General features: G+C 40.9%; 32 protein-coding genes and 3 long non-coding RNA genes across 54 annotated transcripts; 26 read left to right on the top strand and 9 right to left on the bottom strand.

The window, feature by feature from the left end:
- Positions 1-42,096: 42,096 nt before the first annotated feature.
- LOC306836615 (lithostathine-1-alpha-like) lies at positions 42,097-42,939 on the top strand (the record flags this gene model as incomplete). The annotated part of the gene is made up of 3 exons (XM_079363791.1): positions 42,097-42,278; positions 42,442-42,617; positions 42,887-42,939. The coding sequence occupies 3 exons, from the start codon at positions 42,097-42,099 to the stop codon at positions 42,937-42,939; spliced, it is 411 nt and encodes a 136-aa protein (XP_079219917.1).
- Positions 42,940-115,110: 72,171 nt separating this feature from the next.
- LOC306837495 (uncharacterized protein) lies at positions 115,111-140,042 on the top strand. Of its 2 annotated transcripts, none has more exons than XM_079365203.1 (4): positions 115,111-115,348; positions 137,819-137,878; positions 139,085-139,205; positions 139,401-140,042. In XM_079365203.1, the coding sequence occupies exons 2-4, from the start codon at positions 137,840-137,842 to the stop codon at positions 139,556-139,558; spliced, it is 318 nt and encodes a 105-aa protein (XP_079221329.1). In that variant the 5' UTR covers positions 115,111-115,348; positions 137,819-137,839; the 3' UTR covers positions 139,559-140,042. The 2 variants fall into 2 exon arrangements, with proteins under 2 accessions (XP_079221329.1, XP_079221328.1); XM_079365202.1 differs by lacking the exon at positions 115,111-115,348 and adding an exon at positions 136,358-136,598.
- An 8,631-nt stretch (positions 140,043-148,673) lies between these two features.
- Positions 148,674-152,174, top strand: LOC306837062. Its single transcript, XR_013780853.1, has 4 exons — positions 148,674-148,935; positions 150,070-150,129; positions 151,451-151,575; positions 151,771-152,174. It is a non-coding gene; the product is annotated as an uncharacterized lncRNA (long non-coding RNA).
- Positions 152,175-161,519: 9,345 nt separating this feature from the next.
- On the top strand, positions 161,520-164,897 carry LOC306837061 (uncharacterized protein). The gene is made up of 5 exons (XM_079364541.1): positions 161,520-161,769; positions 162,980-163,039; positions 164,345-164,465; positions 164,661-164,689; positions 164,727-164,897. The coding sequence occupies exons 2-5, from the start codon at positions 163,001-163,003 to the stop codon at positions 164,847-164,849; spliced, it is 312 nt and encodes a 103-aa protein (XP_079220667.1). The 5' UTR covers positions 161,520-161,769; positions 162,980-163,000; the 3' UTR covers positions 164,850-164,897.
- Positions 164,898-170,105: 5,208 nt separating this feature from the next.
- Positions 170,106-204,578, bottom strand: LOC306837257. Its single transcript, XR_013780901.1, has 3 exons — positions 204,420-204,578; positions 201,877-201,984; positions 170,106-170,142 (listed from the first exon to the last, which is right to left on the bottom strand). It is a non-coding gene; the product is annotated as an uncharacterized lncRNA (long non-coding RNA).
- LOC306837256 lies at positions 178,012-181,262 on the top strand. The gene is made up of 4 exons (XR_013780900.1): positions 178,012-178,254; positions 179,455-179,514; positions 180,717-180,837; positions 181,022-181,262. It is a non-coding gene; the product is annotated as an uncharacterized lncRNA (long non-coding RNA).
- Positions 190,684-193,103, top strand: LOC306836568 (uncharacterized protein; the record flags this gene model as incomplete). Its single annotated transcript, XM_079363743.1, has 2 exons — positions 190,684-192,233; positions 192,429-193,103. The coding sequence occupies one exon, from the start codon at positions 190,684-190,686 to the stop codon at positions 191,389-191,391; it is 708 nt and encodes a 235-aa protein (XP_079219869.1). The 3' UTR covers positions 191,392-192,233; positions 192,429-193,103.
- Positions 204,579-205,817: 1,239 nt separating the features above from the next.
- Positions 205,818-209,134, top strand: LOC306837371 (uncharacterized protein). The gene is made up of 4 exons (XM_079365018.1): positions 205,818-206,268; positions 207,084-207,284; positions 207,510-207,620; positions 208,863-209,134. Exons 1-4 carry the CDS (start codon positions 205,972-205,974, stop codon positions 208,887-208,889), a joined length of 636 nt encoding a protein of 211 aa, XP_079221144.1. The 5' UTR covers positions 205,818-205,971; the 3' UTR covers positions 208,890-209,134.
- A 2,846-nt stretch (positions 209,135-211,980) lies between these two features.
- On the top strand, positions 211,981-227,181 carry pip5k1ba (phosphatidylinositol-4-phosphate 5-kinase, type I, beta a). Its single transcript, XM_079364269.1, has 15 exons — positions 211,981-212,092; positions 215,311-215,547; positions 215,975-216,105; positions 217,394-217,511; positions 217,609-217,761; positions 218,790-219,086; positions 222,149-222,333; positions 222,426-222,506; positions 222,775-222,823; positions 222,950-223,034; positions 223,128-223,268; positions 223,372-223,462; positions 224,249-224,345; positions 225,136-225,206; positions 227,058-227,181. The coding sequence occupies exons 2-14, from the start codon at positions 215,473-215,475 to the stop codon at positions 225,172-225,174; spliced, it is 1,542 nt and encodes a 513-aa protein (XP_079220395.1). The 5' UTR covers positions 211,981-212,092; positions 215,311-215,472; the 3' UTR covers positions 225,175-225,206; positions 227,058-227,181.
- Positions 227,182-233,689: 6,508 nt separating this feature from the next.
- tjp2a (tight junction protein 2a (zona occludens 2)) lies at positions 233,690-264,594 on the top strand. Of its 8 annotated transcripts, none has more exons than XM_079364927.1 (26): positions 233,690-233,968; positions 237,529-237,658; positions 244,596-244,649; positions 249,277-249,401; positions 250,553-250,655; positions 250,857-251,622; positions 251,755-251,858; positions 253,076-253,229; positions 254,251-254,362; positions 255,505-255,635; positions 255,730-255,817; positions 255,909-256,059; positions 256,410-256,518; positions 256,807-257,026; positions 257,154-257,341; positions 257,452-257,547; positions 257,709-257,788; positions 257,868-258,078; positions 258,788-258,888; positions 258,981-259,205; positions 261,077-261,178; positions 261,291-261,512; positions 261,699-261,713; positions 261,938-262,015; positions 262,602-262,687; positions 262,838-264,594. In XM_079364927.1, exons 1-26 carry the CDS (start codon positions 233,862-233,864, stop codon positions 262,992-262,994), a joined length of 3,915 nt encoding a protein of 1,304 aa, XP_079221053.1. In that variant the 5' UTR covers positions 233,690-233,861; the 3' UTR covers positions 262,995-264,594. The 8 variants fall into 8 exon arrangements, with proteins under 8 accessions (XP_079221053.1, XP_079221055.1, XP_079221054.1 ...); XM_079364929.1 differs by having other exon boundaries at positions 233,691-233,968; positions 261,306-261,512; XM_079364928.1 differs by lacking the exon at positions 261,699-261,713 and having other exon boundaries at positions 233,691-233,968.
- Positions 264,595-270,374: 5,780 nt separating this feature from the next.
- Positions 270,375-298,111, bottom strand: LOC306836974 (uncharacterized protein). Of its 5 annotated transcripts, none has more exons than XM_079364383.1 (14): positions 298,053-298,111; positions 292,286-292,439; positions 285,198-287,157; positions 283,103-283,471; positions 282,612-282,651; positions 281,582-281,727; positions 276,147-276,179; positions 275,729-275,815; positions 275,372-275,572; positions 273,904-274,083; positions 273,106-273,318; positions 271,981-272,100; positions 271,674-271,814; positions 270,375-270,899 (listed from the first exon to the last, which is right to left on the bottom strand). In XM_079364383.1, exons 3-14 carry the CDS (start codon positions 287,079-287,081, stop codon positions 270,828-270,830), a joined length of 3,486 nt encoding a protein of 1,161 aa, XP_079220509.1. In that variant the 5' UTR covers positions 287,082-287,157; positions 292,286-292,439; positions 298,053-298,111; the 3' UTR covers positions 270,375-270,827. The 5 variants fall into 5 exon arrangements, with proteins under 5 accessions (XP_079220509.1, XP_079220508.1, XP_079220510.1 ...); XM_079364382.1 differs by lacking the exon at positions 298,053-298,111 and adding an exon at positions 292,765-292,777 and having other exon boundaries at positions 292,286-292,501; XM_079364384.1 differs by lacking the exon at positions 298,053-298,111 and having other exon boundaries at positions 283,103-283,447; positions 292,286-292,679.
- A 43-nt stretch (positions 298,112-298,154) lies between these two features.
- Positions 298,155-312,971, top strand: LOC306836976 (MAM domain-containing protein 2-like). Of its 2 annotated transcripts, none has more exons than XM_079364389.1 (15): positions 298,155-298,351; positions 298,477-298,587; positions 301,856-302,145; positions 304,738-304,822; positions 305,013-305,150; positions 305,593-305,870; positions 306,993-307,086; positions 307,611-307,754; positions 308,510-308,629; positions 308,751-308,899; positions 310,359-310,455; positions 310,971-311,129; positions 311,258-311,511; positions 312,476-312,560; positions 312,644-312,971. In XM_079364389.1, exons 1-15 carry the CDS (start codon positions 298,321-298,323, stop codon positions 312,688-312,690), a joined length of 2,082 nt encoding a protein of 693 aa, XP_079220515.1. In that variant the 5' UTR covers positions 298,155-298,320; the 3' UTR covers positions 312,691-312,971. The 2 variants fall into 2 exon arrangements, with proteins under 2 accessions (XP_079220515.1, XP_079220514.1); XM_079364388.1 differs by having other exon boundaries at positions 308,730-308,899.
- A 608-nt stretch (positions 312,972-313,579) lies between these two features.
- On the bottom strand, positions 313,580-321,498 carry slc30a5 (solute carrier family 30 member 5). 4 transcript variants are annotated; one of them, XM_079364034.1, is made up of 17 exons: positions 321,398-321,498; positions 320,942-321,174; positions 320,304-320,426; positions 320,113-320,179; positions 319,792-319,877; positions 319,589-319,676; positions 318,904-318,991; positions 318,702-318,778; positions 318,431-318,601; positions 317,239-317,527; positions 316,099-316,307; positions 315,317-315,474; positions 315,087-315,216; positions 314,717-314,975; positions 314,410-314,636; positions 313,990-314,118; positions 313,580-313,858 (listed from the first exon to the last, which is right to left on the bottom strand). In XM_079364034.1, exons 2-17 carry the CDS (start codon positions 321,010-321,012, stop codon positions 313,688-313,690), a joined length of 2,343 nt encoding a protein of 780 aa, XP_079220160.1. In that variant the 5' UTR covers positions 321,013-321,174; positions 321,398-321,498; the 3' UTR covers positions 313,580-313,687. The 4 variants fall into 4 exon arrangements, with proteins under 4 accessions (XP_079220160.1, XP_079220159.1, XP_079220158.1 ...); XM_079364033.1 differs by having other exon boundaries at positions 321,394-321,494; XM_079364032.1 differs by having other exon boundaries at positions 321,294-321,493.
- Positions 321,499-322,417: 919 nt separating this feature from the next.
- Positions 322,418-328,195, bottom strand: LOC306837088 (annexin A1-like). The gene is made up of 12 exons (XM_079364569.1): positions 328,112-328,195; positions 327,918-328,028; positions 327,381-327,486; positions 327,068-327,162; positions 326,417-326,530; positions 325,632-325,722; positions 325,294-325,430; positions 324,498-324,591; positions 323,891-323,986; positions 323,209-323,267; positions 322,658-322,780; positions 322,418-322,534 (listed from the first exon to the last, which is right to left on the bottom strand). Exons 2-12 carry the CDS (start codon positions 327,984-327,986, stop codon positions 322,478-322,480), a joined length of 1,041 nt encoding a protein of 346 aa, XP_079220695.1. The 5' UTR covers positions 327,987-328,028; positions 328,112-328,195; the 3' UTR covers positions 322,418-322,477.
- A 3,530-nt stretch (positions 328,196-331,725) lies between these two features.
- Positions 331,726-343,691, bottom strand: tmc2a (transmembrane channel-like 2a). Its single transcript, XM_079364725.1, has 20 exons — positions 343,498-343,691; positions 341,690-341,728; positions 341,096-341,564; positions 340,212-340,367; positions 339,728-339,818; positions 339,558-339,639; positions 339,347-339,453; positions 339,098-339,196; positions 337,718-337,860; positions 337,315-337,462; positions 337,047-337,235; positions 336,759-336,938; positions 335,975-336,133; positions 335,333-335,461; positions 334,545-334,612; positions 334,155-334,394; positions 333,951-334,076; positions 333,688-333,766; positions 332,447-332,564; positions 331,726-332,215 (listed from the first exon to the last, which is right to left on the bottom strand). The coding sequence occupies exons 1-20, from the start codon at positions 343,532-343,534 to the stop codon at positions 331,995-331,997; spliced, it is 2,880 nt and encodes a 959-aa protein (XP_079220851.1). The 5' UTR covers positions 343,535-343,691; the 3' UTR covers positions 331,726-331,994.
- Positions 343,692-347,636: 3,945 nt separating this feature from the next.
- LOC306837177 (AN1-type zinc finger protein 5-like) lies at positions 347,637-383,719 on the bottom strand. 2 transcript variants are annotated; one of them, XM_079364731.1, is made up of 7 exons: positions 383,619-383,719; positions 381,003-381,072; positions 350,620-350,804; positions 350,365-350,518; positions 350,053-350,156; positions 349,493-349,621; positions 347,637-349,132 (listed from the first exon to the last, which is right to left on the bottom strand). In XM_079364731.1, the coding sequence occupies exons 2-7, from the start codon at positions 381,026-381,028 to the stop codon at positions 348,984-348,986; spliced, it is 747 nt and encodes a 248-aa protein (XP_079220857.1). In that variant the 5' UTR covers positions 381,029-381,072; positions 383,619-383,719; the 3' UTR covers positions 347,637-348,983. The 2 variants fall into 2 exon arrangements, with proteins under 2 accessions (XP_079220857.1, XP_079220858.1); XM_079364732.1 differs by lacking the exons at positions 381,003-381,072; positions 383,619-383,719 and adding an exon at positions 353,210-353,438.
- Positions 354,849-357,855, top strand: ccnb1 (cyclin B1). Its single transcript, XM_079364726.1, has 9 exons — positions 354,849-354,952; positions 355,197-355,325; positions 355,776-355,886; positions 355,979-356,161; positions 356,241-356,399; positions 356,479-356,715; positions 356,801-356,941; positions 357,024-357,134; positions 357,216-357,855. The coding sequence occupies exons 1-9, from the start codon at positions 354,932-354,934 to the stop codon at positions 357,318-357,320; spliced, it is 1,197 nt and encodes a 398-aa protein (XP_079220852.1). The 5' UTR covers positions 354,849-354,931; the 3' UTR covers positions 357,321-357,855.
- A 920-nt stretch (positions 383,720-384,639) lies between the features above and the next one.
- On the top strand, positions 384,640-390,039 carry spag8 (sperm associated antigen 8). Its single transcript, XM_079364733.1, has 6 exons — positions 384,640-384,847; positions 385,499-385,658; positions 385,885-385,930; positions 387,383-387,497; positions 389,215-389,277; positions 389,768-390,039. The coding sequence occupies exons 1-6, from the start codon at positions 384,779-384,781 to the stop codon at positions 389,873-389,875; spliced, it is 561 nt and encodes a 186-aa protein (XP_079220859.1). The 5' UTR covers positions 384,640-384,778; the 3' UTR covers positions 389,876-390,039.
- A 4,375-nt stretch (positions 390,040-394,414) lies between these two features.
- npr2 (natriuretic peptide receptor 2) lies at positions 394,415-456,036 on the bottom strand. Its single transcript, XM_079364723.1, is given in 23 exon segments — positions 394,415-394,945; positions 394,947-394,997; positions 396,302-396,393; positions 397,087-397,185; positions 399,131-399,305; positions 399,400-399,468; positions 403,665-403,788; positions 404,670-404,816; positions 413,524-413,692; positions 417,914-418,069; positions 418,190-418,349; positions 419,141-419,212; positions 419,878-419,982; positions 422,853-422,930; positions 423,875-423,949; positions 426,828-426,948; positions 433,568-433,652; positions 435,064-435,199; positions 438,843-438,937; positions 440,746-440,881; positions 441,266-441,379; positions 444,279-444,460; positions 454,786-456,036. Coding segments are annotated over 23 exon segments (3,237 nt in total). The 5' UTR covers positions 455,480-456,036; the 3' UTR covers positions 394,415-394,843.
- Positions 456,037-457,628: 1,592 nt separating this feature from the next.
- On the bottom strand, positions 457,629-464,498 carry alad (aminolevulinate dehydratase). 3 transcript variants are annotated; one of them, XM_079364728.1, is made up of 12 exons: positions 464,397-464,498; positions 463,351-463,476; positions 463,134-463,184; positions 462,468-462,564; positions 461,541-461,676; positions 461,325-461,408; positions 460,182-460,270; positions 459,687-459,742; positions 459,272-459,359; positions 459,102-459,188; positions 458,824-458,953; positions 457,629-458,152 (listed from the first exon to the last, which is right to left on the bottom strand). In XM_079364728.1, the coding sequence occupies exons 2-12, from the start codon at positions 463,467-463,469 to the stop codon at positions 458,094-458,096; spliced, it is 996 nt and encodes a 331-aa protein (XP_079220854.1). In that variant the 5' UTR covers positions 463,470-463,476; positions 464,397-464,498; the 3' UTR covers positions 457,629-458,093. The 3 variants fall into 3 exon arrangements, with proteins under 3 accessions (XP_079220854.1, XP_079220853.1, XP_079220855.1); XM_079364727.1 differs by lacking the exon at positions 464,397-464,498 and adding an exon at positions 464,276-464,384; XM_079364729.1 differs by lacking the exon at positions 464,397-464,498 and adding an exon at positions 464,271-464,289.
- A 1,208-nt stretch (positions 464,499-465,706) lies between these two features.
- LOC306836567 (serine/threonine-protein kinase pim-2-like) lies at positions 465,707-466,953 on the top strand (the record flags this gene model as incomplete). Its single annotated transcript, XM_079363742.1, has 1 exon — positions 465,707-466,953. The coding sequence occupies exon 1, from the start codon at positions 465,760-465,762 to the stop codon at positions 466,951-466,953; it is 1,194 nt and encodes a 397-aa protein (XP_079219868.1). The 5' UTR covers positions 465,707-465,759.
- Positions 466,954-468,909: 1,956 nt separating this feature from the next.
- On the top strand, positions 468,910-470,153 carry LOC306836566 (serine/threonine-protein kinase pim-2-like; the record flags this gene model as incomplete). Its single annotated transcript, XM_079363741.1, has 1 exon — positions 468,910-470,153. Exon 1 carries the CDS (start codon positions 468,960-468,962, stop codon positions 470,151-470,153), a length of 1,194 nt encoding a protein of 397 aa, XP_079219867.1. The 5' UTR covers positions 468,910-468,959.
- Positions 470,154-472,095: 1,942 nt separating this feature from the next.
- Positions 472,096-473,504, top strand: LOC306837220 (serine/threonine-protein kinase pim-2-like). The gene has a single exon (XM_079364782.1). It carries the CDS (start codon positions 472,160-472,162, stop codon positions 473,351-473,353), a length of 1,194 nt encoding a protein of 397 aa, XP_079220908.1. The 5' UTR covers positions 472,096-472,159; the 3' UTR covers positions 473,354-473,504.
- Positions 473,505-475,512: 2,008 nt separating this feature from the next.
- LOC306836565 (serine/threonine-protein kinase pim-2-like) lies at positions 475,513-476,755 on the top strand (the record flags this gene model as incomplete). Its single annotated transcript, XM_079363740.1, has 1 exon — positions 475,513-476,755. Exon 1 carries the CDS (start codon positions 475,562-475,564, stop codon positions 476,753-476,755), a length of 1,194 nt encoding a protein of 397 aa, XP_079219866.1. The 5' UTR covers positions 475,513-475,561.
- Positions 476,756-478,884: 2,129 nt separating this feature from the next.
- LOC306836564 (serine/threonine-protein kinase pim-2-like) lies at positions 478,885-480,177 on the top strand (the record flags this gene model as incomplete). Its single annotated transcript, XM_079363739.1, has 1 exon — positions 478,885-480,177. The coding sequence occupies one exon, from the start codon at positions 478,885-478,887 to the stop codon at positions 479,953-479,955; it is 1,071 nt and encodes a 356-aa protein (XP_079219865.1). The 3' UTR covers positions 479,956-480,177.
- A 1,947-nt stretch (positions 480,178-482,124) lies between these two features.
- On the top strand, positions 482,125-483,372 carry LOC306836563 (serine/threonine-protein kinase pim-2-like; the record flags this gene model as incomplete). Its single annotated transcript, XM_079363738.1, has 1 exon — positions 482,125-483,372. Exon 1 carries the CDS (start codon positions 482,179-482,181, stop codon positions 483,370-483,372), a length of 1,194 nt encoding a protein of 397 aa, XP_079219864.1. The 5' UTR covers positions 482,125-482,178.
- A 2,129-nt stretch (positions 483,373-485,501) lies between these two features.
- LOC306836562 (serine/threonine-protein kinase pim-2-like) lies at positions 485,502-486,792 on the top strand (the record flags this gene model as incomplete). The annotated part of the gene is made up of 1 exon (XM_079363737.1): positions 485,502-486,792. The coding sequence occupies one exon, from the start codon at positions 485,502-485,504 to the stop codon at positions 486,570-486,572; it is 1,071 nt and encodes a 356-aa protein (XP_079219863.1). The 3' UTR covers positions 486,573-486,792.
- A 1,909-nt stretch (positions 486,793-488,701) lies between these two features.
- On the top strand, positions 488,702-489,772 carry LOC306836561 (serine/threonine-protein kinase pim-2-like; the record flags this gene model as incomplete). The annotated part of the gene is made up of 1 exon (XM_079363736.1): positions 488,702-489,772. One exon carries the CDS (start codon positions 488,702-488,704, stop codon positions 489,770-489,772), a length of 1,071 nt encoding a protein of 356 aa, XP_079219862.1.
- A 2,129-nt stretch (positions 489,773-491,901) lies between these two features.
- Positions 491,902-493,192, top strand: LOC306836560 (serine/threonine-protein kinase pim-2-like; the record flags this gene model as incomplete). Its single annotated transcript, XM_079363735.1, has 1 exon — positions 491,902-493,192. One exon carries the CDS (start codon positions 491,902-491,904, stop codon positions 492,970-492,972), a length of 1,071 nt encoding a protein of 356 aa, XP_079219861.1. The 3' UTR covers positions 492,973-493,192.
- Positions 493,193-495,101: 1,909 nt separating this feature from the next.
- LOC306836559 (serine/threonine-protein kinase pim-2-like) lies at positions 495,102-496,172 on the top strand (the record flags this gene model as incomplete). Its single annotated transcript, XM_079363734.1, has 1 exon — positions 495,102-496,172. The coding sequence occupies one exon, from the start codon at positions 495,102-495,104 to the stop codon at positions 496,170-496,172; it is 1,071 nt and encodes a 356-aa protein (XP_079219860.1).
- A 2,129-nt stretch (positions 496,173-498,301) lies between these two features.
- On the top strand, positions 498,302-499,372 carry LOC306836558 (serine/threonine-protein kinase pim-2-like; the record flags this gene model as incomplete). Its single annotated transcript, XM_079363733.1, has 1 exon — positions 498,302-499,372. The coding sequence occupies one exon, from the start codon at positions 498,302-498,304 to the stop codon at positions 499,370-499,372; it is 1,071 nt and encodes a 356-aa protein (XP_079219859.1).
- A 2,129-nt stretch (positions 499,373-501,501) lies between these two features.
- On the top strand, positions 501,502-502,572 carry LOC306836557 (serine/threonine-protein kinase pim-2-like; the record flags this gene model as incomplete). Its single annotated transcript, XM_079363732.1, has 1 exon — positions 501,502-502,572. The coding sequence occupies one exon, from the start codon at positions 501,502-501,504 to the stop codon at positions 502,570-502,572; it is 1,071 nt and encodes a 356-aa protein (XP_079219858.1).
- Positions 502,573-504,173: 1,601 nt separating this feature from the next.
- On the top strand, positions 504,174-506,357 carry tmem203 (transmembrane protein 203). The gene has a single exon (XM_079364268.1). It carries the CDS (start codon positions 504,282-504,284, stop codon positions 504,696-504,698), a length of 417 nt encoding a protein of 138 aa, XP_079220394.1. The 5' UTR covers positions 504,174-504,281; the 3' UTR covers positions 504,699-506,357.
- A 1,258-nt stretch (positions 506,358-507,615) lies between these two features.
- On the top strand, positions 507,616-534,693 carry tprn (taperin). The gene is made up of 4 exons (XM_079364724.1): positions 507,616-509,982; positions 531,283-531,481; positions 532,286-532,410; positions 533,466-534,693. Exons 1-4 carry the CDS (start codon positions 507,823-507,825, stop codon positions 533,526-533,528), a joined length of 2,547 nt encoding a protein of 848 aa, XP_079220850.1. The 5' UTR covers positions 507,616-507,822; the 3' UTR covers positions 533,529-534,693.
- Positions 534,694-537,910: 3,217 nt separating this feature from the next.
- On the bottom strand, positions 537,911-541,498 carry ssna1 (Sjogren syndrome nuclear autoantigen 1). Its single transcript, XM_079364734.1, has 3 exons — positions 541,162-541,498; positions 539,920-540,119; positions 537,911-538,152 (listed from the first exon to the last, which is right to left on the bottom strand). Exons 1-3 carry the CDS (start codon positions 541,211-541,213, stop codon positions 538,060-538,062), a joined length of 345 nt encoding a protein of 114 aa, XP_079220860.1. The 5' UTR covers positions 541,214-541,498; the 3' UTR covers positions 537,911-538,059.
- Positions 541,499-543,401: the final 1,903 nt, after the last annotated feature.

Genomic DNA, 543,401 nt, shown 5'->3' with positions numbered 1-543,401 from the left:
TCCCTCATGACACACTATGTACACACACATTAAACGTATTGAGTGTCTAATTGCACAAAATGCAATAACTTACATAGAATAAACACAAAATAATGTATCCAACCACAGCACTGACAATGATCATCTGCAAGATAATGGTAAATATATCAAGTACAAAACATATAGATCACATCAAATGCTACTATAATATATGCGTTATATTTCTGTTTTATATTCATGCTAATTGAATGCAATGCATTGTCCTAAATACTACCCTCTGTCTTCACACATCAGAAAACCACGACTTTATGCACATTGTAGAAAAGAATCCAGGTGATGTCAGAAGGCCCTGAATATTTTGAGAACATTTGAGAGTCTTGTGCAAGTACACCCACTGTAAGTCTTCTGTCGAATAAGCTTGACTCCACTGTTCTCTGTGAGCTCAAAACATTATAATAATAATAATGCATTTTATTTATGGGCGGTTTTTCATGTCACTCAAGGTCACCTTACAGTAGAGTTAAAAAAACAAAACAAAAAAAACAAAAAAAAAAACAACGCAATCAAACACAATCAACCACACAAAAATGAAAAACAGCAACAGAGGTGCACGGTCAGGCAAAATGAGCTCATCCAAAAAGGTGAGTTTGGAGCTGTGATTTGAAGGTGGTGAGAGAGTTCGCGTCACGGATGGATTGTGGGAGAGTGTTCCAGAGACAGGGGGGCCGTATACGACTGAAGGCCCGAGACCCTGTTGATGAAAGGTGGACAGGAGGTGCAGTGAGGAGCATGGAGGAGGCATTAACCTGCAGTCGTGACACCGAGGACTCAAGTCCTGTATTATAATGTAAGAAGTGTGCTTCTGACTGCTCGATGAGGATGTAGCTCGTTCATTATTTTTATGATAAGTTGGATTGTGCTTTCATTTAGTGGCTGAGGACTTACTGATGTGGCCCCTGTCCATTTTCAAAACAATAATCACAGGGTGTCTGTTTCTTCTGTTTTTAGTTGTTGATTCTCTTGGGACATTTTCGCCTTTATTGGACAGGACATGTGAACAGAGAGAGGAAATGTTAGGAGGAGAATGTGGGGGAGGCAATGCAGCAAAGGGCAGAGATCACATAAAACCCACGACTACTGCAAGGAGTACATGGTGCATGTAACATAACCGCTGGTTTATCCTGCGCCCCAGGGTGTCTGCTGCTTGAATTCTATTAGGTTGGTATTTTAAAAAGAGAGCACACAATGAACTTTGGTCTAACTGTCTTTAACCGTGAATGTTTTCTTAATATTAAATATCAAGGTTTATAATGTAAACCCGCATTATGAAGCGCCCCTTTAGCTTAAACAACTCTGAACCAGCTGTGCGTCTGAGTCCACCTAAAGACCAGGTAAATAAATGTGACGTGCACCTGCTGTGAAATACGAGTCTTACAGTCACTGTTGAGCGAAATGAACCCACAGTGGACAGAATCGTGATCAGCTCCTGTGTGCTTTGTTTACAGTCAAATCCATCTCACACTGTGTTTGTTTGGGTGTCTCTGTGAGGTCATTGTGTGTCTATGCCTGTTCTTTCTGTAAACGCTTAAATCTCAAGGTCTGAGTGTTTCTTGTGTATGTCTGTGCATCTTTTGTGTGTTTGTGCGCGCGTGCGTGTGTGTGTGTGTGTGTTCATGTCTGAGTGATCAGCCACCTCGGCCAGACTAATCCATGAGCTATAATCACCTCATTTCTGCAGCTCGAGCGCCTGTCCTACTTCATTTAGTCCTGGTGTACGTCTGTGTTCCCCAAGACAATGGAGTCATTATAAATTAGGGTCAGTGGGGCTGCAGCACGACACACAGCGGTGCATCTTAATGTGTCTCATGGTCTTATGAGTCCACTGTCCCACACGTGGAGGAGTGGGATCTCAATGTGGAGAATACATGGCACACAAGATGGGGGGCTGCAGACTGTCACAGTGCCCCCCCCCCCATGTTCTTTATAGATACAGTCTGTAATAAACCGGCGCCATCAAAGTGCCTCTGAGTGTTTATGTTGTGACACGTACATTACAGGCCCTCAGTCCTCTTCCATTAGCAGCTCATAAACACTGTAATCACTTTCAGCTCTTGCAAAGAAAAAAAGCCATTTCCACATTTCCTTTTTTGAACTAAGAAGTAAGACATGTTTCTATTCCAAACACAAGTTCAAGATCTGTGCTAAATCCCCAAGTTGTTTTTCTCTTTTGAATAATTTGAGCAATGACAAGTAAGATGTTTTGATGTTAAGAATTAATGGTTTATTTCCCATTCTTTACATATACCTGCTAGAGATTGTGGCCCCTCAATTTTGAGATGTTGAAAGAAAAATTGCTGTTTTTGGAACAAGTTTCTCTTCCGCTACAGATTGATCTTGACAGTTGCGTATTTCCTTTGCTTCTTTTCTTCTACCACTTCGACTCTCACTGTATGTTTGACTTCATTTTCTACTTTCACCACTCCTCTCCCTGCCTTGTTTTGATACTGCACGTAATGCTATCACCATCTCTTCGTGGAAAAGTAAATGTTTATCTGTTCCCCCAGGGAGCGGTTTATTCCTGCGTCTCTCTCTCTTCATCGCTCTGTCTAAAACTCCAGTGTGAAGAGCTCACGCTGAGCCTGCAGGGAGCTCGTACAGGACGTGGATGTTGAAGTTAGAGGAAGAATGGAGCTTTTAATAAAAGAATTGGCCGTGATGAAAAATACACAAATGAAGGTGAAATAGGAGTTGAGCGAGAGGAGGAGGGTGAGGAAGACACACGTCGACAGCCTGATGGAGAGCCACGGAGACGTGGGAGGTCCGAGGGATTCCTGTTGAATCTGCACTTGTGGGTCTGTGTGTGGCACCTGAGTGAACTCCTATTGTATACATGACCTCTGGAAACACAAATACACAAACTCACACTTGCACACAAAAGCCCTGAGAGTGTTTGCAAGCTCACACAAAGACAGACCCACACACACACACACACACACACACGATTATCTGGAGGAAAAAAAACTTTGCTCCATCCGTGTTTTGTCGGTCGTGTTTCCCTGCGTGTAGGTAAGTGATGGCTGTGACCCGTGGAGCCGGCACTGCTTAAACTCATTCAGACTGAGGGCTGCTGACACTGGAATGTTAGTTATGTTAGCAGGGGGGTGCTCACTAGATGTGTTCATTTATACTAGTAGTGTGCACAGAGGGGGGTGGTGGGGAGAAGTGTCTATTTTTTCTTACCCTTATAAACCTCGCAGCTGTCTTTGTCGTATATATATTTTTTGCTTCCTCCATGCATATTTTTTGTATATTTTTTTTTCTGTTTTTTTTGTGTGTTCTATTATTTATTCTATCTTATTCTTTACATTGTTACTTTTTTTTGTTACCTGCTACATTTTATTGTATATGCTGCTGGAACCTAAATTTCCTTGAGGGAGTCATTCCAAAAGGATCAATAAAGTTCAGTCTAAGTCTAAGTCTAACAAGACAGGTTCAGGTTTAATTTTCTTCATTATTGTCAAACAGAGTACTCTTTAACGGCTCTCTGCATAACAAAAGGGCAAAGATGTCACCCTGTACTGAGGTTCCTTTCAGTCTATTCATCAACCAAGCAGCACAATTCAAGCTGTAAGCATTACATCCCAAATGTCCAACCGAGTGCTACATAAGTTTAGAGGTATGTTCAGACCTGATACTTGGATTCATGCATTAAAAGTTTCCCGAACAGTGAGCCCATTATAAGCACCCATCTGGTCGTCATAAGAGCCCCTACAGTGCAACAATGTCCCCCTGGTTGACCTGAGCTCCATGCTTGCAAAAACCTCAAGTGGTTGAATCAATTGCACCTAGTTGCCTGGGTGGTTTGCTCAAAGGTCAACAAACTTAGAACTTAAGTGCACCCCTGGTTGCATTTCTGTACACATGTTATTTATCCCAAGCTGCCCACTGGTTGACCAATATTTCCCGCTGGAAGCCCAAACAGTCTCGATTCAGTCCTTGTTGACCTGCCCTTGTGTTCCCCGTGGTTAGCATGATCGCCTTTTTTCAAAGGCAATCTGGATGAACTGAAAAATAATTTCACTGACAACTAGTAGTGACCATTTTTCATTCCTTGCAATCGCTTCTCGTTCTTTAATTTTCAGTCACAGAATCCATGTGTGACGCCGGTTTGGAGTAGAAAATAGTCACAGCTGTTTTTGACCGCCTCAAACACTAAATGAGCTGGTGCCATCCCAATCGAAGCCAAACCTGCCCCAGGGCGTCAGACACTGTGGAGCGCTCATCTGTTCATTGATCGGCCCTTATTGCCCTTTCAATCACTCCACTCACTCACATTCTCATAACACAATTTGGTCAGTCCGAAATTAGCTTATTTCTAAAACCGTAGGAGTCGAGATTTGATTTGTGGGGACGAATAAAAGACAGGATGGATGATTACAAAGGATATACACATACAGTATATTGAATCAAATATTGGTCCCTGCCAGGTTTTACCCTGCGTTCTGTACAGTATGAGGGACCTGCAAACAAAGGCTGAATTAGCCCGGACAGAAATAAAGCTTTGAAGTAGCTCTTTGAGTTAATCTCTATCAAAGGGATTAATTATACACACAACACTTACACCTTTTAGTGCTTCTAATGAAAAGGTCTGGAAATTAGCTCAGTCGGCTTTTGTTCATTAGCCTTTGATGTGAAGTATTTCGAGTTGAAGTGGCCACTTGATGGTAACAGGAAATCGGGGAGCTGTGAATCAAACCAGCAGAGCGAAATCACTGCGAGCACGGTAAAAATTGATCTGACGCCAATGATTGAAAAGACTCATCAGCTCATGCCTCCCCAGCGGGTGAGTGAGGGGACAGGGGGTGATGCATTGGTCGGGTTAGATCTCACCCTGACAGGGTCATGCAGAGGATGGGGGCAGGGGTTGGTGGGCTTTAGCAGAGCAGGAGGGAATACACTGTCTGGCTGTTTTTTCCGACAGATGTCTCACCCCCCCTCTGGGAGGATGTGATTGAAAATGAAACAGACACTTTTCAATAAAGCTGGTGGCCTTCAAAACACGTTTAGAAAATAAATGAGATGTGCTGCTTTCAGCCCGAGGAGGAAGTGCCAAAATCAAAGCTGAGATATCCAATAATATGAACAGCGGATTCAGGTTAAAGCATGCAAATACACCCAGCAACACAAATAAACTCCTTAGTGATGATGAAATGGTGTGAGATTTGTCTTATGACCTGTGATTCAAACATAAGCACAGGAAATAATTGGGAAATAAACTAATCCATCCTACAAGATCACATTGTTTAGTTTGGTCCATAAAATGTGAGAAGTTGAAGTTTCATGAAGTATCCATAACAAGTCCAAGTTCATATTTTCAAAAAAGCTTATTACGTTTGACCAGCAGCCCAAAGCCTGAAGATATTGGTTACTTTCATAAAAGTCTGTTAACAGAGGGAAAGATGAAACAATCAAGCTGAAAAATTGAACTCAAAGTGTTGCAGTTAAATTGACAGTTCTTGATGCATCAAGTATGCACAAATGTCAAGCACGAACTTGTGGATTGACGTCATCTTTGCTAACAAATCTCCATAATAAAAAAAACCATGAATAGTTCACTGATAAAGTTGAGTCAGCTTTTGTCCAACCATGAACTATAGATATAAATGACATTTGGTGTTTTTTAAATCAGGGGAGGGGGCATAGAGACATGGTGGAGTACATGTCACAGGAGGTGCTTCTCACCCTGGCTGGCTTCAAAGGCGTAACGCCGGTCCTCCAGGTGTGTTCCACAGCCTTTTTACAAATCTGTGCACCCAGTGAAGTCCAGACATTTTCCACCAGATGTTTTCCACAGTGAGGTCCAGATGTTTTCCACAGTGAGTTCCAGATGTTTTCCACAGTGAGGTCCAGATGTTTTTCACAGTGAGTTCCAGATGTTTTCTACAGTGAGGTCCAGAAGTTTTTCACAGTGAGGTCCAGATGTTTTTCACAGTGAGGTCCAGATGTTTTCCACAGTGAGGTCCAGATGTTTTTCACAGTGAGGTCCAGATGTTTTCCACAGTGAGGTCCAGATGTTTTTCACAGTGAGGTCCAGATGTTTTTCACAGTGAGGTCCAGATGTTTTCTGTATTGAGGTCTGGATGTTTTCCACAGTGAGGTCCAGATGTTTTCTGTATTGAGGTCTGGATGTTTTCCACAGTGAGGTCCAGATGTTTTCCACAGTGAGGTCCAGATGTTTTCTGTATTGAGGTCCAGATGTTTTTCACAGTGGGGTCCAGATGTTTTCTGAATCACAAACTCCTTCTTGGGCTGCAAAGCTATAGCATGTGTATTAAAAGTGTGATAGTAATATGGTTATTAAGCATACATGATAGGCAAGTCATAATGCAGAAAATGAATTTTAAAATAAAGTCACTGCCATTTCAGAAAGTTTGTAAATATTTGTATTTAAAAAAGTTGAAATGGTATTAATTATAAATGCATCCGCAGAGCACTACCTCTGAGTGCTAAATGCTATTGAATAGAAATCCTTGACACTCTTAATTTTCCCCAAGGAAGTCATTAAATTACAATTTTTAGATCTAACAAACACCCTTATGTGGATTGAAAAATAATTTAACCAAATTCAGAGAGCACCAAATTTGTGTTTTCGGCTGCACTCTCCCTCATTTGTATATCTCTGGCTTCCAAAGTTTGGCTCAGTACCAAGAATTCCTGCAGAGCATCCCGCGAGCTACCAAATCATCATGAAACTGTCAAACAGCCAACAGAAAGCAGCTGCCAGGCTTAGCACCGGCGGCATTTTGGTGATTGGTGGGACATGTGGTAATGCCTGCATGTGGGCGATACAGACAATGTCGCTGCAAAGATCACCTGAAAGCGCTCGTCAACATACACTGACATTTCTGTGCTCTGTGAAAAAGTAAAATGTCTGGCAGGCAGTTTGGCAAGATGTAGCCAGTGGTTCAGAGACAATTTCACAAACACCAAGACTGAATGCAAATTAGAAGCACATAGAAAGCAATATTTGTTGTGTCTTGTCTCTTATGGTGCTTTGAACCTGAAATTATGAACATTATGGGCCATCATGGCTTTCAGCTGAAATTATGTCTTGTATTTCACCTCACATTTCATTGTAATTTTATTATTTCCACTGGAAATTATCTCATTTATGACCAAACTTTTGAAATAATGACACACTCAAACATCCACAGTAAATCTGAAATCTCCCTGTTCCGTGTTGGGCACACATGAATATCTCGGCGATGTTATTGCACCGCAGCTACTTCACAACTCTCTGCTTCTCCTAATTAGCAGACAGCCTGTGGAGAAGAGCGAGGCTGAGGTGACTCTGCATCGGCTGTGGCTGGTAATGATGGATCACAGGCATCGGTGCCAGCCAAGCAGAGCAGCACAGCCAGGACTCAACAGAGAGAGAGAGAGAGAGAGAAAGAGAGAGAGAGAGGCTAAATATCTGTTCACCACAGAAACAGCTCGTAGTGAGTGACGAAACTTGGTACTCTTTGACTTCTATAAAGAATTAAATTACAAAAAAATAATACAACCATTTGATATGAAGAAATGTAGAGTTCTATTGGGACTTCTTGTGAGCTTAGTGGTCTATAACACTGCAGCATATTGAGCAACCAGGCCTGGGTAAAATACTTGAATTGATTGCATCCTTACACAGCACCAACGTTCACGCAAGCACAGAAACTGAAAGACCTTTAGGATAGCCTCCAGTGTTGGCTTTATAGTGAGAGAGAAAGTCATGCAATTGGCGTGCCGTGGCAACAAAACATCCATATAAGCAAGAGAGTACAGAAGAGTCTATTCAAGTTAAGTATTGCTGTCAAATGTTGGTGATAATGCTTCTCAAGGTTGAAGGTGGCACTCTGGTTTTTAAGAGTTCTACTGTCCTTCTAAGAGTGACAGCAGTGTGTTGATTGGTGTGACGTTGGCCGCCACTTTTAAGGATACTCAAAAGGATCTCGTTCTTTTTTTCCATGCAGCAAAAAAAAAAAAAGAGCACGTCTGTGAGTATCAGTTGTATTTACTGGCTTTATAAACAAGACAAGATATTTCTTAATCTTTCAACTCCAAATCTCCAGTGCTAGATCCCAATCTTTAAAGGTCCTTGAATGTTCATGAATCATTCAAGTGGTGTGAGTCATATCTGAAGTCAATAATTAACACACAGTGAGTCAATTAAAGTGTCTTTTATTTGCCATTTAAATGTGAGTCACGGACCAAAGAGCCTTTCACTTCAGGAGACACATTTAACCATGTTAGCCATGCTGCGTTTGAGACACACCTGTTGGTCAGGGCCTCAAATTATGAATGTGTTGTTCTTGTAAAACTGGAACCTTTCTCACAGGCCCCTGTGTGGGCTCCTCTGGAGTAGGTCATTTCTATTATAAAACACATCATTATATTATATAACGAATGAACACTATAAGTGGGAGCTCAAGCTGTAATCGTACTCCTTTTCAATTACTTCCAACAATCCAAGAACAGTGTGACTTACCTTTTTAGTCTTGACAGGTGGAAAACAATTTCTTTAGCAGAAGTGTCAATCAACGTTGAACGCCACCAGTCAACGGCCTCCAAAAAGCCATATTTTCCAATATTCCTCTCTGATCAGGGCACAGTTTGTGTAAGTGCACTACAATCATGATCAATTCTGGGATACCGAGCCAGAATACTGCTGCTCATCTTTTTTTGATGAAAAGGACATAAACGGTGCAGGCTTGAGGTGAGGAAACGCTGTTTTGGTGCAGTCATTGTGCAACAGTCTGCTTGTTTTCAAATCATTTTCGTTGGTATGACAATCCAGAGAGCGCGTGCCCGGCTGTCCTCGAGTTCCCCCCCCTACACACAACAGGAGATTGGATCTATTTACAATATGAAATCGGGGAAGTCTCGATGTCCCTCTGAGTAGATTGTTTCACTCTTAACACACCTCAAAGAAATCTGTAGAACCATCGAAAAATCTTGACTTTGCTCAGAGAAGAATTGGCCTTGTGCCTTTTTTGTGTTAGCAGTTCTCACACAACCTGCTTGAATTTTTAAAGACTTTTAAGACTTATTGGACTAACACCGGGAAATATGCTGTTTGTTTTGAAATGAAAAGTAACATCATACGAGGACTGTGATTACAGTCAGACTTTGAAACAACAGCAAGCATCCGGTTAGCTTATAGCATAAAGTCTTGCAGCAAAGTGAAAGAACAAGCCTGGTTCTGTCCAGCAGGAAACTAAGATAAAAAAAAATTCAAAGTGAATATCTTTTCCTGCGTTGGAATGTAAAAACAGCAAGGGCCAAGATCTCATAGGATAAAAGTTTGATTCTTTGTAAGAATTAACGACTAATTAGTGAGCATTAAAGGTGCTCGTAGCAGATTTAGTTACATTTGAGGAAAGCCTTCTGTTTATTTTTTCCTAGTCTTTCGACAGCTTTCTTCTCATCCATCTGTCAAATAGAGACAAAAAAAATAGCGTCATGTTGTGTAACATCTCCTGACGCAATTTATCAGATTAATGGTGTTTTTACACGTGAACACAACCCTAAAATATTTTCATAGAGTTACATGTAAGAAGTCAAACCGCTGAATCCCCCTGACTCTCCTTATTCTCCTTGTGAAGTTGGGGAATGTGAACACAGCAGGAAATATTCAAGGAAAGTTACCACAATCGAGCAAGCAGGGGTGATGATGTTAATATACGACGACTGGTGGGATACCAGGGCCATCTCCCAGCACCCAATGAGACCGCTTCAAACTCTTTTTTTTTTTGCTCACCAGTATGTTCTTTACCACCATTTATACTTTGAATATGTCCAATAACATGTAGCGTTGATATAAAGGCAAAAAATGCTCATTGTAATGCCAAACTCTATCACGTCATCCATCATTTCCGTGTTGTCCTGCCTCCTGCGACCCCACATCCAGTCCGACTTGCAGAGTCTCCAACTGTGAAATGGATTTGTAATTTCATAATCTTTCGCATGCAGGAAGATTTCAGAGAAAGCTAAACTGTTGTGAGATTTTCGAAACATTTTCAGGAGTGCATGTGTGAAAAAGGATGAAGTGAAGCTCCCTCTGGAGTCATCAAAGGTTTTTAAGCCATTTAGAAAGAGTGGAGGTCCTAATTAATAAGCTACATTTTATAAATCTGAAGAGCCAACGCTCAAAAATAAAGTTTTCAGCCCTCTCTGACAAGAACAGCCTTCATATTTTTAGACTCCAGTATTCGCTGTTCTCCAGCATTGTTTTTTTTCTGTAAAAAACCAGGTGTCTGATATGTCCACGGGATCTGATAGGTGACTCTGTGTTCATTTTGAGATGTTTAAAAGCACTAGGAAATGAAAAATAAAATGAATATTTATATATCACTCAGAAAAGGTCAAAGGAAGTCACAGGAAGCACCCTGCTGTCACAAACGCACACCTTAGTCTCATTCATTGTCTTTATTTCCCTGCTCAGAAGCTCATCCTTCAGCAGTCTCCTTGAAGACAGATTTAGCCTCCAAAGGTGATGTATTTGTTTAGTTAATCTCCTTTACAATCCTGAAAGCCCTCGCTGGTGGATTTTCAGCGAGGATTATTGGCTAAATCTGCTCAGGGCTGCTTGGAGTGGAAGCAGGGTCACATTTTTGAAAAGGATGAGAGGCCCTTTGACTAAAATCTTTGCAGTTTTGTCTTTCATTGGTAAACTGAAGGGTGCAATCGAGGTGTGTGATGTGTGCAGAAACTTTAACCCCAAACAACAATCCACTGATAGAAGTCAATAAAAGTAAAAATGTTCCTATTTCTGCACAATTTGACACGTTGACATTTGCCTGGAGAGATAAATGCACAAAGTAAAAGGAAGTGAAAAAACTGAATGGGTGCTAGCAGCGAAAGCTCAAGGTTATCAGACTTATGGTTTTCGTACTCTTGTCGTGAAATAATGGATACTCGTTCTGTATTGAGGTGAACCAGGTTACAGAGACCAGAATCTCAATCTATACCATCTACAAAGGCCAGTTTTTCCTACAGGTCGTCCTACGAAGCAACAAGGACGAGGTCACAGCGTGTTACAGGAATGAAGATGAATAACAGAACTGTTTTCTTCTGTTACACAAGGTTCATGTATAAAGACTGTCTGTGTGCAGAAGCTGTGGTATCTGTTTTGTCTGCTGTAAAGTAAATAGCGCTCGTCTGTGACACATTTTTACAAAAAAGAAAATGCAGAAGGACTATATGAAGAAGTATACAAAAACAACCATTCCCTTTATAGCCTGAAGTTAAGCATTTTTACCATTGCGTTTCTTTTAAAACCAAAATGAACCATATTTGACCACTGGGCACACTCACATTTTTCTTGGTTAACAGGCCATCAAGCATAACCTGCTTTATCCTCTCGATTTATCAAATGAACATCTTTCTTTATTTGAGACTGGTTCTTTGCTACACAGCCTGGTTCACACTTACACAAATCTCCTGAACAACGGCTGAATTTTTCAAGGTGAGCTACATGTGTGAACACAAACACAACAGGCTCTCCTGCCTCCCCCCCCAGTACTGATGGATACAATCAGGAGAATTTCACCTCGAGAGAAGGGGAGGGGGTGGTGATGTTTATTCCCTGTGAATGGTGCACGACCATGTGATCTCTGTGCACATCATTCTACTGCGAAATTACATTCACAGTTTGCATGCTCTCCTTGTCCTTCTCTGCTCTATTGTTGATATTGTCAACTTGCAAAATTAAAGGTAGTGTTTATATGAAGACAAAATGAAAGTGTGGTAGAGCAGACTCTTCTTTGTCTGTGACTTATAAGATGCCTTAACCCAGTGATAAGTAGGATGGTGATGATGTGAAAGAACGTCATGACAACCAAAAGCTCATGTGCTCACACTGCACGGTCCAATTGTCCAGCACAATCTGAGTGCTTACACTTTACAAACACGTAGATCTCACAGCCCTTTAGCTGCATGGAGAATGAATGAACTCTTGAATAAATGTTGCACACTCACCCCGGTCTGTCTTCGGCAAATGCACGCCAGAGTTCATTTTTGACAGAGCCAGCTGCAAGCGCACATCAAGCTGAACAGCGCAGATCAAGCAGGACAGGAAGTCAGACAAGGGAGCATATTGAGCATAATCATCCAGTCATTTCAAAATAAAACACAGTATAAAAACTCCCAATCCTACTGTTTATACCACTTTATCAACACTACACTACTACTGTGATAGGGTGCACGCTATTGGACAGAGCAAAACCATGCAGGGACCGAATGCTGAGCCGAATCGGTCAATTAGTAACAAAGTAATAGACGTGGTTAAATATGTATAGAATCCCACAGGGTTAGATTCAATTAAAAGACAATGCAAAATGAATAATAATAAATTCTGAATAGATTCTAAAAAACTCAACTTTTAAATAGAATAAGCAAAGAGATCCTTATCGCAGCAGACAGTTTTAGATCGAGTCACAGTGTTGAAGTTTAAGAAAGATGCATAAAATATTCGGGAGCATTCCCTGAGTGATGGTTCTGTCTGCTCTCAAAATAAACAAAAGAGTAGTTTAACAATTGAATTGAAGATGACATCTCCAAACAAATGACTCATCACAAGAAGGCAAATCTTCAGAGCCACAACATTACATGTGGAAGTGAAGAATAACGTGTCAGAATTTACCATCAGTTGTAATAAACAGAAAGACGAGCAAACAACCACAAGGCAAAGTAACAATGACATTATCATAAGAAAACAATGAATGTTTGTATTCCTGACACCCACACACCCACACACACACATAGACACGCGCATGCATGCACGCACGCACGCACACTGTTAAGAATAAATGTTAGGGAATAAACATGTAACCAGGAACCACCAGACACCCTGATGGAGATCAGAATAGCTCGGCTCCATCACAGTTCGTCACGAGGCACAGAAACAATATATTGTAATTTTATTCATTGACCAAATTGGCAGATGAAATACAAACCATATTCATAAAGTGGCAATAAGAGGCAGAGGCAATACAGATCTAATAGCTGTGCAAGCAGCAGGGTTTATTGTTTCACGGCAGTAATAGACTCTCAAGGACAAACTATTGTTTACAACTGGCTTTAATGTTGGCAGGAAATCTTCAAATTATTCCAAAAGAGGAAATGCTGAAATCTCCTGCTAGTATTTTTGCATTTTTCTGAAATTTAAAGTTTTCATGATCTTACAAGTATGCTGGATAAACACCACAAGCCCATAAAAGTCATTTAAAGCACGACTAGTCACTCTGAGTTATGGGGGGGGGGAAATGAAAAGAAATGCGAATGATGTCCATTAGAGTTGTGAGAGAAAACCTTGTCAAGACGTTTTGGGTCTGACAGTTAAACAATGACCTCAAACACACCATGAAGCTTCATAAAGTCGCAGATTAAAGGGCTCATTCTCTCAAGTCTCTGCATGCACTTTCAAATCGTCCCATTGTTTCCACATTGTCATCTGAAATGTTGTTCATAAATATCCTCATAGCTGCTTAATACGAACCAACATGAACAAAAAAGTATGGGCGTTTGGTCAGTGATGGATGCACAAAAAGACAACGTATGAGTTACATCATACAGCTATTGGAAAAGTACTGAATATGATCACACGCATTGTAACCTCAGTAGAACAGGACATCACACATCCACTGAACGCTCACCTCACTTCCCTCAGGATGGAGGAGCAGAGCACTGAGGCTTATGCTGTTAGAGCAGCCCTACAAAATAAGGCCTCGCTGAACAGGCCAGAGTGGGACCTCTAGACATTTGTCCATCTCTGTTTGTGTTATACTGTGTTTTCTGTATGTTCTTTGGTGGGAAATGTCTGTTTGGATAGTAAAAGAGCTGTGGAAAAACTTCTCCCAAGGGGACAATAAAGAATGAAGTTAAGTTTAAAAAAAAAAAAAAGTTACATGTAAAGATGTGTGTATTTGTGTATTTACTTTCTGATGGAAGCGCGCTAAACTATGTTGTTGGGTTTCATCTGAATCGCAGTGGCTTGTGGGATGAGAAGAACATTCAGTCCTGGAAAAACGTAAGTACAGTCTTGTACCTTTGCCTTATTCTCTGTTTTCCAATCGTTGTGTTTCATAGTTATAAGAGCTATCTGATTTGCTTGATTCCAAGATTAACAGTATTGATATGCAGACTTTGTGAAATGTCAAAGTAGGATTTGAAACCAAAGCAGCTGAAAACGTTGGCTCGAGCTCAACTACATTAACTTGAGTAAATGTCTTTTATTACTTTCTACACCTGAATATACCTTGTAGAAAACCCATAGATATATAAGCCAGGTAGATTAGAGGAAAGAATTTACATCTCTTTACAGTTATGGGCCAAAATAATAAAACTCAATGAGGTGATGTGGTGACTTTTGATCATTAATGGAAATGATCCGTTAAATGTGAGAGGAATGGTTTAAAGAAGGCCAAAGTGTTAATATTACCATTGATGCTCTAAAAGCATGTTATGGAGCCTAAAGCAGAATAAAACATTAACAAGTCACCACATCGATACTTGGTGTCAAATGGCTGATTTATTAAGTAAAAGGCGTGTAACAAGCTAAACAAGGTACAGGAAGAGGTTCATAATGGTGGTCATAAATCCCAGACACATTGTTTTCTTTCTACCTTAATGGCCCCCTCTCTCTGTACATTACGCTAACCTGCTATGAACAGACAGAGTGTTTATCAGAGCTGTGTGTTTCAGTCCTCAGCTTGGTGTTATACGATCCACGAGTGTTTCAATAATTGTCTTGTGTGCATGCGGTGTTCATGGAAGCCAGTTCATACAAACTGCCATTGGCATGTCACCCTATTAGCTGCAGCTTTTAATTCAACAAAGAGTGTTAAAAAAAACGAGAAGCAACAGGTTGAGAGATAAGAAAACCAATCTGTTTTTGCCTCTGTGACTCCGTGAAGCATTTCATATTGCCGCCTCCTCAAAAACCATCTTCCTGTGTAAGTGCGACAGATAAGAGTGGAGCAGATGAAAGATGATGATGATTAAAATAATACGCCTCTTATCATGGCGCAGAAAGCCTCCCCGTGCCCGCTGTAGAGGCCGTTTTCAGACGGTCGATAACTCCTCTGTGTTAAAAATGAAAAGTATTGATCTCCTTTACCCCAAGCTGCTCAGCTGATTGAGCTTGAGAAAGTCTAACAGCTGCCAACGCTCACAAACCAGGCCCGGAGAATGATAAAGCAGACAGGTCGCCTCAGAGTTCATCTGAGGGAGCCGCGTTTCCTGTCAATATGATTTCAGGGAGGAGAGCTGAGTCACTTGTCCTGTCCAGTCCTGTAAGTCACACCGATAACGGTTTTATCTGTGAGACGCTGCAATCCTCTGTCCCACCTGGACTTCCCCCTGGTTTCAGACAGACCAGACGTGTCCCCGTGTTTACACTTACATTTCTACCCAGAGCTGGTGAGGTGTCTAAAGGCCGCTCACTCCCACAGTAATCAGCCTGGGAAACAGCCACAGGCTATCAGACTCGGCGCAGACACAGTTTGTCATTGAGCGAAAAGGTAACATGGCGACAGACAGAGGTTTGTGTTCTCCATACATTCCCTTTCATACGCGCCTGCACACTGAGCTCACAGCTGGACGATTAGATTAGTGTGACCCGTAATCAAATGACAGACCGCGGTGACACACAAACAAGCCCAACGCAGAGGGGGATTTCTGCCCGACTCTCAGTATCACAACATCACATGCACATACCAGCGCACTCAGTTATGTCGGGTAAATCTGGAGCATGAACACAAACACGGATCTCCCGAGTGACTACTTCCCATCAGTGTGTCCGTGTGTGTGTGTGTGTGTGTTTGTGTTTGCAGGAAGGTGAGATAATGAGGAGAGCGTGGAAGGAGACAGAGGCGGAGATCACCTGCTCCATGCTGATGAGGAACATTGATCAGAAAATGCTACTTTCAATCTGTTAGTGTCTGACGGGCTGGGAACGAACACAAAGTGAGGTCTACAAGCTGCTTTTCTCCCTTATTTCTGCTCTTTTTAGTCCTCCAAGTAAGCCAGAAGAACACAAGAGCACGGCTAAAATAAAAAGTAGCCTTGATTTTAGTGTCATAACATCTTTCCTCTACTTTTCTGGCACTTAAAGTCCAAGGTTCCTCCAACACATTGTTGTCTGCATTTCAGCTGAGTTCAAACGCTCTATAAAGATGAGCAGTCTGCTGATTCGAAAAACACACTAACACGACTTCTCAGTGCTAACACCCGAGTCATTTTAAAAACGTTACAGCGACTGAATTCTATTTTCAAACAATCCTTCAATTCAGCACGAGAACCTTTTTTTTAGTTTCATCAGTCTGTCCTGTTTTATATTCTGAGCTGATGTGTTATGGGGGAAATTGATAATCTAGTTCCCAGAGTGTTGCACTGTAAATGTTGGTTTAACATAACCCATCCCTGGACTTTGGTCCCTGTGATGTTCCAGTGAATAAGACGTACGCGGGCAGCTAGACGACAAGAGAAATGACAGACGTGACTCGTATCAGACCTCCTGGCTAAAGACCTGCTGCTTGCATTAGTCGAGAGGTTTAGACTACTAAAGACCTCAGTATGCTCCCAAACAAACAAGGTCATAAAATGTATCACATTAACGTGTCTCGAGGCAAAAGCTGCTGTGATGTTCACACTCTGGGGGGGGGGGGGACGTGGACAGCCTGTTGTTTTAGCCCCCCGCAGCCCTGCACTACCACATACGGCTGTGATCACACTATTATTCATTTTAAATGGTGAAAAAGGATCGTACTGTTTGTACTCACTGTAAATGTATGAAAAGAAATATCACATGAACATCGACACATCTTGGGCACGCATTCATGGTTTAAACAGGCACACAAATACAGGTTTTAAAAAATCTGTAGCATTTATATTGGACAGAATGATTAGTAGGTTTCTTTCTGTCTTTTTAGGCAAAAAGTGATGATGAGGTTGAAGCAGGAATATTGTTCAATATTTCGGATTGTTAAGTGGCACCTGGGTCAACCAATCAAGAAAAAATATATTTCCTGCAATGAACAACTCTTTTTTCTCTGGTGATAAACGATCATTTATGAACCGCTCAGTACAACCATAGCCAAAGTTCAACATAGTCTTTTCAGACCTGTTCAACATGTGTGAAAACAGCCCACCATGCTCTAATGCGTATCAGATGAACTACATGTTGGCTCCTTTTCAACACCAGTCTTACAAAATAGCCCACTTAATTGGAAAATTGCAGTGACTTGAAGTTTTGCAAAGCAGATAGTTATTTGCAACAGCTCATATTAAATGTGTTACACATTGTCAACCCGTCTGTTAGCCACACATACTTTAATGATGATGGAGTGTGCATTAATGCATGTTATCTTATTAAGGAGGAGGGAGAGAAGGAGGAGGAGGAGGGGGAGAAATGCAGGAGCAGGGAGGGCAGCGGTTACTGGTGAGAGATGATGAGAAATGACAGAAGAGAAGCAGCAAGAGGTGAGAGAAGAAGACGACAAGGGGGAGGGAGTGGGAGGTAAAAGTGTTCAGAGAAAAGGAGAAGGAAGAAGGGGAGGAGATGATGATTAAATGCGTTAAATAAAGGATGAGGTTTAGAGAAATTAGATACGGAAAGTGGAGAAGAAATAAAAGCAGAAAGACAAATATATGTAAGTGTGAGAGCAGGAGAGATGAAGAGATAAATGGCCAAAGAAAAGTGGTTGAGTGGAGGGAGGCGGAGGAAGAAAGAAAAGAAGGATGAGGAGGGGACGGGTGACGAGGGATAGGAGGAGTGTTCAGTTGGCACGGAGGCTCCAGGCTCTATCGTCCAGGTCAGGGAGGCCACAGCTGAATCCACAGATGTTCCTCCATCAGGACGATGAGACGGTGACCTCCTCCCTGAAAGAGTTGGTGATTTATCACATAGGCCATAAATCAGCTCAACTGACCTCCCCTGCACACAGCTCGTGCCCCAAACTGTTTACCCTGCCGCCCTGATAATCCATTATGTGGCAACTGTCAGAGGCAGCAGCAGCAGAAACTCTGATGATACACTGATGATACGGGAAGAGTCGCCCTGGGAGAGGAGATGAACTGCTCTGTTTGCTGGACAGTTCGCCGACAAACAAGAAGTGACACAACATGAACAAAAACCTGAATAGCAAGTGAACAAGAATGACTATAATACAAACGGTAATTTTAGATTTTATGACAGTTTTCTATTTCTAAAGCAAGAATGTGCAACTTTTTGATCGAGTAGAGCACCTGCATTAATCCAAAACAAGCTGCTGTTTGGCCACACCCCCCTTATTCTGAAGCCTCCGCCCTCCTGCACACCTCAAAACCTCCTCTACTCAGGTTCGCACTAATAGTTTAGTGCAAACGCTGGACAAAAATGCTTGAGTGGCTATTGTTTGTGGCCTGCATTGTTACGTAAGCATGCTAGGGTTAGCACACTAGTTAGCTCGTATAGCTTCACATTGCATGTAAATTGACACACAATGATGTGAGCTAACGTGAGCTAAAAATCCTTTTGTGACATTCAAAGAAGCAGCAAGTATGATGTTCTTCTTTTCTCTAGTCCTTGGCTGTCCCGTGCATGTAAACCAGGGTCTGACAACAACACAGCCAGCGGGACACTTCACACTCATTGCTGACAGTCATGACACTTGATTCTTTAACACAAGGCTTAATAGATATTTTCAGATTGAGAAAGGCTGGAATGTGAGGATTTTAAGAGGGGGAAATGTTCTTGTTTCATGTGTAGTCACAGCTGCATTGACCAATTTCATATCAGCAAGCTTTGATGAATGCAGATAAAACTATCTCTAATCCTGTCTCATTCTTTTTGACTGAGAGGTTAGACGAAAAGGAATAATCAGCAAAATATCAGCATCAAGGCTTGGATGAAAGATGAGAGGAAGAAGTAGCGGAGAAGGAAATTAAACTTTCACCATTGATAAACATCATTTGTCATCATCAATTAACAAGATCTTAACTTACTAAACATCTGTGATCAATAGTCTGGAGAACATTTCAACATGACTGCTAATATTTAATGAAATTGTCATCTGTTTGTTTGAAGCTCTGTGATTGGCTGAGCCTCAGCTCCCAGTCTGTGAGACTGGGCCCAACAATAGGCAAGATGCAAGGACATTTCCCAAACTGTCAAGGAACACATCTCTGTGGGAGTCCAGTGAGATCATAAAGAGGCATCGCTATAAGAGAAGACAAAGACCCTCCCAGTGAGTTTCTTTTACTCCTCTGAGAAGTGAATAACCCTCATTAGGACTTATTCCATGGACCTGTTTGCAGGGTTCTTCTCTATTTAAATGATTTCATCCAGACTCTGTTGTGTTGTTAATGTACTGTAGCTTGTATGTTACTGGATGTGGATGACGTCAGGGCGGCAAAAGTGAAAATGACTAAACAAAAAGCTCAGTAGGAATCCTCTTACTGTCTCTGAAGGTCTCAGTGGTAGTTTAAATTATCTAATCTCACACTTAAACTAATCTGCCTTCATTGACTTTGAACTGCGGAATGTAAACATTCACTTATCTCATGGATAAGTGGATGGATGGATACAATGTGTGTGTGTGTGTGTGTGTGTGTGTGTGTGTGTGTGTGCTGTCATTCTGCCTTACTCATCAACGGATTACGGAGGGATTGAGATAATAATGTTGTTCCATGGATTGACTTCCTGTGTTTATTTTGAAGTGTTTTCATTGTAGGTTGAATTAATAATAATAGTAATAATAATAATAATAATGAATAAAGAAACAGCTTCCTGTCTATGAAATGACCCGACTTTCAATATGCGTCAACTCGAGAAAGGCCTTTAATTATTTTCAAACAAAACTCATCGTCCTCATCAAAGATGGAAACATTTGTTCATTAGAAGTTTTATGGTAGCACTATTTTTGTCTTTCACTCGTGTTCGAGAATATTTCCTTTCAGTTCGACTTCACCCACACCTGGACAGACGTTTCGCAGCTCTGCTTCACCATGAGCAGTATTTGTCTTCTGACTGTTTGTTTTTGCCTGAAGTCAGACTTTCGTTGTCATCCTTTCGGCTCAAGGTATTTATTTACACATCAACACCGGACTCACTGAGACGGACTTTCCATATTCTGCTCTCTGTGGTTGTTTCTCTCTCAGTTTCCATAAAGAGTATTTCTGGTTTCAGTTAGGATGAGAAGCACAGACTTAACATGCACGTTGGAGCCACACCCTGAAGAAGGCACAGGCTGATACAGATATAGGTGTATTTTAAAAGTTTGTAGCTCAATGAATTACAGGCCTTTTATACTTTTCAAATCATTCTGAGTGCCTGGACCCGGATCCTTTATGCCCATTTTTTGTTTTGTTTTACACTTTCCCTAACTTTATTTCAATGTACGTAGGAGTGCAGATCAAAATCCTCACCAGCTTTTTTGATGCCCGATTTAGGATGTCCCGCTGTACTCCGTGAGCTCTCAAATAATAACAGGGATCTGTCCACCTGAGGGGAGATGACATCTCAGAAAGAAAGGGAGCCCTGTGCGAGCCGTAGCGCCTCCTGGTGCTTGACTGTCAGCAGCACAGGTTGGAGTGAGGTCACAGGATAATGAACCGTCATCAGATAATCACCATGAGATATGTGGAATCCAGTTAGCTCATATCAGCGGAGACAGGAGCTGAATTCAGATGAGGAAAATCAAATCATGACCACGAGTTGTGGGACAGCACATGTGGGAGCATGAAGTCACTCCTGAACGTACACACACACACACACACACACACACAGGCCTCAGCTGTATACTGTGGTCACCATGACAAACTTAACACAGTGATCATTCTGCTCTCCTGATCACAAAAAGAGTCATGGAAGTCTGACACAGGTTCATGGAGAGTGGGATGTTCATTACGCGACAGACTTAAAGGTGTGTGTACTAAATAATGAACATGCTGATGGGTTCATTGAACAAACACAAATGTCTTCATGTTCAGTTGTGAATGTAAATATGTTTGCTCAAGGTAAAAGCTCCTTTTATAATCCGCTCCAAGACAGGATATTGACACTCCTGTAACATCTCACTGTCCATGTAAACAGAGGCGTAACCTAACCCCCAGGACTTTTTACACTTCAGGTTGTTAATGAACTGTGATTTCCAAAATGTGAGTATTGAAGCAGTATCATGATACCACACTTGTTATCCGTATCAATATAAAAATGTTGGTATCACTACACCACTATCAAGAGTTCAAATGTGACATCACAAGTCTGAAGTTGACCAAAGGTCACAGGGTCCATTTATTTATTTATGTGAATAAGTACACCTAACTTCATAATAATCCTGTTGATCACTGTCAAGATTTTCTGCTCAGGATCAAAATGTTTGGACGCCTTAGGCCTCTGAGAAAAAAGGATTAAACTTAATCTTGAGCATGAAAAAGTCATGTTTGTCTCAGCATAACCATATTACCTCTCATACAACTCACTGCTGTTTGTAATGAGCTAAATCTGCTGCTGATTTTCACCGCTAGCCCCCCAGAAGGAGCTAAATTCCTCGAACGCAGCGTTTTGTGTAATGTAATGTCACCTTACCCGGTGTCACGAGAGCCTGTGGTGCTAACTTCTCCCAGAGCACATGAGGAGTCCACATTCCTCCGTGGACATGCAGACAGGGGTCCTCATTAGCAATGACCTCCTGTTAATAGCTCTTAATTTCACATGAGCGTGGCGACCTTAAGCACATTAGGGTCAGGGGTGGCGCCCCAGCTCTCGTTAGCTCCGTGAGAGGACACTAGCTATATTTTATACTTGAGTGATTGAACCCAAAGCTGTGACTCGTTCTCATTTCAAAAGGCTCTTTTCTCCTGGAGAGTTTATCCAACCCTAACACTCAGATCTGTTTAGAGCCAAAAGGATTTCAGACGGAGGGCCGTGACCCCAAGCTAGAGCCGGACGCTTTGAGAAGATGACGTATTTTCTCTAATTTATTGGTTCCTTCCATTAACCCTTTGCACCCACTCCCGTGGAGAACATACCGGCTGTTCACAGTTAACTAACGTTTGGTTGGTTGGTCAGCCACTTTACTCAGGACTGAAACATTTGACAACTGTTGAATGGAAAACCACCAGCATATATTTGTATATTGTATATTTGTGACTCTGAAATAGAACCAAACTTGAGGAGAGTCAAAGCTGTGAACATCCATCAGAAGGGAAACAAGGTGTTGTTGTGAAACTCAAATTCTCTCTAAAAAGTCTCTTAATAAAATTAACATGTTCAATGTTTTTGCACACGTTACAGATTTACTTAAATACAAATTAAAATCGACCACACCTCACGCAGAAGAGGAGATGCAAATCACAAGCAATCCTGCTTAATACTCAACACTTATATCTTCTCTTGCTGTCACTGAGTCTGTGATAAAGGTGGAAGTGACATCATCTCTCCATTGATTACAGAATGAAAAAGAAAAAGTGATGGATTTTCACATTGTGTTGCTTTAATCAGACAAGGTGGGTATAGAAAATCCAAGCAGGTAGAAGGATCCAGAGAGAGGCAGAAGGCAAAGTCTTCAACAGTAAACTGTTAAGATCAAAAAAGTGGTGTTGGGGTTGGGTGTCTTGCCCAAGGACATGTCGCTCGCTGGGGATTGAACCCCTTCCAGTTTGAGGGACGACAACTCTACCCACTGCTGCCCCTCATAATAACAGTGTTGTAATGCTGATGCGGAGGACCAGACCCAGTGTGTGTGTGTGTGTGTGTGTGTGTGTGTGTGTGTGTGTGTGTGTGTGTGTGTGTGTGTGTGTGTCCTGATGGGCCCCCCCTGCAGCTGACCATCAGTATATTTGTGGACATTGAAACAGGAGAAGTGGAGCTGTGATCTTTAGAGAGAGACTCAGAGGTGGTTTTGATTTTTGATTTGTAAATAAGTTAAATCCACAGGGAAGTAGGCGGTGGCTGATTTGTGTAGGCACATCGTCTGGGGTGATCAACACACTGACACACTGTGTCTCAGGTTTTTTGAATAGAAGACAAGGAGATGACCTAGATGTTGGAAGCATGCCGATTTACAAAGCAGTTCACTGTAAGTATTACAAACTTTACTAACAATTTTTAGAGGTTTGTGTCCATGCTGTACTATAACCACCTAATGCTTTATTTAGTCATAATGCACTACTCCACTCTATTCTATTTGATCTTATCCATCATTGCACTATGTTCACTTTGTTCTTTAGTAATCCTTTTGCATAGCCTTAGTATATTAGTCTGTTGTTTTAATTGAGTTATTTTGAGTGGACAGTAAATTTACACTGTTATGTATTGTTTCAATATGTCATTTCTACAGAGTTGTCCCATGAAAAGATATCATAAACTATTTACATAAATGTTAGGATACTCACTCTTGTGAGATACTCTAATTTACATTTTGTATTTAATTTTGACAATTTACTTTTTTGTCAACACCTAATTTTCTTTGTTTAATTTTACCTGCACTGTCATTCATTTACTGCTCTATGTCTTTGAACTCCCCCGGGTGTCACACACTCGGTGTCACATACATACATTGCCAGTTTGTCTTCTCTCTTAGTTGCAGTGTTACCAGCATTATTTCTGTTTAGCTTTTCTGTTCTGGCCATGTTTTTTTGACCTTGATTTTCTGCCTGCCGTTTTTGATACTTCTGCTGGACTGATTGATTACCGTGTACCGAACCTTGCCTGCATTAAACAGATTTTTGCAGTTGCCCTCAAGTCGTGCGTTTAGGTCTCCTCCTCTGTTCGTGACACCGGGGACAAATGACATTTTTTTCAATTGAATTTGAATTAAATTGAAGAACCTTCCAGTCTGCTTGAATGAATGGTTACCAATTTGTTCTTGTGATTCTGCCAATATGTGAATGCAGCTGCAAGACTATTTCAGTTGTTGTCACATGTTGTATACAGTGGGTACGGAAAGTATTCAGACCCCTTTAAATTTTTCACTCTTTGTTTCATTGCAGCCATTTACTAAAATCAAAAAAGTGAATTTTCTTTCTCATTAATGTACACTCAGCACCCTCATCTTGGCAACAAACAAATGTAGAATTTTTTGGCAAATTTATTAAAAAAAAGAAGAAATGAAATATGGATGGCCAGAATTCATCGGTAACGTTCCACCATGTGCCAGAGACTTTGTGAAATTGAAAAATTAACTATCAGAAGCTGATGGCTTGGTCACACGAGGAAACAGGATTGCTATTCCAAAGTCATTAAGAGCAGACATTCTGCAGATAATACATGATGAGCATCAGGGGCTCACAAAGTGCAGAGAAAGGGCCAAAACATCAGTTTGGTGGTCAGGGCTTTCTCTATAGGACTAAAGAACAGTGAAGAGGCATGCAGGACCTGTCAGGAGCAGAAGCAGAATCAGCAGAAGAAGCCACTCATCTCCACACCCCTGCCTGATCGTCCATCGAAACGAATCACTCTTGACCTCTGTGAACACAACAAGCATGATTATCTTGTGGTATCTGACTACTATTCACAGTACCGAAAAGTCCTTCACCTACCGTCAACGGCCAGCGCTCAGGTTACTCAGAGACTGAAAACAACCTTCACAATGGACCTCAAATCTCCAGTGCTGAATTCCAAGAGTTGGCACGACATCTAGACTTCAGACACATTACGTCTGTGCCTCACCATCCTCAAGGAAACGGTCATGCAGAACGAGCAGTTCAGACAGCAAAAAGAATCCTCCAGCAGGAAGAGTCACTGACAAACTCCCAGAAAAACAGTCAAAACAAAGTTGACCGACTGATACTCATCGAGCGTCTTTGACAGCAGCTGTAATATGTTTAGCTTTAAATATAACAATCCATGTGTGTCCCGATGATAAAATGTCTATTTTTGTGTATGGCCTTATATTAATATGAGTTATCTTCTCTTTTAAAAGGTATCCTCTTCCAGTTATGGCTCCTTCCTGTCTTCAAAGGTAAGGTATATATATATATATATATATATGATTTTCCTTTGTTTTTAATTTCGTACATTTTTATCTGAGAACTACCTCATCTCTGTGTTGCAGAGATGAGCTAGAAGTCATTGTGGGGGTGAACAGACAGCTCTCTAATATGTAGAATTTGGACTGCAGTACCTATTTTAACAACTAGATGTCAGAGTTACATATTGCTCCTTTAACACATTAATAAGGTCTTATTCTCTGCTTGGTTTTGTCAAAGTATTAAAAAAAGAAAACTTATATCAAACTTCAAACTTGTGGGTGAAAACCATAAGTGATTTAACTCAGGGTTTAAATGGCCAAAGAAAGGCCTGCAAACAAACTTGGCATGTTACAATCAACACAACTGTTCAGATTTTAACCAATCATGCAACAATTTCAGACTCAGCTCATGCATTACGTTACCAGTTGGAATAAACAGGCATATTGTTATAATATGTATTGTAATGATAATTTAGAGTTCTGTGCAAGTTGACAGCTGTTGAATTCTTTTGTCTTTTGTCCCCTCTAAGCTTCCTCATTGCCAAATGTGGCACCTCTTGGAACAGCATCTCAGTCTTCAACACATCATACCAATCTAGATTCTCATGTAGCTTCAAATGCAATTGACGGGAGTAGGAATGCAGGCAACATGGCTAGATCGTGCTCCCATACAGTGACTGGGCCGGACCACTGGTGGAGTTTGGTACTGCCACATAAGTACAACTTCACACATATCAGCATCACAAACAGAATCAGACACGCTTGGAGGATCAATAACGCAGAGATTCTCATTGGAAATTCCCTCGAGAACAACGGCAACAACAACCCGAGGTAAATCTGACAACCTGCAGTTTGTACAAAACGCAGCACAGTGATTGGCTGGCATTTTCCAAAGGAGCTCTGTAGAAAATAACTTTTCAGCACGACAGTCATTACACAGCAGGTCCTGTTAGCATGATAAGCTAGGATAGCTATGCAACGGCTGCAACCCTGAGAGTAATTTATGCATGTACAGGCCAATCAGTATTGAACTTTGACTATTGATGCATTTTATTAAAAGTTTTTCCATGGGTTCAGACAGCAGCAGACTTGACAACGACTTTGATCGACATAATAAAAACAAACATGGTGTCTTGTTTTGGGTGGTTGAATCCGAGATGGGGACTGTTCAAAACCAAGACATATTAGCGGGACGTTCACAGTCAATAAGGGATGTACGGTCTGCCTAACTGAAGAGGCAACGTAGATGTAGAGGTCTTGGGTCAACACAGCAGCAAGGGCAACAATAGCAGAGCATTTAATGACGAGCTGAGAGACCAACACTGCAAAGATCCACATCTGTACGATGTGTCTTAACGCAAAGTGCAAAACAGAGTAGGAGAATAATTCCGTTCATGAGGCAGCCGGTCGTGTGAATGCTGGGTTACAATCAAGTTGATCTGAAACTTTACATTTTTGTTTTGAAGAAAAGAATTGGTGCGCTGAGTGGAAACTTTGTCCACTCTATTTACCAAACTAGTGGTCATTAAAATAAACGTTTAATTCCTTTTTTGTTTTCTAGATGCGCGGTCATTCACTCCATCCCAGGTGGAGCTACCATAAATTTCAGCTGTGGAGGAATGATAGGACGAGTGGTGAATGTGAGACTCTATAGCCACAATCCAAATGTTTTTTTGACAATTTGTGAGCTGGAAGCTTATGGAGGTAATTTACTTTCCACGGAGGGTTCATGTATTATCTGATACCTTAGTGAAGAAGTTCCAAGTGTAAATCAGAAAAGAAAGAAAATGTAATATGAACATGACATGATATTAGATGTGGCTGTCTTTGTTTTCACATCTCCAAAACCAGATCTGCTTTTTGTCACTTTTTCCAGAATTGGCTTTTTTTTGGCCGTCCTTCAGTGCTGTGGTGATGGGCAGACATGTGGAAGTGGTGAAGAAGAAGCTGTGTTGGTCCGATGCCTTGTTGTACTGCAGAGAATTTTATGGGGACCTGCTCAGCATACGCAGTGAGGATGAGCAGAGGGAGGTGGAGAAGGTTTTGAGCAGCGTCGACTTCCCTCTCACCAAACATGTTTGGTTGGGCCTGCGCAGGTGACTTAACAATTCAACAAAAGTCACAGATATGAAGCATGAGTGTGTGACAATGTGTCAAACTGCCATTGTTCATGATCCCAATGTTTGTGGCCTCGACCTCACAAAACTGAATGATCGCGTCACTGTTGACCTTAAAGTTTAAATCACCGCATCATTTATAGGTACCTGATGAGCGACACATGGTTTTGGATGGCTGGTGATACAGAGAGCTACACCTATTGGGAGAAAATGTCCCAATGGAGAATCACCAGTCCGTGTGGCGCCATGGACAGCAGCCACGCCTTTCACTGGAGAGATCTTCCCTGTGAAGAACATCTTCATTTCATCTGTCTGAGAGGTAAACATCCTCGTAGCCTGCAGATTTACAAACTCTCAGTCATGTCGACCCTGACACAAGTGACAGAGGAGTTTTATCAGGTGTCACACAGCTTACATTTCAGACCCAGCCTGCTTTCTATAACGTCACTGAAACTCTAAATACAGGCAAACACACATACGTTTAGAACCCAGACGACTGTGAGTGATAGAGTCATAATGTTTATTAGTGTGAGCAAACTTTTACAAAGTATGCAGGTCATCACTTTGACCTTTGTTTTGTCTTCACAGACAACCAGCAGAACAAGACCAAGGTGTACTTCTTCAGCACCTTACACCCCTAAACACAGCACCCAGAGGACCCCTCTCACCTCCTCCACTCTGATGCCAGAGGATTCTCTCACCCCAACAAAATAAAATGGAGCCTTTTGTAGCTGTTGTTTTTAACAGTCCTCTTTTAAAGGAAACATATTATGAAAAATCCACTTTTACAGTGTTTTAGAACATTTATTTGGGTAACCTGAGTGTCTATCTACTGATAGAATATTAGGCCTTTTCTGCTCATAATCAATGTGCTTACTGCAATAAAGTTTCATCACCCTGTCCAAAGGAAAGGTTTGATATTTACAGTTTGAATGATGTTCGCTTACATTTATATTATACCAGTTATTTTATCATGTTTTATTCCAGGTTTGTGTGTGTTAATAAAATTGTCATACTTTTCAGTAAGGTGCTTGTGTGAAGAGGGCTTGCAGAAGTGAGTGCACATTCCAACATGTGTTTGATGCGGCCCTTTAAACTGAATCACTCACCAATTCAAACATAGGTTTAGTTTAAGGCCCTGAACAGTTAATTACTCACCCACTTTTATAGGTTCAGTGGGCCTTGATAGTTAATCACTTAAATGGTTTGTTGCTTAAAAGGAAATGATTACGAGACTAGATGTCTGCTTGTGATAAGAAACAGGCCAGGTAGGAAGTGTCTTCCCCTACAGAAGGTGAAAGGATTCGGGAATATGATGCACCAATGAGAGAAGGGGAACTACTCATCCGAAGACGCATCTTTTGGAAGTTGCCCCAATCGGAGGAAGGAAACCGCACATTCTTGAATGAATTATTTGGTTAGATATTCTCTGTCTAATGTATAAAAGGGTTCAGGGAAAGATAGTCGGGGCTCAGACTTCGTGAACTGATCCAGCATCTGTCTGTTGTCAGGGACGCGTAGTGTTGAACCCAGAGACTCTGTAACTTCTATTCTTGATTCATCAGGTTAATAAACTCTGTTAACCTGAAAGCGACGCCTCCAGTCATTCCTCTCATCCCATCAAAAGAATGCGCAGAGATTTGAGGTAATTATTTAGAGGAGTCAGATTTATATTAACAACATTTAGGAAAAGGATGAAATAGCAACTTTTATCCTTCAATAACAACTTATATCCTTCACTACCCACAGAATTTGAAATAAATCCATTCAGTTCTTTGTTTGTGGTCTGTCTTAGTCTTGCCACACAGAGAACAATGCTCTGTTTCAATTTTTCTCAGTTTGTGACATCACAAGTTGGATTCTGGTAAGAAAATTCCCTCCCCTCCCCTCCACTCCCCTGGTATCTCCACCCTTGGACTCCACCTCCAGCTTATAACAAAACTTTTGGGTGTATGATTTTTACTGGGGGGGGGGGCATTGCATTTAAAGAGACACACACACCAAAAGTGAGCATTCTGAGAGAGCTGGTTTCTACAGGATCACAAACCTCCTCTGGTCCTTGATTCATGTTATATTTAGACCAAAACACAGCACAGATGTTTCATTTACACCACAGGGGGACAGTTTGAAAAAGGTGAAAAAAGGATATAATATGTCCCCTTTAAATGTTGTTACCTCAGACCAGACTTTTCTTTCAATGCATTTACTTTACTTACAGGAAAACTCAAAATGACTTCATTTTATATTTGTTACCTGAACATATCAAAACAAAGCCATTTTAAAAGATGTCACCCCCCACACAGTGTATGCCAGTGTTGACAATAAATATCAGACTTATTTCATTGTTTGTACCAGGCTGTAGACATGTTTATTTCTGCTATAAGAACAGGTTTTATGGCTGTTGAGTATATGTGACCTCCAGTGTTTCTGGAGCCAGCCTCAAGAGGACCCTAGAGAAGACCTGCAGGAGCACTTTCGCATTGGCTTCATTTTTTTAGACCGAAGGTTGCCACTTGGTCCAACTATGTGCAAATTTTCCCGTTTAATATAAATCAACTAAATGTCCCGGTGTCATTCACGTTTTTTTTCAATCATTGACAAAAAGCTTCTCCTCTGTGTGTGTGGCATGATGTGTTTTAATAGAGAACAAATATTTGCCCCCCCCCCCCTTTAAATTTTGAGGTTACTAAAGGCTAAACTCTGAAAACAATCTAACTGTTTCACTGCCTGTATTGTTGTTTTATCATAGGATAATCTGAGTGAACGTGCTTCGTATGGGTCATATTATTCCTGCTAAAGTCAGCCTGATCAGCAGAGGGCACTCTAAGCTTCACACTAGACTGAGTATCAGTAGCTGATGCAGGTAGAGCAGAAGTAGTAGTCAGTACTTGATGAGCTCCAGTGTGCACGCGACGGAGAGAGCTCCTGATCCAACTGCATTGTTTCATATTCCTGCAGATAAGATGATGGTGATTAACACCCTGGTGATAGACAACAGTAGTATGTTTTAGTTCCTCATGTAACATTGAGTGACTTCGAAGGTACCGTGGTCAAGTGTGTGTGTGTTTGTGTGTTGCCGCGGATGTGCGTCTAAAATGGCGGCTGCCGATAGAAACAACTCCGGTTTCTAAATATGAAGCTAGTGACTTTGTGAGTGTAAGACAACTTTTCAGAGCTTTATGGTAAAGACAATAATAGTGAGAACAAACGCTGTGAAGCATGATAAACCGAGCCATTGTTTGAGACTGTGTTTTAGCTGTGAATAATGTAGAGTAGGCTAGGCTAGGCTAATATGGTCTGTATGCTAATTCCCGCTAATATGCTAGCGCTACAGCCTGTCTTATCAGCTCAGTCAAAGTTAGGTCCTCTCGGTCAAGATTAAAAGAGTTTGTCTTTAGTATTATGATAAAAAGAGTTTGCACAAGAGATAGTGTTGAAAGATATCATAATGTCTGTGAGAATATTGTGAGAGTAATGCTGTACCTGGGTGTGTATTTAAAACGAGATAAGTTACATGAAAGTACTTTATAGGCATAATTCACAACAGGTTAAAAACAGTAAAAACAGAGATAAAAGAGTATTAAGACAAGGTCAATTAATATTGATTTAATGTGTACCTAATGCATGTGATTAGGGAATGTTGCAACACGGACACTTTATACTGTGGCACAATGCAACAGGAAGTAAACACACGTTCGAGATGTGAGCCCGGCATTTAGAGTTGCTCATGACTTGTTCAGTTATTGTCATTTCGCTGCTTTTCACATTAAAGTGTGCGAACAAATGGAACGTTGTTCTTATTTATAACTGAACAACTTGATCCAGCCGAACGGCGGAGACCGCGAAAGATGAAAGCAAACACATGACTTACGTGGATGAACTGTACGGGTAAAGAGGAGCGCCACATGAGAGCCTGGACATACACACGTGCAGTGGAAAAGAAAAGAAGAGAGAGGGAATAAAAGGTAGACCCTTGAAATAAACTTTGACACCCAAAATAAATTAATATAACCGTGCCGGGTGTAACCATACAGCCACACATGCAGAGGCAGCAGTGGTAGTGGCTATGCTAAACATGCACGCCACAGCGCACGCTGCAATCGGCAGGGACCCAGGCACGAGTGGCAAGGTCGAGAAAATGAAACGCCCCTCCATAGCATTAGCGGGCACGGCTGAGACCTGGTCCTACTTCCTAACCCGCTGGGGGGAGTACAAGAGAGGCACCAAGCTTGTCGGGGCTGACGTCGTAACACAACTGCTTGAGTGCTGTGAGGAGGATCTGAGAAAAGATCTCACTCGTGCTGCTGGTAGGAGCTTAATGGACAGTGATGAGAGTTGTGTGCTAGCTGCAATGAGAGCACTGGCTGTACGTGCAGAAAACATAATGGTGGCTCGCGTGGCCCTATCCAACATGCGACAAGGACATGAGGAGCCCATTCGATCGTTCCATGCTCGCATAAAAGGACAGGTGGGCACATGTAAATACGACATGGTGTGCACCAAGGAGGGGTGTGACCAAATCAATGACTTCACAGAGGAAATACTCCGCGATGTGATAGCCCGAGGCATAGCAGACCAAGAGATACAGCTGGACTTGCTCGGTGAGAAGAACCAGAGTATGCCGTTGATGGACATGATCGAGTACGTTGAAGCCAAGGAGTCCGGGAAGTGCTCAGCGTCGCGCCTGCTTGACCCCCAGAGCACGGGCGCAGTCAACAGCTCCTATCGACGGATAAAGCAGCATGATGTCCGGGCCAGAAGGGGGGGCCAGCCAGAGATGCAGAAGACAAAGCCTGGCGGAGTGTGTGTTTACTGCGGCGAGGCAGGCCATGGTAAGACACCCCAGTGGCGCACCAGGCGCGCCGAGTGCCCAGGGTACGGCAGGACGTGCCGTAAGTGCGGCCGCCAAAATCATATCGAGAAGGTCTGCCTAGGTGGCCGACCACCCAGGCCCCAATCTGAGGAGACAGACGGGGTGTGTGACGAGCAGCAGACGGCCGCCTATGGGAGCTATGCACGCTCTCCATGACCAGCGCAGGCTACATACCACGCACGCTCCCCCTCACCCACCACCTATACGATGACATGTGCGACAAGTGGATGAGGCGCCCATCTGACCCGCAGCCATACATCAACCTCTCACTCTCCATCGAACGGGACGATTATAAAGCGCTGGGATTCGACCTGCAGAAAAGGACTCGGTCAGTGACACTGCCCGCCATGGCTGACACGGGGTGTCAGAGCTGTCTGGTTGGCATCAGGGTCGCCAAACAGATGGGGCTGGATACGGACGACCTCATTCCCGTCTCTATGACAATGAAGGCCGCCAACAACGAGGGCATACGGATCCTCGGAGCTGCCATCATCAGATTCTCGGGTGACAGTGACGACGCCCAGAGACTCGAGTCTCGCCAGGTCACGTACGTGACAGACTCGTCAGACCGCATATTCCTCTCCCGTGCAGCCTGTGTGGATCTAGGCATGATCTCAGACAAGTTTCCAACACTAGGAGAGGTCAACCTGGCGGCCTCGGAATAATGCGACTGCCCACGGAGAGCGGAGCCACCGCCGATGCCAACCACACTCCCTGTGCCGCCAACAGAGGCGAACAGAGAGGCCCTACAGAAACACCTGCTCAGGCTATACGCTCAGAGCACATTCAACACATGCCCCCATCAGCCTCTGCCGAGGATGTCTGGCCCGCCCCTCCGCTTGATGCTTGATGAGGATGCAACGCCCGTCGCCTACCACACCCCCATTCCTGTGGCCATGGCCATGGAATGGCTACCACAGCGTCCCCTTACACGAAGACGACCGCCACAAGACTACCTTCATCACCCCGTGGGGGCGCTACTGCTACCTCTCGGCCCCACAGGGCTACATGGCATCAGACGATGGCTATTCACGGCGGTACGATGAGGTGGTCGCTGACATCTCTGACAAAACAAAGTGTGTGGACGACACGCTGCTGTGGGCCAACACAATTGAGGAGAGCTACTTCCAGGCCATACAGTGGCTGGACGTCTGTGGCCGGAACGGTATCATCCTCAACCCAGAAAAATTTGTCTTCAGTGCCCCCAGGGTAGATTTTGCAGGCTTCACAATCTCTATGACTGACGTGCGGCCATGCTGCCGTTACCTGGAGGCGATCCGTGACTTCCCACGACCACGCAACATCACCGATGTCAGGTCATGGTTCGGGCTGGTCAACCAGGTGGCCTATGCCTTCAGCCTGGCTGAAACAATGCAACCGTTCCGGAAGCTGCTGCAGAGCCGGGTGCGGTTCGAATGGTCTCTAGAGCTGGAGGACATCTTCCGCGCGTCGAAGGAGAGGATTGTACAGGAGATTGAGCGTGGCGTCCGTATCTTTGACAAGTCCAAACCAACGTGCCTGGCCACAGACTGGTCAAAGGAGGGCGTGGGGTATTGGCTCTTCCAGAAGCACTGCCGTTGCTTTCCAGTCAGGCCCTTCTGTTGCCCTGATGGTTGGAAGGTGACACTGGTCGGCAGCAGATTCACGCACACGGCGGAATCCAGGTACGCACCAGTTGAGGGGGAGGCACTCGCCGTCGCAGACGCCCTGGACAAGGCGCGCTACTTTGTGTTGGGCTGCAGGGACCTGATCGTGGCCCTTGATGACATACCCAACCCCCGCCTCCGCAACCTCAAGGAGAAAACCCTGCGCTACCGCTTCTGCATCATGCATGTCCCGGGCATGAAGAACAGAGCCGCTGATGCCATGTCACGCAGGCCGGTCGGCACTCCACTCCCGTCGCCCATGGACCTCCCGGATGATGCTGCTGCCATGGCGACCCTGTCCTCACCCTGCTCACACACGGACATCCTGTCTCTTATACGTCGAGCTGAGCCGGTGAGGGACGATGCTGAAGACGGAGACCTAACGTGGTGCGCCGCAGGCCTCGAATCACTACGGTCTGTCACATGGGACCGTGTCAGAGAGGCCACCAGCAGCGACAGCGCTATGCGTACACTAGAGGAGATGGCAGTGGACGGCTTCCCCACATCAAGGAGTATGATGCCAGAGGCCATTCGAGACTTTCATCGATACCGTGAGGACATCACATCCACTGATGGAGTGGTCCTCTATAAGGACAGGGTGGTCATACCGCCCTCACTCCGCGACGAGGTGCTGAGTGCCCTGCATGCCACTCACCAGGGCGTATCAATGATCACTGCCCGTGCGGAATCGTCTGTTTTCTGGCCCGGTATCACAGCTGACATATGCTCCACTTGGAACAGCTGTGCCCACTGTCACCGGATGGCGCCTTCACAGCCTGCTGCCCCACCGATTCCACCCATCCCAGCTGTTTACCCCTTCCAGGCGGTGTGTTTGGACTTCTTCACGCACAGGGGCGTTCACTACCTTGTTACAGTGGACCGCTACTCAAACTGGCCCATCATCTCTTGGTCGACGGGTGGTGCTGCCGACCTCATACGCCACCTGCGTCGCATCTTTGCGACGTACAGGATGCCCGAAGAACTCACATCAGATGGGGGTCCAGAATTCACCTCCACCGAGACGAGGTCTTTCCTCCTGAGATAGGGCGTCCACAATCGTCTCTCGTCAGTCGCCTTCCCACACAGCAACTGCCGTGCAGAGATTGGGGTAAAGACAATGAAACGGCTTATAACCGACAATACGGGCCTGACACGGACGCCGTGAAGAGGGCAGTACTGCAATACATAAACACGCCAGACCCGGACACGAAGGTTTCCCCTGCGATGTGTGTTTTTGGTCGCCCCATCCGTGACTTCATCCCAAGGTACAAACCACATACGACTTGGCGCAAGACACTGATGGCGAGAGAGGAGGCCCTCCGTAAACGCCACATCCGTGCGGCTGATGCCTGGGCGGAGCACACCAAACGCCTCCCACCCCTGAGAGTGGGGGACTAGGTTCGCGTACAGAACCAGACTGGCTCATATCCCAACAAGTGGGACAGAACCGGCTTAGTTGTAGAGGTGCGCCAGCATGATCATTACGTCATCAAGATTGATGGATTGGGCCAGGTGACGCTGAGGAACAGGAGATTCCTGCCCAAGTTTCACCCAGTCCGCAATGAACTACCTCCACCCTGATCAATAAACGATGATCTGGCATATCGTGTGGTGACACCGGCACCCGGCGTTGCCCTGCATGCACAACCTCCTACTGTGGCCGGACCCACCACTCCATCACCACTGGTACCCCCTCTGGAGTATGAGCCTGGCCCAGAGGTCCCTCATGCACCATCACCAGCTCCCAAGGCTTCAGCTGCCGAGCCTGATGTGTCGTTGGCGACGGGCCCACGACGATCCTCCAGAGAGACTGTGGTGTCTACATGGCACAAAGACTATTCCATGGGCTAGCCCCGCTTGAAGCATTGGTTCCAGCGTCATTGCCTGACTGTCGTCTTTGTTAGCCAGTTGCCTGTATTTTTTTTAGGCCATTTGTTCATTCTTTGTTATTATCAGCCTTTAGGGTTTGACGTTTTAAAGGCTAGGGGGGAGATAGGGAATGTTGCAACACGGACACTTTATACTGTGGCACAATGGAACAGGAAGTAAACACACGTTCGAGATGTGAGCCGTTACCGGCATTTAGAGTTGCTCATGACTTGTTCAGTTATTGTCATTTCGCTGCTTTTCACATTAAAGTGTGCGAACAAATGGAACGTTGTTCTTATTTAGTGATTGTCTTAGTTTTCATGATTTGAGTTCATGCATTAGTCAACTGTGTAATAGGTTAATGAGTAAACTTACAGTTAAAGAGTACAGTATAGCCCGAGCTAGTGTTACTTACCAGTATGCCCTGTAAGAGTATGGTTAATGTGTTTTGAGTAATTAACCAGGGTATTTTCACTAAGTAATGGTTGAAATGAGACTGAGTATCAGTATCTGACGCAGGTAGAGCAGAAGTAGTAGTCAGTACGTGATGAGTTCCAGTGTGCACGTGATGGAGAGAGCTCCTGATCTAACTGTATTATTTCATGTTTCTGTGCAGACTATCGTGCAGTTTTCCCACCCAAGAGTTGAGCATGTCCACTAATATCAGTAGACTCATCAAGTTGCAACGCAAATTTCTTACTGATACGAATCTTTTCCAAAACCACACTTTCGATGTCTGCAGACATGTCATCAATACGTCTGGATATTGTGTTATCTGAGAGAGGAACTTTGGCTATTTCTTTTCAGGTCCGAGCATCTCATTTACAATGGCTTTGCAGGCGGGAGGTATTAATGTCTCTGCCACAGTGTGGGACTTTTTTGATTTAGCTACAAGTTCTGCAACGTGGTAGCTCGCTTTAAGGGCTCTCTCATTTACCTTTGTGGTTTTTCTCATGAAAGTTGCCTGTTTCTCTGTGTGTTCACGCAGGCGAACAAAATAGTCCACATTCTTGTTTTGAAGCGAAGGGTGTTTCGTTTGGAGATGGCGTTTAAGCTTACTTGGGACCATAGCACTGTTGGATAGCTTTTCACCACACACCAAGCACAGCGGAGTTTGTGCCGTTGCATCCCCAGTGTAAGTAAATCCAAATGAAAGATAGCTTTCGCTGTATTGCCTCGAAACTTTGCTCGAGCTCACAGTCTTTGCTTTCTTTTGACCTCCACTTATACTAGGGCCTTCATCTGGGTCCGAATTTTGTCCAGGGTCCAGTTCGGAGTGAGCATTTTTCCTTTTCAAAAACTTCTCCATCACTGTTACCGTATATTCTCGCTAGCCAAAATGTCACTGTCACCGCCACCTGTCGCATCAATGCATCACTAATTCTCTTGTCTCAGAGTACAATGCAATTATCTACCTGCTGCCACCTACTGATATGGAAGAGTATTACATGATAACTGCCAGGCACTTGACAGCACAGACACTCGACTTCTTTTTTAGACCAATTCAGTGAAATTTGATCATTTCCCACAACACACCTGACAATATCTCGCGACACACTAGTGTGCCGCGGAGCACTGGTTGAAAAACACTGGACTAGACTAGACATCTTCCTGTGATAAGAAACAGGCCAGGCAGGATGTGTCTTCCCCTACAGAAGGTGAAAGGATTCGGGAGTATGATGCACCAATGAGAGAAGGGGAACCAAACATCAGGAGGCGCATAATCTGGAAAGCTGCCCAATCGGAGGAAGGACACCTCACATTCTCAAATGCATAATTTTGTTAGATAATCTCTGTCTAATGTATAAAAGGGTTCAGGGAAAGATAGTCGTGGCTCAGACTTCATGAACTGACCAGGTATCTGTCTGTTGTCAGGGACGCGTAGTGTTGAACCCAGAGACTCTGTAACTTCTATTCTTGATTCATCGGGTTAATAAACTCTGTTAACCTGAAAGAGACGCCTCCAGTCATTCCTCTCATCCCATCAAAAGAATGCGCAGAGAGGTTTGAGGTAATTATTTAGAAGAGTCAGATTTCTATAAACAACATTTAGGAAAGGATTAAGTAGCAACTTGTATCCTTCACACCACACAAATAAAGATTGATTTGATTTGAAACACTCTGGCTCTAAAAACTCTCCTAATAAAATTAACATGTTCAATGTCTTTGCACAGGTTACAGATTTACTTAAATACAAATTAAAATCGACCACACCTCACGCAGAAGAGGAGATGCAAATCACAACCAATCCTGCTTAATACTCAACACGCAGCATAAGTAAATCAAGCCACTTTACTAACACCAAACACATATTATATCTTCTCCTGCTGTCACTGAGTCTGTGATAAAGGTGGAAGTGACATCATCTGTCCATTGATTACAGAATGCAAAAGACAAAATGATGGATTTTCACATTGTGAGCCAGATAATGGACCCCACTGCAAAGACACATGGCAAAGTTCAGTTCCTTTAATCAGAGAAGTTGGGTACACAGAAAATCCAAACAGGTAGAAGTATCCAGAGACAGGCAGAAGGCGAAGTCTTTGACAGTGAAGCTTTTAGATCAAAAAATAGTCACACAAAAGAGAAAACTTTTTTTTTTTTTTTCAAAACTCTTTTTCTCCACACAGGGTCATTCACACACCAAGCAGCGACCCACATACACCCTGACGGAGTGATTAAGGGTTAGGTGTCTTGCCCAAGGACATGACGTACATGTCGCTCGCAGGAGCTAGGGATCGAACCCTCGACCTTCCAGTTTGAGAGACGACAACTCTACCCACTGAGCCAGACGTATGATAACAGTGTTATAATGCTGACGCAGAGGACCAGTGTGTGTGTGTGTGTGTGTGTGTGTGTGTGTGTGTCCTGATTGGGCCCCCCTGCAGCTGACCATCAGTATATTTGTGGACATTGAAACAGGAGAAGTGGAGCTTTGACCTTTAGAGAGAGACTCAGAGGTTGTTTGGGATTTTTGATTTGTAAATAAGTTAAATCCACAGGGAAGTAGGCGGTGGCTGATTTGTGTAGGCACATCGTCTGGGGTGATCAACACACTGTGTCTCAGGTTTTTTGAATAGAAGACAAGGAGATGACCTAGACGTTGGAAGCATGCCGATTTACAAAGCAGTTCACTGTAAGTATTACAAACTTTACTAACAATTTTCAGAGGTTTGTGTCCATGCTGTACTATAACCACCTAATGCTTTATTTAGTCATAATGCACTACTCCACTCTATTCTATTTGATCTTATCCATCATTGCATTATGTTCACTTTGTTCTTTAGTAATCTTTTTGCATAGCCTTAGTATATTAGTCTGTTGTTTTAATTGAGTTATTTTGAGGGGACAGTAAATTTACACTGTTATATATTGTTTCTACAGAGTTGTCCCATGAAAAGATTTCATAAACTATTTACATAAATGTTAGGATACTCACTTTTGTGAGATACTCTAATTTACATTTTGTATTTAATTTTGACACTTTATTTTTTGTCAACACCTGATTTTCTTTGTTTAATTTTACCTGCACTGTCATTCATTTACTGCTCTGTGTGTCTTTGAATTCCCCCAGCGGACAAATTAAGTTTTTTCAATTGAATTTGAATTAAATTGAAGAACCTTCCAGTCTGCTTGAATGAATGGTTACCAATTTATTCTTGTGATTCTGCCAATATATGAATGCAGCTGCGAAACTATTTCAGTTGTTGTCACATATGTTGTATACAGTGGGTACGGAAAGTATTCAGACCCCTTTAAATGTTTCACTCTTTGTTTCATTGCAGCCATTTACTAAAATCAAAAAAGTCAATTTTCTTTCTCATTAATGTACACTCAGCACCCCCATCTTGGCAGAAAAAAACAAAACAAAACAGAAATGTGGAATGTTTTGAAAATTTATTAAAAAAAGAAAAAATGAAATATGGATGGCCAGAATACATCGGTAACGTTCCACCATGTGCCAGAGACTTTGTGAAATTGAAAAATTTACTATCAGAAGCTGATGGCTTGGTCACACGAGGAAACAGGATTGCTATTCCAAAGTCATTAAGAGCAGACATTCTGCAGAGAATACACAATGAGCATCAGGGGCTCACAAAGTGCAGAGAAAGGGCCAAAACATCAGTTTGGTGGTCAGGGCTTTCTCTATAGGACTAAAGAACAGTGAAGAGGCATGCAGGACCTGTCAGGAGCAGAAGCAGAATCAGCAGAAGAAGCCACTCATCTCCACACCCCTGCCTGATCGTCCATCGAAACGAATCACTCTTGACCTCTGTGAACACAACAAGCATGATTATCTTGTGGTATCTGACTACTATTCACAGTACCTAAAAGTCCTTCACCTACCGTCAACGACCAGCGCTCAGGTTACTCAGAGACTGAAAACAACCTTCACAATGAACCTCAAATCTCCAGTGCTGAATTCCAAGAGTTGGCACGACATCTAGACTTCAGACACATTACGTCTGTCCCTCACCATCCTCAAGGAAACGGTCATGCAGAAAAAGCAGTTCAGACAGCAAAAAGAATCCTCCGGCAGGAAGAGTCACTGACAAACTCCCAGAAAAACAGTCAAAACAAAGTTGACCGACTGATACTCATCGAGCGTCTTTGACAGCAGCTGTAATATGTTTAGCTTTAAATATAACAATCCATGTGTGTTACTGTGATAAAATGTCTATTTTTGTGTATGGCCTTATATTAATATGAGTTATCTTCTCTTTTAAAAGGTATCCTCTTCCAGTTATGGCTCCTTCCTGTCTTCAAAGGTAAGGTCCCACTCGTTCATATATTCATTCATATATATACATATATGATTTTCGTTTGTTTTTACTTGAGTTTCGTACATTTTTATCTGAGAACTCAACTGTGTGACTCCGTGACAATGACATTGATTAAACTAACAGGTGTTGCAGAGATGGAAGCGGGAAAGGCAACTGGTTCAGGTAGAAGTCATTGTGGGGGTGAACAGACAGCTCTCTAATGTATAGAATTTGGACTGCAGTACCTATTTTAACTTTTAATTTTTTTCTGCTTGGTTTTGTCAAAGTATTAAAAAAAGAAAACTTATATCAAACTTCAAACTTGTGGGTAAAAACCATAAGTGATTTAACTCAGGGTTTAAATGGCCGAAGAAAGGCCTGCAAACAAACATGGCATGTTACAGTCAACACAACTGTTCAAATTTTAACCAATCATGCAACAATTTCAGACTCAGCTCATGCATTACGTTAGCTGTTGAATTCTTTTGTCTTTTGTCCCCTCTAAGCTTCCTCATTGCCAAATGTGGCACCTCTTGGAACAGCATCTCAGTCATCAACACATCGTTCTAATCCATTGAAAGCAGCTTCAAAGGCAATTGACGGGAATAGGGGCCCAGAAAGCATAGCTAAAACGTGCACCCATACAGACACTGGGCCGGACCACTGGTGGAGTTTGGTGCTGCCACATGAGTACAACTTCACACATATCAGCATCACAAACAGACTCAGCCACGCTGGGAGGATCAATAACGCAGAGATTCTCATTGGAAATTCCCTCGAGAACAACGGCAACAACAACCCGAGGTAAATCTGACAACCTGCAGTTTGTACAAAATGCAGCACAGTGATTGGCTGGCATTTTCCAAAGGAGCTCTGTACAAAACACTGACTTTTCAGCATGACAGTCATTACACAGCAGGTCCTGTTAGCATGATAAGCTAGGATAGCTATGCAACGACTGCAAACCTGAATTTATGCATGTACAGACCAATCAGTATTGAACTTTGACTATTGATGCATTTTATTAAAAGTTTTTCCATTGGTTCAGACAGCAGCAGACTTGACAACGACTTTGATCGACATAATAGTTGGGTGGTTGAATCCGGGATGGGGACTGTTCAAAACCAAGACATATTAGCGGGACGTACACAGTCAATAAGGGATGTACGGTCTGCCTATCTGAAGAGGCAATGTAGATGTAGAGGTCTTGGGTCAACACAGCAGCAAGGGCAACAATAGCAGAGCATTTAATGACGAGCTGAGAGACCAATGCTGCAAAGATCCACATCTGTACGATGTGTCTTAACGCAAAGTGCAAAACAGAGTTGGAGAATAATTCCGTTCATGAGGCAGCCGGTCGTGTGAATGCTGGGTTACAATCAAGTTGATCTGAAACTTTACATTTTTGTTTTGAAGAAAAGAATTGGTACGCTGAGTGGAAACTTTGTCCACTCTATTTACCAAACTAGTGGTCATTGAAATAAATGTTTAATTCCTTTCTTGTTTTCTAGATGCGCGGTCATTCACTCCATCCCAGGTGGAGCTACCAGAAATTTCAGCTGTGGAGGAATGATAGGACGAGTGGTGAATGTGAGACTCTATAGCCACCGTTCAGATGTTTTTTTGACAATGTGTGAGCTGGAAGCTTATGCAGGTTTGTAAATCAGAACTTTCCACGGAGGGTTCATGTATTATCTGATACCGTATTGAAGGACTTCCAAGTGTAAATCAGAAAAGAATGAAGATGACATGATATTAGATGTGGCTGTCTTTGTTTCCACATCTCCAAAACCAGATCTGCTTTTTGTCACTTTTTCCAGAATTGGCTTTTTTTGGCCGTCCTTCAGTGCTGTGGTGATGGGCAGACATGTGGAAGTGGTGAAGAAGAAGCTGTGTTGGTCCGATGCCTTGTTGTACTGCAGAGAATTTTATGGGGACCTGCTCAGCATACGCAGTGAGGATGAGCAGAGGGAGGTGGAGAAGGTGTTGAGCAGCGTCGACTTCCCTCTCACCAAACATGTTTGGTTGGGCCTGCGCAGGTGACTTAACAATTCAACAAAAGTCACAGATATGAAGCATGAGTGTGTGACAATGTGTCAAACTGCCATTGTTCATGATCCCAATGTTTGTGGCCTCGACCTCACAAAACTGAATGATCGTGTCACTGTTGACCTGAAGTTGAAATCACCGCATCATTTATAGGTACCTGATGAGCGACACATGGTTTTGGATGGCTGGTGATACAGAGAGCTACACCTATTGGGAGAAAATGTCCCAATGGAGAATCACCAGTCCGTGTGGCGCCATGGACAGCAGCCACGCCTTTCACTGGAGAGATCTTCCCTGTGAAGAACATCTTCATTTCATCTGTCTGAGAGGTAAACATCCTCGTAGGCTGCAGATTTACAAAGTCTCAGTCATGTCGATCCTGACACAAGTGACAGAGGAGTTTTATCAGGTGTCACACAGCTTACATTTCAGACCCAGCCTGCTTTCTTTAACGTCACTGAAACTCTAAATACAGGCAAACACACATACGTTTAGAACCCAGACGACTGTGAGTGATAGAGTCATAATGTTTATTAGTGTGAGCAAACTTTTACAAAGTATGCAGGTCATCACTTTGACCTTTGTTTTGTCTTCACAGACAACCAGCAGAACAAGACCAAGGTGTACTTCTTCAGCACCTTACACCCCTAAACACAGCACCTAGAGGACCCCTCTCACCTCCTCCACCCTGATGCCAGAGGATTCTCTCACTTTTACAATGTTTTAGAACATTTATTTGGGTAACCTGAGTGTCTATCTACCCACAGAATTTGAAATAAATCCAATCAGTTCTTTGTTTCTGGTCTGTCTTTGTCTTGCCACACAGAGAAAAATACTCTGTTTTAATTTTTCTCAGTTTATGACATCACAAGTGGGAAAAGTGTGTGTGTGTGTGTGTGTGTGTGTGTGGGGGGGGGGGGTGATCATTGCATTTAAAGAGACATACACACACCAAAAGGGAGCATTCTGAAAGAGCTGGTTTCTACAGGATCACAAACGTCCTCTGGTGTTTGATTCCTGTTATGTTTGCACCAAAACACAGCACAGATGTTTCATTTACACCTCAGGGGGACTGTTTGAAAAAGGTGAGAAAAGGGTATAATTTCTCCCCTTTAAATGTTGTTACCTCAGACCGGACTTTTCTTTCAATGTATTTACTTTACTTACAGGAAAACTCAAAATGTCTTCATTTTATATTTTTTACCTGAACATATCAAAACGGAGCCATTTCAAAACATGTCATGCTAATTGTTGTTTAGCATAAAAACATCTCTGACAGATTTCTCATGACTATACATACACATGTGAGTGGATGATTCTCGTTAACCTTGAAGTTAACATTTCTCACAAAGACTGCTGAGCCCTCAGGGCAGGTGAGGAACAGATAACATGTGATGTGTCCAACTTGTGTGTCCTGGACATGTAAGAACATCCTGAGAGACTTTTTATCGGATGATACGCTTATTTTGGAAGCTGGTGGGGATTTTTCCGCATGATGTCATCAAAAGGCTCATGGGTGTAACGTCAAATTCTGCTAAGGTGGAGATCAGCTCAAAGCTTTTTCACATCCAGATATTACGAAGAATGTGAATGCAAAGATTGAATTACTGAAAACAAGCAAAGCAGCAGGGCACAAGGTTTGGCAAAATAAACCTTTGCTTGGAATTTATTAATGTTCCTGCTGTGATTTGATCACAGAGAAGTCAGAGCAAGTTCAGTGGAGACAGAAGAGGAGAGAATTTCACAAACTAAGTCAAGTCAAACTTGATTAAAATACATCTCAAACAAAGTAGGTTAGTCTGTGCAGGGTTAAACAGGAACAGAAGAAATAATAACGTTGCCACTCCACAGAATTAGAGGAGAGTATTGTACTTTAACGGTCCATTTGGTGGTTACTTTGCAATTAAGATTTTAAACTCAACACATAAAACCTGCTTGTAAAAACTCAGTTCATTTCAGTCATTATTGTCCCAGTTGGGAAATTTGCCTTGCACAGTAAAATAAAGTCATCCATTAGTAAAACACAATAAAAAAAATATATAAGTTATAAAGAGGAAGACATGATGGCAGTAAAAACTAATTAAAACTTGTAAAACCAATAAATGTTTGAAAAGAAAAAACAACAAGAGAGTGACTATCTGGCTTGTAAAAACAGAGGGTGCAAATTAATTGCTGCAGTGCGAATAAAGTGATTTTATAGCTCATACTAAAATAGGATGTTTGTATCTTCTGCACAGGACCCAAGGGAGGCAAAAGCTCAGTTACATAGGAAGCAGTTGAAACTATTTTGAGTTGTCAATGGAAATTATATTTAGCTTTCGCCAAACTTCTCTGTCACAAATGTCAGAGTAACAACACCTAAACAAACATGAACAGTGACAATCTGTTTGTGCTTGAATGGTTATACCGGAAGCTCATCATCTACTTTACTTGAACCCTATTAGAAGACCTTCATTTGTTTTGTGTCTGAAGTGTGGATTGTACATTCAGATGGACAGAGCAACATGCGCCTGGGAGTGAAGCCAAGAGATTGACAGCTGTCTGCAGTATAGCTCATAAACCCCACCTCTGCTTTGTTAACAGATGGGACAAACTTTAAAGTTAAAAAAACACATCTTATCAATTTCATCATGATACTTATGATGATGTAGGTTTATTTCAAATGTTTGAAGCAAAAATGAGGATGGAGGTGACAGCATGATTGACAGCTCTGTGGACAAATGCAACTCCTTGCAACATTCTTAACCTCTACAAGCAAAGTAGAGGAGGAAGGCTGAGAGAAAACGTAATGAACAACGAACAATACTGTTAATTAATTTTCCATATATGTGGGTGTTTGCTGCTCCAAACCCACACCAGAATCTGTCCTGCTGAGGACCACACCGACCTGAGGGATATCTGACATTATATCAGTTAAAATGTTAGCTTTTCAGTTTAGTGTTAGCAGAACAGTCGTGGTACCAATCATGCGGTTCCAGCTGTGAAATGTGTCAGCACCTGTCGTGGGTGTATTTTGGGTCTGCTTTACTGTCACACTGTCTATATTAATGCACAGTCAATGATTTGGTGTAAAGTTATGTTGTTATGGCAACACTATCCTTGATTGTATTGCATGTCAAGCTAGAGAGAGGGCAGGCCTTCCTGCCTAGTAGTACGACCCACAGCTGGGGAGCCACCTTTTTGATTAGCTGAGGTGTACAAGGAAAACAATGTTAGAGACTGTGAGCTACTTGGACGAGAGACTGTTTATTGCATCTCTGTTTTTCTTTGTCATAAAGTCTGTTGAGTTATTGTTGTGTGTTTAATGTGATAATAATGAACCGTCATCCGATACGGAGGAGAGTGTTCTGCAACCATGGACTGTAAATATTGGAACAGAGCAGAGTGAGCTGATCTAGAGGGCGAAGCATTGCAGCGCCGAAGCGCGGCTGAAACGGGTCAGGTCTGTCTCCCTTATCTTAGCATTGGCAAGCACAAGCAATTTTTCCAAATGCAGCAGATGCCTGGAAGGACCTGGACAAGTTGAAATCCCACAAAAGAAAGGAAAAAGACTGAAGAATAAACGAAAAGGATCCTCAGTGCAGATTTGAAAAATGATGACTAGCTCAATACTAAATACTAAAACAACACCACATTATCGCCTCAGGGTCCATCAACAAAGACATCAACTGAAGCAAACATATTGAGTTGTCTACCAAGGCCTAATGACAAACAAAGACACACACACACACACACACACACACACACACACACACACACACACACACACACACACACACTCTAACAGTGGGACTACGCAGGCTGGGATTTGATGCTGTCAGTAGATGTGAGTCTCAGCTGGTGGTGTGAAGAGAGGCAACACACTGTTCAAAGACTGATAGAGAGCATGGCTTTGCATACTCAGCGCTGATATTAGCAACGTCCGCTAACACCTCCACACAGCAGGCGAATATCCATGCTAATGATTTTTGTAAATGCAAGGGGAAAGATCATTAAATATTGTGACAAACAATGTTTCTTCTACTTAATGAGTGTGCATAAAATATGACTTTTTTCTTGTTTTCTGTTGGATTTATTTTTGCCTGACACTCTGCCTGGGATGAGAAAGATAATAGGATCAGAAGGTTTCTAATGAATAACATGAAAATACAGTTAAATGTATCAGATTGAAAACAGGCTGAGGAAAGAGTGATGATGACTTGAAATTGAGTCTCACTTTTATTATAATGCAGTCTCTCGAGAAAATTGAGAATAAGAGCTGCAATAACACTCACTGACACGGTTGCTATTCTCTTGAATAAAATTCCTTAGTTCATTAATTTTTTTAGGATACTAACAAAAAGAAATGTGGTGCCACGTCTTTTGTGTCCGTCGTGAATTGATTTTTCCTGAGTACATGTGTTGCAAAGAGGAAAGGAGACGTTTCAGTGAATTTAGGGCCTGCGTCTATAACGCATTTTTTTTGCACTGGCAACGCTTAATAAAAAAAACACATTTTTCAGCACTTTGGTTTTTTTCTTGCTGCACTCACAGAACTACCTGCTGGACTCAGTTCCAACTTTTGACATTGATGCCTGGCTCATCAGTGTAACTTCTTCCTCACTGACCAATCAGAATCAAGATGGGGCCAAACATACAACATCAGGCTTTGTCAACAACAATGGCGGGAGAGGACGCTCGTGTGACTTGTCTTTTCGAGGGAACAGCTTTCATGTAGAGCTGCTGCTGCTGCTGTCAGGCCATGACTCATATTCATGTTTTCTTGAACTAATAGTATTAAGTACACTAAGCTATCTAAAAGACACAACAAGATGTTGTGATTGTGTGTTGGGTTTTGAGTGCTTCCAGAGCGAAAAGCGCTGTTTGTGGACACAGGCCCTTATGTTGCCACATCCATCTAAGAAAGATATTTTGATGTTTTGTTTCCCTGACCAACATATTCCTGGTATTTTTTCAGTCAAGCCAGTCATAAACGATGACCCAACTTTAGTTAATGTGCATCAGAAGACACAGCCAAACCATTAGACATGAAAAAAAGGCAAAGACAATATAAACAACAAAGGGCATTTATTCCATCTGTCAACAGTAAAGGATTTCATTTATCCAGTAAAAGATAAATTAAATGACTTGGCATCGACTGGTAACAATAAAAAAATATCTGCTTTTTATTCACATTTTTCCAATCCCTATAAGTGTTTCCAACCATGTTGCAAAATAATGTCAGTACCTCATGTACGTAGCTGATTAAGTGTGTGCTGCAGGGAAACACCCAAGAGAAGAAAAGCAGAAAAGCACATGAGCTGAAGAATTCTTTTAAGTGGAACAAAGCCTCTGCAACTTACTGTGGGCACCAACCACTGCTATGCTGTTTTAGTGGGTATTTAACATAGTTTTGGGTCAAACCATTAAGTGGAAAAATAGTAATGGCTTTAAACTATTTCCTCTTCTTCCGCTGTAAACTGTGTGTGTGGTCAGTACTGCTGAAGTCTGAGAAAAAAAAAAGAAAAAGATAAGCCTGACACATTTTTTCAACACAAACCACAGGATCTCCACATACACGACATAAATCAATCCTTATTGATCATTCTACTGCAAGTCAAACAGAGTCTGCACTCATTTGCATCGGTCGTTGTGTACAGTATGGTTACTAATGTAAAGAAAGAGGTGTTGATTAGAAATAAAAGTTCTCTTCAAAAGCAAGTCAATTCAACATGGTCGATTAGAAATGTTAGTGCCATTAAGTGCTCCAAGTTAAGTTAAAGAGGCAACCAGCCGCGTTAAGAAGTGTTTGTGTCAGGTTGCAAAAGACAGCAGCAGCAAGACAACATCTGCAAATAAATAGCCTCCATGTCAATAAAATGGATTGCAATAGAAATCAGTTGTTGTGTGGGAGATTGATTTTACTTTTTGTCAATATTGCCTAGCCTTGTTGCAGCTTAATTTACGTTTAGAATGCTGAAGGAAGAAGAATACATAAATAAGTGTTGACTGATTATCAGCCTGGCCGATATTCAGCATTTCCCTGAGTACCTGTGTCAGAAGGTTTTTACAAATCCCCAATAAAAATAATTAACACCAGGTGTGTCTTCCCCCGGGTCTGTTTTCACTCAGCACTTGGCTCACATGTGTAAAAGCCAATCAACACTGAAGTCTGGGTGCCACTGACATGCACAGAGATGAAAGCAGCCTGGAGCAGGAGGAGAGTCTCTGGTTGAGCCTTGGAACAAAAGCTTGTGTTTGTAGTTTGTAATATCCCGATTCATAATATTTTTACAGAAAGTTATTTTTATTCATACTGTAAATGCACATTGATTCCCAAAATCGTTTATCGGTCTCGAAAACAAAACAAACAAAATGGCAATTTTGAGATGGGTGTGTATAGGGGACTTCATGGGCTTTTAAAGCCGGCCTGCAAAGTGGACACTCGAGGAACTGCAGTCTTGACTGCACTTCTGTATTTTAACACTGGAAAATTGCTCCTTTTTTTCCCCACAGTTCTTTGTTTACTCCTCCGTCTCGCAAGCACCATCATCACAATGTAACATAATGAGACATTTCACATGCTTGTCTACATTATGTATGTAAGGCTAATGAGCATGAAGCTACAGTTGCATCTCTCCCCTTTGGCTTTAAGTTGCCGTATTCATGAATGTACCTGTGTGGACTTCTGTTCAGGTCTGTGTATGCACATGAGTAATGAATGACCTCCACCTCACAGCTGTCAGCATATTTGTCTTATTGATAATCCTGCTGGTTCTCCACAGGCTCCAGTGTGCAGGGGTACAGGGATTTAGAACCAGCTTTGTTAAGACCTTTCCGATGTAGCTCACATGCTTCACACCTCGGAGTATCCTCAGGCTCGCTTGCATGCTAACCAGGGTAGGTATGTGTTTACACCCCATGATCCCTGCAGTGCACCCACCCTTGTGCATACCAGAAACCACATCACATTTCTGCTTCAGGAATTTGGGCTTTCAATTATTTATTATTCATTTAAAGCCAAATCATATTTGGTGCTGTGAACAGCACTGAGTTCATTGTGTTGGGTGTGACCTACACCGCAGCAGGGCCCGTATTCATTGAGAATGCTCTAAGAGAGCTCAAAATGTAGCTCATTGGAGTCCTAGCATAAGAGGGAACATTCAAAGAGGAAGAAAGAGAAAATTTTAACTAAGTGAGGAGGCATGTTTGACCCCAGTGCCAGGTACAACACCTTTTTCAAAAGCTGTGATTGGCTGATCCAAAAACAAGAAATATGTTCTCTTGTTAAATGTTGGACTTAAAGGTATAATATGTAGATTTTCCCACTAACAATGACGAAACATATGTTGTATATTTTGTTGGGTATACCTACATTTTGTGAAGTATTTCCAACAGTTATCAAACCAGAGTAAACCTTCATTTAAAGTTGTATGACATGTTTATCGTTGCCATAGAAACACCAGATGCTGCTTAAGGGAGTGGGAACTGCTACTGAAAGCTGCTGTACTGTTGCTGTTAGTGCTGCTTTGATTAAAAAAACTGGATACCCCATCTGTAAAACATAGTCTTCTACAGGTCGGTTACGCCCATTTGTCTCAACTACGGTCAACTCAGAGTGCATTTTCTTTAGGTTATGCCTAAAGAAAATGCAAATATTGATTGAGAGCCCCTTGGTGGCAGAATTTACACAATGTGCATTGAGTCTTATTGATAATAATATTTGGCTGTGACAGAACTGTTTGTGTGATGAACTATATCTTCTTGTTCCTCCTCTGCTTGAAAATCTCTAAAAAGTCCTCCTTACTCCTCCGGACAGTTTAAGTAGCTCTCTTCAGGGCGAAGATGGTGTTGTGAATAACTTCTATCTTTTCAAGGATCTAATCTTACATTTTAGGGGAAATTCTGTGAAAATGTCATGATTTCAAAAATGTTCTTAGAATTTCACCACCAAAGGCCCCAGCTCGACAGTTTTTAATCGGGCCTTGTGCTCCTGATGTATTATCTTGTGGTTTCTGTCTCACCACAATTTCCTCCACAGCTGCAAACGCACTCTGCACAAACACAGATACTGTATGAATGTATATATATATTTAGATTAATATCCAAAGTTTGTGGTTGATTAATAAATGCTGCACTGCCCTTTTTGTACCATTAGATCCTGTTGTCCTTCCACCTTGTGAGGCCTTTTGATATTCTGTGAAGCCTGATTAGGTTTCAGCTCTCTGCCAACACTAACTCTCAGGCAGTTCTCGGTGGCCGAAGCGATTCTGATCATCATAATATCAGGTTCCCTGAGGGGAAACGAAAGAACTTGATCTCAGACATTGTTTTATTATCAGGAGCTTCTTTCATTTTTAGATGTACCGACTGTTAAAACACACACTGTACTGAAAAAGATCTGTCGGTTTGGGAAATCTTTTTTATCCTACAGACTCAAAGTCAGACAAACATTAGACTCTTTTCTTGTCTTTGCTTTCAGAGGTCAACGACTACAAGTCAGTTGTGTGTGAGGGGCTTCAGCTGCTCATCTGCTCCAAAATGGTGACAAGCTGGTGTGAAGTTAATGTCCTTACAGATGGTCTAATTTAGATGGACAAATTTGCTGTAATTATTATTATTTGTTTTGGGGTTTCTTTGCCTTTATTTTAGACAGGATGGTGGATAGAGAAGCAAATAAGGAGAGAAAGAGAGGTTGGAATGACATGCAGGAAAGAGGCCACAGGTCAGACTTGAACCTGAGCCACCAATGGGACGAGCATCTATGAGGACCTAACCGCTAGGCCATCAGCGCTAAAAATCTCAACATCTACATTTCTACTGTTCCTATCGTGCAATAGCAGGCGGTCACAACAGATGTAATTGCATTCTTTTCGTGATATACATTTCACTGGCTACTTATCTCACTATACATCCCTTTAAACTGCACAATGGAGAAAATTAAGGATTTACCATGGCAAGGATAAAAACTATTTAGCCCAAGAATTTTGCTGCCATAAAAATCTTCTTTAATCCGTGATGACACCTCCAGGGGCACAGTAAACTGGAGAAACATGCAGCATATCCAGCTAAATTATGATTTGTATAAATATATATATATTTTTTTACCTCTTATCTTTAAAGCAAGGGACATTTAAAAGAGATACCAAAAATCTTCTCTTCCAAAGACATTCATCCACACCTGATAAGCAGCAAAGCAAAGATGCAGGACTCGTTTTTTTTTCTTCTGATAATGGTTTCAAAGACAGGAATAGGGTAGGGAAGGTTTTGGCTTTCCTTTGTAAAAGTAACATGAAATATTGAATTATTACCACCCTTACACTGCAGTTTTACACATCAGCTGCCGGTCCAGTGTGGCTTGCTGTCCCACAATGCTTTGAGAAGTACCGTCTACTATAGGGATTTGTTCTTTACAGAAATAAGAGAAAATGTCTGAGTTAGCAGAGAGTACCCCATAGACTAAGTCAACAAATGAAAATCATCCAGGAAGTGTTTAGAGTGAAAGGTGTTTTGTTTTGAAGGTTTATCAGATACCACAGCAATGCACTGTTGTTAGTAAGGATTGACTGTTATCAGTGTCAATCGTGTTATCAGTCAACTTAGGATTGGTGATGTATGAATGTGACAGAAGGCAATCATCCATGCAATAAAGCCCACACATAAAGACTCCAAGCAAACCCATACAGATCAGAGCTGGGAAATTAATCAAGTTCCTACTTCATTTACAATTATAGCTTTTGAATCATCATGAAAACTAGATAATCGAGATCAAACGATTAATGTGCCTCACGCTGCCCTGTCACATTCGAATTACCAATACCTCAAAGAAGAGTCTTTTTGAATCTAGGTTCTGCCTCTGACTGCAGATGGCCAACCACAGCCAAGTAAAGACTTTGTTTAAGTTGGGGTGTGTTTGTTTTAATCAAAGCTATGCTCACAAAGAAAACCAATACAGATCACTGTTATCACTGTTTAAATGTCAAGTTAGAGCTGAAGCCTCTTCCTCACGGAGTCTCATGTTACCAGTATTGCCTCACTGTTCATGACCCCATAGTCACGTCCTTGTTGATGTTCAGAGTGAGCCATGTTTCAGCACTGTTGTGTCTTTGTTTTACAGTTTAAACAGCTGCATTCGCATGTGAATCGTCCTTTAGATGATTATTCTCTTAAGCCTCATACATCTCGTCCACTTTACTTTTTCACTCTTTACTCTCAAGCAGGTGACCCTCCCTTAAATTGTGACTCCTCTGGCCTCACATTCCCAGAAGCCATGCAAAGGAGGCAATCCAACTCCGCACAGGAAACCAGCCAGCCTGTTATTGCTGGCGGCCAATGGAACAGCCATGTTTTAATATTTATCCACCAAACCCCATGAACCACATAAATCAGGGTGCAGAGGGGCAATACCAGACTTTACCCACTGTTGTAAAAACCACAAATGCCCTTCGGCAGGAAGGAAAGGTAAATAGTTAAACAGATTGGCAGAAAGGAAGGGATCAGCAGTGCCAACACAGAAACTGAGCTGCACATCGATAAATGAGAAGAGAGTCACGTCTGACTTTCCTGTGAGAAGGAGAGGGAAAGAAAGACGTTCTGTTCTTGATAATAAGATTTACTGTCAGGTCAATGGATTATAAATGGCAACAGTTTTGCTTGAAGCTGTCTTTACAGACCTACATACCAATGAAACTGAAGGCCCGATTCACAAAGGGGTTGTGTGTCGTTTGCACTGTGCATATATAAACCAGTGCAAACGAGACAAAAAGACACAATCAGAAAGCACACGCAAAGAGTTTCATGTGCCACAGAGCACGTAGCATCTCTGTGCAATGGTGCTGTTTTCCTGCTCTGTCCTAATTTAAATGAACCACTATGCATTAATTCAGAGCAAAATTAGCACTTTCGTTAAATCAACCATGTTGTAAAAAATGTCTAATTTACAAACGCCTCACAGCCACAGCAGTTTGAGTGATAATTGTTCCATCTGAGAGTTTGTGGTAAATATATCCAACGTAAAGTCCTGCACAGACTTACCAGTGATCAGCACACCTCTTTCAATAAAAGGACCTGTAGTCTGTAAATATTACTGTGACATTACTTTTATTATAATAATACGGTTCAATCAATCTGAGGCAGTCAAAGGCTCACCCAAACACACACGCACACACACAAACACTTAGTCTACACGTCTGAGCCCTTTGTAAAACCATGTTTTAAAAAATAAAACTGTTAAAGCCAGAGGAGAAGGCAAATGGCAGCCTCGAAAATCTGGCAGAGATCAGACAGACAAAGGCTATATAATGGAGTGCACGGAGATAAATCAGACAAAGAAAATGAGACACAGGTGAAGGAAATCAGGGAGGAGCTTACACACAAGGCAGGAAACATGAGGAGCAGGATCTGAATAGACAGAGAAAAGAGGGAGAAAAAAAAACAAGATAAAAAGTGTCATATCTGTTTAGACTATACTTGTTAAGAAAGTCTAAATGTCCAGCTCGCCATCTACATGTGGACAGAACTGAGCTCCATCAGGATGAGAGCACACAGCACTGATCTGCAGCAGACAGAGGGGAAACTACTCCATGGGTGTTGTCGTGCTTCATTGTTTTTTTGTGTTTTTTTTGTGAATCTCCCCCTTACATCCGTACAATCTGTCAAAGGCCTAAGCGCTGTTTCTGATATGTCAGTCTAAGCTTGGGAATAAGCCATTTATTTGGGGTATTTTGTAACTTTTCAGTAAGCATATGACATAGTGCATAACTTATGCGTCTCTGTATGAATCCCTCTTGTGAGCCTCATAGTTTACATAATCACATTTCAACAGACGGGCCAGGCCGAGAAGGCAGCCAGAAGCAACACTCCCAGAGGAGGTTTGGGATTCAGCTCTCAGTTCACGGAAACGTTAGCTGTTGTTGGAATCAAACCTGTGAACTTTGGAGGATGACAGATAAATGGAGAAATAGTCAAGTAAGTCATACTAAGATAAAGCTTGATTAATGAATTATCAGGCGTCATGCATCCTAACCAAGCTCCACCACTATATTCACATTTCCAAGCTGAAACTGACAGCTGGAGTCTGTCTGTCACTCCCAAAATCCAGAGCAGGGCTGTAGTTAATCCTACTGGGCTAACAAATTGGCTCTTATCGCTCCTCTGAGGAATCAACATGTCAGATCTCACAGATAGTGCTTGTGTAATGAAATGCTACAGTGCACACCGTTTAAACACATAAAGCCATTAGCGTGTCATGTTGAAAATGTGCAGGTCCCAGGGTCCTATAAACCCAGTTTCAGCTGAGCATTGGGATTAGCAGCCTTGGAAGTATAAACCAGATCTCCGACATGGATCCTGTCACCAGCTAATATGTCAGTCATGGATTTTTAATCTTGCTCTTAACATGAGGGGAAACACTCGAGCCATTCAGCTCTAACAGACCGTCGATAAAGTTTTTTAGCAGAAACAGTTTGACGTCCAGTTCAGGGGGAGGCCAGCGTATTGGATAATCCCAGATGCATACAAATATAGTGTTACCCAGTGTAACTGATAAATGGTACACGCTTTATATGTTTTCAGTTTTGCTCACACATAAATTGTAATTTTGCTCAGGTGCAGGGGCAAAGTCGTTCGCTAAACCAGCGCACGATTCCGTCATAAACTCTGCGCTGGGTTAGCACAGGGGCACTCATGCACGTCTCAGCCAATAAAAAAGCACAAAGCTGTTTCTAGGTGTCCTGAAGGCCTGGTGTCATGGGGAGTATCTGGTGTCAGGTATGCTGCAAATGCACAACCCTTCTCCCCTTTATAGAAAGCCCAGATGTTTATTAGGAGATTTATAAGCAGCTGAACCGCGGTTTAGAGCTGCCGCTGTGTAGCAGACCGTAGCTCTGAGCCCCGGCTCTCTGTTATTACAGGTTGCTAATTCTTTCTTTCAGGAGCGTGCAGTTTGAAGAGGAGGTGTATGGAGGCGAGAGGAGTAACAGCACCCACGGGGCTGTTAATGTCAAAAGCAGCCTTGATCAAACCTGAACTAAGACACCGAGAGGCTTTATTGTTGTTGTTTATCCTGACGTAAGTGCATGAGGTATTGAATACGCTGCTAGTTGCCTGCCTCTTCATCTGTGTGTGAACAAGCACCCTCCTGAGTCCTTTTATCCGGGTAATTTTGTTGGTGAAAGCTGAAAAAAGGAGGGGAACAAAAAAAAGAAAAAAAGCAGTAGTAGAAGGAAAGAGTTGAATGGATATAAGAGAAAACTAGCTGGGTTTGAACCTCTTTATGCAGGATGTAGTGGATAAAATAAGAAAAGGACCAAAGAGACCTTTGTCCTTGTGAGGAAACAATTCAAGCGTCTTATCTAATGAAATACATATACATCCGCAGTATGCAACACCAGCAGATGTAAATAGAAAAAAATGTGCTTCACATATGAGGAGCTTTTTTAAAGCAGAAATGACAGAGAGAAGACCCAGATGATGACACTATACAAAGGACAGCTTCCAATCAAAGGAAGGTGATACACTGATTACCCACTGTGATGAGTCCAGGGAATGAAAAACAACATGGTCCAGTAAAACAAAGGTAGAAGCAGGAGGCTCACATCCACTGTGAGGATAAAACAACAAGGGTTAAAACAACTAGAGAAACAATGAAGAGAAAGACTGAGGCCATGTTCACATGACAATGGTTTCAGCCACAAGCAGTTACCTTTTGGTGCATTTGGATGACTTTTTTTTACACAACAAATGTAAATGCATTGGTGTGAGAGAGAGAGAGAGAGAGAGAGAGAGAGAGAGAGAGAGAGAAGAAATGGGGAGCACACTGCACCACCAGCACCCATCATGATGCTTTTAACGTCGGGTGTGAAGCACTTTGAATGGCCTTGTTACTGACATGTGCTGTACAAATACACTTGACTTGACAAACTTTCATTTCCTGCACTGCATGAACCGGCAGTGCTGCAAACTTTAAATTGTTGTCACATTTGAGTTATTCTTTTCTGCAAAGTTTTGAATTGGCTGAAACAGGAGAGGAGAATAAAGACAACACAAAAGACGGAGAGAAAAGGAAGAAAAAAGAGCAACTGGTAAAAGACAGAGGAGTCATCCTCATCCCAGATATCTGCCCAAGTAATGACTATGTGAGGAGAATCTGTGTCACCGGGTGGCGTTCCTGGCAGAGATTGAGGCTGACTCTCATGGACCAGCTGGACAATCACAAGGAAAAACACACTGATTCTTTTTATTCCACCAATGCTAATGCTGAATGTATTTCCCTCTCCATATCTGGCCATCTTTGATTCACACCAACAACAGCTGAATAAATCCAAACAAAAGAATCAAGCAAAGAGAAACATGGTGAAAAAGTTTTATTGTAAGTTCTCATGTGATGGTAAAGTTTGAAAACTGTCATAAAAATGTGATGAAAAAAAACAACAACCTTTACAGACAATCTGACCAAGACATGGACATGCAGCCGGATTGATGATGACCTACTCTGTGTTCATTTATAAAGGGCAAAACAGGGCAGGATAAATGAGAACATTACTTTTATCCTTCATAGGATATGACCTCAATCTAATCTCCTCATAGCCAGGGGTAAAATAACTCCTTCAGCATGTGACCTCATACATATCTTGTGCAGCTCTTCAGTAAAAGTTCACCAAGAGCAAGGTCTTCTTAAAGGACACGTCCCCGGTGAATATTTACTGCATAGTTGTTTTCAAACATACACAAAACTCTGGACGTTTTTTTGACAGCTCCCATGGAAGCTTTAGTGTTCATTTAAAAAAAACTCTATATACTATATTAATCCACAAGGGGGAAATTCTGGTTCGCACTCTGTTATTATAGAGACATGCTTCTCACACACACACAGGCCTGAATCACACACAGGCACAAGCAGGACCTGCGGACAGGCATTAATGGAGAGATGTCCGAGTGTACTAGCTGCCCCCACTGGAAGCACCCCCCTGAGCTGCATGGTGGGGGTTTCAACCTTGCTCAAGGGCTCCTCAGCAGTGCTCAAGAAGTAGTCTGACACCTCTCCATCTACCAGACTAACTTCCATATTTTGGTCTGCATCAAGACTTGAACCGGGAACCGTCCGGTACGCTATGCTCTAACCTGCAGGCCCGCGTCAAGCTGGACAGAATCTGACAACAAGGACAGGAAGTAAGACAAGGAAACGCACAGAGCGTCTGACAGAGCAAAACCTTGCGGCTGATGGACCGCAGTGTGCGTGGAGATATTTACCAGTTGCACTAATGATTATTTTTGTGTCACTCGACTGGTGTGATTGCATTGGCAGAAGAAATGAGTATTTCCAAATTTAGGCTTAATTACACACATTAGCAGAATATGGAACTTTCAATGTCAAGTGGTGAGGTGGTCAATGTCTCCTGTACATATAAGAATCAAACCTTTATCATGGAAACTTGAAACTGTACAGTTTCTCCAGTCCTTGAATATCCTCTCCACTTTGTGAAACCTTTTTTGACAGCTCAATTTTTTTGTCTGACAGAATCACACCCCCGCTCTTTGACCTCCTCACAGCTTTCTCTTTGTGTTCAATTTTTTAGGTTCTCTGTCCCCTCTCCAAAGTTCAGTTGCAGTCCCATTATCTAAACCATTTTACCAAGGTGAAGCAGCTTGTTGCCACTTCTCTGAGATGACTAACCTGCCTTTCATAGGAAAGTGCTCTCTCCACCATGAATATGTGTTATAAATATCACCGCGGTAGCATGAAGCTTTCAGTGTAGCCTCACAAATGGAAATGTTTTGTGCAATGGTGTAATTTCTCACACACGGAGGCAGAGCTGTATGTGCCACACCACAGGGGCTACTGAGATTTTGTTCCAGGCTATGGCTGAATTATTGATTACATTAGTCTAAAAGAGTGGCAGCTCACTGATCAATAGCATCCCCTTCAAGTTCCATTAGCTCCATTGTTCAATAATGACTGGTACTTTTGCAATGCATTCAAATGGCAGTAATGCCTCATCAAAAGCCATATCCCTATTCACTCCATTCAGTCTATATGAGCCGTGTCTAATAGAGATGACTTGCAACATAATTGGTCAATTTCATTGGTTGGTACAGTATATGATGTTTAAAGGGGAACAAGTAAAAAAAAAAAAAAAGACTTTAAACATACACAGTCTTGACGTGCGGCCATATTATCATATCTTGGAAATATTTTCCCACCTTCCTGGTTGAAGGGTTCCAATGGTTTACTTGCTTGCCATTGACTCTGAATTGTGCTCCTTTTAAATCATCTTGATCTCAACTCATCCTTTGATACGGAGGACCACAATTTCTTAATCAGCTGTATACTGATAGCATAAGGCATTCAGAAGTTATAGGCAACAGTGGACTTTTGTGTGTGAAGCATCCGTTTGCTTGTTCTGTGTCTTTCATATTAATAAGAGCCAAGTTGGTTATTTCAGAGTTTATAGTCTTCATGGTTATGACTTCAATTTTGTCGGGAACAGTATTTACAAGTCAAACTGGTAATTATGGCATCTCTCATGTGACATGAATATGTCATGAGCAGTGCTGGCTCACATCTTCAAACTGGTTTCATTCATTTTTCTCTTGGATCTGTGTCCGGTCTGGACAGTGGTCATATCTGTACTGGACATTCAGATTTATTTTATTACCTCTATTATTAGAATATGACCAGCAGGGTATTCTAGTGTCAAAGTGAGATCCTAATACAGTAGCTGCTGTGATTTACAGGAGGGTCCTAATTAAGCTGCCAGGCCTGCCTCTGTGTGAGTAAGATCAGTGATGTCTGGTCTGGTATTTATGCGAGCTGGCTGGGGGAAAAGCGTCTACCTTTCTTCTTCTAGACGGTCACATTGTGGCTGTTGGCATGGACTCTCAATCGACTTCTACTTGTTCTTTTAAGACTGGGATGATTTCTGGTCAAGTGTGCTATAGTTTACCACATAAGGCCATTGCTTGCTCCTGAAGTGTCCACATCAACATGTATGCATCGTCATGCTGGTCAAACTTTTAATGTATTATGATTTCTGATCTGACAATCTCATTAGTCTCTGTAATAATTTGGACAAATCGACTGTGACGACATTGTTGTATACAAATATTTTGTTGTGTACTTGTTACAGTAACTTTAATACTTAATACTTTAATGTATCAGGACAAAAAGCTAAGCCAACCGTATGGGAGCGAGAGTTAGGGTTGGTTAAAGACACAAACCAAACTAAAAAAAGCCATAAAGTGTAACATCCTGAACCATCAATGTTTGATACAGTCAGACAAATATGTCAGGATGGAGAAGAAAAACAATCACACAGGTTTTTCTTAAGTGCACTGTGTGGCCATTGTATGAGAGGTAATAAAGGGATCCAAAAAAGGGTGGCAGCAATCACCTCAGGGTGTCGGTAAGGACACTATTTTCAATGCAGGGTGTGAGTGAGAAAAAGAAGAGTAGAGAATCCAGTATCCGGTTCAATCTGTTTATATAAAGTTCAGAGGTGCATTACAGGGAATACAAGGAGGCTTTTCCATTGCCTGCTGAACTTATCTCTTTGGTATAGTTGTATGGGAGTGTGTCTGTCTGCGTATGTGTTTGTCTGTGTGTGTGTTTGTTTGTGTGTGTGGTTCTACAACAAGAAGAGAAATAAAGACCATTAGCAATATTAACTACAGAAATTGTAGAATACTTGTTACTATAACTCACACTTATAACTATTAAGAATAACAACATAGCATTCAATACAGTCGTTCATTTAAACAAGCTAGGCTGTACACACTACTGTTGTTATTCGGCTAGAAATTAGCATACATTTAGACTTAGTAACTGCAAGCACTTTGAAACTGAACAGTCATATTACCATTAACAATAAAGGACTAAACAATCAACTCACTTCTCTCATGGACGCACACATTAATAAAAGTCCGCAAGAAAACGTACATCCCTTCAGACGAACTCCAAAACTTGTCCGGGCATGTCTCTCTCCCAGCGTTAATCAGTAGATGCGCGATGAGCATGCTGCTTTCAGGGGGGCTCGGACAATAGGGGATGCATTCAGGTGCGCTCAGAAATGAGAGATTCTAAACTAACACTAATTATGACAGACCGTTTTTACAGCCGCCCCCAAATTTGTTGAGTAAATTTGTCATTAGGGGAGGTTCTGTCATGTAATCGTCACCTATTGGGGTAGCGCAGGTAATTGGATGAGGCGTACCACGGGACGGGTGTAGGTTCGGTCTTTTACTTGGACAACTGCTGTTCTCACTTTGCCGTCTGCCCCAGGAATAACAGTCTTTACTGTTCCAACTTGCCATTGAGCTCTTGGGATCTGTTGGTCAATAATGAGGACGATGGTTCCAACAGTGATGTCATCCTTTTCTGTGTTCCACTTCTGTCTCATTTGTAAGGTGGGCAGGAAGTGCTGTATGTAGTGTCTCCAGAAATGATCAGCTAGGACTTGAGTGTGTCTCCATCTCTTGCGACTGAGCAATTCGGTTTCTGGGTAGACGACTTGTGGGAGGGAGGAGTCTGGCCGCCCCATCAACAAGGAGTTTGGTGTGACAGGATCTGGGTCTGCTATATCTGTTGAAACATAGCCCAATGGCCTGGAGTTGAGGATGCTCTCTACTTCGATAAGAACAGTCCTTAACACCTCCTCTGTTACATGTTGAGCGCCTAACGTGGTGCGGAGGGCAGTCTTCACTGATCGAACCTCTCGTTCCCAAGACCCGCCAAAGTGTGGAGCATTTGGGGGATTGAAACGGAACCGGATTTGTTCTGCTGCCAGCTGGTCTCGAAAGGTAGGTTCCATGGCCTTGAAGGTTTCATGCAGTTCCCTACTGCCTCCCTTGAAGTTAGTGCCTTGATCTGACAGGAGCTCAAAGGGTCGTCCTCTACGACCAATGAAGCGTCGGAGAGACATCAGGAAAGAATCTGCATCTATATTGGCCAAGAGGTCGAGGTGCACTGCTCGGGTAGTAAGACACTTGTACACGATACCCCACCTTTTCTCGGTGCGTCTGCCTATCTTGACGAGCATTGGTCCAAAACAGTCCATTCCAGTTGAATAAAATGCAGGTCGGAAGAGTCTTAAACTTGAGGGAGGCACATCTGCCATCTTTGGGACCTCTGGTTGACCTCTCCATTTTCTGCATTCAGGACAGTTGTGTTGGTGTCTTCTAATGGTCTCTCTACCTCTTAATATCCAATATTTTCTGCGAAGCTCAGCGAGGACTCTTTCAGCTCCAGGGTGCTTCAATTGCCTGTCGAAGTGCCGAATCAGCAGCTTTGTGACAAGGTGAGAGGGAGCTAGAAGTACCGGGTGCAGCTGCTCTGGACTCAGGTTTTCACATCTGCGGAGTCTGCCACCTACTCTGATCAGGTCGGCGGACTTGTCATACTCAGGCGAAAGAGTAAGCAGTTTGCTGCTTTTTGGGATAGCTCTTCCTGATCTGATCAATTCAAATTCTTCTGGGAAGCTCTCCATCTGGGCATGTTTCAAGAGGGCCAGCTCTGCTTCACGGAAGTTATCAGCTGTAGGATGAAAGCTGCTGTCGGCCGCCCCGTGTAGAGATTTAGTTGCTACTTCCAAGAGTTCCTGATATGTGCTGAATTGCTGGATATCAGGTAAAGTTGGACTGGCAGTTCCTGTCAGCAGACCACAGAATGCCGTCTTCCTTAGCTCTTCAACCTCTTCAGTAGATTCTCCAACAGGTGCCTGCGGCCAGAGATTGGGAGGAAGTTGTAGAAACGGTGGACCTGTGCTCCAGCGATTATCTCCAACCAGCTGAGACAGTTGTTTTCCTCTTGTTATATCGTCAGCAGGATTGGTTCCTGAGTCAACATAACGCCAGGCAGCAGGGTCAGAGAGCTCCTGAATTTCTGCCACTCTTGTTGTCTTCTCCTCAAGCTGTTTGACTGCCTCTGCGTCCTGTTTAGATCTGGTGATGAGCCGCTCACTCCGATAAGGCAATGTGTCTAGTTGCCAGAGTTTCTCCACGTGGTTGAATTGCTCAGTTTCCGGAGGAGTACAGGAGGTAAACAGGCACTGTTGTGGACTTAGACGATGGCGATGGAATCTTGATGGACCTTGAAGAGTCCATCCGAGTCTTGTATGAACTGCTGCAGGTCCACCAGGAGGACCTAACCTTACTGGTTCTACTGGAGTGATCAGATGGGGGTAGTCAGACCCAATGAGCAGCAATGGCTGTGCATCTTTGATGGTTGGAAGTGGTAAATCTTTGAGGTGACTGTACCTTGACTGCAGGGATTTAACTGGGTATGAATGGCTGGCTAGACCAAGTTCCTTAGCAGTAAAAGCTCTGGAGATTTTGAATGTACGACCAGGCTGCGAGGCGGATGCTACAGAGAAGGATACTGTGGATCCACGGACAGTCCGAACCTCTTGACGGACAGTGCGGAGTGCCAGGTCTTCAGCTTCTCCTTGAAGACCTAAGCGATCAGCTGCTTCATGTAGAAGTATGGTGCGCTCAGAACCATCATCTAGTATAGCGTAGGTCTCAAGGGCCTTGTTACCGCTCTGCAGGATGACACGACTCAACTTGAGTAGCACCTGGCTACTGTTTGTTGGACGATCTAGGTACAGTGTCTCTGATATGGAACTCACCAGGCAGGAGCTTTCTGTAGCCGGTTTAGACTTGTCTGATGCTGCAGTAGTTTGTCTGGTATTGACGTCGTGGAGCACCTCAAGGTGCCTTCTGTCACACTGTTTGCACTTGGCCTTCAAGGTACACTTTGCGGCTAGGTGTTCACGACCACATCTCCAGCATCTCTTGTTTGTCTCAATCCACTCTGTCCTCTGTTCTTTTGACAGGAGTTTGAAGTTGCTGCACTGGTTCAAGTAGTGCTGCACAGAATCGCAGAAAGGACAGTACTTCTTTGGTTTCTCCTGTTTAGACTCACTGGTTGATGGAGCGGTAGCCTTCTCTGATCTCTCCTGATGCTCACTACCGTGAAGAATAGTAGTGGCTTTCTGGGACTTGAACTCAAAACGACGATCTTTGCTTGGAGCTTGTTTCTCTTTACCTAAGTTGCTGCAATATTGGCTTCCATCCACCTGTACACGAACTTCATATTCAAGCCACTCATCTAAGTCAAGAAGGGTTGGAATAGGAGTGCGAATGGGGTTCACAAACCTCTGGAAGTTGGCTCTAAGGTCGTGTGGCAACTTCGACAAGAGACGAGACACGTGCGAGCCACACTGTAACTCTGTCCGTCCTTGGCCTCCCAACTGATGTAACATGCCCACTAGAGCACGGACTTGGAGAGCGAATGACTTAAAGGATCTGATGTCACCACTCTTGATGTTGGGTCCATCCATCAAATTGGAGATCCGCTTTAGTGCTAGTTGTTGAGGTTGACCAAACATCTCTGTCAGTGCTCTCATAGTATCACTATATGGGTACCTGCCGTTGCTGTACGAATCAGCGATGAGCACTGCATCTTCCAGCTTCAAGTGATCTGTCAATATCTGGAACTTGAAATGCTCTGAAGCACCTGGTGGAAGGATGTTGTCCAACGCAAGTTTCAACCTTGCAAACTCTCTTGGGTCATCATGCACAAAATCAGGAATGGTTGGCTTAGGGCCACTGTAAGTGTCTACCTGAGGGTGTCTACCAACATGGGGTGGAATATGGAACGTGTCAGCAGGAGTCCGTTGATCATACGTGAAGCGGCGAAGATCATCTGGATGTTGTCTGACATTACGTTGGTTCCAATCAGCATAAGGCAAATAGCGATCTTCAGGAAAACTTCTGCGATTCGAAGGATACTGCCTGCTATCTTGCACATAGAAGCGATCTTCATGATCGGCTGTCATGAAAGGCGGTTGATGATAAGCAGAGGGCTGACTGTAACTTTCACCATAGCTACGATTTATAGGGCGTTCCCTGTTATCATGTCTCTGGTGGGAAGAAACATATGGAGCGAAGTAGCCATCGCCAGGTTGACTGAAGGAAGCTCCATACTTAGGATTGTATCTATCACCACGAAGGTTGTAATTGTCTTTGCGACGAAAGGGTTCACCTGTTCTGGGATCCTCATTGTCCTCAAGCTGGCTGGAACTAGCTCCTTGAGGGAGGCGGTGTTTGCTAACCGGATGACAATTGACGGTTCCCGGTTGGGGGCAGTCATTAACATCTTTGTGATGATGCAACAGCGACTTTTCTTCTACATTTGGGTACAGAGGTGGAGGAGGCTCTCTTTCCACTGTTTCTAGTAGAGGGATGTCGTGGCTACTTGGAGAGGACTCACCTGATGAATGCTGGTGAATTCCTTGCTGACTGTGTAATCCAGCTGCCTTTAGACTGTCACTGAGATCCACCATAAGGTCACGTTGGCTGCGTTGTAAGGTTGGACACTCATCACTCATTACCTGCAGTGCACTTTCATGTTGACGTGGGTCCTGTTGACCACTTGATGGCGTCAGCTTACTTGTGGGTGCTGGTGTGGATGTTGTCTCATCCTTACGATGACTAGGCCTGGACGTGTTAGGTTGTGGAGCCAGTACAGGGGAGCTATAGATTATTTCTGTTAGGCGTTGAACATCCTTTCGCAGTTGATCATTTTCCTCCCTCATGCTACGAATAGAGCTTAGAACATCAGCAGAAGTAGCCGTTCCGGCCTGCTCATCAACGCGTAGGGGTTGCCTAACAGGGTAACCAACCTCGTAATCTTGGAGATGTGATGGCAGGTGGCTGTGTCTTCGTGGACGATTTTCATCACTTTCGTACTCTTTCTCATATGACCTGAACATCTTTGGCTGAAGTGGTTGCTTGGGATCCGGCTCGAAGGACCAAAAATTGTATGAGAGGTAATAAAGGGATCCAAAAAAGGGTGGCAGCAATCACCTCAGGGTGTCGGTAAGGACACTATTTTCAATGCAGGGTGTGAGTGAGAAAAAGAAGAGTAGAGAATCCAGTATCCGGTTCAATCTGTTTATATAAAGTTCAGAGGTGCATTACAGGGAATACAAGGAGGCTTTTCCATTGCCTGCTGAACTTATCTCTTTGGTATAGTTGTATGGGAGTGTGTCTGTCTGCGTATGTGTTTGTCTGTGTGTGTGTTTGTTTGTGTGTGTGGTTCTACAACAAGAAGAGAAATAAAGACCATTAGCAATATTAACTACAGAAATTGTAGAATACTTGTTACTATAACTCACACTTATAACTATTAAGAATAACAACATAGCATTCAATACAGTCGTTCATTTAAACAAGCTAGGCTGTACACACTACTGTTGTTATTCGGCTAGAAATTAGCATACATTTAGACTTAGTAACTGCAAGCACTTTGAAACTGAACAGTCATATTACCATTAACAATAAAGGACTAAACAATCAACTCACTTCTCTCATGGACGCACACATTAATAAAAGTCCGCAAGAAAACGTACATCCCTTCAGACGAACTCCAAAACTTGTCCGGGCATGTCTCTCTCCCAGCGTTAATCAGTAGATGCGCGATGAGCATGCTGCTTTCAGGGGGGCTCGGACAATAGGGGATGCATTCAGGTGCGCTCAGAAATGAGAGATTCTAAACTAACACTAATTATGACAGACCGTTTTTACAGCCATGTTGGAAATGCTGTCTCGGGCATCCTAGCAAAGGGCAAAGAGGTAAAACAGAGAACTCTTTGTCTTTCATAGAAATCAAAACAGGTTTGTGTGTTGTTGTTTTGTTAAACATCCCCCCCCCCCCACACACACACACACACAGTGTATGCCGATAAAGACATGAGCTATCTAGACCAAATTTGTTTGTTGAACCAGGCAGTAATTTTTCTGTCAACATTTTGTAACTGGTTTGTGTTTGATTTCGCGTTTTTTTTAAAGCCTGCTCTGAGTGGCTACTTGAGAAACTGTGATTTTTAGCAACGTTTAAGGAGTCTGTTGATACCTTTCAGCATCGGCAGCAGTGTGTGTGTTGATGCATGATGTTCAGAGAAGCCGAGTAACATGAGTGTTCTCGGCAGGACCACTTGAGTCGTTTCCTTGGACCACTGACTGTGACTATCAAAGTGGCCACAAAATCTTCAGGCCACGACATGAAAACGAGCAGAGAAGGGGCAGCTGGGGCGCCATGGTCTGCAGTTCCAATTCAATCTCCAATTTAAGCCCCTTAGTTGGAGCCAAGTCATCTTTGAATACTAACCACAGACCTAAAAAAAAAAAGGGCAAAATAAATAACAAAAAATAAATAGCCCCTAACTTATTGGTTTGTGTAAATTGGGCTTCTGCAGTTATACTTGACCCTTTGGTCCCATCTAAAAAAATATTTCGTTTTAATGAGAGTAGCCCTCTATTCTTGAAAAAAATGAAAAGGCTTTGGCGGCTCAGGTGCCACAGCTGCATACTGACTGAAACACAAAGCATCAATTCAAGAAGGCACGAGTGCAGAACGCATCTCATCATGTATGTGTGTCATCTTAATTGCATGGATGGATGAGATTTTTCTGAAATGGGCACAAGAGAATGAGACCCCAATTTGGTCCTGAATGTGGCTGCTGCTCTTTCAGCATTGTAACAATACATCTGCATTCTGTAATTATCTTTTTTATGGAGCACTTTTCAGTGTTACTGTTTGAAGCCTGTCTTTCCTAACAGATTTTAGATTTAGTTTATTTTATCATTTCATTTCTTAGTGATTACTGTAGTTCATATCTATTTATCGTATATTTTTCTTCAAGGGTTCAGACAAAGTTAGTGTATTTTCTTTTTCTTTTGAGCTTCATGGGGTGGCTTCTTGTTGATTTACAAGTCTCCTGCTACAAAACCTAAAGAACATGCTGTGCATGTAACATATTCAACTGAAGGGAGTTGTGTGCAGATCCTTATCTGAAAGCTTTTTTATTATCTTAAGTAATAGAAACCAGAAATGGCCCTTTCAAACCAACTTGCCCATTTCGAGCTCCAAAATCTTTCAAAATACACTTACAATTGGCTCCAAAATACCAAGATGGCAAAGTCAAAATTGCCAAACGTCAGGGTTCAAATGAACCTGTGGGTGATTGTGTTATCCACAGTCTATGAGAAAATCATTCAGGAATATTTGGGATCAATGAGCTCAAGAGTGATGGGTGAAATCCCTTGATCATCATTTATCTTCTCGTTTATAGTTTTGTATCAATATACCAAAGCAAATTCATTGAGGGTAGAAACTTATTGGCAGTAAACAATTAAGAGCTGCAGGCGACTGACAGCGATCCTCCACATCTTATCAGGAGGACCATGATGAGGTGAACATCAGACCCCAACTACTACTCTTCATCATGCAATAGTTTAATATAATGGATGGGATTGTCTACCTGCCTTTAAAGTATGACATGCAGCTTTTGATCCAGTAGTCTTAGCACTTAAGTGCCAGTCTCTGAGACCACAACAATACTCCTTCATCACCTCCCCTCCCTGAAGTGTGTCGACAGGGGGAGCGACGTTTGTAGGACTGATCTCCATCCTGATATGCAGCCCAAAGTTAAGTGGGTTCTTCATTTGCTTAAGTATTTTAGACCAAACAAAGTGTTTTCTTCGGTTTAGAAAGTCTGTATGTTGTATTCTTTCAATGACACTCTCGCATTGTTTAACTACAGACAGCAACCCAAAGCGGGCGGGGCAGTTTCTCTTCCCAAAAGAGGTGGAAGGGAAAGAGTCGGAGAGGAGGCGTTCACCAGACTTCCCACATTCTGGACGTGTGAGGCAGTTTCTCTGAGCAGCTAATATTCCTGCATATTCATAAAGAACGGAGCGTCGTATCTTAAGGGCACTCTAGGCTTATAAAAGGCCTCAAATTTGGGTAACAATGAGACAGGTTTTATACATAACGACAAGAACAACCCGCTAACTGGGAGGGACACTTCAACAGAACTGAAATGCAGATAGTCATTTTTGACACCTGCGCTCTCCTTGCTATGAAAATGAAAATGTCAGCGAGTGGAAAAGGACATATGCAATCTAAGTATAAGGGAAAAGGAGAAGACACTATTCCTTAAGTCACTCATCAAGGACACAAAAGATGTGAGACGAGAGCAGACAAAGGTTTTCCTCTCGTGTGAACAAAACATGTGCTGGTAAAAACACTTGAATCGTGCGTGCTGTGGTTCTGACATGTGGTTCATAGTCAGTAAAAAACAATAAAATCCCATTAGTTCAAGGCTGATTAAGTGTGGTCACATTCCTTTCTAGCAGTGTGGGGCATACGATAGCTCTGTTTAAAACAGATTTCCCTAACACGAGGGGATAAGGGCAATAACTAAGCTAGTATTTCAGCTGTAAAATGTTTTATAGAAAATCATGAAAACGAATAAAGAAAGTCAGACAGGAAATGTTAAAAAAGTTGAACAGGAATGAGACAAATTGGAGGACACAGGGGATGAAGGGGAAGGAGAAACCAAGGGAACAATAGTGTATGTGAAGGTCATTTCTTATGAGAGGACTGGAAATTCAGTTTTAAACCAAGCCCAGGAGACAAAACAGTTAAAAATGTGTGTGTGCGTGTATGTGCATGTGTGTGTGGTCCTCCCAGTCAGGCAGCAGGTGCTGGTTTGGTCCCTGCTCCAGTGAGCTGTGTCTGGGTGGCGCCCCTCCCAGCTGGGGCACAACAAGTTCTGAAGTGTGTGTGTGTGTAAGTGTTGCTGCGTTTGTGTGTAAGGTTAGGGGAGGTGAGCTGCCATGTGGATGGGGTGATTAGATTAGCAGCATCTGAGGCCTGGGTGCTTGGCCGGGTGTCTGTCGCAGGGTCAGGCCTCGTCTCTCACTGTACGTTCGGCTGCTCTGTGATTAGACACTGATGGGCGAAGTCACCCAAAACTTAGAGAGGAGCCAACTTTTCTTCTCGGTAAACAAATCAACAAGGTGACCGTGTTCCACATTTGCCAACATGTCTCCGTTCATCGCAAAATTAATGAGCCCACAGCCGCGTGTTTCTTGGCTGATTTTGATTTATCTGACATGTGTTAAAACTGAAGGATTGCTCAATCAGCTGCCAGGTTCCTCGAAGTGATCTCTAAGGAAGTAATTTTTTTGTACTAATTGTGAGAACGTTTGACTGAATACATATAACAAAATTGCTTCACTCTTATTTTTTCCTGGTCTCTGAGTATTTGTGGAGGAAGAAATTAAGCAAATTGGACTCATAACAGCTTCGATAGAGGTAGAGGAAGAGCAGATATTGCAGGAACCTTTCATGTTTTACATTGAAAGCTTTCTAAGGCATTTATGTAAAAGGGGCAGATTGGTTTAGAATTTTGTATAGAAGAATATTAAAGAAAGTTTTACACTGTGACTTCCTCGTGTGGTTCTAAGCAGCAACAACTCTCCAACATTACATCACAGAAAACACCTTGACCCTTTGACCCACAGGTGACAACAGGAAGGCTGAACACGCTGTGCACCGCCTGTCCACGCCGAGGTTTTCTGGCCCTATAACATTTGTTGTTTTTCTTCCTGTCTCGATCCTGTTTCTTTGGACAGGAGAGTCTGCCAAATGGATTTTTTAACATTTCTGCGTGACGCAGACATGCCTCAAGTCAGCAGGGGGTGACTGCCAGAAAACGTCTGATTCTATGTAAAGAGATGAGATAATGAGCCTTCTTTAAGAGGAGAAGCCTGGCTTGAAAATAAAAACTGCTAATGGCCAAATCGCAGGGACATCTTGGTTTGTCTTTCAAACGGACGGTTGGGGGTTTGATCCCCAGCTCCTGCACCAACATGTCAGATGTGTCCTTGGGCAAGACACTTAACCCCTAAGTTGTTCCTGTGGCTTTGTTGTTGTATAAATGTGCATGAATTGATGAGTTAATACTTTAGAATAACATCTGCCATCTGCTGTGTGTGAATGAGTGTGAACATGTAGGTGTGACCTGCAGTGTAAAAGTACCAGCTCCATTTACCAAGTAAACACCAGTACACCGCCACCATCCACTACTGTGATATTGGATTGCTTTAAATTGCATTACTGGTCATAATGTTATGAGCTGTGTATATTTCAAAGCCTGCAAGTTTTCTAAATTCTTTGTTGCTCAATACTAAAAAATATTTCCTCTGTGGAATGGCGTCATACCGCCCCTGTTTACTCTCTCCTTAAGAAGTCTATTTAAGTTTTGATTTTGACTCCTGCCGTCTGTCTCCTGCATATGACTGCAACTTATTTAGTCTGGATAAAACAAATAGAAACAATCTGGCCTGAAAATATTGTGCAACATTTGTCAGGTAAAAAAAAAATCCTCTCTGAACATGATGTAATAAACAGTTCCAGGTATCTCTTTGACTGTTGAAAGCTGTTGTATTGGTGCCGTTTGCATGTACCAATCACAAAGGCTTACAGACTGGATTTACTGAACATTCCTCTAATCCTACATTCTGCACAAAAAGCTCTGTGACTGCTGTCCAAATTCCCTCCTCAGACAAACTTTTCACTCGTGTCCTTTTCCGTCTTTGCTTTGCAGCTTCACACAAGTCGCCTGCAGATTACACAAGGTCTCACCTTATGAGCTACTTAAGTCGGGCTGTCTGTTTCGCATCTATATTCAATGTCCTCCTTCCATCTTAAATAATCTCTTTATAGCCTCTCTCTGTGAGTGATAGTCTTCTCTCTGTCTCTCGTCACTGCCTGGTGTGGCTGCTGCTGTTGACAGCCGGGGTACCCAGGTGTGGTGCTTGAGATACCCAGCTGCGAGGCCACCAGCCCAGGCATGACTCATAACAGCATCCCCCTGTCATCCCGTCAGTCACGGCTGACAGAGGCCTCAGCGGGACAAGCAGCATAGCAGGTGACGGGGTGTCTGTCTGAAAAGAGAGAGGCCAGGTGATCAATGTGTGCGCGTGGCTACGGCTTCGCTCCAGAAGGTACATTCAGGATGTTGCATGCGTGACTCAGTGAAGAAGTGTAGCATCATCACCAGGAGAGGTGTGTGTGTCTCCAGACCTGCAGTGCATTATGGTGTTGAAGTACACAATTCAGCCGTAACAAGGGATGGACAGAAATTGCCTGGTCTGCTCTCAGCACAAGTGATTTTCTCTCCTGCTTACATCCTTTGTCTCTCTACACAGCAGAGCTCAACCCTTTAGGAGGAACTATTAACTCTTCTTTATGAATAAAGGCTTATCATGAAACAGCAGCATTAGTAATTTTTACAATATTTGGCAGAGTCTCTGTATTGTAACCAATGGACATAATGAGAAAGCTCATCTAGAACGAATATAAGCAGCATAGCATGAAAAAAACCCACCATTCTTACTCGTGTTACTTTTTGTTTTTTCAATTTAATTAGTGCTCCCTCTTAAAGTTGTAAAGGAAACCCTAGATCAAGCAACATTTGATATTTGGTTTTAATGCTGAATTATTATACACTAAGCAAGGTAAGAATAACAGAATGCAAACTACTATCCTAAAATGAAAATCTAAGATACAATATGAATCTTGTCCACCTTGAAAAAGTTGTTTCAGAACGTAAATTTAATAGTCCACAAACGTTCAGCAGGGAGAACGGCATCTACATGAAGAAAAAAAATGTCATGTAAAGAGAGAGGACATCAGTACATAATCTTCTCAGGGCAGACAAATAAAATGCCACGTGTATGCCTGGAGCACACTAATAAATGATCTCTCCCTGAATATTAGAATTCACTGCAACAGGCAGTTACAGAGGCTCGCGCTATTAGCACGAAATGTCAATCTAATTATGGTTGGATGTGACTCATTATCGTCCAGGTTATCCAGGAGCGAGACCGTCCTCATTGTGTGAGGCAGTAAAGGCCACAATGCGTGACAAAATAAGGTTTCAAGTGGGTTCTTGTAATCTGAAGAGGCTGTTTGAAGAAAGAGATTATAATTCTATCATGGTTATATAAGTTATTTGTTGCATGTGCTTTTTCTCTTTCGACAAAAATACATTATCACTATGTTAAGGGTAGAGCTGTCATTATTTAGTTAACCATGATAATTGAGGTCTGAAATTAATGCATTACGCTGCTTTTGTCCCGGCAGTGCTGCATCTTTGAATAGCTTATTTCTACTGGCCAGAGGCCCCAGGCAGTTACCTGCTTTGCCTGTTGACAAGCAGCGCCTCTGATTATGAAAACCATCACACCTGCACATTGTGAACAAATAAAGAAATATGCTACTTAGACAACAACAAAAATTGAACCAGACTTTAATCATGTCTATTTCTGCTGAAAAAATTGCCTTTTTAACATGGGGGTTAATGGAGCTTCCTGTGTTTTTTGGAGACAGCCTCGTGTGGACACTTAGGGTATTGCACTTGCATCACCAGAGGTTACTTTTTCAGTAACTTGCATCAGGTCATTCCATGATAAATCTGTAAATAATGTTCCCTCTGTTGCTTAAAAAGGTCAACATGCTGCACCTGATGGTATTCACGCTCTGCCTGCAGTCTGTTGTTTCTACTGCTGAAACAATTATAAAAACATCTGAGTCAGTTGGCGACGAGGATGGGGTAAAGATGAATGACTTCATGTTAAAGGTGGATGTTAACACTGGTTTGGTAAACAGCACGCACAGCTGCTAGGAGGTGTAGCCTCTCTCTCTCTCCTGTTCACGCTGATTTGATGCAGACATAACAATCCGATGCACATTTCAACGAGATACATGTTAAAACAATGAATTAATTATGCTGAATCCATCTGTGCATGTGCATTTAAACTGCACAGCTCTTCACAATGATGGAATCATAAATATATGGATTCAAATGGTCTCATATTTTCCTTTAGAGACTAACACACAGCACAACAATATTTTTGGTTTGGATTGTGTAATAAACCACACAGAATGAGATTGAAAGAGACAGATAATGCACTCCTCAACAGGTCAGAAAGAAGAAAAATATGATTAGAAGATGTTTGAATAAATTCTTCAACTGTTATTTGACAAAATCAAAGGGTTAAGATCAATCCAGCTTTTTGTCAGACATAAAAAAATTGATTCCAATCACTGAATTGTTACAGTCCCAGATAAGAACTTAACACAAGACTTAAGGAGTAAAATGATCTGACTGTGCAGTGCAAGAATGACAAGCTTATATGCATCTCCACTGAGGTTATTTAATTCAAAGACTGTTTATAGGCTATAGCGCAAACCTGAAATATGATCGGATTTTTAAAAGGCCAACAGGTGTTTTATTGCTCCTCAATAGAAAGATGGTCTTTTCTGTCAGCCGATAGATTTAACACACGTGGAGCCGAACTGGCCACTTAAATGTGGCGAGGATTCATTTCATTTTCTTTGGAGTCATTCCCACCATTGAGGCTTCCGCTGAGTCCATGTTTTAATCATCAGCAGGAGTCTTCTTCTTTGTAACCTACCAGTGGTGATGTAACCCAATCAATTGGACAGTTCATGGAAAGCTTAGATCTCCCTATTTTGTCTTTTTTGGGTTGCTTTTTTAGAATTTAGCAACTGATGTCCCAAAAAAGTCTCAATAAAATGTACTCAATTAACTGTATAATTACATAAGAACGTCCCATAGAAAGGAGGGATGTCATTTTCAGGAGGGACATGGCCAATAACAGAAGCAATACATAGTTTCAACAACAAGAACACCAACACTCATACAATTCACTATTCATCTACAGTTACAAATAGTTTGGATTCAAGAGGTTTCACAAAGGATTTATAAACATTTAAGGTAACTCTGTTTTGCAGTTTAAAATCAAAGGTGCAGAAACATTTAAAAAGCTTTCTTTCCTAAATCCATTCTAACTTAAGGAGCAACACGTTGCACAAAATCCAACTAACAAAGGTGGAAGTGGATTCTAAAATAATTCATAATCCATAATTCCAGGATTAAAAGAGACAAAAAGGTCATGATAAAATATTCCTACAGCTTGGTAAAAGAAGATGTACCAATATCCGAGCAGGAGTGTACTGAAGGTGAGTCAATGCAGCTAGTTACTTTTCACCCCTGCATTACATGCATGAGGAATAACAGTGAGACCCTGTGTTGCAGAAATGTTGCATGTCTTTGCTGTACTAACTGATGACAAGCAGAAGGAAGAGACAACTGAGATCAAAACATTTGGACTCTGGTGCTGAAGTTCAAAGTCAAAGACACTCGAGGAGAACAACCCTTTTTTTTCCTTGTTCACCATTCTTCCATGCACGGTGTGGACGGACCTCAGAAGAACAGCACAGAGAAAAGATGGGGGGTCAATAGGAAATTGATTTTCGCACTGTAGTATTTCTGTACAGAAGCAGACTGTCCTCATACACAGACTGTAGAGGAGGTGAGCTTCCTGCTCTGTGCTTTTGTGACTCCATCAAAGAGTTCAGGGACCCCTGAGGAGGACAGGAGTAAGAAAAGATGGACTTCAGGAGAGCTGTGCATCGTGACAAAATTCAAGATTGACATGATGTTTATGGTGTTCGACAAACATAAAGCAATTTAAAATACACAGTAACATTAGGTTTCTATGTCTCCCTTTTTAAGAAGTATATATTTGGCCTCTCTGCCTCTTAGACAGCTGGAGAAGCATCCAGCTAAGGATCACTGTATGAGGACCCAAGGTCTATGGGAAGATCAGGGAATGAGACATGGGGACATAAAATGCATCCCCTCGTCTAATCCAATATTGTAATCATTCTTTGTTTTTCTAGTTTTCATATAAATGTTGGTCTGCTACAATAACATGACATTGATGAGAGAATCACTCCCATGATTCCCTGCCAGCCTCAACGTCATCTTTTTATGCTGTTTTGATTGACAAGGCCGCTGGCATCAGAATTTGTTGCAAATTTCTTCAAGCTTTCAGCTCCCATCCCCAGAAATATGGGCGCCAGAGACTGGGGACCTCCACTATCCATGGAGCTGGTAAAATGCTTATAACGTATTGCACAGCCAAGCATGAGCACTATCTGGCCTTTTCAAAGTGACATAAAACATCATAAAAGAACACAACTGCCTAAAATCCAACTCTTGGTGGCTCCTGGACCCCACTTTGGAAATCAATTAAATAAGGTACGGTGTTATGTGACAATTTAAAAAAGTCAAGACAACAACAAGACCTTTAGCATTATGCAGACAAGCAGGAGATCTTAGCAAAACATTAACGTTTACTTGAGTTCACCCTGTGGGCCACGTGATGTTTCTCCATCTGTGTGCGTCTTTGTGTCAGTGTTTATTTGTATTACACATAGCACAGGAAATGTAATTAGCAGCTGAGATATACACTGAAGCAGACAAAGAAATGTTATCTATTTCACGTTGGACTTTTGTTGGGTTTGATCAGGGTCAGCAGGGACAAAGAATCATTTACCATCTTTGATTTTGCCTCGTCCACTAATGAATGAGTTAGATGAGTTAATTAATATTTCTTGGGAGGTTATTTCCATGTGACAGGGTGCCGTCCATGTGTCCGTCCCCGTCCAAGTCTGCACCAACATGTTGCATTTGACGGGGACAGAAATTGGTGTTTGTTTGAAAATCTGGTGACGATCATCATGTGTGAGTGTCTTGGCAGAGACTCGCGTTGCTAATGAAAGTCATCTGTTGGACTGAGATAACCTCTCTGAAAGTATGCTGCTGCTTCTACATGAGAGGAACACACAGAAGCCGAGAATGAGAAAGCGTGTGACAAAGAAAAATACTTAAGTGAATTAAAATGTAAGCGTGGAGCTGGGAACAAAGTGTCGTGGAGTTCTGGGATGGAGTCCTGGCAGTACTGGCTTCTTGAGGTTTGTGAGTGTGTTTACTTCCAACATTGTTGTTTACATTTAGCGAATTAAACATAACGGCACAGTGTTGAGAGAGGTAGCAAGAATATTCATTTGTTATGCATCTAAACTGCACAACAGCAGAGCGAACATGCAGGTGTTTTTATGCATATTTTTTCTCTTCCTCCATCAGTCTCCATACAACTTTACTTACTTTTGTGACCATTGGAGTAGCCTCCTCCTACTGGCCATGAGTAATAATGCACATTTCAGGTACTTTATTGCTCCACTCTTCACACCCCTTGGCTTTGTCCACAGCTTATAAATTAGATAGATTGTGTACAAGTCAATGAGAGTATTTTATTTGACCTTAGTTCAGGTTTATTGCTGAAGGGTTTATGGACTAACTTGTTGTCTGTGTCTATCGGATATAGTTTTTTAAAATCATTTTATTTTGAAAGGAAAAAAAACAACAACCTAAGATCAGGGTGCGCTGTGCAGCATGGCTCCTTTGTAAATGACAAGTCACCATGGCAACCTTAACGTTCTCAAAGTCAGACTAACACAACAAGGACATTGATTAACTCTTGCATGTATACACTTCATCAGACCTACATCCATGAAGAGTCTGCAGTGAAAAAAGAGATAGAACACACACACACACACACACACACACACACACACACACACACACACACATATATACATATATATATATACACATACATATATATATACACATATACACATACATGCATACATAGATTTACTGATGGTAGAATTATTATTGTGTGAGGGGTTTAGTTATCTTTCTGTGCAGGTCATCACGCACATGGAAAATTGTTTTATGCTGATCAGACACTAATAATAGGCCTTTTCACAATGTTTCTAAAGTCAATTATTCTGAACTTTCTAAGAAAAAAAAACCCTATTAAGATTAAAAAAAGACAATTATAGTAATCCTAGAAGGCCGTCAGGACAGCCTCCGTCTCCCTCACTCTCTGGATGGTTACCTCCTTGTGGCATCACTTCAGACATTTTAAAAGATGTCGTGACGTATCTCCAGGTGTGACCTGCAGCCATCAGTTCTTAAAATCATTTGGCTTCTAATCACGTAATCACTGTTAAGTTTTCAATGTGTCTGCTGTTCCTTACATCCCCTCAGTGTCCCCATGTCACCCTGATAAACTGTTAAGAGGTAAATGGAAATACTTAAGTATTGGTAGACTAATGCAAAAGGTATCCTTTGAAAAACAAATCACAGAAAAACTGATTTACATGCCGTCTGTTCTTTTCCATGTCACTATCTTTTGTTTCACTGCCGTGAGGTAAACCTTTAATATGAAAATAAGTTTTTCAAATCACTGTTTTACATGCAGTTTTTCCAGAGTTTTCAGGTTGGAGGGAAGGCCTTCAGCAAACATCCGGTCCTCTGCACATATCTTTAAAGATTAAAAACACTGGGTTCCTTAAATAAGACCAGCATTTGTTTTACTTCTCGGTGGTATTACAGAGAAACAGTCCCTATCTATGTGTCATTACAAATCTGCCCTTTCCCCCCCTTTATAGGAGCCTCTTCCCTGAAGCTGAAAGCCACACACAGGTCCACCTTTGATACTCCCATGGTTGCTTTGTGCCCCCAGTTATCAAGGCAAGTTGGAGTGAAGGTGTCAGTGAGGGGGAGGTGCTGGGTGACATCAGAGGGAATCACTGAAGGGCAGGAAGGAGGCAGAGAGGAGGCGAGTGTCACCTTATTATAGCCTGACCCTCGAGCATCAAACCCCTGCCAGGGAAAACTCAGGAGGTGGTCACTAATACACAAAAACATGCATACATGGATCTCTCATGGAAAAGGTGTGTGCAGCTTTATTAAGTTAAAGTGAATTACCAAGAGAAGTTTTTTGGCTCAACTTAACCTACCTCTGAAACTGTTTCCATACACTGTGCACTGAGGCGTCCTGGAGGAAGACATCAGCTAAAATAATAAATGGAAACGCAGTTGCCCAAGTAATAAGAGCTTCACAAGGACTTTTGAAAGGTGAAATTATCTTTGATTACATGGGTGAGGAGCCGGCTTTAGAAGCAGAATGACATTCATCTGGCCTAGAGAGCAACAGTGAATGAAGAATGGGGAAAATCTCCAGACGCAAATCCCTTAAAACACCTGAAAACCCTCCTTTTTCTCTCCTCTCTAATCTTCCAAGATTCCCCTCAAACGACAATTATTTTTGACCCCCACATCCCACGTACACCCACACTCAAAAAAAAAAAACAAACACCTTCACACTTGTAAATTCACGAACACAACATTCCTACATGCACATTGTGTGTCACTTGGATATGTTTCTTGCTATTAATCTCCCTCTGCATGCTTCCTCTCTACAAACAGCAGCTGTGTGTGAATGACAACCAGCTCGCGTGCTGGTAAGACGGCGGCTGTGAGCCCGGAGGCCCCCGAGCTTTATCTCCGGTCTGAGAGAGAAATTCAGGCAGCAGCACTGATAAACCCAGACCTTGAAAGCATGCATGTGCTCGCTGATCTGCACACAAACACACTAAAGCACGCACACTCATGGCAACATAATGGAATAAATTCACCATGGCTGTGCTGGCTGGAATTCTAAAGTAACATCCATGGCCGAGAGTATGGCTACAACAAAAGAGATAATAATAAGATTCTCCTTCTTCTTCTCTGCTGTTGATTTACGAGCAGGTTGGGGACTCTGTACGGGCCACAGTGTGTTTGTTTGACAACGCTGTTTTATTTCCATTAGACTGTCAAAGCCGGAGAGGACTCTCGATGCATGTTCACACACTCATGGAATGCAAAAAAAAGGGCAAATATTCATTTCCGTAAAGAATACTGTGTGTGCCGTGTTTTGACACGATGATGAATTGCATATGAAAGAGGAGTGCTGCCGTTTCCAGTTCACCAGTAAACTCTGGATGGGAAATTCACATTCAGTCCACTCATGCACTAACACCCGGGTCCATGTGAATTGTTGCACCGAAATGAGAAAAGGGAAAGTTGCGTCTGGAAGAAAATAGAAGTTGCTCTCATTTCTTCCGCCAGCGTCACATGTCATCAACCGGTTGGAATATATTTCTTCAGCCAAAGAAAGCAGCCGAGAGGAATTACAAGGGGGCGGGGGGGTTCACAACGTATCCTGAGGTGCTTGTAGGTAATTGCATCTCTAGCGGCTCCTTTTATGTGAGTAATAAGAGACTTAAGTAATTTCCGACCCTTTCCTGCTCTCTGACACGCCGTTATGAGGAATACAGCAGCTCCTCATCTCGGCCTGACGGAAACCGAGCAGACTGTTGAGGCTCGAAGAGGACCCAGTGGACGGCAAGATCAGCCAACACCAGCAGGATGTGGATCCTGCTTCATGAGGTGTTTCTGGACAGAGACAACAGGTTTCTGCTAATGAGGTCATGGTTTTGGACCTGGTTTTGAAATAGGTGAATACATGACTTTTCCACCTTGTTGGTATTCAGCGATTGAGCTCAAAGCTCCCATGTCATTCCAGACCTTTTTTTTTATTTTTTTTATTTTATCCGTTTCTGAAGCATTAACACAACTGAGCTCAGCCATGAGCAGAACTTCAACATCACACTGGAATAAAGAAACAACGACAAGTCTCTTTGCCTTCCTCAGGTTGATTTGTTACTATGTTTGATGGGATTCAAGATCAGGGGTCTGTACAGTAAGATTTATGGTAATCTGGTATGTTTCTTGGGACTCATTATCTACAGGCTGCTTCTATCGACACTCAGATTACGAACAAACGTTGGCACTATCAATTAAATCGAGCTTGTAGTGTCAAAACAAAATGACCCTGGTGTAAATCTGATGATGGAGGCAACAGCAGCAGCTCAGTCCGTAAAGACTTGGAGGCCTACAGCTCCGGGTTGCTGGTTCAAGTCCCAGTACTGACCAATTGAAAACTGGTCTGGTTGGTGGAGTGGTGCCTCTTCAATTAAGGAGCACTAAGGTACCCTTGAGCAAGTCCGTAAACCAACAGCAGATCCGGGGCGCCCCCTGTGTCTAGCCCACTCTGAAAACTCTCGCTATTCATGCGTGACCTGAGATTCTGTTTGGGCACTTGTGGTAAATGTATGTGAGCATGTTCCTCAGTAACACCCCGCACATGTGCACAGCCCGGTCAGGAGAATCTCCAGACTACTCCTCCTGAAAATATCGAGCTCATTTTAGAGGTGCAGATGTGAAAAAGGCTTATGTGAGATCTGTAGCTCATAAAACAAAGAGGTCTCTGCAGCAAAACTTGACATGAATGAAAGCGCCTTCCACAGCAGAAGATGAAGTCAAAAGCATTTTTAATGTATTCATTGTCCTCTTTAAAACGCTGTTTCAGTAGATTCCCTGGCTGCCTCACTAATTTATATTCTCTGTGGACAAAAGAAACGTCCCCTGTCACATGTCTCATACGCCACAAAACTGTGTTGTGACATTATAAACACATACGTCTCATTTCTAATCAGTGCCCGGACGTCCTCCTGCTGCTCCACAATGACATTTCAGCACAAAGACGGCTGTCACTCCACCGTGAAAACAACTCAAAGACTGTCACATTTCCACGCTCATGTTTCCATTTGATTTATGACCTTTTTACTACAGAGACGCTGCAACTTTGTGCTCGTCTTCAAAGTGAAAAAACATACAGAGGAATAAAAGAAAACAAGAATTTCAATTTGCAGAAAAGTGAATACAGAAGGGGCTGAATAAAACATATGAGTGAGAAAAACAATGTCAGCTTGTGACAGCAGTCACTGGAAAGTAAACAAAGACAATTATTCTGGTCTAATTTTTTTATAATATGTTTTGTCAGATGACAATGTCAAGATAGAAAGCACTAAGGCAACAATCAAATCCCTCAGCAAGTGCCACAGAAACCCGGTTTGTTAATTAGTTATCAGCCAATAAAACAGCAGAGAGATTGAAAAGCAGGAACATAGGGAGTCGGGGCGTTTTTTTTACGAGAACAGCTACAGTGAGAGACACTTAACGGAGACAAAGGAGAAAAACATGTCTGCAGTGTGTTCAAAGGTCCCCAGGAGAGTCCAATTAGACAAATATGAATCTGAGCACGTTTAGAGCTAACAGTCTGTGACACTCAGCCACCCTAAATAGAAGAAAAGGTGTGAAACAAACAGCCAATTAAATTAATTGGATTTTTTTTTTGTTTTACAATGCAGGTGCAAAACCTTTAATTTATTCTTTTATGTATTTTTTTTGACAACCAATTATTATTATTTTTTTTTTTACCATGCTAGTTAAGGTTTTAAAGCCATTGCTTGCAGTCACCTTTAATTTGAACGAGGCCTAACAAGTTCTGGGGGCTGGAAAGTTAACATTCAAATGTAATGTGCCCGTAAGATAAATTAAAAGTCACACTTGTGAGACTTTTAATTTTGTGTGGACTGAATTCTGTTTTTATTTTAATTTCCTATACTTTACAAATATCTGATTCAAAAATAAAATAAATATCTTTAAAAAAAATGTGAGGAGGGAATTTGTTTTCAAGTTGTGCTGAGTCTGAGTTTTAATTGTATTCCCATTCAGAAATCACTGTGGCCCTCGATATCTGGTGTTATAGCTATGAGAGGAATAAATATGGAGGGCTGCAGCTGTCCACCGTCCCTCCTTCTCCTCTCTACACAAAGAGGGAGACACGTCAGAGACATTCGTGCTCTCTCCACAACTCCACCTAATTCTCCTCCTCCTCGTTCACTTACAGCTTCCTGTTTGCTGCTGGCCAAACCTCTTCTATCTCGTCATTAAATGACACAGTTTCTATCAAACAGACCTGCAGCAATATTAGACATGTTTGATTTGATTGTAAACTCGAGACGAGAAAAATACTTGAACTGATTAAGTTTCATTAACACCAAACTGAGATCACAGGTGCAAGCTAAACAATTTTAAGAGAAAAGGGATTTGTCTGTGATACTGCTAAATATATCCTTTTGATTGATAATTATGATTATGTTAATTAATTTAACAATTATACAGAGATCTAAACAGAGGGGTTTTTTTTTTCTGTTTCTATTTGAATGAAATAACTTGCCGGTGCTTAAAGGTAATTTAAAGAGGATTCAATGTATTTTATCAATGAAAAAAAACTGGACTAAAACCCATGCTAAAGAAAAGAAGAATAAATAAGAGAAAGGAAGTTAACACCTCATCTCAAGACACCTTTCACTTGGAGCAGGTTAAGACTGAACTGTTTAACAGAAGAGTTATCATCTGTTTCCTAAAGAGGGTTTGAAGGGTCTACAGGTTTAAATGACTCACAAATAAAATATATGCGTTTTCAAAGATCAGAACCTTTTTCTATACATTGAAGCTCATAGTTATTTTTCTCTCTGTAATTTACTGCATTAGTTTGGTAACACAAAGTCATTATTCTGTTCTAAATAAGACAGCTATGAATAATCAGTACAGTAAATGCACTGCACAACATCATTGTGTTAAAGTGCTGACATGGCGGAGTGTTTCTCCAACATCAGTGTGTAATGTCGGGATCAGAGTTCTTTTATTAACCTTTATGGGTCGGCCACATGAATCAATATAAAATATAAAAACGCTGAGTTGATTAAATCAAACGGCAGGACGCAGCTGTCAGCTTCGATCATTTCCAGAGGGTTTGAGAACACGGGGGAAATCACTGGTGGGAAAAGACTCAGCAGTGTGTGTGCTGTCTCTGCATGAGGGTTCAAACTGTGTCAAAACTGCAAACAAAAAGGGAGTAAACGCACAAGGGTGTAGCATGACCTTTACATGTCAAAACAACCTCTGACATCTGAGGAGTAAAATACTAGACTCAGCAGGGACACAGTTATTGCAGAAAAAATGAATTATATTTGCAGATATTAAATTTTTTTTGTCCAACAGCGGTGCAGTGCAGTCCAGCTTCTAGAATAGATCTGAAGAGCTACAGTGAGAGAGAGGAGGTGGGAGGGAGTCTCAGTGTCTAAATGTCCAGCAACGGACCGAGTCACACAGCAGTGCTAAGGAAAAGGTAAGTTCAATAACTTTAGATGTATTCTCAATATCTCTGCATCAGTAAAGTCATGTACAGCTGCATCGTTGGATAAGTTGATTAAGAAATAATTAATTGCACACTATTTAAAATATTGTGTTTGGACAAACGACAGTTTGAAGACATCACTTAATGGTGAGATTATCCAGTTTGTATTTTCTACTTATCATACTTATCATTAGTTTTGAGTCAACTGGTTATTTGTGATTAAGATTTAAGATTATTTGATTTAAAAAGAAGCTATTGATTGCAACATTAAACATCGCATCCATCCATTTATATTCTTTATTGCTTTTCCCAATAGGGGTTGCGAAAAGGGGCTGCAGCCAATCCTGGCTGTCATTGGGCCAGAGGCAGAGTAACACCCTGGACTGTTTGCCAGTCAATCACAAGGCTGACATATTGTATAGAGACAACCAGACACACTCACATTAACACATAGAGTCAATTAAGAGTCACACTGTTTGGACTGTGGGAGGACGCCGGAGAGAACCCACGCATACACAGGGAGAACATGCAAACTCAACACAGAGGGGCTCCTGTCCAACGGGGACTCGAACCAGGAGCCCCTGCACCACCATGCAGCCCACTTAAAGCATATGCAACATCTAATCATCTGTGGAAAAGCAGCATCTTTCTTAGTACTGTACAAATCATACACTTAATTTATACAAAAGCAGCAGTACACTTAAATGTAGAATATGAGTCTTATTAAAATGGTAAGAAATTATGTATGTCTTCATTCTCTGTTTCCAGAGTACAATAACAGGAAAACACACACAGGAGCACATTTTAATATGTCTCATTATAATAAACTCACGTCGAGAGTTCTGGACGGATTGTGTAAATTAACACTTCCTGTTTTAATACGTTTTTAAAGCAGAAAAAGAAGTGTGAACTTTCACAGCCCTCTTCACACTGCCTCTTTGGCGCATGCTCTGCTGCGACAACACATTTCTGTATGCTCTATGGAACTGTGATGAAGAATTTCCTGAAGAGGACAACAAATAAACTAACTAACTAACTAACTAACTAACACAACATCCCTGAAAGTTTGTTATCTGTGAATCCTCTTAAGAACACATTTAACCCAACCTGAAGCAGGAACGTGTCGCTGAATAAAAATACATGTTACAGTTCAGTTTCACAGGTGAATAAAAGCCACTCATTTAAGACAGGGAAGATTTGTGAAATTGTCTTTAGGTCCTAACAGAAATTAATAACTCCTGTGCTCTGAAAAAGGAACAAAGGTATAGACAGAGCACTGAATGCTACTTTCAGAAGCATGCTAGTTTTCTTAAATTACCAACCCTGCCTTTAATATGAGAATGTCAATTCAACCTAAACCAGTCCAATCGTTATTTACAAATTAATTTTATTTGTTATTGTCAGCCATAGTTTTGATAGACTTCAAACTTCGGACTGCCAGGTTGCAGCGCAGCAAACTCAGTAGAAGAAGACACATTAAATAAAGTGAAAGCTATCAGCTCCGCTGGCGTAACAGAGTGGAGACGGACCGATCACACACCTGGTGGAAGTTGGCCGTAAGAGGGGGAAAAACCCCTGCACCCAGCACGACTCCCCTCCACATCGTGGGACTACAAAACCAGGTCAGAATCAGCCTGATGTGGTGTACGCTGTGTATGCCTGGCTTCAGGTCAAAACACTTTCGCTTCTCCCTTTGCCCAAACATGGTCTCTCTTCTCTCTCTCATTGTAGAAGTTACTGATAAAAAAAATAAATCTGTGCAGATTAATTTCACAGTCCACACTAAGTCCAGGCAGAGTGTGAGAGACACACATGGTTCAATGGAGTTTAAGAAGAGAGCAATTTGGTTTGATAAAAGATTGATAATGTGCCAAAGTGGAGATGGCGCCCTATCAATCAGAGCCTCTGCCCTTGAATTGTCTGTCATACCTCGATTCTAACGAGGCTTAGAGATAGAGAAGACGTGGATTCAGATCCCAGATCAGTTCCTGCACAGGTACAGTCGACCACGCTGCTGCTTCATGCTGTCGATGTTCTTCATGCAGTTTAGGGTTCAGCTCTGCTGCAGTTCAGTTCGAGAATCCGGGGGATGAGATGATTCAGCACATTTGCTTTTACTTGACTTGACATGAACTTACTCTTTGATACGAGGGCTTCTTACATGTGATCAAACTGTAGGCTTGCCCAGAGCGCTACAGAGAGCAAGGAGGCAGCACATCGTCTTCTTCCTCAGGAGAAGATCAACGCTTTAAACCAACATGATTTAAGTCAGAAATAATCAGACATATTGATAACAAATAAAGAACATTTTCCACATGAGTCAGCTGTTATGAACCCAAATGAGCTACAGCAGGTGTTTTTTTTTTCCCTCATCAGTGGTTCAAAGTGATGACACAAACAGATGCAGCCTTAACTCTATGTGTACGTTGTTTTCACTCAGAAGGTGTACACCACACCACAACAACTCTTCCAATGTAACTAGCTAGATTTCTCTAAATATCAATTTAAAGCTCAGTCCCCCTATAATCTCTTGACTAACTGTAATAGAGCATAGGGCATATCATGTCCTGGTGTAGCACTTGAATGAGCCCATTAGAATCACTATCAATCTTTTTTAGCTGAATCACGTCAGCGTGTGTTTTTGAAATCTTGACGGCCAACCCGTGTCTCCTTTCCTGAGTCTCAACTCTCTCAACTGTCTTTCTCCCCAATTTTAAACTCTATCCATGGTCCTATCCTGTGAAAACTTTGCCCACTTTCCATCTGTTTACAGATGCTCGACGCTTTAATTTTGGGAGAAAATAAATGAACACTTTCCCTCTCGCGAGCCGAATCTGTCCCCTGCCTCGTGACATCACAGACTTTAACCTTCATTTCTGCTTGTTTCCAGAAACTCTAAAGTACAACAAGGCGAGCGGGCAAGTGGGACGTATTAAGGCCGCTGTTAGAGACGCAGCTCCAATCCAATGGGAAGCAACAACACTTAAACTACACTTTACTTAAACCCATTACATCCTACACAACTCTGAAGAGCGGGAAGCGAAATGAGAGCAACATGGAGCCTGAAATTCATGCAGGCGATCCGTCAAACCAATGAGCAACACAGCCATTAGCAGTGATAGCAAAAGGCAGCGTAGCTTCACCAGCCTAATAGCAAAAGCCAATGTAATGTTACATTAGCGTTGGATTTAATAAAGAAGAGTTGTTGAAAGCATTGCCATATGCCAATTACTTCAAGGCCTGCTGGTCAGCTCGCTGTAATTTAAGGTCATTTTGCCGCCTGCGGGGACAATCAGGAAGTGAGAACTACCATTGGACTGCTCTAGATTAAAGCCTCTATCTACCCAATTTGACAGGCAACATGTCTTCTAATTCACTTTCTTTTGACTCTTAAGCACTTGGACCAGCTCTGTGTGTTTTTTCCACTGTGGATTACAATAAATTGGACGCTGGCTGAACACGTGCGAGCCCTGTGAGAGCCCTCAGTGACGCCACACTGTACAATTAGGCTCCACAGTGGTCCGTGGTCCATTTCTGTCCCACATTATGCTCTCTGTTTGACTCTTCCTGCTCTGGCCTCCATCTCTGTAATTTATCCCTTAATGTGTTTTCTTCATCACTTTTCTTTCCCTCTACCCATGCCTCTCTTTACTTCCTGCCACTTTTTTTTTTCCTTGGCCATGATGGCAGCCTATTCTTAACCCCCAACCGGCCTCTCTTCTGTCCTGCTGGTTTGCTCTTTCAAACCGCTTCTTCATCCGCTTCTCTTCCTTCCTTTCTTGCCTCTGATCTCCTTATTTCCTTTTCCCCTTCTTTTCCCAACTTCACCAACCAAGAGCTGACATTAATCTCCTGCTGATGGACCCTAATTACAGTGTCCACGCTGACTGTGTGACTCTTGATCCTCACCGCTGCAGGGTGTGGCATAGATAATCATCAGAGGTGGCAAATATAGATTGTAGGTGGGATAAATCTTAGGCCGCCTTCACACCTGTTTTTAATTTAATTTATTTAATTTGTTCTGGACCAATGCACACAATCACACACAGGCTGTGTCTGAAATCACACCCTCCCTGCTGTCTACATGGGGAGTTCTCTGAAGTGGAATAAAAAATGCACTCATGCTCAAGTTGTCCTCGCTTGCTCTATTTGTGGATGGAGCTTTGATTTAAACATTGAATCTCATATCAAACCATTCAAGCCCAGCTTCACATCAAACCAGATAAAGTTTCTCCTCCCAGCTCATTATCTTTATGTGCACAACATCGTGCTGCCTCATCATGACAGCGCACAGCGGAAATGCAGATACCTCTGAAAAACTTTTAGGGAATGTTTCCGTCTGAATATTATTAGCAGAATAAATTAAGTGGATTAGACTTCAGGATGGAGCAGGAGCAAGAGAGGCGCAACTTTCTGGCACTCATCGTGAGTAAAAATATTTGAAGTTTCAATTGATTCAAAGATGAGAATATTCATGAGATTAATCCAGGATGAAAGTAATCCATCATTGCAACCCCCCTTTTTTACGTTGAACTTGTGAACACCTCAGGTTGTCGTTTCTGGTTTCAAGTTTCTCTGACATTAAAAGCTGCAGAGTGTCTGTCTGGTAGTCCAGTAGCCAGTGGAAGCTTCATATCCTGTGCAGGTCCTCCCCTGCTGTGCTGACCTTCTTCATGTCTCTGTACCAGCCCTCGTTTAACCCTGCATGTCTTTTCATTAAAAGTAACTGAAGACATATACGACATGCCTTACAATATTTTTTTTCCGAAATCTCAGGGACTGTTGAGAAATGAATAGTAGGTAGTAAGGTGGGGAGTCGGGGTCAGGTATGGAGGAGTGTATTATGTTGTATATTTTTGGGCTAAAGATGGGGATTTTCATTTTTTATACTATATCAGGGTTGAGTTTAATGTTTCTATGTCACCCTGAAATCTGGGTGGAACAACATTAATGAATTATACCAAGTTTGGTCAGACGTTTTATGAAGTGATGATATTATACAATTGTAAGCAAAATCTGCGTTTTGTAAAAGAAGAGTAAAAAGACAAACAGAAAAACCCACAAAATAACTCAACTTCTGGATTTCCTGGTTCTTTCTTTTGAACTTTTGATGGATGTCATCTAGCCCATCGCAATCACAGGGGAAAAAAAATAAATGCTTAAGAAAAAATAAAATATTAACCAAAAGTTGTGACTACTCTTGAGGTTTCTTGCTTGATTGATCCATGTGTCACACAAGAGCTGCACGTGCCCCGGTCTGTCTCCAACATGTCCTGGAAGCACCACCTGACCTCTGCTCCGCTCCAAATAAGTCTATTTTTTGATGGACCCCGCTGCAAGAGAGCAGATAAACCCAGACAGAAAGTCAGACGAGGGAATGCATAGAGCATTTGTTCAATTTCAAAACAAAATCCACTGTTCAGACTCCCGATCATATATCCCGTTACTATATCAACATTACTTCAAAGGTACCAAATGAACAACAAGTCAAGCTCGCAAAGGAAAAGTAATTGGTAGTTTGTGTGTTGTTCTTTTTATTAACACATGGTCTTGTCATTCTCCTGTGATCTTGTGAACCCCCAAGCCATGGCTGCGCTCCACTGCGCTTATCCTTCAGAAACGACCCCAGTGGGTCAAGGTGTGCGCCGTCGGACAAAGTAAAACCGAGGCAGAGACGGCACAATGAGCACACGGCTGCTGTAGAATCTGCTGGTCAACCATGTTGGTTTACATTCTACATTATTCCATACATTTCCTGATGCTCATCCAGGTGTGTATTGTGGTCGTAGCAGGCTTAATTAAATGCATTTACGGGAGCGGTCAGGTCGTTTTATCGAGTCACACTTTGAAAAAGAAATGTTAGTTTGGATGTAGCTCAGGCCTGTTATCAAATCACTATCAATCACTGTCCATTCTTCATATCATATACACCCATATAGTTTAATATGGAACACTGGTATATCAATATTCTTAATAACAATAGGTACTGGGGTTGATCATGGGGCTCATTTGTGAAAAATGCATTCACAATCCCAATGCATGTGGTGAGTTTGTAATTGGAAAAATGGCGAACAATTTAAAAGATTTTAAAAAGAGGTTGCTGATTAATTAGTTGTCCATTAGTTATCTGAAAAATAAATGTATTTCATGGCATGTCAAATAAAAGTCAGGATGAATTCTAAGGCTTTGCTTATTGGCTTTCAAAATTTGACGTCACTTTGTCCACGCCAAAACTACTTAATTACCTTGCCAGTTCAATTAAAGAGGCAAACAGAGCCAAAGTTGAAATTTCATATTAACATCACAATAATGTTACAGAGAGATATGAAAGGTTGGTTCAGCCTGCATTTTGGCCCTGAAGCTGTTGTGCACTTAACACACTTTAAACTGCCTCCCTCCAGTACAGACCTCAGTGTCAAACAGCGCTATTTGCACTGCAAGGCCGACCTAACGCTGTGACTTCTCTGAGGCACTTCATTGTTGGAGGCAATGTTAAATGGAAAATGTAGATTGCAGCAGACTGGGCCCCAAGGACTGAACCATTTTTATTCCTCTTAGGCCCGTGGGAGGCCTGTCATGTATGGGGGACATATTCTGGCTTTTATTGTTGTTTTTGAATGGATTCACAGAGAAATTCGAAGCCTTGAAAAAGGGATTCTCCGCTCAGGAAAAAATGCTTTCAGTGCCTCGCAGGTTTTGGTGTTCTGAGGAAAATGGCTGCATCGCTTTAACCAGGCCCGACTGAATTCCAGCGACGGTCCCAGTGGTCTGTCCTTCTACCGCTGCTTTCATCTGCATTTTCCCCTCTCCGGCTGCATCTGCATGCTTTCAGAGAGAAATTAGCCCAATTTGATGACTGATGTGCCGCTGGGACCCCGCTGATAGCTGCCAACCAGCTCACCGAGAAGCAAACTGTTGAGATGGGGAGCAGCAGGCTTCCTTCCCAGCAGATAAAAACACATTCGTGGATTGTTATTATTATTATCCTATCTCACGTCTTTTAAAATCGGCCCAAAATATTCAGCCACCTTCCCCTGTGGGTTGTCAATAGAGGAGCAAAGAGCCTGCAAATCTGTCTGTTTATATACATCACATCAAGAGCAAATATTAATGCTCAATTTCCTAGCAGTGGGCCATCCTATAATGCATTTATCCTCTGCAAATAGCAATGTCACGCTAACTCCAGGGAGAGACGTCAGCTGAAATGTTATGAATAACTTGATCAAATTACACAGTGGGAGCAGGAGGGGAATAATAAGGCTGGTGCTGTGGGTCTTGGCAGCCCAAAAGAGCCCAGCCAGGTTAAGGCACCCAGCCAGACACCATGCCTGGAACTAAATGAAGCTGTTAGCAAATGCTACAGGTCGTTCAGAGGCGCTCACTGTGCTCCCTCAGTGCCCGCCATCTGCTGACACATGAAATACCAAGACAAAAAAGCAAAGTATTGTATGTATTTTTGAAGATAAGTTGGACTTTGTGCTCCATCAACCTTTTACTTGAACTTTGAGAATGAGGGCAAAAGTATTTATAGCTCTTTTTTTCTTTTTCACTATAGTTCTTTCCTGTCCTTCAAAGCCAGTCTCCAGTCAAATTGAAAACACATTAGAGTATTATTTTGAGGAATCATGGAAGATTACATGTTCATGATCTGTTCATCTGCGTCCAACCCAGATCTGATTTAAGGAGCTCAACGTTTGTGTATGATTTTGACAAAACGACCACTTTGGAAACTATTCATAATCCAATAAGCATCTTCCCCACCCCTTAACCTGACGGTGAAACTCCAGCGCACTGCAAGGGGCTCTGGCAACATGGAGGGGGGTTTTTGCCTCCACAGCAGCCCGCGCTGCGGCACGCCTGGCCTGACTGATATAGGACTCCTTCAGCTTGACGGCCTCCAACCAGTCATCTAGGACCTGCTTGCCTTGGGTGACCCTACTGGGGGCATAAAGCCCCCGACAACATATCTCCTGGGATCATTCTGGTACTCAAACTTTAAACTTTGGAAATACATACATATAAATACAGATTTAAATGTTACAACACTGTACTGTTGCTTTTGGTTTGGTTTTCCTGTGGGGTGAGAACTCAAGAGTGAGAAATAAATAAGTGTCTGACCTTTCATTTTGATAACACTTCATATCAGTCATGTGAAACCGTAAAGACGTCCAGAGGCCAAGCTTAATAAAGTACTGTAGTATTTTCTTATCTCAAATGAAAAAGCTGCACAGAGTCATTATGTTACAACTAAATGATTCCCTCCAACTTTTTGCCTTCTCACACTAATTCAATTATAAATCCAATATCTTTTCTCCCTATGCCAAATGTCAAGCTGTGCCTGAGTTATTCTTGACTATGTGCAGAATCAGTTGGTTTTGGGCAGAAAAATGTGAACTGAAGCATGCTGGGATACGGCTGGCCCAGCTGTGTTTCTGCATTCAGATTGATAAAGAGATTAGCCAACCCCCTCCGTCTGCCCTAAAACAAGGTTGTCCAGGGCAGATACTGTACATAAACACATATCATCCCCATGTGTTCTCACAACTTCTTCTGCAGCAAGTGTTGAGAATGACTTCCTGGGAATGATTGAAATATTTAGAGAAGTGTCACTGAGCTCGCTGTCTGTGTCTGAAAGGAATGCTTTGTGTTTAAGCAGGTTTTTGAAAAGGGGAGTGGTCCCTGGGCTCAGTTATCAAAGAGCACTTTAATTTCCTCTGAGTCATCGCTGGACGATTGTGCTGCGCTGCCCATCAAACCTTCTCATTAATCATCAGAGACATTTGCAGAGGATTCGGCTAATTGTGTGGGTTATACCTCACTGATCACTGTCATCTATATCAGCAAAAGAACAATGCACAGACTTTCTCTGATGTGGCTCTGGACCTTGTTAATTGAATTTGTATATTACTACATCTGAAATAGGATAAAATAACACATAAAATATCAATGGTATCTCATTAATGAAATGAATACTTCAGGGAGCCATCCAACAATTAGGCCGAGACTGAAATGGCTCAAATTCTTTTTTTTTTTTTTTTTTGTATGACATATATTTGGTATTTATTTATGAGTCATTCTCACCCTTGAGAGAATAAATCCAACTGACTTTAGTGATCTTAGGAATGTGTCCTAAGTGCCAGCTTGATATTCACATTGGTCTTTTGTTTTTGTCGATTTTATTAAGTTATCATAGCATGTTGAAGTAGAAGCTGGCGTCCACAAACTTGCTCAATAAAGAAACCTCCGGTGGAAACGTAATTGTGATTGGTTAAAACTTTTTATGAAACTTGAGCAAACATGCAGGTCTATTTACTTCCTCAGTCTGCAGTGCTGAAGTCATAATCACTTAATATAGTTCTGAAGAGAATGTAGTGCTGCTCAAAATGAAGCCCATTTACATAGTGTTATGTTACAAAGGTTAACCTCCACTTGCCTTGCTAATGGCTGTTAGATTTACTTAGATCAGTGATTCTCAACTGGTGGATCAGGACCCAAAAGTTTGGCGTGAAACCAATTTTCGTGGGCCACGAATGTGCAACTGGAAGAAAAAGTCTACAAAGTGCTTTTTTTAAATTCATCTGACACAGAAATTTGGGTTGCGATTTTTCATGAAGGGGTAGTGGGTGGGTCCTGAGGCTTGACCCGTTGAGAAACAGCTCTGTGTGCTTTAAATCAGCTTTTCTTCAGAGCTATATCACAGAGAAAACCAACGGCTCTAAACCTAGAATAGTATCCTTGAAAAGACAAGTCGGATTAGTTTCTTCTCCGCCATTGTGATTGTTGAAAAAGCTGATATCACAAGTCCCACCCCTTCTTGATGAGGATTTATCAGTGAGGGAGAGGTGACAATGACGAGCGCGGCGCCGTTCCAAAGGCTGAGCTTGACACTGACGGCGAAACCCTGCACTTCATTGGTCTTCTATGGGCTGCCACTACCAACTCAAAAAGGTACACGCATGGACAAAGGCCTCACATGAGGTTAACTGACAGAACATCAGGTATTTTAAATAAAGTTCGCATCATGTTATAGCTGTTGACCTGGACAGTGCTTCACCTCGATGTTATGACAGCTTCATCAACGTGTCTAAAATATATTTTCCTATCATTTCTTTAAAGACAGCTATTCAACATGTTTTATTCAACAAGTCTTTACCATCTTCTACTTCGTGTCCTGGTACAGTCAGAGACATTGCATAGTGTGTCATTAGAACTAGAGACCTACCTGAACCCAATCACCACCACTTCATGCCCGACTCTGATCCATTCAGTTACCCAAACTAAACACCAAGTATATCCTTAAGGTTCATGGTTCACCTCTAATAGACCTGGTCTTTTTTCTCCTCATTGTGATTTAAATTAGTATTCAAGGCCAATTTCAAAGGGAAATATAACTCTGAGATTACTTAAGTATTTATTGAAATTTAAATCAGGAGGGGAATGAAGAAAATTGTGACCCCAGGCCCCCAAAAGATACTAAATCCAGCCTTGAACAGAGCAGTCTCATAAAACAGTAAAATCCTTGTGATCAAATGCAGTATTTTATTTGTAATATGAAATACTGAGCCCTATTTAGTGTCTATTTTATCTGATGTATTCATCATTTCATTAAAAAGTCTGATGAAATCAAATTTTAAAACAACCGCATGCAACACTGACCTTGACCTCTTGACCTTTACATTTATCCAATAGCGGTGTGGCTTTGTTAATTATCAGTGGACACGTGTGAGGAGCTGAAAAGACAAATGAAGGAGTCGCGTAAAGACTTCCTCCCCTCCTGTTGTTTAAGACTCCTTCAGCCTGACTGTGTCCTGCTCCTCATTGTTATTCATGAGCCGCAGTGACATGTGTGAGGATTCTTTATTGCTTCTCTGCCATTTTCTCAGCAATGACTCTGTGATGAGGCTCTTAAGCCTGTAGTCAAGCTCAAAGAGTCATTTTCCCCGAGTGTTATTTCAATGGAGGGAAATGGTTTCTCATCATGGGACTTTTCCCTCCCAATAACACCAGGCCGGCGAGCTGCCATGCTGCTGGGCATGTGCACGAACACCTCAGAATCAAGATGGGCTGCCTGTTTGACACACATACAGAAGGTTCTTACAGGCATCAGAGCCATGTTGGTTTGTTATATAGGCCTGTCTGTGCCTGCAGTTTATGCACGCCACCGTAATGTCGCCAAACACAGGAAACCACATCTGGACAAATTTATTAAAGAGAAATATTCAAAGCATACATGGAACTGAACTGATGTAAAAACACTAACTTCACCAGATGATGAAACAACTAAGTTTGATATTTAAAGCTCCTGTGAGGAGATTTTAACATGAAATAAGTTATCCTCAAAGTTACACCTGTATGGCTTACAAGAACATGTTCTTGGAGTTTGTTTGAGGTTGACTCCAAGAGGTCACTTACACACCCATTCAAAAAAGCCAGTTTATACAACAGAAATGTACAGCCTGGTACAAAAAAAACAAACAAATGAGTTATTGCCTTCACTGGCACACAATGTACGTGGGTGAATTATTTTTAAACAGATCTGTTTTAATGTTATGAATGATACATGTTATCCATAATTAGGCCTCGAGCTGACCTGATTGACAGAGTGATGTAATATCATTGGGCTTAAAAACCCTCCAGCTCTTACTTGCTGTTTGATTGCCTAAAAGGTATTTTCAACATGGCGGCTGCTGCAGATGAGCCTCCAGAGATCCCTGCAGTAACAGTCACTCAGGCTTTGTCCAGTAATGTTTACTCTTGATGGCCAAAATACACAGTCGAGATGAGCAGGATAAAATGTGAAAGGTCCCTTACAATGGTAACAGTCCACAGCTGAATAGATTCAAGTCTGATTGGAGCAGACACTCACGCTTCTAGAAAGATCTAGTTTTCTTATTCGTTAAGTTCTCCTCGCTTTTTCTCCTCTACTATGCCAATCCTGTTGAGAAAGTTGCAAGAAGCCAAACTTGACAACAGAGCCGTCAGTTACATTTCTTTCACCCGATCCAGTTTAGACCAAAAAGAAATTAAAACTAAATGACTCAGTAAGATGGAAACTTTACCCATGTCCAATCTGTTAAAATACGCAAAACAAAGCGAAAGATGGCCGTGCACCTTTGTTGCAGCACTGTTTTCTCCCTGACCATTCTGCATGTCTGGCTTTAAACAACTCTGAGATTACAAAGTAGGGTGGCAGAAAAGGGGAAATGCAGTGACGCAGAAATAGAAATACAGAGAAAGAAAATAGAAAGCATGTCTATGAAATCACATAATTGCGCTGCAGGGAATTTTAATCAATTAGAACCACAGTGCTAATTAAAGGCGGCATTGTGTTTACTGACTCAGAGCAGTACGCTCAGGGGGGAACAAACACACACACACACACACTGAATGTTGACTCAAATGTCAGCAGTATACTGAACCATGTATTCGTATGTCATGGCTTTAATTATGAGCCGCAGCTTTTCTTGCCCTTTCTTCCCCCATTTTATTCACCAGGGATCACAAACAGCTCAGAGCTTATCAGAGAGTGAATCTAGGCTCAAAGATTTAAAATGAAGTGGAAAAACCTACATTCTCCCTCAATGCCAGGAGGGGAGGACTTACACTCGTCGTCACAAGTAGCTATGTTGTTGAAAATTAAACTAAAAGGTACTGAAGATTCTTTCTCGTGGTGAAACTGATCTAGCTTGATCTGTGATCCATTCACCCCCTTCGTGCCGGGCTGCTGGATAAACATGATGTAGCCTATAATAAATAGTCCTGCTACATCCTTGTGCAGCGTCTCAGTGTAAAGAAGGCAGCGTTTGAGCAGTGCCATGAAGACCCTCTATACAAATAAAAATATATTGTTGTATAGTTTTCGCAGACTGTCAGGTAGAAAAGGGTTGTAAAGTGCTGAGATTTCATTTTGGATGTTGACGTTTCAAACTCTGCTCCGTCTCTTCCCCTGTTCACTCCCATCTGATGTCATGTAGCTTCACGTTAGTAATGCTACTGCCTGCTGCAGTCTTTGGCTGTGGACGTCAAACAAACTATCACTGCGCACCGTGCTTGGCACCAGTAGAAGGAAAACATTCTATACATTTTTAAGATGAGATAAAAGTTGAGCTGACACTTAGATTTTATATATATATATATATATATATATAATGATGTTGATATTTAAAAAAAAACAAAAAACACAATTCCTCCCCAGTTGCGATTTCTTTAAAGCCTCCGATCGTATCTGTGTTACCTCCAACAAGACAAACAAACTTAGGCCATGTTTCCACCTAGCTTTAATTCCGGGCAGTAAAGCTCCGGTTGCGTGGTGGGGAGCGTTTAGATGAAGCGTTGGTTCTGTCCTGTCTCTATGACAACAGTGTGTGGACAAGGGCTGCTGTATGACCAACACCGCTTTGTTGTTACTTTTTATTGCAAGTTTTATATTTGCGATCCTTTTTTACCCAATCAGACACGGAAAGAGGATGTGGGTACAAGATGCAATCTGTCGGCGGCAAAATAACGAGGAGCGCCTTTCTGAAAAGATTAAAAAAAATAAATGTTCAACTTGAGCTCTCGGAGCAGCCCAACAAAAGAGGTGGAGAGCTGGGGAGAAAAGACGCTGGGTGCTGCACTTTTTCTCCACATTCGGCTGCGAACACTCATTAAAAACAACGGACAAAAGAAGCTCAGTAAAAAAAAAAAGCGAGGTAGACACAGGGCCTTAACAACATACTACAACCAAAAGGGTGTTTGTCAAGGGGGCTACATCCACTTCTAATACAGTATATTGCATACACGCATCGACAGAATTATACCGGCATGGCCCTGGACTCCGGGATCCATTCATGAGCTCAAAGCCTGGTCACGCTTTCTCTGTCACTGTTGAGCTAAGAGAGTTGACCCTCTCGAGCGGCTGGGCGCTGAATGTCTAATGGAGTTTGACAGTGTCCAAATGGACTCCCATACAGTTCAGAGAAGGTCATTTACATCATTTAGTGCTACTGATGAGATGAATAATAAATGAATTACTGCCCTGATGGGAGAGGAGGGGGGAAAAGACCTGATTGAGGCTGCAGCTCTGCTGTTGGCGGTGAATAAAGACGATGCAAACAGGTGCCGTGTTTACTGCACGCGCTCACTGAGGAGCCTCTCTCCAGCTGTAACATTTTCATGACATCCTCCACAGTGAAGGTAATTTCATTACCCAGCATCCAAACTCTACATGCTTGACTAGTCGACGAGAGAAAGGAAATCAATAGGCACCATTACCACGCTTCTCAGCTGAGGCGTAATGGATACGCACACGGCCGGTATGTGTATGTGTTTCTGTCGCTGCGTTTTGGTGTGTGTGTTGCAGTGTAAAACAAACCTCATTTACTCTTGACTAATGAAGATTTAAGGGCCCACAGTTTGTCTTTTCTGAGCAGCTGTCAGGGTCTGATTACATCTTCACATCACAGAGGAGACTTCGCCGGAGTATAACGGTGTCGTCTTACGTTTCACGCTTGTCTCCTCCAGTCGTGACCCCTTGACCCCTCAGGTTGACGGGAGAAAAACTGAGAAGCAGGAGGAGGAGGAGGATGTGTTGAGGGAGGAAGCAGAGGAGTCAGAAGAGTCACTGGAGTGGATCAGGCCACCCGACTCCTCCATCTGCTATCAGAACTACGCCTGTCTGCACGGTAATTAAAATTAATTTACGAAAATTAACTGCAGGGCTGCTTTCGCACCGAGTCCTGTCACAAACATGCAGAGATAAAACAACACACACACACACACACACACACACACACACACACACACACACACACACACACACACACACACACACACACACACACACACACACACACACACACACACACACACACACACACACACACACACACACACACACACACACACACACACACCATCCAAATACTCTGGACATCAGACACTGACTGATAGACATCGTGTTTGCATCCTCAGTTGTTTTTGCGTACAGCTCATCGTGATAAATGTGAGTCGCCTCGGTTGATTTTTAACAAGCTTATCAAACTCCCGCTAAGGCTACGGCAATTTGTCTTCTGATTTGGAGAACAACTTCACTTTGCATCTCTCATTTTCAGAGACAGCAGGAGAGCGTCTTTGCGTCTACCGATGGCAGCAGCCGTACTCGTGTCCTACTGTGATGTCCCGGGAATCAGCAGCTCAACCGACAGATCAAACATCCTCATGTGTCCACTCCTCACATGCTGAGGTTTGTGGGGGGGGGGGGGGGGGGGGGTTGAGACCATAAGGATGAATAATTGAGTCATCTTTAAATAAGCTAAATTGAAAATGTTGTCTTATGATGCAATATTGCAAAAAGATAAATCAGTGCGATTGTTTTTGCAGCAAGTGTCATTTCCTTTTTTTGTCCAGAATAGGTAAGTATACGTAATGGATGGACGAATTAATTGTGTCTGATATGGGTGTCAAGCACAAAACTGCCTTCTAACAGACAAGTCAGGATGAACAGCCATCTGCCGCCACTGTGTGGGGCTCGGATAGGGGGAAAGAAGAAACGGTAAAAGGCCTTGACCAGAGATTTTCTCGTCTTCTGACTACTTTTTACACCACATGTCACATTCAGTCATTCACACCACATTTACAGTACACACTGATGGCTGATGCTTCTTTCTAAAGTGTCGTTCGGTATGGACTAATGCCCTTCATACATTCATATGCAGTGGGAGCTGCCAAAGTGTGACATGGCATGCACGACCTGGGAAGCAAACCTCCAATTTTCCAGATGAGAGATGATTGACTCTACCATTAAGCCGAAGCCGCCTCTGTAGGAATAAGACAGATTGGGGCACCGGTAGTGGAGTGGTTAGTTCACATGCCCCATGTGTGAAGGCTGTAGTCCTCAGAGCAGGGGGCCCGGGTTCGATTCTGGCCTGTGGCTCCTTACTTGTATGTCATTCCCCACCCTCTCTATTCCCAATTTCTGACTCTCCACTGTCCTGTCTCTAAGACTGGACCCCAAAAGCCCCAAAATAAACCTTGAAAAAAGAAAGAAGATATGATAACAGACCCCAGAATAACAAGTGGACTAATACTTAGTGGCTGTAACTGTCACGTATGCATAACAAAACAATCAATGTATGTATGGTCTCCGATGAATAATTCCTATGAACGTTCCTAACGTTGAACAAGTTAACATTTTCCTAAATACATTTGATACCTGTACATTTGAACGTTAAAGACAACAGATGCATTTCAGTGCATGTGATTAAGGCCAAATAGTGTGAGGCCACAGAAGCAGCCTGGATAAATCCAGTGTAACACAGAAATCCATCTACCGCTAACTGCTTGTCCCTGTGCTGTAAACCAGCATTCAAGGCTGCCGACAGCTTCGACACGCAGTCCAAATCAATACAACAGCTTCTTTGAGACACGCACACACAGACACACACCTGCAGTACAAGGATAACCTTGAGACAGATCCCACAATGGTGAAAGGAATGGAAAGTGATTTTGTATGTGTTAGAGAGAGAGAGAGAGAGAGAGAGAGAGAGCTTGACTTTCTCTGCGCTGCTCAGGTACTCAGGTACTGATGAAGAAGAAGATTGGACTCTTCGAGAAGTGAAGAGTCTACATTAAGGTTAGACTGTACATGTGGTGCAACACGGAGAATGGTAACATGTTGCTGCTGTTCATTGGACAATCCTCAATAGCCTTTTTACTGTTGTATGTAAATGTGTTTATTTTTACAGTTTCCAGAGGTTCATGGTATTAGGATTGAATTTGGGACTTCAACTTCTATTGTAGTCCAGACATTAGTGGCAGGTTGTGATGATGGCCTGTTTAGCCCTGGTAACATGTTCAATTTGTTCAGATGTACGCGGATGTCATTGAGTTCCTTCATAAAAATGGAACAAGCTAACACTAAAGCTACCACTTTAATTAGCATTATATGACTTGGAGTTAAAAAAAGGGGCAACTCAACTAAGTTGCATGCAGTATGGCAAAAGTATAGAAGCCTAGGAGGGAAAAATAAAGCACACAAACCGAACACACGTCTGGTGGAATTTAGCAGTTTAGCAGAATTTACTTCTGAACTTTTCCGTTGGCTGCTCCATCTCATGATAAGAGTCGATATTCTCACATTTCAGTTTCTACCAACATGTTAACACACAGCGGAAATATTATTTTTCTAACTGTGCCATTACAACAGCAGACAACAAAAACAAGTGTTATGTAAAGCATAATTGGGAGAAAATAAACTAGAACTGATTTTGATTTTCATGTGATTGAAACGCAAAAAAAAGAACAAAAACTATCATTAAAGATGGACTATATTTTCAATGTTGAATCCCATATTCTGTTCCTTATAAGCCTCCTTGGAGCACAGATACAGTAATAAAGAAGTTTCCTGCATGCTCAAAGTCAGAGTTCAGGTTGATCATGAAGAGAGAGTCTTAATTATTTCCTTGGAGACAGACAGGCGAACAGTGCCCGAGAGTTCAAGCTTTGACATCCACGCTTTTCTCATTAACAGGGCACCTGACGTTCCAGGGAAAAAAAGAAGAAAACACTCTTGAGGTGACACTGTTTCACCTGTGCTCCACAGTCACTCCAACAGACAGGAAAAGATTTTTCTTTATCCTTTAGTGTTTTTGTTTTGCAACTGAATCAACAGTAATAATAATAATTGTAATAATAATAATAATAATAATAATAATAATAAACCCTCCACAGCATGATGGGTCTCTGTTTAAGTCAGGCCTGCAGTTATACATTGTGTATCTGTTGATGTGGTCACCTTACACAAAGAAATATCTATTTAACTCTCAGATGCAGCAACTAAACATTTCACCTTTTAGGTCAAGAATACAAAGTGCTGCAATGTAACAAAATGCATTTACATATTTTCATGCAAACTCTACTTTCAACTTCACTTTTGTACCTGGTAGATGTGTCAAGGACATGCTAAAAAACTCTCCAACTGAAGAATTTTTTTTTTGTTTTTTTGGCCATCAGACAATCCCATAATCTCTTCCTGTCTGCTCCACCATTTTGTGTTTATTTGACAGTAGACAGGATTTAACCTCTTCATCTATATGCGTTTATATTCCAAACAAAGTTAAAAAAGATACTTCATAAAACAGTTGTGTAGGGGAGGAATGAGCACATAAAGATTATATGGTTATATGGTTATATGTTTCAGATCTTATTGGATGATATTAATTGGTTACAGGCTTACAACCACTCCCTGTTCAAGACGGCCTGCAGCTTCTTCAAGCTATTTTACTGACGAAGGTCTGAAACCCAAATGTTGCCAATAATCATGTTTTTGAAAGTTAGACAGTGTGCAGGACAGTGTTCACTCCTGATACAACCAACATCCAAAATGTTGCGTATGCACAGAGAGGAGAGAGAGATCTTGTGAAAGTGAACATTATAATCTGTACTTATATTAATTATTCTATCGAGAGTATGAGACCCGAGGACTGAAATCTAAAGCCTGGCTTTTCAGAATAGAGATGCTCTTTTAAAATGAAGGGTTTGGTGTATAAATGCTGTTATTGTCATATGAATGAAGGCTAAAAAAACACCAGAAGAATACTCTAATTACAATATCTTAGTTATAGAAAACAGAGAAATATGGTGCTACTATTGGTCATGTATTAAATAAATGTTACATAATGTTCTTTCAGTCCTCTTGGACATGTTGGCCAGTTTAACAAAGCTAAACTTAAACTTTAAAGAACATGATCAGGTCATTTTCTCCTGAAAAAGCCACATAAATTAGTTTTACTCTTATAGGTCAGCCATTTTTCTTCTTCCATCTCCGAAGATAAAACCATGCCATACTCAACCTCAATATTCCCTGATATCACAGATCTGTGGCGCCTCTCTCACTCCTCTCTGCTAGCTTCCTCGTGTCCATGGCAACATTTCAGTTTAGTATTGATTTTACCATTTCAACACTTTGCAGATCTTGTTATGTCTTATTATTGTTGGAGCGAAATGTCCTTCTCCAGCTCTCGGACTGTGCTTCGGGTTTGGAGCTGCGCAGGCTCCATTAAGACGAGGCTTCAGCCTATTTGGGCCCCAATGAAACACTCTAATGGTGCCATTAGGGCAGGTATATTAGTCAGACATGCTGGCACTTTTACATGCACTCGTGTTGAGTTATGAAACAGAAATGAGAAAAGAAAAGAACCGGAATGGAAAGAAATGAAATGGAAAGTAAAATTTGGACTTTGAGGGATATTTGAGAGAAAGTACTACGTGTCTGGACCAGAGGAAATCATCTTGACATGTTCAAAAGCTTTCATCTGGTTTTGGTTTATTTATGCGGACACAAGTGAACCTGGAAGACTGAATACTTCATAAAGTGTTGTCATGAACAGAGTTGGAGGTTCATCTGAAGGCCCTGTCTCTCCAAGGAGATCGTTGGCCATCGGTCCAACGTCTTCGACCAATTTGACATGTTGAATTGGTTTCAGTCAGCGTTGGCGCGATTGGTAAGAGTGTGATTTCTCCTTCGGCTATATATCTCCACTAAAATATCAAGGACTGACAACGCCAGTGTTATTTTATTTTTTTTGAAGTAAGACTATTTTGGATTAGTGTCTATATATAGAAGTACAGACAGTGACAGAGGTGTGAAAATGGTTCCTTTTTGTATCCTGTATCTTTCCTGCTGACATGGAGAGTTATTTCCTCTCAGGACAAAGGCATCATGAGGCAACGTCAGGCCACTAGTTCTTTACTGTCTGCTTGGTGTGTCAGGGTCCTAACAGACCAAACAAAGTAAAGAACAGGATGGAAATACACAGTAGAAACTATTTTAACAACATTGGACATAGACATCCAATTAAATAAATGGATTCTTAGGAAGTGATTTAGAAGATGGTAGGGATTCTCCAGGCCTCTTCTCCTAAGGGAGTGATTCCCAAAGAGCACGCTCTGTCAGGGAAGAAGTCGATCCTGCCTTTATCCTCCGACTTGTTTTATAGATGGTGCGGTTAATGTAGTCGAACAGACTCGCTGCTGTGTTTGAACACATGAAAAAGGCCTTTACATGGACAGTTGGCATCAAAGATAAAGACAACAGGGCACTGGGGTTCTGGAAGCTTTATAAAGGAGACACTGAAATAATGTCAACTCATGAAGAATGATTTTTCTTTATTAATAAACTGAAATGAATTTATTTAACATAAAAAAGACAGGATTCTGCTTGGTCCTTAAAAGCATTTTAAAACATGGATGACGACCGATCTTTTAAAACACAATTAGTGACCAGAGCATGTTTCTCTGAAGCCGCTGAAAACTCAAACTTGCTGTGTCTATCATCTTAATGTTCAGAGATTTATCCACTCTTCAGGCAAAATATAGATCCCACCCTTCCTCTTCTAGATTCGGTTATAGCTCGTCAGGTCTTCCGAGCACTTGTAGCAGTTTTTACACTGCAGGCCATACTCAGATATTCAGACACTGATTGAATGTTGTCTCTGAGAGGGAGGTGTGAGCGCCACTCTTTGCCAGATCTACTCAGAATTGAGTGAGCTTAATAATAACAGTTCTTTTCTTCTTTTAAAGTCATCCAGAGACGGGACTGTTTGTGTGTGCCACAGTCACTACCTGCTGAGTGCAGGTGTGTTCACAACATCCTTTTCCGACATTCATGTTATTTTTACTTTCCCCTTTACATTATTGGATGTCTATTTTGTATTTCTGGAGTATGTAGGCCATGTCCTCCTTTTCATATGTGTTTTCCTCTCTCACATTTCGTGATCCATGTCTTAAAAACAAAACAGCAAAACCTTCATGTGTGACCCACCTTCCGTCAATATTAATGTACTGTTGATATTATTGACCTGAATGACATATCATATATATATCTTCCCCAGGTAGGAGGAAATACCAATCACATGGCAAATCAGCTAAATGACAGTCAAAATGTCAGATCTGATCCCTCTGTGGCGCTCGTCTCTGAGCGCGCTCCTTCATTTTTCCTCCCTCTAAAGTCAATAGTGCAGCTGGGTCTCTTTTCCCCATTGGCTGCATTTAGAGGCTCTGTTTTCATTTCTTCACACGAAATACCACTCCATCTTTAAAGGCCCACGGGTGGCGTTCCCCCACTCTGACCTTTCCCTGCCAGTCAATAAAATGAACCCTCCTTTCATCAAGCGGACCCACAGGAAAAATTAGTGCTTCATTTGCTGTAAAACCATTGATCCTGTGAAGATTCATCAAAGATACTCTGGTGTTATTAGTTAAACTGGTGCAGTGACAGTATATTTGTTAAACTCTGCTAAAAGGAAGCTCTGCTTGGTATCTCCAATTAAATATGTTCATCAAAAATGACAATACAGGAAATATACATTCAAACACTGTTAATTTTTCTGCCCTTTTTCAACCAATGAGAAGAAGCTTCAAAATCTCAGCCTTCCCTTCTTTGGCGTCTTTACCTTCAAACATTATTCTAAAGTTGACGTATTGTGTTTTGGTTGTATTTGAGAACTGCACCATGTGTATGGGGACTGTGTTGCTATTGGTTGGATCTTATCTCATTATTATTTGGAGGCTGAATGACATCACGTAACATTTGATGGATTTTCAGTTAACCTCTTTTTTTTTCTTTTTTTTTTTAAATCCAGGGTCTTCTAGTGTATTTAAAGCATGACTTTCAATCTATCTAGAAACAAACAGAGGTGGAGCTAAGGTAGATCTGAGCTACAACCAACAAACTGTTCAACAAATAAGCCACACACTTAATTTCATAAATCTATATACACATGTAGGATGCACTAGGAGTCATTTAAAAAAAACACCCACTATACTATTTTAACTTTGGGTGCACGCAGCCGGCTTGTTAAAATTGATGTTTTTATTTGTTGAGAATCACATGGCATGTGTGTTTTAAAACTAAATCTAAATGAAACGAGTCACAATGACGAAGAAATAATAAATAAGATTAGAAGTATTTCCTTCAACAAGTACACACCACCTCCAGTGACATTAATAGAATAGAATATTCTGAATGTGAAACAATTATTCTGTATTCAGTATCGGCTAATTTTACCACAGATAAATGTTGATATTACTAGTCAAACAGCATTGTGTTAGCATGTTGCTAAATGCAGTGATGTAAGCACATTGAAGGCTCACATTACCCCGCTCTCTGCTGACAGCTAGCTGCCTCTGCTGACTGATTGGCCGTCCTCACGAGTGCCGAGCACTGAATGATAAAGAGCTTAACAGAGTTTTAATTAATGGTGTCTATCCAAGGTCAGAGACTTCATGTCAGTGAGCTGTGGACCCACATGTGATTGATCACTTTCACACAGTCTCATGCCCAGTCAGCTGACACTCATTGATCTGCTTCTGTGGCCTGCGACAACAGTCCAGATACTAGATCCAGCCAGCCATCAATCCAACCATCGAATCATTGCTATTCATTCATTTATGCATTAGCTTTACTTTCATCCATATATTTTCACACCACTAATCTTTACATTTGTCCATCTGACATGCCAGCCACATATCCATCCATCTCAGTCCGTCCATCAATCAATTGATCCGTCAGTCAATTCTTTTATTTAACCCACAATAATCCATTTATTTTTATATCATTCTACCACAGATCAGATTCACCCATCCCTTCTTATTTTGTTCATTAGATTACAGTCCCTCTATTATCTATTTATCTATATATTTTTTGGTCAATTACGTCATTGGTTCAAGAGGTGGGAATCACCAGAGGCCTCATGATACGATATCACGACACCTGAGCCACGATACGAAACTACAGCAGTTTTGAAAATGTTTGCGACATGCAAGAATTGTGATACAATATATTGCCATTAAGGTTTTTAATGGCAAATTTTGTCCAACAAATTAAACTGAATCAAGAACTGAAAACATTCTCAGGGAGTCGAGCTCACAGACTGACCAACACTGTGATCATAAACAAACCCTGTGAAAGGCTGCATGAACCTCACAACCTGATCTGTCTGTATTTTAGTCTAATTGAACATGAGCATGAATCCTTAACAATGCATGTTCAAAATAAAATGTGAAACACTTTCAGCAACTACAAATTAAAAAAGCACATTTGCTATTAAAATAATATGAATATTGATACCTGGCAGCCATGAGACCATATTTCATTAAGTCTGGAGATACAAGTTTAGCACTTCCATTTAGAAGTTGATGCTGTGAACTCATAACATGTGACCATAAGAAGTCACAGATCAACAGAAACAGTTCTTAGTAAAAAAAAAAAAAAAAAAAAGTGTGAATAGTGGGAACAATGAGCGGACTAAATTAACAGTTTGGTACATTCTGAGAAAATAGTGGTGCTCAGAGACAGAAAAGGACTGGATTTCCAGACTAGCTTTCATTCATATTAAAGGGTTCAAAACCATTGATTACTTGTGTTTGGACAGATGTAAGTGAGGGGTTTGAATATCAACCAAACATGTTGAGAAGGATTTGAACTAATCATGACATCAAGTTGTAAAACTGGAGTCAATGTGATGGCATTCAAATGTCACTGGGTCACTCGTGGTATTTGTCCAGATGTGACAAAAGCAGCTGAATAAAATAAGAAAAAAGTGTCCAAGCCAAAATCACCAAAGTTTATTGGACAGCATTACACAGAACAGATGGACAATGACCTAAATCACACTGCAGAAGTAACCCCAGAGCAATGCAACTCAAAGAAGAGAGAGTCATGTTATCTAGATCAGATCAAGCATGAGGCCAAACTTTCACTCTCTGACACAAACCTGAACTCAGAACTATAAATTAAGACAACTGAAAGGACATCATTAGTCTGCGAAGGAGGACACCAATAATTTGAGGACGTTTGTCCGCCCTAAGAACATTTATACAGTATGTTTGTCATGTTTCTTCAAGGTAAAAAAAAGTGCACCATAAAAAATGGTTGCAATTCCCAAAATGATTTAATGTCTCTAGTCTGAACTCTAATTGTATCTTAATACTTACTTTCTATTCATCATCATGTCTAAAGATCAAAATTATGAAATCCTTTCATTCCCTATATGCTTTGAAATCTACAGGTAATTGTTCATTTTCTTACTATAGACAAAATACATGACTATAGATAATCGGTCCCTCCATTAAGTAAACCTGTCTGTCTGTCTGTCTGTCTGTCTGTCTGTCTGTCTGTCTGTCTGTCTGTCTGTCTGTCTGTCTGTCTGTCTGTCTGTCTGTCTGTCTGTCTGTCTGTCTGTCTGTCTGTGTGTGTGTGTGTGTGTGTCTCTCACTGTATCTGGAGCTCGGATCAAACGATCAGCAGGAAAAGCATCTCTGCATGCTGATTTCCTGCATTCTGCCCCTACAGTTCATCACTCTGCAGTCAGTGACTCTCTGTCACCTCACAGCTCCAGCTGACCATCGGGGTAGTGACCCCTGAAAGTGTCTCACATTAATCACAGTGAGACGGCGTGCAGGGAGCGGCGGTGCACGAGAAATGAAAGAAGCAGGAGGGTCGATCAGGGAGGCAGCAGCAGTTTCATCCAAACCTATTGATGCTGCTGCTGTTTCTGAAATTAAGTGAACCGAGAACTGCTGTGTGTATGCAGAAAGATCAATGGTGCAAAATGATCGATTATTGGTATCATGGATCGTGATCATGATCAGCATGTACAGTGACAACTGCAGGTGAGCACCAGCTTTGGACTGGAGTGCTGGTTATGGATGGAGAGTGTTGTTCAGGTGGTGTTGGTAAGAACACTAGTGACTCCTTTCTTTCCAGTGTGGTTGAAATACAGTCGAGTGGGTGGAGCTTGTGTGCATGCTGCATGTGTGGGTGTGTGTGTGTCGTCTGCAATAAAGGCAAAAATCAAACACTGTCTCTGGATTATTGTTCACTGCTATCCTCTTGCTAATCGAAAGTGCAGACTACTCTTCTAACCAACAGTCATATGAACACTCTGAGCATTAGGTGGTGGGTTGTAAGTAAGTGTACAGTACTGGTGATGGAGAGTAAAGACAGAGCCGAAGGAGAGGTCAGAAATCTTTCACTTTAAAAGATTGATGCTACATTCTCATAATTTATAGTAAAAAAAAAAAAGAAAAAGTAGGAAGTGCAATGAGTTTCTGAAAAGAGACCGAACTCTCTCTGGGTTTGTTGTTCTCTGTGTTCACACTGATGGGGGGGATGCTTCTCTCAGCTGGTTTACGTTTCGCAGAGAAGCTTTGACATGTTTTTTTTGTTTTTTTTTTTTCCAGTGAGCCCTCCCTCGCCAAGCGTCCATCCTGCCTGCCAGCGAGTTGGGGAAGACAGGCGCAGTGCTGGAGTTTCATCGGAAGAGAATCATTTAAGGATAACAAAAAAATTGTTCAAACTGTAGATCAGTGGTGTCCAAACTTTTTTTCTTGCGGGCCAAAATTGTCGAGTTAGAATCGCTCACGGGCCACAGGGTTTTTTTTTTTTTTTTTTTTTTAATATTGGAAGGAACTTTTTGTATTTTGACCTCTTCAAAAAATAATGTAAATACACAATAACTAGTTGCAGTGGGAAACTGTTGTGTTCTAATTTTTTGGAAAGAATAGTCAGGCTTTTATAGGTCTCCCTCGCTAACATGAAAAAGAAGAAAAGAACGAAATATACCATCTGATGAGGCCTGGGGCCAAAATCTACCGATTCTTCAATTTGAAGTCAAGGGCCACAAAAAATCCACTCAAGGGCCACAAATGGCCCCCGGGCCGCACTTTGGACACCCCTGCTGTAGATGAACAGAAATCTTTTTCCATTACGGTCAGACTGTTGGCTTCGATCGATTTATTCAAGGAAATCAAAGTTTTGTGAGAAGCTGTTGCATCATGATCCCTGTGCAAGATTCCAAACATGTTGTTATTCTTCACATTGCTCTTGTTGAGACTCTCTAGTTGAACCATTCGCAGCACACGCCAATGGACACACAGCGAGCCCAGATTGCAAATACCTACAGCCACGGGCATAAACAGCAACACCTTAATGAAATTCCTGCCGTTTTGCCAGGAAGTGACAACTGTCCAATTTTCAACCTCTTATCAGACACCATCGATCTCTTGCATTTCTCTCCTCATCTTCACATTGTTATATTTATCTGTTCTAGTAATGTTTCTAATTATAAACATGTGTATGTTTCGGTGCTATCATGCGTTTTTCAAAAAAACTTCTCGAAAAATAGAGCTTCGACGTCGGACTCAGCAGGAGCTTCAGCTCCATAAAAACACTGAATTCTTCGCAGTATTACCCACAGCTGGCCCGGAGCTTATGCTAAATGCAATAAACTGGTATTAGAAGTGTTTGACCTGCGGTCTCAGACAGAGTCATAAAAGGAAACAGTCAAACGCTGCTGCTGCTGCTGCAGCAACAAAAGATCAACACAGACCGAGCTTTATGAGAGGATTAAGGTTTCATTTCTCAACACCCAAACTAAGTGTGTTTCTGTACGCAGCAACCTGTTAGGAGGTGGGTAATATAGATCACATCCAGAAAACTCTTAAACTCTTAAAGCAACAAGTATATTGCCTTTAACTAGTAGTTTCAATATCACAATAATTTCCAACAGGGAGAATGAAACTGTATTTCTATTCTTGCAGTGGGCAGGTCATCTGAGATTCATACAGCTTTACAGTCACAAACCAGCCTTAATTCATGAAAAGAAGACAGTTAGCCCGTCTCAGTACTGTAGATACAATGAGGCTAAGAAAAAGAGGACGGTGACAGATGAAGCTAAAAAGAGAGACAGTGACCCAGCATGAAGCAGCGTGTGCACATCCCTGCAGATATTATTCACAACGGATTTGGATGTCAGGTAATGATGACACTGTTGTCAAAAAGAGGGGGAAGCATATCAGCACTGTGCCATGACAGTGCAGTTGCACTCTGAGACCGTTAGGGGGTGCGAAAGCACACAAAACCATACTGAATGTTAAACCATAGACCCTCGACACACACAGAAAGACTTACCTACCCAGAATAATGCAAAGGATAAAAACAATGTTTTTATCTGACAACAAAATTCAGAAGCTATAGCCTTTAAAAAATAATAATCAAGGATTAACCCCCGACCTCCCATTCAAGAGATGACCAACTCAACTAACTAGACCCTCCGGGCCATGGTCTGTGGCTCCTGTCCTGCAATATATTTAAAGGAATGTGTCTCTCTTCAGATCTCATGGTGTATTTTAAAACATGTATGTTTGGCTTCTCAGTGTTTGTAAGAAACAAAGTGTGCTAATTTTACAGCTGCCTGTCTTGTACAGGACACGATGGAAAAAGAGATTTTTAATCTCAATGAGTTCTATTTCCTGGTAAAGTAAAAGTAAAAAAAAAATCAAACACATTATAAGAAATTAAATTAAATAAAATTAACACAAAAAGAAAAAATTCTCCCAAAGGAATTTAGAGAAGTATAAATTTTAATTCATGTCAAATCCGGAAAGGCTCGCAGGTGACTGTTTCTTTAGGAGAGATTTAAAAAGTGAACAACGACTCAGCTGAACTCTCCACAGGCAGATCATGAAACCCTTTACATGTCAAAACAAACCCAAAAAGCATGTGTCACAGGTTTATTCTCTCTTAAACATTTAGTTTAAATGTTGCTTGTCACATTAAGAAACGGTGAAAGAAAATAAAAATGACTATTCAGACATTACTTTTTAAACTACTTCCAGGCCCCTGACGTTTCACCTCTCGCCCTCTGATCACATCTCTTCCAGTTTCAAAGGGTCTTACAGTATAAATCATTTCAAGCAATCACCTTTCTTTTTTTTTGCTGATAGTTATCTGTTATCTTTCATTTACCGTGAAAAGACGTCTAGAACATGAAGCGACAGATGTGAATAAATTCATCCATTTAAAGCTCTGTGTAACACACTGATCAAAACATGGTTTAATGTCTCTTAACTGGATCAAAGAAGTTCAAATTTTATGACTTTTTAAAAGGAATCTTTGTGATTATATTAGTGACTGTCTGTATCCACACCTGTTGATAGTGTATTTCTCAGAGAACAGTCTTTGAGTTAATGTTGATCCTCAGACACCATCTAGTGGACATACAGAGGATTAAAACACCACTCTTTGTTTCACAGTGAACAGAACAATACACCTGACTTCTGATATCACTCTTACCGTGTGTTGTCCATGAAGGTTTTCACAAAACTATTTTATTTTATAAAGGAGGTTAAAGTCAACATGAAAACCTTCTACTCGCTTCAATTCATCCACAACATCATTTCCCAGTGTCTTTAATGTAAAACACAGCCTAGTAATCTGCTCACTGCTGGGTATGTTGTGTTTCTTATATTGATTCAACCCCCAGTTGCTTTATTTACACTGCAACAAGGTGAAATAAAGATCAGCACATATTCAGTGCTGGCATCCCACTGTAGAGATGTAAACGTGGCATTTCTAATACAAGGGGAAGTGAATATTGTGCATCCAGAACTGTGACAGTTACTATTATATTCTTCTTTTTGTCTTTATTATTTACATCCCAGGATGTAAATAATAAACATGGACAGAGAGAGCTGTGTTTAGTGACTTCACTCCTGCTGTGTCCGCTCAGTGCTTTAATTCAAGTTCTCAGGCACGACCAAGTGTTCATTATTGGCCTGCCTTTGCTTAATGATAAAGATAATTACCCACATGTAAATAATTCCTGTGATTCCACTCAAATCCACCAAGTGAAAACTAAAGAACGAAAAAAAAACAACAAAAAGCATTTCAACAACTGCTAATGAAGACAGCAGAGATCAAAATGTTGTCTCACTTTCTAGAGGTCACCTTCAATATTTTATAGGCAGGAGAAAATCAACATCATCTGAAGTCAGTGCTGGACAAAGGGAATAAATCTCAAAGCCTGCTATTCTGGACCAATCACAAACATCTACACCAAGGAGGTTCAGGTAACAATGACTTACAGTCATCGTCACAAAATGTTGGTGCTTTCTGTCATTTTAAAGGCTGCTAACAAATATTTACTTAAAGCTTAATATGACAGGATGTTTGAAAATAGTTGAGCAGGCTAAACATCTGTGCTGCGAAGTTTATTTTTGATTGTCTGAATTTTAACTTTTAACATGAAACCCAAAAAAAGAAAAGGCAGTTTAATGAAACTATAATTAAGACAAATGAGACAATTCAATGATTGAAGACACATTACAGAAATGTATCTTTTCACTCTAAAGAAAATCGTCTCATAGCATGCAGGTCTGTGTGTCTGGTTTCTTCAGTGAGTGTCGACACGTGTCTGACAAAGGTGGACTTGTAAGCAAACTCTGTTTCACTCTGAGCATTTGTAAAGCTTCTCTCCGGTGTGACGTCTTGAATGAGCGACGAGTCCCTTCAGTGTTGAGGAAACGTTTGCCGCACTCTGAGCAGAGGTGAGGTTTGGAATGAGTCAGGTAGTGTCTCCCCATCAAACACTTCACTCTGAGCGATTTACCACAAGAAGGACATTTCAACAGTCTTGGGGTGTTTTTTCTATTCTCTCTAGCTCCAGCTTCCGTTTCTTCCTGGGCGACATCATCTGCTCTCACATTGGAGTCCAGCTTTGTTAGCAGAGCTTCAGACTCAGACGGTGACCTAGAGTTACACATCTCTGTGGCTACATATTAAAAAAAAAAAAACAACAAAAGCTTAATTAGCGGACGGGATCAGGAGTTGACAGTAAACAGCTAAAAAGACAAACAGGGCCTCTCTCAACAAATACAAAAAATCTACAAACTTTTGTTTTTTCGCTAATAAAAGTAGAAAACGTCTGCAGGAAACATTTTGTCATCCTAACAGACCCAAAAACATCTGCAACCAATTAAAAAGTCTTAACTGTCTTACATTTTGTATGTTAAAGTAAACAAGTCAAGTTCTTTTTAATAAGGATAAGGTGACTTTAAGGAGAACTGGAACAAATAAAATGGCAAAGACAACCTCATTATTCTGTGTGCAGGCATCATTACTATGTAGCTGTGGTCAAGCACACCACTGATCTCTCTCACATGTTAATATGGCTGCAGGATAGTTAATGCTATATCATAAAGTGTTCCTTTAAAAAGTCACATATCCAAAATACACTTAACCGTGTTTCTCTCACACTAATGTGTGTCTCCAGTCTGTCTGCAAACCTCCCAATGAGAAGACAAGTTCAAACTGAGACAAAAGGAGGCCGCAAACCTTGGACATCTCCTGTCAGCGGATGGACTAAAGATAGATGCTGAAAAGATGTGTGCCATCAAACAGACGCCACAACCAGCAGATGTGAAAGCTGTTCAATGACTGCTGGGTATGGTCAACTACCTGTCAACTTCTGCTCACACCTCTCTGACCAGTGTGAGCTGCTGAGACAGAACAACACAAGGAAGCTTTTCTGACACTGAAGGAGACCATTGCAAATGCTCCTGTGCTGAAGTACTACAGCCCAGAGGAAGGACTGACGGCACAGTGCGATGCCTCCGACAGGTTTGGGTGCAGCCAAGAAGAAAGGGCAAGTCAGTCACATTGGCAAGCCAAGCACTCACATCAACAGAGCGAGGTCATGCTTAAATAGAGACTGAATTTCTAGCACTGGCTTTCTGCATGGAAAAGTTGCACCAGTTCACCAGACTGGTGAGAATGATGCTGCACATTCAGAAGTATGATTTAGATGTGATATGTACCAGGTACAGAAATGCTGATAGCAGACACTCTGAGTAGAGCTTACCTTCCTGAATGTTCATCATATAGCTCAGTGGAAGCTGACATAGAAACTTTGAATATGGTACATTTACCTATTTCAGAAGATAGGCTCAGTGCATTATGCATAGCAAGGAAACAGGATAAGACTCTCCAGATGCTCATGACGATGATGCTGAAAGGATGACCAAAGGAAAAAAACAAAACAAATGCTGTGTAACGTCAGGCCCTATTTCTCGTCCCAGATGTTGTCATGTCAGATAACGGACCACAATTCTCTTCACTTGAGTTCCAAACATTCAGTAAGGTGTGGAAATGTCAACATAAGACTTCTTCACCTGGCTACCAGCTGTGAAGACTGCTAAGAAACTAATGCTCAAAGCATTGTTAACCATTAGTTAAAATTCAACTAATATTTGAATGTTTTTTTTTTTCTATCACCATAAAATCACCGGTAAAATATGCAATTTTAGATCATTCAACTTTTTTTATTTGGTGATGGAAAGGATCTTGCGACCCCCCTCACAGTGTCTCCAGAACCCGCAGGTGGTCCCAATCCCCACTTTAAGAACAGTAGACTATTGAGCAGACTCAGACCTGGACCCCTAAGATATTTCACAATGTGGTGCAATATTATCGGAAATATTAAAATCAACAAAGCTCTTGTAAATGTGCATGTAAAAGTGGGCGTGGTCATTTTGAAACCAATAATAAGATATTTTTGTAAAACAAATGTTTGCAATGGATTCAAAATCCAAATAACCCCTCGTTTGAACCATCACAAGCTACCAAAAGCAAAAGGTTCACGGTTCCAATTTTTTTTTTTAACAATAATGTACCAATAAGGTACTTCTCCAAGTAACTCGACTTTGAGCTGCGCTCGTGTTTTTTTCCTACAGGAGTTGGATTTAACTGTTTTTATATGTAGGCTAGCTATAAGACACCGTTATGAAAGCGTTTGTGAAGAAATCTATTGGTAAGGAATTTATTCCCAAATATCTGATGATTATTCCCTCAATAAATGCAGAGATGAATCTTTATCTGATAAATGTAGTTCACATTTTGGGATAAATGAGAAACTGTTCAAAACGCAACATTCAAAGATGATATGACTTTGATCGTTCACAGCAATGTCTGTGAAACACTTTAATCTCAGAGATAGAAATTCTGAACACACTTAGAAACATCCAAACGTATCTTTGCTTTTTCTTAATTGCTTTTGAAAACTGATACGTCTAACACAAAGACAATGCATGCCATCTTTAGAAGCTGCAAACTTGATTATGCATCTACATGCAGTGACTTGACGATTTAATTAATAGAAGTTCATATAAAGAAAACGAAATTTAAATAGTGATAAATGATACAATAAAAATATTTATCTTCCTATACCTGCACTAACAGACGCACGCACCGACGGACGGACGCACGCGCGTCACCAATTGCCATGGAAACATCCAACCGAGGTTATATAAGGCTGTGGAACCTTCAACTCTCCCCTTTTGCACTTGAACTTTGAACGAGTTGACCTGCAAAATCTCAGCTGTAAAGCTAACCTTTGAAAAGCTCTCAAGAGAACTTCTAGAAAACTTCAACAAACCTTTTGAATAGTTCATCTCCAGCGGAAAGAGAAGAAGAGTCTTTAATTGGCCTTTAGCAGACCAGCCATGGGACACTACTTTCATGAAAGTTTCTTTTTAGGTAAGACATCAATCTTTTTACACAGCCTCATTTGTTTTTAAATTAACTGCTTAATAATGTATATTGCATAACAAATCATCTCTACAACGTTAAATTGTTTTATCAGTTCAGAAATCAGTGTAACTTTTTAATCTAAAGGTCGTTCACGTCGTGTTATTGAGCCTGTTAGAAAAATAAAAAATGAAATTAGAGAAACTTTCACAAGTCGATGTCTCCTTGTAAAACACGTGTTGAGGACCGAAATCTTTCAAATATCCCGGGAAAAAGTGGAGGGAATTACCCAACACCTAAACAGGTTTAAATAATGTTGTTTTGGTTCGACAGCATGTCATTGTTCTCAATATTTGCATCGACATTAAGTCAAGGTTAGCATACGATCTGACGACAAGAGTAAAAAATCGAAAAATGCTAAAAATGTGCATTTCTTGGTCACCATGGTGATGATGGAACTCATGACATGACGTCAGGAAGTGAAGACGCATGTACTGTGTAAACAAACAGGAGCACGTTCTTCTGTGTATGTTTGGACTGTTTAAGCCTGATTTATTGAATCGTTTGTTTATATAGAAACTAGTCCTTGTAAATTACTCAGCCTAGTCAATTCACTGATATGAGGAGGTGCTTAGGCAGCCTCCATGGGTCCTTCCACCTGAGGGTCCTGTATATACAGGCAAAAATATTTGGGATAAAAAAAAAAAATATATATATATATATATATATATATATAGGTCAGTCAAAACAATGTAATTTAGCTGGCAGGTGATTCTGCAGCCTTTATTTGAAGACAAGTTTGTAATTGTGTCATCAATTGATATTTCTAAGTTTAGTTTCTAATTTGTAGCTCAAATTCATCATCAGCCATACATGTAGTCAAAATGTCTCTTCATGTTCAGTCTGTAAAAAAGGAGTCCAGTAAATGTAGAATCAAATGTTGCTCATGTTTAAAATAAAAAATACTTCACAATATGTAACTTTGAACAGGCCGCTCTTGGAAAAAGCCTCTACACCACTTCACTTTTATTGTTGTTTGTTATTTGGTTACATGCATAGATTGTTTAAAGGAAAAGTAAATTGTTTATATCACATGATCAAACCTTATGAATATTCCTCCTCACTGTTGTTTTATGACCTCACAGGAGACAGCTTCCCCGATTTCGATGGTGTCCCAGCCCTCTTAATCCCTGGCGAGGAGGAAGGTGAGTATAGGTATTTTTTAGCAGATGAGACTGGGGGCTATCCCCTAGTCTTTGTCGGCGACATCCCTCAACACCTCAGCGAGGACGAGGATGAAGATGAAGAAACGGATCACAGCAGCGACTGGACTGTCGACTCTGACGTGGAGAGTGAAGACTCCGGGTACGAGTCCATGTACGAAGAAGAAGACAATGAAGATGAAGAAGAGTATGAAGATGAAGACGAAGAAGAAGAAGAAGAGTATGAAGATGAAGAAGAGGATGAAGAGTACGAAGATGAAGACTTCCCACCTCGCTCCCCTCTCGTGCAGCAGTTCCCTCCAGCGCATCCAGCAGTCCCCGTCGGCTCTTCCGTTCCTGCTCGTCCTCCTGCTGGACCGCCTGTCCCCGCTGGTCCTTCCACCTCCGCTGGTCCAGAAGAGTCTGCTTCATCCATCCCAGGCCTGGGCTCCTACTTGAAGAGGATCCGGGAGGAGTGTGCTCCAGCACAGGACCGTGCGAAGAGGCAGAGGAGGGATTACGAAGACACGGACGATGAGCAGCCTTCCACCTCCAGACTCAGCTCCTCTACACTCAGAAGACTCTGGCAGGCTCCTGTGGAAGACAGCGACTCGGACTGAAACAGACGACCCGTTTGTGTATACAAGTACACAAATGTTCTCTCCAGTGAGACTGAAGAGTACCAGCAACCTATTAGTCCGACCATACACTCCAAAAACTCCAAAAACTCCAAAATCATCCATTGTGACTTGTTCCCCAGACATCAACTGGACTGACGGTTCCCATCCCTCACTCTATCTGAACTGCTGAGCGGGCTTTTACAAGCCAGCAGTATCTGCCCCAAATAACAAAGACATTGACTGAACTGACGGCTCTGACGTGGAGAGTGAAGACTCCGGTACGACTCCATGTCTGAAGAGGATGAAGATGAAGACTTCAGACTTCGCTCCCCTCTCTTACAGCAGCTCCTTAAAGGGTGTCCCAAATATTTGATGTGGTTGCTGATCACTCAGGTGGTATTATCTCGTACCAGGTTTGAATTCATACCTGGCTACCTTATGATTTGATTGTATTATTGAAGCTGTAGATACCTGAAGGTAAGTGTTTTAAATATGTCTTTCTCTATGATCTGCAAAGAGCTGTAATTTAAAAACACATGATTGAATTTCTTGCACTTTTAAACATGTCATTATCTGTCTGACTAACTCTGTGAGAGCGTTATGTTTTTTTTTTTAGCGACAGGCTGACGGGGAGAATAAAGACATCCACATGAAGACAAGATGTTTACATCCCAGACCAGACGAGAAGGATGGACGAGTACAGGAGCAGCTGGAGAGCGGTGGACGCCTTTCTTTTAACTCATCAAAGTAAGTCATCCCCTCACTGAGACTACGATAGCAGAAGTAGCAGCATACATAAAGTTAGGATACGGTCAAGCTAACTCTTAATATGTGGAGTTTTTTTATAGGCTAAATCATTTAATTATTGGAAGGAAATTATAACATATCCACTGTTAAAAGTTCTGTTCACTTTTATTTACTCTCTGTATTTCTGTGTCACAGGGCAGGAGTCCTCGGTGGAGCAGCTGACTGTAAACGTGAACCCCATGAAGTCATGGCTCCTGCTCCTCCTCCTCCTCCTCCTCCTCCAACCCAGCAACCCCCCCCCCCAGCCTGCAGCCCAGCGACGAGGAGCACCCCGGCACCGCCAGCAAAGACGTTTGTTTCCATCTGCTGCTTCTCAAACACTTTAAATTTATATAGACAGAGGTGTAAAGGGCACTAACATAATTTACTCCAGTGAACGTACCGTTACTTTATTACAATTTTAGTAAAGTACAAGGAAAAGTACCAATTTAAAAATGTACTCAAGTAAAAGTAAAAAGGTCTTTGTGGATGTACTTTAAGTAAAAGTTACTAGTTACTTTTTTTTAACAATGCATCTCTCCTGCATGCAAAAAAGAAAGTGTAAATAGTTTAGTGTTATTTCGAACATGTGAAGAAATAATAGATAATTCATAGGTCTGTGTATTTTACTCCGTAACGGACGTCAAAGTAAAAGTACAGATTTTAAAAACTACTTCAACAAGTAAAACTAGACTATACAAACAAAAACTACTGACTTACGTCTCCTTAATGCACTTTGTTACTTTACACCTCTGTATATAGACAACGTTATTACTGATTACTGGTACAGCAGTATCATATTTCATTCAGAAACCTGATGCTGTTTGAGATCTTAAATAAATTTATCATAAGGCAACTTTTAAGTTTGTTGAATTATTATTTGTAAGTGTAACATGTAAGAGTGTGATATTGAATCATTTGGTAAAGGTACAATTAGTTTGATGTTTATTTATGGAACAGTCAAAGCCTCAGTTCATCAACAAGCTTTGCCATGCATGATGAAGTGTTCATCTGGACAGTGATGTTCATGATGAAGACAGACTGTAGGACTCACTGCTGTTCTACAGTCTGATCGCAGTAGGCACAAAGGAGCGCCTGAAATACTCCATATTGCACTTGGGGGATGATGAGAAGATGAAGGAGCTGGTCATCATGGAGAGGGGGAGATTGTGAGTTGTCCAGGATGTAATGGCTCCTCTTAGCCACCGTCTCCAAGCCGTCCATCATTGAACTACAACCTTCTGTAAGAAGACACAGCTTGAGTTTTGCAGCTGGAATTACTACAATGTTTTCTCCTCTCTCTGAACACCAAAAAGAGCGTCAGTGTTTACCGCCTGGGTGTCAGCCATATCAATAGACTATGTTTAATAGGTAGATTTTTAAACTAATTTGTATATAAAACCAGCACTGTGAAAGTGCGGCTTGAAAGGAAACATGGATAAAATAATATATTTCAAGTTTCTTTTTATTTCATAAAATACAATAACATCCATAAAAGTACAAAATTGTCAGTTAACAAGACAAATACAAAAAAGAAGGTTCATTGGGACAAACATGACAGAATACAAACAGTAAAGGTTGCAGCATTTTCTTCTAACTCCAGTAAAAAAAAAATCACAAAAACTAGGTGAAACAAGGTTTGGCTTGTGTGCTTTTATAATATGCAAAGACAACCATGATGTTTTGTGATCTGGATGCTTTATGAAGAAAAGGGATAACAGTGTTGGAGAGAGGGTCAGAGGAAGAAAAAAAAAAGGTAAACAATGAATCTCAAATTAACAGAAATAAGAAAAAGCACTATGATAATAACCACATATGTGAAACATTGTAGGCTAGTACTTTTCATGACAATCGTAAATTACATGGTTGGTAGCCTCATTTTGTTTTGTGTGCCAACTTTAAAAAAAAAAAAAAAACACCTGGTAGAAAACATAGTACCATGTGAAATAAAAACCTGATTCTTTTTTTTATTGGTGCAAATAATGGCGGCTGGGATGGATAGAAAACGTGAATATTGTCATGCAAGCCGGTTCATAACATCATAGCCCAAAGTTGATGAATAACATTTTTTTTAAAAACCTTGTAAGAATAAAAGAAACAGATTCAGTGTTCATGATGTTACTCTGCAGGGTTAAAACCCTGAACAGCTTTCCTTTCTCTAAGACTAGGAGATGCTGTACTTGTGCGCCCTCTGCTGCTTTGTCATTGTTAGTGTACGAAGCTGAAGTTGGTTTATTAGTAAGGGAATATAGCAAACATCTGGGATTAAATTCCTTACTAATAGATTTAATTACACATGTGTTCATAATGTTGTCTAGTTAAAAACAATTAATGCATCACATTTTAAATGCATTAGGGTCCAGGTCTGAGTCTTGTCCACACTGCTGTTTTTAAAGTGGGGCTTGGGACCACCTGCGGGCTCCTTAGACACTGAGAGGGGGGTCCCGAGATGTTTTCCATCATACATAAGTTCAATTATCTAAAATTACATATTTTACCCATTATGGTGATAAAGTACCGTAAATTCCGTACTATTGAGCGCACCTGGATATAAGCCGCACCGGCTAAAAATAAGTAAATAAATGTATTTGTACATATATAAGCCGCACTTGATTATAAGCCGCAGGTGTCCACGCTATAACAAGAGCTATTTACACAGACGTAGGCTACCGGTAACATCCGCAAATACTGTAGCGTCCGTACGGACGTTAAAGGACGACGAAAGCGTTCAAATAATAACTTTTAATAACCCGATCACTGTCGGCCGTGACCACGCCGTTTACAGCAGAGAGCAACACACGTAACTTGCCGCAACAATCCAACTCTCTCCCCCAGCGTTCTCTCATACTGCCACTCAACACGTTCTCGCTGGTGCATTCACTGACTCTCCACATAATCGGAATTATGAACACATTATCAACTATTGACTTTACAACATGAACCGTTACAATACGAAGCCTAGCCGACGGTGTCTGTAACACGGCGAGAGAGAGAGAGAGAGAGAGAGAGAGAGAGAGAGAGAGAGAGAGAGAGAGAGAGAGAGAGAGAGAGAGAGAGAGAGAGAGAGAGAGAGAGAGAGAGAGAGAGAGAGAGAGAGAGAGAGAGAGAGAGAGAGAGAGAGAGAGAGAGAGAGAGAGAGAGAGAGAGAGAGAGAGAGAGAGAGAGAGAGAGAGAGAGAGAGAGAGAGAGAGAGAGAGAGAGAGAGAGAGAGAGAGAATGAAGCTGATATTATTCACAACAGATTTGGATGTCATGACACTGTTGTCTAAGAGGGGTCTTAACCTTTCCTGCTCCAGAGTTCCAACCGTAGTTACAGCACACAGGGGAGACTCTGCTCCAAGTCTATTCTCCAACTGAGGGGTTCACTTAACTGGTCAAAGGAGACACGGAGAGTCTGGCCGTATTGAGGTTGTCCGTTTGCTGTTTATTCTGCACATTTGAACTGTACACTTTTGGAGGCCGACACTTCTCTCTGCCTAATTCTCCCGCACACCTCGCAGCAGACACTCTCCACCACCCACACGCGCGCGCACTTGGCCATTCACAACAGACATACGCTACTTGTTTAACAGGGTTAAAGAGCATATTGCAGGTTAAAAAAAGTTGAGATAACACTTCATGTTGTCAGATAAGGGCTGTAGAATAAGTACATCAATTTTCTGTATATTCTTCAACACATAAGTGCTCTAATTTAGAGGAGAAAGTGGCTGTTTTTAGTGTAGCTGTTCGAACTTGCTTTTTTTCAACAACGCGTCATATGACGTAACATAAGGGAGTCGTGTTCTGTTACTCTGCTTTGATCGGCTTTATGCGTATGTGTATGAATGAATGAATGAAGCCTTTATTGCCCCTGGGGGAACTTGTCTTGCACCAAACACTTTACAAACAAACATTTAGAAAGCAGCACAAAAGAATTAAAGCACAAAAAACAGGCTAAAACATGATTAAAGAGGTGTAATGATACGTGGTAGTGAGTGAGAACAGACAGGATGCTTCCTTGCAGCACACACTCTTCACTGCCATAGTGTGTAACTTGCGCGGTGCACATTCAGGTGCATAGTGTAAGTGGCTTGATTATTCATAGTGTGTTTTGGTGAATTATTCCCACAACCTCAGAAACCATCGAACAGACACGTTGAATATTTCGGCATCAGACACAAAAGCGTTTCCTTATTAATGATTTAAATCTCTGGCTGTTTAACATCAAATATTATATACGCAGACAGAAAGCGTTTAATGATTTAAATCTCTGGGTGTCTAACAAAATGTTATATACGCAGACAAGCATTTAATGATTTGATCTGCTGGAATCCTCTGTTATATTCTCTAGTTTGCGCGTAATAGACACCGGACAGTCTGTATTAATATATGTAGTCATACGATTTATTATAAATCCAACTCTGTTGCAAGAGAGCGTGTCCGTGTGTGTGTGTGTGTGTGTGCGTGTGTGTGTGCGTGCGCAGTGGGGAAAGACGGAACGCGCGGTTTGGAAACAAACAGAAACACAAGCTTTACGTCTGTCGGTCCTCTATCCCATTAAAACTTTAAACTTTTTGTAGTAGCCTAATATATGTGCACGTATTAAACTGTGGAGTGTGTGCGCTGTTGTGCATGTTTGTGTGGATTACGTGCGCTGTGAACTCACGTCAGGAGCATCCTGCACCGTACACTGTATTTTCTATAACGTGAGCACTGGGCTGCATCAGGAATAAACAATAAAGACATAGTGCTGCATTTGCACCGTGTAATCGAGTTCTCTCTCTCTCGCGCGCGCACAGCGCGGCACCGTAATATGTTGTACAGATTTGCCGTTTTTACGAGCAGCTCCCATACAATGTAAAGGTGAATGATCGGCACTTGCACCTTCTACAAATTGTTTTTTAATTGATTGAATGTGATTACAAACTTTACATATGCTGATGTGAACACAGCACTCGCCCATATATGGCGAGCTGACACCTGTCACTCAGCAGGACGCCTGCTCCGGGTCTCTCCTCACACCACAGCTTCTCTCCTGAGGCCGTTATTCCTCTAATCCTGCCTGTTTCTGCTCTCTATCACATCTAACAGGTTCAGAATAATAAGCCAGTGGACCATTATATGTAAAGGAATACATATTTTCTTCCTATTTATTGACGGGAGTGACACTCGGATCCATGATTTTCTATGTTAAACAGATGGGGATTCAGCGGGACTCCCTTATGTTACGTCACAGCCGAATGCGGAAGTAAAAAGCAAAGACGTGCGAACACGTACTAAAACGTCTCCAGGAGACCCTGTGGGTTATTAATTTCAGAATTTCTTTAAAAACAGTATTGTTAACGTATTTTCCTATGATTAGTTAAGTTTTGTCTTTAACCTGCAATATGCTCTTTAAGCATATCAGCACTGTGTCAATACTGCATGTTTAAACATAGACCCTCGACACACACTCTAAAAACAAATCTTTTGGCTCAACTAAGAAAATTAACGCAACTGTTTGCGTCAATCTTTTTGAGTTGTGGTAACTTCTAATGAAATTAAGTTCAGTCAACAATCTATGTTGAGTTAGGGGAAATAGCTTTTCCTTTACAGTCAAAGGAATTTTTAATTACTACCTACTTAACAATTGGTGGCACAAACACACGTTTTTAAGTTGATTACTCATATTAAGTTGTTGCAACAGCTTTTTCCACAATAAGTAAAAGGTATTTTAAGTATTATATACTTAATAATCATTGTTATGAACATACGTTTTTAAGTTGACAACTGTTAAAAAATTAAGTTGCTCCAATTCAATTTTTTATGTTTTTGTTGAGGAAATCAATTCACCCAGAAACCAAAATCTTCGAAAATTTTTTTATTCCAAAACATTTAACACATATTTCAATGTAGGGAAAAAAATAAACTTTCTTGCTTTCTTTTTTGTTACACTGTCAGTTTTGGAGCTTCTTCAGTGGAGTTTAAAATACAAAAACGCAATCTGAATTAACTACGACGGTGCTCTGAAACTAATGTACTCCTCAGAAAATACCGTTCTTGAGACTCATTACTTTTGTGCTGGCTCCCAGTCCATCAAGTTCAAGAAACAGCTTCTTAAAGACTTCAAAAGTATATTTGAGTTCCTTGCAATAGCTCAGATTCAGAGCATAAATGATGCCCATAAGCAAAGCTCAGCATCTTGGAATATCCTTTCCCTCAAGGATTTTGGTTCCCTCCACCACGATGGCTGCAGTCCTATGGTCAGTGGACTGGTCACCGATGATGCCTGCCTCAAACTCATCCGTGTCCTTGTAATGAAAATTAAACAACAAGTTAACGTGTTAGAAGTTAATGAACTGAACTAATGAATTGCTGCTAAATTCTTAGACTATTGCTTTTTAATGAATTGACATAATAAGTGAAGCCATTATTTATTTTATTTATCCCAGACCATTGCTATAATATTTGTTTTGTGGCCAGAAGTGCAAAAGGTATAAAAATGAATTGACCCCAAGCAGTGCAGGATGTCTGCTCCCTCTGTTTGTACTGTGTCTAGTGTGAAAATAATTTTCTCTCAATATGTTGAATTACTTACACTAAACTCTTTGAAAAGGTCCTCTTCCTTTTCTCCAAGGTACACAACAAGGCAGCGGATCGTCACTTCTCTGCGTACATCAATCGTATTGTCCTTTTTAAGATAAAGAAAAAACAAGAACGAATAATCAATTACATTATAATCTCAATGAGTGACTGAATTTAGTTTGAAATGCAAGTTATTGGCAAAGTAATTATCATACCTCAAGAAATATTTCTTTGATCCACCTGATTCTCGCACCTGTAGCTCCTTGCACCTGTAGCTCCTCCCCTTGATGAGACCACGTCCATTAGTTTTGGGGGGCAAAGGTCGAGTTTGCACATAAAGACAGGTTCAAGGCTTACAGTAGTGATCTTTTTGAATTCTTCATTAATCGGTAGAGCACAAACAGAACATATTATTTCCTGCAGACATTCTAATGAATGAATGTGTTCTATTTTATGCATTGATGAGGATTGTTAAAAAAATAAAAATAAATTCAAAACAAGAAGAAAATGCATTAGGCAAATAGGCAACACATTAACAACCAATGCTGGTCATGCAGCGTGCACTGGTCGCGGCTATAATGCACTTTTGGCTAGCTGTTTAACAGGCAACTCGTTTACACTTTCAACAATTCAAAAAGCAGAAAAAACGGTCCAAAAACCACTCACAACTTGCTCAGCATGTTAACATAAGACAAGAATATCTTCACAACCCCATTTTACATATTTCAGACCTGAAGAAGGGAGAAAAGAAAGCGCACGACAGGCGACGTTTCCTTTGGCAGCTTCAGTCCGAGTGGAGCATACCATAGAACTATCCACAGTCCAAAGGCTTCCAACAGAAATTTGCCAACGGAACTTCAAGGCTCTTTATGTGAATGACAAAAGATTTTTAAAAATTATGTAACTGAATGAAATTACATTAAACAATGTAGCTAACAGTTACACAAACACAAAATGAAATCATGCACTTCCATAATGGAAAGCCCTTTCTCGCTGAGAGCTAATTCTCATTGTGAATAGCGTTAGCTATATGTAGAACATATTACATGAGCTTAACTTACAGGTGTAGTCTAAAATCCATACACAAGTCCACTTTTGGTCACATCAGAATTGACAATATGCCAAAATACATTGTTTTGGTGGAATAAAAGTGTAAAAGAAATAAAACTCACCTCGAAATGTCCTTTGTGTGGTATTCCTTCAGCCAACACCCAGTTTTAACCGTCCAGGCATGTGGGTGGGTGAAATTTTGAACTTATGGTGAAACAAATTCAGTCATCAAACCAATTTAATTAAGTTACTATAACTTAAAATTTCTTTTAAATCAGTCTACGCAGCAATTTGCGTTGAAATTATATTAAATATTAAGTTGACGTAACTACCAACATTTTTAAGTCAGCACAACTCATGAACTTATGTTTCCAACTTAAAAGGGTTATCTAAATAAAGAAATGAAACATTTTATGTTGCGGCTATGCATTTAATTAAGTGGTGGTAACAGAGCCCAAGAATTACTTTTTAGAGTGCAGAAAGACTTACCTGCCCAGAATAATACAAAGTATGAAAACTCGTTTTTTTCTCTGACACCAAAATTGGAAGCTTTAGCCTTTAAATCAAGGATTAACGATGGTGAATGGACTAGTAATGCACTTTTCTGGTCTTCTGACTCCACAAAGTGCTTAAATATTGCAGGTCACACCTTCACACATTGTGGGCAGAGGCTGCTGTGAAAAGAGTCCATCAGAACCAACCCCTTTCATTCATACACATTCACCACTGAAGAAGCAGCAGGACCACCTGGGGTTAAGTGTCTTGCCCAAGAACACATCGGATATGCATCCAGCCAAGAGATGACCAATCAGCCACAGCCGTGCGCCCCGCAATGCAACGAGAACAGCACAGAGAAATATTACCAAAAGAAATAGCTGATATGCAAAATGCAAATCATCCTTTCAAATAATGGCAAAGTGGGTGCTCTTCTTCCAGAGCACGCTGCATGCTCACAAGACCACATGCATCTTCCCAAAATAAACTTTAAAAAAAAGGGATAACAGCCAGAATCAAACAAGTTGGCACAGCGGCTTATGGATTTTAAATCACTTACTCTTTGATGATCACATTACTTGAAACAGAGTCCAGCTCATTCAGGTTGTTAGAGTTGAAATGCCTCTCAAATGTCTTCACACAGGTAGTCGTTTGCTTGTTAGGCCCAGCTTTAAAGTTATTCCAGAAAACGGTAATGATAATAATGTTAAAATCACCACCTCCACCCAATCAGCATCACCCTACCTCAGGGGAGTCAAACTCCAGTCCTGCAGGGTCGGCTTCCTCAGACTGTTAGATGTCTCCCTGCTCGGACGCAGCTGAATCCAATGAGTGACTCGTGATCAGGCTTCTGCAGAGCTTGATGACAACACATTGGTTTATAGCAGGTGTGTTAGAGCAGGGAGACATCTAAAAGTCTGAGGAAGCTGGCCCTCCAGGACTGGAGTTTGACACCTGTGCCCTACCTGATTTCTACCACACCTGTGCAAGCCACACCCCCAACATGAAAGGCCTGCCCACATACCTCCAACTCCCTCTTTTTCCTTCCAAACCAAGCCTGGCAAGCTGAAGACCATCTATAACAAGTCCCGCCCACTCAGAGGGAAGATGTGATTGGTCAATTTTACTGCGATTTCAAATCATTTCTTTTTTCTTTGTTGGAATGAAAGCATTTTCTACCTAACATTAACAGAGACCTCTAAAAATGGTCTTTAATCAGTGATAAGTTAGTGTTGAACAGACTTTGTTAATGTTAATGTTAATGTTAATTAGTTTTTTTTTTTTTAACAATTTCTTTAATGTAATTATAGCAGGAAGTTGCATAAAACAACCCTGTCAACTCGGGATACAGTGTACAATAAATATGCAGTTGCAGATATTCATTGTGACCACTAGAGGGGAGTGAAAGCACGTATTCATACTCGCTTCAAAGCGGTCACAGGTAAACTTACGATATAATGTAATGCAAAGATACCACATAAAGAAGACGTGAACAACTTATAGAAAAAAAGATGTTGTTTAGCTTGTTTGACATTTCCCACAAATACAAAGGCAGTATCAGACTGAATATATACATATATACATTGTCCTGCGGGCCATACGTTTCCTCCTTGAGATGTCCCAGATCATTGCTGTGCGCTGACTAAACTCTTGTTCCTGCTGAACTGAGCCAGTGTATTCTATCACACTGCTGTCAGCTCAGGAGGCACAGGAGGAAGGTCAGGTGTTTCCTCAGGACAAAGTCAGAAGACTCCAGGTGTGGCCCTCTGCTGGTTCCTTTAAAGGCAGAAGTGAAGTGATGTGAATTCTGCATGTACAGTAAGATCATTTAATTACCATACCGTCTCAAGTGAGAGTATCTGAAAAATAATAAGCTTTGTAAATGTACAATGTTTCCTTGTGAGAAAAAAACACATGAATCTCATCACTTCTGTCTTTGTTCTCGTTTCATCCAGAAGGTTTGTCACATTTTCAATCTATGACATAAAGCCTGCAGGAAGTCAAATGGTTCTAAATATATGATTGAGATGGTCTTGTTCATTTTCCTAAACACGTTTAGGGTGTCATCATTTGGTTGAGTAAAAGAAACAGTTAACATTTTAATTTACACATCCAAAGTGAAAACATTTTCACCTTCCGTCTTTAGAAACAGGAGTCCTTCATGTGAAAGCTGATACTGATATGGATTGTCTTGATTTGGACCCAAAAGCACGACGGAGACTGAGGGGATACGTGAGCAGGATTTAATTACAAAGTGACTCAAACAATTGTGCCAAAGGGGAGGGGTGGTGAGAAGTCCCAGGATCCGGTGGGTAGGAGTTGTGAGGTGGACAAGAATTGACGAGGTGCTCCAGAAGATCAGCAAACAATATGTGGTAGAACGATCTGGCAGTGAGTGAGAGACAATCTGGGGGTTTTGTACAGCCCGGGTTGATTGTTGATGTGACACACCTGGTGCCTCCTGAGGAAAGAAACCACACGCACCTGTTGCACACTTATACACGAAGGACCAAGCGTGCATGGGATTTTTATGATTCTTTAATTTGCTCTGAAACACAGAGACACAAACATATCAACTTCGCGATGCTTATGCCTCTCAAACAATGATACAAATATTCTGCACACACATACACAGTAAATATTAAAGAAGGCTAACTGTGGATTTTCTACTGTCACTTACATCACTTTTCTTACCTGAAACACAGAGACACAAACATATCAACTTCGCGTGGCTGCACACTCTCGGACGTCTTGGTCAACTGAGCTACGCATGGCATCAAAGACCCCTTGTGCTGCTGCTGATACCAAAAGTGCCTGTGTTCCACTTTGTGCTTCTTTGATCCACAATTATACCCACTAAAAATATCATAGTGCCTTTGTGCAGATATATTTAACAATAAGACTTAACTGACAAAACAAAAATACTTAAATAATATGAGAGGGGGGTTGCCTACTGTCCACAAACATGCCTGAAATAACACAGGCCTCACACTCTCCCCTCCAAAATAAATGTCGTCTCGACATTAAGAATGTCCCAGAACTCATTGGTTAAAGAGGTAGGTGAAATGGGAGTCAGTCTTTCATGATACTCTCTGCACAACCACAGTCTATGACATGACGTACATCTCCCTCTTCACGTCATGTGTGACCATCAGACCTCACTGGCCAGGTGACACCTGAAGTTCTACTCCACCATTTTGCGGGTTAGTATCTTGGACTGTAAGGTGGAAACCATATTACTACCAATAACCAATTTCATACAGACCCACATATGCAACTGTATGCCTTACACACATCCCAGTGTCTCTTAATATGTTCGAGGTCTACGTTCTGGTACTAAACTTAATGTCAAATGCATTTATATCCTATCCTATATGAATTTACCTTGTAACATTAGCCCTAAGCTTTGCCATGAACTTATTTATTCTGTCACTACCATGAACTTAACAGGTGACTTCTAACTTATCTTTCACTTCCTCTTGTAACATTACTGCTTCCTATGTGTAACTGATGGTTGCCCTAACATGTTATATGTTAGTGTTTTAGGTGGATTTCTCTGTCGTAAAGGATATTTCCTCGCAGAAGCTGTGCCATCATCTGCTTCATCAGATGATGGCACGTTCTCGTCTGCTTCATCAGATGACCCCCCTGGCTCAGCGGCTGCATCTCCATTCTCCACCTCTGGCACCATCCAGATGTCGTCTTCCTGGTCTCGCCGTTCAGCTCTCTCGTCGTCTTGCTCCCATTCTCTGTCATTTTCTTGTGGCTGAAAGCTCTCAGCCTCCTTCGTCAACTGACTTTCGACGTGGTCGGATGATCTTGCTGGATGAATCATGATGGCTTTCCATTCATTTTCATCCTCAGAACTGATGTCAATATCTCTCTCCCTCAAGACGTCTCTTTGCGTTGTCTGTTTTCTCCTCGTCTGGATTGGATGCTTTCTTTGTTTTTCTCTTTGCACACTTGTCATCCTCCGCTACTGGCAGGAAATCACAGGGCAGTAACATGTTTCTGTGCAGGACTCTTGTCTTTCCTGGGCCTTTCTCAGCTTGTACCACATATACAGGACTGTCTTTGTGTTTCCTTTCAATCACCACATAAACTTGATCCTCCCAGTACGCTCTGAGTTTTCCAGGTCCTCCTCTGTCCCTCTCATTTCTCACCAGAACTCTGCATCCTGGCTGAAGCTCTCCTCCAAAGATCTTTCTGTCGTAGTGTTTCTTTGCTCTATTTTGCTGGTCCTGAACAGTCTTTGATGCTAACCTGCATGCGTCTTGCATCCTTTTTCTCCACTTGCTTGCATAGTCACCGTGTGAAGGGCTCTGGTCACTTGGTTTTAGGCCAAACATCATGTCAATCATAAGCCTGGGGTTCCTTCCATAAAGAAGGTAGTATGGCGCAAATCCTGTCGCTTCACTGCGTGTACAATTATATGCGTGCACAACTTTCGCTAAGGAGCTCTTCCAGTCAGACTTGGCTTCCTCTGTCAGATTTCTCAGCATAGAGAGCAGTGTTCTGTTAAATCTCTCGGCTTGTCCGTTTCCTGCTGCGTGATAAGGTGTTGTGCGGGAGCCTTGAATGCCACTGTATTCTTCCAACTTAGAAAACAGCTTATTCTCGAACTCTCGACCTTGGTCGTGATGCAACTTAGCTGGAAACCCAAACTTGAGTACGAAGTCTCCAAAGATCTTTTCAGCTGCTGTCTTTGCTGACTTGTTGGTGCATGCATATGCTTGGGCGAAGCGTGTAAAATAGTCTACTACAACCAGGATATACTCATATCCTCCTTTACAGCTCTCTAGATGCAAGTAGTCGATCGATACCATTTCAAATGGGTATGTGGTCACTATATTCATATCTTATTTGTGTCTCTCATGAACACATAGATGTCATCACGGCTGTCTCTTCCTTTAACAGGAGGCCACTGTCCTTTGATGACATACTCACACACCTTTCCAATGACTGGGTCATTCTGTTGTGCTTTCCTTAATGTTTCCATGGGGATCTCCTTCACTGGGGATGCTACTCTTTCACTCTCTACATCCTTACATGCCGCAGTGATTGTGACTGGACACATCCAGGGCTCACGTTCACATGATTCAAGTTGGAGTGTCTGTGTGACTGTGGTTATTACCTCTGGTTCCATTTCCTGTGAGCATGTCTTCATGTACTGCTCCATGTCCAGTGGCATACGTGACAAGCCATCCGCATCTCCATTTGCTTTACCAGGCCTGTACTTGATAGAGAAGTTGAAATCTGCTAACTCAGCAATCCACCGGTGAGTTGTGGCATTCAGCTTCGCTGTTGTCAAAACATATGTTAAGGGATTGTTATCGGTGTAGACAGTGAATGAAGGTTCATAGTACAAGTACTCTCTAAATCTTTTGCAGATCGCCCACTTCATCGCTAAGAACTCTAACTTCCCAGAATGGAGGTGGTAATTCTTTTCGGGAGCGGTTAGTGTTCGTGATCCATAGCCGATAACAACCAACCTGCCTTGTTGTCTCTGGTACAGTACTGCACCGAGCCCCTCTTGTGAAGCGTCACAGTGCAGCACAAACGGCTTCTCAAAATCGGGGTAACCTAGGAGAGGTGGACTCAACAGGTAATCTAAAAGCTGGCAGAGCACTTCCTGGTGGTTCTCTTTCCAGGTGATCTGCTGACTTGAAGGTAACTGGTCTGTTTTTTTGTGTTTCCCCCTGCTCATACTCACATTTTGTTCTTTGACTTTACTACTTGTAATATTCTCTTTGGCAAGCAAGCTGTACAGTGGCTTAGCAATGCGTGAGAAGTTGGGGATGTACTGGCGATAGTATGATAGAAATCCTAACATTTTCCTCACATCTCCAACAGTCTCAGGCTTGCGATCTTTAAGCGCTTGCACTGGTGCTATTTCAGCTGGATCCATGCAATAGCCATTTTTTGATACAATCTTTCCGAGGAATCTAACTCTGTCTTTAAACACTTCACACTTTTTAGCTGTCAGCTTCACTCCATGTGCCTGATAACGACTTAACACTTCTCTCATGTCGTGTAGATGATCGTCAAAAGACTTACTATGGACAAGATTGTCATCCAAATATGGTTGTGATGATTCATCTCTCAAACCTGTGAGGCACTCCTCCATGCTGCGCTGAAACTCTGCTGGAGCCGAGGACAGGCCGAAGGGAATCCTGACCCACTCATACAAACCCCAAGGTGTTATAAAGGCTGTTAGAGGTCTGCTGCTCTCCTCAAGAAAACCCTGGTGATATGCCTTGCCCTGATCCAGTACTGAAAACCACACACTGCCACTCAAGCTGTTCAACATGTCTTGCACTCGAGGGATGGGGTGACGATCAGGGATGGATTTTTGATTTAGCTCCCTGTAGTCCACACATAAACGCAAACTTCCATCCTTCTTGCGCACACAGACTATGGGTGATGAGTATGGAGACCTAGATTTTGTAATCCATCCCTTATTAAGCAGATCCTCTAAATACTCCTTCACCTCCTTGTGTAGGGGTTTTGGAACTGAGGCGTAGGTGCGTCTTACTGGAGTCGTGTCACTCAGTCTGATTTTTAACTGCAGAGATGGAATGCATCCCACATCGTTCTCATCTTTTGAAAATGCATTACATTCTTCTCGTAGCATCTGTTTCACTTTCTGTTGTTGATCAGGTGTCAGATGATCCACTGAAACTGGAGGATCCCACAACTCATGTTTCGATGTGATTTGTTGCCTGTGATCCTCTTTGTAGCTGTCAGGAGAACTAACTTTGCTGTCTGACTCTTTGCTTGTACCCGGTGTTACAACTGTGTTCTCAGGAATGTTGGCTGGTCTAACATCTACTGGGTAAATAGCCTTGATCTGCTGTAGCTGACCTAGCACAGTGCGAGGGATGAGGGTAATGTCATAGTTGCTATCATTAGTAACAGGAATAGTTACCTTGGACCAGTTTCCTTTCTGTAGACAGATAACAGTCTCTGTAATTGTCAGCCCCTCTGGCCACTTTGGGATCTCCTCTGGTTCAAAAAGGACTTCCTGTTTTGTGGAGAGGGGACCTGTACGTACATTACACTTGACCTCTCTTGTCTGTCCTGCTGGAATCACTGTCTTTATTCCTCCAACTTTCACAGCACCTTCCCTGCCATTCTGCTCACGACTCTGCAACAGCTGAATCAACACATTAGCTTTTTTACAGTCAATAGAGAAAGCTTCTCCTACCACAGCAGTTGTAACTTCAGGGTGCTGCTCCATTCCGTTCATTACCACATGCTCGATAACATTGTAGCCGATGATTGGTGGTTCTGCTACTCCTGGCTCATCAGAGACAAGAACTGGCACAAGTAGCTCTGGCTGCGGGCCCTTGTTTGACTTCAACTTAAACTTCAGTTCAACCCACCCTGCAAACGGGATGGGTGTCTGGTTTGCAGCTTTACCAACAAGAGTCTCATCTTCATCCAGAAGCTCATCCATGCCTCTCAACCTGGTGTGTGGAAGACAGGAATTTCTCCAGTTTTCATTGATGATTGATACCTGGGATCCTGTGTCCCACAGAGCTTGTGTTGCTACTCCATCAAAGAAACAATCCACAATGCACTTTTTCCCGATGAGAGCTTTTAACTTGGCTCTGCGACGTAAGGAGAGATGGCTGGCGTAAGTAGCACCTACAGTCTGCTGAGCCTCCCCACTTTTCTCCAGCTCCGCCTCAAGCTGCCTGATGCGATCACACAGAAGCTCGTGCACTCTATCTTCTGGTTCAGCTTGGCGAGGAGTCAGTGGTTCTTGTGGTTTGACCGTCTGTATTGTCACATTCATGCCGTCAGATTTCCCTACCAGTCTCCTTTGTCCCCTACAGCCTCTAGAAAAGTGCCCTGACTCTCCACACTTGAAACAGTGTTCACACTGGTCACCTATTTCTTGCTCCCTACAGACTTTACATCCCCGCTTAAAACTTGTTTTATTTTGGCGGGTGGGCTCTTGTGAGTTAGCTATGCTTTTCCTAATTTCAGCCATCTCTTCTCTAAGCAACTTAACTGTCTCATAAAACTCAGAATCTCTCGAGCTAGTCACAGGTGCTTTACGGCTTTTAGGCTTCATCGCTTCAGCTGATTGCTCTTGAACCCCTATGCTGGCTTTGGCTACACTCTGACCCTGCTGACTGTGTTGCATTTCTGTCTGTAGCTCATTTACTTTTGGTCCTTTGCTGCTTGTGTTCTTCCTTTGCTTAGACTGTCTTTCTAACTCAACACTAGCTGCTTCATTCATTTTGTCAATAAGTATGTCGTCTGTCACTCCCTGGTCATCAAGAAACTGCTTAAGCTGAAACTTAATATGGTCACTTCACAGTCCAGTACTGACAGATCTTAAGAATTTCTTCTGTATGAGCTCAGGACTATACTGTTCTTCTGATTCAACTTCTCTTGACGCCAGTAACAGTCTCTCTTTTAACTCAATAGCTCTAAAGAGGAAGTTTTGAGGTGACTCACGACTGTCTTGTGTCATGTTCACCAATCTGTGATACAAATCTGTTGAGCTGTCCTCTTTAAAATGTCCTTTTAAAATAGATTTTAACTGGGGAAGGGTTAGATCACTTTTAATCTCTAACATGTCTCGGATACTCAAACCTGGGCTGATCGACTTGATCACTGCCTCCATCACTTCAGCTTCGCTGTGTCCTTTACTCAGACCTCTGTCAATTTGATGCATCAGGTTTGTGAATGAGAGTCTGTCTTTTTGTCCTTTTTCCCCGATCTGGCCACAAATCTTGAATTCTCTTCTTATTGTCCCTTCAGGAAGTCTGTTCACAGCTGCAGGTTGCACACTTAGTAAATCTGAAGATGGACTTTGAGGTGTACTGTTCAGCTTTTCACTCAACTTTCTCACTTCATCTAGAGCTAGACTGTTTTGCTGTAGCTGTGAATATTTTTCCTCTGAACTCACTTCTTTCATGGTTTCCTGAATTTCTTGTGCTGTGTCATCTGTATTTTCTTGACTTTCAACAGTTAAAGTGTTCTCTTGATTTTGCTCCACTGTATTTAATAGTGACTTTTGAAAATACATTGCAACATCTTCACCATCGATAACACTGTCCATGGATCCGGTGATTAATCTGATTAACGCTCGTCTACTTGTGACACTTTCACTTGAGATCTTGGCAAAAACACACACCTCTTTGAGTTGATCCATCGGTAGCAGCCATAGTCTCTGTGACACTGTTTCTGCCATCTCCTCCAGCTCCTGCATGCTTGCCGCGGATGCGACCGCGCCCCCGAGGCTGCGCGCTCCCGTCGTCATCACTCAGACTTCTCCGTGCACGTTGTCACACTTTACACGACGCTAATCATCCCAGCGGTGCCTCCAATATTTGTTGCACACTTATACACGAAGGACCAAGCGTGCATGGGATTTTTATGATTCTTTAATTTGCTCTGAAACACAGAGACACAAACATATCAACTTCGCGTGGCTGCACACTCGGACGTCTTGGTCAACTGAGCTACGCATGGCATCAAAGACCCTTTGTACTGCTGCTCCACAATTATACCCACTAAAAATATCATAGTGCCTTTGTGCAGATATATTTAACAATAAGACTTAACTGACAAAACAAAAATACTTCAATAATATGAGAGGGGGGTGCCTACTGTCCACAAACATGCCTGATATAACACGGGCCTCACACACCACACTCAATCAGGGAGAGAAACATGAGGATGAGACAGACAGGGAAAGACAGACAACCCACAATAGGAGAAGGAGGGTTTTTTCCCTACAGGAGTTGGATTTAACTGTTTTTATATGTAGGCTAGCTATAAGACACCGTTATGAGAGCGTTTGTGAAGAAATCTATTGGTAAGGAATTTATTCCCAAATATCTGATGAAATTCCCTCAATAAATGCAGAGATGAATCTTTATCTGGTAAATGTAGTTCACATTTTGGGATAAATGAGAAACTGTTCAAAACGCAGCATTCAAAGATGATATGACTTTGATCGTTCACAGCAATGTCGGTGAAACACTTTTATCTCAGAGAGAAATTCTGAACACACTTAGAAACATCCAAACGTATCTTTGCTTTTTCTTAATTGCTTTTGAAAACTGATGCGTCTAACACAAAGACAATGCATGCCATCTTTAGAAGCTGCAAACTTCATTATGCATCTACATGCAGTGACATGACGATTTAATTAATAGAAGTTCATATAAAGAAAACGAAATTTAAATAATAGTGATAAATGATACAATAAAAATATTTATCTTCCTATACCTGCACTAACAGACGCACGCACCGACGGACGCACGTGCGCGCGTCACCAATTGCCAGGGAAACATCCAACCGAGGTTATATAAGGCTGTGGAACCTTCAACTCTCCCCTTTTGCACTTGAACTTTGAACGAGTTGACCTGCAAAATCTCAGCTGTAAAGCTAACCTTTGAAAAGCTCTCAAGAGAACTTCTAGAAAACTTCAACAAACCTTTTGGATAGTTCATCTCCAGCGGAAAGAGAAGAAGAGTCTTTAATTGGCCTTTAGCAGACCAGCCATGGGACACTGCTTTCAACACAGGTTCTTTTTAGGTAAGACATCAATCTTTTTACACAGCCTCATTTGTTTTTAAATTAACTACTTAATAATGCATATTGCATAACAAATCATCTCTACAACGTTAAATTGCTTTATCAGTTCAGAAATCAGTGTAACTTTTTAATATAAAGGTCGTTCACGTCGTGTTATTGAGCCTGTTTGAAAAAAAAAACATGAAATTAGAGAAACTTTCACAAGTCGATGTCTCCTTGTAAAACACGTGTTGAGGACCTAAATCTTTCAAATATCCCGGGAAAAAGTGGAGGGAATTACCCAACACCTAAACAGGTTTAAATAATGTTGTTTTGGTTTGACAGCATGTCATTGTTCTCAATATTTGCATCGACATTAAGTCAAGGTTAGCATACGATCTGACGACAAGAGTAAAAAAATCGAAAAATGCTAAAAATGTGTATTTCTTGGTCACCATGGTGATGATGGAACTCAGGACATGACGTCAGGAAGTGAAGACGCATGTACTGTGTAAACAAACAGGAGCACGTTCTTCTGTGTATGTTTGGACTGTTTAAGCCTGATTTATTGAATCTTTAGTTTATATAGAAACTAGTCCTTGTAAATTACTCAGCCTAGTCAATTCACTGATATGAGGAGGTGCTTAGGCAGCCTCCATGGGTCCTTCCACCTGAGGGTCCTGTATATACAGGCAAAAATATTTGGGATAACAACGGCTTTAAAATTATCAACGTTTATATATATATGTATATATATATATATATATATATATATATATATATATATATATATATACATATATACCCCCCCACTCTAAAACACTTTTTTTCAGGTCAGTCAAAACAATGTAGTTTAGCTGGCAGGTGATTCTGCAGCCTTTATTTGAAGACAAGTTTGTAATTGTGTCATCAATTGATATTTCTAAGTTTAGTTTCTAATTTGTAGCTCAAATTCATCATCAGCCATACATGTAGTCAAAATGTCTCTTCATGTTCAGTCTGTAAAAAAGGAGTCCAGTAAATGTAGAATCAAATGTTGCTCATGTTTAAAATCAAAAATACTTCACCATATGTAACTTTGAACAGGCCACTCTTGGAAAAAGCCTCTACACCACTTCACTTTTATTGTTGTTTGTTATTTGGTTACATGCATAGATTGTTTAAAGGAAAAGTAAATTGTTTATATCACGTGATCAAACCTTATGAATATTCCTCCTCACCGTTGTTTTATGACCTCACAGGAGACAGCTTCCCCGATTTCGATGGTGTCACAGCCCTCTTCATCCCTGGCGTGGAGGAAGGTGGGTATTGGTATTTTTTCGCAGATGAGACTGGGGGCCATCCCCTAGTCTTTGTCGACGACATCCCTCAACACTTCAGCGAGGACGAGGATGAAGATGAAGAAACGGATCACAGCAGCGACTGGACTGTCGACTCTGACGTGGGGAGTGAAGACTCCGGGTACGAGTCCATGTACGAAGAAGAAGACGATGAAGATGAAGAAGAGTATGAAGATGAAGAAGAGGATGAAGAGTACGAAGATGAAGACTTCCCACCTCGCTCCCCTCTCGTGCAGCAGTTCCCTCCAGCGCATCCAGCAGTCCCCGTCGGCTCTTCCGTTCCTGCTCGTCCTCCTGCTGGACCGCCTGTCCCCGCTGGTCCTTCCACCTCTGCTGGTCCAGAAGAGTCTGCTTCATCCATCCCAGGCCTGGGCTCCTACTTGAAGAGGATCCGGGAGGAGTGTGCTCCAGCACAGGACCGTGCGAAGAGGCAGAGGAGGGATTACGAAGACACGGACGATGAGCAGCCTTCCACCTCCAGACTCAGCTCCTCTACACTCAGAAGACTCTGGCAGGCTCCTGTGGAAGACAGCGACTCGGACTGAAACAGACGACCCGTTTGTGTATACAAGTACACAAATGTTCTCTCCAGTGAGACTGAAGATTCCCAGCAACCTATTAGTCCGACCATACACTCCAAAAACTCCAAAAACTCCAAAATCATCCATTGTGACTTGTTCCCCAGACATCAACTGGACTGACGGTTCCCATCCCTCACTCTATCTGAACTGCTGAGCGGGCTTTTACAAGCCAGCAGTATCTGCCCCAAATAACAAAGACATTGACTGAACTGACGGCTCTGACGTGGAGAGTGAAGACTCCGGTACGACTCCATGTACGAAGAGGATGAAGATGAAGACTTCAGACTTCGCTCCCCTCTCTTACAGCAGCTCCTTTTAGGGTGTCCCAAATATTTGATGTGGTTGCTGATCACTCAGGTGGTATTATCTCGTACCAGGTTTGAATTAATACCTGGCTGCCTTATGATTTGATTGTATTAATGAAGCTGTAGATACCTGAAGGTAAGTGTTTTAAATATGTCTTTCTCTATGATCTGCAAAGAGCTGTAATTTAAAAACACATGATTGAATTTCTTGCACTTCTAAACATGTATGTCATTATCTGTCTGACTAACTCTGTGAGAGTGTTATGTTTTTGTGTCGACAGGCCGACGGGGAGAATAAAGACATCCACATGAAGACAAGATGTTTACATCCCAGACCAGACGAGAAGGATGGACGAGTACAGGAGCAGATGGAGAGCGGTGAAAGCCTTTTAACTCATCAAAGTAAGTCATCCCCTCACTGAGACTACGATAGCAGAAGTAGCAGCATACATAAAGTTAAGATACGGTCAAGCTAACTCTTAATATGTGGAGTTTTTTTATAGGCTAAATCATTTAATTATTGGAAGGAAATTATAACATATCCACTGTTAAAAGTTCTGTTCACTTTTATTTACTCTCTGTATTTCTGTGTCACAGGGCAGGAGTCCTCGGTGGAGCAGCTGACTGTAAACGTGAACCCCATGAAGTCATGCCCCCCCCCCTTCAGCCTGCAGCCCAGCCACGAGGAGCACCCCGGCACCACCAGCAAAGACGACGTTTGTTTCCATCTGCTGCTTCTTTCTCAAACACTTTAATTTATATAGACAGAGGTGTAAAGAGCACTAACATAATTTACTCCAGTGAACGTACCGTTACTTTATTACAATTTTAGTAAAGTACTCAAGTAAAAGTAAAAAGGTCATTGTGGATGTACTTTAACTAAAAGTTACTAGTTACTTTTTTTTTTAAACAATGCATCTCTCCTGCATGCAAAAAAGAAAGTGTAAAGAGTTTAGTTTTATTTCAAACATGTGATAAATAGATAATTCATAGGTCTGTGTATTTTACTCCGTAACGGACGTCAAAGTAAAAGTACAGATTTTAAAAACTAGTTCAAAAAGTAAAACTAGCTTATACAAACAAAAACTACTCACTTACAGTAACAGGACTTAATGCACTTTGTTACTTTACACCTCTGTATATAGACAACGTGATTACTGATTACTGGTACAGCAGTATCATATTTCATTCAGAAACCTGATGCTGTTTGAGATCTTAAATAAATTTATCATAAGGCAACTTTTAAGTTTGTTGAATTATTATTTGTAAGTGTAACATGTAAGAGTGTGATATTGAATCATTTGGTAAAGGTACAATTAGTTTGATGTGTATTTATGGAACAGTCAAAGCCTCAGTTCATCAACAAGCTTTGCCATGCATGATGAAGTGTTCATCTGGACAGTGATGTTCATGATGAAGACAGACTGTAGGAGTCACTGCTGTTCTACAGTCTGATCGCAGTAGGCACAAAGGAGCGCCTGAAATACTCCATATTGCACTTGGGGGATGATGAGAAGATGAAGGAGCTGGTCATCATGGAGAGGGGGAGATTGTGAGTTGTCCAGGATGTAATGGCTCCTCTTAGCCACCGTCTCCAAGCCGTCCATCATTGAACTACAACCTTCTGTAAGAAGACACAGCTTGAGTTTTGCAGCTGGAATTACTACAATGTTTTCTCCTCTCTCTGAACACCAAAAAGAGCGTTAGTGTTTACCGCCTGGGTGTCAGCCATATCAATAGACTATGTTTAATAGGTAGATTTTTAAACTAATGTGTATATAAAACCATGCCCATATTTTGGCAAAACCAGCACTGTGAAAGTGCGGCTTGAAAGGAAACATGGATAAAATAATATATTTCAAGTTTCTTTTTATTTCATAAAATACAATAACATCCATAAAAGTACAAAATTGTCAGTTAACAAGACAAATACAAAAAAGAAGGTTCATTGGGACAAAAATGATAGAATACAAACAGTAAAGGTTACAGCATTTTATTCTCACTCCAGTAAAAAAAATGAAAAATGGAAAAATCACAAAAACTAGGTGAAACAAGGTTTGGCTTGTGTGCTTTTATAATATGCAAAGACAACCATGATGTTTTGTGATCTGGATGCTTTATGAAGAAAAGGGATAACAGTGTTGGAGAGAGGGTCAGAGGAAGATAAAAAAAAGGTAAACAATGAATCTCAAATTAACAGAAATAAGAAAAAGCACTATGATAATAACCACATATGTGAAACATTGTAGGCTAGTGCTTTTCATGACAATTGTAAATTACATGGTTGGTAGCCTCATTTTGTTTTGTGTGTGCCAACTTTAAAAAAAAAAAAAAAACACCTGGTAGAAAACATAGTACCATGTGAAATAAAAACCTGATTCTTTTTTTTATTGGTGCAAATAATGGCGGCTGGGATGGATAGAAAACGTGAATATTGTCATGCAAGCAGGTTCATAACATCATAGCCCAAAGTTGATGAATAACATTTTTTTTAAAAACCTTGTAAGAATAAAAGAAACAGATTCAGTGTTCATGATGTTACTCTGCAGAGTTAAAACCCTGAACAGCTTTCCTTTCTCTAAGACTAGGAGATGCTGTACTTGTGCGCCCTCTGCTGCTTTGTCATTGTTAGTGTACGAAGCTGAAGTTGGTTTATTAGTAAGGGAATATAGCAAACATCTGGGATTAAATTCCTTACTAATAGATTTAATTACAACTGTGTTCATAATGTTGTCTTATAACATAAATCCTACCTTATTGGTACTATATACTTGTTGGTGAACAATTGAAATTGTTAACCTTTGCTTTTAGTAGCTTGTTGTTCCACTTGGTGGAAAAATGGCCATGCCCACATTTACATGTCAATTTACAGAAGCTTTAAAACGTTGATTTGAATGTTTCGAACACGTCTAGTTAAAACAATTAATGCATCACATTTTAAATGCATTAGGGTCCAGGTCTGAGTTTTGTCCACACTGCTGTTTTTAAAGTGGGGCTTGGGACCACCTGCGGGCTCCTTAGACACTGAGAGGGGGGTCCAGAGATGTTTTCCATCATACACAAGTTCAATTATCTAAAATTACGTATTTTACCCATTTTTTTCTCTGACACCAAAATTGGAAGCTTTAGCCTTTAAAAATCAAGGATTAACGATGGTGAATGGACTAGTAATGCGCTTTTCTGGTCTTCTGACTCCACAAAGTGCTTAAATATTGCAGGTCACACCTTCACATTCACACATTGTGGGCAGAGGCTGCTGTGAAAAGAGTCCATCAGAACCAACCCCTTTCATTCATACACATTCACCACTGAAGAAGCAGCAGGACCACCTGGGGTTAAGTGTCTTGCCCAAGAACACATCGGATATGCATCCAGCCAAGAGATGACCAATCAGCCACAGCCGTGCGCCCCGCAATGCACCGAGAGAACAGCACAGAGAAATATTACCAAAAGAAACAGCTGATGTGCAAAATGCAAATCATCCTTTCAAACAATGGCAAAGTGGGTGCTCTTCTTCCAGAGCACGCTGCATGCTCACAAGACCACATGCATCTCCCCCAAATAAACTTAAAAAAAAAGGGATAACAGCCAGAATCAAACAAGTTGGCACAGCGGCTTATGGATTTTAAATCACTTACTCTTTGATGATCACATTACTTGAAACAGAGTCCAGCTCATTCAGGTCGTTAGAGTTGAAATGCCTCTCAAATGTCTTCACACAGGTAGTCGTTTGCTTGTTAGGCCCAGCTTTAAAGTTCTTCCAGAAAACGGTAATGATAATAATGTTAAAATCACCACCTCCACCCAATCAGCATCACCCTACCTCAGGGGTGTCAAACTCCAGTCCTGGAGGGTCGGCCTCCTCAGACTGTTAGATGTCTCCCTGCTCGGACGCAGCTGAATCCAATGAGTGACTTGTTGTCAGGCTTCTGCAGAGCTTGATGACAACACATTGGGTTATAGCAGGTGTGTTAATCTACCTAAGAAGTGAACATTGTTAACATTCATTTTAGGATAGTAGTTTACATCCTGTTATTCTTACCTTGCTTAGTGTATAATAATTCAGCATTAAAACCAAATATCAAACGTTGCTTGATCTAGGGTTTCCTTTACAACTCTAAGAGGGAGCACTAATTAAATTGAAAAAACTAAAAAATAACACAAGTAAGAATGGTGGGTTTTTTCATGCTATGCTGCTTATATTCGTTCTAGATGAGCTTTCGCATTATGTCCATTGGTTACTACTAATATTGTAAAAATTACTAATGCTGCTGTTTCATGATAAGCCTTTATTCATAAAGAAGAGTTAATAGTTCCTCCTAAAGGGTTGAGCTCTGCTGTGTAGAGAGACAAAGGATGTAAGCAGGAGAGAAAATCACTTGTGCTGAGAGTGACCAGAAAGAATCTCAGTACTGTTGATATAATGAGGCTAAGAAGAAGAGGACGGTGACATGTGAAGCTAAAAAGAGACCCAGCATGAAGCAGTGAGTGTGCACATCCCTGCAGATATTATTCACAACAGATTTGGATGTCAGGTAATGATGACACTGTTGTCAAAAAGAGGGGGAAGCATATCAGCACTGTGCCATGACAGTGCAGTTGCACTCTGAGACCATTAGGGGGGTGTGAAAGCACACAAAACCATACTGAATGTTTAACCATAGACCCTCGATAGACACAGAAAGACTTACCTACCCAGAAGAATGCAAAGGATAAAAACAATGTTTTTATCTGACAACAAAATTCAGAAGCTATAGCCTTTAAAAAAATAAATAAATCAAGGATTAACCCCCGACGTCCCATTCAAGAGATGACCAACTCAACTAACTAGACCCTCTGGGCCATGGTCTGTGGCTCCTGTCCTGCAATATATTTAAAGGAATGTGTCTCTCTTCAGATCTCATGGTGTATTTTAAAACATGTATGTTTGGCTTCTCAGTGTTTGTAAGAAACAAACTGTGCTAATTTTACAGCTGCCTGTCTTGTACAGGACACGATGGAAAAAGAGATTTTTAATCTCAATGAGTTTTATTTCCTGGTAAAGTAAAAGTTAAAAAAAAAAAAAAATCAAACACATTTTAAGAAATTAAATTAAATAAAATTAACACAAAAAGACAAAATTCTCCCAAAGGAATTTAGAGAAGTATAAATTTTAATTCATGTAAAATTCGGAAAGGCTCGCAGGTGACTTTAGTGTTTCTTTAGGAGAGATTTAAAAAGTGAACAACGACTCAGCTGAACTCTCCACAGGCAGATCATGAAATCCTTTACATGTCAAAACAAACCCCAAAAGCATGTGTCACAGGTTTATTCTCTCTCAAACATTTAGTTTAAATGTTGCTTGTCACATTAAGAAACGGTGAAAGAAAATAAAAATGACCATTCAAACATTACTTTTTAAACTACTTCCAGGCCCCTGACGTTTCACCTCTCGCCCTCTGATCACATCTCTTCCAGTTTCAAAGGGTCTTACAGTGTAAATCATTTCAAGCAATCACCTTTCTTTTTTTTTGCTGATAGTTATCTGTTATCTTTCCTTTACCGTGAAAAGACGTCTTGAACATGAAGCGACAGATGTGAATAAATTCATCCATTTAAAGCTCTGTGTAACACACTGATCAAAACATGGTTTCATGTCTCTTAACTGGATCAAAGAAGTTCAAATTTTATGACTTTTTAAAAGGAATCTTTGTGATAATATTAGTGACTGTCTGTATCCACACCTGTTGATAGTGTATTTCTCAGAGAACAGTCTTTGAGTTAATGTTGATCCTCAGACACCATCTAGTGGACATACAGAGGATTAAAACACCACTCTTTGTTTCACAGTGAACAGAACAATACACCTGACTTCTGATATCACTCTTACCGTGTGTTGTCCATGAAGGTTTTCACAAAACTATTTTATTTTATAAAGGAGGTTAAAGTCAACATGAAAACCTTCTACTCGCTTCAATTCATCCACAACATCATTTCCCAGTGTCTTTAATGTAAAACACAGCCTAGTAATCTGCTCATTGCTGGGTATGTTGTGTTTCTTATAGTGATTCAACCCCCAGTTTTATTTACACTGCAACAAGGTGAAATAAAGATCAGCACATATTCAGTGCTGGCATCCCACTGTAGAGATGTAAAAGTGGCATTTCTAATACAAGGGGAAGTGAATATTGTGCATCCAGAACTGTGACAGTTACTATTATATTCTTCTTTTTGTCTTTATTATTTACATCCCAGGAAATCGTGACAAAATGATGCACATTTAGCAACTTTTCCTTTTCAAACATGGACAAAGAGAGCTGTGTTTAGTGACTTCACTCCTGCTGTGTCCGCTCAGTGCTTTAATTCAAGTTCTCAGGCACGAGAAGTGCTCATTATTGGCCTGCCCTTGCTTAATGATAAAGATAATTACCCACATGTAAATAATTCCTGTGATTCCACTCAAATCCACCAAGTGAAAACTAAAGAACGAAAGGAAACAACACAAGCATTTCAACAACTGCTAATGAAGACAGCAGAGATCAAACTGTTGTCTCACTTTCCAGAGGTCAACTTCAATATTTTATAGGCAGGAGAAAATCAACATCATCTGAAGTCAGTGCTGGACAAAGGGAATAAATCTCAAAGCCTGCTATTCTGGACCAATCACAAACACCTACACCAAGGAGGTTCAGGTAACAATGACTTACATCATCGTCACAAAATGTTGGTGCTTTCTGTCATTTTAAAGGCTGCTAACAAATATTTACTTAAAGCTTAATATGACAGGATGTTTGAAAATAGTTGAGCAGGCTAAACATCTGTGCTGCGAAGTTTATTTTTGATTGTCTGAATTTTAATTTTTAACATGAAACCCAAAAAAAGAAAAGGCAGTTTAATGAAACTATAATTAAGACAAATGAGACAATTCAATGATTGAAGACACATTACAGAAATGTATCTTTTCACTCTAAAGAAAATCGTCTCATAGCATGCAGGTCTGTGTGTCTGGTTTCTTCAGTGAGTGTCGACACGTGTCTGACAAAGGTGGACTTGTAAGCAAACTCTGTTTCACACTGAGCATTTGTAAAGCTTCTCTCCGGTGTGACGTCTTGAATGAGCGACGAGTCCCTTCAGTGTTGAGGAAACGTTTGCCGCACTCTGAGCAGAGGTGAGGTTTGGAATGAGTCAGGTAGTGTCTCCCCATCAAACACTTCACTCTGAGCGATTTACCACAAGAAGGACATTTCAACAGTCTTGGGGTGTTTTTTCTATTCTCTCTAGCTCCAGCTTCCGTTTCTTCCTGGGCGACATCATCTGCTCTCACATTGGAGTCCAGCTTTGTTAGCAGAGCTTCAGACTCAGACGGTGACCTAGAGTTACACATCTCTGTGGCTACATATTAAAAAAAAAAAAACAACAAAAGCTTAATTAGCGGACGGGATCAGGAGTTGACAGTAAACAGCTAAAAAGACAAACAGGGCCTCTCTCAACAAATACAAAAAATCTACAAACTTTTGTTTTTTCGCTAATAAAAGTAGAAAACGTCTGCAGGAAACATTTTGTCATCCTAACAGACCCAAAAACATCTGCAACCAATTAAAAAGTCTTAACTGTCTTACATTTTGTATGTTAAAGTAAACAAGTCAAGTTCTTTTTAATAAGGATAAGGTGACTTTAAGGAGAACTGGAACAAATAAAATGGCAAAGACAACCTCATTATTCTGTGTGCAGGCATCATTACTATGTAGCTGTGGTCAAGCACACCACTGATCTCTCTCACATGTTAATATGGCTGCAGGATAGTTAATGCTATATCATAAAGTGTTCCTTTAAAAAGTCACATATCCAAAATACACTTAACCGTGTTTCTCTCACACTAATGTGTGTCTCCAGTCTGTCTGCAAACCTCCCAATGAGAAGACAAGTTCAAACTGAGACAAAAGGAGGCCGCAAACCTTGGACATCTCCTGTCAGCGGATGGACTAAAGATAGATGCTGAAAAGATGTGTGCCATCAAACAGACGCCACAACCAGCAGATGTGAAAGCTGTTCAATGACTGCTGGGTATGGTCAACTACCTGTCAACTTCTGCTCACACCTCTCTGACCAGTGTGAGCTGCTGAGACAGAACAACACAAGGAAGCTTTTCTGACACTGAAGGAGACCATTGCAAATGCTCCTGTGCTGAAGTACTACAGCCCAGAGGAAGGACTGACGGCACAGTGCGATGCCTCCGACAGGTTTGGGTGCAGCCAAGAAGAAAGGGCAAGTCAGTCACATTGGCAAGCCAAGCACTCACATCAACAGAGCGAGGTCATGCTTAAATAGAGACTGAATTTCTAGCACTGGCTTTCTGCATGGAAAAGTTGCACCAGTTCACCAGACTGGTGAGAATGATGCTGCACATTCAGAAGTATGATTTAGATGTGATATGTACCAGGTACAGAAATGCTGATAGCAGACACTCTGAGTAGAGCTTACCTTCCTGAATGTTCATCATATAGCTCAGTGGAAGCTGACACAGAAACTTTGAATATGGTACATTTACCTATTTCAGAAGATAGGCTCAGTGCATTATGCATAGCAAGGAAACAGGATAAGACTCTCCAGATGCTCATGACAATGATGCTGAAAGGATGACCAAAGGACACAAACAAACAAATGCTGTGTAACGTCAGGCCCTATTTCTCGTCCCAGATGTTGTCATGTCAGATAACGGACCACAATTCTCTTCACTTGAGTTCCAAACATTCAGTAAGGTGTGGAAATGTCAACATAAGACTTCTTCACCTGGCTACCAGCTGTGAAGACTGCTAAGAAACTAATGCTCAAAGCATTGTTAACCATTAGTTAAAATTCAACTAATATTTGAATGTTTTTTTTTTTTTTATCACCATAAAATCACCGGTAAAATATGCAATTTTAGATCATTCAACTTTTTTTATTTGGTGATGGAAAGGATCTTGCGACCCCCCTCACAGTGTCTCCAGAACCCGCAGGTGGTCCCAATCCCCACTTTAAGAACAGTAGACTATTGAGCAGACTCAGACCTGGACCCCTAAGATATTTCACAATGTGGTGCAATATTATCGGAAATATTAAAATCAACAAAGCTCTTGTAAATGTGCATGTAAAAGTGGGCGTGGTCATTTTGAAACCAATAATAAGATATTTTTGTAAAACAAATGTTTGCAATGGATTCAAAATCCAAATAACCCCTCGTTTGAACCATCACAAGCTACCAAAAGCAAAAGGTTCACGGTTCCAATTTTTTTTTTAACAATAATGTACCAATAAGGTACTTCTCCAAGTAACTCGACTTTGAGCTGCGCTCGTGTTTTTTTCCTACAGGAGTTGGATTTAACTGTTTTTATATGTAGGCTAGCTATAAGACACCGTTATGAAAGCGTTTGTGAAGAAATCTATTGGTAAGGAATTTATTCCCAAATATCTGATGATTATTCCCTCAATAAATGCAGAGATGAATCTTTATCTGATAAATGTAGTTCACATTTTGGGATAAATGAGAAACTGTTCAAAACGCAACATTCAAAGATGATATGACTTTGATCGTTCACAGCAATGTCTGTGAAACACTTTAATCTCAGAGATAGAAATTCTGAACACACTTAGAAACATCCAAACGTATCTTTGCTTTTTCTTAATTGCTTTTGAAAACTGATGCGTCTAACACAAAGACAATGCATGCCATCTTTAGAAGCTGCAAACTTGATTATGCATCTACATGCAGTGACTTGACGATTTAATTAATAGAAGTTCATATAAAGAAAACGAAATTTAAATAGTGATAAATGATACAATAAAAATATTTATCTTCCTATACCTGCACTAACAGACGCACGCACCGACGGACGGACGCGCGCGCGTCACCAATTGCCATGGAAACATCCAACCGAGGTTATATAAGGCTGTGGAACCTTCAACTCTCCCCTTTTGCACTTGAACTTTGAACGAGTTGACCTGCAAAATCTCAGCTGTAAAGCTAACCTTTGAAAAGCTCTCAAGAGAACTTCTAGAAAACTTCAACAAACCTTTTGAATAGTTCATCTCCAGCGGAAAGAGAAGAAGAGTCTTTAATTGGCCTTTAGCAGACCAGCCATGGGACACTACTTTCATGAAAGTTTCTTTTTAGGTAAGACATCAATCTTTTTACACAGCCTCATTTGTTTTTAAATTAACTACTTAATAATGTATATTGCATAACAAATCATCTCTACAACGTTAAATTGTTTTATCAGTTCAGAAATCAGTGTAACTTTTTAATCTAAAGGTCGTTCACGTCGTGTTATTGAGCCTGTTAGAAAAAAAAAAATGAAATTAGAGAAACTTTCACACGTCGATGTCTCCTTGTAAAACACGTGTTGAGGACCGAAATCTTTCAAATATCCCGGGAAAAAGTGGAGGGAATTACCCAACACCTAAACAGGTTTAAATAATGTTGTTTTGGTTTGACAGCATGTCATTGTTCTCAATATTTGCATCGACATTAAGTCAAGGTTAGCATACGATCTGACGACAAGAGTAAAAAATCGAAAAATGCTAAAAATGTGCATTTCTTGGTCACCATGGTGATGATGGAACTCATGACATGACGTCAGGAAGTGAAGACGCATGTACTGTGTAAACAAACAGGAGCACGTTCTTCTGTGTATGTTTGGACTGTTTAAGCCTGATTTATTGAATCGTTTGTTTATATAGAAACTAGTCCTTGTAAATTACTCAGCCTAGTCAATTCACTGATATGAGGAGGTGCTCAGGCAGCCTCCATGGGTCCTTCCACCTGAGGGTCCTGTATATACAGGCAAAAATATTTGGGATAAAAAAAAAAATATATATATATATATATATATATATATAGGTCAGTCAAAACAATGTAATTTAGCTGGCAGGTGATTCTGCAGCCTTTATTTGAAGACAAGTTTGTAATTGTGTCATCAATTGATATTTCTAAGTTTAGTTTCTAATTTGTAGCTCAAATTCATCATCAGCCATACATGTAGTCAAAATGTCTCTTCATGTTCAGTCTGTAAAAAAGGAGTCCAGTAAATGTAGAATCAAATGTTGCTCATGTTTAAAATAAAAAATACTTCACAATATGTAACTTTGAACAGGCCGCTCTTGGAAAAAGCCTCTACACCACTTCACTTTTATTGTTGTTTGTTATTTGGTTACACGCATAGATTGTTTAAAGGAAAAGTAAATTGTTTATATCACATGATCAAACCTTATGAATATTCCTCCTCACTGTTGTTTTATGACCTCACAGGAGACAGCTTCCCCGATTTCGATGGTGTCCCAGCCCTCTTAATCCCTGGCGAGGAGGAAGGTGAGTATAGGTATTTTTTAGCAGATGAGACTGGGGGCTATCCCCTAGTCTTTGTCGGCGACATCCCTCAACACCTCAGCGAGGACGAGGATGAAGATGAAGAAACGGATCACAGCAGCGACTGGACTGTCGACTCTGACGTGGAGAGTGAAGACTCCGGGTACGAGTCCATGTACGAAGAAGAAGACGATGAAGATGAAGACGAAGAAGAAGAAGAGTATGAAGATGAAGAAGAGGATGAAGAGTACGAAGATGAAGACTTCCCACCTCGCTCCCCTCTCGTGCAGCAGTTCCCTCCAGCGCATCCAGCAGTCCCCGTCGGCTCTTCCGTTCCTGCTCGTCCTCCTGCTGGACCGCCTGTCCCCGCTGGTCCTTCCACCTCGGCTGGTCCAGAAGAGTCTGCTTCATCCATCCCAGGCCTGGGCTCCTACTTGAAGAGGATCCGGGAGGAGTGTGCTCCAGCACAGGACCGTGCGAAGAGGCAGAGGAGGGATTACGAAGACACGGACGATGAGCAGCCTTCCACCTGCAGACTCGGCTCCTCTACACTCAGAAGACTCTGGCAGGCTCCTGTGGAAGACAGCGACTCGGACTGAAACAGACGACCCGTTTGTGTATACAAGTACACAAATGTTCTCTCCAGCGAGACTGAAGAGTACCAGCAACCTATTAGTCCGACCATACACTCCAAAAACCACAAAAACTCCAAAATCATCCATTGTGACTTGTTCCCCAGACATCAACTGGACTGACGGTTCCCATCCCTCACTCTATCTGAACTGCTGAGCGGGCTTTTACAAGCCAGCAGTTTCAGCCATCAATAAGTAACACGGAAACGACACGTCATCGACCACAGACAGCCTCTCAAATCCTCAATCTGAACTGCTGAGCGGGCTTTTACAAGCCAGCAGTATCTGCCCCAAATAACAAAGACAATGACTGAACTGACGGCTCTGACGTGGAGAGTGAAGACTCCGGTACGACTCCATGTACGAAGAGGATGAAGATGAAGACTTCAGACTTCGCTCCCCTCTCTTACAGCAGCTCCTTATAGTGTGTCCCAAATATTTGATGTGGTTGCTGATCACTCAGGTGGTATTATCTCCTACCAGGTTTGAATTAATACCTGGCTGCCTTATGATTTGATTGTATTAATGAAGCTGTAGATACCTGAAGGTAAGTGTTTTAAATATGTCTTTCTCTATGATCTGCAAAGAGCTGTAATTTAAAAACACATGATTGAATTTCTTGCACTTTTAAACATGTCATTATCTGTCTGACTAACTCTGTGAGAGCGTTATGTTTTTTTTTTTAGCGACAGGCTGACGGGGAGAATAAAGACATCCACATGAAGACAAGATGTTTACATCCCAGACCAGACGAGAAGGATGGACGAGTACAGGAGCAGCTGGAGAGCGGTGGACGCCTTTCTTTTAACTCATCAAAGTAAGTCATCCCCTCACTGAGACTACGATAGCAGAAGTAGCAGCATACATAAAGTTAGGATACGGTCAAGCTAACTCTTAATATGTGGAGTTTTTTTATAGGCTAAATCATTTAATTATTGGAAGGAAATTATAACATATCCACTGTTAAAAGTTCTGTTCACTTTTATTTACTCTCTGTATTTCTGTGTCACAGGGCAGGAGTCCTCGGTGGAGCAGCTGACTGTAAACGTGAACCCCATGAAGTCATGCCCCCCCCCCCTTCAGCCTGCAGCCCAGCGACGAGGAGCACCCCAGCACCACCAGCAAAGACGACGTTTGTTTCCATCTGCTGCTTCTTTCTCAAACACTTTAATTTATATAGACAGAGGTGTAAAGGGCACTAACATAATTTACTCCAGTGAACGTACTGTTACTTTATTACAATTTTAGTAAAGTACAAGGAAAAGTACCAATTTAAAAATGTACTCAAGTAAAAGTAAAAAGTAGGTCATTGTGGATGTACTTTAAGTAAAAGTTACTAGTTACTTTTTTTTAACAATGCATCTCTCCTGCATGCAAAAAAGAAAGTGTAAAGAGTTTAGTTTTATTTCAAACATGTGAAAAATAGATAATTCATAGGTCTGTGTATTTTACTCCGTAACGGACGTCAAAGTAAAAGTACAGATTTTAAAAACTACTTCAAAAACTAAAACTAGCCTATACAAACAAAAACTACTCACTTACAGTAACAGGACTTAATGCACTTTGTTACTTTACACCTCTGTATATAGACAACGTTATTACTGATTACTGGTACAGCAGTATCATATTTCATTCAGAAACCTGATGCTGTTTGAGATCTTAAATAAAATTTATCATAAGGCAACTTTTAAGTTTGTTGAATTATTATTTGTAAGTGTAACATGTAAGAGTGTGATATTGAATCATTTGGTAAAGGTACAATTAGTTTGATGTGAATTTATGGAACAGTCAAAGCCTCAGTTCATCAACAAGCTTTGCCATGCATGATGAAGTGTTCATCTGGACAGTGATGTTCATGATGAAGACAGACTGTAGGAGTCACTGCTGTTCTACAGTCTGATCGCAGTAGGCACAAAGGAGCGCCTGAAATACTCCATATTGCACTTGGGGGATGATGAGAAGATGAAGGAGCTGGTCATCATGGAGAGGGGGAGATTGTGAGTTGTCCAGGATGTAATGGCTCTTCTTAGCCACCGTCTCCAAGCCGTCCATCATTGAACTACAACCTTCTGTAAGAAGACACAGCTTGAGTTTTGCAGCTGGAATTACTACAATGTTTTCTCCTCTCTCTGAACACCAAAAAGAGCGTTAGTGTTTACCGCCTGGGTGTCAGCCATATCAATAGACTATGTTTAATAGGTAGATTTCTAAACCAGTGTGTATATAAAACCAGCACTGTGAAAGTGCGGCTTGAAAGGAAACATGGATAAAATAATATTTCTGTTTTTTTTTTGTTTTTTTTCATAAAAAAACAATAACATCCATAAAGTACAAAATTGTCAGTTAACAAGACAAATACAAAAAAGAAGGTTCATTGGGACAAACATGACAGAATACAAACAGTAAAGGTTGCAGCATTTTCTTCTAACTCCAGTAAAAAAAAAAATCACAAAAACTAGGTGAAATAAGGTTTGGCTTGTGTGCTTTTATAATATGCAAAGACAACCACGATGTTTTGTGATCTGGATGCTTTATGAAGAAAAGGGATAACAGTGTTGGAGAGAGGGTCAGAGGAAGAAAAAAAAAAAAGGTAAACAATGAATCTCACAATAACAGAAATAAGAAAAAGCACTATGATAATAACCACATATGTGAAACATTGTAGGCTAGTACTTTTCATGACAATCGTAAATTACATGGTTGGTAGCCTCATTTTGTTTTGTGTGTGCCAACTTTAAAAAAAAAAAAAAACACCTGGTAGAAAACATAGTACCATGTGAAAAAAAAAACTGATTCTTTTTTTTTTTATTGGTACAAATAATGGCGGCTGGAATGGATAGAAAACCTGAATATTGTCATGCAAACAGGTTCATAACATCATAGCCCAAAATTGATTTCAGAAAAAAAACACAGGACAAGCTAAAAAACCTTGTAAGAATAAAAGAAACACATTCAGTGTTCATGATGTTACTCTGCAGGGTTAAAACCCTGAACAGCTTTCCTTTCTCTAAGACTAGGAGATGCTGTACTTGTGCGCCCTCTGCTGCTTTGTCATTGTTAGTGTACGAAGCTGAAGTTGGTTTATTAGTAAGGGAATATAGCAAACATCTGGGATTAAATTCCTTACTAATAGATTTAATTACAACTGTGTTCATAATGTTGTCTTATAACATAAATCCTACCTTATTGGTACTATATACTTGTTGGTGAACAATTGAAATTGTTAACCTTTGCTTTTTAGTAGCTTGTTGTTCCACTTGGTGGAAAAATGGCCACGCCCACATTTACATGTCAATTTACAGAAGCTTTAAAACGTTGATTTGAATGTTTTGAACACGTCTAGTTAAAAACAATTAATGCATCACATTTTAAATGCATTAGGGTCCAGGTCTGAGTCTTGTCCACACTGCTGTTTTTAAAGTGGGGCTTGGGACCACCTGCGGGCTCCTTAGACACTGAGAGGGGGGTCCCGAGATGTTTTCCATCATACACAAGTTAAATTATATAAAATTACGTATTTTACCCATTATGGTGATAAAGTAATATTTATGCTGAAATGAAAGTGATGGTAAAAAATTGATTTAAGTTTTCACATAAGTAAAATAGTTTTTTGTTGCTCCTTGCAAATAAAAACACAGACATCACCCGAGTGTCTGTTTCTTAAACGATGAACGTCCACTCAGTCCTACAGTTTATACACAGCAACGATCAACACAGACCGAGCTTTATGAGAGGATTAAAGATTCATTTCTCAACACCCAAACTAAGTGTGTTTCTATACGCAGCAACCTGTTGGGAGGTGGGTAACATAGATCACATCCAGCAAACTCTTAAAGCAACAAGTATAGCCTATTGCCTTTCAATATTACAACAACTTTGAACGTTCAGGTCACCTGAGATTCATACAGCTTTACAATCACAAACCAGAAGATGGACGGTGACAGATGAAGCTACGAGAGAGAGAGAGAGAGAGAGAGAGAGAGAGAGAGAGAGAAGCTGATATTATTCACAACAGATTTGGATGTCATGACACTGCTGTCTAAGAGGGGTCTTAACCTTTCCTGCTTCAGAGTTCCAACCGTAGTTACAGCACACAGGGGAGACTCTGCTCCAAGTCTATTCTCCAACTGAGGGGTTGACTTACCTGCTCAAAGGAGACACGGAGAGTCTGGCCGTATTGAGGTTGTCTGTTTGTTGTTTATTCTGCACATTTGAACTGTACACTTTTGGAGGCCGACACTTCTCTCTGCCTAATTCTGTCCCCGGCATCAACATGCATGTCTCCCGCACACCTCGCAGCACTGTGTCAATACTGCATGTTTAAACATAGACCCTCGACACACAGAAAGACTTACCTGCCCAGAATAATACAAAGTATAAAAGTATTTTTTCCTCTGACACCAAAATTGGAAGCTTTAGCCTTTAAAAATCAAGGATTAACGATGGTGAATGGACTAGTAATGCGCTTTTCGAGTCTTCTGACTCCACAAAGTGCTTAAATATTGCAGGTCACACCTTCACATTCACACATTGTGGGCAGAGGCTGCTGTGAAAAGAGTCCATCAGAACCAACCCCTTTCATTCATACACATTCACCACTGAAGAAGCAGCAGGACCACCTGGGGTTAAGTGTCTTGCCCAAGAACACATCGGATATGCATCCAGCCAAGAGATGACCAATCAGCCACAGCCGTGCGCCCCGCAATGCAACGAGAACAGCACAGAGAAATATTACCAAAAGAAACAGCTGATATGCAAAATGCAAATCATCCTTTCAAACAATGGCAAAGTGGGTGCTCTTCTTCCAGAGCACACTGCATGCTCACAAGACCACATGCATCTCCCCCAAATAAACTTAAAAAAAAGGGATAACAGCCAGAATCAAATAAGTTGGCACAGCGGCTTATGGATTTTAAATCACTTACTCTTTGATGATCACATTACTTGAAACAGAGTCCAGCTCATTCAGGTCGTTAGAGTTGAAATGCCTCTCAAATGTCTTTGTTTTCTGCACTAAATGTAGTTCACACAGGTAGTCGTTTGCTTGTTAGGCCCAGCTTTAAAGTTCTTCCAGAAAACGGTAATGATAATAATGTTAAAATCACCACCTCCACCCAATCAGCATCACCCTACCTCAGGGGTGTCAAACTCCAGTCCTGGAGGGTCGGCTTCCTCAGACTGTTAGATGTCTCCCTGCTCGGACGCAGCTGAATCCAATGAGTGACTTGTTGTCAGGCTTCTGCAGAGCTTGATGACAACACATTGGGTTATAGCAGGTATGTTAATCTACCTAAGAAGTGAACATTGTTAACATTCATTTTAGGATAGTAGTTTACATCCTGTTATTCTTACCTTGCTTAGTGTATAATAATTCAGCATTAAAACCAAATATCAAACGTTGCTTGATCTAGGGTTTCCTTTACAACTCTAAGAGGGAGCACTAATTAAATTGAAAAAACTAAAAAATAACACAAGTAAGAATGGTGGGTTTTTTCATGCTATGCTGCTTATATTCGTTCTAGATGAGCTTTCGCATTATGTCCATTGGTTACTACTAATATTGTAAAAATTACTAATGCTGCTGTTTCATGATAAGCCTTTATTCATGAAGAAGAGTTAATAGTTCCTCCTAAAGGGTTGAGCTCTGCTGTGTAGAGAGACAAAGGATGTAAGCAGGAGAGAAAATCACTTGTGCTGAGAGTGACCAGAAAGAATCTCAGTACTGTTGATATAATGAGGCTAAGAAGAAGAGGACGGTGACATGTGAAGCTAAAAAGAGACCCAGCATGAAGCAGTGAGTGTGCACATCCCTGCAGATATTATTCACAACAGATTTGGATGTCAGGTAATGATGACACTGTTGTCAAAAAGAGGGGGAAGCATATCAGCACTGTGCCATGACAGTGCAGTTGCACTCTGAGACCATTAGGGGGGTGTGAAAGCACACAAAACCATACTGAATGTTTAACCATAGACCCTCGATAGACACAGAAAGACTTACCTACCCAGAAGAATGCAAAGGATAAAAACAATGTTTTTATCTGACAACAAAATTCAGAAGCTATAGCCTTTAAAAAAATAAATAAATCAAGGATTAACCCCCGACGTCCCATTCAAGAGATGACCAACTCAACTAACTAGACCCTCCGGGCCATGGTCTGTGGCTCCTGTCCTGCAATATATTTAAAGGAATGTGTCTCTCTTCAGATCTCATGGTGTATTTTAAAACATGTATGTTTGGCTTCTCAGTGTTTGTAAGAAACAAACTGTGCTAATTTTACAGCTGCCTGTCTTGTACAGGACACGATGGAAAAAGAGATTTTTAATCTCAATGAGTTTTATTTCCTGGTAAAGTAAAAGTAAAAAAAAAAAAAAATCAAACACATTTTAAGAAATTAAATTAAATAAAATTAACACAAAAAGACAAAATTCTCCCAAAGGAATTTAGAGAAGTATAAATTTTAATTCATGTAAAATTCGGAAAGGCTCGCAGGTGACTTTAGTGTTTCTTTAGGAGAGATTTAAAAAGTGAACAACGACTCAGCTGAACTCTCCACAGGCAGATCATGAAATCCTTTACATGTCAAAACAAACCCCAAAAGCATGTGTCACAGGTTTATTCTCTCTCAAACATTTAGTTTAAATGTTGCTTGTCACATTAAGAAACGGTGAAAGAAAATAAAAATGACCATTCAAACATTACTTTTTAAACTACTTCCAGGCCCCTGACGTTTCACCTCTCGCCCTCTGATCACATCTCTTCCAGTTTCAAAGGGTCTTACAGTGTAAATCATCTCAAGCAATCACCTTTCTTTTTTTTTGCTGATAGTTATCTGTTATCTTTCCTTTACCGTGAAAAGACGTCTTGAACATGAAGCGACAGATGTGAATAAATTCATCCATTTAAAGCTCTGTGTAACACACTGATCAAAACATGGTTTCATGTCTCTTAACTGGATCAAAGAAGTTCAAATTTTATGACTTTTTAAAAGGAATCTTTGTGATAATATTAGTGACTGTCTGTAGCCACACCTGTTGATAGTGTATTTCTCAGAGAACAGTCTTTGAGTTAATGTTGATCCTCAGACACCATCTAGTGGACATACAGAGGATTAAAACACCACTCTTTGTTTCACAGTGAACAGAACAATACACCTGACTTCTGATATCACTCTTACCGTGCGTTGTCCATGAAGGTTTTCACAAAACTAATTTATTTTATAAAGGAGGTTAAAGTCAACATGAAAACCTTCTACTCGCTTCAATTCATCCACAACATCATTTCCCAGTGTCTTTAATGTAAAACACAGCCTAGTAATCTGCTCATTGCTGGGTATGTTGTGTTTCTTATAGTGATTCAACCCCCAGTTTTATTTACACTGCAACAAGGTGAAATAAAGATCAGCACATATTCAGTGCTGGCATACCACTGTAGAGATGTAAAAGTGGCATTTCTAATACAAGGGGAAGTGAATATTGTGCATCCAGAACTGTGACAGTTACTATTATATTCTTCTTTTTGTCTTTATTATTTACATCCCAGGAAATCGTGACAAAATGATGCACATTTAGCAACTTTTCCTTTTCAAACATGGACAGAGAGAGCTGTGTTTAGTGACTTCACTCCTGCTGTGTCCGCTCAGTGCTTTAATTCAAGTTCTCAGGCACGACCAAGTGTTCATTATTGGCCTGCCCTTGCTTAATGATAAAGATAATTACCCACATGTAAATAATTCCTGTGATTCCACTCAAATCCACCAAGTGAAAACTAAAGAACGAAAAGAAACAACACAAGCATTTCAACAACTGCTAATGAAGACAGCAGAGATCAAACTGTTGTCTCACTTTCCAGAGGTCGATTTCAATATTTTATAGGCAGGAGAAAATCAACATCATCTGAAGTCAGTGCTGGACAAAGGGAATAAATCTCAAAGCCTGCTATTCTGGACCAATCACAAACACCTACACCAAGGAGGTTCAGGTAACAATGACTTACAGTCATAGTCACAAAATGTTGGTGCTTTCTCTCATTTTAAAGGCTGCTAACAAATATTTACTTAAAGCTTAATATGACAGGATGTTTGAAAATAGTTGAGCAGGCTAAACATCTGTGCTACGAAGTTTATTTTTGATTGTCTGAATTTTAATTTTTAACATGAAACCCAAAAAAAGAAAAGGCAGTTTAATGAAACTATAATTCAATGATTGAAGACACATTACAGAAATGTATCTTTTCACTCTAAAGAAAATCGTCTCACAGCGTGCAGGTCTGTGTGTCTGGTTTCTTCAGTGAGTGTCGACACGTGTCTGACAAAGGTGGACTTGTAAGCAAACTCTGTTTCACACTGAGCATTTGTAAAGCTTCTCTCCGGTGTGACGTCTTGAATGAGCGACGAGTCCCTTCAGTGTCGAGGAAACGTTTGCCGCACTCTGAGCAGAGGTGAGGTTTGGAATGAGTCAGGTAGTGTCTCTCCATCAAACACTTCACTCTGAGCGATTTACCACAAGAAGGACATTTCAACAGTCTTGGGGTGTTTTTCCTATTCTCTCTAGCTGCAGCTTCCAATTCTTCCTGGGCGACATCACCTGCTCTCACATTGGAGTCCAGCTTTGTTAGCAGAGCTTCAGACTCAGACGGTGACCTAGAGTTACACATCTCTGTGGCTACATATTAAAAAAAAAAAAAACAAAAGCTTAATTAGAGGATGGGATCAGGAGTTGACAGTAAACAGCTAAAAAGACAAACAGGGCCTCTCTCAACAAATACAAAAAAATCTACAAACTTTTGCTTTTTCGCTAATAAAAGTAGAAAACGTCTGCAGGAAACATTTTGTCATCCTAACAGACCAAAAAACATCTGCAACCAATTAAAAAGTCTTAACTGTCTTACATTTTGTATGTTAAAGTAAACAAGTCAAGTTCTTTTTAATAAGGATAAGGTGACTTTAAGGAGAACTAGAACAAATAAAATGGCAAAGACAACCTCATTATTCTGTGTGCAGGCATCATTACTATGTAGCTGTGGTCAAGCACACCACTGATCTCTCTCACATGTTAATATGGCTGCAGGATAGTTAATGCTATATCATAAAGTGTTCCTTTAAAAAGTCACATATCCAAAATACACTTAACCGTGTTTCTCTCACACTAATGTGTGTCTCCAGTCTGTCTGCAAACCTCCCAATGAGAAGACAAGTTCAAACTGAGACAAAAGGAGGCCGCAAACCTTGGACATCTCCTGTCAGCGGATGGACTAAAGATAGATGCTGAAAAGATGTGTGCCATCAAACAGACGCCACAACCAGCAGATGTGAAAGCTGTTCAATGACTGCTGGGTATGGTCAACTACCTGTCAACTTCTGCTCACACCTCTCTGACCAGTGTGAGCTGCTGAGACAGAACAACACAAGGAAGCTTTTCTGACACTGAAGGAGACCATTGCAAATGCTCCTGTGCTGAAGTACTACAGCCCAGAGGAAGAACTGACGGCACAGTGCGATGCCTCCGACAGGTTTGGGTGCAGCCAAGAAGAAAGGGCAAGTCAGTCGCATTGGCAAGCCGAGCACTCACATCAACAGAGCGAGGTCATGCTTAAATAGAGACTGAATTTCTAGCACTGGCTTTCTGCATGGAAAAGTTGCACCAGTTCACCTATGGTCGTAAAGTTACAGTACAAAGTGATCACAATCCATTAGAGACCATGTGACTGGTGAGAATGATGCTGCACATTCAGAAGTATGATTTAGATGTGATATGTACCAGGTACAGAAATGCTGATAGCAGACACTCTGAGTAGAGCTTACCTTCCTGAATGTTCATCATATAGCTCAGTGGAAGCTGACACAGAAACTTTGAATATGGTACATTTACCTATTTCAGAAGATAGGCTCAGTGCATTACGCATAGCAAGGAAACAGGATAAGACTCTCCAGATGCTCATGACAATGATGCTGAAAGGATGACCAAAGGACACAAACAAACAAATGCTGTGTAACGTCAGGCCCTATTTCTCGTCCCAGATGTTGTCATGTCAGATAACGGACCACAATTCTCTTCACTTGAGTTCCAAACATTCAGTATGGTGTGGAAATGTCAACATAAGACTTCTTCACCTGGCTACCAGCTGTGAAGACTGCTAAGAAACTAATGCTCAAAGCATTGTTAACCATTAGTTAAAATTCAACTAATATTTTAATGTTGTTTTTTTTTATCACCATAAAATCACCGGTAAAATATGCAATTTTAGATCATTCAACTTTTTTTATTTGGTGATGGAAAGGATCTTGCGACCCCCCTCACAGTGTCTCCAGAACCCGCAGGTGGTCTCAATCCCCACTTTAAGAACAGTAGACTATTGAGCAGACTCAGACCTGGACCCCTAAGATATTTAACAATGTGGTGCAATATTATCGGAAATATTAAAATCAACGAAGCTCTTGTAAATGTGCATGTAAAAGTGGGCGTGGTCATTTTGAAACCAAGAATAGGATATTTTTGCAAAACATAATTGCTTTTTTTCTTAATTGCTTTTGAAAACTGATGCGTCTAACACAAAGACAATGCATGCCATCTTTAGAAGCTGCAAACTTCATTATGCATCTACATGCAGTGACTTGACGATTTCATTAATAGAAGTTCATATAAAGAAAACGAAATTTAAATAGTGATAAATGATACAATAAAAATATTTATCTTCCTATACCTGCACTAACAGACGCACGCACCGACGGACGGACGCGCGCGCGTCACCAATTGCCATGGAAACATCCAACCGAGGTTATATAAGGCTGTGGAACCTTCAACTCTCCCCTTTTGCACTTGAACTTTGAACGAGTTGACCTGCAAAATCTCAGCTGTAAAGCTAACCTTTGAAAAGCTCTCAAGAGAACTTCTAGAAAACTTCAACAAACCTTTTGGATAGTTCATCTCCAGCGGAAAGAGAAGAAGAGTCTTTAATTGGCCTTTAGCAGACCAGCCATGGGACACTGCTTTCAACACAGGTTCTTTTTAGGTAAGACATCAATCTTTTTACACAGCCTCATTTGTTTTTAAATTAACTACTTAATAATGCATATTGCATAACAAATCATCTCTACAACGTTAAATTGCTTTATCAGTTCAGAAATCAGTGTAACTTTTTAATCTAAAGGTCGTTCACGTCGTGTTATTGAGCCTGTTTGAAAAAAAAAACATGAAATTAGAGAAACTTTCACAAGTCGATGTCTCCTTGTAAAACACGTGTTGAGGACCGAAATCTTTCAAAAATCCCGGGAAAAAGTGGAGGGAATTACCCAACACCTAAACAGGTTTAAATAATGTTGTTTTGGTTTGACAGCATGTCATTGTTCTCAAAATTTGCATCGACATTAAGTCAAGGTTAGCATACGATCTGACGACAAGAGTAAAAAAATCGAAAAATGCTAAAAATGTGCATTTCTTGGTCACCATGGTGATGATGGAACTCATGACATGACGTCAGGAAGTGAAGACGCATGTACTGTGTAAACAAACAGGAGCACGTTCTTCTGTGTATGTTTGGACTGTTTAAGCCTGATTTATTGAATCTTTAGTTTATATAGAAACTAGTCCTTGTAAAGTACTCAGCCTAGTCAATTCACTGATATGAGGAGGTGCTCAGGCAGCCTCCATGGGTCCTTCCACCTGAGGGTCCTGTTTATACAAGCAAAAATATTTGGGATAAAAACTGCTTTAAAATGATCAACGTTATATATATATATATATATATATATATATATATATATATATATATATATATATATATATATATATATATACACACATATACCCCCCACACCCCCCACTCTAAAACACTTTTTTTCAGGTCAGTCAAAACAATGTAATTTAGCTGGCAGGTGATTCTGCAGCCTTTATTTGAAGACAAGTTTGTAATTGTGTCATCAATTGATATTTCTAAGTTTAGTTTCTAATTTGTAGCTCAAATTCATCATCAGCCATACATGTAGTCAAAATGTCTCTTCATGTTCAGTCTGTAAAAAAGGAGTCCAGTAAATGTAGAATCAAATGTTGCTCATGTTTAAAATAAAAAATACTTCACAATATGTAACTTTGAACAGGCCGCTCTTGAAAAAGTTTGTTATTTGGTTACATGCATAGATTGTTAAAAGGAAAAGTAAATTGTTTATATCATATGATCAAACCTTATGAATATTCCTCCTCACCGTTGTTTTATGACCTCACAGGAGACAGCTTCCCCGATTTCGATGGTGTCCCAGCCTTCTTCATCCCTGGCGTGGAGGAAGGTGAGTATAGGTATTTTTTAGCAGATGAGACTGGGGGCCATCCCCTAGTCTTTGTCGACGACATCCCTCAACACTTCAGCGAGGACGAGGATGAAGATGAAGAAACGGATCACAGCAGCGACTGGACTGTCGACTCTGACGTGGAGAGTGAAGACTCCGGGTACGAGTCCATGTACGAAGAAGAAGACAATGAAGATGAAGAAGAGTATGAAGATGAAGAAGAGGATGAAGAGTACGAAGATGAAGACTTCCCACCTCGCTCCCCTCTCGTGCAGCAGTTCCCTCCAGCGCATCCAGCAGTCCCCGTCGGCTCTTCCGTTCCTGCTCGTCCTCCTGCTGGACCGCCTGTCCCCGCTGGTCCTTCCACCTCCGCTGGTCCAGAAGAGTCTGCTTCATCCATCCCAGGCCTGGGCTCCTACTTGAAGAGGATCCGGGAGGAGTGTGCTCCAGCACAGGACCGTGCGAAGAGGCAGAGGAGGGATTACGAAGACACGGACGATGAGCAGCCTTCCACCTGCAGACTCAGCTCCTCTACACTCAGAAGACTCTGGCAGGCTCCTGTGGAAGACAGGGACTCGGACTGAAACAGACGACCCGTTTGTGTATACAAGTACACAAATGTTCTCTCCAGTGAGACTGAAGATTCCCAGCAACCTATTAGTCCGACCATACACTCCAAAAACCACAAAAACTCCAAAATCATCCATTGTGACTTGTTCCCCAGACATCAACTGGACTGACGGTTCCCATCCCTCACTCTATCTGAACTGCTGAGCGGGCTTTTACAAGCCAGCAGTTTCAGCCATCAATAAGTAACACGGAAACGACACGTCATCGACCACAGACAACCTCTCAAATCCTCAATCTGAACTGCTGAGCGGGCTTTTACAAGCCAGCAGTATCTGCCCCAAATAACAAAGACATTGACTGAACTGACGGCTCTGACGTGGAGAGTGAAGACTCCGGTACGACTCCATGTCTGAAGAGGATGAAGATGAAGACTTCAGACTTCGCTCCCCTCTCTTACAGCAGCTCCTTATAGTGTGTCCCAAATATTTGATGTGGTTGCTGATCACTCAGGTGGTATTATCTCGTACCAGGTTTGAATTCATACCTGGCTACCTTATGATTTGATTGTATTATTGAAGCTGTAGATACCTGAAGGTAAGTGTTTTAAATATGTCTTTCTCTATGATCTGCAAAGAGCTGTAATTTAAAAACACATGATTGAATTTCTTGCACTTTTAAACATGTCATTATCTGTCTGACTAACTCTGTGAGAGTGTTATGTTTTTGTGTCGACAGGCCGACGGGGAGAATAAAGACATCCACATGAAGACAAGATGTTTACATCCCAGACCAGACGAGAAGGATGGACGAGTACAGGAGCAGATGGAGAGCGGTGAAAGCCTTTTAACTCATCAAAGTAAGTCATCCCCTCACTGAGACTACGATAGCAGAAGTAGCAGCATACATAAAGTTAGGATAAGGTCAAGCTAACTCTTAATATGTGGAGTTTTTTTATAGGCTAAATCATTTAATTATTGGAAGGAAATTATAACATATCCACTGTTAAAAGTTCTGTTCACTTTTATTTACTCTCTGTATTTCTGTGTCACAGGGCAGGAGTCCTCGGTGGAGCAGCTGACTGTAAACATGAACCCCATGAAGTCATGCCCCCCCCCCTTCAGCCTGCAGCCCAGCGACGAGGAGCACCCCGGCACCACCAGCAAAGACGACGTTTGTTTCCATCTGCTGCTTCTTTCTCAAACACTTTAATTTATATAGACAGAGGTGTAAAGAGCACTAACATAATTTACTCCAGTGAACGTACTGTTACTTTATTACAATTTTAGTAAAGTACTCAAGTAAAAGTAAAAAGGTCATTGTGGATGTACTTTAACTAAAAGTTACTAGTTACTTTTTTTTTTAAACAATGCATCTCTCCTGCATGCAAAAAAGAAAGTGTAAAGAGTTTAGTTTTATTTCAAACATGTGATAAATAGATAATTCATAAGTCTGTGTATTTTACTCCGTAACAGACATCAAAGTAAAAGTACAGATTTTAAAAACTAGTTCAAAAAGTAAAACTAGCTTATACAAACAAAAACTACTCACTTACAGTAACAGGACTTAATGCACTTTGTTACTTTACACCTCTGTATATAGACAACGTTATTACTGATTACTGGTACAGCAGTATCATATTTCATTCAGAAACCTGATGCTGTTTGAGATCTTAAATAAATTTATCATAAGGCAACTTTTAAGTTTGTTGAATTATTATTTGTAAGTGTAACATGTAAGAGTGTGATATTGAATCATTTGGTAAAGGTACAATTAGTTTGATGTGAATTTATGGAACAGTCAAAGCCTCAGTTCATCAACAAGCTTTGCCATGCATGATGAAGTGTTCATCTGGACAGTGATGTTCATGATGAAGACAGACTGTAGGAGTCACTGCTGTTCTACAGTCTGATCGCAGTAGGCACAAAGGAGCGCCTGAAATACTCCATATTGCACTTGGGGGATGATGAGAAGATGAAGGAGCTGGTCATCATGGAGAGGGGGAGATTGTGAGTTGTCCAGGATGTAATGGCTCCTCTTAGCCACCGTCTCCAAGCCGTCCATCATTGAACTACAACCTTCTGTAAGAAGACACAGCTTGAGTTTTGCAGCTGGAATTACTACAATGTTTTCTCCTCTCTCTGAACACCAAAAAGAGCGTCAGTGTTTACCGCCTGGGTGTCAGCCATATCAATAGACTATGTTTAATAGGTAGATTTTTAAACTAGTGTGTATATAAAACCAGCACTGTGAAAGTGCGGCTTGAAAGGAAACATGGATAAAATAATATATATATATATATTTTTTTTATTTCATAAAAAAACAATAACATCCATAAAGTACAAAATTGTCAGTTAACAAGACAAATACAAAAAATAAGGTTCATTGGGACAAACATGACAGAATACAAACAGTAAAGGTTACAGCATTTTCTTCTAACTCCAGTAAAAAAAAAAATCAAAAAAATTAAAATAAATAAATCACAAAAACTAGGTGAAACAAGGTTTGGCTTGTGTGCTTTTATAATATGCAAAGACAACCACGATGTTTTGTGATCTGGATGCTTTATGAAGAAAAGGGATAACAGTGTTGGAGAGAGGGTCAGAGGAAGAAAAAAAAAAAAGGTAAACAATGAATCTCACAATAACAGAAATAAGAAAAAGCACTATGATAATAACCACATATGTGAAACATTGTAGGCTAGTACTTTTCATGACAATCGTAAATTACATGGTTGGTAGCCTCATTTTGTTTTGTGTGTGCCAACTTTAAAAAAAAAAAAAAAAAAAAAACACCTGGTAGAAAACATAGTACCATGTGAAATAAAAACCTGAACAGCTTTCCTTTTTCTAAGACTAGGAGATGCTGTACTTGTCCGCCCTCTGCTGCTTTGTCATTGTTAGTGTACGAAGCTGAAGTTGGTTTATTAGTAAGGGAATATAGCAAACATTGGGATTAAATTCCTTACTAATAGATTTAATTACACATGTGTTCATAATGTTGTCTAGTTAAAAACAATTAATGCATCACATTTTAAATGCATTAGGGTCCAGGTCTGAGTCTTGTCCACACTGCTGTTTTTAAAGTGGGGCTTGGGACCACCTGCGGGCTCCTTAGACACTGAGAGGGGGGTCCCGAGATGTTTTCCATCATACATAAGTTCAATTATCTAAAATTACATATTTTACCCATTATGGTGATAAAGTAATATTTATGCTAAAATGAAAGTGATGGTAAAAAATTGATTTAAGTTTTCACATAAGTAAAATAGGTTTTTTGTTGCTCCTTGCAAATAAAAACACAGACATCACCTGAGTGTCTGTTTCTTAAACGATGAACGTCCACTCAGTCCTACAGTTTATACACAGCAACGATCAACACAGACCGAGCTTTATGAGAGGATTAAAGATTCATGTCTCAACACCCAAACTAAGTGCGTTTCTATACGCAGCAACCTGTTGGGAGGTGGGTAACATAGATCACATCCAGCAAACTCTTAAAGCAACAAGTATAGCCTATTGCCTTTCAATATTACAACAACTTTGAACGTTCAGGTCACCTGAGATTCATACAGCTTTACAATCACGAACCAGAAGATGGACGGTGACAGATGAAGCTGAGAGAGAGAGAGAGAGAGAGAGAGAGAGAGAGAGAGTGAGAGTGAGAGTGAGAGAGAGAATGAAGCTGATATTATTCACAACAGATTTGGATGTCATGACACTGTTGTCTAAGAGGGGTCTTAACCTTTCCTGCTCCAGAGTTCCAACCGTAGTTACAGCACACAGGGGAGACTCTGCTCCAAGTCTATTCTCCAACTGAGGGGTTCACTTAACTGGTCAAAGGAGACACGGAGAGTCTGGCCGTATTGAGGTTGTCCGTTTGCTGTTTATTCTGCACATTTGAACTGTACACTTTTGGAGGCCGACACTACTCTCTGCCTAATTCCGTCCCCGGCATCAACGGTCATGTCTCCCGCACTCCTCGCAGCACTGTGTCAATACTGCATCTTTAAACATAGACCCTCGACACACAGAAAGACTTACCTGCCCAGAATAATACAAAGTATGAAAACTCGTTTTTTTCTCTGACACCAAAATTGGAAACTTTAGCCTTTAAATCAAGGATTAACGATGGTGAATGGACTAGTAATGCACTTTTCTGGTCTTCTGACTCCACAAAGTGCTTAAATATTGCAGGTCACACCTTCACACATTGTGGGCAGAGGCTGCTGTGAAAAGAGTCCATCAGAACCAACCCCTTTCATTCATACACATTCACCATTGAAGAAGCAGCAGGACCACCTGGGGTTAAGTGTCTTGCCCAAGAACACATCGGATATGCATCCAGCCAAGAGATGACCAATCAGCCACAGCCGTGCGCCCCGCAATGCAACGAGAACAGCACAGAGAAATATTACCAAAAGAAACAGCTGATGAGCAAAATGCAAATCATCCTTTCAAATAATGGCAAAGTGGTTGCTCTTCTTCCAGAGCACGCTGCATGCTCACAAGACCACATGCATCTTCCCAAAATAAACTTTTAAAAAAAGGGATAACAGCCAGAATCAAACAAGTTGGCACAGCGGCTTATGGATTTTAAATCACTTACTCTTTGATGATCACATTACTTGAAACAGAGTCCAGCTCATTCAGGTTGTTAGAGTTGAAATGCCTCTCAAATGTCTTTGTTTTCTGCACTACATTTCAACACACAGGTAGTCGTTTGCTTGTTAGGCCCAGCTTTAAAGTTATTCCAGAAAACGGTAATGATAATAATGTTAAAATCACCACCTCCACTCAATCAGCATCACCCTACCTCAGGGGAGTCAAACTCCAGTCCTGGAGGGTCGGCTTCCTCAGACTGTTAGATGTCTCCCTGCTCGGACGCAGCTGAACCCAATGAGTGACTCGTGATCAGGCTTCTGCAGAGCTTGATGACAACACATTGGTTTATAGCAGGTGTGTTAGAGCAGGGAGACATCTAAAACTCTGAGGAAGCCGGCCCTCCAGGACTGGAGTTTGACACCTGTGCCCTACCTGATTTCTACCACACCTGTGCAAGCCACACCCCCAACATGAAAGGCCTGCCCACATACCTCCAACTCTCTCTTTTTCCTTCCAAACCAAGCCTGGCAAGCTGAAGACCATCTATAACAAGTCCCGCCCACTCAGAGGGAAGATGTGATTGGTCAATTTTACTGCGATTTCAAATCATTTCTTTTTTCTTTGTTGGAATGAAAGCATTTTCTACCTAACATTAACAGAGACCTCTAAAAATGGTCTTTAATCAGTGATAAGTTAGTGTTGAACAGACTTTGTTAATGTTAATGTTAATGTTAATTAGTTTTTTTTTTTTTTTTAACAATTTCTTTAATGTAATTATAGCAGGAAGTTGCATAAAACAACCCTGTCAACTCGGGATACAGTGTACAATAAATATGCAGTTGCAGATATTCATTGTGACCACTAGAGGGGAGTGAAAGCACGTATTCATACTCGCTTCAAAGCGGTCACAGGTAAACTTACGATATAATGTAATGCAAAGATACCACATAAAGAAGACGTGAACAACTTATAGAAAAAAAGATGTTGTTTAGCTTGTTTGACATTTCCCACAAATACAAAGGCAGTATCAGACTGAATATATACATATATACATTGTCCTGCGGGCCATACGTTTCCTCCTTGAGATGTCCCAGATCATTGCTGTGCGCTGACTAAACTCTTGTTCCTGCTGAACTGAGCCAGTGTATTCTATCACACTGCTGTCAGCTCAGGAGGCACAGGAGGAAGGTCAGGTGTTTCCTCAGGACAAAGTCAGAAGACTCCAGGTGTGGCCCTCTGCTGGTTCCTTTAAAGGCAGAAGTGAAGTGATGTGAATTCTGCAATGTACAGTAAGATCATTTAATTACCATACCGTCTCAAGTGAGAGTATCTGAAAAATAATAAGCTTTGTAAATGTACAATGTTTCCTTGTGAGAAAAAAACACATGAATCTCATCACTTCTGTCTTTGTTCTCGTTTCATCCAGAAGGTTTGTCACATTTTCAATCTATGACATAAAGCCTGCAGGAAGTCAAATGGTTCTAAATATATGATTGAGATGGTCTTGTTCATTTTCCTAAACACGTTTAGGGTGTCATCATTTGGTTGAGTAAAAGAAACAGTTAACATTTTAATTTACACATCCAAAGTGAAAAGATTTTCACCTTCCGTCTTTAGAAACAGGAGTCCTTCATGTGAAAGCTGATACTGATATGGATTGTCTTGATTTGGACCCAAAAGCACGACGGAGACTGAGGGGATACGTGAGCAGGATTTAATTACAAAGTGACTCAAACAATTGTGCCAAAGGGGAGGGGTGGTGAGAAGTCCCAGGATCCGGTGGGTAGGAGTTGTGAGGTGGACAAGAATTGACGAGGTGCTCCAGAAGATCAGCAAACAATATGTGGTAGAACGATCTGGCAGTGAGTGAGAGACAATCTGGGGGTTTTGTACAGCCCGGGTTGATTGTTGATGTGACACACCTGGTGCCTCCTGAGGAAAGAAACCACACGCACCTGTTGCACACTTATACACGAAGGACCAAGCGTGCATGGGATTTTTATGATTCTTTAATTTGCTCTGAAACACAGAGACACAAACATATCAACTTCGCGATGCTTATGCCTCTCAAACAATGATACAAATATTCTGCACACACATACACAGTAAATATTAAAGAAGGCTAACTGTGGATTTTCTACTGTCACTTACATCACTTTTCTTACCTGAAACACAGAGACACAAACATATCAACTTCGCGTGGCTGCACACTCTCGGACGTCTTGGTCAACTGAGCTACGCATGGCATCAAAGACCCCTTGTGCTGCTGCTGATACCAAAAGTGCCTGTGTTCCACTTTGTGCTTCTTTGATCCACAATTATACCCACTAAAAATATCATAGTGCCTTTGTGCAGATATATTTAACAATAAGACTTAACTGACAAAACAAAAATACTTAAATAATATGAGAGGGGGGGTGCCTACTGTCCACAAACATGCCTGAAATAACACAGGCCTCACACTCTCCCCTCCAAAATAAATGTCGTCTCGACATTAAGAATGTCCCAGAACTCATTGGTTAGAGAGGTAGGTGAAATGGGAGTCAGTCTTTCATGATACTCTCTGCACAACCACAGTCTATGACATGACGTACATCTCCCTCTTCACGTCATGTGTGACCATCAGACCTCACTGGCCAGGTGACACCTGAAGTTCTACTCCACCATTTTGCGGGTTAGTATCTTGGACTGTAAGGTGGAAACCATATTACTACCAATAACCAATTTCATACAGACCCACATATGCAACTGTATGCCTTCTACGTTCTGGTACTAAACTTAATGTCAAATGCATTTATATCCTATCCTATATGAATTTACCTTGTAACATTAGCCCTAAGCTTTGCCATGAACTTATTTATTCTGTCACTACCATGAACTTAACAGGTGACTTCTAACTTATCTTTCACTTCCTCTTGTAACATTACTGCTTCCTATGTGTAACTGATGGTTGCCCTAACATGTTATATGTTAGTGTTTTAGGTGGATTTCTCTGTCGTAAAGGATATTTCCTCGCAGAAGCTGGCTGCGCCTCAGAGTCTCCCTCGTCTGCTTCATCAGATGATGGCACGTTCTCGTCTGCTTCATCAGATGATGGCACGTTCTCGTCTGCTTCATCAGATGACCCCCCTGGCTCAGCGGCTGCATCTCCATTCTCCACCTCTGGCACCATCCAGATGTCGTCTTCCTGGTCTCGCCGTTCAGCTCTCTCGTCGTCTTGCTCCCATTCTCTGTCATTTTCTTGTGGCTGAAAGCTCTCAGCTTCCTTCGTCAACTGACTTTCGACGTGGTCGGATGATCTTGCTGGATGAATCATGATGGCTTTCCATTCATTTTCATCCTCAGAACTGATGTCAATATCTCTCTCCCTCAAGACGTCTCTTTGCGTTGTCTGTTTTCTCCTCGTCTGGATTGGATGCTTTCTTTGTTTTTCTCTTTGCACACTTGTCATCCTCCGCTACTGGCAGGAAATCACAGGGCAGTAACATGTTTCTGTGCAGGACTCTTGTCTTTCCTGGGCCTTTCTCAGCTTGTACCACATATACAGGACTGTCTTTGTGTTTCCTTTCAATCACCACATAAACTTGATCCTCCCAGTACGCTCTGAGTTTTCCAGGTCCTCCTCTGTCCCTCTCATTTCTCACCAGAACTCTGCATCCTGGCTGAAGCTCTCCTCCAAAGATCTTTCTGTCGTAGTGTTTCTTTGCTCTATTTTGCTGGTCCTGAACAGTCTTTGATGCTAACCTGTATGCGTCTTGCATCCTTTTTCTCCACTTGCTTGCATAGTCACCGTGTGAAGGGCTCTGGTCACTTGGTTTTAGGCCAAACATCATGTCAATCATAAGCCTGGGGTTCCTTCCATAAAGAAGGTAGTATGGCGCAAATCCTGTCGCTTCACTGCGTGTACAATTATATGCGTGCACAACTTTCGCTAAGGAGCTCTTCCAGTCAGACTTGGCTTCCTCTGTCAGATTTCTCAGCATAGAGAGCAGTGTTCTGTTAAATCTCTCGGCTTGTCCGTTTCCTGCTGCGTGATAAGGTGTTGTGCGGGAGCCTTGAATGCCACTGTATTCTTCCAACTTAGAAAACAGCTTATTCTCGAACTCTCGACCTTGGTCGTGATGCAACTTAGCTGGAAACCCAAACTTGAGTACGAAGTCTCCAAAGATCTTTTCAGCTGCTGTCTTTGCTGACTTGTTGGTGCATGCATATGCTTGGGCGAAGCGTGTAAAATAGTCTACTACAACCAGGATATACTCATATCCTCCTTTACAGCTCTCTAGATGCAAGTAGTCGATCGATACCATTTCAAATGGGTATGTGGTCACTATATTCATATCTTATTTGTGTCTCTCATGAACACATAGATGTCATCACGGCTGTCTCTTCCTTTAACAGGAGGCCACTGTCCTTTGATGACATACTCACACACCTTTCCAATGACTGGGTCATTCTGTTGTGCTTTCCTTAATGTTTCCATGGGGATCTCCTTCACTGGGGATGCTACTCTTTCACTCTCTACATCCTTACATGCCGCAGTGATTGTGACTGGACACATCCAGGGCTCACGTTCACATGATTCAAGTTGGAGTGTCTGTGTGACTGTGGTTATTACCTCTGGTTCCATTTCCTGTGAGCATGTCTTCATGTACTGCTCCATGTCCAGTGGCATACGTGACAAGCCATCCGCATCTCCATTTGCTTTACCAGGCCTGTACTTGATAGAGAAGTTGAAATCTGCTAACTCAGCAATCCACCGGTGAGTTGTGGCATTCAGCTTCGCTGTTGTCAAAACATATGTTAAGGGATTGTTATCGGTGTAGACAGTGAATGAAGGTTCATAGTACAAGTACTCTCTAAATCTTTCGCAGATCGCCCACTTCATCGCTAAGAACTCTAACTTCCCAGAATGGAGGTGGTAATTCTTTTCGGGAGCGGTTAGTGTTCGTGATCCATAGCCGATAACAACCAACCTGCCTTGTTGTCTCTGGTACAGTACTGCACCGAGCCCCTCTTGTGAAGCGTCACAGTGCAGCACAAACGGCTTCTCAAAATCGGGGTAACCTAGGAGAGGTGGACTCAACAGGTAATCTAAAAGCTGGCAGAGCACTTCCTGGTGGTTCTCTTTCCAGGTGATCTGCTGACTTGAAGGTAACTGGTCTGTTTTTTTGTGTTTCCCCCTGCTCATACTCACATTTTGTTCTTTGACTTTACTACTTGTAATATTCTCTTTGGCAAGCAAGCTGTACAGTGGCTTAGCAATGCGTGAGAAGTTGGGGATGTACTGGCGATAGTATGATAGAAATCCTAACATTTTCCTCACATCTCCAACAGTCTCAGGCTTGCGATCTTTAAGCGCTTGCACTGGTGCTATTTCAGCTGGATCCATGCAATAGCCATTTTTTGATACAATCTTTCCGAGGAATCTAACTCTGTCTTTAAACACTTCACACTTTTTAGCTGTCAGCTTCACTCCATGTGCCTGATAACGACTTAACACTTCTCTCATGTCGTGTAGATGATCGTCAAAAGACTTACTATGGACAAGATTGTCATCCAAATATGGTTGTGATGATTCATCTCTCAAACCTGTGAGGCACTCCTCCATGCTGCGCTGAAACTCTGCTGGAGCCGAGGACAGGCCGAAGGGAATCCTGACCCACTCATACAAACCCCAAGGTGTTATAAAGGCTGTTAGTGGTCTGCTGCTCTCCTCAAGAAAACCCTGGTGATATGCCTTGCCCTGATCCAGTACTGAAAACCACACACTGCCACTCAAGCTGTTCAACATGTCTTGCACTCGAGGGATGGGGTGACGATCAGGGATGGATTTTTGATTTAGCTCCCTGTAGTCCACACATAAACGCAAACTTCCATCCTTCTTGCGCACACAGACTATGGGTGATGAGTATGGAGACCTAGATTTTGTAATCCATCCCTTATTAAGCAGATCCTCTAAATACTCCTTCACCTCCTTGTGTAGGGGTTTTGGAACTGAGGCGTAGGTGCGTCTTACTGGAGTCGTGTCACTCAGTCTGATTTTTAACTGCAGAGATGGAATGCATCCCACATCGTTCTCATCTTTTGAAAATGCATTACATTCTTCTCGTAGCATCTGTTTCACTTTCTGTTGTTGATCAGGTGTCAGATGATCCACTGAAACTGGAGGATCCCACAACTCATGTTTCGATGTGATTTGTTGCCTGTGATCCTCTTTGTAGCTGTCAGGAGAACTAACTTTGCTGTCTGACTCTTTGCTTGTACCCGGTGTTACAACTGTGTTCTCAGGAATGTTGGCTGGTCTAACATCTACTGGGTAAATAGCCTTGATCTGCTGTAGCTGACCTAGCACAGTGCGAGGGATGAGGGTAATGTCATAGTTGCTATCATTAGTAACAGGAATAGTTACCTTGGACCAGTTTCCTTTCTGTAGACAGATAACAGTCTCTGTAATTGTCAGCCCCTCTGGCCACTTTGGGATCTCCTCTGGTTCAAAAAGGACTTCCTGTTTTGTGGAGAGGGGACCTGTACGTACATTACACTTGACCTCTCTTGTCTGTCCTGCTGGAATCACTGTCTTTATTCCTCCAACTTTCACAGCACCTTCCCTGCCATTCTGCTCACGACTCTGCAACAGCTGAATCAACACATTAGCTTTTTTACAGTCAATAGAGAAAGCTTCTCCTACCACAGCAGTTGTAACTTCAGGGTGCTGCTCCATTCCGTTCATTACCACATGCTCGATAACATTGTAGCCGATGATTGGTGGTTCTGCTACTCCTGGCTCATCAGAGACAAGAACTGGCACAAGTAGCTCTGGCTGCGGGCCCTTGTTTGACTTCAACTTAAACTTCAGTTCAACCCACCCTGCAAACGGGATGGGTGTCTGGTTTGCAGCTTTACCAACAAGAGTCTCATCTTCATCCAGAAGCTCATCCATGCCTCTCAACCTGGTGTGTGGAAGACAGGAATTTCTCCAGTTTTCATTGATGATTGATACCTGGGATCCTGTGTCCCACAGAGCTTGTGTTGCTACTCCATCAAAGAAACAATCCACAATGCACTTTTTCCCGATGAGAGCTTTTAACTTGGCTCTGCGACGTAAGGAGAGATGGCTGGCGTAAGTAGCACCTACAGTCTGCTGAGCCTCCCCACTTTTCTCCAGCTCCGCCTCAAGCTGCCTGATGCGATCACACAGAAGCTCGTGCACTCTATCTTCTGGTTCAGCTTGGCGAGGAGTCAGTGGTTCTTGTGGTTTGACCGTCTGTATTGTCACATTCATGCCGTCAGATTTCCCTACCAGTCTCCTTTGTCCCCTACAGCCTCTAGAAAAGTGCCCTGACTCTCCACACTTGAAACAGTGTTCACACTGGTCACCTATTTCTTGCTCCCTACAGACTTTACATCCCCGCTTAAAACTTGTTTTATTTTGGCGGGTGGGCTCTTGTGAGTTAGCTATGCTTTTCCTAATTTCAGCCATCTCTTCTCTAAGCAACTTAACTGTCTCATAAAACTCAGAATCTCTCGAGCTAGTCACAGGTGCTTTACGGCTTTTAGGCTTCATCGCTTCAGCTGATTGCTCTTGAACCCCTATGCTGGCTTTGGCTACACTCTGACCCTGCTGACTGTGTTGCATTTCTGTCTGTAGCTCATTTACTTTTGGTCCTTTGCTGCTTGTGTTCTTCCTTTGCTTAGACTGTCTTTCTAACTCAACACTAGCTGCTTCATTCATTTTGTCAATAAGTATGTCGTCTGTCACTCCCTGGTCATCAAGAAACTGCTTAAGCTGAAACTTAATATGGTCATTTCACAGTCCAGTACTGACAGATCTTAAGAATTTCTTCTGTATGAGCTCAGGACTATACTGTTCTTCTGATTCAACTTCTCTTGACGCCAGTAACAGTCTCTCTTTTAACTCAATAGCTCTAAAGAGGAAGTTTTGAGGTGACTCACGACTGTCTCGTGTCATGTTCACCAATCTGTGATACAAATCTGTTGAGCTGTCCTCATTAAAATGTCCTTTTAAAATAGATTTTAACTGGGGAAGGGTTAGATCACTTTTAATCTCTAACATGTCTCGGATACTCAAACCTGGGCTGATCGACTTGATCACTGCCTCCATCACTTCAGCTTCGCTGTGTCCTTTACTCAGACCTCTGTCAATTTGATGCATCAGGTTTGTGAATGAGAGTCTGTCTTTTTGTCCTTTTTCCCCGATCTGGCCACAAATCTTGAATTCTCTTCTTATTGTCCCTTCAGGAAGTCTGTTCACAGCTGCAGGTTGCACACTTAGTAAATCTGAAGATGGACTTTGAGGTGTACTGTTCAGCTTTTCACTCAACTTTCTCACTTCATCTAGAGCTAGACTGTTTTGCTGTAGCTGTGAATATTTTTCCTCTGAACTCACTTCTTTCATGGTTTCCTGAATTTCTTGTGCTGTGTCATCTGTATTTTCTTGACTTTCAACAGTTAAAGTGTTCTCTTGATTTTGCTCCACTGTATTTAATAGTGACTTTTGAAAATACATTGCAACATCTTCACCATCGATAACACTGTCCATGGATCCGGTGATTAATCTGATTAACGCTCGTCTACTTGTGACACTTTCACTTGAGATCTTGGCAAAAACACACACCTCTTTGAGTTGATCCATCGGTAGCAGCCATAGTCTCTGTGACACTGTTTCTGCCATCTCCTCCAGCTCCTGCATGCTTGCCGCGGATGCGACCGCGCCCCCGAGGCTGCGCGCTCCCGTCGTCATCACTCAGACTTCTCCGTGCACGTTGTCACACTTTACACGACGCTAATCATCCCAGCGGTGCCTCCAATATTTGTTGCACACTTATACACGAAGGACCAAGCGTGCATGGGATTTTTATGATTCTTTAATTTGCTCTGAAACACAGAGACACAAACATATCAACTTCGCGTGGCTGCACACTCGGACGTCTTGGTCAACTGAGCTACGCATGGCATCAAAGACCCCTTGTACTGCTGCTCCACAATTATACCCACTAAAAATATCATAGTGCCTTTGTGCAGATATATTTAACAATAAGACTTAACTGACAAAACAAAAATACTTCAATAATATGAGAGGGGGGTGCCTACTGTCCACAAACATGCCTGATATAACACGGGCCTCACACACCACACTCAATCAGGGAGAGAAACATGAGGATGAGACAGACAGGGAAAGACAGACAACCCACAATAGGAGAAGGAGGGTTTTTTCCCTACAGGAGTTGGATTTAACTGTTTTTATATGTAGGCTAGCTATAAGACACCGTTATGAGAGCGTTTGTGAAGAAATCTATTTGTAAGGAATTTATTCCCAAATATCTGATGAAATTCCCTCAATAAATGCAGAGATGAATCTTTATCTGGTAAATGTAGTTCACATTTTGGGATAAATGAGAAACTGTTCAAAACGCAGCATTCAAAGATGATATGACTTTGATCGTTCACAGCAATGTCGGTGAAACACTTTTATCTCAGAGAGAAATTCTGAACACACTTAGAAACATCCAAACGTATCTTTGCTTTTTCTTAATTGCTTTTGAAAACTGATGCGTCTAACACAAAGACAATGCATGCCATCTTTAGAAGCTGCAAACTTCATTATGCATCTACATGCAGTGACATGACGATTTAATTAATAGAAGTTCATATAAAGAAAACGAAATTTAAATAATAGTGATAAATGATACAATAAAAATATTTATCTTCCTATACCTGCACTAACAGACGCACGCACCGACGGACGCACGTGCGCGCGTCACCAATTGCCATGGAAACATCCAACCGAGGTTATATAAGGCTGTGGAACCTTCAACTCTCCCCTTTTGCACTTGAACTTTGAACGAGTTGACCTGCAAAATCTCAGCTGTAAAGCTAACCTTTGAAAAGCTCTCAAGAGAACTTCTAGAAAACTTCAACAAACCTTTTGGATAGTTCATCTCCAGCGGAAAGAGAAGAAGAGTCTTTAATTGGCCTTTAGCAGACCAGCCATGGGACACTGCTTTCAACACAGGTTCTTTTTAGGTAAGACATCAATCTTTTTACACAGCCTCATTTGTTTTTAAATTAACTACTTAATAATGCATATTGCATAACAAATCATCTCTACAACGTTAAATTGCGTTATCAGTTCAGAAATCAGTGTAACTTTTTAATCTAAAGGTCGTTCACGTCGTGTTATTGAGCCTGTTTGAAAAAAAAACCATGAAATTAGAGAAACTTTCACAAGTCGATGTCTCCTTGTAAAACACGTGTTGAGGACCTAAATCTTTCAAATATCCCGGGAAAAAGTGGAGGGAATTACCCAACACCTAAACAGGTTTAAATAATGTTGTTTTGGTTTGACAGCATGTCATTGTTCTCAATATTTGCATCGACATTAAGTCAAGGTTAGCATACGATCTGACGACAAGAGTAAAAAAATCGAAAAATGCTAAAAATGTGCATTTCTTGGTCACCATGGTGATGATGGAACTCAGGACATGACGTCAGGAAGTGAAGACGCATGTACTGTGTAAACAAACAGGAGCACGTTCTTCTGTGTATGTTTGGACTGTTTAAGCCTGATTTATTGAATCTTTAGTTTATATAGAAACTAGTCCTTGTAAATTACTCAGCCTAGTCAATTCACTGATATGAGGAGGTGCTTAGGCAGCCTCCATGGGTCCTTCCACCTGAGGGTCCTGTATATACAGGCAAAAATATTTGGGATAACAACGGCTTTAAAATTATCAACGTTTATATATATATGTATATATATATATATATATATATATATATATATATACCCCCCCACTCTAAAACACTTTTTTTCAGGTCAGTCAAAACAATGTAGTTTAGCTGGCAGGGGATTCTGCAGCCTTTATTTGAAGACAAGTTTGTAATTGTGTCATCAATTGATATTTCTAAGTTTAGTTTCTAATTTGTAGCTCAAATTCATCATCAGCCATACATGTAGTCAAAATGTCTCTTCATGTTCAGTCTGTAAAAAAGGAGTCCAGTAAATGTAGAATCAAATGTTGCTCATGTTTAAAATAAAAAATACTTCACCATATGTAACTTTGAACAGGCCACTCTTGGAAAAAGCCTCTACACCACTTCACTTTTATTGTTGTTTGTTATTTGGTTACATGCATAGATTGTTTAAAGGAAAAGTAAATTGTTTATATCACATGATCAAACCTTATGAATATTCCTCCTCACCGTTGTTTTATGACCTCACAGGAGACAGCTTCCCCGATTTCGATGGTGTCACAGCCCTCTTCATCCCTGGCGTGGAGGAAGGTGGGTATTGGTATTTTTTCGCAGATGAGACTGGGGGCCATCCCCTAGTCTTTGTCGACGACATCCCTCAACACTTCAGCGAGGACGAGGATGAAGATGAAGAAACGGATCACAGCAGCGACTGGACTGTCGACTCTGACGTGGGGAGTGAAGACTCCGGGTACGAGTCCATGTACGAAGAAGAAGACGATGAAGATGAAGAAGAGTATGAAGATGAAGAAGAGGATGAAGAGTACGAAGATGAAGACTTCCCACCTCGCTCCCCTCTCGTGCAGCAGTTCCCTCCAGCGCATCCAGCAGTCCCCGTCGGCTCTTCCGTTCCTGCTCGTCCTCCTGCTGGACCGCCTGTCCCCGCTGGTCCTTCCACCTCTGCTGGTCCAGAAGAGTCTGCTTCATCCATCCCAGGCCTGGGCTCCTACTTGAAGAGGATCCGGGAGGAGTGTGCTCCAGCACAGGACCGTGCGAAGAGGCAGAGGAGGGATTACGAAGACACGGACGATGAGCAGCCTTCCACCTCCAGACTCAGCTCCTCTACACTCAGAAGACTCTGGCAGGCTCCTGTGGAAGACAGCGACTCGGACTGAAACAGACGACCCGTTTGTGTATACAAGTACACAAATGTTCTCTCCAGTGAGACTGAAGATTCCCAGCAACCTATTAGTCCGACCATACACTCCAAAAACTCCAAAAACTCCAAAATCATCCATTGTGACTTGTTCCCCAGACATCAACTGGACTGACGGTTCCCATCCCTCACTCTATCTGAACTGCTGAGCGGGCTTTTACAAGCCAGCAGTATCTGCCCCAAATAACAAAGACATTGACTGAACTGACGGCTCTGACGTGGAGAGTGAAGACTCCGGTACGACTCCATGTCTGAAGAGGATGAAGATGAAGACTTCAGACTTCGCTCCCCTCTCTTACAGCAGCTCCTTAAAGGGTGTCCCAAATATTTGATGTGGTTGCTGATCACTCAGGTGGTATTATCTCGTACCAGGTTTGAATTCATACCTGGCTACCTTATGATTTGATTGTATTATTGAAGCTGTAGATACCTGAAGGTAAGTGTTTTAAATATGTCTTTCTCTATGATCTGCAAAGAGCTGTAATTTAAAAACACATGATTGAATTTCTTGCACTTTTAAACATGTCATTATCTGTCTGACTAACTCTGTGAGAGTGTTATGTTTTTGTGTCGACAGGCCGACGGGGAGAATAAAGACATCCACATGAAGACAAGATGTTTACATCCCAGACCAGACGAGAAGGATGGACGAGTACAGGAGCAGATGGAGAGCGGTGAAAGCCTTTTAACTCATCAAAGTAAGTCATCCCCTCACTGAGACTACGATAGCAGAAGTAGCAGCATACATAAAGTTAGGATACGGTCAAGCTAACTCTTAATATGTGGAGGCTAAATCATTTAATTATTGGAAGGAAATTATAACATATCCACTGTTAAAAGTTCTGTTCACTTTTATTTACTCTCTGTATTTCTGTGTCACAGGGCAGGAGTCCTCGGTGGAGCAGCTGACTGTAAACATGAACCCCATGAAGTCATGGCCCCCCCCCCCCCTTCAGCCTGCAGCCCAGCGACGAGGAGCACCCCGGCACCACCAGCAAAGACGACGTTTGTTTCCATCTGCTGCTTCTTTCTCAAACACTTTAATTTATATAGACAGAGGTGTAAAGGGCACTAACATAATTTACTCCAGTGAACGTACCGTTACTTTATTACAATTTTAGTAAAGTACTCAAGTAAAAGTAAAAAGGTCATTGTGGATGTACTTTAACTAAAAGTTACTAGTTACTTTTTTTTTAAACAATGCATCTCTCCTGCATGCAAAAAAGAAAGTGTAAAGAGTTTAGTTTTATTTCAAACATGTGATAAATAGATAATTCATAGGTCTGTGTATTTTACTCCGTAACGGACGTCAAAGTAAAAGTACAGATTTTAAAAACTAGTTCAAAAAGTAAAACTAGCTTATACAAACAAAAACTACTCACTTACAGTAACAGGACTTAATGCACTTTGTTACTTTACACCTCTGTATATAGACAACGTTATTACTGATTACTGGTACAGCAGTATCATATTTCATTCAGAAACCTGATGCTGTTTGAGATCTTAAATAAAATTTATCATAAGGCAACTCTTAAGTTTGTTGAATTATTATTTGTAAGTGTAACATGTAAGAGTGCAATATTGAATCATTTGGTAAAGGTACAATTAGTTTGATGTGAATTTATGGAAAAGTCAAAGCCTCAGTTCATCAACAAGCTTTGCCATGCATGATGAAGTGTTCATCTGGACAGTGATGTTCATGATGAAGAGCGACTGTAGGACTCACTGCTGTTCTACAGTCTGATCGCAGTAGGCACAAAGGAGCGCCTGAAATACTCCATATTGCACTTGGGGGATGATGAGAAGATGAAGGAGCTGGTCATCATGGAGAGGGGGAGATTGTGAGTTGTCCAGGATGTAATGGCTCCTCTTAGCCACCGTCTCCAAGCCGTCCATCATTGAACTACAACCTTCTGTAAGAAGACACAGCTTGAGTTTTGCAGCTGGAATTACTACAATGTTTTCTCCTCTCTCTGAACACCAAAAAGAGCGTTAGTGTTTACCGCCTGGGTGTCAGCCATATCAATAGACTATGTTTAATAGGTAGATTTTTAAACTAGTGTGTATATAAAACCAGCACTGTGAAAGTGCGGCTTGAAAGGAAACATGGATAAAATAATATATATATATATATTTTTTATTTCATAAAAAACAATAAAATCCATAAAGTACAAAATTGTCAGTTAACAAGACACAAATACAAAAAAGAAGGTTCATTGGGACAAAAATGACAGAATACAAACAGTAAAGGTTACAGCATTTTATTCTAACTCCAGTTAAAAAAAAAAAAAATCACAAAAACTAGGTGAAATAAGGTTTGGCTTGTGTGCTTTTATAATATGCAAAGACAACCATGATGTTTTGTGATCTGGATGCTTTATGAAGAAAAGGGATAACAGTGTTGGAGAGAGGGTCAGAGGAAGATAAAAAAAAAAAAAGGTAAACAATGAATCTCACAATAACAGAAATAAGAAAAAGCACTATGATAATAACCACATATGTGAAACATTGTAGGCTAGTGCTTTTCATGACAATCGTAAGCTACATGGTTGGTAGCCTCATTTTGTTTTGTGTGTGCCAACTTTAGAAAAAAAACAAAAGAAAAAAAAAAACACCTGGTAGAAAACATAGTACCAATAAAAACCTGATTTCTTTTTTTATTGGTACAAATAATGGCGGCTGGAATGGATAGAAAACGTGAATATTGTCATGCAAGCAGGTTCATAACATCATAGCCCAAAATTGATGAATAAAAATAAACAAAAAAACAGGACAAGCTAAAAAACCTTGTAAGAATAAAAGAAACAGATTCAGTGTTCATGATGTTACTCTGCAGGGTTAAAACCCTGAACAGCTTTCCTTTCTCTAAGACTAGGAGATGCTGTACTTGTGCGCCCTCTGCTGCTTTGTTATTGTTAGTGATAGATTAATAGATTTAATTACAAATGTGTTCATAATGTTGTCTTATAACATAAATCCTACCTTATTGGTACTATATACTTGTTGGTGAACAATTGAAATTGTTAACCTTTGCTTTTAGTAGCTTGTTGTTCCACTTGGTGGAGAAATGGCCACGCCCACATTTACATGTCAATTTACAGAAGCTTTAAAACATTGATTTGAATGTTTCGAACACGTCTAGTTAAAAAAAATGAATGCATCACATTTTAAATGCATTAGGGTCCAGGTCTGAGTCTTGTCCACACTGCTGTTTTTAAAGTGGGGCTTGGGACCACCTGCGGGCTCCTTAGACACAGAGAGGGGGGTCCAGAGATGTTTTCCATCATACACAAGTTAAATTATCTAAAATTACGTATTTTACTCATTATGGTGATAAAGTAATATTTATGCTGAAATGAAAGTGATGGTAAAAATTTATTTAAGTTTTCACATAAGTAAAATAGTTTTTTTGTTGCTCCTTGCAAATAAAAACACAGACATCACCTGAATGTCTGTTTCTTAAACGATGAACGTCCACTCAGTCCTACAGTTTATACACAGCAACGATCAACACAGACCGAGCTTTATGAGAGGATTAAAGATTCATGTCTCAACACCCAAACTAAGTGTGTTTCTATAAGCAGCAACCTGTTGGGAGGTGGGCAACATAGATCATATCCAGCAAACTCTTAAAGCAACAAGTATAGCCTATTGCCTTTCAATAGTGGTTCAATATTACAACAACTTTCAACGTTCAGGTCACCTGAGATTCAAACAACTTTACAGTCACAAAGCAGCCTTAATTCATGAAAAGAAGACAGTTAGCCCGTCTCAGTACTGTTGATATAATGAGGCTAAGAAGAAGAGGACGGTGACATGTGAAGCTAAAAAGAGAGAGTGACCCAGCATGAAGCAGCGTGTGCACATCCCTGCAGATATTCACAACAGATTTGGATGTCAGGTAATGATGACACTGTTGTCAAAAAGAGGGGGAAGCATATCAGCACTGTGCCATGACATTGCAGTTGCACTCTGAGACCATTAGGGGGGTGTGAAAGCCCATAAAACCATACTGAATGTTTAACCATAGACCCTCGACACACACAGAAAGACTTACCTACCCAGAAGAATGCAAAGGATAAAAACAATGTTTTTATCTGACACCAAAATTCAGAAGCTATACCCTTTAAAAAAAATAAATAAATCAAGGATTAACCCCCGACGTCCCATTCAAGAGATGACCAACTCAACTAACTAGACCCTCCGGGCCATGGTCTGTGGCTCCTGTCCTGCAATATATTTAAAGGAATGTGTCTCTCTTCAGATCTCATGGTGTATTTTAAAACATGTATGTTTGGCTTAGTGTAAGAAACAAACTGTGCTAATTTTACAGCTGCCTGTCTTGTACAGGACACGATGGAAAAAGAGATTTTTAATCTCAATGAGTTTTATTTCCTGGTAAAGTAAAAGTAAAAAAAAAAAAAAATCAAACACATTTTAAGAAATTAAATTAAATAAAATTAACACAAAAAGACAAAATTCTCCCAAAGGAATTTAGAGAAGTATACATTTTAATTCATGTAAAATTCGGAAAGGCTCGCAGGTGACTTTAGTGTTTCTTTAGGAGAGATTTAAAAAGTGAACAACGACTCAGCTGAACTCTCCACAGGCAGATCATGAAATCCTTTACATGTCAAAACAAACCCCAAAAGCATGTGTCACAGGTTTATTCTCTCTCAAACATTTAGTTTAAATGTTGCTTGTCACATTAAGAAACGGTGAAAGAAAATAAAAATGACCATTCAAACATTACTTTTTAAACTACTTCCAGGCCCCTGACGTTTCACCTCTCGCCCTCTGATCACATCTCTTCCAGTTTCAAAGGGTCTTACAGTGTAAATCATCTCAAGCAATCACCTTTCTTTTTTTTGCTGATAGTTATCTGTTATCTTTCCTTTACCGTGAAAAGACGTCTTGAACATGAAGCGACAGATGTGAATAAATTCATCCATTTAAAGCTCTGTGTAACACACTGATGTCTCTTAACTAGATCAAAGAAGTTCAAATTTTACGACTTTTTAAAAGGAATCTTTGTGATAATATTAGTGACTGTCTGTAGCCACACCTGTTGATAGTGTATTTCTCAGAGAACAGTCTTTGAGTTAATGTTGATCCTCAGACACCATCTAGTGGACATACAGAGGATTAAAACACCACTCTTTGTTTCACAGTGAACAGAACAATACACCTGACTTCTGATATCACTCTTACCGTGTGTTGTCCATGAAGGTTTTCACAAAACTATTTTATTTTATAAAGGAGGTTAAAGTCAACATGAAAACCTTCTACTCGCTTCAATTCATCCACAACATCATTTCCCAGTGTCTTTAATGTAAAACACAGCCTAGTAATCTGCTCATTGCTGGGTATGTTGTGTTTCTTATAGTGATTCAACCCCCAGTTTTATTTACACTGCAACAAGGTGAAATAAAGATCAGCACATATTCAGTGCTGGCCTTCCACTGTAGAGATGTAAAAGTGGCATTTCTAATACAAGGGGAAGTGAATATTGTGCATCCAGAACTGTGACAGTTACTATTATATTCTTCTTTTTGTCTTTATTATTTACATCCCAGGAAATCGTGACAAAATGATGCACATTTAGCAACTTTTCCTTTTCAAACATGGACAAAGAGAGCTGTGTTTAGTGACTTCACTCCTGCTGTGTCCGCTCAGTGCTTTAATTCAAGTTCTCAGGCACGACCAAGTGTTCATTATTGGCCTGCCTTTGCTTAATGATAAAGATAATTACCCACATGTAAATAATTCCTGTGATTCCACTCAAATCCACCAAGTGAAAACTAAAGAACGAAAAGAAACAACACAAGCATTTCAACAACTGCTAATGAAGACAGCAGAGATCAAACTGTTGTCTCACTTTCCAGAGGTCAACTTCAATATTTTATAGGCAGGAGAAAATCAACATCATCTGAAGTCAGTGCTGGACAAAGGGAATAAATCTCAAAGCCTGCTTTTCTGGACCAATCACAAACACCTACACCAAGGAGGTTCAGGTAACAATGACTTACATCATCGTCACAAAATGTTGGTGCTTTCTGTCATTTTAAAGGCTGCTAACAAATATTTACTTAAAGCTTAATATGACAGGATGTTTGAAAATAGTTGAGCAGGCTAAACATCTGTGCTGCGAAGTTTATTTTTGATTGTCTGAATTTTAACTTTTAACATGAAACCCAAAAAAAGAAAAGGCAGTTTAATGAAACTATAATTAAGACAAATGAGACAATTCAATGATTGAAGACACATTACAGAAATGTATCTTTTCACTCTAAAGAAAATCGTCTCATAGCATGCAGGTCTGTGTGTCTGGTTTCTTCAGTGAGTGTCAACACGTGTCTGACAAAGGTGGACTTGTAAGCAAACTCTGTTTCACACTGAGCATTTGTAAAGCTTCTCTCCGGTGTGACGTCTTGAATGAGCGACGAGTCCCTTCAGTGTTGAGGAAACGTTTGCCGCACTCTGAGCAGAGGTGAGGTTTGGAATGAGTCAGGTAGTGTCTCCCCATCAAACACTTCACTCTGAGCGATTTACCACAAGAAGGACATTTCAACAGTCTTGGGGTGTTTTTTCTATTCTCTCTAGCTCCAGCTTCCGTTTCTTCCTGGGCGACATCATCTGCTCTCACATTGGAGTCCAGCTTTGTTAGCAGAGCTTCAGACTCAGACGGTGACCTAGAGTTACACATCTCTGTGGCTACATATTAAAAAAAACAAAACAACAAAAGCTTAATTAGCGGACGGGATCAGGAGTTGACAGTAAACAGCTAAAAAGACAAACAGGGCCTCTCTCAACAAATACAAAAAATCTACAAACTTTTGTTTTTTCGCTAATAAAAGTAGAAAAAGTCTGCAGGAAACATTTTGTCATCCTAACAGACCCTAAAACATCTGCAACCAATTAAAAAGTCTTAACTGTCTTACATTTTGTATGTTAAAGTAAACAAGTCAAGTTCTTTTTAATAAGGATAAGGTGACTTTAAGGAGAACTGGAACAAATAAAATGGCAAAGACAACCTCATTATTCTGTGTGCAGGCATCATTACTATGTAGCTGTGGTCAAGCACACCACTGATCTCTCTCACATGTTAATATGGCTGCAGGATAGTTAATGCTATATCATAAAGTGTTCCTTTAAAAAGTCACATATCCAAAATACACTTAACCGTGTTTCTCTCACACTAATGTGTGTCTCCAGTCTGTCTGCAAACCTCCCAATGAGAAGACAAGTTCAAACTGAGACAAAAGGAGGCCGCAAACCTCGGACATCTCCTGTCAGCGGATGGACTAAAGATAGATGCTGAAAAGATGTGTGCCATCAAACAGACGCCACAACCAGCAGATGTGAAAGCTGTTCAATGACTGCTGGGTATGGTCAACTACCTGTCAACTTCTGCTCACACCTCTCTGACCAGTGTGAGCTGCTGAGACAGAACAACACAAGGAAGCTTTTCTGACACTGAAGGAGACCATTGCAAATGCTCCTGTGCTGAAGTACTACAGCCCAGAGGAAGGACTGACGGCACAGTGCGATGCCTCCGACAGGTTTGGGTGCAACCAAGAAGAAAGGGCAAGTCAGTCACATTGGCAAGCCAAGCACTCACATCAACAGAGCGAGGTCATGCTTAAATAGAGACTGAATTTCTAGCACTGGCTTTCTGCATGGAAAAGTTGCACCAGTTCACCAGACTGGTGAGAATGATGCTGCACATTCAGAAGTATGATTTAGATGTGATATGTACCAGGTACAGAAATGCTGATAGCAGACACTCTGAGTAGAGCTTACCTTCCTGAATGTTCATCATATAGCTCAGTGGAAGCTGACATAGAAACTTTGAATATGGTACATTTACCTATTTCAGAAGATAGGCTCAGTGCATTATGCATAGCAAGGAAACAGGATAAGACTCTCCAGATGCTCATGACGATGATGCTGAAAGGATGACCAAAGGAAAAAAACAAAACAAATGCTGTGTAACGTCAGGCCCTATTTCTCGTCCCAGATGTTGTCATGTCAGATAACGGACCACAATTCTCTTCACTTGAGTTCCAAACATTCAGTAAGGTGTGGAAATGTCAACATAAGACTTCTTCACCTGGCTACCAGCTGTGAAGACTGCTAAGAAACTAATGCTCAAAGCATTGTTAACCATTAGTTAAAATTCAACTAATATTTGAATGTTTTTTTTTTTTTTATCACCATAAAATCACCGGTAAAATATGCAATTTTAGATCATTCAACTTTTTTTATTTGGTGATGGAAAGGATCTTGCGACCCCCCTCACAGTGTCTCCAGAACCCGCAGGTGGTCCCAATCCCCACTTTAAGAACAGTAGACTATTGAGCAGACTCAGACCTGGACCCCTAAGATATTTCACAATGTGGTGCAATATTATCGGAAATATTAAAATCAACAAAGCTCTTGTAAATGTGCATGTAAAAGTGGGCGTGGTCATTTTGAAACCAATAATAAGATATTTTTGTAAAACAAATGTTTGCAATGGATTCAAAATCCAAATAACCCCTCGTTTGAACCATCACAAGCTACCAAAAGCAAAAGGTTCACGGTTCCAATTTTTTTTTTTAACAATAATGTACCAATAAGGTACTTCTCCAAGTAACTCGACTTTGAGCTGCGCTCGTGTTTTTTTCCTACAGGAGTTGGATTTAACTGTTTTTATATGTAGGCTAGCTATAAGACACCGTTATGAAAGCGTTTGTGAAGAAATCTATTGGTAAGGAATTTATTCCCAAATATCTGATGATTATTCCCTCAATAAATGCAGAGATGAATCTTTATCTGATAAATGTAGTTCACATTTTGGGATAAATGAGAAACTGTTCAAAACGCAACATTCAAAGATGATATGACTTTGATCGTTCACAGCAATGTCTGTGAAACACTTTAATCTCAGAGATAGAAATTCTGAACACACTTAGAAACATCCAAACGTATCTTTGCTTTTTCTTAATTGCTTTTGAAAACTGATGCGTCTAACACAAAGACAATGCATGCCATCTTTAGAAGCTGCAAACTTGATTATGCATCTACATGCAGTGACTTGACGATTTAATTAATAGAAGTTCATATAAAGAAAACGAAATTTAAATAGTGATAAATGATACAATAAAAATATTTATCTTCCTATACCTGCACTAACAGACGCACGCACCGACGGACGGACGCGCGCGCGTCACCAATTGCCATGGAAACATCCAACCGAGGTTATATAAGGCTGTGGAACCTTCAACTCTCCCCTTTTGCACTTGAACTTTGAACGAGTTGACCTGCAAAATCTCAGCTGTAAAGCTAACCTTGAAAAGCTCTCAAGAGAACTTCTAGAAAACATAGTTCATCTCCAGCGGAAAGAGAAGAAGAGTCTTTAATTGGCCTTTAGCAGACCAGCCATGGGACACTACTTTCATGAAAGTTTCTTTTTAGGTAAGACATCAATCTTTTTACACAGCCTCATTTGTTTTTAAATTAACTACTTAATAATGTATATTGCATAACAAATCATCTCTACAACGTTAAATTGTTTTATCAGTTCAGAAATCAGTGTAACTTTTTAATCTAAAGGTCGTTCACGTCGTGTTATTGAGCCTGTTAGAAAAAAAAAATGAAATTAGAGAAACTTTCACACGTCGATGTCTCCTTGTAAAACACGTGTTGAGGACCGAAATCTTTCAAATATCCCGGGAAAAAGTGGAGGGAATTACCCAACACCTAAACAGGTTTAAATAATGTTGTTTTGGTTTGACAGCATGTCATTGTTCTCAATATTTGCATCGACATTAAGTCAAGGTTAGCATACGATCTGACGACAAGAGTAAAAAATCGAAAAATGCTAAAAATGTGCATTTCTTGGTCACCATGGTGATGATGGAACTCATGACATGACGTCAGGAAGTGAAGACGCATGTACTGTGTAAACAAACAGGAGCACGTTCTTCTGTGTATGTTTGGACTGTTTAAGCCTGATTTATTGAATCGTTTGTTTATATAGAAACTAGTCCTTGTAAATTACTCAGCCTAGTCAATTCACTGATATGAGGAGGTGCTCAGGCAGCCTCCATGGGTCCTTCCACCTGAGGGTCCTGTATATACAAGCAAAAATATTTGGGATAAAAAAAAAAATATATATATATATATATATATATATATATATAGGTCAGTCAAAACAATGTAATTTAGCTGGCAGGTGATTCTGCAGCCTTTATTTGAAGACAAGTTTGTAATTGTGTCATCAATTGATATTTCTAAGTTTAGTTTCTAATTTGTAGCTCAAATTCATCATCAGCCATACATGTAGTCAAAATGTCTCTTCATGTTCAGTCTGTAAAAAAGGAGTCCAGTAAATGTAGAATCAAATGTTGCTCATGTTTAAAATAAAAAATACTTCACAATATGTAACTTTGAACAGGCCGCTCTTGGAAAAAGCCTCTACACCACTTCACTTTTATTGTTGTTTGTTATTTGGTTACACGCATAGATTGTTTAAAGGAAAAGTAAATTGTTTATATCACATGATCAAACCTTATGAATATTCCTCCTCACTGTTGTTTTATGACCTCACAGGAGACAGCTTCCCCGATTTCGATGGTGTCCCAGCCCTCTTAATCCCTGGCGAGGAGGAAGGTGAGTATAGGTATTTTTTAGCAGATGAGAATGGGGGCTATCCCCTAGTCTTTGTCGGCGACATCCCTCAACACCTCAGCGAGGACGAGGATGAAGATGAAGAAACGGATCACAGCAGCGACTGGACTGTCGACTCTGACGTGGAGAGTGAAGACTCCGGGTACGAGTCCATGTACGAAGAAGAAGACGATGAAGATGAAGACGAAGAAGAAGAAGAGTATGAAGATGAAGAAGAGGATGAAGAGTACGAAGATGAAGACTTCCCACCTCGCTCCCCTCTCGTGCAGCAGTTCCCTCCAGCGCATCCAGCAGTCCCCGTCGGCTCTTCCGTTCCTGCTCGTCCTCCTGCTGGACCGCCTGTCCCCGCTGGTCCTTCCACCTCGGCTGGTCCAGAAGAGTCTGCTTCATCCATCCCAGGCCTGGGCTCCTACTTGAAGAGGATCCGGGAGGAGTGTGCTCCAGCACAGGACCGTGCGAAGAGGCAGAGGAGGGATTACGAAGACACGGACGATGAGCAGCCTTCCACCTGCAGACTCAGCTCCTCTACACTCAGAAGACTCTGGCAGGCTCCTGTGGAAGACAGCGACTCGGACTGAAACAGACGACCCGTTTGTGTATACAAGTACACAAATGTTCTCTCCAGCGAGACTGAAGAGTACCAGCAACCTATTAGTCCGACCATACACTCCAAAAACCACAAAAACTCCAAAATCATCCATTGTGACTTGTTCCCCAGACATCAACTGGACTAACGGTTCCCATCCCTCACTCTATCTGAACTGCTGAGCGGGCTTTTACAAGCCAGCAGTTTCAGCCATCAATAAGTAACACGGAAACGACACGTCATCGACCACAGACAGCCTCTCAAATCCTCAATCTGAACTGCTGAGCGGGCTTTTACAAGCCAGCAGTATCTGCCCCAAATAACAAAGACAATGACTGAACTGACGGCTCTGACGTGGAGAGTGAAGACTCCGGTACGACTCCATGTACGAAGAGGATGAAGATGAAGACTTCAGACTTCGCTCCCCTCTCTTACAGCAGCTCCTTATAGTGTGTCCCAAATATTTGATGTGGTTGCTGATCACTCAGGTGGTATTATCTCCTACCAGGTTTGAATTCATACCTGGCTGCCTTATGATTTGATTGTATTAATGAAGCTGTAGATACCTGAAGGTAAGTGTTTTAAATATGTCTTTCTCTATGATCTGCAAAGAGCTGTAATTTAAAAACACATGATTGAATTTCTTGCACTTTTAAACATGTCATTATCTGTCTGACTAACTCTGCGAGAGTGTTATGTTTTTGTGTCGACAGGCCGACGGGGAGAATAAAGACATCCACATGAAGACAAGATGTTTACATCCCAGACCAGACGAGAAGGATGGACGAGTACAGGAGCAGATGGAGAGCGGTGGACGCCTTTTAACTCATCAAAGTAAGTCATCCCCTCACTGAGACTACGATAGCAGAAGTAGCAGCATACATAAAGTCAGGATGAGGTCAAGCTAACTCTTAATATGTGGAGTTTTTTTATAGGCTAAATCATTTAATTATTGGAAGGAAATTATAACATATCCACTGTTAAAAGTTCTGTTCACTTTTATTTACTCTCTGTATTTCTGTGTCACAGGGCAGGAGTCCTCGGTGGAGCAGCTGACTGTAAACGTGAACCCCATGAAGTCATGCCCCCCCCCCCTTCAGCCTGCAGCCCAGCGACGAGGAGCACCCCAGCACCACCAGCAAAGACGACGTTTGTTTCCATCTGCTGCTTCTTTCTCAAACACTTTAATTTATATAGACAGAGGTGTAAAGGGCACTAACATAATTTACTCCAGTGAACGTACCGTTACTTTATTACAATTTTAGTAAAGTACAAGGAAAAGTACCAATTTAAAAATGTACTCAAGTAAAAGTAAAAAGTAGGTCATTGTGGATGTACTTCAAGTAAAAGTTACTAGTTACTTTTTTTTAACAATGCATCTCTCCTGCATGCAAAAAAGAAAGTGTAAATAGTTTAGTTTTATTTCGAACATGTGAAGAAATAATAGATAATTCATACGTCTGTGTATTTTACTCCGTAACGGACGTCAAAGTAAAAGTACAGATTTTAAAAACTAGTTCAACAAGTAAAACTAGCCTATACAAACAAAAACTACTCACTTACAGTAACAGGACTTAATGCACTTTGTTACTTTACACCTCTGTATATAGACAACGTTATTACTGATTACTGGTACAGCAGTATCATATTTCATTCAGAAACCTGATGCTGTTTGAGATCTTAAATAAATTTATCATAAGGCAACTTTTAAGTTTGTTGAATTATTATTTGTAAGTGTAACATGTAAGAGTGTGATATTGAATCATTTGGTAAAGGTACAATTAGTTTGATGTGAATTTATGGAACAGTCAAAGCCTCAGTTCATCAACAAGCTTTGCCATGCATGATGAAGTGTTCATCTGGACAGTGATGTTCATGATGAAGAGCGACTGTAGGAGTCACTGCTGTTCCACAGTCTGATCGCAGTAGGCACAAAGGAGCGCCTGAAATACTCCATATTGCACTTGGGGGATGATGAGAAGATGAAGGAGCTGGTCATCATGGAGAGGGGGAGATTGTGAGTTGTCCAGGATGTAATGGCTCTTCTTAGCCACCGTCTCCAAGCCGTCCATCATTGAACTACAACCTTCTGTAAGAAGACACAGCTTGAGTTTTGCAGCTGGAATTACTACAATGTTTTCTCCTCTCTCTGAACACCAAAAAGAGCGTTAGTGTTTACCGCCTGGGTGTCAGCCATATCAATAGACTATGTTTAATAGGTAGATTTCTAAACCAGTGTGTATATAAAACCAGCACTGTGAAAGTGCGGCTTGAAAGGAAACATGGATAAAATAATATTTCTGGGTTTTTTTTGTTTTTTTTCATAAAAAAACAATAACATCCATAAAGTACAAAATTGTCAGTTAACAAGACAAATACAAAAAAGAAGGTTCATTGGGACAAACATGACAGAATACAAACAGTAAAGGTTGCAGCATTTTCTTCTAACTCCAGTAAAAAAAAAAATCACAAAAACTAGGTGAAATAAGGTTTGGCTTGTGTGCTTTTATAATATGCAAAGACAACCACGATGTTTTGTGATCTGGATGCTTTATGAAGAAAAGGGATAACAGTGTTGGAGAGAGGGTCAGAGGAAGAAAAAAAAAAAAGGTAAACAATGAATCTCACAATAACAGAAATAAGAAAAAGCACTATGATAATAACCACATATGTGAAACATTGTAGGCTAGTACTTTTCATGACAATCGTAAATTACATGGTTGGTAGCCTCATTTTGTTTTGTGTGTGCCAACTTTAAAAAAAAAAAAAAACACCTGGTAGAAAACATAGTACCATGTGAAAAAAAAAACTGATTCTTTTTTTTTTATTGGTACAAATAATGGCGGCTGGAATGGATAGAAAACCTGAATATTGTCATGCAAACAGGTTCATAACATCATAGCCCAAAATTGATTTCAGAAAAAAAAACAGGACAAGCTAAAAAACCTTGTAAGAATAAAAGAAACAGATTCAGTGTTCATGATGTTACTCTGCAGGGTTAAAACCCTGAACAGCTTTCCTTTCTCTAAGACTAGGAGATGCTGTACTTGTGCGCCCTCTGCTGCTTTGTCATTGTTAGTGTACGAAGCTGAAGTTGGTTTATTAGTAAGGGAATATAGCAAACATCTGGGATTAAGTTCCTTACTAATATATTTAATTACAACTGTGTTCATAATGTTGTCTTATAACATAAATCCTACCTTATTGGTACTATATACTTGTTGGTGAACAATTGAAATTGTTAACCTTTGCTTTTTAGTAGCTTGTTGTTCCACTTGGTGGAAAAATGGCCACGCCCACATTTACATGTCAATTTACAGAAGCTTTAAAACGTTGATTTGAATGTTTTGAACACGTCTAGTTAAAAACAATTAATGCATCACATTTTAAATGCATTAGGGTCCAGGTCTGAGTCTTGTCCACACTGCTGTTTTTAAAGTGGGGCTTGGGACCACCTGCGGGCTCCTTAGACACTGAGAGGGGGGTCCCGAGATGTTTTCCATCATACACAAGTTAAATTATCTAAAATTACGTATTTTACCCATTATGGTGATAAAGTAATATTTATGCTGAAATGAAAGTGATGGTAAAAAATTGATTTAAGTTTTCACATAAGTAAAATAGTTTTTTGTTGCTCCTTGCAAATAAAAACACAGACATCACCCGAGTGTCTGTTTCTTAAACGATGAACGTCCACTCAGTCCTACAGTTTATACACAGCAACGATCAACACAGACCGAGCTTTATGAGAGGATTAAAGATTCATTTCTCAACACCCAAACTAAGTGTGTTTCTATAAGCAGCAACCTGTTGGGAGGTGGGTAACATAGATCACATCCAGCAAACTCTTAAAGCAACAAGTATAGCCTATTGCCTTTCAATATTACAACAACTTTGAACGTTCAGGTCACCTGAGATTCATACAGCTTTACAATCACAAACCAGAAGATGGACGGTGACAGATGAAGCTACGAGAGAGAGAGAGAGAGAGAGAGAGAGAGAGAGAGAGAGAGAGAAGCTGATATTATTCACAACAGATTTGGATGTCATGACACTGCTGTCTAAGAGGGGTCTTAACCTTTCCTGCTTCAGAGTTCCAACCGTAGTTACAGCACACAGGGGAGACTCTGCTCCAAGTCTATTCTCCAACTGAGGGGTTCACTTACCTGCTCAAAGGAGACACGGAGAGTCTGGCCGTATTGAGGTTGTCTGTTTGTTGTTTATTCTGCACATTTGAACTGTACACTTTTGGAGGCCGACACTTCTCTCTGCCTAATTCTGTCCCCGGCATCAACATGCATGTCTCCCGCACACCTCGCAGCACTGTGTCAATACTGCATGTTTAAACATAGACCCTCGACACACAGAAAGACTTACCTGCCCAGAATAATACAAAGTATGAAAACACGTTTTTTTCTCTGACACCAAAATTGGAAGCTTTAGCCTTTAAAAATCAAGGATTAACGATGGTGAATGGACTAGTAATGCGCTTTTCTAGTCTTCTGACTCCACAAAGTGCTTAAATATTGCAGGTCACACCTTCACATTCACACATTGTGGGCAGAGGCTTCTGTGAAAAGAGTCCATCAGAACCAACCCCTTTCATTCATACAAATTCACCACTGAAGAAGCAGCAGGACCACCTGGGGTTAAGTGTCTTGCCCAAGAACACATCGGCTATGCATCCAGCCAAGAGATGACCAATCAGCCACAGCCGTGCGCCCCGCAATGCACCGAGAGAACAGCACAGAGAAATATTACCAAAAGAAACAGCTGATATGCAAAATGCAAATCATCCTTTCAAATAATGGCAAAGTGGGTGCTCTTCTTCCAGAGCACGCTGCATGCTCACAAGACCACATGCATCTCCCCCAAATAAACTTTAAAAAAAGGGATAACAGCCAGAATCAAACAAGTTGGCACAGCGGCTTATGGATTTTAAATCACTTACTCTTTGATGATCACATTACTTGAAACAGAGTCCAGCTCATTCAGGTTGTTAGAGTTGAAATGCCTCTCAAATGTCTTCACACAGGTAGTCGTTTGCTTGTTAGGCCCAGCTTTAAAGTTCTTCCAGAAAACGGTAATGATAATAATGTTAAAATCACCACCTCCACTCAATCAGCATCACCCTACCTCAAGGGAGTCAAACTCCAGTCCTGCAGGGTCGGCTTCCTCAGCCTGTTAGATGTCTCCCTGCTCGGACGCAGCTGAATCCAATGAGTGACTCGTGATCAGGCTTCTGCACAGCTTGATGACAACACATTATATAGCAGGTGTGTTAGAAGGAGTTTGACACCTGTGCCCTATCTGATTTCTACCACACCTGTGCAAGCCACACCCCCAACATTAAAGGCCTGCCGGCATACCTCCAACTCTCTCTTTTTCCTTCCAAACCAAGCCTGGCAAGCTAAAGACCATCTATAACAAGTCCCGCCCACTCAGAGGGAAGATGTGATTGGTCAATTTTACTGTGATTTCAAATCATTTCTTTTTTCTTTGTTGGAATGAAAGCATTTTCTACCCAACATTAACAGAGACCTCTAAAAATGGTCTTTAATCAGTGATAAGTTAGTGTTGAACAGACTTTGTTAATGTTAATATTAGTTTTTTTTTTTTTTTACAATTTCTTTATGTAATTATAGCAGGAAGTTGCATAAAACAACCCTGTCAACTCGGGATACAGTGTACAATAAATATGCAGTTGCAGGTATTCATTGTGACCACTAGAGGGGAGTGAAAGCACGTATTCATACACGCTTCAAAGCGGTCACAGGTAAACTTACGATATAATGTAATGCAAAGATACCACATAAAGAAGACGTGAACAACTTATAGAAAAAAAGATGTTGTTTAGCTTGTTTGACATTTCCCACAAATACAAAGGCAGTATCAGACTGAATATGTACATATATACATTGTCCTGCGTGCCATACGTTTCCTCCTTGAGATGTCCCAGATCATTGCTGTGCGCTGACTAAACTCTTGTTCCTGCTGAACTGAGCCAGTGTATTCTATCACACTGCTGTCAGCTCAGGAGGCACAGGAGGAAGGTCAGGTGTTTCCTCAGGACAAAGTCAGAAGACTCCAGGTGTGGCCCTCTGCTGGTTCCTTTAAAGGCAGAAGTGAAGTGATGTGAATTCTGCATGTACAGTAAGATCATTTAATTACCATACCGTCTCAAGTGAGAGTATCCGAAAAATAATAAGCTTTGTAAATGTACAATGTTTCCTTGTGAGAAAAAAACACATGAATCTCATCACTTCTGTCTTTGTTCTCGTTTCATCCAGAAGGTTTGTCACATTTTCAATCTATGACATAAAGCCTGCAGGAAGTCAAATGGTTCTAAATATATGATTGAGATGGTCTTGTTCATTTTCCTAAACACATTTAGGGTATCATCATTTGGTTGAGTAAAAGAAACAGTTAACATTTTAATTTACACATCCAAAGTGAAAAGATTTTCACCTTCCGTCTTTAGAAACAGGAGTCCTTCATGTGAAAGCTGATACTGATATGGATTGTCTTGATTTGGACCCAAAAGCACGACGGAGACTGAGGGGATACGTGAACAGGATTTAATTACAAAGTGACTCAAACAATTGTGCCAAAGGGGAGGGGTGGTGAGAAGTCCCAGGATCCGGTGGGTAGGAGTTGTGAGGTGTACAAGAATTGACGAGGTGCTCCAGTGGAAGATCAGCAAAAAATATGTGGTAGAACGATCTGGCAGTGAGTGAGAGACAATCTGGGGGTTTTGTACAGCCCGGGTTGATTGTTGATGTGACACACCTGGTGTCTCCTGAGGAAAGAAACCACGCGCACCACACTCAATCAGGGAGAGAAACATGAGGTTAGACAGACAGGGAAAGACAGACAACCCACAATAGGAGAAGGAGGGGCTGCCCTGAAGAGAGACATAACAGATACACGTTCAAGACAGGGCCTCTAAACTTGTCTGTTTGTTAAATACTTAACGTTTATATTCAACAAAAAACTTCTTGACATTTTCTTTAGAAAGCCAAACTTTTTGAAGGACTTCTTAAGTTGAAGACTTTTCCTACATGCTCTGCATCTTAAAATACTTCAGATCAGATTAACTGGAGTTCTAACCGGGGTTATTGTGGAGTCATTAGGTGTGTCTGAGTGAGGATGGGCTGCAGTGAATAAAGAGAATGTTAAACAGAGCTGCATGAGGACAAGGTTGTGTCAACGTATTCTTTTGTCAGTAAATCCTGAAAACAACAATGTGTGAGTCCATCTCTATCATCTCTCCATCCCCAGTCCTGTCACACGTTTTAGAAATGTTGCATTTATACATTTTAAGTATGGCTTCAACATTGTAGTTTTTTTTATGCAAACATTATTTAAAAGCTAAGTAAATGGTGCTGGGGAACTGTTTTCAGTTGCAGGTAATTATAAATGTCTGTGCAGCCGAACATGTGTATTGAGTCATGCTGAGTGTGTATGATATAATGAAGGGCATATCAGCTTGTATAACAGTGTGCATTATTGATGTGTGTCTTTTTTTAGTTTTTGCATTACAATTAAAGCTGTATGGCACAGAAGAAGAACTCGTATCAGGCTTTGAATGCAAACACTTGCTGCTATTGTGAGAAATGTTTGCTGTTGGGAAAAAAAACCATTGCATATATTTTTCCAGCCTTTCCATGAATTTGAGAAAGACACATTACTTTACACATTTCCATAAAACTAATGAATGTTTTTTACTGTCCCAGCGTGTGCACAGACTCATCTAAATAACAAAAGTCTTGTGTGAGAAACACTGAAAACTCTGAACTCTGTTATGACAAAATTATTCACCTGTTCAGCAAGTTTACAATTATTTGTTTTTATCATTCTTATTATCTCTGTACAAGTGAAGAACTTAGCCACTGTGAACAAAACGCTCACACTCCGTGTTCAGCAGTCGACTAAGCTCTGCACCTGATCAGACAGTAGAAACACACACTGACACAGACGCATGGATCCACTCATCTTGTCTCAGAAGAGTTGTTCTTTCAGACAGATCCCTGGCAGCTTCAAGAACTCCTCTCTTACAGGTGTACGGAAAAAGAAAACCTAACGGGTCACAAAGAAGTTCTTCGTGTGTGTCCACAATCAGGCATCGTCCCCGAGAAGCAGACGCCATAGCAGAGTAGTAATCCCTGGCAATGTGATTTTTGTTTTCTGTCCCAAATCATCATGCCAGAGACCCACATAGCCATGGCAAAAAGAAGGGGAAAACTCTGCCCTCCTCGCCGCACATCTCTCCTCTTTCTCCTGCTTGTGCTCTTCTCGTGCTCCAGTCGGTCTGCTCCTCCCTCCCCCACTCTCCCTCTCTCTTAGGCTCCCATGCTCGGTTTAACTTTGGGTATTTCCCTCATTAAGTGCTACGCCTATATCAGGAACTCCAGAGAGGCCCGAGGAAGTCTGCCTGTGGACAGAAAATGACAGCGTGCTCCTCTGATAGTAACTCATGATAATCACCCCCTGCACTCTGCAGGGTGGGTCGCTCTCATGGCAGGTGTGAGGGCATTCTGGGACACGAGATTAACAGGCATTGATTGGACAAAATAAGAAACCCTCCTCTTGTGTTTGTGTATATAATGCATGATGATGTGTATGAAGCATGTGAGAGTGTCATTGATGCATGTGTGTGTTAACTAATCCCATTCTTATGCATGCATATACCGCCGCTTATCTATCTAACCAACCAACCCACCAACTAACTAACTAACTAAGGCACTACCTAGTGTAGTCTAGTTTCTGTGGCAGGTGCAGGTGTGGGTTTACTCCCTCATTCCTCCTACAGTCCAAAGTCATGCTAGTTATGGAGGAATCACACCTGTGTGTGCGTGTGTGTGTGTGTGTGTGTGTGTGTGTGTGTGTGTGTGTGTGTGTCTGTGATTCAGTGTGTACAGTAAGAGGCATGTGTGTGTATGATGCGAGTGTGTATTGTTCATCGTTTGTGTTTGTATGGTGCATGTGTGTATGTCTGTATGATGCATTTGTGTGTGTATGATGTATGGGTGTGTGTATGTTTATATTGCATGTGTGTCAATGATATGTGTGTGTGTGTGTGTGTGTGTGTGTGTGTGCATGATGCATGTGTGTGCGATTATATTGCATGTGTAAGTATGATGCATGTGTGTGTGTAAACTGATCCCATTCCTACGCATGCATACACCGCTGTTTCTGACTAACTAACCAACATAACGTATCGGCTGAAAGTTTTAAGAATTGATTTTTATTGGTTAATAATTAAATGTTTTTTTAAGCTATTTGGTGTTAATCAAAGAGAACTGCCTGCAAACTCCTTCCCTTCATCTTCTCCTGACCAGTTGATGACGATAATGAACCCTAAGCTGGTTTTCTCACATTTAATAGTAACGCAACAGCCTGAAAAATTCACGTGATGCTTCTTCAACACCCTGAAGAATTGTCAAGACAAACTATTTTTCTACAGGTAACCTCACATTCAGCCGTCCACCCATCTGAACCTCATACAGCTTTAAACGTTGTCTGATCTGGGTGCACAGTCTCTCGAGGCGTCACTTTTTGTTTTACATACACACATATTTACAGATCTGGAGCTTCGTTTCATAATGAAACACAAGCGGTGTCCCAAACCACATACTTGCATGCAAATTATGACTCACATTGAATATGAAGTATGATCTGAAATCAGAGTATGCAGAAAAAACAAACAAAACCATCTTAAAACACTCTATGCTCTTTGGTTGCCATGTTAAATGACTACTTACTTCCTTACTTAATATTATTTCTCACGGTGAGTCCACAGGGATGTTTTAGTTCATTGCGCAGAACAATACATGTTTATATATTTATGTTATTAAGCAATCCTGATTATATGGAAGTCGGGTCATTTCACTCCACAGGAGGCCGTGTAAGGGGTATTTGTGTCTTTTTTATGATCTGTTTTACCTTTACACAAAAGTTTAAAAACCTTTGATACTTGCTTGGGTTTATATGTTTTGATCATTTTTTTATTTATTTAGTTCACTGCTTTGTTGCGCTCTGCGGTCTTGGACTCCATTGTAAAGGAGACTTTGTATCTTGATGGGAATACTCCTGTTTATATACACAGTAAAATGGTTATTTCAACCACTGAAGAGGAAAAGACTGATACTCTAACTCCTTAATTCCTACAGCTATCAGTTTCTTTAAATAGGATTCTTTAAATAACATTATGAATAAATTATTGTAAACACTTGTAATGTGAGAACAATAATAATAGTGAGCTAAAGAGGAGCACTCGCTTCCATCGTGACCATGATCCTGAAGAGAGGCTCTTCATTAAAGATGTAGGTTCAGGTTTCTATTCTCTTTCACAAATCGAGCCACGTTTAGCTCTGGAGTAACAACGTTTAGCTCTGGAGTAACAATGAGGTGACTTTCAGAATAATGACAAACAGAGAGGTGCACGGTTATTCCCAATGAAACCGCTGTCACATACCAGAAATACTTCCAGAATGTCATCATTGAGTCCCATCCATCTGTTCCTCGTCCTGCCCTGAGAACCCGTCAGCGAGACCATGGATCCCATCACAGACTCTTATTGGTTCTGATGGAGGACAAACAGTGCAAAGAGATGACGTTCAAGAGAAGACCACCTCAAGAGGAAGAGGACTTTGTATTTTACCTGTTATGGTGAATGCATGTTTTATTAATTGCTAACACAGATTAATAAGGAGTATTACATCCCGTGCTGGCAGGTGTGCTGCTGCTTGTGTGTGCGCAGCGCTGCAGTCACTCATCATACTGTCTGTTTAAGCCTGAAGTGAAGGTGACATTTTACAGAATCAGCTCCGCAGGCCAACGTTCATATTGTTGTTAATCTCTTTTTTTATAAAGACGATTGTGTCAACTGTGAATCAGATACCTCCTCAGCCAATCAGTGATGATTTATGATTGAATTCATGGCGGCTCTCCACAGCCGCCTCTTTAGCCTGTCACTCCTCCCTGCCTCACATGTCACATAAATGATTTCCACAATAAATTCTCAGTTCTTACTCAATCACAGCAAACACCAAGTTCAAATTGAAGCGAACAACAGAGTAAGCCTGACGCTGAGCTTTAAACAGATCCCTCTGAACGCCGAGTTGTTGGTGCTGCGTGTGACTGCTGGAGCTGACTTAATGGGAATCACACTACAACAACACACTGGATCCTGCGTGCTGGGTTTTCACTTTTTACATGTTTGATCCACAGAGCCATGACATACCATGCGTGGTCTAAGCATGTGACCCCCTCCCCTCCCCCCCAGCTGTTCAGTCACCCTACCTCTGACCTTCAGACCCCTGCAAGTCCAAGTCAAACCATGCTTGACTTGGTGGGGCCGTTATTTCAAAGTGGAGCCTGGGTGACAGAGGGATTGTTGAGGATTGTGGGGAAAATTCCTGGATTGCCGCAGCACATACTATCAAACTAGAAACATTTAAGAGAAAATGCAAAAATTGAATTCTACATTAATAATTGCCTCTATTTGTTCATTTTGTGTTTGTTTTTTAACACCTGACTTTGTTAAATACTCATTTTATTTTGTGTATATGTTCGATATGGTTTCATTAACTCTTTGACTCTCTAATTAAGAGGTTCAAGGTTTCGTCTTGACCTTAGAAACAAGTTTAAAAATCAAAACAAAGTTAAATGGAAACTACTCACATATTTCCCACAGATAAAGTTAGGATTGAAAGTTCCAGTACGGAAGCCTTAAGGGGACACACAGCTTTATCTTTTATATCGTTAATTTTGCCTTGACTTCAATCTACTTTCAGTTGTTACCCTGAGATCACAATTCATTTTGAGATAACAAGGATTATTTTTAACAGAACCGTTTGAACATGGGACCCAGCAGGGCAGGTCGATCCACAAACAAATCCCCCCAAAAATCTGGCAATGGTCATAAAATAGAAAACTTACATTGAAAGACGTCTGAGACACACTACATACACAGACAATCAGGGGATAACGATACTCAGGTGTGAACAATCAGGGCGTGAAAACACGAGAAGCAGGATGACAACATAAATGCAAATTAAAACACAAATGATAAACAGGGTTTTAGACCAAACTTTTTTCAGGGACTTTTTGTCGTGGAACTATCCACTCAGGAATTCCTTAAGAACTACACCCCATATAATAACAATAATAAATCATAATATCATTAAATATTATATAAAAATACATTTTTTATGGACCAATCACTGTGCACTTACATCACTCTTGTGCTGGGATAGTTCTGTTCTCTAAGACTTGTCAGCAACGGCACTGGAAGGCAACTCATACTCAAGATCTCCACAAAACAAAAACAAGACAAGAGTTGTGTAGATTTAGGAGCCCAAGCTTCTTCCATTAGTTAAAAAATGACAATAATTCAGATGAACATTGGCACTGACACAAGAGCTCAACTCATTCTTATCACAAATTGATCAAGGGTTCAACTCAATCTGATTTTACTTCAACTCACACATCATCTCCCCTCTGATATCCAGACAATCCTAGAAAAGAGACAAGTTCTTTTTACAGGAAAAATAATCCAAACAGAATTCAAACAGCAGTAAGAAAGGACAGTAACAGAGATCATCATCAGCTCATGTCACCACACAGTGATTCAGAGCAGCACAGAAACATTTCACAGGTTTCATTTGTTACCTCTGACAGTGACAATAAATCTGTGACTTCATTGTGGAGCTATAGCATCAACATCAGCAGAAGGTTCTGTACCCAACTAAACTCATCACTCATTTTCCTTTTTGTATTTTAATTTCTGAAAGTCCCAACATTTATGTTTACAAATAGGAAGCATACATATGTATGTAGAGACTAATAACTACAGTGCAAAGAACTCTGTAAGTACAAGATAAATGTGTCTATCTTAGCTTTACAGAAAGTTCATTTTGGATATTTTCATCTGACTTTGTAAGCATCTGATACATCAGGTTTGCTGTTGTATCAACTTGTTTTAAACATTTCTCCCTGAAGGAAATTTAGACTTACTGTATTTTTGAGCTCTTAGGTCCTGACGCTGTGGCCTGTTGACCCGTCTGTCCCTGCAGCTTCCCTCTGAATCCTGACTGCAGGAGGAAGTGGTGGGCTGAGACTGATGCTGTTCTCTCCTTAAGAGAATAAATCGGGCTTTATGAGTAGACATAGTGTCGTTTGTGCGTTTGGCCTGCCTCAACTCCAAAACAATTCAAAGGGCAGTTTGTTGGTCTGTCCTTCGCTGGCACAAAGCGGCTCATTCAGCCGACGTCTGAGCGTAGGAAGTCCCGTTTGTCTCAATTCAGTTCCAGGACAAAGCCTGACTGGGTGGACAAAAACAAGCTTGGAAAAAAATTTCTCAATAAATATGGGAAAATTCTTCTTGACATTAAATAGATTAATAACTGACAAATGCAATGTATTGTTACAGTATACTGTATGCAGGATAGATTAATGCTTAGCCCTCTGTTTGTTCACAGGTTTGGCTTTTTGGAGCATTTACTGATTTTCTATTAACTCTGAATCCAGAGGCAAACACACTCCTAGAAACACACTTCAGAGCTCTCTCTTGCACATCCTGTTATGGTTTCAGTAAGTTAACCGTAAAAAAAAAAGGAGACTGACACAGGACTAAAATGTTAAAACTCGATTTATGTTAAAAAAAAATAAATAAATAAAAAAACCAAAACAGGCACGCAGGCAGGCAGGGAGCTGGCTCTCCACAAAACACTCCACGATGACATTCTGGAAGATCCAGTGCAGAAAAACTGAGGCACACCAGCAAATCCTCACACAAGAGAACACAGGTAAGTACACAGACTAAGGAGGACAACTTAGGAGGACAAAAAAATATCCAACTGGATGACAAAGCTCAGTGACATGCAAGGTGACACTACCGAACAAGACAGACTACCTGGCAGAGTATGGAGAGAAGGCCAGGTTCTTATACAGGAGATGATTACTGATTGGAGTCAGGTGTGTCTCATCTGTTGAGCGGAGAAGCACAATCTACCCAGTGAAATTCCTTGTGTGTTTAACACAGGCCTGATTCTGATGAGCTGAAAACTACAGAGAAAAAAAATCTCTTTGCAGTTCCTCAAATAGTCAGCAGATGTCTCTGTTGCTTTATTTCATTTGTCAATTCAGCGCAGTCTCATTTCCCTAAACAGACAAGTGTTCTGCACAGGAGATGTATCACTGCAACATTTCCCCTTCTTTAGCATTGATTGTTTAAAGAACATCATGATTTTCATTTCTCATGTCAGAAATCCTCAGTACTTTTAGACGCCGTCTGTAAGATATTAAATAGTTTTAAAGAGAAGATTCAGAGCACTAGTTTTGATTTGCCACTATTATATGCTTCACTGTGGGAACTCCTCCTTTGTCTCAAGCTGTCTCTCCCCCCCCCTCTCCACATGCCTCTGCCCTCAGTACTGAGCTGCAGACGTCCTCAGGGAACATCTGAGCAACAGCAGGACACTTCAGAGGACCAGCAGATGTGGATTCATCTTTAGGTGACTCCAGATCAGATTGTAAGATTTAGGATCTAGATTTTAATCTCCATTTAATGAAAGTCAGGTCTATGATGGGGAGTCCGGTCTTGCTGCTGGTTGTGCTGTTGGTTGGACTCTGTCAGACCCACCCTGCCTCCACCCACTCCACATCCCCTGCTTCAGGTGTGGTCCCCGTAGCCCAGGTGAGGATGCTCTCCCTGGGCCTGGCTCACCTGCTGCAGGGGGTGGAAGAGAACGCCAAGCGACTGGAGCAGCAAGGGGAGCAGGTGGAAGCAGAGCTGGACGGAGTGACTAAGAGTGTGGAGAGCCTTCGTAAGCAGAGTCTGCAGGCAGGACGGACACGCAGACAGGTGAGAAAAAATCAGTGTGATTCAGTGTTTTAAAGATTTCATTCTTATATGATGTAAATCATCAGCCAACCAAGTTTCATCCTACTCATCAATCTTTTGACAGCTAAATGATTTTGACTTCTTACATTTCATGTGTTTCATTTTGTTTCTATCCATTAAAAACTTGTTCTATTCAACCAAAATCATTTTCATTTTACTTTTTGGTCTCAAGGGTGTTTTTTGTATTTTCCTTTCCCGGTGTTTATGTTCATGTCGTCCTGCTTCATCAGCTGATACAAAAGCTGTGAATCTAATTAGACCTTCTTTTTCAATGGTTGCACGATCACTCTCATGGTTGAGACAGATCTCTGTTCGAGTGAAAAACGCTCACTTACACATTTCTGAATGCTGACTCCCTGATTGGACAGAGGCTCCTCCAACTATATTTCTTCCATTTGACTCATTTGCTTATGCTTACACCAAAAGTCACTTTGTTATTACTTATTTCAATTTCAAATGAAATCCACTGCCACAAAGTCCGACTTGGAGGCTGCATCAAGAAGATCCAACAAGAATTCACATTTAACTTGTAAAAGGGAAACAATTGAAATGAATTGCAATTTGTCAAGGTTACTGAAATATTTGATGTTGCTTTCAAGTTCTTGCAAGATAAAGAAATAGTTAAAGGTCTAATGAAAGAACATGGGTAGAATGTGCAGGAAAGCCAACTTCTCAAAGTTTATGAAAAGTTGGAAGCCATGAAGGAGGATTATCAGGTACGTTTTGCTCCAGAGAAAAAAGTAGGTCCCGGCATGAATAATGTTTTTGTTCCTCAGGCGAGGAAGGACCTGCAGATACTGAGAGCCAGAGGAGACCGGCTGTGGAGGGCGGTCAAAGATCTGCAGAAGGGTATGGAGGACCTTGAGATGGAGCAGGGGGCCATGCAGCAAAGAATGAGCCAGATCCTGCAGAGAGTGAAGAGCCTGAGTGAGCCCAGGCCGGGGGGTCAGACTCAGCTCGACATGGGGTCAGTAAAGGTGAGCTCAAAACCAGAGTTTTTACGTAACTAAAAAACTCTTATCCTGAGTAGTTTTCCCACTGGTGGTTTGGAAAGTCCAGAGGTTGTCACACTTCCTGTTTGTCGATTTTATTGTCAATAATTTCCAAAGAAGACTGTAAAGACTGTTTTGTATATATTCCTGTCCATTTCATATTTCTTCTTTGTCTTCTTCTTATTATTACGACTATTTGTTGTGTTGTAGGTTTTCATGGATAAACAGGCTCGGCAGCTCGCCAGTCTGACTTCTGCAGTTTCAGCCCAAGAGAGAATGATTAACAGGCGACAGAAACACATTGAGCACCTGGAGAAACAGGTACAGATTAATACGGAAAATTATTCTGCTGTCACTCCTAATGAAGGCTTTCCATCCTTTTTCTTATCCCATTTAAGTCGAGTTGAGAGGGTAGTAACCATCACAGACGCTTTTGAAAAGACGCCAGTGTGACATCAACCTTTATTCTGGACTGTGGGCTAGACAGTGTTTTTGTTTCCATCCTGTAATTTTAGAGCCAAAAGTGACTTAAAAAATGATCGAAAGAGTGAAGCTCACAACATGGAGTAATCAAACAAATGTTATAAAGATTATGTTGATAAAATTGGCTATTTGAATGGCTAGCAATCAAGGTCTGGTGAGTAAATGCATCTATGCCACTATCTCCCAAAAACAACCTGCAAAATAAAGAATAGATTTCATGTCAAGTAAAGAGAAACAGATACTTCAGTGAACAGGCATCAGCACCCTCAGGACAGCTTCCCCTATGTATTTATAGTTTTTAAACAGGTGAGTTGGATGTTGATGGAGTAGTAAAAAAGTGGAGAAACTAACTATGGATTCCAAAAACATCAACTCCTCCCAGACTGAAACAGGTTTATTTCTGCTGTTAAGTTGGACGTTTTAGTTTGAGTGTCTGTGGGGATTTTTTGGCACTTCAGCAGTGACTTTATTTTCATCCCAGAGGTTTCCACTTTCCAAAGCACTTTAAAGTCATGCGGGCTAACTTCCCCTCTCTTTTTCCTTTGGTCTCTCTGATGGTCAAGCTGTGTTGGTGCTTGCTCACTTGCACAAAACTATTGACTTCTGCAAGCCCCCTGCTAAATGTTCCACTTGAAGTCACTGTGTACGGATTTGAGAACTCAGCAGGTAATAATACAGAGAAGGTACAGCGAGCGTGTGGGACGGGATGGCACACGACTTTTGACTGCATACACGCTTCCAGAATGATCTCGCACCGTGCACCTAATGATACATCTTCCTTTGTTTTCTGTTCTCCAGTATGTTCTTCTCCACTCCTTTGTTGATATTGTGAACGTGTCAAAACTGTCGAAAGCATAAGCACACATTTTAATTTTTGCATTGTATCTCAGACCTTTGTGCTGCCTCCTTAGAACTCCATTCCTTTCACATCTGACATGGATCGTCTCATGCTGTGAGATGTGTGAACAACAAACTCAGGAGGATTTCAGGGGGCCGTCCTCATGTCATTTACCAACAGTAAAGTAATTGCATATGTACAAGTATGCAGAACTCATCGTTTATGATCTCTGTTTGTTTTAGGTGTCCAAAAGCTCCCAGCAGCACTGAGGGCAGAGAACACAGCTGCATCAACACAGACGCTGTAAACGATCTCACAGGAGACCAAATGAAAGGCCCTGAATCTCACAGAAGACTGCCTCATATCTAACAAGTGTACTGCATGTGTCTCGTTTGTAAAACATCTTGATTAGGTTACTGTTTGTGCTGCAGGGGATGTGTTGTTGGAGCTTTGTTATGACATGTGCTGACCTCTGTTTGTAAGTGCTTCAAAAATAAAACGTTCACGTCGTCCATCATGTTGTGGATCCGACTTCCACAATATTGTGGTTGAAGATGGTGTTGAAATGTCCCACACACCCAAAGACACAGGCACACTCTAAAGTCAGAGAAACCTCCACACACCAACAACACACAGCACGTTTCACAAACAAGAAATCAATATGATCCAGTTCTGACTCACTCGTCATTTTAAATGTCTGCTTTTAAAACTACCCTAACCATTGTACATGCACATATCTGGCCAGCTCGTAGAGGGGCAGTTTAAGAGAATCAGAGCCGTGGCCTTACATAATAACAAAGCTTACATTCCTTTATCAGACTGGGAGACTGTTAGTTTGATGCCCAGTGAAACATATAATGGTGACAAAAGGAATACTTTTAACATCTCATCAGCAGCTTGGTACCTTCACAGCCATCATGAAGCCAAATGTGACAAAGGTCATGTGTTTTATCTGAGAGGACTGAGACGATACCGGATGGCTTCAAGTCTGTAGACAGCCAACTCGAGGGGACACGCTGCATGTCCCCTCTGGTGTTCCCAAACAAACCTCTGACAGCTCGAACTCTGTCCCACTTAGAGGAGAGACAACAACAAAGATCCATGGGAGAAAAAAGGGAAAGCAAGATTTTAAAAGAGGACAGAAAGTGAGGGTGATAATTATTCTAAGGAGTAAATAATGAAAAAAAGGGTCTGAAAGGAACCAGAAGAACAGAAGAAAGGTAATAGAGGAGCAAAAAAGTGAATTTGGTCCTTTTGAAATAAATACTGTTTTTTATAATACAGCTGTCTAACTGTATATATGAGAGAGGTTGATGAAACGTTTTCAAACTGCTGGTGTGCTAGAGCTGCAACAGCACCCTCTAGAGGTCAGAGGGAAACACTAACACTGACGTCTTTATATTTCAATGAGCTGAGTACCTGTTACGTCTTTTCTTTGCCAGTTTATCAAAGAAGTGATTTTGACAGATATAATTTTAAAAGGGATTGCAATTTAAAGAAGAAAAAAAAACCTCAACAGGACCTCTGACCTCTGCAGAGGGACACTTTACCAACATGAAGAGTGAACCTCAACCTATTAAAAATAATGTCATCAGATGAGGTTTGAAGAAAACTTCAGATAATATTGCTGACAGTTTTCCTGTAAGATTGGTGCTTACTGAGCTGTAAATAGAGGCGTGAGAGCTCTGAAAACAGTCAAAGTATTTGGCCGACAACCCAGCTCAGTCTGAAAAAATTGTCCTAAAAATTTGACATACTTAGTAATCTCCAAGATGAAATTCAAATTCTGCCGTCCCTCGCTGACCTCACTGATGGTCGGGCGCGGTGTAGCTGTTAGTCAGGAGGCATGAGACCCGCCTCGGCTCCTACTCTTTACCTTTTGTTAGGTTGACCAAAAGTTAGGTTCAGACATTGATAGGCTTCAGCTGCTCCCTTCAGTAACCAATGGGTGATGTCACTGAGTGTCCACGTTTATTTACAGTCTGAAGTTCGTACTCTTATGTAAAAGCAGCATTTAACTGTTGTAGCACCTGGATGCGGAGTTAGTGCAAGCATGCATACAGTAATCCAGCCCTGTGGTACCCGATCTGTGGGACACGCCTCTTTCAGAGAGTCACATAACAGACCTGGCAGGATTACAGGGAAAGCAAGGACAAAAAAACAAACAAAAACAAAACAGTGCACTTCTTGTACAAGCTTATTATGTTTAGCTTATTTTCAGTGTAAATTCTCATCCTGCCAATAATCCATACCTACAGTTATATATTCCCTTTAAGTGGAAAGTTTTACATGGGGAGTAAATGTGATCACATTAGTCCAGCTGAGTGAGTGCACCACATTTCTTATCTTTTCTCTCTTCATTTCCTCTTCTGTCCTCGGCCTGCGAAGTGTGAGTTTTTAAACAAGAGAATGTGAGACTTAATGTATAACGACTGTTCATGTTAATCATAAAAATCATCGTTAGCATTGAATTAATTTTTTTTCCTGTATCCAAGTTCATACTTAAAAAGTCTTTCTAACTAGTGGAAACATCTGAACATCAAATTTAACCAAAGCATAAACTTCCTGCAGTTTAAGAAATAGTACAAAAGAGTTTCCGCTTATCTGGGGCCAGGTTGCCGTGGCAACAGGCTAATCAAGTTGAACCTGACGTCCTTCTTTCCCGTGATGTTGTCTAGCTCCTCCCAGGGGCTGCTGAGGTGTTCCCATGACCAGAAGGGATACACTGGAAGACCTCTAAATGGGAAGCATCCTAATCATACTCCTGAAACACCTAACCTGGATCCTTTGGAAGTGAAGAAGCAGCAGCGACTATGAAATAACACTATGTTTTAACATGCAATACCCCAACGAATCTGTAAAAACGTGATATCATGACATAAGACAGCACTGAAGCAATTTCTTCTGTTTAAAAAAAAAAAGTTGTTATATTTGTAGGTGTGCATTTATTGAATGTCCCTTTTTTTAAGAGATGTAACTCTCGTTAGACAGTTTACAAATGAAATTTTTTTTAAAAACAGTTCAAGCAGAGACATTACAGAGAGTAAATCACAGACTTGGTTAAATTAGGTTTAAACTTATTAGGTTAAACCTTAAATTAGGTTTAAACTTAATTAAACCAAGTGTTTCGATTTGTATCAAATCGAAACAAACTTATACCTATAGATGGAAGATGTTAAAAAAAAAAAAGATGTGGTAAAGTCCCTTAAAAAAAATGTTTCCCCTTCAAACTTCTGTAAACAACAGGGTGAGAGAGATAGAGAGAGAGAGAGAGAGAGAGAGAGAGAGAGAGAGAGAGAGAGAGAGAGAGAGGAAGTGGTGAGGATGCTTGGCATTTGTTGCAGCACTTCAGTCTTCCTCTCACCACAGTCAGTCCGCCGGTCAAAGAGTTGATCTCAAACAACAGTCAAGTGTCATCGCTGGTGTTAAACAGTCCCGCATTCAACGCTTCCCCACAACCATGCCTGATGAGGTAAGTGCCCGGAGAGCTTTCTTTACCTTGAACACATGTTGTTTTGAATTCTTTTAGAACACAAAGATGGAGCCACTTCTCAAACGTTAACATCTGTTCCTGCACCAGTGAGCCGTTGTAAGGAAAACTTTTTTTGAAACTCCTGTAATAAGACATCAATAGTAATAATAATAAATATGAAAGTGTTACATAACCTGTACAGATTATATGTGTGTATGACAGGAGGAAGATGATCTACTGATGGTATCACAAGAGGAAATCAGCTGCACTTCCCTTCAGTCAGGGAGAAAGTAAAATGTCGGCAACACGCTGGGAAGGCTTGTTCACATTTACATGTATTCAAAACAGCTGCAGTCAGAAAGTAATGGGAGTGCGTGCAGTTTTAAATAGTCACCTGAACATACCAGGTTGCATAAGACTACAGCCTGTACAAAAGGCCTTTGTTGTATCAGACCTGGAGAGAGGTTTTAAGGTTTCCAGAGGTGGTGATGACAGTAACGTGTTGTGGTGGATAGGCCTACTTTAGCTTGTGATGCCTCTAAATGATGTTGCTTTATACTGAGAGGGGTTGTCAACTGCGTTGTCAACTGCGTTGTCTTTAACTTTTCAATCCATTGTCAATGAACGAATGGCTGAAAACAAAATAAGTTGTATTTGTTAGAAAGGTATGAAAATACTGTTACAAGATTATCTTTCATTACACTGAGACTCTCCCAGTGATGGGGAAGTTAATGAAAATCAGTTACTAGTTATTACTATTAAATAGTTTCTGAGTAACTAGCTGAGTAGCTGCGTTGTTAAAGTACGGTTACCTCGGAAAGTTACTATAGCGTTCCTTTTTGCTTGGATACTCATTGTTGCTGATGCAGGGCGACATGAAACAACTCTCACATTTCATACAACATTGACATCATCTTTAATACGTTGGTATTTTGCTAATCATGTCTCTGAAGGCGATAGACGTAGTGGTTGATATGAAGCATGATTGTCGTCAACAGCATACCTTACTATCAGCCTGTTTAGTCCTGGCTTACAGATCGTTGAGCTGGTGGTTGTAGAAGCTATTTTATTCATGGAATTGTGGATTTAAAATCAGGCCAGTTGTTCAGATGGATCGAGGCCTCCTTGGTCTGCCGAGCTAACCTGAGCTGGACCTGGGTTCGCTCTGACAGCTAGTTTAGAAGAAGCGGTTAGACAGACAACAACTTCTATTTTTGGCAGTGGAGAAAGCTTTTCACCCTGCACACAGACGTTCAGGTGTCCAAATCTGGGCACTTTAATGTTAGTAAGCCACCACAGCGACTGACAGATCTATGACCTGCACTGATCACACAAGGTGGTAGGAAAAGGTGCCCATCTATGCAGCCTGTTTAAGCTAGTCACCAGCGTTTGCTTCACCGATGGTCACAACAGCATTACTTCCAGCCTGTTTGTGTTTGCTCGTTTCAATATCGTTCTATTTCCACATTCCCACCTTGAATATGGAGACTTGCAACATATGCGAAACACAGCATATCCTTTGCCTGTCACTTTTCAAAGGAAGCTGTGACTACTTTTTCCTATCCGGCATGACAGCTAGCCTACCTGTTGGTACGCTGCAGGTCCTGTTAGCCTGTTAAGCTAGGCTAGCTAAGCAACAGTGCCAACCTGAGAGTGATTGACATAAAGACAAATATGTATTGACCTTTGACCTTTGTGTATTAGTGACATTTCTCTATTTGATATAATCAGCAACAGCCATGACAACATTGATTGACATTTAACAGACAAATCAGTGTAATTAAAACATTGCTAATAATGTGTCTCACTATGTAGAGCACACTAATGCACTTACTAATGTCTAATCCAGTTGTGTTCACTAATACAGACCTGTAATACGACTGTTTGTTTTTTATGTAAAGCAGCATAAACTTGAACTAACCAGCCAAAGACTCAACTGTACTATCTAAAAATAAATGACCCCAATCACGACGGTAACCACCAAACCAATCTTCTTAAATAGGCTTTTTTGTTCTCCACAAGCTGTAACTCATGCATGCCAACACATAGAGAACTGTTAAGTATATCCTTAAGAAACAAACCTTTTCACCATGACACTTGAGAAAATTGTTTCATTTTCTTCTTTGAGGCCACAGAAACCACATCCTGAAGCAGTTCTTAAAATAAACAGGGGGGCTCTTCTGTGCAGGATCTGTGCAGGATTTTGCAAATTTGCAAAATTTCAAGTTCAGTTGCAACTTGTCAAACAATGATCAACATGTTTGGACTATTCATCTTTTTTATTATTGCAGGTTGCTAATGTTAAATAACCATCATTGGAGGTTTAAATAACTGGTGTACAGTATGTGTTAATGATATTATACTGCATTAAAAGTAACCAAACCACCTTGTTTAACCAAATGAATTATATTTAATTTGACATTTTTATGAATCAATTTGCATCTTTGCATAATGTTTGGTTTATGTGGATGAATTTATGGTTAAAACTTCAACTTCAATACCAAAATAGCAATTGTGATAATTAGACCCTTTCCGGAGTTGTGTAGCCCTCAATGTGTTAAAATGTAAAAACATTCTGTAAGTCAATTAAAATAATTTCCATGAGTTGATAACACTGATGTAAAGAAGCTTGCTGCAAAATGAGAAAAGTCAACATAAATAAACACTTGGCACTCAATAGTAATAAGTTGTGGGTCCACACTGCTTAATAGTCCTCATTAAGGGCAACTTACAAACAGAGAGAAAGCCTCATTATTTTACAGTAATATTACTGCAGAAGCAATTGTAGAAGTCGCTCAGTTATGTCGTTCAGATGTCTTGAGGTTGAGGTTCACGTAAACAAACACGAGTCCATTCATGTTCTGTTATAAAACAGGGGACTTTGGTATGTAATTACTTTCCAATCCTTCTTAATGAGGATCAAGGTTCATTGTGAGGCATTCTGGAGCTCAACACTCTCACAAAACACTGAGGTCCCTCATAACTCAGAGGAGCCTTGGACTGAAAGGTCTGCTGACTTTAAAGCTCTGCTCGTTGAATGAAAGTTTGTAGTTAGAAAAAAATAAGAATAGACAAAGTTTGGAAGAGATTTCTGAAGTCCATAAATGTTACTTTAAGGTTAGCAGTTATGGCGGTGCAGTTTTTCTCCAGCTGACGTGTGCTTTGCATCCTCATTTATGCAAACGCCACATGTTGTGTAACTCTTCTTCTCTTCACAGGAGCGGGTTTTTTGGAAAATACAGTTTCAATAGAGCTCATTAAGGTAATTCACTTCGTCTGGACGTTCATCACTGAGAGGAAATAAGGAACTTTGCTGACTTCACTGTTGGAGGAAGAACGTCCGTGCTTCCCTCTGCTCAGGTTCTCTCTCTGTACAGAAAATGTCAGTCTCTTCCACCAATGACAGTTTGGGAAGAGGAACCAAAACCTCTAAAGTGTCAAAGGATCATAAAAAGGTAAGCAAATGCCATTATTAATGATCATGGAAGGAAACATTTCTTACATCCTTTTGTTTGGACCTCAATGACACCAAGCATTGAAACAAAATCAGAAGCGACTCGGAAAGTAAATCATTTACACTAGCTCTAACACAATAGAGTGGGACTACAGTAGTTTGTTAGACTTGACTCATTTAGTCCTTAAAACTAAAGACAGTCTTTCTAGGAGACTTCAAGTTGTTAAAGTTTTGTAACAAAGTAAGATGCATTCATCCATAGGAGAACCGAACGTCTTACCACAATTTTCTGGCAATCCATCCCAAAGCAGTTGTTATTGTTCAGTCTGAATGTAAACAATGGTGTGGCATTCATAAAATGAAGAACTATATAAATGCTATGTTAAATAATATTCTTTTTTCTTTCTCTGTGGGATGTTTTTATTCAGCCGACGCCAGCTGCCTTGAAAGGAGCCATCCAGCTGGGCATCGGTTACGCTGTAGGAAACCTGAGCTCAAAACCAGACCGAGATGTTCTCATGCAGGACTTCTCTGTGGTGGAGAGTGTTTATCTGCCCAGGTATGCTCTCAAATCTGCATATATTATTGGTGGACATTGAACATAATTAAATAATATTTGTAAATGAAACTTAAATACTTTTCCCCCAAATTACAAAACATTATTTTTAATCTCTGTAAGGAGCCATGCAGATAGATTGTTTTTTATTCAGTGATCATGTTACATGTCCTTGCACTTCCCTTATAAAATTGAGGGAGAACATCTGTTTAGCTTTTAAATGAAACACTTTCTGCCCATTACAAGCTTAGTTATCAGTTATCCACGCACTTGGCAAACACCAAAGCCTTCGCAAGTGAGCCAGCGTAATTGGAAACGTGTGAAGAAATGGCTCTATAATTAAAACAATTTCCAAAACGTTGTATGCATCTTAAAGAGTACACTACTGTATCTGCCGTATAACTACTGTTTATGTTATAAATTATTATTATAAATTATAAATAAGTTACAAATTCGAGGTGATTCACAGGCTCCTTTCTTGGAAATGTTATTCTAAAGAAAGGAGGTGACAGCACATGAGAAGAAAAATGAGAAGTCAGTGGAAGTCTACAGCTACATTACTTAAGGTTTGGCAAAAACCACACATTGCAGCAATAGGTGATTAGGTCAGCAGACAATTCCATAGTCACAACAGGAAAAGTACAGACGTCACTAAAACATGAATGCTGGCTGAGTGTTATTAAAGTTTCCTGGTAATGACAGCAAGGCAGCACGGAACTAACGCTGAACTGAAGCAGCTCAATAGAATCTAGCCATGATGTTCTTTGAAGGTAGAGTCAGTAGCCATGTTTGTTGCAACTTGTAAACACATAAACTATGCCCATCGGCCCCAGATCATAACACGCTAGCACAGCTAACCGCCGGGTTTTGGCATCTGCCTGTTCAACAGAAAGCAGACAAACTCCATCCACGGGTAAAAGCCCTCGATTTGAAACGAGCTTTATCCAAGTTTACATTTTCTCTGTATTTATGTACATTTGTTTATATTTACCCACACGTTCGCTGAATTTGCATCCACTCCTAAACTCACCTGCGTGCTTCCATTGGCTGGGGGATCCACACCTGTTCCCCGCCCGAAACATCTTGTGTCAACCAAAACAAAATATCCAAGTCCAGAAAGAGGATAGGGCCTCTGCAGATCTATGGAGGCCCATAAGTGATAATTTAGTGGCATTAATTTTGCATGTGTCTTTTTTAGGAAATAACAACTGACTCTGTCTGTAATGTTTACCCTGTTCCTCTTCATCATCTTTGCCATTTAAAATGTCTTCTGTTGTTGTTTGTTTTCCAGTGAGGGCAGCAACCTGACTCCAGCTCATCACTTCCCAGATTTTCGCCTGAAAACATATGCACCGCTGGCTTTTCGTTACTTCAGAGAGCTGTTTGGAATCAAACCAGATGACTATCTGGTACAGATTTGCACACAACACAAAGTGACGAAAGTGTCAGTAGAATTGATTGCTACACTTGTTCCTGCTAAGACTGTTGCATCATTTTGTATTTCAGTACTCCATCTGTAATGAGCCTCTGATCGAGCTGACCAACCCCGGAGCCAGTAGTTCCTGGTTCTACCTCACAAGTGATGACGAGTTCATCATTAAGACGGTGCAGCACAAAGAGGCGGAGTTCCTGCAGAAGCTGCTTCCTGGTTACTACATGGTGAGTGCAGTCTTCAAACACAAACTCTCTTAATGTTTACATCCAAAAGAAAACGACAAAAACGTGCTAGTCCTATCTTGAAATATTTCTCTTCCTTGAAGATTTGGCCCATTACTTTTCTACTTTGTGCACTTTCACTTCTTGCCTTAGATATTGAAAACTATGAAACTAGCAGCAGGAATAAATGTTATGTTGCCCAGATTTCCATGCATTTGTGTTTGGTGTTGCCTAACCTGCATGTCTGACCAATATTTTTTACAAGTTAGTCCCTTAAGCTTAACTAGATATCACAAATGATTAGTTAATAGAATATTTGATGCTATAAAATGTATGTTGGAGGTCCCATATTATTTGTTTTCTGGTTTTATATGCTCTTTAGTTGTTTTTCAGGTGTCTGGTGCATGATTAGGCACATGTATCTGCAAAAATTCAAAGTCTGCGGAAACCTCTCATACGTCCTCATATCAGCTATAGCAGTAGCTGCATGTAACACTCAGGTCCCCTCCCCCCCAAATGAAATTATAATTTAATATTATAATTATTACTACTAGCTGAAACTACTGCTATAGGAGACATGTGTCAGACAAGGATGAAACAGATTTTAAGAAAGATTAATGGTGTTTGTTAGACATTTAGGGCAAAAAGGAAGAACTTTTAGCAAATACAACATGACATATTTATGTCCAGGACAAGATCAGCACAGAGATAAATCATCCAATCCACAACTCAAAGATTCATTACAGGAGCTTTAAATTGAACAAATTGTTTCCTGAGTGTGCTTAGGCTGTATAATTCATACCTCTGACCTTCCCCTTTTGAGGTCTTTATTTGAATTGCCTATATTGTAGAATCATGTTAATCCTTTAAAAAAGTGTATCGCAGTTTTGACCAGATTTACCTATGGAGGCCCATAAGTGATCTTTTTATTTTGTGTTTTGATGTCCTCAGAAAAGTAGTACCAACCAAATGTGTCTGATGTGAGTGACTGATAAATGACTGATATATATTTTTGTTTTTTGCAATTGTAGAATCTGAATCAGAACCCGAGGACGTTGTTGCCTAAGTTCTACGGTCTTTACTGCATCCAGTGTGGCGGCATCACGGTCCGCGTGGTGGTGATGAACAACGTGCTTCCCCGCGCCATGAAGATGCACTACAAGTATGACCTGAAGGGTTCATCGTACAAACGCCGCGCCTCACGCAAAGAGCGGTCAAAGCCCTTTCCCACTTTCAAGGACCTGGACTTCCAGGAGATGCACGAAGGCTTGAACTTTGACCATGAAACTTACAATGCTCTGATGAAGACCCTGCAGAGAGACTGCCGGGTAGGTTTCACACAAACAATGCCTGTCACGCACACACACACAGACTCTCAGTGCTCGAAAGCCTGTCACCTGCAGGTCTATCAAGCATTTCATCTTTTTTTTTACAGTCATAACACTGTGGCAACTGACAGGTCAGGAGTATAACACCTCGATATGATGTCACTTGTCAGTCGGTATGAAATGTTTGGGAGCGAACATTTGTCCTCTAGGTTGATGTGTTGGAGGCAGGAAAAATGAGCTGGGTTCAGGATCTGAGTAACTTTTACAAAAGCTTGATTGTTATGATTATGATTGATTGGCAGAAGAAAAAAGTCAGAGCATCTGTAAAGCTGCAGCTCTTGTGTGAAGCTCACTGCCGAGCGGCAACACCCGGGGCATGGGCAGGGCCTTCCATACAAGGACTGAGGAAGTAAACCCAGTAATATTCAGATAAGGAAGAACTGGTTCATGTGGTCTGATCCACATGAGCGGTGCCCGTGTTGACCCCTGGACACTGCTGAAAACTCAGTGAGCGGTGGCGTGGCTTGAGTTGAGTTTACCTCTGAATATCCCAGAATTCAATCAAACAAAGCATCTGTAGGACATGCTGGACAGACATCGGCACATGCGTAAATGATGTTGTATGAACCGATGTCTTCAGCCAATGTTTTCCTGTTGTGTTGTATCTATTTAACACTGGCATGTAGTACGCCTAACTTCTGATTCAGAGAAGTCACCTGTTGGACAAACTCTGTTCAAAGTCAAAGACCAGAGAGTATGTTGGCATGGTGAGACTCTTACATCAAAAGAAGTCATGAGATAAACATTGGTATTAGAATTGCCTATCAGTTGTCGATGCTTCACTTTAGTCTGCTGCTGACGTCTTGGTGTCAGATACCACGTCACACATTCAGAGGTCTATGGAGTCCATGTATCATCAGGTCAAGGCCACGCAAGACAGATAACACAATGTGAGGCAGATGGTCAAGATATAATGGATGACGGCTGATTCTGGATGTCTGTGACACGTTTGACTGATAAAGTGGAGGGCTTGTTTGGTTTTATGTCAGTTGAACTATCAACGTATTAGTTTCATAGTCTGTTGTTGTAAAGTGGATTTATTGCTGCTATAAACTGTTAACATGCGTGCAAATGAAAAGAAGGAGGTGCCGCTTATCATGCTGCTCAGGCATCCAGAGTAGATCAAGTGCAACTTTAGGTGTGGCTAGCTCGCTTCAGCAGTGTATCCAACCCAGTCTGGGAGCATGGACAATCAAGACTGTAATAGTATTTTTCACACCCATGATCTTTAAGGGTTATGGTCAGGGGATCTTAGGTCGGACAAAAATTGCAATTAAAGGTTGTAAGGTCCCAAAGGTTCATTCTAAAGCCCAAATACATTAAATTCACAAAAAATAACATAAAGAATTCAAAAAGCTGAATTGAGAGTTTTCTGATCATAAACACTTTTGATTATTTTTCAGTCGGATGTTTAAATCGCCTCTCGACAAATTCTGTACTTCGGCTAATTTAGCCACACTGCTCCTGAATCCCATATCATTATGCAACCATTACAGCATATTTCTATAATGTGCACACTCTGTACTGAACCACGAGCGGCTATGATGTCCTCATTAGCGCCTTCCTGTTAGTACATTCGACTGAAACAACAGTGGCCACTTGATGGAGGATTAAAAGTGAAGCACCTGACTCATATTATCGAGCTCTGGAGCTGGACTCTGGAGCGCAAACTGACCGATCTGGGTTGCAATGTGCTCCTGTCATGCCTCGATTTAATACCTTTGTTTATGTGTTAGGTAACGTCGCAGAAAGTAAGGGCCTCTTTGTTTACAGGAGCCCATGACATCAGTGTTGGGTCAGAGGGATTTCAACTTACTGTACTTTGGTTCTCAGATCCAGTCTTTGCCTGTTTTGGTGACAGAACTAAAACGTGTTCAAGAATGAGTGGTTGCTGAAATAGAACGTATCAATCATGTTTCACTTATGATACTTATAATAAAACTGACAATAAAAAGTGTAGAAACACGAACAGTGTTGAATCATCTTCAGCTAGGAATTAGCATTTAGTAGCAGTATCATATCAGGTGCTCAGCCATAAAGTTAGCTTGATAAATAAATGGATTAGGCTCCAGCCAGACTGTCTTGTCTCTCTTATTGACAGTATAACTGCATTACTTAGATAATGTAACGTTTGACAACTGTTCTGCTCCTCTTCATTTTAGGTGCAATATATTATTATCTTTTAATTCATTATTATTTTTAGTCCTCCAATAAAAAGAATTTAAACAACCTTAGCTAGCTACAAATTTGCATGTTAAAGGGATACTTCACCCATTTGCATGAAGCTTTGTATCATTAGAAACATGGTAGTAGTGTAGTCCTCATTTTGCCCTGAGACGAGAAAAATATGTTTTTCTTTGCTTGAAAGTTTTCTTCATGTGATGCAATATGACGCTTTTTGCATAAATAAATACTTTAAGATCAAAGCAGTCATTACTTACGTAGTCCCTGCGATCCAAACATGTAAAAAACATTATACCAACAAGTTAATAACTAAATTAGATGATAACTTGTGGGAACAAGATACATATCATGTATGCACATTTTAACATTGTGGGCACAAGATCGGAGCCAGGGAATTCCCAAAAAGTATTATAAGTATAGTAAATGTTCACACCAGATATTATCTTAATTATTCTTTTCAGGACTGTTCAGAGGCTCCATATTTATTTGTTTAGCTCCAGAGCTACTCAGGTTTCATTTCACGACACTGACTATGCAGTACAGACAGACAGCAGCAGATGGTGCAATCACACTGCAGTTTATACATCAGCTATGAGTGAAACTCAAGTTATCCTTATGTAACTTAATAAATCATAGTATTTAAGTTATTTAGATATCAATTAAATAGTGAAGTATGTAGTTGAAAGTCTTGTTTTTCATTGTTCGAGCTGGAAAATCATCGTCTGACATCTTATTCAGATGTCAGACCTTTGTTCACCAAGCGAGGAGTCTTCCCTTTATATGGGAGAAACTTACATTCAGTGTCTCTCTCTGATCAGGTCCTGGAGAGCTTTAAGATCATGGACTACAGTCTCCTGTTGGGGATTCACATTCTGAACAGGAAGCCTCTCAGCAGAGGAAGCAGGTGTGACAGCAGGAAGGGACAGAAAGTCCTTTACTCCACCGCTCTCGAGTCCATCCAGGGGAACTTGAAGGACCCCGATCCAGTGGCAGACGACGACACGTGAGAAGAGTTTTTGAGTACAATGTGGAAACAACAAAGACATTTGTTTGTGTCATGAAAAACTGTGTACAATAATGACGTGCCTTTTTCAGACTGGGAGGGATTCCTGCCAAACACAAAGACGAGCACCTTCTCATCTTTTTGGGAATCATCGACATCCTTCAGTCCTACAGGTGAGCTCACGCTGTCACATAACACACGCTTTCACAGCTTCTCTCCATGGCAAACGGTCACATTTACATTCTGCAGACAAGTCGCCAAGACTAGAGGTTCTCAAACTATGACTATGCCTATCCAAACACCAGTAACACAAAAGAACAACACAAAAAAAAAAAAAAATATGCATGATTTGATGTAGTTATAAATTGTAAGACATACAGTATATGTTTTATTAGGCATGTGATCAGTAACGTGTTGTGTTTTTTTTACTGTTATTTTCAGATTCATTAAGAAGGTTGAACACTCCTGGAAAGCTCTAGTTCATGATGGGGTATGTAACTTCACATTCTGCCATTAACCTGTTTGTTGCATTACGTAGAACATGAACGTATCTGCACAGGTGTTCAGCGTCTGTGTTTTAGTGTGTACATATCTGACTGCTTTCTTTGCCTTTCAGGACACCGTGTCGGTTCACAGGCCTTGTTTTTACGCCGACAGATTCCTGAATTTCATGGGCTCGACTGTATTTAAAAAGAATCTTCGTAAGTTGTTGCGGAAACATAACCAACACAGCTGGATTCGGCTTTGTGTTTATTTGACTTACAGTATATGCTTGATTTCTTTGTGTGTCTCAGCTTTAAGAGGGATGTCTTCAAAGAGAAAGAGGACTTCCTTCTACGCAGTGCGGTCAGCGTCTCAGGAGTTATTGACCGCACGGCGGGAGGAGAAGAAGGAGGAGAAGAAGGCACAAAGTATGGACAACCTGGATGGACAATGTACGTCTAAAAGGCCTCTTTAAACAATGCAGTGTGGACAGTTTGTGTCATTTTGTGAAAGGTTATTTCACATTTTCTGATTCTGGATCTTCTTATTCAACAGTTTACACTTCCTCCAAACAACCAGATCTCCTACCCAAACCTGCAGTTTCTTTTGAGTCCAGCAGAGCGGATGAGAAGGACCCTGACAGCAGGTATTTACTGTGTGCAGGTCTTTGACATGAGCTCTGTATCTTTCAAACGTTAACAGTGTTTGATCACTGCACGTTCAAACACAGAGCACAGAGCTGACCATGTCAAGCAGCAGGATAATTGTCATGATAGTTATGTCATGGTGCAATATTACTGAAATTGTATAATTTACTCATTACAGCATAAATCTCACCCTGTGACTATTTTTAAATTAAATTATTTTGACATTAGTGGGAAAACATAAAACATTGTTATCTTTTCTTGATTATCCCGGTACGGCTGGGAAATGAGAGGACTCCCCCACTATGGGAATCAATGATATTGTGAACAAGTAAAGCAATGCGTTTAATCATTAAAGTATCAACAGGTTTTATTTGGGGTAATAATTCTAATTGTAAAGAAATGAAGATAGCCGAGCGGTAATGTGCAGGTTCCAATCTGACCTTGGCTCTCGCTGCATGGCCTCCCCAACTTCCTCCTTCCAGCATTTCCTGTTTCTCTTCAGCTGTCCTATTTATTAAAATCTAAGTTGTTTAGTTGTGCATTATTAATTGTTTTTTGGTTGAATTTCTTGAAAAATGTATGTTGATGTTTTTAAATTTATCTCAAGTACCACAACAGTCGAGACTCACCAGAAAACCCCAAATAACAACTGAATAGATAACTCGTTAAATACTCAAGAAATCACAAATACTGCTGCCACACACGTCAGAGGAGCTAAAGTGCTAAAAGGAGGTCATGTATGATGATAATCATCCTTCCATCTCGTTTCCTCTTTAATATCCCAGTGAAGACAGACGAGCCTCCAGTGCAACGATCGCTCTGGAGGACCCTTTGCCGTCTTTCAGCATGAGCCAATCGGACTCTGAGCTGGACGACTACTTGGTATGACAACATTTATTTTATAGAGCTGGCATGTTTTATAATTACAGGATAAAACTGATTTTATAGTACAGTTAACTGACACACACCAGCACTGTGTACTTCCTCCTCGGTAACCTTCTGACCCTCTCTGATAGAACCGTCCTTATCTTTGAATAACATGACAACACCAATGGAAAGTGACTGACACTCGTTTGGATAACCAGAGGCATCTTAAACGTCAAGTGTTTTGAGACACGTTTTGACTTTTGTTTCAAGAGATACGCAATAGTGGAGATGCGAGCATGTACTCACTATACTTACTACTAAACTTCCCCTTCAGTTTAAAGGAACAGACCCAAAAGCTGTTACATGGCACAAACCACTACAACATCCTACTAGTATATATATATATATATATATATATACTGTATATACTGTATATACTCACAAGTCTCATGAGATCAACAAATGATCTAAGTCCTTACATGTACACATACTTGTTTCTTTGTTTCTTTTAAGCCCATTTTATGACGTTTTCTGGGTTTTAAAAGAGGAGTTGTCACATCCATCTACCTCATGAAGTAGGACATACAACTAGGACATTCAATAGAAAATAACCTGCACACATACTCACACTCTTTGCATCACCAACTTATTAGAACCAATTGCAATGTTACCTTTGTCAGGTGTGTGACATGATATTTCCTGAGGGGAAAAAAGGAGAAATGGACTTGACTTTGTTGCACTGGTGTATTTTGGAAACATCCTTCACGATGAATCCAGGGGTCACTGGGTGTTTCTGCATTTTCAGCCTCACACAGTCTCTCCCAGGAGACCCAGCTGGAGTTGATTGGTCGTTTTTCTTCCCAGAACCCATAAACTGTAAGCAGTAAATGACATTCTTCCATTTTTCTATGGGCTCTTGTCTTGTCTTAGACACAGTAAAGAGCACTGGGGACGTTGTGATGTCTCCATCTTGAAACATGTCGATTCAAGTGATCCTGAGCGTAACTAGGACACCTCACTGCTTGCATCTTCCTGCATGTCATTAGCTGCAATCCCAGCATGTTTTTGTTTCTCATACTGTTCCTGAAACTTTTCTTCTGTGGTGATGGGAGGCCCCTCTTGCATCCTGTGACGTTTGAAGTGGGTGACTCAGCAGACTCCTGCGCCTCTGTGCCCCCCCCCCCCTCCCCTTTTTTCACTCTTCCTGTCAGTGTCCGCTTGAGAAACTTCCATGAATCCCCCTTTTCTACAGTATTTTCTTACGTAACCAATAAATCCTCATTCAGGCTTATGTGAAGCTTTTCTTCAGCCCCCATTAAGCAGTTCTGCAGACGTCTCAGTTAATCTAATCTTAAAGCTCGGAGAGAAAACAGTAGGATTCAGGAGTTAAAAAAAATAATGCAGGGAAAAGGGAAATATAGAGCTTGGATTTGGCTGCTCAGAGATGATCCACTGTTGTTGTTTTTTTCACCTTTAGCCCCCATGATAGAATTTAGTTCAGTCTGGACTAACAAAGATATACTGTCTTTATTCCATTACTGTACGTTATTTTATCTGAAGGTTTATTTAAAAGCTTTTTCCTATAAATTCAGTCAATTCGGGGCTGTCTGTGCATAAGTCTTGCCGTGTGATCATTTTTATGGCTCTCATCACTGACCTTTTTGTAAATAGGTCAGTGATAAAAATGAAGTTTCCCATGATGTAATAATGACACGTATGGAAACCTTCTGCTGTCTCAAGAAAGTATAAAACTCTGCAGGAGATTTGGGAAACTAGTCAGCACACACAAACGTGTGTCACACAAACCGGCGACTGACATAGGTACTAATATTGACTGGGATTAAAACAGCTTCAAAGCTGCTATACTTTCAGTATGACCAATATGGCAAACATCATGTGAAGAAAAAGCATCCTTTAAAGTTTCTGTGCATGTTCATATTTGCAAAAAAAAATGCAATACTTGGCTTGAAGGCCGTTGTAAAAGAAAAATATAAACAATCTTGGGGATTCTTGCGAACAAAAAACTGTGGTCTAAACCATCTCTATGTGCACTGTGTGTTTCTTTTGGTGGCAATCCTTGCTCTTTGCTGCTGTGACAATGGAAATTTCCCTGATGTGGGATGAATAAAGGAGTATGTTATCTTATCTGTGTACCAAGTCCTCAATACTTGCTCAAGTAAACAGGCCTGGAAAATAGAACTTTTCATACACAAAGAGTGAAAAGCAAAATACTTTGCACATGTATTTTATAGAAGAGGAGTGGGTGGAGTAGTTGTAGTGAGATGAGTCTATCCAAATTAAACTCCTGCCCACTATCTAACTTATAAAACTCTTCTTATTTTTACCTGGCTTGGATTTGATGTGCACACAGTCCTCTTCACTTGGATGGGCTTCTAAATCAGGCAATAAAAGTACTGTGGCTTTAAAAATCATAAAGATAAGACTACAGCAAGGTCTACTATAACTATAACCTGTGTCACATCATTAAAAAATGTAAAAAATAAAATAAAATTTAAAAAAAAATTGTGAAAACAACTGAGTGATCTAGAGAACGTTTATATTGAACCATGAATTTTAGATAATCAAATAATTTGCATGTTGGACACAGGCATGAAGACATAAGTTATCCGTCTGTTATTTGTTCACAATATTAAATCTTCAATGAGCTCAAATCCAGCTGTTTTTTACCCTAATGATAAAGAAAAATGTATGTGTTGTGTTTTACAGTGAAGATAAGAGAGTGATTGTTTCTCTCTGGCCTCCTGGACTTTTGACATCCCAGTCTGACAGCTTCGAGACATCCGGACTTCCTTCACCATCACTCTGCGCCTCTCCTTCTTGAAACTAAATGTTCCAAATCACAGGATTGTTTGTAGACTTGTACAAGCAGATGTGGATGCAGTCTGTGGTTACATAGCTGAGGTACTGAACCACTAAAACACTATGATACTGTTACATTTCTTGTGAAACACTTTGCGACTAATCGTTGAAGTGTAAGTACCCTTGGGTTCTGATTTCCTGTGAAAATGTTCAAAAACTCCTCAGAGGCTGGATCTCTGAAAACGTGTTGTTTGTAACTTAATCAGCTACAGGGGAGATCATTATCTGCTGTTATTTTTTTAAATTCAGATTAATATATATAGAGAGAGCTTTGTTGACATTACTGTGGCTTTAGAAATCTGAATGAAAAATGTTGACTCGTCTCTTGAGGCATTCAAATGTGCACGCTTGATAAAGTGTGCTGTACGTTTAGTAAAAAGTGATTTATCATCTCAGTTTGCATAAAATACGATGAATTTAAGCTTCATCATGTTTCATTTGTTCTTTATACAGAATCTGATTTTAGCGTGACTACTACAACTTGTCTTCGGTTTCTCTGTAAAACAAGATACTTGTTCATCGTCTTGAATCAAATATTTTCAAACTGTTTTTTTTACAGTCCTCAACAATTCCTGTCTTCGCTATTCCTCTGAAGGATGTACTTAAAGTGTCTCAAACTGTTTTCATTCCTTAAATTATGAGCATACTGTATGCAATGTTACCTGTCTTCTATTTGTCTTAAGAATTTCTACAAATCAATTATTTGATGAGATGTACAGTAAAGGCTTACAACTGTTTTCTTGAAATACTTTGGACTTTTGTGCAATAAATTGAATATTGAACATTAATAATTTTTTGAGAGTTATGATTGTGTGCAAGTGTAACATTTCTTTTTCATATTTAAAATATATCCAGGACAACAAAATATGTAGTTACAAAACACAGAGAAACATAGCCACATAATGAAAACGAGATTATCTTAATAAATAAAAAGCAGACTATCATTTAGTGAAAACGTTATGGCAGTGCATCAGGAGTCCTTAATGGAGCCATTATAAATATGTTGTCGATATAATAATATTACAAAGTATGAGTGCACTTCCAATCGTCCAGCACATACAGTAAGGCAGCAAAAAAGTAGATTACAAACATGCTGAAAATAATTTATAACAGGAAGTACTATTCTTTAAATCGAGTAGAGTTCACGTCTTGTTTTGTAAATTGAATTTTGATTAAATTGATAATTGTCAGTCAAATATTCATAATGTCTTTAAACACAAGGGGGCGCTGTTATGATACTCTTTAAAGACGCTACAAGATGATACGGTGTGTGGTGATTTTTACAGTAATTATTGCACGTGAGCTCTGTCTTCCGGCCTAAAACCTATAAAACCTGATCCGGATAAAAGGAAAACATCATTAAATGTCATGGTTTATGTGAAGGTAAATGTGCAGATTTTATGCATCCATTACATCTACTATAAATCAGCTTCTATCCATGTTTCCTGTGAGGAAATATAAAACTCATCTTTCTTATGTATTTTGCAGCTGGACTTGGAGACTTGTTTGCAGCTTTAACTTCGGTATTCTGTTGAAAACATTACACATGCCAGAGTTAGATAACCTGAACAGGTCAAACCAGTCATGCGGAGCCTTACAGCCTTCAGTTGCTTTTTCTGCTTTGTATGCCTACTTGTATCCCCTACTGCAGGAGAAAAAAGGCAGTGGTGGCACAACTTGGTTTATCTTCCCTGCAGTTACATTTGGGGATTTATTTTGCCTTTGAAGTCAAATTTTGCGTATAACAATGTGAGACTTATTTTTTTCAAGGGGGGTTTTGTCATGCATTTGTATCATTCCAATTATGCACATAAAGTCGTGTTGCTCAACACGGGATAGTTTTGTTAATAGTCAGAAATCACATCTAAAAAACGAATTGCATGTGAAATAGGCTACAGGCACATTACATGTGAGTAATGCTTAATGCCAATATATATTCTTTGTCCAGACAATATGATATGCAGGTTTAGTTTTACTTGCTGCTTATTGTTTAATAAATATAAGCCTATACGTTTTTTTAGGCCTAAGCCTATTGATTAAAATTAACGAGCATTTGTTTATGGAGCAAACAGGTTCAACATTTTACCTCCGTGTAACGTGTATCAAAAATCAAACTTAAACTGTAACTAAACCTTCACAGTCTTTTTTTTTTTTTTTTTTTTTACATCCGTTGTCTTCAATGGGCTAGTCGGTCATAAACTGAGTCATCATGTCACATTTAGGTCAGAACATGAGTGACTCAAGCTGATGTCACCACCTACCGCACCCAAAGGGACTTACATGCGAAACTACAGCAGAGCTGCAACCCTGAACGCAACACACACACCTGCAGCCCCTAAACCACGCCCACATACCTGCGAGAACCAGGAAATCACACTATCAGGACGTGAAGAACAATCAAAATACTCGTCAAAACTTCGTCCCGTGGGAACCGCCATCGTCTTTCATATCCTTCAAATCTCCAAGTACCTTTGGATGAACCTGTAAACACATCAGACAGGAAACAAGCGCAGCTTCACCTGGTAAGTAGGTCGTGTATTGTTGCCCCGGAGTGTCGACAGGTTTTCTCCGAGCTTCGTTTCACTCACTTCCATATAAGGGCATTGTACTAACAATCTAGCAGTTAAGTATTTTTTTTTTATCAGTTTCACATGAGAATTGTTTTTCTTCTAAAAGTGTGGAAGTGTTTAGTTTCGCCCTTTCCCCTCAGCCTTATTAACAAAATGTCAATTGTGACCTGCTCTGTTCAGTCGAGGCCTCACTGTTTCTCCATGCATGTATTGTAGCCTGCCACCCCCATTGTAAATACACTGTAATGTGGGGCTGGGCTACCAGTTGACTATTGTTTGCAAACTTTCTGTTTGCTTTGAGTGGGGGCAGTGTTTGTTGTATGAGATGTATAATTAGTAAAACTACTCAACCATCAGGCCTGCACTTAAACAGTGTGTAAGCTTCAGCCTCTACTACATGTCAGATTTTGGTTACACTAAACATGAGAGAAAAGGCTACTGTACCAAAAAGCATGCTTCTTTTTTTCTCTCAAGCCTATCTATGAACTCACTTGTATTTTTATTATATATCTATTGTCTTTTAGGTTCCATGTTAAAAAAAACACCTCTATTTGTAATACGTGTGAATATATTGCAACAGAAACTACTTCCTCTGAAGAGACCATAAAGTTGAATTGTAATACTAAGTCTGTAATAGTTTAATAGGTACATCTGAAACTGACAACAGAGTTTAGATTAGGTTATGTATGATCTCATTTGAACCAGTCAATACAATTTAAATGTTTTCTTAAAAAACAACGTAGAGGTAATACCTCAAATGTGAACATAGTTTTCACTTCAGTTCAGTTTCACCCTCTAATGTTCATGGTAGTCGGCTATTCATGTGTTGAATATTTTTAGTGAAAATCCTCTATCAGGTCTGCAACATTCTGACTCATTACATATGTTGACATTAGCATGGTTGGTAGCAGGTTGCTCATTCATGTCACACCGCACAGTGAACAACTTTGAAACATTCTCTGATGCCCTCCAAACATGTTATCAGATAGATAGATACATAGATAGATACTTTATTGATCCCGAGGGAAATTCAAGCGGCGAAACTCTCCTTTTCATGCAAGGGGTTAAGTGACGGGCAGTGTAAAGTATTTTGTCCTGCATATTTTTAGCTGACACTGACTCTTGAAAATATTCAGAAAACAGCCTTAAGAAACTCGCTGAATAGTTAAAACACCAAATTGCAAAAAAACAATACGTTCTGAGACTCCTTCGTGGCAGATACAGCAGGGAGACTTGTATTCAGCGTTCAAAATGAGCCTCTGTTATTCTTCAGCTGACATAGTTTTACTGAAAGATGTCTTGAGGAGAGAGAAACGCAGCAGACAGAGAGAGAGCGTGTTTTTGTTCACATGCAAAATATAATACACATTTTTTTTCTTCATGTTGAATGTGTCTCTGTAGGTCACCTCATGTCCTCTGATGAACCAGATTATACCTTTTGCGCGGCACGTGCATTCAGTCATTTCCTCTTCCTCCACTTGTCAATCTCATTTCCCTCTCTCCCTGTAAACTGTCACCACAGATTTGTGAGTGGCATGTGTCCCTCCATCTGGCTCGCGCATGCATTGCATATGGACATTGCATAATGGCCTTGGGCCTTAATATTGCAGCACCACAGAGCAAGACCAACACGTGGGGCAAGAAGTGAGAAGGGGCAGAGAAACAAACCGCTTATGTAAAAGCATTAAGACGAGCAAAGAGCTTCGGCCTCATTTGCTCAACCAGTGGAAGAAGACGAAGGAATAGAAGGCATTCCCAGAGGTCCTAAAAAAGTGAGAACATGCAGGGACATAGGTAGACATCGGAAGAATGGATCCCTCTCCCTCTTTTATAATTTAAACCTATATTTAAATAGTTAAAGCTCCTTTACCAGAACCTGCTGCTCAAGTGATGCAATTCACAGTCCCAATGTGTTAAAGAATGAGAAAAACACCAACACAACCAAGACACTAAACATTAACAGTAAAGGATCTATAGATTAGTGATTCCAACTCTTATTATAAAAAGCCTGAATTTTGCTTTTGAAGTGTGAAATGGAGATTACTGAAAGTTTCAAAGGATTAAATTGGGTTTAGGGGGATATAGTTAAATGCAGCAGAGACCTAAAAAAAAAAGATGAAGAAGCTTAATGTGCTGCTCAAATCTTCAAAAAAAAAAAAAGGAAATGTTAAAGAGCCATGAAGTAGCCATCTGTGCAAATATGAATCAACAGCTTTGCAGTCATAGATGTGTCGTTGTTGTGTTTAGAAGCGTGCAGTGAGAGAATAACATGTAGAAGCTGCACATTATCAGAATAATAGTTTCCGTTACACCCCCCCCCCCCCCCCACCCCCACCCCATATCCTGCTTGGTGAAACAGGCTTCAGATGCACACAGGTGTGATTGTGTGCCTTTGCGTGTTGTGTTTCATCTGGATGCAGTTTTGGCTGGATCAGTGTTACCTGTGAGATTACTGTAAAGTATTGGATTATGTTCAAATCGCCTGTGAATGTCATACTGCTCTGTGATTTCCGCACAGCTCACTGGTTTGGTTTCGTCTGTGCTTTCAGCCTTTTAATCTGGTTTCCTTTTAACCAAGGCAACACAGGCTGAACTTAAACAACCCCTCTCCTCTTTTCCTTTGTGCCTGTTGTTGCCCAGCGCTGTCAAAAATAGATGCTCGTTATTTTTGTGTTTCCCCCCGCTGTGCTCCTGGTCTTGTTAGCCCCCCTCACAGTGCTGGAGGGTTTTTGTTGCTCAGTGAAATCTGCAACAGCTCTCATGGCACGACCATCCAGAGCCGTAATCCAGACGTCCAGGCTGCTGGAGTATTAACCCTGACCACAGTTTGCATTGGTTGGCAACTCATCAAGAGGCAGCACAGATTATTTATTTATTAGAGTCCTCTCAGGGCATGGCAGACTGCTGTCAGCTGGTGCCGCCGGGAAGACAAGATACACACTTTTAATTCTTGCAGTGGTGTGATGTGCACACACAAATGAATATAAGGCTTGTGATTTTATTTTTTAAAGCATTTTATTAAATGAATAAAAAAGTGATGCAGATGCAATAAAGGTCTCTGGATGGATTTAATCGAGGACCTTGACGCTCTCAACAGCACCATATAGCTGCCTTTTTTTATTATTTTTTTTTAACTGTGCTATTTTTGCTCTAAAAAATCCCCATAGTCTGACTGACTTTAATCTCCAGGTAGTTTTTCTCGGAAATAAGATTTTTTTTTTCCTAATCTCGGAAAATCTAAACACAATTTTTCTGTTACATGGCAAACAATTGAAGAACCATTTAGCGAATGAAAAACAAAATGTTTGGCCTTGTAATGTTTCTTATGATAACAACAAAGGCTTTAAAATTTAAGCCAGAGCAACGGAAACAAATATTTATAACATCTGGATATTGCATGTGAACAATTTTAGAGGTTAAAACTACAGTCGGGTCTTGAAGTGCAGATCTTCTGCAGCTTGAAGTCGTAAGGAAAACTCTTTTAATTAATGAACCTCTAAATTGGGCAGCACCCTTGTGTCTGAGGATGGGAGGATGCTCTAGATGGGTCTCTCTGGGTGTAAGTGGTGAGAAGTCTAAGCCTGGATGGGGGATTATGGAAGAAGGGGGGTGGGGAGCATGCATTATCTGTCAGAGCTTAGTACCACAATTATCCCAGCGGCAGCAGCAGCAGCAGCAGCAGTCGTCGTGGTGGCACAGGCTGCGTTTTCATTAGTGTAATGTCCAAAGAAGCTCCAGAATTATGTAAGAGTGACGTGCTGTCATCCCCTCCCAGTCCGCCAACCGCCTGCCAGGAACGTGGCCGTTTGTTTTCTTTTATCCGCACGCGCTCAGAAAGCCAAAAGGACATCTGTTAGAGTGGTCGGAGACGGGACTCGTAGTAGTAGCACCACAGGGACCTCGCTGCGCGCTGTTGCTGGTTGTCATGGACAAACCAATGAACTGAGGTGACGAGAGGTGACAAGTTTTCAGTCACGATGATGCAGACGGAGCTGCTTGGAAGATGAGCTACGGAGGAGTAGCAGCAGTCAGAGCAATTTTGGTGTGTGTGATGCGGTCGCTGTCAGATGAGAATTAGAAGATGAAGTTCAAGAAATTCATCACGATCATGCAGGCAGCCATGGGGATCGTACCCCTGAACAAACGAGAGCTTCTGCCACCAGGCAGGAAACTGTGGAGACCCCCGGGGTGAGTTCGCTGTTCACTGTATGCTGTTGATTTGATTACTTACATTACCTACAATAATTGGTCACATTTTTGGAAATAATTGATCAATTTAGTGAGTTTTTTTTTTTTTTTTTTGGGGGGGGGGGGTGTTAAACATTTGCTGGTTCCAGCTTCTTTGACTTGATTTGCTGCTCTTCTTTCTTTATAATGATACGACTGTGATGGACTGGACACGTCATATGAACATTTGTCTTTTGGGCTTTTGGAAAGTGTGATGAGTATTTTTCACAATGTTTCAACATTAGTTTTAGGAAGTAACTGTGAAATGAATTATTTATGAAATGACTGTTACTTGAGGTCCTGGTTGTTGCCTTTAACAACAGTAGCTTAATATGTCATCAACAATATGTCTGAATCCTATTTTTTTTCTTTTTTTCTAAATAGCTTAAGTTACTTGTTTGGTAAAGCAACAGATGGATTTTGGAAGAACCTAAGAAGTAACCATTAAATTCTTAAAATGATCACCACAATTAAAACTGAAAAAAAGTTCAAGCATAATACCTTGTCACACAGACAACTACACGTTTCTTTTGCCAAGGATTTAAGTTTCTGTCTCCATCCAAATATTAAAAGGAATGACTTGAATTTGGTTTATTGCCTTAAAAACATTGGCGTACATCTCAGTCAGTGTTTATTTCTGGAAACAATGTAGAAGTCATAGTCCACATGGTTCAGACAGAGATCTTAGATAAAGACATTTTCAAGTATTTTGACTCTGGTTTTTACTCATATAGCACATGTATAACAGTCAAGGCGGACGAAAGTGCTGTACAGTAAGTTTAGCAAAATACATTTCATCCAAACAGAAAAGCAAATTTAAACAAAAGGTTAAAATGCTAAAATGGACGCTGCTGTTGGGATAAAAACTCAACCAGAGGTAAAAGCCAAGGAAAATAAAAGGGTTTTTAAAAATGACTTCATGTGTTGAGTTGTGGCAGCAGATCTTATATTAAAAGTTAGTTTGTTCCAAACTGCTGCAGCAGAAATCAGATTGAAATGGTTCTCTTTAGTGTTTGGTCTTAAAATACACAATGACTGTAAGGTTACACATTAACCAGTGGACTGAAGGTTTAGTCAGGCAGGTCACACTATGTTATTGGAAGTATCAGTTGTTTTCTCTGGTGTTAGTTGTTCCTGGTTTCTTTTTGGCAGGCGTACTCTTTTGGAAATGATCAGACATATTGATAGGTACATTGGAGTTTACTTAGCTCAAGCAGTTATAGAGTCCAATGTGTAAGAGATGAAATGTTGAAGCAATTCTCAACAATGTTATTTTCTCAAAGCCGGAGGTGTTTCATTATGACTAATCAATTCAAGAGCTGCATGTTTGATCGACAATCATGTGTGAATACATGTTTTAAGATGTTGAAGCGGAGACCTGTGAACTCGACTCGTTTCATTCTGCTTTGGTTTTAACTTTTAACCTTTTTCTCTTTTGTCATGACAGTTTTCCTCTTTTATCCAAAACACATGACACAGTGAGAATAAATAGGCTTGTGTTTTACAGTGGTTGGTTTGAAGGTGTGGTCAGAACAGAACAGACCTAGACATCTAGTTGTAAGAACAACCCATTCCCCTCCTGCTTAGGTTTTGACCATTCCTGTCTTTCATGTTAAGTCCCCAAACTATACAAAAGTACAGCACATAATTGCTCGTGTACAACTTGAACAGGTAGGTAAAGATACATACACGTATCTCATTCTTTCATGTCGGTGTGAAGAGCTTTATATGCTGGATTACTTCTTTTGTTCCTGGAGACACCAAGCCCTTTGTCATGTTTCTACTCAACCTACAGGTCTGGAAGAGGCAGCAGGTTTAGTCATGCCGAGTCAGTCTGCTTTCTCAACTCCATGAACTGAATTTGCTTTAGATTAGTTGTATCCAGTCAGACTATCTGAATGCATCACAGAAGAAAAAAAAACCTCTTTCCTGACTGGCTGCCACCAAGTTCAGAAAAAAAAAAGAGTGCCACGTGTCTGGACATGTTCTTAGCAGTCAGGTCAGAAATGCTGCTCTTGAAGTAAGACAGCAGATTATAGTATTAAAGACAGTAGTATCAGTGTGAGTCTGGTCCACTCTGATGAGCTCAGAGCCACATGGAGGCTTAATTCTGGGAATCGTGCTGTTTTGTGTTTTGGCGTTTTTGGTCTATAGTCATTTGATCCGTCTATATTTCCTCAACAATTACATTTTTATTTGTCCTTCTGATACCGAGATAGTTGTAATCTTTAATCCTTTCGTGGTAGTATGGTGAGTAAAGATTGAAAACTATCTTGTGCAACAGGAGCCCAAGACGACAACCTCCAAAACTTAAATCTACATATATAACGATCAACTTCAAATCCAGCTGTCACTTGAGAAATGTGCTTCTCTCTGTAATGTGTTATTGTCCTTTTGAATGGCTGTTTGTAATAGCTGGAACTTGATAGTCACATATAAGGTGCAGATTCTGTTGTACCTGGAGATGAATTTGGTAACAAAGCACTGAACCTTATGCATAACCTTTACGTGTTTTCTTAAACTGTGAAATGTTCACATCTACACATGGATCATGGTTCCTATAGGGGACGCTCGCCTGAGTTTTGTTACCAATTAAGGATGGGTCATCATAGCTTTAGATTTTAGTGTTGTCATTTAATTATAAAATCTGAAAACATTTGTCTACATAGTATTGACTTTAAAAGTATGTTTGAGCTTTTCTTTTTATGTAAAACTAATGGGGAAGCAAGGTGTCAGTAGCGTTTACCTCCAGGTTTCATCATGACTGTCACCACTGCAAACTTTGTTTGTTACCCTGTCAATAGTTGGGGTGAATAATTGTACACACAGCAATGCAGCAGTAACAGCATGGCAGGCTGTAAATTAAACACACGGAGTCGTACTGACGACAAACAACAAAAATCCCTGTGATGGAAGAAGAGGAGGGGGGTGAGGTAGACTGATGGTCTTATGTTTTGTTGTTCAGTAGTCTGAGAACAACTGAACACCAGTTTTTTAATTGTTCCATCATTCACTAAAATATCTCCCACTTGCATCAGAGTTGGTGCACACGTTTTTTTTTTTTGTTGTTTTTTACCGTCATGTAAATATTTTTAACATAGTTCACAGCATTTAGTTAAATGCTTAGCTTTGGTTTAGCACATCCTGTAGAGCTGCCTTTAGATATAACATAAAACTGTGATGCTATTTATTTTGATTTCTATAAAATAGGATAACGTGTGAATAACCCCTGACATGTTTAACTTACATTCTTGTGTAGTGAATTTGTCTTCACCTCAATCGTTCAGTCTTTATTTTGTAAGTGCTATGTCGTAACAAATGTTGTCTCAAGACACCTAAAAAAAGAGCAGGTCTGCACCATACTCCTTACTATGTTACCGACAGAGACCCTCGGTTAATCCACCGTGAGCGAAGCACGACCTTCAGGTTTACCCGTCATGCAGAGTGAATGTTGTAAGATAGCTTTAACATACATGTTGTAAAGAGTTGTTTCTCAAATGTTTCCCTCTCTGTGCTCTTAGGGAACAGCCTGGCATTGACCAGACCAGCACTGAACTGCTCAAGTCCGGCCGCAAGTTCTGCTGGTCCAGAGAAGCCCAGTACCTGTATCTGCGCCGTCTCTCTTCACGGAGCTACTCGGCTATTATGATGGTACGTGTGTTGTTGATTCAGAGTTGTTCCTGTGGTCCTGTTGACCCCCCGCTGTGTTGGTGTCCAACATGCCTGCACTCAAACTTCAGCAGTTTTCCTGGTCTACTAACATGTATGTGTGTTTTTGGATGAATGTCGCTGAGGCCATTGAGGCTTTTGTGATTTTGTTACGCTTAAACATCCCTGGGATGATTTGGTTTCTGTCCTAAAGGAAGTTCATAATCTTCTGAATCACATTTGTAATCCCATCACTGGAGAAGCTTAAAAAAACATGTATGCACTTTTCTTTGGGGGGGGATTGATTTTTGTTTATCCTCAAATAGTTGCTAAGCTGTAAATGAGGCGGCTTCTCTCCTGCAACAGTGAGGAGGATTAAGAGACGCAAGGTTCAGTTTCTGTCCTTTTCCTTATATAGCTCGAACTACTCCTGCATCGTGGATGATGATTAACCAGAGAGACATGTCATGTCCTGGATGCTTCATTGTTTTAATGACTTGGTCTAACAAATTATTCAGGCCAGTGAAGCTGTTTTGCATAAGCATGGCCTATTTCAAGGCATTTTTCGCATATTTCAGTTGATGTGAATGTTGCAGTTTACTTGATTGACCTTAATTTCTTGGGTTATTTCATTCTCATTTCTTAATTCCTAAGGCACTTCTGCCTCTGAAGTTCATCGTTAAGATAAGGTGATGTGCTTTCTGGAGGCAGAAAGTTACTTTGATTATTTCCTATAATGGTAGATGTAGAAAGGAGGAGGTATTCAGGATTTTGGACATTTTCAAGGTCGGCTCGAGTTCTTTTCTGATTTGTCATCTGCTGATAAAATTCCCGATGAGGGCAGACTTTCAAGGATAGTATTCACACACACACACACGCACGCACGCACACACACACAGAGCTGCACAAAGTTGTCTATATAGTCTTCAGGACCTTTGCTTCAGCTTCTTATGTATATAAGCTGCACATTTCTCAAATAGCTCACTGAGGCTGCCTCATGCTAGTGTTCTTAACATTTGAAGTTTTAAGGATTTTAGCCTCTTAATTCCAGTGGAACTTAACGTCATTGCTGAGCACACAGTGATAATGAAAGCAATAGGGTGCTTCAGGCTTTGCTGCAACAGTTTGTTGAAGAGGCTTTCATGTTGACGTGACTATGCCGCTGTGCACAAAGGAATGTCAGTCTCAACATTGTCTCAATGTGGTGCGGAAGATTTTGACGGGCCGACAAAACCCTGACCTTATCAACACGTTTAGGATGACCTGGAGCACTTATCTTTAACAAAGTCATCACCTCCAATTAAGCCTCAGTGATGAATTTATTTATTTATTTTTTTGCTAAATAGGAGCAAGTTCCTGCAGCCCTGTCTCAAAATCTGATTGAAATCATGAAAGCAAGATTACATGGCCGTGGCTATATTTGTTTTTACATGGAAATGCATTTTGTTTTTGAGCATAAAAAAACAAATGAATCTAAATGCATCAAATTAAGAGACTGGAAATGATTGAAAAGTGCTTTAATTGAACTACGTAAGCCAACCTTATGTGTAAGGTTTTGTTTTGGCAAGGAGAGCTGATAAGTTCAATTTAAAAAAAAAAAAAAAAAAAAAAGTTTTCGATATATTTATTAGAAGTACAGGTTGCTGTATTTAAACCATAGACTGACAACAATAAGGTGTTACTGTGCTGTCTTGTCTGGGACGGTCTGAGATCCTCACAGCGTGATTCCCGAAAATCAATGGGAGTTTTGGACGGATCCATGTCAGGTGCATTAGAGGTGAAAGACCCCTCCAGTCACATGTGTGTATAACGTTGTAACCTCTTTGTTTTATGGCTTCAGATGAATTAGACACGTTGTCGAGTCCCGACGAGTCTGCGTTTACAACACGTTGTTACAGTTTCGTGTTATCCATGTTAGTTCCTTTTAAATCCAACCCCCTCCCCTAATTCTCATTTGGTTCAACCTCAAGCGACCAAAGAATCGTCGGCGCTTTTTTTTTCTGTGAATGTTTCAATCTGTTTCCCTTTTGGCGTGTGAAGTGCTTCGTTTTATGTAAAGCAGACCAAACATTTCCTTTTTTCGACACTGTAAATTCAGCTGTTTCCTCCGTCTGGGTCCGAGTCGGACCAGAAGTAGTTCTAGTTTAGTTTGAATCTTTTGTAGCAGTGCGGGACAGTTCAAAGTGCGTGATGCCTGTTAACGGAGGGGCTCTGCTCTCTCTCAGCAGATATGCAACGCACTATTTCACCGTAAGTAATTCCCTTTGCTTTATTCCTTCTAAATGTAAAGACTGAGTGGCAAAATGACTGTTATAATCCTATGAAAATGTTGAGTTCTGGTGTTTTTGTGGAGAAATTGTTCTTCCCGAGTGATTCCCAGTTGAAGCCTGTTGCATCCTGCTGCACCTGCTATGACGATAGCTGCCGCTTGGTTTATTTAGTTTGTAAAAAAAAACAACCCAAAAAAACAAGTGAATATTTCTTAAACCCCTCTTTAAATGTACTTCCCGTCGGATATATCTTATTGATCACTCGATATCTACCATTTCTGATCGCCTCGGTTCGTTTGAAGTGCTTTGTTTCACGGTCTATTTGAGTCTTTTGGTGGTCGAAACGTCATGTTTGCGTCATGTTTGCGTCATTGTTTGTCAAATGTTGATGACCTTAAAGGTGGTAGTGGCGTTCAGCGTAGAAAAACATGAAATGAAACGCGTTTAACTCACATGTCAAAACTAAAGAAAATATAAATGAAGGCTATTCGGTAAAGTTGATTGCGGTGTGGCTGCTCTCTCTCTTGTGCTTCACACTGTAATGACGTGTTTTGACCAATAGGGGGCAAACTTGTGCAACTTTTCCATGAACCCTTTTCAGAAGTAAATAAACAGTAAAACTTCCTGATGAAGGATTATCAGCTTGTTGTTTTATTAGAAAACATCTTGTGGGCTAAATCTCACCGATTTACCATAATAATAATAATTGTACAGTTCAAGTATGCACACTTTCAGCACATATAGCCTTTATTTTGAGGTCTTCATGTTAGAGAGAACAGTAATTATTTTACAGTTTTACTGTAGGCTACACTTTTATATTGTTTTTCCTCTTTCAGTGTTTTTTCACCAATATAATGCCCCTTAATACATTTTTAACCATACTGGCATAATGTGTCTAACCCAGTGTTTTTATAAATACAACACTATACTTACAATGTCAACAGATTTAGCTGAAAGTTAAAGAAAAACAATGAATGTGAGAACGTTATTTATCAAAGTGCTTCAGTAGTTAATTTACTCTCCTGACTGCTGTTTTGATACCACTTTGTCCATATTAAGTTGTGTTTTTGTCACAGGTCCCTCAAGTTTTTGTTTCAGTGTAACATAACTCAGCAAGCGCTCTTCGCCCAGAGCTGATTGGCTGTTACAAACCTTGTGTTGTTAAAGACATGCTGAGTCATGTTTAATATTATCTGCAGTGTTGAAAAGCTTTTGTCCTGACATGAATCTATTCTCTGATCACTAAGACATGATGGTGTATTTCTGGTATCGATCAACATTATTAAAACACAAACGTAACACACATGATGAAGGAACAGAGGCAGCGTGATTATTTTCTTTTAGCTGCTGTTTGTTTCGGAAACACATTTTTGGCAAATTCCATTTTAAAGTTTATATCATTATTATCAGATTGAGCATTTTCTTTCATGCTTTGAGCGTCTCAGAAATCATTCTGCAGCTCTTTGGTGTTGGTCATTAAAATAATCAAAAAGCAGCTGATTGGTTGATTTGTCTGAAAGCTTTGTATTAAATACACAGCTTCTTTTCTGTTATGTATTATCCTGAACTGATTTGTGGTTTAGGTCAAAATACAATCAAGAGCTTAACTGTAGATTTAAAAATATCTATTTTATCTCTTGTTATAAATCTCATAATCTCCCCCGACTGTATCCGTGGTAACGACTGTGGTTCTTTCTTTCCATGTGCTTTAAAGTGAAACAGACTCACACATCCTTGTTTTATGAAGAGTCATCTCATTCTCTAAATAATTAGTTTTTTGAAATGCCGTCGTGTGAGCTTGACCCAGTATTTCGACCTCCCCCCCCCCCCCCTCATTAGTGGAAAATGTGTTTTGTTATATAATGGCCGACACTCCGGAGGCTGGGACTTATCCGAGCAGCCGTCCTAATCATATCACATTGCACTCGAAGACGGTCTGATTCAAACGGTCCTGACCTTACCGCAAGAGCTTCTGACGGCTTGCTCCGACTCTTTTATCTGACTCATGATATGTTAACACGTCTCCTGCTGCAGGTGCCTGTCCTCACTCACACACTCATTTAAAGCCACTTTTTCTACCTCGAGCCTGACCTCTGTGGTTTGTTTGGAGAGGTGGGAGAGAGAAAAGGTACTTTATCATCAAATGATAAAGTACCTTTTCTATCCTGAGACTGATAATGACAACTGAACATATGTTAGTTTGCCTTACTATAGATGTAGTATTGAAGTGTGCTGATATTTAAATCACGTCATAAACCAGATGTATTTATTCATATTCAGCATAAACAAACATTCATTGAAAGAAACAACAAAATGAGATTCGTGTTGGCTTGTTTGTCTGTCAGCTCCACACGCTGGACTTTAGTTTAGCTGCCGCTGCAGCGTTCGTCCTTCGGTGGCTTAATGTAAAGGAGTCTATGTTTGGGCTGCGTTAGCTAAGAGCTGTTGTGTTGAGATGAAGTTGGTTTGTGTGAAGTGGACACTGACATGGTTGTTTAGTGCACAGCACACAGGGTAGCATGTCTGTGTGACTGATGATGGAGCCAGCCTGTAAAGCTTTAAAAATGTACCTGAGAAGTCACGTAGCTCAGGGAAGTTTTGGGAACAGACGTGTCTCTACGTCGTCTGATTAGAACGTTTCAGATGAAATCGTAAATGTAACAGCTGCATTAAAAAGATCCCATCTGTTTGCTGTTTGTTGTTGTGTTTTTTTGGGGGGGGGGGAAAGCAACCGTCCTGTCTCTTTTTTATTATTATTCACACTCGGCTCTTTGTGGTCTCCTGCTGCAGCTGCTGGTCATCCGGTTTCCCCCCTGTGGGCCAGAAGATCAAAAAAGTGGGTTATGATGGGTGAGCTGCCAGTCTGAGTCGTGCCCCCGTTTCACTAAGCCCGGCCATGAGATGTCAGCGGCACACACAGATTTGACTTTCCACTTTATTACTAAACAAAAAATACAATCCCCATTACTTAAACTCCTACCCATTGTGCCTCTCAGTAAGTCCAATCTGCACTCTGAGCACGTTGGCTGTGACTTTGACTTTATGTGGCGTGAGAGTCCTCTCATGAGAACTTGGAGGAGAGTCTGATTTATCTCAGGATCTGAGCGGACGTCACACACTCTGGAGGGTGATAAGTTGTTGAGTTTGGAGATGAACATTGGGATATTTAATCACTGCGCGCCTGTGCAGGAGTTGGTGTGTCTGAATGTTTACACTGTCTGCAGACGGTGGGATTTGTGCTGAATGTAGGCCAGCAGAATCCCTCTTACGTCAAAGGCAGGCGGGCGGGCAGATGCAGGAGGAGAGCTGCTGGTGGTTGTGCAGCTGTGACCATGGAGGAGGCTGTGGCGCACATCAGTCTGCCAGAGCACCGCTGGCGGTGAGCAGGGAGAGACGCAGATTGGAAGAGACGCACAACACAAGCGATGAAGACCGTCCTCAGCCTGCACAGGAAATGGGCCCACGCCGTCAAGACCATACGTATCCTCCAGGGACTCGTGAGTTTGATTCTGCTTCTGTGGCTCAGATTGAAGGCGGCAAGCGGCTCGGTCAGGCAGCTGGACCGGGCTGGACTTTGTGTAGTGGGACCTCAGTGCTGTTGTTTGTCTTCAATGATGTGTTTCAGAAATAATGTGCATGTGTTTGAGTTTTATTTTGTAAACTTGTGTTCTAAGACTAGTTCTAGTTTAAGATGCAGGTGGTTTTTATGGGAGTTAGAGATAGAAAAATGGAGTCAGGATGTTTTTAGACTCTGGAAACCTTCAACGGATATATAAACATCTTTGAGTTTAACTAAATGTATTATTTTTATTTAACCTTTATTTATCCAGGAGAAGTCCCATTGAGGTTAAAAAGCTCTTTTTCAGAAGTTACACTCACAACATACAGACAGCAATTAGATGAATATTTATTGGACAGATTGGATGGTCTAAAAAGTGAAGAGCTGAAATCAAAAAGGGTTTAGTGGCATTTTATTTTTGTAAAGAAATTGATCTTATGTCTCAGGACTCTGGATCCACTTTAAGTTGATATTGAGTTCATATTTCTGATTTAAATAAAAGGTTGTTCATGTCAAAGAGATTGTTGATTAGTCACTAAAAGGCAAACTCAAATGACATGAAACAAAGTTGAAACATCTTTATGGGAGATCAGATGTTTTACTGGACAAAATGCAAAGACGTGGAGGAGCTGATCAGATTATTGATCATCTAACAGGAACTGATGATACTGAATGCCTCGAGGAAGTCTAACTGCACTGCACTTTTAATGCATCTGTTTTTCCTTGGAGTCTTTGGATAACCTTTTAAGGTGCTGCTGTTTGGGCTCCTGTGTTTCTTACACTGTGAGCTGAACTGATGTGTCTCTAGATAACTTATACAACCTGATGGCAGCTTTGTGGAACAGTCTGGAAGGAGTCCCTTCATCCTGAATTATGTTGAAGTGCTTGTTCAAATGAAGCCAAGTGATGTTCAAGTGTTCTCCTCAATATGTAATCAAGCTGAGCCAGACGTCCTGTGCTGGTAAACGGCCAGCTGAGGCTCCTCATTGTTCCCCTGAGAGCTCGTTGTGTAATGAAAGGTCGGGCTAATGAAGCAGCTCTGTGTTTACATTATTAACGTGTCCGCGCAAATGAAAGTAGCCGTGCTCATCTTTTTCCTGTCCGTCCACAGAACCCGGCCATGGAGGAGACGGTGTGGGAGCAGTACACAGTGACCCTGCAGAGGGTGAGTCCAAACACGCCACAGCTCATCTCATTCCCACTGTTTACATCTCCTACATAAAGCCCACAGGAAGCGCTCTTAAATGATTGGTTTGACACGCTGCAGCAAGAACACAGTGAGCCAGAATTAAGCATCAGATACATGATTCATTAGCACTGAAAGGTAACACTGTGAGGTCATTATAGTACTTTGACAACATAGATTTTTATTCACTTTAAAATGGTGTAGCATTAAGCAGCTACAGACTTCATCAAAAGTAGGACGGACAGCAGATTTTTTGTTCTGTGGACTTTTTAAAAAGGAGCGATCTACCAGAGACGACTCAACACGGGGCTTTTTTCTCTGTGATGCAGGGAGAGGATCTACTCAGCACAGGAGCTACAAAGGTTCCTGTATCATGAGTCGGGTTTTTAGGAACTAAAAGAGTTCATCGTTCCTGCGATGTGCAATCACTAAAACACGGAGCGTTTTCCAACAGTTCCTAGAACGATGAAAACGAAAACGCCTCCTGATATTGAAACGACCTTCGTAAGGTCGCCTCCACACGTCTCAGAGCATGCGTTGCTGCACATTTCCTAAATGAACAGAACAGGCTTGTTTTGATACCACAGGTCTAGACTGGTGGTGTGAACGGTCGAGTATTGATGAGAAATGTAGAAGAACATCAAGTATCAGCTCTTTTCTTGTTTTCAGTTAGCAGAAACCTCCAAGCTAACCCCGGCACGCTTTATGATTCACACAGACATGTTGGCAGCGTTTCGGTTCAGAAAGCTTGTGACTTGTTTTTGTGTAAGACAGTGTCTTCATTCGTCCCCAGAGACACAGATATACAGACCCACCTCAGTGATCTCTGTTAGTCTGAACAGGGCACTGCGGCTCTCTCTCTCTTTCATTCTCTGCTGGGTTTTTTTTTTTTTTTTTTTTTTTTTTAAAGCTTCAGAACTTCCTGATCCTTTTCGATCATCAACACTTTGGAGGTCTCATCGTTTTCAAACACACAGTATCATTCAATGTGAAGTCCTGAAACATGTGACATCCCAAGAACAGACAATGAGTCATTCAACTTATTCAACATAACTAAATAAATGTTAAGCTGTTTCCTGCTCTGTGTAATACCCAACAGGATCTAAACAAAGGTCTCTGTGATTTGCAGTGTTCTTCTAAGCTGTCCACTGAGCCACAAAAAGCTTTGTGCTGATTTCCGACTAAATGGTTTCCATGAAAAAGAAACAGAGAATATTGACGACAGTTAAGAATAACATGTTAATGGAACATGAACAAGAGTAAAAACCTCCAGGGAGGACGCTGTTCAAATCTGTGCTCGAGGTCTATAAACGCACACTTTATTTAGAAGACAGATCTTTAAATAACTTCTTAAACACGTGCTCAACATGGCTCCGATCAGAGGAAGGTTTCCTCGTTCATCAAGACGGGTCAAGTCTCTGAAACAATCCCATTTGACTGACTTTATGAGTTGATTGCTAAATGTTTGTTAGAGTTTGGGGTTAGCATGGTGTACAGCCGGTAGCATCTCAGGTGAACACAGTGGAATCAGTCATGAAAAGGTTGTTGTTCGCTCAACGTAAAGTCAAGATTCTGGGCGTCGTGTCCAGGGACAGTTTGACACATGACTGCAGGAGCTGGGCTCGAACCTCAGACTCCTGCTGAGGCACCGCCGTGGTCAGTCTGACCTCAGGACCGTCCCATTCTAGGAAGGGGAAGTTTCAGAAACGCAGCTTTACTAATGAGCAGGTGCATGCATACGTATCCGTCTTATTTAACAAAGTCTAGACTGCGTGCGCTGGTTTCTCATTGGTTGACCTGTTCATCTGCTGAACTGACACGTGTCTCGGTCGGCTGTGAAACTGAAATGCCCTTGTAATAAAGTTGTCTGAATCTGAATCAAACAGCACCGGTGTTTAAAAGCCTCAAACACAAATATTAAAGTTTATCTGAAGAAGAGGAGCAACAGAACTTTAAATCATGATCTGAACAGTGTTACTCACAGATTCAGGAGTTTGTGCCACATCACACCTGCAGGCGACTTCCAAAAGTTTCAACACGTGGCCGAGCAGAGCGAACAAGATGAGCTTCTGTAATCAGCAGCATGAGCTCAGAAAAAACAGATTTAGGCCAGAAAGGTCGCTCTGCTGCCGGCGTGTGACCCCCGACTCTCAACCTCACCTCAGCCAGCTGTCACACTCCGATTATTCTCTGCATCTCCTCTCTACTCTCGTCCACTGTTTGATAACCTCCTGTCATTCTTGCACATGTGGACTCTGCTTTTTAAGGGGATTTTCACTTTTAGTTATTTAAATAGATATTTATTGAGGGCATCGTAGAAAGGTTGGAGTTCCTCAGCTGATGAGTAGAATGATGTCAGTCAAAGAGACTGAAATGTTCTCTCTAAAAAAGTATAACGGTGTCGTCACGTGTCTTCACGTGTCGTCTCTCCTGCCAGCTTCAAAGATCCATCGTGTCTTCTTCCCTCTTCAGTCTCAGAGCGCTCGCTGCCCTTCATGCAGCTCTCGTCCCCCCTCTGAAGCCTCCTCGGGACATGGCTTGTTTCTTAAGGCTGACAGAGTCGGATAAAGCCGTGCTCATATCTGCTAACCAACCAACACAAGAAGGCTGGTGAGGGGATGTGATAACGTTATATATAAGCAGGTACTCAGTCAGTACCGGTTACCTGCGTTTATCTGGCCTCTTCCTAGAACCCCAATCAGGTTTATAGACGAATAAAATCAAAAGTACTTTTAGTGTGAAGGAGCTTCAATCTACCAAAGACTGATTTATACTCTGTATGTGTACCTGCACACGTAGCCCCGTGTTTACCTCCTCCAAAAGGTAACAGCGCTGTGATTGGTCCGTAGTTTCCTCTCCTAGCTTGCGCCTCAAAACAACGAGCTCTTATTAAGACGAGGAAGCGGCGTATCTGTGCTTTGTATGATGAACCTCCGTGTGTTTTATGTAGGCTAACAGCCTGAGCTGACAGTGCTAACGTGTTCCATCCATTCAATGGCTAGCTTCACATTCATCCCCTCCGATGTCTCCTCTCTTTTCTTCTTTGCATTAAAAACAGTGAAATCAACATCTCAGGATTTAGCATCTCTGACTTAAGCATGATGCACTTAGTTTCAGTCGCCATGGTTACCTGAACGCGAGCAGGCAGACAACGTGGCGTTACACAGACACAACGTACAAACACGTAGTGATGACAACGACGTAGGTTTAGGTTCCACGTTTAAGATGAGAATTTAAAAAACAAACGAGGTTTAACAGGTGCAGTGATGCAGGAAACTAAACACATTATGAACCAGACAATACAGGAAGTCTCATCACAACTCTGACAACACGACCAGTAAGAACCTTCTAACCCTCCTCTTCCCTTTTATACTGAAGTTTAACTGTCCAACCCGATCACTCTGTACCTCGTATGTGTCCCCCACTGAGGACGCTTCACAGAGACGTACCGTCCAACAGATGGTGCCCACAACAAGTTTGAACTCTACAACAGGGTTTCAGGTTATTCCTTTTTCTGCCACTAATCACTAATGAGAGCTTTGTTGAATAAGACTCTTACCTTCCGCCAACCATTTGATCCACACACACACACACACACACACACACACACACACACTTATAACCTGTACCTTTTATCCTTCCTCACTGTTTAATTTCTTTCCTCTCTTGCAGCACAGTTACAAATTCGTCGGCTTTGTTGGCTGCACAGTCTTTGCTTTCATTTTTTTGCAGAATGTGGTGATGTCCCTGTTTCTACTTCAGTTGAAAAACGTTCATTATTTACATATTTATTTTAAGCTGAGTCCAAAAAAAACGCTGTGATAATTCGACCTTTTTAGAGACACCTGACAGCAAAAGTTTTGGAGGTAATTTTCACTAAACGTTTTGGTTTAAAAATCTGATTAGATTCTCCTCAGATTGCAGTTTTTTTTAGATTTGTAAGATAATCAGAGCAAAGGAGGCTGTTCACGTCTTCTCGTGTTTGCTTCTCTCTCTGTTTTCACTTTCTCCCTCCCTCTGCCTCCGCTGCCATCTGCCAGAGACCAACGGGTGAATAGTGTGTTGTTGTTTTTTTTTCTTCTATTTTTAAGTACAGATGGGAGGGTGGGGATAAAGAGGCAGGGTCAACAAATCTCTGACCTCATCTCATCTGAGAAAAGTGGAGCAGAGGCAGGTAGAATCCCACAAACTCCAAAGACGTGAAGGAAGCAACCAAGTTCACATCCACTGGCGGAGTCTTTGATTGCATTACAGACACCCCTGGTGCTTGAGATCATTTTGGAAGTGGACAGATGTCATACAGACGATGGACATGCAGGCCCTGACCTGCTGCAGACTCATACGTGACTCCTCTGTGCACAACAGTAATCACAATCAGAGTCAAAATCCCTGTAATCGCCCCGGACAATACACATGCAGCCATGATAATACTGTTTGAGCTCACACACACACTACGGGGATTACAGGACCTCTCTCTCTCTCTCTGACACACACACACACACACACACACACACACACACACACACACACACACACACACACACACACGGAGTAAGAGGCGAGATGAAGATTCAGATACATTTCAATGTTTTCTTTTCATCCTCAGGATTCCAAGATGGGCTTTGGCATCGCAGTGTCGGGGGGGAGGGACAACCCCAACGAGGACAGCGGAGAGACATCCATCGTGGTCTCTGACGTCCTGCAGGGAGGACCCGCTGATGGCCTCTTGTTGTACGTGCCGTTTGTCTTCTAAATGATACATCCTGAAAATCCACACACGCACACAGTACACTCAGAAAACCCTGATAAGACAGTCTAGCACTTTGCCCTGAGTTAAACTTATATATATATAAAATACAGACAGATGCTCCATCTCACCTTTTTGTCATATGTTTGAGTGTTTAAATGATTGGTTGGTAGCTCCATCCGTTTTGGAATCTGTCCAGTAGATGGCAGCGACTGGGATGGATAAAGTAAATCCTCATGAGCGTAGCAGCCGGTCAAAGTACAACACTTAAAGTGATTATTTTTGCAGCTGAAAGGCTTAGATTTGTATCCAAGGGACTGACAACATTATGGAGAGACGGCGCTCTGTATAAAGGGGTAAGAGGCTTTTTAAAATAAAAAGAGTCAGCAGACTCCATTGAGAAAAAAACAGTAAAGCCCCTTAAGACGAGCGATAGAACATGTCAGGACACTCGGCACAGTTGTGCTTTTCATGCGTCCGGCACAGTGGCAGATTTTCCCTGACGTATCGGGGACGAGATGTAAGAGGACGCTGTGGAAGTCACTGTCTGATGTTTACATGTCTTATTTTACCTTTTCATCAGTGCAACATGTTTTTATAGACATCGATAAAAGAGTGCAAAAGAACATGAGAGAGTGTGAAGCATCCTCACTGCGTCCACAAAGATCACAGCACTCTCATGACTTTCAAATATCCTCACTGCCCACTCAGTCGCGTTACATTTCCCTGACTATGAACTCCCGTGTTTTCACTGAAGCTCCACCCAGCCTCGAGCCTGCATTTTATTTGCAGGCCAGCAGGAAAGTCTGCAGGAAGTGTGTGAAAATGTGGCTGTGCTCTTCTATTAAAAAAAAACAAAAAAAAACCCTGGATGATGATGTGAGACTTTTGCGAGGAAAGAGAGGCTTCAGTTGACTGAAAGTGTCTCATAAATCTGAACTAACAATCAAAATGTTAAATCTTCTGTTTGGAAGAGTTTTGCAATCATAAATGAATCAATACAGTTTATTTCCTTTTATGTGACGACTGCAGACACGGAAATCCGAGAATCTTATCGTCCTGTTTGAACGGCTGCATGTTTTAAATTCAGAGAAGAAGAAGGTTGACGCTCACGTCAAAGTGTGTTTGTGTTTAGTGAGAATGACCGAGTGGTGCAGGTGAACGCCATCCCCATGGAGGGAGCCATCCACTCCTTCGCCGTCAATACTCTCAGGAAGTGTGGCAAGGTGGCAAAAATTGTAAGTGAAGTTTTTTTTATTTTTTTTATTTTTTTGTCATTTGAATGTTGTTTTTTTTTAATCATTTGAAGATAAATTAGATTTGAATCTGAGCAGTCTTTCCCTGCCAGTATTTCCTTTCCTGTCTTTCAAAACAAACAGTGAAAGAGTGAAGATTCAGTGATTTAGTGATCTCTGTCACGTCTTTGTTTTCACTCTCAGACGGTCAAGAGGCCCAGAAAAGTCCCCGTCAATCTGCTGAACCGTCCTCCGTCCCCTGATGACAGAGTCTTCAACACCGATTACAACGATGAATACAACTACGACCAGGACCACCGGAGTGTGTACAGCGGGCGGAGCGGTGGCGGGCGGGACCATAGCATGGAGAGGGAGCGCGGCGGCGGCGGCTACATGGATTCTGGCTACCAGACGCGCGAGCGTGACTACGAGCGGGATTATGACCGGAGAGAACGCGGCAGGAGCACGGAGAGAGACCTGAGCCCGGACCGTCAGTTCAGGAGAGACGGCAGCAGAGGGCGTGTTTTGGACAAAGAACGCAGCCCGGATCGCCGCTACAAGAGCGACCACATGCTGGACCGGGACTACAGCCCGGACAGAAGGCCCAGAGACCACAGCCCTGATCGGCGCTATCGCAGCGAGAGAGCCCTGGACAGGGAGTTCAGCCCAGACAGACGTTACCGCAGCGAGCGGACCCTCGACCGCAACAACAGCCCAGACCTGCGTCACAGACGAGACAGCCCGCCACGAGGCCACGGGCGAGACCACAGCTTCGAAAGAGGGCGTGAACACGCAGCCGCTGACCCCAAAAAGCACGATGAGCCTCTGAGGAGGAATGGCAGCAGAGACCGCCTGGACCGCACGCCGTCACCTGCAGCCATGCCCATCCCTCTGGCCCGCCCTGCTCGGGACCTGGAGCCGCTGGAGAAACCTTTAAATGTGCTGCTGCTGAAGAACCGACCCAATGAAGGTGAGCTACGAGCGATGGCTGCCTTCAGCGCTGTCAGAGTGTTGTCTGAACAGATAGTGAGTTAAACGATCAGCAGACCTCTGAGAGGACTGTGATATTAATCTGAGCTGAATACTGTTCCACTCTTCTTAGAGTACGGCCTTCGTCTGGGCAGCCAGCTCTTCATCAAAGAGATGACCAGCACAGGACTGGCCAGCAGAGACGGCAATCTCCAGGAAGGGGACATCATACTAAAGGTAAGCGACGAGCTATTTCATATTTGCTTGGTCGTGTTCACATCAAAAGTCCAAAGATACTGAAATTACAATGACATGATGCAGCGAATCAGTGCACTCTAAAGACTGAACGAAGCAAATGTTCAACACATCTGCTGGATGAATTCTGGATGCACTTTTCAATCTTCCACTTTAGTCCTCTGGGAGGGAAAGGTGGCTCTATACATGCAGAGTTCAAACAGAGGAAACACACCTCTCTCTCTCTCTCTCTCTCTCTCTCTCTCTCTCTCTCTCTCTCTCTCTCTCTCTCTCTCTCTCTCTCTCTCTCTCTCTCTCTCTCTCTCTCTCTCTCTCTCTCTCTCTCTCTCTCTCTCTCTCTCTCTCTCTCTCTCTCTCTCTCTCTCTCTCTCTCTCTCTCTCTCTCTCTCTCTCTCTCTCTCTCTCTCTCTCTCTCTCCTCCTCTCCCCCCCACGAGGACACACAAAGCTCAAGAATAAAAGGAAGACAAAACACTGAAAAATGAAGGAGATTGATTAGAGTAAAATGTAAACTTAAATTAAATCAATATGAAGCAGAGTGAAGTTGTTTGTTGTCCTTAATACAATCAACGTAATACAGAAAAATCATTCAGTAACATCCGATATCTTTACTGTTACTGCAACAGTAACATCAGCAAATACTGAACCTTACCAATATCCAGACTCACACGTTTTTCTGAGTAAATACAGTTAAACAATATATCTTCCAATATAATATACAAGACTGAGTTATTTCCAACAAACTGCTTCCTGAAGGTTTAAGGCTCTCTGGGATTTCAATGAGCTCACACATTTATTTAGGTAATTATTCAGTTTATAAACTACAAGAACAACGTTCAATCTATTTAACAGGTAAGTAGAAAACAGTGTAAAAATATCAGGACAAGAATCCTGAGATTAGTTCTTTGTTTTCATGAACTCTTAAAATCCTGCGTTCTGATTGGTTGAGCTGATTTTGGAAAATAAATAAAAAGAACTGTAGACATGACACTGAGGATGTAGTTATCTCTTAATCAGAATTACAGCAGGGGATGTTTTTCAAACCTCAATTAAACGGTTTTCAATCTCTCTCCGTCTTCACAGCCATACTTAAGTTCTTAACGACTTACCGTCATCCTGTTGCATTATTTGAAGTCATTAGTGCAGTGATAAGCACCTGAGTGATAAGCACCCTCATGTCCCCTCTCTCTCCTCGCTCAGATAAATGGCACAGTGACAGAAAACCTGTCTCTCTCTGACGCCGGGAAGCTGATTGAGAAGTCTCGGGGGAAGCTGCAGCTGGTGGTGCAGAGAGACCGGCGGCAGGTTCTGATCCGCGTCCCCCCGATGGTCGACAGCGACTCTGAGCTCGATGGTGAGAGTCTCTCGAATCTGACAAGCAGCAGATCCTACCCAGTGTAAAGACACAGCTGGCCACCATCATCACAAACAAACCCAGTGCATATGAACTTCATCTTATCAACTGTGGAAACATTTCTGCTGTTGTTGTTGTTGTATTTGTCCATCAAACCTGTCTCATTCATAAAATAAACGTTTTACTCACACATCAGCTTTATTGAATATTTCATATGTTCGACCAAACGACACCATGAGCTAACCAAACTGTCATCATCACTGACCACCGCCATCACTCTTTTATACCTGTTTTTAGTGTCACATGACCAGATGTGGGGCTCTGATTGGTCGGGGCTAATCTAGACAGGTGGTGTGAGTGGATTGTTTGTTGACCAAATGTTTGCAGCGAGGGGGGGGGATCGCTGAAAGACTTGTGACCCACTTTGTCTGCTTTTGGGACTGTTTGTGTGTGTGTGTGTGTGTGTGTGTGTGAAAGTGCTCACTCCCCTCAGGCTGGGTGATCTAATCCATCGTCATAATCCTGCTATTGGATATGACAGAATTTTCATTATTTTAAGGGTCGTACGGCTGCAGCCCTCTGGTTCCTGCCGCCCGGGATCACTGTGAGGGGAGATCTGTTGAACAATAGGAACTGATTGTGTGCGTGAGAGCGAGTCCAGGATTTAAAGCTCCATCCACATGGTTCAAATCACCTGAAGTGTTTCATCCATCCTGCCCTGATCCAGTGATTGAAAATCCCAGCACAACTTTTTATGAAAAACAGAATCAAAATGTCCCGCAAGGTTTCAAAGTCCAGATCGTCTACACATAATTACACTGAGCTCATCTACTCCTTTAAGTTATGCAACCATCATTTGTTTGTTCCCTTCTCTGCGTCCATGACCTGTGGCTCTTTGAATTGTGTAAATGTTTTTTTTTTAAATCTGCAGGTGCATCAAGGAGAAATGAAGTCTTTTACTCTTTCAGGCGAGTTGGAGAGTAATTACCTTGGTTCAGATATTTTTATTGTTATGTTGCAGATATCTCCGAAATAGAGTCGTACCGCTCCTACTCCCCGCAGGATGACAGGCGAGGGCATCACTCCGACCTCTCCTCCCACTCCTCCAATGAGAGGCTCAGAGACAAGCCCAGGTGAGCTGCTAACAAATCCAGCTGCAAAGAGCAGGAGGTCTTTCCCACCTGAAGACGTCATTGCTTGATTTGAGTCTCGAGTGTTTGAATCCCAATCTTTAGATCACTAAAGCCGAGGAGTCCAGCCCGGCTTCTGTTTGCCCAGTGTTTTTATTATCTGTGAGTTAAACACGGCAGAAAAATGAGGATAATGCAGGATTATGTTGATTTGTGCTTCATGAAGCTTAGCCAATCCTTCACATTAAATTAATGAGGAATTTCACTACGAGCTGTAACAACTGTACATATGTGTCTCATCAACCTTTCTGTATTTGTGTCGACAAATTTAAAGAAATGGCTCGTCTTTAAGACCTTTTCAACTCTTTTATAAGCTATGATTTACAGTAGAACATGTTTGAGGACTTCAGGCTGTAGAGGAACCAAAAAGCTTGTGATTGAAACAGAGCTTTGTCGTGGAAGTTGCCTCTGCTGCCTCTCATTACTCTGAACCTTTGAGGATCAAGCAATGCCTAAAGATAACTATTGAAACTTTGCACATCCATTTAAAATGTTCAGACTTTTCTTGTGGAGATATTTTAGCCTAGGAAGGTGTAAAAAAATCTGATGTTGAAAACGTAAAACACTTTCTGTATGTACGCCATTGACAGGTATTGGATCGTATTGGATTGTTTCAAATTAAAAAGGTATCTTGTAAAAAACGAGGTAGCGCCTGCGAGCTAGTTCAGCTAGTCAACTTTAGCAGCGGTGGTTTCACTCTTGACACGCCTCATTCTAAACTATCACCTGACAACTCCTCCTTTCATTTAGCGGTCTATTTAAGCTGCAAGATGTGTTCTTTCCCTGTCAGCTCTTCTTGATCAGCTCCACCACCTGTAGTCTCCGACTGCAGGGTTTAAGATATCCCATCACTCCTCAAATATCCAACATGTACAAGTACTAACATGAGCAGTCTGAACTGTAGCAGTGCTCACAGCATCTTTTCAGGTTTGGTTTTGGTTGAGGATGAACTTGAAATGACCTTCAGTTGAACCGGCTGTGTTTACATCAGTTCTTTAAAAGATAATAGCATCAATTCTAAAATTTTGGGGAAAAAATAAACCTCAAAAAAATGTCCCATATATTTTATTTTATTTTTTTACCAGGGAAGACCCGCCCAATAGGCTGGCAAAAATGGGAGCCATGCCGACCCCATTCAGAGCGCCAGACAGAGCTGTGGAAGACACGCCCCCTTTGCAGGCAGAGAGGGAGGAGCCACGTTCAGAAACACCTCCAGGTAATCGTGTTTCTTTTCCCAGAGTATATCAAGCTTTGATCCTTCACGCGTGTTTTGCAGCAGAGTAAATAAACATGTTTCGTTTGTGTTTCAGCTGTCCCAGCGCACAATGTAGCTCCAAAGGTTCACGCGTCGCAGAAGGTGCCGCTGAAGCCGAGCATAGAGGACCAGGAAGTATACGGGTCAGTATCTCTCGGCCACACTGATCTCCTTTCCTGTTGTTGTTGTATAATAATATATAACTCTGTATAATAATGTGTTTTTAATGACCAGGCCAAACACAGTGATGGTTCAGTTCCAGAAAGGAGACAGTGTGGGTCTGAGGCTGGCCGGAGGAAACGATGTGGGTATCTTCATTGCTGGCGTTCAGGAAGACAGTGCAGCTGAGAAGGAGGGCCTTCGCACCGGAGACCAGATCATGAAGGTCCCACTTCTTTTATTTCACATGCAGATAAAAGAGATCCTCATTGTACACTAACAGCCTCTGTTTAACATTTAAATACATAAGAGAAAGGCCCGATGACAGTCTGCTGTCACACCTACACTGTGAATATGTTGAACCTCTAACAGATTGTTGTGCGCTGTCTCAGGGTTCAACAGTTCAAGATGGGCTCAGCGACAAGTAATCAGCCTTTTATCAACTCAGAAGCCAGAGATCTGCTGTCTTATTCCTAATCCTTTGTTCACAAATCTCCAGTCCACCTTTCATTTCAGTATTCTCTGCAGTGAGCTCATCTTTTTAACGCTGAGTCTTTTCTGTTTTGTCTCATTCAGGTCAACAACATGGACTTCAGAGGCATGGTGCGTGAGGATGCCGTCCTCTACCTGCTGGAGATCCCCAAAGGGGAAGATGTTACCATTCTGGCTCAGAGCAAACCTGAGGGTATGTTAAACTTGACAACGCTTTTATACTTCTTCTCAATGAGGAATTACTTCTACTGCTACTGATGACTCTAATGATGAGTGTCTGATAAAGCTCTGTAAGGAAGAACTATATATATATATATATATATACAGTGTGTGTGTGTGTGTGTGTGTGTATATATATATACATGCATACATACATATACATATCTATGCACTGATGTTAGGGACCAACCGTGATATTTTGAGATACATTGTAAACCATATCTAATAAAACTGAGTGATTCTGTTTTGTTTCACTTTTCAGTGTACAAGGACATTTTAGCGTCTGGCAGAGGAGATTCGTTCTTCATCAGGACGCACTTTGAGTACGAGAAGGAGGCTCCGCAGAGCCTTCCCTTCAGCCGAGGAGAAATCTTCAAAGTGACCGACACGCTTTATGACGGCAAACTGGGCAACTGGCTGGCAATCCGCTCTGACAAAGACAACCAGCTGCTGGAGAAAGGAATCATCCCCAATAAGAGCAGGTGTGTGCAGCGCTCAGAGATGAAAGGCTCACATGTATCAGGACTCGTTATAGAAAGAGTTCAGGAAAACAAAGAGTCTGTAATTAGACATTTCGTTGACTCAAGTGTTTCATACTCCACCTTACAGAGCAGAACAAATGTCCAACGTGCAGAATGCTGCTCGGGCAGCTTCAGGTAACGACAGAGGTGACTTCTGGAGGCTGAGAGGTCAACGAGCTGCCAAGAAGAAAGACTTACGAAAGAGCAGAGAGGATCTGAGTGCAACCCCGGTCACTACACGATTCCCCGCCTACGAGAGAGTGGTGTTACGTGAAGGTACCTGAAATCTGACCTTTTTTTTTTTTTTTTTTTTTTTTTACCCTTTGCTCTTTCACTCCCCTGTTACCTTGTGAATGGATTTGATTTAGTTTCCTGTTTTCTTCCAGCTGGTTTCAGGAGGCCTGTGGTGATATTTGGACCCATTTCTGATGCTGTGAATGAAAAACTTGCCAACGACCTGCCCGATGAGTTTGTGCTTGCCAGTGAGTGTTTGTATCATTTCATCTTTGAGGTTGCACGCTGTGTTTGGTAGTGTTGTATGACATTTGGAGTTAACACATTGAATATTGAGAGTACATAAGGATGATAAATTCCTGCACATGTTCCTTATTCTATCAATTTGAATAATGTCTTCCCATCTCAGAAACGGAGCCCAAAGATGCAGGAAGTGAGAAATCCTCCGGAGTCGTCAGACTGAACACCATCAGACAAATCATCGAACAGGTAGGAGCCACACTGGAGAAACACTGCAGCTTTATTCAAATCCTGCTACATCGTCTAACACTCCTCTCCTTTTGCTCAGGACCGGCACGCTCTGCTGGATGTGACTCCCAAAGCTGTGGACACTCTGAACTACACCCAGTGGTATCCCATCGTCGTCTTCCTCAACCCGGACAGCAAGCAGGGCGTCAAGACCATGAGGAACCGCCTCATGCCCGGATCCAGCCGCAGCGCACGCAAACTTTACGAGCAGGCCGTCAAGCTGAGGAAGACGTGCTCACACCTCTTCACCTGTATGTCTTACTGTAAAGTAGTGCAATCTGAGGCCAGGCACAGATTGGCTTTTTAAGTTGCTAATTATAGAAAGAATCTGAAAGTTCAAATCCTTTTTGTTACATCACTCTCTCCAAAACCCTGATTCCAGTGATGAAAGCAAAAAGTACTGAACACTGAACCACCGCTCACATCTGTTTGGATTATAGTGAGACTTAGGTGCTTTTAACTGGCAAGTTTGGAGCACACAGCAAAACAATAAATCAAACGAATCTAGGAATCAGAAGACGAGAAACTCCTGTGCTCTGCAGGATGCAAGTACAGCTTCTATCAGAGCAGCCTGTTAGCGTTGAAGAGAGAATATTAAAAGCCATTGAAGCTCTGTTGACAGCTGCATCATGGCTGTCTCAGAAGAAATCTTCTGCAGCAATTGTCCCTGACAGTCAGGGATGCTAATGGGAGTGAGCCTATTTTAAATGTTGAAGATGCAGAAGCAGATGGCAACAAGAAGTTCTGTCTAAAACACTGGCTTACAGTCTCCGGTGATATTTGATTTAATCCACAAACTTAAATTTGCATTCTTACAACATTGTTAGACTAACAGAAAGTCATATCCAATCAGCACAGTCAGAGCCTGTCTTCTTCTGTCCTTCATTAATCGTTCCTCTGTGCCTACATATCCTACATGCTACATTGATTTTTTTTTTGTCTCTCACCAAATTTTTTCAGCAACTATTGACCTGAACTCTGCCAATGACGCGTGGTACGGCAGTGTGAAAGATTCCATTCAGGAGCAGCAGGACAGAGCCGTGTGGGTGTGTGAGGGCAAAGTGAGTCACATGATTCTCAGCGTTACCTCGCGTGAGCTTGATGTGCAACTCTTGTAAATACTTTGGGCACTGAGTACGTTTTCTCTCCTCAGCTGGAAGGTTCAGAGGAGGACCTGGATCTCCATGACGACCGCATGTCCTACCTGTCGGCGATGAGTGCAGACTACCTGAGCATGGACAGCCGCCTGACCAGCGACTATGAAGACACAGCAGACGAGGGCGGGGCTTACACCGACAATGAGCTGGACGAGACATTGGACGAGCCGCAGCCGGTGTCTGCCATCAGTCGATCATCAGAGCCCGTACTGCCAGACGAGGTGAGAAGGACCTCTGCTGCTGTACGCTGAATCTGAAGCACCAGACGCATCGTCTTTTCTATTTGGGCACATTTCGATTCAGCCTGATGTCGGTCCTGCCTATCATGAATCTTATTGCTATGTTGTTGTTTTTTTTAATTTAAAGTTTATTTGATGTAGACAGAAATTGCATTGGACAAACCAGATGCATTGATTTGAGCGTTTTAGCACATGTGCAAATTTGCAACAAGCGGCTTTTGAATGGATAAGACAATTAGGAAAGGAAAAAGAAGGAAGAACACTTTTTTTTTTAAATAAACCAATAACAACAAACCAAAAAATAGAATAAAACAACAAACACATGAAAGCAGTTTTCCATGTTAGTTTCAAACTACAGAGCAGACAGTAATCAGCAGGTAAGAGGTATTCATGGGAGCACTGCTGAGTCCTTTGTTAAAAGCAAGACTGTTGTTTTCTCATTTTCGACGGGTGGGTTTACAGAGAGAGCCGACGTGTTGTGTGGGTTTCAGCTTCACTTGACACAGAAGATTTGTTTTGGGGCTTTTGATGCCTTCGCTGTAGAGACGGAACAAAGGTTAGAGGTGGAAGAGCCACAGGTCGGACTCGAACACTTTGTACGCAGTGCACACGAACCAACCACTCGCCCTTCGTACACAGACTTATTCTGAATCCATTATCAATCAATCAATCAATCTTTATTTGTATAGCGTCAATTCATAACAGGTGTTATCTTGAGACTTTACAAAAGCAGGTAAAGGACCTTACTGTTTGTCTGTTAACATTAACAAAAGGGCAGGTAACAAGACCATGCTCATCGTTATGTTTACAAAAAGCAGGTAAAGGACCTTACTGATGGCTATATTACAAGAGCCCATCTTAATCAGTCATCGCGTGGCAAGAAAAAACTTCCTTTTAACAGGCAGAAATCTTCAGCAGACCCGGGCTCATGACGGAACAGCCATCTGCTAAACTGTGCTGGGCTTGAAATGGGATGGGGGAGATGGGACAATTGTCATTGTCAATTATCACATTGGTTTAAAACCAACTGCATGGTAGCTCAGGTTGTGGGTACGTGTTGAGTGTGTTTTGTCCTGAACTGAAAGCATAAGGAATTAAACATTGGAAAAAAACCTTAAACTGCTCTGATTGGTTTTTGGCTTTAAAAGGAGTTATGTAGCTCGTCCTCGGACATTGGGAAAGGATTTTGAGTTTCAAACTATTTTGCCGTGAATATGCAGCCTCTGAATACCCAGAAGTTTGTCCAAAAACCCCGTCTTTTAGAGAAGTAAAAGGTTTGTTCAGCCGGTTGTCGTGGTCAGTAGATCCACACAGGATTTACATCTCATTGTTGGATGAAAACAACGAGAACTCAGTGCAGAGCTGGGAAGGCATCTTCTCCGTTCTGCTGCAGCAACACACATTTTCTGCTCATCCGCTGCGTTCTTTCTTCACTTATTCCACTGATGTGTTTTTATTATCACCAAAAAATACACAGTGTTACTGCATGCTGCAGAAAATTCAGGGATTACTGTGCAATCAGAAGAGTCGAAGGTAAAACCTGTACTGTCGTTCATGTTCTGCTCTGTGTGCTCTTCAGTTGTCTCCAGGGACAAATAAAGTATTTTGAATGAAATGCACAGTTTGATAAAAGCTCCCTGCTGGAGCAGTGAGCTTTTATAATAATGTTACTGACTGTAGAAGCTGCTCTTCTTTCAAACTCGAGTTCTCATGTCCCTCGATTTCTCCCCTTTGTTTATTCACTCTCATTTCAAGTGTGTTTACATAATCTAACCTTGATTCTGTGTCTGTTTGTGTGTGTCTGTGTGTGTGTGTGTGTGTGTGTGTGTCTGTGTGTGTGTGTGCGTGCTTAGAAGTCTCACCCTGAACCCCGGGCTCGTGCCAGGTCAGGGAGCAGAGAGCTGCTGCACAGAGAGCCAAGCCCTCCCCCGTCTTTTGTCCCTGAACCCCCAAAGGTGAGATCCCCCCCCCCCTCTCTTTCTTCCTCCCATGACATCACTCTAATCTAACCGTTTCCATGATGAGCTTCAATGCCAATAAGCGAGCGGGCCCTCCTGTCCTCACCAGTCCTCTACCTCACAGGTGAGGGCCCAGACCCGGACGGACTCGTCAAGGAGCTACGACTCCCACTCCAGCAGCACCATCAGCAGTGACGCAGCGGGTGGACACAAACCAGCTCCGCCTCCCGTCTCCCTGAAGCCGAGCATGAGGGGTCTGAACCAGCCGCCTGAGGATCAGCGACCGGAGAAGGAGGAGGAAGACCCTGCAAACAAATCCTTCCTGGGCAAGGTTGGCATCATGTTTATTTCTGTTCATTCCACAAACGACATCGTCGGCTGGAGTCCCTTTAAGAAATATATCAGATTTAAGAAAGAGGCCTTGACTTTGAGAAATCATTGAATGATATATTAAATCCTTTTGACTTCACTGTTTCCCTCTTTTGCTCTTTTTGCTTCTAATATGAACTCCATGTAGAGAACGGGTGACCAGGTAACTGAATGTGTCAACATCTGTCTTCAATGTTTGTTTCCCTCCCTTCAATCCACAGTTACTCATCATCAGTCAGCACGCTGTTCTGCCATTTCATTCAGATAACACACTTTAAGCTGACAGTCACTCCTTTATGAATCATGCCACCATGTGGATGTGCTGTTCACTTCCGTTAAACATGAACGCTGAATTGTGAAAAGTGACTTTGGTTTGTTTCCTCTCAGATCAAAGCTTTCGAGAAGATGGACCACTTGGCCCGAGCTCAGAGGATGCTGGAGCTGCAGGAGGCAGAAAATGCTCGAGTCAGTTGGGTTTTTATTATCACCATTTGGGCCGAATAGGCCCTCGTGATTATTTTAAACCAACGCTGAAAGCAAGGATGGAGAATTGTATTTTTGTTTTCCAACAGAGTTAGGTTCAAAACTTTTCCTCACATTTGCCGAACTCCAGACACCTTCTTTGTCAGATTAAGTCTGACCCACATAAACTCTCAAACTGAGACTGGCAGCAGCTCATTACTCTACCAGTTCAGATCAGAGATCAGAGAGGAGCAGAGAGAATCGCTCCCATGATTCACCGCCAGCCACAACATCATCTTTTGTTGTTTTGTTAGAGCGCCCCCTGGCAGCAGGACCCACACACTGTGTGCTAGATTTTAGATTTCACATATTTGCTACAGTATGTTTTGGAAGCTAACAGAATAGTAACAAACGTTCAGAACTCCTGATTGGATAAAAGAGAAGAACATTTGATGGTGTTTGAGATAAGCATGTTTTATTGAGCAGTAACCCCTGTAGATGGGCTGCAGCCCCCGTGTGTTTAGATGTCTTGTAGTGTTTTATTCAAATGTTCTGACTTATCACGGTCTGCTCTTTTCTCTCTGCACAGCTGGAAATCGCACAGAAGCATCCGGACATCTACGCCGTCCCAATAAAACTGCCAAAACCCAACCTCAACCGTCCTCAGCCAATAGGGTAACACCATAACACTCACATGTTGTTGTTAGGATATTCTAGCTGTTTTAGCTTTATTATTACAAAAAAGCTGAAACTGTTGGATCATGTGTTTGTGTGTGTGTGTGTGTGTGTGTGTGTGTGTGTGTGTGTGTTTGTGTGTGTAATCAGTTCCAGCTCCAACCCCGAGCAGCAGACTCCCTTCAGGCCACAGTACTCGGAGAGCAGAGGACACGAGGACGACGAGGCCGAGTACCGCCGACAGCTGAGCGAACAGACCAAGAGAGGATACTACAACCCTCAGAGATACAAAGACACCGAGCTGTAGGCATGGAAACAACACCGTGACATCATCGACGCGTCACACACCATCACTACAAGCAGACAGTTTGTTTCCTGGGTAGCAGAACCTGAAGCTTCACCTTCATAAAAACCGTTGTTTTCTTGTAGCCAGAGAAGAGATGAACTCAGCTGCATGCCATCTTCTTCAAGTTTATACTAAAACTTTACGCTTCTCTCGGCCACACATACAGTTTACATACACACTTCTCCTTAACACAAGAACTATAAAGACAGGCCGGATATTTCAGTGTAAATATGCTTCTTTTTTTTTGTGTCTGCAGAGGATTTTGTTACGCGTTTATTTTTCCCAAATTCATGAACAACAGTTTTCTCACAGTTTACTATCACACATCAAAGCACAGTAATCTAAAACCAGCTGCTTATTAAAAGCCCAGAAGGATGTAAAACGTGTTTATTATTTTTTTTACATTTTTTTTTTTTGTCATTGTCAAGTTCAAACATTTAGAAAAACAACATTGACCAATATATATGAATCTGTACTTGTTGATCCTCTTTGGAGAGCAGGCGTTGGCGTATATTAAGAGAACTCAAAGGACTATATGGACTATCATGAAACCATTTGGGAAAATTGAGCGCAGTCAGAGCAATCCCAGGTATCATTCAGTGAAAAGTCTTTTTTTGTTTTCTGTGTGCAGATGTTAAAATCCTTTCTCATCCAATATTTAAAAAGTCTTAAAGAATCCTTGACATCCTTCCACACATTACAAAGTGTTGTTAGACGATATCTTCAAGGTAAATATGAGTCTGACAAAAAAAAGATTTCTTACTCTGTTACTTGGATGTAATGGTACAGCTGAACACGCTGCATCCGCACAATAGACAAAGAACTGAAGACTGCACTGTTTCCCCTTCACTCATCTCACAGCAGCTGCTCTGATCTCAGCCCACTCATCAAGTCCTCTCTCATTGATTTGACTCTGTTGATCCTTTATATTTACACCTCGTTGTGAAATATGTGTGCTATTCCAGGACGCGGCATATTAACAAGTGCCTTGTATTTCCTATGTTGGATCAAATTGAATAAATCAAACTGTACTGCTCAGTGACAGAGAAGAACGTGTGTGTAAGTGATAAAAAGAAGCACACAACATGAAATCATTTTTAGAAAGACGTCTGTGTTTTCAACAGATTCTTTGAATATTTGGCTTGATGTGAAGTCAGTGCACTTCCATAAAGTAGGAGGCTGTACAGGTGCCTGTATAGAATTTCTATACATCTGTAGGTTAGCTGGAGAAAAAAATGACACTCATTGTGATGCTCTTATGAGGCCGTGAAGAAAGTGAGAGATGTCTGGATTAAAGACGACGAGTCAGCAGTTTGTATTTCTTCTTTGTGTCGGCGTCAAACCAGAGACAATCACATTGTTCTCGTGTCTATGTTTTTATATTGAATAGAAACTGAACTCTGTCTCGTCTTTGTAAACAGCAGCCTCTGGAATGTGGTGAAGACAATCATGTTGTTTGATCATTTTCTTATTCATCTTTGTTAGTTTGTGATTTCTCTTTTTTTTTCAGTTTGTGATTTTAGTGGTTGAGAAAATATTCAAATAAATGAATCTCTTTTTTTACAAGCTGTTGTCTCTGACGTGTCTGCTTCCTGTTGTGTTCTTGGGTCAGTTTTTATTGAAGAAATCATCAAGTAGGATTAAGGCCATTTTTAGTGCCACCTTAAATACAGTTTATTACATTTTAAGTGCTGTGACATGAAACTACAGTACTGGATTAATGTTTTTGTGTTTCTGTCAGAAGTAGTCAATTTAATCTAAAACCCACTGCTGCCTTTTCAAAGAAGGGTGCTTTATGAGTTTAACTACAAACAGATAAACTGACAGAGCTGCAGGATTTGAGAAAAATATGAGATATGTTCTAACATTTAATGTGGAAATGACAACATGACAAGCACTAAAAGAACAAAAATCAAAGACTTCATAAGCTATTTTATCAGTTTCTTTATGTCTATCTCCTGAATCTCAAATAATTCAAAAGTTTCTGTTCTCCTAACACCTGCTTAACCCTGTAAAAGTTCACAGGGTTAAGATAAAGTGGAAAGTGAAAGTAGATAGGAGGGACAATCTGAATGCACCCATAATGTGTATCAGAGTCGGGCCAGATGAGTCTCAAAAATCCCTAAACAAATGCAGGAAGGTTAATACAAATTAAAAGCACTTAGACAAACATGTGTTTGATAATCCATGTATCAATGTACCAACTTCCAAATGTGTATTTGATGAAATTTGCAAATACATGACGTACATTTTTGAATTTTTATTGTACATATTTAAAACAAGAGATATTTGTGTGCGCATCACAAATATGTTTACAAATCTTTTTTATGTTAATTTTTTGTACTTATATATGATTGAAGCATTTGTGTATCTATCTATCTATCTATCTATCTATCTATCTATCTATCTATCTATCTATCTATCTATCTATCTACATACATACAACTCCCCAAATACATATGTGAGTTTATTTGCATTATTTATTTCTGTATGCATTTATTCATTGGCTCTATATATACAGACGCATGTTAAATAGTTTGTATTAGGCACAGCTATTTCTGTTTTGGATGAGCTTATGCAGGAGTGGTATCATAAAGTTTCTGTGCACACATTACTTCCCCTCTATGTAAGTATCACAAAGGCCTGTAAAACCAAATCTAATATAACTAAACTAAAAGTATAGTGTTTACTAATTAACACTAAACGAACAATCTAGCATTAAAAAAAACTTGAACAATACCGAAAACCAACAAAATAGAAATGTTGAAATGTTGAAGAAAATAATTATTACCCAAGCTAACTGCAAAATGACCAGCAAAACAAAGACAGCCGTGAACTACACAGGTGATAGCATTTGACCTGCTGATTAACTGCTGCCAATTTAGGTCCATTATTTAAAGTCTTTATTCAGTGTGTGCTCCTCATCTGCTCGAAGTGGGTTGGTCTATGATGGCAGTTGAAGATGTGAGCGGTCGTAGCTCACACCAAACTGTGGCAGTCGTATTCGCCCTGTGCTGTTTGGTGCCGAGTTTGACTTCTTTTAGCTTGGGAGAGCTGAGCAAATATGCAAATCAGGACAAGGTAGCCAGTGAGGCCACAGTAATGGATGTGAGGACTGGAAGAGCTCTCTCAGGTGAGACCGTGCTGTATGTAGACTTTGATCAAGCAGATGGTACAGCTATGAGTTTACTGCTATTTTAATTTTCTTCTAAACATAAATGCCTCATCAACTTCTAAACCAAAATGTCCTATATTAAGCATTTATTTTTGATTTCTTTACCCTGAAGGGATGTTTGAGCAGACATCAAAACCGGAGGACAGCACAGCCAATGAAGCAACATGGCAGCGTGTGAATTCTTCCCTGCACTGTGGAACAGAGAAAATGATGTTTAGCGCCATGGGACCGGGATCTGGTGACATGCAGCTAGACATTGGTACTGTAACAAGCACAAGCCTGTATATTGTGACTTTTTTTTTTAACACTATTGGTGCACGACTGGTTGGCATAGAATAATTGTCTATTTCTCCCTTGTAGGCAATGCGGAACACTTGCCTTTGATCCAGGTGCCTAAAACCTGTGGCTACTCACTAAAGCAGAATTCACTGGGGCTAGTTTTGGTGGTTCCCTACGATGGCTGCAATGTGATTCAAGAGGTATGTTAACTTGTAAATGGTTAAGTACATTGCATAATTAGACCGTTAAAGCCAGAGTCATTTGGAAAAGTTCTTTGGCGTTATGCAAGCGCAAATGACTGCTGCACTTTGACTACGTGTATTCATCTGCTTGGTTGCTCTTGTTTCAGGATGGAAATTACATGCTGACACTGGTTTGGTTTGCGACTCCGGTTACATTAGTCTGTCCTATGCTTACGACTTCTGCTGCATCTTTCACTGCCCTCAAATCTCATCAGAAGCTCCAGAAACTTCCTTCCACTCCTAGACCCTGGAGCCTGCGCCGTCATAGGCGATGGGTATACCAGCCGCACCCGTATGGCAATAGCCCTGTTCCCATAGAGTCCTGGTCTCATTTTTATTCTGACACAATAAACCAGATAAAGCGTAGTCACTACCCGCAGCAACTCCCGGGATGGCGGCAGCTGCGATGACGACGGGGATGACCACCACGGGCATCAGCAAAAACGTAAAACCAGCACAGCCCTTTTATATGTACATTCCCTACTACCCATTCCATGCATTTCATACAAATCCAGTAAGTTGGGTGATCCAGATGACTATAAATTATTCACCAACTGGCTACAAATCTGGACTCCAGCCTCAGTCAAACCTACATCCAGGCTTCAACTACTGGTGCCCTTGGTTCCATGCTCCACAGGCCAAGAAAATCCTTCATTTGAATGCACTAACTCCAAAGGTAAGCCTTGTTTGTTGTTTTATTTGCTGTAATACAAGTCTTTCTATGGGGGTTCTTAACTTTATTTGTATATCTATACTTTTCTTTTTTTATCTCCTAGGTTCCGTGTCCTACAACTCCCTGGTCTGTCTCATGTCTTTTTCTTGTCAAAGTTAATTGCAGGACTGCTATGAATTTATAAAACTTGTTTATCACATAACTTCCTGTTAAAAGCAATACTAACTTCCTCTCAAACAAGCTTTTTTTTTTTTTATAAATATAAATAGTGGCACTGTCGCAGAAAATGTAAAGTGTCAATCACACTCGGTGCCTTACCTACACAAACTACTAACCGGGGGTACATTCAGTGTCCCTATCTTAAGGTTGCCTTGTGTAAAGAAATCTTCCAATAACCAGGGAAGACTCCAGTGTGAGAGTCATCGCAAAAATTCAAAGTGGCGAGTTAATCTGTGCACTTCAGAAAAATGGAAACAAACTGCTCTTTGAGTAAAGTAGTGTGGTTCTAAGTTTGGTTTCCCTGAAGTAGTAATGATTAAAAAGATTGACCTAAAACAAGTTGCTTTGTTTTTATTTTGCCACTTGAGTATGAAGTGTCAAGCAGCGATTTTATATATATTTTTCATTCACTTTGGTATCCTTTACTGCTCCAATGCCAAAAGCAGAGTTGCACCTGACAGCAGGGAGGGGACAGCAAGTCTTTAACTCCTCTGTAACGAGTTATTGGGGGGGCGATGGACACACAAATACACTTGCTTTACTGAAACAAGAGCTGCGTAAGCAAGGATTCATTTGACTTCAAATCAGTGTCACCTGGCTGGAATTATTAAAGTTGGAGTAAAATTTAGTCTGCAAAGGACAAAGAAATGTTCCAAACCATTTCTGAGGACATATTGCGTCTGTCAAGCATCGACGAAGGGTTGACGTGTAATGCAACACTCTGCTTATCTGCATTAACATTGGGTTTGCTTTCATTTGGCAAACCTTGTATTCATGAAGGTAACTCCTATTTTTTACCTGATCAGTTTCCCACTGGTTTTTGATTTAGTATGACCGCTACATTTATAGTTAATCATGAGTTTAGAAACTAAAATTAAAGACTGAAATGAGACTACAAACTGGATTTTTAAATTCACGAGTATCTGCATGATCGCATGGATTAATATAGATTGATATAAAGACTCGTGGTCTAAATGAAACGTCAGTGCTGTGCTTTGATCAAAATATAACATTAAGATTTGTAACCCTGTATATTACAGTCTGAGTTCTTAATAACACTGAGTTTGATGTAATCAACACAAACTCACAGTAAAGCAAATATTTTCAGACTAGATTTTGCTGAAAGGCATTGACCAGATTCCAAATGTGGCCTTATAAGTACTAGTTAATAAGAACACAGGAAATGGTTCACTCTCTGTGGGATATAAATGGTTTAAATGTATTTTTTGCAATCCTTCTAAAGTCAGCTTATAAAAAAGAGGGGGTATTAATATGTGTGGAAGTTTCACATTACTGACTGAATGTGAATAGTTTTATAGTAGCTTTGTCTTTTTGTCTCTGTGGCATTTTCTTGCTGTTTGCAACAGAACATAGAATATGACTTTTTTTCTTTTTACAGTCTATGGTATAAACCAGCTCTCTTAGACTGCTCCATGTTGATGTCTGTGTCTCTTTAAATGCAGTGAGCACCATCTGTCACAAAACAAAAGTACATAGTCAATGAAACGACACAAATCACATGGTGTGGCACGATGGACTCGGACAATGGAGGCAAAAATTTCAGCTGAGTTCAAAATATCCAACATCACTGCCCCTCCCCCTCAGCTTGTTTTGCTTCAATAAATTTAATCAACCAATGCAATTTTTATTTTATTTTTTTTATGTGTATGCAGCACCAGGGTGGACATACAAGGGGAGCAGCCAAACTCTCAATGTAATTGGCCTTAAAGTCATAAAAAGGGCTCAAATGTGGATAAAATTTGGCATCTGATGCTGATAAAGAATGACTGATGTCTTAGTGTTTGCTGATTGATCCCACTGCTGCATCCTTTGGAACTACAGACTAGTATGTGCATATACATCGTGTGTTCACTCTTGAATCTGTAAAGTGGAATTGGTGCTGGAGGAGATCATTCAAGAGACTAAATAAATTAAAAATGTTCTGTTCTGCTCTGCTCTGGAGCAGATCCAGATGCCATGTCAGTGCTGGTAAAAAAAGAAAATTGGGGACAGTTACAACAAGAGTTATTTATTGAGCTGCCTAAATGTTTGTTTTCCAGGGTCCAGGGCAGCTGCTAGCTAGCTTAATCCTACTGCATTACCATGTTGTGAAAACATGGAGAATGCATTCTGACCTTCAGCCAGCACATGAAATGTTCACATGCTGGGTGTGACAGCATGTGTTTTTTATTTACTGCATTCAACTCAGACTTTTCACATGCCTTTTATTGCAAATGCTTGTGTCGCGATGAAGAAATTACGATTCATTGCACAGCCCTACTCTGCGATGTAATGCAGCGGCACATGGAGGGAGGAGAGTGTAAAGAGTGTTTGGATCACTTTATGGTGGCTGTAAATCCCACTATTAGTCCAAAAAGCCTTTTTTTAAGATGTCTATTTTTTTCCTGTTCAAAGGAAGATTTTCTAAGCCTACTATCTTGTCCCCTGATTGGCTGCTTGTACTTTACTTTGGTACATTATTCCTCTTTGGGTCCAGGTCTCATGAGGAGTATTCCTGCATCTCTCACTGGTGTTTTCTTATTTCTTCCCACCAGAGATGCATGTTAGGAGTGAGGAAATATCAAATAAGAGACTTAAGATGTACGATCTTCAAACATTGCCTTCAGGGTTTTTACGGATTTTTCCTGTTAGCATTGTTCTTAGCCTTTGAACTGGACCTTCATTCATACAGTGTGTTAAACTAACAGCCCACCACCTTCATTTGAGACCCTGACGATGAAAACTCACCAGACTTGACTGAACACCGAGTTTATTCAGCAGATTTGTACATGCATTCTCCTTTTCATGACCACATTGTAACTTCAAAGTTGTTTCATCATCTGAGCGGCCCCTGACTTTTTATAGGTCCAACAAATTAGAGTACATTCAGATATTACAGCTATTTAACCAAAGATAATATTTACTCTTTTTGCCATCTAAATATGCACAATAAAATCCACGATTTGTCTTTGGTCAAAAATAACACACGTCACATGAACACTCGGCCTAGTGAGATAACCTGCCGTCTGTCACACTGTGGATGGACATGTTTACAGGACAGTTTACTGTACAGATTAAGGCAAGTCAAGTGATATCAAACAGGATCCAGAGAGGGGGCTGAGGGAACTGAAAGTAACAAAAGGATGGATGGAGGGAAGCAAAGATAGACTGAGTCATGTGGTGAAAAAGAGTGAGACGGGCTGTGTTCAGATGTAGACGGGTTGCTCCTGGGCTGTCAGCAGACGGTACATGGCTGCAGGCATCGTCTTCATGTGGATCTGGAGCGGAAAGAAAACAAATGATGCTAATTAAAAGGCAGGAACACCAAAAAAAAAAAAAAGACAAGATGTGTGGAGAGGATGGTACATTTTGCAATTGTTACACTTCTAAATCAAGACCAATACAGCTATCAAAGTATCAAAGTGTTCAAGTGCAACCACAACATAATCAAAGTCTTTACTCAAAGTGAAGCTTGAGAGGAGAGGTCAGTAGGTGATACTTTAAACACCTCTCTCTTCTTCTTTTTGAAGTACAAATACAGATTTATTTTTTTTCGAAGTTAAATGGTGATGAATGCGTTTGTAAGATAAACTGAATGTAGTACGGATAGAAAACTGTTCTAACACTCATGTGCTGTCCCTCATAAAAAACAAATAAATAGATGTACCTACATATAAATACATGAGTGAGTCCCTCGAGCTCATACTAAACAGAACTCTACAGACTGAAGCGACTCCCTCGCTTGATTTCTCTGCCGCTTTATTTCTCATTGTAAATGTCTTGATTGATTTATATTTGTATCGTTTGTTTCGTTTTTTTTATTATGTGATTAAACACTTGTCAACATTGTAAATGAGGGAGAGCAGTGATTTCTGCATGGTGTAATGGGTTTAATGTACTCTCTGTTAAATCTGTCAGACTTTGTGCACTTGCAGGAAATCAAGCTGTTTTTCTTTTTCACCTTTGTAATATCTCTAAGATCAGGCAGGTCACATCTTGGAGTGAAACTACATGAAGGAAAGTGTTTTTGAATACTTCAGAGCTCGTCCTACCTCTCCCATGGCGTTCGAGAGAATCTGAACGATCTTCTCGTGAGGCGTCGCCACCACACTCTGACCGTTGATCTCGATGATCCTGTGACCCACACGGACGCCTCCTCTCTCAGCGATGCCGCCCCTCATCAGGCTGCAGATCTGCACACGGACACAGTTCAACATGCTATAACCGTGTACCATCTGAAAATATGAATTATCTGTACGATCGCTTCACCACGTGCTGCTGCCGAAGAACAGACAATAACAAGCCTTTCTATACACTGCAGAAGGATCCTGTGTCCGTGTGATCAGTCCTGATACTCACGATGCCGTTCTGGACGCTGAAGCCGAGCTGGTATCTGAGGTCCGGCCGGCGGATCAGCACCATGGTGACAGGAGGACACCTGACGATGTTCATCTTGATCCTGGACTGAGACTTCAGACCCTGAGAGGAGACAAGTACAGAAATGACAAAACACATCCCACCAGCCTTCTGATGCATCGACAGAGTTCATATCCTCGTTTCTATCTCTGTCCACTGTCCTGTCAACAAAAGACCCAAAATAACTTGAAGAAAACTTCAGGACTTAAGAAAAGTACAGCAGAAGATTCTGTTGATAAGCGATGTTGCTACGGAAACAAACAGGCGGGATTTGACCTAAACTCCAAGCTTTAAGAAAGTTTGGATGGGAACCTGGCAGCAGAGCACGTTCTGACTTTAAGGACAGAAAGTTTGCCGTGAGCTCAGGTGAGTGAGGAGAAACCTGCTGTGAGTGGACAATGATCCTGGGTCGTTGTCAGGCTTTGTTAGGGCTGAACACTTTATTTTATTTGTAAAGGGATCACATACAATACGAGATATAATTCTTTACTGGTGTTATATATGTTTTCATTCTACCCGTTATGTCTACAGTTTGATCACCAACAAACGTCAGAGGAAAGTCTACAAAATGCTTCTTTTTAAACTGCAGACACACATGGGCATCAGGCCAAACGTGAATATGTTTCTCTGGATCATTTGATGTGTGGGTTTGACTGTAAAAACATTTTACATAAAACATGGCAGCCCTTTAGTCATCCTCTGAATATTTCCTCTCTTCAAACTCAGGTTTTTTATAAACCTGAAAGACTTTTTTTTTTTTCATGGGGCAATTAGCGCACCAAGCGGTCGACCCCAGGAGAACCGACCCGCATACACCCTGATGCAGCATGGGGGGAATTCGGGGTAAAGTGCCTTGCCCAAGGACACATCGGACATGTTGCTCGCAGGAGCTGGGGATCGAACCCTCGACCTTCCAGTTTGAGAAACAACAACTCTACCCACTGAGCCACAGCCTCCCTACTCCTCCAAGCTTTTTGGATATGGTTTGATATATTTGATTTGGTAGAGTTTGTAAACGCTGAGCCTCTCACTCGTGAGTGGATGTGAGTCTAAACGCTGCATGCGTACCTTGATGATGCTCTGGCAGGTGTTGAGCGGTAAACCCACCAGACTCGTCCCATTGATGGTCATGATCTGATCTCCGATGTTGAGCCGACCGGATTTCTCGGCTGGGCCGGCGTGCATCATGCTGGCGATGATGACTGTGGGAAGAATGGAGCCCCACCCGGACTCTACGATGACCACGCCCAGGATCTCTCCTTTCTGCTTCTCGATGTAAACCTGCGAGGAACAACGTCAGACTTTATTTCAGCAACGCCTTTCTCCACTACTCAAATATCCTCCTTTTGAAAATGTTTGAAGCAACCCTCCTCTTGCACGATCGATAAATGGATTGTGGACTTTTTGCGAAGTAACATGGAGAATAAGGTCGGGCTCATTTTGAGCTTTTTACAGCCAGATGCACAATCCTGAGAAATGGGAGATGACAGTCGGCATTTCGAGCCGTAGAGGAGAGAGGAGAGTCTGAGGTCAGTGCAGGTTTAGCGCCTCAAAATCACCTTCATACTTGGGTGACATTTTTGTCTGTCCCACAGCTGTGACGCTGAAAAAAAAACAGCTGTTCGTTGAATCCACTGAAGGGCAAACTAACAGAGCAGACTGAGCAGAAAATTAAAGACGCTGGTTCATTTGTGTTTCGTCAAATGTCATGAAATGACCTGAAGGGCTGTGTTATCCTTTACATTTACTGAAGGGCAGTTTGTGCAGCACATGTCGATCTTTTTTGAATTAAGATATCATATACTGAGTTTAGAGGTCAAGGTTTAAAATTCCTGTTCCTGTGCTGCCACCTGCTGGCTAACTCACATCTCTGCAGTTCTCTGACTTGGAGAAGTGGATGAGGTCGTCGTTGTACATGTCCTGAGTGTTGAGCAGGTCGCTGTACTCCCTCTGGCTCAGGTCCTCGGGGTCGATGCCATTGGCCCTGAGGAACTCCTGGTAGGCGACGCTGAAAGACTGACCAATGGACTGAGCGATCAGCTGAGCCTGAGAGAGAGAGAGAGAGAGAGAGAGAGAGAGAGAGAGAGAGAGAGAGAGTTTGATGAACCCTGTGGGGATTCTGTGTTCTGAGACAAACTGAACACAGGGTGTTCAAATGGCTTGATTTAATCCCACTTAAAGAATCTGTCGTGGATTAATTGTACTGAAAGTCTTTGAAGGAGCCCGACTGTCGTGATGCATTCCTTACTCATACCCAACTCCTGAATCAACACCAAAGCCTCTAAACATATTATTTCCAAATCAGCTAGTTTCAAAAAGGAAAAAAGAAAAAAAACAAAGGCCCTCTTCTGATAAAGTAAAAAGCCTCTTTCATCACGGAAGAGTTTAAAACGTAGGTCATCCAAAAGCTGGGTAACAACTATCAGGTCGCGACACAAACCCCTGAAGAAGTCTGTGTTTTGAACTTTGTCCAAAATGAAACAGACAATTTGTAGAAGTTGTTGTTGTGTTCTCAGAAGAGCGCCTTGGTTTCTCACCTTCATTCATTCATTTTTGTGTTCCAAAGGCACTTTTACAGCGTTTTATTAGAATGTCTGAGCTGTCAAAACTCGTGTTTATTTCTATTTATTTTTTAGCTTTTGTGATGTCCAGTTGCTAAACTTGACTGACAACAAAGAGGACGATGGCTCGCACACTGCAGAGCTCCAATATTACAGACTTTCTGTGACTTTTTATCTTGACTCAGCGCTCACACACTTTTTGGTTTGGATGTGTTTTCTCGATTATTTTACAGGTGCAGGTGCTAAATGTTGCCTTTCGAATAGCAGCACTGACTCAGGCCGAGTATGACCAAAAATACGTTTTCTGCAACCCAGTGACAAAATTTAGACCCTGTTTGCTAAAACAGAACTTGTCATTGCCATGAATGAGGCGAGGTTCAGGCAAACAGATTTTACACTGACAGGAGACACGGTCTATTTTAGCTGCTCCGGTCTCTCCCTCTGCTCCGTCACTGCCTCGGATCCACCTGCAGGCTCCAACTGGGGTCATCACTCCTCAATGTCTGCATTTAAAATGAATCGATAAGGAGCGAGCACGGATAACTCAAACTATGTTCAGCAATCGTGAGTCGTCTGACTGAACCGAGCTTTAAGGGACAAAAGTTTCAGATGTAACAAGTCGTGTAATTAAACCGCCGAGGTTAAACTTGTCCTTCACCCACACAAACATCAGAGCATTGCTCGAAATAACACACACCCAGAGTGTTTTCTGTCCCTCCCACCCTCCACGTCATTATAAATACTCATTGAACATGTTTCGAACGCTAACTTACATCCTCTGACTCAAAGACGTGGCAGATCATCCGGTACAGCCGTCTGTCGTCGTGGCTCATGGTGGTCTGCTCAGCAGCGTGGTCCAGGTTTTCCTGCGCACTCCGGGACCGAACCATCTTCCCCCGAGCCATCAGCACCACCATGTTTCCGATGTCTGCTATGTAGGAGATCGTCCTCAGGGGAAGGTCCATTAAAGACTCCTGTTGATCCAAACACGACCAGAACAACTTCAAACCCTTTTGGATGGCTCAACACTAAACGATAATGTCCCGCTACGCTTTTCGATCAGATCTCTCCGCACAAGAGGATCGTCCCCTGAAGTCTAAAAGACTGAAGGAGAGAGAGCGTGCTCATACCTGAGTGTCTGCGTTGAGGACTTTGATCCTCTGTGTGGACATGAACAGGTCGACCTCGGCTGTGGATGGAGCTTCCCCGTCAGGACTCTGCAAGAGGAGACAAGGAAGAGGAAGGTTAAAAACAGCGATGTGCAATGCAGTTTACAAAGTCATGACAGAGGGAGGCAAAGGAACGGAGAGTCAAGTGAGTCAGGAAAACAACAAAGCATAACAAGACAGAGGGTGTGTTTTTTTTTTTGCATAAAAGTTTGTTTGTATGAAGACAAACACACTTAAGCATCTTACGTATTCATCAGCAATCTGTACATGTTTGAGTGGATGACTTTTGTGAATATAAGGTCCGAGCACCTTATTGATCTTTTATGCAACTTGCACAGCACAAGACGATAACACAACAAACAAAAACAAACAAGTGTACCTTCTTTCTGTTCTTCGCCTGCTTCTGAGCCGCCTGCAGCGATCAAAAAATACACACACACACACACACACACACACACACAGACAAAAAACTCAGAAGAATTCAAATCAAGAAAACCCAATCGCCTCATTCACCGTCTGTGATCCAAATGCTAAATTAAAGGAGAAAAAGGACCTCAAAAGTGTGTGTGTGTGTGTATCTGCATGAGTGTGTGTATCTGTGTGACTTTGTGCGTATCTGTGTGTATGGGAGGAAGTGATGTTACTGTCTATCACATCTGACAGAGCAGGCTGCCAGAGGCCTTCCCAACAAACAATATCAAAAGTTCCTCTTAATCAATGTGACACAGACGACCCCCGAAGAAAAGACGAGCGGCCCCGTGCGTCTGCAGCCGACGCCTCGTTACAGCTCCGGGTTTCACGATCCCAAATGTCTGCTGGTGTTGTCTGGCAGTTTGCTCTCTCAACTGTTTAGAGGTTAAAATCCGAACCTGCTGATGTGATTACAGTGGATTTAATCTGTGAAAATGAAAAAGGATCATCGCTGTGAAATAGATCAGAGGAGGTCTGTACTGTGTGTGAGCCATGTTCTCATGATTGAGGAGTTTAGACTTCATCTTTTAGGACAGAACTAAATAACGTTTAATTCATATCTCACAGAGTAAACAATCAACATATCAATCAGTAGCAGCTATAAATCTGCACGACACAATCATTCTGTCCGTTTGATGAGGATGCGTTCTGCACGCAGGTGTTTGTACTGTTAACAATACAAAGATAGTTCATTTCACAAAGAGGCACCACTCTGATGGACTTTACCTTTACACTCTTTAAAGTCCCAACCGAACGTGAATGACTGATCGAACTGACTGTTAATGAAAGTAGTGTGACATTGGTTGTTGAGAGAAAAAAACAACAACAACAACAACATACACAGGACAAATTCAAGAAAACAAAAAGAGCTTCTTTGTCCACAGGGGTCGACAAAATAAACACGAACCAAATGTTCTCCAGCGGGAGCTTTAAATAACAGAGAGTTAGTGATTTGACCTTCAACTCTACTCGCTTCATCTTCAAGTCCAAGTGGATTCACTGTGTATTTGATCATAACCGGTCAACTCTAGTCTGTTAATAAAACAAACAGATTTTAGTATTTGCATGTCTTGTTTACTTGTCGCTGAATGTTATTTGTGCTGAGTTGACGTCGTGTCTTGGATGTGATTGCAGCCTCTGTGTCGCTGTAATTTCCTTCAAAGGATTCATAAATGATCTGTGTAAAGATTCCCTCCTGACATTGCAGATACAAGGAAGGGATGGATGGGCCGAACTCTGTGATAAAACCCGTGTGCAGGTATCGTTTCACTCGAGGGTCGTATATCTAGATTTAGTTCTGCATTTGATTGCACAGATGCCCATTTAGGATTTTTTTGTTGCCGTTTTTGTGACGGCTGATGATCTGTACCGTCTAACAGCTGATACATAATACCGCTCATGTCAGAGAATGTTAATCTGTAAACACTGCTGTTCTCTTTGACACGTCATTGTTTCTGTTTCTGCCTCGGCGCTGACCGCCTCCGCAGGCTGCCGTCACATCAGCATCCTGAGCCGCGGTCTGACTCGTGACCTGTGCTGGACGTCACCGTTCATACATCACTCTGTCACCTCCGGGGTTTCATCTCTGTTTATTTTTAGCAGACATCCTGAACAATAACCGTCTTTTGATGCCATTGTGGACAGTCCTGCCCGTGGACCTCAGGCTGCCCTCCATTAGAAAGGTTATTCTTACACACCGACATCCTGCTTTTTTCATCTTTTCCCTTTAGCTCGAGGTACAATACATTACATTTATTCTTTATGCCTGCATTAGCTTCTTTCTGCACTATTTGTACATCACATGTTCTCATTTAGGTTTTTGTTTCATTATCAAACCTGAATTGTCCATGTATTGTATTTATGTTTAACAAGTATATGTTTAGCTCATGAATGAGTTTACACACTCTCTATCATGTTGTTATTTTTAAGGTTGTTGTTGCTATCACTTAAATAAACTTAAAGAGAATAATCTGAGACCTGAGGAAAAATTTATTCACCACTCTGGGAGTTACTTTTTTCTCTTAGTTCTTAAATACAGACGTGCAAGATGCAACAATTGAATATTTTATTTGTCTGGGAAAAAAAGAAGAAGAAAATAAATCTGCTGCTTAATCAAATCCCTCCGGATGGATTCTGACCCTGATCTCATGAAATGAATCTGGGATCAGCCAGATGTGAGGGGACCTCATTAAGGAGTTTCGTAGTCTGCTCGGGTCACTCTCTGAGGTAAGCTCACGTTGATCCCCCTTCTGATACTAAAGGCGAACATCCCGACAAACAGTCTTTTACTTTATGTTGTTTTATTTAGAGAGGCTTTTTTCATTTGAAATGTTTCATTTCACTTTTTTTTTATTGAACATCTGCTTGAGCTGCAGAGCTGTTTGAGTCTGTGAGAAACGTGTCTGATGTCAGCTGCTCCGTGCTGTTTGTCATTAATCATCATCTAATACTATGTGAAACAAACATACATACACAAATGTGTGTTTATGTACATATATATATATATATATAACTAGTGGTAGATGATGTCTCCTTTGTTTCAGGTAACTGCTTTTGATATTATATTATTAATATATTATTAATTATCCCATGTAAATCTACTGAGAGCTCCGATACGATGAAAAGATGACGCTCATGGGTTTACTGTTTTGGTCATAAATATCTTTGTAGTTTGAATTCAGAAGGAAACAGTTTTGATCACGAGGGAGGAGCTGGAGATGAGGGAGGGGTTCATTAAGTAACAATGACGTGGAAAGTGGTGCAATAAGAATGAAAGGTAAGTGTCACGCAAATTATTGGCAGGAAAAAAGGATTTAAAACAAGAGATCTGTCCAATCACACGGCTCATTCCTCAGTGAGTCTGAGAACAATGGTGGTGCATGTGCAAAATAAGATATCATATCATATCTTTACAGAGGTAACAAATCTATCAAACACTAAGTTCTTTGGTTTCCGACTTATCCCTGCATTTATTAGTGTCGCCCCCTATTGGACAAAATGCAGATAGAATCTTTACTGAAGCTTCACTTTACCGAGCCTGATACCGCTGCTGCTGTTAGATCACTAGTCTGTATCCTCCACCAGCATGAGTCAGACCATTGCGTCCCGGCAAGTGAGACGCCAGCTCAGACTCCCGCCAGACAGAGAATGACTTATTACAGAGTCTCTAACCCCCTCCCTCATAGTCGTTTCCTCAGACCTTAACCGAGGCGGTGTCCTTAAACTGTCAGTCAGCCGCCCAGAAAGCACGAATTTGGCTCAACTCCCGCCCTTTTCCCGCCGAGGACACTCTTCCCTCATCGCTCTGAAACGGTAACCTCGTGCTGCTCCGGTACTGTGTTTGAACGCTATCTTTCCCACTCAGTCCCTGACACCACCTACCATCAAGTGGAGATGTCTTCTCATGTGAACAGTGAAAGCAGCCTACATGAAACTGTTTATATCCACTCCTCTGCTTTGTTTAATCTGTGTTTTTCCTTTGCGTGACCTGTATTGGACATCATGCACAGCGACTGGAGCAGAAAGCCGAGTCTCCAGTCTCCAGCGCTCCCCGAGCCTTGATGAAGAGTTTATATAACATCCAGTGGAGCTAGTTTGACGGTGGATCAGGAGCAGTGATCTGTGGATGATGCATTGTGCAGAAACCCGGAGACTCTTCGCTCGCTCACTGTGTTGACTGCTTTTAACTTTACAAGACCCAAATATGAAGTGAACCTTAGTTACATCACTGAAATGTCAGAGTGTGCATAAGAGGTAGCTCCAAAACGAGCTGCTGGTTTGAGCTTCAGGATCCTTGGTCAACACAAAATGTTCACTTCAGGAAGCTCGGATGGTATATTTCTGTTTAAGGTTTGACAAACCCTTCACTGAAGCTGTGTGAGGTTCATACTTTGTGTAATGGTGTTGGCATGTTTCTTTATGGCTAATCATCTTTTCAGGCACGTTTCCCAAAATTCAGCGTGATAGATTTTCTTGAGGGGTTTTTTTTTAGGCTGGCACGAGAAAATGTTATTTTCTTCGGATAAAAAAATTGAGAATTATTTTTTCTATCCCAAGACATCATAAATATTCATCCGTCAAAGCGCTCTGAGGAACCTGTCATACTGCGCTCCCGTCCTAGCTCCCTCACTGCTGCTGTCCTGCCTCACTTCCACTGCTTCAACTATTAATATCAGAGCTAGTTTGACTATCACTGTTTAATGCAGGGATTCCTAAAGTAGGGCGCGGGACCCCAAAAGGGGGTGTTAAAGCGCGCGGGGGGGGGGGTGCTCTGCAAAGATGAACAAAAACAATGGACACTTTTTTCACTGCTGGCGACGCATGATATGTTTTTTTAAAAAGATTTCGAGGTAAACACAACCCTGAAAAGGAATCTACACCAGACACTACAAACCATGAAGTTTCAGGTCACAGCAGCACTCATCATTGTTTCCTCTTTTTTACTTTTATCACTTTGATGTCAAACACTGAAGCTGTACTGTTTGAGATACATTCTTAAACTATAGGGATTTGTTAGCAAACAGAGTGACTGAGTGTGTTTCAATATACTGAATGTGTGTGTGTGTGTGGGTGTGTGTGTGTGTGTGTGTGTGGGTGTGTGTGTGTGTGTGTGTGGGGGGGGGTTATAATTACTATCTCTCCTTATGTCACACATCCTTTTAATCTTATTATTGGCACTGTGCCTCAGGTCTGTATGAGCGGTGGTTGTTGTTGTTTGTCACAGCAGATTGTTCAACAGGAGGATCTGTTCCAGGATTCTGTCTGTCAAAAGGAAGTTTTCCTTGAATCTGTTTCGTTGCTGAACATTGTCACGTGCTGCGCTCATGGTGGATTATTGTCGGGTCTTTGTAAACACAGAGTAAAGTCTGAACCTTCTTTTTCTGTGAGATTACATTAGTTACTAATCATAAACAAATAATACATGTATTGATGATTGAATAAGAGAAGACATCTACAGCTGAGACTAAAAACTGTAATTAGCATATAACTGACCACAAACCATCTGTGGGTGATTTCGTTGACGTGGATAGTTTCCTCTGCTCTGATTGGCAGGTCAATGTCATAGCTACCTGTCAATCACAAGTTGCCACGCCCTGAAACAAACCCTTATCTGTCATGTATTTTACTCTAATTTGGACCAGTAGTTACAAGGTGAGTTACTTTGAATTTGTGATTGAATAAAGTCATTAGGTGTTTTTAGGTATTAAAGTAACTAAGAAGGAGGATCAGTTTCTGGGAGAACTTCGGTTTAAGACACTTTCACAGTCTTACATACAGTCTCACTTATTGTGCCCATGTTGTCACCATAACAACATATTCATATAAACTGCATTTTGCTCTCACCCGGACTCTGTTCATGGCCTCCTGAGCTTGCTGCATGCGGGCGCTCTTTGTAGGCGTCCTCTCTGACAGCAGGTGGGTGCAGCCCAGGTAGGTGGCTGCGAAGATGATGCCGTCAATGAGGTCTTCAGGGTCGCATGGTCCTGGGACTGCGTGCAGAAAATACACCGATGAGCACATTAACACTTCAGCATACAAACATTGAAAGGCGAGGACAGGAAAATGATGGATGACAATGGGAGTGTGGAGAGAGATTAAAAACATGTTTGTTGTTTTTTTATGTCCAAGACAAATTCCTTATATGTATAAATGTAAAAACACGATTCTGATTGTGTTCTCCCTGTTTTACACAGTACCTGCTTGAGCAAGTTCACTGAAGAGCCACTAATTAACTTAAGGGTAGCTTAAAGCTGCCTAAGCTTCATCTGACTGTCAAAGCATGGCTGTTATCCTGAGGTCTCCATCCAAAAGGTTAAATGGAGGCACACTGAGTGACAAACACGAGCAAAATACAGGAGAACATAATTCATTCATCCCTGAGCGAAACACTGGTGTCTGTTACTGACCAAACACAATACACACATGCACAAACAAGACCTGTCAGAGTCAGGCCGGCTGCTACACAGGGAGCGCACCAGAGCATTTGGGGGTTCGGTGCCTTGCTCAAGGGCAGCTCAGCAGGACTCAGGGAAGTGACCTGACAACTCTCCAGCTATCAGAACGTAACCGGAATTGCATTGTATTAATGAATGAGTTGTTTAGACAGGGAAAGGTTTTTTTTTTCTTTAATATCTTATGTTACGTTGTGTTATAAATAAATAACTTTACTCATGACATGACTTGACTCATGTGCAAATAATGTGTTGGATGACACGTTTTCATGTTGAATCACAGCCAACAACATGAAATGGAGAAATGGAAAAAAAAACAAAAAAAACAAGTGTCCATTTTCGATTGGACAGAAGAAAAAGGAAGTTGGAAAATACGTTTTAAAAGAAAGAACAATACATGAGAAAACACAAGAAACACTCACCGTCCACAAATGTTGGGAACTGAGGAAGAGATCTGCGAATCTGTGAAGGTGAGAGGAAGACAAACTACATGAGCGTCCTTATTATTTCTACTCACACACTGCAGGTCTCTCCTAACTCATTGATATTCTGGGAGACTTTTACTGCTGTCAGCCGTTTAGCTGCTGGCAGATAAACACCTTGTGAAAGATGCCCGCCTGTCTCTCCAGGATTTATCATCCTCGCTGAAAAGGATCCAGTGAGCCCAGCTTTTTTTAGTCCGCTTTCAGCCTTTAGCTTGTTTACTTCGAGACAAATTGGCATCTTTCAAAGTAAGCTGAATTTAGCTGTTGGACGTTCTTGTTTGCCCTACTCAGAGATGCAAAGACAAATGCCTCCTGGTTCCTTTGACACTTCAGAAAACTTTAAATTGTGATGAATCCTGGGCAGGATCTGCAATTATGAGGGCGTATTCTGTTCTATATGTCAGGCATGTTAATTCATGAACTCTCACATCCTGGACAGATGGCGGCTGAGGAGGCGTCACCGGCTGCACTTGCGGTTGCGGCTGCTGAGCTGGAAGCTGCTGACGCTGTTGGAGGTGCTGATGTTGACGTTGCTGATGCTGATTAGGCTGCATCTGCGGGTACGTCTGAGGTTGTGCGTATGTCTGCGTTGGCCTGGTGCTGTCTCTCGGCTGTGAATGCTGGCCCTGGTGGTGGTGGTGTTGGTGGTTGTGTTGGGGCTGCTGTTGGTGATAATGTTGAGGAGGGAGTGCTCGAGCTGAGTCAGCTCTGAGCGGACTGGCCGGCTCCCGGGCTGGAACTGAGGCGTAGCGGGATGGAGACTCAGACGCTGACTGCGTGGGGGAGTGAGGAGAAGACTGTCAGAAGAGAGACAGAGACAAATAGAAGAGTATTTATTTTAAATTTCCTCTTTGTAAGTGCAATGCATCGACAGCAACACCTTCCTCCCACCATTAATGATTCACAGGTTTGGGCATCAGTCCAAGAACAAAATGAAAAGAGAGCAGGGATGTAAATCCTTAGATTGCTTACTTCCCAGAAGCAATAAAGTCTAATCTAATCATCGTAGCATGGCAGTCCAAACTCCTTGGGCAATGTCACTCATCAGAACAGATTTAAATAAGCCGTTCATTCTCTTTTTTTTAAGAGTTATTTTGGGACTTTTGCCTTTATTTGACAGGACGGTGGGTAGAGCAGGAAGTGACACGCGGGTAAGGAGCCACGGGTTGAACTCGCACCTAGGACGCCAGCTTGAAGGACTACAGTCACCATACATGGGGCGTGATGTTACCACCAGGTCATCAGTGACTCATGAACAGTTAAATATTCAAAGAGATGAATACAAATTGCAACAAGAAATATCAATAAATGACACCAAAATAGAAGTTTTGACAGCTGCAGAGTTGTTTTGTGTCCTTTTCTTCTGGTCAGTCTCAAACTAAGTCGAGGACTTGTACATGGACGGGTGCTTCAGATATTTCAGGAGGACAGAAATAAATTTTTGCAATAGTTCATGTCAGACATGGAAGTCATACGGCCCAGCTGTAATCAGCTGTTGATATCTGGGGGTTTTTTTCAGTCACACACACACACACACACACACACACACACACACACACACACACACACACACACACACACACACACACACACACCAACCACAGCTCATTCTCAGCTGGTCCCCCTGGAAACCTGTGGTACACTAAGGGAGCATCCTTCAACACCAAGCAAAACTGTGAGTCCATATTTCAATAAAAGTGTTCCTGACTGAACTGTTGATAAAAAAAATGCTTCAGACTTGTTGCATAGTGTTTGATGTGTCAGCGCTTTGAGTCAATTTCCCCGAGGTGACAATAAAGTGCATCGTATCATAACTGCAGGAACTCCTGACAGCACAGTGACAGCGCACCGGTCCAGAGACCGGAGGATTCTAAATCCCCTTCATCCTGCAGACTTTGATTGAGGAGGTGTTAGACATTTAAAGGAAAAGTAAGACTCTGCTAGTGAACGTTCAAATACTAATGTTTTTTTTTCCAAGGCAGTTACTTCTCTCTCAGACAGGCACTTCATACCTGCTAGATAAAGGCTTTAATCTATCCTGTTTACTTAGCTTTATGATGCTATCGTATGGGGAAATCATGGATTTTAATTTCAGGAAATCCCTCATGTCTTAGTCTATAGTTGTAGTACTCATCTGTAGTTAAATCTGGCTCTTGAGTTGGTAGATTTAGAAACATCCAGGTGAATTAGGAGAAGGTAAGAATAAATAATAGTTTCATTCGTTGACTTGAATGAAGTCAAGTTTTAGAGCACTGATGACGACAGGATAGAACGGTTGTTAAATGTGAATGTTTATACGCAGGACACTTTTGTCTGTCTGTTTCTGCAACATTATTATTGTTATGTAAGCCTGCTGTGCGTGCATGACAATAATGTCATTAAAATAAAAAAAGAGTTATAGTCTAACATCAGATAAAGAGGAATCAAAGCTGTTCTGATTGACCTTGATTGTTTGAAATCTTGTTTTTTTTCTCACGTCGTGAGGTCACCTTTAGAAGAGAGATGTGTTGGAGTCATACTTACATGTCCAGCTGTAGTCTGCAGGGCGTAAAGCTCCTCTGTGGGGCTGCTCTCCTGCCTCATCACCCAGATCGGCTCCACAGGGTGGTCAGGTGTGTACGGCGAGCGGACCGCCTTGATCTTCACCTCCTCTATCGCCTCCTTAATGTCTTTAATGGCCAGGCTGATGGCGTCTCCTGAGCCCCTCGGACCTTCCTCGCCATGGTTACCCACAGCGTGCCTCTCCTCCTGGGTGTCACCTGAGCTGCTCTGCCCAGACAAAGGGCTCTTGGCCAGGGTTTCTCCTGATCTCTGCGCCTGCCGGCGACTTTTTGGAACCGGACTATGATTACCGCCATCGCCCTCGCCGTCAGACTGTCCGTCATAGTGGTGAAGCCTGCAGCCAACAGAGCGGTCCAGAGGGGAGTGATGGGAAAGGCGGTCTCTTCCCTGCCTTGGGGCATAATGAGAGGCCTTGGTGGGGGAAGGTGGAGCCCCTTTTTGTACATTCTCCTGTCTATGGCTGGTAAAGGGCTCTGGGCGAGACTCCTGTCGGGCTTCATTGGGCTCAGGCCTCCAACCTGATTGCCTGCGAGGCTCTCTATGCGACTCGGGGTAGGAGGTCTTCAGAGGCTCAGGAAAAGAGTTGGGATGGGATATGGGCTCTAGGTATGACTCATACACTGGCTCTTGGTACGATTTTTGGTGGGACTCTGAGTAAAAGTCTGCATAGGTTTTAGGATAAGATTCAGAGCCAGACGTGAAGTGTGACAGCGAGCATGACTCAGAGCAGTCCTCGTCATCATCCTCAGGTAGGAGATCGTTGTCGGGCAGTGGGCTCATGCTTGCGTCCTCGCTGAAGTGGTCCAGTTGGGGGAAAGGTGGGACGTCAGGGGAGGAAGGTGGAGTCGGTGAGTGGAGTGGCGGCGGGCTGTGCAGGGGTCCGTCCATGCTGAGCGAGGCGGCGCTCTCAGTGTCGGAGCAGAGGTCGGTGATTTCACTTCCCTGAGCTGCGATGTCCTCCGCAACATCCTCCATCTCCTCCTCCTGATCCTCCTCCACCCTCTCTGCACAGCCCTCTGCTGCATCCTCCTGCACGTCATCATGACTACAGCTCAGGTGAGCTGTGGTGGAAAGGTGGTCTCCATCGTCCTCTGTTTGCTCTCGCTCTTTGCTCCTCTCCTTACCTTCCTCCTCCTCCTCCTCCTCACACTCCACCTTATCCTCCTGGATCTCCTGGTCCTCCTCCGCCTCAGCAGGAGGAGTGTGTTGGTGGTGAAGCTGCTTGTTTTGGGCAGTGCAACCAGGTGAGAGGTGAGTGGGAGTTACAACAGCTATGGGAGTCTGGTGAGAGGATGCCCTTTCCTGTGATTGGTCCGTCACGGGATCATCTGACATGTGTTGCAGCGCCTCTCTTGGACCCTCCCTTTCCTCCACAGGTGAAGCATCCTGTGTCTCTCTGATGGGCTGCCTCTGCCTGTGACCTTTTAATCTAGGGTTAGGGTCGCCATGGCGGCGGTAGCGGGCGACACCAGGGCGGGGCTGCTGGACAGGACGAGGTTCATCCTCTCTGCTCTCGACACCATCCGGCCTGCAAGGTGCTGACTCAGGGAACAAAGTGGGACTCTGAGCCTGGCTCTGCCCCTGTCCGGACGGAGGCCGCCGGCGATGCCGAGGAGGTCCCCGGCCTGAGGGCGGGTGGTGGTGGTGGTGGTGGTGAGGAGGGTGGTGGTGATGGTGATGATGGGGATTTGGTTCCCCATCCTGGTTGAGCATCTGGCAGGGCCTCCAGGAGCGGCGAACAGGAGGATCCCCGGCTGTCGATCCGTTGGGCTGCCTGCTCCTCAGAGGGGCCCTCTGCTCCTCGCCTGCTTCCCCTGATGCCTCTCCCTGATACTTCTGGCTCATGGCTGGGGCGTGATCTAACTTTATTCTTTAGAACATGCTCCACTTAGCTCCAAGAAAATTCAGCTCATGGCACAACCTGGGAGAGACAGACACAGAAAATAAATAGGAGTTTTTAAAAATAGGCAAACTGCAACGGCAAATGTGCTGACGTTTCAAATAAAAGCTAAATGAGTATATTTCTCTGGGAGAGATGTTTTGTACAATAAAAAATAAAAAAACATGGTCATATTACTCAAACACAGATGTATAAAGAGCAGAACCAGAGGAGAACAGATTTTTGTCTCGTGTGTTTCCAGAGCAGTTAGTGTATGTCTGTATATAATTAATGAGCATGAATGAAATCACTTTTTTTTTTCCAATATCAGCGCTGCCTCTGAGGAAAATTATTAATGTTTCAAAGTTCCACCCCACCAAACCTAAATAAGTCATAGCATCTTGATCGGATACTGTGCACATTCACACACACACACACACACACACACACACATTTACACACTCACAAACAAGTGGACGCACACACACACAGGAAATATAAGCGTGATGTTGAGAATTACACCAGGAACTGCCTGTCTCTATACTACCAATAGCAGGACCCTAAATCCCAAAGGATTCATCTGGGTGTGGAGTACACTTTAATCTGCACCACGTTCATCCGTCCAGCAGCAGCTGGCAGATGGCAACGGATAGCAAGAGAAAAAAGGAGGAGGAGGAGGAGGAGGAGGAGGGCAGAAGGACAGGGAAGGATATCTCTGGTATCAGATAAGACCTGGCAGGAAGACGAATAAGGCTACGATCTGAATAATTAAAGCCCTCTGTGTGTGAGAGAGAGGCCCAGTTTTGATATTTATTTTATATGACAGGGCTATCGGGGTTTCCATCAGTTCGCTCTTATCGCGACCTTCAGCGTGTCTGAGGTCAACGAGCTGAGACAGGAGATGAAAATGTAATCCTTGTAGCTGCTTCAGGAAGAGATAAAAGGAAGAGAGTGGCACCTACTTATCTTTAAAGGCCTATATTTATTATACCTGCTTCTCCATATGATTTAAACAGGCTGCTGTATCCATACATGATACATTATCTATGAAGTCCGAACAAACAATAAATGTGTGAGCGTATGTGAGAAACATCTGTGTTTTCTTCCTCATCTTGCGATCTCAGATAAATGGTTGCTGAATATTTACTGGAACATTACTGCTGTTTGTACAACAAGATTTCTACGTTGTACTATTTTAAAAGCTTTCCTGTATTTTTTTTGAAAGACAATACTTTGTCTTTTTGTTGGTAATGTGCAAAGAAAGGATTGCAAAAGAACATTACCTCCACAACAGATTCTTTGAGAAAAACGTAAAGGAGGAGCAACATCTTCAACATGGTCTGCTTGAATATTAAATCCAGTTTATTAGCACCTGTGATCTGTTTACAGGGATTTTGGGATATTAATAACCGATGGATAAAGAAGGTTTTCTTCCCCTCTCATAGATGAATTCAGCCAGCAGGTGACACCAACCCAACTAAATTCTGTCCAGTACAGGCGCTTCTTTTAGTGTCCGACGTGTGAGACAACATTACAGGAGCTGTAATGGCTAACAGCCATTCCTTGATCCTCTACATCACACTCATTCACAAAATCAGTGAGAGTAGAACATGAGAGTTGCTGGTCGCCCGTCGCCTCGGTCAGTCCCAGTTTTGTCTTTGAACAGGTCTGCTCTGATCCAACATGACAAAAAAAAAACTATTTCCCAAGGCTCAGCTGTGGCCCAGCGGCCCCTCCTGCGTTCTGCAACACAAAATAACCCTTGTTGTCAAGGTAGTCTTGTTGTTACTAAGCAAACAGTGTTGCTTACAGGTATTTATGGTTAAAGCTGATCTTACCTTCATTGGTGGTCCTCTCTGTGAAGTTATCAGACAGTTTTGGGAAACACTTTTACGAGTTGATGTACTTTGACCAGGAACATTTTCCCTAAAGGATTACATTACTGCCATGAAAGCCTGTTCTGAACTTTTGACACTGAAAGATTTTCTGATGGTGCAACAACGTTGAACTCATTGAGCCTAACATATACCCTGGAGTTAAACATGCACCCTGTAAATGCTACTTCAAAATGATCACTGTTTCTCTATCAGAGTAAGAACTGAAGATGCAACTCCAACTTGCTTTTTCCTCTTTTTGGACAGTGTTTTTTTTTTCCTTCTTAAAATGATTAGAAGATAAATGAAGACAAACTGTATTAATCCCACGAGAGGAAATTAAATTTGACGTGCTCTGTTGGTGAACATGCTTCACACACATAGCTGAAATACACACACTTGCACTCATAGAGAGATGTTAGAGTGTGTGGGGGGGCGCCCATATTTAGTGCTCCTGAGCTGGTAGGGGTTGATGCCTTGCTCAAGGGCACCTCAGCAGCATTTAAGAATTGAACAGCTAATTTCTAGACTTGGTCTGTTTGAAAGACGACCCTCCACTTCCTGGACCAAGTCTTATACAGACTGAGCTGCTGCAGCAACCCCCTTAATACATTCTTAACATCAGTTAAAGCTTCCTCTGATATTTATAGGATTATGTAAAATATATTTGATCCATTTTGATCAGGAGCATTTTTTTTTAAATTTAAGTAAATGTATGATAAGCCCTAACCGTCAATTACTGCAGCTTGTCTTGAATCAACTCCTTTCATGTAGGATTAAGCAGCAACAGAAGGTTTACCGACATGTTTGTCATCTTATATGTGCACTGATATAAACAGTAGTCTTTTAAAATCGAAGTGGAGGACATAGAGCCGTCACAGGGGGGCGAGGGTTAACGATTATCCCTGTAATCTGAGCACGAACCACAACTGTCGGGGAGAGAGCACAAAGGGATGCAACAGGAGTCAGGGCGGACTCCCCGGGTGGCTAATGTGTCTCTCTGCCAGGAGTTTAGGACTGGATGGCATCGGGTTTGGGCGACTCTGAGGGATGGGTGGGGCAGGGGGGGGTCAGAGAGGAAGGGTGGCCCGGGGTCACAGATGGCCCTGGCAGCGCGGCAAAGAAAACACACAGGCCTGCAGAGCCGTGAGCCGGGCGCTGCACGTCCATCTGTCAGGCTGCAGTGAAAGCTGCGGGGTGGGGGATTTACTAGCCCATTAACTCGCTTATCTGATACTGACAAACAAACACACGGACAACCACACGTGTGCTGTACTGTACCTGCAAGGACTTTCACTGCTTATGTCTATTGACCAAACTTTGAAACCTTAATGTGAGTAAAATATGGCTGAGTAAATAAGGCAACGATGATCACTGTCCACTGTCACCATAAATGTGTTCATCAATTGTTTCATATCAGGCAGATGACTCATTTATCCTCTAATTTATCAGAAACTGTGAAAAACGACCATTAGCATTTCCCATGAAGGTAACAATTTCTTTTTAGTTCCTTTAGTGAGCCTGATAAATATCCTTTTTTTTTTTTGAAGAAGAAGAAGACATGTCCTCTAACTTTTGTTCAGCCTTATTGATTCAAACTCACATAGAAACTGATCTTTTTTTTAATCTTCATTCAAATCTTTGGGCCAATATTTACTCTCCTGTATACAGGAAGTGTTTCTATATATCTCAAAGACCCCATGTTTCAGGAAGTAGTGTACACATGTGTAGATTCTCATAAACATTTTTCAGTTGCAAGAATAAAATGACCTTTTACTCCTAACATTTAAATCAGCCACAGGTCACATTGCCAAATGAATAAACTGTGGACTTCCTCTTATTACTTGTCTCTTCGAGTGATGACATTTGTGAAATTAAAATAAACTGCACCTGAGTCCTGCAGTCAAACACAACATGCCAAACATCCAGTATGGAAGGATTTAAAACTAATCGTGGGCCTGCTTGTTTTATTTTTAGCTTGATATATTTAAGAGAAAGAAATTACAATGACGAGGGTGATAGACTGAACCTCTGTGTCCTGGACGATGCAGGTGAGCAGGTGAAGGTACATCTGTGGCATTAACAAGCCAATGCATCATGTACAGTAGCTGCTCCTCTTATCTTGCATACAAACACCACCCTGGGTCTCAGTGCTGTCAAAACAAGGCCCCAACATGGCACAGTCACTATGACACCTTTGTAAAGTTTATTGGTTGATGAGTCCATCCCGGCCCATTTAATAATCCTTTCAAAACACATCAAGAACATTGAAGCGTGAGTTGCTAAGTGTGCATGCTCCATGTACACACAGGCTATAGTCCTCCGAGAGGGTAAAATCCAACCTGTGTTTCCTCCACTGTCCTGTCTCTAAAGAAATGCATAAAATGCACTATTGGCTCTGGTTCATTTTAAAGGGCATTTTATTAATAATAATAATAATAATAATAATAATAAATTTTGTTTAGATCAGAATAAAATAATAATGACTGTCCCCACTTTAGAGGGATCTCCTCATCTTTCTATTCTTGGTTTAATGATTCATCCACTTACATCTCTCTCCTCCTCTGCCTCTTACACATTTACTCTCTCCCTCTCTCTCTCGCTCCCTCTCTCTCTATCTCTCTCTCTCTCACTCACACACACACACACACACACACACACACACACACACACACACACACACACACACACACACACACACACAAACACACCCAGACGCTTTCAAACATATGGTGCATGTTGGGATTTATCAGTGGTCGTATTACTTACATTATGTTTACATGAAGACTACGCCATTGCTCCAGAGGGAGACGATTAAGCCATGAACAAGTGCCAAACTGGCAAGTGCTTTTTATTTTATTTTTAAAAAAGGCTTAATGCTTCTTAAATCTCCTCCAATAGCCTTCAATGGTTTTTATGTTAAAAGGGCAAAAGCTTTCCTTTTGGGATTGTTGCCCATTATTACGTGTCCTGCATCCTGTCTGTTGGGATACACTGAAGAACCGGATGCAATCCATCTACATGATAACGGCGTTATTCTAGAGAGGGTGCACGCAATCCGTGTCTGGATGCAAAACGAGGCTGACAGCTATTTAAACCAAGTGTAGCAGACTGTCACCTGTCTAAACGCCTTCCTTTGACCCTCCTCACGGTCTACATTCAATCTCCGCAGGTGTCGGATCCGCCATAAACGAAAACAAACCGAACAAATTCCTACCCCCCCTTCCTGCCCCACACAAAACCCGGAGTCCCCTGACCGGCTGCCGGACAGGATATTCCCTATATCACACTGTTACCTGCATGTCAGTGGAGGAGAGGCCCGGGTCCGGCTGCTGCAGTACTCATCGTTCCCGTGCCTCCTCGCTCCGCTTGGCAGTTGGCTCGGTTTGATTCCGTGTTGTCCCTCCAGACAACTTGGTCGGATTAAAGCGGAGAGCTCAGCCCCTCCTCCTGCACCGTGACATCAGAGCGGATTAGCGATGCACAAAGCGCCTTTACAAACAGTGCTGATGCTGGTGGTGGTGCAGAGCAGACACACAAGCGGTGCTTTACGGCCATGAGTAAACCCCTCATCCCTCCCACTCCATCAACTGCCTGCAAAGAGAGAGAGAGAGAGAGAGAGAGAGAGAGAGAGAGAGAGAGAGAGAGAGAGAGAGAGAGAGAGAGGGAGAGAGAGAGAGGGAGAGAGAGAGAGGGAGAGAGAGAGAGAGGGAGAGAGGGAGAGAGAGAGAGAGAGGAGAGAGAGAGAGAGATGCCCGCCTGCTGCAGCACCGACCTCCTCTGTTCCCACGGTCTGTCGGGGGTGTCGCTGTTATCTGCAGGTGGAGCTCTCTGGTTGAGTTAATCAAGATGCTCATGTTGTATCATAGAGCCGGATAGGAGGGTGTCATCCCTCAAACGTTTATTGGAGCCCAGTCATTGTTTTCACTTCTGTTTGCAGTTTTGGAGAATCTTTTTAACATAGCTTTGTATGCTGACAACATTTGGCTATTTAACACAGGAACACTGTGAACTAAATAACAAAGTGTCTTCCTAACCCTGAGGAAAAACAGACTTCCGGAACAGTAATGCTATATAAAAAAAAAGGAAGCCAAAAGGAAGGAAAAATTATGCAGTTCATCGAGTGTCCACTTGAGAAATATCACAAGCCTATACATTTTTTTTACAGTAGTAACTCTGTTGGTTCAAAAAAAGATCTGATTAGTGAATTCTGGATTGGCACACAGAGAAAACATTATTGATAACGTGTCTGTTTTTTTTCTTTAATGAAGGATATGCGTTATTTACAATAAGAAAGATTATTATTATTATTATTTTATTTTCCTGACATCAAGAAAGTCTCAAGATTGTATGTTGTGTGCAATTTGAGGTGGTTGAATGGGTTAAAGCTCCATGTGAACCTCCTAAAGAAATGATCTATGTAATTAAAATGACTATTTTGAAGTAGCCTATATTAACTCACTGTGATTAAGCAACCCACAACCCATCACTGAAACGAGATCAAACTAATGAAGATAAAACAACTTAAAATCATTCAGTGAACTTTTTTGTTTGGCTGTTTAAGAGTCAACTTTTGGGAGACAAAACAGAGTTTTACATTCGGGATATTTATCAAGCTGTTAGAGGTCTCGTTCACAAATCTGATATAGACAAGCATACCTTAAAGTCCTCCATTTCCTTGATTTGTCCAGATATTTATTGTATTACGCTTGTGCTCTGGATACCTCTTATCCGAAATGATTTCCTAGTAATCAAATCATCATGGTAACTTTACTGAGACCAGACTTAAAATATTAAAAGGTATATTTTGGGAAAAGAGCCTCTTATTTGTTTTGTAGTAAAACAAAAACCCTCTGTCTAAATCTTTGTTTTTGGCTGACATGTATTCTATGAGATACAGTAACTATCCATAGCTGATACACAATGTACAGACTTGAGTGGGTGTGAGGGGGGGATTGCGGGGCTCCTGGCACCATAATCCGGCCACATTGTTGTGTCATTAAAGGCCTGCTGGAGTAGATCAACAGGGCCTGTTTCTGCACATTACTGAGCCCTGGTAACGCATTCTCACCTAAGTCACGTGCGCCCCTCCAACGAAGCAGCCGTTACCGTGACAACAATATGTGACGGAGGATGGTGATGGTGTAGAGTGGTATCCATGGCATCCATTCTTTTATTGCAGCCGCGTTTTTTTTTAGGTTTTTTTTTTTTTTTAATCCCACACAGGCCTCTACAGATCTCTAAAATAGTGGCTGTGAACTTTTGGGTGAAAGTGGAGGCGTGCAGGGGGTACATAGTTTAAAGTCCACAGAGCCAATTGAAACGCTCCAAAATAAAGAGAGCAGTTTGCAGAATCAGGTCATCAGAGTGAATCTGAGGTAACAATATCACTCTGCTGCAGGCCTTAACTCGTGTCAAACAGCCTATATATCGTGCTCTGAGTCAAATTCACTGCTGCTCTATTTCCAGAAACATCAATAATTTGTTGCCTCCCTCTTTGCATTCATGAATGTGAGTATACATGCTCTGTAGTTAGCTGCATAGCATGCTGTAAGGTTAGACCGCACCCATTACTGGAATTAATGCACATTAATGTTTTATAATGGCCCTTTAAAGAGTTGTTTCCGATCATGCAGAAAGCCATGGCCTCAAAATGCACACTGCCATTTCATGTTCCTGAGACTGTCAGGCTGCGTAAAACAAAATAATAAGATCCCCTTTATTGATCCCTTAGAAGTACCATGCAAACGGTAAATGGACTTGAGTGCATTCTCAAAGTGCTTTTACGCCGCAGGTCAAACCTACACATTCAAACACTGGTAAAGATTGCTATGTAAAGTAGCTAATCCATGAAAAGGCCACCAATGAAGCAGCATGAGTCTAATTTGGGCTTTAGTGCCTTGCTCAAGCACACATCAGACATGTTGTGACAGGAGCTGGGCATCGAACCCCGAACCTCATTTTATACATTTTCAACTACATTTCTCTTTGTATTTCAGTATTTCAGTGATTACATTAATTTTTACTGTTTTTGTATTTAGCATCTACAACTCAAGCCATTGTCTTTGATTTTCTTTGTATTTCCCTCATGCTTCTCTACAGTAAGTGAATCCCCTTTGTCTATGTGCTCGACCTCTGTGAAAGCACGCCCAGTAATGCATTCTTCAACGCACACTTTACCTTTGTTGTGATGTTGGTACAAAAGGGCAGGTGATGTTTAAAGCTCATAAAGTCTCTCGTCTTCATAAATAAAAGCATTTAAGAGCTCACAAATGAATGTGTTTTAAAAACTGACTGACATGGTGTGTAGCTGTTGAATTACTCACATAATGCTTTTAATAAATTGTTACTTGTGCTCCAGCAGATGGTGCACAAACACAGTATGTAGGACAGGTCTCTGACATGCTGACCCTCCAGAAAAAACACTTTTGCAAATCTGAAATATGTATAATTAAACTGTGTTCAGTTTGTTAGTTTGATGTCAGATGTTTTGTCTCTTTTTAGATGTTTTGCACCTTCTGAAAATCAATTTTCATCTATTTGTCTCGCTTCTTTGAATCCCTTCCATATCTTTTTGATCCTCTAGTGATTTATTTTTAAAGTGACTCTTTTAAGTGATGTCTGGACTGCATTTCACAGTTTTTGAGAAAAAAGGTTCCTGACACTTCAATGCGTTGTCAAAGTGATTTCTGAAGATCTCGGGAAAATCTTCATCAAAACAAAGATTCAAGATCACGAGAAAACAAAATTGGAAAACACATCTGAGCATCAGGTCAGTTCTCAGAGCTCTGGATCCTTGACTCGCTCTCTGCCTGTTTGTCACATTCACCTGAGCTGAAAGAGATGAAGAGGTGCAAAACAGAGATTACAAAAGTATTCATTCTATTGAACATTGACTAAAGCATGCATGTGAGCATTTGAAGAAAAAAAAAACATTTTTATTGTCTTCATGTATTCATGACTAAAGCATGCTGAATGTGCCATTTAATGGCACATAACTACAATGAAATGCTTTCCAGTTAAATAGAAATGCCTTCTGCAATCTATTAATCTATCTTGATGCAATAATAGTTTCAGCTTGCACTGCAGCTGTTTATTCTGGCACTCTTCAATTGATTTTGAAGCTCTGTCATGTTGTTTGCAGCAAGACAGAAAACCAGATGAGTGATAGAGATCATTAAAAACATAAATATTATCCTTGGAGAGAGTCTTCTTTCTGTTCATTGTTCTCCATCAAACAATCAGCATCGACTTGAAAATGAAATCAAATCTCAAAAATCAGCTGGATGTGACTCAGAGCTTCATTGTTTCCTGGAGAAGAAACATGGTCAGGCTTTCTGGCAGAACCAGGAGAGGATTCACCTCCACATCTGGTCTGAAAGATCTCATGACACCTTATTAAAATGATGATAACCAAAGGCTATAGGATTGACCATTAACAACAGCAGAAAGGGATAAAAAGACAGAGGGCGGAGTAGGCAGGTCTGGCAGATGGATCACAAATGTGGATGAGAGAACTCCATTGAACAAAAATGACAACAAAGTCTCCAAAAATCCTGCATGTGACATACTTTTCTCCTTAACTTTTTGGAAGTCTGATTCTCTCTGCAGTGATGGTAAAGAGGTTTTCGGGGCTGAAAATAAAATGTATATTTTCCCTCATTTAAAATTTGCAGAAACAGCATGAGAATATCGTTTAGAGACTTTTAGGAGTTGCACATGTGGGATTAAAACTGAATTGCCTAAAAAAAAAAAACTTCCTGCAAGTGGTTGACGCCTGAAACCACCTCAAACAGGTTTGAAAATGTTTGGACTCTGCAGGTTTGTGATCGGGTCATTTTTGAATTGTCTCTTCTTAAACAGCTGAGCCCAATGATAACAGAAGGGATCAAATAAAACATGCACCATACATTGATAGACTCTGCTATAAGTTAGTGAACATGCAACACCTGTGACTGCTAACAAAAAGAGCAAACGCCCTCTTAGAGGAGGACTGTTGGACAGGTGCTGTTTGGGTTTAGTGCTCCGTGCACATCTGCAGGCGTTGTGTTGGCTGTGTGATTTTTGAACAGGAAGTCTCTTTTGCCTCCAATTTAAAAGAAAATGAACTTTCTACACATTGAAAAACTATTCTGTCTTACTCTGTTTCAGAGTTCTGCAGATGCTCACAGACCTAAATGTGAGTGAATGTGTAGGTGTGACCTGAAGTGTAAAAGTGCTTTGAGTGGTCAGAAGACTAGAAACGTGCTTTAATTCTGGCTACTCAAAGTGCTTTATAAGTGCTTTATAAGCGAGCTATTTTGTAAGTATAGAAGGACACCTTAACTTTACAAAGACCTGTCCATCAGATCTCCTAAATGTAGAAAATAAATCTTCTATCTATCTATTTTTTTTTGCTGCCTTTGAAGAAACCTTTATGCAGGACAGCTTGGTCAAACAGTCTTATTTTCTGATGGGGACAGTTTTGATATTAACTATTTATTGAATGTTTATTTTGGGACATGTATGGAGCATGTAACTGATGCTGCACACTACAGGATTTAAAGCTAAGACTTATTTGCATTGACCAAGTCTGGATGCACCTTTAGAATACATACGTAGCATTGCCATGACTCCAAATGAAGGGAACACTCTCCAAAAGGGATGAATAGTGTTGACCTTTTTCCAATGTCATAACTGGGGAACCCTTGAGCAAGACAATTAACCCCTAACCCTGCAGTGTCTTGGCTTAGAGGACAATAAATCAGACTGTCAGTGGAAAACAGACTGCCAACTCCTGCACACTGAGACCTTCAAAGTAATAAATCAGCCTCTATTCACAATTTTGATGCTGAAAAAGTGAATAAATCAACTTGACATAGTTTCTTTCTTTGAAAGGTGACTTCATATTTTTCAGTTCCTCTTTTTCTTCTCCAATTTGCACAGTTACATAATTTCCCTTCCCCACTTCCCCTACTTTGTTTTCTCACCAGCCGCCCCCCCCCCCCCCCTTAGTTCCCTTACCTTTCCCTCCCCCCTTCCTCCTCTGCTCCCTCACAAGTCCCCCACCATCTCATCACTTACCTTCTTTCTCCTCCTCCCTCTCAGACTTCTTCTCTTTCTCCTCCTCCCTGCTCTGCCTTCCAGACTCACAAACTTCCAAGACTCTTCAGTGTGCTGCCAGTCTGTGAGCTGGAGAGACACTCAGATGAAAAACACAAGAAAGATCTTTGTAGATCAACATTTCTTGTAACTTTTTGTATTTTTTCCCTCATCTGTGGATGCAAGAGAAGCCATACTTTTACTTTTCACATTTCCTCAGAAGGTTGGTTTATCGCCACAGAGAGCTGCAATGCTTCTACTCTACCTCCTGACTTTTGCTGGTGAGTACATTACAGCAGCAGTGCCAGTGCTGGTGCATGATGCCATGTTTCTGTTAATGCCAGATGTCATGATTCATTCTTACCATGCTCTCTGCCTTCTCTTGTTTGGTTTTTTTCTCTCAAAGCCAACGTCCAAGCACAAAGCCAACTGTTGCCTGGCTCCTGCAACTTTGAGTCCAACACCTGTGGATACACATCAGATGCAGACTTCACGAGCTGGACCCTGCACAAAGATGGTACTGAATGATTGGAATAGAAAACACAGAGCATGCATTTATAAAAGGCTTGTAGAGTTGTTTGTGGCTATGTGGCAGTTACATGTTTAGATGTGATGCTGCAGATGTTTTGGTGCTGGTTTTTACTATACCACTGAAGCACAGTGGTTAGAAAAAGGCCATCTGTTCTGCATTGATTCTTGCATCTCAGAACATCTGGAGTGAATGAAATAACAGATTTAGGTATTCTTGCTGGGTTGGTACTGGAGCTGATACAGACGACTGCACACACCCATAACTACAGTAAGTCAGTGTCTGATTATCTAAAGGGGTCAAAGACAATAGCTTAAACCTGATTAGGTTATTTGTATTTATTACTCTGTAGTAGAAATAACTCTTCTCACACTCTCTCTGTTGCTGTATCTGCACCGAGATCTGGCTGCAGATTCATCTGGAGACAAATGTCTCTTATGTAGCAGGAGCAGCAGGATCCCATCACATCGGTTGTGACATGAAGAGAGGCTTGCTTTCAGAGGCTGAGGTCATGTTAACATTACAATAATACTCTCTTTGCTCTTGGACCTGACATCATCTACACAAAGCCCATCCCTAAAACCAATAATTGTGCAATAAACCTAAATCTGTCTGGCCAGTTTTGTAAGAGTTATGATGGACGAAAGAAACAAACATGAAGAATATCAATAGGGCTGCACGTCTTTCCATTTGAAAAGAAAAGAAAAGAAAAGAACTATTGCAAGATGCAGGACGGTGAGGAGAAAAAACGGTTTAGCATCCGCCGCTCCTAAATGCAGCATGTACATTTTTCCGCTCACGAGATGAATACAGGATTATCTTATTTTAGCATAACCAAATATTGTCATGTTGAATATTCGTGGAAAAAAACGTTGGAGAAACAGTCAAAAAAGCGATGTTATCCGTAGTTTCACCATACAAGACAAAATACAGAAAGGTGTTCCAGTGAAGCTTAATCAGAGCAGCACACTGAATGAAAGCACAAGTAGAAAGAACAACAATGAATCTGTGACACCGCCACTTCACACTCCTCAAAGACCTTGAGTGTAATCCGGCCAACATCAACACTTCCAAATCTTCTGCTAATAACTCAGCAGGCATGACCGGACAAGGGGCCAAAATCTTTTTGTTCTTAATGTGAGAGAACATATCAGCGGAAAGGATACACTTAATAAATAAACAAATGGAGTCACGTCGAAACCCTCACCATGTTGATCCTTACACCCAGTGGTATTTTGCAAATCTCTGATGTATCCTTACAGAACAGAATGAACTTTATAGTCACCTTAAATGCAGTTAATGTGATTGCTCTTCTGTGTAGTAAAGAAAACAATATAAAAGTGAAAACGATGCAGATGGGTTGTAAATAGGGGGATGGGTGGAGAAACCCATTATTAAAGGATACATACTATATCATTTCCCTATCTGTTTGCAGAAACCATCAGTTATCTAGTGTGTAGTGTGACAAATGGGAAAAATATGCTCATAAAATCTCTTTGAGAGAGTGACACATGAGGATTAGTGCCAGAGTTTAAAAATGTCTGAAATTAAATATATCCATACTTTACGAGTCATCCAATCCTTTCTATATCCAGATCGTGTCTCTCCTGCAGCCCATCATCATCATCACCACATGAATTCATCTTTACTACACAGCAGCTACAACACTAACAGTCCATGCACCAGTAAACGTGAGGATGCTGTTTGACATGATGCGTTTGCTGAAATGTAATCATGTTGAACTCGTTGGGATTATCGGGAGAGGTGGGGGCAACACGACAGTGATCAACGTTTCTTTTGGTATTAGTTCTAATCTAAAGTAGTGAGTTCAAACATTTTGAAACAGTTACTAGCCCTAAAGAGGGATTGTTGGCTTGCATCACATTTATGTGCATTAGTTCTGGAGGCATACAGTAAGCATAGTACACAGTGTGGAGACAGGTGGACACAACAAACCATGCTCTCACTAACAATGGTTTTTAGGTTGAGTATGGCCCTTTAAGTGTCTCTGCTTGTTTCATCTTATTTCCAGTCTTTAGTCTCAGCTAAAACAGTCCTGAGAAAAACAATGAAGCACACACATCATACTGTGCACAGAGCGAGAAGTAATTCATTCAGAATACTTAAATTGAATGAGATGAAGCAAACTGTTCACGACTTCACTCGCTCAATTAGCACACTTAGCCTCAAAGGCATTTATTGACTTCACCATCAACTTGTCAATCGAAGTAACTCTGCTGCACTAGAGCGGCCCAATCAAAACTCAGTCTTAATCTCATCAGCTTCTAACGGACTGGAGAGGCAGATTTCTCAATCACAACCATGTCCTGCAGCTCCAGTCATTTCTGCAACAAGACTCCTATTTCAGAAAACCTCCCCGTAAAGACTTTTCCTCCTTGCTCGCACTTGTCTGGAATTTGCTCAGTCGTCGCGGCACTTTTCACCGTCAGTCTTTCCTCTGCCATCTTTTCCTGTTTCCATCCTTGTTGCTATTGCCACCGGCTTGTTTGAAAAGGTCAGTGTGGTTTGGTGTTGTAATGGTGTGCTCAGCTCTCGCTCATTTGTTCTCCTCTCTCTGGGTTTCTGCAGCACAGCTGAGGCTGCAGGAGGAGTGAAGTCATGTCAAATATATGAAGCACTTTTCATGTGCTTTGTTTTTGAGTCCAAATAAGGCATTGATACTGATTAAAACAAGAGAGTGTGTTGCTTCTACTTCAATATGGTTGATTGGGTTCACATTTCATATTTAAATACCTATATGTGCAAACAAGTGCAACATCTTGGGTAGACTGATTGGCACAGTGAAATGAGCTCAGCTCTACAGTGAGTGTGTGTTAGTTTGGACTCATGTGTGTTTGTCAAGAGAAAGAAGCCTTGGGGCAGCAGGGCTTTTCACAGGGACAAATAATAAATGACAGACGAGTAAGGAGAGCTCAAAGGCCGCTGCAGCTCTGAGGAAGAGTCGCTGTCTTCATGGGAGCTAAGTGACTGATGAATAGGGCTTTATCCCATGCTAAGTTTAGTTTTTGGCTCCAAGTAATTGTTTCATGAGTAACAGTATCCAGCCTTTAACTTGTTTGCTCCCTGTTTGTCGACCCATAAGAGAAACCTTGTCTTTTCTATACAAAAATCCTCGTTTTGGGATTGAAGAAACACGTGCATATTTTGGAATATAAGTTAAGAGAATACTATCTCGGATTTGGAACTTGTGCTCCCAAGTTGCATAGTCTCAACTCCTCATACCTTTTGGTTTCAGGCCGTTTTGTTGCGGTGGATGCGGCCCCTGCCGAGGTTCAGGATGGTGAGACGGGCGCAGATTCTGGACCGCAGGACGAGACTATAGGGGTGCTGCTGAGCCCGGCTCTGGAGCAGGGTGAGTGGAGCTGCCTGAGGCTCGTCTATCAGATCACCGGGTCAGGAAGCCTGACGGTGCTGCAGCGCACTGAGGGAAAGAGCTTCGACATGCCCCTGTGGAACAGCCAGGAGCCCTCTGACAGCTGGGTCATCTCAAGCATGGACCTGCAGAACAACACTGAGCCTTACACGGTAATAGAATCTAAGTGTCTCTCATCCTTGTTTGATGAAGAAACCAGCTTCATGTGACAAACAAGGCCAACGTGCCTCTAAATGTCCTCACAGGTGGTTTATGTTTACAGCATGCAGAGAAATAACTATTCTCAGAGCCTTGCATGGCACCAACAGTTGAAACCCACAGTTTGTGTTACAGGAAGCACAAAATGAAAGGCTACTAACAGTGAGAATTATGTGAAATGAATCCTTTGACTTTAAGATATTCAATGTGGATGTTGGTTAACGACATCACACAATTATAAGGCATCTTACAAAACACAGCATAATGTACACATATTTTGAGCTCCAACCAAAAGTCACTTCTGCAGTGAGTAGTAAACTGCAGACTGTCCAAATGTCTCTCATTCACAAAGACAGCAGTTATGCTGCTTTTGAGAGGAAGACAGATACAGGTTGACATAACACATGCAGGCCCCAAATTAAGGCCATGATGATGCGTGTGTAAAAACACCTATATTCACTCACACACACAGTGTCCAAACACTGTGGGAACAGCTCAGCCCATGTTTATGTTATATGCAGAGGCAGAGCTGACTGTGACAGGGTCAGGACCTACATAATGGAAAGTCAGGTCTGTACCATGTGTGGGCCCCTCGAAGCCCAAACAAACTCTATTTCAGTCCAGAGATTTAAACTTGAAGGCTGATAAAAGCTTCTTATTCTTACCTAACACAAACACACCACCTCTTCCTCCTGGTTGGACAACAGTATTCCTCTCATTACACAAAAAAGGATTCATTTTGCGACAAATGTGTTCTATACTTTTCAAAGAGCCGAAGAGAAAAACTACACCAACCTCACATCTGTGTTCAGTTGCTGCAGTCAGGCATTGCTGGCTTATCTTACCATAAAAGCCTTTTGCAGATTGTGGTTCTGCAACTGTATAATATTGGCGTCCCAGTGGATTTAAATTACATAACGGCATTGCAGAAAGTTGAGAGAAGAGCGAGAGGCACCATGTTTGAACAAACAGCAGGAGCTTCACACACACACACACACACACACACACACACACACTGCTTCACCCTGCTCGCTCTCGATGGCGGATGATGGGACATGCGCTACACACTGCAGACGAGGCATAAATATTCTGCTATACACACTCGCAATCTGTAAGCAGCAAAAGACTGGAAAAGAACAAACTGTTAGACCGGCTCACTTCAGAGAAATTGTTGCCAAGATATAGAGCAACACCCCACAAATCCTTATATCAAGGCACTTACATTCATTGTGGTAAAAATATTCAAACAAACTTGACTCGATATATATGATTATAAAGCAGAGGTTAAATTAACTTAACTGCCTCTCTATGAGTTCTGCCTTCATAATAATTAAACTAACCCAGATCCAGACTCCAGTGCTGTGCATGACAGTGATCTACATCTTCACATGTAGCTCTTAAAAAATAAATAAAAAAAGTGTGCTTCTTTGAAATGTTCCTTTATGAACGAGAGGCTAATAAGTTGTAGATGAAAAGTAGTTGCAGCTGAATCAAAAACTCACCATTCTCGATGGTTAGGGTTAATGAAAAGACTTTTGTCGATGATTGAAAAGAAAATATAAAAACCAATCTGTTATCTGTGTGTGTGGTGTTTCAAGCCCAGCACAGTTTTGGCTCTTGATCTTCACAGATTTCTGCCTCTTAAAAGGACTTTTTTTTTCACCACTGTAACTTTGCTAAATGATGTTAAGTGCTCTGCTCATTATGTATAACGTTGGGTCTTTGTTTTACAAAGAAGAATAAAGTCTTTTGACCTGCTGTTTTGTAATATTAAATAACAAGTATGGTCTTTTACTGGCTCTTTGCAAAGTGTCTTGAGATATCATTTGTTATGAACTGGCACGAGGATTGCTCTTCATAAGAAAGCCAAAATGTGTCATGACCTTTCCTTTCATGATGACAACGTTACGAGGTCGAAAGAAGCAAAAGTCAAATCCAGCATTGTCATTGCTTAAGGTTTATATTTTTACGTTATTCCAGAAAATTGATGCCGCCGTTTAAGTTGATATTTTAAATGATTTACAATTGTGAAGCTAACTGGACCATTATCAGCCTCTTTCAGTTCTAGTTTTAGCTTTATGGCACATTAATATTACTGTACAGGGCTCACTGAACTGCACTAACCTCGAGCAGATAAAAGTCGGATATTTGGGTGGTGGAGACCAACTCGGAGCTTGAAAGACTTATATTCATCAGGCTTATGTTGCTCTGCATCTATTAGATGTTATTTAAAAGCATTTCATTGTTTCATGCTTTAACGTACAGTTTGAACATAGGATCACCCTTCAACCCACACACACATGTTCTCACATGCACAAGCTCTGACCTCATGTTTTCACAAATGTGTTTCTGCTCCATCTTTCTGTTTGTCATTTCACATAAAGCCTGATGATCACGAGAGCTTTGAAATGAATTAGATTGTTATGCATATGTATGTATGTGTTCTGTCTGACCTTACATACGTTCACCCTCCCTCTATGATGTCATTCCTGTGTCGACCCGTATCAAAGGTTGCATGGTTTGACTGAACATCTGTTGTTGATTAGGTTGTGATTGAAGGTAAACCTGGAAGGAGCCCTGGGAGCAGCGTGGCCATCTTTGAGATCCACATCAGCCCCGGATACTGCCTGGGTCGGTGATTTCACAAATACATCAGTCGCACGTCTTTCTAAAACAAAAGAAAAAATCAAATATTCATGTCAGGATAAAGACCATCTGTGCTCACTTGGGCTCTTATTAGGTTACAGCAGCATGAAGCCATTCTGACCCACACACATAACGCTGGTTCTGTTTCTGATTTCTCGTTGTTTTCTGCGTTTAGATTGTGATTTTGAGGAGTCTCACCTGTGTGGATACAGTAATCTATGGAACGCAAATGTAAACTGGTACGTTGGAGGTGGAGGGAGCCAGCTCCTTCACAACGACATCCCAAATGACCACACATACAACAACAAGACAGGTGAGTTAGATAATCACATATTATTCTCAAAAAGCTCATTTTATCCAGTGGCATTTTTTTGTTTTTAATCTCTGAAAAGAAATTATAGAGAGTTATCTCCATGAGCCGAAACGTGTTCAAACTAGGATCAATATGATTCTTTTGAAAAATGGAGAGAGGTTAGAACGCAGAAATGTTTGCAGACTGTCAAAGAGTTGACTAAACACTGAAGCTTCAGTTTGTGAGACATAGCAACCTGAGTGCACCTGTACTCGAGGGACGAGGGGGCTGGGAGACAGCTCTCTCCAATGATTTGAATTTGGGCTGCAGTACCCATTTTCAACACTAGGGGCCAGAGTTACATACTGCTCCTCTAACCATTTTCAAAATTGTTGTCTGCCATCATAAAATACAAAATCAATCTATTTTGGTATGAGTAACCTCACTTATATTCACCCCCCAGGTCACTTGATGTATGTGGACTCGGTCTACGCTAAGACCTTTAAAGAAGTGGCCAAGCTGATCTCTCCGATGACGATGGTGCCGCTGTCCGGCTGCCTGAGCTTTCAGTACCAGCGCAGTGAGGAGAGAGGAAACCTGTTCTCTGTCTTCACCAGGGACAAACTGGGTCAGTACCAGGAACTGTGGAGGGCGGAGACAGAGAACCAGAGCGACTGGAGTGGGATGCTGGGAGAATGGATACCTGTGCAGGTGGACCTGAAGGCCCCGTACTCTGTACAGGTCAGTGTGAACGCAACATGTGAACTTTAATTAAGGAGCATTTAAAACGTGATAAATGTAAAGAATAGATAAGACTCACCTCAAAATAACTTTCACCATTTATTCACATTCTTTAATATCCATCCTATTAAAGATCCTCTCTAATTAAATGACTTGCCTACTAGACATTGTTTATTTTGCCTACAAAAGAACTGCAATGATCAAAATAATGACTGCTCATATGTTTTTCAATAGACTGAGATTATGATTTATCTGCAAAAAAAATTCTAAGTATTTCTTTAACTTCTACTTGTTTTGTTTTACACAACCTTTGGGACTTACAAAATCAATGAAAAGGGGACAAAACATCGAACTTTAAACAGCAAAAATGATTACAGGGTCTGACAGATGAAAATATGATCTCAAAAACAGGCTAATTCCTTTTCCCTGTAACCGCTTCAGAGACCTCTCCTCCACCAAACAGAAGTAAGCTGGTCCAGTGTTGTTTTGTGTATTATTCAACATTAACTTCACACAGCCAGCTTCCATTCATAGTTTTAACATTTTAGTTTATTTTTCAGTTGTGCTGCTAAAGCAAGCAAAAAACAATTATCTGGTCATTTAAAACAAATACTTTAATAACTTTTAAATGAACCTTTAAACTGTGTTGTAGGATGTTGAAGTCAGGTATGCTGAGCATGTGCAAACAGCAGAAAAACAGAAAACTCATGAATTATAGTGAAAGTTATAGATCCTAAAATATTAATACTGAATGTGGAACATGAGAGACTACAGACCAAAGTGGAGTATGACTGGTCGACAGGACAACTTAAGAAATAGGTCGCGTTGGCAGCAAAAAGTACTTTCTATACAGCCTTTAGAAACTAGCAACAATGGACCATGGAAGTCATTGTCTTATTACCTCAATAAGATTTTCTTTTCATCTCCATTCGATACTTAAAAACAGGACCCCTCCTTCCCCCCTGCTTTGATATCCACCAAAATACAACATAAATAATTGTTAAAACTATTATCTCAACACTGTATGGGAATGTACATAAATGTGCCTTCTGTGTGTGGGTGTGCATCTTGCATGCGCATGATGGCATGCATGTCCGTTAATGAGCGTCTGTCTGCCTCCAGGTGGTCTTTGAAGTGGCCTTTAACAGCCCGAGAGGCGGACGTGTTGCAGTTGATGACATTTCCTTTTCTCCAGAGTTTTGCAGCACTGACTCTGGTGAGAAGCAGCTGTTCCCTTTTTTATTCCACACAGGCTCATTTCATGCTTAAATTAGAAGAAAGTCTAATTTATGTTGCAATAATGAGCACTCTTGTATACCAAGATATGAATACTTTATGAATTCAGAAGGACTCTGTTCTTAATGTACCATCAGCTGTTTATAGAAGACGCCATTAGAAACCATAGAGGTGAACATAAAAGGAAATAAAAATGTCAAGTTTGCCTAAAGTCCAAAGACTGTTTCCAAAAAATGTACTTCTAAACGTGAATGAGCTCTTTCGATTTAAATTTGTGTTTTGGTATTTCCATTGTAGAATTGAAATAAATAGATTGATCTGACTGGGCAGCTGGAGGAAGGTCAGGAGGGTCAATAAAACTGCAGGATTCATTTTCCTTGGAAATATGAGAATCCGTCACAAATGTCGAACAAATCTTGCCAACAAATATTAATTATTTAAGGCCGAGCAGTTTGTGTCCATTCATCACCATCGACATGCTGATTCCCTACATCTGCCCCACAGAGCCGACCTTCGACCCCTCTGTGGCTAACTGTGACTTTGAGTCAGGTCTCTGTCAGTACACCCAGGACCAGGTGGTGGGCTCGTGGAACAAAGTATCTGTGAAGCCAAACATATTCAGGAATGGAGATCACACTACAGGAGCAGGTGGGTTAAAATGAAGCATGCAACTCTGATAGATCTATTCTACACATCAAAGTCAGTTTACAGGGGCCTTAGGGATCACTTGTTCTCATGAACAAATGGTATAAAGCTTTTTCTGGGTGCAGAGGTCGCTGTGTGAAGTCTGAGAAATGTCCTCACAGATATCAGTTTAAAAGAAGCTGGTTTGAAACAAGAACAAATCTGGGACGTGGAATAATTGAGAAGTGAGAATACGAGACCTCTGTACTGCAGCCTGAGTCTTATAAATACACTCAACATGAATGACAGATGGATCTTGCTAACCAAGCTGGAGCCAACATTAGCTGATAAATTATCCATTATCACCCCTTTGATATTTGATTTGACGGGAAATGATTTCATTGTTGTGCTGCTTTAAAATTGTTTTCTTCTCTCTTAGCTTATTGTTTGGTTGTATAACATGCTTCAGTAAATGCTTCCACAAGCAGCCATCAGCTGTTTCCATCAAACTGCTCCACATCCTCACAGCATACATTTTTGATTACATGTAAGACATTAAAATGTCCTTTGTCTGGGATTTGGTCGTGGTTGTTTCTTTGTCGGCTTGTTTTGTTTTCTTTAAAGTGCAGTTTTTTCCTTGGACTAAAAAAGTGTTTCAAACGATGAAATCAAGATAATTACAGGGTGCGAGTCATGATTGGAAAACTGCAAAGACACCAGAGTAGACTGTGAGGAAGAGAGGGTTTTGTGAGATCATGATGGCCTTCTTCCTCTTCCAGGATCTTTCCTGTTGGCTCACGCGCGGCTGATCCCTCGCTTCGGTTACGTTAACCGTCTGATCGGTCCAACTCTCCCAGGGAACATGAAGTTCTGCCTGAGATTCTACTTCTCTCTGAGAGGTGAGTGTGCCCCAAAATCTGTCTGGATATGTGCATGAGGCTGTTTGTGACTATATGTGTGTCCTCGGCTGTGATTTATTTTTGCTGACTCACCAACCAGGAATAACTCTGGCAACGGCAGGTTTCAACCAGACGGACCGAGCTCTCGCTGTTTATCTGCAGCAGCAGCAGCAGAGCAGCAGCCAGGAGAAGATCTGGACTCAAGCAGAGAAATCCAGAGGAATCTGGATCGGAGCAGATGTCACCTTCCAGACATCAAAGCCTGCCAAGGTCAGAGAAGAGGAAATGGAAATATTACATCAAGGGGTATCAAAATAGAGAACCAGAAGATTGGAACAGCTAAAAGAGAGGATATAAGAGTGTGGAAATGGAAACAAAGAGGGAGGCAAATCATTGATGAACTGAGAGAGAAATAAACAGTTTGATGAGTCAATGAAGGGAGAGAGATTAAAATGAAGTAGGGCTAATTATCGAGTATACACTTGAACACATAAAGATGGAAAGACAAGTAGGAGATGTGAAGAAAAATAATTTTCTACATTCAGGGAGAAAGCTGAGGACACCAAATATACAGAACATTTAAAAAAGATGGATGATATGGAGAAAGGAAAAAGGTTTAAGAAGAGAGGGAGGGAGGCAAGGATAGGAAAAGCTAATCAAGTCAAACAAACATGTTAGAGTGTCAAACAAAATGAACAGAAGAAGAAAAAATGGAGGATTAAGACGTTCTGTGTGTGCTCAAAGTTCAGTATCAGAGTAGAACAGGTTATAAACTCCAATTTACACATTAATGATTAAGTGTTTCCCAGCAAATATGGTTTGTCAATTTATTAGTGTAATTTGTTTGTGTGTTGACCTATGCCAACATACTCAGAGTTGTTATGCTAGCATGCTATTGTTTATCAATGCTGTCATTTGCTAATTGGCTCTGTTGTGCTCACTTGAACTAATATCATGAAAAGAGTAAGGGCAAACTCTCCTTCTGAGGCTAATGAATGTTAATGGTCATGGGAATCTATTCAACAGCTGTTGTCTGAGCCCGAGTGTTGAACTGATGGATTATTCGAGCTACGCTCCTAAAATCACTTCTTAATGGAAATATTATCCACTTCACAAGAAAGATAAGCTAATTGAGAAACGATTTATGGGGCACAGATGGCCTAGTGGTTGGGTTGAGCCCCATGTACGGCCTATGGTCCTCCATGTGGACGGACCTGTGGCTCCTTTCCCGCATGTCATACCTCACTGTCTCTCTCCTACTTTATCAACTGTCCTCTCAAAAAAGGCAAAAAGCCCCAAAATAAATCTTTAATAAAAAAGGATAAAAATAAAACTCAAACACCGGGATTGTCCCGCTAATGATAAATGAAAGAAGGGTGGAAGGGAGGCAGAAATGAAAACAGTTGAGGAGAGAAAAGAGGACAAACAGGCTAAAGCGATTTAAAACAGATGATATAATGAGTTCTGTGTGTTGAGACCTGGACCGACCAGACAGATCTGGAAAGTGCTTAAAGGCTTCACCACACTGATCTACTTAAAAACATTCAGTATTTCATTGATCATTTCCTCCAGAGTCTCACACAAATAACAGAGCAGCACAGTGAAGTGCAGCCACAACAAAGAGTGCGTGTGTTTGGATGCATTCAGACTCGGATCTGTCAGTGACTGTGAGATTTCCTCTGAGATGTTGGATGATAAAGGAAACTCTGCTGGCTGTCTCACTGTTCAGGTGGTCTTCGTCAGCACCTGCAGGAGCTTCTGGGACTGCGGCTCTGTGGCTTTAGACGATATCAGTGTTAGCCTCGGAGACTGTGAGCTAACAGCAGGTACAAATCATTTAAATGTGTTATCAGTCAACACTGAAGGCAAAGTGTATGTGTGGTTTCTGTCTGTCCTTGAGGATACACAGGAACAAGACGATAAACAATCCTAGAAACTTGTGGAGGGAATGTCTTTACGTATGGCACAGACACCCACTTAACCTTGAGGATAAATAAAATTGAGGGTGTTATAGGGCAGTGTGACCTTTAAAGATGTTTAGGTCATGACTGGAGGATTCTTACAAATTATGACATGTTGAAAAGAATGATAACGATATGTTGATTTTAAACCTAAAGGTTCAGGTCGACTTCACTGTTTTATCTAGAAGTCTAGAAAAATGCTTCTTTGAATTGACTGTATAAAATATGGACGTCAACCATTCTTTTCTGAAGAGTCATTTTCATTCTCAATGAAGTAGTCACCATATTGGACTGACAATGCTGAGTGTCAAAATAAAAAAAGATTTCCATCGTGTTGTCTATTAGAATGAAATGTTAACTTACATTTGGTTTTTCTGCAGCTTCGTTGTCATCGCTTCTCCCGGGACACTGTGACTTCGAAGCAGGTCTGTGCGGTTACACTCAGGACAAGCACAGTGACGACGCTGACTGGGAGTGGAGGAGAGGACCTACCCCTACATCATATACTGGACCCAGGGGAGACCACACCACGGGACTGGGTGAGGGTTACTTGTCTTGTCAGAAGCTGAAAAGTCATGCTAACATGATTAAATTAAACACAGTATTATTAAAACAAATACACATTTCAGCTCAGATATCTGTAATCAGACAAAAGTTTGATTGACAGGATACTACCTTTACTTGGAGGCATCCCCCTTGCTGCCCGGTCAGAGCGTCCGGCTGTTTTCCTCCATCGTGAGGGGCTCCAGGGGGCCTCAGTGTCTGCGCTTCTTCTACAACATGTACGGCTCCGGCACGGGACAGCTCAGCATTCGCCTCAGCAAGGATGGAGAAGATGTGTTGCTGTGGCAACTTAGCGGCGAGCAGAGCATCTCCTGGCTGAGAGCGACGGTGGAGTACCAGAGTGACAGCCAGCATCAGGCAAGTAGTAGCATGTTGTCGTGTCTCCTTCTGTTTGATATGAAAGATGAGCTGTTGACACAAATCATCCATGATGGTCGACACACATTCCCAGAGTCAAGTTGTTTATTTAGACCAGGTGTGTCAAGGAAATTATCAAGACTTGACTCCACACAGTAAGACTCCTTAGACTCAGATGGCTCACGTTGATGAGAGTTTATAAATCAGATGAGAAGGCCCACTCATTGAGACATGATTCAACATCACACTTGTGGTTCAGTGTCACGCTTCAAATATATATAACCCCTGGATTCTTCTAAAGGCTCTGCATATATTCAAAGAGATATTATCAGGGTCGTGTTCATTGACCCACCTTGAATAATGTAAGGTCAAGAAGCCTGGACAAGTTCTCCCAAACATCCTGCAGATATCAGGAAGAGCTGCTGACTCTCTCTCCCAGCTGTCCTTGGTCTCAAGACAACGCTGAACTGTATCAGGTCTGACTGACATCAGCAACAGTGAATCAACATTACAAGGGGTCTCCAACAGGAAGCTCAGGAGCTCGCCGGCAGGTTTTCAGTAGCTCACCTGTAGGTTGACCAAGTGTTAAAGTAAATCTGATGACTGTAAATGCACCTCTTCCCATTATTTATAGATGGGCCATAAAAAGAAATGTAAAGTAGTCATGTTTTCTTGGACATTCATGTGAATTTTCAGTAACATAGCTGCCTGTGTTACACAATAAGAAGTGTTCTTGGACCTTGATGTGAAATTAAGATTATTGTAATTTCACACATGTACAAACAGTAATATAATTCAGCTGATGTGTGCTATTATTTGCATATTATTTGCATGCTTAAATGCAAAGATATGGAGATTTCGAAAACATTTTAATGTTTTTTTAATCAATTGTTTTTCACGAAGTTTGACACGTAATGAAATATTTTAACACAGTTGATACTGGCTGCTCTTTTCACTGTTCCAGATTGTGTTTGAAGCCACCAGGGGCTCATCAGTAAGGAGTGACATCGCCATCGATGATATTATCCTGGAAGGTGGACCCTGCCCAGGTAAACTCTCTCTCTTTCATGTATTTGCTGAATAAACTGATGCAGTGTGTAACAGCTCCTTCTTATCTTTGACTTCCTGACAGAAATGGAGATCAAGGCCTCTGTGGGAACCTCCAATGAGATCGAGTAGCAGAGACGAGAGAAGCCGGTGTAGGATGCATGAACGCTGTACTTCTTGCACATTACAGACTCCTGACTCCTACATGCTCACCAGAACATGTAGGGATGTGGCTAAAAGGTAAAACTTCTCATGTAGTGCTGTTTTCATGGAGCAACACATATCAGTTGTGTCATAGTCAGCATTTCTCTCTGCACTGCAGCGTCAGAGGGTGTGTTAAACTGTGTGTTTCTTCCACTTTATATGCATTAGATTAATGCCTATTTCTCAAATAAATCCAGAAAGTTAACCCACATTCGTTTTGTGTTTCTTTTGTTTGGTGACCTGAAAACTACTCTAACTTAGAGGGACTCATTCAATTTTAAAGGGTCATACTTGTACACTTTCGACTAATTGTAGTAGAGATATGGACAATAAGGGACACTTGACAGATGTGTAATAAACATGTCAGAACAACTATGAAATGGACGCAGAGATTCTAAATTAGGCTTCCTCAAATAAACGGCTTCTTTGTCATTTCACTTCTGCAATTTCTTAAAACTTTAGATATATGTTACACAGCTGAGAGATGAAGTTAGATATTTACTTTTAAGGTTCCTAATAATTATTGCTACGGTAAAAACAGGGGTCGCCCCAAAGCGAGGAGGTTCCTGGTTCCAATCCCCGTCTGACAGTAACCTCTCTAAGTGAAGTTTGCATGTTCTCCCCGTGCATCCGTGGGCACTGCAGCTTCCTCCCTCAGTCCAAAGACATGATTGTTAGGTCAATGGGTGTCACATTGTCTAAGTGTGGCTCTCTGTGATCGTCCAGGGTGTACAACGCCTCTCGCCCAACGACGGCTGGGATTGGCTAATATACAGCAATCAAAGTCCAATCAAACATTCAGCAGCTGACACAGAGGTAAAACCAATATATTCAGATTTATTAGAACCACATACACACATATACTGTACATTTCAATGCAAAAAGAGTCTGAATGTCGACTTTCATTTGGTCCCACAAATGTTCTTCACATGATACACGTCCCATCTTTCAGGTATTTCATGGACTCCATCTGCTGAGTCATCGCCAGAACTTCATGAAATCCTGTGCTGAGTCCAGACATGTGCTGAAAGTACGCCTCCTTCTCCACCTGCACCGACAAATTATTCACCCCTGCGTCTTTCAAAATGGCCGTCACCTACAAATCAGGGGGATTGACCATTACAAAAGGAAGGAATAATGACTTAAACTCACATTAAATGTCACCTTACGAGCCCAGTATCTCATGCCTTTACAGTTTGGCCCTCAGACATAGACCAAAGATTGTACCTGCTGTATGATCCTCTGCTCCACCACGTCTGACATGATCTGGAGGTGGATGGTTCCTGCGATCATGTTGGCTGAATGTCTCCAGAAATGAGGATCCCGGAACGACAAAACTCCTTCAATCTTCTCAATCTGAAATAAGTTTACAGATAAAAGGAACATCCTGTTTTGTAAAAAAGGTTAATACCTGAGTACTTGTTTGAGTTCTTCCAATTGGCATGAGTTAGCCTATATTAAAATAAATCAATTAACTAAGACTCTTTATGCAAATTGACGTGTTTTAAAGAAAAAAAATAATTTTAAAGGAACAATATGCAACCCCAACACAGAGCGTTAAAAAGTGGTGTGAGTCCAGATTCAAAACACTGGAGTTTGTCTGTTTGATTTCTCCCTCATTATGAATCCTGGTGTGAGACTCCTTACCTTTTCCAGCGCACTATTCAGGTCCTTCTCATTTTCTTGGGGGGCTCGCAGAAGCAGAACCTCACAAGCGTCCTTCAGCAGAGGGATGACGCTGAGAAAAATGAGCGTGGCGATAAAGAGCGAACAGATGGGGTCGGCAATCAACCAGCCAAACTGACGGATGAGGATGGTGGAGATGATGACGCCGACGCTGCCCAAAGTATCAGCGAGGACGTGCAGGAAAACACCTGCAAGAAAAGAACTTGAGGATTGTATCCGACTGTGCGACTTTCTTTCAACAACTGCTTTGATTAGCTGGATGACAAACCTCTCATGTTAGCGTTCATGCCTCCTCCTCCTCCTCCTCCCGAGCCGTGGGAGTGCCCGTGTCCACCATGGCCATGACTGCTGTGTCCGTGCCCTCCGTGGGAGTGTCCGTGACCGCCGTGGCTGTGTTCGCTGTGGGAGTGGCCGTGGTGCGAGTGGCCGTGGTCATTCGAGGAGCAGCTTTTGCCGCCGTGGGAGTGAGCGTGACTGAATGCACAGATTCCCACCAGGTTGACCAGTAAGCCTCCGACAGACACCGGCTGCACAGAACAAGAAACGACACTCAGAGTCAAAACTGAGTCGAGGATTTTTAAAAGGATTTGGGACTAATTCAGTCCTCATGCATTAAACAGTAGACTCATTGTACTCACAGTCAGCATGTCAGTGTTTATATTCGGAGGATCCAACACACGTGTGACTGACTCGACGAAAACAAAGAAAGCGATGACCATCAGGAAGAGGCCGTTTATGAAACCAGAGAGTATTTCAACACGGCCAAACCTGCACAAAGCAAGAAGGACAGAAACAGATTGAAATACTACTTCAATAACTCCAACAGCTCCCATCAGCATCCTTTTCACATGCTCGTCATGAACTCTACCCGTAGGAGAAGATCCTGGTGGCTTTCCAGCGTGTCATTAGAGCGGCGAACAAGCCGAGGACTAACGCCGAGCAGTCAAACAGCATGTGGAAGCCGTCAGAGATCAAACCCAGGCTGTTGGTCCAAACGCCATAAAACAGCTCGACGAAGGTGAACGCCTAAAACAGAGAGACAGAAAACATGTTGACATTTAACTGTACACAAGCCAACCCTGACACTCAGACTTTCAGCCAAACATCTATCTGTTAAATATTTGTCATCCTTATTTCTCAGAAATTAATAAAAACATGTATGAAGACAAGTTACTTTGTCTGTCCTTCTGTAAATAGATTCCATATTAAATTATTTTGCTTCAATTGAATCATGTTCTGAAAGGATTTAAAAAAGGAGCGTAAAAATAACCAAAAAGAAATGGAAGAATATGCAGAGAGTTCCTCGTCAAAGAAATATCTTTTCTGTTAACTCAGGAGACAGAACTGAAGAAGTATCCTAATTCTTTAGTGGGACAAAGCGTGACTGAGATATTTTTTGGGGCTGGAAATAACCATTTCCTGCTTCACTGAGATGTTGTCGTGGGGAAAATGCTGCAAAGTCAGGATCTTCAATCCTTATTTAATCAAAAATCATAGACTATGAATTTATGTCTGCAGTTTCTAAAATAAATATTTTGTCACAGCCTCACTCTGCTCCTGTGATGCATATCTTTGTGATGGTAATATTTGCTATTTTATTTTAGTAAACAATTAATTGGCTTTGTGTTTCCATTCTTGATCTGTACATACCAGATTGAGACACAGGAAGTAGAAGATCTGTCTGGAGTCGTACTCCTCCAGGATCTGTTTCAGGGACTCTTTGATGAACCGAGGGAGGGACTGTGACGTGTGCTGCAGGGCGTCGCCCATGAAGTTGTAGAGTGGGGTCCCTTCAGGTGAGTAGCCCACCAAGGTGCCCTTCTGACCTTTCTTTGACGGGGATGAGAGGATGCTGGATGCTGCGAGGAAGGAGCGAGGAGAAACAAGTTGATGCTTCAAATCACTGTGAAGTGTAGTAGTACAGTATATCTAATATCATTTGTCCATGTTTTAATACAAGAGGGCAACAGTAGAGAAATCACAGTGTAACAAACATTGTATTATATTCCTGCTGTGCTCGATGACATCGTCCTCGAACTGCTGTTCTTGTTCTGTGTAAATCTTTTTTTTACAATGCCAACTTAAACTGAAATACAGCTTGTTGTATGACTCCCTAAGTAATAGTTTACATGCTTCAGTGTTTCCCGCAGAAAGACACTATCTGTGAATCTGTTCTAATACTGAACATAGTTTAAGTACATCTGAATAATCTCCTCTTTAAAAACAGGAGACGTCGCTGCAAAGTCACGTCTCTCTTTGTCTCTGTTTCTGAGAGATTCTTCTTACACTCATCGCTTTAAAGCAGAATGAACAGGCACGCACGCACGCGGTCGAGCGAGAGGTGAATGTCCGACGGTGAGACAAATTTAAAGACACTCTTGACCTATATTACTTTATCACTTATATTTGAGAAGAACTGTGATCAAACGGTGACTTTATGAAGTCATACAGAAGGTGACCCTTTGACTTGTTGGTTTGAATCAGAAAAGGGAGGGATTGTGGTAAACAAAGAAAATCGCAAAGTGACCCATTTGACTTGAATAGCTCCAGACATTCCTGTGATATTGCTTTACAAATAACTAGGATGCCAACCCGAGACAGTTGGACAGGACAGGAAATTTAAACTTGAGAAAAGAACAACTAGTTTCAGCTTTCAGTGAGAGTATTGACACACAGAGATAAATCTGTCCAGAGTCGTCTCCTCTCCAGAAAGATGGATCCCTTGATGTAGGTTTTAAATAGCGATGACTACTCGGCCCCATCCTGCGGAGTCCCGCAGCTTTTACTCACACATGATGAAGAAGATGGCGCTGACGATCACTCCTCCAGAGAGCACGTGCTCAGTGCTGAGCTGCTGGGGCGGTTTGCTCATGGAGCGCAGCTGGTCGGTCAGCGGGTGAGTCCAGAAGTTAGCCAGCAGGAGGGCGCTCAGGAAAAGGGAGATGGCGCCGTAGCGAGCGCACCTCGGCGCTTCCATCTTTGCGCTGCAGACGGCCTCGACGTAAAACTCCAGGATCATTACAGAGAAGATGATCATCCCGAACGGCAGGACAAGTGACGACCAGGATTCTACTTTACTCTAGTAGAGAGAGAGAGAGACGGAGAAAAACACAAAGTTTTAACATCCTACATTTTGAAGAGATGAAGCTAAAGAAGATATCTCCATCTGGTTTGAATGAGGCGGTCAGCAACATTTAAGAAACATTATTACACTGTGCTTTGTGCTAAGCAGTCAAATAAACCCACAAAGTAAAAACTTAAATAAGACGATAAACAGTCTCCATAACATCAATCAATAATTTACATCACACACATGGAAAGAAGATTTTTTTGTGTTAGTTACTTCTTGGAGAGCTTGAAAAAATAGGGAGGTGGCTCTTTAGGAATCATGCAGTGGTCACAAAAATCACTGCTAACAACAAATATTCACAGAAAAGACAAATGAAATACAGCTTGATAGACTAAAGTGTCGGTCACAGAGCGTCTCAAAGCTTAATGGATGTCAGTGTAGAAAGGAGATATCTTTTTTTTTTTTTTTTTAAAGGATTATTTTTGGCCTTTTTGCCTTTATTGATAGGACAGATAGAGTCGGAAAGGGGGAGAGAGTGGGGAGAGACATGCGGGAGAGTGGCCACAGGCCGGACGCGAACCCGGGCCGCCCGCGCGAGGAGCAAGGCCTCGCAACATGGTACGCGCGCAGTCGCTGCCGCTGAGCTATCGGCGCCCCCGAAAGGAGATATCTTGTTTGGGATCAAAATGTTTGATGCGTCAGCAGAGTGCCAAAAGCGTGTAAGGCCGCCGTTACTTTGACCTCTGCTTTGTAACTTCTCCTCTGGTTTGATCTTTTCCCCTGGTTTATCAAGGTTCTCTTAAAACCTGTCACTATGTCTTCACACTCATTTTCTCCACACGTCTGGGACTCTCGTGTGAAGCCGTGCAGCTCTGTGCAGGAGTAGATTGTAGTGATTTGCATGGCCCTTACTTCTGTTGTTGCTGACAGCACTATGACCCAGGGCAGCAGCACCACAGCAGACACCAGGTTGTCTAAGGCATAGAGGCGCTTTGCACCACCAAGTTCCACCGATAGTTTCCTGGAGGCCGTGTGGAAGCCCACCTTCAGGCACAGGGAGACCACCAACAGCACTACACCCCCCTGATGGAGGAAATGCATTAAGACAGCATTGAAACAAATGTTTTGCCATGCTTCTGAAGGCAGCATTAAACACACAATTTACAAAGTGGGTTTTGCTTACTTTATGATCTGCAACCCCTAAAAATGCAATGGCCGTGTAGAGGAAGTGAGTGAGCGCGCTGTCATGGTGTCCCTCCGCTGGTTGAAAGACGAGTTAAGGCAGATGCAACGTAAACACAGGAATATGATAAGAAATGCACAACAGAAACAACAACAACAACAACAGATGTAAATGTTGCCCTTCACAGGGAACGGAAGGATACGGTGCTCAGCCATCTTTGCCATGAGATCGTCATTGTCAAAGAGCAGAAGGCAGATCACAGCGATGATGAATAAAGCCGCTCCTCGAGTCTGCCCAAAACCAGACCAAATGCATTCAAAACACAAGTGACATATTTAACTGAGGCATTGTTCACAGGTTATTAAATACCTTACTGTTTGTCAGTGTACAAAATGCAGCAGATAGAGCAATGTTATAACACAGATTTCATGATTTTGAAGTACTTCTGTTTAACATTTAAGAGTCTGCCTCCACACAAAGTTTCCCCCTGCAGACAGCAATGAACGACTGAATTAATTTAGGTTTATTTTCCCGAGTTTTGGGCATCACCTTTATAATATCATGCACAATTCACCAAAAGAAGTTTCCTGTTTGAAACGTTTTCAGGTTTAATTTAAAGTACTAAAACACCAAGAGGAACTGACCTATGGCTAAGCCCCGCCCCCTTCCACTCACTCAGACAATCAATCAACACTCTGAAACGGGCGCAATGGCAGGTGTCAATTTAGGTTTAAACATTCTGGACAATATACCCCACTGTGATTCTGATTCAGCTGATTCAGTCCCACAATGCAATGCAGGAGACACTCGCGGTCAAACAGTCAGTCAGAATGTCAACCAGCTTTTTAATATATAATAAATTGAGGTAAACTTGTGTGACCTCCTACCTTAGACGGCCCTCCTCCTGAGCTGGTGAACAGGACCCCGAGTAGGGCAAGGACCACCACGTCACTGTGCTCAAAAAGTAACAGCGTCCTGTGAAAGACACAAGCCTGACTTTAATGACAAGTTGAGTGTAAACGAGCTCATCCTAAGACAGAAAGTTAAAACCACAGACTCTTTAACACAAACAGTCTAACACACATTTTACCTGAGCGGGCCACAGAGGGTCAGACCAAAGAAGCCCAGGAGGGAGATGATGCAGCTGAAAACAGCATGCTTCAGTAACTTTATCCACTGTCAAGAAAATAGACACGAAAACAAATTAAAATCGATGGAAAGGTCTGAGGTAGTGATGCAATATTTGAATATCTTTAACAGGTGGGTAAAATATTAAATGTTCAGAATACTTCTGTTGAATGAAGAATACATAACAAAGGAAGTTAAGATCTACAGAGCGAGAGAGAGAGAAAAACAACAACAACACTGAACTATAATCATCAGGCTCAAGAGGGAAAGCTTTCCAACACACCTGTCTTTTTGAAATGGCTTTCCCTGAGGAGAAAGGCTTTTGAAAGAAAAGCAGAATAACAGCACTCCTGGGAAAGAGAAGGATGGCCGTCACCGTGTCATCTCCAGTGAATACACCAAAAACACATCATAATAACAAACATCAAGCTGAACACAACACATGCAATGAAACCAAAGCAAGCAACAACTTACCCTAATTTAAGTATAAAGATGAACTGCACAATGTGAACCACTTTGAGGATATCGTAAGACTCAAAGATCCCCAGAGCCTTTAGGATCTTCGTAATAATCAGTAAAATTATATATCTTGTTAACCTGTAAAAAGAGGACACAGACACACATACTTCACTACTGGAGATCACCTTTAAGCCTTCTCACAACTTCTTACACCAGTCTCCTAATGTGTCTGAGGGAATCAGCCAGTTCATCATTTATCTACCATCAGAACATGTAGTAATCCAGTAATCCTCAAGTTTAATATCAAACAGTTCTTACTTCTCACTTTATTGTTTAGTATCGACTTACTTTTAGCTCTCTCAATATGTATGTCTTACTTGGTGCACATAGGTTTGTTTGCATGCATCTGTCTGTTTACTGTTTACATGCATTTAAGTTGGTTTACATCTTAGTCCGATCGCTGTCCTTTGTATCTAACTTTGTATTTTAACTTTGACACTTTATTCTTTGTTGATTTTTGTTGACACTTTATTCTTTGGCTACATTATAAGTGAAGCTGCAGTGTCGTTCATGTACTGTGTGCTCTTGAATCGCAGCCTCTGTAAAGATGTGATTTAACTGGCAGGTCTCAATGTAAACTTAAAGACACGTACCTGGAGTTGGGTACTTCCACCATGCCCAGTTTTCCTCCTGACAGGACGTTGCTGCTGTATTTATCTTCCATGTTTAAGCTTGAGACCCGACCAGTTTAAGTCCAGTTTCAGTATTTATGTCCACAAAAACAGAAACATGACTGTCACCTCGTCGCTGAAAATGTTGGTGATGTGAAGACCATGACCAGGCAGCTTCTGGTTGCAACCCAGACTTTCTTTCAAACTTGTTGAATCTGTTAAATTAATTGTAAACAGAAAAAACTCATTCAGTCAGCTGTCAGTCCTTCTAGCATGTAAGCTAGCGTTGCTAGCTAGCCCTCTGTCATGCCGGTTAAATGAGTTTGTATCGTACGTGTTGACGCTCTTTGAGTGTACAGTTCGTGCCAAACAAATGTATGTAGTCGTAGTAGAGTTAAATATATGCGAAATTGGGGTTAACTTCAATACAATACCAACTAGAGCGTGAATTTTCAGGATTAAAAAAAAGTCCAAGAGCCACGGCACTTCCGGACACGGTAAACATTCCACGTCACGAGCGGTGCGCATGCGCAATTGTGAATTCTGCGCTAATGATGACGATGGACGTTTAAAGGTTTGCCTTCTTTGGCTTACCTACATGATGCCCTCAGTTTATTTTTACCCTTTTTTAATTTGAAAACAATATCTGGAACACGAAGTTTTCCCTTGTTTGGCTTGATTTGAACTGAAGTATATATATGACTATAACACAGTTACAAACACTTGAAGTCTTCTCTGGCTTGGGAAAAACATCTAACATCATTTTCTTTAAACATTTCTAGATGTTTGCTAATTACTAAGAATTTCTAGATGTCTTAATCTCATGATTCAGACTGTATAGCCTACGTTTGTCCTTATTTTGACTATCTTTTTTTAAATTATTATTAAAACATGTACAACTATTTTAATCTTTGGAATATGTTCAGTCTTCTTACCCTTCATATTGGATATTTATATAAAGATAAAATAATTCAGACACCAAATGTATTCATCCAATTTGGTTTTTGTTCCCAAAAAAAATGTATTTCCAGTCATTTTGTAATACCACATCAAGTTTCTTTGGGAGGCATTTGTAAAGTTTGCAGAAGTTTATGTTGAATGTTTTTCTTTTGTATCCTGGTGGATGGATTTGCAAAGTGTCGACTGCTTCCTCATTTTTACTTAAAATTGAGAAATAACTAAAACACGGTTGTGTATTATCCGTTTAAATGCAGCTGACAAGTTGTAAAAGAGAAGGCAGCAATAGAAAAACAACAAATAAGTTTTCTTTAATCACTCATCGATTGGAAATAAAGATTTTAAAAAGATGCAGCAAAAAAGAAACAAACCCATATAACCAATAGTTACAAAACACAGGATATGCATTCAAAGCAATATGTTTTAATAAGACATATACAACATTTTAAGGAAACACTAAGGAAACAGATTCATGTCAAATAATTCATAATTTTACATGATGTGAGACTTCAGTGTCTTCTGGTGATCAAGCTTCATTAGTAAAGAGGTAACATCAGATTTTCAGAAAGGTCCACACAGTCCAAGCAGAACAGCCTGATAGTGTCCATCTGTTTCATTCTGTGAAACAGAGAAAAAGATTTCATCAGCAGAAATTCTCGGACACAATAAAGTCATGAGGGGGAAAAACACAACAGTAAACATCAGGGAAAATGTAAATACTTATTAGTTCATATTCTTTACCACTATGGAGTCCTGAAGGCGAACTCCATACATCGCTCTGTACTCCTCCACGATCTTTTTCAGGTCCACCTCAGAGCGGCTCACCAGCACCCGGATGAGAGTTTGCTCACATGTGCCGTGACGCTGTGAGAACAGAACAGAAGATGATTGACTGCCAACACCACAACACCACCTTCAAATTGAGTCAGCTGCAGTGCAGGCGTTCACAAAGAACCTCACGTTGTTTGCACAGTTTTTGCATTTGATTTCAACGTAATCAATTGCATTAGCCTGAAAAAACTACCAAAGAGACACCTAATAGAAAGATTATGAAATGTTAATTAAGACATCCAGCACCCTGTTTCTCACAGAGTGAGCAGGAAACAAAGATCTTTATTCCCTCTAAAATGATGTTACCTTGTTGAAGTTACCTTACTCCTTCCAAAAAGAAGTCAACTTTATAAGCAAACAAAACATGTGTTGTGGGTAAGTGTTTTGTTTTATACAATCATACACACACACACACACACACACGCCCCCCTTACAGGGTGAGATGGAGTATTTATACTCACATCCATAGCCTTATGGAGCTTCTCAGCGAAGAAAGCCGGTGTGTTCCAGGCACATTTCACTGAACAACAAAGAGACACAAACAGTGACATGAATATTAATATCCTGATACATGTCTAAATAAATAAACAGAATTAAAAACTAAAATGATTAAAATGTTTTACTTTTACACATCCTGCTGCAGAGTGATAGTTTAATCCTTTTAATTTAAGCAAAGGGGATTCAAAATCCAAACTGTGGACAAGTTGCCTTTGGCTCTCCTGAGACTCAAAAAAAAAAAAAAAACTACAGCGCCTGAAAAACTGATTCTGCAGGTTTGAGCTGTGACTCAGTCAGAGGGAGAACATCTGGGACAACTGCAGTTTTTTTTAACCCTTTACACCTTACAGTGGTAGAGTTGCACTTTAAAGTCTGCAAAATGTTCCTCTCAAAAACGATTTAAAAAGGTTTCACAATGAGCATTATGACAAAAAAATAAGTTTATTAGGATGAATTATCATTATGAAGAATCTGATAAACAACCAAAACTGAGTCCATGCAGATCTCATCAATCACAGCAGAAAATCAGTTGAGAAAAAGATTTGAAGGTTGTTGTTTTTTTGTACTTGTAAGCGAACGCCATAACCCTTTAATGTGGGACCGAATCTGCTCAAGTTGGGAAAATAAATGCTGAAATGATCTCACCAATGTCCAGCAGACATTCTTCAATATCCCCGCTCAGCTCCATGTCCAGCGCCTTAGGTAATGTTATGTCACTGCCCAAGGCATATTTCTGGAATGCTAGTAGGTGAACAGAAAATAACATGTATGGTTATGGTTAATGCAATTATACCAGAGGTGCATGCATTCAATACTAATACCTCAACAAGCTGTGGAATTAAAAAAAAAAACAGTCTTGATCTGGTTTAAGGTCGTCTTTAGACACATGGTTCATACTATAAGAAGTATAAATAAGAGCTTGTTTTTAGTCATTCCATTTAAAGCTGCATTTTTTGTTGAGTCAATGTAATTGATGTAGCTTTGAGCAACAGTGGCAATATGTATCAAGAAAGTTGTCCAGATGTTTTTAATTTCCCCATAAAGAAGCCATCAACTCCCCTCATGAGAGTTAGACTCTCTTCATTGTGGCTCAGCTCCTGGGTGTGTTCCTCTGTTCCCCAGTATACCTGCAGGTGTGGTTCCACCTGTTTTTCCAGGTGTTGGTGTTTGAAAGGAAGGTTTTGTGCTGCTTCAGCCTCTGATGAGTCAAACTCAGAAGCTTAAAGGGATTACAAACGCTTCAGACACTCACTCTTAGAGAGATGCTTTGGGTTCCGAGAGGTCAGGATGTTGATGAAGGTGGAAACATTGATTCCTTCAGGATGCTCAGCTGCCTCAAACAGAGTCTGCAGGTACAAAGCAATGACACAGCATCACCAGTTAATATGATTCTCTTCTTAGGATAAAGCTGCTGACACATCAGTGAGTCACACTGCTGAACAAAGAAATAATGTACCAACTTTACAATGCCAACAGGAATGGCACATCATGGCACAGATGGCAGAACATGACGGTTTGGCCAACAGATCTACAATATTTATATTTTGACCATTCACAAAAACTGCTTCTTGGTCAAGTTATTCAGACTTTTTGTTGCAACTTAACTCTAAGCAAATACAGTTTATTTTTTTATTCCACACAACGAGTAAATCAGATTACAGTCGCTGTGCAATGCTCTGGACAGACGCTGCAATGTAAAGTATCTGCATGGTGTGGCCAAGTCGTTCAGCCTCTGGGCATCAGAGGTGGTAACAGATGCTTAACATAAGAGAGCTGGTGGCAATGTGTAACACTGGAGCCAGCAGGGCCCAATTGCATTGTGTTTGTGTGTGTGCATGTTTGCATGCGTGTGTGTGTATGGAAAGCTCCTGATGTGTGTGCACATGTCCTGCCTTTAATGCTTCCTCACACTGAAATGCAATTCCTCCCATGAGCAACGATTTCATCCCTTCATTAGGAACCAATCAGATAACGACTCCCACAGGAAGGACATAAAAATTGAAGGACAACAGACTTTTTCCTTGATAAGTTTTCCCTCACTGATTTACCGCTGCATCCTTATGGACCAAATCTTCATCGACCTCATCGCTCTCGTCTTTTTCAGCCTTCAACATGGCCAGAAGGGCTTCGGTGAAGTCACCACTGGTCTCATCTTTAATGAGTTCCTCCAACTCAACTCCATACACTGAGGGGACAAAAAAGAATTAGCCCAAACAGACTTTGCAACATAGCAGAAATAACTCAGAGTCTGGCTCCAGTGGTTGGAATTAGCAGAATTTCAGTCTTCATAACCATGTTATTAGAACTGCTGTGCCTACATTAGGCAACGCTGTTTCATAAAATGTGAAGTCCCTCTAAAGTTCACCAACACTGAGTTAGTCCACACCTTCTTTGTAGACCCTCTTAATCTCCTCGAGTTCTTCATTTGTTCTTGTTGCCAGGATCTCCACCAGCACGTCTTCATCGGTGCCCAGACCCTGTTAGAAAAGAGCATGTGTTTGTCGTGGCAAGTCTAAATTAATCAATCAGTGATATGCTGGGTTGACATCATATTGAGTAAAGAGGAAGAAGACGTGTCTTCAAGAGGGGGACTTTCAGTCAAGGTTCAGGATCATCCCCAGTACACCCTAAACATTTCCCATTCAATGAGAGAGCATTGCAGGCTCATACTGAAGTTTCCCAAATAAATGAAGGCCTTGAGTGTGTCACTTTTCACAAATTCCTCTCTCTCATTCTCTCTGAAGATAAAGATTCTCTCGAAACTCGTAGAATATTCTAACAGTCTGATTGAGAAAACAAAGAAGTATAGTAAAGTGACCTCATCATATCATTCCTTCTTGAAAGCACCTGATCCCAAAGACACTGCTAATGTAGTGAACTCATTTGCGAGAGAAAAACAACACTGATCGTCATGGACTGACCTCCACAGAGTCCAGTGATCCACTAGTCTGTAGTGGGTCACATGGACAGGGAAACAAATAGAGACAGCCTAAATATGAAGAGGAGCTCTGGGACATGCTGAAAGAAGCCTGGTCATCCTGCTCATATATACAAGCATTACATAAGAACACCTGCTGGCTTACGACTTTTTCCACAGCATGATATAAGATTATCATGAGTGACTTTTGGAAGCATCTCCACTGATATTTTGCAGATGGTGTTGATATTTACCTTGGTGGACTGCCTGATCTCGTAGGCATCAAAGTGAGCAGGCGTCATGAGAAGAGCCAGGGTGACATCCTCTAAGTCACGCCTGAGAGCCGACTCCAGAGCTTCGTCCAGCTTCTAAAACACACAAGGAGCAGCCACATAACCAGGGGGATTCATTACATCTTCACAACACGGATCAGCTGAAAGAAAAACTTTATTTAAGTTTCACATTAGAATGGACATGGAGAACAAAAAGAGGAGAGTCCTGAGTTTGTCGACCGGCCACATACCAGACTGAGCAAGGTTTTAGTCAGCAAAACTTCTGGAGTTCGTTTTAGTTTGTCTGATAATCAACGTATAAGAGGAAATATGCAAAATGATGTACTGTATATAAGCGTTCAAAATAAATTAGTACACAGTCCTAAAACAAGAACTGTTGACAATCAAGAAAACATGTACAGTAAAAAATAAACTTAAGACAAAGACAAAGCACGGCCATCTTTGTCTTAGTTTTAAATATTGATTCAAGTCACACAATTGCCATTAATTGTGTTTTAAATCGTTAAAAGGCCTTTATACTCAGAGGACCTTTTGTCAAATATACAAAACACCAATAACTTTACAGACATTTATCTTTGTCTGTTTTTTTTTTTTTTTGTTGGACACACTCACATCTCCAGAAGAAGCTTCGTAAACCACTTTGATCTTCTGCCTCTGCTTGTTGTTTCTCTTCACCAGGACTGAAACGATCACATCCTCATCCACGTCTGAAAGGGACACATTTTAATTTGACTTTGCTCGCCACATCCACAGAAAATACAAAAACCAAAACACTTGTTTTGTGTGCAGAGATACTGTAGGGAGAAAATGCCTCAGATCAACAATGAAACAATTAAAACCAAAGGAGCAGTTTTCAGTTTCATATGTCATTCAGAGAGGAGACATGAACCTAAAAGTTGTCACTATTTCACATTAGGCCCCTTACTGTGATCTTCAATGGCATGCTGAAGAACAGACGCATCATTGCTGGCACTGAAGTTTGGATACTCGGCGACTGTTCCGTAATACTTGGGTTTGGCCTTTCCCTTTATCTAAAAAACAACAGGTAAAAAAAAAGTTATTTTAACCAAATGTGCTGCAAACCCAAAAACAACAGCTGTCATTTAGTTACTTAAATCATTAAATCACAGAAAAACAAAACAAACAAAACTCCTGAGTGTCTAAGAGAGGTCTTTCATTTCGTTTCTTTCAGTTGTAAGACAGAGGTTTAATATTTGGCATTCAAATTCAAAAGGTGTCACATAACACACTGTAAGGACTCGTGGGCCACACCCCGCCCTGAGCCACTACACTGTTTACAAAAACAATGATTTCACCTCCACACTAATCATAAAAGACATTTCATAGCAACAACGAACATATTAAACTATAATTTCTACAACATATAAAAATGTTGGAAAACAGGGAATCATATAAAGAATAGAAATGTAACCAAACAGCTGCTGGGTTATCTGACTCTTACTCTGACAGTTTCTCCATCGATGTCTCGGTCACGGATGATGCCTTTAAAGAATCTCTTGAACGCAGTCATGTTGAATTGGCTTTCAAGTAAAAAAAAGAGACTAAACTTACTCTGTTGGAGGAAAATATTGAAGAATTAGATAAAGTATTGAAGATGATTGTTGTATGTTTTCTTGCTCATATTAAAAAGCTCACCTGTACACCTGCAGATAGTCGTCACACTCCAGTCTGCAGTTCTCAGGAGTCACTTTTTAACTCCCTCTGCTGTGTGTCTCCACCCATCAATGTGCAGGTGATTTCACAGGCTTACACCGGCCACCTCTCGAAGACAACATTCCTGTTAGGTGAGTCATTCCTAGCGTTCGGTGACATTTGAGTCCCCATGACATATTATGGTGTATTTTGTTTAAAACTGGGTCAATACTCTTTTTGAAACGTTTTTCTTCAAGTATAAATCTTACTCTACCATAGAAAAAAAGGATATATCCTCAGAATTGATTGTTTTAAATTAAATGTTCTCATGTTAGTGAAGGGCAGGTTAAAATGCCATGTCCCCAGTCATGTTTACGCAACTAAAATTGCATAAATATGGCATAAATATAAAAAAAAATTGAGATTTCTTTTTATTGGTATATAGTCTTTTTTTAAATGTTGCTCATCATATAATAGTTTTTGTCATTTATATAATTTTAATGCATAAAATCATTAAAAGACACTGTGTCCCTGAATTGACTGTCCACCCTGTTACTCTGGTGAGAGTCCCTTTGGACGAGCCCCCTAAATGTTCCCATGGTAACAGAACTCTTAGGCTATGCTCTCAAGAAGTGATACATTTTTGGAGGGAAACATCAACAAGAAGCCCAGTGAGTATCACTCTTTTATCAACCTTTTTTTCAATGTTTTAGAATTGTTTATAGATGTGGTAAAGCATAACATGTCCACTCTGTTACCCTTATATTTAGTGGAAAACAGTATTTTTTTGTGGTATTGAAAATATTGCTGATAAATATGTACAAAATACTCCTTAATGGTCGTTTTGTATTAGGTTGTTTTCCTTCATAGGGGTAGAAATGGCTAGGTTTAGGATAAAATGTCCCCCCTGTTACCGTCCACCCTGTTACTGTTATGATCAGTAACAGGGTGGACACGGTGAATGAATTTGTGTTTACAGCATGTTTTGACATTTGTTGTGTATTATGTATTATCTATTATAATCATTATTTAAAAATCAATTATTTAAATCAGTATACATGTATTTGTTAGAAAAATGGCACCAATGTCTGCTGCGGAAAAGCAGCAGCGTTACAGGGCACGTTGTGATGCAGACCCTGTGAAAAGGTTAAATTACCTCAAAACAGAGAGGGAGAAATGGAGAAGGGACAGGGAGGAAGGAAGGAAAAAGAAAATATCAGAACAAATGCCTTATCAAGGAGCCACTACCTCTGAATAAGAGGTCATTCAAGCTTGAGAAGAAACTATGGAGTTTCTTAGAAAAGAATCTTGGGATCTGGTTAGGAAAATAGTTTGCGTTTCCTCAAACATCTGTTGGTTAGTAACAGTAATTTTTTTTCCTATGTTGTTTAATGGGTAGGGTGTAAATATGAAGTTTGAGGTGGAAAGGTTCCTGTTTTGGTCAGGCGGTGGGGTAGATGAATTGTATTTCTTTAATAATAGGAACTTATTTGGTAATTTTGTTTATTTGTTAAGATCCCCAGTAGCTTCTGTGTTAAACAGTAGCTACTCTTCCTGGGGTCTCCATATTTTCATTGACAATATTTCATTAAATGGTGCATGTGTGTGTGTGTGTCCACCCTGTTACCCATGTGTTTTTGGGATATTAATAAAATAAAATACAACAATATGATGTTTATCTTTGTGGTTATTTGCAGGGAATAAATTGGTGAAATACAATCAATTAAAACATTTTTCAAATTCCATCAAACTTCCTTTTATTTCTAAAAGACATATGTAAGAATTACGTTTTACGTCAAGCTATAACAGCTTTTTCAAGATAAAGCTTGTTCAAGAAGAAAAATGTTACAATGCTTTTCCAGTGTAAAGAAAGGGACATTTGAGCTTTAAGAAAATGTAATTAAGAATATGACAGGGTTTTCAAAACAATACGTAATAGAGATGATAATGTCTGGTAACAGGGTGGACATTTGACCTCTGTCACACGGAAAGAATCTATCTAAAATTAATAGATTATAATATCCTGAGCTGGACTAATATCATTTTCTGATAGTTTATAAAGCCCTCCTTCAGATCAAATGTTGAAATCATGAACATTTTGACATTTTTTTTTGAAAAGGTATCGAGCTGAAATGGCACCGAATAGCAGGAATGACTCAGGTGACAGTCAGAGGATCGGGCTCTTGTGACAGGTTGGGTGACTCCTGAGTTGTGTAAGAGCTTCAAAAGAACGTATCATTCACGCAGACACGCAGGGAACAAGACAGTGGTCACAGGCGTTCATTTTTTAAAGTAAGCACTTTTTGCATAGTTAAATTTAACCTGATGTTCAGCATTTTTCTTTAGAGCTGATACTTGCTGGGGGAGTCCTCTGTGTGAAATCTGATGAATGTCCTCCAGTGATTTTGCTTGGGGGCGATAAATAAATTCTTTAAACGGCAACAATCAGATTGAGGAGTTAGAATGAAACAAGTTCCCTCTCCTGCTCAAGGTGAGCAGCTTATGAGCATGAACACACACACACACACACACACACACACACACACACACACACACACACACACACACACACACACACACACACACACACACAAAACTTGCTTAAACTTTAAGCAGACACTTTGCATTGTGGGTATTTCCAGCAACAAGTCAGATAAATATGGAGAAGATACCCCAGAATCTGCTTGAAATAGATTTTGTTCTTTTTTTGTTAAACTGGCTTTTGTCACAATGATTTGGTTTATGGAGCACACTGATAAATACGTTAGGCACAGTTTAAAAGACAAAAACAGATTTAAGCAGCAGATGCTTAAATCATATAAAAATCTTGTGCAGCACTGTGCTTTAAACATCACAGATGATGTTTAAAGCAAATATCTTGATTGAAAAGTAATATAATTAAAAGCATGAATTGGACTCACTTTAATCACACAGACACATGGAGTTAACTACACTGATCAAAAACATTCTGAGTTCAATAATGCCCCCCGACAAGAGCAAAAAACAAACTTGATATCAGGGGGCGTGGCTAAAGTACAGGTTCTGTGCACACCATCAACATGATGACTTAGCAGAGGTCGAGTGTGTCCGTCTCCAAGTTTGTAATTTTGAACAATTCCAATTAAAGGTAAAGGAAATTTGTTTTAGGTCACTCCAACCGCCGCCCCCCCCCTTTCAGCAAATTAGTATAGATGGGTAATCATGTCTCCTTCAGCTCACCATTTATGTTTCCAAATCTCTTATTATCACAACCTCATTTATCCAGGATTATATTGAGAATAACATTTTTGAAGTATAATGTTTTCATAGGTAATAAAACAACAGAGAAATAAGTTTGCCTTCCCATTTGCTGAAGAAGTAAACTAACATGTGACTTTTCTTATTCAACCTTCAACCAGTGCACAATGATGCAGGTTGGGGCATTGATGCACAAGCTTCTCTATTGACATCTTGAGGCTACATCCCCGTCTTTGTTATAGACTATGCATGCACACGTAAACTTGCCAAGTTTCTCCTTCCTGGAGAAATAACTGTCGGACTGACGGACCAACAAAAGAAGCCCGCAGCTTAACTCAGCAGATGAGAATAAAAAGATGTCGACTTCGATACAACCAAGGTGTATTTAAAGCAATATAAAGTTTATTTCAAAGTCAGACTCATACCGTGAATTACAAAGTGAACGTAAGAAGAAAACAAAAAAGAGCACATCCGTCTTATTTTTACTGCACCGTGTTGTTGAACAGGAAGGTACAACTCCTAAATCTTTCTATTACAAAAACTGCCTTCAGCGGACTTTTCATACTTGCTGATTTCAGTAAATAAGAGAACATTTAATGTAATAGGATCTCAACACCTGCTGTGAAATGAAAGGAGATTTCTGTGTCTGTTATCTCGGCGGGGGCCCTCTCCCTCTCCCACGGCCTCGGCCCGGTCCAGCCCCAGGACCAGGACCAGGTCCAGGTCCTCTCGGTCCGGGGGGCTGCCTCACAGGTCCTCGAGCGTTGGGGTTGGGGGATGCCAGAGCCACATCTTTCTGCAGGTTCACACCTTTACCTGCTGATCCCGGCTTGGTTTTTGTTGGCTTTGCTTCTGGCTCTGGTGTCTTTGCTGTTTGGAGAGTGGTGGATTAGCTTTCTATGATGACACGTTAACCCGTCCAAGAAAACTGATCAATCATTGAAATACAGAAAAAAAAATGTACACTTCATGTTGTGTCACACTGGGGAAAGTTGTGGATTTATAATAGATAAAACATGTCATTGCAATCATTTCATAATATTACGCTCTGTATTATGTCCATGTTAATTGAATTGGACAACCAATCAGGCGTTTACTAACCAGGCTCAGGGGGAGCAGGAGGTGCCAGAGACCGGTTCGGCAGCAGGTCTTCCAGGTCTTTCATGACCTGGTTGGTGCTGTCTGCGTTGTTCCTGCGGTTTTTCTCTTCGTCTCGAGCCTGGACAGACGGACCAGGAAAGAGGCGGATGAGATGAAGTAAGAACGAGAAGACAGCGGAGAAAGAGTGGAGGGGTTGTCTTAAGAGTTAAATGTGTTAAAGACACTTCAAGAAGGTGATTAAAGGATTTGACGGTTGTATGGTTTTGTTTTTGTTACCAAAATACTTAGAAAAAAGCTAAAATAACAATTTTCAAGTCTCTATCAACGCTGTCTGATCTCCAAGCTGTCAGTAACACTTCAGCCCACGCCTTTCACTCGTGTTGAAGACATACAAGAAATAATCTGGTGGGACTATTTTTAGTGGCTGAATAATTTAATGTATTACTTCAATGAGCTCAGGTGAAAATTTACAACAGAAGAAGGCTTTGTGTGAATGTGTATGATTGAGTGTGTGTGTGTGTGTGTGTGTGTGTGTGTGTGTGTGTGAGTGTGTGCATGACTTTACTGATCTGCAGCCTTTCAGACTTTGCATGTGACCTCTTAGATAAATCTACTGAGGACTTTTAAAACCCCCATTGGATCCAATCCACAAAGAGCTCAGACAGATTTTCTGCTTTGGTAGCTGAATTCTCACTGACAGTTAACTGCAATAACGAAGGATTTTGTAGTTTTCCCAATGAAAAAATAACCTCAAATAAGTTTTTATTGGCTTCATAATAATATTATCTGAATCATTTTGGACAGAAACATATTAGGCACACGAGGACACACAGAGGAAATCCAAAACATAATTGCCCTTCAGGCCTTTAGATCAGCAAGTCATGCAATCTGGCGCCCTCTGCAGACTTACCAATGACATGTCACAGTTTGTCCTACTGATGCTTTACAATGAGGGAAGACTTTTGGATTCAGCCTTAATCTCAGTCATACAGCAGCATGTTCTAATGCAAACATGCTGCTGTTCACTGTAGGTTAATGTTTACTGCGTTAGCCTTATTGGTTTTGCATTTTTTTGTGCAAATATTCAGCACAATAGGCACGGCACAATGTAGAGCTGAGAGGTTCATTTAGCTTTATGTTTGTTTTTTTGCCAAACAAGTCTCTCAGTCCTGCAGACTTTTATCTCTATTTTAGCATCTTTCTTCAGTATATGATGAAAGTAAAGTTAACACCAATCTTACCATCTGCATCTTCTTCTTCAGCTCCATGTTGGAGGTTTTATACGCCTCAGACACTGAGTTCAGATAGTAGATGGCAAGTCTGGAGAGGAGGAGAAAAGGACTTGTGGTTTTTCAAAAGCAACAAAGTTTTGCATATTTTTTAGACTCAAACTCTACCACAACAACGAGCACTGTGATTATACACTTGCATGTGAGGCTTTGCAAGCGGGTGCATTCATTGGCAAATATGGCAGCGATTGTGTATGAATCTCCTCCACACGTACACCATGAGCAGCACAGCCGGTATGATGAGGCCTGGGTTGGCAGCGTAGCTAAACAGCGTCCCCAAGAAAGCCGGCAGGTCCAGATCGATCGTCTCCATGATGACATCAAACATCTTCACCTTCCCACTGCAAACATCAGCAGGGTCAGTTTGTCTTTGTTTAAATTGTGCTTCTTACACTTTAAGGTTTATGTCCGTTTGTTACCTGAAGGGTCCACAGTCAAACGAAGGCGGCAGCGTCATGATGGTATAGACCACAGGTAACAGACTGAGGAAGAGGATGAGGAGCAGCAGACCCATGTAGAAGTTGTTGGACTTGGAGGCCTTGAAGACTCTCTCGTGGGGGACGTTTGTGGCCATGACAGCCCAGCACTGATAGTACATGGAGCTGAGGAGGCGGAGCAGGTTGATGCCAACCAGACCCGGAGCATAAAATGCACCCATCCTGAAACACAACACGACATCATGCAGTGTGGTCACATGTTGAGAAACAGGCCACAACATATGGAAACATTCCTTCTGACATGCTTCCTTTGGCCACACCCACCTTCAACATTTAAACTCATATCACACATTTCACAAACAAAGCTCGTACCAGATCATCCCTTGGTTGAAGACCAATCCAAGTACATTTCCACTGATGTCAAACTCTCCATATGACGGCTGAAAGTAAACAGACAAAATGATTACTCACTTAAAGTCACAGTTCAAACTTTCTTATATAAATGTAAACTAAGTCACGGAGGCATCAGATAGAGAACTGGGAATCACCTGCAAGTAAGAAAACGTACACCAGTGGCTGATAGAAGTTTTGTAAAAATGTGACATATTGTTTGACATATTTTGACTTATTGTCCAAATATGCAAACAAATTGATGATGCTGAAGTGAAAGCGCAAGGTACCAATAAGGTAAATGTACTGAATCTGGTAATTCTCCATAAAATGGCTTTATGTAGAGAAACAGCTGATCAGGTTGTTGGTTGTGGAACGGTAAATGTTGAGCCACTCCTCTTCACAGTTTCTGGATATTGGCATGAACTGGAACACAATGTTGTAAAAGTCGATCCATCCCAAACGAGCTCGGCAGGTGACGTCCTCTGAGTGTGCAAGGGCCTCAGGATCTGATCACCGTCTCTCTGCGCTTTCAAAATGCCATCAATGAAATGTACCTGTGTTGGTTGTCCATAGAATATGTCTGTGCATACCAGGTAAAAAGCCTGCCTTTACTTCTACTCGTCAAAATGTTGGTTTGAAAAAGGTTTGAATCGGCGTCGGGACACTTTTGTCTCACGACGCAGACAGAAATAGAGGAGCCGAACAACGTTCATTAAAATGACTGTGAAAATGTAAACAGAGTCACACGATGCTTCGGACACACTCACAAATCCAGCTTCCAGGTCCCAACACCAGCAGTAGTTGAGGAAGCGAACGATAACCGCTCGGGCAAAGTCGCCGATCAGGATGGTCAGGTAGGTCACCTGGATGTCTGACACCGTCAGCTTCACAAACTCCTACAACAACAACAACAACAACAACACAAACAAACAAAGAAGACATTGTTTTTTCTTTTTTTTTACCAGTTTTCACTTAATCAGCTTTTTTAATTGCTTTTAAATTTCTAATTAATGAAGGAGACCCAAGAGAAAAAATGATCGAATCCTTGCCAAGAGTTTCATTTTATTTTTTTTACAGAAGATTACGCAGATTTCTAACAATTCAAAACTTCTGCTATCTTTTGTGATCTGCTGGTTGAAGTGTGACTTTGAGGCCGCAAAGGAAAATTAAGGTTAAAGTGTCAGAGATTACACATATATAGAGATTGTGTTCATGATGATGAATACAAGTTTGTCGACTCTATCCACTGTTCTCCTCTCTCTCCAATAAAGCTCAAAAATAAATCTAAAAAAAATGTCTTAAGAAAACTGAAATGTATGTTTTGAAAATTAGTAAATGAAATTATTTGAAATGTGAAACATTCTAGTGTACATACTGAAAAAAAAAGAAGTTAGTATTGTATTCATTACTATGCCAACAGCAGTCTCCCAGCATGGTCCTCTGATGACGTCAGCGGGGTGCATGGGCGGCGGGGTTACCAATGTGTCGTTGATCATAACCGAGAAGTTGGCGTAATATTCCTTCATGGCCCAGATGGAGGCATTCTTGATGGACTGTTCTTCTTCCAGCTGCGGGTCACAAACACGAGAATCAGTCACATGTGAAAGATGGAGCCACAAAAGGACGCTGTGAGCCTTAAACATGTTGTTTTTTAAGACTGCAGAGCTGAATGGTTAAGCGTGTTGGTTTGCTTCACACCCCTAGTGGCTTAAACCTTCAAAACATGAAGTGCAGCTAAAAAACTTTTTGACAACTTGGGGTCACAAAATTGGAACACTTTAAATGTAGTTGATATCCTGTGCAGACACTTAATTTAAAGCTCTTACTAAGGACTAAATTCACTGACTGTGAATAAAAAGGTCAATTAATGAGATTGCAGAATTACATTACAACCTGCAGTCCTAGCTAACGGCCAGCAGGGGGAGACTCCACTAGTCGGAAAAAGATCTGATATAGATCTAAAGACTCAGTAGTGTACTGACTTGGCGAACACATTAACTTACCGAATCATCAGTTCTTTTTTTAGATGAATTCAGATGTAATGAGTCAGGCAAACACTCGGGCAGCGTTTATGAGGCGTTAAGAAGATCAATGTTGAGCCAGCATTGTCTGAAGGGCATCATTCAAAAGCTTCTGTTGAGACCGTGTCATCCTTAGAAACCTCTCAGCATGTCATATAAACTACTTCCATACCTTTGTATTGACCTCGTCGAACAGGGCGAACAGGAAGGTGTACAGGTTTCCCAGGAAGAGGGCGAAGATGCGTCCGAGCTGCCACTTGAGGGCGATTCGAGGATGGTAGTCCTCCAGCTCAGCGAAGGTCTCAAACAGAGGAGGACAGACCAGACCCAGCAGAGACATGATGAGCTCCAGCTGTACAGGAGTCCAGATTAAAATAACTTTTAAAATACATTTTCCTTTCAAGAAACATTAAATCCCTAATTAGTGACAAAGACAATCTAACAATATGGTTGTCATTACCTCGTTCTTCTCGTACCAGCTGAGGTCGTCCCTGTTGGCGAACTCTTGAGACCTCTTCACCACAAAATAGATGAGGTATCCACTGCCACCGAGGCTGCAGGTGATGAGGACGTTAGCCAGGACTCGCAGGAACCTCCGCAGGTGGATGTTTTCATCCTTCTGGTTCTCCTGCTCGTCCACGATGGACTCCTGTTCTCGCCAATAAGGGTTTGAGTTTGATTTCATCTGTCATTGACTGAAACATTCATGTTTTTGTTGCCATGTTTACCTTGAAGCTGGTGGTGATGGAGGCGTACTTGTTGTCTGCAGTCTCTGCGTTTCCTATGAGGTAATCCCAGCTGGTAAACATCTTCCATGCAAATGTGAACTCTCCCTCATCTCCGTCTCCACCACCCACATCAGCGTTCTTCGCCATTCTGAAGAACGAAACAGACTTTGCCTTTCTTTATGTGCAGAAAACTTTATTTTCATCACTGACTATATTTTCTATCAATTTTGAAATATAAATGATTATTTCATCTTCAGATTTCCATTTTCTGTTGTCACATTTTTGGATTAAAACTGAATCAGATCAATGTAACAACGCCCTTTTTTTCTCTTAATTCAAACAATCCAAAGTGGTACTTCAGTCCACATGAAGCCCCTTCATTGGACCACTGCTGCAGACTCACGTGCGAATAACCACCATCAGGCTGTAGCCGAAGGAGCCGATCCCGACCATGAGGTAGGACAGAGGCAGCCTGAACTTCAGCAGGCCGATGGTCCTCTGGCTGTTGTAATAACCGTAGAAAAGGACGGAATATTTGCAATATCCCTGCGAATAAACGAGCTGTCATCACTTTCTTTTTTATCACACATGAAGTGAGTTTCTTTAGACACCACACGGAAACTGATCACTGCTTCGTGATCTAAAACCCAAAGAGTCCTGAAGTCCTGATTTTCACCCTCTTCATGTTGTTATTGATAGTTTTAACAATGTCAATGATACAAATTAGGTTAAATTAAAAGAATGAAATCTTGGGAGAGCCGATAGCCTAGCGGGATATTGTGCACCCTAAAGTGTCTTTGGGTATTTAGAAAAGCGCTTTATAAAATGAATGTATCATTGTTATTATTATGATTATTATTATCATTATGTGAGGAGGCTAGAGTCCTCGTTTTAGAAACTGTCTTGGCCAGGTCTCCCTTGGAAAAGAGGTTTTTAATCTCAATGGGACCAACCTGGTTAAATAAAGGTTAAATAAAAAAAATCTAACAAAGGTAAAAAGGCCCCAAAAAGTCTGAAATCTTAAAAAAAAAAATGTATTGCATTTAAAGAAAAAGTGATTCTTTTTGAAAGAATTCCAATTAAACTGCGTGATTACAGTTCATCTAAATCAATTACCAATACAGAATTTATTTATATTCACCGTATGTTATGTGATCTGCTTTTATTTATTTTGCCACATTTTGTAGTCAACCTGTATTGTAAATGTTCGGCTTCAGCAAGCATCCTTTTTAAGGTGCACTCTAAAGTCATATACTGTACATACTTTGTGCAATGATCCGTCAAATTCTCATTGTTTCTTTTATTGCAGAAAGTTGTTCTTTTAACGAGGGATCACCTGCGAGCGAGGGTGTTAACTCGAGCTGCACTCACGTCACTCTTGACATGCATCACTATCCAAAATCACCTGACAACATCTGAACATCTATTTAAGCTGCAAGAGCTTCCACTCTCTCCCTCTGCTCTTCAACTGTCAGCTCAGATCTGCACCGTCCCAGCATCCAGCTGTAGGCTCTGACTGGGGGGTTTAAGATCATCTAGTCTCTCCTCAAAGTTCTGCATGTAAAATAAAACTGCGAGAGCGACGAGGTCGGAGCCCGGACACAAAACACAAACTACCTTCTGCTGTTGCAATAATCACTTAAACATGATGCAAACTAAGCTTTGTGACAGAAAAACACCAAATGACCAAGACAGATTCTTTGAATTTGTATGCATACTTACTACTAACATATTTAAAGCAATGAGGTTTGGGAGTGATCTTTAACATTTCCCATAGACTCACATTGAAGTCCATGAGCACCGAGTAGTCCTGAGCCGTGTCCTGCTCTGCTCTGGGTACGGTCTTCCTGGGAATTGACCCGTATGGAAGACCCATCAGAACCTGGAAATGATTTAGAAAACATTGAGATAAACTGTCTTTAGATAATTAAAGGCCACACTGATATATATTTCAATGTCTTGATATATAGTTTTTGAAGTTCAGTGCCATTAGATTTTTTGACAGCTTTATAATTCAGAAGCATCATTTCACCTCAGGCATAACCACGAGTCCAAAAGTGAAACCAAACAGGACCAGGTTCATGCCGTACATCCAGCGCAGAAAGATAAAGTAAGAAGCCACAGATGATCCAAAGTGACCTGGAGACATACAGAGGATGTTTTTAAAAAACAACTCTGTGTCCACTTGGAGGAGCTGTTTGACTGTGCTGCACACACACACACACACACACACACAAACCTACTTTCCACCTCTTTGATCTTCCTCTCCCAGGGGATACAGGCCGTTCGGAAGTTTTCAAAATCCCTCTGGAACTTGATCCATTTCTGATATTTAAAAAAAAGTGAATCACAGGGGGCATACGCACGTGGACAAACAAAATACAAGACAGACGGTTTGAGTTCTGATCCTAACCTTTGTCATCATCACTTTGTAAGCGTACCACTTTCTGCCTTTTCCTTTGCCCAGAGCTCCTTCAAACTTATCCACAAACTCCTGAGCTTCTCTGTTAAAGAACAAGACTTCCTGTCAGACAACAGAGCTGCACTGAGGTTTATCCACACTGCTTTACAGCTGGAATCACATCATACAGACAGCAGTCTTAGCAAAGACAAACATCAACTTCATGTCAAAGCTCCTGTATGTGTGATGGATGTTCTGTAACATGATATCTCATTGTGCGTTTCAGTCCAAAGGTATCACTCTCTGTGGTGTGAGCTGTTTTCTGCTGGGTGCTGTTGATCATCTTTAAGTTTTCAGACCTTTTTAAACCTGTATTATATTTTATTATACACCTATTATACGTCATATTTCCCTAATATCAAATCTTGAAATATTGTAATTCTGTGTTTGGCTAAAGAATTCTTTTCTAAAAAAAGAAACGGATATACGAGGTTACTTTAAGTGGGTGAGCCGCCTCTTCATCCTCCATGGCTTGTTTCTGATGGTGGCGATCAGTTTCTTCTTCTCCTCCACCTCCTCCATCAGCGCGGCCATCTCGCCCTCTGACATGGACTCCTCCTCTTCGTCAGAGTTTGTGTTTGAATCTGAGGAACTGGGGGAGGAAGGGAAGATGGAGACAGATTAGATGATGGATACCTCATCCAACTTGAATTTCCCTCGGGATCTATCTAATAAAGTATCTATCTATCTATCTATCTATCTATCTATCTATCTATCTATCTATCTATCTATCTATCTATCTATCAGAGCGAATGTGATCAAAATCTCCCCCAAACCTAATTGGTTGATATTCTGCTATAAACCATAAATATTAAACATCAGATGAGGACAATCGCATGAAGGCGCTGTTGTTTGTCATATTCACTTTCCAACTGAAAGTGGGATGCAAATATTTGTTATTTAGCATAAAACAAGCTGAGGCTCTTGGAAATGTCATACACATATTTTTCAAAAAAAGTCAACTTGTTCTGCCAAAATATTAAATGAATAATTTCATTAATTCCATTTTCATGCTGCACGGACTAAATCTTTCCATTTAGTGGAGTAAGCTGGCTTGTTTGTAGGGCCATTCAAAGAAAAAAAAAAAGATATCTTGAAGTCTGGAAATAAGGTTGCCTTGATTTATCTGTCCTCCAAAGGTTGAATACACTTGAGTCACAATGATTTTTATAGAAAGGCTTTAAGTTCAGCAGATTTGTAACAAGTCGTGGTGTTTTATGAGCTCTGCGACCTCCAGTTAGCAGGGGATCATTTTTAAGTAACACTTTTATTAGTTTGGTATCTGACTCCTTATTGGTCATTAACTTCTTAATAGTCTACCTGTCATCCTTCTTCTTCTTCTTCTTCTTGTCCTTGTCATTGTCCTTGTCTTTCCCCTTGTCTTTCCCTTTGTCCTTTCCTTTGGCGTCCCCCTTCTTACCCTTACTGTCCTCCTCCTCCTTCCCTCCTTTCTTTCCTCCTCCTTTCTTTCCCCTCTTTCCCTTCCCCGCGTCGCTGTCCTCCTCATCACTGTCCTGGGCTTTTCCTTTTCCTCCTCGCTTCTTATTGGCCGCTGCTCCTCGTTTCTTCTTGGGAGCGTCATCGTCGCTGTCATCATCATCATCGCCACCGCCACGTTTCTTTGTTGGCTTTTTGTTATTTGCTCCCCTGCGTCTCTTTGGAGCGTCCTCTTCGTCCTCCTCCTCTTCATCGTCATCATCGCTGGCTGCTTTTTTACCCCGTCCTCTTGCCCTTGCGCCTCCTCTGCCTGCTGCCTGCCTTCTGTTTGGTCTCCTCTGCGTGGCACCGTCTATATCAAGATGAGATTTAACACACAAAACATTTTGTAGTTGACATTTTGTTTACTCGATTAAATTCAGAAGTAAAATTATTATTATAATCAATAACTTAGAAAGTCTGTTATTATTCACTCACCATCACTGTCAGTGAAGTCCCCGTCCACCTCTATCCCAACTGAGGAAGAACAAACAGAAAAACAACACAAACACAATCAGCTCCACAGACAGACAGACAGACAGACAGACAGACAGATCGCCCTCCTGTATGAATTAATTTAATCGAAGATTTTAAGAAACTCTACTCTACAAACATCAACATTTTACCCAAACAATTACAAATTAGACCTTTACCAAGAAAATGTGCACAACCTGTGCAGGAATAAGAATTGAAATTCTATGTTCAATTTCAAAAAAGTGTCCCATTCATTTATACAAGTAAACCATATTCTAGCTAACTAGCAGATTTGCTTGTCGCATCATAGACATGTCTATGTATGGTCAGCATAGCCAACCTTGTTAGCGGCTCAACTCTCTGCCAATGCTAAAGATCCAGACTATTATGAGGACACATTGTTTTGTTCTTATTGAGGATACTGATGAATTAAACCTGCTTCAACTAAGCACAGAGAACTTTGATATAACAAAAGCACAATGATGAAGTCTAATGGCGTTGATTAACAAATTAGATCAGCATTACACATTTAATACAGTCAGTTTACACAAACTCCAGGTAACGTTTGGTTTTGTGAAAGAAAATAGTTGTATTTAAAGTAATCTTTAGTCAACCTTCAGGAGACTTTGTGTTTGCTTCTAAAGGGGAACTAGAGTTTGCAATTAGCTCACAACACCAGCAGCAAAGAGCGAGCATGGAGACAATCAACTTTATCCAAAAGAAAAGTTCTTCATTAGGACTCACTATGTCCAGTTAGCAGGTGTTATCAGGCACACTGGTGTGCACACACATTATCTGTTAATACATCATTTAAGACTAGCTTTTGTCAGGTTGAATAATGAACTAGAAGGAAACACATTATGACATTTGCTGGCAAAAAAAAATGGTTTGATTTTGTTGTGGCTATTCATTACAGTGAACTTAGAAATGTGACTCCAGGGATGGTCATGTTAAAAATGAAATGTTTCTATTATTATATGGAATACTGTGACATTTAGTAGACAGATGAATCACCATTTTGTATTACTCCTTAACATTGTCGGGCCAGACGCATGAATAAGATAACAAACAAATTGGGAATCTGCTGCAAAGAAAAGCTGAGACAGTGACAGCTTCACATCATGTAAAGCTTTTTAGTTAAAAGTCCATGAGGGAGGGTCCATGTTGAGTCCATAGTTTAAAGTCTTAAAGAAGTCATGGTGATGAGATTTATTTTCTCTAATATTTTTTTTTAATTGAGATGATAAACATTGTTTAATTTAATGCTTCATTGATAATCCTATTGTGTACTTTGCATACCATTGCATTGTTTGATATGATGCACTCTGCCTTTAAGGTTGTCCATGGTTACGGTTGGGGGAAGAAAAGTGAGGTATCATTTCGCTTTATTTGTTCGGTTCGGTTATTTGTCCTGCTATGTGGACAGACAAGAAGTATTAGTCACAGGTGTCCCCGTGTTCTTGCTTACCCACACGACAAGATCAATTTAATTAAGTATGTGTAGTTTTATAGTTTTATAATGGCAAGACAACCAACCTCACACGAGAAGCTCTGTATGAATATCTTGACTTTATGGTCATACAAACATTAAAGTAGCTTTCATGTCATAACAAAAAATATTCCTGAGAAGTGATTAATACAGAAGAAAGAATGCAAGTATTCTCTAATTTGAACCCGGCTGGATTATGTATTAATACTGTATAATTTCAATCATTAATTTCATCCTAATTTCAAAGTAGATTAAACTCTCAGTCCTCTCGTCTTTGACCCACCTTCATCCAAAGTAGATGCGTCAATTTTCCTGGGCATCTTGAAAAACGATAAAAGCGTCTGTCCTCTGTGTCCTCTGGAGCGTTCGCCCAGTCTAACCCCTGAGTGTGTTGGCCCTCCTCTGCCTAGGCTCCCCGCCAGCACCCAACTCAGGTATCTGATGGGGCCGTCACTATGACGACTGCTGCATGTGACCTGCTCTCAACGGGTTCTCTTGGATAGGTGAAGTAAATTCTGACGAGCGAAGGGGATCGACTTTGGATTATCAAGCAGAGAGGCTGCTTTTTTATTCTTCAGCTAGGACACTTGCATTACTACATGAAGGTGTAGATATACAGCTGACAGGGTCACCAGGGTTTCATATTAATCTTGGAAATAAGAAAGAAAAACAATCTGTACAGCCTGATATAACCAAGTCAGACTTCTTGGTCCTGTTTTTTTTTTTTTTTCTTTTCTAAAAAGGCAAAGAGAGCCACATCATTATGACGCTTGGGAACACTCTCACTCCTCTTGCAACTGGAAACCCCACACACCGACGTAGACAGGTGCCCTAAAGATTTAATGAAGGTTTAGGTTTCTCTATGCAAGACTCATGAGTCATTTAGTAAACACCCCTAGATGACCTTGAAGGTGAAGTATTACTTGTTTGAACCTTTCAATAGAATGATAGCCGACGTACAGTCAGCCAGCTGGCAGCAGACACTGGCAGCACCTGTTTTTTTGTTAACCCGAAAAGAGAAACAACCTCGTAGCCTCATTAATGAAGAAGAGCTCATTTTTCACCTCCAAAATGATTCCATTACACGGGTAGTCAGTTCCCACAGGTGAGAAGCAGTTCACACCCTTTAAGACTTTTGCTCATGTCGAAGTGAATGTGCTTGAGATGACTCTTTGCACAGGTGATCCATACAGTATGTTCAAAGGGCATACATGAGGCTGCAGAATATGTGTAGATTTGTATTATGGTGAGCTCAAGCTGACACAACACAGACCTAGCTAAATATTAAAGATGGGAGGACATTAAACAGAATATTGTACAGTGTTGATACTTTTTGGTGGCACGCTTTTAAAAAGTGTTCTTAGGAGATAAAACAAAATCTCTTGAGATTTGACTGACGTTTAGACATGAGTCCATATCACTGAGACTCAGTGGGAAGATTATCACCCAAAAATGTTTCAGTTTTAACTTTTAATTCATGGTTTCACATGTCAGTATAGCAAAAGTACCAACATGCCATGATTCTGTTTATCTGGATGGAAAAAGGCTCAACAAGGAATCATTAATCATTCAGCACTGAAAGAGGGAAACATCCTCTGTCCACAAGAGAAAAGAAAGCTGTGTGTATACGTGTGTGGGTGTAATTTTAATGTAAGATTGATTGTAAAACGGGGAACTTGTGAAAGCTGTGCCCAGTCGCTATGGTTTGAGAGAATCAAAATGACTTAGAGTAGGGGAGTCAAACTCCAGTCCTGGAGGGCCGGCTTCCTCAGACTGTTAGATGTCACCCTGCTCGGACGCAGCTGAATCCAATGAGTGACTCGTGATCAGGCTTCTGCAGAGCTTGATGGCAGCACATTGGTTTAAAGCAGGTGTGTTAGAGCAGGGAGACGTCTAAAAGTCTGAGGAAGCCGGCTCTCCAGGACTGGAGTTTGACACCTGTGACTGCAACATCTTTCAGTCTGCAGGTGTCTCAGGTGTAAACAAGATAAAAGCTGTTCTGACTGACTGAAGCTAGTGTGGCTTTTTTCTATTATCCCAGCTGTCTTTATATTAGCATTGTACTACAAATATAAGTCCCATCATTTTAGATGAACATGTTACAAAAACTAAAAAGACAGCAGGAAATCTCCATTTTCCTACCAAACCTGGACATATTTTCTGGTTTTGACTGGATTTCTAAACACCTGTTTTCAAAGGTAATACATGATTCTAGATTCAGATTTCATGCACAATCACCATGAAAGTTGCACAATCCAGGAGCAATTAATAATGAATGTATCAGGGCCAGTTTTCTGCACATGAATGGTCACCAAACTCAGTCTTAAAGAGAGAGTATGTGGCATTTGATTGTATGACAACAAAAACCTCTCAAATACAATATATTAAAAAAATGTAGATTTTATTGTCCAAGAGGCCGAGTATAATCTCTTATTAGTTTGCCTTTAAAATATAAATATGTTAGGTTTCTATTTATTAATTTGTCTTTTTAATTCTGCTGACAGTCACAATACTTTTTTTTTTACCTTCTCAAGTTTCCTTGTTTTACACAAATTTCCCCACACTGATCTTTAACAGTTCTGCCATCACTATGCCTGCTCTATGTTCAACAGCATATCATGCGTTTAGTGTTCCCCCTAGTGGCTACACATTGAAACTGCACACATATCTTAGAAACTATAGACAAGTATTAAGATATAAACCCAGAGAAATTAAAGCAGCACTGTGTGCAATTTAGCAGATTAAAGACTTACAAAGAGCACATGTTCATTTTTTGGAGAATAAATTCACAACTTAACTTTGTTGTACTGTATAGAAATAAAATGTAGTTTTCTAAAACAACTACCAGTTTTCTACATTCACAAACCTCATTTTATTCAGCTTCAAATTCTGGTTTACATTCTGGGAAATTCAGTTTTTGTGTAGCTGTTTTTGAACATCCAAGCTGAAAAAGACATTTTTTGTTCTACATCCATTTTTTATTATCATCCTTTTTTGGAAACTTGGAAGTGTTGCATGGGCCTATAATTACATTTGTCCCTCTTCGACTTTTTGGGGACATTTTACTGAAACAACCTGTAGTTGTGACCGAGTACTCTGATTGGACAAGAGGCCATCCAGGAGTACTGATATTATGAACATCAGTGAACTCTTCTCATTGGTACGACGCTCCTCAGGCCAGCTGTTCAGAAGTAGTAACTTTCCGTGACAGCAGATCCGAACTTAACTCGCTGCATGACTCGTTAAATTGATTAATACATACATACACATGTTCTGTGTTAACCATGGTTAGTGTTTCCTGCACAGAGATCGTAAGAAGCATTTCCTCTCCTCCTCAGTGAAGCGGGCCACAGAAGTGTCAATGACACTGTGTACTGTTTGTGCTGATATGAGCACCCTCTGCACGTGTATATGACACCACACAGTCCACACAGTGAGACAGATCAGCGGGTGTCAGAACGTGACCTGACGCCAGGCTGACTGCAGCAGCTCAAGTTCCGTCTGCAGAGACATGAATCACACAGACACACATAAGCCTGGAAATATCAACTATTCTACGGAACAGATTTATCTTTTTTTTTTTTTTTAACCACAGTGATCGGCTTTTAATGTTTTCCAACGCTGTGGAAATTATTTGTTTAAATGTATGGTGTGTTTGTTTTGAAGTATTTGTAAGAGATTTACACAGAACTTCAGTTTATGTGTTATGATGTTCATTAGGGCTGCCTTTTTCATGAGGAGCTGAGAATGTTTTGTAGTGTATGACCTGCAGGATGAGGAAGTGTTGGTATGGTGAGGTGATGCTTTATATGAGGGTACATAAGAAGAAATGAGGTTAAGAGGGAAAAGATTTAAAAGGCAAAACAAAGCCAACATCCTTTTAAACACCAATGCATCAAGCTGCGAGGATGAAGACTGCAATCGCCTGATAACTTCTCTCCTAATCCCTTCCCTCCTCTGAATCCCTCCTTCAGAGATTTAGAAAAACCTCCATTTGGCAAATCTGAATCTCAGATCTTCCCATGATCTCCTGAGAATGTCTTTAAGTTGCCGTGAAGTCGCAGCAAGTGTTTGAATCATTTGAACAAAAGTTTAGACCTGAGTCATCTGTAAGGAAGCATCAGACCCAACGATGACAAAAACATTAGTTTGTCATTTTATGACTTCTGAAGTCTCGGCCCCTGGCTTCCTGTTTTAAAGGACAACATGTAAATAAACAGCATTTAGCACAGGACAGGGTTCACAGTGACAAACATGTTTTCTTTTCTTTTACCACGGACCCTTTGAGTGAAGAACTCTTTATAATTGTTCAGTTTGCATAATATGCTAGATGCATCTCTGCATTGACAAATGTATCTGGAGACACAAACATCCCCTTCTGTTTACAGTGACAGACGATGAAAGGTCATGAACTCGTGGTCATATATTTGTGAACATAATTTATTTACATCATACAATTATTTCTGTTTTATTGGAGGATTATGCGCACTGCAGTATATAAATAAAGATGTTTGTACAAACTTGCATAACTAAAGGGTAAAAAACAAAACAAACTGATTAAGCAGCCGGACTGAAAATTATTAATAACCTACGACCACATGTCTCACTAAGTCACCGCGGCAACACAACCAATTAGCCTCACACAATATCTCAGACACACACGCGCGCACACACTTGTGTTTGATGCAACAGTCCAACACTTCCAAACTTGTGAATTTGTCACCTCACATTAAAAACATAGGAAAACATTCAACAGTGAAGTAAAAGATAAAAATATTAGTGGAGCTAAACCCTTCCAAAGGCAAAAAGAATACAAGTTTGAGCTACTTGTCATACAACGACACACGGCATACACGCACCACCTTCTGCAAAACAACATAAAACAAATGTTACCAAAAAGAAGAAAAAAAAAAAAAAAACAGTCACTGGCGACGTGCACCGTCTTGTTTTTTCAGTGGATGGGTTTTTAAGACTGACAATGCAGGAGACACACGAGCCTGCAGGCCAGATCCACGGCACAGAGCGAGTCACAGCATTCAGCTGGGGATCAACAAGAGGACCAAACAAGTCAAGGGTCAAACTGGGCTGTGATTCTTGTGCCGCACAAACAGCGAGGAGGAAGGATTGTGAGCCGGTGAGATAAAGAAAAAGCTAGCGAGAAATTCTCTTCTTCAAAGTGTCTTTTCTGATTGGAGGAACGAACGGCGTGGATCAGATTGCAGCGGCACAGAGAAAGCTTCTCAGGGCGATAAAAACTTACCAGGTTGTTAAGTGTGACCAAAAAAAGAAAAAAAACGGAGGGTTAGACAGTGGCCACTCAAGAAAAAGGAAAACATTTTTTGCTACTCAAGCCAGCAGAGAGCAAGCACGGCTGACACAGCCCAATCAGCCAACAGCAGTAACAGTCAGAGTCCAAACAGGCCCAAGTGTGGGAGCTCCTTCCAGGCAGAGTTCAAGTGACCTCCGGACGATCACACAACAGCATCTTATCTGAAAGGATAACTGACTCTTTGTTTTTTTTTGTCCTCGGTCACATCTCCAGTTCTCACATACATATTGTGTTTCTTCAATGCAACCTTTCACATATTTTTAGAACTTGCACACAAACAAGAATAAAAGCTGAAACTATGAAACTGAACTCTCATGCACAGGGGGAAAGTCCTGAAACAATCACGGGAAAAAGAAAAAAGAAAAAAAAAAATCCATAAAAAGGAAGAAAGTCGGCCTCAAGTCCATTTGTGTAAATCAGATTCTTCCCAGTGTTCAAAGTCATATTCTCTGGATCTTGTCAGCAACGACCACAGGGTTCTCTTTGCGGATTTTGTCAGCAGCTTCGGCTTTGTAGTCGTAAGGACAGTTGTGTTTGTCAGAGTAACGGTGAATTCCACAGAATATATTCCCACAGCGGCAGTCAAAACCTGAAATGCCACAGCAAAGGACAAAGTGAGTCAAAGCAATAAGAAGTCCCTTATTACATGACTTTTCTGCAAAGGATTGTGATGGATGAGGATTAACAGCTTTTGCACCTTGTATCTGCATTTTTCTGTGGACCTTACAAAAGCAAAGCTTGTTGTGTAATAGCTCAGGTTTGACCCACTTGTGTTGTACCGTGAGTCAGAACCAATTCATCTACAACATCTCATCTTTCAACAATACAAACGACCAGTAAATAACTACTCAAGATGGATTTGAACTTTTAAAAAAAAGGAGAACAAGTCGGTGGCGGTTTGTGACATTTCTTTGATGATAGTACGACAGTTAGCTGACTCATTCCTTACCTGTAAGGCCAACTTTTTTGCGGCACATAAAACAGCGATTCTTCTTGGGTTTTGGGGGCTCGGGGGCTTTGGACTCTTCACTGCCAGCAGTGGAGGGATGCGAGGAAGAGGATGAGGGCTGAACCATCACTGGAGACACACAAGAAATACACTTAAATGACAGTATGAATCTCACACACACTTCTGTGTATCCCTAGAGTATATAAATATATATTGTGATTCGGCACAAAGAAAATCGAGTTCATTTGATATAAACCCGACAGCAGTGTCTGTTTTAGAAATAGCTCTTAAATCAAATCAAGGACACTCGTATGAAGGAGTGTTCCTTCTCAACTTCAAACATTCATTTAACACCATTACACACTTCCAAGATCAATATCAGGGCGAATCAATCTTTGTCAACATTAATGCAGACACAACTTTATTCCGTTAAGCTCAGTGTGAGAACATTTTAATTCTTCTCTGGTGTATTTAACAAAATGACGATGCGTCACAACTTTGTTCATTTTAACTCGGTGGATGTCCTCTGATCAACATGGAGCTCCATAGTAGGTACTTACCCGGCTCATTGAGCTCTACTGTGCCTACTGATGCTCCTGTCCCCTCAGAAGACAGACTCATCTCAGTCATTTGTTGTGTTACAGAAATCGCTGTTGACCCCCCACTGCAAAAGATAGATGGGAAAACTGTTTAAAATGGCTGAACATATGAGTAATTCAATCAATTCAATGGTTACCACAAATCCCATTCTTTGTATCTGATGAAAAGGCGTTATTGAAGAGATGTACCCTAACTTTGCAGGTTGAATGATGGACATATACACTGAATTTTCAGCTTTTAAAGTGTCAACGCTTTAAAGATGACTCCCTCACCTGAGAGCCGCAGCAGCCGCAGCCGCGGCCTCGGCAGATGCAGCTGCCTCTGCTGCAACTTCTGCAGCAGCCACTGCTGCCGCTGCAGCATTATTCAGAGTGGCCTCTAACCTCTGGATGGCAGACACTTCAGCTGTGGAGCCGCTGCTGCTGCCTGAAGAAGAAAGTTTTACCACGTGTTACAGTCAGGCACAATGGCTGCTGAAATGTTCACATGGAAACAAAGAAAAATGAGACAAACCCAGCAGGACTTACCCACAGGACTCAACGTGCTGACTCCTCCATTGTTCTGCCTTGACAGGTGCTCCTTGTGGCACACCGAGCACATGCCATTAGTCCTAGGGTTGCCATAGAAACCACAGCCAGTGGGACAGAGCATAGGAACCGGGCTCTGATTGGTCTCCTGGGCCATAGTGATGTCTGCCACCTGCTGAGCTGACCTGGACACACAAACAAAAGACAAAGGCCAGTGTGATGAGTGTGTTGTGTGGAAACATTGCCAAGTTAAAAAGGGAACATCAATAGGGAGGAGATTTGTATTTCTAAAGTAATTTCACGAGAGTTGTTTTAAGCATTTAAACTCATTTTCCCAGACCTGGGTTTACGCTGACTAAGTAAATTACAAAGTAGTTTAGTTACATTTCTGGCTAAAGATGAAAGCAAACCCAGTTATAGTCCAACTTGAAAGTGGTATGTTAGAGAAAGAAAACTATTAAAAACGTAAATCAGGTTTGAAAAGGATGTGATTTATTTTGAAGCACACATCGTCCAGCTGTTTCTCCTTCTAAGCGGTTTTGTTCTGAAAATATAGAGGTGAAAAGCAGGTTTTCAAACCTGAATGTTCAGCCATATAAAGCAGGATTGACTAACATCAGTGGTGCCTTCACTTGTTTTCTTGCGGGCCAAAAATTGTTGCGTTACAATCACTCGCCGGCCACAGGTTGTTGTTTTTTTTTTTTTTTTTAATAATACTGTAAGAAACTTTTTGTATTTTGACCTCTACAAAAATAACAATAACTAGTTACAGTGAGAAAGTATTTTGTTCTATTTTTTTAATAGTAAGGTTTTGTAGATCAGGATCATAAAGTTCACAAAGAAACCCTATCATAAAAGGATATTAAATACTTGTCATAGTATCATTCACCCCTTGCTAACATGAAAAATAAAAATAAAATATGCCATCTGAATGAGGCCTCGGGCCAAAATCTTCTGATACTTGAGGGTCCCAAAAAAAATAAAATAAATAAAAAATCACCTCAAGGGCCGCACTTTGGACACCCCTGATTTACATAGTTAGAGCTCTGGAGAAACACGTACCAGCCTTTTCAAAACATAAAAAGGAAGTTGTGAGTATATCACAAGAGAGAAGCCTGTTTTAATGACTGAGTAAAATAAGCATATAGGGAAGTATTCACACTACTAACTTCCTCCTGTCCCAGTCAAAGACCCACTGTTAGAAACACCTTCACATGTGTGTGTCTGCAGACTCTTGTGCTCCAAGCTCACACCGGACTCTGTGGTGGATTTCCTCTGTCACAGGAGTGCAATGTGACACTGTGATCCCATTGGAGAGCAGACACCTAAGAGTTACCTCAATACAATGAGGCTCTGAGGCAGTGATCCTCCTCCTGTCTATTTATATACAACCTCTCCACAGCCCTGCACACATGGCTGACCTGGTGTCAGACGGTGTATCCCCATCAGCTTTCTAACCAGGGGGATGAAATACATTTTAGACACTTTAGGAATTTACAGAACTCAGACTCAGACATGGCAACAAATAACAGCATAACACCTGTAGATCACTACAAGAGTCGAGTACGAAGACAAAAGCCAAAAATAATCACTGAGCACACATCATTATTAATCAGAGGATGATTTGGGTTCTACAACCTGACCAATATCACAAAGAGGTACTCAATCCCCATCTCTACACTTGTGTGCTCATTTGAATTGTTTAAAACTGTCTTTAGAAATCATCTTGGCTTTAACTCGAGGTTTCTTCCTGACAAACAACAGGCCACAGCCACAAATCCACTGAGTCATGCTAGCAAGATCATGGCTGCAGCTAGCGTTTTTCATCTCCAGAAAGCTGTTACACCAACATTATCTACACATAATCGAGCGTGTCTCGTTATTGAGCTAATAGACACACACATTAAGCAACAATTTGAACTATTAGTTGTGTTCATTATACAAATATTCACGCGATGAAATGGCCAAAACAACCTTGTGAGCGGATTCTCGTGATCTCGCTAATGTTAGCATGCTAGCTAGCTGTTAGCACTTTTGCTTTGTCTTGTTTCTTTGTTTTCTTAGCACCCGAGAGGAGCTAAGATAATTTACACAACTATATACCGAAGCTAAATTAAAAAAATACCCATACCCGTGTGGTTGATTTAAAAACATGCCAACTGTCAGACACAATAAGAGCGAAACTTCGGAAAAAAGTAAACATCAAATTCACCTTAGCATGATGCTAGCGATGATGCTAGCAGATTAATGACTAAATACATTCAGCTTTATTCTCCAACACGTCGGCGATAAAAAAAAAACGTTAAAAACGTTTAAAACATTGATGGTAAAGGTGTGAATTTTAGAACTGAACTATACAGACGTTGGTTTTGTTCAATCAAGCAGTGGGAGAAGTTGTTTTTTTCTTTCCATCAGCACGTGTATTTAAAAAAAAAAGTTTTCTTTTAACACGATAACAAATCTATTTCACCTTCATGCTAAACATCAGCAAATAAAACTGTGACTTAAAGATTGTTCTTGCACTTTAGCTCAGAAACAATCCCAAGTTCTAATTTTGTTTGGTTGAAGTATTTATTCAAGGTTTACTCACCGCTGGTTTTATGTGAACTCTCTGGATGATGAGAGGAATAACTCGGTTTACTCTGGAGCTTACAAACTAGGGCCGTCTAGGTATGTCGGTGATGTTTGTGCCTTTTTCTTATCGGTCTCTTCTCGGGCAAACAGACTCAGCCTGGGACTACCTTCTCCTCTGTTGCTCACTGCTGATTCGTGGTGGTGGCATCTGTTTTGCTTTACGTGGTGCGTTTGCGATTGCGTGCTCCCTTTCCGGCCTACGTCACGGAAATTGTGACCCTGTGATTGGAAGGTATGCTGCTTGTTGGACTACAGCCAGCAACACACAACACCCAGTGGTGTAGTGATGCCTGAAAGCAGTGGACTAACACTCTTACTCTTTCCCCATAAGTGCCCTATCTATCTATCTATCTATCTATCTATCTATCTATCTATCTATCTATCTATCTATCTATCTATCTATCTATCTATCTATCTATCTGTCTATCTTGACATTTGAAAGTTGGAGATGTGAAACAATTCCTTACTCTATTTTCTGAGTTAAATACACAAACTTTATTCACTTTAGAAACTTTAAAACTGTTTATGGAGCTCAGAAGCTCCCATCAGAGTTATGGTTTCACTGTGGGGTCACAACCATAACCTCCAACACAGCATTTTATCTTCAAAGACGAAATTTCCTATGAGGACAGTTTAGAGTTATGAACATATATAATCTGTGTGTTGGTCCAACTTTCCCTTTTCTCTACCAACACTCTCTAAAGCATCTTTAACATAACTGAGACTCTGTAACTGCTCACCAAAAAATAATTCAACTGTAGTTTTACACCGCAGACATGATGATACAGTCTGTGGATATTAAAAAAAAGGAGTTTAAATGATGTTGCCTTCAGCTCCAATACCTCATTCAAAGACTTCCAGTCCCCAATAAAGTTAAATTGTTTAATGTGGAGAAAGTACTTACAAGTGAGCACGCAGAACAAAGAGGTTTAATTGTTGTTTGATCATATTTTAAGTACATTTTATATTCACAAATATTCACAAATTTGCAGTATCTAAGAATGATTTGACTTTTCTTTTATATTTTATTTCATGTAAATTCATTTAGATTTGTTGACACGTAATCCCAATATTTTTGTTTAGTTGCTTACTGGTGTATGACAAAATAGTTTAGTGCTGGGGGGAAAAACACATAGGCTAATTGTACTTTTTAAAACTTATATAAACAGTATAAATTAATTTGAACTTCTATGTAGAGGTTATTCCTTTTAAAGTTATTTTTCGAACATGTGGTTTAAAGAATTATCCTTATCCTTATCCTATTTTATTGCTTCCAAAATAGTATTCCCATTTATGAGTGTTAATTGTGTAAGCCTGCAGTCTACGGTATAAGTAGACTATTGACTTATTTTTTTAATTAAGACGTATTAGTTTTGTAAATGGATTTATCATTGTGTTACATTTTTGAATATGTTTGTTTTAAAAAAGATAAGCAAGAATTTACAGGAAAAGGAAATGAAGAAAAAAAACAAGCGTAGGACCACGTGACCTTGGTTGGTTGGTTGTCCTGGGGATGCATTTGAAACAGATGCGCTCGGCCAATCAGGTGCTCAGAAAATTCCGGACGCAGCGAATCAGCGTGCAGCGAGCGAGGATTTAAACCAAGACACCCGAAGTGCATCGCATCATCCTCCATTACGATTCTCCGTCTTTCTGTGGAAGCAAAGCGCATTACGAAATGGCTCTCCGAGTGACAAGAGTAAGTTATTAGAAGTATTTATTTTTCTTTTTTTCCGTAAACTGTATGCTGTGAGAAAAAAATCTTTTACTTAATGTTTTTTTTTTTTTAAATACAAATCTTGTGACATGTCCTCGTGCGCTTATGTGATGTGCGATCTCGCGCAGCTGTTCCATGTTCGAAGTCTAATGCAAACTCTGCAGCACTTTAATTATAAAAAAATAAAGGATTCATTAACGATGAAAATGGTTTTATTTTTTCACAGAACCGCTTGGCTTCTGCCAGGAACGATGTTGGTGGAAAGGCTTGCTCGGTGACTGGGCCCGGGCTGAAGCCGAGGGCGGCATTGGGCGAAATAGGAAACATTGCAGCTAACAAAGAGCCACAGAAAAAGGTAAGCAAGAAATGTGTGTGCGTCCTTTATCACCCTATATTCATTGCTTTGCTTAGATGCTGCATTTTACTGCAGATAAATACTTCCTGCTAATTTGTGAACTTGCATACAATTATTTAGGTGCATTTTTTCCCTAATCTGGCTCTAGATGGTTCACCTATATATATATATATATATATATATGCACATTTAAATGCCTATATTTTTTGGTTGAAACAATTTGTATGCATGACTCGCACCTTTTAAGTGGCTCATTTTACCCTAAATGTAGGACTCTTATGCTTTCATAGGATACATGAAGGGTTGAAAGTAAAAATCCTTATCAACCATTTCAGATGTAATTTAAATTAAGCATTGTAACTTTCAGCCAACACAATCTTGAAACTATTTGCATAAAATTGTTAGCTTTTTGTGTAAACGACTCCATTAACTTGTAACTTTCATTTCAAGGCGGTCAAGACCGAGGCCACAAAGCCCAAAGTAGGAAAGGCTGTTGAAGCACCAAAACCAAAAAATGTTGTTCCTGCTGTCAAGCCTGCGCTTGAGGTGCCTGAGGTGCTGGTAAGCTATCTGGCGTTCAGTATACAAATGACTGCTCAGTGGATGGGTGTGGTGCTAGGGCTTCAACTTGTGTCATGTTTGACTCCTTCCAGCCTGAACCTGCATCCCCTACTCCCATGGAGACATCTGGCTGTGAGCCTGGAGACCTGTGTCAGGCCTTTTCAGATGTCATCCTTCACAACGCTATCAGGGACGTGGATGCAGATGACTACGAGAACCCCATGCTCTGCAGTGAATATGTGAAAGACATCTACAAGTACCTCCGACAGCTTGAGGTGACCCATTTTCCACTTAAATGGTTGACTTGGTCCCTTTTTATTCTCTCCCTCCTTTAAACTCAGTTTTCTGTTTCAGGTGGAGCAGAATGTCAGGCCTGTTTACTTGCAGGGTAAAGAGCTGACTGGAAACATGCGTGCCATCCTCATTGACTGGCTTGTGCAAGTCAACCTCAAATTCCGTCTGCTGCAGGAGACTATGTACATGACTGTTGGAATCATTGACCGCTTTCTTCAGGTCAGCATTAAATCTCATCTGCTCTGTGTAGACGGTGTTTAGTCCTCGAGCTAACGATCTGTCATTTTCACTTTACCAGGACCACCCAGTCCCCAAGAAGCAGCTGCAGCTGGTTGGTGTAACTGCCATGTTCCTTGCTTCCAAATATGAGGAGATGTACCCACCAGAGATCTCAGACTTTGCCTACGTGACAGACCGTGCCTACACCACCGCCCAGATCCGAGACATGGAGATGACCATCCTGCGGGTGCTAAAGTTTAAACTGGGCCGTCCGCTTCCCCTGCAGTTCCTCAGAAGGGCCTCAAAGATTTATGAGGTTTGTAGCCGAAACTGTTTTTATTCACTAGATTACGGTTGGTTTATTCATTGACGCTGATGTCTCTACTTTGGACATGTTACAGGTAACTGCTGAGCAGCACACCCTGGCAAAATATCTCCTGGAGCTCACCATGGTTGACTATGAGATGGTTCACTTCCCACCTTCCATGGTTGCAAGTGCTTCTCTGGCCCTTACCCTCAAGATCTTAGATGCTGGTGAATGGGTGAGTCTGACCACTGTCTAAATGAAGCCTTAGAGTTTTTTTTTTTTTTTAAATGCTAAACTCACTTTCTGTATTCTCTCAGGATGTGACGCTGCAGCACTACATGGACTACACAGCAGAGAGTTTGCTTCCTGTGATGGCACACATTGCCAAAAATGTTGTGAAAGTGAATGACGGTCAGACCAAACATATGGTACGTGGAAACCTTATGGGTTCTTGTATCTTTGTGACTAGCTGCACTGATATCCTAACACTGAAACCTTGTCTTCTGCAGGCTATTAAAGGAAAGTATTCAACCTCCAAGCAGATGCGTATTGCAGCTATCCCGCAGCTCAAGTCTTCACTGGTAAAGGATCTTGCAAAGCAAACCACCCAGTGAAATGACTGTTAAGCACCATGTGCTCATTTGTACAGTTGTAACTTAAACTTACTTTTACTGACTATTTTAGAACGCATGCCACAAGTTTTAATTGATCTCAGAGCTGGTATTGGAGACCTCATGGTCCAACAATGTGCAGCCAAAGCTTTACAAACTGACTTGCTCCTCGGTGATGACAATGTCCCCTTTTGGTGCACAAGCCTCTGCTACCTATCGGCTGAAATGCAAATTTGTCAATTAATGCACTACTTACTTTGGCCAAGAGACCTCTTTAAAGTTATTTATAGGGGCACAAACATTGTGTTCAAAAAACTGTCTTTCATAGCTTAGTGTAGCTGAAGGTGCCTGCTTTCTAAGACCTTATGGCCTGCTTTTGAAAATGGTCAGTCTTGTTTGGGTCCATTTGACGAATGTGCCCTCTTTTAAACTTCAGATTTTTCTTAATGTGTATGACTGTGTAAAATGTACAGCAATTCTTTTTTTAAATGATTTTAAGTTCTTGTGTTTTAAGTCTAATTAAATGGTTCATACCAGATATTTGTTTCCTTGTCATACTTTTGACCGCCAGTAGAGGCTGCTCTAAGACTACATTAAGTTTGTGTCCTTGTGTTTATGCAGCATTAACTGAATTTACCTGCTGGAACTTCAGACTTGAGGGGGGAAAACAATTTACAAATAACACAAAGGCTGTAATAGCATAGAGATGGTAATGCATGGTGTCTTGCTTTCAATGCTGCACACATGAAGGAGTAAATAACAGCTCGGTCCACATGTATAGTACAACAGTTCTAAGATTAAACTTTGTACTGGCTGTAAATGTAAAATTAACATTTCTACTACTCTGCCTTTTAACTGCAAGTTATTTTATCTCAATATGCAAAGAGAAGCCAGTGATGGAAAGCTGTGATTTGAACAAGAAGTTCAGTGTCTTCATTACGGTTTATCCACTAGAGTGCACTGACGAGCTTATCTAAAACTAAAACCTTTTCTACTTAAGTCTGACTTAATACAGAAGTTTATACATGGTCCTTCAGAAAATTGGTTGTACTGTTAATTGGCCTGTCATTTAATGTTTATTTCCAATCTGTGTTCAAATGTACTTTTTCCTGCACAAAAAGGAATATGGTGCTGTGATCACGTTAAAATAACATGTCTTCATAAAAATGGTTGCTCGACAATGTAAGAGCCATGTAATGGATTTTAGGTTTACTGAAATAAAAGCATGTTTGGAATTCTTACACTTATCTAGACGAGAGCGCTGTCTGTGTCCATCTCTGACCCTGACACCTTCCTCATGCTGCAGCGAGGAAGATGTTGGCAAAACCTGCCGTACTGAAAACACGTCGGGCACAAATGTTTGTATTCACAACAAATTAACATACAGCAGATTCTCTCAAATCAATATCCAGCTCTGCGAAACAAAGTTACAGCAGACACTTTGACAGAATAGGAAACGTGATCCCAAAAACATGTTTGGTGGCTGTGGTCTTTGGTGTTCCAGTACGTAGCTGAATGCATCACTCGTCCTTTTCTGACATTTGTCAAAGTGTTTTTAAAAAAAGTCAAATGAATGTGACAATGCCAGGGTTATTATAACACAAAGCATAACAAACATTGTTTTAATTCCCTCTTAAACTCCTTCGACAGGAATATGACTCCAGTTGAAGTCATTTTAAAACATGTATAGGTTTCACGTTGGCTGCAGATGCACACACTTCTCCCAACTCATCCCATCAATCCAGCAGTATTTAAAGCTAATGCACGGAGCTGAGTGTGAGCGCTTATCGCTTTAACCCTTTCACAGCCGAGTCCTCAGGGGAACCAGTTCCCCCTTTCATCCATCCTCCATCCTCAGGGGGACGCCAGGAGAGCTTTCCTGTAAAAGACCACCTGCCATCTGCTTGATGTGAGTCACAGTCTGTGTACATCCCAAGGATCATTAGGCCATCTCTCCTAAAGGTCTGCTGACGAACAGCTTGTCTACATCTGTTCCTGTTAAAGTCTAACACCAGAAATCATCTGCTGCTGAAAGGGGAAAAGCATTATCTGGCACCTTTGGAGTTTGAGTTCATTGTAGTTCATGCACAGAGTTCAAACTGTGAAATATGAGGATCCACATAAAAGATCTGTGGTGCTTCACTGTCTGTGAGGTAAAACACAGCCAAACCACAATTTGATAGCTCAGTTACATAATGCTGAATTATTTGCCACTTTAAGAAGAATCTACATTATTATCTGACATTGTGACATGAAGTATCTGACACCATAACATCCCGTCTTCATCCGTCCCTCTCTGAAGCTTCTGTTGTTTTCCACAGAGACACGTGATAATTAGTGTGAGTTATCCGACAAAGCTGGGCTTTTAAACCCACACATCATACTGAGGATTCATGCTTTGAGGCTGAGGTCATGGCTGGGCAGCCATATCGGTTTACAAGACAGATTCCTCCTGTGCAGGGCTCACAAACCGTACACTCACAGCTGCCTGGAACACTATTTGGCCCTGATGACAAAGACTCAGCTGTGTGACATTTATAATGACGGGAAGATAAAAGCAGAGCAGTTCAAGACAACTCAGCAACTTGACACTGAAAAATATCGCTTATTCGTAACCTTTAACATGCTTGAGGGGCAGTTGACCAAAATTGCATAAAAAACCCCCAAAACAAAACCTCATCACTAAACCATCTTGGTGTCTATCCATGCAAATAGATGGGTTTTTTATTTGTAGACTCGAAGATGTTGGCCTGTAACTTAATATAAAAATCTATGGTACAAATAAAAAAAAATGGATTGGCCTACAATTTTCATTTTCTTTTTTTTTTTATAGTTCCTAGAGGACTCAGTGAAAGGTTTTGGTTTTAACATTCAAGCCCTTTTCAGGATTTTTATAACGTGATCGTGCCGCCATCAGGTTGACTTGTAAACCCATATAAGGAGCGACACATCACAAATATAGTCAACAGAGGTAAAGTTCACATAATGGCTCCTAAACTTTCTAAAGCTATCCCATTGTACCTGAGACACTTCATAAAGGGATTCTGCCACTAAAGCTCAGATTCAAGACAACTTTACGGAGAGTATATCTCTTAAAGTGATGCATGATTAAACGTGTCCATTTTGGGGACTTACTTAGAACTTTTCATACAAACACAAGACACGGCTTTATGTGCAGTTAAGTTTACTAACTTAATTATCTTCAGGAAATCTTTGCATCGTCTCTTCATCGAGATTGAAATTATGTCTAAAATGTGAGATATTGGTGTTCCCCCTCAACAGCTAATTATTTTTGCTTTTTTGCTGGAAAATGAGGAAGCTCAGGAATCAGCCTGAGGCAAACACTGTGTGTGTTCATCGTATACATGTTTGACAATGCCTTGCTCCTCTACAGCTGTTATAACAACTTCTGGTTTAAAAAAAGAAGAAGAAAAGAAAATCACAAATGTGTTCCTATTTACCTCCTAAATGTTACTTCGAAGGGACATTGGAGGCCAATCTCTCAAAATCTTTTTATTTAAATAAAACAAAAATTATCTGCGTGGTTATTTTACGCTATGATAAAAAAAAGAGAAAATATATGGAGCAAATTAAATTTTAGCATGACATTTAACACACATTCTGAGAAAACGATTTGACAAGTTTCTGCACATTTCAGTGTCCTTAAAGCCTGAGTGCCTCTGCCCTTTTCCATGTTTATCCAAGCTCATTCCCATTAAGTGAATTTGCGAGTCAGCACTGAGGTCCAGAAAGAATGCAAAGCTTGGTTTCAGGCATCTTCAGCAATACAGATCTCACCCACAAGCTGATCGTCCAAGACCAGAGTGGAGAGTTAAGATCTCCATCCCAGTCTAAACACCGTCCAAGATGGCCAGAGATTTAACAAGTGCACCCTTCAAACTGATTCAATGCCCATTCTCACCTCTTTTTCCGAGTCTGCACGGCTCAATTCAGACTGACAAAGTCAAACAAACAGAGGCCCGTGGCAGCACTGTTCGGGTTTCTGTGGGGTGCTAATAGGTTAGCAGCTGGCAGGCAGAATGAGGCCTCTGGGCAGGAGAGCCGAGTGAAGCACAAATAAACACAGAAGAATTCATTTTTCACAATTTATAGATTTTCAAATAAAACTCATCTGCTTCCTGAACTTCACTGACCTTAAATGCTCGATGTCACATGAATGAATGAAAGGCTCCTATTGTAGCCTGACCTGTACAGGGATTCAGAAAGGTAAGCAAGCAATTTTCTCCAGAGCACCTTAACTAAGCACCAAACAGGAAGTCATCTTCTCCTCACAATCAAGTTGGCCTATACACCTACAGATGTTTCAAATTGTCTCAGACAGATTATTATTATGAAAGAAATGTCACTGTTAGAGTCTTTGGAAAGAGAGCAGAAAGCGTTTGGAGTAAAAGTGCATATTCAAAACATCTCAAAGCTATGTACGATATTACTTTAAATGTTGTATTTGTCTCAGTAGCTCTAGAGCTTGTTTTTTAATCATTACACCTGATAAAAATGACTTTTTTTCCGGCAGCTGGTTTTTGTTTCAACAGCTCATTTCTTCATTGGTTAAAATGAAAGTGAATGGGGGTTAAATTCTTTCATGACACATCTGTTTAAATGATAAGAGAGGTGAGGGGTTTATCATAAATGTGCATCATTAGGAGGGTAGTTTGGGGCAGCCTCGTTGGCACTCAACGAAATGAAGCTGCCGTCGTCACTGGACCGAGCGCAGGTTCCACTCCCGTTCCTGACGCTGTTTGATATATGTCATTCCCAACTCTCTCTCCCCACAGTCCCTGTCCCTCTACAGCTGTCCGGTCCAGTAAAAGCCTCGATCAATGAATCTAATCACAACAATGTGGCTGAGTTTATCAGGAGGCAATGTCCGGTCTGAAGTCCCACCTCTTCGTCTGTTACTCTCTTCGACTGACAGTTTGGTGGAGTCAGCATTTCCAATATGGTGACGGACATTTTTTGGCTTTAACAGACCTCTTCACAAACAAATAGGTGACGTCACTGAGACCGTGTGCATCCTTTTGAATGTGTTGATGAAATCCCAAACAATAACTGTCACAGTCTGAAGGGACATTATAGGACATAAGATTTCTTTGAGCAAATAGAGAAGTGATCCCTACAACAACCTTTTATTTATAGTGCACATTGCAAACAACAGTGCAGAAACTGACTTCAGTCACTGCAGAACGAATCCTCTGCAGAAATCCCAAATGTTATTGCATGCATTTTATTGGCGACAGCGGCTGTGTTGGGGAGACAAAAAGAAGTTATTATCTTGTTTCAGTCTTTAGAGGTTATTTTTGGCCACATCAGCTCCACTGGACTGTTTCACTGAGCCGTGTGGTTACAAACTAGTAGACTGTTGGTTGTCCTGTTCACTTCCACATCTAGGCTTTTTCCACTGGCCTTCACAATGCAAGATCTGGGGATTTATATATTTTATTCGACATTTTTTTAAAGTGCCTGTGAGACTTTCTCACAGGACGAAACCAGACTGTAACATGTCTTTAAAGATACGGGTGGTTTGGTTAAAAGAGAAAAAAACACAAACTGTCGAAGTCTGTGTCCTTTTTTTTTCAAAGATGTATTTTTGGGGCTCTCAATGCCTTTACTGTACGGCTGATATGACAGTGAATAGAAATCAGGGACAGAGAGAGGGAATGACGTGAGGGAAAGGGGCCACAGGTCGGATTTGAACCTTGGCCAACTGCAAACTAACTACTTGACCAACGGCGCCCCCAACATGCATTTTAAAGTTGTTGAGAAATCGGTCCCATTTGAAACACAGGATTACGATTTGTCAGAGAAATTTCCAAGGAGCTACCTGCAAACAACCTTTTTCACTTGGACGGGCTTGTTTTTGCAGAATGAAGCCGTGTTCGGGCTCTTTGCAGCTTCTCAACTAGATTAGCAGTGTAAGAAGAGTAAAGGCGAGAAAGTTCCAGCAGCCAGATCCCTCTTTCACCTCTTGGCTTTAAATGCTTCAGTGAACTCACGTGACTTCTTTGGCTCTTTTGAAAAATGCATAACCATGAATGTCTGCTCCATACTGACCCAAGAATCTCGTCTGCTTGATGTTTCACCAGTATATTCAATGCGTGCTTGTGTCAGCAGAAGGGGCGTGGCTTTAATTCAATCTAACTAACAAGCAGATTCTATTTGCACATTTTGTGGCTCTTGGTGTTTTGTGTTCACTTTTGTACAGTGGTGGGAGACAGAGATGCCTTGTCCATTTTCAATATACAGTTATTATCTGAGATGTATCTGACTTTGGTGTTGAGGTAATTGAAGCATTGACAAACTTCATCAAATGGTCTGCAAACTATTGCACCTTCATGCTACTTGTTACCCCCCTATTTACATACAAACACTCATCCACACTCTTACTTAGACACAAGCCAATGAGCTGCTTTTTGGAGCCTTATAACTCACCTAAGGACACTTCAACATGCAGACTGGAGGAACCTGAGAGATGGATCAGAGGAGGATTAGCTCGGTTCCTACCATCACAGGTTCAAAGTCTTAAGTTTGTCTTGTTGATGTTCCTGTCTCGTCACTGCTGAAAAGATGTGTGAACACATATAAAACATCGACAGAACTAACTGGCAGACTTGTTCTCAATGGACTCATTAAAAAAAGTGAAACAAGTCTCAGCTTTACGTTTTTCCAACCCTGCTCCTGAACTGCAGCTTTCTCATTCCTCCACCAGCGGTCACATACAGTACATCTTGATGTTCACATTACATCATGACTGGGGCTCCATAGTTTCTTCTTATCAAACCGTTTCCTGTATTTAAACCCGACATCACTGGTCAGAATAACACTCACAAGGCTTATTAAGTTAATGTTGTCATGCATGGTGACTATCAGGGTTTATATCACACTGTCTGACTGAGAGGGTTTTGTTTTGATTGACGATATCAGGAATAATCAGAGAAAGACTGCCAAGGAATCTAGTGCTCGGTGTTATATGATTGGAGCTTTGTAATAAGTCAGAGATATGACAAATTAAATGCAGGTGCGGTGGGTTTATGGTTTGCATTTTAAACATATATTTATACACTTTTTTTGTCACAAAATCCAGAAAAAGATTCACTCTGCATGAAGAAAAACAAAAACAAGAAAAGACTACCTCGACGGAAGCCGTCTTCAAAACAAAAGTAAAAATCGCTCGTTTTCTTAATGAAGTAACTTTAAAGGAACAGACGCACTCAGTTCAGAGATGCCTGCTGGTGTTTACGGTTTGTTGTAATCTGACCTGTTTGGTGACTCAGGCTGCCTCCGAGCTATGATAAATCCTCAGCATACTGTGAGGAGGGGAGGGGGGGGGGGGGGCGCATCCTGCTGACACGCTGTAAATCAACCTCTGGGGTCACTTGGTCACCTCCTTTGTTGTCTGTATGTGACACACAGATTGAGAAAAACTAGAGGACACTGGACCTTGGCACCGAGCTGCTTTTTGGATGAACCAATCGAACGTTTACACCCAGAAATCGGCTGTCATAATTTGATCTTGTCTTTTAGTCATCAATTTTACATAGTGGTGTTTGAGTGAGGGTTGCAGCAACACTAAAGTATGCAAAAAGTACGTTGCATTTATGCATCCAACGTATCCCAAACCAACGTAAGCCAGCACCAGTGCCTTGTGTTCCGGATCCTCGTTACGTTTGATTCTTGACTTAAAGTCTACATCCATAGTCTGTGACTGTGCCAGCTCAGTTTAATCATCTGAAAATTGTAAGAGCTTAAAAAATGGAGCCAACACAACGCTGAATTCTAATAACTGCAGTTCCTCAAGTGGCCACATGTCAAACTGAACCGCTTTAAAAATGAAAGGAACTTTTTGTTCAGGCTGGTACAATAACTGCTTTGATCTCCATCACAGAGTTAGTTATTCAGGACACTCCTGTGGGGGAGCAACTCAAAGGCTTATACTGTCAGATTTACTGACTGATAAGAAAGTTTTATATCTCATTCATGTCACTAAAGCTCCATTTACTTTCCAAGATTAAAGACTAGATACAAAGTTATCCACATATTTGAAGCAAAAATTCAAAGACAAAACAAATCTTCAGAGACCTTAGATTACCGAGGCTTCATTTCTATAAAGTCAGTTATCTCAGGTGTGGTTGCTGAAAGAAGCACTTGTTTTGCATCACCAGTGTCTAACCTGCTAACAGTGCTAACGTTCACACAGGCTGTCGGTGCAGCAGCAGCACAATTAAGGTTCAGTTTTTATTTTCCCAAGGACTCTTCATTATGTTCTTCAAGAGCTGGACTCAATTTAAGCCCTGACCCTCCGCTTGAGAGACGACCGACTCTACCACTGAGCCACAGCCACCCTGCTTATCTATGATGTTAGAATAAAGATACAACAGCAGCAACTCTTGTTAGATGACCTTATTAGTGTCTCAAAGCTCACCAGGACAAACTCATGTGTCACTGAAAAACGTTTACTTTAAATACAAAAAACTTTTAACAGAGATGAAAACATTTTTTTGGGACTATCTGATGACTGGAAATGATCAAGACTGGACTCCACACATTAAGGCTCCTGAGACTCAGATGGCTCATGTTGATGAAAGTTTATACATCAGATGAATACTGCAGGAGACATGATTCAACATCACACCTGTGCCTCAGTGTCATGCTCAAACATAATACTTCCAAAGACTCTGCATATATTCAAAAAGATATTACCATTATTAGTGTCGCGTCACATTGACCCACCTAGAATAATCTGTGACGTCAAGAAGCCTGGAGTGAACAACAAGCTCCTCCAAACATCCCTGCAGATATCAAAAAGAGCTGTTGGCTCTCCAAGTAGTTCTTGGTGGCTCGACAAAGCTGAACTGTATCAGGTCTGACTGACATCAGCAACAGTGAATCAACAACTACACATTAATCAAGTCATTACAGAAAATCTATGACAATTACTTTGTAAAAAAGAGAAGAAAAATCAAAGAAACAACATACATATATATACACTCACACACACACACATAGAACTTGCGTTCATTATACACAATGATTGAATAATTAGGTTTCATACAGTTGTTAGAAAGCAAATCTGGTCTATGTTATTCAAATGACTGTCATTATATGGAAAATGAAGATGCTCTTCTGGATAATTGCTAAATGCAAATCTAATGAATGAATATTCTTAAAGGCCCCCTTTCAAATAATTATCAGGCATGATTGAGTGCGAACATGCTCGTTAATCAACAATGCTAACGACAATGTGCTCTCTGTTTGTACTCTGCTGAGGATGCACTTTAGTAAATTAAAACAGAGCCCTATCCCCCCTCTGCTTTCACCTCACTGAGGTGAACTCCACTGAATGCACAACTGGAGGACTCTCATCTCTCCTAAGACGCTCTGGGTAATCACCCCATTTATCATGTCACTCTCCGCTTCCAAACAACACTGAATATACTTAATTATAGAGCTCTTTCTCATCAGAATTGGTCGGGTCGCCTGCAACACTTGTAATGCATGTTTTCTATGAAGCTTCTTTGCCTATCCGTGGGGAGATTATGTTTCAGATTGATAGGGACGGCTCCTCTGTCAATACCGTCAAGACGGAATGAATGAGTAAAAATTGGTGTAATTATTCAGACGGACAACAGCTGCTCGTCATTTCAGCTGAAAATCAGGCATAAACCAATTTTCCACAAAGTGTAATTATGGTAGCTTACTTTTTTTTCATGTTTTCTGGTAGTTTGCTCAATCATCCCACACATACACACACGACAACCTCCAGGGACGAAACAGCAAACAGAAGCACAGCTATTGATTATATTAGTCAATAAAGGCTAGTTTCCTCCCCGACTATTATACTAATGCACTTAGGGTGAATGTCCCGGCTAGCCTTGCAGGCCAGGTTATAAAGTGCACCAGAGCTCCTAAATTATTCACAAGGCCCCTTCACCAGCTCCGGGGCCTCCATTAGGAGACGAGGGAGGGGTGACGATGATGTCACCCGGCCCCATGGAGCCAGACGAGGGCACCTGGGACTGAATGATGGAGTCAGCTGTGGAGGAGCACAGATCTGCCGGAAGAGTCTGTCTGAGGAGACGAGAGCGCTTCCTCCGCAGGTCGCTGCAGCAGCAGCAGCAGGAACTGCTGGTCAAGAGGGAACACTGCGAGTGTGAATGTTGTGTGGTTGTGTGGTTGTGTGTGTGTGGTTGTGTGTGTGTGTGTGTTTCTAGTAACACAAGCTTATATAACCACAGTTCACAATGACAGATGAGTGCTGAAGAAAGAGTTGAAGCTGCTGAAAGCTAAAAAACTAGAGATAAAGTATTTGACAAGAAATAGTCAGCAAGTTTCTATTCTATAAAAGTTTCTATTAACATGATATAAATATATATATATATATATATATATATATTTTTTTTTTTAATGATTGAAGGGTTGTCACAAAACTTAGTGCTACTTCATCATAGATTTAGCGTGAAGATCACAGCCCCCATACATGATCAACCACATAGAGGATTTTAACATCTGCAACATCTATACACTTGTACATCACACCTCGAAAGATTCGTTTAATATCTATATATATATCTGTTGAACCTGGATGTAAACGTGTTGGGCATTTTGACACTGGAACCTGCAGTGATTTAAGTCTCTGCATTTGCTTTATTTTTCAAAAGCGGAGACTGCTCCTCAATATTTGTCGACCTCCCCTCTTGAAATCATTCTAATTGTGTGTTTTCCACCTCTTGAAGATTTCACACAGATGATTATGGTGATTGCACTGTGTCCTGGAAACTGGACATTTTCATCCGTTTGATTCTGACAGAGTGCAAACCTAATGATCAAAACTCCCAGTCAAGTGAATAGAGAAATACAACCGGTACTCAATAGTTGTTTGGACTGTCAACATCGCTGATTGAAATCTGAGAGAGCGGCAAAATGTGGACATGCCTGATTGAACTGATTCAGCCAAGTGTTTTCTTTGGATGATGAGTGATTACAGAAATCATCTGGTTTGTCCAGGATAACGACAGGTGCTTGTCTTGCTCTGATGACTTGTGTCAATGAGTAATTGCTTTCTAAAATCTCTCATATATTCCACCGTATATCAAATGCACACTCACTTTTTATTTACGGCGAACCCAGGGAACTTTTGGTAGAGGCTGTGATAATGAAAGAAAAAAAAAAAGCATTTTATCTTGAGCAGTAAAGTTGACATACGGACAAAACACGGTCGCTAATCAAAATTTAAAAGTGCGTGAAATAGGCCATGTGTGTTTTCAGCGTAGTGTGAGGTATTTCCGCTCTCCCACTGCTCTGCTTCTGTCTCATTTCTGGGAAGTTTGGCTCGTACAATGCCGAGCAAAAACATTAAAACACAGGGCAAAATAAACACAGTCAGCATCAAAGTCAAGAGAAAAGAAAGTAACCCCCCTGCCAAACGTCATCTTTCTCTCTCTCTCTCTCTCTCTCTCACTCCCTGGTGTCTGTCGCCCCATCTGTCTCTCACCCTCTGGGCAAAGAGCTTTATGAAGTCTGGAAAGTTCTCCAAAACAGGCCACAGCTCTGATATGTGTGGGTTATTCAGGCCAGGATTGAGAACAGAGAGATCACGGGCCGGTGTCCAGGTGCCTCCTCCTGTGGGGGGGCTTCTTCAGAGGGTCAGCTCCCTGGTGGTCAGAAGGTCCAGAGAATCATTTTGATTGATTGCTTCATTTCAAATATGTAAAAAGATAGAAAGAAGAAGAAGTGAAAAATAACTTCATAAAAAAGAGAGAGAAAATGTCAAATTAAACCCGACCATGATATCGACTGTGTTATTTGACACAGAGCAAACAGTACATGTTTGAAACGGAGCAGGAGGAATTTACAATGACTGTAAAATCAATAATAGGCTATAAGTTGCACTGGTATAAGACCCTGAGATCTGTTTCAGGGGGCAAAAGGTTTAAACTATCTTCATGCATGATGATTTTTATTGCATTCAATAAAATGCACAATGTGCAGTTTCTCTGCCGTTACGACTTCATGAGGGAGAAGAGCAGCTCCTTTTGCATCTCACAATGAATGGAGGCCAAACTTTCAATCCCGCCAGGTCTCGTGCAGTTGGGTACAGCGGCGACTGCACTTGCTGTCATGACAGCACACGACTCAGCACCTTATTCTGGTATATTGGTTGTGCCAGTAAGATAGCCCATTATTTAAATTAAAAATTATTGAAAGTCTTCTACGGGTGAAAGAACGAAATTTGGAGTAGGTCTGCTAAACTCAGCTGTTGAGATCATGTGAGGAGCTCAGATTTAATGTGAGACCAGGGAGTAGACCTGAAGCCCCGTCACATCAGAAGGATACATTTGAGTTGGATTTCTCCTTGACGCCTTACAATAAAAGTTACAAAATCAGATACTTTGGGTTGGAGCTGAAACACACTGGAGAGATCAGACATCCCTTGAGCCCTGATAAAAGAAATGAGATGTAATTTCAGCTTGCCATTATTGTTAAATATATGTTTATATTTATTTTACTGATAGGACATAATAGGGAAAGATGTGCAACACATGTGTAGAACTGGTATCACACACGGGGTGCATCATATAGCCACTGAGCTAAACCAGCAGCCCATGCTAACAATCACATTTAACGGGACTTTGAGAGCCTCTTGAATCTTGAACCTCTGCACTCATGAACCTCGTGGGTTGAGCTGAGCATTCAAAGACATAGAAGTAATAGATGTTATAATAAAGAGGTCAATAAGGATTGAAGAGTAATACAGGGTTTGCATTAGAGGTGTGTGCAGAAGCTCGAGTAGATGATGAAAAGTACTAAAGCCATGGTTTCAGTGTTAAGAGTTAAGCATTTTTTTGTTGTGCTTTTTCAGCAGATTATTTTGCAAAACATTTCAGAGCGTTCTTGATACTGAGCTGGATGAGGAGATCATGGATTATTGCTCTGGGGTCAGTTTGCTAAAAGTTTTTTTTTTTATCATCACAGAGAATGACGTAAAGCTTCCTCTTCAGTGACGCTCAAATCCTCCTCTTCTGAAAGCATCAGCCGATGTTCTCTGCAGACTAACAATCAGGCTCAGACACGTGAAAGAGATGTTACACTGATTATTTAGAGCGACAGAGAGGAATCCAATTAGCACTTGACATCGTGTCCTGTGTCCTTTGGCGCCAGATGTCATGTTACCGTTTGACCAAACGATTAGACTGATTGTTGAAGGGAAGAAAACATGATATTGACCAACTTAGATCAGGTTTCTTTGACAGTCACTGTCACTGCCCATAATGAAATAAATGAAGAGATTAAGTTTGGTGTTAATGGCCTGAGACAGATGGCAGAGCAGATGTTCATGTACAAATAAAACTGATGACAGTACCTCTTCTCAGGAGTTATGTGGACGACAACATTGATATAGCAAGTTGAAAATATGTAAGAAGGGCTCCTTTAGGTAAAGTGTTTTTATTCTGCTATAAATCAGAAATCAAATTTAAAGTACTATACATGAATAAAACAGATAGTTTTGTATGTTTAGATGTTCCAAGGGTTTCCTGCAAGGGCCAATTTATTTTGTTATTAATGTCATGCTCAAGGAGGTCAAAACTTTGTCAAAGAATTACAGAATTTGGTTACAAATAAAAAGAGCAGTAAATAACACAGGTATTATATTTGTATTTTAGATTTGTTCATATCCTGGAAAAGTCGGCGTGGTTAGAGAGGAAAGAAAAAAAAAAAATTTCACATCATGTCATAACTACCAAAAAATGCTGTTTTGGGTGAAACGCACATATTATTAATTAGAAGAAATCTACACACATACAGTCGTGAAACGGTTGCAGGGTATAAACGTCATCTCTCTCACCCGCTCTCTCATGGTTAACTTTCTTTTAAATATTATCTCCTACAATCATACATGGCTCACCATAACCTCAAGCAAACAAGTTCTGACAGGAAAATGTCTGAGCACATCCAGGGAGAACAATATGTTTATTTGTAGACACACGTGCAGCTCACACCGAAAATGTCCAGACATCTTTAGTAGATTTGTGCATGTGTGAAAACACCATCTGACTCCTGCTCCTACTGCACTCCACACGAAGCGACAAAGAGCATTTCCTCCTCAGGGATCAATAAAGTGAGGCATAGAAAAGCTTTACGTTTAGCACAGTCTTCCACTGTGACCTGACTTTTCAAAGGTTAACGACCAAAGGGCCAAAACCTTGGTTTAATTTAGCACCCCTTGTCACATCATACAAAATCTCTCTGGCCGAGACATTTGTGGAGTTTTGCTTAATTAGTTAACTCTTTCCAGATAGTGTTCAGAGTTTTGAGATACTGAGCCACTGTGTGTGGAAATGTGCACATCTTGCTACGTCCTGGACACTGAAGCTTCAGTGTTTAGCCAGCTCTGCATCCGGTTTGAAACCGTTCTGCGTTCTAACCTCTCTCCATTTATCAAAAGCATCTGCAATATTGATCCTAGTTTGAGCACATTTCTGCTGGTGGAGCGTATTAGAAACATGCAGAGGCTTTTTCGGCCGGCTACAATCACTTGCATCTGAACCAGTTCTCTTGCATGCTCCATCGCTGCAACACCTGTTGGTTTGCCCTGATAACTGATCTGGTATCTTGGAAACCGAGGGGAGAGGTGAAAACATCCATGTGGAGGTGTCTTAAAACCTCCTACCATCTCTTGTCTAAACAATACAGACCATTGCTATTAATATGAAATACAGTTTCTAATAAGATTCAAAGCATATTGTGCACATTATGTCTCATTTAACCTTGTGCCTGCAGACACTGTTACTGCTGCGACAAGAGAGACAATCGACAACATCCATCTTCCATTCAGGGGCTTGTTGCCATGGCAAATGTTCTGAGTTTTATCAAGACGATGCTTCAGCTAAGAGGTTTTCAGTGCAATATAAACTGATGGCACGCTAATTCGTCCTCTAAAACATTGAATATCCTACCTGAAAATGAATCGTGACCATCTTACATTTCATAAGAATCTGCATTTGATAAATCGTCAGCAAAGTGTTTAGCTACAGGATTTTTTCTGTATCCTGCCTTGTGTTACAGCTGCACACTGACATTACATCTCCAGAGTCCCTGATTCCAATCCTCTTAACAAATTGTCCCCCAAAAACACTTCAATTCTTTCTTTTAATTACCCCTATTAAATCTTCATCAGCTGAATTCAACTGTCAAAATGCTAAAAGACCTCCTCGCCTGGGGTGGAACAGCTTCAGTTTAAAGTGGGCTGAGAAGAGTGTAGCATGAAGCAGACAGCCCAGCTGTGCTCTCCATCCTTTGATAATGAAGTCCAAGACAGTTTCAATGAATCGCTAACCTTTCTCCTGCTGCTTCTTTGCTATTAATAGTGCTATTCATCCGGAAGATAGACAGGCAAGGTAAGAAAGGCTAACAACGTCTCCCTGCAGAGGATACAAAGTGCGTTTAAATCGCTTGATTAGCTGCAGCAGTGTCGGAATAAGCGTTTGTGATGAAGTATAAAACAAAAACTTAGCGATCATCATCAATGATTGATGGCCTTGATTGATAACTGCTGCTGCAGTTATGTCATGAATATAAGTTCATTATTAAGTTCACTTTACATGTTTTCAGAACAGTAATACTAATTATATCAAAACCTTTGGATAACAAATAAGACAAAGTCTATTGGTCAAAGACATGAAGTTACTAAAATCTGTTTTCAAATACACTTTAAGAGACGATTATGATGATTAATGATGAAGTCTTTTAAAAGTGTTATGATCCAACTTATGATCAATCAATCAATCTTTGTGTGTATACACCATACTCATTGTAAGTGTTATCCCTAGACACTTAACGAAAAGACCATGTTATATAACATTGTGTGTGTGTAGGTGTGTGTGTGTCTGTGTGTGTGTGTGTGTGTGATTGGTTGTTGGTGATCAGTCCAGGGTGTAACACCACCTCTCACTCTGTTTCAGCTGGCTCCAGCCCTCTGCACCCCTGAACAGGAAAAAGTGTTAGAGATAATGTATGGATGGACGACGACAAACTGATTACATGTGTGGGGAGATCAATTAAAGGAAATCTTAAAACCAACAACCGATTAAAAAAATGTTTCCCAGTCTCTGGTTTAACGGTTACCAGATGTTGCTTTCCCACCATTATCACTAAATCAAAACCTTCCCATAAGCGTTTATCTAAATTGCATTTTCTGATGAGGTTTGTAAATTCCAAAAGTCTCTCCTTGTAATGAGTCATGTTTGCAGAGGGTTAGGCCTTTAATGCCAAGAGCCTCGAGCAGTATGATACATGATGATTGTAGCCCTAAGCACACTGTGGAAGGCCTCTCTGTTTGGGAGTAGGTAGTGCTGCACAGTTCTTCTCACACCACCTTAGTCCCCTTCATCATGTTACCCTTATACAGCTTATCTTCAGTGTGTAACGCACAGAGACAGGTGGCAGTGTTAAAGCCACATGATCAGTACGGTTAAAACGTGGATTTTAAAATAGGAACACTTAATCTTTTTTGAAGGTAGGCTTTATAAATAGTTAGGCCATTTACTGAAATTAAAGCCCGTTTGTGGTAAAATAGATCAAGCTGGTATCTAAAAAAAAAAGGAAAGGACCTCTCTCTATTTGTGTAACGTGAACCCTAGCTTACATATTTTCACATCCCCTGGGATCTATGAATAACGTGATAATCCATCGGATAGCTGTGGAGATTTTTCCATCTGGATAAAAGAGGAGGACTCAGAGTCTGCCCAAACATCCCTGCCATCCCCAGAGGCAGACCATTAACAGGACGCCAAATCATTTGTGTCCTCACGGTCAGTAAAGCTCTGTTCTTCTCTTTACGGGGAAAACCATTACCAACATTTTTATCTAATTTCCATCAATATTAAAGGATTTCACTTTGCAAAACCTGTGATCATATTGTCAACCAGGATATTAAAGAGAGGTTTATACTTTTAAAGTACTGCGATTTTTCCAAACATAGGCCTGTGAGTAAGTCATTTTGTCAGTGTTTTAAGTAAGCATTGCATTGTGCATGATGGATGTCTGCAGACGTCCTCAGATTAATAGTTTTTCCAACCAGCACTTTACGCCAGAATACCAAAAAGGTGTCAACGTTCCCAGAAACACGTCCTTCTTTCTGCTGACTCACCGCTCTCACTCTGTACTTTGTGAGGAATGTTCTGCAGACTTTGACAGACCCACAACAATTTAACATCAGAAAGTTGTTTTTTTTTTTTCACATTTTACAACTTCACCACATTGTGGCACTAAACTTAAATACATTTGCACTGGTAATAGATATCATCTTCTTCATGTGCTGACATCACCTTTTCTCAACTGAAGGGTTGATCTATCGTTTCTGGTTTGAAGACAACAACAAAGTCCAGTCATGAGTATTACTCTATTCGCTGAGACAAGCGACAAACAGATAAGTCATGAATAAAAATAGAAAGAAACAGGATGGAAGAGAAATGTTACGCTAGAAATGTTTCATGAATAACGGTGACGCTCATTAGATGTCCAAAAAGATAACAAATGAGGGGCGACAGATAGCCTAGCCATTACGTTGCACGCCCCATGTACAGAGCCTATAGTCCTCGGTGCAGCTGCTGTGGGTTCATGTACGACCTCAGCCCTTTGCTGCATGTCATCCCCCACTCTCTCCTCCCAACATGTTCTGTATCTCTTCAGCTGCTGTATTTAATAAAGGCCAAAATAGCCAAAAATATCTTTCAAATTGTTTTTTTTTTTTTCAAACATAAACTATATTTAAAAAAAAAAAGTTTCCAACAAAGACTTCCTAAACCACCGTTAGTAACTACAGGTTGTCATTTTTTTAGGCTGCATTAAGCATGCTAATTGCTACAGTTATAACCAGCTAAACTACTGTTGTGTATTCACCTTTTACGTTCGTCATTTCCCTTTCATATTATGCCTGGATGAAGACAGATGTGCACAACACATCTGCAAAGTCAAAGAAGATGGAAGATGAGAAATACTCTCACATGAACCTGTCTTCGTTCTACAGGCAGGAGGCCACAAACAGCATTCAGTACACAGGAACTGAAGTCATTTTTTCTTAAGTAGCAACCTGTTTGTAATCACTGACGGAAGGGGAGCTGCTGGAAGTTGGCAAGTCAACGGGGTTATCGGGCAACTTCTCCCAACCCAGATGTTTTTGTTCTAGGCGACAAAAATACCTTCAGAGGAAGCCGAACTGCAGCAACATGTAACTCCATCAAACGAGGAATCCAAACAAGAGATTCAGACTCACCAGGATGCATGTGCAACAAAGCAGTCTGTGCACACTTGAGCTTAAGACTAATGTTTGGGTTTCTTTTTTCCAGGAGACCATTCTGTGAAAACGGAGACATATATCATATAATACAGCACTTAAGTATTTATTTTTACCTTAAACTAATGGAGTCATACTGATCAGCCACCAGCCCTGTCTCTGCAGTCCATTTGGAAACAGCCCACTTTCCGGTCCCTGCAGCATGTGGATCACTTTTTGGATTCATACACAGAAAGCAACAGAGACTCTCAATCTGAACCAACATCATCCCAGCAGTGAGTATGAAGAATGTAGAAGCAAACATGCACGACACACAAGGCAGAATTAAATGACTTTAATTTTCAAATCGGTATTTTTTAGACATAGATACATAGATTTGGATTATTTAGATTATGATACAGTGAGGATGATGCAGCATTCCTCTGCCCCGGCATCTTAACGAGAATCTCAAACAGCATCAGACTTCCCAGCAGGGCCGGTACACCCGTCCCACCATGCACCTCATCGTGTCCCTCCTCAGGATGGGGATGTTCAGGTCCTGGCTGGCTCCTCTGTGCTCGATGACCTGGCTGTTATCGTCATCTCTGCGCTTGTAGAGGGAAAATCCGCCATGCGGCGCCCTCAGGTCCCTCCAAAGGCTTGGATCAGCAATGACGATCACCCTCTGGCCTCGGACGTTACCGGCAGCAGTCAGATCTACATCAGCCAGGCTTCTATCTGTCATCTCGTCGTTCAGCAGAGAGGTAAAAGAATCTTGTTCCACGGAGCCGTCTTCAGTCTTTGACATGGGTAACGCCACGGACAGAGCATAGCACTCGAATATGAGCGCTGCTGCAAAGATGACCGGCATGACTGAAGGTCTCATGGTGAGGATCTTCCAGGAGGTGCAGTGCAATGGCTTCTTGACTGAGATTTTCTTCAGAGCGTCTTTCTTCTGACTCCGTAGTCTTATCACCTGCTTTTATATCATTTGGGCTGCACCGAACTGACCACGTTGAGTTGTTTCTGAGTCACGGCTTCTCCTGTTGTGATCAGGAAATTAGCTAAAAGCACTAGAAGACGGTCGAATAGACCTCTGGTGGTGTTGTTATGCTGGAAAGTTAATTAAAAGGATCTCAAATGTCGTTGCTGATATTTAATTCGACAATGAAACAGTGGGAATTCTCTTTACAGGTAACAACAAGAAAAGCAGTAATCCAAAATGACTACCCTTTAAAACAACAAAGGCGGATTACCCACCCATGATGCTCTTTGAGAGGCCAGGTAATGACAAAAGCGGTCCTTGGCATTGCTGCGACATTGTTCAATAAGGGATTGAACCTTGGATTAGTAAAGAAGAAAAGAAAAAGCAACAAATGACTGTTGAAGTGTTTGTGTATTTGTGGCAGAAGTAGTCGCAGCGACGTGTCAAACGTGGACTGTAAATGTTAGTGGGCGGAGCCTGAGTGACGTCAGCCATCTGTTCCTGCAGGGCGCTTCGGAGAATCATCGGCAGGCACCACCATGTTGGATATCCTGTCCCAGCCTAACTCTCCGTTAATCTAATGACTTAAACTGAGGCTGGTTTCCAGCCTCTCGATGAACATACATGACATCGCACCCACCTGTCAATCATGTCAGCTACGAGCCTAACTATGGAGAGTGAGTATCATTTGAAAAATCTAAACCGAGCCCTTTAAAAAAAAAGAAGTTTGAAGCAGTGATGATAATCAGACCAATTTCGGTTTTTGCCATGTGTACTGTATGTTCCTGGAGGTAGCCTCAAGTGGACACTCAACGAACTGCAGGATTTTGCACTTCCGCATTGGCTTCATTTTTCAACACCGGAAGATGCCACTTAGTGTCAAACGACGGAGAGAAATTTGGAAAAGTCATTGCAGAGAAGAATCAGCAGATCTCCTCCGAGGCTCTCATGTGGAAGTTGATTTGATCTCTAGCCGGATGGCAGTTTAATTACCATCCTGCCTCATTAGGTCTGCCAGATGGATGCTGCAGGAACTGTGCACACCTGGGCTTACAAAAGATCCATACAAAATTAGAAAATGCAATTTACGCAGGAGAGATTACACTCATATCATGTTGGCAGAATAACACCTATTTCAGTTGCTGTTTCACAAATATTTGAGCAAACCACTTCCGCCTATCAGATCTTTGGAGCAGAAACTGAATAATCAACACAGTTGTAAACAAAAGTTTGACAAAGAATTGATATCAAATTTTATTGGCAAGACAGTTTAAATTGTTATGGTTATTCTAGTCTCGCTAATGTGCAGCTGAGCAGTTCAGAGGGGAAGTGCAGGAGACCATTTCGACGTCTGTGGCTTTTAAAACGTCTGGCGTAGGAAAATCATCTACACCCTGTTTTTATGACCGTCTGAAAGGTCTAGTTTGGTTTGGTTATGAGGACGATTTTATTTCAATTTCATCTTTCATTCCTAGATGTAAAATATAGATTAATTCCTAGATGCATCATTGATTGGGATAATGGAGCTCCTATGCAGTATGTGCTAATAGAGCATAAGAGCATGTAGCTGATTTTGGCTGAAAACCAAAATGATCCTGTAAAAAAAAGTGGAGCTGTTTTATCAGAGAAGCAATCGCAGAGAAAAGCACATTTTGCGCACTCTTCGGTCTCCCAAGGTAACTGCTGTGTGCAACAACTCGTCAGTAACAATACTTGTGAAAAAGAACATCTCAGATTTGACATTCACAGAAGTTTCTCATACTGACTTTCAGTCAACCGTAGAGACGGGATAAAAGGACTAAAACATGTTTTTATTCTGCCAGCCTCAAGTGGTCACTCGAGGATCTGCAGTATTTTTTTTGCACTTTCCATTGGCGTCATTTTTCACCCTGAAGGTTGCCACTTGCAGGTCTTGAAGCTTAGCGGTCTTTCAGACATCTAAAACTTTGATAGTGAAAGACAACCAACTTTGGCTGCAGATGAGACCTACTATATTCTGGTGAATGGGAAATTTTTCAAACAGATGACTTTAACCAGGTGACCACAAACTTTTACAGTCTGCATGATGTTAACCATGTGTTGGAAGTGCTTTCTGGCAGAAGCAGCAAACGTGTTTAAAGAAACCTAAAAGTCTGTCCAAAATGGCTTCATAGGCTGTTGTATTCGAGAAATGGTCAACTTACGAAATCCTTTTCAATTCATGTTTAAAAAAAACGGGATAATAAAAGAAATTCAAACCAATGGATATACTTTGACTATGAGTACCAAATTTGATTAAAATAACCAGATCGTTTTTTCCTTACATTCCTGGAAAACGGAGCTACAGAAGTCGGGAATATTTACCGTGCTTGCCCTCGGGTACGAGGGAGCAGTGGTCCGTTAGAGGTGTTCGTGTGAGACAGACGGTGCTACACTGTGAAAGAGAAGAAGAAAAAAAGGACCTCAAGCCAAGATGTGCTAGCCCAGCTGACTACATTTATGAGCGCCAACCAAAACGCGAGGCCTCGACTCCTCTGCTGAGAGACGACATACACAACACCGACACCTTCAGCGAGGCAGGGCTTCGTTTTTCACAACAGGGAGCAGCGTGCCATATAAAGGCTAAAGTGTTATTCCAGCTAGGAAAATACAAGACACAGATCTCACAGCAGTGAATGTATTACATGCCGCAAATTGAATTATGTAGTTGAAATTCCAACACGGTGCGTCCTGCCAACCCATTCTGAGGTCTTAGAGATTTTAATCTGCGCTTTCTCATAGACAGTTTAAAGATTTCTGTCCCGTTATATTTACAGAGAAGATGTTTTCTTTCCAAAGGACTTTTTTTTCGTGCCTTATTCACTGATAAATGACCATTTCTTTTGGTTCTATGCTAATGCATAAGAAAAGTGCAGTCTATTAACTTACAGCACAGATCATTACATTTATTTTACATTTGTATTGCATTATTTATATTTTTAGTTGCTATAAGTTCTTTCTTGACCTGACACACACTTAACGTGTCTGTCTGCTGTTTGTCTATGGACCTGTAGATTTGGCTACAGCGAGTCAGTTGAAACTGATGTGATAATATCAGCTCGGCCTTCCCATTTCTAGTCAAGCTAATGAGCGTAGTGTGACCATTGACTGTATACATGAAGTGGATGTAGCCTCTGGGTCAGAAAACTAAAGCCAACGTGGTGCTGAACACCTACATGTCTTTACCAGCAGGGGGCAACTCCTGGTTTAAACAAAAAATCCAATTATACAACAAAAACAACAAAGAAAAGACAAAGGAGCCTTCTTCTTACTTAATGTATTTTCAAGCATGTTCACTCTACCGCATCAGTGTGGTACCGAATGCAATCTTTTATAAACAATGCATTATTGTCAGAACATTTTCTCATATACATTGTTATTCATTGCTTGATTACCTTTGTCCATAGTGCATTTCTCTACATGTCAGCCATGCGATTGACTAAATGTGCACTGCCTCTCAGTCAGAACAGATTAGCTCCATAGCCCCCCAGGACTCCAAACAGGATAATATGTAAGATAATAATAGATAAATGTATTGACATATAGTCCCATTTACACATTTAGGAATGGGCTACCAGTGATCGACAAGTCCCTATGGGTGCTATTGTTTGGAGTTCAAGTGTACTAATGGGCACACTGATGAGTCAGCTGTTGTTTTTTTTAATAAACTGAACCTGTTTATTGTTGGACAAAAGCAGCACCTGATTCATGTACTTTACAGATACCAGCGCTATCATTGACTGAAAAGTTCCCCTTACCCCTATGCTTATCCCACCTGTCTGAAAATGGTCTCGTCTTGCTAACGTGTCCACATGGGGACAGAAAAATGCCAAAATCAGGGCTTCAAAACAAACGAATGCTTCATGTCATGTCTTCTTCTCACTCAACTAAACGTTCTAAACAGAAAAGTATGCTCAAAATAAAAGCAAAGGCCCTCTTGGTTCCAGAGCAGCCAAAAAATGGACCGAATCTGTCAGCCAATCAGAGGTTAGTCTGTTGAATTAAACACAAGGACCCTGTGTGTCTACACAACTCGCTCACTGAGCTGCTCTTATACAAAAAGACAGAAAAATGTGTCACAACATGGAAATAATCTTTAATTTGGATGGAAAAAAATTTAACTATAGTTTCTTTTTTCTCAGTCAGAGGGAAGACACGTTTCTGATGATTATCAAATGCTACAATTTCAAAGGGCTCATGAAATGACTGTCTTGATTGTGATAATGATGGCACCCCTCTGCAGATAAGCCTTAAGTAGCCAGAAGATGAGAGCCAAAGTCAGTTTTTAGCTTCTTTCCAGCTTGTTCTCAACATGGCATGAGGGTGTCAGAGTCATCGTGAAGGTCAGGATGTGAGTGGTGGGGAAGATGAAAGTAAAGAGATGAAAGCTGACCTTGGATCTGGTTTAGAAAGTGACATCTCCAAAGTGGAAGTCCATGTGAGCTCTGAGACACAACTTCGAACTGAGAAGAAAGAGAGACAAACAGTCGGACACATTCAGATCTCATCAATACTTTTGCAGAGATGCTGGTAGTCATAGAAATCACAATCTATCACAATGTGGTATAAAAATAGAAACCTGGGCGAGAGACGCACACAGAAAAACCCCTGAAGAAGATCATCACGCCTGCTGTTGTTCAGTGGAGGGATGAAATCATGAACTACGAGGACAGGATTTGAAGAATCGGATCCACATCCAGCTCACACTCGCCTCAGTGACCACACATAAATCTTAATGCTAATGCTGTGTGAGGGAATGCTGCTCTGACTTTAGGAGTTTAAGCTTTGGAGATTCTTCAGTGAAAATCTGTGACCATATCGGCTTTGGGAAGAATCTCTGACTCGTCTTTGGTCTATAAAATGAGAGGGACTTGTCATGCTGTAAATGTTTGTACAACAATGACCTAAAACACTAAAACATTATTTTACTCTAAGAAAAAAATAAGTGAAGAGAGAAAGGAAATATTGAGAGGACAGAGGGGGGGATAACACACAACAAAGGGCTGAGATGGGACTCGAACCCATCCATCCATGTGACAAGGCCTACAGCCACTAGCACTCATATTTTCTTTTTGAATTTAGGCAGGAGTAACGCATCCTCTTTCTTTATAAGCAACACTGGTTTTCTTCTTCTCCTTTGTTTTGCCTGTGTCCATGTGACAATAAATACATCAATAAAGTTTTATTGTCATGTGATCATAACGTTACATTTTTAAATTAAAAATCTTAAAAATGTAAAAACACCCCCAAAACACTGTACACTACCTCACCCCTCAATTGACAATAACTTTAGAATCTCATTGTGCTTTTATTGTAGCACCTACTTATTGTGGTATTTACCACCAACATAATCTCAGACGACTGTAAAATAATGGGTGGACACCTAATAGTGTGTTTGGCATGATGAGGCACAGTTTGACAGTCAAGCGTCCATAAAACATTAATTAGACGTCTGACAGCGCTTCATGCTGAGTCTGTACTGATCCAGACAGGCTGGCTGCCTGACAGTAAAAGAAAAAAACTCTGCTGTTTCTTGGCAACAGACTGTGGGTTTTTTCCTGTGTCTCATATCCACAGTAACAAGCAAGAGTTAAATTTAGCTGTTTTTTCTTGAATACGAATAGATTTGATGTTCCTCACAATTAAAAAGTGATTCAACAAGGTTACCGACAAAAACAAACTCTCTCAGATTCACCTTTTAGCCGAAATGCTGATGGTGTTCTTTGGTTTGACAGGTAATTATTTTTGCCTTCAGGGTAGAAACAAGAGCGAGGCATTGCATAGACCTACAGAAAAGTGAGGAGAGGTTCTAAGATACACAAGGCAGGTTGCAGGTAGGCTAGAGAGAAGGCTGAAAATACAATTCAGTGCCAAGTTGATTTGTTGAACTTAAAGTATTAAAATGTATTTCTTGAGGACCTACCTATTGAACTCTCATTATCACATGTTTTTCTCTCTTTTTTTTTTTTGAAGGGTTTCTTAAATCTTAATTTGGGTTTTTAAAAATTTTGTAAATTAAGTAAATGTAGCTAATTTAACCATTATTCTCGTTAAATGTAACAAATGACAAGTAAATGCTAATTTCCTATTAATGTTTTTTTAGTGTGAACATTCATCCTATTCAGTGGCGTTTCTGTGTGTGAAAAATTGGTGGGGCACAACCCCTTTATGATAAGATAAACAAGGAGATTGACAGTACTCTCTGGACTGATGGCCTTTTTTTTTAATTTTACACATGTCAAGGGGTCATTTATAGTTTAAAAAAATACTATGCAGAGTGCCTTGTCAAATCTTATATACATACACAAACAACACACTTTCTCAAACACACGTACAAACCCTACACTCTTTCTCACACTCTCTTGTCAGTTGTCTCTCAGTCTGTACAGCGACAAAGGATGTCTTGCCCATTTGTTTGACTGTCTCCTCCCTGTACACTTCATACATGCAGTCTAACAATTTGTTTTGAATGGTGCTGGATGTCCCTTTAAAGACAGGCTGAGAATCATACTGCCTCTGAAGCCTCCAATCACCCTCACTCATGGTCTCAAAAATACAACCGAAAATGCCTGTCCACCAACTGTCATGGCCCCGCAATGCAGCTTTGCATTTTCCACAAAGTTCAATACATGTGATTATCCGAATGAGCACACACCTGTTCTCCTCCACCTGTAGTCATGCTGTTCAATGGATCGCCTGTAACGCCTGTCAGTTTGAGCGGCCATATTTACTGTTCCCAGTACTCCCAGTTTCAGCACACAGTCCAGCTGACTCCCGCTGCTCTCATGTTTTGAGATCCTTTCAGAAAGATGTTTCAAATCTTTGAACTCCATCCTCGCCGAATAGCAAACACGGAAAACAGAAGAGCGCCTTCTTCTCGGTGCTAACTGTTAGCCACTTTTCCTTTGAGAACCAATCCACATTAAATCCGCCATTTGTTTTACAGAAAGACAGAAAAAGTTTGGGTGGTGACAATATCCATCGTTTGGAATGCTCCATTGCACTTTACCTCCAACTTCTCCTGCTAATTCAGGGTTTCAAAACTGTGCTCCAATAAGAAATCCACTTTATTTATCTTCACAACTTCGCTTGCTTTTAAATCCTCCCGCTTGCGGACTAATTCATCGACGCAGTCACAGACAGACAGCCAATCAGCCGTTCCCCTCTGAATAATCAGCCAATAAAATCTAAAAGAAGGCGTGACGTTTCACTGGGGCTACGAGCTGCGCTGAGAGCCCCACTTGACATATTTTTAATCAGATTTACATTACACAGCCAAACACTCTGCGCATGCGTATTAGCACTTTCCCCCGTGCAATACACATTGCACTGTGCCGGAGGGGTAAAGTTTGCCCCTACGGCCAGCGTAGTTCGACTGCAGACACAAATCGGAGTATTAAAACTTTATTTTTAGTTGAAAATGAAATAAAATAGAAATAATCCGATGCAAATTACGAACATCATAGTTAATACCTTATGACATAATATGCAACAAATAATGATAACTTGATTTGTTTGCACAGTTCTTTCTTACACTAATAGGTGGGTCTGTGCCCCACCTGCCCCTAATGGCCAGTCGCCACAGATCCTATTGTACCTCAGAAATGACTAATTACTAATGACTCATTTTGGGGGGCTTTTAGCTGCCAACTCACAGTCTTCGTCACTGAATTGAGAACAGGAGGTTCTTCCTGGGTCTCTTTGTGTATTGTCACAATGATGTTTTACAAAGTGACATTGTTTAGCAGTTTTTCTTTTTTTTTTTTTTGTTGGCTGGTTTCATTACTATCAAACCAGATAGAAATGGAGATGTAGAAATGGGACAATGTGATAAAGAAATAAAGGATATCATTGTCAACGCAACAATATTCAATTTTACAAAGTAAGATTAACAAGTGCCTTTCTTTCTTTCTTTCTTTCTTTCTTTCTTTCTTTCTTTCTTTCTTTCTTTCTTTCTTTCTTTCTTTCTTTCTTTCTTTCTTTCTTTCTTTCTTTCTCCCCTGAAAAAAAAGAAGGCCGTTGTCATGGTGACACTTCCGTCAACGGAACCCTGTTGCTAGTTCCGTTGCCACAGAAGGAGATTGGCTCTTGTGTGATGATTTAGTGCATGTTGTCCACGAACAGTTTTTGTCATTTGTAAGTCGTTGTAGTTATTGTTTTGGTGCTAAAATGACAGAACAAACAGACACAGTGGAACAGAAAGTCGGGAGATGTATGCTGAACAACTGGGCTGAGGAGGTGAGTGACGTCAGCTTAACGCTAACTTTCAATGTGAGCGTTTCAACGTCACCTCGGTCTGTTTGGCAAACTGTAAATAAATTGTTAAAGTATCTCAAAAATAAAGACGTATAGTAGTATATTTTTTAGTGAAACCTAATCGAATTAACACTGCACCTTAATTGGAATTACTTTAAATTACTCGTATGTGGTGTCATGACGTGTTAGAAGTACATTTCCACTCAAAGCTGTTGATATACCTACAGCACAACATCACTGTAATAAAGTGAAATGTTAATGTGTTTAAAAGCTAAAATGCTCTGGAAAGTTTGGTTCTGTTCTAATGCAACAAATAATATAGACCTAATAATTATAATTACCAAAAGTAGTGACACAGCAGTATTTGGAAAGATGATGACAAACTCGGTAATCACTCTTGTCTTTTTCTCTACATTGCTGCTGAGGAATTTCCATTTCACATACATTAATGTACATCCCGTCACATAAAATCCCAAACAAAGACAGATCAAGACATTTTTGTATCTTTTTTTTTTAAAGATACAAAGTAAAATAACATTAAAATTGTTCTCTGATTAAATAAAACACGGCTCATTTTACTGTCTTTGTTATGTTTTTCCTTTTCATGTTGATCCTAAATGTCTTTGTATCCAGAGGGCTGTCGCTGCCCTTGACTCCAAGGTGAACAGGCTCCAGATCCAAAGACAAGGTCACAAAGGGATTCTCACATGGGACGCTGACACTAAAATGGAGACTGTGACTTCACACAGAACAGACTTCATCCCCCCGAAGGGTCCAGGGGTGAGGGAGAGGGGTATGTATCTTTCACTGTTAACAGTCCAAACTATTTTGTCTCATACTTTTTTTGTAACTAGATATCTATTTGAAAAACATTGTATTCAGAAGTGAGTTCATTAAATAATATTTGATGATTGGTGTTTTGACCTATTTCAATTAATTTCTGATTCTATTTAATGTTTTTACGGTAGTTTTCCATGTGTGCTCAGTTCATTTCTTTTTATTGTATTCCTAATGTTCAGGCATCAGAAGCGAGCTTTTGGAAAAACAAATCGCCCTGATGATAAGGTAAATCAACTATGAAACCAGTTTTTTTGATGCTGTGGGAATTATTGCTGGAAGTGTTTTGTTTATGGAAACGGAGAACACTGCCTGACCATGCTGAGAGGGAAACATGTTGGAGGAAAGTGATGTAATATTTACACGTCTGGGTTTGTTTTACTGTTCAATCACAGCTGTAATACCTTTTAAATCACACTTTATGATGTTATTTTACACGGAGGCCAGTCATCCTAATGGGCTTTAGGCAGTCTATCCCCACAGATGTGGTTATTAACGTCCCCGCATGAGTTAACTGCTCATAAATAAAAACAAAGCATCATGTCTTCGATGAAAGTGGCTGGAGCAGCAGTAGACGCTGTCTCATCACTCAGTCTTGAACCGTACACTGGATTTACTGGACTTTTTAACCTATGCTACTTGAATCACAGCAGGTTATATTAATCTCAAGCTCAGAGATTCTTTTCTGACTGTTCGGTTGGTAGCGGGTTAGGAGTAAAACAATGTCCCATCATCAGAGAAAATCAGATGTTCAAGGTTTATACATTTCTTACATCATCAGTCTGTTTCACCCACACAGTTGTTTGCACTGATTAGACCCTTTTCTCAGGAGCGTGTGGGCATGAACTGACTGTGCTGGTATCTGCTTTACTCTTCTGGCGTGTTCTTACACCTGTAAAGTCTCCTTCACTGATATCTTCAACTTTTCAACATGGCTGCATTACTGCATTTGATTTTCACTTCTGTGTTTCATCTCTGTCTGATAAGCAGAAAATAAACGATCAGTTGAACAGATTTTTAGATTCTCTCAAAAGTTGTTTTTTTTTGTTTTTTGGGATATAAAGATTTATCGTAAAATGTGAAGAAGATGATTAAAAAGTGTCAAGGTTCACAACGGTGCTCTGAAAAATGAATCTCAATAAGATGGTGAGTGTCAGCAGCTGCAGAACAAGATTTAGAAATTAAGGACGCTCCACCGTCCTTTATGTGTGGAAGCATTTTGGCTTGAAAACAGAAAATGAAAGAGGTGGAAAGATAACAGACGAGACAAAAACTGTGTGCAGATATTGAAAGAAGACAGGGAACAACACAAATAACACAACCAACATGATGCAGCATTTAATCGACACCACATTGAGAAGGTCCAGTCACCTCCCCTTGTTAAAAAACCCCCCCCACACCAAGTGAGTTAGCAGCGACAAAAAAGAATCTGTTTGGAAAATAAATCGTGAGAGAGTCGTATATCGTGAACCCAGTGTCATGAGTCATATCGTATTGTGAGTTCAGTGAATCGTCCCTCGTTTTAGTCTTTTCTTGACATTACATTCAGCTCATCCGTTTTGCAGTTTCAGATTAACTCTGACAAAATACAATCAAAACTGTTTTTCAATGTAATTGAACAGGTTGAGAAAAGACAGCATTATGGCAGACTGTTTTATTGGTGCACTTTCTTTTTAACAGAGAAAAGTTTCAAGCTGAACAGAAATCAGCCCCACCAGAAATTGACTTCTACTCCACCACCCAGAGGGACTTCAGTGCGGAGGGCTTTGTTCCTCTTACACCTGAACTATCACACGTATGTTACTGTGTGTGTGTGTGTGTGTGTGTGTGCATGTGTGCAAGTTTCTACTACTACTGCTCTCAGATGATAAATCACTCCATTCGACTCCATTATTTTCAAAAAGATGGAAATTTGCTTTTTTTTGTAATAGATGTACTTTATCTATCTAAGCTCCTGTAAATTATAATGAATCTAACCAAGAAAAAGAATCGCTTTATTTTAAAAACTTCACATCAGGCAGTTTGTTCATGGACATGATGAAAGCACCACATGACTTGACTCGCAGTCAAGGCAGTCTACAACATCATGTAAAATGGAATCAACCATTGACATGTAAAAAAGATGAGATCAGGGCACAGTTTTTTAATCTCAGACCCAAATCAAACACTCTTTTCTGTTACACAAATGGGTTCTTTCTACCACAAAATGTTGCATGAAAACAAAAGAAGGCCCTTTTTTAAATAGCGATTGGTGTTTTTTTAAAAAAGCTTACAGCTAAAATGAAATCTCAGGATGCTCTCCTCTTCACATTGATTTGAACACTAAAGTACACGCCAAAGAAGAAACCCACTGCTGCTGGAGCAGTGCTCTGCTTTGCAGCTGTGAACACATTCATCCTAAAAGAAGCAGCATTCTTAATTATAACCCATTCACAGGCAACATCATCCAAACTATGGGCACATTTCTTTATATGCAATGAGATGGTGACTAATGATGTTCTGAGCTGCAGTGATGGAGAGTAAAAGCTTTCAACACTCAAAGAAAATGAGCTATCTGCAGTATTAGGCTGTGTGTGTGGTGTAATATAATGACTAATAATCTCTCAGTGTAATCGGGGTACAGACAGATTATTAGAAAACCTGTGTGTTTCCAGTAGAATGCACGGTACTACCAATCTTGAGTTCACACCAATCTCTTGCTCTCTTTGTGAAAGAACAAAAAAATAACATTTTAACGTCTAAACTTTAGCTGTCTCAGTGATTATTTCCATCAGTTTTATTCCCTGCAGCCTCAGATTTCTACCCGTACACATTTCTCTTTTTTTATGCATTTAAAATGTTTGTCGATTGAAAGAAAGAAGAACAAGTAGAGGGGCCAGAGACAATCAAAACACAGATAAAGACGCTCATTATAGCTGTCAAAAACAATTCAAACCAGACGTATGGCGTTGAAAACAGCCTGCTTCTCTGATCCTTAGAGAAATAAAAGATATCATGTCCTTGAAGAATGAATGGCACCCTTTAAATAGAGGACTATGCATTATTGAAGGACTCTTCTCGGTAACCATAAAAGCACAAGAAAAACATTTCCTGTTGTTTCACCTTGAAACAGGTTCCTTAAAATGTTTCCTAGAAACAATTTATTTCATGAGCTCATCTTACACATTTTGAAGACAACAACAACTGCCTGACAATCTTTTCATTGTTTCAAATCATTTGTGTGTGCGTTTGCCAAACGTTTTCTGGGTTCAGCTCGGTGTTTAGCTTGAATCATTGAAGTGTTGATGCGCCTGACAGGAGAGATTTGTTTGTCACGTTTTTCCTTTCATAAAAAGCAGTTAATCATTGACTTGTATCTATCTATTAAAGGTCATAGCGGTTTGAAGAAAAAGAGTATATGAAGCTCCTCATGTTTCTGCAGTTTTTGAAGGATGCTCTCTGAATGAAAGTCGCTCGAAAAACAAGCGCACCTTGACGTGACGTTCATCTGTTTGTTCGTGTTTTCTTTCCAGGCTCACAATTACAAATCTGAAGAGGCAGTTACATTCTGGAGTGAAAACCGCCATCAGATCCACGTGAGTGAGAAGTTTTCCTTTAGATTTTTTTTTAGATTTTGACGTTGTCATGGTATTCTTTTGTGTGTGGATGATGCACAAATAAGAAAAAAGCCTCAGTATCTTTAAAGCCACATCTTCAATGATTTATTTATTAGCATTAATCTACCTGATGCTGAATTCTTCTCCCTGTAGTTTGTGTTGCGTATTCTTTTTGAGAGTGACCTACAGTCACTAATGGCTCCACATAATGTCATAGGAGAGTGCAGCAACAGCAGCTCTTAGAAATGATGCTCAGATGTACTCTGGCCAAGTGAAGGAGGATAATTATAGAGTTTGGGGCTCTTTCCCTGATTATTCCTTCTCTGCTCTATGCAGTGTCTTTTATTTGTATCTGCTGTCAGAGTCATTGGACCCTTCATGTGTTTTGTCTAACAAATCCTGCACAGCACAGCGTACAGTCAGGATCAGTCAAAGATTGATAACATTAGTCTTGTGTTATTCGTCACAGGGTGTGACCGCCGTACAGACCCAAGAAGCTCCTTTCAGGAAGTCAACCAAGTTCAGTACACCCATCAGTGAGCGTCTGGACGAACCTGAGCTCCCACCTGATAACTGAGACAGTATGACACATGATCAGATTTCATCTATTCATGATTGGTTTAAATTGAAGAGCTATTAAAGGTTCCTCTTAACGATGCTGGAAACTCTAGAGTAGGTCAAAGGATGTGAACGTGAAATATCAACACAACTTACTGTATGCATATAAAGGATTAAAAGCTTTCAGTGTAGTTCTAGTCTGTTCTAACCCAAAGTTTTACCAGAGGTACACAATGAGGTAAGCAGCCAGTCAAAAAACACAGAAAACAATGAGGTGTTCTTATTTCTCTCTGAGCTGCACAGTGAGCTGAGCCTCATGAATCTGCACCTAAAGTGACAAAATGACACATTAACAACCTTGAAAAACACATGTGATGTGAATCACAGGGATGCCAAGTACTGCAGGAGGAATGATGAAATAAGGCTGATAGTTTGCAGTGGCGATTTATAACTTAAAAACAGAAACTGATATTTGCACAGATAAACTTTAACCAAGTCTGTCCAGTGCTCTGTGAATATGAAGTACAGGGTTCATTTTTCCCTCCCTTGAAATTGTTATTGATTTGAATTTGTTTCAACTGTATTTTAGTTTGGGAGTGTTTTTAATTAGCTATTGCTTCTGGTTGAATACATTTACACTTTTTTACATCACACAAACTCCAAGTTACTGGCACAGTTTCTACCAATAGTTATACAGTTAGGTTTTGTAGTAAGTGAAATGTAAAAGAATGTGATCATCCCTAACATATAGAAACATTGTATTTTAGCAATGTTGACTTATGTTGGCTCAACAAAACCTCTTATTGGTAAAAATATGCATTTTAATCAGATGAAAACACTTTCTATCATTTTCTTAAGTTGAGTGATAAAGTTAGGGTTGTCATGACACCAGATTTTCCAGTATTGGTAGATTATTTTTTATTTTAATTAACAAAATTGCAGACAGACTTCTGCATATTGGTGCATAGAACTGTCTGCAACATGTAGGTATTGCATTTTGTGCTATCGATAAAAATACAACTGAGGATTCTGGCAGTAAGGTCCCGCCCACTGATCTGTGATAGGTCTGTAGCTTCAGAGGGTCGAACACATTTCCTCGCCCTGTGCGGCAAAATTTTGGACAAAATGTCGAGTTTGACTCGCCTCTCCAGCTGAAAGCAGATTTAATATGTTATGCTGCTGGACCTTGATTATTATTGTTGTCTTATGTTCTCTATGTCAGATTAAGGAGCTTGGTCTGTGTGCAGGCTCCATTCATTATTTCTGCCTTTCATATCCTGTAATTATTGAAATCGAACAGTGCAGAGCAACAAAAAGGCCTCAGCATCATTTTCCTCAGTATCGAGAAAAGATCTTGCCATTGTCCTGCAAAGCCTTTTTAAGATTCAGAAAAGGAACAAAAGGTTTCTTCTCTCTCGTCACTGCAGGCTGATGAGAATCAACACACTGATTGCTGTCACAGATTGTACGCAACAGATTTACATGGGTTTTGGAAATCAGAACACAATTTCATGCTTCACTAAAGCTTTTGTTAAGCTTTCAGTCCAGAAAAGTAGGTGGTAGCTATGGCGACAAGTGATTTAAGCTTGCCGTTTTTCTAAAATATTTCATTATTTTCATGCAGTGATACAGAAAAAAGAAGTGTGAACCTTAAAATATCAAACGCATGCAATATCAAATGTCTATTTTTTTTTAAGGAAATGCTCAAAGAAACTACAAGATGCCCGTATTGTAGTTTATAGACAAAGTTCGGCAGACTAAAAGAATATCCTTTAGTACATCCAGTCACTTGATGGGATTGGTGCAGTATGATTAGGAGAAAACATATAGGAGGAAAAACATTATCTAAATATGAATAAAAGTATTTTTACAGACTTTTTGCAGATTTTGTTCTGAGAATTAAATGATTTATTAATTATTCCTGAGTACTGGATCAATCAGCTTTCCTTTCTTTTATTTTGAATTGAGCATATAACTCCTCAAGACATCAATATTAATTTAAAACAATCAAATTGAATTGTAAATAACACCTTTTTGTCTGCTCCCTAGTGGCTGGGATGTGGTACTTCAACCTTTATTGTATTTTCTTCCTAACTGCAAAAAAACAAAAAAAAACAAAAAACGGATGAACTCTGATCTATGTCTATATGATCTATTCCACTAATGTGCAATGCCTCAAGTGATGAAATCCCCCAAACATGTCAGATGTTTGATTTATTTAAAATGAGTTATTTGACTTCGATACTGTATTTGCAGAATGCTCAAGCACACTTTCTACTTCAAAGTCTGGGCTGTGTAAAAAGGCAGAAAAATACCACAGGACAGAATGACAGACAGCCTGGTCAGCCACGAGGAGTTAACAGGTCAGTGCCCGGGGTTCAGCAGAGACCTTCACTCTGCTCACTGTGCTGCTAACAGGCGCCGGCTGCGTGTGGAGCTGTGAGAAAGTGGGCGGTAATTACAGCCGTGCAGGAGGAGAAGATGTGCTCCTGCAGAGATGAAAAAAGCCACAAACACACACCAACACATGGCCACACACAGCGTCCGTGCCCCTGTTTCACAGCTGATAATGAGCATCTAATGAGCAGTGATGTCATTACAGCAAACACACAGCTGCTTGCTGCCGACTCGCTTTTCTTCACTTCTTTTCCTCTCTGTCCAGCACTGCCTGCAGTTAGTTAGGCTGCAGATACTTCACTGTATCTGTTTGGCACATGTTATCTCATAAATAAATGTATCATAACAGCCCAAAGCATCCTGAAATGTAACGCTATAAAGCAATTAGGCCTATATGTCAGATAAACCTGAGAGAATTGTCATGACTTGCAGAGTTGATATTGAATAGAAGATAAAAATAGGAAATAAAAGTCTTGAAGGTGCAGGAGTTATTCCCAAAAGGTTCGTTTGCTCCTCTCCTGAACCCTGTTCAGTATTCTGTTAGCACTCCCTGACTTTAAAGTGTAATTTCAGCAGGACATCCAATACTCAAGCTGGACAGCACAAGGTCATTTATAAATTCTTTCTGAGTTAAACTTGGATGCGCACATTAGGGATCAGCCTCGATGAGGTCAGACTGCAGCACAACACAACGCTTGGGAAATTAAATTTGTATCACCAATATTTGACTTTCAAAGATAAAGACACGATTTAACACGCTTTAATCTCATCACGCTTTGATTACCACAACAGCCTTTTAACTTGCTGGACCAAAAATCTATGAATTATGTATAGACTGTTCTGAACTCAGCTGTCAGGCTTTAGAAAATGTCTACTGTTTCAGCCCCTTTATGTCTCCCAGTTTGTTCTGGAATAGACTCAAGGTTGTACTGGTTACTTTTAATTCTAGTATCTCAAACTAATACCTCCAACTTCAAAGCACTACAGTATATGTGCAGGTACTCAATCGAAGTCTTCTGCCTAATCCACAGACTAATGAAGGCAAGATGACATCAGGTCCTTAACTTCCTTTAAAGCCTTTTTTTGGTTATTTTCTTGATTAATTTAGTTTTTTTTTTGTTTTTGTTTGTTTTGTTTTTTTTATCAGAAAGCTAAAGCAAGATAGGAAATGTGGAGAGGAAGGTGTGAGGTTAACATGTTTAGAGGGGCATCAGGGTCTCCACTATGTCCACAGGGTGCCTACTTTACTGACTGAGCCACTGGAACCTTTTCTTTGTTCATTTGCCAACACATGCATGATTTTGCTTGAAAAGATACAATGATATTGAATAAGTAATGGATTAGTAATCCATTAGTAATTTCAAATGGAGGTTTTTGTGACAAATTGAGATACACAAAAAGTGTATTAACTGGCCTGTCTGTGTAGATTATGATATTTGCAACTCAGAAAAAGACATTTCTTTTTTCAGCAGACACATTCAAATATGTTCATTTATCCAGATGGTCATTTTGGTCATCATGATTTTCGAAATATCATCAGTTGAACGGAAAGTGTCGAGGCAGGGAGTAAAACCATGTGGTCTGTGTTGTAGCCTGTAGCCTCATATGATGAGTTCAGCTGTGGTCCCTTTTAAAACATGAATAATAATTAGACAAACTTTTATCCAAGAACCTCTCCAGATTTTTTTTTTTCCCTTTTATCAATTTTTTTTATTTTTAAACATGTATGTTATCATTTTATGTCTTGTCTTTTTTCAGGCCTACTCAGAACAGGCCGTTTCTGTGTCTGTAGCTTTAAATGTAAATAGGTTCAGTCTGACCACGCCCCCCTCTGGAAAGGCTTGGATGACTTGGGCTTTCTCGCTCCATGTCCAATTATTAACCATCTCCAAACGGCGTTTTTAAGCACACATTTTCTGAAAAGTGGAGCAGGCAGAAAATGGAGAGGATGGACTTTTCTCATCATTGGGGGGTTTGTAGACAGAGTAGGGACACATATCAGTGTTAGAAAAACATTATAGTGTATTTTGCATAATATGTGACCCTGAATGAAGAACACACCCATTAAAACTCTGTTGTGCTTTTCTCATGTTGCACGATTTCTCGATCTAGACTCCAGCAATCAACCCCAATGCAGAGACATATAAAACATATCCTGATCCATAAATGGAAAAGAGTGTTGTTCTCAGTTTATTGAACAAAATATCTTACAGTATCTTGGATATACATATATACATATTAGCTTGTACTGTATAACACTATGTATGAACCCTGCAGTGACATCAATTGTAATCCTGTGCCTCCAAACTCAATGGATGAAATATTAATACATCATTGACTTCCAAACACATTATACAAATCTTAATATAGAAAGCACAAAAAATAAGAATTTATCAGTGAAAAGTTACTCACTCTCAGCACAGAAAGGTTCTTCATACAAAAAACAACTTTTACATTTTTTTTTCTTGCCTTTTCTTTCTTTTTTTGCTGTTACAGTATGCAGGTAATAAAAAAATACCTGGAATTCCCCTCTGTTTTTGTCAAATGGTGTCGTTCTCTTTTCCTCTGCTCGGAAATCACCAATAAGGACTTATTCTAGAACAAATAAAGTATGGGCTCGCTTGGCCACCGGAGCTCCTGCTGCCGTCTCCTCTGCTGCTGTCACCTTATCAGCAGGCTTCTCAGATAACATACACATCAGTCTTCTCCCCCAAAAGCCAATACGTTCTCATTTTGCCTTTGCCCTGGAAAAACACAAATCAATAAGTTCATCAATGAAATGAAGAGGGGGGGATGAGGGGTTGGGGCGATATCCACTAATAGGCTGCCCTTCGTTTAAGGGCGACTATGAACTCAGCTTACACTTCCATCTTTCGACTTTAATAATTGTTGTGCAGGCGCGTCTGGTATAAATGGATCAGCGAAGCATCCCTCCCTTACTTTTATAATACAGATCATGAAAATCACAATTATGTGTGGCATTGGTCCATTTGTGAATAACTGGACATAAAACACTATCCGTTTAATCAAAGGGAAAACATTAATGTACACTTTAATGAAACATGAACGAAATGTGTCATTTCCTAAAACTTGTATTTTTTTCCAATAACCTGAGTTTCTTTTTGTTTTTCCGTGATATGTCAATGTGAACAGCGAGAATGAGAGAATAGACCTCTCTGAATGTTCGCATCATCAAGTGTGAGTGGGACTCTCGCTGGTTTATTCTGCTCAGCCAGTTCCATAGTTTCCCAGCCGCAGTCTGCAGAAAATGACATTATTGCGTTCCACGCGATGCACAAAGCTACCGTCTACCTGCTGCTTCTTAACTAATACTTGACAACGTTATGGAACATTATGGGACTGTCACAAGCAAGGATCTAGAGAGGAGGAAACCATGTCAGAAAGTGCAAACAAACACACAAAAGTGCTAACAGTCAGTGCACAGAAGCAGAGGCCAGTTTTCACTTTTTAAGTGTATAAAATTAAAGTTAATATATTACATCACTATCATTAGGTGCTCAGGTGATCATAAAAGAGCTTTGTTTTTTCTTAAAGGTGCAAAAGGTGTCTGCAGAGTGAATAGAGTTTGGTAGTTTGTTCCATCACCAGGGGGCGACAGAGAGGGAGGCGCATCATTAAAGACTTGATCAGATGCCTCTTATTGGCAGCACGTATTGGGAGGGAGGGACTGTAGACCTTGATGAGAGGGGAGAAGGGACCGTTTTTTACGCTGTTTTGTAAGTGAGGTGCAGCGTTTAAAATTTGATGCCAGCATTAACTGTGAGCCAGCGGGGAACAGGGGAGTGATGTGCACTTTTAGCTAAATAAAGATTAGGGGGAAAAGTCACACTAATGCATTTTGGATCATCTGCAGAGGTTTGAGTGTTGCATGCAGGACGACCTGCCAGTACGGAGTTGCAATCGTCAATGTGTGATATCTGGCCAGATCTCAGATAGATTTTTATTATTCTTAATTAAGCAGCCTTTGTTAGAGCAACACCTGCTCTTTCTCTGGTGCTTCATATTGGACAACGTTAAAGTTAGTTACCTTCATTTCTACATCTCCTCGTAACTGGAGATCAAAGTAGCCAAACTCATCCAGCACTTCTTTGGTAGCGGAGGAAAGGTGGATTTTTAAGGCTGTAAAAGAGAAGACAAAAGACAAGGCTGTGAATGACAAATATTAGCCATTCAGATATCTGAATAACACCACACAGCTAGTTTCTCAGGATGTACAGCAGATGAGGAGGCTGATGATGCCAGCAGATGAAATGCTAACAGTGACAAAAATGAGTCTGCTTTTGGCCGTTGAATGCGCACAGAGCAGAGATTGCGAGATGTTATCACGGCCTGTGAAGCTTCAGGCTTCACAGTTTATCGCTGGCTAAGGGCCCTTTGCTGTAAGTGCTATCAATTATTTACCAGAGGAGGCACAAGACAGGAAGTAGCTCAGTAGTTAATCAATACATCTGATGATTCACTCGCAACAGATCCAACCACAGTTTCATAACACCAGTTCCTGCCACAGCCAGTTAAGATCGGAAAAGTCAGAGTAAAGATTACTCGACTCAGCAGCTCAATTCAGTCTTATAATCAAAATGTTCCAGTTTCATGAATAGATACTCATTTACACTCCCACAAGCAAAAATAGAAATACAGGACAGTTAGCAAGTTCTATAAAGTATGATTTGTTTGTGTGAGTGAAGGAATAAACTCAGTGTTTAAATGTGTGCTCATGTAATCAAAATCATCTGAAGTGTTACCGTAGCAACACATACTTGTACAGAGGTTAAGAACATGCATTTGTGTAAAACAAGAGACGGAGACACTCACCCTCTCCGTTGGACTCCATTCGAGACGCTGTGTTGACAGTGTCTCCAAACAAACAGTATCTGGGCATCTTCAGACCCACCACCCCAGCACATACTGGACCTGTGAAAAAAAGGAGCTAAATCTGTCACATTTTACAGAGGAAAGCTTCTTTCATATCTGGCACACTGGAAACTGAAGTCATCATCCCTCAGCTACGTCTGTGAAAATGTTTATACAAAGGACGACGGAGGTATGAGTGAATTGAAATCATGCTCAGAATGCTTTACATTTCTCTGACAATGCTAAGCACCAGCCTACGCACACTGGTCCATCCCTGCTGCATGTCAAGTGTCTGTATGAGAGTATAAACATGCAGCCATGAGCTGATACAGTGTAAATAGTGCGTCTGAAGATGACGTAAATTGCATCAGACTAAATACTGCAGACAGATCAAGATAAAACATCCTGAGTTTATTTCCATGTTGGCATCCAGAGGTGAGAAGTTACATGTCACAGCTGCCCCAGAACTGATGCACACTCTTTGTTTCTCTTGTTCAGTTTTCTGGTTTTAATTGTTCTAATTTTTGCAGAGGTGGTTAATAGATTAAAACACGAGGTCCTCTGATGGATGAGTGTGATCCATATGATTGTGACTGATAATGTTCTCACCTTTCCAGCTATGCTACTGAATAATTACGTACAAATATGAAAAACATATAAAACAGAGAGGACACACGTTTAACTAGTTGTTCTTTTGCTTCTGGAAATATTTTGGAACAAACAACTGAATGTGTGATTTAGTTTCCTTGTGTTTTATTTTATCAGCTCTTCCTTTTTTAAACCTATCTGTTGCTGTTTGATTGTCTTGTGCTTAACCAAGATGAATCTAATATCACCCATCACTCATTGAGTGAGCCCATTGAGTGTACCTTAAGCAAAGACTCACTTGTTAAAAATACTTTGTTCGCTGTATTACTTGTATTAATGTCAGCACATGAGCTAGCCTAGCGTGTAGGAGTCTCTGGGGATTTTATCACATTAAGCTCCCAAACAGACGATGTCACTCCATCCAGTGGTTTATGTTCGCAGTTTATTTATTTCCTACATCAAAAATAAAAGTCCTAATCACCCAATAAAAGCCCAATAAATGTAGGAAGACTCTTGCACACTGTCTAGACAATTACTGTATGTTACTAAAAATGATTCCTGCTGCACTTTCAGGAGGGGAAAAAAAACTACTTTTGGGTTAAAGGTTTGATTTACTTTGTATGTAACCCTTGAGTCTCTGCGGTTTTATGCATCTGCTTGTTTTGCCTGGAAGGTTTGAGGTTTCATTTTGCTTTAATATTGGTCCTAAAAAAGTAAAAAAATGTTAAAGACCTGGAGACATCCTTTATGTTACATCAATGTATCTGTACATTGGTATTTATTTATTTTTCAAAGCACACCTATTTGTCAGATTTTAGGAGTTGCAAAAAAACTGATTTCTGAGCTCGCAGGAGTGCAGAAGTTCTGACAGTTGTGCAAACCTCTGATTACAGAAGAGGAGAAAAAGAAAATAAAAACCTCTTGGCTTGTCTGACATGATTGAGTCCCAACCACTGCTGGCTCAGATAAGAAGCTTTTAGGAGAAGAAATGCCTTTCGATCCATCTTTCCACAAAATACACTCCTTCACAGTTAGGTTTCTCCTTTTAATGACACTAAACAAGCTCTCGTGATTACAATTGAGTAGTCTGGTTTGAACCTCTCAAACCCTGTCTGCATTTTTGATTGTATAAACAGGATAAAATAGCAGATTTTTTTTGCTGTTTCCCACGGGCAGAAAATCAATCACTGATAGACAGGAGGCTGAAATGAGAACGAGCCAACACCTGACAGCGATAGAAGATGAAACAATCGCTGTACCAACGGAAAATAGAGAGAATAAAAGAGAGTTAAAAACATGATCAGGCTACTGTTGAACCACAAAGAGAAGAGTACATCCTGCATCCCAGAAAAAAGTTGATGATACAGAATTGGTCAAGGACGGTCAGCAGGCCTGAGCCTGTCTGTGTGACACTCACCTGTGTGTATACCTATCCTGAGTCTCAGCTGGTCGTTTGGTCTGTGTCGGATCTTGAACGTTTTGACCTGCTCTAACAACGCCAGAGACATTCCGGCGATCTCTCTGGCGTGCAGCTTTCCGTTCCTGACTGGCAGCCCTGACACCACCATGTAGGCGTCACCGATGGTCTCCACCTGAGAAGGGGAAGAATGACAACAGGTTCATTTATTTACAGCACCTGAAGGCAATGGAAGAAGACGATTATTCACACTGTCAATCTGGACTTACTTTGTATACATCAAAGTTATCGATGATGGCGTCAAAGCAGGTGTACAGATCGTTGAGCAATGTGACAACCTGTAAAGAGGGAAAGAAGAGTGTTAATTGATGGTTCAAATCAAACCGCAAGAAAGAAAGAAAAATCAAAGCTTCAACTGGACAAATTGTGAGTTACATGACAAATGGACTCTTACATCTTCTACTTTTATAACCAATCACGGACCTGAACACTACATGTCAGCATTCACCCTTTTACCACGTATACAGTTGGCTTACACTTTAGGTTGTGACTTTATAAGAAATCTGGAGGTCAGGACGTTGCCTAAGGATTCTACCACATGGAGACAGAAGGCGCCAGGGACTGTGTCATTGTAAAGATTTGGGGAGTAATAGGTCAATTTCTTTAATGTTGGTCCCATTTAGAGTCAAATAAACACTGAAGAGAGACACGCTTTGGGGCGGCCTGCATGGCTGTGCGGTGGTTAGCACAGCACCTCAAGGCAAGAAGGTCTCTAGTTTGACCCCCAGGCTGGACAGGGGCCTTTCTGTTTGGAGTTTGCATGTTCATTTGTTCACTCTGAGTACTCTGGATCTTTGAGTACCCACAGTCCAAAGGCATAAGTGTTAGGATATTAGTCACTCTAAATTACCCATGGGTGGGAATAGGAGTGTGAATGGTTGTCTGTGTCTATATGTTAACCTATGATTAACTGCAGCCTGTAACTGAAGCCTGCCTGTAACCCAGTGACAGCTGGGATTGAGGCAGTTTGACCATTAAGAGGCTCTCTCGTCTAGAATCTGTCGACTCTGAATAAAAAAAAACAAAGATGATGATGGTATGAATGACTCAAAACGGGAGTCTACATCCAGTGGTTGATGTCATGATGGCTTGGTCCATTCATGTCATTCAGTCCTTGGTAAAAAATGTTCTCAAGTTCCGAGGCCAGTTTTTGCAGAACCTCACAGACTCCCACATTATCTCTGTCTGTCTGCAGCTGGACGGGCGCCCGCTGAGCCTCACTGACAAGCACGTTTACAGCATCATGAATCAAAGCAGCAGATGGAATATTTCGAACACAATCTGGATTGAATTTAACAGTTTGCAAAAAAGTACTGTTTTTAATTTCACAACGTCAGGCACTGGCCATTTAATAAAAGTCAAATTTGTTGTGAAGTTATCTAGGTATTGTTTTTGTTATTTTCTAAATTGGCTCTAAACTCTAACTAAACCAATCTGGGAGTGTTTCTTTCTTTCAGGGCATTGCAGTCAAAAATAAATAAAAACATTCAAACTGGATTTGTTCACACTGAACATATGAGAGCAAAATGTGAAATGAATGTGATCTAAAGGGCTGCCAGGTCATCAAAACAAAGGATTTGAATCTTGTGATGTTTAGATTATTTACTGGATTAGCTTGATTGGACTTTAATTTGACAACAATAAAATCTAATGTATTCACATTGTCTATCAGAGTTTATGTTTGTTTAAAACAGCTTAACATTAGGCATGTTTTTTTTTTTTTTTTACATAATTTTTTTTTACTTTGTATCAAAAATGTTGCAATGTAGATTCTTGGAAATCAGCTTTGTTTACATGGACACAGTAATTTCTGTTTCTTCATCCCTGCTTCAAATAACTGAGTGCTTACACAGCAGTAGCTCAGTCTGTAGGGACTTGGGTTGCAAACCAGATGGTCACCGAGTTCAAGTCCTGATGTGGACAAAATCTCAAAATTGGTCTTGTAGCTGGAGAAGTGCCAGTTCACTTCCTGAGCACCAAACCCCCACACCAGCTCAGGAGTGCTTGCTGTGGGCAGCCCTCTCACTTCTCTCCAAATCTTTACCACCAAGTATCTACTCACAACATGGCTATGTGCTGCCAATGGTTGACAAAATTAAGCATTCACATTTCCAACAAAATGAATTCTTCAGAATTTGAACATAAGTTGAGTCTAAATGTGCATTAGTTAAATTTATAACATCTCTCTCTGGTTCGAGACTCATTTGCCTTTGTATTCTTTTATATTGTTCCCTACCTGAATGCTTTGGTTGAATTGTAGTAAATCATCACAGCTTATTTCAGCAGAAACCTCTCCAAGGCAAAACGGTACTCCAACATGTTATTATTACTCTTACTGGCTTTGGATGCAGGTAGCATCTTTCACATCTCCACTAACACCACACTGCAACGTTTTCAAAAAGGATCTAGCAGTGCAAGACAGGCCACCACGATAATTGCAGAGCACACGGTGAAGGATTTGATTGGCTGACAGGCTGACAGCAGCACAGAGGATGCAAATGTACACTGGAGGCATGAGTGGGGTGGGGGGTGGGCAGGAGGTTGGAGGTTTTGGGGCCTGTATGTCGTCAGGATCAGTCAAACACAAATGGTTTCCTTTCTTTAGTTAAAAAACATCGACCCTCTGGGATTTACAGTTAATATGTTCCTTATAAGAGGCTACAGCGTGACATCCATTAGAGAGATTCATATAATGATCCTATACAACCAAAAGACTATGAAACTAGGTGTGTAGGATTTTCACAATCAGATCACATTCAACTCTTCCACATCAGGCTTCTTATAGTTCATTCAGCACCACACCAAACTCTTCAGCTGCCTGAATGAGTCTCGTGTTTCACCTGTAAGACGCACTCTAAACAGAGCTTCCTGTCATCCAGACATTTCCTGATGTATACTACATGCTGTTTGGTTTGGCCTCATGTTAGTGTTGCTTTTAACAACACATTTCAACCAAATGAAGCCTTTTATTCTGCCACTGAAAGATGGTAGCCACGGGCAGCCCCCAAAGCTCCTCAAAAGGAACGTGGGAACAACATTCATTTCTACTGGAACATGCTTTATAAAAATATTTTTGTAGTTTATATAGCAGGTCTGTTTTGGAGCTTTTTAAAAATATTTTTCTAGTTTATATACCAGGTCTGTTTTGGAGAGAGAAAGACTGACTGACAGACATGATGACCATTGTTTTTGAAAGAATGCTTTATGATATCCAGTCTCTCGTTTAGTGTGTCACAACCTCCACACGTTCCAATGAACTGGCTTTAAAAAAAAAGAAACTTAAAAAATAAAAAATAAATAATGGGCGCCTGCAGCTCAGTCTGTAGGGACTTGGGTTGGGAACCGGAGGGTCACCGGTTTAAGTCCGGAAATTGGTTTGGTAGCTGGAGAGGTGCCAGTCCACTGTCTGAGCACTTGAGCAAGGCACCTTGAGCAAGGCACCGAACCCCAAAACTGCTCTGGAGCGCTCGCTGTGGGCAGACCCCTCACTCTGAGACCTCTCCATTAATGCATGTCACTAGAACCCTGTTTGTGCATGAGTGTGTATTTCAGCCCATGTGTGTGTGTTCATGTCCATTAAACAGGGTGTAAACCAAATTTCCCCATGTGGGATTAATAAAGTATAAATTATTATTATTATTATTAATATTATTATTATAGAAACAAACAAAGTAAATGAGCGGTCAGTGATGGTCAGCGATCTCTCCATCTGCCAGGACAGAAGCTATAACTTTAACATGAAACAGTCTGTAAAGCATTTTTAGAGATTTAAGTAAAAGGTCTTTTGGTTTCGGCGGGGAAGAACCTTCAGCACAAAGTTTGTCTCCCAGTTAACATCTATAAACAATGAACACTGGAGGTGTGTCACTTTGAGACTCATTGTGTGGAGTGAAAAGATTTGACCAATAACATGAGAGTAAACTTGACAACTTGTTCATTAAAACATTATAACCCCTTTGATCCTACTGAAACGTTGATATACAAACATGCAAATACAGGTAAATAATTCATATTATATAGATATAGTTAGTATTGAAACTCAAATAGTAAGAAATAGTTTTTTAAGGAGAAAACCAAAATGTCAGTTGTTCTCAGGTGATTTGACTCCGTCCGAAGGCGTCAGGTGTCCTCCAGCACTTCACACATGCTAACATATTTGCTCTGGAAACCTCCCTTTGGTATTAAAGTGAGAGGGTGGTATGTGGTGGCATAATGTGACTCAACTCTGCGTCAACACTCTCTTCTATCGAACAACTGTACTATTTTGAGTTGCAGCCTGTGTGGGAACACGTACAGTGGGAACTATGAGACACACTGTACAGTATGTAGAGACCTGACTTTGGTCTGATGCGTGAATAGAGAAAAAGAATTTGTAGAAACTGTGATCACGAGCTAAAAGCTTTTAAAGGAGCTTTGTTAGAAATGTCTTTTAGCATCAAACTCAAACAACGAAGGAAGGCATTCATCACTGTACCTGTAACGGTGTACTTTCTGCAGACATTGACGTGAAGCCCACAATGTCGCTGAAGTAGATCGTGACGCTGTCAAATGCTTCTGCCTGCACCGTCTCACCTCGTTTTAGCTGCTCTGCTACTGAACTGCAACAAGACAGAGAAAAATCTCCTGAGGTTAAAATGTCAAAACCTTAATGATGAATTCCAAAGAATCTAAATTCAGGAGGAGTCAGATTCCAATAAACAAAAACACTTACAAGGTTAGATCAACAAGCAATTAACAGGGGTGAACTACAGTATGTAATCAGGCCAAAAGCAAAGAGAAACTCTTGTGGTCAGTGAGTTCACGTGTATTCCTTTACACTGATTTTGTTCTAGTCTGGGAAATACGTGTTTGTCAGTGGGAGTTATGGTTGATGTTAAGTTGAAATGAAAACACAAGTTGAGTTTCCTCCTTTCCGTACTCAACGACAGAATCCACGCCAAGGTACAGGCAAAATGAGATGATGATTATCTTATGATGTTCTGCTCACATCAGTTTTCTCCGAATCAAATGACACCAAAAGCAAAAACATGTTAGAGGAAGAAGAAGTCATTAGTTTAATTCACAGATGTGGTGAGAAATGACAATAGTCCGTTCTCTCAGGCCCGGGCGTCGAAGGAGAACAAAGAGAGGATAAATGTGTGAGAAAGATGGGATTTGTGACTTTGGTGTCATCCAAACGCCTAAACTGACAATCATGTCTGCTCTCCTGTCTCGAGTTAATGAGCGCTCTCTCTGTTCTCTTTCATCTAGAGCGAGGAGGCTCCCAGGGAAATGTGGATCTGTGAATAAAACGAGGTGTTGGGAGGGATTTGCTCCTCTTTAATTAATTCAGCGATTTAACACAATCGACAAAGTGTCGTAGAGGCCCCCTGGGAAAAAAAACTCATCCTGCAGTTGTGCTGAGTTCAAGGTAATTAAAGTCTTCAGCTTTTTTGGAAGAAGGACAAACTTGTGAGTGTGAGCTGTAATTCTTCCTTACTGTGGTAAAATTTGATAGAGGAGGTTTTCAGCTTTCCTCTTCTCCTCCAGGTAGGCTTGTGTTCGCTCCTCCACCAGGTTCTCCAGGTTGTTGGCGTACTGCTCCATCCTTGACAGCAGGTTGTTTAGGATGCTAGTGCTGCCTTCCCTATGGAAAAACACAATCACACACAGAGTAAAGATCTCGAAAACACCCTTCTCAATAAGGTGCTCCGGGTCTTTCTGAAGTTGCTGATGACAGCTGTCATGGTTTTGATGATAGCTAACTATATGATGTGTATCAATAAAACAAAAAATCCAATATACCCAATGTAAAGAACTCTTGGAGTGAAGTCAAACGGAGGCTGGATTTGTTGTTCTCAGGTCTGTGTTCACATGGACAGGATGACGCTTCCTTCAGCTTGTTTAAGTTTTGACCTGAGGCTCAAACATGAAGCCCTCACTCTTTCTAACCATAAGCCCTGCCACCATTATAACGGTGTGTCGTCGCCAGAGTACAACTGAAACAGAACCAAGAGACTTTCTGTGGCCTGAAAAGACTAACATAACTAAATCAACTCTGAGATGCATATCACGACTTGAAATTGACCACAGTCTTGTTTTCCAATGTTTTTCAGCATTGGTCTGCCGCTGTCTCTGCCTCACAGAACGCTGCTAGTGAAAGAGGAGGGGCGAGGCGGATAAAAGGAGGTGAAAATCTGCTCTGAAAGTAGTGTGACTTTAAAAGATACAAAAGTTGTGCTGTGTATTTAAAAAATCACCTTTTCATCAGCTATGATGTAAACACAAAGTCTGTATTTTAATTTCAGTAAGAATTTTGAAAGGATAATCTTGTTGTGTTTATACAGTCTGGATCATATATTCCTAGTTTTTCCAGTATCCGTATTTGTTCTACTCTGCACTATAGTGGTCCCCCTCACTAGGAACATAACTAGCTGGTATGTGAACACACAGAAGCACAACAAGGCTCTGCAAATGTTTTTATGGATGAATGTAAAAAAGCACATGCTTTACTCTGCCTGGTGGATATTAATATACTGCAGAATAAAGCTGGGAAAATCATTAAGGATCCCAACCAGCCGCGTAATGACGTTTCTCCCTGCAGCAGTGAGAAAGAAGATACCGGATACAACATGCCTGGGAGGCTTAGGAAGAGCTCCCGCCCTCAGGACAAAAGGATCTGAAATGAGGCCACTGCATAAGACTGACCAAGACAGGCTGTGGATATATAGCTTTGTTTGAACAAAAAGATCCAATAATTGGTTGTTTTAAATATTAATATTTTAAGCAAAATCCCAATTATTATATCACCTAAACTAATTATATTGCAGTAAATATAATTGGTGACTGAAACGTAGGTCAAAAGTTAGTAAAGCTTAGAAATAATTTTAAAAAGGCAAAATGTGAAAAAATGTGAAAAGTAAATTCAGTAAAGTCACAAATAAATTTTGGGAGAATATTTGTGTACATACATACATAGTTACAAAAGATAATTGTCAACATAACTGATCCCAAAGAACAGCACATTTGATCTTTTCTAGTCATAAATTATTCTCCCTTGGAAAAACCTATCACCTTATTGACCCACGATGCAACTGGACCCAAAACAAAGATTCAGCTGGATGTAGGACGGAGCGGGTTACCTTAAAGAGACGAGGAGCTGGTCATTTGGATCTGGTGAAGTCACTTCCTTCTTATCAAACAACTTTTATCCTCCATTTTTTATTTGTAGTCTTCAACACTGACTCAAGTGACATCACCTGAGCTAAATCATCAGACACCATGCAGCAAATCTGGAGCCACAAAAGATTTTCTACCACGACCTTTTAGCCCTGATACAATGTTTCTGGTTATTCTGCACTTAAATTAGTTATTTTTGATCAAATCAATTTCAATTAGATTAAAACAACAAACTAATTTGATGCATATCTCAGCACATTTCTCTGACCTCTAAATAATGACTTCCATGACCTCATAGGTTAAATGTGAGTGCACATGATGGAAGTAAAAAATCCTTCAAACAGAGACTCTGAGCGCTGCCACTGACTCTCCTTTAACACAGCCAATCAATGGCAACCACATGCAGAAGAGCACAGGCATAAAAGGAAAAAACCTGAAATGAATAGTACTCTTCCCCTTCATCAAGGAATGAGATATTTGGATTTTATTTGACTTTTGTTTGTACACAGTCTCTCCCATTTAAACGCTCAGCAGCTGTTCATACCTCCCAACATGAAGGAGAAACACTCGGAGAGGTCTCCATTTCTGTCTTTGCTGCTGTGATTCCAGCTTTTCTCTTACATTCTTAAAAATTATATAATGTATTGCATAATGTGTGTTCACTTTCACTCTCACACACACACACACACACACACACACACACACACACACACACACACACACACACACACACACACACACACACACACACACACACACACACACACACACACACACACACACACACACACACACACACACACACACACACACACACACACACACACACACACACACACACACACACACACACACACACACACACACACACTCTCACACACGCGCATGTGCACGCATTTACTCCGATGGAGAAAGAAGGTGAGTCATCTACGCCACCGTGGCGGCTAAAAGCATCAATTCCTGGCATGCTGCCATGTATCTTGTGGGTCACAGATCCTACACACACCCACGTGTTGTTTAAGTTAAAAGAGCTAAACATCCGAGGGAGACATGAAAGACGGGAATGAGTATCAACGCACTGAAGGCGATCATACAAGCCGTACATACACTGCTTCCTCCACGGCACGTCCAGATTTTCACCCCATTCAAACTAAAGAATATGATGACCGTGATCTTTCAGAGAAAATAATCATTTTAGAAAAGGATTTTAATGTGTCTCTGATAGTGAGAGGGAAAACACTTTTACATGAAGGGATATCATATGTGAACATGTTTGGATGGCATTTCATTGAAAATTCACCAAAGACGACGCCACGACCCCGTCGACCTGTCCATTTAAAAAAAAAAATGTAGTTTGAACTTTGAAAAAACATAAAGTTCATTTCAGCCTTCCAGCTGTTGTCCCTGCTGCCTCCATTGTTTTCCAAATTACTGCAACTTGTATTGTAGAGAGGGGAAAGGGTGACGTGTGACTTGAAAATGAACTTTTGTGCAGTTACCCTTTAACCATGACAAGCACTCAGAGGAAACTGACCCAGCGGCTACAACGGCTTATGTGAAAGCCTTACCATGGACTGTTTAAAACATGGACGTCACAAAGAAGGTTTGACAGTGAACATGGAGGAACTGCAGAGTCAAGTTTTGATTAAACAAAAGCAAACAGCTACAACCCCACCCACCTGTCAATCAACTAAACCTTAATATGATTAACATGAATCAGTTATTAAAAAATGTATCTCCTGTGTACCAATAAAGAAATCGGCTCATGAGCAACAACTTTTTTAGTGCCAGGCTGTAAACATGTTGATTTGGGACTTTAGGCAGGATGTTTGGCTTTTACATCCATCCTCGAGTGGACACTGGAGGTGGTGACGTTTCTAGAGCTTGTGCCTTGACTCAGCTCTGAACACCGGAGGTTACTGCTTGTTCCTCACAACACAAATAGCTGAAAATGTACCAATTAGTTTTATAACTGATGTTAATCAGCTAAAGGTGGTCTAACGTTTGTGTTGTACATACAGTGACTGTATGTAGCTAGATTAGGTAGCAGGCAGTCTCACAGCAACACATTTCAATCAATTCTCATCTAATTTATTTTTTGTTTAAAGGGCCCTTAAAAGAGATTTCTTGTTATGTTGTTGTCATTATTCAACTCAATTCATAGCTAGGCTTCTGATGGAGGATTTATACTTGTGTAATTTGGTATGACTCGGGGAAATGGGGACAGTTTTTTGATGAGGTTGAAACTCCTGTGAGGCGTTTTAAGCTGCATATGAAATAGACTGTAATGAAAACGTATGACTCTATAGGACCTACAAAAGTCAACCAGTTTCTATCTAGTTATTTCTAATGCTGCTGGTGAGTCAGATGAGACGATTTACTCAAATTATCTTCTGTGAATTTTCAGCCTGTTCCCTGAAGCTTTTTTCCAGGGAACTTCATACAAAATATTTAGAAAATCACTGACTGAAACAAACGTCTTAAAGACTGGAACACTTAGAGCAGTGTCAACCAAACAAAGACTACACACGGAGTTTGGAAACCTGAGTGATCCTGCAAACTTTGGTAGAATTCACCTGAGGATATCCTGCAGAAACGTTATGAAAGATTATTTGAATATCTTTAAAATCACGAGTCTGAGTCATTGGAAAAAGCTTGACAGGACAGTTTAAAGAAAACATAGCTGTCATGCCATCGTCCAGTCTGCCGGGTTGTCTGTCATTGTGTGCTTTGATGCCGGATCCAGACGCTGATTAATAATTAAAGACATTCTCGACTATTTACAAGACACATGCGGAGGACCGGGCAGTCTTCCTGGAGGTATGCACCCTTCAAGTGTTTACAAAGCGGCTAAACATGCCTCTCAAAGTTACATTTTCCTGTTTCGTATCACGTGCATGACAGATTTGTACCAGTCGTTTCAGAGAAGACAGCCAAATAAAAAGAATATTTAAAGCATGCTGAGATGATTAAAACAATAAACTTTTTATTTCGCCGTGTATGTTGAGATGACAAACATTGAGAGACTTGCACGTTCACCGAGGCTGGTCAGATATTCACAGCAGTGCCCTTCAAGCCAGAGCTCATGCACACACCAAAAATAACAGCCCATTCATCAGGCCATGTCAACAACATACATTTACCTAATGAAAATAACGGACAAACAGTGCATTAGAGTGCAGGCCACTGTGGTGAAAGGCTTCACACACATGAGGAGGGGCTTTTTCAAGTGGCTGTCAAGAACATCCTTGAGTGCTTCTGAGGATGTCAATCATGTAGAGCTCTTGACTCCGAGCCTCTTTAAATGGAAAGCCATACATCACCAGGCTCATCCTGACTTACCGTGAACAGAGGAGAAGTGGAGCAGGGAGAAAAACACACCGAGCTTCCAAGAGATTGGCACAACGCAAAATCAACACATTTGTTTATTTACATTTTTTAACAGCTGAAACGTTGGTTCTATCTGTAAGGATTGGTGGCTTTGGGTTGTGTTTTCTTGTATTTTGTTCTTATCATAGGGACAGATTCACAGATCCTTCTTCTTACATCTCGGTGGGAATATTGTTTTGTTCCTCACGGTTCAAGGCTCAGCGGTACAACTGTACAAAGAAAAGCAGCTGTCTTGTTGGTCTGGTTTCATAACCATGTAGCTCATGAATGTAACTGTCTGTGACGTCAGAGAGACCTTGAACTCACCAACGAGGAGGTTTCATGCTCATACTGAAAAGTATAAAGGCGATGAAATCCTCTCTGTGATGGATTACTTTTTTCAAGCACACTTTGAATGGTTAAAAAAAAATCTAAGTTAGAAGCACTGATTAAAAAGTTGAAACTGTGCAGTGAATAAAACGATTACACAACTTACAGTACATCAAATACTCGATTCTGATTGGCTAGTTCTGGGCAGTCTACTGTGTCTGTGAAGCAGGCTTGCTCAATGAACAGATATCTTATCTCAGGGCTACATCCAATAATAACATAATACAAAAAAAGAGCATGAGGCATTGAACAACAGCCATTCATGGACAAATATCTTTGATCCTGCTGATACTTTGGTCGAAAATACAATAAAAGAGAAGAAACTAACTAAAATAAATAGAAACACTTTGCTGCATGACAGGAAATCCAGGAAATTTTCAAAGAAATTAAACAATAATTATAGGCAGCAAAACAAAAACAGGCAGGCAAAAAAAATCATCACTGCAAAGATTAAGAGAAAAAATATATATATTGGAGATAAAATTCTTTTAAAGGAATTCTTTTAGATACGTGAAATAAAATGTAAATTTTGCTAAAATCAGGAACAAAGAGGCTCACTGGTTAAATAAAGTATGTCTTCAGAAGGGATTTAATATAGAGAGCATTTTTAACAGCTCCTTGTCCCGACCTGCAGATCCTCTATCCCCCTTTATTCTTCATTCTGAAAACAGGTCGACAATGTAGTCGCAATGTGGTCCCTCCATTGACAGACTTTAAAGTCATCAGTAGAATCTTAAAATCAAATGCAGGAGGTCAGTGTAAAGATGTTAAAACAGGAGGGAAGTGGTCATGATTCTTAGTTCTGCCGGGCAGCCGAAGTTCTGTGTCGTCAAATGAAGGGAAAGTCAAATATCAAAAAGGTATTAAAAGTCCGAGGTCAGTTGTTTACCACCAACCTGCCAAGGGACTTCAGATAGAAATGAGCCTACAGCTATAATATGGCATATTTATGTTTATGTTCATTAATGTCCACTGTGCCTATTTCAATAAATAAATAATAATTAAAATAAATAAATAAACCCACAATCAGACACTGTAGTCATCATGCGCACCAGTTTACCTTGCCTCCGTACATCATCAGTGGATATGTTGTGTTTAATGTCAACTATTTCAGCTAATCGGGCTTGTTTGAAGAAGCTAATATGTTGACCATGACGCAGTTCAAGCTATGAAGCAGAAGAAGTCAAATCTGTTGTATTATTTGAAAATGTATGAATTTATCTCCTGAAATAGCTGTACAATGTGGATGATAATATACAGCCAGGACAAATGATGACTCTTCTTCTCTACATATTCCCTTAGCTGCTGCACCAGCCCACAGCATCAAAACCACTTGAACCATCACTGCTTCTAATAAAGTCCACAGCATGCTCTTCTTATACAGTCGGCATGATAACCGACTGGAGGCGTCACATGTGAATGAAGTCAGCGCTGACAGTTTGTGATCGTAAGTGGCTGAGGACAGATTTATGTTCAAGAGCTAAAAGGTCATAATTAGGTTTGTCACCTAATCAACGTAATGATGCGTCTGAGTGGTCAAGGAGATGTTATCACTGCTTGAGCATCTTCCTGTTAGATTCCTGTTCCAGTAGAAATACCAATGTAAGGTCGACATTATACGAGGTGAAGAAAGTGTCAGTGATTATCTCCTTTTCAATAACACACATCCAGCAGAGCCACTTCCTCTGCAAACATCGTGCTCACACTGATTGCCTCTCTCTATTAGAGTGAATGAACGAATGTCAACATGATGACTTTGGGTATTGATTGAAAGAGTGTCCCATTCAGCAGCCTGATGAGGTAAAGCTCCCCTTTATTGCTCAATATCACAAAGTGAATAAAAGAATGCACACATAACAGCCATGGCCTGATTGTATGAGACACATCTGTGCAGATAAAAATCAGCACTGAACTGCGGATCAGTGAGTTTGCCAGAGGCAGCACAGACAAGATTATAACTCTGTCTTAAGATAAACCAGATACCACAAAATATGACCATGTTGGAGGCTTAAAGATCCAAGTTGCCATTCAGCGTAATGAACCGTATCCTGTGTTTTGATCTGCATGTCAAAACTCACAGGACAGGCTGACTGCACCTGGCAGGCACAACACGGCTGCAACCTCTGGCTGCTTGACACTGCATTCACTCCTGCACACGGCAGCTATGTCCACGCTGTCCATGCTGATTTAATTTTCCATATTCACTTTCTATATATTGCTTTTTTAAGCTGTTTATTTCACCTTTTTTTCCTCACTCAACATAAAATAATACCAACAAGACCAATCACAACGTTATCAACTAAATACAAAAAGCATTATTTAAGGTTGGTTCATCGAGTTTTCACTTTAGGGTTTATGTTTCCCAAACAACTATTAAGTGTGAATTTCCGTGTGTGTAAGTGTGTGCGCTCCAGTGTCACACTGAATCAGCACTGCTTTTTACACTAACTCTTTCTGACAGAGCTGCCATACACCAGGGACAACTTACGAGCCGACTCTGACAAAAAACTCAGACTCAAAATATGCACATGAATGATTCATGAGATCACTGAAAACAACAGCAGATATGTCTACTCACACACTCCCCTTTCTTAGACACACACACACACACACACACACACACACACACACACACACACACACACACACACACACACACACACACACACACACACACACACACACACACACACACACACACACACACACACACACACACACACACACACACACACACACACACACACACACACACACACACACACACACACACACACACACACACACATTAATATACACAATCAGGGATGGAAAAGCAGCAAAGAGTACTTCCTGTCAGGCATTACAAACAGCCTTTTATCTGAAATTGTCGTAATGATTTCCAAAACATGATTCTCTCTGCTTGTTGCCTTTTTGAATCTCTTAATCATATCAACAGAGACGGTGCTCAGCAGGCTCTCAACACTGTGTTCACATGTTGAGTTTGGCAGGGCTGACACTCATGTAGGAAAGCATAGAGTCTGTCCATTGTCCATGAAATGTATGATAACAAATACAAAATCAAAGAAAACACACATTTAATGAGTTATCTCTAATGAGTTTGTTAAAGTTATTTCTAAATGTTCAAAATAAAGTCAAAATGATGAAAAAGGGAAGATTTTCAGTAAACGGGCTGAAGACAAAAAACTGAGGTCAAAAATAATATCTCCTTTCAATGACAAGTTCAGAATCCACTAAAATGATTCTACCTTTGACGAATGTTTATACCTGGCCTCTTCTATTCTTCAGTATTTAACCATGCAGAAAGCTTTGGCTTAATGCATCGAGCATCTGCCTTCTCAGTGTCTAATGTCGTCTTTGTAAACTCAGAAAACGACGCCACACTGACAGCGAGTAAAGAGAATTTTGCGACTCACTTGTTGAGTTTGGCCACATAGATCTTGATGTGGCCGAAGTCTGGCCTCTCCGCGGGATCCTCGGCCCAGCAGCCCTCCATCAGGATGGTCAGCTCCTCCGAGTGACATTTGTTGTCTGTGGTTGGACGAAAGTACGGCTTCTGACCGTTCCTCACCTTCTGTACGATCTCTGCAGTAGAGAACACAGAGTCTATGTGAGTCCAAAGCCTATTCAGACACATTTCATAATTCACTCTATTAGGCGTGACGTGATTTTCTCTGCAATTACGGCCATGCACAATGTGTCCAAAAAAGTGGACTAAATCATTCAAACACCTTTTACATCGCTCCGGGGGAAATCTTTTTTAGGGGCCGTCAATTGTATTAAACTTTACACAAAAAAACCCCAAAACGCTCTTTAAGATTTATGCAATAAATCCGACCAGCTTCGAGTTTTAGGTCACAAAGACGCAACGTTCTCAAAATGAGACTGTCTAACAAGTAAATAAACTACTAGAGTTTAACATTCTTCATCGACGAAGTTGTCGATTCTGAAGGAGAACTTTGCAGAGCCCGTACTGTTAATGTATGCACAGTTAATCTCCATTTCCTCACTGGCACAATAAAAGTATATTCAATAAACACATCGTAAAGGTCTACATTTTATTGCAATAAACAAAACACATTTCAGCTAAAAACAATCTTTTGTCGCTCAGCATGTTTAAGTTTTAGCTGTACGGTGGAGGCTGCAGTCACATGAGGATAAATGTCAGAAACACGTGGAACATCAGAATAGCAGACAGAAATATAAACTGTGAGGTATTCATGACTTCTTTACATTTGGTTTGTTTATCACAGTATTAAACAATGCTATCCTACATAATGTATTTTTCTCATATCATGCAGGCCTCAAATGTCCAATTAAATCCATGTTATGCTTTAATTCTTCTTCTGTTTTTTTTTTACTGATAGTTCTTCTTATGTAATCCAAAACTACAATTCAATTTCTACTTTTACACAACTTCTGCTGCTGAAAAAACTCAATCCGATCTAACTTCACACTCCCTACATGACCCATTAATGTTTCTAATGTTTACCCAAGGAACTCAGCTGAACTTTCTTTTTCTTTTACAACATGCCGTGTTGTTGCACTCGGTGACTGCTGAACAGAGTAAACTCTCACATCTAAAATAAAATTAGCAGGAATATTCATTAATGTGTATTTTATCTGCTTTTCCCGCTGAACGAGTGCTAGCATATTCATCACTGAAGATCGACTCCTGCAGCTTATTTCCCCTCATTTGTTCGTTAATCGCACCATTTTCAGAGATGAAAATGTATGAAACATTCTTTCCAAATGATTCCTCTGCATCCACTCTGTTATTCTAATCATGCATCATTTAAAAGCCAATTAAAGCAATTAAAAGACTCTGCTGTGAACGACTGATTTAGCTCTATATTCAACACAATCAGACACTGAAGAACAGTGTGGCAGCTGTCGCAGCTCTCCGCCTGTTAATGGATAGTATTAGGCACTTGTACAATCACCTGTCAGCGTGACTGTGAATAAAAGGCTAATGAAGGTAATCACATGAAGGAGGCACCCAGGAGGTTTTCACACGTCCACTTCATGTCTCCTCGTTGAACTCCTGATCTTTAAATTGCGTTGGAAGTGAAGTTTTTTTGTTCCTGCTGCCACTGAGCAGGAGCAGCGGTGGGGGTAAATGTCGGTGCCAGTGAAGAAACCGGTCAAACCACAACATGTGTGCAGGAAGCGGAAGAGCCAAAGAGTCAGCACTGATTAGGATCAGGAAAGTCTTAGTTAACTGAGGAAGATAACAACAATGTGTTTGAGTTTTTCAAGTGAGAGAAAAAGCTTCAGCTAAGGAGGGAAGAATTTAACTAGTATGTCTGATATTGTATAAGTATGTAGAGCTAGTGTGCATAGTCCTTTCCACACAAGCCCTCCTGAAAATGTATAAACAGTTCAGAATGACCTGCTCCTGAAATCTTCTTAAGTTGCTCTTTCACACATAAACCTCACAGTTGTCGGACAGTGGCGGGGTCTCAGGTGCCAATACGTGGTGAATAAAGGACGCGGCAGAAGTCTTAAACTGTTTTCACTCAGGCTCTTCTGAAAATATGCAGATCATTTCAGGAGAATTGCTCCAACAAAAATATCATTAATTTTGTGCATGTGAAAAAGCCCTATAATGGATTTCCTTTAAGGTCTTCAGTTCCAAATATCTTTGTGTAACCCATGACTGTTTGAGCTGCAGAAGAGGGATCCTGACAAAAAGAGGACATTTTGCTCTAACCACACTATAACTGCAGAAGACTCCTGTTTTAAGGTCTCACTCAGACTTCCAAGGCTTTAGTTGACCTTTGTAATTAATTAAAATAATCTGCAGCAATCGTGTTGTGGATTTAGTCCCCCGTAACTCACTGTGGAGTAGCTTTAGGAGGGAAATCTTTTTAAAGTCACAGAGAGGAGGATCATTAAAGTGACTTAGGTTTTAAAGGACATGTGAGGATTATTTTAAATTGACAAAATTGTGAATCTATCCTTTAAGGTGTTGGTAGGCAGAGGTCTACTTTCCCCTCCAGCCTTCACAGAAACCTGATGAATTACACTCATGATTGATCTGTTGCACGTGATTTACGTCTGTGTCAATGCAGGAAGTAGTGTTTCCCATAAGTAGCAGAGTGTTTTCAATCTCAGACCTGCACCATCATTCATAGTGACAGGGTTGTTTCTGTACATACGTACAGTATCAGCTTTGTTTCTCTTTCTCTGCTTCGATTGTTTTATTCTCTGAAGATCGACATCGTTTTGCAATCTACCTAAAAGAGGAAACCCTGGCCCTTTAAATATACCAATATACAGTGTATAGGGGACACATAGGTACATGTACCTTCAGTAGATCACTTCAGGCAGCAATACATTTTTCTCTCAATGTAACCTTTCGGTCAAAGTTAGTTCAGCGCTATTTTTTGGGACTGACCGTCTCAAAATGTTATTAAACTGCCTGAAAACTTCACAACAGATCCCTACTGAGACAGACAGATAGCTTTTTCTTCACAACAGAAATAGCCATCACACTGCTCTCTTCAAGGCCACCACTGACACAAACAGTAATTATACATCGTAGAACACTGAAGTAGCTGGTCTCTCACTGCCTCTGTTTGTTTCATGGTTGTTTTTTTTCTGTGTAACAAAAATATTGTGTTGGATCCAAACTTACTATTTAAACACCAAAGTCAGACAAAAATACAATCTATCAAAGCAGTAAAGGCAGCAAAAGATCTGCAGGGTAAGAATCACTGTTTTGGCCAAAGGACTTTGGTGGCTTTGAAAAAAAAAAAAGATATGTTCCAATTGTTTGTGGTTAAACCAAAGGAAGGGATCGTATCCATAATGTTGTCAGACATTTATAATCATATTCTGAGTCTTTCAGGGGCAAAAACAAACCCTTTGAATAGGCTGATGGATGATGTCATTATTGGGCACTTCTGCTCCCAAAGGATTAAGATGCAGCCGTTCCAGCTAGTTTGGTGGTTGAGGACTAAAGTTATCAAAAACTGCTCTCATAACCTCTAATTATAGAGTCTGGATTTAGGACTTGGAAGTGTTTTGGGATTATTTGTAGTCAGACCTCCGTGATTGGTGCAACTACAAAACTGAGTTAAAAAATGTGTCAAATGCAGCACAGCTGTAAAAATCCCAAAAAGCTATTGCTGCAGTTGCATTATGGCTGTTGAAAAGAAAGAACCTTGTGTGTTTTGTTAGATCAGGGAGGATGTGTTCAAAGGGATTAAGTTTAAAATCATACAAGAACAGACATTTAGTAGATCCCTGCACCCTTATTAAAGCAACACAAAATAAATCCTCAAACTAGCACCGGACATTTAGCATAACCATTGACGAGCCATCTTTTTTACATTTTTGTTTGACACTTGTTGCATTTTCATTTGTTACTGTTTTCTGAGTTTGTTTATTGGGAGCAATCCCGTTGTCATGTCCAAGATATTGGATGTGTAGGTTGCTGTAACTCCATCCGGCTCCGACATCTGGCCAACATGTGTTCTTTGTTTGTGTTCATAGCTGCAGGGACATGCAAGTAGTAGGTCAGAGTCACCTGACCTTACAAAAGGTCCATTTTGACATGCACTGAAAGCGACTGAATGAAGATCCTATTATGTGAACATCAGTCTTTTCTAGAAGGAGTCTTGGGAAGTGTTTCTTATGAAGAAGCTTGATACAGTTAAGAGACTTTGTACTGATTTTTTCCTTTTGATTTGATCTTCTTCACAGGTTTTGTGCTATGAGTGAGAGCAGCTTGCTGAATGCTTGCTGATTTAAAGCGTCCAGCTGACCTTTCCCAGGCCTATAAAAGATAGTTGTGTTTACCTTTAGGGCTGAGGTCCATGCCCTCCACATAGAAAGGTCCATTCCTCAGGGCTATTTCCTGCAGAATGATGCCAAAACTGTACACATCACCCTTCTGAGTACCTTGGGGAGGATGGCGATCGTATATGAGCAGCTCAGGAGCTGTCCAGAGCTTTTCTGAAGAAAAAACAAAAAAAAACAAAAAAAACAGACAGACAGACAGAGTCAAAAACGATCAGAAAATGTCAGACACACAATAGGAGCCCAGGTTTTGTCCATCAGAATATTAAGACCTACTTGCATAGAGTGCATGCGTGTCGTCGTTTTCGCAGGACGTACGGAAACTGGCCAAACCATAATCCGTAATTTTCAAAACAAATCGACTGTCCACCACGCAATTAGATGACTTCAGATTTCCATGGCATCCGATGTAGCTGTTGTGGAGATAGTTCATTCCCTGGTGGAGTGTTAAATCAAGCATTAATTTTTTTTTCTTTCACTGAAGAGCAAATAATACAGAAAGAAACACATAGCTCCAGACATGTGGAAGTAATCCGCTTTGACAAGTTGATGTATGCTAAAGGTTTTGAAAAGAAGCTGTGTTTCAAGGACGGCACAGACAGAGGGGAATGTCTGTGAAATTACTGTTAAATCCTTTGGTGAGGGGACTGAATGTACTTATGTTTAATGTTTAGTGGAAACGGTGAGTCAAACATCCCTCAAAGCTTCACCAGCGCCTCAACTCTGCAGAGCGCTGCTATCTGTGAGGAGAAACTAATCTGGAGCTCTCCGCCAGCGTGCAGCTCAGTATCAAATGTATCCAAGAGGCCACGCTCCCGACAAAAAGCCTCTTTGTGAGGACAGATTTAAAATAATCTTATAAATTGAGTCCATGATTAGTTTTGATTAAGCTAGATGGAAATTTTAGCAAATTTTATGATTATGTTTCTGTCCTACTTTACCCGATATAACAGCAATATTTACTGTAGTTTCAACCAATGCACTGTGCCAAAAATACATTTTTGTGCTTGTTAGTCTGTCTTGCTCTCTTTCTCTGCCTCACTCCCTCTTTCACAAACTCTCCAGGAGAAACCATGGTAACCTCAACATTTGGTGTGTAGCTATCAGGCACACAATGCATCAAATGTAAGTGTGTAAAGCTTCTTTATTTGACAACATTTACGTCAAAAGATCGTGTCAGTCAATATTTCTCGACTTTACAGTGCCTTCAGTCTGACTTCCACCTACCTTCACGATGTCATTGATCAGAGAGTAGCGGAACATCCAGTCCAGATTGATGCTCTCGTTCTCCAAAATATCCTGACAAAAAAAAAAAAAAACAGATAAAAAAATGGAACAGGAAACTTTCAAAGACCAGGGAAAAAAATGCAGTTCTGCTTTATATTTAAACCTTCCAAGAGGCAAGATGGACAAAATGTTTATTTTAAGATTAAAACAGAACAATCCAGATAACATTTAGTCATTTCACATCCTCAGGATTTGTATCTAGCTGGCCAAAGACTGAACCATGCTCCAACATCCAGCAGTCTCTTTTCTACGAGTGTGACAGATGAAAGTCCACAGCTGAGTTTGGCATTTTAAGAGGCTGTTGGTGTTTCAGGACAAAGAGTGCAGGCCAAACACAAGTTCACTTAAAACATCCAACAAACAATCCAAAAGCTTGAGTGTAAGAAGTCAAACATATGTTCAGTGAAAACTGTAGACTAAATATCTGAGAAATTCTAATCTCAGTGCGCCGTTAAGTTAACACAGAAACACCTGTACAAGTTTCGGGGTGTTTTCTTAGTATTTACTAGTTTTGAAATCCCAAACTCTTGTCCTTGCACACGTCTTAAAGAGAAACTTTCCCACCTTACAAGGTTAATGTAAAAACAGGCTTCTGCTCTCTGACTCTGCCATTCAAGCAAAGGGACAAACAAAACATTTAAAAGGAGGAGAATATAAGTCAGAGAAGCAGATAATACCTGCAGGCTGCCTCTGGGGCAGTACTCTGTCACGATGCAGATGTTTGGAGGGTCAATGCAGGCCCCGATGAACCTGGTTAGATGGTTGAACTGCACATCTCTCATCTGAAAATAAAACCGCACAAACACACAGCAACTGTGAGCGCAACTCTTTCCAAACATCACATTTTCAAACCCCATGGAAACAGAGGAACTGATGATTAATTTATATACACAGTACAATGTTTTTTAAGAATTACCCTGCCAGAAGTTCATCAAAGCAGTCTATTTGCAGTCGGCTAGTTGGCACTGCTGCCGTTCTCTACGTGTTGAGACGCATTCCTGCTCAGGGCACCCGGTTGAAACATGTGCATGTGCATAAATTGCCCTTGGAGGTTATGAATGAGCCTGTGTGCTGAGGATGGTGAAAAAAACGTCGAGGTGTTGAGAGGATGTAGGTGCAGGAGTAGTGCGAAGCGGGCAGGACGTGTAAAACTGCACTACATGGAAAATAATCACACTCTGATTTTACGATACGGCACGTCTTCCAAAACATGAATCACTTTGAATATCGGAGGTATGGAAACAGCCATGTTTAAGGTTTATTGATTTAGAGGAAAGTTGGAGAACATTTTCTGGCCTTTTTTTTTTTTAAGAAAGTGTGAAAAAGCCTGGTTATGTTCTTTTATAGAAACGAGCTCCATAGATGTCCTCCTTCTGCCGTTATTAGGAATCTGAGTGCTGACAGAAGGAGCACCTAAAAGAGAAGAAAATCTTTCTACAGCCAGCATGAAACATCACGAAACTGTGTTGGTAATTTTAACAGTGTACTTTTCTTCTTTGAGCACAGTGAGTGACAGCCGCTCTCACACCATCACACAAGGAGTCAGTCGCTCCTGTTTCACGGCTCTAGGGATGTTAGCATACCCTTTGGCCTATATAATTTCCCCTGCTGCACTCTGGTGTGTATCGGGGTAGGATGGGGGGAACAGGGGGGGAGGAGGTGCTGGAGGACAAGTGGTTAAGTTTCCACTGGCAGGCCTCGTCTTTTCCCCCCATCTGGATGCCTTTTTCATGAGCTGAGGTTTGACAGTCGATCAAGCCCCCGGGGCATCCCAGAAGCTGCCAGCTCAGACAGCAGCCCCTCTCCCATGTGTGCACGCCGACTGACCGAGAGGCCACAGAGACATCCAAGAACTGCCCTCTTCCGAACTAGCCTGAAAAATAGGTCCTAAAAACACAGAGCCGAGACGGAGAGAATTCCAGCAAAAGAGCACTGGGGAAGTCGAAGAATGCCTGATAATCTTCCCTCATCAGCATCCATCTTGGTTATGTGCACCCATGTAATTTCCGAGTTAAGGGTTTTTCTGTGCCACACTGTGTTTCCATCACAGAACCATTTTTTTTCTCTCCTTCAGCTTACTGATCGCCTGCTCGTAAATATTTCCCAGCCAAAGGGACCTTTTCATCAACAGCTGCTGCCTGTGATGTCTACGAGACAGATTAAGTTGTTAACAAGCAACATCCTGCAGTGGCTGGATGTTCGGGCACACAGGCAGCTAGGTGCCACTTCCTGCAAACGGAATAAACCTTCAATAGAAAAAGAAACTGATTAATGTCCTGCTGAGTTAGAAAAAAACAACTTGTTTCCTACAGGAGGTGTAAATGATTAGATCTGAAGGTTGTTCCTCTGCAGTGTTTACAAGTACAATAATGTCAATTCTGTTGTTTTACTGAACGGGTGAATGATGAGCTGATTTGTTCAGATGGAGCTCTTTTTACAACCCTCTGCAAGGTCTCCAAGCTTGGCTCTTTCTTCACATTCAGAGCACTGAAAGCAATCAGAAACGTCTGTTCAGATGGAGGAATCAGCCCAAGGCGAGATTCATGTGACTCTCTTCAGCACAGAACTGATAAAAAGTGAAATTACATTGAGGGCATCTGCCGTATCATTGTACTAAAATATGTAAATGTGTATCATGGAAGTGTCATTATTGTGTTAAATATCAGAAGCACTGCTAACATTACACATTTTGTTTTAAGGGTGCACTAGAGCAAGGGTCGTGAGGTCATATATGAAAGAAGTCCTCGTCCTTCAGGTTGCAGGAATAGTCGTCGTCCATCTATTTATACATCCATCATGTCCGACTTATCTGGAAAGGGACAAAGTGTCGTCCTTCTTGATGAGGTGATTTACGTGTTCGTTTCTGCAGCAATGTTTAGCAGCTCCTCCAACAAGACCCAAAGGCCAAGAAGAAGAAATAGAAACAGGTGAGCCTTCACGTCATGATCATTAACAGGTGAAAGGAATGACACTGATCATCAATGCCACCTGTCAGTGGGTGAGAATTGTCAGACAGTAAGTGAGCATCTTGTCCTGGAGCTTGATGTGTTGGAAGAAGGAAGAATGGTGAAGGATGAATGTGACTTGTTCAAGGGGGTGAAATTGTGATGTCTTGATGACCTGGTCAGAGCTTCTCCAGGACTGCAGCTCTTGTGGGCTCCTCCTGGTCTGCAGAGTCTCCAGTTTAAGATTTTATTATTTGCTTATTAAATCCCTTTAATATGCGTCCGAGCTGTAGATCCTCCATGTTCCAGTCAGAGTAATGCGGTTCCAAAGTGCAGGTTGAAAACCTGAGCTTTGAGATCTCCTGCTGTGTCTACCTGTTAATATAAGAACTGCTCAAACCATTAAGAACTGCAAATCTCTGCTTGCTTAGAACCTGTTTATTCACGCGCCTATTTATTGCATTTTTATTGTGTTTCACCCTTTGTGTGTCTTTCACTTGATGCTATTTCATTTGTCGCTGTTTTTTTTGGCTTGTACATCATTTTGGTCACCAAAGGTTGTTTTAAATGTGCTATAGGAATAAAGAGTGATTCATTGATTAAATGATTAGAGTGAAATTGAGCCAACTGTGCAACACATAATCGTCAACTCAACCCTGCAAACAGACAACGTAACGTCCATCACTGTACATTAAATGAACACTTACATGTTTGAGTTCCAGTAAAACTTGTCTGGTCAGCTCGATCCTCTTCTTGTTGACGTGCTTGATGGCCACCAGGTTTCCCTGTGTGCAGAGCAATGAACCCAGCCAGATGTAGTGCTCATCTAATACATACTTTTTTTATGAGATTACTGCATATGAAGCTATTACAAGGATGCACAGCGCTCTAAATGTAAATAAGGCAGTAAGACAAATAACAGCAGCATGTAAAACGGGTGAAAATGGAGAAAGGAAACCAAGCAGCATTCAGAGGAGAGAACAGCATCTTACATTATAGCCTCGAGGTACATTTCATCTCAGCGCTGTGAAACGTGGATCAGTCAACTAAAGAAATGAGGTGAATATCTCAAAACCACAGACAACGCAATAGACTGGTGAAAAACACAACATCACAAATCAGTCCATGTGAGAGCTTAAAGTTTTACTCAAAAGAAAAAAAATATGTAACATGTACATTTGGCGTCTGTCTGACCTGCAGAGGTTATTTTGCGTTTTTTTTTTTGTTTTTTTTCAGCACTTGCAGCACTCTCCCTTTAAGCTCTGGTGTCAGATTTAATCCCCCTGTGGCTTGTGTTGAATTTGAGACGTGTATCAGCAGCTCCGGTGATCAATGAGACATTCAGACTGTACCTTGACATCAGCATTTATATAAAACCTGCATCACACAGCTTAAAATAAAGACATCTATTTCATTATTTAGCGGGCTCTTTGTCTCAAATTTCCTCTTTCCTCCTCCATCTTAAATGGTTAAATGAACCACAGCAACAAGTTGATGGCCACGTCCAGACTGCGAGGCGGGAGTGTAGAAACAAAAGAGAAGAGAGAAAAATAGAAGAAGAAAATTGACGCATTCTACAGCTCACATTAACTACCTAAATTCGCCCACACTCTCTCTTTCTCTCTCCAGCTCTCTCTGGCTCTCTGGCTTTCTCTGCGAGTGTGTGTTCATGTGTGGGTGGGAAAGGAGTGCGCAGGAGTTGAAAATGTCAGAACTCACTAAGCCTTACCTTAAAATAGCCCGTTTTTGCAAATAGCTGATATTTTCCATGGGCAGTTATCAGGGAGCCATAGCTGGAGCCTCTCTGGGAGGGTGGAAAGGAGAGAAGAGAAGAAAAAAGTCAGTTAGCAGTGTGCAGATTAGAGTAAAGAGGATTAAATGTGGTCATTTTAGACGTTGCTTCTACTCCACTGCAAAGTAGCTTCCTAAAAAGAGTTCATTCACTGAAGTTCTTATCCAAAATACCTTCTCTGTGCGACATGAAATTGCCTTCTCTCGTATTAAAAAGTGTGTTCAGATTTTTTTTTTTTTCCTTAACACAAACTTGAGTCCTTGGGCAAATGTCTGCAAAGCACATACAGTGAATAAAAATCAAGTGGGTGCACTGCATGCACACAGACAGCCAGCACAGTCAACTATGCATGTGTGTTGAACGCAAATACTGGCAGCACATGGCACGCTGGAAAATACATCGGTCTGGAAAATGACTGTGTTTTCCGCACACACATTATCCTACGTATTGGACCGAAAAGCAGTAATGAAAAAGGTGTGTGCATGTGCAGTCTCGTGAACGTTTGCACGTGTGGACTGAAACAGAACCCAGGAGGAGCGGCATTAGGCGTCAGACAACAGAAACTGATACCTGAAGAACGTGATGAGGTATTATAAATGTAGAGAGCAGGGCCAGACGAGGGCTTATTTTAACAATCATTTAATATGCGTCTGCCACCGCAAAAAACTCAGCCACCTTCAATAAACCACCAGGAAAGCTCTCAGGAATGTGTAAACTAACAAAGGATCTCCTCTCACTCAGGACTGCAGCTCTGCTTCTGCTAAGAAAGCTGTATTATAACACATAGAAGACACTTTGGATAACATTTTGGATTCCTGGCATGACCATTTTTACAGCAGTGACATCTCATGCTGATAATCAGTCATGCATGAATGAAAGCTGTGAAGCGAGTGCGAAGTCTTTTCCACTGGCAGACATAACAACATGACATGCCAAAAGAACAACAACTTGTTAATCACACATTGGAAGCTGAGCCAGCAACACTAACGATATACGAGGCGAAAAAAAAACATTATGAAGAGGTGTTCAGTGGTGCCAACACTACTGGGTTTTTTTTTAATGACCTTTTCTTAACTCAAAGCACAGAAACACGCCTACAGCACCCAATTAAAAAGAGTTCATTTTCTGCTCATAACCACACGTTGTTCAATAAATACCCACTCTCCATTTAAAAATGTCTCCACATTCGCTTCTATGAAAACACATCAGACGAAGCTTACAGTGGCATGATTCTTTATCAGACGTATGTACAGCCAAAGTGATCAGTATATGCATTAAATTCACAAATGTGGCCTTTTGACAAACAACAGACACAATTAAATGGACTCTTTGTGATGATTAATTTATTTTATTTACTTTCATCCTTTACTGTGATGTGTATATTTTTGATCAAATATAATGAAAGCATTTTAGCAATCTCACATCTACAGAACATCGAGCAGACAGAAATAGTAAGTGACAGATTGGCTGCATTCAAAGCTTTATAGCAACATGAAACTGCTGCCTGTGATCAACGCCAAAACCCATCATAGTTGGCCTTTGTTTTCAAAAGTGTAAAAATAAAAATTGGCCTATTTAACTTAAACTGAGCTCCTACAATAATCTTTTCCCTCTAAAAAAGCTCATAAGCTGTTCAATAAAGCTTCAAAGATGCATCTCTAGCAGAAGTTGAATCTTTATATGAAATCAACGTTTTTAAATAAGTTTTGTCATTTTTCCCATGCAGCGTCCAAGAGATTGATATTGATTGATCTCTTCACTACTCAAGCAGCTTCTTCTTAATCCTTCAGTAAATCTGTTTCTCAAAGCATTGCTCATTAGCTGTTTCGATAAAGCTCAAATGAGGCTTCTGTTGCTGAAGCTGATTATGATATTTAGATTGATTAAGGGCCCTGACATTTTTCCAGGCAGGAAAAACGCTGGCTGAGCACTCGGGAGCGCTAGCACGAAGCGTTTGTGTGCTGAGAAGAAAAGCGCTGCACGTCCGCGCTGTCATAGAGACAGGCCTCTCTTACTTGTTTTATTTCAGATTGTTTATTTCCTGATCAGACACAGAGCAGGCAGGATGTGGGTACAAGATACGATCCCAAGGTGACTATACAGGGAATATCAAACATTTGGAGAAGAGCACCGATGACGTCAACAGTGCTAATAAATCTAAGCCTAAATAGAAAAATGCTAATTTTCTGACCCAATAAAGCTCTATTGAAGCTCCATCATGAGAGGATATTTAGGTTAAGAAAGCCCCGTGTCCATAGCGTTGTTACCGGGCAGCAAAGTGTTGGTTTCATATCTACCATGCTGTTTAAAGTATTTTTGGTTAATTAGTTTAATATCAGCTAATCATGTATATAAACATGTTTAGTACTTTAAAAAGGCATGAGTTAACTGCATATTCTGTGAAAACAACAAGACTGGTATGGTCCTCAACAAACAGATGCCTTAAGCTAAAACATCTTCTGCTCAATCGTTCAATAATCTAGTCCTTCTAAAGTGCATGTTAGCTGTTCCAATAAAGCTTTAAAGATGCTTCAGGTGCAGCCTATAGGTGAAGCTTTAAACATGTCTGACAAGCTGTGTGATACACTTTTTAATGAGACTGAATAAGGGTTAGCTTGCTCTGTAAAAGGTGTGAATTTTGTATTGTGTGAAAACAAGACGATTTTCTCATTGTGTGTTGGGAAACAGCTGGCCACTGTGCTTATTGTGTTTGCATATCTAAATATACGCCAACATGAACGCGATAAAAACGTTTGAGATGCTGAGAAAATGTCACGTGGGTTTGACATCCAGTCTTTTAGAATCTCAGTTTTCTTACCTGCATATTCATCATATTTTGCCTGAAAAAAGGAAATAAATAAATCTGTATTTGCTGATGGAGATGATCTACCTGTGAGAGTGTGAGTCGGCTGCCGGCTCGCTTGTGGTATTTATTGGGGCTCTCGAACTGAAGGTCCTCCCACCGAATCCTCCAAAGCATTCCAGCCAGCTCCTTCTCCAGCTTCAGTTTCCTGGAAGAGGAAAACCAGGTGTTGAAATTAACAAGGACAGAAGCACAAAGAGCAGATGAATAATAATCCTGCACACAGATCTGTTATCTCCTTTAAGACAAACTGTAAACTCCACAACATCGCTTTACATTATGCGTTCAGAGGTTGACTGGTATCTTGGCTGCTTTTGTTTGACATTTAGAAAAACAAGTTTCCTGACATTGTGATCTCAGATGTAACTGAAGAATGCTTCATGTCCACTTTATTTAGAAATGATCGTTTGAGTTAATTAATACATCCTCATGTGTTTGCATTTCATTACATATTTATCTTCATTGTTCTTATCGCATTCTGATCAAGTGGAAACATAAGTGTAGGTGAATTGTTTATGGTCTCGGACAAAGGCTTGCTTTCATATTCACCGTCAGACACATTTTTTTAATCCAGATTAACAGAATTTAAATAAAATAGGGCTGTCAAACTAACATGTTAACTGGAAACATTTCAGCATTTCTTATTCCATGTGTGAAATTTCAGTGTTTTGCATTTGACAATAAAACTTTTTAGGCTTTTATTTTGAAACATTATATCATCTTAAATCTTGAAAGTGCATGATTAAGTCTCAAACTGATGACTCATAGGTTTTTTCTTGTGTGAAAAACAATGATCATGATGATGATTATAATCCAGCTCAAACTTAACTCCCACACTGTATTTAAACCTGTTCGCTGAGACTGTGGGCTGTGGCAGTGTTTAAAGTCAGCTACAGAAGCTGCAGAAAAACTTCCAACAGGATGGGAAATTTTTGCATTTCTGTTTAATTTTTTTTCACTTCCCAATCAATGAAAATGCTCACTTAAAGCTTACTGAGAGGTTTGCTATGGATGCATTTCCAACCATATACAACGTTCCAGTGAATAAACTAAATTGTCTGTAATCAACGAAAACAATTGAATATTTTCGGGGACTTTTTAAAGAAAAAGCCGAGTAAAAGCTCTGCAGCAGAAAGAGGGCTTGTTTCAGAGGGAATTGGTCTCTTATATGTCAGCCCCACTGGCTGTACATTATTCTGTCTATTATGCCATGCTTTTCATACTACAGTATCTCACGTTGTTACTGTTTTCTGTGTAACACTATTTAGATCAAGTCATCCTCAGCAGTTAAAGTCAAACAATAAAATGATGCAGGCTCCTTGTGCTGATGTCTTCTTTGGCCCAGTCTGTGTAACTTCCTCAATGATGCAACGTAAAATTATGAGATCCATCACAAAGCCTGTTTATCAACTGTGTCTCCTTTGAGAGGGTGGATTAAAAAAAGAAATAGATAGAAGATGTTCCATAAGCATGAACAGACACCCTCTGAATGCAGATAAAAGCCATATTTATGTTTCTGCATGTTTTGAAAGTTATTTAAAAGAACGAACGAGGCATTCCAGTGAATCGACACATCTGGGGAGAAGTTCAGAGAAGCTGCTGTTTCTTGACAATTAATGATTTAAAGTACAGACACTTTCAAAATAAAACTATTAGTCCTGAGTTATGAAAACCGGAGAGGAAATCCATTTTCATCTTGAAACACATGAAAAACGAGAGGAGGCCACACATTCCAACCCAATCTAAAAGGTGTAAAACACTTCCAGATGTCAGCAGGAAATTATTGCAAAGTCTGCACATCACTGCTTTTTAACAATTTTGGCAGGCCCCAAGAGTGGCCCTTAAGATTTGTTACCCCTTTTTTTTCACCAGGATAAACTGTGCTGTTGGTGGACTTAGGAGAAATTTAGGGAATTTTGATGCTTTTTATTTCCACAAACACTCTACTAGGTTGCGCTTACATGCACCATTTTGAGGGCAGGAAACACCATTAAACCACCAACGCCTGCCAGCCCCATCCACTACCACCAGCTGAAAAAAAAGAAGGTATTTTTCTATTTAAGGAATCTCGTTTAGAGACCTCTGGCAGCCAGAGGGGCAAAGTGTGGGGCTCCACACTGGGCCTATTGTTTCATAAGTCCCATATGTGAATACCTCTGCTGGACCAACCCCTCCATTAAAACAACAGAGCCTCTCCTGCTCTGCTCAACATCCCCTCACACTGCTGCTGCACACCACACTCCAAGATCAACCGAGGGCTGCACACCACCTGGTTAAACCTTCCCCGATCTGCTGGACAACATTTACCGTAACTGTGTTCGAGTGCATTTTGCGTACGTACACACTGCTAAATAATGATGTCTTAACATGTCATCTGGCCTTCTAACATTTAAAATGTCATCTGCATGCTGTAATTCATGAGTCAATACTCCTGAAACAAGATTACTTCCTGGAAATCTTTCTCTAGTTTGCAAAAGGAAAAAAATATGTTACACAGTAATTCTAAATTGAAATATTACTCGGACATGTTTGGTTACAGTGCATGCAGTACCACAAATAAATCCAAAGAAACAGACACAACACACATTTAAACTCATGCACATTTTTATTAAATCTTCAATAACTTTTACCAACATGTATATTTTTACACAGGCAATAGTTGCAAATTGTTGGATATCAGAGGAGCAAATGATCTTCCCAACAAGCCATCTGTTAATTATATAAAAATACACCAATAATTTCCCATCATATAAGATTTAAATCCCCTTCATCATGAGAATTTTAATAAGTTTGAGTATAAAAACTTTGTATAAATGTTTGTCCCAAACATGTAAGCAGCAGCAAGTGAAATAAATGTTCATAGTTTTTACTCTTTCTTTGGTTTTAAACAAAAACATTAAATTAAATATCTATATATCAGACATACTCATTGCACCCCCCTAAATGCTTTTCAAGCGACCCCATTGCAGAGAAACTTTGAAAATGACTACAAACAGTGACAGAACTCCAGAGCATTTGAACATATTAGTGGTGTTTTGGAAAGGACTAAACATGAAGGCTTCTCAGCGACCGGGTGATCTTTAAGACGGCTGTGTGTTCACCTCTCTGTCCATCAGCATAGCTCCACTGGTGTCTGCAAAAACAAGAAGTGATTTGTCAGCCCGTGCTGTCAAACGAAGAATAAACAGGAATAAAGTAAAGAAATAAACTAAAACTAGCCTCAACTGATGGTGTGTTTTACTTAAAAAGTAGGTTTACATTTACAGTTTCTTGGCCATCTAGTCGCCTCCAAATCCAATAAAAGGGCAACATATTCAGATTTACTTAAATAATTTTCCACACATTCAGCTGTCATTTATGTAAATGATTAATCTAAATACAGCTGGGCTAGAGCAGAGAGTGAAAAACTGTGGGTCAGAACCAAAATGCATCTCAGACCTTTCCTTAGGGAATACTTAAACAGAAATAGATACGAGCTGCCGTGACTCAGAAAAAAAGTTACACTTGGATTCAAGAGTTTACGAAATAAAAGGCTGAAATAAAAAGCAGAGCGTATTTTACAAAACTTACTGGCAAAGAGTCCAGGAAAACTTGCTAGCTAGTGAGTAAACCATGCTGGAGCTGGTGGAAAAAAACGAAAAAACAAGATTTTCAGAACAAGGAGCAAAGTCTGCGTCTGATTATCTGTTAGTTAAATCATGAACTCAGATTCAGGAGCAGTGGATTTACCTCGAGTGGAAAGCTGCTCCTCCGTCTTTCTTCCACCATTCCTCTGATCAAAATCCATTGTGTTTGGCTGGTGATTAACACTTGTTTGTGTTAATAGTCAATATTAGAAAAATCCTCAGATTACCAGTGTAATTTATAAAATTGAGTTGACGTTAAAAAAATGTTTTAATACAAAATTCAACATGGAACTGTTTGTTTATCACGAGAAAAATGAACTGCGAGCGTTCAGAAAACACGTTGGAAGAAGTGATGACAAAAATTGGAATCATTAATTTTCATTTATTAAATGCAGGTTGAACCCCTGACAATATCAACAGTGCAGCGCTCCTTCTAACAGCTAAAGCCATGCATGATTAACCCTTTGCATAATTAGAAGAGGCTCATTCCAGCGCTCAATAAACATGTAGACTGTTCCCGTCGGGACGCTGTAACGATTTGATTTGAATTAGGCTTCACAGTTAAATGCAGAGACCACAGTTTGAAGCATTAGGAATGTGGCTTGTTATTATTTCATCTAAATGATGTACAACTCAACTGTAGCTTTAATTAACCCAAACACTTACTTTAACAATTACATCCAGTACATTCACTTCATTGTTTACTAAATGATTTAGATGGATGCTTAGTAGGGCACACAGTCTGATTTCTATTCATTACCACTTGTGCTGTTCATGTTTTTCACTTCTCGTTTTGTTCATTTCTTTTACAGCTGAATAACTTTCTAGCAGCCTGCACACGAAGTCAATCTTGTTCCAGTAATTTATGTCTGCCTTTTTTTAAGTTATTAAAGTTCAGTTTTCTTAAAACATTACAAATCTGTTGAATACAGATCACTTTGTTTTCAAGGCTGTCGCTAGTATTTAATACACACTGAATAATTAGAGGGGTTCATTTCTTCAAACAATCCCCCCCCCCCAACATATTTAACAAGACCGTAGAACAAATCTTATCCTTCTTGTTTCACAATTTTCTAAACATTTGGATTCAACACTTTCACCCTTTAAGTTCCCCTTAGAGCATCACTGGGGGCTGTGTGCACAAACAGCGCTGGCAGCGCTCGTTATTTTAATAGAAAATCTATTTAGTTTGGCGTTTTCAGCACTCTGAGCACAAAAACGCCACTCTTACAGTACTCGCAGTTTTTTATAATCGACGGGCTGGTCAAAATCACTTCTTCCTCACTGACCAATCAGAATCAAGAAATGGCGGGACATAAAACGTCAGGCAACAACAAAGTCTTTTTCGGGGGAACAGTTTCCAGGGAGAGCTGTTGCTGATGCCAGGACACACATCGTATTGTAAGATTTCAAAATGAAGTTCATATATTTCAGTTAATTCATTCATTTAAATTTAAGTTTAAAATACTGTTACATTTCATGAGTTTAATTATCCTTGCCTTTGATTGGCTAAGGACAGGTCATGTGATGTGTAAGGGGGAAGTGTTTGTGTTTTGTTTTTGGAGAAGCAACGGTCTTGTGGAGAGAAGTAAAAGTGCTGTTGAAAAATAATCGGACTCCATCTCCTTGTTTCTTTTAAGTAGAGTGATCCATCCACCATATATCGGACCCTCACGTTACAATATCTGTTTTCTTTGTAAATATTAAGCACACATAGCTATCTAAAACACACCTATTGGACATTACCGAGGGAAGCAGAAGTTGACTTTCGTATCCGAGCAACCAAGAGCGCTGCTGAGATACTCTGAAATGGAGGTTGTGAGTGCTTCCAGCGGAGTCTGTGGGCGCAGGATTCAGTCCTCACTTTTCTAAAGTTTTGAACTATTATAGGAGGTTAATGATTAAACATTGTTATTAAATTGAAAATCTGCATGAAGAATGTAACTTACATTTCATTTTTTTTAAATGTATCTTAAGCATATGTGCAGCACAGGTGTCTTTCCTATATGCTTCCTGACACAGCACAGAGTTCACATGATGAAACAGCAAATGAACCGGCGCTCCCGTCAGTGCGTTTGTCTTAAAATGAGGTGTGGTCAGGCATAGGTCACATGTTCCTATCTTGAGAAAGCAGAAAACGACTGCACTGTAGACCATCTAAAACCTTCATCTATAGTCTAAAGTCAGCTGCAGTATGTTTCTGAATAAAGAGGACACGTTAGAAAGATGGTTGTACGAGTACACAATGCACGTCCCCTGAACTTAATCCACACACACACACACACACACACACACACACAAAGAATGCACAACACAGAGCATGTACTCCAATGTCTAAGATCAGAGCATTTGCAGATACATCCAGCTTTTGTTTCTGTTTGTTTGCAAAAAGTCAGCGATCACTGCAGGACCGCTCCAGTTTGCTGTCTATCTAACACATGCAGAAGCACACCACACACACGCCTTCATGCAGCAGCGTTGGATTCATAATAATTCTTATGAGTGCCACCGATACTCAAGCCCACAGAAATAAATATGGACTTTCCATTGTCCACCACGCACGCATGATAGAGTACAGCCCCGAATTCCAGCTGAGGAAATGTTTACAGCCGACCTAAGATCTCAGGAAGGTCCAAGGCTTTGTCTGCTCTGAGCTTGTACTCAACATCTTTTCAATTACTTATTTCTCATTTTGGTCCTGATAAACAAGCATGAGAGCACGCTTTGAGACAAGCACTTCAATAGACCATGACTGCTTCTCCTCTGACTGAATCATTTAAATAGGTGGCATTTATCATTAAGGCCAGTCAAAGAAAACAAAGTTAATGACCACACGAATAATCGTTAAGTGAGAAAAGCCGTGAAGGTTGTCTAAAGCCGGTAAACTGTATGAGATCGCTTGGCAGCTTAAGCACACTTCACCGCTGCTTCAACGCCATCACCTGCCGAGCTGTTGCTGTGGAAACAACAATACCTCACTGGCACCTATAGCAGCACAATCCATAAATCGAGTTTCACAACTTCTCGCTCTATCTCTCCTCTTTCTTTCTTTCAGTGAAAGAAACATCAGTCTATGCGTTTATAAGGCTAAGCTAAAAGCAGCAAAGACAGGAAGCATCATCTCGATTCAGTCAAACTCACCTGTAAATGAGGAAACTAGAGATGCCAAAAATGATGAGCGCTAAGCCGGATCCCACAGCTACAATTCCTAGAACTGGCAGATGACCTGGAAACAGAGGAAGGATTCAACACTCAGTCAACCTCTCTCTTATGTTTAACAGATGTCCACGTTCATATCTTTGAAGAAGAAAAAAAAAAAGACCCTCTGCTGTGAAAAACACAGCTGTGACTTCCTCACTGAATTAGCAATCCGTCAGCCACACACACCGGCAACAATTTAAGACAATTATACAGCTCTGACATGTCTGCTATATAATTAAAACCCTGATTGAGACTGATTATACATCCTGCTGTAAATCAGGGGAGAAGATGATACGCTTCATTTGGAATATATCATTTCCAACAACGACAGCAAATTACTCTTGCAGCTTCAAGTTTTGCAGAAGTATTGCGTAGACAAAATTCAAGAAAACTACAGAAATAAAAATGACTAAACAATTTTTCAACATTTTTATTCTAAATCATAAAATAAATATGATGGATTTTAATTTCCACACAAGTACAAACGTTATGAAATTTCCGGAAATTTTCCCTGCAAGATGTGTGAATCTTAATGATGACTTTCCAAAACTTTTTCCTGCCAGCCCCATGATAGCATTTTCGCTTGAAGTCAGAGTGAGCCAGCTTGTGAACAATCTTTGAGTGGGTGGTGTTTCTGCTTGCCAGTACGCAATTTTCCACTCATTCATCGATACTGGGAATACTTCGTATTGATATAAAACAGAAACTGTCCTTATAGTGTCCAACTCGGTTGCTTCATCCACCACTTCTGCATCATCCTTTAAACATTATGTCCTGACTCTTTAGACTCCTCCCCCTCCTGTCTCCTGCTGTGAGGTGAATTATGTGAACAGGCAATATCCAAAGTGCACGTGTGAAAAAGATTTCTGTTGTGACACTAGCATGTAAGCATGCCACCACAGACTTTTAAAAAATTACCCATTGGACTTGATGCAGACTTTTGGCAGTCACCGTATTGGAAATGCTCCCTCAAACTAACTTGACTGAATAAATCCTGATCATTCATTCCATTTAGTTTTAAAAAAGAGACACTGGAGAAGGCGACCACCAGCCTCTTTACTCCACAAATTCTTTGCAGATTACTTCAGATTGATTGCATCTCCACTTAGTATCCCTCCTTCACACCAAAACACATTTATAATTGCTGAGGATTTATCATTGTTGACATTTCCCTAGGGAAAACATCACACTGGACACGATTCACAGCCTCCTTTACAGCAATTAATTTATGAAAAACTGGATGCAATTCATAGAAAACAACATGTTTATCATCAGCATATCAATAAATACATCCCAGGCTCTGCACAGAGACAGTATATTATAAGCGACCTGTAATATAAATCTGATGAACGATAGAAGAAATAATTGAATCCAGAAACATGTAGATAATACATAAGTAGAATAAACTATGAGTAAATGGTTAAATGTTGTCATACCATCATTGCAGGAGGGGTCGTCTGTGGAGAACACACAGGGGGGGTTATCCAGCGGTGGGCCACCATTGGGCCAGTAGATCTTCTCCGTCTGGGACCAAATGATGTCTTTAGTTGTCCCATTGTAGTACGCAACAAGCTGCAAAGGAGACAGGAAATAATGCTCTGTTAAATCATTGAAAAGAAAGATACTCTGATGCTGTTGTGAGCTAGCCTCCTCGCTACTTCACTTTCTACTTCAGGGGTTTCTTTGATTGATTCGAGGGAGTAAAACCAGAGGTTACATTTAAATTGCAAACAAACATGACTTCCCACGGTTATCAACAACTTGAAAAAAAACATTTGTTTGTAAGCATTGTATTGATGAGCATGTTAGCATGATTTGCTAAAGACATTTTTATTGTAGCTTTCTGCCTCGTTCTGTCCCACTGTGTTGAGATTAGGTTGTGTTTGGCCACTTTTCATGTCTTGTGCTAAACCAAAAGCCAACAATAAAGCCTTTTTTGAACCCAAACCAAAATCTTTTAAACCCTTAAACCTTGCCTAAACCTTAACTAAAAGCTATCAACTTAAAATGTTAACTGCCAGCCGTCAACATGAGACAGGCCTTTACTCATTTTTAAACAATACATCTGCACAGTCTTTACAATTGTAGATTTACACAGGAAATAAGCTGGAACTAAGCTCATCATGTCATGTCATGTAGACTACAACACAGACGGGGAACAGCTCCTAACTGTTTCACAAACATCCTGAATAGCTTGTGTGTGAGTGAGCTTTATTTTGTCTAAGAGCTGCATCTGTTGTCCGGCTGTGAAACTCGACTCCTGTGTTTCTAACTGGCTGTAGGAGTTGTTATGTGTTCAACCTATGCTCCCAGCATGTTGGCTCTTCTCTGTTCAAACCTTGAGGACCGTCACCTCCACAGGGGGTCATCAAAACAATGCCGAATGTGATGGTAAAGGGTATGGGGGTGCAAGAGTCTAAAATAGCCACAGTATGTTTTTACAGTTTACTGCCCAGGTCAGCCATATAACGTCCTCCAACAATTCACACCACCTTGGGTTAACTCATGTCTCTCATTCCCCATGTTCGAGGGGTTCATAGAATTAACTGAGAACCCATACGTATACGTCACCACTAAATGTGTGTTCACATAGTTACTTTTTATATGGTCAAATGTTGGTTGATGGCTGTAAACTACACCAACAGTTATTTATTTTTGGAAAGGGCTTAAGAGGTCACATATAAAACAGGTCCCCTAAACTGTCTCAACAACTGTTTGCTATAAAATAAAAAAGGGGGACACTTGTTGCTTTGTGCTTTTTGGACAAAGCCCAGAAGAAGATAAAATTAATCTGATAGGATTTCAAACAATTTCACTTTAGAAAAAATGGATTGCATAGATTAGTTAGAAAATGCTCTATGAATTTCTTTGAGGAATAAAGTCAGAAACCCAAGATTACAAAAGCAGCTACTTGTGTAACACGTACAAAAATCTGCACCTAACTGTTGAGTTGCATGAGTTGCATTGTGGCTAAAGTAGGCACAAGGTCTTGGCAAAGCACACCATAAAAAATGTTGGTAACCTTTTCCATGAGTACTTTTTACTTCAAATGGCTGATGTGCCATTTATAATATTATATATCATTATTGTTTAATCGGTACACTATTTCAAAATGAAAGTCTTTGGTTGTCTCAAAGCTTATAACAACCCTGTGATGACAGCTGTCTGCTCAGGGTCAATCCGCCATTTGAATCAACCAATTAAAAGAAAAGAATAAATGAGACCAGGAAATCCAGCTGACTGTCCCTGAGGACCGCTGTGAAAATCTATCTGAAGTTACATGTAGCTAACCCACTTTTGCTCCCTCAGAGAAAGAAACGGAGAACTGGAGCAGTTCACAGCGGTGTTTGCGGAGCACAACAGGCAAACATATTGTCATTTAACTGGGAGGGAAAATTGAGGTTTAATGCATGTTATTGCTAGAAAAGTCAAAAACAAAAAAATGTGTTCCAGATCCGTTTGCTTTTGTAGCATCAACAACCACACACGCAAAAAGGCTGTGTGTATTTTGACAGAATCACAGTGTGCTTTGGTTTGTCTTATCTGTGGTTAATGTTAGCTTTACCTTACATAAGACTGACTGCAGCTCTTTAACTTCGACTAACAATAAACTCGTACTTCACTGGTACTGGTCTTCATTAAACTCATCAAAATACTGTCACACAGACAACAGGATATATCAGCAGAATATATACAACTGATTCTCGTTCTACTTTAATGATACAGCACCGTTAATTGGGATGTTTTAGGGTCAAGAAAAAAGGGGACAGAGTTTGAAAACAGAGACATTACGGTCAATGAGAAGAGTCCTAATCCCGTTTGACTTTAGGAGAAATTGATTTATATATTTCAGCTGGAAGGGAGCAGCTCAGCACAAACATTAAAAAAAAAAACATAAAAGAGAAGGAAGGATATGGTGGCAGCGCTGAACTGATAACATAGTATGAAAAAAAAGGTCTGCTGAGTCCCTCCTCATTCGCTTATCAGCCCGGACCATGCCCAACAAAAATGTGTCAATGCCAAATCTGCTTATGAACCGAAGCAGCACACAATCAGTTCGTCCCTGGATGCATTGTTCCACTGCACTCGAGGGCATTTAATAAAGTCCAGTCCAATCAGGTGTTGGTCCATCCAGCCAGCCTGTAACTTAGCTCTTAAAATATAAAAAGCAACATGACACCTCTGTGAAGACTCTGGTGATGGAGGAGTTCAATGATCCCCACTGCCATGGAAGGCTTATGTGTTATAGCTGTTATAGTCTCTTTTTCATGTTGATTTGTGTCTCTGTTTTTCAACAGAGTCTTTGTGGCCTTTTGTTTCGTCTTCATTTTGGTGTCTTTATGTGGCTGTGTGTATTTGCAGACAAATCTCTTTGTATTTCTTTATTTAGTCATTTTGGCTCCCTTTGTAGTCTTGAATGTCACTTGGTGTTGATTTTGCATATCTTCGTATTTGGTGTTTGCCTCCTTGTCGTTCTTTGTGTCTCTTTGGGTTGTTTTTGTGTGTGTTTGGTTCGGGCCTGGAGCTGTTTGTGTCTCTTTGTGGTCAAAGTGTGTCCACATTTTGTCAATGAGAATCTTGAGGTCGTGTCTTTGCAGAATATCTGTGTCCCTTTGTGGTAGTTTGTATCTATTTCTAGATTTTGAGCAGAATTTCAACTGCTCAAATAAACAAAAATATGTTATGCACCTTTTTTTGAGGCTCTTTTGTGACTATTTGTTGTCATAGTGTGGTTTTGTGTATCTTATAAATGCTTTAGTGTTGGCTTCAATTTGTTGTCTTTTGTGTATCCTTGAGTTATTTTTTTTGCATTTTCTTGGTTGGGTTTAAGTTTCTTTTGCCTCTTTGTCTTTGTTTGTAGTAAGCTAATGTTGAGTTTTTTGTGATCTCTTTGTGGTTGTCTCTTATGGTTTTATTTACTTCAGCACCACAAACAATATCATGTTAGCATCTCTTGGCCACATTGACACACTTTTCTGTTTGGCCTGTTCAAAAATCCCAACGTTCATTTGCCTTACTGACTTCTGTTCTTTCAGATCAACTCCTGTTTCTTGCGAAAACATCTAATTGGACAGTACCAAATGTTCTTTGTGTGTATGTACTTTAAACAGAAAAAGGAAAAGAGTGCCTCTAAATGGTTATTCAGACATTTGCAACTCCCCCCAAAAAATACTCTAAAGATCACTATCACAAAGTGTGCTACAGCATGACTTACCCCGTACTCTCCTGTCTCCTGGTTCGTCATCGCCCAGAGGTTGACGTCTATATCTCTGGCATTTTTGTGGTCTGTATTAACAAGCCCTGTCACACCTAAAAAATAAAAAAAACATGTTCACATAAGGGTCTGATTCAGACGCCGCAATGTCATGTATGGTACTACAATAAACTCCTAAGTGCCCATTACATCTTCCCTCTTTTGAATTTGGATGAGTCATCCTACACATCACAGATTGTTCTGGCCTTTTATAGTATTTGAAACATTAACTTGAGTCCTTCTACCTCTCTATCATTAAGTGTTTTTGCTCAACCCATGTATCACAACGCCTGTGTAATTCAGTTAAGTTCAAGGCAATTCTGCAGCATTTTAAACACAAGAACACCTTTATTTTTCAAGTCAACCTAAAGGAGAAGTACAAATTATTACTGATGTGCAAACATTGATTCAGGTAGTATCAACAATGCTAACAACCTTGGTTTTCTTTACACAACAGTTTCTACTGGATCTGTACATACTGTACACACAATGGAGACAATCAAAACAGTTGCTGCATTATTTCCAGCATTGTCACTTTCATTGTGTGTTTCCTCCTCATCTCTAACCACTGATGTTTGTTGTCGAAAGTGAACAATACAAACGTACAAACCTCAGAATCTGAAGCTAAAATTAGATATCTGAGAAATGTTTGGCTTCTGTAAAACCAGACAACATTTAACATTGTCTTTAGTGCAGTCATTGTCAAGACATCCACAACAATTTAGCACAACTTTCCTTTATTGTGCTGAACAAGTGCCCTAGTTTTCTTGTATTTCTTTCCATCATGCTGAGCAAAATAACCCCAGTAAACCCTTTTAAACTGAAGCAACAAAATCCTATTGTTCTGCTTCTTTCCAAAATGACGTGAGATCAAATGTGGCAGCCGGCAAAGTAAACAAGGAAGTGTGTGAGCACTCATATCAAGCATCTGATGGCCCGTTAACTGGAGTGATGTGTAATAACTGTGCAATGATGCTATAATTATTGTGCTGAAAGGGTATATTTTAATCTCCATTTGGGGTCAATGGTGCTTTCCAACAAAAGCCAACTGGGTAGGTCAATTCAACTCGCTGTATGTTGATAGTCGAGCACTTTTCACTGTGGTTTGAGAGGCAGTAATGGTTTTATGTGGAAACAACCGACAGTGTTTCTAATGTGGTGGGGGACACTTTCACATTTTTATCACATACATGGAAGACATAGGTATTACCAATATGTAGCTGTAGCTTTATCATCAGAGTGGTTTATATCCCTGCATCTGCTTGGCCTCTAGAAAGGCCGAGAGGTCATTTTACTGAATTATCTTAAATTATAAAACAAAATAAATGAATGAAAAACAGCACGCCTGTACTGACTTCTGCAGGGACCCTTTCTCCCACCATCATCAAACTACTTTGGCACATCCTCAGCTTGTTCAAAATGCAGCAGCGAGGATCCAAACTGGGACTGGTTTTCAAATCGATCCCATTTATAACCCTGACACCACTGGGCACCAATTTAAGACATCTAATCAAATCTGGCAGGCGATACCGAGTAACAAACTTCTACTCATTTTATATTCTACTTTTAAATATAGGCTCCACCCTCCAACTGCATGGGCTTCTTCAAGTTGGCGTTCATTTCAGGGTTGCTGTCATGATGCTTTATTAATGTATCATTTTGGGGTTCAAATGTAAATTTTAGATCTTTTGAACATTTTTCTGAATGAGTCTTAAAATCTTTAACTCTTGTAGGTAGTTTGCAATGAGTGTTTTTTGTGAATTTACGTGATTTATTTGTAGTTTCTTACATATTTACACATCACTACTCAAAACGTAGCTGTTAAATTTTAACACCAACAAACAACAAACAAACATTGACTCACCCCAAAATCTGCGGTTCTGCGTCCTCATTGTGATGTTTATTCCATCGTTCTGGGCTCCACCTTCTGCCAGCGTCTCATTCAAAGCCTTTGCATACAGCACGAAACCATCGTAGAAGCTGCCGGCAATGTAGTCCATCTGCGTGACGAAAGGCGTGTGTTTAAACTATCAACACTTCGGTAATTGGTTCATTACACGCGGTAATGATTGACCTTAATGATGAAATAATAAAAAATACTTCGCATGTTAACAGGGGGAAACTCTTTGAGCACACATGCCAACACAAGCAATCTTATGAAATGATGACGAGCTTAACCAATTTTAAATGCCAAGTGGGTTTAAAACCGTCATAAAACAAAAACTATTAATTGCTTACATCTTTATCAACATCATTCATCATTTACAGCTGACATTTACGCAGCACACTGGGTGTTTTTCTCCATATGATGTCCAATAAAAGATTAAAGAGGTTGTGATGCTGCTGAGAACACACCACGTTTTTACAGGCTGGCAGTAACTCACCAACGAGGGTTCCAACTGCACACCGAAATCCTTCAGCGCTCTGGCATGGAGTTTCCTCTGGAAGTCTTTGTACTCTGGATTATCAGGAGGCCGGTACGTTATGACGAAAACAGACTGATGGGAACAGAGAGGGAAAAACAATTCATCTTAGCCTCCTGCATTTAAAGATAAGAATTAGCTTTATTAGTATAGCTAATTGTATGTGAAGTATGTTCACATACAAGGACTTTGACTACAGTTTACACAGCTCTCCGTGAAAAAGATAACCAACAATAAAGTCAATAAACGGGAAAGTGAATTAATAAGAAGTGCAATGGATGATGATATAACGTTACTGTGCAGCCATCTTGCTTATACATGAAGTAGATCAGTGCGTCTAATGACCTTAATATTGCATATTTTTTCAACCAATCAAATTTACTGAAAGGGGACATTGCATATACTGTATCATGCTGCTGAATTCTGGACAAATAGGTAAAATGGAAGCACTTTTCATGCTCCTTTCATAAAAGACGTTTTAGTGAACTAAAACATTCATGAGAACACTTTTTAAAAAAAGTGAGAGGAAGACAAAGGGAGGAGTTGATTCAAGCATAGTTTTGTCACTGTGGCTTATGAAACGATGCAAAAGCCTTCTTGGTGGTAAAATACAGAGATTGGCAGGCATCTGTTATTATCATTCCTTGATGTTAGATTTAGAAAATGTTGTTTGCAATTTCCTTTAAACCACATACATCTTGAAAGAGTCCTTTAACGTCTGACCAAGTGTTCCAGTAGATAATTAAAATATTCAGCCAGACGTTTGGGTCCAAAGTTGACCTTTCAGTCGGTTGCTTGCTGTTTTTGCAAAAACAAGATTTCAACATTTCTAGAAGGTATCAAGCTTTGCTCTTCGCAGAAATAGCTATGGATCATTTTTTATGTCACAACAGTTATTGGAGTCCCACCACAAACTCCCACAAGCCGTAACAGCAGCTCTGAGAAAAGCGCATTGCCATAATGAGCTCTGTTATCGCTTGCAGACAAATTAACGCCTTGCAGAATCGGCAAAAAGGCATCCATAGTTTTGCTCCCTTGCCAAAGGTTGGGAGCAGTTCACATCCAGAGGAACAGAAACTGAGATCCCTTTGTGTGATACTTACACTGTGTAAAACCAATGCATTGTTTCAACACTGGAAAAAAATCGCGCCATTATTCAGGAAATCTCGCCTTTAATCTTAAACTTCTTTGCTATTTAAAAATAATCCAACTCTTGTAAACGGGCAAAGTTTTAATGACGCAAGCTGCAATCTCTTGACCTGAGCTGATTGAAGTTGTTGTTTGATAAGTTTTCACTGAGTAATGAGTGAAAGGAGGGAACGTTTCCCTGTGCATTTCTGTTCACACAGTATGATTATGATAATTATAAGTATGATTATTATTTTGCATTTGTGTCGCCCAACAATGATTTATGTAAATTTCTGTCTGTGCTTTTAGTTTCAATGTAATGGTGCATCCCTAGAGAAGTTATTCATGCGTTCACAAGAGCTGTAGATTGGGGCACTGGTGGCCTGGTGCTTAGTTTGTGTGCCCACTGTACAAAGGCTACAGTTCTTAAAGCGGGCAGCCTGGGTTCAGGTCCCAGCTGTGGCTCCTTTTCCTCATGTTGTTTCCGTCTCTCGCTCTCTGTCTGTCTCTCACACACACACACACACACACACACACACACACACACACACACACACACACACACACACACACACACACACACACACACACACACACACACACACACACACACACACACACACACACACACACACACACACACACACACACACACACACACACACACACACACACACACACACACACACACACACACACACACACACACACACACACACACACACACACACACACACACACACACACACACACACACACACACACACACACACACACACACACACACACACACACACACACACACACACACACACACACACACACACACACACACACACACACACACACACACACACACACACACACACGATACTCGATAGTTACCTACTCTATCCACTGTCCTGTGTCTTCTATAAAAGGCATAAAAGTCCAACAATAAATCTTAAAAAAGAAGTGTAGATGTGCAAGGATATGCAAGCAAGCACAATGCTTTAACCCACCTTTAAGCCGCAAAGAAACGCTTAATATTCAATTGTTAAGTCAATGTTTTAAATGGAAATAAATGGACTTTAAGTGTCCATTATGGGACGCCACAATCAACTCAATACTACGCTAGACTTACATTGAGACTGCCTCTCTCCTCCAAAACTTTGTGAACACAGAATTAAAGAGAATTAAGAGAAGCCAGTTTGACATTTAGAGAGCTCAATTAGCAAGCGTCACACTCTGTACCCACTCTCTTACAGTACGTCTCTGAGCGTTAATTTGTTTGGCTAAATGGCTTCCTGTAAAAACAGATTTGTTAATGTCATGCAAGAATTTCACTCCTCAAAGTGGTCGAACGGGTCGAAGGGTGCTTTACCTCTTGGAGACTAGTTAGAGCGCACACAAGCTTCCCTTGTGCTTGCATTAACATAAAAGCTTCATGTGATTTTAATTTGTGTCATGAATATTTGTAGAAACAGTGATATTTAATAAGACACAAAAGATTCTGAGAGAATTTTTACTAAATGACATTTTCGGCTGGATCTGAGGATTTTATTCTGTCAAACTAAGTCAGTGGAGACTGATAAAGATTATGGGATTTTGGGAGAAAATGAATCAAGACGACAAATTAAATACCAGTTGTCAGAGACATTTATTTCTCATTCCAAATGGTGGTTTTGGTCTTGTATAATTTCCTGTCTCTAATTACAAAGTGGGTGAAACTATGACAGTCCACATTCAATAAATCAACGTAAAAATCTGAACACAATTTATCCAGAGCAGTGATCCAACTAAGTGCCTGCCTGTTGCTATATTCCTTAAAGTTCATGCATGTTGGTGCGATACGTGCTCACAGTACCTTAAAGACCTTGATGGGGTCGGCCCAGTCCGTGTCTGAGTTCTGCCACGGTTTGCGATCCGCCAAGCTCTGAGCGTACACGTCCAGATAGAAGATTGCGTAGTTCTCTGGGTCTTGGATCTCACTTTGAAACAGTTTCAAGATGTTCAGGAATGTGTCCAGAGGGCCACAGATGTAAACAACTGCAGACAGAAGAAGATACAAAATAAAGATGTTTGTCTCAATAACTCTCTCGATTCTTCAAAATACTTGAGAGTCTCTGGATTTTTCTTCATTCTCACTTATTTTGTCTTCTTTCTTATACTTGCACTCAGGATATTCATTAAAAAAACTAAATGCTTTGTATTGGAAACAGGCTTATTCTAAGTGAACAAGACTTCAAGGTCTCAATAAATTGTCTTTAGGCACTTGACATACTGTTCTGATTTTATGTCTGCATCATTAGATAGATAGATAGATAGATAGATAGATAGATAGATAGATAGATAGATAGATAGATAGATAGATAGATAGATAGATAGATAGATAGATAGATAGATAGATAGATAGATAGATAGATAGATAGATAGATAGATAGATAGATAGATAGATAGATAGATAGATAGATAGATAGATAGATAGATAGATAGATAGATAGATAGATAGATAGATAGATAGATAGATAGATAGATAGATAGATAGATAGATAGATAGATAGATAGATAGATAGATAGATAGATAGATAGATAGATAGATAGATAGATAGATAGATAGATAGATAGATAGATAGATAGATAGATAGATAGATAGATAGATAGATAGATAGATAGATAGATAGATAGATAGATAGATAGATAGATAGATAGATAGATAGATAGATAGATAGATAGATAGATAGATAGATAGATAGATAGATAGATAGATAGATAGATAGATAGATAGATAGATAGATAGATAGATAGATAGATAGATAGATAGATAGATAGATAGATAGATAGATAGATAGATAGATAGATAGATAGATAGATAGATAGATAGATAGATAGATAGATAGATAGATAGATAGATAGATAGATAGATAGATAGATAGATAGATAGATAGATAGATAGATAGATAGATAGATAGATAGATAGATAGATAGATAGATAGATAGATAGATACAGTAGCAGTATACAAGACAAGCAGGACACAAGACATTAGTTACAATACACACCGCTGTCCCCCCCCCCCCCCCCCCCCCCCCCCACACACACACACACACACACACGACTCTTCCAAGTAAAAACAGGCGCTATGCATCAACAATAAATGCCAGACGTCAGGCAGTGGATACAGGAAAAAGCCAGATCCACATCGAAGACAAAAACACAAACACAACTGACATAATATTTGAGCTGTGGAGCTTACAGCACGGGGAAAACACACAGGAGGGTTGACAGGAGCATTGGGAGGAGCCTGTTGAAAGAGGGCGGGGTTAAACTAGCTTCTCTGGCAGTAAATAAACTCCTTGACTTTGTGTGCGGCTCATCATCCAAATCCCTAAATTTCCTTTCAGCCACTTCAGTGATGTTGTTTTGAACATTGGTCGTGTTAAGTTTCAAAAAAATCCATAGTGGGCTGGGAGGAAACGTGGGAGAGATCCATAGAGAAAATGACACTAACACAGGATTCTAGTTTTTATATTTATAAATTCAACATGCTTAATGCTGTGAGATATTCAGGTTGGTACATTTACTGTGGCTGTTGATTTTCTCTTTGTAGAAGAATATTACTGTTGTTACAGACGTAGCGTACATGTCTGTTTAACACAGGCGTAGGAAACATTTTCCACTATTTATCTCATTTGAATGAAGAACATGTCACAATAAACAGAGCATAGGCTTTGGTAGGTGGCTTTTGTTTCAATTTCGTTTGTTAAAATGAGATCCAGGGTGGATCACTTTTCCACCAAAACCACCATATTAGTATGCATACATAACAATACTATACAAACTACAATACAATTTCATCCAGCTTATCATGCCTGATATTTTTAGGTACCTATTTTAATTATAAACAAAAATAAAGGAAAATCTTGCTTTGTACTCTCACCGTTTGCCTTTGCAGGATTCACACCTGAAATCTCAGTTAGAGGCTCTGACAGTGTCTCTTAACAACAACCTTCACTGTACCACCTACGCCCTCATGCCTGCAATGTGAATTTAAAAAAAACCTAGCATAATTTCCATTTGCAGCGTATGTCAGACTGCCTGCAGTCCTCCCACTTAGCAGACATTTCCTCCTGTGTTAGACCAAAGTCTGCTGCTGCTTTAGACCCCGACTCTCATCTATTCCAACACGGTTCACCACGCCAAGCAGTCCTGCTGTCTCCTGGACCGCTCCCAAAATAAATGTGCTCTACAGCCGGGGGGAAAATGTCCTCTTGTTTTCTAACAGCCATACAGTACAGGGACCTGCGAGGCGTTATTTTACACAAAAACACGTTAAATTGTTTGGTACAGCTTGTTCCACAGACTCCAGCATGGTAATCAGCGCTGCGACTGACCTAATCTGTTAAATCTAAATCTCCCTCTGGTATCAATAAGACTATTATTAAGTCGTAAATTCAGATTTCTCTTGGATAATTTAGTCTGATAAATCACAAGCAATCAGACTGTTACTTGAGAAATATTTTTTTTTAATAATTGTTGTTTTTGTCTGCTTTTCTCGAGATACAGTATCACAACGTGCTGAATTCCACAATGATTTCTTCTCTTAGATGTAGATCCAGGATTTTTTTAAAGGATTTCTCGACACTTGAAGAAAGTGTCGAACTGTTTTTTGCTTGAACTGCATTTTTAAAATCAGCTTTTACTGTTCATCTTTTATTTTTCTGTGCAAGCTTCAGATTCAAGATTCTATTAGCAATAACAGAATATAATATAAACTAAAAAAATAAAATGAGTTATTTGAATGTACAAAATAATACATTTAGAATAGAATGCACAGTAAGTCTCACAAACCTCCTCTATCATCTAAATGGCATAAAAACAATAAAGCATGTAGATGATGCATGTAGGAGCACTAATGTCTTGTTCACATTGCACCTCCAAATCTGATTTTTAGCACATCCAGATCGTATGTGGTGTGATTGGTTACTGCCAGAGAAGCTAGTTTAACCACATCCCTATGAACGTCTAGGTCACTTCAATGTGTCTTCTGTGTCACTCTCAAGGCGACACCGTCGAAAACTAACAACGACGTAGATCCAGCAAGCCAGAAGTTAACTTTGGTCAGTGAAAGAAAACAGAAAGAATCAAAACAAACAGGCCCGCGGACAGACTGCTCCACAAGATCGTTCACATCAGAAATAATCACACTTCTCTGTCATCCATTTTTCTGTTCTTTTTATTGGGCGTAACCTGTTACCATAGAAACCAATGTGGATCAGATCACGTGAATACGGACAAGCAGATCGGATCTGGTTACTTGCAATTTGTAATGTGGACAGTCAGTCAGTCAATTAGATCGAATTCTGATCTGATTTGGGGTCAAATCTGATTTGGGTGGCAGTCTGAACAAAGCCTTACTCTTTCCTCGACTGTGTTGCCGTCTGCACTTTTTCAAAAATGACAATTGAGCCATTTTTCTTTTTTTAAAAGAAGAACACAGATAATGTGATGAAAACTCGAATTATGTCACCACATTGGAAGAGGTCTGACTTTTCAAAAAAATAAAGAAAAAAAATACTTAAAATAAACAAGTGTTACATGCCGTAGTGAGTGTGTGTGTGTTTAATTTTCTCTTCCTGTCACTGCTTGAGCTCAACGTGCGATCAAAGGTCCTCAACATAAAAAGCAGGAGGAGAGAGCAGTTGCCGGAGGGTCATGCAGCGATCGTGTGGAAGCTGAGCTTATCTTACTCCTTCGGTGGAGGAAGGGTTTTGTCTGATAAGAGGCCATAGTTTCTCTTGTTAATTAGAATTTTGTTGTTTAATTTGGTCACTGTTTGACTTCGTTGTCGTCATTTTTCGGATGAAGTCTATGAATCATTTGTTAGCTTTTCTAAATACCAAGTCTTTTTCTTTTTTTTTTCTTCATTCCCGCTATTCAATTGTTATTGTTCCTCCCCTCATGCCCTAGCCATCTTGGAGAGCATAACAACAAGCAACGCCTTCTCAGTCAACATGACTATTTGACCTGTCGGACAGAGGCCTGGGGTATAATGGCCCAGCTTTCACATCCTTCTGATGAAGACAGATGGCGCTCAAGCTAGCTATCCTTACATTACTAGCTCTAAATGATACCTTTAAAAACTCTTTAAGATGAAGGTGATTTTGCAGAACATAAAGCCTGGATCACAAATCTTCTCAATGAGTTGAAACAAGTCATATTACAGCACATTTGTAACATTTATAGTCATCGTACACGCAGGAAATATTTATTCTGTATTACACTATATTGTATTTGGTCTTGGTGTCAAAGTGGGACATTAAACGATTTTGACTCCACAGATGCTGCATGCAAGTGAACAAACACAAGGACAGCCTATAGCAACACCTGTTATGCTACCTTCCTGATAATGTGACCCTGCACCATGTTTTTCTTGCTGCATCCTTCACAGAAGATTGTCCTCCAGCTCAGTTATAATAAACACACACACACACACCTTTCATGAGCCATGTCTAAGTTTCTGAAACACTTAGCAAAAGTGAACGTAATTACACAGCTAGTTCATCAAACCTTCTTCTATTGTTCCATCCAGCGAGTCTTTTTCTTTTTTGTTACCTTCTCATCATCACTCACTGCGCGCTTCAAAATACCAACAGCCACAGAAAGATTGCATTCACGAGCTCTCATAAATGAATGTTTCCCTTTTCTTTGGCATTAATGGACTGAAAAGCTTTGAGTAGAGAGCGTCACTGGGCAAAGTGACAGCACTGGAATGTGTTAACAGCGTTTAGAGAACCGCTTTCCGCTCACACTGAAACAAAGCTAAAAAGCAGCTCAAAAGTTTTAATTCAGGCGTCAGATGGTAATATGGTTTTTTTTTGTTTCCAAGTTTTAGATACTGATCAATGAGGTTTCTGTATTCATTCCACTCGTGGAAATGAATCTGAAGGCAATGCATGCCTCTAGAAATGATGGCAACATCTCTCTTCTCAGTTAGAGTCCACTGAGCAAATGGAGAAGCATTCAGATCAGAAGGGAAGCGAAAGTCACCCCGCCAGATTTGTCTGCCAAATTAACTGCATCATTTCTTGGTTCATTTATCTCCCTGAAGGGGCGCGCAACTCAGATCTCAGTTTATCTGTAAAGTCACCTACTGTAGATGGTAAACACAGGCTCACTTCAGCGGCATCAGCTTGAAGAAGATGTTGGTTTTCTTGCAATCAACAGGTCTTTGTTTTTGCCTTGAATAACAACATAACAATGGATAAGCAGTGGTAGAGGCGGCTGTGTAGGTCACTTAACTCTAAATTGCTTCTTTGTTGGCGTGTGAATGGATGGATTCGTTCATGATGGACACTTTACATAGCAGCCTCTGCCATCAGTGTGTGAATGGGTGTGAATGTGTAGGAGCGACATGCGGAGTACAGTTGCTTTGAGTAGCCAGAAGACTGGAAAAGCACCATGTAACATCATGATGTAGAGTTGTAAACAGTACGACTGTCTTATCAGGTCTGTCCTCAAGAAGAAAAACAAACTTGACAATGTTTGTTGAATGGAGTTCATATTGATTGAGGATTGATCGTCTGAGAGACAGTAAAAGAAAACAAATGCTCTTGCATCAAAAAAGACAATTTCAGAAATGTACTGAGCTGATTTTACTGACTGCTGCTCTCATGTTTTGTTTAGTCCTGACTCATCAGTAGTCTGTTCTACCTGTTGTTGTTGTTTTTTTTGTCAGAAGACTTGTCAGTCCATCTATGCGTGATTTCCTGACAAAGATGTATTGTTACATCCTTTGGATTAGACAGTCTTCTGTGTCTTGCCCAAGGACACTTCGACATGTGACTGCAAGATAAAACCCCTAACAGTTGAAAGGCGGCCCGCTCTATCACTGACCACAGTGTCTCCCTAATGACTTTTCAAATTATCAGACAACGGAAACAATGACATGCAGTGAGCCTGGGACTTGCAGGGCTCTGGAGGGTCTGCAGAGTCTGTGTGTTTGGAAGCTTTTCTACTCATTTCTCCCATTCTACTCAGTCCATCTGTCAAATGGAGTAACATTTTTTGCTATGTGTTAACATTACAAAGTCTCAAACAATGGAAAATAACCAGCCATCAAAATCCTAAAAACTTGGAAAAGTGTCCTTGGCTGTGTCTGCATTTTCCAGGTATTAAAAGGAGGAATTTGGGGAATTTGATGCGGTGCTGGGAGGGGTGCTTCACTCAGTAAAAACACGCAATTACTCGGTCAGCTGTCAGAGCTCCAATGATCTGTGGCTTCACAATAAAAGCCCCAGTTTTCCTTTCACACCTCAACTCAGCCTCTTCACGTTTGAACCCATGCAGAGGTGGCGCGACATCACAGACACGAAAGCCTGGAGGATACCTATTAGGACGAAAGTATGCTGCAACAGGACAAGCCCTGACAAAACCATTAGCTTCCCTGACCTCCAGATCACTGCCACGGCTCCATAATTCACCTGGAAAGGTGAGAATGTTGGCAGTTTGCACCTTTCACCTCTTTCCAATGCTCCTTAACCACCATCTAATTACCTTTGCACCATGTTTATTGCATTGTTTGTTGACGCTGTTACTGTAACAACAAATTAAGATGTTTAAAACTCTTTTTGTTTCACACACTGCCAGAAACCATAATATTCAAACATTTTACTGGTTGGAAACTTGCTCCGAGATGTTCAGCTGGAACTAAAATTGATTCTTTCCAAATGTTCCCAGGAGTAGAGGAAAAAAATTACACATCCATTTACTTCAGCTGTATATGAGGATGGCTATACATTTCTGAGCATCAAAAAAGAAAACATTGGATTTACTGTATGGTGAAACAAATAAGTTAATGACAAAGTTTGAAAAATAATAAAGCTGGGAGGCCTATTTACTACAACTCAAACATTTCCGAGGGAACAAGCGCACTTCTTTCCCCATTAAAATCTTCAGTACCCTTGACTTCAGTCCAATTTCACAATAAAAGTTGTATAAATATGGCTTTTGGTATTACTTTTAACATTTTAATTCATAAGGGTTCCAGTGAACTATATGAGCCTGTACAGGAGCCAACATGTTCTTAAAACGAAAGGCCAAGCTACGTCATGGTGAGTTACAGTCCAAAACAACTTCTTCAAGTGTTCTCATGTAAATCCTGTTTGTTTGTCAGTCTCTGTCAAAGCACAACTGCAAAGTATTTTAAATAGTATTTGATACGACTGCGATGGTTAAGGTTTGGTTTTTGCACTATGACGGATGCTAATGTCTTTCCTAAGCATACAGTCTAACAGGAACACACAATATCCCTGAACTTTGTGCACATGATAAACAGTGTGTTTGACTCTGCTGTAAGGGTTTAATGAACCTCGATGTAATGCCAAGCCCTGAGGACGCTGAACAAACTCCCTGCACCTGGTTGATGTTTATCGAGAAATGATTCCTCCATAAAAGGTCCTCTTAAAAAATATACTTATTTATATTTCAGATGCAACACGTTTGTTATATTTGTTCTTCTTGTATTATAAAGCAGTTTTCCCCTTGCAAACAGTATTTTATGCTAAGCTAGTTAACCTCCAGCTACTTAGCGCCTTAAAGCACACATAAGACTGATAACTATCTTCCCCTCTTGTCTCAAATACGTCAGGATGTTGAAGTCTTTTCTTACTATCAGCAAATTCTCCAGATAGCAATTAAAAGTTAGGCATGTTCTGGACATGTTTCTTTTTTTACAAACTCTAAATAATGTATTTATTGCCTCTCCAATTTCTGATGATTTGATATTGCACTATGACTAAAGCTAATGCTTTTCGTACAGTCTAACAGGAACACATAATACCCCTGACTGCTCTGAGAAGAATCAAACATTGAATTTTTCTGCAGTTATTCTCTTGATTCATATGTTGTTATCTTTCATTTCTATCCACTACAAAAAGCATGATGAACGTGTTTGTACTTTTATGTCAGTGGCAGTTAAATAGAGGTATTTGTGTTTTATCTTTAGAATTACTTCAGGATTTGAGTCATATAATTTTAGTCATACCAACTTTTTTATGATCACGGATTTAAAAAAAAACATGTAGCAGGACATGATTGCAGTAAATACAAAAAATGATTTAATTAAAGAAGGTCAAAACAAAATTTACTTTCCAAAACAAAATCTAAAACGAGAAAACACCAAAGACACATGGAAAAACTGAAAAGACTGACCATGAACATCCAACATACAACAGGTTACCACAGACAGTAAGAAACAATGAACCGACATAGACCAAGAAACACGACTAAATAGACATGAGGTAATCAGACGCAGGTGAGACTAATGAGACAGGTGAGGACACTCAGGCTAATCAAGACAGGAGGCAAACACAGAGAGGCAAGAAATGTGACAACAGTGAAGACCAGAACTACAACTTATAACAGGAAACACTGAAGACTGAACTTAGAAACACAAGAGAAAACGAGCAACACTTGGGAATTCATAAAACAGAATTTAAAACACTCAAATAAAACATAAACCAAACCATGACAAACATCCAAAGACTATTTCATGATTTATGTCCCTATACGTTTCTTTCAATCTTTTTCAAAGGTTCTCAAGGATTCTAAGCTTTTCTCTTTCTTTACACTCTGCTCATTTAATCGTTCTACCAGGAGCGTTCGTTATCAGTGCTTTCTACGTCTATTTTAACCTTTTTTGTGTATTTTAATTGCATGTTTTCTGGTTTATGGGGCTTTGTTTTGTGTTTTTTATGGACAAGCTGCTCTTGGCCAATTTCCCCAGAGTGCAATTGATGAAGTAGTTTCAATAATTGATTGATAAATCTGGGAAAGAATAAACATTTACTTTTCAGATGTGAAGCTATTTGTTTGGGGAAATATTGTTATCATTGCAAAAAAAAAGGGTACATCAAATGGATGTTTGAATCAACCTGGAAACCACAAAATAATATCTCCTTACATCTCATAGCTGAGCTACAAAAGGAATGGAAATTGAATTATTCATCATAAATCATAAATAATAATTAATCATAATCGTAATTCATCATAAGCAAGAAAGAAGAATCACATTTTACCAGCGTTTATCGTAATGATGGATTCATCAGCTTCAGCTGTGCGTCTGTCTCCTCTCACACACAAACAAGCTGCACACGCTGACTCTCAGTCAGACAATTAACATTTCACAACAGCAGTAATGATTAAGTCAGCCTCACAATGTTTCCAGTTAATTAAACTTAAAGAGAGAACAGTGACGAGCGAGTTAACAGCCACACTGCTGTGAGATGAATGTTTCTACAAAAACACAGTTTGACAGTTTGTTTGTAGAAAGGAAATCACTGTTTGCCTTTTTTTCCCCAAAATCAATTCCATTAACCATTTGTTTCCCTTCTTTTAGTGCTCCTTAAGAAGCTATAAAATGGAAATGTATTATTCAACACAGCTGGCAGCATCATATATATTCTGTATCTTTCTGTTCCAGCAATTCTCCAAGCTGTATGAAGTTTCCAATGAGTGAAAATTTCAACCCTGAGCTCCAAGAAGTATTACTACAGATATAGAAATAGTGTGATGCATCATTTCATACACATTTCTAGTTTTGATTGCATGTTTCCCAAAACTTGAGCCTGACATATTTGGTCTCTTCCCGAAACTTTTCTAACTACAAGTTACAATTCAAAAAGTCAACTTGTGTCAACTTCAGTTAAGTTTGGTTAAACCTGCCGGGCATGTTTGGGCTAAGAGGGCACCCATTTGATCTCAGCCCGTTCCCCCCTCTCACTCTTTAAAAACACGCAAGTGATGGTCTTCCTGAGGCAGTAAAGCAGCAGACTGCCCACAGCCTAAACATTCCTGTGTAATAACTCCGGAATAAACAAGCTTCTCTCTGCACCTTTTCCAGTCCACCTCTCTGTGTATCTGCTTTGAAAAAACAACTCCACTGTGACCTCATTGTGTAGGAGAGGAATCTCCCACTGCAGGATGAAGTACATATGTCTGCTTCTGCTTCAGGTCGACACTTATTAAAAGAAGAGAGATCTGCGTGTAGGCGACTGAAGACACAAAATAACAAAAGTGTGATCCTCAGTTTAAAAGGAACTTCCTTCTCCATCCGCTGACATTATCTTTACAATGACCAGATGGTGATCTGCTTCATTTCAAGACTATGTCAGACATATGATGCAAACAGTCAATTAAAACGTTTTCTTTTCTAAATTGTAAATGTTAGGCCTTCTGTTTTTCTTTAGAAACCACATAGGTCCACATTTGCGTCTTTGTGGAGTTGGCACCAGAGTTTATGTGCCTGCTGCCATGACAAAAATATACATATATATACATTAGACATTTCTCTTAATAAGTAGGCATATGCACTTACTTCTCCCGCGCTCCTTCATGAACGTGATGATATCCTTGTAGTACTTAACGTCGTCCTCGTATGGCTGGGCCTCCACCGTGATGTTCTCATCCTTCAGGTTTAGGTAGATTCCCTCTGACAGAAAGTAGTGCGGCCGGTCGTCCTCCCGCAGGTCGTGGTAGATCACCAAGGCGCGGGACGTCCAGTTGAAGTGCGTGTGCAGGACGTTGGCGAAGTCACCCAGCTTGGTGGTGGAAGGTCCGCTGCGCACGATGGTCCGGTATTCATCAAGCTTATCGAAGCCGTACGCTGGTCCTCCGGCGGTGATCAGCGGGAGTTTCCAGTGGGACGCGAATCGCCCCACGGAGGCGAGCGGGTACACGCACCCGGGTCCAAAAAAAGCGTCCGGGCGGATGTAAAGCTTCGCGTCCACAGCCACCACCTGCGCCTGGCTCGCTGCGCACGAGCCTACCAAGGGATCCTCCGTACTGAAATTCAAGATGTTAATGGTACGGCCGAGCAGCAGTCCGTGTTTACTGTGAATGTCCTCGTGTGCCATGAGGATGGCTGGGAAGACGCGCGGCAGAGCCCACGGGTACTTGTGGTGGTTATCCGGAAGCATCACCGCCACGGTGATGTTACCTGTGCAGCCATGGAGGAAGCAGAAGGACAACGCCACGAGCAGGCAGCATCCCAGCGCGCTTCTGCATCCCATGTCGCGTCCCAGAGAAGTGTCAGAGAGAAAAGTACGGGCACGAGGAGCGCACCGCTTGAGGAGGACACACAGCCGGCTGTTGCACCCTCACATCAACTCCTAAGTATCCGTCTTCCTCGCTTTCTGCCTCCTTCCCTCTTTCTCAATAGTCAAACAAAGTGGGTAAAAGCATTATCAAGTCGTTCCAGCCCGGCTGTGTCATGCGTCTCCAGTGCGTAAATCCACCTCAAATGAAGTTCCGGTGTTTCCTAAATCCTCTTTCCGAGCGCAGCGGGTCCACACACTGACGTCCTGTCGGAGAGTGATAACATTCATCCAGAGACTGCAAGTTAAATCAGAGCAGCCCTGTGCTCGGCCCACGCACGTCACACACTGTAAGAAATGATCACTGACATCAATCTGTTGACCAATGAGTTTAAAAAAAAAAAAAAAGATGTATTCCTGGGGCAAGTCATCCAATATTTACAGTAGGCTACTTTTAAGTGACGTTGATGAAGTTTCTGTGTATCTTATCATGATCAATATTCCAGGCTTTCCTTTTTTTTCAAAATACGTCATGACTGACTTTTAAATTTGAACAAACAAATGATTTAGCGCCGTCAATACGAGTAGCACGTGTGTAAAGCAAACCAAGTTGTTTACATTTAATAAAGCTTCTGACTGTGAAGTAAAGTGCGAAAGGCTTAATTACGTTTTAAAAGAGTCATTGGTCTACTTTTTTTGCAGTGTTTAATTACGCATCTCAAAATTGGCTGTTGTCGCCCCCTGTCGGTCATGAAGGGTCAAACGTCGACAGTATTTAGTGCAAGTAAAACTGCTGAGCATTTGGGTTATGTGAATGAGGCTAATGTGCATCTTTTAATGGTTTTACGGGTTTTAAAGGGACGGTCATCAGTTATAAGCAGGTGGGCTTGCAATGGTTTATTACAGAGTTTTATCTGATATAAGCTCTCAGGTGCTTTAATTGTCTAATCAGTAGCTGCCACATATTGATACTGGGATAATGCATAACAGCATGCCAGTCATTAAACAGCTCTACCTGCTGGATTTTAATTGAAATATTACCCAAGGGAAACTCATTGGATAGTAGGATATGTAAATCCTGTCATTTTAACTTCTTTTAAAAGCGGTCTTAAAACATTGCTTTTCTCTCTTGCCTCTGGTTGCTAGTTTATCTTTGTATGTGTGTGGGTCAGGTGTACATGTTAGACAGACATGGTTGGTGTATGGTCCCTGTGAGCGCTCTATAGAAACCAGTGTAGGCTATGTACAGTATGTCTGTGTTGTATGGGATGGAGCAAGCTCTTTTTACAAAATGTGTTTTTATTTAAAGTAAGGTCTTGAATCCATTTGTTCATTTCATTTAAATAGTTTGTATTGTGTTTTTTTCTTTGTCTTCTGTAAGTGCATTGAGTTTTGATTGTATGAAATGTGCTGTACAAAAATAATTGGATGGGATAAATCAATCAACCCAGCGGTGTCGAACTCCAGTCTTCGAGGGCCAGATACCTGAGACTTTTAGACGTCTCCCTGCTCCAACACACCTGCTTTAAACCAATGTGTTGTCATCAAGCTCTGCAGAAGCCTGATAACGAGTCACTCATTGGATTCAGCTGCGTTGGAGCAGAGAGCCGTCTAACAGTCTGAGGAAGCCGACCCTGCAGGACTGGAGTTTGACACCCCTGAATTAACCAATCAGTGGGCAAGTTGTGGTAGAAAAGTGAACATAAAGAGGCATGAATATCAAATGGCTTTCTATGAAAAAGTTGATACACTGAAATCAGAACCAGCAATGAAATATTCTTTAAAATTCTGCTGAAATGTTTATTGCTGTAATACAGGTTTACATTTTTAAATATTAATTTGACTGTTTTGATCCCTAAATAATTCATAGACTTATTTTATACAAATCTGTTTTTAGCTAATTAGTGTAAAAGATGTTGTATTTGTAGTTTTTAATGGAAACCTTTCAACAAGCCTGAATGTACATAAATCCATGTTTTTAAAATTAAAGTAATATCCAACAGATGTTTAAACAGTTAAAAATCCAATAACTTCTATATCACGTTTGAACAAGTTAACTTAAATAGGAGTAGCACACTAATTCCAGGTTTGCTGTATCTTTAAATAACACACACACTCCTCTGGATTTAAATGAACTGTTCATTTTATTTATTTTCTGTAGTCAATAAGAGCTTGTGAGGTGATAACAGTGCTAAAGCGTTCAGCTCATACAGCAGCAACATGTACATCAGAATCCTGTTTGGCCACGACCAATAAAAATATATTTTCTATAATCGCGTTATAGAGATGATTAATGCAGACAAGTTTGTGAACTTCTACATTCTCACTGTTCAGCTCCGTCTTAGCCCTTAAAAAGTGTTTACACAAAGTATGACTCATACAAGACTGTTTAAAAAATATTTCACAGATAAACACAAACTTAAATCCCAAAACCGAACAGAAACAAATAAGTGGTTGCATCTTCTATTGATTTATTTCCCCTTAGTGCAGTCTGTTAGAATGACTGAGTGAAAAGCAGGTTTGCACTCTTAAAGGAGTCCGTCTGTTGGTCTGTCTCTAGGTCCATCCTTTGGCCTCAGGTATTTGTTCTTTACTCCTTCAGCCAGCTGAGCAGCTGAGGGGTGTAGTAGGTGATGATGATGTCAGCACCTGTAATCACAGGGGTCGGAGTAACTATTAGCATCAAGTCAGGTTATTGTATCTGCATCTACAGTACAGATATCTACACTCTCAGAAACGTCTATCTGTACCACAGTGGAGCATGTCAGAGAGAACAAACCACTCAGTATTGGCACGCTGACACCCCCGTGTGGTTTCTTTGGGTAATGACACACAAAAGGACCAGGCAAGATGAAAAGCAGTTTAGGGACAAAAGGGTATAACTAAGTCAATATTTTACATGCAGATAACAGTTTGGAGCTTCTCAAATGTTTCTAATTCTTTGTTCCTCATTATTTTCTCAAATATGTAGTTAAAAGTGTTTTTTTAAAGACTTATTTACATCTGTTTTCATGTGTTGCTAGCTTGGACTGGAAGTAGAGCCCTGATAGATGTACAGTATTTTCACAATCCTATCATCTCTGTACAGTCCTTACACGTACATCCCAAATATGGAGAGTGAGCTGCATTGCTAACTTCTACAAATGGTCAAGGTCGACTTGGTCAACTAATTCTGTTGTTTATATCTTTATACGCACCTCCACACGTCTACGGTACGTGTGGACATTTTCTCGAGTGCAGCGCATGTAAAGCTTCCATCAAATGTCACTATGGGCACGTCAATTGTTTCTGTGACCTGAACAATAACCCGCCTTTCTCACCTGCCCTGCGGAAGGCGGTCATGGCCTCCATCACAGCAGCCCGCAGGTCAAACGCTCCGGCCTGAGCTCCATGCCAGATCATGGCAAACTCTCCTGACACGTTGTACACCGCGAGGGGGTGAGTGGGGAACTGAAGAGACCCATGAAAGGAAGCAAGGTTTTCGACAATGTTGACACTTTTTCCAGTCATTATTATTATTATTATGGGTGTTTCTTAAAAATGAGCTCATATTCTAAAATGCACTTTTGTAACATTCTTAATTGACTGAACTACAGACCTTGTCCTTGACTTCTCTTACGATGTCCAGATAAGGCAGACCAGGTTTGACCATCAGCATATCAGCTCCTTCTCTCACGTCTCTCTCCTGCACCACAGAGCATGTGTCAGAGCTTCCACACACATCTCCACTCAATGTCTGTTACCCAAATAAATCCACACTTAACTGACCACAGCTCGAAGGGCGAGTCCTCTGGCTCCGGGAGGCAGCTGATAGCAGCGTCTGTCCCCGAACGCAGGTTTGGACTGTGCAGCGTCTCTGTGTAGACAGTCACAACACAGAACAGACTTACTTTTTACACCTGTATGTTGTTCCACGTGCTGTTTGTTCCTTCTCACGTAGCCTCACTGCTTGAAGCCCTGTGCTGAGTTCAGGAGGCTTTAGGAGTTGGGATTGAGTGTTGTTGTGTTTTGTTGCATGAGTTATGGATTGATCTTTGTTGAATCAGGAAGTTGTTTGTCCCCTTATTATAAATCCTCTGGTTTTATGGTGGTGTTTTATGTCAATTCATAGGGTCAATATGGGGGTTGTTGTTGTTAGCGCCTCCTTATGGCGATCTGATCTGACCCTGCAGCGTTTACTTACCTGAATGGACCGTAATAACAGGAGGCAAACTTTGCACTGTAGCTCAGCACTGAAGCCTGGAAAAGGAAAAGACAAATGTGCTATGAAACAACAACTTTATTTTACATTTGTGTCATTAGTAATACAGTTGGTTATATATCTTTTTTTTTTTCAATTGTTAAGAAATCAAGTGAAAGATCAAAACTAAAAACTGCTCCTGCTAACAAGTATTTTAATTGTGCATCAATGTCTGATTTATAAAGCTTGACACACCTGTATCTCCTCAGAGTTAAATAGATGGACACCATGGCATGATCGTGAACACAGTGCAGTTTGTTTATTTTAACCAATCACACTCAAAATGTGACTAAACAGTCCTAAACAAATACAACAGTTGTGTTTAATGACTTTACTCTGCTTTATCAAAAGTATATTTCTTATTACTAACTATTGTTCTATTCTTCATTTCTCTAATCTCGTCTACACGAGCATCTTCAAACCTTTTCATTTCTTTACCTTGTTTCCAAACCCATTGGATAAAAGACCCTGTTTAATGGCTCTGACTCTTCCATCCATCATATCAGAGGGAGCGATGATGTGACAACCTGCAGAGCGACACAAAGAAAATCTGACGTCTGTCACTAAAGCTTCAAAATACCCTGCAAGTTTGGATTTTTTTATCTGATGAATAAAATATAGAGAAACCCAACGTGCAAGTCCTTCATTGCTTGATGATGATCAGATGTTCTATACAACATCATGAAGTGTAATGACTGAGTCATACGTGTATTTAAAGTGTTAGTTGTTATTATGGGGCTTCTGTTTGTGCGTCTGTGTTGCGTTGTCGGTGCCCACCCTGGATTGGGGAAACGCTGATGATGCGCCGGCCTCTGATTGGAGAGGAGCTGGTGCTGCGTTCTTGCATCGTATTGGAGGACAGCTGAGGGAAGCTGAGCGCTGCCCTCGTCTCTCACCTCCAAAGAGAGACGTGTTCGCTTTTGAAAATGTGCGTTTGTTAAATCAAGTTTGTTTATGTTGTTCACTCAGTATTGTGATGTAAGGGAGAGAAGCCTTTTCTTTTGATCAATCCTTTCTCCTGCTTTCCTGTCAGGGAGTTAAGCAAGAAGCCTGTATTTTATTCACTGTATTTCAGTAAGGTAGTTTGGGATTTCACTTGGATGTTCTGTTTATAATTTTGCCGGCGCTCTCCATGAAGATTTCTTAGTTTTGGTGTTTCTTGTTAATGAACCTTCTAGTGGACTGAAAATGTGTTTAAGTTGTGGTTTATCTCTGAGGAAGGACAGGGTCACTGTTGTGCTACAGCTGGTTTCCTCTCGGCTGGTCGTAATAAAAGTGACAGGGTTGTTATGCTTCAATAATAACCTACATGTCTGGTGGGATCTATTGATTTGTTAGTGAAGAAAGAAAAACCAAGCACGACCGAGTCAAAATCAGAAAGGACAAAAAAGATGACAAGATATGAGGAAATACAGGTCGACTCGACACGGGTGCTTTCTAAAGGGCAAGACGAGGACATCTGCATTCTTTGAAAGCTCCTTTCACGATCTTAAAACCTCTGAGAAGAAGAAAGAAGCCAAGCTTATTGCTTCACGTTTGAGGACAAAAAAAAAACCTTTAAAAGCAAGAAACAAGAGTTACCAGCTCTGGCATAGGCCACCGCCACTTCTGCCAAGCGCAGGCAGCTGGCGTCATTGTTCAGAGTGCCGTCGTCATTCAGGATACCTGCAGAGAAAAAGAACAGGAAACTCATTGAAAAAAGGGAATCCCCAAATATATGCTGCACATAACTTCCTACTTTCTTTGTGCTCTCTAAGTGAAATGAACTGAAGGTAATGCATCCAATGATATACTGACCACAGTGTCCGTGTGACGTGTAGGGACATAAGCAGACATCGCACGCCACCAGCAGCTCGGGGAACATAGATCGGATCTTTTTTACGGCCAAGACAGCGGGCGTGTCATCTTTGTCAGCACCTGAGCCTCGGCCGTCCTAACAGGAAGAGAGCATGACATGTCAACAAACAAGCTCAGTATCTTATTCAACGGAAAAAACACCATGGGCATTCATCTTGTGCTCGGACAGCCTGCACTGTGGAAGATAACAAGCCTTTGTTCAATTCATTATTAACACGGTGGAAAGCCTTATTCTTATACTGCGACTTAAACAGGCCCAGGTGAATTCAATTGTTGCACATTCAGCCATTTGATTAAAAATGAGAGGCTTCAGAATATCAAGGAAATATTGTTATCGGTTCATTTTTATCCCAGACACAGATATGTGCCCATATTAGTCGATGTATTCACCAGAGTGTGACTGTATGACATGAGCAGTTCTCTTTGTGTGAGAGTGCGCTGTATAGATTACATACAGACTGTGAAGAGGTGACGAGCACTCATGCACACGTGTCTTTCCAGTTATAAATCTTTTCCACAAGTGTCTGATAACTGACGTCTGAGGGATCGACACAATAAACATGAATATATAAATATATATATATATATATATATATATATATATATATATATATATATATATATATATATATATATATATATACACAAAATAGAATAAAGCAGCTACTGGTCAACCAAAAGCCTGTCTGAATAAAAGTGTTTTTCACTGCCTCATAAAAATTTCACAGGAGTCGACCGATCGAAAATTTAGAGGAAGCGCATTCCACGGGTTTTGAAATAATGAAAGCTAATGCAAAAGTGCTAGCAGACAGCTTATTCCATGAAAGAAAAAAAGCAAAGATGACAGCGTGTCAGACGTTTATGTACCTTCTCAATCTTTGCAGGGACACCAAAAATCAGCACGCATTTCAAGCCGTTCTCCACCAGGGGCTTCAACATGCCCTCCAGTTTGTTCACTCCGTATCTGTGAATGAATGTTAGATAGAAAAAAAAAAAAAGGCTCTTTCAAACAAATACATAGAAAGGCAGCTGACATAATCCAATGCCTCACATCGTATTCATGGAAAATGTAATACAAATAACAGAAACATTGTTGGATTTTCTATATGATAGTAACATAATAATTAAACCAGCAGGTACCGAAGTCTTTACGACTTCAAGAGGAGACGGGGAATATCTTAAAACAAAGAAAAACTGTGAAGATTCTGTTGAGTGAGGAATAAAAGGTCCAACGGATTTCCGTCTTATCTTGGACCAGGTCCAGCGTTTGGCTCAGGGTCCACCCTGCTTCACTGCTTTTATCAGAAGACAACACCCTCGATGGGATCGCAGCTGCAGTGTGGCACCGTGTGACTCATGTAATCTTGATTCAAATGAACCCTGAACAACACTGATGAAACTTTGAACAGAGCACATGCCTCTTAGCGGTTCTGTGAAACGCACACAGGTTTAGTTTTCTTTGTTGTTGTTGTAAATATCTGAACCTGCAGTTTGCATGTTGACACGGTTGTGGCTGGATGTGATCATTCTTACCTCGCCTGTCCAGGCAGGCTGCCGATGGGCTCAACAGCATCTTCACTGTCTCTGTAGCAGAGAGTGAGACAAACTAAGATTATTATGGGGAAGACAGCGTCAAACGATTTGCACTCAAAGTCAATTCACTGTTGCACAGGTGGATCTCTTTAGCTCTTGTTTTTAATTAATGTGATTTAGTATTTGGAAGTCATTGCAGTAAACAAAAGTCATTTACGTGATGAAGATAGGGTAGATCAGATTGTCTGGTCTTAAGTCAGCAGCGCAGGTCTGCCAGTATCGGAGCGTCGGGTGGAAATAGCCGCTGTGGAGGATCGACTCCGCCGGTGTCTGCATCTTTCCCCTGAGACAAAGAGCGAACACGAGTGAGAGGAAACACGGGAGGAAGACACAGAAGAGACGGGGTTCTGTTTTTGACTTGGCTTCACAAGCAGAGACAAAGCACAGCTCTCTCAGCCTTGTTTTTTTCATCTCAGCTTCGCCCCCTGTAAAAACTGAGCAGGCATGCGTGATGCTGCTTCTCTAAACAGCAGCTGAGCTCGGTCTCGCTGATGAATAAGCAAGGTGCAGAGTTCTGTCCCAACAGCACATTTTACAACATACCTTCTCATATACTTAGGTTGGATGAGTCAAAGCGAACAAATGTAAACACTCGCAAGGGCCCATGATGTTCAGTCAGTCATAATACAAAATTAACTGACTTTGTGACTCTGTATGTTCAGTGTGGATTATCTGATCTTTCTGTCCAAGCACATGTTACAGGTTTTCAAGCATGTTTTACACAGCAATAGCTTAACCACAAACAGAAGAAGCTAATCTGTAATAACATGCTCAAATATGTTTTTACATTTAGCAGTTGAAAAAAGAACATAGTAATAAGTGAACTTAATGCACATCCTCACATGATACTTCTTTCTATATGTTCTACCGAGTTCAAACTCATGACCTTAGTTTTACTTGTGTAGCAGAAACGAAAGCTTCAGTGCAGTTTGAAGAAGACAAGTCGTCCCTGTTAAATACAGACACGACCTTCACACATCTGTACATGTTAAAACAGCCACATGTTAACATGTACAGGTGTGTTTGAAGCATTTTAACTTCCAGTTAACCTACAACGAGAACATGTGTGTGTGTCACCTTGCCTGTGAAGAATAAAGGTGCACATTTATATTTCCAGATGAGATGAAAAGCCTGCCAGGTCATGTACCTGTGAGACTTTCATCTAAAAACAAAAGGAGCAAAGATTTATGCCAATGTACTTACTTGTGACGGTGAGAGCTACCTACTCCTCTACACGTTCAGTCCTCCGATGAGCTTCTTCTTCTTCTCTTTGAGGTTTTCTGGCGATTGACAAACAACGTTTTGGTGCATTTACGCCACCTACAGGTAAGGAGGAGTTACACTACCTAACGTTCAAACTATTCAATACAAACTATAATGATAATAAGCCCTGTAAGTAGGATACGTGTATTTATCTAAACTATATTCTTCTATTAAGTTATTTTCTATATTCATATCATTCCGTCTTGACTATTGTAAACCACACAGTAAACTACCATTTCTTCTAAATCAAGTTACGAGGATCAATTTGATGTCCCCTTGATACACGTTACAAATGGCCAAATGTTAACAGCTATCTGTTTTACGTATTTCCACTTCCAATACACAGCTTGAGTTGAGTTAGAAAAATGGTAGCCGAATATAGGGTTTTTTTTATTTTATTTTTTATTTTGAGGTTTTTAGTGTCCTTCTTTTATGAATTGCCCATTTTAATTGGGATTATGGTTGGGGTATTTTTAACTACAGATAATCCTTCAAAAAAATCAACCTCTTTATCGACAATTTAAACACCTGGGCTTATTGACAATGAAAAGGTCCCATAGATCAATCAGGAAAAGGAATCAAAACCACTTCATAGGCTATTGTTAACATGGGCGATGCGCATAATTGGGAATCAATTGTCTCTGTCAACTGTTCGGGCTGTATGATGGAGTATTTCTGCCACCTACTGACCGTATTTCAACATAAGATTTAAAACGTCAATCTGCTCATAAAGCTGTGTACACACCTAAAATATTTTTGTTGTGGGATCGCTCCAATGTCATTGTGAAGTTTGGCATTTCGGGTCCATTTCGTTGCAACGATTACATCGTGTCACATGATGTTATTTTGTATCATTCCTTTGACTCTCTGTACTAGTGCGAATAATTAACTTTATGTTTAGTGTACAGATTGCAAACGGCAGGGGGTCCAGCTGGGGGCAATTTAAGAATATTTGTCTTCTGCAAACATTGCATCCACCCTGGTATCCAACATTTAATTTTGATTTCATTAGGATTGAAAAAAATAAGATGAATAAAAAAAGATAATTTAAGAAATACAAAATGAGTTATAGTCATTAAGAATATATAAATTGTTTTGTACAACTTTATTAACCTTAAAAACACACACAAACAGTCAGCACCATTCTAGAATATTAAGAGTGTTTTATGACCTCATAATCAAAGCATATTCGAAGATTCCAGGCTTTGATCTTAAAGTTTAACTCACAGACAAACAATATTCACAAGTGTTACTGTTGTCGTTCGTGTCAGCTCACTGTGTTCAAACCCCATACGACTTCAACATGAGCTCTTTTGATTCTGAATCGGTTTCCCCAATGTCTACAACTGTTCATCCTCCATCTGCTCGGATGTCAGTGAACTCTCACAAGAATGGTTCTGGCATTATACAGAAATTGAGGGTCTATATGTCTGGCTATGCAGACCAAAAAACCAGAAAGAGAAAGGCTTCCAAGGTAGAAGATGGAGGCATCAGAAAGAGGCTGAAGATCTCTGATCCTGTGGTCTTAGAGGACTTCACTACGGTGAAGAGGAAACTTCCTGAAGAAAATCATGGACCCAGAAAGAAATTGAAAGTCTGTGAACAGGAAGATAGTTGTGTGAAAGCCGTCATATCCTCATTGGAAGCTTCCAAGAAGGAAAAGAAAACAACTGCAACCACTGGGGAAACCAGCAGACAAGCGTTTGAGACAAAGTACCTGCAACTGGACAAACTGGGAGCTGGAGGTAACGCCTCTGTTTATGCTGGCTTCAGGAGAGAGGATCATGTCCCAGTGGCTATTAAGCATATCCCCAGGGAAAATGTCTTCTTTGAAAGTGACAAGAAGAACAAGAAGATGCTTCCTCTGGAGGTGGCTATAATGCTTAAGCTGTCCCATGGAATAAAAGCTGGTCAATCTGCTGCTGTTTCCCTGCTCGACTACTACGATCTGGAACAGGAGCTCATCCTGGTCCTGGAGCGTCCCGTGCCTGCAGTTGACCTTTTTGATTACATGGAGGTCAACAACAGGTCCCTGCCAGAGGAGGAGAACAAATTAATCTTAAGACAACTGATAGAGGCAGCAAAAGAGCTTCAGTCAAAGAAAGTCTTCCACCGAGACATCAAGGCAGAAAACATCCTGATTGAAACCAGCACTGACTCTCCACGTGTCAGGATTATCGACTTTGGGATCAGCTGCCTTTCCAAAAAGTCATCCTACAAAATCTTTTGGGGCACCTATGACCACACCCCGCCAGAGTGGTACCAGAGCAACACCTACAGGGCCATACCCACTACAGTGTGGCAAATTGGGGTGGTACTGTATGACATACTGCACTGGAGCGATCGCTTTGAGACCCCAAGTTTTCTTGACGGCAAAATGACAATCAGGAAGGATTTGTCGCCAAGTTGCCAGGACCTGCTGCAACTCTGCCTCAACAAAAACCCTGATCTACGTCCATCTCTGGAGGAGCTCAGCTGCCATCCCTGGCTCGCATAGAGCCTTCCCTTGACTGCTGCGCCTTACCTCCCTAAGACTTCTGACAGGAGCCTCTCTGTGTGGCGTTTACATGTTCTCGCTGTGCATGCGTGGGTTTTCTCCGAGTACTTCGGTTTCCTCCCACAGTCTAAAGACATGCTCGCGATATTAATTGGAGACACTAAAATTAAACTTGAATGTGGCTGTATTCAATGCTTGTGGAGATTTGTCTATATCCAATGAATCTAAATCCAATCTGATGAAATAACTGGTTTGCAAAATGGGCTCGTTATTTGAGAAATAAAAACAATAAGTAATCTATGTTTTGTTGGTATGTTTTTTACAGATCAATATTTAAAATATGTAGAAAAGGACATTGCCTGCAAATCTTGTGCTTCTGTTGAATAGCTCATAAAGGAGAATTAGATCATAAATATGAATCACACCTAGCTGCCTGGCTCATATGTAAAGCTTTGAATGTCTTACAGTAACTGTGAATTCAACGCAAGTCTTTTTGTTCTAATAATTGCACTCAAAGTCAATTCACTGTTGCTGTAGTGACCAATTTTAACAAATCTTATTATGTTAAGAAAGGCCACTTTGGTGTTGAATGTGGACGCTGTTTTCAAACGCGTGCTCAGCTCTTAAAAAACATAAAAAGGCTGTTGATGTACTTTTGGTTATATTCATCCATTTATTGTTCAACTTGAAAAAATTATCAAAACAAACAAAACAAATAAGACGAACCACTAGCGTCCATTGGAATTAAATAAACTCACTTTCTCCTTCTCTTCACAGGCTGACACGGTGGAAAAACTTTTTGCTCTCATTCACACACCTGTCCACCTCACCTGGAGCCCTCATTAAAAAACACTTCCCCAGGCTCCCCATAGTGCCCAGTAAAGGGACTGCATATATAAACAAAGAAAATATGCAACACATAGTTTGGCTCCAACAGTTTGTAAACCTACTTGAGGGTAGTCTATAGGCCATGACTAAACGCACCCCGTATCAGGGGAAAAAGCGCTAATTACTCAATTCAAAAACTTGATTTGTCCCCGGGGGAAATTCAAAGGTACACAGAGCATTAAGTGAACAACAGTGCACTTGAATATAAAACGCCCACTAACTTCAAAACTATTATAGGTGAAACTGTTAAATGCAGATATTAATATTAAAAACTACATCGCAATATTCCTTAAAGCAAAACAAATCCTTAAGTTATTTATTTAAATCTAAACTTTAAAGGAGCACTATTAGTTTTGGTAGAGAAATGGGAAAGTTGTAAACTATTGCAATATGGTTACTCTAAGACAGAGAACTCCTGAAAACGTTTCGATTTAAATAATTGGGAATCAGTTGTCTCTGTCAACTGTTCGGGCTGTATGATGGAGTATTTCTGCCACCTACTGACCGTATTTCAACATAAGATTTAAAACGTCAATCTGCTCATAAAGCTGTGTACACACCTAAAATATTTTTGTTGTGGGATCGCTCCAATGTCATTGTGAAGGTTGGCATTTCGGGTCCATTTCGTTGCAACGATTACATCGTGTCACATGATGTTATTTTGTATCATTCCTTTGACTCTCTGTACTAGTGCGAATAATTAACTTTATGTTTAGTGTACAGATTGCAAACGGCAGGGGGTCCAGCTGGGGGCAATGTAAGAATATTTGTCTGGTGCAAACATTGCATCCACCCTGGTATCCAACATTTAATTTTGATTTCATTAGGATTGAAAAAAATAAGATGAATAAAATAAGATAATTTAAGAAATACAAAATGAGTTATAGTCATTAAGAATATATAAATTGTTTTGTACAACTTTATTAACCTTAAAAACACACACAAACAGTCAGCACCATTCTAGAATATTAAGAGTGTTTTATGACCTCATAATCAAAGCATATTCGAAGATTCCAGGCTTTGATCTTAAAGTTTAACTCACAGACAAACAATATTCACAAGTGTTACTGTTGTCGTTCGTGTCAGCTCACTGTGTTCAAACCCCAAACGACTTCAACATGAGCTCTTTTGACTCTGAATCGGTTTCCACAATGTCTACAACTGTTCATCCTCCATCTGCTCGGATGTCAGTGAACTCTCACAAGAATGGTTCTGGCATTATACAGAAATTGAGGGTCTATATGTCTGGCTATGCAGGCCAAAAAAACAGAAAGAGAAAGGCTTCCAAGGTAGAAGATGGAGGCATCAGAAAGAGGCTGAAGATCTCTGATCCTGTGGTCTTAGAGGACTTCACTACGGTGAAGAGGAAACTTCCTGAAGAAAATCATGGACCCAGAAAGAAATTGAAAGTCTGTGAACAGGAAGATAGTTGTGTGAAAGCCGTCATATCCTCATTGGAAGCTTCCAAGAAGGAAAAGAAAACAACTGCAACCACTGGGGAAACCAGCAGACAAGCGTTTGAGACAAAGTACCTGCAACTGGACAAACTGGGAGCTGGAGGTAACGCCTCTGTTTATGCTGGCTTCAGGAGAGAGGATCATGTCCCAGTGGCTATAAAGCATATCCCCAGGGAAAATGTCTTCTTTGAAAGTGACAAGAAGAACAAGAAGATGCTTCCTCTGGAGGTGGCTATAATGCTTAAGCTGTCCCATGGAAAAAAAGCTGGTCAATCTGCTGCTGTTTCCCTGCTCGACTACTACGATCTGGAACAGGAACTCATCCTGGTCCTGGAGCGTCCCGTGCCTGCAGTTGACCTTTTTGACTACATGGAGGTCAACAACAAGTCCCTGCCAGAGGAGGAGAACAAATTAATATTAAGACAACTGATAGAGGCAGCAAAAGAGCTTCAGTCAAAGAAAGTCTTCCACCGAGACATCAAGGCAGAAAACATCCTGATTGAAACCAGCACCGACTCTCCACGTGTCAGGATTATCGACTTTGGGATCAGCTGCCTTTCCAAAAAGTCATCCTACAAAATCTTTTGGGGCACCTATGACCACACCCCGCCAGAGTGGTACCAGAGCAACACCTACAGGGCCATACCCACTACAGTGTGGCAAATTGGGGTGGTACTGTATGACATACTGCACTGGAGCGATCGCTTTGAGACCCCAAGTTTTCTTGACGGCAAAATGACAATCAGGAAGGATTTGTCGCCAAGTTGCCAGGACCTGCTGCAACTCTGCCTCAACAAAAACCCTGATCTACGTCCATCTCTGGAGGAGCTCAGCTGCCATCCCTGGCTCGCATAGAGCCTTCCCTTGACTGCTGCGCCTTACCTCCCTAAGACTTCTGACAGGAGCCTCTCTGCGTGGCGTTTACATGTTCTCGCTGTGCATGCGTGGGTTTTCTCCGAGTACTTCGGTTTCCTCCCACAGTCTAAAGACATGCTCGCGATATTAATTGGAGACACTAAAATTAAACTTGAATGTGGCTGTATTCAATGCTTGTGGAGATTTGTCTATATCCAATGAATCTAAATCCAATCTGATGAAATAACTGGTTTGCAAAATGGGCTCGTTATTTGAGAAATAAAAACAATAAGTAATCTATGTTTTGTTGGTATGTTTTTTACAGATCAATATTTAAAATATGTAGAAAAGGACACTGCCTGCAAATCTTGTGCTTCTGTTGAATAGCTCATAAAGGAGAATTAGATCATAAATATGAATCACACCTAGCTGCCTGGCTCATATGTAAAGCTTTGAATGTCTTACAGTAACTGTGAATTCAACGCAAGTCTTTTTGTTCTAATAATTGCACTCAAAGTCAATTCACTGTTGCTGTAGTGACCAATTTTAACAAATCTTATTATGTTAAGAAAGGCCACTTTGGTGTTGAATGTGGACGCTGTTTTCAAACATGTGCTCAGCTCTTAAAAAACATAAAAAGGCTGTTGATGTACTTTTGGTTATATTCATCCATTTATTGTTCAACTTGAAAAAATTATCAAAACAAACAAAACAAATAAGACGAACCACTAGCGTCCATTGGAATTAAATAAACTCACTTTCTCCTTCTCTTCACAGGCTGACACGGTGGAAAAACGTTTTGCTCTCATTCACACACCTGTCCACCTCACCTGGAGCCCTCATTAAAAAACACTTCCCCAGGCTCCCCATAGTGCCCAGTAAAGGGACTGCATATATAAACAAAGAAAATATGCAACACATAGTTTGGCTCCAACACTTTGTAAACCTACTTGAGGGTAGTCTATAGGCCATGACTAAACGCACCCCGTATCAGGGGAAAAAGCGCTAATTACTCAATTCAAAAACTTGATTTGTCCCCGGGGGAAATTCAAAGGTACACAGAGCATTAAGTGAACAACAGTGCACTTAAATATAAAACGCCCACTAACTTCAAAACTATTATAGGTGAAACTGTTAAATGCAGATATTAATATTAAAAACTACATCGCAATATTCCTTAAAGCAAAACAAATCCTTAAGTTATTTATTTAAATCTAAACTTTAAAGGAGCACTATTAGTTTTGGTAGAGAAATGGGAAAGTTGTAAACTATTGCAATATGGTTACTCTAAGACAGAGAACTCCTGAAAACGTTTCGATTTAAATAATTGGGAATCAGTTGTCTCTGTCAACTGTTCGGGCTGTATGATGGAGTATTTCTGCCACCTACTGACCGTATTTCAACATAAGATTTAAAACGTCAATCTGCTCATAAAGCTGTGTACACACCTAAAATATTTTTGTTGTGGGATCGCTCCAATGTCATTGTGAAGGTTGGCATTTCGGGTCCATTTCGTTGCAACGATTACATCGTGTCACATGATGTTATTTTGTATCATTCCTTTGACTCTCTGTACTAGTGCGAATAATTAACTTTATGTTTAGTGTACAGATTGCAAACGGCAGGGGGTCCAGCTGGGGGCAATGTAAGAATATTTGTCTTCTGCAAACATTGCATCCACCCTGGTATCCAACATTTAATTTTGATTTCATTAGGATTGAAAAAAATAAGATGAATAAAATAAGATAATTTAAGAAATACAAAATGAGTTATAGTCATTAAGAATATATAAATTGTTTTGTACAACTTTATTAACCTTAAAAACACACACAAACAGTCAGCACCATTCTAGAATATTAAGAGTGTTTTATGACCTCATAATCAAAGCATATTCGAAGATTCCAGGCTTTGATCTTAAAGTATAACTCACAGACAAACAATATTCACAAGTGTTACTGTTGTCGTTCGTGTCAGCTCACTGTGTTCAAACCCCATACGACTTCAACATGAGTTCTTTTGATTCTGAATCGGTTTCCCCAATGTCTACAACTGTTCATCCTCCATCTGCTCGGATGTCAGTGAACTCTCACAAGAATGGTTCTGGCATTATACAGAAATTGAGGGTCTATATGTCTGGCTATGCAGACCAAAAAACCAGAAAGAGAAAGGCTTCCAAGGTAGAAGATGGAGGCATCAGAAAGAGGCTGAAGATCTCTGATCCTGTGGTCTTAGAGGACTTCACTACGGTGAAGAGGAAACTTCCTGAAGAAAATCATGGACCCAGAAAGAAATTGAAAGTCTGTGAACAGGAAGATAGTTGTGTGAAAGCCGTCATATCCTCATTGGAAGCTTCCAAGAAGGAAAAGAAGACAACTGCAACCACTGGGGAAACCAGCAGACAAGCGTTTGAGACAAAGTACCTGCAACTGGACAAACTGGGAGCTGGAGGTAACGCCTCTGTTTATGCTGGCTTCAGGAGAGAGGATCATGTCCCAGTGGCTATAAAGCATATCCCCAGGGAAAATGTCTTCTTTGAAAGTGACAAGAAGAACAAGAAGATGCTTCCTCTGGAGGTGGCTATAATGCTTAAGCTGTCCCATGGAAAAAAAGCTGGTCAATCTGCTGCTGTTTCCCTGCTCGACTACTACGATCTGGAACAGGAGCTCATCCTGGTCCTGGAGCGTCCCGTGCCTGCAGTTGACCTATTTGATTACATGGAGGTCAACAACAGGTCCCTGCCAGAGGAGGAGAACAAATTAATCTTAAGACAACTGATAGAGGCAGCAAAAGAGCTTCAGTCAAAGAAAGTCTTCCACCGAGACATCAAGGCAGAAAACATCCTGATTGAAACCAGCACCGACTCTCCACGTGTCAGGATTATCGACTTTGGGATCAGCTGCCTTTCCAAAAAGTCATCCTACAAAATCTTTTGGGGCACCTATGACCACACCCCGCCAGAGTGGTACCAGAGCAACACCTACAGGGCCATACCCACTACAGTGTGGCAAATTGGGGTGGTACTGTATGACATACTGCACTGGAGCGATCGCTTTGAGACCCCAAGTTTTCTTGACGGCAAAATGACAATCAGGAAGGATTTGTCACCAAGTTGCCAGGACCTGCTGCAACTCTGTCTCAACAAAAACCCTGATCTACGTCCATCTCTGGAGGAGCTCAGCTGCCATCCCTGGCTCGCATAGAGCCTTCCCTTGACTGCTGCGCCTTACCTCCCTAAGACTTCTGACAGGAGCCTCTCTGTGTGGACTTTACATGTTCTCGCTGTGCATGCGTGGGTTTTCTCCGAGTACTTTGGTTTCCTCCCACAGTCTAAAGACATGCTCGCGATATTAATTGGAGACACTAAAATTAAACTTGAATGTGGCTGTATTCAATGCTTGTGGAGATTTGTCTATATCCAATGAATCTAAATCCAATCTGATGAAATAACTGGTTTGCAAAATGGGCTCGTTATTTGAGAAATAAAAACAATAAGTAATCTATGTTTTGTTGGTATGTTTTTTACAGATCAATATTTAAAATATGTAGAAAAGGACATTGCCTGCAAATCTTGTGCTTCTGTTGAATAGCTCATAAAGGAGAATTAGATCATAAATATGAATCACACCTAGCTGCCTGGCTCATATGTAAAGCTTTGAATGTCTTACAGTAACTGTGAATTCAACGCAAGTCTTTTTGTTCTAATAATTGTTTGGTTGTTAAGTTTGAATTACTCGGGTGCCTTTCGTTTAAAGCTATATTTTAAGAGAAGAAACAGATAATGATACAAACTGGTTCCATGTATAGGTAACTTCTTAACTGAGTTTATAAGATCAATCATTCATAAACAAATGCAGACACACATTACTATTTACTATACCTGTAAATAGATATTATCTGCCAAATGCTTCAGTTGTATGTCACAGAAAAGGTGGCATTGCCACTCATCTTAAAATGTTTTATCCTCTTTGTGAATCTTGTAGGACAATAGTTGTAACTTTTTGGGCTTAACTCTGAAGATCAAACTTGTCCATTCTTGACTCTATTTGTTGAAACTGTAAAATCTGGCTAAATCCCGACACATCACAAGCATCAGAAGTATGTTTTAGAGTTTGACTCAACATATATAGAGGACAGTGTCAGATCTAAGTTGTTCTATGCTTTTTATTAAATAAAGATGAACAGAGACATTATTTGTAAACTATAGAGAACGCCCACACACACACACACACACACACACACACACACACACACACACATAACAAACTGTTACTGTGCAAACAAAAAAACCGGCAGAAATAATTATCGTAATAATGAATTTCTCAGTCTTTGTTAGCTATTTGTGAAATGTGTTCGCGTGCTACGTTTGCTCCCATCCTGTGCATCTCTTGGGGGCTAAGCCTCCCCTGTCCTTAAAACCTAGTGATGCCCCTGGTGTACACAGTTTAACAAGATTGAGGTGGTGTAGCTTAAAGGGCCCCACATGAGAGGGCATAAGGCAGGAGGGCAGGAGATGATGTACATTTTCAGAACATAGACTACAACAAAATATTCATTAAACCTTTTATGCTCTTCAAAATCTTGAAGAGCAAGAAGAACCGGAAGTTAAACAAAATAAGATAGAGGGGGTTTTATATGACAGCATTTCTTTTTTTCAGACATGCCAGTGAAGAAATTTCATCTCAGGCATATAAAATTAGAGACATATAGAGGACAAAATGGTTCAATAAATGATGGTCATAAATCAAAACAGCTAGACAAGTCAGCACTAATCTGTCTTGCAATGCTTTGATAATAAAAACAGTTTAAAATTTTTGCATGTTTTACAAAACGCAGCTTATGGATACACCTGGTTAATTATCTTTAAGAATGTTTTTTTTATATATATCTATATATCGATATATATATATATATATATATATATATATATCTATATATTTATTTTTTACAAAGGGGTATAGGGATCCATATGTTATACAACACCAGAAGTAATCCAGAGAAAGAAGATACACTAGGATGGGATACGGCCGGGGGTCCGACTGGGGGCAATTTAAGAATATTTGTCTGGTGCAAACATTGCATCCACCCTGGTATCCAACATTTAATTTTGATTTCATTAGGATTGAAAAAAATAAGATGAATAAAAAAAGATAATTTAAGAAATACAAAATGAGTTATAGTCATTAAGAATATTTAAATTGTTTTGTACAACTTTATTAACCTTAAAAACACACACAAACAGTCAGCACCATTCTAGAATATTAAGAGTGTTTTATGACCTCATAATCAAAGCATATTCGAAGATTCCAGGCTTTGATCTTAAAGTTTAACTCACAGACAAACAATATTCACAAGTGTTACTGTTGTCGTTCGTGTCAGCTCACTGTGTTCAAACCCCAAACGACTTCAACATGAGTTCTTTTGATTCTGAATCGGTTTCCCCAATGTCTACAACTGTTCATCCTCCATCTGCTCGGATGTCAGTGAACTCTCACAAGAATGGTTCTGGCATTATACAGAAATTGAGGGTCTATATGTCTGGCTATGAAGGCCAAAAAACCAGAAAGAGAAAGGCTTCCAAGGTAGAAGATGGAGGCATCAGAAAGAGGCTGAAGATCTCTGATCCTGTGGTCTTAGAGGACTTCACTACGGTGAAGAGGAAACTTCCTGAAGAAAATCATGGACCCAGAAAGAAATTGAAAGTCTGTGAACAGGAAGATAGTTGTGTGAAAGCCGTCATATCCTCATTGGAAGCTTCCAAGAAGGAAAAGAAAACAACTGCAACCACTGGGGAAACCAGCAGACAAGCGTTTGAGACAAAGTACCTGCAACTGGACAAACTGGGAGCTGGAGGTAACGCCTCTGTTTATGCTGGCTTCAGGAGAGAGGATCATGTCCCAGTGGCTATTAAGCATATCCCCAGGGAAAATGTCTTCTTTGAAAGTGACAAGAAGAACAAGAAGATGCTTCCTCTGGAGGTGGCTATAATGCTTAAGCTGTCCCATGGAAAAAAAGCTGGTCAATCTGCTGCTGTTTCCCTGCTCGACTACTACGATCTGGAACAGGAGCTCATCCTGGTCCTGGAGCGTCCCGTGCCAGCAGTTGACCTATTTGATTACATGGAGGTCAACAACAGGTCCCTGCCAGAGGAGGAGAACAAATTAATCTTAAGACAACTGATAGAGGCAGCAAAAGAGCTTCAGTCAAAGAAAGTCTTCCACCGAGACATCAAGGCAGAAAACATCCTGATTGAAACCAGCACCGACTCTCCACGTGTCAGGATTATCGACTTTGGGATCAGCTGCCTTTCCAAAAAGTCATCCTACAAAATCTTTTGGGGCACCTATGACCACACCCCGCCAGAGTGGTACCAGAGCAACACCTACAGGGCCATACCCACTACAGTGTGGCAAATTGGGGTGGTACTGTATGACATACTGCACTGGAGCGATCGCTTTGAGACCCCAAGTTTTCTTGACGGCAAAATGACAATCAGGAAGGATTTGTCGCCAAGTTGCCAGGACCTGCTGCAACTCTGCCTCAACAAAAACCCTGATCTACGTCCATCTCTGGAGGAGCTCAGCTGCCATCCCTGGCTCGCATAGAGCCTTCCCTTGACTGCTGTGCCTTACCTCCCTAAGACTTCTGACAGGAGCCTCTCTGCGTGGAGTTTACATGTTCTCGCTGTGCATGCGTGGGTTTTCTCCGAGTACTTTGGTTTCCTCCCACAGTCTAAAGACATGCTCGCGAGATTAATTGGAGACACTAAAATTAAACTTGAATGTGGCTGTATTCAATGCTTGTGGAGATTTGTCTATATCCAATGAATCTAAATCCAATCTGATGAAATAACTGGTTTGCAAAATAGGCTCGTTATTTGAGAAATAAAAACAATAAGTAATCTATGTTTTGTTGGTATGTTTTTTACAGATCAATATTTAAAATATGTAGAAAAGGACACTGCCTGCAAATCTTGTGCTTCTGTTGAATAGCTCATAAAGGAGAATTAGATCATAAATATGAATCACACCTAGCTGCCTGGCTCATATGTAAAGCTTTGAATGTCTTACAGTAACTGTGAATTCAACGCAAGTCTTTTTGTTCTAATAATTGCACTCAAAGTCAATTCACTGTTGCTGTAGTGACCAATTTTAACAAATCTTATTATGTTAAGAAAGGCCACTTTGGTGTTGAATGTGGACGCTGTTTTCAAACGCGTGCTCAGCTCTTAAAAAACATAAAAAGGCTGTTGATGTACTTTTGGTTATATTCATCCATTTATTGTTCAACTTGAAAAAATTATCAAAACAAACAAAACAAATAAGACGAACCACTAGCGTCCATTGGAATTAAATAAACTCACTTTCTCCTTCTCTTCACAGGCTGACACGGTGGAAAAACGTTTTGCTCTCATTCACACACCTGTCCACCTCACCTGGAGCCCTCATTAAAAAACACTTCCCCAGGCTCCCCATAGTGCCCAGTAAAGGGACTGCATATATAAACAAAGAAAATATGCAACACATAGTTTGGCTCCAACAGTTTGTAAACCTACTTGAGGGTAGTCTATAGGCCATGACTAAACGCACCCCGTATCAGGGGAAAAAGCGCTAATTACTCAATTCAAAAACTTGATTTGTCCCCGGGGGAAATTCAAAGGTACACAGAGCATTAAGTGAACAACAGTGCACTTAAATATAAAACGCCCACTAACTTCAAAACTATTATAGGTGAAACTGTTAAATGCAGATATTAATATTAAAAACTACATCGCAATATTCCTTAAAGCAAAACAAATCCTTAAGTTATTTATTTAAATCTAAACTTTAAAGGAGCACTATTAGTTTTGGTAGAGAAATGGGAAAGTTGTAAACTATTGCAATATGGTTACTCTAAGACAGAGAACTCCTGAAAACGTTTCGATTTAAATAATTGGGAATCAGTTGTCTCTGTCAACTGTTCGGGCTGTATGATGGAGTATTTCTGCCACCTACTGACCGTATTTCAACATAAGATTTAAAACGTCAATCTGCTCATAAAGCTGTGTACACACCTAAAATATTTTTGTTGTGGGATCGCTCCAATGTCATTGTGAAGGTTGGCATTTCGGGTCCATTTCGTTGCAACGATTACATCGTGTCACATGATGTTATTTTGTATCATTCCTTTGACTCTCTGTACTAGTGCGAATAATTAACTTTATGTTTAGTGTACAGATTGCAAACGGCAGGGGGTCCAGCTGGGGGCAATGTAAGAATATTTGTCTGGTGCAAACATTGCATCCACCCTGGTATCCAACATTTAATTTTGATTTCATTAGGATTGAAAAAAATAAGATGAATAAAATAAGATAATTTAAGAAATACAAAATGAGTTATAGTCATTAAGAATATTTAAATTGTTTTGTACAACTTTATTAACCTTAAAAACACACACAAACAGTCAGCACCATTCTAGAATATTAAGAGTGTTTTATGACCTCATAATCAAAGCATATTCGAAGATTCCAGGCTTTGATCTTAAAGTTTAACTCACAGACAAACAATATTCACAAGTGTTACTGTTGTCGTTCGTGTCAGCTCACTGTGTTCAAACCCCAAACGACTTCAACATGAGCTCTTTTGATTCTGAATCGGTTTCCACAATGTCTACAACTGTTCATCCTCCATCTGCTCGGATGTCAGTGAACTCTCACAAGAATGGTTCTGGCATTATACAGAAATTGAGGGTCTATATGTCTGGCTATGCAGACCAAAAAACCAGAAAGAGAAAGGCTTCCAAGGTAGAAGATGGAGGCATCAGAAAGAGGCTGAAGATCTCTGATCCTGTGGTCTTAGAGGACTTCACTACGGTGAAGAGGAAACTTCCTGAAGAAAATCATGGACCCAGAAAGAAATTGAAAGTCTGTGAACAGGAAGATAGTTGTGTGAAAGCCGTCATATCCTCATTGGAAGCTTCCAAGAAGGAAAAGAAAACAACTGCAACCACTGGGGAAACCAGCAGACAAGCGTTTGAGACAAAGTACCTGCAACTGGACAAACTGGGAGCTGGAGGTAACGCCTCTGTTTATGCTGGCTTCAGGAGAGAGGATCATGTCCCAGTGGCTATTAAGCATATCCCCAGGGAAAATGTCTTCTTTGAAAGTGACAAGAAGAACAAGAAGATGCTTCCTCTGGAGGTGGCTATAATGCTTAAGCTGTCCCATGGAAAAAAAGCTGGTCAATCTGCTGCTGTTTCCCTGCTCGACTACTACGATCTGGAACAGGAGCTCATCCTGGTCCTGGAGCGTCCCGTGCCTGCAGTTGACCTATTTGATTACATGGAGGTCAACAACAGGTCCCTGCCAGAGGAGGAGAACAAATTAATCTTAAGACAACTGATAGAGGCAGCAAAAGAGCTTCAGTCAAAGAAAGTCTTCCACCGAGACATCAAGGCAGAAAACATCCTGATTGAAACCAGCACCGACTCTCCACGTGTCAGGATTATCGACTTTGGGATCAGCTGCCTTTCCAAAAAGTCATCCTACAAAATCTTTTGGGGCACCTATGACCACACCCCGCCAGAGTGGTACCAGAGCAACACCTACAGGGCCATACCCACTACAGTGTGGCAAATTGGGGTGGTACTGTATGACATACTGCACTGGAGCGATCGCTTTGAGACCCCAAGTTTTCTTGACGGCAAAATGACAATCAGGAAGGATTTGTCGCCAAGTTGCCAGGACCTGCTGCAACTCTGTCTCAACAAAAACCCTGATCTACGTCCATCTCTGGAGGAGCTCAGCTGCCATCCCTGGCTCGCATAGAGCCTTCCCTTGACTGCTGTGCCTTACCTCCCTAAGACTTCTGACAGGAGCCTCTCTGTGTGGACTTTACATATTCTCGCTGTGCATGCGTGGGTTTTCTCCGAGTACTTCGGTTTCCTCCCACAGTCTAAAGACATGCTCGCGAGATTAATTGGAGACACTAAAATTAAACTTGAATGTGGCTGTATTCAATGTTTGTGGCCATTTGTCTATATCCAATGAATCTAAATCCAATCTGATGAAATAACTGGTTTGCAAAGTGGTCTAGTTATTTGAGAAATAAAAACAATAAGTAATCTATATTTTTTGGTATGTTTTTTACAGATCAATATTTAAAATATGTAAAAAAGGACATTGCCTGCAAATCTTGTGCTTCTGTTGAATAGCTCATAAAGGAGAATTAGATCATAAATATGAATCACACCTAGCTGCCTGGCTCATATGTAAAGCTTTGAATGTCTTACAGTAACTGTGAATTCAATGCAAGTCTTTTTGTTCTAATAATTGTTTGGTTGTTAAGTTTGAATTACTCGGGTGCCTTTTGTTTAAAGCTATATTTTAAGAGAAGAAACAGATAATGATACAAACTGGTTCCATGTATAGGTAACTTCTTAACTGAGTTTATAAGATCAATCATTCATAAACAAATGCAGACACACATTACTATTTACTATAGATGTAAATAGATATTATCTGCCAAATGCTTCAGTTGTATGTCACAGAAAAGGTGGCATTGCCACTCATCTTAAAATGTTTTATCCTCTTTGTGAATCTTGTAGGACAATAGTTGTAACTTTTTGGGCTTAACTCTGAAGATCAAACTTGTCCATTCTTGACTCTATTTGTTGAAACTGTAAAATCTGGCTAAATCCCGACACATCACAAGCATCAGAAGTATGTTTTAGAGTTTGACTCAACATGTATAGAGGACAGTGTCAGATCTAAGTTGTTCTATGCTTTTTATTAAATAAAGATGAACAGAGACATTATTTGTAAACTATAGAGAACGCCCACACACACACACACACACACACACACACACACACACACACACACACACACACATAACAAACTGTTACTGTGCAAACAAAAAAACCGGCAGAAATAATTATCGTAATAATGAATTTCTCAGTCTTTGTTAGCTATTTGTGAAATGTGTTCGCGTGCTACGTTTGCTCCCATCCTGTGCATCTCTTGGGGGCTAAGCCTCCCCTGTCCTTAAAACCTAGTGATGCCCCTGGTGTACACAGTTTAACAAGATTGAGGTGGTGTAGCTTAAAGGGCCCCACATGAGAGGGCATAAGGCAGGAGGGCAGGAGATGATGTACATTTTCAGAACATAGACTACAACAAAATATTCATTAAACCTTTTATGCTCTTCAAAATCTTGAAGAGCAAGAAGAACCGGAAGTTAAACAAAATAAGATAGAGGGGGTTTTATATGACAGCATTTCTTTTTTTCAGACATGCCAGTGAAGAAATTTCATCTCAGGCATATAAAATTAGAGACATATAGAGGACAAAATGGTTCAATAAATGATGGTCATAAATCAAAACAGCTAGACAAGTCAGCACTAATCTGTCTTGCAATGCTTTGATAATAAAAACAGTTTAAAGTTTTTGCATGTTTTACAAAACGCAGCTTATGGATACATCTGGTTGATTATCTTTAAGAATGTTTTTTTTATATATATCTATATATCGATATATATATATATATATATATATATATATATATATATCTATATATTTATTTTTTACAAAGGGGTATAGGGATCCATATGTTATACAACACCAGAAGTAATCCAGAGAAAGAAGATACACTAGGATGGGATACGGCCGGGGGTCCGACTGGGGGCAATTTAAGAATATTTGTCTGGTGCAAACATTGCATCCACCCTGGTATCCAACATTTAATTTTGATTTCATTAGGATTGAAAAAAATAAGATGAATAAAAAAAGATAATTTAAGAAATACAAAATGAGTTATAGTCATTAAGAATATATAAATTGTTTTGTACAACTTTATTAACCTTAAAAACACACACAAACAATCAGCACCATTCTAGAATATTAAGAGTGTTTTATGACCTCATAATCAAAGCATATTCGAAGATTCCAGGCTTTGATCTTAAAGTATAACTCACAGACAAACAATATTCACAAGTGTTACTGTTGTCGTTCGTGTCAGCTCACTGTGTTCAAACCCCATACGACTTCAACATGAGCTCTTTTGATTCTGAATCGGTTTCCCCAATGTCTACAACTGTTCATCCTCCATCTGCTCGGATGTCAGTGAACTCTCACAAGAATGGTTCTGGCATTATACAGAAATTGAGGGTCTATATGTCTGGCTATGCAGGCCAAAAAACCAGAAAGAGAAAGGCTTCCAAGGTAGAAGATGGAGGCATCAGAAAGAGGCTGAAGATCTCTGATCCTGTGGTCTTAGAGGACTTCACTACGGTGAAGAGGAAACTTCCTGAAGAAAATCATGGACCCAGAAAGAAATTGAAAGTCTGTGAACAGGAAGATAGTTGTGTGAAAGCCGTCATATCCTCATTGGAAGCTTCCAAGAAGGAAAAGAAAACAACTGCAACCACTGGGGAAACCAGCAGACAAGCGTTTGAGACAAAGTACCTGCAACTGGACAAACTGGGAGCTGGAGGTAACGCCTCTGTTTATGCTGGCTTCAGGAGAGAGGATCATGTCCCAGTGGCTATTAAGCATATCCCCAGGGAAAATGTCTTCTTTGAAAGTGACAAGAAGAACAAGAAGATGCTTCCTCTGGAGGTGGCTATAATGCTTAAGCTGTCCCATGGAATAAAAGCTGGTCAATCTGCTGCTGTTTCCCTGCTCGACTACTACGATCTGGAACAGGAGCTCATCCTGGTCCTGGAGCGTCCCGTGCCTGCAGTTGACCTATTTGATTACATGGAGGTCAACAACAGGTCCCTGCCAGAGGAGGAGAACAAATTAATCTTAAGACAACTGATAGAGGCAGCAAAAGAGCTTCAGTCAAAGAAAGTCTTCCACCGAGACATCAAGGCAGAAAACATCCTGATTGAAACCAGCACCGACTCTCCACGTGTCAGGATTATCGACTTTGGGATCAGCTGCCTTTCCAAAAAGTCATCCTACAAAATCTTTTGGGGCACCTATGACCACACCCCGCCAGAGTGGTACCAGAGCAACACCTACAGGGCCATACCCACTACAGTGTGGCAAATTGGGGTGGTACTGTATGACATACTGCACTGGAGCGATCGCTTTGAGACCCCAAGTTTTCTTGACGGCAAAATGACAATCAGGAAGGATTTGTCGCCAAGCTGCCAGGACCTGCTGCAACTCTGTCTCAACAAAAACCCTGATCTACGTCCATCACTGGAGGAGCTCAGCTGCCATCCCTGGCTCGCATAGAGCCTTCCCTTGACTGCTGCGCCTTACCTCCCTAAGACTTCTGACAGGAGCCTCTCTGTGTGGACTTTACATGTTCTCGCTGTGCATGCGTGGGTTTTCTCCGAGTACTTCGGTTTCCTCCCACAGTCTAAAGACATGCTCGCGAGATTAATTGGAGACACTAAAATTAAACTTGAATGTGGCTGTATTCAATGCTTGTGGAGATTTGTCTATATCCAATGAATCTAAATCCAATCTGATGAAATAACTGGTTTGCAAAATGGTCTAGTTATTTGAGAAATAAAAACAATAAGTAATCTATGTTTTGTTGGTATGTTTTTTACAGATCAATATTTAAAATATGTAGAAAAGGACACTGCCTGCAAATCTTGTGCTTCTGTTGAATAGCTCATAAAGGAGAATTAGATCATAAATATGAATCACACCTAGCTGCCTGGCTCATATGTAAAGCTTTGAATGTCTTACAGTAACTGTGAATTCAACGCAAGTCTTTTTGTTCTAATAATTGCACTCAAAGTCAATTCACTGTTGCTGTAGTGACCAATTTTAACAAATCTTATGATGTTAAGAAAGGCCACTTTGGTGTTGAATGTGGACGCTGTTTTCAAACGCGTGCTCAGCTCTTAAAAAACATAAAAAGGCTGTTGATGTACTTTTGGTTATATTCATCCATTTATTGTTCAACTTGAAAAAATTATCAAAACAAACAAAATAAATAAGACGAACCACTAGCGTCCATTGGAATGAAATAAACTCACTTTCTCCTTCTCTTCACAGGCTGACACGGTGGAAAAACTTTTTGCTCTCATTCACACACCTGTCCACCTCACCTGGAGCCCTCATTAAAAAACACTTCCCCAGGCTCCCCATAGTGCCCAGTAAAGGGACTGCATATATAAACAAAGAAAATATGCAACACATAGTTTGGCTCCAACACTTTGTAAACCTACTTGAGGGTAGTCTATAGGCCATGACTAAACGCACCCCGTATCAGGGGAAAAAGCGCTAATTACTCAATTCAAAAACTTGATTTGTCCCCGGGGGAAATTCAAAGGTACACAGAGCATTAAGTGAACAACAGTGCACTTAAATATAAAACGCCCACTAACTTCAAAACTATTATAGGTGAAACTGTTAAATGCAGATATTAATATTAAAAACTACATCGCAATATTCCTTAAAGCAAAACAAATCCTTAAGTTATTTATTTAAATCTAAACTTTAAAGGAGCACTATTAGTTTTGGTAGAGAAATGGGAAAGTTGTAAACTATTGCAATATGGTTACTCTAAGACAGAGAACTCCTGAAAACGTTTCGATTTAAATAATTGGGAATCAGTTGTCTCTGTCAACTGTTCGGGCTGTATGATGGAGTATTTCTGCCACCTACTGACCGTATTTCAACATAAGATTTAAAACGTCAATCTGCTCATAAAGCTGTGTACACACCTAAAATATTTTTGTTGTGGGATCGCTCCAATGTCATTGTGAAGGTTGGCATTTCGGGTCCATTTCGTTGCAACGATTACATCGTGTCACATGATGTTATTTTGTATCATTCCTTTGACTCTCTGTACTAGTGCGAATAATTAACTTTATGTTTAGTGTACAGATTGCAAACGGCAGGGGGTCCAGCTGGGGGCAATGTAAGAATATTTGTCTGGTGCAAACATTGCATCCACCCTGGTATCCAACATTTAATTTTGATTTCATTAGGATTGAAAAAAATAAGATGAATAAAATAAGATAATTTAAGAAATACAAAATGAGTTATAGTCATTAAGAATATATAAATTGTTTTGTACAACTTTATTAACCTTAAAAACACACACAAACAGTCAGCACCATTCTAGAATATTAAGAGTGTTTTATGACCTCATAATCAAAGCATATTCGAAGATTCCAGGCTTTGATCTTAAAGTTTAACTCACAGACAAACAATATTCACAAGTGTTACTGTTGTCGTTCGTGTCAGCTCACTGTGTTCAAACCCCAAACGACTTCAACATGAGCTCTTTTGACTCTGAATCGGTTTCCACAATGTCTACAACTGTTCATCCTCCATCTGCTCGGATGTCAGTGAACTCTCACAAGAATGGTTCTGGCATTATACAGAAATTGAGGGTCTATATGTCTGGCTATGCAGACCAAAAAACCAGAAAGAGAAAGGCTTCCAAGGTAGAAGATGGAGGCATCAGAAAGAGGCTGAAGATCTCTGATCCTGTGGTCTTAGAGGACTTCACTACGGTGAAGAGGAAACTTCCTGAAGAAAATCATGGACCCAGAAAGAAATTGAAAGTCTGTGAACAGGAAGATAGTTGTGTGAAAGCCGTCATATCCTCATTGGAAGCTTCCAAGAAGGAAAAGAAAACAACTGCAACCACTGGGGAAACCAGCAGACAAGCGTTTGAGACAAAGTACCTGCAACTGGACAAACTGGGAGCTGGAGGTAACGCCTCTGTTTATGCTGGCTTCAGGAGAGAGGATCATGTCCCAGTGGCTATTAAGCATATCCCCAGGGAAAATGTCTTCTTTGAAAGTGACAAGAAGAACAAGAAGATGCTTCCTCTGGAGGTGGCTATAATGCTTAAGCTGTCCCATGGAAAAAAAGCTGGTCAATCTGCTGCTGTTTCCCTGCTCGACTACTACGATCTGGAACAGGAGCTCATCCTGGTCCTGGAGCGTCCCGTGCCTGCAGTTGACCTATTTGATTACATGGAGGTCAACAACAGGTCCCTGCCAGAGGAGGAGAACAAATTAATCTTAAGACAACTGATAGAGGCAGCAAAAGAGCTTCAGTCAAAGAAAGTCTTCCACCGAGACATCAAGGCAGAAAACATCCTGATTGAAACCAGCACTGACTCTCCACGTGTCAGGATTATCGACTTTGGGATCAGCTGCCTTTCCAAAAAGTCATCCTACAAAATCTTTTGGGGCACCTATGACCACACCCCGCCAGAGTGGTACCAGAGCAACACCTACAGGGCCATACCCACTACAGTGTGGCAAATTGGGGTGGTACTGTATGACATACTGCACTGGAGCGATCGCTTTGAGACCCCAAGTTTTCTTGACGGCAAAATGACAATCAGGAAGGATTTGTCGCCAAGTTGCCAGGACCTGCTGCAACTCTGTCTCAACAAAAACCCTGATCTACGTCCATCTCTGGAGGAGCTCAGCTGCCATCCCTGGCTCGCATAGAGCCTTCCCTTGACTGCTGTGCCTTACCTCCCTAAGACTTCTGACAGGAGCCTCTCTGCGTGGAGTTTACATGTTCTCGCTGTGCATGCGTGGGTTTTCTCCGAGTACTTTGGTTTCCTCCCACAGTCTAAAGACATGCTCGCGAGATTAATTGGAGACACTAAAATTAAACTTGAATGTGGCTGTATTCAATGCTTGTGGAGATTTGTCTATATCCAATGAATCTAAATCCAATCTGATGAAATAACTGGTTTGCAAAATGGGCTCGTTATTTGAGAAATAAAAACAAGAAGTAATCTATGTTTTGTTGGTATGTTTTTTACAGATCAATATTTAAAATATGTAGAAAAGGACATTGCCTGCAAATCTTGTGCTTCTGTTGAATAGCTCATAAAGGAGAATTAGATCATAAATATGAATCACACCTAGCTGCCTGGCTCATATGTAAAGCTTTGAATGTCTTACAGTAACTGTGAATTCAACGCAAGTCTTTTTGTTCTAATAATTGCACTCAAAGTCAATTCACTGTTGCTGTAGTGACCAATTTTAACAAATCTTATTATGTTAAGAAAGGCCACTTTGGTGTTGAATGTGGACGCTGTTTTCAAACGCGTGCTCAGCTCTTAAAAAACATAAAAAGGCTGTTGATGTACTTTTGGTTATATTCATCCATTTATTGTTCAACTTGAAAAAATTATCAAAACAAACAAAACAAATAAGACGAACCACTAGCGTCCATTGGAATTAAATAAACTCACTTTCTCCTTCTCTTCACAGGCTGACACGGTGGAAAAACGTTTTGCTCTCATTCACACACCTGTCCACCTCACCTGGAGCCCTCATTAAAAAACACTTCCCCAGGCTCCCCATAGTGCCCAGTAAAGGGACTGCATATATAAACAAAGAAAATATGCAACACATAGTTTGGCTCCAACAGTTTGTAAACCTACTTGAGGGTAGTCTATAGGCCATGACTAAACGCACCCCGTATCAGGGGAAAAAGCGCTAATTACTCAATTCAAAAACTTGATTTGTCCCCGGGGGAAATTCAAAGGTACACAGAGCATTAAGTGAACAACAGTGCACTTAAATATAAAACGCCCACTAACTTCAAAACTATTATAGGTGAAACTGTTAAATGCAGATATTAATATTAAAAACTACATCGCAATATTCCTTAAAGCAAAACAAATCCTTAAGTTATTTATTTAAATCTAAACTTTAAAGGAGCACTATTAGTTTTGGTAGAGAAATGGGAAAGTTGTAAACTATTGCAATATGGTTACTCTAAGACAGAGAACTCCTGAAAACGTTTCGATTTAAATAATTGGGAATCAGTTGTCTCTGTCAACTGTTCGGGCTGTATGATGGAGTATTTCTGCCACCTACTGACCGTATTTCAACATAAGATTTAAAACGTCAATCTGCTCATAAAGCTGTGTACACACCTAAAATATTTTTGTTGTGGGATCGCTCCAATGTCATTGTGAAGGTTGGCATTTCGGGTCCATTTCGTTGCAACGATTACATCGTGTCACATGATGTTATTTTGTATCATTCCTTTGACTCTCTGTACTAGTGCGAATAATTAACTTTATGTTTAGTGTACAGATTGCAAACGGCAGGGGGTCCAGCTGGGGGCAATGTAAGAATATTTGTCTGGTGCAAACATTGCATCCACCCTGGTATCCAACATTTAATTTTGATTTCATTAGGATTGAAAAAAATAAGATGAATAAAAAAAGATAATTTAAGAAATACAAAATGAGTTATAGTCATTAAGAATATATAAATTGTTTTGTACAACTTTATTAACCTTAAAAACACACACAAACAGTCAGCACCATTCTAGAATATTAAGAGTGTTTTATGACCTCATAATCAAAGCATATTCGAAGATTCCAGGCTTTGATCTTAAAGTTTAACTCACAGACAAACAATATTCACAAGTGTTACTGTTGTCGTTCTTGTCAGCTCACTGTGTTCAAACCCCAAACGACTTCAACATGAGCTCTTTTGACTCTGAATCGGTTTCCACAATGTCTACAACTGTTCATCCTCCATCTGCTCGGATGTCAGTGAACTCTCACAAGAATGGTTCTGGCATTATACAGAAATTGAGGGTCTATATGTCTGGCTATGCAGACCAAAAAACCAGAAAGAGAAAGGCTTCCAAGGTAGAAGATGGAGGCATCAGAAAGAGGCTGAAGATCTCTGATCCTGTGGTCTTAGAGGACTTCACTACGGTGAAGAGGAAACTTCCTGAAGAAAATCATGGACCCAGAAAGAAATTGAAAGTCTGTGAACAGGAAGATAGTTGTGTGAAAGCCGTCATATCCTCATTGGAAGCTTCCAAGAAGGAAAAGAAGACAACTGCAACCACTGGGGAAACCAGCAGACAAGCGTTTGAGACAAAGTACCTGCAACTGGACAAACTGGGAGCTGGAGGTAACGCCTCTGTTTATGCTGGCTTCAGGAGAGAGGATCATGTCCCAGTGGCTATTAAGCATATCCCCAGGGAAAATGTCTTCTTTGAAAGTGACAAGAAGAACAAGAAGATGCTTCCTCTGGAGGTGGCTATAATGCTTAAGCTGTCCCATGGAAAAAAAGCTGGTCAATCTGCTGCTGTTTCCCTGCTCGACTACTACGATCTGGAACAGGAGCTCATCCTGGTCCTGGAGCGTCCCGTGCCTGCAGTTGACCTATTTGATTACATGGAGGTCAACAACAGGTCCCTGCCAGAGGAGGAGAACAAATTAATCTTAAGACAACTGATAGAGGCAGCAAAAGAGCTTCAGTCAAAGAAAGTCTTCCACCGAGACATCAAGGCAGAAAACATCCTGATTGAAACCAGCACTGACTCTCCACGTGTCAGGATTATCGACTTTGGGATCAGCTGCCTTTCCAAAAAGTCATCCTACAAAATCTTTTGGGGCACCTATGACCACACCCCGCCAGAGTGGTACCAGAGCAACACCTACAGGGCCATACCCACTACAGTGTGGCAAATTGGGGTGGTACTGTATGACATACTGCACTGGAGCGATCGCTTTGAGACCCCAAGTTTTCTTGACGGCAAAATGACAATCAGGAAGGATTTGTCGCCAAGCTGCCAGGACCTGCTGCAACTCTGTCTCAACAAAAACCCTGATCTACGTCCATCACTGGAGGAGCTCAGCTGCCATCCCTGGCTCGCATAGAGCCTTCCCTTGACTGCTGCGCCTTACCTCCCTAAGACTTCTGACAGGAGCCTCTCTGTGTGGACTTTACATGTTCTCGCTGTGCATGCGTGGGTTTTCTCCGAGTACTTCGGTTTCCTCCCACAGTCTAAAGACATGCTCGCGAGATTAATTGGAGACACTAAAATTAAACTTGAATGTGGCTGTATTCAATGCTTGTGGAGATTTGTCTATATCCAATGAATCTAAATCCAATCTGATGAAATAACTGGTTTGCAAAATGGTCTAGTTATTTGAGAAATAAAAACAATAAGTAATCTATGTTTTGTTGGTATGTTTTTTACAGATCAATATTTAAAATATGTAGAAAAGGACACTGCCTGCAAATCTTGTGCTTCTGTTGAATAGCTCATAAAGGAGAATTAGATCATAAATATGAATCACACCTAGCTGCCTGGCTCATATGTAAAGCTTTGAATGTCTTACAGTAACTGTGAATTCAACGCAAGTCTTTTTGTTCTAATAATTGCACTCAAAGTCAATTCACTGTTGCTGTAGTGACCAATTTTAACAAATCTTATGATGTTAAGAAAGGCCACTTTGGTGTTGAATGTGGACGCTGTTTTCAAACGCGTGCTCAGCTCTTAAAAAACATAAAAAGGCTGTTGATGTACTTTTGGTTATATTCATCCATTTATTGTTCAACTTGAAAAAATTATCAAAACAAACAAAATAAATAAGACGAACCACTAGCGTCCATTGGAATGAAATAAACTCACTTTCTCCTTCTCTTCACAGGCTGACACGGTGGAAAAACTTTTTGCTCTCATTCACACACCTGTCCACCTCACCTGGAGCCCTCATTAAAAAACACTTCCCCAGGCTCCCCATAGTGCCCAGTAAAGGGACTGCATATATAAACAAAGAAAATATGCAACACATAGTTTGGCTCCAACACTTTGTAAACCTACTTGAGGGTAGTCTATAGGCCATGACTAAACGCACCCCGTATCAGGGGAAAAAGCGCTAATTACTCAATTCAAAAACTTGATTTGTCCCCGGGGGAAATTCAAAGGTACACAGAGCATTAAGTGAACAACAGTGCACTTAAATATAAAACGCCCACTAACTTCAAAACTATTATAGGTGAAACTGTTAAATGCAGATATTAATATTAAAAACTACATCGCAATATTCCTTAAAGCAAAACAAATCCTTAAGTTATTTATTTAAATCTAAACTTTAAAGGAGCACTATTAGTTTTGGTAGAGAAATGGGAAAGTTGTAAACTATTGCAATATGGTTACTCTAAGACAGAGAACTCCTGAAAACGTTTCGATTTAAATAATTGGGAATCAGTTGTCTCTGTCAACTGTTCGGGCTGTATGATGGAGTATTTCTGCCACCTACTGACCGTATTTCAACATAAGATTTAAAACGTCAATCTGCTCATAAAGCTGTGTACACACCTAAAATATTTTTGTTGTGGGATCGCTCCAATGTCATTGTGAAGGTTGGCATTTCGGGTCCATTTCGTTGCAACGATTACATCGTGTCACATGATGTTATTTTGTATCATTCCTTTGACTCTCTGTACTAGTGCGAATAATTAACTTTATGTTTAGTGTACAGATTGCAAACGGCAGGGGGTCCAGCTGGGGGCAATGTAAGAATATTTGTCTGGTGCAAACATTGCATCCACCCTGGTATCCAACATTTAATTTTGATTTCATTAGGATTGAAAAAAATAAGATGAATAAAATAAGATAATTTAAGAAATACAAAATGAGTTATAGTCATTAAGAATATATAAATTGTTTTGTACAACTTTATTAACCTTAAAAACACACACAAACAGTCAGCACCATTCTAGAATATTAAGAGTGTTTTATGACCTCATAATCAAAGCATATTCGAAGATTCCAGGCTTTGATCTTAAAGTTTAACTCACAGACAAACAATATTCACAAGTGTTACTGTTGTCGTTCGTGTCAGCTCACTGTGTTCAAACCCCAAACGACTTCAACATGAGCTCTTTTGACTCTGAATCGGTTTCCACAATGTCTACAACTGTTCATCCTCCATCTGCTCGGATGTCAGTGAACTCTCACAAGAATGGTTCTGGCATTATACAGAAATTGAGGGTCTATATGTCTGGCTATGCAGACCAAAAAACCAGAAAGAGAAAGGCTTCCAAGGTAGAAGATGGAGGCATCAGAAAGAGGCTGAAGATCTCTGATCCTGTGGTCTTAGAGGACTTCACTACGGTGAAGAGGAAACTTCCTGAAGAAAATCATGGACCCAGAAAGAAATTGAAAGTCTGTGAACAGGAAGATAGTTGTGTGAAAGCCGTCATATCCTCATTGGAAGCTTCCAAGAAGGAAAAGAAAACAACTGCAACCACTGGGGAAACCAGCAGACAAGCGTTTGAGACAAAGTACCTGCAACTGGACAAACTGGGAGCTGGAGGTAACGCCTCTGTTTATGCTGGCTTCAGGAGAGAGGATCATGTCCCAGTGGCTATTAAGCATATCCCCAGGGAAAATGTCTTCTTTGAAAGTGACAAGAAGAACAAGAAGATGCTTCCTCTGGAGGTGGCTATAATGCTTAAGCTGTCCCATGGAAAAAAAGCTGGTCAATCTGCTGCTGTTTCCCTGCTCGACTACTACGATCTGGAACAGGAGCTCATCCTGGTCCTGGAGCGTCCCGTGCCTGCAGTTGACCTATTTGATTACATGGAGGTCAACAACAGGTCCCTGCCAGAGGAGGAGAACAAATTAATCTTAAGACAACTGATAGAGGCAGCAAAAGAGCTTCAGTCAAAGAAAGTCTTCCACCGAGACATCAAGGCAGAAAACATCCTGATTGAAACCAGCACTGACTCTCCACGTGTCAGGATTATCGACTTTGGGATCAGCTGCCTTTCCAAAAAGTCATCCTACAAAATCTTTTGGGGCACCTATGACCACACCCCGCCAGAGTGGTACCAGAGCAACACCTACAGGGCCATACCCACTACAGTGTGGCAAATTGGGGTGGTACTGTATGACATACTGCACTGGAGCGATCGCTTTGAGACCCCAAGTTTTCTTGACGGCAAAATGACAATCAGGAAGGATTTGTCGCCAAGTTGCCAGGACCTGCTGCAACTCTGTCTCAACAAAAACCCTGATCTACGTCCATCTCTGGAGGAGCTCAGCTGCCATCCCTGGCTCGCATAGAGCCTTCCCTTGACTGCTGTGCCTTACCTCCCTAAGACTTCTGACAGGAGCCTCTCTGCGTGGAGTTTACATGTTCTCGCTGTGCATGCGTGGGTTTTCTCCGAGTACTTTGGTTTCCTCCCACAGTCTAAAGACATGCTCGCGAGATTAATTGGAGACACTAAAATTAAACTTGAATGTGGCTGTATTCAATGCTTGTGGAGATTTGTCTATATCCAATGAATCTAAATCCAATCTGATGAAATAACTGGTTTGCAAAATGGGCTCGTTATTTGAGAAATAAAAACAAGAAGTAATCTATGTTTTGTTGGTATGTTTTTTACAGATCAATATTTAAAATATGTAGAAAAGGACATTGCCTGCAAATCTTGTGCTTCTGTTGAATAGCTCATAAAGGAGAATTAGATCATAAATATGAATCACACCTAGCTGCCTGGCTCATATGTAAAGCTTTGAATGTCTTACAGTAACTGTGAATTCAACGCAAGTCTTTTTGTTCTAATAATTGCACTCAAAGTCAATTCACTGTTGCTGTAGTGACCAATTTTAACAAATCTTATTATGTTAAGAAAGGCCACTTTGGTGTTGAATGTGGACGCTGTTTTCAAACGCGTGCTCAGCTCTTAAAAAACATAAAAAGGCTGTTGATGTACTTTTGGTTATATTCATCCATTTATTGTTCAACTTGAAAAAATTATCAAAACAAACAAAACAAATAAGACGAACCACTAGCGTCCATTGGAATTAAATAAACTCACTTTCTCCTTCTCTTCACAGGCTGACACGGTGGAAAAACGTTTTGCTCTCATTCACACACCTGTCCACCTCACCTGGAGCCCTCATTAAAAAACACTTCCCCAGGCTCCCCATAGTGCCCAGTAAAGGGACTGCATATATAAACAAAGAAAATATGCAACACATAGTTTGGCTCCAACAGTTTGTAAACCTACTTGAGGGTAGTCTATAGGCCATGACTAAACGCACCCCGTATCAGGGGAAAAAGCGCTAATTACTCAATTCAAAAACTTGATTTGTCCCCGGGGGAAATTCAAAGGTACACAGAGCATTAAGTGAACAACAGTGCACTTAAATATAAAACGCCCACTAACTTCAAAACTATTATAGGTGAAACTGTTAAATGCAGATATTAATATTAAAAACTACATCGCAATATTCCTTAAAGCAAAACAAATCCTTAAGTTATTTATTTAAATCTAAACTTTAAAGGAGCACTATTAGTTTTGGTAGAGAAATGGGAAAGTTGTAAACTATTGCAATATGGTTACTCTAAGACAGAGAACTCCTGAAAACGTTTCGATTTAAATAATTGGGAATCAGTTGTCTCTGTCAACTGTTCGGGCTGTATGATGGAGTATTTCTGCCACCTACTGACCGTATTTCAACATAAGATTTAAAACGTCAATCTGCTCATAAAGCTGTGTACACACCTAAAATATTTTTGTTGTGGGATCGCTCCAATGTCATTGTGAAGGTTGGCATTTCGGGTCCATTTCGTTGCAACGATTACATCGTGTCACATGATGTTATTTTGTATCATTCCTTTGACTCTCTGTACTAGTGCGAATAATTAACTTTATGTTTAGTGTACAGATTGCAAACGGCAGGGGGTCCAGCTGGGGGCAATGTAAGAATATTTGTCTGGTGCAAACATTGCATCCACCCTGGTATCCAACATTTAATTTTGATTTCATTAGGATTGAAAAAAATAAGATGAATAAAAAAAGATAATTTAAGAAATACAAAATGAGTTATAGTCATTAAGAATATATAAATTGTTTTGTACAACTTTATTAACCTTAAAAACACACACAAACAGTCAGCACCATTCTAGAATATTAAGAGTGTTTTATGACCTCATAATCAAAGCATATTCGAAGATTCCAGGCTTTGATCTTAAAGTTTAACTCACAGACAAACAATATTCACAAGTGTTACTGTTGTCGTTCTTGTCAGCTCACTGTGTTCAAACCCCAAACGACTTCAACATGAGCTCTTTTGACTCTGAATCGGTTTCCACAATGTCTACAACTGTTCATCCTCCATCTGCTCGGATGTCAGTGAACTCTCACAAGAATGGTTCTGGCATTATACAGAAATTGAGGGTCTATATGTCTGGCTATGCAGACCAAAAAACCAGAAAGAGAAAGGCTTCCAAGGTAGAAGATGGAGGCATCAGAAAGAGGCTGAAGATCTCTGATCCTGTGGTCTTAGAGGACTTCACTACGGTGAAGAGGAAACTTCCTGAAGAAAATCATGGACCCAGAAAGAAATTGAAAGTCTGTGAACAGGAAGATAGTTGTGTGAAAGCCGTCATATCCTCATTGGAAGCTTCCAAGAAGGAAAAGAAGACAACTGCAACCACTGGGGAAACCAGCAGACAAGCGTTTGAGACAAAGTACCTGCAACTGGACAAACTGGGAGCTGGAGGTAACGCCTCTGTTTATGCTGGCTTCAGGAGAGAGGATCATGTCCCAGTGGCTATTAAGCATATCCCCAGGGAAAATGTCTTCTTTGAAAGTGACAAGAAGAACAAGAAGATGCTTCCTCTGGAGGTGGCTATAATGCTTAAGCTGTCCCATGGAAAAAAAGCTGGTCAATCTGCTGCTGTTTCCCTGCTCGACTACTACGATCTGGAACAGGAGCTCATCCTGGTCCTGGAGCGTCCCGTGCCTGCAGTTGACCTATTTGATTACATGGAGGTCAACAACAGGTCCCTGCCAGAGGAGGAGAACAAATTAATCTTAAGACAACTGATAGAGGCAGCAAAAGAGCTTCAGTCAAAGAAAGTCTTCCACCGAGACATCAAGGCAGAAAACATCCTGATTGAAACCAGCACTGACTCTCCACGTGTCAGGATTATCGACTTTGGGATCAGCTGCCTTTCCAAAAAGTCATCCTACAAAATCTTTTGGGGCACCTATGACCACACCCCGCCAGAGTGGTACCAGAGCAACACCTACAGGGCCATACCCACTACAGTGTGGCAAATTGGGGTGGTACTGTATGACATACTGCACTGGAGCGATCGTTTTGAGACCCCAAGTTTTCTTGACGGCAAAATGACAATCAGGAAGGATTTGTCGCCAAGTTGCCAGGACCTGCTGCAACTCTGCCTCAACAAAAACCCTGATCTACGTCCATCTCTGGAGGAGCTCAGCTGCCATCCCTGGCTCGCATAGAGCCTTCCCTTGACTGCTGTGCCTTACCTCCCTAAGACTTCTGACAGGAGCCTCTCTGCGTGGAGTTTACATGTTCTCGCTGTGCATGCGTGGGTTTTCTCCGAGTACTTTGGTTTCCTCCCACAGTCTAAAGACATGCTCGCGAGATTAATTGGAGACACTAAAATTAAACTTGAATGTGGCTGTATTCAATGCTTGTGGAGATTTGTCTATATCCAATGAATCTAAATCCAATCTGATGAAATAACTGGTTTGCAAAATGGGCTCGTTATTTGAGAAATAAAAACAAGAAGTAATCTATGTTTTGTTGGTATGTTTTTTACAGATCAATATTTAAAATATGTAGAAAAGGACACTGCCTGCAAATCTTGTGCTTCTGTTGAATAGCTCATAAAGGAGAATTAGATCATAAATATGAATCACACCTAGCTGCCTGGCTCATATGTAAAGCTTTGAATGTCTTACAGTAACTGTGAATTCAACGCAAGTCTTTTTGTTCTAATAATTGCACTCAAAGTCAATTCACTGTTGCTGTAGTGACCAATTTTAACAAATCTTATTATGTTAAGAAAGGCCACTTTGGTGTTGAATGTGGACGCTGTTTTCAAACGCGTGCTCAGCTCTTAAAAAACATAAAAAGGCTGTTGATGTACTTTTGGTTATATTCATCCATTTATTGTTCAACTTGAAAAAATTATCAAAACAAACAAAACAAATAAGACGAACCACTAGCGTCCATTGGAATTAAATAAACTCACTTTCTCCTTCTCTTCACAGGCTGACACGGTGGAAAAACGTTTTGCTCTCATTCACACACCTGTCCACCTCACCTGGAGCCCTCATTAAAAAACACTTCCCCAGGCTCCCCATAGTGCCCAGTAAAGGGACTGCATATATAAACAAAGAAAATATGCAACACATAGTTTGGCTCCAACAGTTTGTAAACCTACTTGAGGGTAGTCTATAGGCCATGACTAAACGCACCCCGTATCAGGGGAAAAAGCGCTAATTACTCAATTCAAAAACTTGATTTGTCCCCGGGGGAAATTCAAAGGTACACAGAGCATTAAGTGAACAACAGTGCACTTAAATATAAAACGCCCACTAACTTCAAAACTATTATAGGTGAAACTGTTAAATGCAGATATTAATATTAAAAACTACATCGCAATATTCCTTAAAGCAAAACAAATCCTTAAGTTATTTATTTAAATCTAAACTTTAAAGGAGCACTATTAGTTTTGGTAGAGAAATGGGAAAGTTGTAAACTATTGCAATATGGTTACTCTAAGACAGAGAACTCCTGAAAACGTTTCGATTTAAATAATTGGGAATCAGTTGTCTCTGTCAACTGTTCGGGCTGTATGATGGAGTATTTCTGCCACCTACTGACCGTATTTCAACATAAGATTTAAAACGTCAATCTGCTCATAAAGCTGTGTACACACCTAAAATATTTTTGTTGTGGGATCGCTCCAATGTCATTGTGAAGGTTGGCATTTCGGGTCCATTTCGTTGCAACGATTACATCGTGTCACATGATGTTATTTTGTATCATTCCTTTGACTCTCTGTACTAGTGCGAATAATTAACTTTATGTTTAGTGTACAGATTGCAAACGGCAGGGGGTCCAGCTGGGGGCAATGTAAGAATATTTGTCTGGTGCAAACATTGCATCCACCCTGGTATCCAACATTTAATTTTGATTTCATTAGGATTGAAAAAAATAAGATGAATAAAATAAGATAATTTAAGAAATACAAAATGAGTTATAGTCATTAAGAATATATAAATTGTTTTGTACAACTTTATTAACCTTAAAAACACACACAAACAGTCAGCACCATTCTAGAATATTAAGAGTGTTTTATGACCTCATAATCAAAGCATATTCGAAGATTCCAGGCTTTGATCTTAAAGTTTAACTCACAGACAAACAATATTCACAAGTGTTACTGTTGTCGTTCTTGTCAGCTCACTGTGTTCAAACCCCAAACGACTTCAACATGAGCTCTTTTGACTCTGAATCGGTTTCCACAATGTCTACAACTGTTCATCCTCCATCTGCTCGGATGTCAGTGAACTCTCACAAGAATGGTTCTGGCATTATACAGAAATTGAGGGTCTATATGTCTGGCTATGCAGACCAAAAAACCAGAAAGAGAAAGGCTTCCAAGGTAGAAGATGGAGGCATCAGAAAGAGGCTGAAGATCTCTGATCCTGTGGTCTTAGAGGACTTCACTACGGTGAAGAGGAAACTTCCTGAAGAAAATCATGGACCCAGAAAGAAATTGAAAGTCTGTGAACAGGAAGATAGTTGTGTGAAAGCTGTCATATCCTCATTGGAAGCTTCCAAGAAGGAAAAGAAGACAACTGCAACCACTGGGGAAACCAGCAGACAAGCGTTTGAGACAAAGTACCTGCAACTGGACAAACTGGGAGCTGGAGGTAACGCCTCTGTTTATGCTGGCTTCAGGAGAGAGGATCATGTCCCAGTGGCTATTAAGCATATCCCCAGGGAAAATGTCTTCTTTGAAAGTGACAAGAAGAACAAGAAGATGCTTCCTCTGGAGGTGGCTATAATGCTTAAGCTGTCCCATGGAAAAAAAGCTGGTCAATCTGCTGCTGTTTCCCTGCTCGACTACTACGATCTGGAACAGGAGCTCATCCTGGTCCTGGAGCGTCCCGTGCCTGCAGTTGACCTATTTGATTACATGGAGGTCAACAACAGGTCCCTGCCAGAGGAGGAGAACAAATTAATCTTAAGACAACTGATAGAGGCAGCAAAAGAGCTTCAGTCAAAGAAAGTCTTCCACCGAGACATCAAGGCAGAAAACATCCTGATTGAAACCAGCACTGACTCTCCACGTGTCAGGATTATCGACTTTGGGATCAGCTGCCTTTCCAAAAAGTCATCCTACAAAATCTTTTGGGGCACCTATGACCACACCCCGCCAGAGTGGTACCAGAGCAACACCTACAGGGCCATACCCACTACAGTGTGGCAAATTGGGGTGGTACTGTATGACATACTGCACTGGAGCGATCGTTTTGAGACCCCAAGTTTTCTTGACGGCAAAATGACAATCAGGAAGGATTTGTCGCCAAGTTGCCAGGACCTGCTGCAACTCTGCCTCAACAAAAACCCTGATCTACGTCCATCTCTGGAGGAGCTCAGCTGCCATCCCTGGCTCGCATAGAGCCTTCCCTTGACTGCTGCGCCTTACCTCCCTAAGACTTCTGACAGGAGCCTCTCTGCGTGGAGTTTACATGTTCTCGCTGTGCATGCGTGGGTTTTCTCCGAGTACTTTGGTTTCCTCCCACAGTCTAAAGACATGCTCGCGAGATTAATTGGAGACACTAAAATTAAACTTGAATGTGGCTGTATTCAATGCTTGTGGAGATTTGTCTATATCCAATGAATCTAAATCCAATCTGATGAAATAACTGGTTTGCAAAATGGGCTCGTTATTTGAGAAATAAAAACAAGAAGTAATCTATGTTTTGTTGGTATGTTTTTTACAGATCAATATTTAAAATATGTAGAAAAGGACACTGCCTGCAAATCTTGTGCTTCTGTTGAATAGCTCATAAAGGAGAATTAGATCATAAATATGAATCACACCTAGCTGCCTGGCTCATATGTAAAGCTTTGAATGTCTTACAGTAACTGTGAATTCAACGCAAGTCTTTTTGTTCTAATAATTGCACTCAAAGTCAATTCACTGTTGCTGTAGTGACCAATTTTAACAAATCTTATTATGTTAAGAAAGGCCACTTTGGTGTTGAATGTGGACGCTGTTTTCAAACGCGTGCTCAGCTCTTAAAAAACATAAAAAGGCTGTTGATGTACTTTTGGTTATATTCATCCATTTATTGTTCAACTTGAAAAAATTATCAAAACAAACAAAACAAATAAGACGAACCACTAGCGTCCATTGGAATTAAATAAACTCACTTTCTCCTTCTCTTCACAGGCTGACACGGTGGAAAAACGTTTTGCTCTCATTCACACACCTGTCCACCTCACCTGGAGCCCTCATTAAAAAACACTTCCCCAGGCTCCCCATAGTGCCCAGTAAAGGGACTGCATATATAAACAAAGAAAATATGCAACACATAGTTTGGCTCCAACAGTTTGTAAACCTACTTGAGGGTAGTCTATAGGCCATGACTAAACGCACCCCGTATCAGGGGAAAAAGCGCTAATTACTCAATTCAAAAACTTGATTTGTCCCCGGGGGAAATTCAAAGGTACACAGAGCATTAAGTGAACAACAGTGCACTTAAATATAAAACGCCCACTAACTTCAAAACTATTATAGGTGAAACTGTTAAATGCAGATATTAATATTAAAAACTACATCGCAATATTCCTTAAAGCAAAACAAATCCTTAAGTTATTTATTTAAATCTAAACTTTAAAGGAGCACTATTAGTTTTGGTAGAGAAATGGGAAAGTTGTAAACTATTGCAATATGGTTACTCTAAGACAGAGAACTCCTGAAAACGTTTCGATTTAAATAATTGGGAATCAGTTGTCTCTGTCAACTGTTCGGGCTGTATGATGGAGTATTTCTGCCACCTACTGACCGTATTTCAACATAAGATTTAAAACGTCAATCTGCTCATAAAGCTGTGTACACACCTAAAATATTTTTGTTGTGGGATCGCTCCAATGTCATTGTGAAGGTTGGCATTTCGGGTCCATTTCGTTGCAACGATTACATCGTGTCACATGATGTTATTTTGTATCATTCCTTTGACTCTCTGTACTAGTGCGAATAATTAACTTTATGTTTAGTGTACAGATTGCAAACGGCAGGGGGTCCAGCTGGGGGCAATGTAAGAATATTTGTCTGGTGCAAACATTGCATCCACCCTGGTATCCAACATTTAATTTTGATTTCATTAGGATTGAAAAAAATAAGATGAATAAAAAAAGATAATTTAAGAAATACAAAATGAGTTATAGTCATTAAGAATATTTAAATTGTTTTGTACAACTTTATTAACCTTAAAAACACACACAAACAGTCAGCACCATTCTAGAATATTAAGAGTGTTTTATGACCTCATAATCAAAGCATATTCGAAGATTCCAGGCTTTGATCTTAAAGTTTAACTCACAGACAAACAATATTCACAAGTGTTACTGTTGTCGTTCGTGTCAGCTCACTGTGTTCAAACCCCAAACGACTTCAACATGAGCTCTTTTGACTCTGAATCGGTTTCCACAATGTCTACAACTGTTCATCCTCCATCTGCTCGGATGTCAGTGAACTCTCACAAGAATGGTTCTGGCATTATACAGAAATTGAGGGTCTATATGTCTGGCTATGCAGGCCAAAAAACCAGAAAGAGAAAGGCTTCCAAGGTAGAAGATGGAGGCATCAGAAAGAGGCTGAAGATCTCTGATCCTGTGGTCTTAGAGGACTTCACTACGGTGAAGAGGAAACTTCCTGAAGAAAATCATGGACCCAGAAAGAAATTGAAAGTCTGTGAACAGGAAGATAGTTGTGTGAAAGCTGTCATATCCTCATTGGAAGCTTCCAAGAAGGATAAGAAAACAACTGCAACCACTGGGGAAACCAGCAGACAAGCGTTTGAGACAAAGTACCTGCAACTGGACAAACTGGGAGCTGGAGGTAACGCCTCTGTTTATGCTGGCTTCAGGAGAGAGGATCATGTCCCAGTGGCTATTAAGCATATCCCCAGGGAAAATGTCTTCTTTGAAAGTGACAAGAAGAACAAGAAGATGCTTCCTCTGGAGGTGGCTATAATGCTTAAGCTGTCCCATGGAAAAAAAGCTGGTCAATCTGCTGCTGTTTCCCTGCTCGACTACTACGATCTGGAACAGGAGCTCATCCTGGTCCTGGAGCGTCCCGTGCCTGCAGTTGACCTATTTGATTACATGGAGGTCAACAACAGGTCCCTGCCAGAGGAGGAGAACAAATTAATCTTAAGACAACTGATAGAGGCAGCAAAAGAGCTTCAGTCAAAGAAAGTCTTCCACCGAGACATCAAGGCAGAAAACATCCTGATTGAAACCAGCACCGACTCTCCACGTGTCAGGATTATCGACTTTGGGATCAGCTGCCTTTCCAAAAAGTCATCCTACAAAATCTTTTGGGGCACCTATGACCACACCCCGCCAGAGTGGTACCAGAGCAACACCTACAGGGCCATACCCACTACAGTGTGGCAAATTGGGGTGGTACTGTATGACATACTGCACTGGAGCGATCGCTTTGAGACCCCAAGTTTTCTTGACGGCAAAATGACAATCAGGAAGGATTTGTCGCCAAGTTGCCAGGACCTGCTGCAACTCTGCCTCAACAAAAACCCTGATCTACGTCCATCTCTGGAGGAGCTCAGCTGCCATCCCTGGCTCGCATAGAGCCTTCCCTTGACTGCTGTGCCTTACCTCCCTAAGACTTCTGACAGGAGCCTCTCTGTGTGGACTTTACATATTCTCGCTGTGCATGCGTGGGTTTTCTCCGAGTACTTTGGTTTCCTCCCACAGTCTAAAGACATGCTCGCGAGATTAATTGGAGACACTAAAATTAAACTTGAATGTGGCTGTATTCAATGTTTGTGGCCATTTGTCTATATCCAATTAATCTAATTCCAATCTGATGAAATAACTGGTTTGCAAAGTGGTCTAGTTATTTGAGAAATAAAAACAATAAGTAATCTATATTTTTTGGTATGTTTTTTACAGATCAATATTTAAATTATGTAAAAAAGGACATTGCCTGCAAATCTTGAAGAGCATAAAAAAAGAACCTGCAAAAAAGAACCGGAAGTTAAACAAAATAAGATAGAGGGGGTTTTATTTGACAATATTTCTTTTTTCAGACATGCCACTGAATAAATTTCATCCCAGGCATATAAAATTAGAGACATATAGAAGACAAAATGATTCAATAGATGATGGTTATATATCAAAACAGAGTCAACGCTAATCTGTCTTGCAATTCTGTGATAATAAAAAAGGTTTAAAGTTTTTGCATGTTTTACGAAACGCAGCTTTCACATCTAGTAAATTATCTTTAACAAAATATTGTTAATATATATATATATATATATTCTTACAAAGGGGTATAGGGATCCATATGTTATACATCACCATGAATAATCCAGAGAAAGAAGATACACTAGAATGGGATATCAGGAAGTTTGTAGATGAGGAGCTGTTTCATACTTCAGGTTGGAATAGGAAGATTAATTCATTATTTAATAGAAACTCGGTTAATCAACATATCTTAGTGTTTTTGTTGTAATTAAGGGGTTTTTAAACCCTGGACAGACAAACTCCAACACAGTAGGTGGCGGTAACGCAGCAGAAAGCTAAGCGCCTTCCGCCATCAAACGGAAAGCGAAGAAGAAAAACCGGAAGCTATTACGATGCTATCGGCTCCTTAGTTTCGCTCCTCATTAGATGAAGGGGACGATGCCTCCAACTCATTAAGGTAAAGTCATTATTACCAGCAATGTTAAATAGATTTATATAATCTTTTTCTTGCGTTGCGTTGTTAACAGTATGGACTATTTTAATCTCTGGGTGTGTGTTGTTAGCTTGCATTGCTAGCAGGCTACATGTTGTTGGACCTGAATCATTAATAATACACTGTTTCATCCACTCGTATGAGAGGGCACTTTAGGGAAGCTTATCAAGCTAAAACATGAGCTGCCACTGCACTGACACGTCGGTGTTTGAAGGTTTGAATCCCTGCCTGCTAGATTGGTCTTCATGTAGTTAGAGTTCTTCTTCCAGTCTAATGTGTGGGTCTGTCTGTTTTTACAATCACAGTGTTACGTGTAACCTCCATGATCTTTCTTCTCACAGGACATCTCTTGCTTTATCATCCAGCAGGGGGGGTTTCCAAGCACACTCGGACTGGAATGACTCCCTGCAGTCTCTCCCTAAATCATCAGTCAGATCTGAAGATGTAGGAAGTGAAGCGGCTCAGCTCTGCAGCACCTCAGCAGCACCTCAGCACTCCTGTCTGGACTGAAGTGGTGACTCCTCCCCTCCACCCTTTCTCTGGAGGTTGTCCTCAGTGAGTCCGTCCTCGGTTAAAGACCCTGCTGCTGTCCTCAGTCATGCTCTTCTCCCTTAGGGAGCTGGTCCAGTGGCTGGGCTTCGCCACCTTTGAACTCTTCCTGCACCTGCTGGCTCTGCTGGTTTTCAGTATGCTGGTTGCTCTGCGAGCTGACATGTTAACGCCCTCGGTGAGCTGGTGGCTGGTGTTCGTTCCGCTGTTTGCCGCCGACGGGCTCAGCACCTACTTCACAGCTATCGTGTCCATCCGCCTCTACCAGGAGAATGAGAAGCGTCTGGCAGTGCTACGGCTCCTCTGGGTGCTGACGGTGCTCAGCTTGAAGTTGGTGTGCGAGGTTTTGCTGTGCCAAAAACTGGCAGATCAGGAACAAGCAAGAGACCTGTGGTTTGGCCTCATCGTTTCCCCCCTGTTCATTCTGCTGCAGCTGCTGATGATACGAGCATGCCGCGTCAACTGAGGCGAGCAAGTTATTTGTTGTGCTTTCACTTCACCTACGATGCAGTAGAAGAGAGCTATCTTCATCAGTCATAAGAGATAGAGAACATAACAATGGTCTACCAGGGTTTTTTTTTTTTCTTTGGCTCATTGCCAGCTTTTTATTATTTTTATTTTTTTACTAACGGCATTGTGCAAATTTTGATTTTGCAACACATTTCATGTCTCACCAGAAGCCACGTTTATAAAAGTTGTGTTCCTAAGAGCTTCATAATAACCAAAACTTTCACCACTTACAGCAGTAATAATGCAGTATTTTTTTTAAAGTAATAGACAATCTGCTCTGTGTCAGTTTTTTTTTTTTAAACATACGTCATATGGTTATTTATGTTCTCTGATGGGGGTTTTGTCAGCAGTCCTGACGCCATGGTTTCAATAAATTTAAGTCTGTCTGCTACTGAATGCAGTAAACAATAGTTTGCTTCATACTTTCTGGAAATACTTCAGACGATTCCCTTGGCAAAGCCAGGTTTATTAGATTGTAGGTTTCTAAAATTAGGCTCCTAGAAATCAATCGAGCTTGTGCAGAGTCCTGGATGTAATCCCATCCAATACTTGTGGAATCAACTTTAACAGAGACGTGGTGTCAGGCTTCATTACCTAATATCAGTGTGGCATGTCTTGTGGCTAAAGTGGAGCAAATCCCTGCAGCCAGTGGAAGGGTTTAGAGGATTATATTAACCAGGATTGTATAGGATGGAGAATGATTCGGTGAGCATTTCATTTGGCCATATAGTGTTTACATGCTCTCAGGTACCTGCTGCTACATTGAACTTTGTAGTTAATTCTGAAGACATCATCGAAGTTAATTACCACTGCAGAATTGTACTAATTACTCTGCTGTTGTTTCAATTTTTTTTTTCATCAGGATAAAATACGGCTGTTGGTTTTTGATACTTTTAGGAATGCAAATAATTAGATCAGTAAATGTGTATGTGGGACATGTTGTGTGTTTAGTTATCAATGGAAGACAATGAGCCATATGAAAAGCGTATATCTGAGTTATGTTTTTATGCACATGTACACAAAACACATTTAAAAAGCGTATGAAACCTTAAGGCTGTACTGCCAGCTGCACCTTTTGGGGCAACAGTGATTGTTCAGAGGATGGAGGACGTTTCCACAGTTTAGTTCTATTCATAGACGGAGATACTACTTGCCAGCAAAGCTAAGTTGGGTTCATTAACTTTTGTCACTGTGTTGCCTGTTTTGGGGAATGCTGCTTATACATTCCCCCTGATTGTTTGATTTGTCATTTCCACCAATGAGGCTGCTTCTAAAACTTGTAAACTCTGAAGTCTCGCCCCTGTGTCGAGGAGCTAAATGTGATATAAACAAGCAGTCAATTGTGTGCAAATGTTTTCCTCCAAAATTGTTAATTTGTACAATATGTAGTGTATATGACCTGTGTTGGAATCTACCTTGTGTATGTACTGCATGTATTTAAGGCCTCATTTGAAACCCCCCCCCCCCCCCCCCCCCTTGAATTTCTCTGTAAAATGTACATGTTGATTTGTTTTTAAAAAAATCACCAAATCTTATTTATGTTCTTGTCTGGGCACCATAAGTGTCACGTCATCTGTATATAAATGTAAATAAACCATCGACATTTAATCAATAATGTCTGCTCAATATGTAAAGTGAGGGTTGTGGTCTCTGGCCACAAGGAGGCGCTGCTGGCCTTTTGCATGGGTACATCGAACACAATTTAAAAGACCATTTGTGTTTTTCACCTTCTCATTTATAAATGTGACGCATCATAATTCATAAGTATTCCTTGCTTGTGCATCACATTATGTTCAGCAGTGTGGGTGCTGTTAGTTTACAGACTTTGGTGAGATGCATGGAAGTAACTATTAGGTTTAAATCAGCCATGTCGAGATGCTCAGACTGAAATCAGTGTGATTTGATGCTTTAATCGTGTTAGTTTAAACATTAAAACTATTCAAACACTGAAAGAATCAAAATGTCGGCGTCAAGTAGCCTACATTTCAACATCATACAAAAATGATGGGTCATTGAATACAACATCTTATTTAAGTTACCACTCAGATTCCCAGGTCTGACCGAAGAAGTGACCTCCTCTGTCCAAGTAAAGTTTCTATATCAATTTAAATTTAGAGAGAAAAACTAAGGTAGGTGACGTTGTGTCCCCTCTTTAGATGCGTATTGTTTTATTAATTGTGCTCTTTGTTTTCTCAATGATGGTTCAATGATAAATGTTTGATGAGATACAGCAGTCTCCTTCACAACTAAACAAAAGCCCTCTTAGTGCTGCTGATTCATTTGCTGTAGGGTGCTTTTCAGCTCGTGTGTTTACCGCAGCCGGATTATCGACAGGTGGCATCAACACGTCGTCAGCCCTTCATCCATTACAAGATGTCCTATTTATCGCACGCGACACACAAAACAAACAAAAACAAGTCAGGGCGACAGGATTCATTTCCAGCACCAATGGTTCAGAGATACATCTTGTGAAAGGAAACCGAGCATGCAAAAATAAACATATGTGCATTTGAGTAGGCTATTTTGAACATAAAAAAAGTCCCCCCAAAAATGTAATTACTATATAAGTTTAATATGGCTGCATGTGTGCATAACATATTGACTACACATCTTTAAATCCATTTGTAAACGATAAATGGACGTATATGATTGTGTCGTATAAAAAAAAGGGAAGGGGTGGGTTGCCTGAACGCAACACTTGACTGACAGGTCTTCCCTGCCCAGTCAACAATGGACCGGGTGTGGTTTGCATAAACGAGCAGAGGTCTACGGAGAAGGAAGGGGGTGTGTCTGTCCGCCATTATGACCAATCAGAGAGCGGACGGAACTACCGAATTGGCTCGTGCCGCTGCGGAGGGGCGGGGCCGCGTTCAGGGACTGTGTGGACAGAAGGAGCCAGACAGAGAGGGAGAGGAGAGGAGAAAACAGAGACGGTGGGGATGTTTGTGAACGTGCGGTAGCCGCTGCTGCAGGTACTGTCAGATCCGGATACAGGTTTTATAGCCGCACCGGACCGCGGCGCACCGCCTCAGGGCCTTCCTCCCTCCTCCTCTTCATCCCGTCTAAACAACCCCTCTGAAATGTCTGGCGGAGGAGAGGTCCGCGTCCTGCGCCAAGAGGCCGGGCAAGAGAGCCCGAGGATGCCGGCCTGGAAGCGAGAGATCCTGGAGAGGAGGAAAGCGAAGGGCGGGGGGTCTGGGGGTGCCGGTTCCGCTGAGACCAGTCCCGGCGGTGCGGGCCCTCAGCGAGTTAACGGGGACTGCACGGGAAATGTGAACGGGAGCAGCGGCAGCGTACCCAAGGGTGACAGCGGAGCAGGCAGCGGGTCCGGGCGGAACTACACCATCACCACAGCCAGCCAGCATTACTCGAACAACAAAGAGCCTCGTCCGGCTGCCCCGGAGAGGACGTTTTCGAGGGAGGACGAGCGACATGAGAGTCTCGTGCTTCAGGAAAGCCTGGGCCCCCTGGAGGAGAACCCATTCATCAAGCTGGAGAAGGAGCGGAGGAGGCGACAGGACCGAGAAAACACCGGCCGTCCTGTGCAGCACATCCTGGAGCTGTACGGCAGTGTGCCCGGCATACGGACTATCCGCGCAGAGAACATCATCATCATAGAGTCAGACCCGGATTACTTTCCGGAAGCTGGAGGGTTAAAAACTGGGTCTCAATGGCAGCAAAACGGTGTCAGTAGTTATAGCTCTTTGAATGACCTCCTGGACCGGAGAGGGAGTGCTGTTACTGAGATAAGAGCCAAGGAAGTCGTCATTTATGACACCACGTTAAGCAAGAGCGAGGAGAACCTGAGCACCCTGGGCCGCCCTGATCATGACGTCTCCTCATACGAGACGGGTCAGGGTCAGGGCCAAGGCAGGGTGAGCCGGATGCTGCAGAAGTTCGACAGCAACTACGGGAAACTGCAGAAGAAGTCCCGCAGCACAGAGAACCTGCTTGACCTGGATTGTGGTTCCAGCAGCAGGCCAAGACTCTGGTCCAAGCAGCAGCCAGATCTGGTGCCAAAGCCCAGGCCCGGCCCATTGGTCAGCAGCTCGGGCAGCAGCCAGCCATCGTCGCCTGTCTTCCAGGGTTCCTGGTCTTCCAAACCAAAGCCACAGACTGCTGTCTCTGACCTGGGCAGCCCGAAGCGCTCTGCTGCGCCCCCTCAGTCTGTGTCTTCATTCAGACAGCGGTTTCAGGAGAGCGGAGGTCGTGGAACAGCTACCACCTCAAGAGATGAGCCAGACAGGGGGCAAACAAAGCCCACCAGGGAGAGAGATTGTGAGGGTGAAGACGTGCCACCCAAACCCAAGGTGCCATGCTCTCCGGAGACCCTTCATGCTCGTGCCGTGTCCCCCTCAAGCCCCCTCTCTAAAGTGTCACGCTCCGCACCTGACTTTGAGATCCGTCCATCACCAAAGCCAGACCTTTCCACCATCCCTGACGGGGACCTGCAGGCACGGGCCCTTGCAAACCTTCGTCTGCAGTCCCGAAACTCCTTCCAGGTGATCCCCAAGCGGCGCCCCAGCCCGACGCCGTCGAGCCCTGTCAGGTCTTCCCCTTCCCACAGAGGGACGGCGATGCCCACGCCAGGAGTGCCAAACTCCCACGCCCCCATGCCCACCGTGACGCCCTCAAAGAGGGTTGAGGATAAACTGAAGGAGGAGAAAGAGGTGGTGAGGCCAGCCAAGCCTGAACTGTCTCCTTCTGTTGCCACAAGTTCTGTTCCTCCTCCAGCCACGGAACCATTGTCTCCACCTCCTGCTCTGACCCCAGTGCCCTCCTCTCCACCAGCTCCGTCTTCGCCCCCATTTTCTCCTTCCTATTCGCCGGCTCCCTCAGACTCTCCCGTCCCGTCTCCCGTTCCTTCTACCCCGTCCCTCACGGTCACCGAACAGCTTCCCGTGGATCAGCTCCCAGTAACAAACATAGATGACATAGAGGTGGAGCCCCCACAGCGAGTCCCCGTCCCCAGCCCCATAGTGAACAGGAAAAAGGGCAACACCTTCACTGTGGTACCTAAACGTAGGCCGGAGCCCGAGGCTCAGCCAAGCTCCCCCGAGCCCCAGCAGGAAGCCTCCGCTGAGGGTCCACCGGGGTCCACGCCTCCACAGGCCCCCTACTCTCAGCTGGGGTCCCTGCTGAAAAAACGCTACCCTGCTGTGGAGGAGATTGAGGTGATCGGTGGGTACCTTTCCCTCGAGAAGTCCTGCCTCTCCAAGACCGGCTCCACAGGAAAGAAGGTGAGCGCAAAATCCAAACTCCCAATGAGTCGCTTTTTTTTTTTTTTTGACAGACTTTGCGAACAGCATGGTGCTAAAGGATGAGCTGATTGATTACTCAAACCATATGGCTAATTATCTTAAACTTTAGTCATTTATAAAACAAGAGGCCCTGAGAGCAGCTGGTTTTAACTTGTCAAATACAAACAAGCAACAACAAAAAAATCATCATTTCTCAACGTCTCTTTTAAAGATTTTGTGACATTGAGGAGACTAAATGATCGTCCTGAAATCTATAACACAAAAAAACAGATTCAGCAGAACGGAAATAATCCATTTTCTGCGGCTGGTTTGCAGCCCTTTTTGAAAATAAAAACAGACACTGGAGCGCACACTAAGTAGGGATATTATTTTGTGCTTAAAATCTTATGCGTAACATGTGCCAAATCTTCCCAGGGGGATCATTTCACTTCCCTCTGATCTAAATTTAGCACACACACACACAGGAAAGGCTTTGTTAGTGTTTTCTTTTTATGTTGTGCCTCTGCTGCTTTATTGTTCCTCTTTTTTTTTTAACCTGGTGCACTCCAGTCACCTGAGCTTCTCGGGTATTCAGGCTAATATTTCCACTCCTGGATAATCCTCCCAGTTATTTTCCTGTGCAGTGTTGTGAGTGAATGTGTCTGCTACTCATCCCCATCACTTGACCCGCTCTCGGGCCTGACGGATCCGGATTAAAAGCATGTGTTTACACAGCCACTTGGAACAGCACGCAGGGCTTTTCTCCTGTGGAATTGCCGTCCCACAAAGGCATGTTATTTGTCGCAGAGCGCATTATTGGGTTAGGTGGCCCTCCAAGCCTATTGACTGAACAATCTCATCAAGGCTGTATTCAATGCTCAGGATTTGGCTCGGGGATCAGGGCCAGCTCTGACCTGTCCTTAAGTCTCAGGAACATAATAATTACCTCAAACATTCATCTGCTCTGATGAAGGTTGTCAATATGTTTGACAGCTCCATACTTTTGATATCACATGTTTTAAAAAAACAATACAGCCTCTGTCATTTTAATAATCAATAAATGCTAAAGTACTGAAGCTTCAAAACAACGTCCGATCTTTTGTCGTATTTAACCAAAAGCTGCCACCAGCAATGAAAAGAGAGCGCAATATGTTTTTATGTGGACACATTTCTCACATATTTCACTGTTTCAAAGTCTGTTTTTCTTTGGTAATTTAAAACAAGAAGTTACCCAAGGACTCATGGTATCAAAAAAGGTTTCGACACTGGTATTAATCAAGACAACTTGCTAACGCTGGTTCTTAGATTAAAATGGAAAATTGGAAGTTTGTTCTGAGGGCATCGTAGTTATCTTACAATCCTAATCAGATATCTTGTTTTTTATTGGCCAAGGTCTTGATGCAAATAGCTTCTTCTTCTTTTCTTTTTTTTTTAAAATCTGTGTTGAGGATTAATTTGATATCAGAGAGGGTTTGTAATTAATTTGCTGGATGCCTCAGGCTGCTTTCACATTCTGCTCTGGAGTGTCACACATTATTTTTCAGCATGGCCGTGTTTATATCTCTCCTGACAGCAGCCCGTGGCGCTCATTTCTACTACTAAAGCTCCTGTGAGGAGTTACAGCTAGTTAGAAAACACACATTATTGAACACTGGTGCCTCTGTATGACCTACACGAGTAAAACAGCTCGACTGTTTGTATGCTAGTATTTGATATCTCCATCTGCTGCCATCGCCTCAGTGTCAGACTGTACAATTAAGAGCCTCTGTTTACATTTTCAGCAGCATAGATTCACACTGACAGCTGGATGAGACTTTCCATAGTAAAAATGTCCCTGTAATAGTCTTAGTAGTTTGAAGTACTACACTTATAGTAAGCGGTGGTTCAGATGCGTGTCGCGTAAGGCCGGGCATCAAATGTCACCCCTCACCCGTCTCGTTCGTCGAACTTTTAGGTTGCCTCAAGTTATGTCACCACACTTCCCTTTGTGATCTTCAGAGACCCACATAGCCTCTAAAGCCGAGTGTTTTGGCGGCGCTTCAGTGTGGGCAGTAGCTCAGCCGTAGACTTTGGCCTGTAGTCCATTTTCCTTGACCTGCTCTGCTGTAATCATCTGCTCTCCAACTCTAAATCCAACCAGTCTTTTACAATCAGGGCAAGAAACTCAGGTGACTCGTGATTCTGTCGAGTGGAAAGATTGACCGACTGATCCCCAGACTGTCAGCTCGCAGCTATTTGACATTTTGTTCTTTGCAGGGCTTGCTGTTGTTGCATCATGGGAGATTGGTTGCAGACAATCTCCCATGATGCACTGTAGTACAACATACACAATATCATTACATTCTACCAGATTCATTTTGAGGTTGAATAATTACAAATAAACACATTTCTAATGTTTCCTTTAGGAATACACTGATATATGTCACCAAATAATCTTTTGAAATATTAAGTATTGCAATACTTAATTAAGTTTTTACATTTTTTATTTCATTGATTTGAGTTGTCTCTTATTCATATAGATTTCTAATCACTATACAGGTTCAGGTGACCTTCTTGTATTTGACAACATACAGAGACAAAAAAAAACTTGAATAAAAAATGATTTGGCTTACAAATATAAGTATTTAGAGAAGCATTGTTAGGCATTGAGACAAAACTATCAGTCATTGATCGAGTCGGCACATAGAGCTTTATCAAAAACATATGAACTGATGTGTTTTATTTCACACAGCTTACTGAACAGTAAACGTCCCCCTCAATACCAACATGCTGTTTATAACTCAAAGAGCTATCCTTCACAAACACTGGATCTATGGAAACATCTGATCTGACTCATGATCAAGTAAATGTTTCACTACAGCATGCTCAATGCAAGAGAAGTTCATCTCAGCTCAAATACTCTCACGATATGTTTGTGTGTCAGCTCTAATAGCAGACAGAGATCCTATGGAAGCATGTCTTATTGCATAGTTTCCTTTTTACTATGAATCAGTTGACTGTCAAATGTGTGCTTTAAAAAGACTACATGGGCAGTGTGAATTTGTTGGAAGTGACAGACAAAAATGAGACTCACTGGGTTTGGGGCTCCAGATTTAATTAAAAAAAAAAAAAAGAAACACCCACTTGATCTTGAACTTTCTCTCAAAGTTTCACCGTTTCTCTGTTCTTTCTAAAATGCCTACCAGCTGTTAAAGAAAGAGTTCAAGTTGAAGGAGAAGCTTTATACTAGAAACAAGTTTTAAAGATGAGGTTTTTTTCTTTCTTTCTGCATGCTTGTAAAGTCATCGGTAAATAAAAGACTGAGATATCGTTCATGTTGTTAGCGGGTGAGCTTGCATGGAAAGAAAACATGTGCAGGGTGATAACCCCTCAACTTTTTATTTCCTTTATTTTGTGAAGACAGCATTCGCTATGGTTGTGGTAATAATGTTTGCAGGTTTGAATACAAAGTGATTACTGCTAATAGAAACATGTCCACAATGAGCGTCAGACTCACTTTACCCAGCAGCCCTTTCATTTTGCACCACGGCTTTAGATGGAGGTATGTTGATGTCTTCAGCAGATTATTCCTCGTATTTCCTTGTAAATGTGCGTCTCAGTTTTGGTATCAACTTGAGGGTTGCTCTGTGAGTCTGAGTGACGCTCGCCTGCAGAACATGGCGATATAATGACAGATCTTTGGGCTGCTGGCTTTTGTGAGTAAGGCTGACCCAGGAAACCTAGCTGAATGAGTGCGTTCTTTTTGTGCTCATGTGCATGTAGACCAGCAGTGACCGTGGCCATGAGACGTGAACACATCCTGTCCTTTGTCCTCGTAAACCGAACACTTTCTCCCTTTTGTTGTGTGTCTGCTCTTCTTGGTCATCATCAAGGCACAGATTTTTTTTGTTCCTCTTTTCTCTTCTGGGCAGGGCTGTGTAGGCAATTACAAAAGCATCGGGGCTCGGCCTGGCCTGTATAATTTGTGTGGAATTTTTTGTTCAGTGCCGCTTCTATGCGAGAGCAGCCTGCGAGAACGGCCTCGGCTCAGCATTCTGGGTCTGGGATCGGGGTTTTTTTTTTTTCAGCACTTTATTTTCCCCCTACAAACCCAAACCATTTTATGAGGAACTTGGCTGGAAAAGAATGTTCCTGTACGTCAGGACTTGAGAACTTTACCGAAACACATCATTAACTCTTCCTTTAAATTTTCCAAAAACGCGTCACTCTTTCTACACTTTCTTGCTGCCTGCTCTGATTTTTAAAGCTACGTGAAAGCTGAATTGTGGACCTCATCCAGAGCAATCTCCTGTGCCCTTATCGCTCCACAAGCACCACTCTGCTTTGTGTGTTTTCCCCCTCTTCTACCCACAGTGCACTGCTTTATTCTCGTGCGGTGATGGTTAATAAGGTCTGTCCTCTTGCTTCCAGCTTCCTGTGATCTCCTTCTCTGCATTGAGGAAGGAATTGTGGAAGTGCTATGTAGGTCAAGTGCAGCTTCTTGTACCGCATCACTCTTTCATTTGCATAAAATCGACTTGGTCTTTCAAGTGAAATACACAGAGCAGGATTGACACGGTTTTCACTTGCGGTTTGATTGGACAGGACTGTCTTGACTTCGCCCAGGCAGAATTGATGGCTAGATTTGTTTCCTCCCGACGGACAACGCCACTCTTTGTGGAAGAGGGACACAGCTGGCAACAAGACACCGAAGAAGGCAGAGTGGTTTGTTTTTGAGGTCTCTGCTGGTCTCTGTGATGGCTCATAATGGGAAAAGGAAGACGGACCCATGTGTTTGTCAGCAAAAGAGGAAGAGAGGTCGAAGCTTTGTGTGCTTACCCACATTTGTAGTCATTTCTGTACATACGTACAGAGTGTAAATCACAGCACATTGAAGTTTCTTTAAGACCATTCTGTCAAGGTTATTTTGGATCTTGGACTCTTAATCAGCAAAATTTATATTGACCTTCAACTAGCATAAACAAACCAACTAATCATGTAATGATGCTTTGCTTTCACTCAAAAATGTGCCGAACTGGCTCCAGACAACAACTTTTCAGCTCATATGCTGACACCTCCCATCATGGGAAAATGATGGCTTCATGTTTTATAGCCATAATTGAAAATGAAAGACTGAAAAAGAAATCTATTAGGAGACTGAGCCGCAGATGATGCTAACATTAGCTGGCATGTACTGCTCTTGAAAAGCATTAAAACTGATGGTTAAGTTCTCCATAAAGGAAAGACACAGCCATGTTGTCCCAGCTGTTTTCATCAAGTCTTGTGAAGCATTCTGCCCACCACTTTCAGCTGAATGGTGCACCGCGGTGTGTTGGGGGTGTTCTGCGATAAAAATGAGCATTAGATAGATGGAATAGCTTGTGCAGCCTGAGGAAATGCTTTTTTTGCACTTCTGGATTTATGGGTTCATTTGTCATCACTTGAGATTCCACGGAGAACAGATGATGCAGGAAGAAAGGCTCCAAAACTGACCGATGATTGAGTGAGGAGTCGAGTACAGTGACTCCATGTTTTCTCCTCTTGTTTTGTCTGAAATGAGTCAGAACCTAAAGCTATGGTCGAATGAAATATAACGCATGTCTGAAAGTAGACATTGGTGCAGTCTATTGTTGCAACAGAAAAGTCCAAAACAAGCCTCTTCTTAGTTAATAACCTTTGATGATAAAACAACAACAGACATAACGGCACCTCAGCTGGACTTCTCCCCCTCTGCTCAAACCATATCAATGTTTTTGCAGCGTTGGATCATCCGTCATGTAAGAAAGTGAAGGACGCAGTCTGTGTTTTTTTTTTTCCCCCTCATAGTTAAATGTCATGCAGCATGTAGCATGTTGAAAATACCCAAACTGAAATGGTTAAAAAGCTCCGTGTAACACAGGAAGGCCACTGAAAGGGCACACTCCTACATTTACATTGTGCGCCTGGCCTACAGGTGTGAAAGTCCATTGTGTTTAATTATTTACCACCAGGCAGACATTCCCCATCTCTCCTCCCTTACACTTCCTGAACACTTTACCGCCCCACCTCCTTCACTTTTACAAAAAGACTATTTTCTTTTTGAAGTAACAGCCAGCTGCTCACTATCCTGAGTGTTTTTTTAAGCAGTGGGTTTGTATGAGGTCGAGTATATGAGACAGGAGAAATGTTCAAATGCCAAAGTCTATTTGGATCTTGAAAGGGTTCACTTTGTTTTGGGCTCTCCACTCCAGAGTGCTTTTTAACCTGCTAAATGCTCCACAGGGTACGCAAGCTAATGCTAACTTGGCTTGTCTGACATTTGGTGCTACGCATACCGTGCACAATGTTTCTTAAAGCTTTTTTCAGTCATTTAACCCATCTGTAAAATAAAATATGAATTAGTCTGTCATCAGAGGAACGTGTGACTCTCAAGCAAAAGTCTAAATTTATAATTGCAAGGACTTTACAAGGTGGTTTGATGAAGTGAGAGGCCGTGACCACAGTTCAGAAAAGAGTGCTTTCATTCATTTCCTGTCTCTGCATTAGAACAGGAAATGACCCTTTTAAAAACCTTTCAGCACGTCTGTTGTATGAGTTTTAACCCCGATTGTGATTGAGTTTTTTTACCCCTCAGTCACTAAAAGTAAATACTAATATTATTTCCCAGCCACACTAAAATGGCATTTTGTTAGTCTGACAGCTTTTGCTAAAGCTTTTATTGCATGTTCAAACATCAGTTTGTTGTGTGGTGAAGTGACAAAGAAAACTTCTGCAGTAAAGGATGTTACATGATGATGCTGTCCTTGAGTCAAAAATCCCTCCTGTATCTGGCAGGCTGTCACCTGAGTCAGAGGTCCTAGCTTTGCTTGTCTTATTGATATCACTCATGGTGCAAATATGGTTTCCATGTGGGCGCTGTGGCTGCAGCATTTGAACAAACGCACAGTTTCTCACAAACATGCAGGACTGCATTAAACACCCACATATAGAAACACACACTCGCAGGTTTCCTCCTCAGCCCTCGGGCACATGTGCAACCATACAAAGTCGGTGTAATTAAAATTCAGCCAGCAAAGCCCCACTATCATAGTCATGTTTAATTCAGTGTGTGTGTGTGTGTGTGTGTGTGTGTGTGTGTGTGCGTTGAAAGTGCATGAGTAAGAAGATGAAGAGACTAAAAGCAGAGGACGCTAGCAGACGGGGCTTTTTGAAAGTTTATAAAAAGAAACAGAGTGGGCGAGTGAAAAAAAAAAAGCAGTTAGAAGCCACTGTTTTATTTCAGCGTTGTGTTTCTTTTCTACCACGAGCTTCTTTCGGTCTTCTATTTGTTTGGTCGAATTACAATTAAAAAAACTGTAGCAAAAAGCCACCAAGCTGCGTTGATGGAGAAGAGGTCTACTTTCTTTCGTTATAAATGTAAAACACTATCAGAAATCAGGGGCTATATATGCTGCTTTTTGTGCATGATGTAAATTTCATTCAAATGCTCTCTCTCTCTCTCTCTCTCTCTCTCTCTCTCTGTGGAGGCCGTGTGCACCTGAAGGTCTGCCGTCGTGTGAAAACATTCAGGGCCTCCATATTTTGTTTACCTGATCAGAAGCTGTTTATTTTTTCCTGCCACGCTCGTCTCTGTCTGACTGCCCGTCTCTACCTCTGCTCTCCCGTTTCCTTCTGTCACATATCCATGGCGCCTGTCGCCGGGGCAACACGAGCTGCGGCCATTCTATCCTGTCATTAGAATTCCAGGATAAGGGCACACACTCTTCTCTCTCTCTCACACACACACACACACACACACACACACACACACACCTTGTTACATCAGTGTTGGATGTTGTAGATGTAGGTGGTTGTTATGAGGGGAGCTTTGGACCACATGAAACACAATATTGTCTTATAAAGATGTTTGAATGAGTTTTCCCGATGAGCACGTTCTGTAATCAGCAGAGCTAAATCAGAGTCTGAGTGGGTGGAGACCCACAGCTCAGCGCTGTGATGTTGAAGGGAGGACTGGTTTGTTTTCGTGAGTGCAAGCCAAGGTCATTTATTTCAGTACAGGGTTGTAAAGCGCTCGCAACATGTTGCTGTTTGCATTCATTCACATATTTCTTAATCATGTTTTTGGTATCTTTATACCTACAGTATATCCAAAGTGGTGTGTTGTCTCAACGTAGTCTGCAGCTATGTACAAAGCTTTGAGACGCTGAACTTTTCCTGAAGACAGCTTATCTCTGTCTGGAGCACGGTGGTGTTCTGAGGTCGTCATGCTAAGCTACTAGCATGGCTAAAGAACTTGACCTTTATATATCGTTATTGTACAAAATAAACTAGCTATAGCTGCCTGACACAGTTTATAAATGTCCTCAAATATATTTCAAGCATTGTTATTTGTTGACTGATTCCAATGCTTGCTAACATTATGTAGCACATTATGTTTGATCACATAGTTGCTTTCAATGATGAGAGAGTAATCTGTTTACATTTATCTGCTAAACTTTTCATGATGGATTCATGCTAGCTTAGCAAGCACAATCAAAACACGGGACACTGGGCGCTAAGATTATTCAGAAATATCCTCTCAAGCTGCAGCAGTGTCTTTAGAGTCAAACGGGAAGACAAACTGTGAGACACATTGGTTTTAACACCGAGTCAGATCAACAAGTTTCTAATTCTTGACAAAACCAGCCTGACTAGCTTAACATGCTGCTATCAAATGGGTATTTCCCCACACACTTACATTATGAAAAGTTGTGTTATAGGTTATATTGTACAAGTGAAGCATTACATTTTTGTATTCATGTCTTGTTGTTTCATAACTCAAGTCAATATAAATAAAGTTTAGACTCAACAAAAAAAACACATTTCAAAAACAAATTGAACTATTTTATTTAATCAGACTATTTTTTAGAGATAATGGAAAAACTCAAACAATGGCCTTATCTCCGCCCCCAAATCCGACTGACCGTTTCACCTTTCACTGCCGGCTGAAGAGGAAGTCACCCTTTGGACTGTGTGAACGTGGAGGGGCTGACAAAGGGAGACACTGATGATCCACGTTGAGCTTGTTGACCAATAAGATCCATGTAATGACCTCTGAAGATGCTGGACATCCCACAGAGCGCTGAGAGGAATAACAATTGGATGGTCACCGCTAAACCATGGTGTCATCGTGCAAAAGTTAAGCAACTAAAGTGGTGAGAAAAAAAGGGCAAAAAATGTTTCACATGAAGAGTTTGGGATCAAATGTTAATGTGCCAGAGAGAAAAGCCTTCCTCCTAATGCATCAACTCCTTCCCCCTTTGTCCTGATGATGACTTCTCAAACACACTCGCACATCTACACACACTAAAAGCTCCCACAATAGCAGTGGTTTCGATCTCCACCCTGCTGGTGTCACTTTTCATATTCAGTGTGTTCAGCTTTATAAGTGTAAGCCAGCCTGTTCTTATCAGCGCTCAGATGGGACATCATTTAAAATGGCTCCGCAGCTCTGAGGCCCATCTATTCAGGGTCCTGTTGATACAAACAACTTTTCAAGTGTTTGTACTCCACCTTTGAGTCCTTATCTGTCAGATAATCCAACCCTGATAGAACAGGAAGACTCGGGCTTGGCTACAAGGAGAGCAAACTATTACAGCAGTGACTCACGCTCTGGAGACATGGCGGTGTAAACATGGCGGTGATTTTCACATTTTGTGTGCGTGTGACAGCCACCTACTCATTTCTACCGTCAGTGTTAAGATATTTGAATATTGATGGTTGTAGTAGCACTTGAAGCGTTTCCACGTAAAAGCCTGACCTGATGAATGCTCCTATATGATGATGATGAATCTCCTCTTGAGAACATTTGTTACATAGAAACAGCTGTGCAGTTCCTCAGAGCATGCAGGCTTCTGCAGTGAAGGAGGCCGTGCAGAAAGCAAACAGCGTCACTGGAACCCTTTTTTACTCACAATAAATCCCTGTTGTTGTTGTTGTTGTTGTTTTAGCAATATGCATCTTATTGAGTTCAGAAACTGCACTATTAAGACCTCAGATGGTTCAAAATCTGAGACAAAAAAAAATACAATCAAAACAAAAGTTTTTAAAAAGTGCCTCATCGACTATCCAACGCTTTTTTTTCCTGCCTGATAAACATTTACGATCCACTGAAAAGAGATCCACGTCCGACTTCTGAGGATATCCAGCAACAATTTTCTTCGGCAGTAAAGCTGTGAGTGAAATTCTGAAAATAAATGTACGTAACAATAAAGTTCTGCTCATTTTTTTCCATTTGAAGAAGCGTGGCGGCATGAACGTGAGACCATAACTGAGCTAATCAGTTTATTATTAGACAAAGTTAGACCGATATTTTTTATACTATTTACTCCTTTGTGAAGTTTTTTTTTTACCAGCAGATATCAGGATGAAAAATATGACGAGAACTGTCACAACACCGACACTACAGCAGGAACATCTCAGCGTACTGCCTGAGGAGTGTTCAGCAGGTGTCACAGTGATAACACTGCTCCGCTCTTTTACTGAATGCTGGCTCATTGATAGCCTAAAGCGGTGATATGTAGGTGCGAGCTGGAATCCCTGCGACCCACACTTTATTTCGGAGTAAGCTCATCGACGGATATGTGCTGCCAAGGTGTGTCTCCTTGGCAGCAGGGTGCTGTGTGCACTCACTAAATGACTCATAATGACTTTGAATGTGCTCACAGGAATGCCGCACCATCAGTTAATGATTTTTTTAACTTAAGATCATTACCAACAAACATCACTTCTTTCTTCACATGTACAATAAGAGAGAGGGTTTGTGTTTTCTACTGAAGTTTGTGTGTGCTTTTCAGAATAAAAGCTCATTCTTAGTGGGATCTGTAACCCCATTTTACAAGAATACAAATCATGAAACATTCTTTAAAAGTGTCTAATGTAGGCCTTAAGTTACATATTTGTGTTTTGGGGGATTTTATGGTGCATGTAGTCATTTTCCCCTTGAATTGAACAGATCTCTTTCTCTCCCCCGGGCTTTATTTAAGTTTCGAGACGAAGCAGCTTCCACATGGAAAACCAATTTGCTCTATTCTCCATGTTTCTGTGCGGCATCAGCACTCGAGTCAGAGAGCCTTTGGTGCTCGGTGCGGTGTGTTTGAATATTGTGTTACAGCGTTCAGGGAGCTCTGAAACACACAGGGACTTTCTTCATCATAACCTCCTTTTCTTAAATGTGTCACTCCTGGCTGTGTCTCGTACAGCTGTGATTTCTCGTCGGAAAAGGGCGGCAGCAGTGTTGAAGGTTAGCGTTGACATACGGTGAACTTGAAGTGCAGCCCTTCGAGGCGACGTGTCGACGTTCAAAACAGCAGGAGGAGCCTCTGGGCTGCGACTCTCCCGCTTCATGAAAAGCAGCACGCTCGGCTCAGATTGGTTAATCTGCTGATGACGTGTCAGCAGCCTCACACCTTGAAATGATTGAATAGTCTTTCTAACTGTTCTGCTTCTTTGTTGCCGTCAACAGGTCCATATTGTTATGAAAACCTGTTAGCTGAAGCTATCTAAATGGACAAATTCCAAAACGTTTTCTACCATCTGCACACGTCAAAGTAAAGCCCCATTTTCACTGTTGTGATTTAAACAGCCCTTTGTTTGAACTGCTTCTATAAAACGAAGGACGCTAAAAAACAGATCGAATTAAGGCAGTCTATTTTGAAATCTTCCAGGTCTGATCATTGGTGAAGCTTTGGTCACTTTGTTTCCATTAGTGATGCCCTCTGTCTTTCACTTTGGTAATCCTCATTTCGCAGCACAGTGGAGAAGTGCGCCACATGCTTTGTGTGAGTACATGCAGGCTTTATTATCCCTGTCTCCAGGAGCCAATGCAGCTGCAGCTCAACTCCTCAGTCGGTTCATTGTGGTGCTGTGCTAATATTATCTGCCCGGCTGGAGATTAGCTCTAATCAGGCGCCTGCTCTTCTCCTTCGAGCACACCTTTAGTCCTGTTAGAGGACTCTGACAGGCCATGTGAGGTACAGCTTCTGCAGAAAATTGCATTTTCAAGGGAGACCTCAGGTGCTACTCTTAAATGGATGTGAGCAGGTGTGTACCTGGAACCAGCAGGACTTTAGACCCCACACCTGCTGTCACCACCCTCCAGTGAGATGAAACACACATAGTTAGATACACAACATGCACATGATGAACTCACACGTGCTGCTGTACCCTCAGCTCTGCGATAGAGCGTCGAAGCGCCAGTGTTACTCAGCAGCTTTGATTTTAACCAGATCAGCACTGGCAATGAAATCACCCTGTGTGTTTGTGTGTGTGTTTGTGTGTGTGTGTGTGTGTGTGTGTGTGATAGAGAGAGACAGAGAGAGAGAGTGTGTGTGTGTGTCTATTCAGTAGGAACCAATTTTCACCAAATGAGGACACGCTATGCTGGGTGGCCTGGAAAAAATGCCTGGCAAAGCTCCCATCTCGCACCATTGGCCGAGGCACAATCATGAAGACATAATCTAATCTGCCGACTCTCTTCTCTCTCGCTCCTCTCCCTCGCTTCTTCCTTTGTCCGTCTTCCTCACGCCCCGTCGTGCCTCATGAACCAACATAGAAACAAGAAGAGGACAGAGCTGATGAAAGTTGAATGAAAAGAACTTGTGGAATATATTTCTGCAGAAATATTGTTTGGACGTGTTGGGTCTCTTCCCCCCTCTGATGTCTGAAGTCGAGTTGTGTTGAAGCTTCAACAGCTTCACGCTCAGCAGGAAACCACTGTCTTTTCATTTTCTATTCAGCTTCAAAACCAATTTTCTTTTCTTTCTTTTTTTTTTTTTTTTTTTTACAGCAAACAAACCCCCTCAGAGCTGAAGTGACAACACTAACTTCTTGAACTGTTTGATTGTGTCCTAAGGGTTTTCTTTAATTCATCTCTCCATGTCCGTCACTTCCCTTTAACCCTTCTGTATATTAAAGACCTAAGACCCTCATACATCTTTATGATAAAGCATGCATGCATGCATAACAGGCATCTTAAAACAAGTGCAAATACTGCAAACACATATAAAAAGGAAACATGAAAGAAACATGACAGACAAAAACAGTTGTGTGTGCTATAAATAAATGTGCAGAATATGAAAACCAAACAATGCACTAGACACTTATTGTTTGGTTTTGTTTACATAATAAAAAATGTAAAAACAACAGAGGCGTCTGCTTGTTGAAAGCAATGTTGAATCAAAGTTTTCAGCTGTGGTTTGAAAATGAGCTCAGCGGCAGATTTTGAGATTTTGTGAGATGGTTCCATTTGGGATAACTGTCTGCAGTAACTTCAGTTTATGACACTCAGACAGAAGGAAACAAAGGACAGAAACACAACACTTCAAAGTCAAACGAAAACAAGGAGACGTTAGGTGACATCAGTAATCATCATCATTTATCCTTCATATTCTACGTCTTACTCTGAACATGTCTTAGTATTGAATGTCTGTGAAGTTTTATAGACGATAGAGAGGACACCGGAGACATCCCTCATGTTAAATAAGAGTCATGATGATGTTGAGATCAGTACAATATGATTCAAAGGGCTCGTCAATTAATTAAACATGAATGGAAAACGACATTCAGAACCTTTAACCAACGTAATCTCACTCATGTTGATTATTTAAATTACTTTCTGGGCGGAGTCACGTGACGACACGTCCAATCCGCAACATGGAAACATTGTCCATCATTTGGACACATTTTGTCTTAAGAGAAGACGTCTCCGAATGAAAAGAAGTCAAAAGTCTGTTTGCAAGAAATACAAGTGCATTAGGTTCAGAGAAGTTCATTCCTTTCATACTAAAATGTGTCCTCTTCATTTCAAGTGATGCTTTTTCAGTTCAAAGTATTCAGTAAATAATCACATATGCACTCTTCCATATTTACTGTAGAGAGCACGTTAGTGAACTATGAGAGCAGGAAACAAAATCAAGGTACAATGTTCCATTGATCAAGCTGTTGATTTGAGGTCATAGGTTACACAAACACTTATGTGATATGTGAGATATGATTCAGTTTTACAAGCAGTTGTGCACAGAGCAGAATACTTAGTGCCGAGGTTTGAAGATGATCAGAGCGGCTCAGTGTCTGTTCAGATGTGTTGTTCATTCTGACAGAAACACCTCGTGTATCTTTCTTTGAGCAGCGGGGCTGCATCACTCTGTTGCTCTTTAGATTGTGTCGCACGTTGTGACATTGTGCAGGACTGTAAGCTTAGTCTGGACTACCAGCTCAAGCTGCAGGTCCACAACAGACCCAGCTTTCTTCATCCGTCGATTCAGCCTGCAGGCTTCCTTTGGCGGGACGCCTGAGCCCCGGCGCTCGGCGGCAAAGAAGCCGGTGCTCACAACAACAGGCTGATGGAACATGTTGGACCTTTGCTGCAGACAATCAAGTTGCATCTGAAGAGAAAAACTTCCCATCAGCTCACTGAACAAGAGCAGACTAAGCATGGGCCTTTTTCGCAAACATATGCACACACATACTGTGCTGCACAGTCAGTTCTGGACGAATAAAAAACAAAAACCAGTGGAGTTGATCATTTGTTGGTGGTCCTGTCAAAGCTGCAGCTTCCTGCCTGAGCATCCTGCGGTGAATGAGAAAGACGAAAAAGCCTGAGTGCGGCTTCCTCTGGCCCGACCCACAGCCCGAGGACAGAAGACGAATCACTTCTGCCTCCGCGATGCAGGCTTTTACCAGAGAGATGAAAAGGAGCCACAACTGAAGCTCACATATGAGCTGCAGCGGTCTGGGAGATGTCCCCTCGAAGTGGGTTTATTGCTACAGAGCGAGAGCTAAAGTCAGAGAGAGAGAGAGAGAGAGAGAGCAGTGATGGAGACATTACAGAGAAGTATCATCTCCCCACAGTCTCATGACAGAGGTGACCACACACAGAAAAAGAAACGTGAAAGACAGTGAAAGAGGAAGCCAGCCCAGCAGCTAGCCTGATTTATTGATAGACTATTTTGGCATCCAGAGACTTCCTCTAAGACCGGATGCCAGTTAAGCCAGGAAACACTTTTTGTTGTGTAAGATCTCACACAGGAACCAAATAAGGCTAAAAATAAGATTGAGGGCTGTTGTATCGTGTCAGAGAGCCTGTATCTGTTGAATCAGGAGCTGGGGTGTTTTCGTGCTTTTATTATGACTAATTATCACTGTCGCCTGGCCTTCAGCAGGAAGTGATAAGAGAAAAGACATTTTTGTTGAGTAGTAACTCCAGAGTTCTGTCTGCCTTGAAGCGTATTGTTACTTCTTTTAGTTTTTATCAGTGTGAGAGTTCGTCTCATTATCTCAAACATGCGGCGTTGAGAGCTGAATGTAAGGAATGTCAAACCCATATATTTTAGATCAATTATTTCAGCATCTTGATTATCTGCCAAATGTATTTCTGTATAACTGAGCTTGAAACTTTAACAAACTTCAGGAAGGAATGTATGAAAGCTGAACAATGTGACCTTGTGGGGTGGAAACACAGACGTAGTAGCTACAAACGCCGTGAGAGAGAGAGAGAGAGAGAGAGAGAGTGCAGGATTACATGCATTCAAACCCACAGTGACATTCTGATCATTCTTAAACTGGATCCTTCTTTAACTTGGTTTCAGGTCTGAATGACTAATGATTGTTAAACGCTTTTGGAAGAGCTCCACAGATTTGCTTCAGCCGGCTGCTAAAGAAACGGAGTGTAATGCCTGCAGCGTAATCCTTATACGTGCAAATTAACCCCGATCTTAAAGGTGCACTTTGGAGATGTGCAAGTGACGTTTGTAAGTTGGAGAAGTCAAACAAATTGATGCTATCTTTTGTGAGCTAAATACACAAAATGTATTCAAAGATAAAAATGGGTCCCAAAGCTACCAGGAGAGTCAACAATAAACTGTGTCTGTGAAAAGATTCTGGTGGCTGTAAAGAGGCCTTTTGAATTCTATGCTGTGGTTCGAGAGAAGCATGTAGCCCTTAAAGAATGAATCACATTCCTCCCACTGCCTCGTATCATACCATGTGGTATCGAATCACATCATATAGGATCCTATCATTCTGTCATCTTATCACACTGTATCGCATCCTTGGTATCTTGTTGCATCACATTATGTTGTATCGTACTGTATGGTATCACATCATATCACACCCTATAATAATAACAATAATATTAATAATAATACATTTTATTTGAGGGCGCCTATCAAGAAACCCAAGGACACCTTACATGCAAGGTAAGGTGTTGCATGGTGTCACATCGTATCATGTACCATCGAACTGTATCGCATCCTATCGTGTCCTATAGTTCAACCTCATCGTCAGCTGTAACGCCATGTGAAACAACAATCCATCCAGGTCCAGGTAGACGAGGAAGTCCCACGTTATCCAAGTCGAAAACACTGTTTTGAGTTCTGGTGTCTATAAACTGAGCAGTGCAGCAGCTGTATGTGTGTGTGTGCGTGTGTGCGTGCGTGCGTGCGTGCGTGCGTGCGTGCGTGCGTGTGTGTGTGTGTGTGTGGATCCTTCCTGTAAAGATGTGAAACAAGTTGAGAACAACCCTCGGCTGTCATTGGTGAAATGAAAGCAGATTAACTTGATGAGGCACATTTTCATGCAGGTCTGGAGGGTCAAACCTTGATCAGCATCACTCATTGATACTAAAGGCAATAAATATGGCCCAGGTTTGGAAATACTGGAGTTCTCCTTTAACGTGTAATTGGATGAAAGGTTGCTGTTGAAGTCTTGTAATGAGTTCACCGAGTTCACGGGCAGATCTGTGACTTCTGCACTCTGCCGCCTGACACGCCCACCAGCTGGATCCGCCTGCTCACTGATGTCAGTCAACACCTTTTAAATCAATCAATCAATCAATCTTTATTGCTATTGTGTCAGTTAATAACGGGTGTTATCTCGAGACGCATTACAAAAGATCATATAGGTGAATAAACAGGCAGGATTCCTCGACTTCCTGTTGTCCAGGACGGCGATGGTTGAGAGAAGACAGTCCGATGGTGGGGAGGCTGGGCCTTGGGCGATGGTTGAGGGAAGACATGTCTGACCTTGGCCTGGCTTCTGCTGCCGGGACAAGGACTACTGGACTTATTAAATCATCATAAGACCATTAGAAAGGTGGTCCAGTATAATCTACAGTATCACAGGTCCCATAGATCCTGATCTGTAGATCTCAATAGATCCATAGTCATCCCATGGAGCATGGTCATTACTCCTGAGACTGTGTACCTTTGTCCTGAATCTATAGATCCTTTGCCCTTAATATGAAGACAAGCATGTTTGATTGGCTTGTGTTTAATTGTGCTAAATCATCATGAGCCGTCACATGACTTTCTGTTTATTGTCTGTCATGAAAGAAAAGACCTGTTAACCCTTTACAGGGCACTCATTGAAATACAAATTGGCAAAGTTACCATATTTGGTTCAAATGTCACAATAGCAGGATCAGTGTCGTAGGGTGAGCTCTTCTGATTGGCTGAGTGAGGATCACATGCTTCTCGACCTAACTGAGGTGCAGAAGGCTGGCCATATGTAATGTTTGTGGAAATTACCAAAAATAGTCACTTGCCCTACAAAGGGTTAAACTTGTATGCGCCTGGTATTAGGTTGCAGAAGCTTTGGAAGAACTTGATGGTGTCTGTGAAAGTGAAGAAACAAAAACAGTGGTGCACAACAAGCAAATTCAGAAGAAAAAAAAAAGCATCTAAACTGTGACTGTGGTGGCAGGGAACAGAGCGTAACATATTCATAAAGGATCAGTAAAGAGCAGGGTCTTTTGAAATGGAGGTTAAGTGTGACTGGAGTGGCCGCTGGCTCGCCGCCTTGTGATGGAGATTACTGCAGATTTAGATCACGGCCCGCAGAGTGGATGGAGCCAGGTACAGTATGTAAAGAGCAGTCAGCTGACAGACAAACCTGCGCTTATGTGTTTGTGTGTTTTTTAGCCTGTCGTCTCCATGGCAACTCAGGAGAAGATAATAAAGCCTTTTGAGTGTGCAGCACCTACATGTGGTCAGCATACTTGAAAAGAGATGTTTTAGATTGATGGATATTTTTCCATTGTTATTTTCATGTCATGTAAAAAGGCCCGACCCTCGCAGGTTTGTAAGACGCCAAAAGAGCAGGTGCTGTGGTTTCATGTTTCATTGTATTTTCATTTGATTGATAAATGACATGATCTGAACAAAACTGCATTTTTTTGCTAAGCTTTGAACTTAAAATGATTCCCTGAAGCTCTTCAGTCTTTTTTTTTTTTTTCAATTTGATGTCTGAGCTTTTTCTGCCTTTATTCCAGAGACAGTACAGTGGACGCTGTCAGAAATCAGGGAGAGAGAAAAGAGAAGGATAGTCAGGATCTGAACCTGGGCTGACTGCAAAGATCGACCGCAGCGACACACACACACACACACACACACACACACACACACACACACACACTAACCATGACACCACTGACGTCCCGTCATTCAGTCATTTTAATCATGTATCTTTTTCTGTTGTGATAGAAAATAAAAACCTCTAAATCAGCCTTATGCTGAAGAAGTGTCACGTTAACACGCAGGTTGTCCAGCTAATGCTAATCTTCCTTAAAGTGAATTTAGAGGTCATACAGATCTTTGTCTTCTTTTTGGATCTTTTTTTCGTACGAATCAATTTAAAGATAATTTTCCTCTTTGCATCAGAAACATTTTACTGAACATCACAAAGGAGCTGCTTTATACGTTTGTTGTGTTATTCACTTATTAAATAGTCATTGACACATAATTACATGATAAATAAAATCCATACAAATTGAACAGAATAAAGTGAACAAAAACTCCTCCAATGAACTCTAAACAGAGGAAGCAAGCGTGCAGCATTTAGGGGCTGACATGTTGCAGCTCACTAGTTTATCTGTTTCTGTGACGCATGTTCAAACTGTTAGCAGAACGCTGCCACGCAAGGAAAACAACAAGCCTACTGTGTCATGCAATAAAAAGTCAGCTGTTTCATTCAGCTGTTATATCAAGATCATTTGAATAATTACAATATACAAATTCTTCTTGTTAAAACGTGGACGTTGTCATCATAGCGTGTCGTTTTCATGCTACATTTACACGGTCACGATGTGTCAGGTGATGATTGAATCAGCCCGTACGGATCTGCAGGATGTTTATGTGTCAGTATTATATTTATGGTACTGGTCAGCAGAAGGCGTCATGCAAACATCGTGCCAGAGACTGACGCATTACGTTTCATGATTTACTATAGAACTGGAGGAGGGATGGAGCGATTCACTCAACTCACGATTTATTCAACAAAATGAGACTGAAAGAAAATCTGAGATGAATGAAAAAGATTCCTTGAATTTTTTTTTTGAATGAAAACACGAATGCACTTCATAATCTCTTTGGCCCTTACACTCATTACATTTGGGTGAGCAGGTTTGCAGCCCCGCTCACCCAAATGAGTGTAAGTGTACGGTTTGGCCTCCAGGACGACGCCTGCTTGTTACAACCAACCGCCTCTGCTCTTCGGCTGCTGACGCTCGCCATATTTCTGCAAATCGTTTTTCAGAGTACCGATGTGAATGTTGACGCCTTTAAATCGATTTATAGCTGCCTCATGATTAACCTTTACATCCCTAAACTTGGGTTGCCTTAACAGTATCCTTTTAAGACGACAACAAGAGCCTTTTGTGACAACATGATGAGTCTGTTTTTAGTCATATCTGAAAACACTCTTTGCATGACCGTAAAGCTTTCCCTTTATTACATGATACTCATCCTTTCTTCTCTTTTTTCTGGTTTGGCATCAATTCACTTTCATCAAATTCACTTTGAATTAAAAAAAAAACAAGATGACTGCCTCAGTTACTGATCACAGAACTTCCCGTTGCGATTTCTCCTTTGAGAATAAAACTCAGTGAGTGTCTGACAGCTAAAACCCCTCAAATCTCTGACGGCAGAGTTGCCACTCTTGTTGGATTACATGGTGCAACAAAGTGCAAGGGCTCATCTCACCCACTCCATCTAAGTTTGCAGAGCACTGAAGCGTGTTACCAAACAGACATGTCTTGCAGCGGACGCTCTGAGACAATCAATCACAGGCCCCCCCCCCCGAGCTCCTGCGAGGCCGCCACCTGGCCCACTTAGAGGACACACAAAGTACAGTACATGACGCTGCAGACAGGCCTCGACAAACTGCAGCTGGCTCTCCAACCATCCCAATTAAAAGCTCTGCTGAATAAGTTATGAGGTAGCTGGTTCACTAAACTGGCATAACTGCAGAGTTAGCGGAGAGCGGAGACACGTGAGCAGTAATTACAGAGCAATAAGGAAGGTAAACCAGTTACTGTTTACCCTGCTCGTAAACCTCTGCAGTCTCTTTGGAGAGTCTGAGCTTTGAGATGTAAAGATGTCCGAGACATTTAAACCTTGGCTGATGCTTGTAAAGTTTGGCTTCTCTACCTCGCTCTTCAGCGAGTAAACAGTCCACAGCGGGGGCTTGTTTCCTCTGTAAACACGTGGCTGCTGAACAAAGAGCAGGTCTGCAGAGACGGGACAAGTGTCTGCTTTTCAGGGACCAGGACCCTTTCTAAATAAAGGGCAGAGTTACATGAAGTGAGTTTAGACTCGCTATATGTATTTTTCTGTTACTTACAGTATTAATTTGAAGGATTTGAAGATAAAATAAAAATATATTATGGCGGCAGCAGCAGTGGCTAGTGCATCTTTTAGGTTTGAAGAGATGTCTTTCATGGGAAATTGGTTTCTCACTTTCAGAGCCAGACTGATATTAAACCAAAAAAATATTAACCAATGATCACGGACTATGACAGAAAATACCAGTATCAGTTTTATGGTTCTCAGTATGAGCTGATATGAGTTTTTTTCCATGAACATAATGCAATAAAAAGTGCAGGAAGTGATTAAGAAATAGTGTGAGCGCACTCTTTGGTTTACAATCCTCTCACGCTGTCTACGTCCCATACAGCAGAGCATCACAGCTGAGCAACAGTCAGTGTGTCTAAAGATGTGAGGTCATCATGAATACCTGTGCAAAGTTATATTGATTCATTAAACAAATGGAAACACATGGCAAAGCTCAGTCTTTTTTCTGTCTTTCAAAACTGGACCCAAACACAATGTACTGGTACTGATGTTAGCTCTTTCATGCTGCCAGTGAAATACATAAGCAGGAGAAGACAACATCATCATCATGTATTAATGACTAAGTAGAAGAAGAAAAACTGTAGCAGGAGAGTAAAAAAAGTAACCAAATAGTTGAATAACTTGAACACGAGAAGAGCTGACTGCTTACTCTAATTGTGCTCCGTTTCTTTTGCAGCTAAAGATCTCCTTCAACGAGTCCAGTCTGAAGAGTACGTACGAGTATCCGTCAGAGACCAGCTGGGACAGCGGAGAGGAGGACGAGGGGGAGAGACAAGACGGGAAGGTGGCGGATGAACAGCCAAGCATGGTGGGACGCATCCACATCCCTCGACCCAGTTTCGCCAACTCTCCAACACACCTGAATAACAGCAACGGTAAGATCATGTGACGATCCACCTTCGTCCCATCATGGGTCATTTATAGCTGAACTACTTATTTTTTGCGATGTGATTCACTTTATCACATAGTGGCAGAAAATAATCTTTGCTTAAAGACTAACGACATTAAAACATTCACGGCAATTAAATTCACATCAAATCATCAGAACGTACCAGAAGTTCAGTAGAAAGGTAAAAGAACTTTAAAAAGTAGTGTTTTTTCTGGCCTGGTTTAAAATGCGTATTGCAGCAGGAATAAACATGTTTAAGTTGAGTCTTTTAGCATCAGAGTTCAGCCATGGTTCATCTTTCACTCTTTTTCAGGACAATCAATACGAGGACAGAAAGCTGCTGTTTTCCCTTCTTAAAGCGAGATTTACTTACTGGCTGTTTGGAGGAACATGTATTCAATGGACTCTTCTTCAAAAAGGAATTTTTACATAAAATTCAGCGAATACAAACAGGAACACAAGAAGGCGTCATAAATAAACGAGGAAGGTTGCAGAACATTAGATATGACGACAGAGACCCCTACTGGGCAAACTGTGAAGTAACATTCACAAAATGTGAGGAGAAGGAGATATGTCTAATTCTGACTTCAGCAGCAACAGCTACTTTTATTCAATAAATCTGATAAATGATGAACTGACGTCTTATTTCACAAAAATAGCGGAGCTTAAATACTGACACTTAATTACATAAGATATCAAAATGTGAAAAAAAAACTAAGGTTAAACAGGAACAATACTCAGAGGAATAAATGTATTGTACATTTTATTGATGTCTCTTTATTGTCTGCAGACCTCGCCAGTTACGTCCCCAAGCACTCTGTGGACTTTAACACATGGCAGGAGCAGAAACATGAAGAGAGTGTTTACCAGGAAGAAAACACCGCTCAACAGACGGAGATAACAGAGGAGGTTATGGTGAGAAACAGACTTTAACCTCTGTACTGTCTCTGTATGGGTGCACTAAGTACTATCATTTGACGAGATCAGTTTTTGACTTCCTGCACGGGTTTAGAAAAAAAGGTGAGAGTGCCACAGTAGAGCAGCAATAGATGGTTCAGAGTTACAGACCTTTTTATACTCAATAGGATCGTCTCAGGAACTTTCCATATATGATAGTTTGTTGACTCAAAAGTTCCTTGATAAGCGGGTGGCCTCAAATGTCTCATTTAGTCCAGACAACATTCAAGCGCCTGTATAAGGGCAAGTCACAGTCCCGCACAACATTTCAAAATTGAGATTATTTGATTACTATTTTTTTCCCAGTAACAGCAGCACCATTTGGAGAGAAAACAGATGTCTCTGTCTGGTTGTGATTTTCAGAGAACAGACCTTGTTTTCTGACATTGAATTTATATTTAATATAATAAAAAGCAGTTAATTCAATGTATTTGGTAACATAACAATAGCAGCAGGAAACTATTTTTCTTAAAGGTCAAGATTTGACCTTTGTGATGTCACAAAGGGCAGTAACCCCTCCCCCAGGTGGGTGAGACTCCCACAGCTAGGGGTTTGTTCCCTCTGCGTCTGCCTTCACACTGTAAACAATAGGACATGGAGCGAGAAAGCATGAGCCAGCCAAGCCTGACCAGAGAGGGGGCGTGGTCAGACACAGCTCATTTACATTTAAAGATACAGACACAGAAACAGCCTGTTCGGAGCAGGGCTGAAATAGAGGGGTTTATAGGCGTGATCGAAGACAGGATCAGTGTGTATTTAGAACAGGACACATCACACACATGTTTTGAGGAGCTCTGAGAATTATTTAAACTGGTTGTAAAGGAGTTTAATATGTGACCTTTAAATGCAAATGTGACTACAATTTAAGAAGACAATTCCAAATATTCATACATTTTAATAGTAGAATGTCTAAAACTCAAGTATCAATGTGTGGGAGTGTGATGCCAAAAGAAACAAACTTTCAGTGTGCTGATTAAAGCATTATAAACGTTGTGTGTGTCTTTTCTCCTCAGCTCACACCGGCAGACAGCTCCTCCCTGTCAGACTACAGCAGCGAGCCTGCGCTTTACTTCTGATTTACTTCAAATCATTCAAACCAATCAGCTGTACAGTAGCATCTTACCTGTGGGACCAGACTGCAGACAGAGTCCAGCTTGGTCTATCACACCTGGACCTGAACTGCCTTCAGCTCTACACTCCAGCCGCCACTAAGCACACCATCCTGATCAGACAGGACATACAAAGTGTTTTTTGTTCATTTTTGGCTGATTACCTGCCACAGTACCGCTGCACGCCACATTATCAACTGCTTATCAGTACAGAGCAGCTTTTTGTCAGGTGGCTTGCGTGTGTGAATCCCACTTTGTTCCTGATCTGACCCAAAAGCAGCTGGACTGTCTTTCCCCTGAAATCCTGGACAGTTGATCTGTCAGCCCCTATTCCTTCCCTCCTCATCCTCACGCACAAAATATCTGGCAGAAAATTGAAGCGATTGTCAAAATCCATGGGAGACGTCTGTTTTCCTCTCCACACTCTGGAAGAAGTGCGTCACATCTCCACAATTATTGCAGGATGCTGACAAGTCAAGGAGGAACAGAGGAACAGAAAGCCGACAGTGCCCATGTATGCTTAATGCCACGGTGACAGAGCTCAGTGTTATCATGGAAACGTCTCCAAAGACGATGGATGTTGAGGAAGTATCCGCCTGTGTAGATCGCTGGCAGACTGAGAAACAGAAACAAAAAGAAATGGTTAAAGGGTGCCACAATTGTAGTTTTTGTCTGTTGTTGTTTTTGTATCTGCATGTTTGTTTCTCTTTTACTGTAAAGCTTCTGTATGCCTTTTAGTTTTAGTATGTTTTCTGGCAAATGATGCTGTATTGAAGCTGCTGGACGTTTCGTAGGAAAGTCTTGATGGCAAGCAAACTTCAACTCCTCCCCTTATTTGTGACAGGGGGGCCGGAAATATGCAGCCTGGGGAAGATGATCCGTCAATCAGCTGAGGCTCTGATCTTTGATTGAAAGCTTGAAAAAAGTGACCTTGGCCAACAACGTCTGTATGTCCGTATTGCTGTTAACATCATACTGTAGAATGTTTCTGTAAAATCTCTATCAAGATATCTGTGTCACGTCACGTTTATCACATCAACTGTATGTAAGAAGTGGACGTAACAAGCATGGCATCACCCATCGGTTTATTAACTAAAACTTTGAAGTCTTGAGTTTGGCACTTGGCACGTCCATGTAGAGTTTCTTTAGGCCACAAGTGGCCATGTTTGATCAAGAGGCTGGAGCTTGAGGGGGTTGGCAAACGTTAACTTATTCAAACGACAGGTTGACACTTCAGAACTGCAGTTGTTTTGTTTTTGCACTCTTTGTATCAGCTCATTTTTCCAAACTGGTGGTTGCTGCTCCACATTCACCTGTCGCTCCAAATTGCCACGTCCTTCCTTTTCTAGAATTTCATACATAAAGATAATTACCTGGGTCAGTTATATGTTGATTATCTTGAATGAGGAAATGAGCTTCAGAGGAAAAACCCTTTTTTTATTACAGGCTCTAAACATCTTTTTATCTGTGGTAAAGTTTGGCGTTTTGACATTGAGCCGTTTGCTGACAGACTCGACCTTTAAACTTGCCCCATGTGGACATTCAAGGAACTGCAGGAGCTTCCCCTTTTCAGCCCTATAGTTTGCTGCTTGATTGCTCCGCCTCTATCTCTGCCACTAGAATGACATAGCAGCAACTAGTCAAGCACAGGTAATCATTGAAGAAGAAATAGGGTTTGGTTCTTGTACACATTGACTTGTATTGGCAACACATGGAGCTGCCCCCTTCTGGCCATTAGAGAACATGTAAGTGTTAGATCCTTCCCATAAGCTCCTCTTGTGAAACGAAAAGGCTACATCCACTTCTTATATGCAGCATATGGATTTATCAAAAGCTGTTAAACCTTTCTTTTTTTCTGGCTTCTCGTGTATTTATTCCTGCTTACAGTTGAAGTTTGCATGTCTGAGACCTGCTCTTGTACATAAGACATTTTTTGTAAAAACAGATGTGCTGGTGTGGAAAGGAACCAGACTGGTGCAAACAACCCCGACAGACTTTTTTTTTTAAGTTGTTTCTTTTCCAGTCGGACCTCTTGTACTCTCACATTCCACAGAGAACGTAGACCGTCCATTCAAAGTATGAAGGCAACACAATCTATGACCACTCATGATTTAAGATGTTTTGTGAGAACGAAAGCAAAAATAGTGTGTGAAAGAAAATGTAATTTTTTTTATTATTATTAAGATTATTTTATATACAAGAATGCATCAAGTTTCTAGATGATTTTTTTAACACTCATAATGCCAACGGATTAAAGTGTTGCTGTGACGGCCTCACGCTCATATTTACACGCCCAGGATCGACCCCTTCGACCAGTATTGTTGTACAGTTTCCACCATTTTTCACACAGTGTATTTTATTTTATTCATTTCTCCATCAGATGAAACATACTGTGTTGCTGTTGAGACAGTTTTGTCTTTGTCGGATTATGACTTGTTTAGTTCTGTCTGGAGTCTTTGACGTTGAACGTGTTTGCACTGTCATGCTTTTAGCCGTGTTTTGCACCTCATGACAAGGAACAGAGGAGGCGACTGTAGAAATGTGACCTTAAAAGACCGAAAAGGAAGAAGTCAAGTTGAGGAGTTTTGTTTCGAGACGGTAACCACTAATGACCCCTGCTTGTTTTTTGTATAAAACCACTGATTGTATATCAGAAACAGGAGATGACGAAGACTTTGGAGAATTGCCAGAAAAAAAAACATTTTTTTTAATAATAAATGAATGAGTGACATTCTCGAAAAGAACTCTTCAGATGTACATGATGAATGCACTGCCAATGAATGCCATGTCCAATTTTTTTACTCTGTTTTCTGCAGCCTTGCATCAAAAGTCTTAAGATTGTCGGCCTTTGACCACAAACTGTCGCTTCATTGTAGTTCTCCACACAGCTTGGTCTTTTTACTAAGGTAACCCAAATCTTTTCTGGTGTTTTTTTTGGCCAGTTGACTTGATGTACAATATGTTTAAAAGGACCATACCAGTGATTTTCTATGTGTAAGCTCTAAAAGTCCAAACTGAATTACTGCCAACCATTCTGCAAACCGTGCTACTGTGGCGTACGAGTTCAAATGTGCTTTTTTTCACCATCCCTGATCTCTATACAGCTCCATGTAATTTATTATGGCATGAAAATCAAGTTCTTCTTTTTTTTTTATTTGATTACCTTCATTGAATAGACGCCTGAAGAAAAAAGGAAATGTTGGGAGGTCGGGTTCGAACCCACAGCCACTGCAATTAGAGACTATAACCTCTGCACATGGGATGTGCGACATAACCAGGCGCTGCCTTCAAATTATATCTTAACCACAAGCAACAAAACAAGGAATTTAGTGGCTACAAACTGGGTTTTATTTGCAAAGTGTTAAACTGAAGATACTGCTCTGCAAGTCTTTGCACTCTGAACTTGGTGTCACATAAAAAGAGGTTAGCTGTCTTTGTAAGTGATACAGATTTTAGTCAACTCACCCATTTCCAATACAGTGAGAAATGTTTTTATTTTTATTATGCAACTGATAAGATCATGTAAAAGAATGTATCACAATTCTACCTTTTTATGACACCTCTAACTTTTATCTGACGTGTTTAAAATGTACACAGATACAGACGTCAGAGCCCTACATATCAGCCTGATGCTGTCATCATCAATAGATCAGGTAAGCTCCACTGAAGTGGTGCACTGTGGTCCACTTTTCAAATTGATCTTAACGCAACATTCAAACATGTTCAGACCTTGAAACAAATGGCTGCTTCCACATGACTTTCAGCTAAGGCTCTCAAACACACTGGTATGGTTCTTGGAAGTTTAACTTGGACCTGCTGTGGATCCATGTGTGCTGAGTGATGCCTTCAATGACCGAAACACCAAAGAGCTCTTCTCTTTGTGGGGATCTGTAAACTGAATGACAACATTTGTAACTCTTCTTTGGCATAGAAACAAACCGTTTGACTTCTGAAGTGTACACATGGCATCTTAACGCAGTGTGCTGTCCCATTCTGTCGATTCCTGTTCGTATCGGTCACGCTGTAGCAACTCTGTGCTCAAAAGCTCCATCCTCTTCCCCCTTTAATTTCCCCTCGTCTGTAAATGTATCTCAGCAGATGTGCTTACTGTAAAGTTATTGTCAAAGATTCGGGTAAAAAAAAAAAAAGAAAAAAAAGTGATGTCATACTTGTACAAATGAAAGCTCAATAAATAGAAGACTTGAACAAATGTAAATACTGTGTGTGTGTCCTTTCAATCGTAGGAGACATTTCTTTGGATGTGAGCCACTGAAGTAAGAGTTTAATAGTATGAAGCAGCTAACTTTAACCCCTGCTGTCTGTTTCCTCAAAAAGAAAGAGTCATTAGGTTGATAAGAAACATTTATTATAATAAGAAACTTACAATAAATCACTCCAATATATTACAAATATTCCAGCGAGGAGAACAGACTTTGTTCATAGCGGATAAAGAGGCTTGTCGTGGTCACGATGAGAGTTCAGAGACCTTTCATCGCCATCATTGCTTCTTCCCCCGGGGCTCCGTGGCTTTACTCAGGTTTCCTGCCTCCCGCTTCAGGACGCTCAGAAGAGACTGAGAACTCTCCAGGATCTAATCGATGGACACAAAAAAAAGGAGAAAAAAAAAGACAGTCATTTAGTGGAATGAAGAGCTGTGTGGCGTGTGGTGACGTCTGTACGATAGAGGTCATGCATAGGAGCTCAGGCACTGCTGACTGCGATGTTGTTCTTTAATAAGAGCGGCTCTGGAGAGTTTGTTTGCAGTGATTAGTCGGAGGGCTCGGGGAGTTCAGCATCAGTGAGTGGGGCTGCAGCTGTGGCAGATAAAACTGCTGCACAAGGACAACATGGAGAGGAGCCTCTCCTCGTACACAGTACAAACAACCACAGAGGAACAGAGGCAGTCTCTTATCCTGTTCACTAAAACACAGTGAAATGTGACAAACGCTGGGCGAGCATTGCAGAGTAAAGTTCGAGTTCTGACTCATTCTTATGGACGGGCATCAGGCTCTGCTGGTACTGTGTCAGCTGAGCCACTCAGTTCACCCTCCATGATCTTTGTACAAGCCGTTCCACAATTCACCAGTCGTCACAGGTCGGCTTCCCCACCTGCATCATCTACACGTTCACACTACACTACAGAGAGTGGACTGTGTGGAAGAGCCTACATGTGAGCTGCACAGCTGGTACTAACCGCTGTACACGGCTTGTTTAGTGCGACACCTTTCTCATGCTACTTTGTTTGAAAAAAATAAAGGGATTTAAATAGAACATATCAATCCCTGAGATCAACAAACCTGATCAAATCACTTCACTATGATCTGGATTAGGGATTAATCAGCAAATTGTCTTCCTGATAGTGTCAGGAAATAGTAAAAAAAAAAAAAAAAAAAGAAAGACCCGTCCCAGTTTCTCAGAGGCCAAGACAATGTCAGAATATGAAATATGAAAACATGACATGATGTGACGCTCCTAAGATGTGATGGCGCAGTAATTTTATTTTTTTAACTCTACTTCTGTCAGCAGCACAAAAAGGTGTGTTAAGTATGAGTCTGTTTTTAATTGCACAGGTTTAATTCGTAATGCGTTTACTCTTAGTCATATAGGGGAGCTTCTAAATCTTGGGTTTATTACTACTGCTAATACTGTTCTCTATCTATCTATCTATCTATCTATCTATCTATCTATCTATCTATCTATCATTAAATAGTGAAATTCATCAGGACTTAATAGTTCACACTAAAAACAAGTTTTTCATTTTAAAGATGAAACACATTTTTTTCTTTGCTCAATGCCTCAACATTCACTGCAGGTTTATGTCGTGTTTTAAACAAGAGCTGCAATGTTACTTAAAGCTGCTGAATGAAACAACAAACGCTTTAACAACTGAATTATTTCAGGAAGAAATGTCAAAATTGTCTGATCCATCTTCTTCAGCGTGAACCTTTTCTTCAGCTTGATCTCTCTTGGTCTTTGACAAACACAAACATAAGAATACAACTAGCCATACACAACAGTTATTATTTTATTTTACCCTCTTCTGACATTTAGAAAGTAATCTACAGAATGATTACATATTGAAAAGGACAGGTTTCCTGCAGCCCCTTCTAGGATTATTTAAACTCCTTTCATATCTTTACAATTGGTATGTTCAGAAAGACTTTTAAAACCTTCTTCTGGATCGTCTGGGATGAAACTGATTTCATCAAATTCTTTGGAGCCATTTTTAATTCACAAAAATAAACCTGTAACTCATCCTTCTGTCAAAATAATAAACACAGCATCCTGATGCATGAAGCGGACTGACTGTCCCATCAGATCTAAACTGTTGATGAAGGATGGTTTGAAAAGTCCCCACCTTGGTGTATGCAGCCTCTGTCTCTGCTATGGTGCGGTCAAAAGTAGAGCGTGCGGCGAGTCTCTGAGCCAGGCTCTCCTCCACTCTGCACAGCTTCTCTGAGAGCACTCGGATGTCGTGCTGCAGACGCTCCTTCTCCTCTTCCTCCTGCTTGATCTGATGGTTCAACTCGTCGCGCTTGGAGGACAAGTCCTCAATACCTGAAGGAGACATGAAAGAAAATATAAAAACACATACATGGTCCTTTATATGGATCATGAATTTGCCTGTGACAGAAAGAATGAAAAGGTCAATTACTCAAATTGAGAAACTTGTTTTAGCTTGAGGATCTCTTTTTTTTGCTGTCCTTCTCTGTTTTTATAAACTAAACTAATGGATGTTTTTTTGGGAATTTTGGTTTTCGCCCCTCAATAACATTTAAAAAAAAAAAATATATATATATATATACAGGTATAAAGCAAGAAAAATAATCTAACCGTTTTAAAATCTGTGTGACAGGTACCAGAAACATGTTGGGGAGAGATGACATCTCACCCAGACGCCATCAGAGTTTAGTACCTAACAATGTGCAGTGCAGCATCAAATACACAAAGCAGCAAAGAAAACTGACCAGCTCGAGGACATTCTGCTTTTAAGTTTCATCAGCGAAAAAAAAAAAAACGTGAACATGTTAGCCTCTAGAGGGTCTTCATTCGTTTCGTTAATAGTTGTTTTAACAAAAAAAAGAAACCGACATATTACCAAGTGCAGAGAATATATTTAGTCTGTAAAAAAGCTTATTTTCCTGAAGTAAAAAGTGCAAACTTGTGAATCAATATCAAAAAGAGATTAATAAATAGAGATCGACTGCACTGCTGGCTGATTAAGTAAATAAGCATCCAGACTTTAATGTTTAAATGGAGAGTGGTTTAATATTTTATAAACATCTGAAAAAGTTTATTTCATCATCGTGAAACTAGAATTCACATTTCATTCTCCTCTAGTAATCTTCTTTCATGTGCAGTAATATTAAACTGAGCAGATAGAAACTTAAGAAAGCTGCTGCAGACAGGACAGACAGAGAAGTGTGTGCAGGGAGCTGAAGGCTGACTGACAGCTGATCTCTGAGCAGCTTCATCAGACAGACAGGAAACACTGTTCAGACAACCTGCATGTTGGTCAAATGTAAACATATTCTCGGTTTACCGACAGTAACAATAAACTATGTTCACAGGTAAATAACATTAAAAACCAGAAACTTACACTTAACAAGTTCATTGTTGTAGGTCTGAAGAGCAGCAGCTTGTTGGGTCATTTTAGCTAACGCCACCGTCCACCTCACCAGAGTTACAGGTTTGAAACAAATCTACTTCCGGCCGGTAAAAAGCTCCCGGTGGTCCACGAGCTGCTTGTTGGTCTCGAGAAGCGACGCGCACTTTTGACCCGGACATGAAAACAAACACCGTAAAAGTGTTTTTTTAATCGGATGGTTCATACATGGTGGGTTTCCCGGACAACTGAGCAAGAGGTACTAACCGCTTTCTACCGGCGCTGCGGACCTATCCGCTAACAGGATTCTTCTCCTTCGTCTGCAGAATGGAGATCCTTCATGTATGTTTAGCAGCGCTGACGCCCCCTAGTGGCCGTGGTAGTAGATAAAATTGGTATACTTAAAAATGTATTGCTGGCAGTGGTGATTATAGATCAGGGGTCTTCAACAAGGGGCTCGCGAGTTACCGGTAGCTCGCGCACCCTCAATAAGTAGCACGCCAAGTAAATCCAAAATATAAGAGAAGAAAAGAAAGAAAACGAAAGAAATCCACCCAATGCATAAACGAAACCTCACTCTTAGCAAACGGTATCTACTTACTCTAGATCTATCTAACCAGATTGCAATGCACTGGTCGACAACATGCAGTGTTCAAATTATCATTAAAGGTAAACATATAATAGTATTCATATACACTGCAATAAGGTGGGTAGAAGTAGCTTGCGACTTGTTTCACTTCCTAAAAAAGGTCGGAGACCCCCTGTTCTAGAGTCTGTTGGACCCCAAGGCAAAAATTCATTGGTGGCTCCTCCAAACCACCATTATGTCTTCCAGTGTTACAGCTTTATTTTTAATCCCATTCAGATAACTCCTCTTCATTTTCCTTCACTGGTTTAATTGAAATGAAGGAATTATACATGAGGTGCCAAGCAGGGCAAAGAGACTGAGTGCTGTCAAATGGGGCCCGATTAGCGAGGTTTCCCACTGTCAATCCAAGATTTGCACATTTGGAGTTACTGCTGCAGTTTTAAGTTTTGTAAGCCTAGTGGGGCCCTTACTGTCCTTGGGCCCCAACCAGTTGCCTGCTTTGTCTGTTTACAAGCAGCTCCTCTGACTGTTGATGCAAACCAAGTAATAGGACAAAGACTATTGATAATAATACCTTTATTTGAAAACAGGGACAGTGCACATTAATAACATTTCTGTAAATGCGCCAGAATTAGCCAAAGGGCTATTTTTCATCTGTTGTCCCCAGACAGATGTTAAAGTCATCATAAAAACAGGAAAAACAGACAGAACAGAATATTAAAAATAAGATAAAAATGACAAAGTAACTGGCCAAGGCAATCTGCCAAACATGCACAGCAATTAACAACATAACAAAATAACACATCATCAATCAGAAACATCATTTAACACATCCCCAAGACATGCAGCACAGAAACCCATGGCGCAAGACACATCACACCACAGCATGTAACGCAGAAGCACAGACACAAATGCATGCATACATAATAAAAGCAAGACCACAATAAGACATGCATGCCGACACATGACCGAGGACAGGAAGGTGCAATCTAGTGCTGACAGAGCTGAGCACCAATTAACCAACTTCAAATGAGCTCTGAATAAATTGTAGGTACTCAGGTCTCTAATAGTTGCTGGGATGGAATCCCATTGTAGTGCAGCTCTAACAGAGAATGCAGACTGACTAAAATTACTTTTCTTAAGTGGAATAACAGTCTCCTCTTGCTGCACCTCTTGTGACCCCAGTTGTTCTTATGTTGACGAACTGTCTGAGCGGAGGAGAGGTGGAACCATGTATAATCTTGGACATAAGACAAGCATTTACATATTTAATCAAATTGTTCCAACTAAGCAGGTGATATTTTCTTAATATTGGGCAATGATGAAAATGTACTGGTTTCTTGTCAAGGATTTTAACTGTTCGTTTATACAAAGATTCTATTGGTTTTAGCGAAGTGTTACTAGCCTGTGACCAGATAGTTAAACAGTAAGTGATGTGAGAAAAAACCATGGAATGCATATACATCTGTTGACAAGTAATCTCGAATGAACCTGAAGTTTGAGAGATTGAATTTAATCCGGTTACAGACCTTTTTCACCTGAGCCTTGAAAGAAAGTTTGGAATCAACCAAAACACCAAGGTACTTGTATTCAGATACAACCTGTAGCCTCTCCCCTGATGGTAAAGAACATACATACTGTTTTA

The sequence above is a fragment of the Symphodus melops genome (genome assembly GCF_947650265.1).
Source record: "Symphodus melops genome assembly, chromosome: 16".
Lineage (NCBI taxonomy): Eukaryota > Metazoa > Chordata > Actinopteri > Labriformes > Labridae > Symphodus > Symphodus melops.
Note: the sequence above shows the minus strand (reverse complement) of the source record. Positions and strands in the feature narration are given on the sequence as shown.

Coding starts and splice junctions, on each gene's coding strand:
- LOC306837177 (XM_079364731.1), bottom strand. CDS start 381,028: ATGTCACTTTCTAAACCAGATCCAAG. Junction 350,157..350,364: donor GCGGCTGCTGCGGCTCTCAG/GTGAGGGAGTCA, acceptor TATCTTTTGCAG/TGGGGGGTCAACAGCGATTT. Junction 349,622..350,052: donor AGTAGAGCTCAATGAGCCGG/GTAAGTACCTAC, acceptor GTGTGTCTCCAG/TGATGGTTCAGCCCTCATCC.
- alad (XM_079364727.1), bottom strand. CDS start 464,298: ATGTGCACCTTTATTCTTCACAG. Junction 461,409..461,540: donor CACGTCACACGGACACTGTG/GTCAGTATATCA, acceptor TTTTCTCTGCAG/GTATCCTGAATGACGACGGC. Junction 458,954..459,101: donor TAAGAGAAGTCAAGGACAAG/GTCTGTAGTTCA, acceptor GGGTCTCTTCAG/TTCCCCACTCACCCCCTCGC.
- tprn (XM_079364724.1), top strand. CDS start 507,823: ATGTCTGGCGGAGGAGAGGTCCGCGTCCTGCGCCAAGAGGCCGGGCAA. Junction 531,482..532,285: donor ACACCTGAATAACAGCAACG/GTAAGATCATGT, acceptor TATTGTCTGCAG/ACCTCGCCAGTTACGTCCCC. Junction 532,411..533,465: donor AGATAACAGAGGAGGTTATG/GTGAGAAACAGA, acceptor TTTTCTCCTCAG/CTCACACCGGCAGACAGCTC.
- tmc2a (XM_079364725.1), bottom strand. CDS start 343,534: ATGCCCAGGAAAATTGACGCATCTACTTTGGATGAAG. Junction 339,819..340,211: donor AGGCGGCTCACCCACTTAAA/GTAACCTCGTAT, acceptor GTTCTTTAACAG/AGAAGCTCAGGAGTTTGTGG. Junction 339,197..339,346: donor GACTCGTGGTTATGCCTGAG/GTGAAATGATGC, acceptor AATCATTTCCAG/GTTCTGATGGGTCTTCCATA.
- tjp2a (XM_079364927.1), top strand. CDS start 233,862: ATGAAGTTCAAGAAATTCATCACGATCATGCAGGCAGCCATGGGGATC. Junction 249,402..250,552: donor CCCGCTGATGGCCTCTTGTT/GTACGTGCCGTT, acceptor GTTTGTGTTTAG/TGAGAATGACCGAGTGGTGC. Junction 250,656..250,856: donor GTGGCAAGGTGGCAAAAATT/GTAAGTGAAGTT, acceptor TTTCACTCTCAG/ACGGTCAAGAGGCCCAGAAA.
- pip5k1ba (XM_079364269.1), top strand. CDS start 215,473: ATGTCAGTCTCTTCCACCAATGACAGTTTGGGAAGAGGAACCAAAACC. Junction 216,106..217,393: donor GAGAGTGTTTATCTGCCCAG/GTATGCTCTCAA, acceptor TTTGTTTTCCAG/TGAGGGCAGCAACCTGACTC. Junction 224,346..225,135: donor CTGAGCTGGACGACTACTTG/GTATGACAACAT, acceptor CTGCATTTTCAG/CCTCACACAGTCTCTCCCAG.
- LOC306837088 (XM_079364569.1), bottom strand. CDS start 327,986: ATGACTGCGTTCAAGAGATTCTTTAAAGGCATCATCCGTGACCGAGAC. Junction 327,487..327,917: donor TCGATGGAGAAACTGTCAGA/GTAAGAGTCAGA, acceptor GTTGTTTTTTAG/ATAAAGGGAAAGGCCAAACC. Junction 324,592..325,293: donor TGGTCCATAAGGATGCAGCG/GTAAATCAGTGA, acceptor TTGTACCTGCAG/ACTCTGTTTGAGGCAGCTGA.
- LOC306837495 (XM_079365203.1), top strand. CDS start 137,840: ATGGTGTCACAGCCCTCTTCATCCCTGGCGTGGAGGAAG. Junction 137,879..139,084: donor CATCCCTGGCGTGGAGGAAG/GTGGGTATTGGT, acceptor TTGTGTCGACAG/GCCGACGGGGAGAATAAAGA. Junction 139,206..139,400: donor AAGCCTTTTAACTCATCAAA/GTAAGTCATCCC, acceptor TCTGTGTCACAG/GGCAGGAGTCCTCGGTGGAG.
- tmem203 (XM_079364268.1), top strand. CDS start 504,282: ATGCTCTTCTCCCTTAGGGAGCTGGTCCAGTGGCTGGGCTTCGCCACC.
- LOC306837371 (XM_079365018.1), top strand. CDS start 205,972: ATGAAAGTCAGGTCTATGATGGGGAGTCCGGTCTTGCTGCTGGTTGTG. Junction 207,285..207,509: donor TCGACATGGGGTCAGTAAAG/GTGAGCTCAAAA, acceptor GTTGTGTTGTAG/GTTTTCATGGATAAACAGGC. Junction 207,621..208,862: donor TTGAGCACCTGGAGAAACAG/GTACAGATTAAT, acceptor TGTTTGTTTTAG/GTGTCCAAAAGCTCCCAGCA.
- spag8 (XM_079364733.1), top strand. CDS start 384,779: ATGACAGAACAAACAGACACAGTGGAACAGAAAGTCGGGAGATGTATG. Junction 385,931..387,382: donor CAAATCGCCCTGATGATAAG/GTAAATCAACTA, acceptor TCTTTTTAACAG/AGAAAAGTTTCAAGCTGAAC. Junction 389,278..389,767: donor AAAACCGCCATCAGATCCAC/GTGAGTGAGAAG, acceptor TATTCGTCACAG/GGTGTGACCGCCGTACAGAC.
- slc30a5 (XM_079364034.1), bottom strand. CDS start 321,012: ATGGAAGATAAATACAGCAGCAACGTCCTGTCAGGAGGAAAACTGGGC. Junction 320,427..320,941: donor GTGGAAGTACCCAACTCCAG/GTACGTGTCTTT, acceptor CTCTTTTTACAG/GTTAACAAGATATATAATTT. Junction 317,528..318,430: donor TGCTGTCAGCAACAACAGAA/GTAAGGGCCATG, acceptor TCTCTCTACTAG/AGTAAAGTAGAATCCTGGTC.
- LOC306836974 (XM_079364383.1), bottom strand. CDS start 287,081: ATGAGCCAGAAGTATCAGGGAGAGGCATCAGGGGAAGCAGGCGAGGAG. Junction 283,472..285,197: donor TGCAGACTACAGCTGGACAT/GTAAGTATGACT, acceptor CTCTTCTGACAG/TCTTCTCCTCACTCCCCCAC. Junction 274,084..275,371: donor ACGTCTTTGAGTCAGAGGAT/GTAAGTTAGCGT, acceptor TCTCTCTCTCAG/GCTCAGCTGATCGCTCAGTC.
- LOC306837220 (XM_079364782.1), top strand. CDS start 472,160: ATGAGTTCTTTTGATTCTGAATCGGTTTCCCCAATGTCTACAACTGTT.
- ccnb1 (XM_079364726.1), top strand. CDS start 354,932: ATGGCTCTCCGAGTGACAAGA. Junction 356,716..356,800: donor GGGCCTCAAAGATTTATGAG/GTTTGTAGCCGA, acceptor GACATGTTACAG/GTAACTGCTGAGCAGCACAC. Junction 357,135..357,215: donor ACGGTCAGACCAAACATATG/GTACGTGGAAAC, acceptor TGTCTTCTGCAG/GCTATTAAAGGAAAGTATTC.
- LOC306837061 (XM_079364541.1), top strand. CDS start 163,001: ATGGTGTCCCAGCCTTCTTCATCCCTGGCGTGGAGGAAG. Junction 163,040..164,344: donor CATCCCTGGCGTGGAGGAAG/GTGAGTATAGGT, acceptor TTGTGTCGACAG/GCCGACGGGGAGAATAAAGA. Junction 164,690..164,726: donor CCTCGGTGGAGCAGCTGACT/GTAAACATGAAC, acceptor GCCCCCCCCCCT/TCAGCCTGCAGCCCAGCGAC.
- LOC306836976 (XM_079364388.1), top strand. CDS start 298,321: ATGCTTCTACTCTACCTCCTGACTTTTGCTG. Junction 307,755..308,509: donor AGATCACACTACAGGAGCAG/GTGGGTTAAAAT, acceptor TTCCTCTTCCAG/GATCTTTCCTGTTGGCTCAC. Junction 310,456..310,970: donor AGACTGTGAGCTAACAGCAG/GTACAAATCATT, acceptor GTTTTTCTGCAG/CTTCGTTGTCATCGCTTCTC.
- ssna1 (XM_079364734.1), bottom strand. CDS start 541,213: ATGACCCAACAAGCTGCTGCTCTTCAGACCTACAACAATGAACTTGTT. Junction 540,120..541,161: donor CAACAATGAACTTGTTAAGT/GTAAGTTTCTGG, acceptor TGTCTCCTTCAG/GTATTGAGGACTTGTCCTCC. Junction 538,153..539,919: donor CAGAGGCTGCATACACCAAG/GTGGGGACTTTT, acceptor TCCATCGATTAG/ATCCTGGAGAGTTCTCAGTC.